Here is a 576,716-nt window from a genome sequence, read left to right as displayed (position 1 = left end):
ACCTGGAACTGACTGCGCTGGTGTACCGGGTCCATTTGAATACATGGAAACACTTTGCATGCTTTTCTGATGATGAAAAAAGGCTCTGGACAGCATCTGGACATGGAACAGTTAAAAAAACACTTCTAAACGCAAACAAACATAAACGCAGTTAGCCACGTTTACACGCATTTCCAAGCGTTTGCTGTTTGAAATGCTGGTAAAATCTACTCCAGAACGCAAGTTTTCTGCGTTCGAAAAAATGATTGTAAACTCAACTACCTGTAAAGGACATAGTGTACATGGACACATAGGAAAACATTAGGGAGAGTTCAGGGGCTGCTGAAAAAAAACGCTCCTGAACGTCAGTTTATCAGCTGCAGTGTCCATGGAGCCTAATTAGCATGAATGAGAAGTGGGTGGGACAGAACACATGCGGAGATGACGTGCAGTTTTTACGCTCCATGGCTAGGGGGCAGCACTCCGCCCACACCTCCTCAGAGTACTACTAAGCAGCTGGGCAGAGCGCACTGACAGGTCACATGTCCCGGCGGTACGGAAGGCTCGTAGGCATGCGCAGTGTCCTCAGCGGCAGCCGGAAGTAGGAGAGCTGTGTGTCTCGGAGTGCAGACAGTGCCGTACACATAGCGGCTCCGGGTTCCTCCATCATGCAGGACCCGGCGGAGGCTTCATCGTCCCGGGAAGAGGAGGAAGAAGAGGACGCGGTGGGGGAGAATGAAGGCGGCCAGTACACGGAGGTCCCGCTCGTCTATTACACTATGATGGCTGCTGATGATGATGGCGCCGACCTGCTGGACACCTCCGACCCCAGGGACAGCACGGCCAGTCCCGAGGAGCTGGAGGACGACGACAACTCAGGGGACAATGACAGTGTGGTGACCAAGACGTGTACCTACCCGGGCTGCCAGGAGACCACCAGCCAGGTGGCCAAACAGAGGAAACCCTGGATGTGTAAGAAACATCGCAACAAGATGTACAAAGACAAGTACAAGAACAAGAAGAAGAGCGACCAGGGGGTCACCACCGCCAGCAAGCTGGAGGTCAGGGGGAGGGGCTGATGACGTCACCACAGAAAGCCCAGCACTGCCATCACGCTGCATCATACATACCCAGAGTGACCTGTCCTGGTTGGGGAACTACAACTCCCAGCAATGACCAGGGGAGCAAATCCACCAACAGGCTGGTGATAGGTCAGGATTAGCATTTGCTGCCAGGCCAGGTCTTGTGATCACACCAGAAAGCCTAGAATTGGCTCCACACTCTACATCATATATACACAGAGTGACCTGTCCTGGTTTGGGGAACTACAACTCCCAGCCATGACCAGGGGAGCAAATCCACCAACAGGCTGGTGATAGGTCAGGATTAGCATTTGCTGCCAGGGCAGGTCTTGTGATCACACCAGAAAGCCCAGAATTGGCTCCACACTCTACATCATATATACACAGAGTGACCTGTCCTGGTTTGGGGAACTACAACTCCCAGCAATGACCAGGGGAGCAAATCCACCAACAGGCTGGTGATAGGTCAGGATTAGCATTTGCTGCCAGGCCAGGTCTTGTGATCACACCAGAAAGCCTAGAATTGGCTCCACACTCTACATCATATATACACAGAGTGACCTGTCCTGGTTTGGGGAACTACAACTCCCAGCCATGACCAGGGGAGCAAATCCACCAACAGGCTGGTGATAGGTCAGGATTAGCATTTGCTGCCAGGGCAGGTCTTGTGATCACACCAGAAAGCCTAGAATTGGCTCCACACTCCACATTATATATACACAGTGACCTGTCCTTGTTGAGGAACTACAACTCCCAGCAATGACCAGGGGAGAAAATCCATAAGCCAGCTGGAGGTCTAACATCTGGCATTAAGTCAGGCTTGGGGCTTATGACTATTCCAGAAAGCCTAGAACAGTCATCACACTCTACATCCTACATACCCAGAGTGACCTATCCTGGCTGGGAACTGCAGCTCCCAGCAATGACCACAAACAGGCTGGAGTACTAGGTCAGGATTATTATTTTCTGCCAGGCCAGGTTTTGTGACTATTCTGGAAAGCCTAGAACTGCCATCACACTCTACATCATATATATACTCATTGTAACCTGTCCTTGTTGGGGAACTACAACTCTCAGCAGTGACCAGGGGAGCAAATCCATCAGCCAGCTGGAGGTCTAACATCTGGCATTAAGTCAGGCTTGGGACTTATGACTATCACAGCCTAGAACAGTCATCACATCATACATATCCAGAATGTTGGGGAACTACAACTCCTAGCAATGACCAGGGGAGAAAAATCCACCAATAGGCTGGTGTTAGGTCAGGATTAATATTTGCTGTCTGTACAGGTCTTGTGACCACACCAGAAAGCCTAGAACTGCCATTACTCTCTACACCATATATACCCACTGTAACCTGTCCTGGTTGGGAACTACCAACTCCCAGCAATGATTGGGGGTAAAATCTACCAACAGGCTGATGCTATGCCAGGATAAGTATCTGCTGCCAGGGCAAGTCAAGTGACCGCACCAAATAATATACCACATCACATATACCCATAGTAACCTGTCCTTGGGGAACTAGAGCTCCCAGCTATAACCAGGGAACCAAATCCATCAGCCAGCTGGAGGTCTAACATCTGGCATTGTGTCAGGCTTGGGTCTTCTGGCTATTCGAGAACTCCTAGAACAGTCATCACACTCTACATCATGTATACCCATTGTAACCTGTCCTGGTTGGGGAACGACATTTCCCAGCAATGATTGGGGGTAAAATCCACTGACAGGCTGCTACTATGTCAGGATTAGTATTTGCTGCCAGGACAGGTGTGTTCACACCAGAAAGCCTAGAACAATCATACACCTATAGTAATGTCCTTGTTGGGCAACTACAACCTCCAGCAATGATTGGGGATTAAATTCACCAACAAGCATGGTGCCATGATTAGTATCCATTGTCAGGACAGGTCATTTTGTCCACACCAGATCCAGGGCATCAAATCCATCTGCAAGCTGGAGGTCTAACATCTGGTGTATATGTTGGGCTCAGGTCTTGTGACTATTCCAGAAAACCTAAAACGGTCATCACTCTCTACATAACATATGCCCATAGTAACCTGTCCTTGTTGTGGAACTACAACTCCCAACAATGATCAGGGGAGCAAATCCATCAGCAAGCTGGAAGTCTAACATCTGGCTTTATGCCATGCTTAGTATTTCCAGGCTGAGCAGGTCTTATGACCATTCCAGTGTGTAGTTGTCACACTACATCATATACAGTGGGGCAAAAAAGTATTTAGTCAGCCACCAATTGTGTAAGTTCTCCCACTTAAATAGATGAGAGGCCTGTAATTGGCATCATAGGTAGACCTCAACTATGAGAGACAAAATAGAAAAAAATCCAGACAATCACATTGGCTGATTTGGAAAGAATTTATTTGCAAATTATGGTGGAAAATAAGTTTTTGGTCAATATGAAAAGTTCATCTCAATACTTTGTTATAGATCGTTTGTTGGCAATGACAGAGGTCAAACGTTTCCTGTAAGTCTTCACAAGGTTGGCACACACTGTTGCTGGTATGTTGGCCCATTCCTCCATGCAGATCTCCTCTAGAGCAGTAATGTTTTGGGGCTGTCGCTGGGCAACACGGACTTTCAACTCCCTCCAAAGGTTTTCTATGGGGTTGAATCTACACCCTTTTGGCAGATAGAAGGAGCACTCCAGGACCTTGAAATGCTTCTTACGAAGCCACTCCTTTGTTGCCCGGGCGGTATGTTTGAGATCATTGTCATGTTGGAAGACCCAGCCACGTTTTATCTTCAATGCCCTTGCTGATGGAAGGAGGTTTGCACTCAAAATCTCATGATACATGGCCCCATTCATTCTGTCCTGTACATGGATCAGTCGTCCTGGTCCCTTTGTGGAGAAGCAGCCTCAAAGCATGATGTTGCAACCCCCATGCTTCACAGTAGGTATGGTGTTCTTTGGATGCAACTCAGCATTCTCTCCTCCAAACACGACGAGTTGTGTTTCTACCAAACAGTTCTATTTTGGTTTCATCTGACCATATGACATTCTCCCAATCCTCTTCTGGATCATCCAAATGCTCTCTAGCAAACTTCAGACGGCCCGGACATGTACTGGCTTAAGCAGGGGGGCACGTCTGGCACTGCAGGATCTGAGTCCCTGGCGGCGTAGTGTGTTACTGATGGTAGCCTTTGTTACATTCACTAGGTCCCCCCGTGTGGTCCTGGGATTTTTGGTCCCCGTTCATGGGATTAGATCTTGCGTGGAGCCCCAGATTGAGGGAGATTATCAGTGGTCTTGTATGTCTTCCATTTTCTAATTATTGCTCCCCCAGTTGATTTGTTCACACCAAGCTGCTTGCCTATTGCAGATTCAGTCTTCCCAGCCTGGTGCAGGTCTACAATTTTGTTTCTGGTGTCCTTCAACAGCTCTTTGGTCTTCACCATAGTGGAGTTTGGAGTGTGACTGTTTGAGGTTGTGGACAGGTGTCTTTTATACTGATAACAAGTTCAAACAGGTGCCACTGATACAGGTAATGAGTGCAGGACAGAAGAGCCTCTTAAAGAAGAAGGTACAGGTCTGTGAGAGCCAGAAATCATGCTTGTTTGTAGGTGACCAAATACTTATTTTCCACCATAATTTACAAATAAATTCTTTCCAAATCAGCCAATGTGATTGGATTTTTTTTCTCATTTTGTCTCTCATAGTTGAGGTCTACCTATGATGCCAATTACAGGCCTCTCTCATCTTTTTAAGTGGGAGAACTTGCACAATTGGTGGCTGACTAAATACTTTTTTGCCCCACTGTATGCCCATGGTAACCTGTCCTTGTTGGGGAACTATAACTCCCATCAGTGATTGGGGACTAAATCCACGAACAGGCTGGTGCTAGGTCAGGATTAGAATCTGCTGCCAGGACAGGTCTTGTGACCACGCCAGAAAGGATAGATCAGTCATCACACTACATGCAGATTTCACTTGCATAGTCCTCATTTTTCATGTGTGCTTTAATGAGTTTTATGCACGTTGCAGATTCCTGCACAGAAACAAATCTGCACATGAGACAATGTAGTGGTGTGAACAGGGCACATAGAGAACAATGGATTTTGTTGTGCCCTTACAGAATGCAGGCAGAAAAACTGACATCTCTGCAGCATGGTGTGAACAAGGCTTAAAGCAGTCATCACACTCTACATCATATGCCCATAGTAACCTGACCTTGTTGGGGAACTACAACTTCCAGCAATAATTGGGGACTACATCCAAAAACAGGCTGGTGCTATGCCAGGATTAGAATCTGCTGCCAGGACAGGTCTTGTGTCCACACCAGAAAGCCCAGAACGGTCATCACTCTACATCGTATATATCAATAGTAGCCTCTGTTTTGGAACTGCAACTCCCAGCAATCAAGGATTAAATCAACCAACAGGCTGATTAGAATCTGTTACCAGGGCAGGTGTTGTGTCTAAACCAGAAAGCCTACAACAGTCATCACTTGCTACATATTATATGTTTATAGTTGTCTGTCTTTGTGGAACTACAACTCTCAGCAATGACCAGAGGTTAAATCCATCAGCAAGCAGGGGTCAAGTGTCTGGCATTATATCATTCTTAGTATTTCCAGGCTGGGCAGGTCTTGTGACTATTCCAGAGAGCCTAGAACAATCATCACATTTTACATTTTAGATGCCCATAGTGATCTGTCCTTGTTGGGAAACTGCAATTCCCAGCAATGACCAGGGATAAAATCCACCATCAGGTTGGTGCTATGTTAGCATTAGTATCTGCTGGTGGTGCTGCTGGAACAGGTCTTGTGTCCACACCAAAAAGCTTAGATCAGTCATCACACATCATATATGCCCATAGTAACCTGCCCTTGTGAAACTACACCTCCCAGCAATTGGCAAGGCATCAAATCTATCAAATACTAAACAAGGAGGGTGTAGTGAGCACTTGGAGGTGAGGAAGCTGCTAGCACTAAGAAGGTGACCAACCCAATAGAGAATAAATAAAATTTGCAGCACTAAAAAAACACTAAAAATGAAACCAATTCCTGATGGCAAAATTCATGTGAAGTGTAATTCATAATAACCATATGGCATTAAATATTAATAATGCTACATATGACAAACAACAAAGTGAAAGTGCAATGTATCAAATAGGTCACATGAAAGAAACAAAGTCCAATTACTTTTTAAACGTATAAACCAGGGACATCAATCCGGTAGTGACACCTCTTCTGTGATACCTTCACCTCGATGCACTCACCAGAAATCTGGTCCCCCCCCCCCCCATGGTATTACAATCTGTGACAGCCTCCATCATTCCTTTGTCTTGATGGATTCATTCAGAAGTTACCAGGACACACCTTAATAGAAAAGCTCACCACATGGAGCCCGAAGAACAGTGCATAGTGTAGTATTTTATTCAAAATATCAATAAAAATCCACGTGGAATACATGAAAATAAGCGGCCGACCTTACATGAATGGCCGCCAGACCATGCACACATTCAGCGACGTGACGTCAGCACGTAGGTTGCTCTCTGATGCGTTTCGTACACAGGCACATTCTCAAAGGGACCTGCCTCAGGAAACTATTTATTTGATACTTTGCACTTTCACTTTTTTGTGTTTATTGATATATGTAGCATTATTAATATTTAATGCCATGTCGTTTTATAATGGTTATTATTAATTACACTATTCACATGAATTTTGCAATCAGGAATTATTTTCATTTTTAGTGTTTTTTTAGCACTGCACATTCTGTTATTTATTATCACATCTATCAAGTCCAACGTCTGGCATATGTCAGGTTCAGTATCCCCTGGGTGGTCAAATCTTGTGACCATTCCAGGAAGCCTAGAACAGTCATCACACTAGAAAGCAATTTTGCTTGTTCTGCAGCTCGTCCAGTCAGGAAACATCTTGCATTCTTATTACAGAACACAATACAGTCTGTGACTGGAGGAAGTACAGATGAATATCATGTTCTTCCTTCCTCGAGTCACAGAACACCTTTCATTCTGTAAAAGGAATGCAAAACGTTCTCCCAATGGATTAGCATCAGAGTGAGGAACCCACCACCAGAGCTGTGTAAGGCAGGTCAGTGAAATCCAAAAGTTCTGTCGAGCAAAAAAAAAAAAATAGCTCATACGATTGTGGCATCAATTGTTTAGTTTTCCTAATAAAAATCCATTTTGTTGGATCAGGCACTTTCAATTGCAGCACAAAAATCGCATGTCACAGCTGTCACACTAATGATGTGAAAATCAAAAGATTTGAAATTTTCATTTGTTTTTTGCATCGTTTATGGCCTGCTTAAATCTTAGCGCTGGACACTCTGGGCTTACTATACTGTACAGGATGAATAAAAATAAACATTTTACAGAATGCTGCAGAATACACACGTCATTAGTGCTAACATCTTTTTAGAGTGCATATGTCTGAATATTGGGTTGGTCAGAGTTCTGCTTTAAGCTTGCTAAAAGCTTGTTTTAAAGCCACTGCTTGCGTTCATATTTAGATCAGTGACCATTACTCCAAGACTGGAGCCGAAGGATGGCTTAAAGCAGTGGTTCTCAACCTTTCTAATGCCGCGACCCCTTAATACAGTTCCTCATGTTGTGGTGACCCCCAACCATAAAATTATTTTCGTTGCTACTTCATAACTGTAATTTTGCAGTGGGAGGAGTAGTGCCACGTCATTGGTGTCAGTGGAAGGAATAGTGTCCCATCACTGATGTCAATGGGAGGAATAGTACCCCATCATTGGTATCAGTGGTAGGAATAGTGCCCCATCATTGGTGTCAGTGGTAGGAATAGTGCCCCATCATTGGTGTCAGTGGGAGGAATAGTGCCCCATCATTGGTGTCAGTGGGAGGAATAGTGCCCCATCATAGGTGTCAGTGGGAGGAATAGTGCCCCATCATAGGTGTCAGTGGGAGGAATAGTGCCCCATCATTGGTGTCAGTGGGAGGAATAGTGCCCCATCATTGGTGTCAGTGGGAGGAATAGTGCCCCATCATTGGTGTCAGTGGGAGGAATAGTGCCCCATCATTGGTGTCAGTGGGAGGAATAGTGCCCCATCATTGGTGTCAGTGGGGGGAATAGTGCCCCATCATTGGTGTCAGTGGGGGGAATAGTGCCCCATCATTGGTGTCAGTGGGAGGAATAGTGCCCCATCATAGGTGTCAGTGGGGGGAATAGTGCCCCATCATTGGTGTCAGTGGGAGTAATAGTGCCCCATCATTGGTGTCAGTGGGGGGAATAGTGCCCCATCATTGGTATCAGTGGGAGGAATAGTGCCCCATCACTGGTGTCAGTGGGAGGAATAGTGTCCCATCACTGGTGTCAGTGGGAGGAATAGTGTCCTATCACTGGTATCAGTGGGAGGAATAGTGCCCCAACACTGGTATCAGTGGGAGGAATAGTGTCCTATCACTGGTATCAGTGGGAGGAATAGTGCCCCAACACTGGTATCAGTGGGAGAAATAGTGCCCCATCATTGGTGTCAGTGGGAGGAATAGTGCCCCATCATTGGTGTCAGTGGGAGGAATAGTGCCCCATCATTGGTGTCAGTGGGAGGAATAGTGCCCCATCATAGGTGTCAGTGGGGGGAATAGTGCCCCATCATTGGTGTCAGTGGGAGGAATAGTGCCCCATCATAGGTGTCAGTGGGGGGAATAGTGCCCCATCATTGGTGTCAGTGGGAGGAATAGTGCCCCATCATTGGTGTCAGTGGGAGGAATAGTGCCCCATCATAGGTGTCAGTGGGAGTAATAGTGCCCCATCATAGGTGTCAGTGGGGGGAATAGTGCCCCATCATTGGTGTCAGTGGGAGGAATAGTGCCCCATCATAGGTGTCAGTGGGGGGAATAGTGCCCCATCATTGGTGTCAGTGGGAGGAATAGTGCCCCATCATTGGTGTCAGTGGGAGGAATAGTGCCCCATCATAGGTGTCAGTGGGGGGAATAGTGCCCCATCATTGGTGTCAGTGGGAGTAATAGTGCCCCATCATTGGTGTCAGTGGGGGGAATAGTGCCCCATCATTGGTGTCAGTGGGGGGAATAGTGCCCCATCATTGGTGTCAGTGGGAGGAATAGTGCCCCATCACTGGTGTCAGTGGGAGGAATAGTGTCCCATCACTGGTGTCAGTGGGAGGAATAGTGTCCTATCACTGGTATCAGTGGGAGGAATAGTGCCCCAACACTGGTATCAGTGGGAGGAATAGTGCCCCATCATTGGTATCAGTGGGAGGAATAGTGCCCCATCATTGGTGTCAGTGGGAGGAATAGTGCCCCATCATTGGTGTCAGTGGGAGGAATAGTGCCCCATCATAGGTGTCAGTGGGGGGAATAGTGCCCCATCATTGGTGTCAGTGGGAGGAATAGTGCCCCATCATAGGTGTCAGTGGGGGGAATAGTGCCCCATCATTGGTGTCAGTGGGAGTAATAGTGCCCCATCATTGGTGTCAGTGGGGGGAATAGTGCCCCATCATTGGTGTCAGTGGGAGTAATAGTGCCCCATCACTGGTGTCAGTGGGAGGAATAGTGCCCCATCACTGGTGTCAGTGGGAGGAATAGTGTCCCATCACTGATGTCAGTGGGAGGAAAAGTGCCCCATCATTGGTATCAGTGGGAGGAAAAGTGCCCCATCATTGGTATCAGTGGGAGGAATAGTGCCCCATCATTGGTATCAGTGGGAGGAATAGTGTCCCCATCATTGGTGTCAGTGGGAGAAATAGTGCCCCAACATTGGAGTCAGTGGGAGGAATAGTGCCCCATCGTTGGTATCAGTGGGAGGAATAGTGCCCCATCGTTGGTGTCAGTGGGAGGAATAGTGCCCCATCGTTGGTGTCAGTGGGGGGAATAGTGCCCCATCATTGGTATCAGTGGGAGGAATAGTGCCCCATCGTTGGTGTCAGTGGGGGGAGGAATAGTGCCCCATCGTTGGTGTCAGTGGAGGGAGGAATAGTGCCCCATCGTTGGTGTCAGTGGGGGGAGGAATAGTGCCCCATCGTTGGTGTCAGTGGGGGGAGGAATAGTGCCCTATCGTTGGTGTCAGTGGGGGGAGGAATAGTGCCCCATCTTTGGTGTTAGTGGGGGGAGGAATAGTGCCCCATCGTTGGTGTCAGTGGGGGGAGGAATAGTGCCCGATCATTGGTATTAGTGACACCAATGATTGGGCACTATTCCTCCCACTGACACCAATGATACTTACCTTGCTGACCCCTGCTCCAGCCTGGGCTCGCTCGCTCCCTCCCTCTCCCATGGTACAGACACTTACCGGTCAGATGTCTTCCTTCTCCGGCCGCTCTCCTCCTCTTCACTCGCTCGATCTTCGCGGTCCGCTGGGCTCCTCCTCTCCAAGCTCCACCTCCTCGCCGGTGATTGGCCGCCTGTGTGCCTCTCCTGAGCTACAGTTCCGGCGGCCAATCACCGGCGAAGGATTGATCCCGGGGCTGTGTCCAGATGACAGGGACGGCATGTCATCCCGCCCACACCTGGAGACGGATAGAGGAGCGGTGTCTCGGTTCCTAAGGCCATCGGAAATATGTGTTTTCCGATGGTCTTAGGCGACCCCTGTGAAAGCGCCGTTCGACCCCCAAAGGGGTCACGACCCCCAGGTTGAGAGCCGCTGACTTAAAGGGTTCAAGAAAGCTGTTCAAAGGTGTTAAATGCGATGTAAGTGCTTGTTAGGACTGATATTCCTGAGAATAGTGTTTAGAAGCTAAATACACAAATTCAAGACAGCATCGGGCTTTGATATACATTGTAGATAGTTATACAAGATTATTTATCCTATGTCTGTTTTTTGTATCTGTTTAGGATAGCGCAGAGTGCTCTGTGTCTCTTACAAAACAAAGAACTGGATCTGTTGGGGATCGTCCTCCTCGCCCTACATTGCTGGAACAAGTGTTAAACCAGAAAAGACTTGTAAGTTTTGCAGTGGTTAATTCTGGGGATTATTGAAATGTTTATGGGTTAAATTGGCACACTTTGGGTTCAGTCACCCAGCATCAAGTGCTTTGAACCTTTTCATATCTAGCCACCTGTCATGGTTATTGCAAGGTTGTCTTAGGCTGGCTTAGCACATACATACACTATATTGCCAAAAGTATTGGGTCGTCTGCCTTTAAACGCACATGAACTTTAATGGCATCCCAGTCTTAGTCCGTAGGGTTCAATATTGAGTTGGCCCACCCTTTGCAGCTATAACAGCTTCAACTCTTCTGGGAAGGCTGTCCACAAAGTTTAGAGTGTCTATGGGATTATTTGACCATTCTTTCAGAAGCGCATTTGTGAGCTCAGGCACTGATGTCAGACAAGAAGGCCAGTCTCCGCTTCAATTCATCCTAAAGGTGTTCAATTGGGTTGAGGTCAGGCCAGACTCTGTGCAGGCCAGTTAAGTTCCTCCACCCCAAAATCGCTTATCCATATCTTTATGGACTTTGCTTTGTGCTCTTCTGCGTAGTTATGTTGGAACAGGAAGGGGCCATCCCCAAATTGTTCCCACGAAGTTGGGAGCATGAAATTGTCCAAAATGTCTTGGGATGCTGATGCCCTAAGAGTTCCCTTCACTGGAACTAAGGGGCCAAGTCCAACCATTGTACAACAACCCCACACCATAATCCCCCCTCCACCAAACTTTACACTTGGCACAATTTAGTCAGGTAAGTACCGTTCTGGCAACCACCAAACCCAGATACGTCCATCAGATTGCCAGACAGAGAAGTGTGATTCATCACTCCAGAGAACACGTCTTCACTGCTCTAGAATCCAGTGGCGGCCTGCTTTACACCACTGCATCTGACGCTCTGAGTCTGCAGATAGTTGGCGACTTCTGTGCACTGTGTGCTTCAGTATGTGCTGACCCCGCTCTATCATTTTACTTGGCCTACCACTTCATGGCTGAGTTTCTGTTGTTCCCAGTTGCTTCCATGTTGTTATAATACCACTAACAGTTGACCGTGGAATATTTAGTAGCAAGGAAATGTCATGGATGGACTTATTGCACAGGTGACAACCTATCACGATACCACGCTTGAATTCACTGAGCTCCTGAGAGCGACCCATTCTTTCACAAATGTTTGTAGAAGCAGTCTGCATGCCTAGGTGCTTGATTTTATACACCTGTGGCCATGGAGGTGATTGGAACACCTGAATCCAGTGATTTGGAGGGCTGGCCCAATACTTTTGGCAATATAGTGTATGTTGTGTTCAGGTGCACAGTTTAGCTGTGTTACTGCAATGCACAAACCAGGGTCTGATGCAGTGCTGTGGAAATCAATGGATCCCTGACACCCTGAACGAGAAAACCTACAGTAAACCTTTGTTGCAATGCCCCACAACGCATGCTAGCTCACTGCCTTGTGTTGTGGTGCACTGCATCCGCTAAAATGGGGCAGGTGTGATATTTGGTCTCTTGTGTGAGCTGGCAGCCCATTCAGATGAACAATGCACATAATGCTATGGAATGCAGAGGTATGAAGGGGGCCTTACTGTTCATACTTATCTCACAGCCCCGCCCCCTTTCTCTGCTCAAAAGATTTGATTGACAGCAGCAGGAGCTACTAGCTTCTGCTACTCTTGAGCCTCCTGTGAGAAGAGGGGAGAGAAGAGCAGTGCTGCTGCAGATGGGTTCATCGCTGGATCTAGACCATGCTCAGGTAAGTATTTTGGGTTCTTGGGAGAGCCGACAAGGAAATATTTTTTTAACTTTAAAGTGGTAGTAAACTTGTTGGAATAAAAAGTTTCCTGCTGCGAAGGAATATCATAATGTGCTAGTATGCATTATATACAACTCAATATGAAAGACTTGCCTTAGAACGAAGCCCTCCAGCAGTGTGGTGTCACCGCTGACAGGGCTTCCATTTTTACCCGCATGCGTGCGGAAGTCTTGCCCATGACACACAGCTCTGAAGGAAGAGCACAGGTTTGCTGTTCCTGCAGAGCACATGCGCCAGTGATGTCACCGATATGCAGACCTGATTTTGACTGGAGTGGTTGTAAAGGTAAAAAGTTTGTTTTTTTTTTCAGTGATTTTTTTTTACAGAATAGTTTCAACAATAATACAGTGTTCATGTATAACAAAGCTCACATATCACCCTAAAAGTGTTTCTCTGCATTAAAGGTGTAGTAAACTCTTGTTTTATATTTTTACATACAGGCAAGCTTATAATAAAGCGTTTTAACCACGCGTGTGCACCCTCGGGGGCGCGCAGCGTGGCGATCGGTAGTGCGCTGTGTCCTGGGACACAGCCGATCACTGATCAATGGAAAGAGCCGATGACATCACTGTCATGTGATCAGCTGCGTCCAATCACAGCTGATCGCCTGTAAATAAGGAAATGCCGGTTATCGGCATTCCTCTCCTCACGAGCTGTCACGCTGAGAGTCGGTAATCAGCATTACTCAGATGGGACATGTACACTGATCATCAGGGCACTGCCACATATCAGTGCCCATCTGAGCCGCCTGTCAGTGCCGCCTAACAGTGTCAGTCAGTGCTGCCTATCAGTACCACCTATCAGTGCTATGAGTGCTGCCTTTCAGTGCCCATCAGTGATGCCTGTCAATGCCCATCAGTACTACCTATCAGTGCCCATAACTGCAGCCTCATTAGCGCACATCAGTGAAGGAGAAAAATCACTTATTTACAAAATTTTATAACAGAAACTAAGAAAAAAGTTTTTTTTCAAAGTTTTCAGTTGTTTTTGGTAGGTTTAGCAAAAAATTTAAAACCCAGAGGTGATTAAATACCACCAAAAGAAAGCTCTATCTCACAAAATGATAAAAATTTCATATGAGTACAGTGTTGCATGACCGCGCAATTCAAAGTGTGACAGCACTGAAAGCTGAAAATTGGCCTGGGGAGGAAGGCGGTATAAGTGCCCGGAAGGCAAGTGGTTAAAGAAGAAAACCTTTTAGGGTGATATGTGAACTTTGTTATACATGAACCCTGTATTATTGTTAAAAACTATTGTGTAAAAATCATTGAAAAGAAAACAAGACTGTTTTACCTTTACAACCACTCCAGTCAAACTCAGGTCTGCACACTTATTTCAAGCTTTTGGCTCCTTATGGTTTAACATGACAGCCAGGCAACTAGCATTACTAAAAGGAGAATTCAGTGAAGGCAGCTTGTATATGTATTTATTTAAAATATATACTTTAATTAAAGCAGTGCAAGTACCCAGATTTAACTTGGTATCAGCTGGTTGCAGTTTTTGTAGCACAGCTAAGAGTAAAGCAGAACAATGAGTTAATTGGTTCCTGTGCTCACAAGAAGCATGCTGACAGGAGGAGAAAGCAGAGTGAAAGGAGCTAAGCACTGTGCTGCTGCTACTTCACTGTCCAATGACAGGCTGGAGATGGGTCTATGACAACCTAGGCTTAGAGAAAGTGTGTTGAGTGACTTTGACCATCATTCAGTCCTGAATAATGAGGGCATCTAGTGGTGAAAAAGTGCTGCTATTTTATCTTTTAGTAGAACTGATTTCTGATTTAACTCTAATGATTTCTGTGCCGATGATACCATTAATAACAAATTTTGATTTTGCCACCAGTCCCTTTTAAGAAGTCCAGACGTTGTCAAGTTTCTTCAGACCCAGCAGCAGCTTCTCAGTCGACAGGCTGTTGAACAGAGACAGTCTTTTCAAGGAGCATCACTTTGACCAAATGTCTGCATGTGATGGACTATAAGGGCTTTATTTTGACTGTTTCTGTTTATTTATTACATTACAAACTTTTACATTTTCACTATTTCTATGAGAGTCCTGAAGTACATGGAAGATGTGGGAAGACTTTGGAATCCTCTGTCATAAAAGGATTGTGTCTTTCATTATATGGATCTTTTCTGCTTTGGAGCTAAAGCTGGCAGTAATACAGAAATGTAAATACTCTGGAGCCCATGCCTTATTGTGATTGGGGTGGAAATGGGTTCAAGCCAGGCATCCGTAACTGGTTTACATTTCTTCTGATGTTATGCACTTCAGCAGTGCAGTGACTGATCTTGTGCAGAATGATTTAATCTATAGCAGCCAATTAGATTTCACTTTACTGAAATCAGATAGTTGAAATACTAAGGCCCCTTTCACTGTGATTTTGTCAGCAGGTGATCTGTCCTCTGATCAGAGTGGGGGGATGACAGGTCTGTGTTTGCTCAGTTTATGCAGAGCGCACACAGACCAAGCCCGCTGTGCTCTATGGACCGGCGGGTGTAAACGGACTACGCTGTGCATTTACACCTGACTGCTCTCTGACCTGATTCACCTATATGGAGGGGACATACTGATTCCCCTTCCATTTAGTTTTTATTTTTTTTGCAGACAAGATCGGATTGGAGGTAGGCAGGTGTAAACTGACACAGGTCTGTTTACACTTGCCGGTCCATAGTAGTGAATAGAGGGATCTGGTAAGGTTTTGCCTAAAAAAATAAAAAAAAACTGACAGGTGGACCTGATCTGACCCTTCGTGTGAAAGGGCCGAAATCTGGTTGTCTTAGGTTAGTGCAATTCGCATAATTGAATATGCCTGTGTGGTGTTTTGTTTATTTTTTTTTTATCTGAATTCTAGGTATGATTTTTATAGTATAGTTACACTGGACCAATGTACAAATGTATATCTCATGCCTGACCGATACCTGTGTAAGCTGCATATCACTGTAATATCACTAAAGTGATGTCAGCAGTCTTCTGGATCCAGGACTGAGCTGGTGTCCTTCTACAGAGTAACCCCAGGGGGGTGATCGCTTGGGATTGCTGCCATTCAGGGAAAGCCTTGTATATTTTTCAATGAACACAAGGTGTTGTGTGGGACAGTGAAGTCAAAATTACTACCTAGTCTAATCGAAGAATGTCTGGTGTTCATTGAAGAAATACATTTCTCTGAATGGTGGCAGTGCTGAGTGTGTGACCCCCCCCCCACACACACACAGACACACACACACACTCTCTCTCTCTCTCTCTCTCTCTCTCTCTCTCTCGCTCTTTCTCTCTCTCTCTCCCCCCTTGTAGTTACTATGCAGAAGGGCAGCAACTCGGCACAAGACCTGGAAGATTGCTACTATCACTGTAGTGGCGGTGACTACTAGGGAAGCACCAATACCAAGTATTTTCACGAGTGCTCATGACGGTGCTGACCAATCAGAAGCCGGTGACTACTAGGGAACAACCAATACCGAGTATTTTCACGAGTACTCATGACGGTGCTGACCAATTAGAAGCCGTCTAGTTCGTACTGTCATCCCTGCAAAGAGAGGAGAGCCATGGGGATTTCAAATCCCCACACCTGTGAAGCAGCTTTCTTTCCCCTCCTTGCAGGGATGCCCATACTGGCTAGACTGCTTTTGATTGGTCGGCACCGTCATGGTGCTGACTGATCAGAAACCGTTTAGCCTGTACTGTCATCCCTGTACTGAGAGGAGAGAAAGCTGTGAGGATTTGAAATCCCAGCTTTTCCCTCTGTGACAGCATGGGATCCATGCAGGGAGGTTTCCTGCACCGCTCCTGTGTGAACTCAAGCTATGATAAGCCTGGGTTCTCACAGGTGCGGTGGGGAAACCACATGCAATTTGGACAAGAATCGCAGTGCATTCCAATTCAAATCACATGCTATTCATTGCGGTGCAATTTGCTTCCATACTGTTTGTATTGATACAAATAATCGCACCGCAAAGTATCAGCACTCGGTATTGGCGAGTACTTGACCGATCAAAAAAAGGTATTGGTGCATCCCTAGTGACTGCTACAGTGATTGCAGCTTACACAGGTAAGTCCAGTTTGCGATATGTATATTGGTCCCAGCTGGAACAACGTAAATATGCTATAAAACTCTCACCTAGAATTCAGGTTTAAGCGTTGCAATGTTTGCTACTTGTAAGTGGTCCCTGAGCTAAACCTATGATATTTAGTGTTGTGTGTTTTTGTTTTTTTCATAAGCAGAGCTTAAGGCTGCATTCACACCTGAGAATTTTGCGATTGTTAATGGTGCCCCAAACATGGCAAACTGTTGCGTGTTTTTGCACATGTAAAGCCCAATGCCCAAAAAGGTAAATGATCTACTTTGACACGTTTGTGCGTAGGCAGCCCATTGAAATGAAGAAAACACGCACAAAACACAGGTGTGAATCTAGCTTTAAAATGTATGTAAAGCCAAAACTGTTTAGGGTTAGGATGTAGAAGGGTGGGAACCTCTATCTGGTTTTTATTAGTGATGCACTGAAATGAAAATTCTGGGCCGAAACCGAACATTCAGGATGTACTTGGCCGAAAACTGAAACCGAAATGGACAGTCTCTTAAAAATATGTTTTGGGGTTTTTTTTACATATAATTGTATTTGATTTTTTAATTAATATCATGAATATGAATGTAAAAAATACAAACCAGTAACGTAAACTAGTACTTCTTATAGAAAGTAACACAAAAATTGGACGGAAAATAAAATATATATAAAGTTAAAAAACTTAGAGGCGTTTTATGCATTGAAGTCAATAGGGGGTGTTTTTGCATTGAAGTCAATGGAGCGCGATTTTGCATTGAAGTTAATTGGTTGTCATTTTGCATTGAAGTCAATGGGACGCAGTTTTGCATTGAAGTCATTTATCATTATTGGCATCTTTTTTTTCTTTTTTTTTTCTATTGGCAAAAGGCTGATAACCCTATTTTTGTCTGATAATTTTTGGTAGCCGATATATCGGTGCATCACTAGTTTTTATTGCGGTCTGAGTCTCTGTTGAGAAGATTCACTCTATTAGTCCTGGTGTCAATTGTCTTGGGATCTCTTGTCAACTAAACCTGTAAGGTGAATTGAAATGGACTGGACTAGGCTGTTTTGAACATGAACAGCCAGATTGATCAGATGTTCTCTGAGGTCTGTCAGCATCTTTGGCTTTGGCTAGTAGGCACTGCCTGTTCTGACTGCTTAAAAAAATAGTTTTGATCAAATCCTAAAAATAAAACCCTACATACCTAAAATGTATTCCCTTGCAGTGCAATTTACAGTGCATTTATTTTGGACTGAAATTGCACTGGATCACACAAAAAGTAGTGCATGCACTACTTTTCAAAAACGCACTGCACCAAATCGCATGGTACTGCAGTACCATGTGATCTGGTGCCCAGAAAACACACTGTGTTTGGAACCCGTGTTTAATTTGCCTTTACAATTTGCCTTTGACACCCGTAACAGATCGCAAAGGCAGTGCGTTTTTATGCGGTGCGGGAAAAAGTGCATGGAATGCACCTTTCCCACACAGTGTTCTGGTGTGAACCAGCCCTTACTATAATAGATTACACAAAGCCATCACCTTGTTATTCTCCTGATGCTGTACATTGTTGTGAGTGAAGTGTTGTTTGTTACTGTTAAAGTATTTATGTGATTGGTATTATGTGTTGAAGCATTGCTGTATATTCACTTATGTCATTTTCTGCAACTGATTCACTTGAGACCAAATAACAATGTTATGGAAGATCGTGGAAACTGACAGGGGCCCATGACATTACGTCTAATGCAGTTTTGACATTTTGTGATAATTGTACAGTTTGTATGTATTTTGTACATTTTATATGTTTTCTACATTAAATACAGTGCCACACTAGACTATTTTATTTTAATACCAATATAAGTAGGGAAGAAAAAGCACACATTTGTTGTGCATGAATTAAAAATGGATGAGTAATCTTTGGCAGATTAGATCTGTTCTATGGACTAGTGCCCTATTTGTGTGATCATTATAGGTTTCATAACCCCAAAGCTTACTACATGTACACATGTGCTTCAGATTGTATAAGAGCAGTGTGCACAGCAAGCTTCTATAAGATATCTGAAGAGCTTTCAGCAAGCTTTAACCACTTCATATGTCTATAAATGGTGGTGTGGTGACCACCATGTTCTGGATTGCTGTTGTTTTTTTTTTGTTTTTTTTTTGCATGTACACAAAGGGGTTGATTTCCTAAAACTGGAGAGTGCAAAACTGGTGCAGAACCCAATCGGCTTCTAGGTTTTTCTTTTTTGTCAAAGCTTAATTGAACAAGCTGAAGTTAGAAGCTGATTGGCTACCATGCACATACAGTGTTACGTGACTGAATAATTGTAAGGCAAACCATCACAGCACTCAAAAATGGCCAAGTTATGAAGGGGTATATACAGGCTAGTACTCAAGTGGTTAAATACCTTTTAAAGCCCCCCCTTTGCAGTTCAGGAGTGCAAGAATGCTGTGTGTATAGATTGTAGTGCTCTTGTGTAGCTTCTGGGTGTTTTGAAGCTGTGATTGTTAGTTATACTTTCCCTAACCACAAAAATGCAAGAAGCTTGTTTTATAATAATCAAATATGGCACAACTCTGCAGCATCCAACCATGACAGACTGTAGAGGGGAACCAACTCCTTACAATTTAAGAAGCACAGGTCTCAGCTGCTTACATTTGTAAGTATACTGTATGTAAACCATACATTAGGCCAGCCAAGGTTGTTCTTGAAAATAGTGTGTATTTGTAGGCAACACTTCCACCAGATCCCACCAGGCTCTTTGTTCCTAGAATGACCTCCCTATATAACCTATGCAAGTTGTTCAGGAGAATGACCTGAAGGAGTTAAGGAAGGGGTAGAAAAAGGAAATCGAAACTGGACCATCACACACAGTAAGTTTTAGCCTTCGCCATCTTATCCTGATGCACATTGGGTAGAAATTACTAAAGGCCTTTCCTTTGTTCCTACAACTTGTAAAGATTTTAAGTTTAACATTGATCTGTAAAAGTTTCAAAGAGCTGGCATTGAAAGAACAATACAGGAACTCCCCATGGGAGGGGGAAGCCTCTACATTTAAACCTAAAATTACATTGGAGGCGGCCATTGTTCCCAGCTTGGTACATTTATTTCCCCATTCAGTGCAAACTTAGTGGTCCTAAAGGCTCAAGGTTCTTTACCTTCATACATTCTATGCATGAAGGTAAAAAAACCTGTGTGCAGCATCCCCCCGCAGCCCCGCCTAATACTCAACAAACCCCCTCTCAAACCAGCGATCTGCACTGGAGTCTCGGCTATAGCAGAACTCCCTCATTGGCTGAGACAGAAGCTGGAGCCATTGGCGCCCACTGCTGTCAATCACAGCCAGTGAGCCAATGAGAAGAGAAAGGGTGTGGCCAAGCCATGGCTCCGTGTGTGAATGGACACATGGAGCAGTGGGTGCCCCATAGCATCCCCTTGGATAGGCTCTGGGGAAAAGGATAAGTCCTCCAAACGTGTCAGCCTCTAGATGTTCCATCATTTCTGTACACCGTGATGCTTTGTGCACTGTTTGTGCTGTACCAAAGAGATGTATTTGCACTTTTTATGACTTTGAGTATAATACTTACCTTTTTACAATAAATTCACTATTTTAAAGGTTAATGCACTAGGCCAGTGGGCCCTCTGTTTATCGTTACTGCAGTGTTGCTAGACCTCCCCAGTCTTGTGTGGGCAGCAAGGCAAGTGCACCCCATGAAGGCCAAGTGTCTGACTATAGCCCAGTAATGCCGTTGGGCCCACTCCCCAAGTGCAGGAAGATTGAAGTGTCATATTTCTTTCACTAGAACATGCAAACTCCAGGCAGGTGACACTAGAAGGCACGTTTACATTGTGCATCCACAACTGAATTCTTAGTTTTGTATGTTTTCTTTAGCAATGAAAGTGTTACCTGAATGTGGTCTTAGACCAGGTAAAGTTTGTTTTTATGGAGCTGCCTTTTTAGCACAGGGGCAGCATCAAGTTGGAACAGAAAAGGGCCTTTCCCAAACCTTTGCAACAAGGTTAGAAGAACACAATTGTCTAAAAAGTTTTTGTGTGCTGTAGCATCAAAAGTACCCTTCATTGGAAACACCTGAACTCGGTAATTTGGAGGGTTTTATAGTAGTATGACGGTCAAGTCTCCAAAAACATTTGGCCATGTAGTGTACTTCAAAGTCTCAGGCATGGAACAAGCATAAACCAAAATCAATCCATGAAAAGTCAGAATTCCTTATCTTTAAATTTGTTCCAGGTTAGAGGGTCAATGTCTTGAAGCCAAAGCATCAATATAACAAGCCAGGCAGAATGCTCTCACAGGAGGGGAGGTCAGCAATGGAAGCCTATGTATTTACTGACACATTTCATGTACTAGGATAGGGTTTCTCAACCAGTGATCCATGGAACCCTAGGTTTCCTCCAGAGGTTGCTAGGGGTTCCTTAAGTAATGAGCATTTTTTGCCTCCCAAACAAGTTCCCCCTGACATCATTGATATTTTTTGCTATCTGTAAGGGGATAATTATTTCCAATGACCACAAGTGTAAGGAACAATCTTCCAACTGACCATCACACTAATGTATCATGAGCTAGTCATTTTTAACAGGGGTTCCCTGAGACTGGAAAGTTATTTCAAAAGGTTGAGAAAGACTGTACTAGAATATCAGTGATGGTAAGCTAGAGGTGTCTACAAGAGCATTTACATACTGTACTTTTATAACTGTTCCTTGAGCTCCATCCTAGGCAATGTGATATGCGAACTGCAACTTTACAAACTCAAATTTCACTTTGCCCCACTTACCGTGCCTCCGGATCAGCTTACATGTATGATGGGTGGCCTCATTGGCCAATAAGAAGAGGCAGAAGGTGACAAAGCGAAGTTCAACTGTAGTTGCTAAAGTCTGTATTTGCAGGTCAGATCAATGCATTATTATTATTATTATACAGTATTTATAAAGCGCCGATAGTTCGCTCAGCGCTGTACATTACATGCATGGGGCTTTAAACTTTTGGAACTTTATACAAGGCACATGAAGGTCACGGTACCACTTAAAATGACTCTAGCTGTTCTGTTCCATTTTGGTTGTAAATGCTCTTGAAGTATGTACTGTCCACTGGAGATAATCAAATTTTGCATTTTACGATGGTAAACTAGTCAGAGTGGAATGTTTTGTCTTGTTAAGGATTTTACTATCAACTGAAGAAATCTCCAAAGCAACAAACATATTTCGCACAATTCTCATTTAAGCGGACTGGAAATTTAAAAAGAATGGATGAGCCCAATTATTTTTACTTTGTCTGCTACAGAGTAAACCTGTGACAATGCAACTGAAATAATAATAATACAGTAGAGATAATAGGCATGTTATGGCACCAGGCTGCTTCTGATTGTTTGCTTCAGCCTTCTGGAAATTCAAATACAGACTTTTAACTAGTTGGTATTTGCATAGATTACATTGCCAAGGTAAGCACTGCATTGTGGGATGTGGAGGAGGAGAACATGTTTGCCCCATGCTCGCGTGTTGTTTCTTTCAAGGGGCAGCCAAAGTAAAAAAAATGCATTCTCATCATGACCTAGAAATCCATGGACCCTTCTGGGGAGTGAGACTAAGGGGTTGACTTGCTAATACCTGTTGCACTTTGCAAGATAATTTTCCCCTGAGCTTAGTGAATGAAGTGAAGCTCTGCTGTTTTCCATGATCCAATCATGTGCAAGCAACAAATTTATTATTTATTTTCTTTGCATGTGATTGGGTATTCTGTGCAAAGTGAAACACTGCATTTACTAAGCTCTGGAGCGAATTCCCCTGCAAAATGTAACTTCCCTTGCACCATGAATAGTCTATTAGACTTTTGTAGGTCAACCCTAAAATACCATGGGGTTTATTTACTAAAGCTGGAGAGTGCAAAATGAGGCTCACTCCTGCATAGAAACCAATCCGCTTCTAAACTCAGCTTGTTCAATTAAGCTTTGACAATAAAACCTGGAGGCTGATTGGTTTCAATGCAGAAGTGAGTCTGATTTTGCACTCTCCCACTTTAGTAAATAGACCCCCATGCCTCCTATTATAATTGAGAAAGAAATTGTCCTGAATACCCAAAGAAAAGCCATACAAAAAACTGACCCAGTCTTTTCAATATTTAATTTATTGATACAGTGCATACAACAATGAATAAAGATTTCTAAATTACTTTTTATTCAGAAAAACGGATTTATTACTAAAGGAACAGAATACAATAAGTCTCTGTTTCTACTTAAACACATCTCAACATCAAATTACTGTAGCTGTTTTCTCAGAATTTCAATAGTGTATCTTCAGTGCAGAAACTATTCTCCCTAGATCTAGGACATTACTTTTAACACACGTTCTAAGACTATCCTAACTGAGCAATCCTAGCCTTAGAAAGGGATGGTCTGATGTGATCATTGGGGTTGATTTACTAAAGGCAAATAGGCTGTGCACTTTGCAAAGTGCAGTTGCTCCAGGGCTTAGTAAATTAGCAAAAGCTCTGTTGACTTCTATCATCCAATTATGTGCAATCAAAATGCTGTTTTTTGTTGGGTTTTTTTTTATTTTATTTTCCTTGCACGTGATTGATTGGGTATACTTTACAAATGAAGCTTTACCTCATTTACTAAGCTCTGGAGTAACTGCACTTTACAAAGTGCACAGTCTGTTTGCCTTTAGTAAGTCAACCCCATAGTGTTTTTTTAAGCTACACCACCAGCAAATGAAAATGAATGTACTTTGAAGCAAAATGTAACTAGTGTGTCGGTAGGGTCAATATTCTGGTCTTCAGGGGCAAGAATCTTGCTCCATTAGTTCTCAACTCAGCTCTGAAAACAAGTGAAAAAACATGTTGCATGTGCCCTAAGCCCTAACCTGACCCTAAAACTTAACACCCACACACGTACAAACCTTAAAATATTAAAGGAACCCCTCAAGACAGAAATATGGAAGCTTCCCTTGCAGATTTAGGAGACTCTACAGAAGTCTAGGGAACCGCAGCACAATCACATCATGTGGTGAAGAAGATTACAACTGCAGGATATAAACATTGCAGGAGGCCACAGGCCAATAGTCCGGTAAACAGTTACAGGAGGGGAAGTTTGGAAAGTTTTGATCAGAAGGACTAGGCATGGTAGGTACTTTGTGTAACGCTTTAACTACCAAAGCCCTACATTTAAACTTAGAGAGACCTCGTCCCCAGATCATTCATTTTAACATTAATAGAGCCATAGGAACAGCTATGATAAAGAACTGAGACTTTCCAAAGTGTCAATTCCCTAGCAAGTTTGAAGAAACATAGCAAGTCAAAAAAGAACTTCTTTATGGAAGGGAAATACAATGCAAGCTATTAACATCTTGATCTGTGCTGTTTTTAACTGTAATGTTTTAATTTGGAGACAGGGTCTCTTTAATTGCTAAACCAGACCCTAAGGGTCCTTTTACACTACTGCATATAAAAATGCAGTGAAAATGCATATGCAGCCCTAGGGGCTTAATCGCACCATGTCTAGTGACCTCCATTTTTCTGACTGGTAACTACAATGGTTTTGTGTTGTGTATGTATCCCATTGTGAAGTACATATAAAGTCCCCTTTTTTCTGAGCAAGACAGTTCCACATTTCTGCTTAGGTGTGGTTAATTATGCTTGCTCCTTTGTTCCTGCTTTGATTGAAAGTTTGGGATGGTACCACAATGTGGATACTTCTAACGTGGCTCCTAATCACACATTGTCCCGTTCTTGCTGCTTTTCTACTGTATGTGCCTGGTTCACACCTTAGCAACACAATGCACATAAATATGCATGAGGATGTATGTTGCTGCACGTGCTATTCTTTTCATTTTTATCTGCAGTATGGTTTGAAAAGACGCTTGGAGTTTGTGGACATGTTTTTGTTGGCATCAGAGCTGCTGTTATCCCAATATAAGTCAATGGGAATGTACAAGTAGTTTAGGTCAGAAGCACTTGCGAAATGTCTGAAACACATGCTCAATGCACCTGAAAGCATACAGCACTTTCCTATAGACACAAGATTTAACCTTTAACCTAACAATAACTAAAGCCACCATAGTGGGTTTGAATCTCGGCCCTTTCAGCAGTAACCATCTATGGGCAGGCTGATTGTACCCAAGTCGATCCATAGAATGCCTTGGGTACAACCAGAATGTCAGATTTTCAGCATGTGAGTATTGCGAGCTGCTATAGCTGCTAGCAATAATCAATGTGTTCTCCTGGCAAGGACAGCGCCCCCAGCCCCCATGCCGGGAGAACACAAAAGCTCCATGAGAGGCATTCCCCATCAATACGGACTGTGTTAATGGGGGAATTGAGTGATTTTCTTTCCTGTAATCCGTGGTTGCAAGAAAGAAAATTGCATTGTATATGACCTGCCTTAAAGTGAAATTAAAGTCAATTTAAAAAAAAAAAAATAACAAACATGTCATACTTACCTGGTTTTGCACAGAGCAGCCCCATTCCTCCTCTTCTCGGGTCCCCAGCGATGCTCCTGCCTGGAGAGGGGCCGAGCCATGGCTCATTGTATGAATGGACACGCAGAGCCAGCGGCTCAGGAGTAAGCATGCTTGGATGCCCCCAGAGCAAGCTGCTTGCTCTAGGGGCACCCAAGCAGGCTCACTCCCGAGCCGCTGTTCTTCGTATCCATTCACACAGTGAGCCATGGCTCCCCCCCTTTCTCCTCATTGCTCATTTTCTCACTGTCTGTGACTGACAGCAGCGGGAGCCAATGGTTCTTGTGGCTGTCTCAGCCAGAGAGTCCCTAAAGAGCTGATGCTCTCATGCACATCGTGCTGGATTGTGATTAGGGGGGATGCTGCACACAGAAGGTTTTTTACCTTTATCCATAGAATGCATGAAGGTGAAAGACATTGAGCCTTTGCAACCATTTTAAAGTAAAATTCTAGGCTATCCCTAACTAATCTTAAAAATGTCCCCTCCCCACCTATTCTATCTAACCTGTGTAAGAAAGATCTGTATACTTACCTATTTTCAGACAGTTCTGGTCACACAATCTCCCTTGTGTCAGCCAGTGCTGGCTACAGGAGAGAGTGCTCAATAATGGCTGGCAATGCCCGGTAGCGGTGACACCACCTTTAGGCTTGCCATTGCTCATCGGTTGTTGGCACTGCCTCTTCTCCCCTGCTGCTGTTGCTGGCTGGAGAACGTGGCGAAGCCAGAGAAGCCTGAAAATAGGTAAGTATATACATCTCCCTTACACAGGTTAGTCAAAATTTGTGTTAGGAGGGGGAGGGGCATTTTACAGATTAGTTAGGCATATCTCTAATTCTACTTTAATTCCTGCCGTTGAATTGTAGGGCACCAAAATTCTGGCTTCTCTGATTGTCATCTAAAGTCCTGCGTCCTGTGCCGAGATGTTCTCTGTTAAAAACAGCCGATTTGCACCAGGTTAAGTGCACACCTTGACTTCTTTTGTGCTGATGTTTTGTTCAATGAAGCTTTCCTGTCACTGCCTGTCTGCACATGGAACACTGCTCACTAAGCCTTGTTAAAGGAACTCTTTAGTTGCATTTTAGTGTATTTTCCTCTAAAGCAGGGGTATCAAACTGGTGGCCCTCCAGCTGTTGCGAAACTACAAGTCCCATCGTGCCTCTGCCTTTGGGAGTCATTCTGGTAACATTCAACCTTGCAATGCCTCATGGGAATTGTAGTTTGGCCACAGCTGGAGTGCAGCCAGATGGACACCCCTGCTCTAAAGTGTTTGTAAAGCTTCACCTTCTCTCTGGCTGCAGTGTTTTATGAAACTTTCAATAAGGCAATGCCTGTTGGGGCACCCAGGCAGCCAATGTAGTACTGAGACCAAGTCTTAGTAAAATGCCCTATTCAATGGGAGATGGTGTGTCCAGAGATGGTGTGTCCGGAGATGGAAGAAGATATGAAGGGAGGAACACTGCAGCGTAAGAAGGGTGATTAGTACTTTCAAACTTTGTTTAAACACATTTAAGCCCAATTCTTTGCATTACGTTAAGAAAACCTTCCACTAGCTGTTCTTCCTCACCCTTCTTTCCCACTTTCCTGACTCCTCTATCGATCCAGCTCTGTACACGGTGGAAGGTCCTCTCTCCTCTCTTCCTGCTCCCACAGGCTACACTGAGAGCAGCGGGAGTCATTGGCTCCTGCTGGTGTCAGTCAAATCCTGTGAGGGGGGAGTGGTAGGGCGTGGCTGAGATGAACTTTGTGTGTCTATGGACACACAAGCCCATACGGGTGCCACCTTTAGCACATGGCTTGCTGAGGGAGCACTCTGAAAAGAGGAGGAGTGGACAGCGCCGGTAGGGGACTACAGAAAAGGAGGTAAGAGACCACTCTGTGCAGTAACACCCTTTTTTATTTCCATAATAAAAAAATTATTTTAAAAGTGCTTTAAGAGCTTGCTTTCTTTTCAGCTTGTTTTTACAAGCTTTGAATGACCATTGTTTTAGTACTGCATACAATTTTATATTTTTGGGGTAAACTTAAGCCTTTTGGAGTTGAAAATGTATTAAAAAAAAGTAATTGCTGAAAATTTAAACATTTTGCAAGATAAAACAAATAATTTTTTTAAATGCTTTTCTCTAATTAAATATAAAATAAACATATAAAAACATTTATTTAAACCACATCTGTGTGAAATTACCAATAAAGAAAATTCATATAAAAAAAATAAGAAAACAGATAAAAATCTTTATGTGGTGTACCGTGTTTAAGTGCATCAAGTCAGAATAATTTTACATCCAAGAACTAAAGCGCTTTTTTTTTTTCTTTTAAAATCTACTGCATGCCATATCAGTGAAGTGCTATCTTCATAGAAATATGGTTTAGAATATCAAAAACATAGAACGTGAATTTTTCAGCAGTTTTCTCTATGTTACACACAAAAGCCACGGGACATACACTGAAATTTAAGTATTTACAGTATAAATCACTAAGTAATTAAAAAGAAAGAAAAAAGATCATGTTTAAGCCACTGCCTGCAATAGCACTCCGGACATTTGTATTATGATACAGAAGAGATGGGATTGTGTGGGGAGCCCATCTGGGTCAGAACCTTGTCCAGCCATTGTAGAGGACCGTGAAGATGGATCTCAATCCAACATGGAGTGCTGGTGACGTCTTGACGGTGATATTCTGCTCCCCAACCCTGAAAAATAAAACAGGCAGGATTTTAACCAGTTCAGCGTTTGCATGTGCAAAGGAAACAAGGTAATGTTTGACATTTCTGCTATTCATGCTTAATAACATTTTTTTTATATATAGATATATATATATATATCTATATATATATCTATATATATATATAGTTTTGTTATTTTGTCTATAAATTGCATAGGTAATAAAATATTTTTACTTATCTGTTTTTTTTTATTACCCCCAAAATTATACTTACCTAGGTGGATGCAGCATTGGTCCGATGCTGCATCTGTCCCACTGCCAGCTCTAAAGGTGAAAACTCAGTGATCATATGACCGCTGATCGTTGAGAGCTGTCACCGCTGTCTGCTCTGCCCCCTCGTGCACTCACTGGAAAGCTGGGCTGCGAAGGTGGAGAGAGCAGCTGGTTCAGGGTCTCAGCGGCTTGCTGACAGGCTGAGCCAGGTCCGCTACAGACTCTGGGCTGGATCCCGACTTTAAAGCCGGGATCCTTCTCCAGCCTGGACTGGCTGAGTGACATCAGCCGACAACATGCTTCAGCCTGCTATCAGCTGAAAATGGGTCACAGGAGTACAGAACGAACACAGGAGGAAAAGTACAGCCAAAAGAGCTTTGGCTGTACTTCTTTAATTTGTCCCATTTATAATGACACTGAAATTCCAGTACAAAACATTAAAAAGCTGCTTACAAATAAAATAAAAGTTGTTTTTGTTTTTTTTTCTTTAAATGAACGAACGAATGAAAATGAATAAAAAGCTAACATAAAAAAATCAGTAGACAAATATTAACCCCTTGACGCCGAGTGCATGCAAATATGCGGCCTCTTGACATCTGGGCCTTGACACCGAGCGGCCGCATATTTGAGTGCAATTAGAAAATACATATGTGCTGAGAGCGCGAGCCCAGCGCGCTCCCAGCACATATGTCCGTGACTCATGGAAAGGTCCCGATCTCCCCTTTCGATCGAGACCTTTTCCGATCACGTGACCACTGTGAAGGCAAATCACAGCGGTCACATGACCCTAAAACCCCACCCGCCTCCTGGCCCTTTAAGAGTTTCAGAAGCCAGCGCGAAGAGGTTAACAAAGGAGAGAAGGGGAGGGTGGAATAAATAATGGCTAATTAGAGTTAACTAAAATTTTATTTAGTTGGGAATGTATTTAAAAAAAAACATTTACACCCCGGTCACATCGGGTGCAAATTGGCATGTGATTTGCATGCCGTGCGACTTGCAAATCTATGCCAAGTCGCACCCAATTGTCTGCTATTAGAGCGGTCATATCTGTGCGGTTCTGACTTGGTTGGAGCAGCACCAATTTTTAAAGTAGTGCATGCACTACTTTTGCTGTGACTTGCATAGACATCTGTGTCAGATGTCTTGCAAATCGCAACTGAAATCAGTAGGTCACCCAATTTTGAAATTGTGCGACTTCACTGTAAATCACACGATTTCAAAATCGGCTTTGATGTGACCGGGGGGTTATGTGACTTTCACCAAGAATTCACTGGTGGTGGATTAAATCCCGCCATATAAAACACATGCACCTTGAAGGTTCACCTACAGTGAATGTTTGTTGAATGTCATATTCACTGCCTTATAAATTTGTCCTTAAGTATTTTAGGGCTCAACTGGTTAAAGGGAATGCATAGGTTTCTACAAATATGTAAGTACAAGATGTGGTTGTTGTACATAGCATAATGGAGATAAACAATGTACTTCTATTGTCACAGGAAAATATATAGTAATAACGAATACCCCAAATGTAATAAGAATACGTGCTATATTTACATCATGCAGTGCCTGAATGTGTCTTTGGAAATAAGGACTTTTGGAGGGCAGAATGTCCATGACAGTAGAATAGACAATTGTTTTGAATCTACCCATATCTGCACATTCCAACAGATGTATTGGTATGTTCTGCTATGTAGACATGTATTTTTTAGCAGCACAGCCTACAAAACATGTAAAAATGTAAAGAGCTGCATACAATGCACATCAATGTGCTACAACACACCGCAGTACAAAGAACTGTATAAAGTTTAAAATGGTTGTAAACCTCAGACATGAAATATGAACAAAGCATATCCCTCTATAGTGTGTGCTTGTCTCAATTAAGAGCACTAAGTGTCATTTCTGTCTCCTGCTTCATTCCTCTGCTATCTGCATGAATCACTTCTGACAAGACACCAAGAGAAAAAAGGTGACCAGGAGGGGCCTCCAGCAAATTGACAGCCTCAGCTCTGTTCCTGTGAGCTGTGTAAAGGGGGGGATGTGTCCTTTTTCTCCAATCAGCTTTCAGAACTCTCACAACTGAGCTGTATAAAGCTCTATAAATTTAGCACTTAGAACACATATAGAGAACAGGAGGCTGCAGATAAATAGGTACAACTTGTGTAGGAGGATTTGTATCACCTGAGGCCAATCACTACACTGGGTATAAGTGAGGGTTTACAACCACTTGTAAAAAAAAAGCCTTACAATGTGTTTGAACAATGCACTGCAAAACACAGCGGTGTGTGCTCTCACCACACAACAGCCCACACGTGTTACACGCACAATAAAGCACTGTGTGGTGAGGACAAGGCCAAAAGGCCTAATTCACAAAGCATTACAACAAGGTTAAGCATCTTTGTTTCAGCCATGTGACAATAATTCTCAAATCTAAAATAAACAAAACTGAAAATAACTTTTGGAATTACATAACTCTGTTAAAGCTGATATTTGATTTCATGCTTTCAGGTATTATATAGGTATCTGGGATATATGTATTTATTATGATTGCAAGGGCTGCTGTATATGGTGATGTTCCCAATTAACCACTTCCCGACCGGCCGTTGCATATAAACGGCCGGACGGTGGCACTGCAGGGTCGGGTGGCCATTTATAAATGGCCTCCCCGCACCCTGCTTGTGCCCGCTCCCTGGGAGCGTGCAGCACCGTGATCCGGTGCCCGCTGTGTCCTCCGAACACAGTGAAACACCGATCGTCGGATGGGACCTCTGTACGAGGTCCCGATCATGTGATCACTGATTGGCCAATCAGTGATCACATGCAAAGTAGTAAGCAAGATGTCACTTGTGACATCATTGCTTACTACGTGTGAAATCTGTGAATGATCACAGAGGTCACATGGTACAAGGCTATTCACAACAGCCTTGTACCATGTGACAAGCTGTGACCAATCACAGCTCACTCAGTACTTCTCAATGAGTGCAAGAATGCACACAGAGAGAAAGAGAAATGATTGCTTTTACACCCTATATGGGTGTAAAAGCAATCAGTGTAAAAAAAAAAAATCTTCATCACCCCCCCACAAGTAGTACAGTGTCACCATGGTGACACTGTACTGCTAGGGTGACAGTATGTAAAAAAAATAAAATAAATAAAAAATAATAATATAAAAAAAAAATAAAAATGTAAAAAAAATGTTTAAGAATTATAATTTTTGGTTATAAACTAATTTGGATTTTTTTTTTACTAAAAAGATAACGGAATAAATTTTGCCAAAGATTTATGATGAAATTTTATTTATTTGCAAATTTTTATTAAAAAAAACCCTTTTTTTAAAAAATTTTTGGGATATTTTCATTTACATAGCAAAAAAAAAAAAAAATCCCAGCGGTGAATAAATACCACCAAAATAAAGCTTTATCTGTCTCAAAAAAATGGTAAAAAATGAATTTGGGTACAGTGTTGCATGACAGCGCAATTGTCATTCAAAGTGTGATAGCGCTGAAAGCTGAAAATTGCCCTGGACAGGAAGGGGGTAAAAGTGTCCGGTCTGGAAGTGGTTAAATAGAAATATAAATATTAGTATGTTTGGATAATAAATGTGTTTTGCAGCATGCTGTTTAATAACATCTTTGGTATTATTCATATTATTTTGTATTTTAACTCCTTAGCGCCAATGGTACGCAGATATGCAGCCTCTCGGCGGCTGGGCCTTGACGCCGCTTATTTGCGTACCTGATTTAAACAAACATGTGCTGAGAGTGCACACCTGCACGCTCCCGGCACAGTTACCAGTGCTTCAGTGATTGGGAGCTTTCCGATCATGTGACCACTGTGATAGCCAATCACAGCAGTCACATGACCCTAAACTCTGCCTCCCGACATCAGAAACCCTTTAAGGGGCTGGGTGGTGCCAGTGCAAAAGGGTTATAGATGGGACTTTGTAGTCAGAAGCTCATGTTCAGTGGTCAGTCTATAAAACGTCCATATACAATTCACTTGGCAGCTGGGAAAAAGGCCTGTAGGGTCAAATCAAATTACTGGCTAGCTGCCAGCCTGATAGCCTACACAGTGATAGCTGCTAGCGATGAGCCAAATGCAGTCTGGATACAAGACCTGCTTGGGGTGAATGCTGAAGATTATAGGGTTGATTGACTAAAGGCAAATAGACTGTGCACTTTGCAAAGGGCAGTTACTCCAGAGCTTAGTAAAGGAGGTGAAGCTTCACTTTGCAAAGAATACCCAATAAGGAAAAAAAAAAAGACAGCATTTTTGCTTGCACATGATTGGATGATCAGCAGAGCTTCCCCTCATTTACTAAGCTCTTGAGCAACTGCACTTGCAGAGTACAACTTCACTTGCAAAGTGCACAGTCTATTTGCCTTTAGGTAAATCAAACCCTATAAGTTGAGTATCAACTGACAGCTATGAATTGTATAGCAGTATGTATGTGTCTTGATTACAAACTGATGCTTCTGACTGAATATTATAAAGCAACTTTCTGTGATTATATGTTGGAGGTGCTGATCTGCTTTATTGTATACAAGAATTCACTGTGCAAAGGAGTACCTGATATGAATTGGCCGGTCATTTCACAGGTATGTGATTCAAATCTAAAACAATTTTACTCATCCCCCTGCTATGTTCCCTGTTTGCTCCATAGGGCTCCATACAGAAATAAATGATTTGAAAAGAAACACGTTTAAATCACTCTTCAGAGGGCATTTGAAAAGTAGTGAGAAGGCATGGTATTGCCTCTTCACTGCCTGTTTTAACCCCATGCTAGTGCCACATCAGTTGAAAGGATCATGTTCAGCGGGTGGTACTGCCTACTGAATTGCAAAGCAGCGCAGCATATGTATTCCTCCCCCCTCTGCTGCCTTTGCAGCAAAAGGGGGAGCATTTGGGATGTGGTAAAATTGCAACTCAGGCATGCATTTTTACTGCCCTCCAAGCACAAGTGTAAATGAGGTGCTCTCTGGTTTGAAAACCTAATGCTCTAAGACAGCCTTTCTCAACCAGGGTGCCTTGAGGTTTCTTCTGGGGTGCCTTGGCAAAATGTCTAAAAATTGCCCAAAACTTGTATACAAGCCAGCGGGTGGAACAGGCCTGACTTTTAGTTACACAAAGTCACAGGTTTTCATTGTGCATCATTATGACCTTCTAGTCACCGGTGTCCTGACAACTAGTGACAGCATCAGCTGATAAGGAGGATGTTGGTTGCCTGCACAGCATCTTTGTTTGACCCTCCCCCGCCCCTCTCCGTCAGTGCTGGGGTCACATCTCAGTGAGGGAGAAGAGAAACATTGGAATACTAGTCCGTACCAGGGTGCAAAAGTGTATTTTCTTTGGAAAAATAAATCACCTTTAATGTTGGGTGTCCTATGTATGTGGATGTTGCTGCGTTATATAAAACTATTAGAATAGTTTTATACATTTTAGAATGGGGTGCCCTTTTAAAATTATGGACAGTCTAGAGGCACCCCATTTCAGAATAGGGTGCCTTGGGACGGTCCATAATTTCAAAGGGTGCCTCGGGACGGTCCATAATTTCAAAGGGTGCCTCGGGACAGTCCATAATTTTAAAGGGTGCCTCGGGACGGTCCATAATTTCAAAGGGTGCCTCGGGACAGTCCATAATTTCAAAGGCTGCCTTGGGACGGTCCATAATTTCAAAGGGTGCCTTGGGACGGTCCATAATTTCAAAGGGTGCCTTGGGACAGTTCATAATTTCAAAGGGTGCCTTGGGGCAGTCCATAATTTCAAAGGGTGCCTTGGGGCGGTCCATAATTTCAAAGGGTGCCTTGGGGCGGTCCATAATTTCAAAGGGTGCCTTGACTGAAAAAGGGTTGAGAAACACTGCGCTAAGAAACCAGCTTAATCAGTTAATCATGTATTAAATACTCATCTGTAAACTACTGAAAAATGGAGACCCCTGGAGTAGAAGAAGGGCTAGTGCTAGTGAGACTTTAGGGTAAGGGTATAGAGAGGGGTAATGCAAGGATTTAGGGTGATCGATAACCATTACATTAAAAAAAAAATAATAGTGCTTACTTTTACAAAGCTCATCCGGATCGTGCACATTTTGGTCAGCTCGTACACCACCTCGAACCCTTGGTTAACGGACTGTGACAGAAGCTGGGCAAACAGCTGGTTATTGAATATCTTCAGGCTGCAGCCACTTGGGATCTTGCACACGGTTGCTGGGTGGAAGCCATGCTGGTAGTTACAGTTGCGACTTTGTACAAAAATACTGCTGTCACTGACGCACTCTGCATATACCTCACCGCCGACATAGTAGAGGTGAACTCCTAGGGGCAAAGACATCATCTTGTTATACAGAACTGCACTTACTCCATTCAATAGTCTACTCATTTTTAGATGTTCCCCAGGGATGGCCTTGCGCTACATGTACACTAGAACTCCCCTAGATGTTAACTATCCTGGCAGAAGAAAAACGCTAAACGTGGCACCGTGTTTATCCACAATTAGTGCTTGTACTGGCCATGGAAATGAATAAATGCACTAAATGCGGCTAGTGCTTAGGCACGTTTACACTCGATTTTGCCGCATTTGACTTTTTGCCAAAACGTTCCACTTCTAAAAGTGATTCTCCTGCATTCAGGAGAGAAGCATTTAACTGCCTTTAAACTCTGCTGCTCCTAAACTCAGGTAAAAGTGTGCATGGACACTTGGCTTTTTCTGAGTTGAGTTCAGAGGCTTTGGCAAAAAAATGCAAAAAGCTCCTAAACTCACGTTTAGGAGCAGCAGTGTGCATGAGGCCATATACTTCCTGCCCATTCATTTAAAGAATGTATAGCACACACCATGTTAACTAGATACAAAAAGGCGAGAGGAAAGCAAAGTGGTGCTAAATTATATTCAGCTTTCTCCCAAAGGGACCATCCAAAAGCAACTTTCAATATAGAAAAAAGATCATCAAGATCATGAAATTCATTGGTAGTGCTACCCCCGCTGCTGTATTTAAATAGTACCTTCCCTGGCAGTGTAGAAGCTACCAGTCACACAAGCAACAGTCCATTCACTCCGTGTGATTAAACAGTCTGGGGGGGTCTTTTTATGATTTATTGCTTGCAAAACTTTAACAGGTGGAAGACAAGGGGCATGGGACACTCCAAAACGCTTAAGAGCAGTTAGCAGAGGACAGTCTTCTCTTGGTAGTTACAGAACAGTCTATTTTCCCATAGCTGGGGACCATGAGGTAGCTCCAAAATAATTAAAGTCTCATAGCTCGGGACCATAAGATAGCTCCAGAATAGTTAAAGTCACATAACTGGGGACCATAAGATAGCCCCAGAATAGTTAAAGTCTTGCAGCTGGGAACCATAAGATAGCTCCAAAATAGTCCTATTGTTGGGGACCATTAGATAGCTTCAGAATAATTAGTCTCGTTGCTGGAAACCATAAGATAGCTCCAGAATAATTAGTCTCGTTGCTGGAAACCATAAGATAGCTCCAGAATAGTTAAAGTCTCATAGCTGGGGACCATAAGATTGCTCCAGAATAGTTAAAGTGCCATAGCTGCATAGATGGGCAGCACAGTGGCTAAATGGTTAGCACTTCAGCTTGGCAGTACTCGGGTCATTAGTTTGAATGCCAGCCACGGCACCACCTGCCTGGAGTTTGCATGTTCTCCCTGTGACTGCGTGGGTTTCCTCCGGGTACTCCGGTTTCCTCCCACACTCCAAAGACATGCTGGTAGGTTAATTCGATCCTGTCTAAATTGGCCCTAATATGTGTATGTATGAATGTAAGTTAGGAACTTTAGATTGTTCAGCCCTTGAGGGTTGGGGACTGATGTGAATGTACAATATATATGTTAAGTGCTGCGTAAATTCACAGTGCTATATAAGTACCTGTAATAAATAAATAATAGCTGAGAACCATAAGATAGCTCCAGAATAGTTAAAATCTCATAGCTGGGGACCATAGGATAGCTCCAGAATAATTAAAATCTCATAGCTGGGAACCATAAGATAGCTCAAGAGGTAAAAATCTCATAGTTGGGAACCATAAGATAGCTGCAGAATAAAGTCTCATAGCTGGGGACCATAAGATAGCTCCAGAATAATAAAAGTCTCATAGCTGGGGACCATAAGATAGCTCCAGAATTGTTAAAGTCTCATAGCTGGGAACCATAAGATAGCTCCAGAATATAAAAAGTGTCATAGCTGGGGACCATAAGATAGCTCCAGAATAGTTAAAGTCTCATAGCTGGGGACCATGAGGCAGCTCTCTCATAACGCAGTTTTAGGGAGTCAGCCAGGGTCTCTACGCAGAAGTCCTAGAGAAGCTACATCCTCAGATTTGATCTCTTGATAGAGAAGTCCAACAATCAGTCCAGAGGAGGTTCAGGGGCAAGCAGCCCCCTGAAGCTCACAGATCAATCTCTGGCAGGGAAAAGACAATCTCCTCAAGGCTTCAGGCTATTTGCCACCAACCAGATTACCTTTTAGTCACACATCCCAAGGGATTGGCCAAGGCATAGTAAATATTCAGGGCACTTATTTTAATTTCCCGCTCCAGTGGTGTGAAACTTCTCCCAGAGGCAGGGGGAAACAATCAAACTCGCACAGATGTCGGCAAGTCGCACTGATCAGTGGCTCTGACATCGCGTTGAAGTAGTGCGATTTCAAAGCCCCAGTCAGTGTGTACCTGGGCTTAATCAGTTTTTCTCCCATTTTTTAAATGTTTGTCAAGGGAACTGGTGAAGTCAAAGGCCCCTTTCACTCGAAAAGGAATCCCCTTGCTCAGCGGAGCGCAACGGGTGGATGACAAGTCCGTGTCTGCTCCGCTTTGCTCTATGGACAGTCGAATTTATACAGACAGGCTGTCCATTTACACCCAACTGCCATCCGTTTTGATCCGCCCAGATGGAACCACTTCCATTTGCTTTTAGCGAATCGGATAGGAGGTAGGTGGGTGTAAATGAGCATAAGACTGTTTACACCTGCCGCTCCATAGAAGAGAATGGAGGATTCGATCAGGTCTGCCGGCAAAACGGACAAGCGGACCCAATCGGGACGATCGTGTGAAAGGGGCCAAAGTGGTATAAAGATATCATGAATAATAAACTTCTTACAAAAATAAGCCAAAATAATCTGACAAAATACAGCATAATAAAAAAAACTTTTGATAAACAGTTAATTTCACCCTGTCCTCTAATAAAAATAATGCATTGTGACAGCTACAGTGTTGTAAATTCTTTGCAAACATTTCCAGAAAAAGAGGACTAGCAGGTTTGTTCAATAAATATTAGAACTACTTCCTCTTGGCAACAGCCAGTCAGCACGTCATCTGATATGTATGAATACCCAGCTCTGGCCTTAATAACACTTTGCAGACACTTGTAATGCGGCATTAGATGGGTATCTGATCATTTGCACCTGCTTTCATTAGTTTAAATGGAACTAAATCAAAGAATAAAAAAGTAATACATACACGTTTACCAATCCTTAGATGTGTTGGCTACATTATGTTTCTTTTTTCGGCATCTTTTCCTTTTATTTTAGATAGGTGAGAACAGTGTAACTGAGGACAGTGCAGTAAATGCAGAGAGCACAAAAGCTGTCAAGCTTTCTGACAGGATCAACAGATTTTTTTTGCACTTGTCAAGCAAAAATAATGAAAGTCTTTCAAATATATATTAAGAGACCACTCACACTTGTGCGACTTGTCATGCAACTCTGAGGTTCAAGTCATGCCACATGTTTCCCAATGAGTATCATTCCTATCTGTGCGACTTCAAGTCACAGCAACTTGAAAGTAGTTCCTGCACTACTTTGGTCTGACTTTTATGCAACTTGAGGGCCATAGACTTCAATGTAAACCCTCCAAAGTCACACCTGAATGATATACATGTGACTTGTGTGTGACTTTGTAGAGCACAAACAATCATCCTTGGTCATAGCCAAAGTTGCACCAAAGTTGCACTCATCCAAAGTCACATCAAAGTGGCATCAAGTCACACTGTAAAGTCGCAATGAAAATCACACGCTTTTCAGAACCTAAAAGTGTATGTTAACCCTAACAAACTTCTCCTATTTGATCACTTTCAGTCTGTTAAATATACCATTGAATCCATATTGCTATATCTGCTCTGTAAGTTCAAAAATATCTGTTGATTCTGCCAGAGACTCTCTGCTTGTACAGCACTCTTATCAGTTACATTGTTCCCAGCTACCACTAAGGACTGCAGGCCCTTCCCCTCAGACGGAGAGATGATGATAGGGGAAGATGTTCTATAGTCCTATCCTAGGTTGACAAAACCACACCTCCATAGATACAATACAGTGAGTGTGCAATGTCACCCTAGGGCAGGAAGGGTGTTATTAACAGGATCACCAGGAAAAAATAAAGCAAGCCAAGCCCAGTAAAAAAGAAAATGAATGCAGCCATCACACCATCACAAGCTCCTGTTGCTGTCAGTCAAACTCCTCTGGGGAGAGAATGGAGGCATGGCTTACTGGATGCACATAGCCCTGCAAAGTGCATGCCCATGGGTGCCCCCATAGCACATGGCTTGCTAAGGAGGCATCTTAGGGAAAAACAAAAAACCCTTTAATATCACTTTAAGTTACCTTTCCCAATGTGCCGACGGGTGTTTTCAATAGTTGAGTTGCGATTGACATTAGAGAGGAGGCCTAAGCAGAATCTGTTCTTGTTGTTGGTGGGATCTGTAAAACCGTCAATGAGAACACTGCGAGACGATGCCTGAAAAGTTTCACCCACCCGATTGTTCAGTTCATAATAAGCAACAGAACACCAATGTAAAGGTTCCTCATAACAAACAGGGCGGAACTCTGTGAAAAAAAGAATAAATTTCATCTGCTGTATTAATATTAGTATTATAATAATACAAAGATCTTTAGAATATATGGGCAGCATACAATTTGGAACAGTATACACTGTGTGCACAATTATTAGGCGAGTTGTATTTTTGAGGAATAATTTCATTATTGAACAGCTATGGTGCTCTTGGTCAATCCAAAATGTTAATAAACCTCAAACCTGATTATTTAAGAAAGTAAAAGTGAGGTTTTGGCTTTCTTAGGAGAATATCTATGTGTGCACAATTATTGGGCAACTATTAGTATCCAGAATTATTATGCAACTAAATGAAAAAGGTAAATGTTCCCATCTCACCTGTTTATTTTCATCTGTTAAAGTGAGAATAGTAAACAAATAACTCAAAATTTACAAATAAACGATTTTGACATTTCGAAAAAAAATCAGTGACCAGTACAGCCACCCTTCTTTTCAATAACAGTCAGAAGCCTTCCATTCATGGAGTCTGTCAGCTTCTTGATCTGTTGATGAGCAACTTTCTGTGCACCAGCAACCACAGCCTCCCGGACACCGTTCAGAAGGTGTACTGTTTTCCTTCACCGTAAACCTTCTGTTTAAGATGGGCCCACAAGTTCTCAATATGGTTTAGGTCAGTTGAGCAAGGGGGACATGGCATTATTCTTTCACCTTTAAGGCTTTTACTAGCTAGCCACGCAGTGGAGTACTTTGATGCATGCAATGGAACATTGTCCTACATAAATATCATGGTCTTCTTAAAAGATGCATATTTTTTCCTGTACCACTGCTTGAAGAAAGTGTCTTCTAAAAACTAGCAGTTGGTTTGGGAGTTGATTTTGAGTCCATCTTCAACCCAAAAAGGTCCAACTAGCTTATCTTTAATAATACCATCCCATACCAGTACCCTCCCTCCACCTTGCTGGTGTCTGAGTCAAAGTGGAGCTCTGCTGATCCAGCCCATCCAGATGGTTCGTCAAGAGTCACTCTCATCTCACCAGTGCATTAAACCTTTGAAAAATCTGTCTTCAGATATTTCTTGGTCCAATCTTGACGTTTCAACTTATATGTCTTGTTCAGTGGTGGTCAGGTTTCAGCCTTCCTTACCTTGGCCATGTCTCTGAACACTGTATTTCTGGGAACTCCAGGTAGGTTGCAGTTCTGCAATATGACAGAACTGGATGATAATGGGTTCCTGGTAGGTTCCTGGTAGATTCTTCTCAAATCTTTGGCAGTTAATTTTTTTTTCCTCAACATGTTGCTTGCAACCCTGTTGACTATTTGCAACAAAACATTTGATGGTTCTCTGATCACACTCCAATATCTTTACTCCACTATGCAATTTCAAGAGTACTGCCTCCCTCTGAAAGACTATTTACAATTTTTTACTTTTCAGAATCAGTTGAATCTCTTTTTTGGCCCATTTTGCCTGAGGAAAAGAAGCTGCCTAACAATTATGCACACCTTGATATAGGGTGTTGATCTCCTTAGGCCACACCCTCCCTCATTACACAAATACACATCACCTGACATGCCTAAATCCAATAATAATTCAAGTTTATACAGCTTGGAGTTGGACAATATACCGTATTTTTCGCTCCATAAGACGCACTTTTTTCCCCCCAAAAAAGGGGGGAAAATGTCAGTGCGTCTTATGGAGTGGATATAAAGCGGCCGGTCCGGTATTTCTGCGGCCACCATGTCAGAATACCGGGCCGGCCGCTCAGCTGTTCTCTCCTGCAGGGCCTTACCTGTTCCTCGCTCCAGCACTGCACAGTCTTCCCGCGCTGGCTTCTGTGACAGCCGGGTGCCCACTGCGCATGTGCTGCGCTTTGTGAATGATCCGGTGTCTTCTGGGACACATGACAGGTCCCAGAAGGCGCAGGGCCATTCACAAAGCGCAGCGCTTCTCGCGCATGCGCAGTGGGCACCCGGCTGTCACAGAAGCCGGCCCGGGAAGAAGAGGGAAGGACAACTCCGCGGAAGTGGGAGCGCGTACCTGTCAAATTCAGGTACCCGCTCCCCCTCCCTTCCCAAAGGTCAGCAGTCTCTGGTCATTCCCTGCACTGTCCGCAGTCTCTGGTCATCCCCTGCACTGTCTGCAGTCTCTGGTCATCCCCTGCACTGTCTGCAGTCTCTGGTCATCCCCTGCACTGTCTGCAGTCTCTGGTCATTCCCTGCACTGTCTGCAGTCTCTGGTCATCCCCTGCACTGTGTCCGCAGTCTCTGGTCATCTCCTGCACTGTGTCCGCAGTCTCTGGTCATTCCCTTCACTGTCTGCAGTCTCTAGTCATTCCCTGCACTGTGCCCGCAGTCTCTGGTCATCTCCTGTACTGTCTGCAGTCTCTGGTCATTCCCTTCACTGTCTGCAGTCTCTAGTCATTCCCTGGACTGTGTCCGCAGTCTCTGGTCATCTCCTGCACTATGTCTGCAGTCTCTGGTCATCTCCTGTACTATGTCCGCAGTCTCTGGTCATTCCCTTCACTGTCTGCAGTCTCTAGTCATTCCCTGCACTGTGTCCGCAGTCTCTGGTCATTCCCTGCACTGTCTGCAGTCTCTGGTCATCCCCTGCACTGTGTCCGCAGTCTCTGGTCATCTCCTGCACTGTGTACGCAGTCTCTGGTCATCTCCTGCACTGTGTCCGCAGTCTCTGGTCATCTCCTGCACTGTGTCTGCAGTTTCTGGTCATCTCTTGCACTGTGTCCGCAGTCTCTGGTCATCTCCTGTATTGTGTCCGCAGTCTCTGGTCATCCCCTGTTCTGTGTCTGCAGTCCATTGGTTCAGAATATTTTTTTTTCTTGTTTTTCGCCTCTAAAACCTAGGTGCGTCTTATGGTCAGGTGCGTCTTATGGAGCGAAAAATACGGTACATAAAAATGATGATTTGGTCACAATAATCACATGCCTAATAATTGTGCACACAGTGTATATGAAACCAAAACTTTTTTTTAATTCGGATACAGAGTTTTTGCTATCTATATCCCTTTGGGGAGATTACTCTTCACTTCCTGCTCTGTAGGCAAGTGAGAGAAATATCCTCTCGGTTGTCAACAAAACAAGTGTCCCCTTTGGAAGACTTTCCCTCTATAATTGTTCTGGTGACAACTCAAAATGTTGGGCTTCCCATCTCTTTCAGTCTCAGTGATCACCAAGACAAATAGAGAGAGTGAATCTCCCTAATGGGGAACAGACAGCAGTAAGGACCTGACAGGGGTTTAACCCTTCCCTGCTCTGAAAAGAACCTTTTGGGTTTTGGTACACTTTGAATAAAACTACTGCTTGTATCGCACTATGTTTTGGTAGCGCTGTGAGCCAATCAAGGTTTAATGCATTGCACAGTGCTGTCAGTCTGGCACCGAAAGCTTGCTGACAGGAGCAAAAGCTCATCAGTGGCTGCTTTGACTGTCCAGACACAAGTGATTCTACAACAACATACACTGCTCAAAAAAATTAAAGGAACACTTTTTAATCAAGTCAATTAAACTCCTGGGATATTGATCTGGTCAGTTAAGTAGCAGAGGGGGATTTTAATCAGTTTCAGCTGCTTTGGTGGACGTGAAATTACCAATAGGTGCACTAGGCCAACAATGAGATGACCCCAAAACAGGAATGGTTTTACAGGTGGAGGCCACTGACATTTTTTCCCTACTCATCTTTTCTGGCTGTTTTTCACTAGTTTTTCATTTGGCTAGGGTCAGTGTCACTACTGGTAGCATGAGGCGATACCCTGAGCCTACAGAGCTTGCACAGGCAGTCCAACTCCTCCAGGATGGCACATCAATACGTGCCATTGCCAGAAGGTTTACTGTGTCTCCCAGCACAGTCTCAAGAGCATGGAGGAGATTCCAGGAGACAGGAAGTTACTCTAGGAGAGCTGGACAGGGCCGTAGAAGGTCCTTAACCCATCAGCAGGACTGGTATCTGCTCTTTTGTGCAAGGAAGAACAGGATGAGCACTGCCAGAGCCCTACAAAATGATCTCCAGCAGGCCACTGGTGTGAATGGCTCTGACCAAACATTCAGAAACAGACTTCATGAGGGTGGCCTGAGGGCCCAACATCCTCTAGTGGGCACCAGAGAGCTCGACTGGCATTTGCCATTGAACACCAGAATTGGCAGATCCGCCACTGGCGCCCTGTGCTTTTCACAGATGAGAGCAGGTTCACCCTGAGCACATGTGACAGACGTGAAAGGGTCTGGAGAAGCCATGGACAATGTTATGCTGCCAGTAACATCGTTCAGCATGACCGTTTTGGTGATGGGTCAGTGATGGTCTGGGGAGGCATATCCATGGAGGGACGCACAGACCTCTACAGGTTAGATAATGGCACCCTGACTGCCATTAGGTATTGGGATGAAATCCTTGGACCCATTGTCAGAACCTACGCTGGTGCAGTGGGTCCTGGGTTCTTCCTGGTGATGACAATGCCTCATGTGGCAAGAGTATGCAGGCAGTTCCTGGAGGACGAAGGAATTGATACACTGAATGGCCCCCACACTCGCCTGACCTAAATCCAATAGAATACCTCTGGGATATCATGTTTCGGTCCATCCGACACCGCCAGGTTGCACCTCAGACTGTCCATGATGCTCTGGTCCAGATCTGGGAGGAAATACCCCAGGACACGTCTCATTAGGAGAATGCCCCGATGTTGTCAGGCATGCATACAAGCACGTGGGGGCCATACAAACTACTGAATACCATTTTGACTTGCTGCAATGAAATTTCAGCAAAATGGGACTAGCCTGCTGCATAATTTTTTTCACATTGATTTTTGGGATGCTCTGAATTCAATCCTCTGCAGGTTGATCATTTTCATTTCCATCAAACGATGGGGTATCCTTACGTTCCTAACACATTACCCAGTCCATATCAGTATAGATATCCATCATGATATTTTTCCCCATTGAGATCTGATGTGTTTTCAAAGCGTTCCTTTAATTTTTTTTAATCCGTGTAGTTAGGTTGGTGGCCCTACTTTCTCCACTGCAATTGGAGTGAAACTGTAAATGAACTGCAAAAGAACACAGCAAGTGGTGCCACTGCCAACAAATGTCACTTTAATGAAGATAAATTTCTGCCTAAAGAGTCCTCAGAATTTGACATTGCCAGGAGTGTCAATCATTTTGTTCCTACAGCCAATCCGTATGTCACTACAAGTAGTGGAACAGAGGTTGGATGGAGGAATCACTGATTTTAGCGAGTCACTTTAACTGCAGCAGACAGCAACAATGCTATGTTGTCTGGCAGGGGTGCATAAATTACAAGTCTCTAACAAATTTTATTGGCAAGTAAGACAACTTACACTTATGTATTTTTAAAAAATGAATTTAGTTGCTCATAGCTCCACTTGAGTTAGTAGGCTAAATCTGTATAGGATTTAGGTCATGTTTATCTTCTAGTCCAATCTGCTGTATACTGCACCTATAGTACTAGACTTTTCTAGTAAAATACACTTAATTTTTGTATTATACAACCTCTTTAAAGCTTTACAGACAGCTCTGAGACACCATTGTTATTTCATTTTCATATTACATCCTACCAATATGTCATTTTTATATTAGGAAGACAAATACATACCTCTGTTCAATGCTGATAAGACAAGCTGGCAATCAGTGGAGTCACCAGAGTGTCTGTTTTGGTTAACATGTATCTCTGGTGGGTTGTATGGTGGTGGAGGGGTATCTGAGGGCAAAAGGAAGCAAGTTAATGTTTGTGAGTATACAAAATTAAGACAGAAAGTATACCACAAAAGTAATCAGTATAGTTTACCTGTGATTTGATATGGGCTTCCTGGCTCAGAGGAACTTCTGGGGGAATCAGGGTATCCCACAGTGTTTGGAGAGTGGTGGTAGATGTTGCTGGGTGAAGTAGAGAATGGAGTACAGGATGGTTGCTGGAAAGACTCAGGAAAGGTTGCGTTGTGTGGCATTAGTGGGTCATTACTGAGAGATGTGTTACGAAACTTGGCAAGTAGGCTAAGCTGTGGATTAAACTCGCTGTGTCTTGGAACTAGTACCGGTGGAAGGACTAGAAATAAAGAAATTAATAAGAGATTCTGAAAAAAACAATTCAAAGAGGAACTCCTCCCTTACTATTAGAAATGGCATTTTGTATTCCCAGTATTTGTCTCTGTTTAAAAAAAACCCCCACAATACTAGTCCATGCAGTCCGGCACTGCCATCTTGAATCGAGACCTGGTGCATGTGCAGACACACTGCAGGGATCTATGAGACCCAGCAGAGCCCTGCGGCATGTCTGTGCACGTGCCAACCCCCCTTCCTACCCCTCCCCCCAAGCATTTAAAAGAAAAAATGTTTTTTTTTTTTGCCACTGTGTAAACAGGAGAGGGTGGAGGCAGGAGAGAGGATCCTAGGAAAAGGGGTGAAGGTCCCCTTTAATTCCCCAATCACTACAATGGAGGTCCAAAAGGGAATATAAAACCCTGGCTACCTGGCTGATTTCTACAAACTTTTATCCATAGTGTCTACTGCACTAACTCCATCCTTATCCATAATTTTTCTATAACCTGAATTTAATGACGTTTTTACCACACTTCTCAAAACTGGGAAAAACCTGAACACGTCTCTTCTTACCAACATATCATTACCAACATATACAGATTATGTAACTGGCTAAAATCATGACATATTGCATCCAATGCCACATCTCCTTGCTATTCACTTCCTTCCACATCGACTTCTGCGCAAAAAGCACTCTATTCTGGGTACAGAAACTGCTATCTCAGCCATGACCAAGCAAAGCAACATTCCTCCTATTTCCCTCCTATGATGCTCTTAATCTATAATGAAGAGAATCCTTTTGACAAAACAGAATGGTCTCTTTTGAATTATACACTCTTTTCCAGGGCCTTTGGCCAAATAATTTCCTCTTATATCTAATGTATCTATCATTATCCCCACACAAAGACCCCTATTCCATACCAATATCTTGAGGCACAAGACAAGGGTACCCCCTTTCTCCCATGATTTATAACCTTGTACTGAACCCCCTTTTCCGACTGAATTGGTTCAAGGGAATTGGTGAAGTATTTAGGACATTCCCAATAGAGTTGTTGAAAATATTAGGGATTGTTTTGAGTGTCATAATAGGCTTGTTTTTATGCTTTAAACTGGGTTTGTGTGGATGTAAAGCAATTTATAAGAAACTAAACTCTAAGGAAAATTCAAATATGTTTATTACTTCATTTCAAAGGAACAATGGAAAACACGCTGAGAGGAAATGACAGTAGTCCATCTCAACTGTCACCAGTAATAGATGCTGTCAGGAATGGACTCACCATTAGTGATGGGACTCATCTGCCATGTGGGCTGCAGTACCAGGGCTGGCCAGCGGGTGCTCTCAGCAACCAGAAGCTCACTCCTGCAATCAGCCATCACCTGAGGCTGATTGCAGGAGGTGTATTTAAGGAATGGCCAGACCTGCAGTCAGTGCCTTGGTGTAATGTTTCCCATGAGCCCCTGTACCTGCATCCTGTCTGCTTCCTGCCCAATCCTGACTCTGCTTTGATCCTGACTCTGAACGAACTCTGCCTGTCCTGACCTCAGCTATTCCTGACCACAGTTCCGCTCGCTCCTGGTACCCTGTTTGCCCGTTTGCTACCGACCCGGCCTGCCTGACTACGTTTGATTTGTATATATGGTTATCTGTTGGAGTTTGGGTTGTTTGCACTGTGTTATGTTTACCTTGCACTGCGTTTGTGTTGTTTAGTCTTAATAAATTGTCTTATTTACACTATACCTGAAGCCTGCGTTTCCCTGTGTCAGTCCACACACCTCTGGTCATACCCGGAGCCCTGACAGATGCACCCCTTGTAATGTCCCCTGATGAAACCGAACCAGTAATGCCTTGTTTACTACCCATGTCAGATGATTCTGCAGAAAAATTCATTACCTCTGAGCGAGGAAAACCAGACGATGATTTGAAAGATCTAATTACACAGGATGGGACCGTATCAGCAAGTTTTCTCCCACCATCAGTTGATGAACTGATGTTGTCGTTGATGAACTGATTGTGGTATGGACTGTGCCCACAGTTATACCACATCAGTCACTGGTCAGGTCATCATGCATCAGCCTGAGACCAGCAGGAAATCACCCCTACTATGCTAATGAAGCATTCGGATTTGCCTCAAGACCAAATGAGACTGCAAAAGACATTGTGTTTGTAGGACATTCCTATATATATTGGACATGATCTAGGGCACGCTGGACAAAGTGCATTTAAGTGATAAAGGGTGTGACATCTTTTGAGGGGTCTGCAGGAAATAATTGCAGCACGCTAAATAGAGTGGCTTAAGGGTGACACATTAGGTAAAAAGTATGATTCTTTAGCTAGAGTGTAAATGCTTGCATATGCTAAAGTGTGGGAAAAAGTCAACAACAAAGCTGAGCACGTTTGTGTGACTGCGTAAGGGTCAATGTCCCCGTCAGTGGTATTCCTGCCCCGGAGGGAGGTATTCCTCTGACATGTAAGTGAGGCTTAGCTTACTTATATGTCTCGGTAAAGGGCAGGAATGGGACATTGTCCACCAATAGGCAAGTTAGTAAGGAAGTTTTGTACCATCTGCCTCTGGGGAACAAAGTAAGCAAAAATATGTGGAATAATGGAGGACCATGCCTGTGATGCAAGGTAGGGAGAATGAAAGGTGAAAGGAACATCTCAGGGTCCATCACTTCCAGCCATCAGGCTGTGTTATTCCCCTAATGGTAGATGAAATAAGGGATGAGTGGTCAGCCGTGGCCAAAGGGGGGAGTGGCATGAGGGGAATATACCTTCCTACGGTCCCCCTGATGATCATGGATAAGATCACTGAAACATCCACACTTATGTTGTATGTGTTTGGAAATAATTATAGTCATAGGAGTGAAACTTGTGATTGCTTAAGTGCAAGACTCTCATGTAGATAAATGAGAGACACCATTTCTCAAGACATCCATGTAGATAAATGGAGGTCATCATTTATATTGGGGTTGTGCCTTCCTTGACACACCTGTGTATAAGGAATGAATACTTGTGAAAAGTAATGATCAAAGGGGGGAATTATGTATAGGAATAAATATGATCCTTACTGAACCACATATATAGAATGGCTGTATAGTCCATTTTGTCTCTGTTTTATAACTTCATATATTTTAAGTTGCTTACTGCAAAACACATATCTTGATTGGAATTATGCCATTAGGCGTGTGTGCTGTGTTAGTGGGGTAATAGTGTTCACTTTGGTCCTTCCAAAAGGTGATCTGTTTCTGGTTGATAAGAAGTGCTATATAAGCAGGGTAGGATTTTATACAAGAATGCAGGAGGGTTGGACACTGTATTCCCCATATACATATATGCAATAAATACAGTTTGGAGCCTTATCTCGTCTGAAGGTAATTATTCAAGTTTGCTTTAAAATAGAGGAACCGGAGCAGGAAGCAGGAAGTGCTAAACTCCCTACGAAGTAACATACTGGAGTTGATTTACTAAAGCTGGAGAGTGCAAAATCTAGTGCAGCTCTGCATAGAAATCAATCAGCTTCCAGGATTTATTGGTAAGTTTAAGCTGATTGGCTACCTGCACAGCTGCTCCAGATTTTTGCATTCTCCAGTTTTAGTAAATCAACCCCACTGTCTCTAATTAGCTCCTTTGGTCAGATTTTTGGTTACAAAGACACTTTACCTAACCAAACATACCAAGTCTCCTTGGAGTTATCTCTACAATTTTATTTTATATAAAGATGAAATATCTTATATTGGGGTAGCATACACTGAAAACCCCCATATTCTTTGCAGGACCAATGCGTAGGGTCAGCTTTTTTACACCATGAAAGTCGTTCCTATTTATCTTAACGAGGAGGAGCTACAAATACCGTGTCTGCTGACTTTTAATATAAGGACATTTACCTGTCCGGTCCGTCATCATCTGAGCTAGTTCTTCACTAGCCTCCAAGTTCCTGGTGCCGGAATTGCAAGTGAGGGAAATCGGAAGTGAAGTCTTGTGGCTTCAGAGCCGGTTTCCTACTGAGCATGCGTGAGTCGCATTGCGCCATGAGATTGGCTTCACAGTCTTCTGGGACCTGTGAAGTGTTCCAGAAGACTGCGGGGGGAAGGATGGCAGCCAGACTTCCGGCTCAGTTTGCACTGGCGAACAGAACTGGAAGTGGAAGCGGGTACCTGTCAAAACCAGGTACCCGCTCCCCCCAAAAAAGGCGAAATGTGGCAATGGAGGGGTGAGGAGACAGACAAACAGAGCTTCCCCTTTTGGGTGGATCTCCACTTTAAACATTCAAGCCTCAAGCGTATCCTTAAGATATGATGGGAGTTCATCTGGTTCAGTAGAAGAGCAACTATAAGGCTTTGCCCTTTACAGCAGCCTTCTAGCAATGGAGTTCTTGGAGTGCATGAATGGAGTCTGAATACATGATAACAATGGACACTAGTGTTAGGTTTGTGTTCTGGATGGTAAGCATAACTACAGCTGAGAAAAAAATTACCCCTAACTTTAGGCAACGTATTATTGGGTTTATTTTGCACCAACAGCATCCAGTATAATTGCATATATTCAAGGTAATACCTTTTTTTCACCGTTTTCTTTCATTCATTCCTTGTTGCATCTCAGTGCTGCTGATCCTATAAAGCGGGGTGCTCAATCTTTTGAACAGAGAGGGCCACTTAAGTGATTTGGTATCCGTTCGCGGGCCACAATGAACTATGGGTTTTATGATCCCTCAAACCGCAAATGTAAATGAGCCCTTACTGTCATGAGCCTCCTATAAGGCTGCTTTCATACTGATGAGCTGCAGTTTACACGCACTTCGGGTGCAGCGCAGTGCACCTGCAGCTTTTCTGCGGGTTAGCTGAACTGAGCCATAGACTTCTATTAAATCTTGTGGGTGTGGGCACTTCATAAAAGATTCTTGTGCTTTCTGAAAGCGCACCAAAACTGCTGAATACAAGAGTTTTGGTGCGCTTTAAGAAAGAACAAGAAAACACGTAGGTTATAATAGAAGTCTATGGCTCAGTGCAGCTAACCCACAGGAAAGGCACAGGTACACTGCGCTGCACCTGCGGATAAGTGTGAAAGCAGCCTAATAACCCTTTTTTGTGCTTTTTTTGCCCATTGCAAAAGTGCAGTGTTTGTGATGTTTTATACACTGACATTTTCCTCTTCCAGCTTCTGCTGCCATTGCTCTCCAGGCTGCTAGAAAGATCCTAGGTGAAGTGCACTTGGTATCACTCTGCCTGGGAAAGGAGTCAGCACTACAGAGGAAGCATCAGCTGATGTCTCTTCTGCTTCCTCCGCGGCTGCCTGCTTCCTCCTCTGCTGGTGTTGGTTTCATGCACTCTAATGCTCTGGGATGGTGGGCGACAACTCATTGATTGCTATCTGGGCTTGACGACCCACCATCCCAGAGCATAGGCCATATCAAAGGGCGCTGGTTCAGCAACCCTACTATACAGCCTCTATACAGTCAGGGTCCATTTTTTGGCACAAAAAAAGTAAATGCTCAGAATCCATTTAAAGCCCATTGTAAATTTAAATTAAAACTTTTTTTTTTCATTTTAAGCAGAGTATAGGAGGGTTATAACCCCTGTCAGTTTATGTTTTGCTATCTGTGTCCCATTGGGGAGAATTTCCTTCACTTCCTGTCCTATAGCCAAAACAGGAAGTGAGAGGAAATCTATGCAAATAAAGGGAATCCCATGGGGACCCCCAGGTCACCAGAACTAATGTCCCCAGTGGAAGATTTCCCCTCTATTAATCTTCTGGGGACAGCCCAAAATATGTGATTTTCTTTTACTTTGATGTTCAATAATAATGATAAACAGAACAAATAGAGAGAGTGAATCTCCCTAACGGGAGCAGACAGCATTAAAAACAGACAGGTGTTCTAATCCTTCTCCATTCTATCCAAAAGTAAAACAAAGCTTTGCTTTTAGCTGTACTTTAAGCAAAATTCAACTTAATTTTGCCTTCCCAACTCCCAATGCCATTCATCTCTGGTCATACATAATGAAAGACTCATAAAGAACCAATATCATGTCATATTCTGAAACCTGTATGTAGATGTTAAATGTACTTCTACCGTAGTAATATGTTTACTATAATTTTTTTAACATTTACTTATATTTTTCTGGATTTATATGCAGACCAATCTGTCCAGCAAAGTAACAGTTGCAAGGTTGGGACAACAGGAAATAATAGGAATAATGGGTAAGAGTTGTACGTTTCGGCTGTGTTTTAAGGTTCATCCCAACCCGTCAGTTTCACATGAGATAGATAGCTTGGCCTGCATATTAATGTAATAAAATATAAATAAAGGCATGTGCAATACAAAAGCCATTTTTATACTTAATATTATCATCACTGGTATTATCTGATTTCAGTATACAATGTTTTATCACATTGGTCCTTTGAGACCTCCTGAGAAGAGTTGCTGAAATGTAGCAGCAGAAGCAGGGTGATGAAGTAATAGTTACCTGGAGTTTCTACCCGGCGGTAATGATAAGGATTGATACACACATCTTTCTGCTTTGATCCGAATGGGAACTCACAGCATTCAAGTGGTTTTAACTCATGATGTGACTGTAGATCTGGCCACCTCCAGACCCTACAATAGATAACATGTGGCAGGCCCTTGCGATGTGACACTTGTAGCCTCCCATCCAGTGACCTTGGGATGGTGACACATTTACTGGGTTGTCCTGGTGTACTGAGTGCCCTCTCCAGCTCTTCCATGGCACCCTTCTTTTTCTTCAGCTTCTTCACCAGAGAATCCACGGCCTTCTCTGCCCATTTTTCCTCTTCGTCTCCTTGCTTCCAGCCCAGCAGCCGTTTTACAGCTGGGCTTGTGAAGGAGAACAAGGAACTGATAGGAGTGCTGGAGTGCATAAGACTTGTTGGGGTCACTTGGAAGCCTTCTGAAAAGACCAGGTGGCTTAATCTTCTGATTTTTCTTTTTGAAATAACTCTTTCAAACCCGGTTGTTCAACATCAGGTTAAAGTATCCTGAAGAAGAAACAAGAGTTGCAGTGAGAATTTTGTAAAAACAATTCATATTCCAATAGTTTTTATTGAACATTTTTTCAAATAACAGGTAATACTAATGAACAATGTCCTGTCAAAAAATATAGATTATAACACAACGCAAATAGCACAGTTTATCGGACATAAAACATGTAACAGGAGATTAAGAACTCTGTAGAGTAGCAATTGGACCATTTAGACCAAGGTCCACAACCCTTATCTGCCATATATAGGAGACTGGCACAGCGGTAGGGAAGGGAAGAGGGAGGGAACAGGGAAGGGAGCCGGGAGAGGGGAAGTTAGGAAGTGTAGTGGGATGGAAAAGGGAAGAACCACTGTTCATGGACCTTAAATTACACACAGAGTAATTGTAATTTAATACAGGACAAATATTGTAGAACATATAAAGATTGAGCATAATCCACCCTAACAGACAAAGAGAGGATGATAAAGAATAGAAAAAGGAGAATAGAAAAGGAGAAGGAGAGGGTCAAGTTGAGGGACATTAAGGCACAGAAATATATTGAATCCATGGGTCCCAAGTTTTGTCAAATTTTCTAGTATTATTGTGTAGTATACAGGTGAGTTTCTCATTAATCATAATCCAGTTCAATTTATTCTTAACATTGTCAAGCGGGATAACCAATTGTTTCCAATGTCTAGCTATAGTAATTCTTGCTGCCAACATATAGGTGATCAATTTATGGGACTTTCTGGTCACATTATCTGGGAATTTATGAAAGAGGGCCATCTCCGGGGATCTGTGAATATTTACCCTGTCACCAAATTAATGAAATTAAACATGCAAATCCAAAATTTGCTTGCTATCCGACATTGCCACCAGATGTGAAACATAGAACCCACCTGGCCGCAACACCAGAAACATATTGCTGAAGCAGATGGCTGCATCCTCGCAGTCTGAATACTATCGTAACAACGTTTTTTAGTTTGCTTCAATTAGGGTAGTATTGATGGAAACTTTAGATAGTGCCAGGGCAATATCTTGCCAATCCAATAGGTCATAATTGACATTCAGGTCCCGTTCCCAATGCTCCATATAGGGAAGCTTACAATTTGTGCCAGTGAGGAGAGCATACACTGTGAAGACACGGCCTCTAGGGACATCCCTATTCTGACTGGAGAGTTCAAAGTTGGTAAGTAAGGGTGATTCATCCAATATAGTAAGCTTCGAGTGGATAAATGAAACAATCTGACTAAATCTGAAGATTTCAATAGCAGGCATTTGCAACTAATCCTTAAAATATTGTAAAGAGTGTATTCGATCACCCTTAAGGTAGTCACCTATCCACAACAATCCTTTACTGATCCATCATTGAAAAGGGGCAAGTACTAAACCATGTACACATTCAGGATTACAAAAGATCAGAACCAAGGCTGTATGTGGAGATGCTAATGATTTGCGATGGTGTACTCTGTCCCAGACAGTCAAAGAATGTGACAAAGTAGGGCATAGTATAAGGAGGGTGCGATCGATTAGGAAGCCAAAGTAATGAGCCGACTGCTAGGGGTGGCAAAAAAGAGCTTTGATAGAAACCCAGAGAGGGGTAGGTTCCGTACAAATGCTGTTTGATCCTGACTTCTCTGATCTTCCCCTTCTGCCAGTGTCCCCCTCTGTCACAGAGCTGGTCCTTCCCCCCCATCCTCCAGGTTTGCTGCCTGTCACCCCCCACCCCTCAGCAGCCCCTCACTCTTCTGTCCCGTCCATGCTGGGACTTCTAGTCCTCCTTGTCCCTGACGCAGGCAACCCCCAGCGGCCCCTCACCCCCTGTCACCGGCAATCTGGACCCCTGCCGAGGGAGCATCCTGCTTCCCTGGCTGGGTGCCAGAAAGTCAGGCCCCCTGCTGTGGGAATCCACAGGCAGGCTCCCTCCTGTCACCCCCCTCCCTGTCCCCTCATGCACGTCTTCCCATGCACCGTGCCCGACAGGAACAAAGGCCATGTTCCCTGTGTGAGTCCGGAGTCACGGGGGGCGGGGCCCGTTGCCATGGCAACCTGACTTGAAATCGCGGCTTACTACGGCAACACGTCCCGCTCTGTACTTAAGACAGAGCAGGGCGCCGGCCCCATGTGTTCTTCTGCCTCCTCCGTGCCAGCCTCCTCCATGTTCCAGCCCCCTGCTCTCCTCTCCTCTCACTGGCTGATCTGCCTGCCAGTCTGCTGCTGGATTCCTCCCCTGTGTGGGGTTTACTCTGTGCTGCCTGGATCTCCTCACTGTGGAAGAACCTTCTGCTGCCCCCGTGAGCCTGCTGGCTGGATCTCTCCCCTGGAGGACTTAACCCTTTGTTCCCTGTGAGCCTGCTGCTGGATCTCTCCCCTGGAGGACTTAACCCTTTGTTCCCTGTGAGCCTGCTGCTGGATCTCTCCTCTGGAGGACTTAACCCTTTGTCCCCCTTGAGCCTGCTGGCTGGATCTCTCCCCTGGTGGACTTAACCCTTTGTTCCCCATGAGCCTGGTCGATTTAACTCTTTGTTGCCTGTGAGTCGGGCGGACTTAACCCTTCGCTGCCTGGAGCTGCCTGTGTGGATTGACCCTGTGTTGCCTGTGTGAACTGTAACCCTCCATGTCCAGCTCCCCGCATCTAGTAAGTTGGCTAACCCCATGCTGCCCAAAAGACTGAGCCCAATTCCCCCCAGGAACCCAAATTCTCACGAAACTGCCACTCCCCTCTCCAACGGAACCCTGTGGACTACCAGCCCCCTGCTGTTCCATATTGCCTTCCAGAGAACTGTACTGTGTTGCTGTGTCTGGTGTGGATCTGTGGACTAATAAATCTATTGTCTGTACCCCAAAAACCTTCCCAATAAACAACCGCACGTCGGGTTCCATGCAATCTGTCTCCAAGTGCTCTCTCCCTGCGCTCCTGGTACGTGACACCCTCTTATCTCCTGATAAGACATGCTCAGTTTGGTGTGTATTGCTAGAGAGGGTTTTTTTTTACTTGGGAGAGTGCATGTGATCAGCACAGGGTCAATCAGCACTGTCCAGACAGAGCTCAGGGGTTCTGCATCCTCCTAGAGCAGAAAGAAAACTCCTCCTACAAGCTTTAACCAGTGCTTTGCTGAACACTGATAGAAGTCACAAGACTGCTCTAACTGCTAATGAGAAAAGGTATTTAGCAGTTTATATTTGCTAAACAAATTGCATTTTCATGTAGTGTGTACTGTGGGAGACCAAATACAGTGAATGCAGGGTCCTAGGTTTAGTAACATTTTAATTCTACAACTTCAAATGTTAAAGCAGAATTTTATTATTTTTTAAATTAGCGTGCCTAGTCATTTTTAAAAAATAAAAAAAGGGTTCTTGCTGTAATATTCACCATTTCTGTGTTGTCCCCTGCAATATGTCCATTCATCCACCAGCTGCCAGTCTTTTGCCTGGTTAAATGACAGCCTCTGTCATTCAACTCGCTTCATGTATGCCCAGGCTGCCATGGCACACCCCCTGGGGGTCTTGCAGTACAATACTGCAGTATTGCGGACTGCTCATGACTACCCCAGTTAGAAGACTCAACGGGCATCAAGTGACTGACTAGAGGACCCCAAGAAAAAAAAACGTATCTATAAAGAGACTGTTTTAAAAACAGCTGCTTTGTGCATATTGTAAAAACATTCTGCTTATACCAACACAAAAAGGATGCAACGCCACCCAAAATATACTTTAATTTAGAGTGATTGGGCAATGTTCAGTCTCCTACTGGGTCTCCACTGTCGGCATCCACCACGCATGGCCATGGCAACCTCAGAGTGCAGCTGTCGCCTACGTGTGAGTCTTTTATATATCCCTATGAAGAATTTAATAGGGAGAGTTTCTTTACCCAGCCCAATGTTGTGAATTCTCCACGGGCATAAAAGAGCACTCAGTCATTCCAGTGACAACAGTAGCTCTTCCGTCATAAAGCTTTTGCCGATCACTGTAATGACTCATTTGATAATTAAAACCATACCCACTTTGTCCAAAAACAGAAAATCTTTTTTGGTAGGGTTTTGCTTTAAAATGGCCACATGCAACACATATGAAATGTATAGTGGCACTGTCACTCAATAAAATCCTTATGTGTTTAATACACAGAATGTCTCCTACCTTCACTCCTTTTCAGTGCTGCAGCCTCAATCAGACTCTTCAATATACTTCAATTCCTGGGGATGTCAGATATCTGTGTCTCCCGCCACAATCTGTGCTTCTGTCCCCTGAACCTTTACGGCACTACAGGTCTCAGTGGTGATGGGAGAAGGTTGGAGGGAGGTAGCACAGCCTACAACAGGGACACAGTTCTCTGGCAATGCTGCAAGTTCTGCTCAGAGTTTGATGGAGGCTGCAGCTCTAGAATGGAGGAAGAGCAGAAGACACAGGCCTACAGAGAGGTGGGTATAATACTGATTCTATTGCAGGGACTTCCCATATGGAAGAAAAATATATTTGAAATATATTTTAAAAATATTCTTCCAAAATATATTGCCATATACTTGAAATGCTACAATTTTGGCCGTATTCAATATATTTCAATAAATATATATATATATATATATATACATACATATATACCGCATGTTGAAATGCGTTTTTATTACAAAATTTATGAAAAATATTTTTAAAAATGCATTTTGAATATACTGTATGCCTTTAAAAACACAAATCTACATTTTTGGAATGCATTTACAAATATATGTAAAAATATATGTTAAAATTATTTATATGTTCAAAAAAATCTGAAGAATATATTTAAAAAATATATATTTTTAAAAATATATATTTTTAAAATATATTCTTCAGATTTTTTTTAACATATAAAAAAGTCATTTTAACATATATTGGTGAATGCATTCCAAAAATGTAGATTTGTATATTTGATACTCGAAATGTATTTTTAAAAATATTTTCATATATTTTATAATAAAAACGCATTTCAACATGCAGTATGTATATATATATATATATATATATATATAATATGGCCAAAATTGTAGCATTTCAAATATATGGCAATATATTTGGGAAGAATATTTTTAAAATATATTTCAAATATATTTTTCTTCCATGTGGGTTGCTATTTAGATTTTTGTGGGCAACTTATAACAGGTGCAGTTGGCTAGTCCCTTTTAGTTAGAGCACTAGATATAAGCCAGGATGGGAACAGCCCTAGTGCAGTCGGGGTATGGAAGCCAAACACCCCACACCAGTACCAGTGTAATCTGCACATGGAGGCCCTGGACAGGGCTGGAGGCCGGGGAGAAGTAGAACTGCACCAAGGAGAGCTGTGTGTAGATTTCCTGACCCTTGTGAAGGTAGGGGCTAGGGCAGATTGTAAAAGATCTTTTAGTCCCCTTAGTGAGGCTATTCCCATAGCGGATCCCAGGAAAGGCGTACCTATGGAGGAGGTGACTACAGAGATCCCATTCCAGTGAGTACTAATGACCCCAGATGTAGGGAAAGACTGTTAGAGGGAAGATAGAAGATTTAAGCGCTGCATGATGCTTTCATATGTGATTACTGCAGACTGTCCACTAAATGTGATTGACTATGTACTGTCAAGCGTCCCTGGATAGTGTGAATGGATGTGACCATTATGCCATTTTCCAAGTACCATCAGTAAAGTGCAGCAACCCTATTTTTTGTGTGGACATTTCTTCCTTGGAGATATAAAGGTCAATGGCCAGGAATGTCACGTGGAGGCCTCTGGCATGAAGTAGAGCACAATATAGAAAAATGTACAGCCTCAGCGGGAGAGCCACTATTCTAGTGAGGGAGGCAAGGACTTGTGCTCGTCGTGCCAACATCCATCTAATTGCAAAGCCCCTCTTACAAACTGACAGGGTTTCTTTAAAGGAAACCTGTACTGTGAAAAATATAGAGACTGCTGTTGCTGACCTCCTTTTGAAAATACCAGATCTCTGGCTTTCTGAGTCCTTGGCCCTGGAAAAGGCATGCAGCAAGTCTAGTTCATTTCTCTATCAGCCATGCTAAACAGCATATGTCTCTTTATATGCTCATGCTTTTCTGCATTCTTACAAAACAAATCATCAAATAATTCTTTTTTCACCTGGCATTTTACACTTTTATCTCTGACTTAACATTTTCTGACTCTTAATGGTTACAATGGGTATTCTGCGGAAAAAAGTATACCTATTCTTAGAAAAATTGATTTAATTACTTATGAATATGCTAACTGCTGGGTTGCCATCCAGTGTATTCAGTGGCTTACAGGTTAGCACTTCTGCCAAGCAGAAGAGGTCATTGGTTCAAATCCTGACCAGGACACTACCTGCATGGAGTTTGCATGTTCTCCCAGTGCTTAAGTGGGTTTTATCTGATTTTCTACTAGACTCCAAAGACAGTAGTATATTTTTCCTTGACTAAAACTGTCCCTTGTAAACATATACAGGTATGTTTACATGTGAGATAGAGACCTTGAAATGTAGGATCCCTGAGGGCAGGGATTGATGTGAATGTAAACTGCTGCATATATTGCTGGTGCTATATGAATGTCTGGAATAAATAGCTTAATAATTTACTTATTGACTCAAAAAGTATGCAGACTAGGAGTTTAGACTACACCTGCAGCATGCTATCTCTGCTTGGGGTGACAACACTTCACAGTGATCTCTGCCTGGAGTGACAACGCTTCACAGCGATCTCTGCCTGGAGTGACAACGCTTTACAGCGATCTCTGCCTGGAGTGACAACGCTTCACAGCGATCTCTGCCTGGAGTGACAACGCTTTACAGCTATCTCTGCTTGGGGTGACAACGCTTCACAGTGATCTCTGCCTGGAGTGACAACGCTTCACAGCGATCTCTGCCTGGAGTGATAACGCTTCACAGTGATCTCTGCCTGGAGTGACAACGCTTCACAGTGATCTCTGCCTGGAGTGACAACGCTTTACAGCAATCTCTGCCTGGAGTGACAACGCTTCACAGTGATCTCTGCCTGGAGTGACAACGCTTCACAGTGATCTCTGCCTGGAGTGACAACGCTTCACAGTGATCTCTGCCTGGAGTGACAACGCTTCACAGTGATCTCTGCCTGGAGTGACAACGCTTCACAGTGATCTCTGCCTGGAGTGACAACGCTTTACAGCGATCTCTGCCTGGGGTGACAACTCTTCGTAGTGATCTCTGCCTGGAGTGACAACGCTTCGCAGCGGTCTCTGCCTGGAGTGACAATGCTTCACAGTGATCTCTGCCTGGGGTGACAACGCTTCGCAGCGATCTCTGCCTAGGGTGACAACGCTTCACAGTGATCTCTGCCTGGAGTGACAACGCTTCACAGTGATCTCTGCCTGGGGTGACAACGCTTCACAGTGATCTCTGCCTGGGGTGACAACGCTTCACAGTGATCTCTGCCTGGAGTGACAATGCTTCGCAGCGATCTCTGCCTAGGGTGACAACGCTTCACAGTGATCTCTGCCTGGAGTGACAATGCTTTACAGTGATCTCTGCCTGGGGTGACAACTCTTCGTAGTGATCTCTGCCTGGAGTGACAACGCTTCGCAGCAGTCTCTGCCTGGAGTGACAACGCTTCGCAGCAGTCTCTGCCTGGGGTGACAACGCTTCACAGTGATCTCTGCCTGGAGTGACAACGCTTTACAGTGATCTCTGCCTGGGGTGACAACTCTTTACAGCGATCTCTGCCTGGGGTGACAACTCTTGTAGTGATCTCTGCCTGGAGTGACAACGCTTCGCAGCGGTCTCTGCCTGGAGTGACAATGCTTCGCAGCAGTCTCTGCCTGGGGTGACAACGCTTCACAGTGATCTCTGACTGGGTTAGTAAAGAACTGAAGCCAGAAAAGGCCAGGAAACTAGCAATTTGATTTATGCTCCACTCATGACAGGAGCCCTTTTATGATATTTTCATATCCACAACTGTCATTTATGGTTTGCAATGGATTTTACAGTAAGTATACCTTTCCATCATTGTATTTGTCAGCTGTGACTGATTTACAGGTACAAGCTTTGTCTGTAGAAATATTTATGAGATTCAGAACTGACCATCTACACCATGAAACTCCAAAGTTTGCTTTATTTTAGAGTCAAATCAAATTGGAATCTTCTAACATATCAGCCCATAATATACCATACTAGTTTTAATGCAGCATTTATTGAGAGGCGGAATTTAAAATACAAAAAGTATTCCTATCTCAATTTAAAGTGTATGTACTGTGTATGTACTGCCAAACCAGGGAAGGGTTAAAGCAGCATTTCTCACATTTTACCACAGAAGAACCCCCAAAATAATTTTCAGGTCTTGGGGAACTCATAATAAGACCAATTAATTGGAGGTCAATGGAAAAAATGTCCAAAACATTGGTGGTCAGTGGAAAGAATGCAACCCCATAGTCAGAATGCCATCTTTATGGATAACTAATATAATTGCCATCATGCTGCTGGCTTTGCCAAGAGGCATTGGTCCTGGAACTATGCAGGCACGATTATATGGGAGGCCGATCAGCTAAAACTCAATTAACCCCTAGACACCTCTGGAGGAACCTTAGGGGTCCTTGGAACCCTGGTTGAGAATGACTGGGCTAGACGGTCAAACATATATTGCCGTCTTTCTCTCTGTTGGGGTTCACTCTCTATTTGTCTTGGTGACCACCTTCACCAAGACAGAAAGAGATGGAAATTCCAGAGTAGTCACCAGGTGAAATCTTACAATTTGGAAATCTGTTCAGGTGACAACTGTCTTAGGAATCGTTCACACTAAATTCTAACTCTTGCCAACCCCCCTTATAGCATTTGACAAGCGTTAGACAGGCATTTGGGAAGCGTTTTTATTGCTCCTCAAATGCTCACCAAACTCCCTATGCGCGTTTTTGAGGCGTTTGCCAAGCGTTAAAACCGCACCGCAAACGCCTATAATGAAGTTTAATGGTATTAACGCTTCGCAAATGCCTGCCAGGCGTTTGAAGAGCGTCGCCATAGACTTGAATGGGAGGTTTCAACTCCTCCTGACTCAACATGAGGCGTCAATTTTGCCGCGACGCAATGCTAACGCTTGTGTGAACAGCATTATGTGCTGCCATGTGTAGAATTTTCATAGGCGTTTGAGGAATGTTAAAAACACTTCCCAAACGCCTGCTAACAAAGCTAGTGTGAACTTAGCATGCAAGGTAAATTCCCCCAACTTTGTAGAGATTTCAGCTCACTTTCTGAAAATTGTCATTTATGATGAAATACTATTTATTTGCAAAATTTTATAAGAAAAATACTTTTTTTCAAAATTTTTGGACTTTTAATTTACATAGCAAAAAAAATAAAAATCCCAGTGGTGAATAAATACCACCAAAATAAAGCTTTATCTGTCTCAAAAAAATGGTAAAAATTCATATGGGTACAGTGTTGGATGACCGCGCAATTGTCATTCAAAGTGTGATAGCACTGAAAGCTAAAAATTGGCCTGGACAGGAAGGGGGTAAAAGTGTCCAGACTGGAAGTGGTTAATAAAGTGTGTTTTTAAGCTGGAGTACACTGTTGATCCCATTTCTGTGTTTTTATGTGGCTGAGCCTGTTAGTGCTGTGGGATGGAGAAGGAGTTTTGCAGAAGGAAGAATCTGACAGGTACCTGCTCCCACTTCCACTGCGATCACCTAGGTAATCGGAAACAGAAGTTGTCCTCCCTCCCTCCCTGAAGTCTTGTGGGACACGTGACAGGTCCCAGAAGACGACGGGGCCATTCAGGAAGTGCAGCGCTACTCACGCATGCGCAGTGGGTACCCAGCTGTGAAGCCGCAAGCTGTCACAGCCGGGTGCCCGCACTGAAGATGCCGGCTCCTGGAATACAGGACGGCCAGTGAAACGGGCTGCGGCGGGGGTAACGCGGGACCGAGGGACAGATGAGTGGCTGTTTTTTAAAAGTCAGCAGCTACAGTTTTTGTAGCTGCTGACTTTTATTCTTTTACAGAGTGAGTGGAACTCCACTTTAAGGATTTTTAAATCTCTTGCTGTGCACGGAGAGCACTATTTTGTTTCTTTTTGTTTGCATATCCTTATACCTGTGAGTGTTGAGCTTCAGCTGTAGAAAAAGTAGGAGACGGATGCTGATGGGTTGAGAAATCTCTCTCTGGATATGAGAATACATGCCCTTATGACCTTAATTGAAATTGGGGTCCACTTTAGAAGGTGAGCATACACATTGCACGGGTGATCAGGATAATAATAAGAATATTGTTTGAAGATTATTGAAGATATCATATACGATTGAGTTTTGTGATGGACTAATGGCATTGTATCAGAAGGACTATTATTTTTAGTTTCATTTCATTCATTTACAGGAAATAAGTATTTGATCCCCTGCTGATTTTGAATGTTTGCCCACTAACAAAGAAATGATCAGTCTAAAAATCGAATGGTAGGTGTATTGTAACACTGAGAGACAGAACAGCAACACAAAATTCAAAAGAAATGCATGTCTAACAAATTATGCACTGATTTGCATGTTCATGAGGGAAATAAGTATTCGATCTCCTTCACAAAACATGACTTAGTACTTGGTGGCAAATCCCTTGTTGGCAATCACAGAGGTCAGACGTTTCCTGTAGTTGGCCACCAGGTGTGCACAGATCTCAGGAGGGATTTTGGCCCACTCCTCCTGGCAGATCCTCTCCAAGTCATTAAGGTTTTGTGGCTGATGTTTGGCAACTCGAACTTTCAGCTCCCTCCACAGATTTTCAATCGGATTTAGGTCTGGAGACTGGCTAGGCCACTCCAGGACCTTAATGTGCTTCTTCTTGAGCCACTCCTTTGTTGCCTTGGCCGTGTGTTTTGGGTCATTGTCATGCTGGAACACCCATCCACGACCCATTTTTAATGCCCTGGCTGAGGGAAGAAGGTTCTCACCCAAGATTTGACGGTACATTGCCCCGTCCATCGTCCCTTTGATGCGATGCAGTTGTCCTGTCCCCTTAGCAGAAAAACACCCCCAAAGCAGAATATTTCCACCACCATGTTTGACAGTTAGGATGGTGTTCTTGGGTCATAGGCAGCATTCCTCTTCCTCCAAACACAATGAGTTGAGCTGATACCAAAGAGCTCGATTTTGGTCTCATCTGACCACAACACTTTCAACCAGTCCTCCTCTGCATCATTCAGAGGTTCAGTGGCAAACTTCAGACGGGCCTGGACATGTGCTTTCTTGAGCAGAGGGACCTTGCGGGCACTGCATGATTTCTGTCCTTGTTGGCGTAGTGTGTTACCAATTGTTTTCTTGGTGACTGTGGTCCCAGCTGCCTGGAGATCATTGAGAAGACCCTCACGTGTAGTTCTGGGATGATTCCTCATTGTTCTCATGATCATTGACACTCTACGAGGTGAGATCTTGCATGGTGCACCAGACCTAGGGAGACTGACAGTTGTTTTGTGTTTCTTCTATTTGAGAATGATTGCACCAACTGTTGTCACCTTCTCACCAAGATGCTTGGTGATAGTTTTGCAGCCCAGTCCAGCCTTGTGTAGGTCTACAATCTTGTCCCCGACATCCTGGGACAGCTCTTTGGTCTTTGCCATGGCGGAGAGTTTGGAATCTGATTGTTTGATTGCTCCTGTGGACAGGTGTCTTTTATACAGGTAACATGAGCTCAAAAATGAGATTAGCAGCACTCCCTTTAAGAGACTGCTTCTAATATCAGCTTGTTACCTGTATGAAAGACACCTGGTAGCCAGAAATCCTGCTGAATGATAGGGGATCAAATACTTATTTCCCTCATCAACATGCAAATCAGTGCATAACTTGTTAGACATGCATTTCTTTTGAATTTTTTGTTGCTATTCTGTCTCTCAGTGTTACAATACACCTACCATTCGATTTTTAGACTGATCATTTCTTTGTGAGTGGGCAAACATTCAAAATCAGCAGGGGAGCAAATACTTATTTCCTTCACTGTAGATCAGGGGTGTCAAACTGGCGGCCCTCCAGCTGTTGCCAAACTACAAGTCCTATGAGGCATTGCAAGGCTGACAGTTCAAGTATGAATGTTTTTTCTTAGTTTTTGTTATAAAATTTTGTAAATAAGTGATTTTTCTCCTTCACTGGTGTACGCTAATGAGGCTGCACTGATGGGCACTGATAGGCTGCACTGATGGACACTGATAGGTGGCACTGATGGGCACTGATGAGGAGGCACTGGTAGGTGGCCCTGATGGGCATTGACAGGCATCACTGATGGGCACTGAAAGGCAGCATTGATAGGCAGCACTGATAGGCGGCAATGACTGGCACTAATAGGTGGCACTGACTGGCACTGATAGGCGGCACTGACTGGCACCGATAGGCGGCACTGACTGGCACTGTTAGGCGGCACTGACAGGCACTGAAAGGGAGCACTGATAGGCACTGATAGGCAGCACTGATGCGCACTGATAGGCAGCACTGACTAGCACTGGTAGGTGGCACTGATTGGCATTGATAGGTGGCACTGAAAGGCAGCTCAGATGGGCACTGATATGTGGCATTGATGTGCACTGGTAGGCACTGATATGTGGCACTGATGGGCACTGGCACGAGGCACTGATGAGCACTGACACAAGGCACTGATGGACACTGACAGGTGGCACTGCTGGGGCTACACTGATCATCAGGGCACACTGATCATCAGTGCCCTGATGATCAGTGTACATGTCCCCTCCGCGGAAAGCTGATTACCGGCTCTCCTCTCCTCTCCTCTGTCAGCGTGACAGCTCGAGAGGAGAGAAATGCCGATAACCGTCATTTCCCTGTTTACATGTGATTAGCTGTGATTGGACACAGCTGATCACATGACCGAGCCGACATCTTCGGCTCTTTCCGTGATCGGTGATCCGCTGTGTCCGAGGGACACAGCGCACCGCCGATCACCGCGCTGCGCGCTCCCTGAGACGCGCATGCGCAGTGAGAATGGGACGACATCATATGACGTCCTCCCAGAATGAGAGAACCACCTTGCGCCCGTCATATTACGATATGGCGGACGGGAGGCGGTTAAATAATATGATTTATCCAAATAATTTTTGCTGCTAAATCTTCAGTTATTCAAGTACACGCAAGATCCCTCTGTTTAATGTTTAATGGGAGAAGGGGGGCCCTTGTTATTTTAAAGAACTGTAATTAATTTAAAGGGTTTACATTATTTTCTTCAATTCTCTTTTTAAGATGTCATCACCATAATCATCATCTATCCAAAAAATCACATCATGTCCCTGGGTAGCTTTACTGTGATCTGCCATATTAGGCTGAGGAGAGAATACTGCAATGCTTTGCTATGGAAATACTGAATAGGAAGTTAGCTGAACACAATATTGGCCTTCCCTCCATTAATTTCATTTTGAATATTCAGCTCAACTATCCTACTAAAAATTCTAAACAGGTGACTTTAAATCCTATGAATAAATACAATGTAGGTTATAGAACAGGGGTCTCCAAACTTTCTACCATTTTATTGTCCTTTAGACCTTGAGGGGGCAGAGTGTGGCCAGCGAGAAGAAAAAAATGCACCGTGTCAGTGGGAGTAAACAATGTGTCAGGCTTGGTAATCAGTGGGGGTAAAAAGAAAATTACATAGGACTTGTGGTCCGTAGGAGGAATAGTGCTCCTTTATTGGTATTGTTGGTACTGGTGGGAGGAATACTGCTCCATTGCTGGTGTCATTGAGAGGACTAATACCCAACTACTGGTGCTAGTAGGAGAAATAGCGCCCCACTGATGGTGTCATCAGGAGGAATAATGCCCCTACGATTGGTGTCATTGGGAGGACTAGTACCTCATTGTTGGTGCCATTAGGAGGAAAAGTGCTCCATCACTGGTGTCATTGGGAAGACTAGTGCCCCATTGTTGGTGTCAGTGAAAGGAATGGTGCCTCATCATTGGTGTCAGTAGAAGGAAAAGTGCCTTGTTTCGGTAAAACAGTGCTCCAAGGGCCGGTTAAAGGCAAGCAAAGGGCCACATCAGGCCCCCAGGCCACAGTTTGGAAACCACTGTTATAATAGAAACTGTACCTTGTAGTATTTTAAAACAAATGCATAAATCTCTGATTGCCTCCCAAATCCACAAAGAATCTGCAGAATGCCAGCAACCACTGTTTGCTCATCACCCCTCTCCACCCACAACCAGCCACATGAACCATGCCGGCATTAATGGCAGCTCATCAAGCTTTATCTGTTTAGCCTTGTGAAAAGAGAAGATGTGACAGCAGATCAGTGAGCATCACTGTATATATTGCACAAATGTTTTTCTTTATAGAGGGCTTGGAGAAAGAACACTGATCCCTTTTGAGTCAAATTAAATTACTAGCCGGTGACATCAGCGTAAACTAGAACACCATTCTTGTCAATGGGAGCCCAGCCAAGATTGTCAATTAAAGACAGAGCCCTAGTACGCACACTATGTCATATCAGTACTGACCTTTTTAATGCCAAGTCTTTCTGCTCAGTGCTATTTTGTCAGTATCCAGTATTGCTAAATAGGCACAAAACAGGGATGAACACAAGACATGTATTCCATGAGATACGTCCCTTGCCCCAAAACTGTCAATTTTCTTTTGTAAACTGTTTATTTGATGAAAGCAGAAAAAAAAATAGTAATACAATCCAAATATATAGAGAGGTAACAAGAGGAAGAACAGGAGAATTGTCAGCATAAATATAACAGGTGATACAGGTGAAATAAAGCTGCACACCATATGTCAGGTAATACATTGTCATATAACACATCATAGACCACATACGCCTACACCAGTAACCAGTATCAAGACAAAACAAAGAAAAAAGAAAAGTATCACACCACAAATTTTAAGGAAATAAACCTTAACGATGTCCATATACAGAATCAGTTAAAGAAAAAAAAAACAGGAAAAAAGAAAAGCAGCGTTCCCCAGGATCAGGGCTGATCTCTCATCTGTACAGGTTTATGTAGCTGAGATGAGGAGCAGAGAACATGGTTGCCTCTTCTGATCACAGAACACAACCATTCTATCACAAACAGACGTCTTATGAAAGTGAGATCTGAAGATCTTGCTGACTGTTAGTGTGAAATATATCTGTCCCAGATTCTCCAGCTCAGATGTAGAGAATCTGGGAGAGAAGCTGGTGCGATTAGATTAAGAAGACTTCCTCCAAGTGGCTCAAAAGTAATAATTAAATTTTTTTTTTATATATATATACATATGTACTATTATATTATATATATACAGTTGTGTTCAAAATAATAGCAGCGTGTTGAAAAAAAGTGAATAAAGCTAAACATTCTATTCCAAATCAAAACATGAAGAAAAATATATCAAATTTGTGCTGTTCCTCTAAAAAAATTGAAGAAAAGTGAATATTAGACTGTTCAAAAAAATAGCAGTGTTTGTATTCTTCTTTACAAACTCAAACATTCACTATATAAACTGATAAATGCAGAGGACTCAGTTAAGATAAAGCCCTGATGAAGTCACGTGATATTGTGACGTAACGCGTCGGCGTAAGCGCGGTGACGTATTTCCGGCGTGGCGGCCATCTTGGTACACCTGTTATTCAGCTGTACACCCAACAAACACAGATATATCCTCATCTGAGAGCATGAGGGTCTCATGTGGACTGGCTGCTATGTAAGTGGAATTTTTTACCAACAAGTTTTATGTTCCTATGTTCCTATGGTATAATAAATATGCTACACTATGGGAGGATTCCTCTTTTTGTTCTGAGAGATTGATATTTCATCTATACCTGGAGAAGAGTTTAAGTGGGAATATTGAATTCTGAAAAGCGTTTCTGGAGTGCTGTGGTGCCTGGAGGATCTGTGAGAGGGATCCATTATTGCTCTTTGATCCGCAAGGGTCGAAGTGATGAGGTGAGAGGCTAATCCAGAAGGTGGTTGGATTCACAAGTTCTATCTACACTCAGATACCTGCACGATTTGTTTCACCTGTGGTCACTTTATAATATTATTGGAAACACCGTTTACATTTTTTCACCTTTAACATTTATATATTGGACTTTTTTTGCGCTTAATAAGTAAATATTATTTCACTTCACATTTGCACGTGTGATGTAACTATATGTATGTGTAATTTATGCACATGCGTATAGATTTAAGTTTTTGTTTTTTCATCTTTTGGGTGTTTGATTTGATGATTTTTGTTATTATCAAGCACTTATATATTTATTTCCATATTATTGTCACTATATTAGATTTGTGTCATTGGATTCCACATTCACTTTAATTTGAATGTAGCGCAGCATTTATATGGTTTATATTCAGTTAAGATAAAATCTCTCAGTTTAATAAATATACACCATAGATGCATAAATGATGTGAAAAATTCTCTGCAGCAACATTTTAGAGTCAACTCTGTTATAGCGTAAATATACTCACCTCCGATCCAGCGCAGCACTGTCCTGGAGCTCCCCACCTGACCACTGATATCTTTGGGCGGCCGGCTTACGGGTCCCAACTGCCGACTGCCCGCTGTCATTGGCCAGGCGGGGATGATGGCATTGCCGAACTTGTACAGTGAGCTGCGCCTGTGCGGCTCACTGTACACCCCTACCTACACAGGCTGGTAGGTAGCTTTAATGCAGAAGAGACAAAGCATGTCTCTTGTGCATTAAAAATCCTGACTGTCCACCAATTTTTAATTTTATGCCTAAAGTTCCACTATACAAGTACAAATCCAGAATAATCAGAGCAAAACACAAACACAAACACAAACTTCCAACGCGAGTTCCAAACAGTAAGTTCCACTGCGATCAAGTGGTAGGAGAAGAATAGGTAAACACATTATTATTATACAAAATTTATATAGCGCCAACAGTTTTATAACTGTTATTATTGAAAAACAGCTAAATATGTCAACACAGTGTCAGAGAAGTTCAAAATATAAGCATTTTCCTCCATGGATTTCTAGCCTACCAATCACTAGAACCAATGGGCTTAGACATGGAGTAGCCAGCCAATGGAGAATGGAATTTAAAGTGAAACTTCACTCTCTCAATTAACATGGACTATTAATCCTTATGCCACTAGCATTAGTAAATAGATAGGAAAGTATAACTTATTTACTTGTTTTAAACAGTTTTTTACATTTCTTCAGTTACTTCCTGGTTTCCATGCCTAGGCAAATGATGTCATACATGAGACAAGACAGTAACAATACAATACACGAGGGTTCGAGGGCCCTGCTCTTTTTCGAGCTTACAATCTAGGAGGGAGGGGAAGGTGGTACAGGAGGAAATGGCTGTGGGGGATGGAGTGGTAGGAAGAGTGGAGGAGGTTAGTTGTTAGGTGGGGTCAGGAGTTAGGTGAGGTTGGGGTAGGCTTCCCTGAAGAGGAGGGTTTTCAGGGTGCGCCTAAAGGTGAGGAGGGTAGGTGGCAGTCTGATGGATTGGGGTAGGGAGTTCCAGAGGATAAGGGAAGTCCTACAGAAGTCCTGCAATCGGGCGTGGGAGGAGGAGACCAGGGAGCTAGAGAGTAGGAGGTCCTGTGAGGAGCGGAGGGCACGGGTAGGGTAGTATTTGGGTATCAGGTCAGTTATGTAGTTTGGGGCGGCGTTGTGAATGGCTTTGTAGGTCAGAGTTAGCAGTTTGAATTTGATGCGTTGGGCAATCGGGAGCCAATGAAGGGATTGGCAGAGGGGATGTGGCAGATATATGAATCATCTGCCCTTATTCAAGATGGCCACTGTCAGAAATGCCAGGGGGTGTTTTTCTAAATTATTTCTCAGCAAAATAAAGCAAGGAGGTATGGAATGATGGGGGACTTTGCTTTGAATATTAAAAATGAATTAAATAGCATTTTTAGATTGTGGTGCTTAGATGCAGTGCAGCTCCACTTTAAGTACGTAGATTTCCAGTTCACAGTAATATTCCATTGTGTAGCTACACAAATAGTATGGATTATTTTTTTAAGTGATATGGGATATCTGGTATTGGAGCAAATACATAGGCATTAATAGCATCACTGACTAGCCTGCCAATGTAGAGGATATTTCAGAGATCCTTTGTGCAAAACTATCAATTTTGCTATGGCTGGTGATATCCTTGTATGTGAACACTACACCTTTTTCTGCAGCACTGCCATTCAGAATGGTGATATAGCAATCTCCTCAATAGACAGTTTTCATTGTTAGCCCTTGTCAGGGGTTTGTCCCATGAAATTAATGGTGCGTATAAATCATTTTACAGTGTAAGTAAACCCTAAGAATGAACTTGTGTTAGGCCTCATGTACACTAGCACCTTGGCCTGTGTGCATCAAATCCCATAGTTTTTCAGTGTCAGGGAGCCACAGCTGCAGCATCCAATGACATATGCCATGCTTGGAAGTGGCTAGAAGCTGTACTGAGTGGCACTCACATTTGGTGTCATATGCCTTCAGGGACATATGCTCAAAATGCAGAATTCCTCAGGTCCAGCCACATCCACCCACTGCGTATTTCAGCATGTCATAGATCTCGATAGTTTGTTGAAAGCTGGGCTATACACTGCAACTTGGCCTCTGAGACACCCAAAAACAGATTTCTCTCACATGGCCCAAAACGCTAGTGTGCAGGAAGCCTAACTTACATAGTAAATCTGGTTGAAAAAGCCTATCCAGTTCAACCAACAGAGAAAAGAAAGACACACCCAAATAGAAAACTTCCTTATACACAATCCTCTTCCCACAGTTGTTCCAGAGGACGGCATGATTCAATTTGCTCCAGCGGGGGGAAAAAATCCTTCCTGATCCCCTGAAAGGCAATCAGATATTCCCTGGATCAACTTTACCTATAAATATCAGTACCAAGTTATATTGTGTACATTTAGGAAAGAATCCAGGCCTCTTTTAAAACAATCTACTGAACTGGCCAAAACCAGCTCTGGAGGAGGTCTATTCCACATCTCTTACTGTGAAGAAGCCTCTCTGGTTTTGGAGATCAAATCTCTTTTCCTCCAGACGTAAAGAGTGCCCCCTTGTCCTCTGTGATGACCTCAGGGTGAATAGCTCTACACCGAGTTCACTATATGAACCACTGATGTATGTATACATGTTGGTCATATCCCCCCTTATCTCCTCTTCTCAAGAGAGAATACATTCAGTTCCTCTATGCTCCTCCATGCCTCTTATCAGTTTGGTTGCCCTTCTCTGTACTTTCTCCAGTTGCGTACGTCCCGACGTCGCAAGAAACGGAACCTGGAAGACGGATGCCGGCATCGGCCGGAGGAGATGGCCGGGGACTCTGCAGGGGGAACATTGCACGAGCGCAGGACAAGGTAAGTGATACCGGGATCCTGGAGCAATGCCGCAGGGTAATCCGAGTGTAGCTCGGGGTTACCGCTTCTGGTACTGAAAGTTAACCCCGAGCTACACTCGGGAATACCGCCAGGGGGGTTTAATTGTTTTTACATAATAAAGCAGAAGATAGGACTCCTGCTATTAATTGGGCAGTCCACAAAGCCTCTGTTAGAGGTCTCTTTATCCAACTGTCCTCCAGAATTAAAACATCTTGCGAAGAGTTGATCTCTGCCAAATCTAAAGAATATGAGGCCTTAGTCACCCAAAATATAACTGCCCCAAACTCTGACCTGTTGTTTAAAGTAGAGCAAGCTTGGTTAGAACGTAACCTCTGTCTCTCCACAAAAGCAGAAAAACAACTACATTGGATGAATCATAAATTCTTCACATGGCGGCACAGACAGGGTTCCCTATTAGCACATAAACTTACCCTTAAACATATTCACTTGGCGCTTCCCAAACAAGGATTGTAAACGCAATTTTTTTTATTAAAATAACAAACATGTCTATACTTACTTGCTCTGTGCAGTGGTTTTGCACAGAGTAGCTCAGTTCCTCTTCTTCTCAGGTCCCCCCCCCCCCCCCGCCGGTGCTCCTGGCCCTTCCCTTCTGCCAAGTGCCCCCATAGCAAGCAGCTTGCTATGGGGGCATGTCCACTCACACACAGCTACAGTTCGGCCCCACTCTCTCCTCCTTGGCTAACTGGCTGTGATTGACAGTAGTGGGAGACTAGCTGAGACTCGTGTGCACAAAGCTGGATCGAGAAGGGGCTCAGGTAAGTATCAGGGGGGCTGGGGGATCTGCTGCACACAGAAGGTTTTATACCTTCATGCATAGAGAAAAAACCTCGAGCCTTACAACCAATCTACGGTAAAAAATGTTTAGGCTTTAGAACCACTTTAAATGTTTTATCGTGACAAAATTCCATATTCTTACCTACTATATGCTATGACACCAACAGCCCGTGTTTCTATTGGTTGTATCTGCTGTGCCCACTCCCTCGTATCTATAACATTATCAATAAAAACCTATTGTAAAATGTATTGTGCTTTACTATCCATACAGAATGTTACACCACATTCTAACCTAAATCTAGACAGTTTACAATATCTGCCAAATATTTCTACGCTTATGTCACAAGGAATGTGATTGGACAAATAATAGCAATGCACAAAATGTTGCAAAACCTGTTTGACTTCCGCAGGAGCTGTGGATTGAATTATTTTTACCTTTAATGTTTTCTGCACATTTGGCAGAAATTTCCTCAAAAATTTAAGGTGCCAGAAATCAATACACGCACTATGGCGTATGGTGAAGTGCAAATATACGCACTATAAACATATGGTGAAGTATAGATGTGATAAGAACATCCCCAGTTGGCGTTTCCAGGTGCATAAGTGATTAGTCTCTGATTAGTGTAGATCCGTGATGGTGAAAGATAAAATAAATGGCCGTAGATTGCACTCACCAGAGAGCGCAAATGAATGCGCATTTGAATATTAAGGACCAACTCCTGGTCATCAGCATCAGGTTACTTAAAACATCAGGTCATCTGGTGGGCATCAGGGGGCAGACAGCACACCATCAGGGAGTATTCGACACCGAGGATGGATTAGCCACAGGGGACTCACACTAGTAACTTCAGTCAGGTCACAATGGGTATCCTTGTGGAAAAGACTCACCAGAAGTGAGCTCCTTGCTGCAGTGCTTTTCCTACCGATTTCTTTCACATGTGTGGTTTGTCTGTGCTCACCTATACTTCACCATATGTTTATAGTGCGTATATTTGCACTTCACCATACGCCATAGTGCGTGTATTGATTTCTGGCACCTTAAATGTTTGTGGATATTATATCTTGTCATCTATGTCACTATAATAGATAGGGTCATTGAACTTGGTCACTTTCATATTTTTAAACTTTTGCGGATATTATAGCTTGTCATCTTATATTATCTATTTATGTCACTATAACAGATAAGGTCATTGAACTTGGTCACTTTCATATTTTTTAATTTTGTTATATTGGTATCATATAATTTACAATTTACGATTTTATGTGTTTTATCATACTTTTAGCACTGCATGAGTTTTATTTTATTATTAATGAGAGGGTTTGAGGTTTTTACCTTTTCATGCTAGCTGCTCCTTTTTATATGTTTATCCAGCGCTCGTTGTATCTGATTGGAAGTGCCGCATCATTGCTGCCAGTGGACAGACTAGTGCCCCATCATTGGTGTCATTGGGAAGACTATTGCCCCATTGTTGGTGTCAGTAGAAAGAATAATGCCCCATCATTGGTGTCAGTGGGCAGAATAGTGCTCCGTCATTGATGTCAGTGGGCGGAATAGTACTTCATCATTGGTGCCAATGGGTGGAATGGTGCCCCATTGTGTGTGTCAGTGAGCAGAATAGTGCCCCATTGTCGGTGTCAGTGGGGAGGTATTATGCCCCACCATTGGTGTCAGTGAAAGGAATGGTGCTTCATCCTTGGTATCAGTGGAAGGAAAAGTGCCTTGTTTCAGGGACAGAAACAGTGCTCCAAGGTCCGGTTAAAGGCAAGCAAAGGGCCGCATCTAGCCCCTGGGCTACAGTCTGGAGACCACTGTTATAGACCATCCACACTATCATAAAATATATACAGACTGGAAAGATCTTTGGACCGTTCCTACAGATATAGATGAGTTTAGTAAAATAGTTGTTTCATGGGATGGGACCCAGTGAAGAGTGAATGATAAATCAAAGCAAATCCTGTTGTGACTGCAACATGTCTGCATTATGGGAAGATGTCTTCTACATAAGATTTAGGCTTTTTGCACACGGTACTGATATTTGAGCATCTGCTTTTTTTTTAACGGAATTTCAGGCATTTGTTTTGTGCATATTTATACATGTATTTGCCCACATATACGCGTTTGCGCTCAATATATTCTTAGTGAAAATTAATATTTCTGCTCATATGAGTGTATTTTCACACATTTGCACGTATTCGCACGCACACGGCGTAAATTACTGACAAAAAAATGCAGATTTTCCTACTTTTTTTTTAATGAGTAATACGCAGCATTTGTTTATGTGCCTGTGTGCAAAAGCACATTGTAAGTAAAGGGCAACAGTTTGCCTCCGTAAAAAAAAGTGCTGTACTGAGCTTTTTCATGATGCGGTGTGCAAGAGGCCCTATATGTTCACTGCCATTCTGAAAATGCTAAATGACTGGCTATAACAGTGGGACTAAACTCTCCTATCCACTAAGGACAGTTTTGGCCATCTTGGTCTCTATTTAGATCTGCAGGTGCCATTGTGCTGCATATGTGATCACCTATCACACCAGCATACCATAAAGCAATATTAACCCAAAAGCAAACATTTATTATATTGTAGTTGTAGTGGCTGTATTAGTTTTCTTTTTTTTTTAGTCCTTCCTTCTTCTATTTTCATCTAGAATCTCTGCTGTCTTTCAGAAGCACAAACTCTCCAGCAGAATGTATCAGTTTACATGGATGATACCGTTCATTTACCACCGGCAGGGGTGATTAAAATGATCAGCTTTTATCTATTCATGGAAAACCTTTATCCCAAATGGAAAAACCGCTGTAACTGATTATAAAGTGTGAGCTGGAGTTTGGCTTCAATTTGTTATTGTATTCAAATCTGCTAATATATCTAACACTCCCATCCCCCCAGACTGACAATGCTACTCTCTGCTGTGCCCTGGATCATTCCTCCAAAGTGGTGTCTTACTAATACAGGAGGTGTGTTACTGGCCAGATCACCAGGTGAAAACTGAGGAAAAGAGGCTGAAACAAATAAAACTAGCCACCACATCTAGTGATTGGTAGACTGCAATATATTACATTTTACTTTTGGGTTTAATACCACTTTAAATGTAGTATACACAACACTTGTGCTAGTACGCTGAATGCAAATGAAATGACTGCAGAAAACACTTGTTAGTTCAGTGAAAGTTATATTAAACCGCCATTTTTTTTAAAGTGAATAAATCAACTGCTGAACATGCTTAACCCCTTCATGCCTAAGGGTAAAACAAATCTTAATGCCTAAGCACAATTTTGCAACATTGACATGTGTTAGTAGAACCGTACATATCATCAGGACTACTTTGTACATCCAGGTGAATTATACCGCGTTTTTTTTTTCAGGACAAATTGGGCTTTCATTTGGTGGTAAATGGTAATGGATATCTAATGATTTTTTTTTTCATTATCAAAGGAAAACTGGCCCAAAATAGTTAAAAAAAGTAACTTTTTTTAATTTAGTTGTGTGTTTCTTGTTACTACCATAACCTACCACCAAAGAACAACCTAAAATACATTTTCTAGCTCTTGACGATTGCGATACCATATATGTGTATGTTATTTGTTGTTTGTACCCGTAGTACAGCCCAGAAACAATAGTGCGCATTTTGTTTTTTGTTTACCTAAAACACACTAACACTAACTGACACTAATACCAATTTAAAAAAAAAAAAAAAAACCTGACCTTTGCCCCTGACCTTTTGACCTTGACCTTTGATCCTGACCTTGCCCCAAACACTTACCCTGGCACTGAACTAGATCAAACGTTGATCTAGGTATTTTTGCTTTATTTTTTATTTTATTTTTTAATATTTATTTATCCTTTTTTTTTAACAAACATTTTTTCCCCTCTATGCCAGCAGTTAGAGAGATATTATTGTTATTATTATTATACAGGATTTATATAGCGCCAACAGTTTGCTCAGCGCTTTGCAATAAAACGGGAGACAATACAGCAACAATACAGTTCAATACAAGAGGGATAGGAGGGCCCTGCTCCTTGGAGCTTACAATCTAGGAGATGTAATGTATCTCTCTCCTCCATTCATAGAGAGAAAAAAAAAACAAGGGTGTTGGGCTGTACAGTGGCTGATCACTGTGATAGCCAATCAGAGGCTATCACAGCAATCATGTGACCCGAAATCGGGAGTCCCAGGTCCCGATCGTTAGTACAGTACATACTAACACATTATGACCTAAACCGCCTGGGGGAACATTTTTTTTTTTTTGTTTAAACAATCTAGGACTTTACTACTGCTTTAACCTGGTGCTATGACCGCTGCCCCAGGTTTCCTGTTTAAGGGTGGCTCTTTTCTTTCACTGCATCCTAATGAGCCACCTGCAGGACTAGAGTTGTGTCTCCCTATGCTATGTGCATCAACAGAAACACACAGCCCCTGAGACTAGAATGGAAAGGTTCTCCCCTACTCCTCCATCCTTTCCCTTTCTCCAAGCCAACAGTCTGACTGGAGAGTGCACTGTCCAATGTTTACTCTTTCCTGTGAGGACCAAAAATTTAGGGAAGCAATACTGAGAGAGCAGAAGCCAGCGGCATTGAAAGTTGTAAATAACAAGTGCTGGTGTAAAGATTTTAACAAATAGTTTATGGGGGAATGTTTATTTCACTGTGCTCTTTGTTATGAGCTAAAAAAAAAACTTTCAGTCCCGGTTCACATGCGAATGCTGCTTTGAAATCGCACTACTTCCCTGCAAATTAAAGGAATCCCTCGGTACCCCCTTGGTCAGCAGAACTAGTTTCTATTAGAAGATAACTGTTACTCTATTATTGTTCTGAAATCAAAAATGTGGGTCTTTCTTTTAATTTCACTTTCAATAATAATGATAAACAGGACAAAAATAGAGGATGAATCTCCGGAGACACAGACAGCAAGAAAAACCTGGACTGGGCTCCTCCGTGTACGGACTCATCGCACCGAACAGCAGCATGTCCAAGCCGCTCCCCTGAGAGCCAGTCATGTTTGCAGAACCAGCCATATTCTTTGTGAGGAGACCCCATGGGAGCAGGCTGTATCCATTGAGTGGGGATCCCCCATGAGTGATAACACCGCCAGGGAATGAGGATCAATCTGACCTGACCTGACCGGACCTATTTGGATGACATCTGGATGACCAGAGGCTTACTACTATTTATGCGCATTGAATTGCGTATCTGGTGAGTGCGCAATCTCATTATTTATCACCAAGATCCACGGTCCATATCACTGGACACCCTGAGATCATCTGAAATCTCATCAGCACTTCTTCTCTCTGGACTTTTAACAGAGTCAACACCCTTTAGCTCCTTTGACCACCATCTAGTGGCCTCTGTATTTGCACCTTGTCACTTCATATATGCATTTTTGTCATTGTTGAGTTTAGTAGCGCTGCACCCCCTCTTTGTATATGAGCAAGAAAAACCTGACAAGGGTTCTAATCCATCTCCCTTCTATCCAAAATTAAAAAGAAAATGTTTTGTCTTTAGTTATACTTTAAAGAGGAGTTCCAGGTTCACCAAAAAAGATTAAAATACAGTGGCTGCTGACTTTTAATATAAGGACACTTACCTGTCCAGGGATCCAGCACCGTCAACATGCGGGCTAGTTCTTCATTAGCCTCCAGGTTTCGGTTGCGGCATCTTCAGTAAGGGAAACCGGAAGTGAAGCCTTATAGCTGCACAGTCGGTTTACTACTGCACATATGCGAGTCGTGCCGCGCCATGTGATTGGTCCGTAGTCTTCTGGGACCTGTGAAGCGTCCCAGACGACTCCGGGAGGAAGAAGGGGGGCATAACTTCAAAGTGGGTGTGGGTACCTGTCAAAAACAGGTACCCGCTCCTCCACAAAAAGTGCCAACTGTGTCAGTGGAGGGGGAGATGGTGCAAACAAGCAGAGATTCCCCTTTTGGGTGGAGCTCCACTTCAAGCAGGGGAAGGTCCAGCTAAAATTGCTGAATTTGTGAACCATACCATATGGAGGAAACACACCTCCCTAGAGGAGCACCTAAAACCCTAACACACTGAATGTGAAGAATATCTTATGGCCACCCATTTGATTCTACAAATTTCTTTATGGATTACTTATTTTTTTTCTTCATAAAAAGTATAAAAACCGTGAACCCTAAAGCTAGCCGTATACGAATCGAATAATCTTCTTTACATCTAAGCAACAATTATATAGTATAAGGTTCCATGTACACTGCAGCTGATAAACTCACGTTTAGGAGCTTTTCTGCGTTTTTTTCAGCAGCCCCTGAACTCTCCCTAATGTTTTCCTATGTGTCCATGTACACTCTGTCGTTTACAGGCAGTTGAGTTTACAGTCGTTTTTTTGAACACACCAAACGTTGCGTTCAGAAGTAGATTTTATCAGCGTTTCAAACGCCAAACGCTTGTAAACGCGTGTAAACGCGGCTACCATGTTTATAAGCATTTGGAAAATATTTTTAACTTTTCCATTTCCAGATGCTGTCTAGAGCCTTTTTTCATCATGAACAATGCAGGCAAAGCGTTTTCCCGGTACTCAAATGGACCTGGTACACCACACTTTGAGGTTTTGCATGAAAGAAAATATGTTAGACACTGCTGCAATAATTTCTACACAGAAATGAGCTGGAACACATCCAAACACCACAAAAAAAGACAGCTAATCTCAACACATACTGCTCTCTCTGCTTCTGCTCTCTCTATTTCTCTCAAAATGTCTGAAATAGTTAATTTTTTACTGTTTTTCAGTGCATTCTGAGCATTTTGGAAGGTCTCCTGAGGTTATCTTTAAAAAACGCTTCTAAACGCAAGAGCTCATAAACGAGCATAAACGCGGTATGCAAACGTGGCTAAACAGACGTTTTTAACCTGCGTTTTCCAGCAATCAGTTTCCATCGTTCAAAAGTGTCCCGTGTACATGGAACTTAAGGGCTCCTTCACACTTGACATATTTCTAACTCTTGCGAAATGCCCCTATAGTGTTTGACATTCGTTAGGCACTCATTTGGGAAGCGCTTTTAACGTTCCTCAAACGCTCTTCAAACGCCCTATGCGCGGTTTTGAGGCACTTGATAAAACTGCACCACAGATGCCTACAATGAAGTTAAATGGTATTATCGCTCCGCTAACGCCTCACAAACGCCCCACAAAAGCCTGCCAGGCTTTGAGGAGCGACACCATAGACATGAATGGAAGGCTTCAACTCCTCCTGACTCAACATGAGACGTCAGTTTTGCCGCGACGCAACATGATGCTAACGCTTGTGCTGCCATGTGCAGGATTTTCATAGGCATTTGAGAAGTGTTAAAAACGCTTCATAAATGTCTGTCTGACGCCTGCTGACAAAGCTAGTGTGAACGTAGCCTTAGAGCCTACAGCAAAAAAAAAAATTGAATGGAATGTTTAGGTAGGGCATCTACTTCAAAGCTTTGGTAGATCTAAAGAAAACTGAACAAAGATTGCAACTTCAGATTGCTAACTGGATGGCCAGCTTCAGCCAAGTGCAAATGGGGGAAATCACATTGAAGATGTTATTGTACCACTAGCCCCTCCCTCTGAGATTGTAAGCTCCCAGGATCAGGCCCTCCTATCCCTCTTGTATTGAACTGTAGTGTTGCTGTATTGTCTCCCTTTATATTGTAAAGCGCTGAGCAAACTGTTGGCGCTATATAAATCCTGTATAGATAGTGGAGCGAGCGCTAATATTGATACCGGTAATGAACAGCTGAACACACTAAAGGGTACACCAAGAAAGCCCTCAAATGAATCAATACAAAAATAATGAATAATGAATATCGTCTCCCAAACGCATGTGTATGATTGATGCATTTTGTGACGCAAATAATACTGAGAAATATTACTTAGAAAATGAGAATATAAAATTCAAATAATGCAAATATCTATGAGAAACATATAGTCATGACAAGTACAAAGATATAAAATGTCCAAAATTGTATAAACTTCTTAAAGCTGATGATATCTTCAAAAAACCTCTATATAGTCCCAGAATACTAATTCCATTTGGATGAATATATATATAAACATATAGAATGCGCACTCACCGGAAGCGCTAATGAAAAGCGTGTTGTATCATAAGCTCCTGGACGTGCCCTGGTCCCTCAGGTATAATCAGGTGTGTAGCCGGGGATTGGGTGATCTTCCCAGTGATGCTGAGAGTTGATAACCAGTGCCAATAATCAAACTTTTCCGGGGTGCTGGGATATTTCACTGAAGATGGTACATTCACTGAAGATGGTACTCCTTGCTGTTCTTGTTTCCTTCACATGTGTGTTTGTCTGTGCTCACCTGTCTCTATAAATCCTGTATAACAATAATAATAATTAATATTTCAATGACATAAAATGTTGTTGAAAAATGTATAGTTTTTTTTGAAAATATGCCTTTTTCCTGTGTCCAGAATTTAGCCACACCCTATAAACAGCAGCCATAAGCTGGAACACAGCTTAGTTTGGAGAAATGCAGAAGAAAAAGTATATACTACCTGTATAATTAGGCCGTAAAATGTTATGTTTGCTCCCGGTTAAGATGACCAATTTACATACAGACATCTTATCTTTAATCTGGTATGGAAAAGTGAGCATTTAGTGACAAGTTGTAGTGTGAGTGATAATGATGTACACAGAAAAGAATGCTCGCTATGTTCTATTTTCTGTTTGGAAACAAATCTGTGCAGCAGACTGTGCGAATACGTCATGTTCTGCTGACTGATCGAGGGCAGGTTCATTGAAGACAAAATAAGTCGCTTTAAATGCTATAGGATTATGTGTTTGCACAGACATGGCAAAATGCAACACTTGCTGGAAAAGGCTCTTAGGTATGACTGAGCTATTCTAGCTGGTTGCAGCTGGCAGGGGGAAGAATATGCCGAAACGGGTTCATTTCACTAAAATAAAACATAATGTTCCGTACCACATTCTGTAGGCTAAGGTTGGTCAGATGTGCATGAGATTGCTATACTATAGTATTTGTGGAGTTTTTATTTTGGGCTCATGCACACTAGGCATCAAAATGGCTGCATTTACAAGAGTTTGATGTTTTTTTCTGCCTCTAACTACCCCTCTATGTTAGCCAACAGTGACGGAAAAAGGTATTTGATCCCCTGCAGATTTTGAATGTTTGCCCACTCACAAAGAAATGATCAGTCTAAAAATCGAATGGTAGGTGTATTGTAACACTGAGAGACAGAATAGCAACAAAAAATTCAAAAGAAATGCATGTCTAACAAATTATGCACTGATTTGCATGTTCATGAGGGAAATAAGTCCCGTATTTTTCGCTCCATAAGACGCACTTTTTTCCCCCAAAAAAAGAGGGGAAAATGTTAGTGCGTCTTATGGAGCGAATATGGAGCGGCCGGTCCAGTATTTCCACCGCCGCCGTGTCAAAATACCGGGCCAGCCGCTCAGCTCTGCAGAGGGACCTTACCTGTTCCTCTATCCAGCGGCATGCTGTCTTCCCGGCTTCTGTAATGTGCGTGACAGCTGGGTCCCAAGTGCGCATGCGCAAGAAGCTGTGCTCTTTGTGAATGGTAAGGCGGTACCTGGGACACATGACAGATCCCAGAAGCCGCCGGACCAATCACAAAGCGCAGCGCTTCTCGCTCATGCGCACTGGGCATCCGGCTGTCCGCCGAGCGCCCACACTACAGAAGCCGGGTAGACAGCGCGCGCCTGGATAGAGGAACAGGTAAGATCAAAGAACAACTCCGCGGAAGTAAGAGCGGGTACCAGTCAAATTCGGGTACCCGCTCCCCCCCCCTCCCCAAAGGTCAGCAGTCATCTCCTGTACTGTCCGCAGTCTCTGGTCATCTCCTGTACTGTGTCCGCAGTCTCTGGTCATCTCCTGTACTGTGTCCGCTGTCTCTGGTCATTCCCTGTACTGTCTGCAGTCTCTGGTCATCTCCTGTACTATGTCCGCAGTCTCTGGTCATCTCCTGTACTGTGTCCGCAGTCTCTGGTCATCTCCTGTACTGTGTCCGCAGTCTCTGGTCATCCCCTGTACTGTGTCCGCAGTCTCTGGTCATCTCCTGTACTGTGTCCGCAGTCTCTGGTCATCTCCTGTACTGTGTCCGCAGTCTCTGGTCATCCCCTGTACTATGTCCGCAGTCTCTGGTCATCTCCTGTACTATGTCCGCAGTCTCTGGTCATCTCCTGTACTATGTCCGCAGTCTCTGGTCATCTCCTGTACTATGTCCGCAGTCTCTGGTCATCTCCTGTACTATGTCCGCAGTCTCTGGTCATCTCCTGTACTATGTCCGCAGTCTCTGGTCATCTCCTGTACTATGTCCGCAGTCTCTGGTCATCTCCTGTGCTATGTCTGCAGTCTCTGGTCATCCCTGTAGTATGTCCGCAGTCTCTGTTCATCTCCTGTGCTGTGTCCGCAGTCTCTGGTCATCTCCTGTGCTGTGTCCGCAGTCTCTGTTCATCTCCTGTGCTGTGTCCGCAGTCTCTGTTCATCTCCTGTGCTGTGTCCGCAGTCTCTGTTCATCTCCTGTACTATGTCCGCAGTCTCTGGTCATCTCCTGTACTATGTCCGCAGTCTCTGGTCATCTCCTGTACTATGTCCGCAGTCTCTGGTCATCTCCTGTACTATGTCCGCAGTCTCTGGTCATCTCCTGTGCTATGTCTGCAGTCTCTGGTCATCCCTGTAGTATGTCCGCAGTCTCTGTTCATCTCCTGTGCTGTGTCCGCAGTCTCTGGTCATCTCCTGTGCTGTGTCCGCAGTCTCTGTTCATCTCCTGTGCTGTGTCCGCAGTCTCTGTTCATCTCCTGTGCTGTGTCCGCAGTCTCTGTTCATCTCCTGTGCTGTGTCCGCAGTCTCTGTTCATCTCCTGTGCTGTGTCCGCAGTCTCTGGTCATCTCCTGTGCTGTGTCCGCAGTCTCTGTTCATCTCCTCTACTATGTCCGCAGTCTCTGGTCATCTCCTGTACTATGTCTGCAGTCCATTAGTTCAGAATTTTTTTTTTCCTGTTTTCTGCCTCTAAAACCTAGGTGCGTCTTATGGTCAGGTGCGTCTTATGGAGCGAAAAATACGGTATATGGTCCCCTATCATTCAGCAGGATTTCTGGCTACCAGGTGTCTGTCACACTGTTTAATTTACATTGTTCCTTCTTCTGTATGCGGATGATGACTGTAATTATTTTAATTAAAAAAACCCATCTAAGTATCTTTTTCCTAATCAATATACAGCTGTCATAATGGCTGGATAAAGAAATAAATGATCCTTTTTAGTAAAATGATAGAATCACTCCTGGAGGGAAAATACAGATGAATGTTATCAGGTTGATCTTTAAAGCTAAAAAGCTTCATCACTCAGGCACTGCTTTGTCATCAAGTAAAAGCCAAATATACGACTAACTGCCATCACCAATACAAAATGTTCACCAGAGCTCAACTCAACCTATATGTCAAATGACAGTTTTTGAGGGAAAGGTTGTATGGAGCGATCTCATCTGAAATCAGTCATTTGTATATCGTTAGCCAGCCTCCTAGCATTTCAAAGGGGAACTCCAGCCAAAATCTTTTTTTTAACGATCTGGATAAAATAGGAGAAGAGCAGAAACCTCGGTCAGGTTTGTATTAAAAATATGTACACCCAACATTTCATTTTTCTGATATGTGCCTGCTGTACCACGTACCTGTATAAAAAAGTTTCCTGTTCTTTTTGTATTGCTTTCTTTGTGTGACATCCCTGGTGTTCCTGCCAGTCCCTCTGCTTTCCTATTAAAAACTGACCACATTAGACATGAGAGCACAGCGTGGTCAGTTCTCTAGCTATGCTGGGAACCCATCCTGCTCTCTTCCAATGACTTCCAGACTTATCCTGAAACCCCCCCCCCTCCTCACAGCCACTCACTGGGCAGATTAGTGAACTGCTGTTTCTCCTTCCCCAACTCCCTGAGGACAAAGGGTATGTGCCCACTTGTAAAAATAAAAGAGGAAAATAGTGTTTATAATTTTGTTTATATCAATACACAAATATTTTGTCTTGCATTTCTATTTTAAACTGAATGGATTGTTTTACAAGATGTGGGTTTAAATATACTTTAATGTTCGTGTTCCCTTTAGGTGATCCTGTCCAAGTGAAAACATAATGAGGCTATTCCTCTGCTAAGAGGAACATGAGTAAAGGAGAAAATTCCCAATATGGACAGCTGTCTTGCTGACAGCTTTAAAATAAATGTGGCATTTTTCACTTTCTGAACATTGCCTATCACATTATGTGCCTTTTTGCACTCCTGCTGGCTCCTGCAGTTGGAGTGGGACTGCGGGGAAGCATGGTGGGGATCAGAGTGCGGCTTCTTACATAGCGAGGCCAGTAAACAGAGCTCAAGCTGTCAGAGGACTTTGGATTTAAATGAACAGACCATCTAGCAGCACAAGGGACACTTTGCATTAAAATGTATGTAAGTAATGTGCCTTTTGCTGATTTTTTTAAAAAATGTAATGTACATAAACTTTAAATCCATATTTAGCTATCATTAGAAGATATCCAATAAAACCGAAGAGAAGACAAATAGCACACAATTGTGATTGCATCCTACAGCAACTGATCAGAATCTTGTTTAACCACTTGCCTACAGGGCACTTATACCCCCTTCCTGCCCAAGCCAATTTCCAGCTTTCAGCGCTGTCACACTTTGAATGACAATTGCGCGGTCATGCAACACTGTACCCATATGAAATTTTTATCATTTTTTTGTGACAGATAGAGCTTTATTTTGGTGCTATTTAGTCAACTCTGTTTTTTTAAATTTTTTCTTAAACAAACCAAAAACCACTGAAATTTAAAAAAAAAAAGTTTTTTCTTAGTTTTTGTTATAAAATTTTGTAAATAAGTGATTTTTCTCCTTCACTGATGTTCGCTAATGAGGCTGCAGTGATGGACACTAATAGGTGGCACTGATGGGCACTAATGAGGAGGCACTGGTAGGTGGCACTGATGGGCATTGACAGGCTTCACTGATTGGCACTGAACGGCAGCACTGATACATGGCACTGATAGGCAGCACTGATATGCGGCACTGACTGGCACTGATAGGCGGCACTGACTGCCACTGGTAGGCAGCACTGACAGGTACTGATAGGCGGCACTGATGTGTACTGATAGGGGGCACTGCCTGGCACTGATAGGTGGCACTGATTGGCATTGATAGGTGGCACTGACAGACACTGATGGGTGACACTGAAAGGCAGCTCAGATGGGCACTGATATGTGGCATTGATGTGCACTGGTAGCACTGATATGTGGCATTGATGTGGCACTGGCACGAGGCACTAATGAGGAGCACTGACACAAGGCACTGATGGACACTGACAGGTGGCACTGCTGGGGCTACACTGATCATCAGGGCACACTGATCATCAGTGCCCTGATGATCAGTGTAGATGTCCCCTCCAAGGAAAGCCAATTACCGGCTCTACTCTCCAAGGGACACAGCGCACCACCGATCGCCGTGCTGCGTGCTTCCTGAGCCGCGCATGCATGGTGAGAATGGGAGGATGTCATATGACGTCCTCCCAGATTGAGAGAACCACCTTGCATCTGTCATATTACTATATGGCGGGCGGGAGATGGTTAATGGTTCCCCAAAATAAATGTTGAAATCTGATTGGATTCTACAACACTAATTCTCTGCTCATTTTCAGTTCTGATTTTAATGGATGTAGGTTTAAAAGTGTATCTACAGCCCAACGGTTTTTTGTTTTGATACTTAATTAAGTAGATATATGCCTTCTTATAAGCCTGGTTGATGTCGCCCCCGCACGGGCAAAACATGACTTGTTATGACCACTTAAAAGCCCAATATAAACATAGATACGGAAAAGTGTATCTATAGCCCAAGCTTTTCGTCTGTTATAGATAGAGTAGAGATGGTTAGGAATGGGGGTTGCAAACAGGTCAATCGAGATCTACCCATCGATTGTAGCCATGTTGGGGAATGAGGGCTTTTGGAAGAACTTACCTGGTCTTTCTAAGGTTGAGAAGCACTGACCTGACGTTTATCCTGGAGAGGGGCTTCAATAATGTTTTCTGACTGGATATAAGATGGAAGGACTGTTTAGTCATGCCATGCCCTCACACTATATAATGTTACATACTTATTGGTACATTTCAAGGTGTACCAATACAATAAAACCAGAAAGTGGCTTCTACAATATTAATAATACCAGTACCTAACATACTGATTGATAGCAAATTTTGAAATATTTATTAGTTTCTTGCTTGTCCCCGGTTCTCGTGCTACTGCTGCACTGACAATGTGTGCTTTCATGTGGATCTATGTGCATACATCCACTCCATCGCTCACCAACACATTGGCTGAGAAATGTTTGCAGTAGATTGGTAACTGTAGTTGTTCTTTGCAGAGTGTGCCTAGCATTCTTCGCTGAACTAGCTACTACTGATTTTTACCACTTGGGTCTGACAACGAATTGAAGTCTGCCTGTTAAGACCTTACTATGCTCCAGGCTCTGACTGTCCCTTCTCCTATTTTATACTGGTTCCCAGATTGAATTTGTTTCTAGATATGACCCCCGGCTCATTTAAGGACTCTTCTTTGCCTAATACTCCTAGCACCAAATCTGACTGTCTGGTAATGATCACCCAGGAAACATACCTTGTCTGACTCTTGTACTATATCTACTGGTACACTATATTGCCAAAAGTATTGGGACACCCCCAAATCATTGAATTCAGGTGTTCCAATCACCTCCATGGCCACAGGTGTATAAAATCAAGTACCTAGGCATGCAGACTACTTCTACAAACATTTGTGAAAGAATGAGTAACTCTCGGGAGCTCAGTGAATTCAAGCGTGGTGCCGTGATAGGTTGCCACCTGTGCAATAAGTCCATCTGTGAAATTTCCTTGCTGTTAGTCAACTGTTAGTGGTATTATAACAAACTAGGAGCAACTGGGAACAACAGCAACTCATGAAAAATGACAGTGAGGTCAGTGCATGCTGAAGCGCACAGTGCGCAGAAGTCACCAACAGTCTGCAGAGTCAATCGCTAAAGACCTTCAAACTTTGTGTGGCCTTCAGATTAGCACAACAACTGTGCATAGAGAGCTTCATAGAATGGGTTTCCATGGCCGAGCAGCTACATCCAAGCCTTACATCACCAAGTGCAATGGAAAGTGTTGGGATGCAGTGGTGTAAAGCAGCCCACCACTGGACTCTAGAGCAGTGGAGACATGTTCTCTGGAGTGACCAATCACGTTTCTCTGTCTGGCAATCCAATGGACATGTCTGGGTTTGGCAGCTGCCAGGAGAACGGTACTTGCCTTACTGCATTGTGCCAATATGTGAAGTTTGGTAGAGGGGGGATTATGGTGTGGGGTTGTTTTTCAAGGGTTGGGCTTAGCCCCGTAGTTCCACTGAAGGGAACTCTTAAGGTGTCAACATACCAAGACATTTTGAACAATTTCATGCTCCCAACTTTGTGAGAACAGTTTGCAGATGACCCCTTCCTTTTCCAACATGACTGCGCACCAGTGCACAAAGCAAGGTCCATAAAGACATGGATGAGCGAGTTTGGGATGGAGAAACTTGACTGGCCTGACCTCAACACTTTTGGGATGAATTAGAGTGAAGTCTGTGAGCCAGGCCTTCTGGTCCGACATCAGTGCCTGACCTCACAAATGCACTTCCTAGATGAATGGTCAAACATTCCCATAGACACGCTCCTAAACCTTGCAGACAGCCTTCCCAGAAGAGTTGAAGCTGTTATAGCTGCAAAGGGTGGGCCAATTCAATAGTGACCCCTATGGACCAAAACTGGGATGCCCTTAAAGTTAATTTGTGTGTAAAGAAAGGCGTCACAATGCTTTTGGAAATATAGTGTATATTGACCTTTGGCTAGTTTGGACCAACTCTCTGGTTACCTATCTGAATTATTAAATCATCTGGTGCATTAGATCTGAGGGAGCCAAGCACCGATGAAGCATAAAAACACTCAACAGTCCAGCAGTGATAATCAACTATGGATATTGGTCACACCTTAGAATAAAATGTCTGCTTGTACATAATGGGCTTCCTTTAAAGCTCCATTTCCTACCACCACCCCCCATGCAAAAATGCTGCAAGAAAATACTATAGTTTCCTTTTGAGCATCTGCAACAACCTAGTTTGGTTACCACGTCGGACAACTGCTAACACACAGTGGCACAATCACTTTGGCCAAGGAGAGCATTTGGATGTTTTTTTGCCCAGTTGTACAATTACAGCAGTTATAGTAAGCTAGATACATTATTATTATTATTATTATACAGAATTTATATAGCGCCAACAGTTTGCTCAGCACTTTACAATAGAATGGGAGACAATCCAGCAACAATACAGTTCAATAAAAGAGGGAAAGGAGGGCCCTGCTCCTTGGAGCTTACAATCTAGGAGACATTAATGCCTCTTCCCTACCTTCTTCCCTACCTCACAATTGCCCCAATACCTGACGTTGAATCCAGTTCACTTTGCAATCCTTAAGCCTGGTACACACTACTATTTTTTTTCTTTTTTCGTTCAACCCAGTGGGCTGAATGAAAAAAAAAACTGACAGCTGTACTAACATTTGATCTCCCCTGCTGTGATATTGTGTTCTGACAGGGGGACAGACAGCCCCCCCCCCTGCCAGAACACCATGGTCAGCACTCTCAGCCATTTGCCAGCTTCTGTCGGACTGACTGCCCTACACACGGGCCAAATGTCAGCCGGTTTCTATAGAACTGGTCGATGCCACCCGACATTCGGCCCTTGTGTACTAGGCTTTATACTGAAAGAGTTTCATCTGAAAGAAAGTCTTCAGTGTCAGAGGCTTGTCTATATGTCACCTGGTTTCTGGGTGCCACTAAGGGGTGCAGTCCAGAGACATTCATTCACCCTTGTTACCATATACAAAGGGAATTTGTTTTCTAGTGTACAATTATCTTAGAAAATAAAAAACTAGGTACAGACATGAAATGAAACTTGCCTGATCCAGCCACATAATAATAACTATATCTTGCCTACTGACCCCACACATGGCCACCAGCCAACAACTCTCTCTCAGAGGACATTAAATCGAGTAGGTTAGAAGACTTGTACTGATCTTTCTCGCTTGTGATAAGAAGCAGAGACACTGAGGTTGGTTTACTAAAGGCAAGTAGGCTGCTTATTTTGCAAGGAACGTTGGAGTTTGCAAGGGAGTTACCCACAGAGCTTACAGAATACGGTGAAGTTTCACTTGCAGACTACCCAATCACATTAAAGGGAACTAAAAAAAAAAAACAGCATTTTTACGACACATGATTGGATGATGGAGATCAGTGAAGTGTCACCTCATTCATGAAGTTCAACTTCCCTTGCAAAGCGAAACAGCCTATTTTCCTTTGGCAAATTAACCCCAGTGTGTACCAGGGACACTCTCCTTCTACCTCTGTTAATCAGGATTGATTAAGTATAAATGCTCACCCCAGCAGCACCATTGACAGATTTGTGAAAGGTGTTCAGATCAATCTTGTCTATGAGCAGCCATAGCCTTGTAAAGTCAGCCATACGTGAATTGAATCTTGGCTGGTTCAGCAGGAACTGATCCATCCATGGGCAGACTGGTTTATACCCAAGTGGATCCATCAATTGACTTGGGTACAACCAGCCTGTCAGATTTTTGACATGCGATCACTGCCATCAGCTATAGCTGCTAGCATTAATTATTGTGTTCTGCTGGCCGTGAAGGCTCCCCTTCGGCAGAACACAATAGCGTTGCAGGAGACATTCCCCAATCAACACTGACTGTGTTAATGGGGAAATTGAGTGATTTTCTGTCCTTCTACCCATATTGAAATCATCTATGGCTTGCCTAAGAGGGAACAGCAGTTAGAAACTTCTCCTATTGCATTCTTCATACAAGTTTCACAATATTTGGCCAATAACAATGTTATAAGAGACCTGTATAGATCCACTTTATCGAGCCAGGTGGTGTCAACAGAGCCACCTACGAGCCAGGTGGTGTCAACAGGGCCTCCTACGAGCCAGGTAGTGTCAACAGAGCCACTTACGAGCCAAGTGGTGTCAGCAGAACCACCTACGAGCTAGGTGGTGTCAACAGGGCCACCTACGAGCCAGGTGGTGTCAGCAGAGCCACCTACGAGCCAGATGGTGTCAACAGAGCCACCTACGAACCAGGTGGTGTCAGCAGAGCCACCTATGAGCTAGGTGGTGTCAACAGAGCCACCTACGAGCCAGGTGGTTTCAACAGAGCCACCTACGAGACAGGTGGTGTCAGCAGAGCCACCTACAAGCCAGGTGGTGTCAACAGAGCCACCTACTAGCCAGGTGGTGTCAACAGAGCCACCTACGAGCCAGGTGGTTTCAACAGAGCCACCTACGAGCCAGGTGGTGTCAACAGAGCCACCTACAAGCCAGGTGGTGTCAGCAGAGCTACCTACAAGCCAGGTGGTGTCAACAGAGCCACCTTCTAGCCAGGTGGTGTCAACAGAGCCACCTACAAGCCAGGTGGTGTCAGCAGAGCCACCTACAAGCCAGGTGGTGTCAACAGAGCCACCTACGAGCCAGGATGTGTCAACAGAGCCACCTACGAGCCAGTTGGTGTCAACAGAGCCACCTACAAGCCAGGTGGTGTCAACAGAGCCACCTACGAGCCAGGTGGTGTTAACAGAGCCACCTACGAGCCAGGTGGTGTTAACAGAGCCATCTGCGAGCCAGGTGGTGTCAAGGGAGCTACCTACGGCTCAAACTTTGCCAACTTAAGCAGGACTTGGCCACAATTTGAGCCCTATATGGCAAGCTTAAAATTTGTGCTTTCACTATGCAAGGCAAAACAATAGATTCTTGTTCATACAGACCACTGAAAACACACATATCTGCCTTCCTTTCACCCCTGCTCTATTCACCTGAAGAAAGTCTTGTGGAAGCTACAAATCGCCAAGGTCGTAGCTTACACTGGGCTATGGGCTCCCTACGTGACAGCATTGTCACACAGAGTAACTCATGTTGCTCCTCTATACCCAGAATAATGGCACATGGAATGGAGCATGATGGGGGAGTGAAGAAAAGGTAATTATATGCTGCTGGGCAGGGGAGTTCAATATCGGCACAAAAACTCTCATTTAAATATACTTCTCAATGACTGCAAAGGATATAAATTCACTTTCTGTATTACCTTACTGACTAGAACTGTCGGTTGTTTATTCTGTAATGGTCACTTTGAACTCTCTGTTTTAGTAAGAAATGTCATGCCTTTGCAAACCCAGTTACTACCCTGTAAAAGGTGGTGACATCACTGCTGTGCTGCACATAGTCAGCAAAGAGAGCAGACCTGTGAGAGAGGCCACCCACTACACGTCCTGTAGAAAACTACAGGAGAGGGCAGATAAAAGACTGGTCAACCTGTACAAGGAGAGAGAGCATCAGTGACCGGTCCTTATTACAGGAAGCTCCTGTACAGAGGTAAACATTTCTCGGTGGATCAATACATAGATCTGGAAGACATATACAAAGGACACCTCAAGTAAAAATATACATGATTCCTGCATTCAATGTTTACTCATCCTGGAGTTCAGCTTTAGGCCCTGTTTACGTCTCGTGTGGCAATTGCAGCACAATGTGCTGTCTGTGTTTGGGTGCCATTATCCTTTAATGCCATTCTAAATGTGATGTGATTCTGCCGTGCCTTCACAAATTATGCGAAGCTTGTCCCCTGAAAAGGAGCAGGGCAAGAGCTTCTTTTCAGGCAACAGACGCATAGGACAGCCCATTCAAGTGAATGGGCCACCCTATGTGACACACACAATCGCATGAAAATCGCATGCCAAAATCGATGATGTGAACGGAGCCTTATATTCAACATGCAATGTTTCGTGCTTTTTCCCCAATGTGTTATAATTTCAAAACATGACATTTCTTACTAAAACAGAGAGTTCAAAGTGACCATTACAGAATAAACAACCGACAGTTCTAGTCAGTAAGGTAATCTGATTCATACAACAGAACCTCTTCACAGATCGTTACCTCTACATCATCATGAACCTCGTAAATTATTTCAATCTGCAGTATATAAGTATCGTTGATTTCAAACCCCACTTATGCACCGAACACATACGAATGATCATGTGGGGGGTTTTTTTGCATGCTAGTCTCCATATTGAAAATAAAAAGGGTACTAAACTTATGAAAATTCTCATACAAAAGAAAAAAATTCCAAAATTGAAGTAATGCATTGTATTGTATTTTTGGATGACTACTGTACTGATTACAGGAAAATCATACAATCTGGTATCGTACGTGAAACATTTTCACACTTGTCCCTTCGGGTTTTGTCACATGAATTGTCATGATCGGTTCTCAAAAGCTGTGTACTAACAATCAGATTATAGGATGATCGGGCTTCGTACGCAGATTTTCGAACAATTTTCTTATCATGTGTACAGGCCATGAGGCTGCCTTCACACTGAGCATCCTTGGTCCTTTTGAAGGTTTTTATACAGCCACTTTAGTGGACATCTGAGGCTTGAGCATTTTATTATTGAATTTTTGCACATGTTCACTCATTTTTCAGGTGCTCCCACTGAAATCTATTGAGACCAAAAATGCTTGAAGTTTGTACCTTGAAAGAAGCTCATCTACTTTTTCTTAGCTATGAGCTTCAAGTGACACTATGCTCAGGTGTGAACACCATAAGTGAAATACATAAAAGTCAAATACATAAAAGACAAAACAAGCATCAATACAAAGAACGCCAGACCAATTAATAAAAGAGTTCAAATTCATGGGGCAGTACAGTGCCTAAGTGGTTAGCACTTCCGCCTGGCAGCACTAGGGTCATTGGTTTGAGTCCCAACCACAGCACTACCTGCCTGGAGTTTGCATGTTCTCCCTGTGTCTGTGTGGGTTTCCTCCGGGTACTCCGGTTTCCTGCCACACTCCAAAGACATGCTGGTAGGTGAATTGGATCCTGTCTACATTGGCCATAGTATGTGAATGTAAGTTAGGGACCTTAGATTGTACACCCCTTGAGGATTAGGGACTGATGTGAATGTACAATATATATGTAAAGCGCTGTGTAAATTGACGGCGCTATATAAGTACCTGTAATACAGTTGCAAGAAAAAGTATGTGAACCCCTTGGGATTACGTAGAGTTTTGCATGAATTGGGCATTTTTACAGGACGACTACGCCTAGGGAGAGTAGCAACAGTGCTAAACTTTCTCCATTTGTAGACAGTCTGTCTTACCATGGACACATGAACATCAAGGCTTTTGGAGATACTTTTGTAACCCTTTCCAGCTTCATGCAAGTCAACAATTCTTGATCGTAGGTCTTCTGAGAGCTCTTTTCTGCGAGGCATGGTTCACATCAGACAGTGCTTCTTGAAACCAGTAAACCCAAAACAGGTGTGTGTTTTTAAGGGCAGGACAGCTGTCAGCAACACATCCAATATCATCACACTGACTGGAGTCAAGGTTGGCTCACTCCTGGCTCCAATTAGCTCTGGGAGAAGTCATTAAGCTAGGGCCTCACATACTTTTTCCTCCCTGCACTGTGAATGTTTACATGTTATGTGCAATTAAACCATGGCAACATCTAATGTTTGTGTAGTATTATGTTCAGCAGACTGTGTTCTTCTATTGTTGTGACTTAGATGACGTTCAGAGCACATTTTATGCCCAATTCATGCAAAACTCCAAGTAATCCCAAGGGGTTCACATACTTTTTCTTGCAACTGTAAATAATAAATAAATAATAATCTGCACTATAAAAAAAAATCCATGGCATCTTGGGTGTCAGAAAGCACTTCCCGTTCATCAGGAAAAATAAGAAACCTAAATGGACTCAAAATCGGGTTTTCCTGTGTGAATCTATGTAGGGAAGGTAATTGCTGGACTTGGAGAGTCTGCGTGAGCAATCAAGATGTATTTCAGTGCAAGCCAATGAATTAATTGGACTTGTTATCATTTGGTCTGGTGCTTCTTCTATTGGTAGATGTTTTTTATTCTAGTAATCTGCTGTGATCCAAACAAGGATCGCTCTTCAGTAAGTACTGCGTGTGATGAGCCCATGAACAACTGGTTACACACAGATAGCTTTTGCTTAGATTTGATCTCTTAGATAAATTTACCAATGGACTGGCTATAACCTGGATGCTCATAAAACAGCTGTTGTTAGAGCTGCGCACAAGTAGACTGTACAGCAACTATGTAGTTTAAGGCCCATTCACATATCGCGTAGTGAGTGTTTCTGGTACGTGATTTTCAAAGTGTGATTCTCGTGCAAGTCTACAAGTCGCATAGGGCATCCATTCACTTGAATAGTAGGCTGCCCCTATGTGCATTTATTGCTTTATTGGCCTGGATTATTTAATAAATGCACACAATGTAACTGGATACTAACATTTATAGGTAAAGTTGATCCAGGGAATATCTGATTGCCTCTCGGGGGATCAGGAAGGAATTTTTTCACCTGCAGGAGCAAATTGGATCATGCTTTGCTGGGTTTTTTGCCTTCCTCTGGATCAACTGTAGGTATAGGATTATAACTTTTTTTTTAATGGTTTAACTGGATGGACTTCTGTCTTTTTTTCAGCCAGACTAACTATGTAACTATGTCTAAAAAGGATCTCCTGCTCCTTTTTGGGGGACATGTGACTTTTAAGGTGCGTTCTGCCACAATTGCCACATGATCCTGTTGGGCAGCAACTGCGGCAGAATAACATTATGTTTGGGGCACCATTGAAGGATAATAGCACCCAAATGTGCTTCACATGTTTTGCAGTGATTGCCAAGCAATTCTGCCTGCAATTCCAAATCGCAAAGTGTGAATGGGGCCTAAGGGCCTGCCTAATTGGATATAAATTGAATGTTTTTTATTTGATTTCACTCAATGAATGTGTATGTTTTTCCAGCCTGACTATGTAAGTAACTAGGAACATAGGGGAGATTTACTAAAACCGGTGCACTCAGACTATGGTGCCGCTATATATGGTAGCCAATCAGCTTTTGACTTCAGCTTGTTCAATTAAGCATTGACAATAAAACCTGGAAACTGATTGGTTTCTATGCAGAGCTGCACCAGATCTTATGCTCTCCAGTTTTAGTAAATCAGCCCCATATTGTTTAGGCTGGCCATCACACTATACAGTTGTTGGTAAATCTAAAGAAGATTGTACAGAATTATTACAATCAGATTGCAACATATTTATTTATTTATTACAGGTACTTATATAGCGCTTTACATATATATATTGTGCATTCACATCAGTCCCTAACCCTCAAGGAGTGTACAATCTAAGGTCCCTAACTCACATTCATACATACACATACTAGGGCCAATTTAGACAGGATCCAATTAACCTACCAGCATATCTTTAGAGTGTGGTAGGAAACACACACAGGCACAGGGAGAACATGCAAACTCCAGGCAGGTGGTGCCATGGCTGAGATTCGAACCAACGACCCTAGTACTGCCAGGCAGAAGTGCTAACCATTTAGCCACTGTGCTGCCCTAGTATTGTCCCTAATATGTGTATGTATGAATGTAAGTTAGGGACCTTAGATTGTACACCCCTTGAGGGTTAGGGACTGATGTGAATGTACAATATATATGTAAAGCACTGCGTAAATGGACGGCGCTATATAAGTGCCTGAATTCAATAAAATAAATGTTTGCTTTGGATTGTAATACTGCTTGAACTGTCTGGTCCTGATCTGCGAGGTAACTGTAATGGCTCCCTGTATTTCATCAAATCACTGGCAGGATAAGAAGTCCCCGTGTAGTCCCAGCCTCATCCAGGACGGGGAGGGGGTACAGTGACCGACTGTGCTGCCCATATATGTGGACTGTTTAGTCACTTTATTATACTAGCTTTGCTTTTATTGTATGCAATGGCTCATGTACACTGGTGTAAAAATTATGCCTTTAGATCTGTACAGTGTATTTATTTTTTTACAGATCTGAAAGCGGCAGTATTGTGTATTATGGACCCATGCACACCGCTGTGTTGTGCTTAGTAATCTTGCACGGTGTTTAGCTGCGTAAAACCAAAGTAGAAAATTCCACATCTACGATCAGAATTTCTGTGTGATTAACATGTATATATATACTTGCTGGGACTAAACATGAGCTAAAGAAATGGAAGAAACAGGGTGTGAACATTTTACGGCCATTTACGTGTCTAAACTGAAGCACTTTGCCGACGAATATGTGCGTTTATAATGCAGGAACATTCTGTCACCAAAGCCCTGTGTAGATATCAGCCCTGGTGCTTTAATTTTTGTGCTCCTACTGTATGCATTTTTTTAAATTTTGTAGTAAGAAGTAAAATGTTTGCAACAATATGCGTGCTCAATGGATGATAAGTGTATCAATCCCAGAGAGTACATGCGTGTTCATTATTTTTTCTTCGGGATAAGTGGGGTTAACACACTTTCCATATAACATCAAGGAAAAAAAAAAGACTTGTCACCAGAGCAAAGAACAGTCTCACCTCCTGCGTCACTGTGTTATTTGTATAGGGAGAAATGATGCAGTCTTGTGAGAGCAAACTCCTCCTTCCCTTCTCTCTCCTGATCACAATACTGGCGTCAGTGTGTCTCCTCTCTCCATGTCTCACCCTCCTCCCCTGATCACACTAGAACACTGCCAATATGTCAAGGCATCTCCAAGTTACATACATGGCTGGATTCATCCCATAGATCAGTATGAGCATACACCCCATCATCATTATACATACTCTTTTGATAACTTCATTAAACTTCTCATGTTCACAAAAATGGGGATGATTTGCAATAATTCGAGAAAATAAAGAAAAAAAAGACACTTGTCCAAGAATTCAGATGTAACTGTCACTTTCTAAAAATATTGAACCTGATATGGGTAACAGCAACGTTTTTCTTTTCTCTAGGTTGGCTTTAAAGTATAACAACAGGAACTGAAGTGTGAATTCTGGAGGAAAGAAAAGTGAAATGAAGATTTCATCTGAGCTCATACACTGGGAAACTTTTGTCAGTGGAAATGCGTTCACTATTCTATATAAAGTAAGTGTGATCAAAGCAAACTCATCACAGGTGGCACTATAAACTCCAGCATGCCCAGATCAGGCTGCGACTTTATTATAGCCCATCCAGAGTGTCCCCATTTCATTTCACTATGTACCCCTGCTGTGTGCACATTTATCTCGAGTACGCATTCACAGCTCTGATATATTCCCTCCAAATGTATATCAATGCCTTTCAAATGTCTTTAAAAACAACCAAAACAGGTAACCCAGTTTTAGATAAAGATTCATTCTTTACTGAGATAAGACAAATTGTATACTGAGAAAGTGGATCCTTCAGAAGTTCCCCTCTGGGATGCACCTACCATTGTTATAGCCTTGCTGCATTCACACTTGAGCGATTTGTAGTTTGAAGCTCGAAGCTCCAAAAATGCTCAAACTTATAAAATCAATTGTTCTCTATGGTGCCTGTTTGCGTGATCAGGTGTGAATAGGCACCATAGAGAACAATTCATTTGTTTTACGTTTGAGAGTTTTTGGAGCTTTAAGCTGCAAATCACTCAAGTGTGAATGCATCATTTATTTATTTTTTTGTTTTGCTTTTGGATGCAATATTAATAAACAATCACAGTTCAGCACTAGCTGGAAAGTCATATGTAGTTATAGACTGTAATATTTTAACCTCTAGAAGAATTTGGTGCGCCATGGATCTTATTATTACTATTATTATTATACAGGATTTATATAGCACCAACAGTTTGCGCAGCGCTTTACTAAATGATTAAAGAGAATTCAGCAGTTACTAGAAAGTCACACATAGCTATAGACTGCAGTATTATTATAAGCCATTGAAGAGTTTGGTGTGATATGGATAGAAAATCAATAAAGGGATCAGATCTGAACAGAATTCAGCAGAAGCTGCAATCTCCCATGTAGCGATACTTTAACAATAATAAAGACTTTGTGCGGCATGGATCTATACCACACCATAATATATATATATATATATATATATATATATATATATATATAAAATACAGGGAGAGAGAGAATCATGACCTATAGAAGAGTTTGGATTAGAATAGATCCAATACCTAGAAGGGGTAAGTCACACACAGCTATAGACTGCAGTATTACAACCTATAGAACAATTTCCTGTAGTAGGAATCTAATCTCTACAAATATATAAATATGCAATATTGTGACCTATAGAAGAGTTTGGCGTAGTGTGGATCTAATGCCTATAAAGGGATTTTAGCAGTAGCTGGTAAGTCTCATGTAACTATAGACAGCAGTAACCTATATAAGAGCTTGGTGTAGTATGGATCTAATACCTATAAGAGGGATCAGATCTCAATAATTACAGTTCAGCAGCAGTTGTAATCTCACATGTAAAATATATGTCCTATAGGTTATAAGAAGAGCAAAGTCTGTCCTATAGGTTATAAGAAGAGCAAAGTCTGTCCTATAGGTTATAAGAGTAAAAACTGTCCTACAGACTACAGAATAGTAAAGATTGTCCTATAGACTTTAAGAAGAGCAAAGACTGTTCTATAGGTTATAAGAAGAGAAAAGACTGTCCAATAGATTATACAAGTAAAAACTGTCCTACAGACTATAGAATAGTAAATATTGTCCTATAGACTATGAGAAGAGCAAAGACTGTCCTATAGGTTATAGGAAGAGCAAAGGCTGTCCTATAGGTTATAAGAGTAAAAACTGTCCTACAGACTATAAGAAAAGTAAAGACTTTCCTAAAAGTAAAGACACTCCAAAGACATGCTGGTAGGTTAATTGTTTCCTGTCTATATTGGCCCTAGTATGTGTATATATGAATGGGAGTTAGATTGTACACCCCTTGAGGGTTAGGGACTGATGTGAATATACAATATACAAATACACACATGTAAAGCACTGCGTAAATTGACAGCGCTATATAAGTACCTGAAATAAATAAATAAAAAGACTATAAGAAGAGTAAAGTCTGTCCTATAGATAAGAGCAGTAAAAACTGTCCTACAGACTATGAGCAAAGTAAAGACTGTCCTATAGATTATAAGAAGAGCAAAGACTGTCCTATAGATTATAAAAGAAGCAAAGACTGCCCTATAGATTATAAAAGAAGCAAAGACTGTCCTATAGATTATAAAAGAAGCAAAGACTCTCCAATAGATCATAAAAGAAGCAAAGACTGCCCTATAGATTATAAAAGAAGCAAAGACTGTCCTATAGATCATAAAAGAAGCAAAGACTCTCCAATAGATCATAAAAGAAGCAAAGACTGCCCTATAGATTATAAAAGAAGCAAAGACTCTCCAATAGATTATAAAAGAAGCAAAGACTGTCCTATAGATCATAAAAGAAGCAAAGACTGTCCTATAGATTATAAAAGAAGCAAAGACTGTCCTATAGGTTATAAGAAGAGCAAAGACTGTCCTATAGATCACAGAAGGAGCAAAGACTGTCCTATAGATCACAGAAGGAGCAAAGACTGTCCTATAGGTTATAAGAAGAGCAAGGACTGTCCTATAGGTTATAGGAGTAAAAAATGTCCTACAAACTATAAGAAAAGTAAAGTCTGTCCTATAGATTAGAAGAAGAGTAAAAAGCGTCCTGCAGACTATAGATGAGTAAAGAGTGTCTTATAGATTGTAAGAGTAAAAACTATCCTAAGGACTATAAAAGGAGTAAAAAATGTATAGAGAAAGACTATAAAATAAAGTGTCCTATAGAATACAAGAGTAAACTATGTTCTGGATGATACACTATAAGAAGGGTAAATATATAATAAAGAGTGTCCTATAGACTGTAGGAGTAATATAAAGTGTCCTATAGACTATGACAGTATTAAAGACTGTCCTACAGGCTATAAAAGTCAAAATGTCCTATAAACGATACAATAAAGCCTGTCCTATAGATGATAAGCAGAGTAAAGATTGTCCTGTGGATATAAGGGGAGTGAAGTCTGTCCTATAGATGATGAAGGAGGAGTTGTGTGAAGTTGGATGTAATTCATGGAATAGAGCGATGTACTAAGCCCCACAATGTAATGATGAGTGGTAGGCGATGCGTGCGATCTATAGAGCGATCTATAATTAGGAGTCGTCTGCTGTGTGTCCCAGTGTCCGGTGTACACCGCCCTCACCCGGGGCATAGAGGGTGTCCCCTTACCTGTGCCCGCGGTGGCCCGTGGCAGGTCGGGTTCTGGTCGCCGTGTGTGGAGGAGTGCGGCTCTCCGAAGGAGGAGGAGGAGGAGGAGCGGCGGCTACAGGCAGCACACAGTCAGGCGTCAGTCAGGCTGGAGCCGCTCCGGCTGCTCTGTCACTGAGTATTACTGCGCAGAGCTGGAACTGACCCAGGACACGTCTTCCTCCTCTCCCAGCCAGCCAGTCCCGGATAGAGTAGAGGATGGGATGGGGGGGATGGGATAGGGGGAGGTAGAGGTTGGAGGTGATGGAGGTCACACAGTCTAGGAATGGGAGGATTGCTCAGCAGGCTGTCTGGACTCCTCCAGGGTCATCACCATGTGGAGGGGACATCCCCAATGCCAGTCACTGTACACCTTCCCTGTCCTGGATGAGGCTAGGACTACACAGGGACTTCTTATCCTGCCAGTGATTTGATGAAATACAGGGAGCCAGTACAGTTACCTCGCAGATCAGGAGCAGACAATTCAAGCAGTATTACAATCCAAAGCAAACATTTATTTATTTCAGGTACTTATATAGCGCCGTCCATTTACTCAGTGCTTTACATATATATTGTACATTCACATCAGTCCCTAACCCTCAAGGGGTGTACAATCTAAGGTCCCCAACTTACATCCATACATACACATACTAGGGACAATACTAGGACAGCACAGTGGCTAAATGGTTAGCATTTCCGCCTGGCAGTACTAGGGTCATTGGTTCAAATTCCAACCATGGCACCACCTGCCTGGAGTTTGCATGTTCTCCCTGTGCTTGAATGGGTTTCCCCCAGGTACTCCGGTTTCCTCCCACACTCCAAAGACATGCTTTTAGGTTAATTGGATCCTGTTTACATTGTCCCTAGTATGTGTATGTATGAATGTAAGTTTGGGACCTTAGATTGTACGCCCCTTGAGGGTTAGGGACTGATGTGAATGTACAATTTATATGTAAAGTGCTGTGTAAATTGACAGCGCTATATAAGTACCTGAAATAAATAAATACATCTAGACAGGATCCAATTAACCTACCAGTATGTCTTTGGAGTGTAGAAGGAAACCAGAGTACCCGGAGGAAACCCATGCAGACACAGGGAGAACATGCAAACTCCAGGCAGGTGGTGCCATGGTTGGTTGCCTCTCAGGCAACAATTGATTACCCACAGAACAATATATCCCCCAGCAACAATAGATCCCCCACCAGCAACATTAAATCTCCCCAGCAACAATAACTCCTCACCAGTAACAATACAATTGATCTCCCAGCAGCCAGCATTAGCAGACCCTCCAGAAGCCAGCAACAATAGACCCCTCCCTCAGCTGTAGCAAATAATCGCCAGCAAAAATGTATCCCCCAGTAGCAACAATAGACCTTCCCAGCAGTAAATAATCCCCCCAGCAACAACAGACCCTCCAGCAAACCCCAGCATTCCATTCAGTGCTGGAGGTGGTGGAACTGCATTTCCCCACATTCCTGCTGAAAAAAAAGCCCTGTTCTCAAGCAAGCTGTCCTGCATTGAGACAAACCATTTTACACTGACGGGTGCTCACAAAGATCAGCTTTTATATATTTTTGTAAAACCTTATCCCCAAAAAGAACAAAACTGCTGTAACTGCCTAAAAAATGTGAGCCTGAGTTTGGTGGTGTATATAAATCTGATAATACACCTAACACTCCTCTTCCTCCAGACTGACAATGCTGTTGTTCAAAGGTGCCCCTGTGCTCCTTCATCCAGAGTGGGGGCACTCTATTACAGAAGGTGTGTTACTGGGCCACTAGGTGAAAATAGAGGGAAAAATACTAAAAAAAGAAACCTAAAGCAGAGACATCTAATGATTGATAAGCTGCAATATATGTCATTTTTGGGTTTAATACCACTTGACTGTAAAGAGGAACTTTAGCCTTTCCCCTCCCCTTCATTTTCCCCCTTCACTGCTTTCCTTTTACTGTCTTCAGTCCAGTAAACACACTCACCTAGCCAGCGGATCCAGCGTTGAGCTGCTGGAATCCTCGTCTCTGCAGCTCCTGCACGGGTCCAGCGCCGCCATGTTCCCTGTGACAGCTGCCAGCTCTTCCGGCTGCAGGCGCTGCTAGTCCCGCCCCCTCCTCCTTACTGAATGGGACTACACATCATGCATCCTAGGAGGCACCAGGGGTACCGCGGCATTCGCCTAGGCAAATTCCAGAAGTATGGGAGCGGGCCGAGATTTGAAGTGAAAAAAAAGGAGTAAACAAACACGCTTTAAGCTGGTCATGCGCTGATAGATTTCCCAACAAACATTCATACAAAAATTCTGAGAGATACATTCAATGACTCGACAAATGTCTTTCAAAAGTACTTCAAAATTTCATTTATTACAGGTACTTATATAGTGCTGTCAATTTACACAGTACTTTACATATATATAGATATATATCTATATAGTACATTCACATCAGTCCCTAACCCTCAAGGGGCATACAATCTAAGGTCCCTAACTCACATTCATACATACACAGACTAGGGCCAATTTAGACAGGAGCCAATTAACCTACCAGCATGTCTTTGGAGTGTGGGAGGAAACTGAAGTACCTGGAGGAAACACAAGCAGGCACAGGGCAAACTCCAGGCAGGTGGTGCCATGGTTGGGATTTGAACCAACGACGCTAGTACTGCCAGGCGGAAGTGCTAACCATTTAGCCACTGTGCTGTCCCTTTCAATATTTCATTTGGAATGAATTTCCCAAACGAAAACATTTGTTGTTAGAAATTAATTTGTTCAAGAAAAATTTCCATCCTGCTCCTTTGAATGTTCTTATTACTGCAGTCAATTAGAACCCATTAATGATTAGAATATTGAATGAACATTATGAATACAAAATGTTTCTAACAAAATTCTACTAGTGTTTGGCCAGCTTTTGGAAGGCCCTGTTTGCCCCTGAAAGGGCAAAAGAAACAGTAAGTAATAACTGCATGGGGGATGAGTGGAGTACAGCTTTTAGGCAGAGCATGAAATTAATTTTCAGAGAGCGCATAAAGGTGGGCAGAGTAGAAGATAGCAAGAGAGATTGGGGTTGGGAGCTCCAGAGCAGAAAAGTGGCTCTGGAGAAGTCCTGGAGGTGAGCATGAGAGGAGGTGATGAAGGAGCTAGAGACTGGGAGGAGAGAAGAAAGCAGTTTGGGTGAAATTTTAAGATAAGGTCGGTGAAGTAGCTGGGGGCAGAGTTGCGGGTGGCCACATAAGTTGTTAGTATTTAGAATTGTATGTTGGGATAGCAGAAGCCAGTTGAGAGATTGGCAGAGAAGGGTGGTGGACAATGAGAAGCCGATAAGATAGCAGCTTTCAGGATAAACTGACGGGACAGTCGGTGTAGAAGGGAGTTGCAATAGTTGAGGTGGGAGATAACAAGGGAGGGAATAAGTAGCCTGGTGGTGTCATTGTTTAAAATGGGGCAAATTTTGGAATCGTTGTGGAGTTTAAGGCAGCAAGATATGGAGAGTGATTGGATGTTGGGCTGCAGGAAGAGTTCGAGTCTAGCATTGCACTCTGGCATGAGGCATGGACTGACACTTTTATTGATCTTGATAGGAAAGTCAACAAAGGAAACATGGGGAGAGGTGGAATATTATGAGTTTTTAAGATTGAGTTTTCAGAACGTTGATAAATTAGTAATGCATGAGGGGACTGAAGGGATGAGCTAAGGAGTAGAGGGTTTCATATGAGTCTCATTAGTGTAGAGATGACATCAGAAGCCGTGGACGATAATCAGCTGAGCCAGGAGATGGTGTAGATGAAGATGTCTAAGGACACATACTTGGGGATCTCACAAAAGAAAGAGGAAAAGAAGATTCATTTTTAATCCGGTAATTAGTCACTTGAATAAAGGGGGGTGTAGAGTAGTGATGAGCGAACTGGGCAATTTACAGTTCGCTGGACTTTTTAGGAATCTGGGGGGAGTCCCAAACCCCACTATAGTCTATGTGAGCCTCATCTTGTTAGCTTTTCCTTTTTTTTTTTTTTTTTTTTTTTCAAGGCAAAATTGCAGGCTTTTGTTAAAAAAAGGCATGGGTAACTGGGCACTGCCATGTGGGACGTGTACTAATATAATAAAAGTAGCAAAAAAATGTTCTAGAAATACCATACAGAAGGTGTCTTAGAGGTTAGAGGGTCTGTTAAATCCCCCAGAAAGCTCTTTCTATTACAAACTAGGCTCTAAAGCAGACAATTGTTCTGTAGGGATTTTTGTCAAGCAATCATGAAATCAAAAATCACCTGTGTAGCGTTAGTCTAAAGCCAGCCATACACGGGTAGAATTCCGAAAAATTTTCTATCGAAAATCTTTTCTAAGAATTATCGTTCGAATTTCACACCATTAGTGGGTCACAGAAATGGGCGATTTTCGTGTGACCATCGAATTTGAGTGATCCCATCATTGATTTGAATTTTGAATCAATGATGGGAGAATCGTGCAAGAAATATAAACAAAAAAGAAATGAGCATGAGCTGTGACCTGGAAAGAAAAGAAAATTCTTGGCCACAAAAATTATTTTCTGTAACCACATGAGGGCTTGGTTGTTTGAATTTCGAAATCAATGGTGGCACCATCGGATTACAAAACGCACAAAATTTCCGAGTATTTAAAGAAAATTTGTTCGGAATTCGACCCATGTATGGCCTGCATAAGACTAGGTTGTGAAGTACAATTTTTGATCTCAGAGACTAAATTAATCGCCTAAAGATTGAATTGCTTTTATGCAGAGTTGTCAAGCAATTTATGCCCATTTAATCTTGCACTGCTTTCCTCTCTGTGCGGGGGGGGAGGGGGGGGGGAATTGCAGATATGAAACAAGCATTTCCTGTTAGAAAATTGACAATCACTTTCAGGTTGCATATATAAATAATTAATCGCACAGCCAAGTAACCTGTATATCTATAGATTGTACTACTGTGGATTACTTGTGTAATAATTATCTCTAATTACAGTGAGTGATCTGGGGAAATTTGAGTTATGCAATTGCGCAACTGAAAATTGCCTGTGTAGCCTAAGGCTAGACATACATGGACGATTTTTAGCAGTGCAAGTATGCTACTAAAATAGCTACGGTTGCATATGGTAACTGTGATGGACAGCAGAAATATTCTTTTATTTTTGTGCTGTTTTGTTAACACGTGTGGCCAACTGTTAGCTTGTCTGCTTTGTTTATAATTTGAAGTCCCTGTACTCCGCAGGGGGTGGGAGGGGAAAGTTATCCCAGTAGGGAGCGCAGACAGCATTGTGTCTTATGGCTGTGGAAAGCCAGACTTGTCTGCATTGGGAGCTTGGGGTTTGGTCAATTGAAAGGGCTGTCCCTATTTGGGGAGAAAGACTCTTAGAATGGGAGAGCTTGAGTCAGGATGGAAAGAGCCGTTCTTAGCTGAGACCTAACTTCGAGATGCATTGAACTGCTTTGCTTTGTGCACTGCTGGGACTTGTGGTCCTATATTGCCTGTGTAGTCTTGAAGCTTCGGCCAAGACACACAGCCCTCTGAAAACCCGTGAGGAGTTGGTGCCTATCTGCCTAGACTTTCTCTGCTGAGGCCACTGCTGGCTGCTGAGTCCCTGGATCGCTACCCTGTGAACTGCCCTCTGCTGAGTGCCCAGACTTCCTGCCTGCCAGAGCTACCTTCTGCTGTGTACCCTGATTACCCTGCCTGCCAGAGCTACCTTCTGCTGTGTGCTCTGATTACCCTGCCTGCCAGAGCTGCCTTCTGCTGAGTGCCCAGACCTCTTGCCTGCCAGAGCTACCTTCTGCTGTGTACCCTGATTACCCTGCCTGCCAGAGCTACCTTCTGCTGTGTGCCCTGATTACCCTGCCTGCCAGAGCTGCCTTCTGCTGAGTGCCCAGACCTCCTGCCTGCCAGAGCTGCCTTCTGCTGTGTGCTCAGATTATCTTTGCTTGAACTGCCCCTCTGCTGTGTGCCCAGATTGCCGATTGTCTGCCAGCCTGCCCCTCTGCTGTGTGCCCGGATTGCAGATTGTCTGCCAGCCTGCCCTTCTGCTGTGTGCCTGCACTTACCCATTGTCTTTCTGAACTGCCCTGTTGTAGCCTAGACTTTGCCCACTGCCTGCCTGAACTGCCCTTCTGCTGTGTGCTCGGATTATCTTTGCCTGAACTGCCCCTCTGCTGTGTGCCCAGATTGCCCATTCTCTGCCAGCCTTCCCTTCTGCTGTCTGCCGAGACTTACCCATTGTCTGTCTGAACTGCCCTATTGTAGCCTGGACTTTACCAATTACCTGCCTGAACTGTCCTTCTGCTGTGTGCCCCGGACTTAACCCTTGCTGCACCGATCAAGTGCCCCAAATACCTCAATAAAATCCTTGTGTGCCCACTGCTCTCCGCGTGTGTTCTGTCTCACCTACACCTCCATCACAGAAACCAATAATCTCAAAAATTTGGAGCATTGGGCAACCATCAACAATTAGTTGTTCCTATATTCTTTTCTTCCTATGTGTAACGGTAGCAATTAATCATGGGACATTTTAATGGCATGAATTCACTACCAAAACTTGCCCATGTGCGCCCAGCCTTAATGGAATCAGGAAATGGTTTATTACAAGAAATGGAAGAAAGCCTCTCTGTGGCCGATGGAGGCTAATTTAGCAAAAGCGACACATTAATTGCTTTTGGTTTCTTCTAAGTTTATATTATGCCGCTGCTACATTTTGTCTGGATTTTTCCTTGAAAAAGCTTAGCAATTGGGATTAGAAAGGTGCACATCAATAATACCTATATTATCCACTGCTCAAAAAAATTAAAGGAACACTTTTTAATCAGAGTATAGCATCAAGTCAATGAAACTCTTGGGATATTGATCTGGTCAGTTAAGTAGCAGGGGGGGTTGTTAATCAGTTTCAGCTGCTTTGATGTTAATGAAATTAACAACAGGTGCACTAGATGGGCAACAATGAGACGACCTCCAAAACGGGAATGGTTTTACAGGTGGAGGCCACTGACATTTTTTTCCCTACTCATCTTTTCTGACTGTTTTTCACTAGTTTTGAATTTGGCTAGCGTCAGTGTCACTACTGGTAGCATGAGGAGATGCCTGGACCTTACGGAGGTTGCACAGGCAGTCCAATTCCTCCACGATGGCACATCAATATGCCATTGTCAGAAGGTTTGCTGTGTCTCCCAGCACAGTCTCAATAGCATGGAGGAGATTCCAGGAGACAGGCAGTTACTCTAGGAAAGTTGGACAGGACCGTAGAAGGTCCTTAACCCATCAGCAGGACTGGTATCTGCTCTTTTGTGCAAGGAGGAACAGGATGAGCACTGCCAGAGCCCTACAAAATGACCTCCAGCTGGCCACTGGTGTGAATGTCTCTGACCAAACAATCAGAAACAGACTTCATGAGGGTGGCCTGAGGACCCCACATCTTCTAGTGAGCCCTGTACTTACTCTCTGGTGCCACAGAGCTCAATTGGCATTTGCCATTGAACACCAGAATTGTCAGGTCCGCCCCTTGTGCACTGTGCTTTTCACAGATGAGAGCAGGTTCACCCTGAGCACATGACAGACGTGAAAGGATCCGCAGAAGCCGTGGAGAACATTTTGCTACCTGTAACATCGTTCAGCATGACCATTTTGGTGGTGGGTCAGTGATGGTCTGGGGAGGCATATCCATGGAGGGATGCACAGACCTCTACAGGCTAGACAATGGCACCCTGACTGCTATTATTAGGATGAAATCGTTGGACCTATTGTCAGACCCTACACTGGTGCAGTGGGTCCTGGGTTCCTCCTGGTGCACGACAGAGTATGCAGGCAGTTCTTGGAGGATGAGGAATTGATACCACTGAATTGCTCCCACACTCGCCTGACCTAAATGCAATAGAATACCTCTGGGATATCATGTTTTGGTCAATCCGACGCCACCAGGTTGCACCTTACTGTCCAGGAGCTCTGGTTCAGATCTGGGAGGAAATACTTCAGGACACCATCCGTTGTCTCATTAGGAGCAAGCCCTGATCTTGTCAGGCATGCATACAAGCACATGGGGGCATACAAACTACTGAGTACCATTTTGACTTACTGCAATGAAATTTCAGCAAAACGGACTAGCCTGCTGCATAATTTTTTCACTTTGATTTTCGTGGTGTCTTTGAATTCAGTCCTCTGTAGGTTGATAATTTTCATTTCCATCAAACGATGGGGTATCCTTACGTTCCTAACAAATTACCCAGTCCATATCAGTATAGATATCCAGCATGAGATTTTTTCCCATTGAGATCTGATGTATTCAAAGTTTTTTAATTTTTTTGAGCAGTGTATAAGGGCTTAACTATAGCCACAGAAGATTATGCGACTCCTGCAGGGCCCAGAATAACAGGGGGCCCAGAACTGTCTGAATACACAGTGATATATGCAGGTAACAATAAAAAAAAATACTGTAGGTCCTGCATTATATTTTTTCATCTCAGGGCAAAACAATGCTCAGAGAAAATACATCTGTGCCTTGCAGCTGCATGTAAACATCAGACTGGAATTAAGTTTGCATTGCAACACAGCGCAAATCTACAAATCTACAATGTATAAATGTGCTTTGTGGTAACACATGCTTTAACATGGATAATATTACTTTATATGGCACATTCTGGAGTGAAAAAGCCCACATGCTTTAGGTCCCGTTCATATTAACCATTTGCCATCCAGAGGATTTACCCCCCTTCCTGACTAGGCTATGGTTTGCGATATGGCACTGCATTGTTTTAACTGGCAATTGCATGGTCTTGCAATGCTGCACCCAAATTAAATTTATGTCCTTTTTTTTCCCACAAATGAAGCTTTCTTTCGGTGGTATTTGATCGCTTCTGCGTTTTTTGCCGCTATAAATAAAAAAAGACCGACAAAAGCTAAGCTTGTCAGCCAAAGAGGAGTAGGAACTTCTTTTGGGCGACAAACGCCCGTAGGGTAGTCTATTGAAGTGAATGGGCTGCACTATGCACTGCACCATACGTGCAAATGTGTGTAAATCTCATTTTTAAAGTTGCAAGTGGGAATGTTGTTTCAACAATGTGATGTCTGCCTTACTACATGAATGTATCTAATTAAGTATATATGTACTACATATTGTTATTATTATTATTATACAGGATTTATATAGCGCCAACAATTTGCTGAGCGCTTTACAATATAACGGAAGACAATACAGCAACAATACAATTCAATACAAGAGGGTTAGAAGGGCCCTGCTCCTTGGAACTTACAATCTAAGAGGGAGGGGCTAGTGGTACAAATGGTAGTAAATGTGGGGGATGGACTGGTAGGAGGAGTAGAAGATTCCATTATTAGCTGACAGCAGGATAGGCTTCCCTGAAGAGATAGGTTTTCAGAGATCACCTAAAAGTGAGCAGAGTAGGCAATAGTCTGATAAATTGGGGTAGAGAGTTCCAGAGAATGGGGGAAGCTCTGAAGAATTCCTGGAGACAAGCATGGGAGGAGGAGGTTGTGCGAGGAGCGGAGAGTACGGTTTGGGTGATATTTGGAGACGAGATTGGTGATGTCATTTGGGGCAGAGTTATAAATGGGTTTATATGTTATTGTTAATGTTTTGAATTTTATCCGTTGAGCAATAGGAAGCCAGTGAAGGGATTGGCAGATAGGGGTGACAGATACGGAACAATTAGTAAGGTTGATGAGTTTGGCAGCAGCATTCATGATAGACTGAAGAGGGGATAGCCTGAGATGAGGTAGGCCAATGAAGAGGGAGTTATAATAGTCAAGGTGAGATATAACAAGGGAGTGAATAAGTTGCTTAGTGGTTTTCGTGGTTAGGAACGGGCATATCTTTGAGATGTTGTGAAGGTGAAGTCTACAAGATTTGGACAGCGATTGGATTTGGGGCTGAAAGGACAGATGGGAGTCTAGGATTACACCTAGTACCCTGGCATGGGGGGAGGGACTGATGATTGTGTTGTTGATCTTGATGGAGAAGTCAGGGGAGGGGGCACGGGCTGGAGGGAATACTAAGAGCTCAGTTTTGGAAAGATTGAGTTTGAGGAAGTGGAGTGACATCCATGCCGATATGTCGCTTAGTAGGTTAGTAATGCGAGAGGAGACTGAAGGGGTGAGGTGAGGAGTAGAAAGATAGATTTGTGTGTCATCAGCATAGAGATGGTACTTAAAGCCATGGGAATTTATCAAGTGACCAAGGGAGGAGGTGTAGATGGAGAAGAGTAGGGGTCCAAGGACAGATCCTTGAGGAACCCCTACAGAAAGAGGGAGTGGAGAGGAGGAGCCAGAGTTATAGGTAACAATGAAGGAGCGCTGTGATAGGTAGGAGGAGAACCAGGAGAGAGTAGAGTCTCGGAGGCCAAGAGAGTGGAGTTTTTTGAGGAGGAGGGGATGGTCAACAGTATCAAAAGCCGCACAGAGGTCAAGTAGTAAGAGTCTGGAGTAGTGGTCATTGGTTTTAGCAGTTAGTAGATCATAAGTGAGTTTTAGTAGGGCAGTTTCAGTGGAGTGGAGTGGGCGAAAGTCAGACTGTAAAGGGTCAAGAAGGTTGTTGTCAGTGAGGTAGGAGCTCAGACGATTGTAGACTAAGCGTTCCAAGAGTTTAGAGGTAAACTGTAGCAGGGAGATGGGTCTTAAGTTGTTCAGGTTGGTGGGGTCCAAGGAGGGCTTTTTAAGTATGGGAGTGATGTGTGCATGCTTTAGAGGGGAGGGGAAGGTGCCGTTAGAGAGGGAGAGATTGAAGATGTGAGTGAGGGAGCATAGGATGGAAGAAGAGGGTGAACGTAGTAGTTGTGAGGGGACAGGATCCAGGGGGCAGGTAGTGAGACGGGCTTCTGAGAAAACCTTAGTGACCTCTTTGGTAGTCGCAAGGTCAAAAGAAGAAAGTGTTAAGGGAGGTTTAGTATAAGGTATGCTAAGTGGGATATATGTCTGTGCAGTGGAAATGCCCCTACAAATTGCATCGATCTTGTTTTTGAAATGATTTGCAATCTCGTAAGCAGTGAGTGAGGTACTGGGTGGAGGTAGAGGTAGAGAAAGTAGAGAGTTAAAAGTAGAGAAGAGACGACAAGGACTGGATGACAAGCTATTGATGAGAATGACAAAGTAGGCTTGTTTGGCAGCATGGAGGGAGGAATTGTAGGTTAAGAAAGCAGATTTATATAAGGTGAATGCTTGGTGTGATTTGGTTTTATGCCTCAACCGCTCCAGTGCACGAATATATTGCTTAAGATTTCTGGTGTCGTCAGTCTGCCAAGGTTGTAATGGTCGGGACCTGGTGCTTCTTGTAGTTAGAGGAGCAAGTGAGTCTAATGTGGATAAAAGTGAACTGTTGTAGACAGCAGTGGCCAGATCAGGGCAGGACAGGGGAAAGATTCTGTTAGAGTTAGTCAGCTGCAGAGTGGAAAAGAGAAGGGTTAAAGTTGTGAAGGTTTCTGCGGGTAATTATTTGCTGCTTGGATGGATAGGTGTTTTAAGACGAGGACACTGTGAAGGTGATGAGATTGTGATCAGAGAGAGGAAAGGGGGTGTTTGTGAGATTGTAGGGAGAGATGTAATGTATTCCCATCAGAGTGAGTGGAGGACTGTGTCCATTGTGTTAAGGCAAAAGATGAGGTTAGGTTGAAGAGCTGGGATGTAGCTGGGTTGTTCACATTAATGGGGATGTTAAAATCCCCAAGAATGATAGTGGGTAGTTTAGAGGAGAGAAAGTAGGGTAGCCAGGCAGAGAAATCATCAAGAAAGAGAGACACCGGTCCAGGAGGCCAATAGATCACTGCAATTCTCAGAGAAATGGGAGAAAACAGCCGAATGCAGTGAGTCTCAAAAGAAGAAAAGGATAGAGAGGGAGGGTTAGGGAGGACTTGAAAGGTGCTCAGTGGGGATAGAAGCAAACCAACTCCACCACCTTTCCGACCACTGGGTTTGGGTGAGTAAGTCCAGAGAAGGCCTCCATAGGAAAGTGCTGCGGGAGAAGAAGAATCTGCTGCTTGAAGCCAGGTTTCTGTAATTGCTAGTAGGTTAAAAGAGCGGGAGACATAAAAGGCCATGGACAGAGGTGAGCTTATTACAGAAAGAGCCGGCATTCCAGAGTGCACACGAAAAAGGGAGGGTGGTTTTTAGGAGCACGGGGATTGATATTAAATTGAGCGGATTGCGGGTATTCCCGGAGGAAAGAGGGTGCCTGGTGTGGGGGTGAGATAGTGGAGGACCAGGGTATGGGGAGATATCCCCAGAGGTTAGGAGAAGAAGGAGGGTGAGGAATGTAAGATGGGAGTGGGATGTATACAAGTGCACATGCCATTGTTTTATTTATCTGTCTACAATATAGAGTATATAAGTATCATAAAGATTAGTACAGTTTCACATAGTGTGTAAAAGACAGTTACCCCCTCGCCTTGTGATGTCATCATGCGCTATGATTAGCCAAAGTACTGCACCTGATCTGTGGTCAGGTGCAGTGCTTTGGCCAATCACAATGCACTGTCTCGGCGTAGTGCATTGTGGGGCGAACAGCCCACCGACCGCCCTTACCATTCGTGTGTTCAGCGAAAACTTGAACAGCCCACGTTCGAATTGAACTTACAGCACTTAGAGATTTGTGAAATCTGTCTATAAAATATTGTGCTGGATTATTTTTAATATATGTACAGTTGTGTTCAAAATAGCAGTCAGACATCACTAACCTGATCAATCACTGTTTTTGGTAGAAATGATATTTCTACATGGCAAATAATTTACTAGCAGGTGTAGTAGAGTAATAGAAATCCAACAGACCCAACAGTCATGACATGCATGCTGCTGATTCTGTGTAATTGAATCACTAATTGAAAGGGGCAGGTTCAAAATAATAGCAGTGTGGAGTTCTATTAGTGAGGTCATTCATTCTTTGAAAAACAGGTGGCAATTATTGCCCTTATTTAAGGAAGGAAGGCAGCAAATGTTGTACTTGCTGGTTACAGTGCATTTCTCTCTGAAATTCTGAGGAAAATGGGTCGTTCCAGACATTGTTCAGAAGATCAGCGTACCTTGAATAAAAAGTTGATTGGAGAGGAGAAAACATATAAAGAAGTGCAGAAAATGATAGGCTGCTCAGCTAAAATGATTGCAAATGCTTTAAAATGGCAACCAAAACCTGAAAGACGTGGAAGAAAATGAAAAACTACCATTCGAATGGATAGAAGAATAGCCAAAATGGCAAGGACTCAACAATCAGCTCCAGGAAGATCAAAGAAGGTCTAAAGTTACCTGTGAGTACTGTTACAATTAGAAGACGCCTATGTGAAGCCAAGCTATCTGCAAGAAGCCCCCGCAAAGTCCCACTGTTGAAAAAAAGACATGTGCTGAAGAGGTTACAATTTGTCAAAGAGCACATTGACTGGCCTAAAGAGAAATGGCGCAACATTTTGTGGACTGATGAAAGTAAGATTGTTCTTTTTGGGTCTAGTGGCCGGAGACAGTTTGTCAGACGACCCCCAAACACTGAATTCAAGCCACAGTACACTGTGAAGACAGTGGAGCATGGTTGTGCAAGCATCATGATATGGGGATGTTTCTCATACTACGGTGTTGGGCCTATTTATCGCATACCAGGGATCATGGATCAGTTTGAATACATCAGAATACTTGAAGAGGTCATGCTGCCTTATGCTGAAGAGGAAATGCCCTTGAAATGGGCGTTCCAACAAGACAACGACCCCAAACACACCAGTAAACGTGGAACATCTTGGTTCCAGACCAACAAGATTGACATTATGGAGTGGCCAGCCCAATCCCCGGATCTTAATCCAATAGAAAACTTGTGGAGTGACATCAAAAATGCAGTTTCTGAGGCAAAACCAAGAAATAGAGAAGAACTGTGGAATGTAGTCCAATCATCCTGGGCTGGAATACCTGTTCACAGGTGCCAGAAGTTGGTTGACTCCATGCAACACAGATGTACAGCAGTTCTCAGAAACAGTGCTTATACAACTAAATATTAATTAAGTGATTCAAAGGAAAGCAAAATCTTCAAACATTTTTCAGTTTATATAGTGAATGTTTGAGTTTGTAAAGAAGAATACAAACACTGCTATTTTTTTGAACAGTCTAATATTCACTTTTCTTCAATTTTTTTTAGAGGAACAACACAAATTTGATCTATTTTTTTTTCATGTTTTGATTTGGAATAGAATGTGTAGTGTTCCCAATGCATTTGTGTGTATGGAAATAAAAGCTATTAGAAGGATTTTGAGTTTTATTCACTTTTTTCAACACACTGCTATTATTTTGAACACAACTGTATGTATTAACTCCTTTGCTGCCACTGATGTTCATCACACGGAGGTGGCCGCAGGGGATTTTATACACATTCATAGCGGCTGAAAATCTGACACCAAAAAAAGGTCACCCCTACATAATGAAAAAATAGTTTAATAAATAAAAATTAAAAAAATTAAAAAAGTGTAAAAAATTAAAGTTCTACCCAAGCACCTAAAATCCCCCCTAAAAAATGTTTTTGAGCCCCCCCCCCCCATTCCCCACATACAAAGATAAATGCACATGTCAGATCACCTACAAAGGAAACTATTGATTGCATTTCACGCTACATATCACCACACATGCCAAAATGATAGTAATAATTCTAGGCCCATTCTGCATGGTTAATGCTAAACTGATGACATGTAGAGTCTTTTAAAGCATCGCCTATGGAAAATATAGGATACCAAGGTTTATTCCCATTTCATGGGTGCACTCAGTTTTAAGCCTTGACATGTTGGGTATCAATTTACTTGGCACAACCTCATCTCTTATATTTTGTCAAAAAATGGGGTCATTTATTGCGATTTTGTGCCCTGAAAATTAACTTTAGTATTTTGTTTTTACATAAATGTTGTGTTTCCTAAACTGTTGCATTAATATTGTGTGACATAAAAAAAATTAAACTGCCACTGCTTTATTCACTAGGGTGTCTGTTTTCAGAAAATATATAATGTTTTGGGGGTTTTATGAATTTGCCAGGCCCAAAATGATTTTTTAAACATGTAAACAAAAATGGCAAAAAAGGCTCTGGCAGCAAAAGAGTTAGGACAATAATGAGATATGACCAAATTAGCTTAGGCAACATTGGTCAAATTGGTATTTAAAATAAAATATTGGTTTCAAACTTTTAAAATACAGTTTAATGCTTCTGTGTTACAAATAAACAAACAAAAGGTGTCTAGGAAGGACATCATAATATAAAGAAATGTAATATGTGGTATCATGAAAAGTAATAGACTTTATGTTTACAAATCCATACATACATCTAGAAAAGTTCTGTTTAAGCTTACTGTCAGCCAAGGGAAATGCAAGTTTATAGGTTTGCCGGACCTGTAGTAATCATCCTTCTAATGTGGTAGGACATAAGGATGTGATCCAGTCACTGAGTGATGTCTCAGTCATTCGTAAGGCACACAAACACATTCACGTCCTACGAATGCACAAAAGTGTCTCTAACCGCAGCAGTCCAGGTAGTCATACACCAACAGTAATAGGAGCCTACAGTATACTGCAGCCTTTCTCAAACTTTTCGACATAGAGGAACTCTTGAAATAACTTATTTAAAAAAAGCACTTTTATTATTATTTATAGCTTTTTTAACTTTGGCAGTAAGCCACATAGGTTTGATTTTTAGCCTTTTAAACTTGTTGCACATGGGAATTGTCAGGGCAGGAGCCGAGGAACGGACAGGCAGGCCTAACAATGTAACGCACTGGCTGACGACAACCACCACCCACAGACCGAAGTCCCTCAGGGCGCGGAGTCTAAGTCCCAGGCTGCCCTTCACCAGGGCCCCTGATGGTGGGGATGGACTTGACGCAGCCAGGAACCAGGTCGCGGCCCCCGAGACACCTCAGCTGCGGTAATAGCCGCCGCCAATGGCGTGTAGCTGGTGGAAGAAACAAAAGAGTAGTCAGACAAGCCGGGGTCAACAACAGAAGGACAAAACAGTACAGGACAGCAGACGAGAATCACAGGTCACAAGCCGGGTTCAGCAGCAGAGGGTCAGATCAAAGGAGAATACAAAGAATAGTCAAGTCACAAGCCGAATCAGAATACCAGGAGAGTCACGAGAGTCAGAACAGAGTAATAGTAACACAAAGACACAAGACACAAGTGCAAAGAGCATGTGCGGGCCACAGGCTTATATGTCATCAGCCACGCCCCTCTGGGGGGTGGACCTCAGAGACCTGAAGGCATAAAAAGGATTCCCATCATACACAGCAGAATCCAAGATGGACGCCAGCACATGGAGCAACATAACCTCAGGGAAAAGGTAGGACCTTGACAGGAATATATTTTGCAGTGTGTTCACATACCATCTTTTTGAAGAACTCCCAATTCTGTGTTGTGTTCATTGACGCCAATATTCCCTCCCAGTCTAAGTCTTGGAGAGCAGCTCTCAGCCTTGAAAAATTAGCTCTCTTAAAATTAAGCATTTCTATTTTTCCCATATGTGCTTGCTGTTTACAGCTTACAATAAATGAAATCATGTTTTGGTCACTGCTACCCAGATGTTCTTTTATATGGACATTCGTAATAAGCTCTGCATGGTTTGAGATTACCAATCCAGCAGAGCATCATTCCTAGTTGGGGCCTCTATGAATTGGTATAAGCAACCATTTTTACTGAGTGAAATGGATTCATTCAGTATTTACTATTGTTGTTAGCTATGATTGGCCACAGCTAATCACATGTACTATATTGCCAAACGTATTGGGACACCCCTCTAAATAATTGGATTCAGGTGTTCCAATCACCTCCATGGCCACAGGTGTATAAACTCAAGCACCTTTGAAGAAATGGGTCGCTCTCTGGAGCTCAGTGAATTCAAGAGTGGTACCATGATAGGTTGCCACCTGTACAATAAACCCATCCGTGAAAGTTCCTTGCTACTAAATATTCCAAGGTCAACTATAAATGGTATTATAACAAAGTGGAAGCAACTGGGGACAACAGCAACTCATCCACGAAGTAGTAGGCCACGTAAAATGACAGAGCTGGGTCAGCACATGCTGAAGCGCACAATGCGCAGACGTCGCCAACTGTCTGCAGAGTAAATAGCTAAAGACCTCAAAATTTGTGTGGCCTTCAGATTAGCACAACAGTGCATAGAGAGCTTTATGGAATGAGCTTCCATGGCTGAGCAGCTGCATCCAAGCCTTCCATCACCAAGTGCACTGCAAAGCATCGGATGCAGTGGTGTAAAGCACGCTGCTACTGGACTCTAGAGCAGTGAAGACATGTTCTCCGGAGTGACTAATCATGCTTCTCTGTCTGGCAATCCGATGGAGGTGTCTGGGTTTGGCAGTTCTCAGATTGGTACTTGCCTGACTGCATTGTGCCACGTGTAAAGTTTGGTGGAGGGGGGTTATTGGTGTGGGGTTGTTTTTCAGGGGTTGGGTTTGGCACCTTAGTTCCAGTGATCTGAACTCTTAAGGCATCAGCATACCAAGACATTGTGAACAACTTCATGCTCTCAACTTTGTGGGAACAGTTTGGGGATGGCCCCTTTTTGTTCCAACATGACACCAGTGCACAAAGCAAGGTCCATAAAGACATGGATGAGTGAGTGTGGGGTGGGGGGAACTTGACTGGCCTGCACAGAGTCCTGACCTCAACCCGATAGAACACCTTTGGGATGAATTAGAGCAGAGACTGTGATCCAGGCCTTCTCGTCCAACATCAGTGCCTGACCTCAGAAGAATGGCCAAACCTTCCCATAGACATCCTCCTAAACCTTGTGGACAGCCTTCCCAGAAGAGTTGAAGCTTTTATAGCTGTAAAGGGCAGGCCAACTCAATATTAAATCCTACGGACTAAGACTGGGATGCCATTACAGTATAGTTCATGTGCATGTAAAGGCAGGCATCCCAATACTTTTGGCAATATAGTATAGTACAGATGGGCTGTGATTGGTTCTGTCTGTACCATGTGACTTGTTACCCACTGTGTCCACCAGATCTGCCGGTACCATGTGATCGCTGTGACCAATCAGAGATCAACACAATGGTACACAATGAATGGCACGAATGAACGCCATCAATTGTGTACAATTGGCATGGGAACTGCTGTGATTGGTCACAGTGCTCACATGGTACCGACAGATCTGGTGGACACAGTTGGTGACAGATCGCACAACAGTGTGGCCTGTGTGGAGCACGCAAGGTGTATTCCAGGGAGGATGTCATATGACATCCACCCCGAACAATGAGTGTCCCGCCTAGCCATCATATGACAATAATAATTTATTTTCATATTGGAGGCATTGCCATACATTGATCGATTAAACGATTGCTATAGCTGACTTAATTAATCATTCAAACTTCCTGACAAAACCATTTTGTGTTGTCAATAAGAGATACCAACCTCTAAAGCTGTTGTAAACCTCAAACATGAAATGTGAACAGAGCATATCCCTCTCTAGTGTGTACTTGTCTCATTTAAGAGCACTAAGTGTGATTTCTGCCTGCTGCCTTGTTCCTCAGCTATCAGCATGCATCTCTTCTGACAAGTTTTCCTGACACCAAGAGGAAAATGGTGACAGAGGAGGGACCTGTGAACTATGTGAAGGGGAGTGTGTTTCTTCCCTCCAATCAACTGTCAGAGCTCTCCTTACTAAGCTCTGCAGTGTGTAGTTTCAGCTTCCTGCCCCCATTTTTCTGAACTCTCAGCACTTTAAACGTAGGTAGAGAAGTGAAGACTACAGTTAGACAGGTACAACCTATGTAGGAGGATTTGTTTTATCTCTGTGTATCACCTGAGGCCAGTCTCTTCACTGGGTATATGTAGGGGTTTACAACCACTTTAAAGTCCCATTATTACTTATTCTTTTTAACCTCATGATCCAGGCACCCCTGCCTGCCAGACAGTACAGGCAGGTCATTTTCTGCTGCAGTGATGCCAGAAACTACGAGCCATGTAAAATACTAAGCAAGAGGTCAGCAATGGCAGTGCACATATTTCTCAGTGCAGGTTCCCTTTAAGTTAACAATAGATGAAGCCACTTCTAAAAATTCTGTAAACCACAGCTCCAGCTTGCAGGTGCTCATTCCTCCAGAACCCACTCCTCCTACTCACAATTCAGCAAAGGTGTTACTCTTTCGTGCATATTGATCTGGCGCCAGGTTTTACCTCCTGTCCGAGTTGCTCAGGTTCCTCCCTGTCCGCCTCGAACCTAGGTATTATTAAAGGATAAGGTCACCGTTTAGACAAAAATAATAAATGCCCATTTTTTTGCAGGTAAAAAAATGTGCATTTATTATTTTTTTGCTTAACCACTTGTCCTCCTGAGGATTTACCCCCCTTCCTGACCAGGCCATTTTTTGCGTTACTGCACTGCGTTAACTGACAATTGCGCAGTCATGCAACGCTGCACCCAAATGAAGTTTACATCCTTTTTCCCCACAAATTGAGCTTTCTTTCTGTGGTATTTGATCGCCTGTGCGGTTTTTGCGCTATAAAAAAAATGTATTCTGCTATATGTCTTTGCTAAAAAAAAATCCCAATACGTGTAACTAAATGGTTTCCATGAAAGTTTTTTTTTATTTTTACTAGTAATGGCGGCGATCAGCGACTTATAGCGGGACTTCGGCGGGGCCTTCTGACACTGACTAGATGTCACTGACATCCCAAGTGACACCAATACAGTGATCAGTGCTAAAAAAAAAAGCACTGACACTGTACTAATGGCACTGGGCACAAAGGGTTTAACATGAAGGGCGATCAAAGGGTTATCTGTGTGCTGTTTTACTTGTGTCTGTGCTTCACTGTTATCACACGGCTTTGGATGGCTGTGCTGTGCAAAGCCATCCAAAGCAGTGTGCATTAGCTGACAGGGAGGCGAACTGTATTGTTTACATACAGTTCTCCTCCCCGTCGGAGATGCTCAACAATCACCGGCCTGGACACGGCGATTGACAGCAGTAGCTGCGAACGGCGCCATGGGTAGACCGCATGCGCCCCCTACCCGCAACTGAAAAATCACATATATATATATACACGTGATTTTGCCCACCCGTGCTACTCTGTAGCCGTATATCTACTATAGGGTGGTCAGGAAACAGTTAAAGGAGCCTGGAAAGCATTGCACCAGTGATCAGTAGATTGTTGATGCCATGCAGGGCTCCTGCAGACCTGTCAGAATATCAACTTGCTGTACCGGATGTACGAGTAAGCAGATATTCTGACAGCTTCAATGAACTACCACGGTGCTCTACAGCACTGTGGTAGTTCATTGAAAACTACAAGCCCACAACCACTAAGGCTGTCAGGACTTGCAGTTCATTCATTCATGGAAGTCTGTGAATGAATGATACGGCCGTGTGGGCAGAGCCCCGCATGGCCACATTGTTTTCAAATTTGACAGATAGTACGGGGAGGCTTCTCTCTGTATTAACTGTAAGAGGGAGGGGGAGTGGCGGCTATGGAAACATGTTACATGTTCCACCCTATAAACGGGTGAAACATGTAACATGCCAGAGGTGAACTTATCCTTTAAGCCTTTGCAACCTGTGTGTTCAAGCAATGTCTTCACGTAGAAGCCGGACCCCTGTGCTCCCTGTTGTGTTCACCTCCATGTGAGTATTCTCACATTTTGTGTGTTTGATCCTGTCTTTGTTCTCAGTGTTTTCCCTCTGGCTGTGCAGTTGTATTCCCTTTGAGCTCTCGCCATGGATTCCTTCTTTCCCTGTTGCTGTGTGTGTCCTTCTCAGCATTGTTTCTTGTTGGCCCTGCAGTCCTTTCCCAGTGTGCTGCAGATGGTAACTTTGGTTCCTTTGGTATCCTGTGTGTACCCCGTATCCTTCCAGTGTTCTATGTGGTTGCACTGTTTCCGCACAGATGTGTTAGGGAGCAGAAACTTGGGGGCTACCATGCACTGCAACATCCACACCTCCAGTGGCTCTGGTGAAAACCGGGTTTCTCCTTAGATCCTGCGACTCTGACACACCACCGTTTGCATGTGGTCACACTGCTCCTGCGAGGATCGGTACCAGGGTGCACCTGTTTAGTTTTTTCCACTGGCCCACTAGATCTTGAGTTACAGTCCCAGGAGGTCTTACCCTTTGATCGTGACAGTTTGTAGTGCTCAGGGCAGCCCATTCAAGAGAATGGTCTGCCTAAAGTACAGAAATGTGTGAAAAATGTGCAAAAACACAATCAGGAATGCGCGTTCCCACTACCCACAGATGTAAATGTGGCTTATCCTAACTACAGCGGGGAGGAAATGTGACTGGTTGTATTTCACACAATATGTCCTACACAGGGAAAATAAGGGACATATTTCTGGAAAAAGAAGGCTAGAAAAATTGGTCAAAATAAGATGAGTGTCCTTGGCTGAGGCAAGAGTGTGGATTGCATATACTAGTCTTTGCTTCCTGGCTGAAGTTTAGCTCTAGGGTAGATTTACTAAAACTGGAGCGCTCTGGTTCTCTGTGTGTGGTAGCCAATCAGCTCCTAACTTCTGCTTGTTCAGTTAAGCTTTGGCAATAAAACCTGGAAGCTGATTGGTTTCTATACAGAAGTGTGCCTGATTTTGCACTCTCCAGCTTTAGTAAATAAACCCCTCAGTGTCATTTCTGTCTGCTGCTTCTTTGCTCTGCTATCAGCATGAGTTGCTTCTTACAGGGTTTCCTGACACCAAGAGAAAAAATGTGATGGGGAGAGACCTCCAGCTGACTGACAGCCTCAGCTCTGTTCCTGTGAGCTGTGTGATGGGAGTGTCTCTCTTCCTTCCAATCAGATCTCAGAGCTCTCCTCACTGAGCTCTGCAGAGTTTAACCTCAGCTCTTCACCCTCCTTTTTTTTAATAGCTCAGACAAGCTTTTTAAATTATGTACTTTGAATGGGTGTAGAGAAGACTGCAGATAAACAAGTGTTGGAGGGTTTGTTTCATCTCTGTGTATCACCTGAGGCTAGTCACTTTATTGGGTATATGTAAGGTTTACAACCACTTTAAGGATTTGTGGTTTACCTGTAAAATCCTTTACTTGGAGTGCAACACAGGAGTTAACATTCATGACTACTTGGGTTACGCTACCACCTTCAGGCAAATAGATGCTGCCCAAAAGAGGCAGAAATCCCCACCAAGGCATGACCCGTTCCAGCTTCACTAAGCTTCAGTTTTGTAGCAAGCAATGAAGAACATACCCAAGGGAATGACAATTTTGATGTCCCAAAACATTGAACATGAACAAGAGAAACTCCCCTACAAAGCCACCTGCGACACTATTCATCTAAAAACCTGGTAAGTAGACCACCTTTGCAGGGTAAACAATACCAAAACAACTGTAGACCCAGAGCACAATATAAATCAATCTTTCACGCTGTCCGTGGTGCTGGAATCTTCTTGGAGCTGAGCTGATAGTATTACAAAATATGTCTGCAACAGAAATCAGAGTCCAAAAGCAACAAAAACAGAATCCCTTGCTGCTAACATTTCAAACAGAATGTAAAAACAATAAAAGATAAATAAAAAAAAACACAAGGCATAAAGTAGACAATTTGTTTGCTTAAGCACCATGGTTAAAAAAAAAAAAAGACATTATTTTATAACTGTTTTCCCCATTTTGGACTATTTGTTGTATATTAATATGGGACTTCTATAGTTTCTTCACAGTCATTTCCTATGTACATGGGGGTCTTTAAACTTTTCAAACAAAAGGACCAGTTTACTATCCTTTAGACTTAAAGGGAGGTCATATTGTAGCAAGTTGGGGTAGAAAATATCCTGGGTTCAGCATCAGAGAAAATAAACATGGCCTCAGGGTTGCTGGTCAGTCAGCAGAGAAGTGCCCCATTATTGGCAATAGTGGGAGGAATAGTGCACAGTCATTGGAATCAGAGGCAGAAATAGTGCCCCATTGTTGATGTCAGTGTAAGGCATAGTGCCTCATATCATTGGGAGGAATAGTGTCCCAAGGGCCATTTAAAGGCTAGCAAAGGGCCGCAGACAGGCCTTGGGCTGCAATTTGGAGACCTGTGGACTACAGTGATTGCTGCCTGACATTTCCCAGAACATACTTCCCAATAGTAACAATAGAGAAACAATTATGCATAATGTGCACTTCAATTGCCATTTGTAGCCTCCATTGGGAACTTAGGTGACAGGGTGACAACACAGAAGCACAAATGGGAGAGCGTCGACACCCTGGGGTTTATTTACTAAAGCTGGAGAGTCCAAATTCAGACTCCCTTCTGCATAGAAACAAATTAGCTTCTAACCTCAGCTTGTTCAATGAAGCTTTGGCAATGAAACCTGGAAGCCGATTGGTTTCTATGCAGAAGGGAGTCTGATTTTGCACTCTCCAGCTTTAGTAAATAAACCCCCCTATGTCAGGAAGTGCCAGAACAAGGACCTTCACAACACTGTCGCCTGGTATTATTTTACTGAAAGGGTCATATTCAAAAGGAAGATATTCCCTCACCTCCTGTTGAAGTGACAATTATAAAAAGGATTTCCTATCACTTTCTGCCCCACTAAAGATAGAGATCAGGACAAAAAGTAAATGTTCACAGCAGGGACACAGATAGCAATAAACACTTGATAGGGAATTCAACACTTTGAAAAACATGACTTTTGGCTTTATATACAAAATCTTTAAAAAAATCTTTGTCTTGTTCCTTCTTTTCAAGCAGCAGACTGAGTATTATAACCCTGTGAACTCAAGAGGGGGCACTTCTTTTGTAGGCAGGTATGTTTAATATGTAGGAAAACAGATGTGTCTGGACTATTCAAATGTTTGTATGAATTGTCATTTTGTATACTACTAAATCTCTTAGTGTGTTTGGATTTGAAGTACATGCACTGTACAAAGCACCAGTACAAAAGCAGATCTAACCCTGTCAAAGACAGCAGGATAGTAGACATGAAACCAGAAAAGGGGGATGGAGACAAAGGCTTACTTTAATACCACAGATATTACAAATTAAAGTGATTCAAAACCTTATATTTTTAAAAAAAAGCAAGAAACATGTTATAGTTACCTGCTCTGTGCAATGGTTTTGCACAGAGAAGCTCTGATCCTCCTCTTTGGGGGTCCCCCACTGGTGCTCCTGGCTCCCCCTCTTCAGCGAGTGCCCCCATAGGAAGCGATTTTATTTGGGGGCACAGGTGGGGGCGCGCTCCCGAGCCACGCTGCCTACGTCCATTGACACAAACAGTGGGGCGTTGCCCAATCCCCACATCATAGGATTTGATTAATAGCAGTAGGAGCCAATGGCTCCCACTGCTATCAATCTGCTCTGTGAGGAGGGAGAGAGCCACTGCTCTCATGCACAGCACTAGCTCGAGCTAAAGCAAGTATGGGGGAGACCCTGGGCACAGGTTTCTCTTTACCTTAAAGGAAAAAGTACAACCAAAGCATGTTCTGCAGCCAAAGTTAGTTCTGCACTCCTGTGACCTGTTTTCAGCCTACAGCAGGTTAAAGCCCACTATCGGCTGATGTCACAGAGCTGGTCCAGCTGCTCACACCCCCTCCACAGCCCAGCATTCCAGTAAGTGTTGGGGGGGACAGAGCAGACAACGCTCCATGCTCAGAAGGCAAGGAGAACTGAGCGATCAACTTCGGATCTATGCTGCATCCGCCTAGGTAAGTATGATTAAAAAACAAAAAAACACACTTCCCTTTTAATACAGAAAATGCATTACGGTTAAAAAAAAAAAAAAAAACAACTCTAGTCCCCATAATAAGTTTTTATAAAAGCTCCCCAGTGTCTGTTAGTACTTGTACATTAATATTTGGATACGGTCCTCTCTTCATGTTTGTTACTTTTAAATCTGTAATATCGTCCATGATCTTGGAATCAGGCAGGGGCCATCGAGGATGTGGGCACCTGAAACCTATTCCTGTGTATTTCCGGGTTAGGTGCAGCTGGCTACCCAGCATGCACCTCCCAATCTCACGCCTGCACAGTAATGACACTGCGCAATATGTTAATTACCAGCTGCCATAGCAATGGCGGTGTTGGTAGAAGATCCCGTCCTGTTGTTATGGCAACCTACGAAAAGAAAACCAACCCCTTCCGATCGCAATATTTACAGTATTGAAATACCGCAAGATTTAATGATTAGGCTTCCCAAAGACTCCTGGGATAGATGATGCCGATATCCCAGGAATCCATGGGAATGGTTTAATGATGTCATTGCCTAGGCGGTCAGGACCTGAAGTGCCGCCCAGATATACAGTGCATCCAGAAAGTATTCACAGCGCTGAACTTTTGCCACATTTTGTTATGTTACAGCCTTATTCCAAAATGGATTCAATTCATTTTTTTCCCTCAACATTCTACAAACAATACCCCATAATGACAATGTGAAAGAAGTTTGTTTTTAAATCTTTGTACTTTATTAAAAAAAAACACACGGACATAAGTATTCACAGCCTTTGCCATGACTCAACATTGAGCTCTGGTGCATCCTGTTCCCACTGATCATCCTTGAGATGTTTCCACAACTTGACTGGAGTCCATCTGTGGGAAATTCAGTTGATTGGACATGATTAGGAAAGGCATAAACCGGTCTATATAAGGTCCCACAGTTAACAGTGCACATCAGAGCCCAAACCAAGCCATGAAGTCCAAGGAATTGTCCGTAGACCTCCGAGACAGGTATGTATCAAGGCACAGATCTGGGGAAGGGTACAGAAAAATGTCTGCAGCATTGAAGGTCCAAATGAGCACAGTGGCCTCCATCATCCGTAAATGGAAGGAGTTTGGAACACCAGGAATCTTCCTAGAGTGGGCTGCCCGGCCAAAATGAGCGATCGAAGGAGAAGGGCCTTAGCCAGGGAGGTAACCAAGCACCCAATGGTCACTCAGCAAGAGCTCCAGCGTTCCTCTGTGGAGAGAGAACATTCCAGTAGAACAACCATCTCTGCAGCACTCCACCAATCAGGCCTGTGTGGTAGAGTGGCCAGACGGAAGCCACTCCTCAGTAAAAGGCAAATGGGAGCCTGCCTGGAGTTTGCCAAAAGGCACCTGAGGGACTCTCAGACCATGAGAAACAAAACTCTCTGGTCTGATGAAACAAAGATTGAACTTTTTTGCCTGAATGCCAAGCGTCATGTCTGGAGGGAACCAGGCACTGCTCACCACCTTGCCAATGCCATACCTACAGTGAAGCATGGTGGTGGCAGCATCATGCTGTGGGGACATTTTTCAGGGGCAATAACTGGGAAACTGGTCAGGATCGAAGGGAAAGATGAATGCAGCAACATACAGAGACATCCTTGATGAAAATATGTTCCAGAGCGCTCTGGACCTTAGACTATGGGAACGGTTTATCTTTCAACAGGACGACCCGAAACACACAGCCCACATAACAAAGGAGTGGATACGGGCCAACTCTGTGAATGTCCTGGAGTGGCCCAGCCAGAGCCCAGACTTGAACCCAATTGAATATCTCTGGAGAGATCTGAAAATGGCTGTGCACCGACCCTCCCCATCCAACCTGATGGAGTTTGAGAGGTACTGCAAAGAAGAATGGGAGAAATTGCCCAAAAATATGTGTGCCAAGCTTGTACTCAAAACGACTTGAGGCTGTAATTGGTGTTAAGGTGCTTCAGCAAATTATTGAGCAAAGGCTGTGAATACTTATGTACAGATGTTTTTTTTTATTTTTAATAAATTGCAAAGATTTCAAAATGAACTTTTCACGTTGTCATTATGGGGTATTGTTTGTAGAATGTTGAGAAAAAATTTTTTTAATCCATTTTGGAATAAGACTGTAACATAAAATGTAGCAAATTTTAAATGCTGTTAATTCTTTCTGGATGCACTGTATTAAAGGTATTTTAGAAACACAATCAAATAAATAAATGCAGAAAAAGTGTGGAACTCTGTATTAAGGCTTTTGAACTACTTTAAAAGTGTTACTAAACCCACAACAGTAAAATCAGTCTGTATATGCAGTAAAGCATGCTTGTTATACTCACTAAAGGAACCTAAGGGGTTAATCCTCTGCATTGTGTAAAAAGGATGTTTGATCCTGTGTTCTCTGATCCTCCCCTTCTTCTAGTGTCCTCAATCCATCTGCTGATAGTACAGAGCCTTGGGGGCAAGCTGCACATTCTCAGTTTGGTGCATATTTCTAGAGCATTTTTTTCTTGGGAGAATGCATGATATGCACAGGGCCAATCAGCACTGTCCAAACAGAGGTCAGGGGTCATGCAGACTCATAGGACAGTGAGAGGAGAACACTCCTTCTACAAGCTTTAACCAGTGCTCTGCTGGACACTGATAGAAGTCACAAGACTGCTATATATTGCTGATGAAAAAAGGTATTTAGCAGTTTATATTTACTAAAATAATTACATTTCTCTGCACTGTGGGATACCAGGTATAGTGAAGGCAGGCTCTTGGGTTTAGTAACACTTTTAGATGTATCTGAGCACTGCAAACTGAAAACACTATTTAATTTTTATTATCCAAAGCAAAACTCACCCATGTCTCCATGCTTTATTTTATTGAGAAATCACTAGGACAGAGCTTCCACTGACCACCAGCACCGGAGGGCAAAGTTCCACTGACCACCAGCACGGGTGGGGGGCAAAGTTCCATTGACCATCAGCACAGGGGAGGCAAAGTTCCACTGATCACCAGCACAAGCTAAACTCTTGTGTTAATAAAAACGAATGTATTAAAACTCACAGCCAGTCCAATATATATATATCCTTGGCAGCGCACCGACTGGCAATGTGAAAGCTTGGATGAGTCGTGGCTAATGAATCGCAGCTCGTGACATCATCGCCTGTTAATACAATATATCATTCTATCTTTTTAATAATGCTAGCAATATAATGATTAAAAAGGAGAAGTAGGACCAAAGCTCTTTTGTTTATATGTCTCCTGTGGGTCATAACAGTACACTTAGCTGAAAACAGGTCACAGGAGTGCAGAACTGACAACGGGCTAAAGCTCGGTGTCTTCCGACATCAAAGTTTGTCCAGGCTCGGGAAAGATCCCAACTTTAATGTCGGGATCTGCCCAGAAGCCTGACTGGCAAAGTATTTTTGCTATACTTCTATAGATCACAATGCACTCCTGTGACCTGTTTTCAGACGTTGGCTGACGTCACTAGGAGTGTCCAGGCTCAGGAAAGATCCTGACTTTACAGTCGGGGATGCACCTAAGAATCCTGGAATGGCACATGGCTCAGGCTCTCAGAAAGCTGCTGAGAGCCTGAGCCAGCCATCCCTGCCCCCTCCACAGCCTAGCGCTTCAGTGAGCACTGAAAGGGCAGAGCAGAGAGGTGTTGACTGACAGACACCTGCTCTCTGCTCACTGAAGACCCAGAATCAAGCGATCAGTGGTCTTTGATCAATCATTCTCAGTGTAGAGCCAGTGGGGACAGCTGCAGCTATCTACTGTAGGGGAGTGTGATTTTTGTTTTTTTTTTAAATTCCCAATGTTCTCTTTTTAATAAAAAAAAAGTTAATGCTGATTGAGAAGAGTAAAGTTCCACTTTAAACAGCAATGCTGATCTTCTATCTATAAAGATAAAATATTAAATAAAGACTTAAGACATTAATGCAGTGCACACACTTCAAATTATTACTCTTTTTAAAAAGAGAAGAATGTCTGGCACAGATTGCCCAGTAAATTATTATTGATTAAATGTACATGTAGTAATGTAGATATATCCATCAGTGGCTCCAAACATTTTTCAAGCTATTACACACCATGACGAAACTTGTGGGCTGTTATATTCTATCGTAGAACTGAGCATAACCTAGCAAACTTCGAGTCTTAGAAGGGTTGTGGCAGTCATAAATCAGGTAACTCTATGGAGCCAATATACCCCTAATGCAAACTGCAGCAAGCTCCTGGGGTTGGATGCATCTAATTAAGAGGTCAGAGGTAGCAAACTGTAGCCATGTTTCTATACACTAGCTGCCAATGGTAACGTTTCTGAATTTCAGAAATAGTATTCCTGCTTTACAATATTTGTATGGCATTACAGATTTTCCAGTGTTTTAATACCTACAGCATATACAGTAGTTCCAATAAATAAAAGCAATATTTAAAAAGTAGAGAGTGTACACTGTGAAGTGTACAGTACCCTAAGGAAATAGCTAAATTGTGAGAGCTGTCCCAAAAATAAGAAAACAGATGAGGATGACTAGTCACCAGTATTGCCTGCAGACTCCCTACAGATAATATTTTTCCCGTTACTGACTTACCTGTGTTTCTATGTGGAGGCAAGCATCTTCGTAGAGGAGCAGAGCTCCACCCCTTCTCCCAGTGACCAGATAATGATCAACATATAGCAGGAGATGTAGAAACACAAGTCCATATAATACATGAAGCAGAAGTAGGGAGATCCTTGAATTGCAGGCACAGCTTCCTCTCCAGCAGGGGTATCCATACTGCAGCCCAAGACAGCTATGAATGCAGCCCAACACAAAATCATAAACTTACGCAAAAATATTGAGTGTTTATTTGGAAAAATGTGTTTCCACTTCGTGCGGCCGAAAAATGACTGTGTCTCGTTAGTGGACTTTTATAGGTTTTATCTTCCCAAAGAAAAAACTTCCCCTCTCCACAATCACGCCCTATTCAAATCATCAGTTTTCAGCAGCACCTATATTTGTGAGCAACGATTTTTAGGGATGAAGCACACGAAGGGCAAAATTCAAATCAAAATATCAGAAGAACACACCGATCATTCATTGATTATTGCTCCTATAGCCATTGAACCAGATATTGATAGTTTAGTTTAATCAAAAATAGTATAAATATCACACTAGTTTTATTTTGCCCTCTTTTACTATTAGAATTAAAAATATTACAAAAAGTTAAAGTTTTATTATTAAGATAGGCACATTATCTATATCCGTGATTGTTAACTTGTGATCTGCCCAACTTTTTCTGCTGATCAGCTATCCTAATTGTTAGTGTATTTTATGTGTGGCCCAAGACAATTGCTCTTCTTCCAATGTGGCCCAGGAAAGTCAAAAGCTTGAACCCCGCTGTTCTCAAGCAAGAAGAACAGTGAGCAACACAATAGTGACTTCATCAAATCTCAATCCAAATGTTGTGAGACTTGCAGTCAGAGTGCAATGCCTTAGACCAGCCTTTTTCAACCAGGGTGCCTTAAGGTTTCTTCAGGGGTGCCTTGGCAAAATGCCTAAAAATTTACCAAAAATTGTATTCAAGCCAGTGGGTGGCTGAAGCCTGTCTGTTAGTTACACAAAGGTTTTCATTGTGCACCATTACAACCTTCTAGCTGCCGCCATTCTAACAACCAAATATATCATCAGTTGATAATGGGGATGTCAGGTGCCTGCACAGCTTCCTTCTTTGCCCTTCCCATGTCCCTCTCCATCAGCACTGGGGTCACATTAGCTGAGCGAGGGAGTGAAACTGGGAGAGAAGAGAAATGCTAGAATACAAAATAAGTACCAGTGTGCAAAGGTGTATTTGCTTTGGAAGAATAAATCACCTCTAACATTGAGTGCCCTACATGTGTGGATGTTGCTGTGTTTTACACAGATCTATACTCAAAAACAAAAAACTTACTAAAAAAAATAAATAAAATAAAACACCCAAAAAAAAAAAGCAAACAGGCAGACTCAATGGACCACTTGGTCTTATCTTCTACTACTGTTCTATATAAAACGATTTGTTTAGTTTTTTTACATTTTACAATGTGGTTGTTCTAGATTGTGCAGAAGTTTAAAGGGTGCCGAGACTGAAAAGAAGTTGAGAAACACTGTCTTCGACTGTACTTTCAGATATACAGATATGAGGCTCAATGCACATGAAGTGCAATTCTAATCTTTCTGCAGGAATCCTAGACTAAAAAGGTAACATTTTTCAGAGTACTCAGGCATGATTAACATTTCTACATGTTCCCTATAATATAGCAAACTTTCACTTTTAGAGTTCAGATCAATAAAACAGTGGGAGAGCCACGCTAAATGAGAAACTGCTAGGTAGGGGCCCCCATTAAAAGGAACCTATTGCTTTGTCCTTCAGGACTTCTGGCAGAGAAGACACTACCCTACACAATCCTGTCTTCAAAGCTCCTTTCCTCAAAGCGAAATTATCTCTTTCCTGCTTTAAAACTCAAAATAAATCTACAATTTGTGGCTTGCCAGTTGCCGGACTATCTTTACCTTCAACACAGAGTAATTGACCTGGAACAAGCACACTTTTAGTGAATTTACAAAATCCTGAAGTGCATATGTCCAAGACGTTAGTAACTCAGGAAATACTGACATCATAAAAGGTGTGACATAACAGACTACAAACTTTTTTTTTTTTTTTTTGGGAAGAGGCCAGCTATAGAGGTCCACATACTTTTCCTATGAAAGGTCACCATAACAAAAAAAAAAAAAAGGAAACCTTTAAGGGCATATTTTTTTTTTTAAGCCTTTAACCACTTCAGCTCTGGAAGGTTTGGCCATTGTGTGCTATTTAGCACTTCAATACTTTAACTGTTAATTACATGGTCATGCAACACTGTTTTTATTTCATTTTTTTTTCACACAAATAGACCAATTTTTTTTAGTATTTGATCACCACTGGATTTTTTTTTATTATAAACAAAGGAAAAAAGACTGAAAATTTTGGAAAAGAAAATGTTTTACTTTCTGCTATAAAAACATATAATAAAAATATTTAAAGAAAAAAAAAAAAAAAAAAATCACATCTCTTCATAAATTTAGGCCAAAACGTATTCTGCTACATGTCTTTGGTAAAAAAAAAAATATCCCAATTATTATTATTATACAGTATTTATAAAGCACCAACGGTTCGCTCAGCACTGTACATTACAATAAGTACCATACCAATAAGTCTATACTGATTGGTTTGCATGGAAGTTATACAAAACCTATGGCATATATACTCAAATTTTTTTTTTTTTGCTACTAATGATTTCTAGTGGAACGGTGATACTGTGACGATCAATCTGACACAGACATAACCAGTGACGCTAATACAGTGATAATAATACAATACACTGTCACTGTACTAATGACACTGGCTGTGAAGGGATTGCCATCTCAGGTTATCAAGGGGTAATATGTGTGCATAACAAGTGTTAATTTGTGTAATGTGTGCTGCTTTTATTTATTTTTTTTACTAAAAATCTTTGTTTCTTCTTCCTGCTTTGCAAGAAGAAGCAGAGAGATTGTTCCCTCTATACAAACCTCTGTGTTGACTGTCAACAGAGAGCTCTGGGCTGTGATTTGACACAGCCAATCAGCAAGGACCTGCTGACAAATTCCCACTCTGTATAATCACTGTGGAAGTTGGCACACACCCTATATCCAGAAGAGGCCAGCGACGTACAGGTATGTAGCTGTGCCTGTACGAGCTGCCCATCGGCAATACATTGCAGGTGTGCGGTCCTGAGGTGGTTAGACACAGTTTTATGTTCGACTACGTGGCCATGCACATCAGGCAAATACTGTATATCACCACTTTTATAGCAGAGTTTAGAGGCATAAGGAAAAAAAACCAAACCAAAGCAAAAACAAAACAAACAAAAAACCACACACCAAAGTTGCGTTCAGTGAAGGTTTTAGGATTATAATTTACTGTGTACATATGCACATTAACCTAGTGGCCATAATTGACATTCTAGCCAGTAGAATGGGTTAACACTTGACGTCATACACCTGTACACGTTTAATTACGTGCCAAAACAATTTTTTACACTTGAATTTTTTGTCATCTCCTGGAAGAAAGATCCAGTTTAGACAGGAGTATTTTAACCACTTGCCTGCAGGGCACTTATACCCCTTTCCTGTCCAGGCCAATTTTCAGCTTTCAGCGCTGTTGCAATTTGAATGACAATTGCGCAGTCATGCAACACTGTACCCATATGAAATTTTTACCATTTTTTTTTTTTAGACAGATAAAGCTTTCTTTTGGTGGTATTTAATCACCTCTGGGTTTTTTTTTTTGCTAAACATGAAAATTAAAAAAAAAAAAAAAAAGTTTTAGTTTTTGTTATAATATTTTGTAAATAAAGTGATATTTCTCCTTCACTGATGTGCGCTAATGAGGCTGCAGTGATGGGCACTGATAGATTGCACTGATGAGTAGGCACTGGTAGGCATTACTGATGGGCACTGAAAGGCAGCACTCATATGGCAGTTAGGTGGCACTGACTGGCACTGTTAGGTGGCACTGAAAGGCAGCTCAGATGGGCACTGTTATGTGGCATTGATGTGCACTGGTAGGCACTGATATGTAGCATTGATGGACATTGACAAGTGGCACTGCTCTGGCTACACTGATCATCAGGGCACACTGATCATTAGTGCCCTGATGATCAGTGTAGATGTCCCCTCTGAGGGATGCCGATTACCGGCTCTCCTCTCCTCACGAGATGTCAGCGTGACAGCTCGTGAGGAAAGAAATGCCAATAACCGGCATTTCCCTATTTACATGCAATCAGCTGTGATTGAACACAGCTGATCACATGACCAGCCGACATCTTCAGCTCTTTCCATTGATCTGTGATCCTCTGTGTCTGAGGGACACAGCACACCATCGATCACCACACTGCGCGCCCCCGGAGCCACGCATGCGCGGTTAGAGTGGGAGGAAATCAAATGACATCCTCCCGGAACGAGAGAACCGCCTTGACCCCATCATTACCTTATATTGCGGGTGGGAGGCGGTTAATATGCCCATGTGGGCGATGCATAAAGCTTCTTCTTGTTCGCTCTACTCCTAAATACAGTGATGCAGTGCAGGGAATGTCTAAATAAAATTATTAAGACATTCCATGATCTACTGTTAAAGCTTTTCACACCTAATAGAAGTTAAACAGCTGCTTTCTTTAAAAAAAAGAAAAAAAAATGTAAAAGAGAAGGGCTATTTATTATATATGTATGCTTTATCATATATACAGAGCAATGTCATTTATTATCCACATACAGAACAAACAAGATATTTGACTCAAACAGTGTGGAACACTTCAGCCAGTAAGTTCTATTTTGGGTGTAATGAAATATTCCTCTTTTATTAAAATGCATCTCTCCAGTTCCAGCAGCAGTGTGGGAAAGCAAATGTGGCATTTTATGTATTTTTTCATATAAAACTTTATTTTAGTTTTGTAAAAGATTTCTGCCAAAAATAAACAAAATAAACTGAACTGTGCATATAAATGACAGTCATTTAAAACTGAAAACTGCATTGCAGTTTAACAAGGAAATTTAAAAAAAAGGATGAAAATAGACATTTAGAGCAAAAGCAAAAAAAAAAAAAAAAAAAAAAAAAAGACAGCAAAGAATAGAACATACCAAGAAAAGCCTGTAAGAAAAATTAAATGCATCAAGAATCCTGCAAGAATTCAGCTACAGTATAGAATATTTTAGACATAGCATCCCAGCTATGGAGTATGTTATCACATTACCAATCTCATATGGATAAAATGGTCTGCACACTGGCTATTGTAGTACATTTAATAATAGAAATGTACAGGTAAGAAATAAATAGCTTTCTCGTGTAATCTGTTTACAGGCAATAAATGCCATGTATCGGTATAAGCATTGCCTGCATACATTATAGAGAATCAGAATGTTCACATTCACTACCACCATGAATTGTACGAAACAGAAGACTGTTCCAATATACCGTTTCTGCACCAGTGCAAAAATAAGAGGAAAGACTCCAGCACTTTACTGCAGGAACTCGAGTGCCAAAGTTACCTATGATGCTGCACACCTGGTGGTTCCTATGTTCCCATGTATCGATTTAGAGTGATACCAGCTAATTTAATTTGCCAGTAGTGTCTATCTTCCAGGCACCAGTTAGATATCGTAGTCTTATAAAAAGGAGGTCTCGACCCATCTGCAGCCAGCTCCAGAAAGGCACCAGCTTGGATCCTGGACAAAAAAAAAAAAAAAGAAAAATACACAAAAAAGCTGTCAAATTCAAAGTATGTAATACTAAATAGTGACCAATCAGAGCAAGATATTTAAATATCAATGTTCTACACCACATGTGTCAAACATGAGTCCTGCGGGCCAAATTCAGCCCGCAAGATGTGGCCCTCACACCTCTCCTGCATTGGCGGCACCCCCTTGTCTCAGCAGTTGGTAGCAGAAAGGACAGAACTTCTCTGCCAGATTCTGTGCTTCTCCGTTTGGCCGTAAAGAGGCTCGTCTCTGCTCCCCACCCCTGTCTCTGCTGTCGGCAGCAGAGAAGAGGACAGCTGCGCAGCCGCAGCACTCCATCTCCACTTCCCTTGGTCTCAGCATTCAGCAGACTCTGGCAACTGACTTTAGACTTCCTCTGGTCCTCTTCCAGACCCTTCCCAGCTCTGCCGCCAGCTTCTTCCCCGCAGAAGCACAAGGTAAGGAGGAAGGGGGGCACTGTGATGTAAGGGAGGGTGGGGAAATCTTGACTTCTGATGGTGGGGGGACTCTTGTCATCTGATGTAAGGGGGGGGGGGTTCACTGGACACTTAGTCCTAGAGTGAACAACCATTCCTTTAAAGGGCAACTATAATGCTGATGAGGTCCACAATGAAATACATTGATCTAAAATGATTTAAAGAACTCCTCCAAGACTTAAAGCGAAGCTCCACCCAAAAGGGGAAGTTCCGCTTTAAGAACTGCTCCCCCGCTCCCCATTAAGGATTGGCACCTTTGGGGGGCGGGGGGGGGGGAGCGGGTACCCGAATTTGATAGGTACCCGCTCCCATTTCTGGTCCAATCGTCTAGGTGATCGGAAATGGAAGGTGTCCTCCCTCTAGTCCAGGGGTGGCGAACAAGTTAGACACAAAGAGCCAAAATTTTAAACTGTGAAAGTCAGAGAGCCACACCACGCAGTGACCTGCCAAAACAGACAAACACTCACACAAAAACACACAATTAAAACTATATTATTCACCATAACACTTTCTTCCCCTTACAAAACAACAATGTGTTCATTTCAAGGTAAGTGTCCACCCTCAACACACACATCAAATGCAACTTAGCCAGAGTTAACACATCAACTACCCTGGAGGTTGCTGTGGCACCTGTCTCTCTCTCTCTCTCTCCCTTCTCTCTCTCACTCTAACACACAAGTATACAAAAAAAAATTCTGAACTAATGGACTGCGGACAGCACAGGGATGACCAGAGACTGCGGACAGCACAGGGATGACCAGAGACTGCGGACAGCACAGGGATGACCAGAGACTGCGGACAGCACAGGGATGACCAGAGACTGCGGACAGCACAGGGATGACCAGAGACTGCGGACAGCACAGGGATGACCAGAGACTGCGGACAGCACAGGGATGACCAGAGACTGCGGACAGCACAGGGATGACCAGAGACTGCGGACAGCACAGGGATGACCAGAGACTGCGGACAGCACAGGGATGACCAGAGACTGCGGACAGCACAGGGATGACCAGAGACTGCGGACAGCACAGGGATGACCAGAGACTGCGGACAGCACAGGGATGACCAGAGACTGCGGACAGCACAGGGATGACCAGAGACTGCGGACAGCACAGGGATGACCAGAGACTGCGGACAGCACAGGGATGACCAGAGACTGCGGACAGCACAGGGATGACCAGAGACTGCGGACAGCACAGGGATGACCAGAGACTGCGGACAGCACAGGGATGACCAGAGACTGCGGACAGCACAGGGATGACCAGAGACTGCGGACAGCACAGGGATGACCAGAGACTGCGGACAGCACAGGGATGACCAGAGACTGCGGACAGCACAGGGATGACCAGAGACTGCGGACAGCACAGGGATGACCAGAGACTGCAGACAGCACAGGGATGACCAGAGACTGCAGACAGTACAGATGACTGCTGACCTTTGAGGAGGTGGGGAGCGGGTACCTGAATTTGACAGGTACCCGCTCTTACTTCCGCAGAGTTTTTGTTTGATCTTACCTGTTCCTCGATCCAGCCGCGCGCTGTCTTCCCGGCTTCTGTAATGGCGCTCGGCATGACAGCCGGGTGCCCAGTGCGCATGAGCGAGAAGCACTTGCGCTTTGTGATTGGTCCGGCGGCTTCTGGGATCTATCATGTGTCCCAGGTACCGCCTTGCCATTCACAAAAAACACCGCTTCTTGCGCATGCGCACTTGGCACCCCACCCGGCTGTCATGCCCAGTGCCCACACTACAGAAGCCGGAAGACAGCGCGCCGCTGGATAGAGGAACAGGTAAAAATAAGAGAAACATGAAACTTGGCAAAGAGCCACAGTATACAAAATATAAGAGGCAAAGAGCCGCATTCATTTTGGCCGGGAGCCGCGTGTTCGCCACCCCTGCTCTAGTCTTTTGGAACACGTGACAGATCCCAGAAGACTACAGGACCATTCAGGCAGCACAGCACTACTTGCACATGCGCAGTGGGTACCCGGCTGTAAAGCCGCAAGCTATCACAGCCGGGTGCCCACAATAAAGATGCCGACCTCCTGGAATCCAGGACGGTCAGTTAAACGGGCTGCGGGGGACACCCCACGGGAATGAGGGACAGGTAAGTGGCTGTTTTTAAAAAGTCAGCAGCTACAGTTTTTGTAGCTGCTGACTTTTATTTTTTGACAGGTGAGTGGAACTCCGCTTTAAACAACCTTTTTCTTTTACTGTCATTTTAAATAAAAGATATGTTTAGATTTCTAAATATAACAATACATTTCTGAATCTTTGAGCCCTCTTAACATGAAAAATAGATGATATGCATAAGCAATTTGTAGCCTGTACTTGCCCTGTTGGAAGATCTTTGGGAGCCATGTTGTACTTGTGTTTTCTCCTACCATTGACAGCTCTGGTATGCTGAGGGGGAGGAGCAACTATACAGTAATAATTTTCTTTTAATTATTCCATGTGTACATGAATTTCAATGATCCATATTTACAGTACTACATTTTAGCCTCTCTATGGCTTTTTAAGGTATGAGATTGAACATAGAATGCATCATACTATGTGAGGGAGTTTTACCAGAGATTCTTTCCTGGGATTAGAAAAACAATTACACATCCAGATCTGGAACCAGCAACCTTTCATTGAAAAGCCTTGGCAAAAAAAACAAAAAACAGCGAATTACCTCAGAACTCCTTGATACGCGCTGTAAATTGATTCTTACATTGATGCAGCATCAGCATAATGGGTTTTTGTTTTGGGTGTAACAGTATGAGCAGCCATCTCATGCCCACTCACTCAGTCCAGGTCGGATTTGTTTTGCAAATTATTTCATCAAAAAGTTTGTTGGTTCTGGCTGTAACGGATCATTTTTCCTAATATTTGGAGTTGTGCTGAAGTTGAGCAAAGCCCCAAACCTTTGGCTGGTTCAAGGGAAGAACTGCATTGACCTCCTCCACGTGCCCGCCAGGTTTTTTGATCCTGATCTGTTGAAGGTGTATTACAGGGCTCCCTACAGAAAGTCAAGCTTGTACCTATTTTTTTTTGCTCTCTTCATAGTTTCTTCTCTTTTGTAGTGGAGCTGGAAAAGATGAAGCCACAAGAGCAGAAGAGACATGGCTTAAGCCTCCTGCAGGTGTGTTATGCACCTTCACAATTATTAAGGCTCCTTCCACATGGTGAGGACTCCACAAGGAGTCTGCTTACACAGCAGGAGATCTGTCTGCTGATCCCTGCTGAGCAGGCAAATGGCTGGTCCGTGTCCACCTATGCAGAGCGGACGCAGACACAGCCTGCTCTCCTCTATGGGCGGTCAATTTAGACAGACCACTTGTCCACTTACACCTGACTGCTATCTGATCCAATCTGCTACACAAAAGCCATCTGTCTGTTTCTAGCAGATCAGATGCAAGTGTAAAATGGACACATGTATGTTTACACCCGCTGCTCTAAAGAAAAGAGAACAAAGGGTCAGCCCATGTGAAAGGAGCCCAAAAGAAATATGCTACCATTGCTGACCTGAACCTGCTAGTAATCTGCCTTTTAAGCTGATGCTTTGAATATTTCTCAATTGCTTAGTTGGAACATGCAAAGAGATTAGGAATCTAGAGCTTTTAATTGCACAATGCTTGTTGCAGGTCTGCGACTACAGAAGCCAGCCAAAGTTGGTAACTGGCATTTTTTGGGAGGTCAGCAATAGCAATCCCATGTTCCTCTGCCAAAGTACAGCTTGCAAGTTCTGCTTTTTCCAGTCAGGTGAGTGAGGGTGCTCATAGTACACTCACGAAATTGCTGAATCAGGAACACTAGGGGGCTGGAAAAGCCTCTGAAAAATATGCTGATCTATCAACAGCAAAAAAAAAAAAAAAAAAAAAAATTTTTTTTTGAGTCAACGTTTGTTTCCATTTTAATAGTGAATATTTTAATGTAAGAGTATGTTTTTTTTTTAACCTTATACCATAAAAGGAACCTTTCTTCCATTTTAGTATGTTTACACCTCTTTTGGCATTTTGGAAATCAAATCTCTCACACTACAGAAAAAAAGCTTCATGGAGTTTGCAGCTTTCAATATTGACCTCTTTCTCAACATCTCTCAAGATCACATACAACCAATGGAATCAAACAGTACATATGAGCAGACTACATGGTACACTTTCACCTTACCTTCAATTTCCATCCAGTTCACTGCAACTTCTGCAATGGGGATCTTCAGGCACTGAGCTATATATAGGAGCTCCACATCAAACGCCCTGCAGAAGCAGGAGATACAATATATTGATCTGAGCTATAGAGGCTAATTCAGCTGTCATTACAGTTCTGTGCAGAGACCATTTAAGAGATGAGGTTGTTAATCTGGCAGAATCCTCTTATTATGAAGAGAAAGGTTAATTACACAGATAAGAAGGTTAAAGCACAGTAGTGATTTTTTAATCACATCAATCAGAAGAGCTAGTCTGGAATGAACTTTTAAATACAAATATATATATATATATATATATATATATATATATATATATATATATATATATATATATATATACATACATATACATACATACATATATATATATATATATACATACATACATACACACACACACACACACACACACACACACACATACAGTTGTGGCCAAAATTATTCAACCCCCACTGAAATTGAGTGTTTTGGCCAGTTTGACATTGCTTTTGATCATTCAGTCATCTTGCTTACATTTACATTAAAGAGGCACTTGTAGGTCAGACAAATATAACATAACAGTTATAATGAAATAACCACAAATGTCTTTTCTGTGCTCACAGCATTATCAGTTTTATTCAACCCCCAAGTGACATTCAATCTTAGTACTTAGTACAGCATCCTTTTACAGTTATAACAGCTTTTAAACGTGAAGCATAGCTTGACACAAGTGTCTTGCAGCGATCTACGGGTATCTTCGCCCATTCTTCATGGGCAAAGGCCTCCAGTTCAGTCACATTCTTAGGCTTGCGCACTGCAACTGCTTTCTTTAAGTCCCACCAGAGGTTCTCAATCGGATTTAAGTCTGGTGACTGCGATGGCCACTCCAAAATGTTCCAGCCTTTCCTCTGCAACCATGCTCTAGTGGACTTGGAGGTATGCTTGGGATCATTGTCCTGTTGAAAGGTCCAACGTCTCCCAAGCCTCAGGTGTGTGACGGACTGCATCACGTTTCCATCCAATATCTCCTGGTACTGAAGAGAATTCATGGTACCTTGCACACGCTGAAGCTTCCCTGTACCTGCAGAAGCAAAACAGCCCCAAAGCATGATTGACCCTCCACCATGCTTCACAGTAGGCAAGGTGTTCTTTTCATCATAGGCCTTGTTCTTCCTCCTCCAAACATAGCGTTGATCCATGGGCCCAAACAGTTCTAATTTTGTTTCATCAGTCCACAGAACACTATCCCACAACTTTTGTGGTTTGTCCACATGGCTTTTGGCATACTGCAGTCGACTCTTCTTATTCTTTGGAGACAGCAAGGGGGTACGCCTGGGAGTTCTGGCACGGAGGCCTTCATTACGCAGTGTGCGTCTTATTGTCTGGGCTGAAACTTCTGTACCCACATCTGACAAATCTTTTCTCAGTTCCTCAGCAGTCACACGGGGACTTCTCTCCACTCTACGCTTCAGGTAGCGCACAGCAGTCGAAGTCAGCATCTTCTTTCTGCCACGACCAGGTAGCGTTTCAACAGTGCCCTTTGCCTTGAATTTGCGAATGATGCTTCCTAAGGTGTCTCTTGGTATGTTTAACATCTTTGCAATCTTCTTATAGCCATTGCCCTTCCTGTGAAGAGAAATCACCTCTTCTCTTGTCTTCCTGGACCATTCTCTTGCCTTCACCATGTTTGTAACCACACCAGTAAATGTCTAGAAGGAGCTGAGTATCACAGTCATTTTAAAGCTGCCTAATTGGTGCTTATTATGCTTGATTGCTGCTCGGTGACATCCACAGGTGTTTTCAATACCTGATGGAAAGCACCTGTATGAACCTCTGTTCTTCAGAGTGGTAGTCTTTAAGGGGTTGAATAATTGTGGCAATGAAGAAACCACATAAGAACCATTTACTACTGTATTACATAAACAATTGATGTCATTTTAGTTGCATTTGGGTAGTTACAACGTCCTTGTAGGATTTGATTCTGAATACAATTCCAAATGTACACTATAGTCCCTAAACCCCTTTACAGCATTGGGGGTTGAATAATTTTGGCCACAACTGTACATATATACATACACACACTGTATTTTTTAAATTATTAAAATAAATCGGTCCATCTGAAAATGCAAAAGTTTGCTAATCCTTAAAATGTATAGTATTAGTAAATTTATCATACTGGTAAACTGACCCCCGCCCCACCATTAAACCACCACAATGAATAAAATGTATATAAATTAACAGCAATATGGGGCTGAAGGAATCGGATTGGTTTGATACCTGAAGCCGCTACAGTTCTTCCATAATGCTAATGAGCAATGGTACTTAGTGTCATAAAATGTACCAACAACTGAACAGGCCAACTGAGCCATGCATTCTTTTTCTCTGGATTTAATATTATACCTCATCTCTAGTTTATGGTTACTCATACCCACAGCTTTTGTTTTTTCCCCAGACTAATGCAGGCCATAGGCGGGTCATTTATCGGACGAATTTTCGTCCAAAAGAATAATCGCCTGATATTCACACTGTTAATGGGCAATGTCGTCGGCCGATTTTTGCGGTTCCTTCTGGTTTCTTTTATCGGTCATACTGGAAAATCTTCGAAAAACTTCCGATTTTCGTAAGCATTGGTGGCAACAGAACGATCGATTTTTAGTTTTTCGGCCAACAAACGACCCGTCTATGGCCTGCATAACACCCCCAGTCACATCAAGCCTGACTTTTGAAATCATGCGACTTACAGTGAAGTTGCACGATTTCAAAGTTAGGGGACATGCTGATTTCAGGTGTGATTTGCAAGACATGACACAGATGTCTATGCAAATCGCACCAAAAGTAGTGCATGCACTACTTTAGAAATCTGTGCGGCTCAGACCAAGTCGGAACCGCACAGATATTTGCGGACAATAGGGTGCGACTTGGAATGCGAATTGCAAGTCGCATCACATGACAATTCACATCTAGTGTAACCGAGGTGTAAATTCGGCAGTGCTATGTTCTGCCATCCCTGGCACTAACCCCATGCTCACTAACTTGTTATCTGTAAACACAAAAGTTGGTAATCACTTCCTCTGCCAGCTTCTGTGTTTACATGTGACAGCGTGCCTCTCAGACACAGAACCCTCACTGCCCCATCCAAAATAACAGAGGAGGAGGAAGTCAGCCACACCAACCTCATGGCAGTGACTGCTCCTACAGCCCTTCATTTCAGCCGGGACGGAGGACTAGTACTAGCTATTCTTCCACAGAAGACCCTCCCTCTGCCACTCTGTACAAGGGTGGGGTGAATTTGGGGAAGGAGGAGAGGGGTTTGTTTTTGAGCAAAGCATGCTGTATTTAAGGGTGTGGGAGGTAAACTTTACCGACCCGTGTTATCCACTCCTCAGCTCTGCACTCTTTTTCACTTACTCCTGAGGCCTGTATGCTTACCATTACACACACCTCAGCCCTGCACTATATAAACTTTGCTGTGCATTTCATAATCCCACTGATGAAGTCTGGTCCAGGACGTAATGTGTATTCATGTTCTTTATGTCATCCTGAGGCCATCTTACCAAGAGGCATTGTGTTTGAATGATGGAGCGCTTATGTCAGCACTGTGAAGTGCCTATTCCTGTGACATTTTAATATTGGCAGCATTAAATATAGAGTACTATTGGTTGTTCCTTTGTCTTCCATGAATGTCCCTGCATGTTTTTGTGCAGAGGAGAGCAGCATATTATCTGGAAATTAACCTTTGAAAGGTAAACATGCATTTGACCTGGTGGTGGTTCAGTGGTCATTTTCTGAAGGTGAGTGGCCATTCACTATATGAGGAGGAGGCGAGTGGCAAATTGGGTGTTGGCTATGAAGCATGATGGTGATTGGATTTTCAACACAGTTAATTTTTGGACAATTTTTATCTATGAACATTATTAATTGAATAGATTGATTTCTCGCTGAAGAGGTTGCGCTGCACTAATTATATATATCACACTCCAAGGTGTTGTGGAACTGCTTTAGAAATGTTTTAGCTGACAACCTTGTTTCACTTGTTTATGTAACGTTACCACAATTCGATTTATTTTTGTTATATGTACTCATTGTGACTGAGCAGACAGACAATTACACTTCTTAAGAATTCCTCTTCTAATAGGCTTGTAAATGACTAATGGGGAGAGTTACTAAAGCTGGCGCACTCAGAATCTGGTGCAGCTGTGCATGGCAGCCAATCAGCTTTTGACATCAGCTTGATCAATTAAGCGTCGACAATAAAACCTGGAAGCTGATTGGTTTCTATGCACAACTGCACCACATTTTGCAAGCTCCAGTTTTAGTAAATAAAAAAAAAAAACAGAACACAGAAAAAATAGAAAAAACAAAAAACAAAACACAATACCAAATGCCTGTATAAGCGGCATTTTTTTTCCAAGCACAGTGTGCAGGAGACCTTAATGGTTTTGTGAAGTTCTTTTTTAGGGTAGACCGAAAAGCATATGTGATAAAAGGAGTTTATTTATTTTTCCCCTAAATAATTGTGCTGAGTTTTGTATACATCTGTGAGACTCTCGCTTGTTGGGCATGAATCAAAGCATACTGTGTGGGTACAGGACAGTGACATAAGTGTGTCATGTATATAGTGAGTATGCTCTGGTTTTGTTTAACCATGCCCCTTTAAGCCTCCCACCCGACTTACCCATGGCTGCTTTACTGCTCTGCCCTGGGGGGGGTTGGCAAAGGGAGGTGTGGGTACCTGCCCCTATTCTCTGAGGGAAAAAAAAAAAAGCCTTACTCATGCGTTTAGTGCGACTGACAAAAATATAAAGCGAGCAAAGGCCAACACATACTGTGCGTTTCTCAGACATCCTCAATCACACATATCGAGACAGCAGTGTTTAGTTAAAGATGGCAAGTCAACTGCTGGAGACAGAAACATTGTTAATATTTAGAAAATACCACCACAAGCTAATCCCAGGAAAGGGGAATGTTAACAATCTTCTCGTAAAGATAAAAATAAATCTTCAGTTACATCAGGGTGTCCTGTCATCCTGGCTGCATCACTGTGCACCTTTAAAAATCATGTTTATAAAACCCAGAGGCTCCAGCTGCTGATCACAACTGTAACTGGATATACTGAGGCGTATTCATTCTTTTTCAATACTTGTAGTTGAGTAATCTTGAATATTTTTCAGAAAACAAAAATGGTGGACTATCAAAGCTGCCACTACTCACCTGCTCAGTAAGCAGTTGCTTGGCTGTCATGCTGATCCACTGGCATCAAAATGTTTTGAGCAACTGACCTGAACAAGCATGCATATAAGTACTTCTGACTTCTGCATGCTTGCTCTGGGTTAGTGATTAGAGTACTGAAGGCAGATACAGCCATTACATCAGCAGTTTCAGAAAAGCAGTATGCATTTAAAAATCAGAGAACAGCTAAATGTGAATGCACAAAGGAGTGAGGGAAGGGGTGGGTGCAGCATTGCAGGGAGATTATAGTGCTTGTATTGCCATAAAACTGGGGGAAATAATAACGGCTTGACAAGGTTGTCTAATCTGCTTATAACCTAACTCCACATTTAATGTCCCTTTAAATAGTTCATTCAAGCCAAAATGGCCCAAACAATCTATTTACTGCACAACAGGTGCACTTGCTGGGAGCACTCTATTAGCTGTAGCCTAAGTTACATACAGTATACAGTACTGTGTTCTGGCAGAGGGGTAAGACCTTCCCGTCCTATTCCCCAAACAAAACGAGTCAAGATCAGTGCTGCTCAGCCATTCACAGGGAGCTTTGTATTCTATAAATGAATGCAAAACTTCCTATGATTGGGTGAGATGGAGAGGTGGGCTGATGGAGCCTCAATCTTTGCTTTAGCCAATCAGAGTACGCTTTGTATTCATTCACAGAATATAAAACTTCCCATAGATGTCTATGAGCACCCAGGTACAGCACTCTCAGACTGCATCAAACTACGTTTGATGGAACAAAGCGGTTGTTGAGGATACTTCTGTCTGTGTGATTAAGGGATACCAGAAGATTGATAGAAGTTTTGAATATGTACATTTGTAAGGGTGATTTATATTTGAAAAAGAGGGCCATTACTACTGCATTTATGAGATTCCAGAAAATGGAAGACACTTGACACAAATCGTTTAGCTCTGTATGGGATGAACCCAAAGTCAGCAGCATAGCAGGTCAGTGGACAGTGATTTGACATATAAAAAAATAAATAAATAAATATATCAGTCTTAAATCCAGTTGTAATCCCGGTCCCCACATCACAGCCCCTAGCACTAAAGGGTGATTGGATGCAAAAGCCCTTATTGGGTCCCATTCTTTCCAGCAGTTCTCTAATAAGAAAGCTTTACTATGGAATAAGAGAACTCTGCAGTGTGCATGTTCAGTAGGTTCAGTCCTCACATGAGGGAGCTCAGTGGAGAGGGAAGAGGTAATTGTGTGCCATTACAAACCTGCTTGTCGAAAAAACAAGGGCCCACTAAGGGTAAGTACACTACAGAAAACTTTCTGAAATAAACACATACAAAGAAAAAAGTACCATTATCAGTCCTATAAGCTAGTTCAGTGTTAATCACACTAATATTATAATCATGTTAAAGTGAACACTCACCATCGATCAACATGAAGAGCTGTAAATGTGCGCGCAGCAGCTTCTTTTGTAAGCAGTTTGAAACCACATTGTGTGTCTTTGACTCCGCGTACACACAAAAACCAGACAAGGAAATGAAAACCATACATAAGGAAGGTCCTGAACATAGAACGCTGAAAAAAACAATAACAGAACAGATTAGATGTTAAAAAAAAACACAAAACTTTGAAAACAAAAAAAAAGTGTCACATTACCATAAAGCAGCCCACAGATTATGCAATTTTCCTTCCTTTCAACACAATCATGTTGGGGAATCCTTCCTGCAATGTTATTTTGTTCTGCCAGCAAAGAGCCTTCCCAGCTGGCAGAACACAATGATGCCTGTGGGCGGCTATAGTCACTGGAAGTGATCACATTGAAAAAAATCCAAGAGGCTGGTTGTACTGAAGCTGATCGATGGATCAACTTCAGTACAACTAGCCTGCCCATAGATAGATCAAATCTCGGCTGATTCCTCCTGAAACGGATGAAAGTCGATCCATCTTCAAGCAAAAGCAGTTTGGCTGATTTGATGCCTTATATTCAACTAATAAATAAATAAAGGAGACAGGAAAGTATTGGAAGTGTTGCTTAGAGTGACCAGTGTGAATTCAGCAGCCACTTGCAGTAAAAGGTGGAAAATGAGAGCTTCCATCTTATTTTCTATTTTACCACCACAGTGTGCGTCAAGCGCACTTATACACACACTTGTTGTCAATTGCTGTGTTGCTTTTTTAAAATGAGATTCAATACTTGCTTTAACTTCACTAAGATTTATTTGTAAACAAAACTTCAACTGACTGTTTGGACTTTTGAATTTATGTGCACTGTGGTGTGCTTGTATGCGTTTACATGTGTTGCCATTGAAAAAGTAAGGCATGTTTTACTTGCGCATCTGGTGTAAACGGACACTAACAACTTATTCACATTTGATGTATTTTCCCCAGAAACTCCAGGACAGGAGTAAATACATCTTTAATTGGACACGTTCAACACAGAGTTGGGTTTTGAGCGCATTTGGGAAATGCTCTGCATTTATTGTGTGCTGTGTCATTTTAAAAAAAGCAACACAGCATGCAAATGCATGTCAACAAGTGTGTGTATAAGTGCGACACACACACACAGTGGTGGTAAAATAAAAAATAAGATGGAAGCTCTCATTTTCCCCCTTTTACTGCAAATGGCAGCTGAATTCACACTGGTCATGCTAAGCAACACTTCCAATACTTTCATGTCTCCTTTATTTATGATTTATTAGTTGAATATAAAGTCATCAAATCAGCTTTTGCTGAACCATCTATTCAAAACTGTAACATCAGTTTTTAGTAGTCTTGAGGATTTGACATGGCTGAACGCAGCGCAGGATGTTGTGGGCTTATGGCAAAATCTTGGGTAGAGGGGGTGGGGGTATTTTCAAGTTCAGGTAGTACCATGACTCGTTTCTCTTAAAGAATATGTCAATACAAAATTTCATATTCCAGATATGTACCTGCTGTACTATGTACTTGTATGAAAAAGTGCCCAGTTTTCTTTGTATTGCTTCCTTTGTATGAAATCCCTGGTGTTCCTGCCAGTCCCCCTGATCTCCTAATAAAATCTGACCACACTAGGAATGAGAGCACAGCGCAGTCAGAATACTAACTGGGCAGAGAGCCTGCTCTCCTCCAATGAACAGACTTGTCCTAAAGGGAAAATGTCACCAGCACACCGAGGATCACCAATATGGGTCCAAAGGTTTTAATGAACGATCACATAGTTACAGCAAGGCAATGTTTCGGAGTCTCGCAGGACCCCTTCATCAGGCATTAGTCACATGCCTGATGAAAGAGTCCTGTGAGAATCAAAAACGTTGCCTTGCTGTAACTATGTGATCGTTCATTAAAACCTTTGGACCCATATTGGTGATCCTCGGTGTGCTGGTGACATTTTCCCTTGCTGATTTTGTTCGGTTCCAGCCGATGGTCGCTGCAGCACCCACTTATACACACAGCCATTTTTAAACGCAGGAACGTGTGCGTTTGGATTGTACACTTGCAGGCTTGTCCTAAGACGCTTCCCCCCATCCCCCGCACAGCCATTCACTAGGAAGACCAGTGTAATGCTGTTTCTCCTCCCCTAGCTCTCGGAGTGCCTTTTGCAGCTGAGAACAGAGAGTATGTGATCACTCATTTAAAAAAAAAAAAAAAAAAAAAAAGGGTGAGGGTTCACATATATAAAACTTAATTTTTTGTGCTTCACCACTCCAGCAACTATTGCCACCACTTAGGTGTAAAGAATAAGCCCTCAGCATCATGACTTAGACCAGGGGTGGGCAAACTTTTTGACTTGAGGGCCGCAATGGGTTCATATATTGGACCCGGGGGCCGGACCAAGAGTAGATGAATGATGTGTATGTGTCATCCATAGTAAGTATAGTAATATTCCCCCATAGTAAGCATAGTAATTAATCCCCCATATAGTAATTCATCCCCCATATAGTAATTCATCCCCCATATAGTAATTCATCCCCCATAGTAATTCATCCCCCATAGTAATTCATCCCCCCTATAGTAATTCATCCCCCCTATAGTAATTCATCCCCCCTATAGTAATTCATTCCCCATATTAATTCATCCCTCATAGTACTATTCCCCCCCTAAGTAGTAAGCCAAGTCCCCCCTGTGTCAATTTACTTACCTTTGCTCCGCGCGTTCCTCTCGCCGTGTTCCCGCGCCGTTCCGGTCTTCAGGGCGGACTGTGAGAGGAGCCTAGCTCCCCTCACGTTCGTCACGCTGCCCCGCCTACACACATCCTGACAGCCATCCTGACAGTATCACGCTCCGCGGGCCGGATTAAAAGGTCCGCCGGGCCGTAGTTTGCCCATTGCTGACTTAGACTATCTACAGTGCTGTCTCAGACAGCTGAATAAAATAGCATGGGAGCAAAAAGGAAGGGTAGTACATGAAGCTGGGAAGCGTTAAGGGAGCCTGCTGCTTTGTTCTGCATGCACTCACTTTTTTCACAATATTTTAATACTTAGGGTAAAGGTTCACACAGGGGTAATAGGGAAAAAGCAGTTTTACATTTGTTCTTTGCAATCTAAAGCAATTAAAATAAAAGCAGCAACCAACTGTGCTTTTCAAGAATTAAAAACATAATTTCCTAGCACCAATGGAAGCACTAAAGACGTGATCTATCCATGCTGTCTGTGTGGAGAACCATGCCAAGAGATGTCATGCATGGCTTGTGAGACTGACTCACTGCTTTCCTCTACAGTCTGCAAAGAGCTAGAGGTGAACTTCAGGTATTCTTCGCACCACTCTTACCTTTAGATTTTAGGTCATATTCTGGTCAAGGATATTACACATCTACAGGGAGGTAAAAGTCCTAGCGATTTCACCATTTTTACAACATTGAAAATGATAGTGCGATTATAACAGGCAGATCCTCTAAGGATGTATACCTGAAATGTCCAGTATCAGTGTGTACAGTAAGGCAGTAGGCACTGATCTTCAATGAATATTTGCTAAAATCCTTGAAATGTATATAATTGTCAGAGCTGAGATTTATTTTCTCTCTCCAATGTGCTGTTCTGCGACTTTTCCCCCCCTTTACTCACTGTTATAAATATAAACATTAAGAAAATCTTTTACCTTGGCTATAGACTCCTCCTCTAGGTGCGCTCGTGACCCGCACGATATTGCCAAGTTATCCTAGTTTGAAAAACAGAAATATGTTCTACTGATTGTAAAGTTAGCAACATTAGCATCAGAACAGTGTGTCTATAATGTTTAAATAAGCCAAATGAAACTCGACTTGAAAGATCTTCCATACCAAAACCTAAAGGCATACTAATAAAGAAACACTCACCGGCCAGGGTTTTAGACTCTCAAGGCCATCTTCGACATTTTTTAGATCTTCAAACTTGGTGGCACCATCAGCATCGGCCATTAACACAGTCCTGCCTCGTGACGCCAACGTTCCCTAAAAAAAAAAAAAAAATAATAGTATAAAATGCTTATACACAACACACACACACATTATACACAACACACACACATATTTGTTGTTTCCACCCCAACGTGCAGGCTGAATCATACCAAGTGTCATTCAACCATTTCCTGTGAGCCCATTTAGTCAGCAACAAATTCCTTTGGGGTATATCATTATGCAGCACACAGTGAAAAGCTGTGTAGAATGGTGCCCACATTCTTTGTGGCAGTAAAGGCCACCCTTGTTAACCACTTGCCAACTGCAGATAGCCGAATGACGGCTTCACGGCGGACAGCCAGTTCTGAGAGGGCGTCATAAGACGTCCTCCCACAACGCGCCCTCCCACGCGCCCCCAGCGATCTCCGTGTCCTACGGACACAGCTGATCACGTGATGTGGTAATAAGCCAATCACAGCGGCCTTTTACCACGTGACCAGCCGTGTCCAATGAGGCAGCAGATCACCGGTAAATACAGTTGCCGGTTATTGGCTATACTTTCCTCACACTGTCACAGCATGAGGAAAGTACTGCCGATATCCAGCAATTGTCAAAGGACGGATCGGCACCGATCATTAGGGCACTGATGATCAGTGCCACCCACAAGTGCCCATCAGTGCCACCAGTCAGTGCCCAATGCCAGCTCATCAATGCACATCAGTAAAGGAGAAAAATAACCTTTATAATACAAACAAAGAAAAAAAACGTTTTTTTCCCCCAAAACTTTTTGCTCTTTTTGTTTATGGCACAAAAAATAAAAAACACCCAGTGGAGAGTACATACTACCAAAAGAAAGCTCTATTTGTGTGAAAAAATTATAAAAATTTCATATGGGTGCAATGCTGCATGGCTGCACAATTGTCACTCAAAGTGCAATAGCGCTGAAAGCTGAAAATTGGCCTGGGCACGAAGGGGGTAGAAGTACCCGGTAGGCAAGTGGTTAATGCTGCAGAAGATAAACCCTGTTTGTCATGTGATTAGCAGGAAGACAGTTAGATTTTAGGTACTTATGGAAATTTTAGAGGCAGCCCTAAACAGCATTTGAGTTTTTAGGGAAGAAGCCCCTGCTAATTACAAAACCTTGGAGGAAACCTGTTGGAACAAGGTGCTTCACTGGTTCTCTCTACCAGCCTCTGAGGCTGCTGGGGGTTGCAATGCCAAAGCATACATTTTCTTCTTTGCTTTGTTTGCCTCCTGTCAAGATTTCCAGACTGCTCTCCATCTGTGTAGCTAAAACATTATGTCATGGCTGTATGGCAGGGCTGCCGATAAGGGGGTACCACAGGTCCTCCTGTGGGGGCTCAGGCACACAGGTGAGGCCCTGACAGCAAGGGGAACTGGTGCAGCAGGACAATTACAGGAACGACGCTCTGTGCGGCTCTCTGCAGCAATTGAAAGCCAGTCCCCTCCCATCCGCCAGCTTTCAGTTGCTGCAGGAAGACACACACGACATTGTTCCTATATTTAAACCCCACACCGCTGTACCGATTTCCCTCCTTGCTCTGCCTACATCTGATTCCCTCCCGTGTGCCCGGGCGCCCCCCTCCCCCCCGCAGCGCTGCCGGCTGCTGTGGGTACACAGGGGGATGTTCAGGATGGAGAGCAGGGGAAAGGGCCAGTAAATACAGCTGGTAAAAGTATAGAACACATCACCATTTTTCTCAGTAAATACTGAGGGGCTAGTGACATGAAATTTTCACCACATGTCGGTAACAACTCATGCAAACCATACATACAAAGTAACCAAAACAAATAAGTACAAAAATCAAGTTATGTGTAATAAAATGACACAGGGAAAAAAAAATTGAACATACGAAGAAAGGGAGGTGCAAAAACGCATGGAAAGCCAAGGCACCAGCTGAAATCTATCAGTAATTTGCACCGCAGGCAGGATTGCCTTCTAATTACTATCAGCTGGCTCAGTCTCAACTGATGGCCTATAAAAAGGCATCTGATTACCCAGGTGTCACACAAAAAACATCTCATGATGGGTAAAAGCAAAGAGCTCTCTCAACCTTATTGTTGCGAAACATACTGATGGCATTGGTTACAGAAGGATTTCTAAACTTCCAAGTGTTCCAGTGAGCACTGTTGAGGTCATAATCCGGAAGTGGAAATAACAATTTCACCATAAACAGGACACCACTAGGTGTTCCTCACAAGATTTCTGACAGAGGAGTTAAAATAATTATCAGAAGAGTTGTCCAAGAGCCAATAACCACTTGTGGTGAGCTTCAGAAAGACCTGGAATTGGCAGGTACAATTGTTTCAAAGAAAACAATAACTAATGCACTCAACCACCACGGCCTGTATGCATGCTCACCAAGAAAGACTCCATTGATGAAGAAAAAGCATGTTGAAGCTTGTTTAAAGTGTGTTGCACAACATTTAGACAAGCCTGTGAAATACTGGGAGAATATAGTCTGGTCAGATGAGACCAAAATTAAATTCTTTGGATGCCATAATACACACCATGTTTGGAGGTCAAAAATGGCACTGCACACCACCCCAAAAACACCATACCAACAATGAAGTTTGGAGTTGTGAACATCATGGTGTGGGGCAGTTTGTCAGCTCAGCATACGGTACTGGCAAACTCCACATCTTTGAAGGAAGGATAAATGGAAAACTGTACCAAGATATTCTTAATAAAAATCTGCTGCCATCTACCAGGATGAAGAAGATGAAACGAGGGTGGACATTTCAGCAAGACAATGATCCCAAAAACAAAGCCAAAAGGAAACTCTCAACTGGTTTCAAAGAAAGAAAAAAAAGCTACTAGAATGGCCCAGCCAATCACCTGACTTAAATCTATGGAAAGAACTAAAGATGAGAGTTCATAGCAGAGGCCCACGGAACCTTTACGATTTGAAGACTGTGTGAAAGAATGGGCCAAAATTACTATAACAAGAAGCCTCAAGGAAGGAGGACATCCATCAAAACATGTCAGCCTTCAGGAACCCCGGTGAGGTCCCCCTAGGTCTGGAAGACTGTTGTATCCAGCCACGGATGTGTGATTTGAAGTGTGCTTTTCTTATATACTTGTGAGTAGTAACTTTACCTTTTTTACAATAAAAAAACCTTAAGTTAATGCAATAGGTTGGTGCGCCCCCTTTCTTCTTTTTCTTGCTATAAATGATTACGGGGGACATCCCCAGTCCTTAAAGGCAGCAAGACCATGTGTGATTACATGCTTCTACACTGAACCAAGACTTATGCGTAGGACATTTTTGCTTTGTCCTGTGGGCCAAAAATCACACCTGAGCAATGCATGCGACTAGTTTCTTCATACAGGAGGCATCTAGCAGCTGTCATTACCAACAAAGGATTTTGTACAAAGTATTAAATACATTTCAGTTAGCATGTTCAGTATTTTGTGTTTACTATGCTTCAGAGAATGAACTCTGCATATTCAGTGCAGCGAGGGCTACATAAAAAGGAATTGAAGAATCTGTGTCCTCACATCCTTTCTCTGTCTCCAATGTGAGATATCAGGGGTCTTTTTAGACCCCTGATATTTCACCCAAGTGTCTCCCACAGCGTTGTAAAAAAAAAAAAAAAAGTAAAAAAACAAAAATCATAAAAAATTAATTAATTAAACGTACGGACCATTGTTCAAATGTAACCCTACATTTAATTGCAGCTCTTGTAGTCTTCATACAGAACTGTGAGGTGCTCCCAATACACACACACACACAGCGCTCATATTTTTAGTCCTATTGTTGCTCAGTTTTTCATTGTGAGAGGTAACCAGGAGCTTTTATGCTGGAACACACTAAGCTTTGCATTCTGACTGACTGATAAAAAGTGGAAGAAACTAATTTGTATCACTGTAACTAGAAATCAAGGTGGGGGTGTTGATATAAAGACAAAATGCTTGAAATCACAGTTTTAAAACAGAGGATAAGGATTTTCAATTTAGCAATTTGACTGTAACTTTTTAAAACCTCATTGGATTTAGAACACTGGTATGCGATACCACTATGTGCCATCTTACAACTTTCCTGAGTCTGCTCCCTGCCATAAGGGGGTTTCTAGAGAGTTGGAAGCCCCTATCAGTTGTGACTCCTCAAAATGAGAAATCACCTTAATTGCTTCCTCTAAATACTATCAGGTTTTACTACAGTGCCACCTGCTGGTCAAGCCTGCTGTTGCAGCACAATGTGAAAATATGTGGAAGGGTTGGCTGTGTTTGGATACTCTTGGTCTGCACGGAAAAAACATACATGACATTATCTAAAAATGTGCACTATGATGGTTTTATTTCTAAACCTAGTTACTGTTCCTTGCTGAAAACCTGTAGTTGGTTGATAGGTATGCAGTACTTGCGGGATCACATAATATCAAGCAAGTAAAAATTTAAAAAAACTTTGTTGGTGCTAGAATTATTGCTCTCACTATGATGTTCGCGACGATACCTCACGTGGTGTGATCGCCGTTTATATATGCGTGCAGGACCAATGCAAGTGGTAGGTTTTTTAAAATCACGTTTATTGCTATAGCATGGGCAGTGACAGTTTTCTATTAGACCCCAGATCTCTCCTCTGTCCTTAAAAGCATCTGATCAAACCAAGATTGGCTTGATCATATGCTTTTATAAGCCAGTAACGGCTTTTTTACATACTAGTGAATTTGGAAGTGACAAAATAATTGTTGCTTCTGGTTTCTTATATCATAGAGAGGATTCTAGGACATTCCAGTCCTCAATCATCTCTATGGTAAGCCAGCAGACCTGCCGGCTTCAGTCTTGGGCTCCACAGCGGGACAGGAGAGCCTGGGAAGGTGGAGGGAAAGAGGACCCCCTCCCACCAGCTGTAGGATCGATCCAGGGGCTCATCATCCTGGTAGAACCACTTCAACCTTGAGAAATAACAGTATGTGGTGGAGGCTGAAGTGGTGAAAAAAAATTAAAATTATATATATATATATATATATATATATATATATATATATTTATTTATCCATCTATTACAATAAACTGTGTACTTATTGAAGTAATACTGCAGTTCCCCATTAAAGAACCAGCAAGTTTAATATGCAGTAAGGCAAAACACTTTCCCAAATTATTGCTCACTAACACAATTTCCATAAAAAGGACATTTTTTTTTTCTTTTAAGAAGTAAACTAACCCACCATTCATAGCTTTTTCATAACGCCCACCCCAGCTGCTCACTTACTTCAGGAAGTCAGCCATTGCTACGCTTCCAGCATCTTGCTGCATTTCATCCAATACTAGCCTGGAGATGTTTGGGAGACAGCTGTGTAGAAGTCGTCTATGATTACTATGTAGGTGTGTCAGTTTTGGGAAGAATGGTGGCTGAATGCTGCCTGCTTGAGTAAGCAGCTGTGGGCATTATCGTATATACACAATAAGAGCTTAGCCTTAGTATATTTTTTGAAAGCACTTTTTTCTTTAACCACTTGCCTACAGGGCACTTATAACCCCTTCCTGCCAAAGCCAATTTTCAGCTTTCAGCGCTGTCGCACTTTGAATGACAATTGCGCGATCATGCAACTCTGTACCCATATGAAATTTTTAGAATTTTTTTCATACAAATAGAGCTTTCTTTTGGTGGTATTCGCCACTGGGTGTTTTATTTTTTGTGCTGTAAAAAAAAAAAAAAAAAAAAAAAAAGGCAAAAAAAAGTTTTTGTTTCTATTATAAAATTATGCAAACAGGCAATTTTTCTCCTTCACTGACGTGCGTTGATGAGGCAGCACTGATATGCAACAATGATAGGCACTGAGAGGCAGCACTGACTGCCAGGACTGTTGGGCACTGATGGGTGGCACTACTAGGCACTGATGGGCACAGGTGGGTGGCACTGATAGGCACCGATCATGAATGGTGCCGATCCATCCTCTGACAATTGCTGGTTATCGGCAGTACTTTCCTCACGCTGTAACTTCTATAGTTGGGAAGATACTGGAGAGTTTAATAAAAGACCACATAGATGAGTTCTTGCTGGAAAAAAATATTTTAAAGCAACAGACAGCATGGATTCAGGAAAGACAGAAGTTGTCAAACAAATCTGATTTCTTTTTATGAGGTTAACAAAACCTTGGACAGAGGGGTGGCGGTGGATGTGGTATACTTGGATTTTGCAAAAGCATTTACACATTAGCCATGTGTGGGGAACTGTGTCAAAGTAAAGGCTACAGGCTTGGAAAAATCTGTATGTAATATGGATAGAAAACTGGCTAAAAGATCGTATTCAGAGTGTAGTGGTGAATGATTCATACTCGGAATGGTCTAGGGTTGTCAGTGGTGTACCCCAAGGTTCAGTGTTGGGACCCTTACTTTTTAATATATTTATAAATGATATAGGGTCTGGGATTATAAATCCCATTTCAGTCTTTGCAGATGACACCAAGCTGTGCAGTGGAATAACGTCCTTACAGGATGTATCCAATTTACAAGCCGACCTCAATGCACTGTTTAATTGGGCAACTATGTGGCAAATGAGGTTTAATGTTGATAAATGTAAGGTTCTGCACTTGGGGGCTAAGAATATGCATGCATCATACATACTAGGGGGTGTACAACTGGGGGAATCAATGGTGGAGAAGGATCTGGGGGTTCTAGTAGATCACAAGCTTAATAGTGGCATGCAATGCCAAGCTGCGGTTTCTAAAGCGAGCAAAATCTTCTCTTGTATTAAAAGAGGTATAGACTCCAGAGAGAGAGAGATCATATTACCCCGGTACAAATCATTAGTAAGACCTCATCTGGAATATGCAGTTCAGTTTTGGGCACCAATTCACAAAAAGAACATTGGGGAACTGGAGAAAGTGCAGAGAAGGGCAACCAAACTGATAAGAGGCATGGAGGAGATCAGCTATGAGGAAAGATTAGAGGAACTGAATTTATTCTCTCTTGAGAAGAGGAGATTAAGGGGGGATATGATCAACATGTATAAATACATCAGTGGTTCATATAGTGAACTCGGTGTAGAGCTATTCACTCTGAGGTCATCACAGAGGACAAGGGGGCACTCTTTACGTCTGGAGGAAAAGAAATTTAATCTTCAAACACGGAAAGGTTTCTTCACAGTGAGCTGTGAAAATGTGGAATAGACTCCCTCAAGAGTTAGTTCTGGCCAGCTCAGTGGATAGCTTTAAAAAAGGCCTGGATTCTTTCTTAGATACACAGAATATAACTGGATACTAACATTTATAGGTAAAGTTGATCCAGGGAATATCCGATTGCCTCTTAAAGGGATCAGGAAGGAATTTTTTTCCCAGCAGGAGCAAATTGGATCATGCTTTGCTAGGTTTTTTTTTTTGCCTTCCTCTGGATCAACTGTGGGTGTAGGATTATAACTTTTTTTTTCTCTATAGTTGAACTGGATGGACTTTTGTCTTTTTTCATCCAGACTAACTGTAACTATGTAACCGGCAACAGCATTTACCGGTGATCTGCTGTGTCGTTGGACACAGCTGATCACATGGTAAAAAACCGCTGCGATTGGCCTTTTACCACATCACGTGATCAGCTGTGTCTCTAGGACACAGCGATCACGGGGATCGACGGGGGCGCGTTCTGGGAGGATGTCAATATGATGCCTTCCAAGGATTGAACAACCGCGCTGTAGCTGTCATTTGGCTATAGTGCGGTTGGCAAGTGGTTAAAGTCTAACTTCACCTTTGGAACAGGCCAAATTTTAAGTCGTCTATGGACAGCTTTAGTACCTATCTGCATAGTGAAATCATATTAGGTGCTATGGGATATTACACCTGAGAACTACAACTCTTTGTTAAATAATGAACGAAAGTAAGTTTTGCTCACCATCCGCACAGCTCCACCTTTGCCACGATTCTTTACTAGTGTGAGCACCCGAACCTTATCACTTCCATACTTTTTAGAGTAGTTCAAGGCAACCTAAATGAAAAACAAAAAGAAGAAAAAAATACGAGTTCTGGAGTGTTTGATAGAATTCATTTTTCATTTCCATTCAGTAAGGTACATACAGTCATGGCCGAAATTGTTGGCACCCTTGATATTTCTCCAGGAAATCATGTATTTCTCACGAAACGTATTGCATTAACACATGTTTTGCTATACACATGTTTATTCCCTTTGTGTGTATTGGGACAAAACAAAAAAAGGGAGGAAAGAAAGCAAATTCGACATAATGTCACACAAACCTCCAAAAATGGGCTGGACAAAAGTATTGGCACCCTTTCACAACTGCGGATAAATAAGAATGTTACAAGCATGTGATGCTCCTGTAAACTCACCTGGGGCAAGTAACAGGTGTGGGCAATATAGAAATCACACCTGAAAGCAGATAAAAAGGAGAGACGTTCACTTAACCTTTGCATTGTGTGTCTGTCTGTGCCACACTAAGCATGGACAACAGAAAGAGGAGACGAGAACTGTCTGAGGACCTGAGAACCAAAATTGTGGCAAAATATCAACAATCTCAAGGTTACAAGTCCATCTCCAGAGAACTAGATTTGCCTTTGTCCACAGTGCGCAACATTATCAAGAAGTTTGCAACCCATGGCACTGTAGCTAATCTCCCTGGTCGTGGACGGATGAGGAAAATTGATGAAAGATTGCAACGCAGAATAGTCCGGATGGTGGATAAGCAGCCCCAAACATGTTCCAAAGACATTCAAGCTGTCCTGCAGGCTCAGGGAGCATCAGTGTCAGCGCGAACTATCCGTCGACATTTAAATGAAATGAAACGCTATGGCAGGAGACCCAGGAGGACCCCACTGCTGACACAGAGACATAAAAAAGCAAGACTACAGTTTGCCAAAATGTACTTGAGTAAGCCAAAAGCCTTCTGGGAAAACGTCTTGTGGACAGATGAGACCAAGATAGAGCTTTTCGGTAAAGCACATCATTCTACTGTTTACCGAAAACGGAATGAGGCCTACAAAGAACAAAACACAGTACCTACGGTAAAATATGGTGGAGGTTCAATGATGTTTTGGGGTTGTTTTGCTGCCTCTGGCACTGGGTGCCTTGACTGTGTGCAAGGCATCATGAAATCTGAGGATTACCAAAGGATTTTGGGTCGCACTGTAGGGCCCAGTGTCAGAAAGCTGGGTTTGCGTCCAAGATCCTGGGTCTTCCAGCAGGACAATGACCCCAAACATACGTCAAAAAGCACTCAGAAATGGATGGCAAAGAAGCGCTGGAGAGTTCTGAAGTGGCCAGCAATGAGCCCAGATCTAAATCCCATTGAACACCTGTGGAGAGATCTTAAAATTGCTGTTGGGAAAAGGTGTCCTTCCAATAAGAGAGACCTGGAGCTGTTTGCAAAGGAAGAGTGGTCCAAAATTCCGGGTGAGAGGTGTCAGAAGCTTATTGATGGTTATAGGAAGCGACTGATTTCAGTTATGTTTTCCAAAGGGTGTGCAACCAAATATTAAGTTAAGGGTGCCAATACTTTTGTCCAGCCCATTTTTGGGGTTTTGTGTGACATTATGTCATATTTGCTTTTCTGCCTCTGTTTTATATTTGTTCCAATACATACAAAGGGAATAAACATGTGTATAGCAAAACATGTGTTAATGCAATACCTTTTTTGTGTGAAATACTTGATTTTCAGGAAAAATATCAAGGGTGCCAACAATTTCGGCCATGACTGTACGTGTATTAATTGTGTAAATCTACACCTGCTCTTAACCAAACCACACTAGTTTTAATAAGACACAGTAGGATTTGTTCCTCCAGACTTGGTCAGCTAGACCTGCTGTAATGTGTAGAAAATCAATTACCTTCTTTCCCATATGATAATACTAAATTGCAATTTATAATAAAATATTTTGGAAGTGCAGAGGTCTTTGAATGAGCACATAACTCCATGCAAAGGTAAGTAGTTTGGTGCCAGTCACATTAGAATATAAACGGCCAATTTATGATTAGGTGAGAGTCAGCCATTTTGGTTACCTCTAAGGGCAAACCAGGGCCCTTAAAACTGTGAGAAGAATCAATTATTGCAAATGGGATCACAAGCATCAGGGACTCGGCTTTAATAAAACTAGTGGAGAGCAAATAAAACTATAATTGTATCAAAAAGCTACAGTATAATTTTTTTCCCACCAGGGTCATTTGTGCAGGTCACAGTTCTTTAATCATAGTGATTTGCTGTGTAGTTCTTTTTTTGCAAAGTGTGTTCTCTCTTTGTGTAGAAGTGCTGAGAAACTAAAGGAAAGAGAAGACAAGCAGATGAAGAGTCAGAAGAGAAGTGCCAGAATGGACGGAAGCACAATAATGGAGGTGACATTAGAGAAGGTAAGGGGACCATGAAAGGAAAAAATAAAAAATTAGAGAAGCGTGAGAGTGGAGAGGGAAGTCATGCATACTCTTGGTGTACAGTGGAACGCATGGAACTATGCTTGGTGCTGACGACAGGAAATAGGAAAAATCAATGCATATATGCGCCAGCACACTATGATCATCAAATGTCCTTTAAAACCATTATTGCAAGAAGATCACATCACAAAGTATCAAGTGCAATGTTCTGGAGCCCCGCAGGACCCCTCCTACAGGCATATCATCACATGCCTGACAAAAAGGTCCTGCTTGACTCCAGAACATTGCACTTGATCCTTTGTGATGGCATACAAAACTTTTATAGCAAGAAGATCACATTTGGTGATCCATAGTGTGCTGGCGAATATATGCATTGATCTGTGACAAGTGCAGTTTGTAGCTGGTGAGCGCTGCAGTACTCGCTACTGACAAGCCCATATCTAGGAACGTGTGCGATGGGAATATTGACATAGTTTGGGACCTTAGATTGTAGGCTCCTTGAGAGTTAGGGATTGATGTGAATATACAAAATATGTAAAGTGCTGCGTAATTTGACGGTGCTATACAAAGTACCTGTAATAAATAAATAACCAGGAAACAGGAAGTGCCCCTCGCTTTTTATGTTATACAGGATAAAAATATGGTCTATAGCCCAATGTGATATATGTATACTCTTTTACCCAAACGTTTTGGTAAAATATAAAATGAGGAGGTTGTGCCGAGTAGATATCCAACATTTGAAACCTTAAATTTGTGTGTGCCTGTGAAATAGCGACAAACTTCAGTACCCTATATTTTCTATAGGGAATGCTTCAAAAGCCCCTATAGGTCACCAGTTTAGCATTACGGAGGAGGTCTTGTGCTAGAATTATTGCTCACTTCAGCATGTGCGGCGATATGTGTATCGCAATCAACATTTTCACGTGTAGGCTCCCTGTGTGCGTTTATGTTCGTAAATGCATATATGTGGAGGTGGACTCAAATTTTTTTTTTTTGGGGGGGGGGGGGCTGTTAGGTGCCCACTCTCGGCTGGCTCCCCCTTCTGGGATGCTTTAAGTCAATAATGTAGCAACTATATTGCCACCTAACAGGGATGCAGGTCTATAACTATGCAGGTACACCGGTATGTAGTTATGTATGGTATGACCCAAAGCACACATCAAAAAACACCCAGAAATGGTTTAAGAAAGCACTTTTTTGTGTCATACCAATACAAACAAAAGAAATAAAACATGAGAATGCCTAAACATTTGTAATTGCAATGATTTTTTTAGGCGAATTGGTGCATGATGACAGAAATGCAGGGGTGCCAATATTTTTGGCCATGACTGTACAATGGTACGCATTTATGCAGTTTAGTTTATGCAAGTGTACAGGTACTCAAGTACAAGTATGCATGTATGTATGCAGCTTGTGCAAATATGCATGTACGTATGATAAACCTGCATACCTACATGCATACTTGCATAGACGTCATAATTACATGCAGCCTATGCAAGTAGGCATTTAAGTATGCAGTTTATGCAAGTATGCATTTACGGCAAGTATGCACGGACATATGCAGTCTATGCAAGTATAAATATGCACATACGCATGCAGTTTATGCATTCAAGTATGTACGCACGCAAGCAGTTTATGCAAATATACAGTTCATATAATTATACCCCGGGGTACATACTAGTTTCGCAGGACTAGTCAAGCACATATATACATCAAACTCAGCCTGAATGCAGCCTCTATGCCACTTAAGTGCAGACTAAATGTAAGCTCCTGCACATCAAATACGAGCTACTCTGGACACCCAACTCCTTTAAGTGCACTGATACCCATGCAAAGGTGTATCAGAAACAGTTGTACAAGACCCCCTGGATTATGCAGGCTAATGCAGTGTATAATCGTGTCCTGTCGGGTTATGCAGCTCCCCCACAGGTAATACTCTCACATAATCATCCACCCATAGACTGCTCTGTGTCTCTGCTATCTCCCAGGAGCCTCGCTGATCCTTAAGCCCACATGTGACTTCCTGCCTCCACTGCACAAGAGTAGGCTATAAAGAGCAGCCCTATGGCCGTTAGTGGCTGGAGGAGAAAACTGCAGCACAATAGTTCAGAGACACACAGAACATGGCCTGGCCAGACCAAACAGCACACTGTCCCCAGTGGCCACCAGAATGACCAGACAGAGATTTTCAAAGAAACACTGCAAATGTAAACCTAACATTCCCGCGGCAGGACTCTGAATCATAACAGGAGTCCAACCTTCACCCATCACTGCAGGCTCTGTCATAAAAGACCTTTAAGGACTCGGTCCCCATTACACCTGGGGTCTATCCCCTTGAGCCTGCATAGCACCCTGCTGGAAAGCACCTTGGTCAGAACAAACACTGCACAGGAGTCCATTACATAGGGTGCAGCGCCATACAGCAGCACTACAGGCAAACTTTGAGAATTCTTCTCTCCTATCGAAAGAGGCCCGGGTACCATCCATTTTAGCTAACAGCTTTTCAAATGGATCCAACTGAAGTCCTAGATTCTTGGCAGAACCGTTCCAGACCTCCTAGTTTGCTCCAAGAGCACATGCAACACATCAGTGACCATCTACATTACAGTGGCAAAAAAACCTGAGGTACTTCCTGTGTTAAGGGATTATAAAGGGGAGGACTTCCGGTTTGATTGATCTGCCAGTGTCCATTCACCTGCGGGTGGCATATAACCCACATAGTCATGAATAACCTGCTCTGTGAAATGCAGTGTATATAAAAAGTATTGTGCTTGAAATAAAAATACAGCTTATTCAGTAAAAAAACTAAACTTACTTAAAATCTTTTTTCATTGCAAATGGAACAAGGACTGTATATGTTAAGAACATTTAAACTATACATGGGAACAGGTAACCACTCCCCTTTCCCTCAAAGCAACAAAAAAGCAAGAAACCATCAACATAAAAAAAAATAATACTTAGATTTGCCCCTTAGTGCAAAAAGCAGAGTTTATGGACAGAGAACCCTGGAGGGAAAAGTTACTTGCACTTTTATTGTGGTCCTAAATTTATTTCATAAAGAATATTTTATGGTCTTTAGTGCACCTCTGGCATGCAAATATGTGCTTTGTCATCCTTGTAGCATTTGGAAAAGAGTATTTCTTCTCACAACATCTGCAGACTGAAGCTTTGCGCTCAACAGAAATTGAACTGTGGAAATGTTTTCAGTCTCTAAATGTTGGTCTCACCATTTTAATGGGAGGAGAAAAAAAAAAAAAAAAAATCACTGAGCAGACTATAGGTAAACATTATGCTGTGATTAACAGAAATCATTTAAAGATTATAAAGAAACTAATTTGTCAGACAAATTTACCCTCTTGCTTGTAAATTAAGGCTTGAGAGGACAGAATCTATTCATCTACTGTGTCCCAGCAAATCACCCAACTGTATGAGGTAAAAGATGGAGCCCACAAGCAAACTAAACTAAACTGAAGCCTTTCCCCTGCAGTACCCCTTGTAGCAGAAATGCATATTTCTCTTGCTTGAAAAGTGCATTGAAAAGTACAGTGTTACCTGGATTATATTCCAGGATTCACTTGTCTACAGCTAAACCAGTGTTTCTCAACTCCAGTCCTCATGGACCCCCAACAGGTCATGTTTTCAGGATTTCCATTATTTTGCACAGGTGATTTGATCAGTTTCACTGCCTTAGTAATTACCACAGCTGTTTCATCTGAGGGAAATCCTGAAAACATGACCTGTTGGGGGTCCATGAGGACTGGAGTTGAGAAACACTGAGCTAAACGAATATGCAATAACTTAAGACCTTTATATAAAGTCTGAAAAATCTTTCATTACGGTCCTCATGTTACATAGTTTGAATACCATGTCATAGATATATTATTTAAGATTTAAAAATAACATTCCACGTACTTTTTTTTTTTTTTTTTAAGATTTTCTAAAAAAACAAACAAAAATAAAACCAAAAAGTTGTTCTTCCCAATTTTTCAGGGTTTTTTTCCCCAGGCCTTCCCATCTCTGCCCCTGACACAGATATTTATTGCTTGCATAACCCAGATGTGTATTTCAGGAAACTATGACCACATTTTCAATGACGAAAAGCACACAGATGCAGATCCTTATTGTAATTGTTGCAATCAATGTACCTTGCAGAGGCAGTCACATATTCATAATCTGTGAATTACATAATGCAGAATCCTGAAGACCAAGCATATGCGGTATAAAGCCAACTTTCCCCAAAATAGGTGTAATCTGTATATGAGCAGCTGTGTTTACAGCCCCCCCCCCCAGGCAAATGGGGGCATGTAGACGGATTAGGCTTCTACATAGCATACTGTTAGCGAGAGAGCAAATGCTTCTTTTTAGCCAGGGTGCACAAGGGGGAAAGTACATCTCAGGGTGACACTTTATAGGAGGCCTGTATTATAGAGCAAGGTGCAAAGTGCAGAAACCTCCTACCAACAATCAGCAATTCTCCTTCATTCTTCTGACAGCTGAGACACTGCGTAGGTTGGTATGGATACTGTATACAGTACATCAGCACTGCCATGGAAAAAAAAAAACTAAAGCATTCCAGCTGGGAAGTCCTCTTCATTGTGCCCTGACCATAGCTTCCAGCTTTAGAGAAAGATGGTCACACAACACACTTTAGAGCAGGTGGCTCTAGCTGGCTAGCAAATTCTACTGTAGGATGCAGCAGACAGGTTTAAGCTACAACCTTCCAAAATGTAAGAATTTGCATTTACATTTCAAAGTCTCCCAGTGTACAACTAGGACGATTTCTAATAGTTACATGCAGGTATCCACTGGCTCCTGCTTTCATACAGGTTGCTTGTTTGACATACCTACATAAACGACTGGGAGTACTAATGACAGTTCTTTCATCATTTTCAGAATATTTATACTGGGAAATGTTGCAAATACACTAAGATACAGGTCACTTTGCGTAAAACCGTATGTGTTTCCCTTCACAACCAGGGAACAAGAATAGCCCCACAATTGTTCAGATTTCCTTTTTTTTCTGGTTACCTGTGTAGTTTTATCAGAACTTCCATCATCTACAACGATGACCTCATATTTGAACGACGGACGTTGCTTCTGTGTAGCAGAAATCCAAAAATTAAATGTTTGTAGGAAAAAAAAAAAATATATATATTATATTTATATATTTCACACACACATACATATAAGTCCATTAAACCTATCGCCCTGTGTCTTCCACAGCTCTCACTGGTCCCTTACTCTGACCTTGTGTCACTTCATGGGACAGTGGAAACACAAGTTCATAAAGGAGGAACCAGGAAGAGCTGTGGGAGACACGAGGATTGAAACTCCTGGAAGAATCAGTCTGCCAGCAGACTTGGGGGATCAGTTCTAGTGACTGAAGCAATGTTGAGCAATGTAGATACAAAAAAAGGCAAATATTTTCGGCTTTCTTTTACCTGTCAGGAGACTTAACCGCTTCCCTGCTGCCCTATAGCAGACAGACTGCTACAGGGCAGCAGGGATGTGCAAAATCATGCATATATACGCGATTTTGTATTTCCGGGTAGGGGGCGCGATCACTGTATTGGTGTCACTGGGGATGACAGTGACACCAAGTTAGCTCCCCCCACTGTCAGAATGCCCGCCGCAGTCCCACTATAAGTCGCTAATTGACACATTAGTAAAAAAAAAAAAAAAAAAAATCCAGTATACATACTGCCATTTGTAAAACACTAACTTTCACGGAAACCAATTTACACGTATTGGGATTATTTTTAAGCAAACACATAGCAGAAAACATTTTGGCCTAAATTTGATTTAAAAAATGGCACAGGCGATCAAATATCACCGAAACAAAGCTCAAATCGTGGGGAAAAAATAAAAAGTGACATAAAAATTTAATTTGGGTGGAGCGTTGCATGACCGCACAATTGTCAGTTAAAATAACGCAGCACCATAATGCAGAAAATGGTTTGGTCAGGAAGGGAGGGGGTAAATCCTCAGGAGGGCAAGTGGTTGAATAATAATATATACATGCAGGGACAATTTTTTGTACTACAGGTTTAAGGTGTCTACAGACATTACAGAGTATTCTCCAAAACCAGCTGTTTTCAGATTTTCACTATTGCTTCCCCCTGTGGCAGTCTACAGTGATTTCCCCTCCCCAGCTCCAAAGGCATACACATACAACTTCACCTGATGTTTATGCAGTGATTGTTTGGTAGCTATATTGTGGATGCATGGCTAACTCTAATACCTGAAAATGTCCGCCATTTGCACATTTCAAAAGGTGGCCATAAATGACCCCTTTTCTTCGATCAGCCAGGGCCAATAAAAAAAAAAAACAAAAAACAGCTTCCAACATGCACATGGTGGAATCCTCCCCACTGAGATATTGGTGTTGATTTACTATAACTGGAAAGTGCAAAATCTGGTGCAGCTGTACATAGAAACCATTTTTTGTCAAAGCTTAATTGAACAAGCTGAAGTTAGAAACTGATTGGCTACCCTACATAGCTGCACCAGGTTTTGCACTCTCCAGTTTTAGTAAATCAACCACACTGTACTCTGACAGAAGGACTCATTCGCTGTCAGAATACACTGATCATCTGCTGAAGACAACATTCTCAAAATCGACAGAAGTTGATCGAACCAGCCATACATTCAGTTGGTCCTTGCTGAACTGCCCAAATTCAATCCACCTATTGCCAGTACATGACCCTCCCTTCCTGCAATAATGAGGCCAACCTACACCATGAATCATTTGATGAAAAAAAATGGCTGCTAAAGTTGTGCTTCCTCAGCCGATTCCCAGCTCACTGCATAAATTCGGCCATGCCAAATCTGTCTGAATCTGATGTCATCCCCACCCACCCATTGAAAGCGGGTGGAAATTAAGACCCAGAATCCAGCTGGCCAGAGATGTCAGCGGCTAGACAAGGTGCTCTAGAACACTGCATTGTTGGAGCCAAGGTGAGTATAGTTCTTTAAACATAAACTTAATTGCTAAGCATCATGAAAATTTAAAAAAAAAAAAAAAAAATCCTGTTATACATGCCTGTCTCTTTTCAAGATATTCCAGTGCCTCATCCATCATAATTGGCACTGAAAGAAAGAAAAAAAAAAATTCACATCGAAACATTTTCTAGGCACAACATCACAAATTATATAGCAAGTATTACCATAGGTACTATGTACACCACATTGTGGTTGATTAAAAGCAAATAGGCTGTGCACTGCAGGTGCACTCGGAAGTACACTGCAAGTGCAGTTGCTCTAGATGTGAAGGGATCATGCAAGGAAAAAAAGAGAAAAAAAAAAAACCCCACAGCATTTTTGCTTGCACATGATTGGATACTAGAAATCAGCAGAACTTCCCCTCAGACCTAGAGCAACTGCACTTCCAACTGCACTTTGAGTGCACATGCAGTGCACAGCCTATTTGCCTTTAGTAAATCAACCCCATTGTGCTTCATGCATAAAAAAAAAAAATTAAAAAAAAATAAAAAAAACCACACACATACACACAAAAGTAATGTCATTGTTTTTTTCTTTATATCCACCTGGGAATACACACAGTATTTGATCTTAGTTGTCACATGCCAATTCAAACAGATACAGCACTAATTTCCAATGGCATAATGATTTAGAGCTCGGAATACAGCCCATTAACAATCTTCTAGATAAAATGGATTTGTTTGATAAGGAAACCTAAGAGAATTGTGAGGAGGCAGTTTGTGATCTCCCTTTAAAAATATTTGTTGCCAGGCTGTGTCCAAACTCACTAGTGTAAATCAGACCAGGGACCTAGACAACGATAAAAAAAACTGATAGAACGTCTAATCCTTCCACACTATCCAAAATTAAAGAGTATCTAAATTCAAGAACAAAAATGTAATATAATATAGCCTATTAGTCACTAGATATGGCAGAAGCATTCATTTTCTTTTCTCAGGCTCATTATCTTCATTTCCACCAGTTAATCCTCCGAATAAACACTTCTTGTCTCTACATAAGCATTTACTGACTCCAATCTATGAACTAAGCCATATTCGTCACCCAGACTGGAATTCAAATAAACAGGTCTTCCCTTTTTATCACTATTACATAGAGATTGTTGGGATTAGTAGTTTACAGAAGGAAAAGAATATTGTCTGTCCTTGCTTAAAATGTTCTTAGCCTGCAAAAAGAAAGCCAATGCACACTACACTAGATTGCCAAATGAATTGGGATATCCCTCCAAATAACTGGATTCAGGTTTTGCAATCACATCCATGGCCACAGGTGTATAAAATCAAGCACCTAGGCATGCACACTGCTTCTACAAACATTTGTGAAAGAATGGGTCGCTCTTAGGAGCTCAGTGAATTCAAGCGTGGTACCGTGATAGGTTGCCACCTGTGCAATAAGTCCATCCATGACATTTCCTTGCTACTAAATACGGTCCACTGTTAGTGGTATTATAACAAAGTGGAAGCTACTGGGAACAACAGCAACTCAGCCAAGAAATATTAGGTCACGTAAAAATGACAGAGGGGGGGTCAGTGCATGCTGAAGTGAAAAGCCGCCAACTGTCTTAGGAGTCAATAGCTCCAAACTTCGTCTGGTCTTCAGATTAGCACAACAGTGTGTAGAGAGCTTCATGGAATGGGTTTCCGTGGCCGAGCAGCTGCATCCAAGCCTTACATCATCAAGTGCAATGTAAAGCATTGAATGCAGGAGTGTAAAGCACGCCACCACTAGACTCTAGAGCAGTGGAGACGTGTTCTCTGGAATGACTAATCACGCTTCTCGGTCTGGCAATCCGATGGACATGTCTGGGTTTGGAAGCTGCCAGGAGTACTTGCCTGACTGCATTGTGTCAAGTGTAAAGTTTGGTGAAGGGGGAATTATAGTGTGGGGTCCATTTTCAAGGGTTGGGCTTGGTCCCTTAGTTCCAGAGAAGGGAACACTTAAGGCATCAGCACACCAAGACATTTTGGACAATTTCATGCTCCCAACTTTGTGGGAACAGTTTGGGTGTGGCCCCTTCCTGTTCCAACATGACAGCATACCAGTGTACAAAAGCAAGGTCCATAAAGACATGGATGAGTGAGTTTGGGGTGGAGAAACTTGACTGGCCTGCACAAAGTCCTGACCTCAACTCGATAGAACACCTTTGGGATGAATTAGAGCGGAGACTGGGAGCCAGGCCTTCTCATCCGACATCAGTGCCTGACCTCATAAATGCACTTCTGGAAGATGGTCAAATATCCATAGACACACTCCTAAACCTTGTGGACAGCCTTCCCAGGAGAGTTGAAGCTGTTATAGTTGCAAAGGGTGGGCCAACTCAATATTGAACCCTACGGACTAAGACTGGGATGCCATTAAAGTTCATGTGTGTATAAAGGCAGACGTCCCAATACTTTTGGCAATATAGCATATATCTAAGGGCTGGTAAGCTGCAATATACAGTACAGTCCACATGAGGTTAAATTGAAAATAGAACCGAAGCTCTTAACACTGTAGTAGAAGCTTAAATTGCCCAATAATATTATTTTCCCAGGACTAGCTGCAAATCCATGCAACATGCTGCACACAAGTATTGCTCTGTGAGAGACTGTCTGGGTCTGTAAATCCATTTGACATGTTAGCAGTATGGCACACCAATCAGCAAAGCTTTCGATCTTCTGATTGGTGCACTGTAATGCTGACATGTTGGTCTGCTGTACAGACCCATCTCATCTCACACAGGGAGTGGCAACCACTAAATGGGGAAAATTCACTGTGACTAATGGTTCCTATGTTGACTGGAAAACAGTACATGGACAAAAGGTCTCATTACCTTATAGACATACAACTACTATTTATGAGTTTCTCTGGGCTGAGCTGGCTTCCTCAAAAAGAAAGGGTGACCGCATACGTAGAAGAAAATACACATCACACTGTAATGCTTGCCTTTCCAGGCAAGTCCGAGTTCACAGTGTTTCAGTGCAAACTAATCTTTATGGTTTACATGGCTGGTTTTGCACCTTAGCCCGTTTAGGTTAATAGAGTAACTGGGTTTAAATGCATTAAGAGGCACCTAAGGCAAAACGGTTTATATTACACATTGCATCTAAAAATCTAACTATATGACTTCTAATTGGTTTCAGTAGGGCACGTGACTCCTTAAAAGGAATGTAAAGTTGTTTTAATAATTTTTTCTATATTTATAATAGTGAGGAGACAAAAAAAAAACAAAAAAAAAAAACAAGCATACATTTCATTAGAACAATATGAAATGATGCACATGAATATAATGTAGTCATATCTGCAGTAGGTGGAGCGCTAGGCTCCATTCTGCATGCTTTTTAGCTTCTGCTTACTACTGTATAAAAAGTCTGTTTACAGAGATCAAAAGCTCAAGCTGAAATTTACACGACTGAATCAGGGTTGTGATCATCCCCTTCTTTCCCCACCCCAGGTTTCAACAAGAGACTGACTCAAAAGAGATCACTACTGCTCTGCAAGGCTATATACTGTATTTTTTTTAGTCAGCAATTTCGGCTACCATTTTGCTATCCTGACAAACTCCCTTTAAGGCTAGGCTCACACATTGCTATTGATGTTTAGTTTGCTAAAAGCACATCAACATGCACTGCAATACGCAGTCCACTCAAAATAATGGACAGTCACATAGCTCAGTGCTCCAGGAATCAGACTTGCACTTTTTTTTTTTTTTTACCAGTGCTTAACAGTATAGTGCATTGCCCCGTGGTGCAATGCGCTGTGATACACTTCTGTCAACAAGGTATGTTGGGGTGCCATACCCCACCATGTAACGCGTATATTTCCACAACCCAACAGTGTGAACAGTATCTCAAGCTATTTCATCTGTGTCTTTTGCCTGTTAAGCGGGCAATAAATCCGCAACATCAAGCTTTTGAATCATTTATACTTTAAATGATAGGATCAGTTCTCCGGTCATGTTCAGCAGTGTTTAGATTTCATCCCACTTACACCGGGTTTCTTCATTATACGCAGGAACAACCACAGACAAGTCTTTCTCCGGAGGGTCATGGATGCTGGGAAAAGGTTCTGTTTCTCCTTTGTTTCCAATGAAGAACTTTTCTGCATCATGTCGATGCAGATTTGGCATTTTCTTGGCAGTCACATGTGCTACAACTGCAACCTAGGAATGAAAGAATGGTCACATGTTACAATGTACTCCAATGGCAGAGTTTGTTTAAAGAGACTATTGCACCACTTCAGATATCCACTGTGTGGAGAAACTGTGCCATTCTACTGCGGAGTGATATTCTCCCACCTCTGTATTAGAGTGGTTATGGGATCAGATGCAGGACAAAATAAATGAAAAAAGTTATTTAAAAAAGGTAATAAATAGCTGGCCCCACCCTGTATTCACAGCTTCACAAGCATGTGTCCTGTAGAACAAGTCTATCAAGTGTCAGCCATGTCAAATTGTGAGCTCTTGCACACCTCTATTTAAAAACGGATATTTTATTTGCGTCACCCAACACCCTAAATTCTGCACGAGCCTCACCTTAAGAGATTATTATACTATGTTGTCTGTCACCTCCCACAAAACTGTAAAGGTGTCATTCTGCCGCGGCTGGCTTTTTAAATCTGTTTAATCTGAATTATGTTTTATGTTGAAGCATTTAGTAGAATTGGGAATACAGGACTTCTCCAGTGGATGCAACAAAACTAGGATTTTACTAGAGTTGATTGTAACTGCAGGCATACTAAAAAATACAGTTATAAAAAGGTGCAACTTCTATAGAGGGTGTCTGCTGTCAGCTTTCAGGTGTATTGCTTGTAAGAAACTCTGTTCCATTATGCAAAGTTTTGAAGAAAAAAACAAAAACTTGCCCGAGACATGATACTGCTCCTTTATAGTCATGACACCAACCAGCCATTATACCAAAAATACTTTAGTTTACTTACCCGTGATCAGCATATTGCCATTATTAGGAGTAAGAAGACCGACTGCAGCAGCTCACAATGAAAACTGAAGCTGCAATTCCACAAAACCCAAGATTATACACTTTTATTGGATATTTAAGAAAATGTTAGAACTGACATGTAAAAAAAAAAAAAATCTGAAAACAAAGAAATAAATCCAAAATTGTTGGCCACTTAAAGTGGTTCTAAGGTCTATTTTTACGCTAATGCATTCCCTGCAAGGTAATGTCATAATGTGCACTGCATACCAGCACATTACGTAGGACTTACCTTAAAATACAGCCCTCCAGCAGCATGCTGTCACCGCTGCAGAGGCTTCCATCTTCACGAGCGCTGGCCGTCTGACAGGTCAGGCTGTGAAGACGTAGCTCCTGCGCATGCGCACGGGAGTCCCGGGCCATGGCACAGTACTCTGAAGGAACCGCACAGGTTTGCCGTTCCTTCAGAGTGCATGCGCCAGCTGCAAAGAGGAGAGAATACCTCCTAAACGGTACATGTTTAGGAGATATTAATGTTACCTTATTTATTAGAAGCTTACTTGTAGGTAAAGGTTAAAAATAAAGAGTTTATACTGCTTTAAACGCCACAGCCCGAGTATTGTTGCTGACCATGCCCATCCCTTTATGACTACAGTACCCATCTTCTGATGGCTACTTCCAGCAGGATAATGCACCATGTCATATGACTCCAGTGTCCCCATCTTCTGATGGCTCCTTCCAGCAGGATAATGCACCATGTCATATGACTCCAGTGTCCCCATCTTCTGATGGCTACTTCCAGCAGGATAATGCACCATGTCATATGACTCTAGTGTCCCCATCTTCTGATGGCTACTTCCAGCAGGATAATGCACCATGTCATATGACTCCAGTGTCCCCATCTTCTGATGGCTACTTCCAGCAGGATAATGCACCATGTCATATGACTCCAGTGTCCCCATCTTCTGATGGCTACTTCCAGCAGGATAATGCACCATGTCATATGACTCCAGTGTCCCCATCTTCTGATGGCTCCTTCCAGCAGGATAATGCACCATGTCATATGACTCCAGTGTCCCCATCTTCTGATGGCTACTTCCAGCAGGATAATGCACCATGTCATATGACTCCAGTGTCCCCATCTTCTGATGGCTACTTCCAGCAGGATAATGCACCATGTCATATGACTCCAGTGTCCCCATCTTCTGATGGCTACTTCCAGCAGGATAATGCACCATGTCATATGACTCCAGTGTCCCCATCTTCTGATGGCTACTTCCAGCAGGATAATGCACCATGTCACAAAGCTCAAATCATCTCAAACTGCTTTCTTGAACATAAAAATTAGTTCACTGTATTCCAATTGCCTCCTCAGTCACCAGATCACAATCCAATAGACCACCTTTGGGATGTGGTGGAACAGGAGATTCGTATCATGGATGTGCAGCCCACAAATCTGCAGCAACTGCGTGATGCTATCTTGTCAATATGGAAATCTCGGAGGAATGTTTCCAACATCTTGTTGAATCTATGCCACGAAGAATTAAGGCAGTTCTGAAGGGAAAAGGGGGGGTCCAACCTGGTAATAGCAAGGTGTCCCTAATAAAGTGGCCGGTGAGTGTATACACACACGCAACTTTTCAAGTAGCAAACTGTGCACTACAAATATCAGACATATCATAAATCAATGCCATATTGTGGCTGTGACACTTGTGTTGGTTATCTACCCTTTAATGACTAATATGATGCTATAACACTGTATGCAGAGCACACCTTTACTTAAGCGTTCGTTCACCTTTCTGAAAAAAAAAAAAAAAAAAAAGAGAAAGTGGCTGAAACTCTACACTCTTCTTGGTGCCCTGGTGATGCTTGGCATTGACTAACCAGAACTGCTTGGATTCGTCACAGCATCCCTAGGGAAAGAAGGATAGTGCAGTTTGCAAACCCTGGGAGCACTTACATGCTGCTTTTTACCTAAAGTACCCATACAGGGATGTTGAATTTCTATCACCTGACACCCGGGACATGTAGTTACAGGCACCAGGCAGGTAGTTTTGTTTTACATTTAGCCCTGCTGTGGGCAAGCAGCAGGGCTCACCTGTCAGGTGGAAGCATTCGGGCAGCAGCGCGAATGCTTGCACACAATGCAGTGAACCTCCCCCTGCCCACTGTCTCCCAGACTCTGCTTGCCCATCTGCAGGCCAGTTTTCCACCGTTGGCTAGAGGGGAGGGAGGAGAGTGGGCACGTCCCCTCCTTGTCCTGACCCGGAATTGAAGTTATTATGTCACTTCCAGGTCCCTGTTGAGAGCGGGAAAGAAAGTAATGCAGTGCGATGTTCACTGCATTACATTCAGTGGAGCACAGGGGGGACATCCAGGGTCTTTTAGACCTTGGATGTCTCAATAAAAAGAACCTGTCACCAAAAATGATCACATAGAGGACTTTGTCCCCTATGTGATGAAAAAAAAAAAACATGAAACCGTCAATTGTGATACACGTCACATATTGTCGCACACGCAAGAGTGAGAGCAATAATTTTGCTCCTCCTCCATAACACTATATTGATGACTTATAAAGGGCTTTAAAAGTGTTGCCTATAGAAAACATAGGGTACTGAAGTCGCCATTTCACGAGCGCATACAAAGTTAAGCTTTGAAAAGTTGGATATCTGTTTACTTGATACAACCTCATCTTTTATATTTTACAAAAAAAAGGTAATTTACTGCTTTTTTGTGTCCTAAAATTAACTTACTTGTATTTTGAACTGAAATTTTGTGGTAATATCATGTGACATAAAAAAAATTGGAACTACAACTATTTTATTCTCTAGGGTCTCCGATTTCAGAAAACATATATTTGGGGGTTTGTGCAATCTTCCGGCATAAAATGATTTTTTAAACGTGCGCAAAATATGCAAAAATGGCTCTGGCAGCGAAAGGGATAAAATATAAGCCCTGACCAACCCTTTCCTGACGAACAGCCAATCGGTGCTGATTACATTGCAAGGTCTCTCTCCTCCCTGCTAGTCCTTGAGTGCAGTGCTGGAGACAGGCACGGAGGGGAGGAGGAGATAAACAGCGCAATATTAAAATTATTACACGTTTAAGTCGCCATAAAACCCCTTTTGTCTTCAAAACATTCCTAAAATCACCTCTGATTTAAATATGGTTTTGCTTAAAAAAAAAAAAAAAATGTTTTTTAATCTGGACAAGTAGATTGTCATGAGGGACAAGCAGATTGGGACACCAATTTAGTCCCTGGACAAGTTTCAAAAATGTCCTCACCCCTGCCATAATTATCCATCTCCCTCACTCCTGCAGGCTCCTTCTTCCTTGAACTAGAAGCAATGACCGCTAAGTCCCCGGTCACACTGGATGCGAATTGGCATGCAATTTGCAAATCGCATACCAAGTCGCACCTTATTGTCCGCAATTACAGCAGTCATATTGGTGCGGTTCCGACTTGATCGAAGCTTCACTGATTTCTAAAGTAGTACATGTACTACTTTTGGTGTGATTTGCATAGACATCTGTGTCAGATGTCTTACAAATGGCACCTGAAATCGGCATGTTATCCGACTTCTAAATCGTGCAACTTCAAAGTCAGGGTTTGATGTGACGGGGGGGGGGTTTGGGGGGGTAAAAGGCTACTTTCACACTGCTGGGAAAACAAAGAAACACAGCACCTCTAAGTGTGTACTGTGAAGGTATTTAATAGAAAGATAAGTAGTAACTCACATCTTAGAATTTAAAAACAGGCTCATGGGTAAGAGGGTGAGACGTCTGTAGCCAGATGTTGTTGTGTGTCTGATCCAGAGAGGAGATCGATTGAGTCCGTCAGCAGGTGGTGCTGTGCATGTGCAACATGGATGGTAAGCCTGGTGGAATCTCCAAGGTGTCTGCCAGCAGATGGTGCCGTGCATATGCAGCATGGATGGTGGAGCCTGGCAGAGTCTCCAAGATGTCCGGGATCAGCACATGTGGCATCTGACGTCATCAAAATGCGACGCGTTTCTGATGAAAGAGAGCGCCTGGATGAGATGAGTCCAGGCACACTCTTTCATCAGGCATGGGCTCCACCATCCATGCTGCATATGCACGGCACCATCTGCTGGCAGACACCTTGGAGATTCCACCAGGCTTACCATCCATGTTGTACATGCACAGCACCACCTGCTGATGGACTCAATCGATCTCCTCTCTGGCTCAGACACACAACAACATCTGGCTACAGACGTCTCACCCTCTCACCCATGAGCCTGTTTTTAAAATTCTAAGATGTGAGTTACTACTTATCTTTCTATGAAATACCTTCACAGTACACGCTTGGAGGCGCTGTGTTTCTTTCTTTTCCCTTCTGCAGAGTTATACTTCGCTCCTACGCAGCTTGCCCTTAGTGCCTACTGGACTACCTTCACTCCTGCCCATTTGGAACTCATCAAACATACATGGACTGCCACACCATGCGCCTGTTTTCCCTTTTGTATTTACTTTCGCACTGCTCCCTTTCAAAAACGAGGTAAAACAACATATATGCATTTTTACTACACTTCTGCTGTATTTTGTCCCTGTGAACAAACCCCCCCCCCGTGTCTCAAAAACACAACCACGGGTGTATTTTTGGGGTGTTATTCATTCATTTCAATAGGGATGTGGATTTTTGGCGGGAAAAACAGAGCCCAATGAAAGTGGCCTAAGTCACTGTGCTGCCCCCACCACCTGACAGGTCAGCACAGCCATTGTACTCTGAGGAATGTCCCCACAATGAGGAGGTGAGAGGGGTGATGGATGACTGGTCACCCTAGAAGAGTCCACAACAAACCTACACAGCTGTCCCCTGTAATCAGGAACATCTGGGACATATACAGGACATTCCTGCCAACACAGACTGTATCATAGAGATACACACCGGGCAGGATGGACTCCCAGCACCTCTACTCACCAGCAGCAGCACTACAGCCCCCAGAGCAGCCAGCAGCAGAAGCAGATCACACAGGCAGCAGAGGAGCATGATGTCCACACCATCCCTGTCCCAGCACACAGAGCACAGCTGCCTGCAGGACACAGCAAACTTCCGGTACAGTTCACACTCATCTGCCGGAACCTATAGAACTCCTACACCTATGCGGAAGTCAGCCAGTCCGCACTCCCCCGCCACAATCGGCGACAAGAGAGAACCTTCACCACCACTCGTCTCTCACACAGTCCGACCAGCGCCATCGTGTGACAGTATTAGGTATAAAAAAAAGGCTTGAAACTGCTCAGATTGACTTTTTTTTTGAGGGGGGGTGACGTTCATTCAAGTGACATTGTACAAGAAAGAGGATAGTAATAAAGGAAATACAGTGTGTGATGTTCACATATTTTGTAAATAATAATAATATATTATTATTAATGTTATTATTATTACTATTATTATCAATAATAATGTATTATTATTATTATTATTAATAATAATACTGTTGTTGTTGTTATTATTATTAATATTAATGTTGTTATTATTACTATTAGTATTATTAATGGTATTATTATTATTACTATTATTAGTATTATTAATGTTATTATTATTATTATTATTATTATTAATAATAATGTTGTTATTATTATTACTATTATTAGTATTATTAATGTTGTTATTATTATTAATGTTGTTATTATTAGTATTATTAATGTTATTATTATTATTATTATTAATAATAATAATAATAATAATAATGTTGTTATTATTATTACTATTATTATTAATATTGTTATTATTATTACTATTATTAATGTTGTTATTATTATTAATGTTATTATTATTACTATTATTAGTATTATTAATGTTGTTATTATTATTATTAATAATAATGTTGTTATTATTATTTCTAGATCTGCAGCATTGTTATGTAGAATGATGTGAAGGGATAGAATTAAGCATAGATCCCAGCATATTTATTATTTCCCTCCAGAGGATTTACCCCCCCTTTCTGACCAGGCCATTTTTTGCGTTACGGCGCTGCGTTACTTTGATTGACAATTGCACAGTCATGCAACGCCGCACCCAAATTAAATTTACGTCTTTTTTCCCCCCCACAAATAGAGCTTATTTTTGGTGGTATTTGATCGCCTGTGCAGTTTTTATTTTTTGCGCTATAAAAAAACAAAAGACCAAAAATTTTGAGAAAAAAACAATATTTTTGACTTTTTGCAACATTTTTAAACATGTCCAATTAAAAAATTTTAAAAATCAAATTTTGTCATAAATTTAGGGCAAAATGTATTCTGCTACATGTCTTTGCTAAACAAAATATTAATAGGTGTAAATTAATTAGTTTATGTGAAAGTTATAGCATTTACAAATGGCGGTATATATACTGGAATTTTTTTTTATACTAGTAATGGCAGAAATAAGCAAGTTATAGCGGGACTGCAAGACTGCGGCAGGCATTCTGACACTGGAGGGAACTGACTTGGTGTCACTGACATCCCCAGTGACACCAATACAGTGATCAATGCTAATGAAAAGCACTGACACTGTACTAATGGCACTGGGCAGGAAGGGGTTAACATCTGGGGTGATCAAAGGGTTAACTGTGTGCTGTGTGTGTGCTTTATACTGTAAGCACACTGCTTAGTATGGCTCTGCTATGCAGAGCCATACAAAGCAGTGTGCAGGAGCTGATAGGGGAGAGAACTGTATTGTTTTTATTGTTGGTAATACTCGGCGATCACCGGGTGCCGGTGAGTAATCACTGGCCTGGGACTCGTGATTGATAGCCGAGGCTGCGGACAGCGTCGTGGGTAGGGCGCACGAGATGCGTGCGACCCCTACCCGGAGCTGAAAAATCACATATATATGCGTGATTTTGCGTACCCCTGCTGCCCTGTAGCAGTATTTCTGTTATAGGGCGGAGGGGAAGTGGTTTTAAAGAGGAGTTCTGGTCATTGTGAAAAAAAATTAAAAGTCAGTCGCTACAAATACTTTAGCTGCTGACTTTTATTTAAAAACACCTAACAGTCCAGGGATCCAGCACTGTCATCGCCTGAGCCAATTCTTTACCGCTCTTTGGGTCCCTGGGCCCGTCATGTTGCTTGTGGGAATTCAGCTGTGACTTCCTGTGGCTGCCCACTGTGCATGTTGCACTGCACTTTCTGAATAGATCCGCAGTCTCCCGGGACAGGTGACGTTTCCCAGGAGGTTGCAGGCGAAATTCCACTCAGCTCACCTAGGTGATTCCAGCAAAAGTGTGAGTGGGTTCCTGTCATATCTAGGTACTCCTCTCTGACAAAAAAAACAAAACAATAATGAGAAAGGAAGTGGGGAGAAGAATGAGTGGAACTTCCCTTTTTATGTGAAGTTCTGCATTCATTTCTAGATTTGCAGCATTGGTATATATAGAAAGATATGAAGGAATAGACCTGAGATCCCAACATATTTACTACAACTATAATAATTATTATTATTGTTATATTATTTCTAGATGTTCAACATTGTTATATGTAGAAAGATACAAAGGGATAGAACCGAGATCCCAGCAAATCTATTATGGTTATCATTATTATTTTTAATACTATTGTCATATTAATTTCTACATTTGCAGCATTGTTATATGTAAAAAGATATGAAGGGATAGAATTTAGATCCTGGAATATTTATTATTATTATAATTCATTTCTAGATGTTCAACAGAAAGATACGGAGGGATAGAACTGGACGGGCGGGAGTTCTCTTGTTCTAGGAGGACGTCATATGACATCCTCACACTCTAGCCACACATTCTGCTGCTGTGATTGGTGGTGAGCGGTATCCCTAGGACACAGCAAATCACTGGTCATGGTAAAGAGCCGGTGATATAGGCTCTTTACCATGTGATCAGCTGTGTCCAATCCCAGTTGATCACATGTAAACAGGAGAGGTGATAAGCTTCAATCTTCAGAGGAGACATCTACACTTAATAAACACGACACTGATCATCAGTGCCCTCATTATCAGTGCAGCCCCATCAGTGCCTGCTCTTCAGTGCAGTCTATCAGTGTTCATCACTGCCGCCTATCAGCGCCCATCACTACCGCCTATCAGTGCCACATATCAGTGCCCATCAGTGATGCCTATCAATGCCGCCTATCAGTGCCTCCTCATCAGTGCCATTTATTAGTACCCATCAGTGCCACCCATCAGTACCTATCAGTGCCCATCTGTGCTGCCTACCAGTGCCACCTATCAGTGCCCATCAGTGATGCCTAACAGTGCCCATTATTGCCACCTATAAGTTCCCATCAGTGATGCCTATCAGTGCCCATCATTGCCACCTATCATTATCCATCAGTGATGCCTATCAGTGCCCATCATTGCCAAATATCAGTGACCATCAGTGATGCCTATCAGTGCCCATCATTGCCACCTATCAGTGCCAATCAGTGATGCCTGACAGTGCCCATCAGTGCTGTCTATCACCGTAGCCTCATCAGCACACATCAGTGAAGGAGAAAAATTACTTCTTGAAAAAATTTGATAACAAAAACTAAGAACAGCTTTTTTTTCAATGTGTGTGTTTTTTTTTGTTTTGTTTTAGTAAAGAATTTAAAAAACCACCAACAGAAAGCTCTGTCTCACAAAATTGTAAAAATGCCATATGGGTACAGTGTTGTCATACGGGGGCAGCGTTGTCATACGGGTGCAGCGTTGTCATACGGGTGCAGCGTTGTCATACGGGGGCAGCGTTGTCATACGGGGGCAGCGTTGCCATACGGGGGCAGCGTTGTCATACGGTTGCAGCGTTGTCATACGGGTGCGGTGTTGTCATACGGGTGCAGTGTTGCCATACGGGTAGTGTTGCATGACCGTGCAATTGTCATTCAAAGTATGACAGTGCTGAAAGCTGAAACTTGGCCTGGGCAGGAAGGGAGTAGAATTGTCTGGCACTGAAATGGTTAAAACAAGCAGCATTCTCTTGTGGGGAGGTCAGCAATGGTCTCCTCTTGGACACGTGACAGATTTGTATGATCGGGTTTGTTATGGAGGACTCCCGGAAGTGGAGGCTATGTGGTACACAGGGAGCGGAATGCCATGGCATGGAAATCATTCACAGTTTCCACAACCTCCATTCTTACAAGAAGCTCGGCCGGGCACCGTGCGGTGTGAGCGCCGCGCTGTTCCTGGTGTGTCCAGCAGGGGGAGCTCGGCGTGGAACGGGCTGTGTGTACATGTGTTTCGGCGGCACGTGTGACTTCCTCTCATCGGTGCGGAACTGCGGACATCGCCGCATACTGTCCGAACCGGTCCTGACCCAGCACATGGTGGAGGGGGATGGCGGCCGGATTCAAGTGAGTATGACACGGAGCAACCACCGCCATCAGTGTCACCGTGTCCGGGCTCTGAGCTCATACTTGTGATTGGTGGAAGCGGGGACCACTAGTGGAACCGGGGAGACCCGTCCTTGGAACTCATCCCCCAATCATGATGCGGGAGATGGCCCATTAGTGGAACGAAGGACACCAGGGGTGACCCGTGATTGGAATTCATCCCCCAATCATGAAGCGGGGAGATGGCCCATTAGTGGAACGAAGGACACCAGGGGTGACCCGTGATTGGAACTCATCCCCCAATCATGAAGCGGGGTGATGGCCTATTAGTGGAACGAAGGACACCAGGGGTGACCCGTGATTGGAACTCATCCCCCAATCATGATGTGGCCCATTGGTGGAATAAAGGATAACCCATGCTTAGGAGGGGATGACCTGTGTTTGGAACAAGGAATGGCCCATAATAGGAATAAGGGATGACCCATTAGTGGAATGAGGGGCGACCTTTGTTTGGACTGAGGGATAATCCTTGTTGGGAACAGGAGAGACCCATAGTTGGAATTCGGGATAACCTGTGTTTGGAATGAGACTGACCCGTGATTGGTGTGAAGGATGGCCCACAAGTGGAACATGGGGTGCCCTTTTGTTTGGAATAAGGGGTTTTACATGGGTGAAACAAGAAGTGACCCATAATTGAATTTTGGGGTGACCTATGGTTGGAGCAAGAGATGACCCATGTTTGGAACTTCAGGAGATCCTGTGATGTAAGGGATGACCCCATAGAGGTACCCTTTCTTTGGACTGAGGGATAACCCATGTTTGCAATGAGGGTGACACATATATGGAATTGGGGATGACCTACAGTTGAAACTAGGAGAGTTTTGTTTTTCAAAATTAGGGATAACCTGTGTTTGGAATGATGGGGGGCCCATGATTGATGTGAGGGATGACTCATTATTGGTGTGAAGGATGGCCCAGTAGTGAAATAAGAGGTGACCCATGGTTGGAGCAAGGCATTACCCATGTTTAAAATGAGAGGTGACTCGTGGTTGAAATGAGGAGTGACCCATGTTTGTAACGAAGCGTAACCCATAATAGTAATTTGGGGTGACCTATGGTTGTAACAAGGGGCGACCCATCGTTGGATTGAGGGGGGACCAGTGATTGATGTTTGGGATGGCCCATTAGTAAAAAAAGAGGTAACCTTTGTTTAGAATGAGGCTGATCTGTGATTGGTTTGAAGGATGACCAATGTTTAAAACAAGTGGTGACTCATGTTTGAAATGAGGTGTGAGGGTTGACCTGTGTTTGAACAAGGGGTGACCCATGATTGGAATGAGGGGTAACCCATGACGGACTTGAGGGTTGAGACATCAGTGAAACAAGGAGTGACCACTTATGGAAATAAGAGGTGATCCGTGTTTGGAACAGAGGATATCCTATGATGGGCTGCTTTGGAAAACAACCACTTTGAATTGGAAGTCAGTCCCTTTTACAGTCGGGTCTTGTTCCATACAAGCACTGCAGCAAAAAATGTAGAGTTGGGGATAGTGGCAAATAACAATCACATGGACTTGTTCAGTCAGGGTTTTACATGCCCATAGACATCAGATGACAGACAATGATCCAGTGGATGTGGGGCAGCACAAAACAACCTGAACAAGTAAGGAAGAAAGTAGTTGGGCAGATGAGAGAATCCTTCCTGATATATACCCTTTTCCCTGACACCAGGACTGTCTGTGTGTATTATATAGTGCCGTCAATTTACGCAGCGCTTTACAGCTCCCTGTCTTGTTTTCACTGCATAGAAGATGAACCCTTGTGTAAAAGCAGTTCTGTTTTAGGGGACAACCTGGCCAAGGAGACCTCATGAGATGATTGTACTGGCCTGAACGCACAGGCTCACTTACCTCTTCCACAGAAACACATATACACAATCCCTTCACTCACCCACAGCTCTGTTCATCTGCTAGGTGTGAAAAGAGGAAGGCTGGTGAGTTGCTGAGAACCCTCTCCACCCAACCTCCCCCAAGGGAGGAAGTCACAAGCTCCTCATAACCAGAAGTACTAGCTACTTTTTATTGCTGCTGGTGACCACATGGTCCTGCAAGTAACCAGTAGGAAGGTATGTGCTACAGGGGTCTTAAGGGGACCTAAACCCAAGCCAACTGTATAGTAAAGTGCAACCATGATGCTGCACCACAACACACATAGTGTGTTGCTAGAAAAAAAAAAAAGAAAAAGGGTTGTGTGCCCTTTATATGATAATTTGTGGTGTGTCAGCAGTCCATTCATATTGTATGAGCTGTCTTAACATAATGCACATTTTTTTTTGATTGAAAAGATACTTTTATTACAGAAGTATAAAAAACAACATGATACTTTGTAATCGGGGTACATCTCACCCTGTACTGCGACGCAGCGCACCACATTGCAATACAGTTCCAAGCATACGATAAATACATTCAGAAATAAATACATTCGCTCAGCGGTATGATGCCTGACGTGATGTGCGTGGAGGATGAATCCCCCGGACCAACACGTCATGCATAACGCCGCTTACCCCAAAAACCATAGCATCCTAATACACAGTACGTTTCCTCATGTCACGAAATCATGCAAAAACGAAAGCCAACTGTTACACTATACAACAAGCATCGGGTGTGTGGGGGGGAGGGGGAAAAAGGGGGGGACACAGGCCCGAAGCTTTATTAAAGGGACAAAGACACGCAAGGGAGAGCCGGGGGAAGGGGAGATCTTCAGACGTCCTCTTCCTCAAAGTCCATCAAGGTATAGTCTCTGAGCAGACTGAGGATCAGTCTGCGACAGTCCTCAATGGACATCCTCTCCCGCTGGTGGATGAGGCGCTTCCTGGCGCACCATAAAGCGTCCTTAAAACAACACAGCACCCGCCAGGCGCCGTCAATGTCCTCCAGAGAAAAAGTTCCACAGAATAGTCCATTCAACACCCCAAAGTGAGTGATGGCTGTCTGTGGTACAAAGTCTTTGAGTTCAGGTTCCAGGGCTCCCAACAGGGCCTGAGCAAATAAGCACTCCCAGAAAACGTGGTGAGACGTTTCCTCATGGATGATGCAGAAGGGGCAGTGTCTGTATCTGCTCAGGTTCCTGGCATGAATAAATTTCCTGAGAGGCAACCCCCCTTGGATTGCCATCCATGCCAGGTCTTTGTGCCTGTTGGTGAGAATGTTTGAAGAAACATTCCTCCAGACCACCTTGCAGGTGTCTGAAGGCAGGCCTGGAACCGACTCCAAAATGTCGCTTGCTCTGATGAGCTTGTAAATGGTCTTTGGTTTCCACAAGTCAGGCTTGACTCCCTGCAGCCCCTGCTCCTTGATGAACTTGAAGGTATCCAAGTAGTACCAAGGGGTGTCCCGGTTGTAGGGGATGGAACTGTCCCAATTGTCCCATCCGAGGGACCTCCAGAGAGGCAACAGGAAGAAGCGAGACATTGCGTTCCCGCCAGAGTCCATAATCCCTTTGGGCAAAGTTCTGCGGATGCAGTTGCAAGCAAAGAACACCCTCAGTTGGGTGGCGATGTCGGGCACGCCCTTACCGCCATTGAGGGGTTCCTTGAACATGACTGCCCGCTTCACTCTGTCCATCTTGGAGCCCCAGATGAAGTGAAACACCGCCCTGGTGATGGCCTTACAGGTGTTGACCCGTGGGGGCCAGGCCTGGGCGAGGTACTGCAACACAGGGAGAATCTCGCTGCGGAGTACCAGTGTCTTCCCTTCAATGGTGAGGTCTCTGAGGCTCCAAAGTCCAAATTTCTGACGCATTTTAGCCAGTCTCTCCTCTTAAGACTTTAGGGCTGCGCCCTCGGCACCAAACCAAACTCCCAGAATTTTCATGAAGTCTGTCTTGATGCCAAAGGGCATGGATGCAGAAGAAGGCAGGAACCACTTTCCGAAGAGCATGACTTCCGACTTCCCGCAGTTGACCTTTGCCCCCCAAGCTTGGCCAAAGTCCTCGCAGGTCTGGACGAGCAGGTCGATGGAGCGCTGGTTGGCACAGAACACCGTCACGTCGTCCATGTAGAGCGAGCACTTCACTTCCCGTCTGTCTGGTCCCGGTGCGGTGATTCCCCCGATCTCTGGATTCCGTCTGATGCATTCGGCGAAGAGCTCTATACAGCAAACAAAAAGCAGAGGTGAAAGAGGGCAGCCTTGTCTGACCCCGGAGAGGACCGGGAAGGGGTCAGTTTTCCAGCCGTTCACCTGCACGGAACTGCAAATATCATTATACGTAATGTCAACGTACGAACAAAACATTTCCCCGAGACCAAACCTGCGCAGGGCTCTGCACATAAACCCATGGGAGACATGGTCAAAGGCTTTTTCCTGATCAAGACTGACCAGGGCCGCGTGCACACGGCGGTCCTTGATGTATTGGACCGTGTCCCGGACAAGCGCTAGGCTGTCCGCAATCCTGCGGCCAGGAATGCCGCAAGTCTGATCCGGGTGGATGATCTGTCCGATGACAGCCTTCAGCCTGTTCGCCATGACTTTGGCGAGGATCTTGTAGTCCACGTTCAGGAGAGAGATGGGACGCCAATTTTTCAAGTCACATCTCTCCCCCTTACGCTTGTACAGGATCGTGATCATCCCCTCCCTCAACGAAGGAGGCATCCTGCCCTCAACCACCATCTCCTCGTACAGCTCGAGCAGGTCCGGGCCCACGAGGTCCCACAGCGCTACATAGAGCTCTGCTGGGAGACCGTCGCAGCCCGGGGTCCTGCCCCGCCTAAAGGATTTAGCGGCAGAGTGCAGCTCCTCCAACGTCAAGGGGGCGTTGGTGGCCGACAAACCTGCAGGATCAATAGTGTTAGAGATACCTGACGAGAATCTGTCGGCCGCTTCCGTGTTTGTTTCTTTGGGGGAGTAGAGGTCGGTGTAGTAGTCGCTGACCACTTCCATCACGGCCTCCTTCCCCTTCTGGAGTGTTCCAGTCTTGTCGCGCAGCTCCGACAGGGGTGTGTGTCCTGAGTGGAGTTTCCTGAAAAAGAGAGTTACACTTCTCACCTTTCTCTAGATGCTCCACCTTGGCACGGAAGACAATGTGCCTGGATTCTTCCTCAAAGTGCTTTTTCAAGCTCTTCTTGGTGTCCTCCAGGTCTTGCCTCACGTCCCAGCCACAGTGATGAAGGGATTGCAGCTGACGCTGCAGTCTCCTGAGTTCCCTCCTCCTGGCACACACTTGCTGGCGTCCCCTGGCCTGAAAGAAGCTGCGCAGCTTGACTTTCACGAACTCCCACCAGTCCCTTACCTTCCTCATCGTCCAGCAGGGTGCAATTCAGCTTCCAGGAGCCTGGGCCTGGGGCAAAGCCCTCTCCCAGGTCACCTCGAAAGTGAATGGCCCTGTGGTCAGAGAAAAAGCAGGGAACCATGGAGAACCCGCGGTGCCTGACTGCCCTAGAGGTGAGCACAAAGTCAATCCTGGAACGCACAGATCCGTCGGGCGGCTCCATGAGTAGTTCACGGAACCGCGCCCCACGGATCCCACAGCGTCCTGCAGGGAAGCCTCCGCAATCACCTCCCGGAGCAGCTTCGAGGTGGCGTCGAGTTTAGCGTACATGCTGGAGCTGCGCCCATCCTCCTCTATCGGACAGTTAAAATCACCGCCGATTACTACTGTTCTCGTTGTGACGAGTTGCGTCCGCAGGGTTTGGAAAAGCTCCAGCCGCGCGTTCTTCTCCGGGGAGGCGTACACGTTGATGAGCTTAACGGGCTCCCCCGCCCACGAGCCGTCTATGACCAAAAGGCGGCCACAGACGAGCTCTTGGACGGAGTCAACAGTGAAACGACCTCCCCTGATAAGAACCGCTACCCCTGCAGACTTGCAATCGCCACCCCCAGACCAGTAGGAGGGACCGTGGGTCCACTGGGAGGACAAATGAGTGTACCTCCTCAGAGGGGGAATGGCGCACTCCTGAAGCATGTAGACATCACTCTGCTGTGTGGAAAGAAAGGTCAGCACAGTCTGCCTCCTAGACGCATCCTTGATGCTCCTCACATTAATGGAAAAGATAGAGATCTCAGCCATCATGGGAAAGAGATGAAGGGGTTAGTCGGCAGGGGCTGTGCTTACCTCCCCTGGAGAGCGGGGGCGACCTCTGTGACCTCTGCAGCCTGACCAATGTCCTGGCTCAGACCGATCTGGTTGAGGACCTCATCGAAGTCGGTGGAGAGATCTGGCTCCGACCGGGTCAGAGCCATCTCTTCTTCCACCTCTTCTTCCTCCAGCGTGTCGAGGTCCTCCCCCACGGGGTCGGGACCTGCGACATTCTAGAGGACGGCAGGCCGTTTGGTGGAGGAGGAGGGGTCCTCCGCCGCCGGGCTGGCCTGCTCCTTCTTCCGCTTCCTGTTCCCTGCCGCAGAGCTGCGGGGGCCCCAGCATACGTCCTGCTTCTCTCTGGGCAGTCCCTGTAGACGTGCTCTGACCGTCCACAGAGGTTGCAGGTTTTGGACCTCGGGCAATCCTTGGTCTCATGACCTGCAGACCAGCAGAATCTACAAGAAAGCACATGGCAATCCTTACCCTCGTGCCCCGGCTGTCCGCACCTGCGGCATGACTGGAGTTGATCCGGGTAGTGTAGGAGTCCTGCGGACGTTCCCAGGGAGAAGCACTGTTGCAGGTGTTGGAGATCTCCAGCGGGACGATCTCTCAGCAATCTGCAAAACACGGCCCACTTACCTGTCCAGAAGCCGTTGGCGTCTAGTATCTGGACTGGGTCCTTCAACACGACACAGAACCTCTGGAGACAGGTGGCGATATCTCTTCCAGGGACGTGAGGGTTCCTCATGGACACCGTGATCCGCCTTTCGTCCCTTTGAATGGGAGAATTCGCAATAAACTTGCGGAAAGGGGAATCGGGCCCAGAGGTCTTCACCATCTCCCAGTACCTTCTGCAGACCTGTAACGATACAAAACTTACGAAGAAGATACCTTTCATGAAGGACTGCACCGACAGGGTCTCTGCCTTGCCGAATCCTTGTTCCAGGATCATCTTCTTGCCGAAGACTTTCCGGGGTCATGTCCGGGACTCTGCCTTCCACTTCTTTCAGCCGCAGCACGACTGTCTGCTTCATCCAGGGCTCCAGGAGGGGGAGACCTTCTGCAGGGCCGGAGCGTTCTGAGGTGGAGGCGGAGGGGGCTTCTCCCGGGGTCTTGGCAGGGGCGGCGGTCAGCGGCTTCTTGGCGGTTTGCTTATTCTTCCCCATCTTGTCGCAGAGGAGTTCTCAGGAGGGCTTCCAAGAGATCTTCAGCGGATTCCTTCTCCTTCTTCTTCCTCGGCGGCTTCACTCTTGCTTAGCCTTTGAAAAGGCTATTGAGCGTCTACTGCCCGAAGGTAGTAACGCAGAGTGAACAAGGGGGGGGAAGATCACAAACTCGTTCTGTGTGGGGGCTAAGACTCAAACCCAATAGCACCAAGCAGGTGAAGCCGAATTTAATCGACGATCCTACCAGGCCGAGTAGAGGGTACCCCACACAGACCAAATGGCTGGGATAGATACAAGTGGTTCTCAACGTCCTAGCTGGAAGCAGGGACACCCCTAAAGGCAAGGTCGATACTACACTAGATCTTAGCCAAAAGGCCGAGAAGCGACTTAATGCACTTCAACAGTATGCTAAAGTGTGAATTAGCCCTTAAAAATACCTGGTAATTCTGCTATGAAGGTCCTTGTTCAGACACTCCCTGTTATAGGGTGACAACTGATTTCACAGTTGTTCCAAGGTTGTCACATATACCTCTGGTGGAGACTACCAGTGTTTGTCCAGACACATATTGTGCAGTCATGGTCCTCCATCATCACTGTCAGGTATCTGGTGAAAGCTGCTGAAAGAGCCTGGAGGAGACGAGCAGCATGGAGATGCAAAAAAGGATGGAGAAATTTGGAAACAATATTTTATGTAAAAAAAAAAAAAAAAAAAAGTGTTTCATACACAGTGATTTGGCAAACTCGGTGTTATTCAGATAGGGTTTAGATCTACTGTAAGGGAACCTCTTGCTTTGCTCTACCTAGCCCATCTCCTAGATTGTAAGCTCCAAGGAGCAGGGCCCTCAAACCCCTCGTGTATTGTATTGTTACTGTACTGTCTCGTACTGTCTCCCATTATAATGTACAGCACTGAGCAAACTGTTGGCACTATATAAATCCTGTATAATAATGCACAGGTTCATATGAAGATAATCTGCAGCATGTCATGATGATTCAGAATGTACAGTTCATGCTTTCTATACAGGAATATGAACAGGTCACATTTGGAGGTAGTACCACCGGCCTAAGGTTGCTTTCACACGGCTCCCTTCCAAAAACATGATAAAACCGCATATGTGTTTTGCCACATTTTGATGTGTTTCCGGGGCATTTTCTGGTTGCCTGCACCTGTGAAAAATGGACATACGATTTAAAAAAAGTACTAAAAATGCAAAGGGTGCATTTGTTATGTATTTTCCATTCATTTCAGTGGGGAGCTGTGTTTCTGGTGTGGTTTTGAAAATTGCACCAAATATGCAGCATGCATGACTTTTCAAAACACACCCAGAGCGTAGTGGTGTGCAGAGTCCCATAGTATGTAAAGGGATGTTTTGTTGCATTTTTATCACGGTAAAAGCAGCCTAAAGTGACATGCCATTTAATTTTTGCCACGGCATGTGTACAGCCCTGACTGGCAGCATGCCCTTGTTCAGGTAGGCGGTTGGTGCAAGGTAAAACCACGGCTTAACCCCCTGATTTTTACCAACCCCCCGATCAACTCCTCCCTCAACATAATTGTTTTCTCTTTCAGGTCGGTGGAGCCGCTGGAATATTACAGAAAGTTTCTAGTGAGTAATACAGTCAGAATATTTTTGTGATTATGAATAGGTAATATATAATTTGTATAATTCTGATGCACAGCTGTTAAAGCAAACGGTTCAATATTTTTTTTTATGTAAGGCTGGCCATAGACCGTTCTTAAATCCTGCTCAAGTTGAGTCCGTAAAATTTGAGATGTGGTTGGCACTGCAAGCACCTCCCGGCTCAGCAAAAGATTATTTTTTTACGAACTTGACTGACTTGGGGGAAATGTATTGACCAAAAAGTGAATGTATTCTATCAATCCCTGTTCGGCGGCGCCAGTGTATTCTGGTAACCATAGGTGCAGCGGCTGTCTGAATACTATAGCTGGCAGTGAAGATGCACTATCCACGATGTTGGCATAAATGAGGGAAATGATTGAATTTCTCTCATTTAGCCCATATGTGGTTAAAGTGATTCTAAAGGCTTATTGATTTTTAAGAAAAAAAACCAAACATGCTATACTTACCTACTGTGTGCAGTGGGTTTGTACAGAGCAGCCCTGATCTTCCTCTTCTCAGGTCCCCCACCAGCGCTCATGCCCCTCCCTTCTGTCGGGTGCCCCCACAGCAAGCAGCTATGAGGGCAACCTCTGCTCCGTGTGTCCATTCACACACAGAGCCGTGGCTTGCCCCCCCCCCCCCACTTATTGACTTACTGGCTGTGATTGACAGCATTGGCTTTTGCCTCAGCCAATGAAGAGAGGGAGTCCTGAGATAGCTGAGACTCTAGTGCACATCGCTGGATCAAGAGAGGGCTTAGGTGAGTATGGGGGGGATGCTGCACACAGAAGGTGTTTTACTTTGATGCATAGATTGCATGAAGGTAAAAACCTTGAGCTTTTAGAACCACTTTAAAGCAACATTAAACCCACAAGCAAAATATTAATATGTTGCAGTTTACCAATAAGTCTGGTGGCTGCATTAGTTTTGCTTTTTTTTTTTTTTAGGCTTGTCATCCCCCAGGATGGTAGCATGAGAGATGGTCCTGGCCATCACCCGTGACTTACTTGTTATGCCCCTTTAGCCTTACCTTTCCTCCAGTTCCGTGCTGTCCCCACATTGCTGGCTGTACTTTCCATTTTTAGATTGGTTCCTTTACCTCACAGAGTCCTATGGAGCCACCATTGCACACGTTCCACCAGCTAGGACTACAGGTGTGTGTATATGCTATGTGCTGTACTCTGTGTGCAGCTATACAAAAGCACACCCCCACAGCAAGCACTATCTCCCCCTCCAAACTCCTTGATGGACAGCAGCTGATACCTGCACTCTCTCTTGAGCCTGGATGCTCTGTGAATGGGCTCCCTAACAGGAAGTTCAGGGAAGCCACAACAAGGATCCTGGAGCTGGTGGCAGCCAACAGTATCCAACACAGTAGTTTGTGCCAACATATTGAGAAAACTATATACTAGGGGATGTCAAACATGGGTTAGATGCATTCTAAAAAAAACATGGGAGTGCTTAACACTACTATAAGATCCTTTTATAGTAAAAAAAATATTCAGTGTCCGTGAAACTGACCGAATGGATCTGCAGCTGCTGACCCATTGACTTTTCACCCATTCACAAATGACTACAATATATCTCCTTTCTTTGTTGAATGGGGAGGGATCAACCATATAAAAAATAGTACGTACCCCCTGTGTGATGACCAGTCACATGATACCAAGCCTCTCGGATTGGCTCAGTAAAGAGTCAGTTTGATACTCTGATTACCAGGCAAAATGGCTGCACAACGGCTATTCATCCTGTTCTGTTTACAGTGCATCCAGAAAGTATTCACAGCGCTTAACTTTTGCCACATTTTGTTATGTTACAGCCTTATGCCAAAATGGATTACATTAATTTTTTTCCTCCACATTCTACAAACAACACCCCATAATGACAACATGAAAGAAGTTTGTTTTGAAATATTTGCAATTTATTAAAAATAAAAAAAATAAAAAAAACACCTGTACATAAGTATTCACAGCCTTTGCTCAATACTTTGTTGAAGCACCTTTAGCACCAATTAGAGCCTCACATCGTTTTGAGTATGATGCTACAAGCTTGGCACACCTATTTTTGGGCAATTTCACCCATTCTTCTTTGCAGTACCTCTCAAGCTCCATCAGGTTGGATGGGGAGTGTCGGTGCACAGCCATTTTCAGATCTGTCCAGAGATGTTCAATCGGGTTCAAGTCTGGGCTCTGGCTGGGCCACTCCAGGACGTTCACAGAGTTGGCCCGAAACCACTCCTTTGTTATGTGGGCTGTGTGCTTAGGGTCGTTGTCCTGTTGAAAGATGAACTGTTTCCCCAGTCTAAGGTCCAGAGTGCTCTGGAACAGGTTTTCATCAAGATTGCACAAGACTGTACATTGATGCATTCATCTTTCCTTCGATCCTGACTAGTCATCCAGTTCCTGCCGCTGAAAAACATCCCCACAGCATGATGCTGCCACCACCATGCTTCACTGTAGAGATGGTATTAGCCAGGTGGTGAGTGGTGCCTGGTTTCCTCCAGACATGACGCTTGGCATTCAGGCCAAAAAGTTCAATCTTTGTCTCATCAGACCAGAGAGTTTTGTTTCTCATGGTCTGAGAGTCCCTCAGGTGCCTTTTGGCAAACTCCAGGCGGGCTGCCATTTGCCTTTTACTGAGGAGTGGCTTCCGTCTGGCTACTCTACCATACAGGCCTGATTTGGTGGAGTGCTGCAGAGATGGTTGTCCTTCTGGAAGGTTCTGCTCTCTCCACAGAGAAACTCTGGAGCTCTTTCAGAGTGACCATCGGGTGCTTGGTTACCTCCTTGGCTAAGGCCCTTCTCCCTTGATTGCTCATTTTGGCCGGGTGGCCCGCTCTAGGAAGATTCCTGGTGGTTCCAAACTTCTTCCATTTACGGATGATGGAGGCTACCTTCAATGCTGCAGAAATTTTTCTGTACCCTTCCCCAGATCTGTGCCTTGATACAATCCTGTCTCGGAGGTCTAAGGACAATTCATTGGACTTCATGGCTTGGTTTGTGCTCTGACATGCACTGTTAATTGTGGGACCTTATATAGAGAGGTTTATGCCTTTCCTAATCATGTCCAATCAACTGAGTTTCCCACAGGTGGACTCCAATCAAGTTGTGGAAACATCTCAAGGATGATCTGTGGAACCAGAGCTCAATTTTGAGTGTCTTGGCAAAGGCTGTGAATACTTATGTACATTTTTTTTTTTTTTAATTTAATAAATTGCAAAGATTTCAAAACAAAATTCTTTCATGTTGTCATTATGGGGTATTGTTTGTAGAATGTTAAGGAAAAAAATGAATTTAATCCATTTTGGAATAAGGCTGTAACATAACAAAATGTGGCAAAAGTTAAGTGTGAATACTCTCTGGATGCACTGTATAATCAGCAGTGGGTAAAAACGGGCTAAAATGTACCCTGGTGGAAAGGGGATTGAACTTTTTTTTTTTTTATGGAATTCCTTTGACAAATTTTTTATTTCTTTGATACATTTTTGTTCCTGTCTTGAGCCCTTATTACTGTGAATGTAATCATGTGAAGGCATGATAAATCTTTTAACAAAATTCACTGGTGACACTGGTAGTGTTTATTTTTTTCATGAACCTCAGTCTAGCAGACCTCTTTCTGTAATTATTTGTGGTCATTAGTATGCGGTGTAGCAAATACTGTTTAAATACCAATAGACAAAGTGTCACATATTGTTTTTTTTTTTTTTTTTAACCAAAGTTAATATCACCACAAGTACTTTTTTATGTTTTTTTTTTTTTCTCTTGTGTTTTTATAGAAGGAGAAATGTCGGCCGGATGGAAGAAACCTGAATGAATTCAGGACCACTACAATAAATGTTGGTAAGTAGTGGGACATAGGCAACACAGCTCGGGGGTTCCTGCACAGCACTGGATATGATTTGGTCACTCCACCTGTTTTGTTCTTGTTGTGAATAGTTTAGAAGAATTAATTTAATGCTTTATCTAAAACTTTTCCTTTAACCACTTGCCCTCTAGAGGATTCACCTCCTTCCTAACCAGGCAATTTTTTGCGATACGGCGCTGCGTTACTTTAACTGGCAATTGAGCGGTCATGCAACGCTGCACCCAAATGAAATGTATGTCCTTTTTTTTTTTTACCCACAAATGGAGATTTCTTTCGGTGGTATTTGATCACCTGTGCAGTTTTTTTAATTTTTTGCGTTCTAAAGAAAAAAAAAACAATGTTTTTGACTTTTTGCTATAGAACATCTACTAAAAAAATCAAATTTCATCATAAATTTAGGCCAAAATGTATTCTGCTACATGTCTTTGTTAAAGAAAAAAAAATCCCAATACCTGTAAATTGATTAGTTTACGTGAAAGTTATAGTGTCTACAAATGGCGGTATATATACTGAAATTTTTTATTTTGTTTTATACAAGTAATGGCGGCAATCAGCGACTTATAGTGGGACTTCGGCGGGCATTCTGACACTGGGGGGAACTAACTGCCACTGACATCCCCACTGACACGAATACAGTGATCAGTGCTAATAAAAAGCACTGACACTGTACTAATGACACTGGGCAGGAAGGGGTTAACATCTGGGGTAATCAAAGGGTTAGCTGTATGTGTATTACTATTTTGTCTGTGTGTACTTTACTGTGTAAGCACACTGCTTTGTATTGCTCTGCTATGCAGAGCAATACAAACCAGCGTGCTGGTGCTGACAGGAGAGATCTGTATTGTTTACATACAGACGTCTCCTCTGTCAGTATTTCTTGGCGTCTGCCGGGTACCTGCGGGGAATCTGCAGCCGGGACCCGTTGATCGACTGCTGTAGCCATCGATGGCAGTGCGGGTAGGGCGGCGCACGCGTCCCCTACCCGGAAATAAAGAATCGTGTGTGTGTGTGTGTGTGTGTGTGTGTGTGTATATATGTGTGTATATGTATGTGTGTGTATGTATATATATATATATATATATATATATATATATATATATATATGTATGTATGTATGTGATTTTGCGCAGCCCTGTAGCAGTACTTCTGCTATATGTTGGTGGGGAAGCAGTTAAAAGTGTAAGATCGGCCTTACAAAAAGGAAAAGAAAAAACACACTCATGTCCTTATATCATGCTAGTGTGCTAAACCCACCTACCAGTTGGGGGTCTCTTTCTGTTCAGTCACTTACGCGCCAAAGGTTTTACTGCTTTAGTGACCAGAAAAATTTTTGCTATTCGCCACTGTGCTACTTTAAATGGAAATTGCTCGGTCATGCAATACTGTACGCTTATTAAATTTGTATTTTTTTCACACGCTGTTTTTTTCCAACATTGCTGCTCTCTGTACAGGGTTGTTAGTAAACACAGGGCTCTGTGCTGCGATTCGCTTAGCAGGTCCCAGCCAGAAATCATTGGTTGGGACCTGCTGACCGACTTGTGCTGTACCAAATGACAGCACAGGCTGGGGCGGTGGGCACAGCTGCGTGCTCTATACTCAGAAATGCCAGATCACGTACATGTACGTGATCTGGCGCAGCAGTACAGCCCATCTGCAGTATATATACTGTGGGCAGGAGTTAGTTACATAGCTAGTCTTGCTGAAAAAAGACAAAAGTCCATCCAGTTCAACCATTAAAGAAAAACAAAAAAAAAGTTATAATCCTATACCCACAGTTGATCCAGAGGAAGGCAAAGAAACTCAGCAAAGCATGATCCAATTTGCTCCTGCACGGAAAACATTCCTTCCTGATCCCCCGAGAGGCAATTTCAGATATTCCCTGGATCAACTTTACCTATAAATGTTAGTATCCAGTTCTATTCTGTGTATCCAAGAAAGAATCCAGGACTTTTTTTTAAAGCAATCCACTGAGCTGGCCAGAACCAACTCTTGAGGGAGTCTATTCCACATTTTCACAGCTCTCACTGTGAAGAAACCTTTCCGTGTTTGGAGATTACATTTCTTTTCCTCCAGACATAGAGTGCCCCCTTGTCCTCTGTGATGACCTCAGGGTGAATAACTCTACACCGAGTTCACTATATGAACCACTGATGTATTTATACATGTTGATCATATCCCCCTTAATCTCCTTCTCAAGAGAGAATAAACTCAGGTCCTCTAATCTTTCCTCATAGCTGATCTCCTCCATGCCTCTTAGCAGTTTGGTTGCCCTTCTCTGTACTTTCTCCAGGTCCCCAATGTTCTTTTTGTGAATTGGTGCCCAAAACTGAACTGCATATTCCAGATGAGGTCTTACTAATGATTTGTACCGGGGTGATATGATATCTCTCTCTGGAGTCTATACCTCTTTTAATACAAGAGAGGATTTTGCTCTCTTTAGAAACCGCAGCTTGGCATTGCATGCCATTATTAAGCCTGTGATCTACCAGAACCACCAGATCCTTCTCCACCATTGATTCCCCCAGTTGTACCCCCCCTAGTATGTATGATGCATGCATATTCTTAGCCCCCAAGTGCATAACCTTACTTTTATCAACATTAAATCTCATTTGCCACATAGTTGCACAATTAAACAGTGCATTGAGGTCGGCTTGTAAATTGGAGACATCCTGTAAGGATGTTATTCCGCTGCACAGCTTGGTGTCATCTGCAAAGATTGAAATGGGATTTTTAATCCCAGTCCTTATATCGTTTATAAATATATTAAAAAGTAAGGGTCCCAACACTGAACCTTGGGGGACACCACTGACAACCCTAGACCATTCAGAGTATGAATCATTAATCACTACTCTCTGAATACGATCTTTTAACCAGTTTTCTATCCATTTACATACAGATTTTTCCAAGCCTGTAGACTTTACCTTACACATTAGCCATGTGTGGGGAACTGTGTCAAATGTTTTTGCAAAATCCAAGTATACCACATCCACCGCCACCCCTCTGTCCAAGTATACCACGTCCACCGCCACCCCTCTGTCCAAGTATACCACGTCCACCGCCACCCCTCTGTCCAAGGTTTTCCAAGGGAGTGAAAAGGTTAAACAGGGAAGTCCACAACAGCTTTGTTCAATACCTTTGCACACACTTTTGTCTTCATCCAATGTTATTTCAGGGGCCAGGGATGAGCTCAGGCTTGTTCTGCTCCTAGTCCAAACCCACTTGAGCTACCCTGCCACAAAGCTGTCGGTGCACACCCCCCAGTCATAAGCAGCCAAGGCATTCCCAAACCTGAAGCTGCAGGTTTATGTCTCTTGTTTAAGTGCGTTTTGCAGGCTGGGGAATGCTTTGGCTGCTTATCATTGGCAGTGTGCACGGACAGCTTGGTTAGGATTTTTAATAATTGGCTGATTATGGTTTTACAGGTTAGACAGTAGGTTTTTGTATGTTCTAGGTCTTCAATAAAGGATATATTTTTCTCTATTCATGTGTCAAGGGGCTTGTTGGGTCTCCTATATACATGCCTATATCTCATGGTTATGTGTTGAGGTTGATCCTTAGCCTGCTTTGCTTTTTATTTTCCTTTCTCTTTCTTTGGACTAGGATTTGCACATGCTTGCACTCATCCTTAGTAGGGATTGAACATCTGTTAAGACAAGTGCCCCCTAGTACCACAGAAGGGAGCACTGTCCTGTTCTTGTGGGCCACACAAGAGCAGTGTGTATTGTCTCCTTTTGCAGCTGCTGAGCTCATCATAGAACAAAACAGGACCGTGCTCCCTCCCATGGCATTAGAGATTATTGGCCCCAATGACCGCTCCATCTCTGCAATAACTCAGAATGGAGATATCACTGGCTGCAGAGGATTTGAAGAGGCTTTTTATAATTGCAGTTGTGGACATCCTTGTTTATACATAAAGGGAGCCCTGGCTGGAAGGTGGTATTAGCACACTATGCTGTTATACTCATATGGGACAACATACTGTGTTTTTGTTTTTTTTTTTTTTGTTTTTTTTTTGTAAAGCTGAATTTACACTTTAAGTTCAAACTGAATTCCAGCCTCACCGATCAGGTCATGCTTCTCACCTCGTCCAATCAGGGACTGCTTGGCATTCATTCAGACTGCACAGCATGCTCTGTTGGCACCCATATTGAGCAGCCGACCTCTTGTGTTTAGAATGCATCAGGCTGGCTGCTCATCATGGGACCCGGGTGGAGTTAGAGTATTTCAGCTTCCAGGGCATTGGCCAGGTATGGTGTATAAAGTACGTAGTTACATTAGTCCAAGCTGGACCAATAAAACGGTGTGTAAAATAGCCATACCTGGAATTCATCTTTAATAAATGAATGGTACGCAGCAACAAATTTTATTATTTGAAATACACTGTAATGACAAAAGTATTGGGACGCCTGCCTTTACACGTACATGAACTTTAATGGCATCTCCGTCTTAGGGTGCAGTATTGAGTTGGCCCACCCTTTTGCAGCTAGAACAGCTTCAACTCTTCTGGGAAGGCTGTCCACAAGGTTTAGGAGTGTGTCTATGGGAATGTTTGACCATTCTTCCAGAAGTGCATTTGTGAGGTCAGGCACTGATGTCAGATGAGAAGGCCTGGCTCCCAGTCTCTGCTCCAATTCATCCCAGGTATTCTGTTGGTTTGAGGTCAGGACTCTGTGCAGGCCAGTCAAGTTCCTCCACCCCAAACCCGCTCATCCATGTCTTTATGGAGCTTGCTTTGTGCACTGGTGGGCAGTCATGTTGGGAATGTTGGAACAGGAAGGGGCCATCCACAAACTGTTCCCACAAAGTTGGGAGCATGAAATTGTCCAAAATGTCTTGGTATGCTGATGCCTTAAGAGTTCCCTTCACTGGAACTAAGGGGCCCAAACCTTGAAAAACAACCCCACATCATACTTCCCCCTCCACCAAACTTTACATTTGGCACAATGCAGTCAGGCAAATACCGTTCTCCTGGCAATCGCCAAACCCAGACATGTCCGTCGAATTGCCAGACAGAGAAGAGTGATTCGTCACTTCAGAGAACATGTCTCCACTGCTCTAGAGTCCAGTGGCGGCATGCATTATATCACTGCATCCGACGCTTTGCATTCCACTTGGTGATGCAAGGCTTGGATGCAGCTGCTTGGCCATGGAATCCCATTCCATGGAGTTCACTACACACTGTTGTTGGCTAATCTGAAGGCCACACGAAGTTTGGAGGTCTTTAGCTATTGACTCTGCAGTTGCCGACTTCTGCACACTGCGCATCTCCGCATGCGCTGACCCTGATGTCATTTTACATGGCCTACCACTTCGTGGCTTAGTTGCTGTTGTTCCCAGTTGTTTGCACTTTGCTATAATACCACTAACAGTTGACCGTGGAATATTTAGTAGCAAGGAAATTTCATGAGTGGACATATTGCACAGGTGGCAACCTATCACGGTACCACGCTTAAATTCACTGAGCTCCTGAGAGCGACCCATTCTTTCACAAATGTTTGTAGAAGCAGTCTGCATGCCTAGGTGCTTGATTTTATACATCTGTGGCCATGGAGGTGATTGGAACACCTAAATCCAATGACTGTGCGCTCCGACTGGGCTCCACTCTGTGGCGTAGGGAAGAGGAGTTGGCCGAGGACATGGGGTGGGGGAGAACAGGACAGCGGGTGCCCCAGCACGCAGTTTCTGGTTGCCATCGCGATCTAGCACCTGGAAATTGTCGAGCCGTGGTTTAACCTTTTCTTCTCCATCCTCTTACTGTATGTAACCTGAACATAAGCCCATTCACCACCTCCTCTCTCTGTGTATGACCTGTGATTCGCTGTATCTACTGCACAGTTAACAAGCTGCATGGTTTAACCACCTCATCACTGGCACGTTTCTTAATTTCCAAAAAAATTGTGGCCAAAAATAAGATCACCTTGAGGGTGTCTACTTTCCAAAAAGGGTATTTTAAAGGGTGTTCTTACTGTCCTGACAGTTAAATTTAATGTTTTGGGATTTTTTTGTTAAAAAATGTTGGTCTTTTTTCTTTTTATATACTAAAATAAAATAACCCAGGGGAATGGGGCAGATTTACTAAAACTGGAGAGTGCAAAATCTGGTGCAGCCGTGTATAGTAGCCAATCCGCTTCTAACTTCAGCTTGTTCAATTAAGCTTTGACAAAACCTGGAAGCTGAGTGGTTTCTGTGTTGCACCAGATTTTGCACCATGCAGTAAATAACCCCCTATCTCTCAAATAATTATATAAAGTATATTTGAGTTCATGGCTGGGTAATTGTCAAACTATCACATCACTGAAAAATGGCCTAGTAATGAAGTGATAATACAGGCTGGTACCGGGGTGCTAAGGGTGTGTAATGCTCGAAGTGATAAGTAGCACAGCTGAAGTTACTGCATAAAAGAGGTAACAACTTATATTTATAAGATCACGGAGAGGGCATATTGGTTGTGTTGAACAAAATCCTTCTTTTCCATTAGCACCCAGCTCTCCTTTTAAGGAATTAAAATGCATCCCCATGAACTTTCACTTCTTGGCTGATCCCTGGTAGAGAGTTCACAGATTTGTGTCCGAATTGAATCTGCTGTCAGTGACTGGGTGGACCAGATGAGTCCTTTTCAATTATTTTCTTAATATTCATGGGAATCTGGAACATCTGTGGTCTCTGAGCAGTTTTTCTTTCCTGCATTTTATTTCATGTACTTTAGTTACCATAGGAATGGCGTTGATATTTTTTCTGTGATTACAGGCTCAGTTACCACAGCTGATGGCTCAGCGTTGGTGAAGATCGGGAACTGCACTGTAATATGCGGCATTAAAGCGGTGAGTTGTGACCTTCTCCCATGGATAAGTAGTAGCTGGGACAGCTACTGTATGGAAATTACAGACTGCTTCTTGTGTCCCCAGAGACACAGCAACTTTTCTTTAAAGTGGCAATTGGCAGTTTGTTTATTTCATTGGCTTTTCTACAGGCGTGCATTGACCTTGTATGCCTTTTTTTTTTAACAATTCCCACTAATTATTACTCTGATTGTGTCATTAAACTCCCTGTTCTTGTTTCTCTTGTTTTTCCCCTAAGGAGTTTGCAACCCCTCCAATAGATGCTCCCAACAAAGGCTATATTGGTAAGTGACATTCTGTAGATCTGTGTAAGCTCATCTGTCCTCGTCAGAGGGGATTAGTACTATATACAGGAGGATGATAAAATAACAGAAAAACTACATGTACAATACCATTAACCACTTCTTCCTCAGTTTGTAGATTTAACATTCCACTGCACAATGACCCTGTGTTCCAACTTTGAGAGTTAGCAGTATGCACTGTGCACTGCTGCTAGCTGTCAGATTTGGCTATCACTGACAGCTTCAGTCTCCAGGAACCAATTACAATAGTTCCTGATCAGGTAATCACTGACATTAGTCACATGCAGGCTGAAAACGTACATATTCGCCAGCACACCATGGATCTCCAATACGGTCCAAAAAAAAGGTTTTTATTGCAAAATGTTCCTATCACAAAAGAAAGTGCAACGTTTCGGAGCCACGCAGGACCCCTACATCACATGCTTGACAAAGGGTTCCTGTGCGGCTCCGGTACGTTGAAGTCACAAAAGAGAGTGCAATGTTTCGGAGCCACACAGGACCCCTTCGTCAGGCATGGGATGCACGGGTCCTGCGTGGCTCTGAAACGTACCACTTTTTGTGATGTGACCTTTTTGCAATAAAAACCTTTTTTTGTTGTTTTTTTTTTGTTTTGTTTTTGGACCATATTGGAGATCCATGGTGTGCTGGCGAATATGTACGATTGCTTATGTTTCCAATCCCAGCTGGTAGTCGCTACAGCACCCGCCATTGGTGAGCCATACTTCAGGAATGTGAGCGAGAGGAATATAGTTAAAGACCTGAAGACGTCATTTGGAAATTGCTTTCAGCCTGCAGCTGGCACTGCTGCCAAAACGTTAAGAGTGTGCACCTGCAATTGCCAGATACAATTACAGTCATTATTATTATACAGTATTTATAAAGCGCCAATAGTTCGCTCAGCGCTGTACATTACAAAGGGAGACAGTACATGTGACAGTACCATAACAATACAATGCGATACACGAGGGGTTACAGTCTAAACAAAATATTCATTTGTTATCTGTTAGCGACAGTAAAAATAACAAAACAATGCATCATTTTTTATTAAAGCTCTAAATAAATATGTTCCTAAAAAATGTAACCATTATTTTGGGTGTTGTTTAGGTTATTCCAGCTCAATCTGCAGTCAGCTAAGGGTCTTTAAAACTGTCACAGTTCATGACTTCTGTGAATGGGGGCATTCTGTATGCTGTTGGTATTCACAACTCTCAAACAAGTTTCCTACTAGTGTGATTTGTCTCATTGCCAATCCGTGTTATTACTGGGACTGATCATGTAAATATGACAGGAATGCCCTCTCTCTCAGCAGTCAGGAAGTAGAAAATGGCTACAGGAAATAGGACTTGAATAGAATCCATGTGGTATTAAATAATAATAAAGTGTACTTGTGAGCTACTACAGTGGTATGTGCAAAATTTATAAGTGGCTGACAACTAAGATAATTTATAAATGGCTAACAACTAAATTAATAATGGTGCCTCAACACAAATACACATACTCATAATACTGTGTGATAATAAACTAATAATTGATTGTGTCGCACTCCACCTACTAAAAATAAGATATTTGAAATATTTTAACCATGCATATCATGCACTACTGTGTTAGATAATAAATAATGTGAATATATATTATTCCATGATCATATAAAATAAATAAAATAAAATAAAAAACCTCTGTGCTAGAATTAATTAATGAACAATATTAAAAATATATTATATAAAAAATGAAATCAATATGTGAAAAATGCTAATAAATATAATAGAATTCTATATCAGTGACATTAAATAAAAAACCACCATTTAAAGAGACATATATGTGCAAAACACAATGTGTATGTGCAAAATACAAAATACATCAATAAATTAGTAATAATGATTAATGATAAATAATGAATAATATAAAATAAGCATAAAAAATGAATATGAAATATAAAATTAATATCAAATTATAAATAAGTAAAACCTCTATATAATCTTACTGTGCAAGTGATATTGTATGTTCACCTCACTTGTACAGCCCAAAAGTTCTAAATGGAGCTATATATTTATTGTCCTTAGCTAGACACAATGTGAATGTCCCAATTTTGATCTTTATATATTGTGAACAATATATATATTGCTGTTGAGATGGACTATAATATTACTCTCCCTCCACTAGGTGGCCTCCCAGATTCTTCTGAGCTGTAAGGGCTAGGTGGATGGATGCGGATATCCCCCTCGTCCTGGGGGGGTCAATCTCCTATCTCCTCTTCTCCCCTTTTGCTCCTCCAGTTTAGGCCATGTAAAAGAAGAATTCCCACATAGTGCTTTATCTTTCAAACAAGACTTTAATTTGTCTCCGGTAAAATGCGCACTTACATTTCTCAAGACAATACAGAGCATGTTTCAATGTGTGCCCATGCACAATAACAGTACTCGCCGTTCTGACTGGTGGCGTTGTGACGTCAGAGCCCCTCCCCTACGCGTTGCGCCACAGGGTCACGTGGCTTCCTCAGGGGGATTCAATCTTTTTTTATTTAATGTCACTGATATAGAATTCTATTATATTTATTAGAGTTTTTCACATATTGATTTCATTTTTTATATAATATATTTTTAATATTGTTCATTAATTAATTATAGCACAGAGGTTTTTTATTTTATTTATTTTATATGATCATGGAATAATATATATTCACATTATTATCTAACACAGTAGTACATGATATGCATGGTTAAAATATTTCAAATATCTTATTTTTAGTAGGTGGAGCGCGACACAATCAATTATTTATTAGAATCCATGTGGTAGTTGTAGGGTCAAATAAAAGTAGGTTGGGCTGTTACTTAAATCCACTCTAAGTATTGTATTATTGTATGTCCTAAAGGTTGATGGGTGGGCAGTTTTTGTTGTTTGTTTTTGTTTTTTATATCCTGGCTCCTGACAACTCCTTGAACTTTGCTTTCATTTTAAATAAAAGTGGGCCACCAAGACCTAAAACGTTCCTAGCTGTGGTTGACTCACTAGAAAGTGCTGCATACTTGAGCAATACGCCCTACTATATATATATATATATATATATATATATACACACATACAATGTACTATATATAATACATATCAGAATGCTGTCTCTTCAGGGAAGTTACTATTCGTTTCCATAATAATAAATTCTGTGTTTTCAGTGCCTAATGTTGAACTTACACCACTGTGTTCCCCGCGGTTTCGAGCTGGCCCACCAGGAGAAGAGGCTCAAGTCGCTAGTCAGTTTATTGCAGATGTCATTGAAAAGTAAGATATATTGTTGTTGTTTTTTTTTTTTTTCTTTTTTTTATCATTAATATATATTTTTATTTGTGAGTGTGCGTGATTTGTCACTCTCCTTGCATACAGCAGGCATGTTATTGAGCTCCAGACATAACTAAAATCAGTCCATGATCAATGCAGTTCTTTAACCTTTTTGCCGCCAGCTCTGTACGTCATATGGACCTGACAGCAGAGGATTTTATAAACAATTTTTTAGACATGATTGTGCATAAAACTTACAGGCAGACTTCTGCCTGTCAGGTGGAAGCAGTGGGGCGGCTGCGAATGCCACCCAATTTGCTTCCACAGCCCCCAGTACCGGTGAAGTTTGTCATCATTTCATAGGTGCACACAAATTTAAGGTTTGGCATGTTTGGTATTCATTTGCTCGGCACAGCCTTGTCTTTTTTATATTTTACCATAAATTAGGGCATTTTATTGCATTTGTTTGCCCTAAAATTCACTTTGTGTGTTTTTTTTTTTTTTTTCTTTACTAAAAAACCTTTGCGGTAATATCATGTAACATACAAAATTGGAACTACTACTACTATTTGCTAGGGTGTCTGCTTTCAGAAAATACAGTTTCTCAAGGAAGTGAGTACACCCCTCACTTTTTTGTAAATATTTTATTCTATATTTTCATGTGACAACATTGAAGAAATTACACTTTGCTAAAATGTAAAGTAGTGCGTGTACAGCTTGTATAACAGTGTAGATTTGCTGTCGCCTCAAAATAACTCAACAGAACTATTAATATCTAGCCGCTGGCAACAAAAGTGAGTACACCCCTAAGTGAAAATATCCAAATTGGGCCCAATTAGCCATTTTCCCTCCCCGGTGTCATGTGACTCGTTAGTGTTTCAAGGTCTCAGGTGTGAATGGGGAGCAGGCTTTTTAATTTAGTGTTATTGCTCTCACTCTCTCATACTGGTCACTGGAAGGTCAACATCGCACCTCATGGCAAAGAACTCTGAGGATCCGAAAAAAAGAATTGTTGTGCTAAATAAAGATGGCCTAGGCTATAAGAAAATTGCCAAGACCCTGAAACTGAGCTGCAGCAAGGTGGCCAAGACCATACAGTGGTTTAAGAGGATAGGTTCCACTCAGAACAGGCCTCGCCATACTCGACCAAAGAAGTTGAGTGCACGTGCTCAACATCATATCCAGAGGTTGTCTTTGGGAAATAGACGTAGAGTGCTGCCAGCATTGCTGCAGAGGTTGAAGGGGTGAGAGGTCACCCCTTCAGTGCTCAGACCATACACCGCACGCTGCATCAAATTGGTCTGCATGGCTGTCGTCCCAGAAGGAAGCCTCTTCTAAAGATGATGCACAAGAAAGTCCGCAAACAGTTTGCTGAAGACAAGCAGACTAAGGGCATGGATTACTGGAACCATATCCTGTGGTCTGATGAGACCAAGATAAACTGATTTGGTTCAGATGGTGTTCAGTGTGTGTGGCGGCAAGCAGGTGAGGAGTACAAAGACAAGTGTGTCTTGCCTACAGTCAAGCATGGTGGTGGGAGTGTCATGGCCTAGGGCTGCATGAGTGCTGCTGGCATTGGGGAGCTACAGTTCATTGGGACCATGAATACCAACATGTGCTGTGACATAGTGAAGCAGAGCATGATCCCCTCCCTACGGAGACTGGGCCGCAGGGCAGTATTCCAACATAACGACCCCAAACACACCTCCAAGACAACCACTGCCTTGCTAAAGAAGCTGGGGGTAAAGGTGATGGACTGGCCAAGCATGTCTCCAGACCTAAACCCTATTGAGCATCCGTGGGGCATCCTCAAACGGAAGGTGGAGGAGCACCTGGTCTGCAACATCCACCAGCTCCGTGATGTCATCATGGAGGAGTGAAAAAGCACTCCAGTGGCAACCTGTGAAGCTCTGGTGAACTCCATGCCCAAAAGAGTTAATGCAGTGCTGGAAAATAATGGTAGCCACGCAAAATATTGACACTTTGGGCTCAATTTGGACGTTTTCACTTAGGGGTGTACTCACTTTTGTTGCCAGCGGTTTAGACATTAATGGCTGTGTTTTGTGTTATTTTGAGGGGACAGCAAATTTACACTGTTATACAAGCTGTACACTCACTACGTCACATTGTAGCAAAGTGTCATTTCTTCAGTGTATGTTAACCCAGAGCAACCAGTCAAGTGTCAGCTTTTACCTATCTAACTAGAGTGATGTGAAATCTTAATGAAACTATAGATTTACGCAATTTTATTTTAGGGCAAAAATTGTTCTCTCTGCTTAGCAACGTTCCCACATTGTTTGTTTCTAAGTAGATTTCAGCATCTTGTCATATAATACAATGCCGCCTTCCCCTCGTTTGTACTTGTGTGGTCAAAGTTGCAGTGAGGATCAAAAGCAGGACGATGAAAGCTGGGAACACTGCAAACTTCAAGACCCTTAGAACTCAAGGCCGCAACAGAGCTTGCTGGAGAAGGCACTTGACAGAGAAAAATGCCAGAACACTTAAGCCAAAATTAAATCACAGAAATAGATATGAAGACAAATCGACCTTATACCAACAACTCTATGGGTCTGCCGTTGTGAATTCTAATAGGCAATAGTTTGATCCAGTTCTCTAATTCACACACAGCTGTTCAGGCACAACCCTCCCCCCTTTTCCCACAATACAAATCTGTATGAGAACACTTGTAATGAGCTGTTGCTCAGCTCTGCCAGCATAGACCTCTAGACTGAGCCCCAGTTCACACTATGAATTACACAGGAATGCACAGCACTTTGCTATGCAATTCACATGTGATTCAGTGTGGTGCGATTTGAGCCCATTCATTTTGAATTGGTTTAAATTGCACTACAATACACCACAAGTAGCGCATGCTCTACTTTTGGAAATGCTCTGCAACCAGGTTGCATGGTAGTTTTGTACCATGTGATCTGGTGAAGGAAAACGTTGCATTTCTGACATGTGTTTGGGGTGGTGTTAACTCAACATGAACACCCGCTGTGGTGCAGGAAATGCGCACGGATCGCGGGTGTCCTGCAAACATGTTCTAGTGTGAACCTAGTCTGAGAGAGCAGGAAGCAGCATGATTACTGAGAGAAAATGTTATTTTGCATTTCCAAGCAAACATTCACAATATGTGGGGCTACAGGTCTATAAAGTGAAAAAATAGTGTGAGGTTTCAATTGGGCTTTAAAGCAGCTCAGATGGCTATCTGCTAACTCAGTTACAAATGGATTATGTTTTAGTGCAATGTACCTTTTTATGTTGGGGTTTGTATTATTTTAATTATGCTCTAGTTATAATGTGTTACTCTAGATTTGTGCTCTCATTGGCTCAAGGATTTGATATGTAATGTGCTTGTTACCCAAGCTGAAGTTTGACAACGGTTTATTTTAAACACATTCATTGAAATGTGCCACAGATCCCTTCCCAACTCCTTTAGCTACTATGTCCTGTATTCAGGTTTCTGTGTAAAGAAGCATGAATGGGGGTTGATCCTGCAGAGGTTCTATTAAGAAAAGATTGCAAACTATTCAAAATGATTTGGAATATATTTTACAGAAAATGTATGCATTTTTAATGGTCTTATGCTTTAAATGTGAAGAAAAGCCTAACTGTAACTATTCTAAAAAATGTTCCCTCCCTCCTATTTATTCTGCCTACCCAGTGTAAAAAAGACGTACTATTTTTAATCCGCTCCGGTCCGAGAACATGATTCTGCAGCTCTGGTTCCCCTGTTTCGTTGAGTGGCTACAACAGATGAGATGACAGCATGGGAGTGCCAACAATGACTGGGCCATGGAAACCTTTTGGTGATGTCACGGTCCCCAGAATTCTTAGCCATTGTCCAGCACTTCCTGAGCCATGTCCAGATCATGTGACCAGGAGGACTAAAAATAAGTATACAAGTCTGTTGTGTGTTTTGTGTTTGTGTTTTTTTTTTTTTTGTTTTTTTTTCCTACACAGTAGGTACGAGGAGGGGGGAGCAAACTGTTTTTTAAGAATAGCTATATGTTTTTGAACCTTTTGTAAATAATGTTATAACAAGTAAGTCTTTAAAAGAATACTGATCTATATTAATGTATTGTAAAAATAATATAGAATTGTTACATTATTATATATCACTTTTTGTTCCCAGTTTGCTAGATGCCTGGCTTGCATGCTGACCCAAATGCTTCAGCGCATTCTTACACTACACTATTATTAATATTAATTATTAATATACGACCATATTAAATCCAATGATAAGCTTTGTCTTTTTTTTACAGATTTCTTGTTTCTTGTGTATGCCTGGCAGTTTTGTAGCAGCAATTAATCTCTGCAACAAATCTAATGCCAGCAGGTCAGACATGCTACAACATTAGCTTTTCGTGTTCTCTCCTCTAAATCTCTCTTTCAGCAAGCTTGTTGCTGACGTGAAACGCTCTGCAGACTTAGTTGCTGAGCGAATGAGATACAGATTGCTGTAAAAATAGCAAAGTAATGATTCCATAGAAAAATACCTGATTTCCTTAATGAGAAATCGCCTTAATGAGAAATTGCTGCAAATATATCACCGGTGTGACATGGCCCTTAACATCACTTTATTAGTAGAATAATAATACTTGTATTTCTTTTGTTTAGTTCACAGATCATACTAAAAGAAGACCTGTGCATTGAAAATGGCAAAGTATGGATATGTTTTATCTGTTTTTTTCACACTTGCTCTTATTTATTCACTGCTATTTCCTGGCTAGAACTTGCTCCATTGTGTCTCCTGTACAATTAGGGCAATCTTTCACATACTGAATAACATGTAACTTAATACACTGTGCTTTTGTGCACTTGGCGTTCATCTGTCAGCATGACTTCTTGTGTTATTTAATTTATTTCAGAAGCCAAGTAATTTCTCATAATTGGCAACCCTTAAATTAGCTGTAAACACTTCCCCCTGTGAAGGCAATAGCCTCAGGTGATATACAGAGATTTAGAAAATCCTCCTGCCTAAATTGTACCTGTCTAGCTGTAGTCTTCTTTTCTCCACATCCATTTAAAGTGCTGAATTTGTAAAGTTTTTCTGAGATTTCAGAAAAAAGGGCGGATAGCTGAAGTTACACACTGCAGAGCTCGGTGAGGAGAGCTTTGAGAGCTGATTGGAGTGAAGAGACACACACCCCTCCACACAGCTCACAGGAACAGAGCTGAGGCTATCAATCTGCTGGAGGTCCCTCCCCTGTCACCATTTTTCTCTTGGTGTCAGAAAACTTGTCAGAAGTGACTCATGCTTATAGCAGATTAAGGAGGCAGACAAAAATCACACTTGGTGCTCTTGAAACAAGTACGCACTATAGAGGGATATGCTTTGTTCATATTTCATGCCTGAGGTTTACAACCACCTTTAAAGCAGTGGTTAACTAGAAAATTATAGAGGGCCTCAAGTGCAGCCCTGACACTTCCAGGGGGAAGCACAATAGCAGAGCATTTTCGCAACTCAACACCCAAACATTTTGTTCCTGCTGCATTTTTTTAATTCAATCAACACTGAAAAAGTAGAGTACAGTAACCCCCAACATTGGTGTCATTACCGTTAACATTAAAACACATTGGTGGTCAGTGGAAGTGAAATTTTAACCTCCCATCTCTCTCCTGCATTGGCAGTCAGTGGCAGTGAAGCCCCATCCACCCAGTATTGATAGTCGGTGGCAGTGCCTAGTATTATTGCTGGGACTGGAGGTCTCAGCACTTGTATGATATAAGTGTGTATATTAATGTGAATGGAAGGCAAACCTTTAATGGTCATTGTGCTTCTTGTCATGGACTAGCAGTAGACTGTCATAGGACTCACCATGGGACTCGCTGTCATTTGTTTCCAGCTAGCGTGGGTTCTCTACTGTGACCTCATCTGTTTGGACTATGGTGGGAATCTTCTGGATACCTGTACATGTGCGTTGGTGGCAGCATTAAGAAATGGTAAGATCCTCATCTGCAATTATTAGGTTTTTTTTTTTCTCTAAAGTTCACCTTTACCAAAAAACTGTCTATGCAGACAATGGGTGTATATAGATAAAACATACTGTACGGCTTTGACTAACGTTAAATAATATACTTGTCATAGGTGTAGGCCATTTTTTTCTCTTGAAGCCTGACTGGAATACTCCCAGGATGTTGCTAAGTGAGGCCCACTCCTTACTGCTCACCTTCTCCATCACAGGAGTGAGTTCTCAAAGGCTGAGCTCAAAGCTACTGCGTCAGAGGAGAGAGAACATGTGAGGGAGTCAGAATCCGAGAAATGTTCACTCCTGTGATGGTGGAGGTGGGCAGTAACAACTAGGCCTTGCTTAGCAATGTCCTGGGACTATTCCAGTCAGGCTTTGGAAGGTATGTAAATGGCCTACACCTATAGCAAGGACATTATTTAACTTTAGTCAGAGCTGCAGAGTTTATCTACAAACACCCCTTTTTTTTGCAAAGGCAATTTTTTTGTAAAGGTGAACTATCCCTTTTAATGTTTGTTAATCACAAGCAGATGACTAATCGGTCATGATGCCTGATCTTTGTTCACATTTACATTCACGCTAGCCTCTTGTGTTTAGGTTACTTAACCTCTTCCTGCCGGCCGTACGCATATATGCGGCCTCACGTATGCAGGAATTTAACGCCGAGAGGCCATATATTTGCGTCCCAAACATAAACAATGCTGTACTGAGAGTGGCCACCCTGCATGCTTCCAGCACAGCTACAACCAGCCAACAGAAAGCTCCTGATGTCTACTTGCCAGTGGGAGCTTTCCGAACATGTGGCTGTTGTGATAGCCAATCACGGCGGTTACATGATCAGAAAGCCTGTGTCTGTCAAGAATGGGCAGCACAGTGGCTAAATGCTTAGCACTTCTGCCTGGCAGTACTAGGGTCGTTGGTTCGAATCCCAACCATGGCACCACCTGCCTGAAGTTTGCATGTTATCCCTGTGCCTGCGTGGGTTTCCTCTGGGTACTCCGGTTTCCTTCCACACTCCAAAGACATGCTGGTATGTTAATTGGATCCTGTCTAAATTGGCCCTAGTATGTGTATGTATGAATGTAAGTTAGGGAGCTTAGATTGTATGCCCCTTGAGGGTTAGGGACTGATGTGAATGTACAATATATACAGTTAGGTCCATACATATTTGGACACAAGCACAGTTTTCCTTTTTTTCAGGTATTTACCAGAACATATTCAATCTCAGGTTTAATTTGAGGGTATGTACATCCAAAGTGGAGGAAGGGTTTAGGAATTACAGCTCTTAAGAGTAGCCATCCCCCTTTTTCAAGGGACCAAAAGTAATTGGACAAGTGAATCAAAAGCTGTTTCATGGCCAGGTGTGGGCTACTGCTTTGTTATTTCTTCATCAATTAAGCAGGTAAAAGGTCTGGAGTTGATTCTAAGTGTGGTATTTGGCATCTTTTGCTGGGAACCTGCATCATGCGTTCAAAGGAGCTGTGCATGCAAGTGAAACTTGCTAAATAAGACTAAATAAATACATCCGAGAGATACCAGCAACATTAGGAGTGGCCAAATCAAAAGTTTGGTATATTCTGAGGAAAGAAGAATGCACTGGTGAGCTTAGCAACATAAAAAGGCATGGACGTCCATGGAAGACAACAATGGTGGATGATCGCAGGATCCTCTCTATGGTAAAGAAAAACCCATTCACAACATCCAGACAAGTGAAGAACACTCTCCAGGAGGTGGGTGTATCATTGTCAACGTCTACAATCAAGAGAAGACTTCACGAGAGCAAATACAGAGGGTTCTCCACAAGGTGCAAACCATTCATAAGCCTGAAAAATAGAAAAGCCAGATTAGACTTTGCCAAAAAACATCCAAAAAAGCCAGACCGGTTCTGGAAAAGCATTCTTTGGATGGATGAAACTAAGATTAATCTGTACCAGAATGACAGGAAGAAAAAAAAGTGTGGAGAAGGCTTGGAACAGCTCATGATCCAAAATGCACGTCATCTGTAAAACATGGTGGAGGAAGTGTGATGGCATGGGCATGCATGGCGTCCAGTGGCACTGGGTCATTGGTGTTTATTGATGATGTGACAGAAGTAGCCGGATGAATTCTGCAGTGTTTAGAGATGTACTGTCAGCCCAGATTCAGCCAAATGCAGCAAAGTTGATTGGACGCTGCTTCACAGTACAGATGGACAATGATCCAAAACACACTGCAAAAGCAACCCAGGAGAAGAAGTGGAATATTCTGCAATGGCCGAGTCAATCACCTGATCTCAACCCAATTGAGCATGCATTTCACTTGCTGAAGGCAAAACTAAAGGCCGAAAGACCCACAATCAAAGAACAACTGAAGAAAGCTGCCGTTAGAGCCTGGCAAAGCATCAGAAAAGAGGAAACCCAGTCTTTGGTAATGTTCATGGGTTGCAGACTTCAGGCACTGATTGCCAGAAAAGGATTCTCAACAAAATATTAAAAATGAACATTTATGATTATATTCAATTGTCCAATTACTTTTGGTCCCTTGAAAAAGGGGGGATGGTTACTCTTAAGAGCTGTAATTCCTAAACCCTTCCTCCTATTTGGATGTACATACCCTCAAATTAAACCTGACAGTGTGCACATTCAGCCCATATCCATTATATAACTATAGCTTGAATATGTTTTAGTAAATACCTGAAAAAAACGAAAATTGTGTCCAAATATATATGGACCTAACTATATATGTAAAGCGCTGTGTAAATTGACGTAAGTACCTGAAATTAATAAAGAAGGTCTTAAAGGGCTGGGAGGTGGTGGCGGGAAGGGGTTAAATACAGAATATATCTGGGAAATGTAAACAGATCAAGGTCTCCTTTGTTTAAATGCACTTTCCTTTACACACATTTACATGCATTCAGAAAATCTATTCTGCCCCTGGACACACAGAATTCTGAATGCAGGCAAACACACATTTGTGATTTAAACATTTAAAAATTATTATATGCGTTTTTGTAGAAATGTCCTTCAGATGCATATAATTATTGAAGGTTTGTTACTGCCAGTGTGATTGATGCCTTAAATATTAAATGGCACAAAGTCACCGTGGATTTATCAGAGATGCTGAGCAGTGAAAGCAGAAGTCTGCTGATTCATCACAAAGCTGAACTGTGTCACCTGCGTGTTTTACACACTACAGGAACTCAGACTAGTGGCAAGTATACCTAGCTGTTCATAAGAGTCAGAGCAGGGATGCCCAGCTCCAGAATACACACACCTTTATGGTGAATTAAGACATTCAATTCAGCTATCTGTATATTGCCCAGTGCCTTATGGTGGCATACATGAATCGATCCCATTATTTCATGGAATAATCATTGTGATATTTAGTGTAATAAAAAATTTTTGTAATATTTTCACCGCTGTTTCAGACCATTTCTGTGGATCCTGTGGCATTAGAGTATGCAAGCACTCAAATGGGCTGAAAATTTCCAATTTAAAGGGTAAGTTCACCTTTTGTAACATGTTACACACATATTTAGGGTGTAATATGTTACAATCAGATTATCCACCAATCCCCGCTTTGACAGCTAGCGGGGGATCTTCTCCCTCCTCAATAGTTCTCAAATTTAAAAAAAAAAAAAAAGTGGCCATGTGGGGCTCTGCCCACACAGCTGTTTTACTTATTCACAGTGATCTGTGAATGAGAGACTACAAGTCCTGACAGCCTTAGCGGCTGTCAGCTGGTACTCCTCAATGAACTACCACACCGCTGTGAAGCGCCGTGGTAGTTCTTTCATTCTTCCTGTCAACGTTTTTCTTATAAAATTTTGCAAATAAATAATCTTTCTCCATACATCTTGGCCAAAATGTATTCAGTTATGTTTTTATTTAAAAAAAAAAAAAAATACCCAAATTTAGTTTATAACCAAAAATTATAATTTTTCAAAAAATGTCTTTTACATTTTAATTTTTTTTATATTATTGTTTTTTTCTTAACATACTGTCACCCTAGCAGTACAGTGTCACTATAGTGACACTGTACTACTTGTGGGGGGTGAAGATTTTTTCTTTTTTTTTCTTTTACACTGATTGCTTTTACACCCATAAAGACTGTAAAAGCAATCATTCTCCTTCTCTCTGGCTGCATTCTTGCAGCCATTGAGAAATACTGTGAGAGCTGTGATTGGTCACAGCTTGACACATGGTACAAGGCTGTTGTGAATAGCCTTGTACCATGTGACCTCTGTGATCATTCACAGATATCACACGTAGTAAACAATGATGGCAGAAGTGACATCTTGCTTATGCCTATTCATGTGATCACTGATTGGCTAATCAGTGATCACGTGATTGGGACCTCACACAGAGGTCCCGTACAGCGATTGCGGTACCGTGCACTTCCAGGGAGCACGCAGAGTCCAAAATGGCAGGTGCCGTTTATGAACGACAACCTGCCCCTGCACTGCCACCGTCCAGCTGTTTATATACATGGGCCACACGGGAAGTGGTTAGAGTGATTCTATAGGATCAAGGTTTTTTTACCTTCATGCATTCTGTGCATGAAGGTAAAAAAAACTTTGTGTGTAGCAGCCCCCCCTAACACTCACCTGAGCCTCCTCTTAATCAGCGATGTCCACGAGAGCTTCGTTTCTTCGGGGACTCACTTCTTATTGTCTGAGGCAGCAGCGGGAGCCATTGGCTCCTGATGCTGTCAATCAAGGCCAGTGAGCCAATATAAACATATACAGTGCAGGAAATAAGTATTTGATCCCCTGCTGATTTTGAATGTTTGCCCACTCACAAAGAAATGATCAGTCTAAAAATCGAATGGTAAGTGTATTGTAACACTGAGAGACAGAATAGCAACATAAAATTCAAAAGAAATGCATGTCTAACAAATTATGTACTGATTTGTATGTTCATGAGGAGTTCCCAGGAGACTGCGTGAGCAAGGAGGAGGCCGAACTGCCGGGTTACTTCACCGTGGTGAACTGAGCTGGAAATGGGAGCGGGTACCTGTCAAAACCAGGTACCCGCTCCCCCCCTCACTCCCCAAAAGGTGCCAAATATGGCAGTGGAGAGGGGGAGGAGGCAAATAAGCGGAGCTTTCACTTTTGAGTGGAACTCCGCTTTAACTTCACAAGTAATCGTGTGCAATAATGTCCATCCTAAATATGTAAAGTCCCACCAGTGATGATAAACGTAATGCTTATATCAACCAAGATCTCCACAAAAGTGCTTTTCCACCACCAAATGAATGTAATAAACTCACCAGAGCCCTATGCTGGTAAAATCATAAACCAAAGAAAATGAATGTTGCTCTGGGAGTAACATTCTGCAGTCTTGCGGTCCTATATTATGAGGCTTCTAGGAATGGTGCATTTGTATATATTGATCACTCATAACATTAGAAAGGAAAGAAGAAGGGAGCTTCCATAGCAAAACAACCATAAAAACTTGTTTATTGTATAAAAACATCAGGCCATTCACATTCATTAGTGTCGCCGTTGACACAAGTAAATAGGCAATTTAGTGTACGCTGGATTGTTTCCAGCCACGTTTCCAAGCTGCGAGTCCAACCACAGCTGTGCGTGGTGATGTCACCTCCAGACCTGCCCTATGCGTTTCAATATGTAAATTATGTTTTTTATATAGGACCGCGAGACTGCAGAACGTTAATCCCAGAGTAGCATACATTTTCGCTGGTTTATGATTTGACCAGCATAGGGCACTGGTGAGTTTGTTACATTCATTCGGTGGTGGAGGAGAGCTGTTGTGGTGACATTAGGAAGGTCTTAGTTGACATAAGCAATAAGTTTATCATCGCTGGTGGATTTGTTTATGAAAACTGGTAATGAATAGACAGGTGCTGTACTTTAAATAAAATATAACATATAGATGCACCCTGTAAACCTAATAGGGTAACTGAATAGTGATTACTTGTGAGCAAATAACAATATAAAATATCAGACAGTTAATAAACCAATGTTCAAAACAATAGGAGCAATAGGTAAATAATCCTGTTTGCATAAATCATCCTTATGCTTCCACCAGGTGCTGAATAAATTCAAAGTGTGACAGTCCTTCTTGAACCTCAATATTTGTGACATAGAAATCCATGTGTCCACACCTCGGTGCAAAGGTAAATGAATGGCTCACTCACCAGACTTATATGACCCCATTGCTGTGGTCATATATCGTATTGTGTTTCATAAACCAAAATAATCTCTAGAGGTTCCTCCACGTATGTTCACCATCCCCCACACTTCATAGTTGGATAGCCAAGATGGCCCATGTGTAATTGCCAATAAATTCCCCAAATGATAATTGGAGGGATTGGAATAAGTAATACTTGCTGTTTAAACTATACCACTCGAAGGAATCTCAACAATGAAAAACCGTTCTAAGTGTAGTATTTAATACGGCAACAGTAGGAATTAAAACAAACTGGATACACTCACATAATAGAGTGCCTAGGAAGCCGGCACCAGCATGTATTGCCTGTGTATTCAATTAAGATGGCCGACGTGTGTTCCAAGCCTCTGTCCCGGCTGGATGTGACGTCACCGGAGTCTGGCTATGACGGAATCACGTTGTTCTTGAACGTACGTTTCATCTGATGGCGTCTTCAGGACTTTAGGTTGTTGAGATTGACAGTATTGCACATGATGAATTATTTATGAAGGACATTTGTCACATAGGGTCATTATGATCTAATAGTTTTAATACGTTTTGCACTTGAGAATATTATTGTATGTTATATAACTTGTTTGTTTGATTTTGCACTGATTGCACTTTAACATTTGTAAGTGGGTTATATGAAGGAGAGAGTTAAGTTTGGTTGGAGTACAGGCAGCTCTGTTCTATATCTATTATTTTGTTTTTTGATGTTTACATCATAGTGAATAGCGGCTGCCGTTCGGGTTTAGGCCCGCACTTTATTGCCCATGGCGCAGTCCCCAATATACCGTATTTTTCGCCGTATAAGACGCACCTGACCATAAGACGCACCTAGGTTTTAGAGGCAGAAAACAGGAAAAAAAAATTCTGAACTAATGGACTGCAGACACAGTACAGGAGATGACCAGAGACTGCGGACAGCACAGGGATGACCAGAGACTGCGGACAGCACAGGGATGACCAGAGACTGCGGACAGCACAGATGACTGCTGACCTTTGGGGAGGTGGGGAGCGGGTACCTGAATTTGACAGGTACCCGCTCTTACTTCCGCAGAGTTTTTGTTTGATCTTACCTGTTCCTCGATCCAGCCGCGCGCTGTCTTCCCGGCTTCTGTAATGGCGCTCGGCATGACAGCCGGGTGCCCAATGCGCATGAGCGAGAAGCACTTGCGCTTTGTGATTGGTCCGGCGGCTTCTGGGATCTGTCATGTGTCCCAGGTACCGCCTTACCATTCACAAAAAGCACCGCTTCTTGCGCATGCACACTTGGCACCCAGCTGTCATGCCCAGTGACCACACTACAGAAGCCGGGAAGACAGCGCGCCGCTGGATAGAGGAACAGGTAAGGTCCGGCTGCAGAGCTGAGCGGCCGGCCCGGTATTCTGACACGGCCGCGGTGGAAATACCGGACCGGCCGCTCCATATTCGCTCTATAAGACGCACTGACATTTCCCCCCCAGTTTTGGGGAAGAAAAAGTGCGTCTTATACGACGAAAAATACGGTACTTGTAAAATGTGACGTTTGTTATTTAAAAAAAAAAAAAAAACCTTTACAATCACTCTATGGCCTTGTGTACAGCAGGTATAAAAAAGATACTTACCCTTTTTCAGCCCACTTCAGTCCAGTATGATCTGCAGCTTCCTTCCGCTGTGTCAGTGGGTGGCCAGCTGCAGGAAAGAGTGGAGTGGGTGACAATACCGCTTCCAGAATTCCCAGCCGTTATTTTGCAGCAATTCCGTATTGCACTTTAATGGAATCTCTTTTGAACTCTCCTCAAACAGATTTTTGGTGAAACCACCAAGCATGGCCTGACATAGCCATTCCAAGGGCTTGGGGAGATCTTAGGGTTCCAAGGGCTTTTAATGAACAAGCAGGAACTTGAACTCTGCCACACTTCTTCCAGATCTCAGAAAGTTTTGCTTTAACTGAAGGCATTTTCTGCTGGAGATATGTTGGCCAGGAAATGCTTACATGTAGAATACAGAGAACATTGAAAGAATTGGCATTACAGGGAGGTTTTTTCTGTTGCTTCATGTGTTGTGCCTATTATTTTGTTGAATTTTTCCTGTCGGAATTTTGTTGAATGGTTTAAATATAGTCTAATCACTTGTGCCAGTAAAACACTGAAAATACTCTGGATGGTTACCGTATTCTAGAATCCGATATCAGTGAATTATTCCCAAGCAGATATATTTGGCATGCAGAACATTTAATTGAACAGTCTGGTCAAATAATTCAGACATGTGGGACAAATGGCTCTGTAGCTGGCTGCAAGTCCCATCTGTGTCAACCCTACAGTGACGTCTTAGGGAATGTACATAGCAGCAGAAGTTACTTTCAGCCATAATAAACATCTTTATGCCTGGATACTCTCCGGATTAATGCTAATGGTCTCTTTCCACAGCACGGCTGCCATCTGTTAAAATAAATGAAGAAACAGGCTTGGCTCAGGTGAAGCTATCAACAAGAAATGCCCTGAAAATCCATAAACACCCACTTTCAACATCATTTGCCATATTTGATAAGTAAGTATCTGGTGGATATGAGGTAGAGAAGATCAAAAAGATTTCTACAGCAAAATTGAATGGTATTATATGTAGCTGATAGGAGAAGGGCAGGCCAAAAACTCCTGATATTACTGCTGAATGCATGATATGGTGTTCCTTTGACACTGTGCCATGTAATGTGTGTTTTGGCTCATTTAGGAAAAAGCTAATGGGGGAGATTTACTAAAACTGGTCAGCTCAGAATCTGGTGCAGCTGTGTATGGTAGTCAATCAACATCTAGCTTCAGCTTTTTCAGTTAAGCTTTGGCAATAAAACCTGCAAGATGAATGGATTTTATGCACAGCTGCACCTGGGGCCAATCAATGGCATCAATTCCTTCATCCTCCAAGAACTGCCTGCATACTCTTGCCACATGAGGCCAGGCATTGTTGTGCACCAGGAGGAACCCAGGACCCACTGCACCAGTGTAGGGTTTGACAATGGGTCCAAGGATTTCATCCCGATACCTAATGGCAGTCAGGGTGCCATTGTCTAGCCTGTAGAGGTCTGTTGTGTGTCCCCCCATGGATATGCCTCCAATGATCATCACTGAGCCACCACCAAAACGGTCATGCTGAACGATGTTACAGGCAGCATAACGTTCACAGCTTCTCCAGACCCTTTCACGTCTGTCACATGTGGTCAGGGTGAACCAGCTCTCATCTGTGAAAAGCACAGGGCTCCAGTGGCGGACCTGCCAATTCTGGTGTTCAATGGCAAATGCCAATCAAGCTCTATGGTGCTGGGCAGTGAGCACAGGGCCCACTAGAGGATGTTAGAAACAGACTTCATGATGGTGGCCTGGTTGTTTGGTCAGAGACATTCACACCAGTGGCCTGCTGGAGGTCATTTTGTAGGGCTCTGGCAGTGCTCATCCTGTTCCTCCTTGCACAAAGGAGCAGATACCAGTCCAGCTGATGGGTTAAGAATTTTCTAAAGCCCTGTTCAGCTCTCCTAAAAAAAATTGCCTGTCTTCTGGAATCTCCTCCATGCTCTTGAGACAGCGCTGGGAGACACCGCAAGCCTTCTGGCAATGGCACGTATTGATGTGCCATCCTGGAGGAGTTAGACTGCCTGTGCAACCTCTGTAGGGTCCAGGTATCGCCTCATGCTACCAGTAGTGACACTGACCCTAGCCAAATGCAAAACTAGTGAAAAACAGTCAGAAAAGATGAGTAGGGAAAAAATGTCAGTGGCCTCCACCTGTAAAACCATTCCTGTTTTGGGGGTCGTGTCATTGTTGCCTATCTAGTGTACCTGTTGTTAATCAGTTTCAACTGCTTTGGTGTTAATGAAATTAACAACCCCCTCTGCTACTTAACTGACCAAATCAATATCCCAGGCATTTCATTGACTTGATGCTATACTCTGATTTAAAATGTGTTCCTTTTAATTTTTTTGAGCAGTGTATTATATTTAAACACTGTAATAGTGTGGTAGTTTAAAACGTGTGTCATGTAAAAGGACATTAAATAGTTGATGGAAAACAGGATTTTTACATTTGCCACAAAATCCTTTTCTGAGTCTATTAAGGGTGATCACTATAAGTGGGTGAGAGTAGAGTGGGATATAACTACTGGGTTCAAACAGTGATTTTTGCAGTGCAAAGAGAACCAGATTCAGATTCCATGGAGTCACAGGGGAATAGAAGGGGAGAGCTGGTCTAATACCTTTTAAAACAATAAAAAGAGCAAAAAATGTGACCCTTAAAATGGTTCCAAAGTCTGTGCAGTTTTTACCTTATTGCATTCTATGGATTAAGGTTAAAAAATGCTCCACTGCCTGTCCTCCAATCCCATTCCGGCCCCCTCCCTTCTCCAAACAGTTACCTGACTCTTTTACAAATACAGCGCTGCCCTATCTGCAGTGCCTTTGCTCAATTCGTCTTCTCGCAAGAGACTATGACAGAAGCAGCTAGTTTTCTGAGGGGTCACTTAAAACATAATGGAGAGCACTTGTGCAATCATCAAGAGCATGAAAGGGACCTCTCTGTGCAGTACCATTGCACAGAGCAGGTTTATATAATATTTTTTAATGTTAGAGAAAAAAAAAGGCCTTTACAGTCACTTTTATAGTGCTGAGAGCTAGACACTGGTCCAGATCCAGACCTGGGGCTGTTTGAAGGAGAAAATTTGTCCCATGGATAAACTGAAAATGGAAAGCTTGCTTCAATTGATGTAGGCCTTGGTGGTTTCCAACCCAAAGACAGACCTTGTGGAAAGTAAACTTTTCTTTTTTTTTTTTAACATCATAGGAACCAGAGATATCCCTCTACCTCAGAGCCTGAGCTTTAAAACTATACTGTTAAAACCAGAAACCATGAAGCAGGATGGCAGATTGATCCTGACATTCTGGTAGAGCTCATGGAGCATCTGCCAGAGTCCTAGGTCAGTGTTCTACATCCACCTGGGCCATTCTGGAGCAGTGTGGATCACTGGACTGCCCTCCATCATGGTCCTGTGAAACGGGGGGGGGGGGGGGGAGTTTTTCAGGGGAGTGAACGAATAGATCAGGGTGTACTGATCCCCTGGAGCCACAACAGAAACCCACTGCTTCTGCTAGAGGATCCCTGTACCTGGAAACAAACCTGTCCAGTTTGTTGAACCAGGAGGCCAGTGGGTCCACATTTGGCATCCCCCTGTGATACAGGTCCTTGAACACCTCAAATGTAAAGACTACTTTCCAAGATCCAGGTGCTGCCAGCTGAGAGTCTGCCTGCCAGTTGTCCATACAGGGGGAAGGTACATGGCTGACAAAGGTGGAATATGAAGTTCTTCTTCAACAAGATTAAATTCCTGCACCTACGGGATTTCTGGTTCCTGTCTGATGATTGATGCATGTCACTGTTGTGGCAGTGGATGGAGACCAGACTCCTCCAACCAAGCCTCCTGCATCAACATGCCAACCAAACCCCCTGCATCGACATGGTGCCCAGGGTTCCTACCTAGCCTTGGCGTCTATTGTGTATCTATACTCCAAAAGAAGGAGAAGGAAGGACTTCCCCCAACTCTAGAGAGCTGAATTCCTGCACCACAAAGCTGGGATAACCTGGCCCTTAGTGATTGATTGAATCTGTGTGTCCTGAGACTTTATCAACTTGTCCCACAATAGAATGTTGTAGAAGTCAGGAGTGGAGCAGTGCAAATGACACTGCTTTTGAAAGCGGCTACCATCAGACCTAGGACTAACGTGCAAAAGCAGAAAGTCTGACAGCTCTCGGTCTGGGGAATTTGAATCTTGAGACAGGAATGTCAGAAGTTTCTAATGTGGAATGAACACTCTGTCTTGAGCTGTGTCCAGAACTAGACACAGATGATGAGCCTGTGCATCATAGAGGATGCAGCAGAAAGCATGAGACTCCAAGGTAAGTAGCAGAGCTGGGAAATACAGCAGACATCTATCCCCACAAGATAGAAGAATACAGTGGGTGGGTCGGCATCAACCAAAAGCTGCCAGTAAGAGGTTTGAGTGGACTGATCTTTTAATATTTGTGAAGGAACTGAAGTGTTTTAAAGTGAAGTCTCTTCGCTTGGCTTCTAGTTTGCTATTGCATGAATTGTATCATGGAAGCAGAAACTGTTCTTGCTATATTTATTTGCAACTCTGAATCTCTTATTCAATGTATTGTTGTATAAGATGATTGTGTCCTTCCTCTTGACAGTAAACACATTCTTGTGGATCCAACCAATGAGGAGGAGAGTTTAGCCACCGGATTGATGACTATAGTGACAGATGAAGATGGAAGGTTATGTACTATCAGAAAGCCAGGTAAAAATGCAACTGAACCTTCAGAGATAGACTTGCCCTTTATGTTTTAACCATATAAAGTTATTGGAATACAGTATTTTTCAAAATACTTGTCCTTTTAAAACCTTTAATTGCAACCACCATAAATAATAGTCAACGGTTAAAAAAAAGCTGACAGCCTCAAAAGCAGCTGTAAGCTTATTTTTTTTGTGGATTTCCACTCTGTAAAATGGAATATTTGTACTTCATTAAAATCTATTTCCTTGCGGAACACAGAAATCCAGAGACCATTGGGTTATGTTGCTACCTACTCAAGGTTTGGAAACCAACAAAAAAAAAAAATTGGCCAGCGCAGTATAACCCTTCCTACACCCAAAATGCTGCATTGTTTCTTGCCTCACACCAAGTGAATTGTGCCTTCCACGTGCAGGGATAAATCTTATGGGGAGTTGGCCAGGAGGTTCCCATCCATTGCCTTCCACCTCTCCAGGTGTAGAGACTATTCCCGAGTCCAGACATGTTCTCCTGTGCTTGCATGGGTTCCTCCCACACTGTCTCCTGTTTAAAATTGTAGTACGTGTGTGTATGAATGTGAGGTAGGGCACCTTGAGGGCAGGGACTTATGTTAATGTACAGTATGTAAAGCACGGCATACATTTTTGCACTATATAAATACCAGTAATATATTTTCCATGCCTGGAATGTAAACAGAGGAAAAGGACAGGTTCCGTTCTACCTCTCTTGCACCAACGAGACTTCAGATCATCTAAAGCAGGGATCTCCAAACTTTTTAAACAAGGAGTCAGTTTACTGTCCAGACTTTAGGGGGGCCAGATTATGGCCAGTGGGAGTAGAAAATGTTCCAGGTCCAGCATCAATGAGGGTAAACATGGCCTCATCATTTGTGGTCAGTGGAAGGAGTAGTGCCCCATCATTAGTATTAGTGGGCGCAATAGTGCACCATTGTTGGTGTCAGTGGGAGGAATAGTGCCTTATATCATTGGGAAGAATAATGCCCCAAGGGCTGGATAAAGGCTAGCAAATGGCCACATCTGGCCCTCAGGCCACAGTTTTGAGACCCCTGATCTAAAGTTTGAGAGACAAGGTTACTCTAATGAACGAGTCCCCAGCAGCGACACGGAAGAAAGGACTTTTTCATCTCCAGAACAATATTCCTGAGTAAAAGCCAGGGACAGCCTGGTCTTCTGTGCCAGATGAATCCGTTCCATGCTGACAGGATGTTGCATTGTAGGTGGAAATGTATAACTGGGCAAATAAGACTGCTTTGAAAGAAGTTATAAGCCACAAAACTCTCGGGTGCAGAAAGAAAGAGTTGGACAGCAGGGCTGAAGATTCAAAATCTGGAGGCAGGGAGTTTGAAACTGCTGCCAAGAATGAAAAACTCTGGCTTGAGCTGTGTCTAAGGTTGGACTCAGATTTTCCAAGCGATGAGTAGATTCCAGGGCTGCCTTTTGGAACGTTCAGGACCTAGCCATAGCTCTGCAAAGTCTGGACGGTCCAGGCTATGTTGTCCACCAGAACCTAGTGTGCCTGCTTTCTCAGCAGGAGGTCATTTAGGTATTTCACAATGGGGATGCCCTGGGAGTGCACCAAGGTTTTCAGCTGGACATACACTGTTAAAGTTTCAGCCTGTGAGTTAGTTGAAGTCTGGGTGGCCCTGCCAGCATCTCTTGCCTTAATAGACTTTGGATGGAGGAATCAATTTTTTAAAGACATCTAAGTGTATATGGCCAGCTTTACCCATGGGCCAGCACCCTGGTAAACACACAATGTGCAGTAGATGGGCCAAAATGTGGAAGTGTAGGTATGCCTCACTGATGCGAGCAGTGGCTATGATAGACCTGGTGCATTCCATGTTCAATTTCCTGAATAAAGACATTTAGGGCCTTGAGATCCATGATATTATGGGTGCCCCCTTTTGGTTTAAACACTGTGAGCAGGGTGGTGTAGAACCCCTGAAACTATGCCACCACAGGGATTCGGGCATGACACCCTGCTCCAGTAGACCCACTGCAGCTACAGTGAGATTTCCTAATCTGTGGGGTGACATGGACATTTTGGAAGTCATGAACTGGGGAGGGGCAAGGGAGCAAATTCTTAGCTTGTAGCCTTTGGAAACTTGTCTACCACACCAATGCATCTGCGTTCTGTATGCAAAGGTTAACATGTTCAGTCACTTTGGGAAGTTTGGACGCCCCCTCACACTGAAGATGTATCTGAAGATTTGTAGGCATGCTTGGACTGAGCCTCAGCATTGGCTTTGGAAGTTGAATCCTAGGAGTAAAAAAAAAGTTTTAACAATCCATCTGTGCTGTAGTTTAGGGATGTGAGCTTGAGATGATCAAGGGATTATCTGTCAAACCTAGCTGATTGAGCCAAGGCCATTAAAAGCATTAGAACACACTTTGGCAAACTAATTTTAAAACAGAGTGCACTGCAGGGCTTGTTGGGAAGACTGTGTTCTAGCAGTTTACCAAGGGGATCCTTAAAGACTAGTGCTTCCTCCTCCTCTAGGATGGTCTTTAAAATGGGATACTTGCTACAGCTTGCTGGGGTTTTTCCAGTCTCCAGCAAGCAAGACTGCAACCAGGTGCATTGGGAAAGTATTGGTGCTGTTAGGGGCCTGTAAAGAGTTTAGACTGAAGACAGCACTGATAGAAGCTATGGACTGATTCTTGAGTGCTAAAGTGGTGCGTACTGCATCAGTAAGAGCTGAGATGGTCTCTGGGTTTGAGATTAATGGCAGAAGCCTGTGACTTCTTTTGTTGTAGGGTAGTCTGTTAAGGACTCCAGGTCAGACAGTCACAATGGCTGGAGGCCAAAGGCAGGTTGGATGAAAATTCTGCAGGTGAAGGTATGGAAGCATGCTCTGCATTCAGAGTTGTCAATCAAATTTGCTATTTAGCCCATAAAATACTTCATGACTACAGTAATATCCTCCTGTGATAGTGCTGCGGAGGCAATCATGCCTGATGAAGTGAAAGAAGATGGCATAGACAAGTAGAGTGCAAAGTTTCAGGTCACCTGTGTAAGGCACCTCCAGTGGATACATCGTAGGCAGCTGTAGAACATTTAGTGTAAATGAGTGTTGGAGTCATTCAGTACCGTGCCCCATATGTCTACCTACAGGTGTCCAGAACCAGGTAAGATGCACTGCAAGGCGGAATGCAATGTAGCTCCAGGGTACTAGGCTAGGCGTCAGATACTTAAGCTGCCTTTGATAGAGTTGGCCACCCCCTCAAAAAAAAAAACACAAACAAAAAAAACCCTCCACTTCTTTGGTCGTTGCAACTGTATTGTTCATTGGCTCTCATCCTACCTATCCCAATGCACCTTCATGATGTGTCATGATTCTACCCTCTCCTCTTCCTGTCGGGGTCCTGCAAGGTTCTGTTCTTGGCCCTTTCTTATTCTTGATCCTGCTTCCTGGATCAGCTGATGGCCTCCCATAACGTTCAATAAAAATTTCTATGCTGATAATACTCATAGTATTTCCTCCTCTATGTACCCTTTTCCCTGACTTCTCTGTCAAGATCGATGGCACATTGATCAGCCCATCTCCGCATGGTAGGTGTAATCGTGGACTCTGAACTTTTGGCCCCACATCCAATCACTGGCCAAATTCTGCAACATCTCCAAAATACTCCCTTTCTTAACCAATAACACCACAATGCTGCTAATTCACTCTCTGGTTATCTTCCACCTTGACTGCTGCAACTTTCTTTTCCTTCAGTTCACCATGAATGCTGATGCCAGACTCCTCCCCATTACCAAACTATCAGTGTCTGCTTACCCAATGAATAAAAATATTAACTTGCAAAGCCATCCACAACTCTGCCCCAAGCTAACTTAGAGCTGTGGCCAAAAGCTTTGAGAATGACACAAATATTAATTTTGACACAATCTGCTGCCTCAGTTTTTATGATGGCAATTTGCATATACTCCAGAATGTTATAAAGAGTGATCAGCTTAATTGCAAGGTCCCTCTTTGCCATGGAAATTAACTTAATTCCAAAAAACATTTCCACTGCATTTCAGCTCTGCCACAAAAGGACCAGCTGATATCATGGAAGTGACACTAGTGCCAGTGTTGTTAAAGCTGGAGATGATTCTGTCATTCTGATTGTTATAATAGAGTGGAAGCTTTAAAAGGAGGGTGGTACTTGAAATCATTATTCTTCCTCTGTACAACAGTTACCTGCAAGGAAATATGCAGTCATCATTGCTTTGCACAAAAACGGATTCATAGGCAAGGATAATGCTACTAAAATTGCAACTAAATCAAACATTTATCAGATCATCAAGAACTTCAATGAGAGGTTCATTGTTGTGAAGATGGCTTCAGGGTGCCCAAGAAAGTCCAGCAAGCGCCAGGACCATCTCCTAAAGTTGATTCAGCTGCAGAATCGCGGCACCTCCAGTGTAAAGCTTACTTAGGAATGGCAGCAGGCAGGTGTAAGTGCATCTGCACGCAAAGTAATTTCCTCTGATAAATCCCCTTTCCGATTGTTTGGGGCATCTGGAAAACCGTCCAGAGAAGAAAAGGTGAGTGCTACCATCAATCCTGTGTCATGCCAAAATTAAAGCATCCTGAGACCATTCATGTGTGGGGTTGCTTTTCAGACAAGGGAGTAGGCTCACACATAATGTATTCAAGAACTTCCTCCGAGAGCAACTTCTCCCAATCATCTAAGAACAGTTTGGTGACTAACCATGCCTTTTCCAGCATGATGGAGCACTTTGCCTTAAGGCAAAAGTAATAACCGAGTGGCTTTTGGAAAGAACATAACATAACATTTTGAGTCCATGACCAGGAAACTCCACAAATTTTAATACCATTGAGAATTTGTGATCAATTCTCAAGAGGCAGGTGAAGAAATAACCACAAATTCTGACCAACTCCAAACATTGATTATGCAATGGTCTGCCATCAGTCAGGATATGGCCCAGAAGTTGAGTGACAGCATGCCAGGGCAAATTGCAAGTCTTGAAAAAGAAGGGTCAACACTGTAAATATAGACTCTTTGCATAAACCTAATGTAATTGTCAATAAAAGCCTTTGGCACTTCTGAAATGCTTGTAATTCTACTTTAGTATACCATAGTAACATCTGCCAAAAAGATCTAAAAACACTAAAGCAGCAGCCTTTGTGAAAATTAATATTTGTGTCACTCGCAAAAACTTTGCCCAGGGCTGTAGTCTCAAAATGCCAACCAAAATCATTAATTCTCTTCCTTCCTCCCACTCTAGCTTTCCAGATGTATACAGAGTTTTGTTAAAAGAAGAGGGGATTCTACACTGTGGTAAACATGGCCCTGTCCCAACTTTTTTGAGATGTGTTAGTGCCACCAATTTCAAGATTACCTTATTTTTACTTAAAATGGTAATTTTTTCAGTTTAAACATTTCCTGTTGTGAATAAAATGAGTTTGAGATTTGCAAATCATAGCATTTTTATGTAGATTTTACACAGTGCCCCAACTTTTTTGAAATTGGGGTTGTAATACCATGACTGCTAGTAAGTGGAATAGGGTCAAGAAGACAAATGTCATTGTAGGTAGGAAGGCAGTAGAGAAACTGAGGACAGTTCCATGTGTTACTTGTGATTAGCAGCAGTAGGAAAATGCTCAACACTGAGTGGCGGGAAAGAGAGCATGCACACCACTGCACCCAATTGATGATGTTCTCTCATTATAAGGGTGGGAAAAAAAAAAAATCTTCTAACTGCCCAACAATCCTAGTATAGTAGCTCTTGGTGCTTGACCTACTCACATAGTGAGTCTTCATAGTTATGGTTAAACCTAAGATTGTGCCACGGCTCTGGACCTTGAGAGTGCTCTGTCTACCATAACCAGTACACTTTGGTCTGGAATGTTACACGGGCTGAAAAAAGACAAAAGTCCATCCAGTTCAACCACAAAAAAAAAACCCCCATAATCCTATACCCACAGTTGATCCAGAGTTTCACGATGTAGAAATCAAAGCCCAAAGGTTATGTTCCAGGCTAGCACCACAATGTCCAGTCCATTGGGCTCTCATGTGGCAATCACTCTGCATATAGAGACCAGCTAAGCAAAACGGAGGCATACTTTGGAATGGGAGGGGTATATACTGAGCTTGTCCACAAGTTTTTTTTTTTTTTTTCTGACAGTCTGGGAATACTTATCCCTCTGGTAACCAAGTTGAGCAGAGTTAAAAATGTATTTTAAAAAGTTCAGTTTAAGTTTGAGCGGTAAAGATTTTTAATACATTGCCTATTTACACTTGTTGGTATTGTTTTTTTGCTGCACACAGTTTTGGGCTGATTACAGTTTCATTTCCATGGACCAATTTACCAACTACAGGATACACTCAAAGTTAACAAGTACTTGTATTTGCTAATGATAGCTGAATATAATTATTTCAGTGTATGGAGGTAATAAACAACAAACTGTGTGAGTCCTTATCAGAGAACCAAGGCTACCCAGCCTTCTAGACTGCTTGAGACTTACCTTTTACTGGATTTGGCAATCCTTCATATAGACACAAGTTTTTGGTGGGTGGCTGTCCATTTTAAAAGAAAACTTTCTAAAAAGGCTAGATGCTTTGCTGTTGTGCTATTTTTATACCTTCTCAATCATTAACTGAAAAAGTATACCACCAAAGGCAAATGTCCCTATTTCTATATGCTTTTACCTGGATAGGGCATATTTAAACATTTTTTTATAAAAAAAAAATATTTTTTTTTTCATTCCCACAGCAGGGGTATAAAAAAAATAAAATAAATACCTTCCCATCTGTGCTGTCCCTTACAGCATTTTCTTGCGGAGAATGGAAATCCTCAGTCTTCCAGGTTGAACGACATCCAGCATCATTTAACCTGGAAGCCTGGGAAAATCCTGCGATTGCAGAGTGGGTCTGAGCCCAAATTGAAGTTTTACCTTCAATAGAAGTGGTGTGTGATTTTTTTTTTTTTAAAACCATAAAACCTGTGTTACCAACATGTTCATTTGTTTGGTCATCTCTTCACAACCCTTCTAGGGGCAATGTCGTAAGTTAAATCTTTCTGTTCATATACACAATAAAGTTTTACACAGTTCAGCCAATGAAACACAGCTGATATGGTTTTCACTGTATTTCTAGGTGCTGTATACTAATCATAGTCTTTTTGTTATTCAGGTGGCAGTGCCCTGTCAGCAGAAAAGCTTCAGGACTGTATCAGTCGAGCAATCACCAGACACAAGGAGGTGCAGAATCTGCTGGACAGCATTACGACGAAATAATAAAAAACGTTTTAAAATGAACATGTAAAAAGTTTGTATTTGTTATAGTGATGCACACCTTTTTTTTTTTTTGTACTAAAAACAATAAATTTGCTATGTGTAGAGAGTTCTCTTTACAGTCACAGTCTGTTGATTAACCCCGAGAGAGCAATATCCTCTGTTACTGCTTAAAACTTGTCAACTGGGTAGAATCTCTTACCATGTTTTCAGTTTAATGTAGATTTAACTGACTTTGAATTATTTATCTTTACACAAAGCTCATTAGGGATGAAGGTGTAGCATTTACATTTTTTTTTTTTTTTTAAGTATTAGAGAAGGCATTTGTTGGCTGATGTGTTCAGTGTCTCTTTGTTGCTGGTGGATGAGTGTGCTCTCAAGATTTTGGTTCCAGGGCAGAGCGTCCTCTCAATTTACTTCTTGATTGGCTGTCGGAATGAGGCAGGTGCTGTGGTGGTGCTTGCGGTGCTGCTGCTGTAGCCATTTGGTGCATTTGATGTTGCAAGAATTGCAACTGTGAACAAAGGAGGAAGAAAGAACAATTATCCACTATCACGTTCCTAAAAGTATTAGCTTAAGCGAAAGGTGTATTCCTTCAGTGCAAGACGTATACAGACATAAATGAGCAGTCATGCAGCATCAGTGGTACCAAAGCATATTTGATGTCCTTTGCCCATTTTAATACTCCTGTTTGGCTTATATACACTTGCAGTAATTCATTTCAGGCTTAATGCCAACCATCAGCCTGGCTATAAAAATCTCTTTGGGCCTGCTAGGTCGAGCAAGGAAACCGCAAGAGGCTGCAGGCAGCATTCACACAGCAAACACCCTGCCAAGCATTTGCACAGATTGGGGTACTAAACCCTTTTTGTTCTTGAGATGTGAGAAAGCATGCCAGCCAATAGCTTTTAAAGCCTAAAGATTTTGTCATGTGGAAGCTTAAAATACTGCTACACATTGGTAGAACAATACATGCTGTGTACTAAGAGCACCTCTAGGACAGGGTCTTATCTCTGGAAGTTGTCCATATTTTATAAAATCTATATTACCAGTCAGCTACTTGCTGCCCAAATTGATATCTTAGCATACTGCCTATGCTAACTTACAGAGAACATAGCTGCCAAACAGCATGTAGACAGACACTTAAAATGAAATGCTAACCTGATACCTTAGCCTATTCTGATTGGTTCCCCTTCACTACTGGCACCTAAGAACAGCATGTGCTTATAATGTTGCGCGTATCAGTGGTGGGCTCTGATGGCCACCTGTCACTTCCCATACACAACTGTCCACTTGGACACCAAAACCTTTGCTGTGTCACACACCTCTTGAAAATCCTCACAGTTCTTGCTCCTACCATACTACAATCAATATTCATTCCAAGGGAATGTTTAAATTAAGTTATTTAAAACCTAACTAGCACCAAACGATTGTAATTATGGCAGAAGGAGAAAAGAATTAGAACCTGGTTAGGCTATTATTGTTGTCTGTGTCTATGCAGGAGGATTTTTCCATCCTTTCCAGTACTGGTCCAGGAAGTGAGAATAATCTCCAATGGTGTCTCTCCGTGACACAAACAGCAATAAAACCACTCTCACCCTGAACAATGGTATTAATCCCCATTCTATCCACAGCAGGAAACAATAGTGTCTTAATGGTGATGTGCAGGACATAAGGAACAGATTCTTAGACCATGGGTTAAAGGCCACTACTTGCACTGGTTTTAGGTCTACTGGGACTGTCCCCCAGCATTTCCATATAACCCCACCCACTCCAGAAGTTTTCTTTTCCTCCAATTAACTTCACAATCAAAATCAGTTTTCTTTTCCTCCTTCAATTGTCTTCACAATCAAAATCCAGATCTGACTGCTTATTACCTCATGGCTCACTAGCAGTTTCCAGCTTTGTTACACTTGGTGTTTACCTTGAGAACTATACCCAGACCTCACAGCAGCAAGTTGAGCCTGTAATGTTTGATTCAGGCACTGCATTCTACATTTGCCATATTTTGCAATAGGTGTTGTTAATTGGAGGGTGCTAAACAGGTCCAGGCCTATAGCACCCAGACCTTGAAGAATCCTTTGCGGATATACCCACAGTGAGGAACAAAGCCTGAATAGGGTACAGCAAATGTGGAACATAATATAGTTTCCCTGTACCTTTACATACCAGCTTCTGGCTATACATTTCTTGGTGGATCATTACACCTCTCACATTCATTACAAAATATTGCTCTTCTTCATTATCTACTGCAATCTTCCATGACCATCTGGGGCCTTACTCAGGTGTTCCAAGAACAGAGCCGCCTTATCTCCATTTCCCCTGCCAACCAAAAGTACTCCCCCTTTTTCTCCTTGGAAGCACCCTATTTTTATTTCAGCTAGATGGAGACAAAGTCATTGCTTCCGATCACCTTTTTGTAGGACCTTCATTCTCACTCCCGCTATCCTGCTATGAAAGCATGTCATTTCGCCCTATGTGTCGGGTTAGGACTGTCATGTATGGCTACCCACATCTTTCCTCAAGAACTGAACTCCCCCTCTACTTTCCCACAGAGCAGTCCCTCTATGGGATGCCTTCCTCCTCCTTGCAAATTGCTGGGTGGGTATTTTATGTTTTCTAGGGCTTGTGTGCCCCCCCCCCCCTTCCTTTTTCCTACCTGAACCAACTCTCCCAAAGGTGTTGGGGTTTTAGGTGTTAGCATCAAGCACCTGTTTTTTCCACAGGTTCCAGGACCTGCTCTGTTACCATTTTCAAAAAACTGTTTTTGCCAGGTGCCGTTTGAGTTTCTCATTGGGTTCTTTGAACCCCCCTTTTTCCCTTTGTACCTGTTGGTGTTTTAGCTGTTTTGTTGCCCAACCCTTTGACTTATTACTTGGGATCATACCATTGCTTAAGAATTCCTGTACATTTAATGACGTACTTGTGGATTCCATCTCTTGGAGAACAGTACAGGATGCAGGTCCTTCCCCTCTTTTCTGTGTGATGTCCTTACTGCTTGCTAACAAATACAGAGTGGACAAGGATACACTGAGCAGCAGGCTCACAGCAAAGTATGTGCCAGCATCCATCACCACTGTTTAAGCCATGCTCTAAGAATCAAGTCCTGTACGTTACCTCCAAAATATGGAGTTTATAGGCAAATCAAAATTTCCATTATTTTGGTTGGTGTATCACACTACAGTGGACCTCCTGCTACATTACAGAACCCCCCTTTGAATGAAGTGTAAAAAGGTTAAAGTGCTTATAAAAGGTTGTAATGTTTAAATAAAAAAAAAAAACCACAACACATACTTACCTGCTTTGTGCAATGGTTTTGCACAGAGTAGCCCCAATCCTGTTCTTTTTTGGGCCCCAGCCCCATAAAAGGTTATGTAGGGAGGAGAGAGAGATGGAGGAGCTGGTTTAGCACAGACAGTAATTAGACAGCCCCAGAAGAGAAGACTGCTATGATGGGCAAGAATGTATGGGGCTGGGCTATGCAATTGCCACTGTCTGAAGTCTCAATTCCTTAGATAAGTTCAGAAGGATGGTGCAGGTCAACAGAAAAATTGCGATGGAAAGAAAAAATGCTGCAAGTAGAATGTACAAAACCTGGCTGATCCCCTTAGATTCTGGAAATCTTTGTAGGAGACACTGCTACATGAGTGATTGCTACTAGCTTCTGGGAACTGTGCCGAGTGGCTGCCCCTGCTACTTGGCATTTTTTTCAAGAAATAAAAAGTGTACTCTGGCTAGAGAAGGATGGGAGGTGGGATAGTATCAATCCAATCGGAATGCTTTGCATTGAGATATTGCAGTGTTCTCTGAAATGGCACCCATGCTGTTTAAGTGACCTCTGTGTGCACTAAGCAGCAGGGCTGCCACTTGGCGCGGAAGCTGCTACAATTATTTCTGGTTTCCACAGCGATCGGCCAGGTATGGTACAGTACATGCATACCTACATTGCTAGACCAATGTAACGATGCAAAAATGTCCATACCAGGAATTCAGCTCTAAACTCAAGAACAACAAATGTAACATAGTGCAGCTTATCAGTCCAAAGATTTGGTGGCTTTTTATCCCCCTTTATTTTCACCTGTGATTCTGGCAGTATCATACTCCCTACCCTAAATCAACAGCGCTCATCATAAGGCCCAACACACGATGAGAAAATCGTAGTAGGACCAATTGTATGATAATCTGATCATTTGTATACAGTTTCGAGAGACGATCACAACAGTTAATGCAACAATAACCGAAGGGACAAGTGCAAAAATTTTTCTTATACGATATCAGATTATATGATTTTCTTTTAATCAGTACAGTAGCTGTCCGGACATACAATACTTCCAAAATTCTATTTTGTCATACAAAAATTGTGGTAAATTGAGTAACTTTTTTTTTTTGCATGCTAATCTCCATATCGAAAATGGACAATCATTAGTTCGATATTCTCATCGTGTGTACTAGGCATTAGGACATGGAGTGGGGAGATGTTCTCTACTCCACATCGATGGATAGAAACAATGCTAACAGTGCAGTAGTGGCAGACAATTATCACCTCACAGACTACTGGCCGAATCAACAGGCATTTTCTTGCACTTATCAAACAGATCTAACAAACACTCTGGTATACTTGATCTACCAAAAAGAGAGCAAATACAAGTTCATTATTAGGGTTTATACACACACTTAAAAGTGTTACTAAACCCACGACCCTGCATTAACTATATCCAGTCTTCCACAGAACATGGAAATGCAATTATTTTAGTAAATATAAACTGCTAAATAACTTTTCTCATCAGCAGTTAGAGAAGTCTTGTAACATGACTTCCATCAGTGTCCAGCAGAGCATTGGTTAAAACTTGTAGTTTTCATTTTCCCGATTGTCCTATGAGGCTATATAACCCCTGACCCTCTGTGTGGACAGCGCTGGTTGGCCCTGTGTTGATCACATACGCTCTCAAGAAAAAAAAAACACTAGTAATACACACCAAACTGAGCATGTACAGCTTGCCCCCAAGGTTCTGTTCTATCAGTAGATGGATTGGGGACAGTAGAAGGGCAGGATCAAACATCCTTTTTACACAGTGCAGAGGATTAACTGTTTTTTGTTTTTACTGTTGTGGGTTTAGTAACACTTTAAAATGTTGTACTCTTATGCAAGCTAGCAGAAGCAGGAATATGATTTAGCCCAATTGTGGATGCAATCCACCAATCTACCTACCCAAAAATCACTTTAGCTGGGGGAATTTGCTGAAAATGCCTGCATAGGCTAAACATTACTAATTTAAAAAGGTATTTATCAGCCAAGGGCAACACTCTTCTAAAACCTGGAACTAGAATGTTCCACATGCAGCGAATTGCAGTTTGCATGCACTTGTCCTAATCCTGCAGTTACACAGTTATTCCACTCAGTATTTATATTAAAGCCCAGTTCAAACCAGCTAAAGGCATAATAGGTGCATCATAACAAATGTGTGCGGTGTCTTAAAAAGTTAATTCTCTTTAGAAAGCAGCCGCAGCCTGAGTAGAAAAGCCTTTCCTCTACCAGCATGCTATAAAGAAAATAACCTTGCTCTCTGTTGGGAAGTAGTGGTCTCTATGCAGGGATCTGACATGCCCTCGGCTGAGACAGAACTATTATGAACAAAGCTCATGTTCCCTGCTGAGGGGTGTGTTGCACCTCTGCAGAGAGAGCACAGCTTCCACACAGTGAAGCAATGGCCCTCTACAGTATGATGGCAGCAGACGGGCTTTCTACTCGGACTGCAGGTGCTTTCTGAAGAAAATGAACTGAGTGACTTTTGTTTTGATACACCTGGAGTGGATAGCAATGCTTTAATCTGAAATTTCAGTTGGGCTTTAAATATATGAGAATGTAATTTGCACACTAGAGTTTTTTTTTTTTTTTTTGCCTTAGTGTCTGCCAGAGCTATTATTGTAGATCTATAGATTACTTGTATATGCTGCTTTTGCTGCTGCATGGCTTGCTGCTGCAGTTGTAAGGCAGGAGAGAGCTGCAGATTCTGGTAAGGACGGCCTTGCCCGGGTCTATTCACAGTAGAGCCGAGCTGGGGTAACACTATGGAGAGGAGAAGGGAAGAGTAGGCAGGTCAAAGGGGAACAGTGTTCAAGAGATGAAAACACAGACACTGAAATTCTGGGTGTCATATACAGTAACTCACAGAAGTGAGTGCACCCCTCACATTTTTGTAAATATTTTATTCTATCTTTTCATGTGACAACACTGAAGAAATGACACTTTGCTACAATGTAAAAGTAGTGAGTGTACAGCTTGTATAAAAGTGTAAACTTGCTGTCCCCTCAAAATAACTCAACACAGAGCCATTAATGTCTAAACCGCTGGCAACAAAAGTGAGTACACCCCTAAGTGTCAATATTTTGTGTGGCCACCATTATTTTCCAGCACTGCCTTAACCCTCTTGGGCATGGAGTTCACCAGAGCTTCACAGGTTGCCACTGGAGTCATCTTCTACTCCTCCATGACGACATCAAGGAGCTGGTGGATGTCAGAGATATTGCGCTCCTCCACCTTCCAGTTGAGGATGCCCCACGGATGCTCAATAGGGTTTAGGTCTGGAGACATGCTTGGCCAGTCCATCACCTTTACCTTCAGCTTCTTTAGCAAGGCAGTGGTCGTCTTGGAGGTGTGTTTGGGCTCGTTATGTTGGAATACTGCCCTGCGTCCCAGTCTCCGAAGGGAGGGGATCATGCTCTGCTTCAGTATGTCACAGTACATGTTGGCATTCATGGTTCCCTCAATGAACTGTAGCTCCCCAGTTCTGGCAGCACTCATGCAGCCCTAGACCATGACACTCCCACCACCATGCTTGACTGTAGGCAAGACATACTTGTCTTTGTACTCCTCACCTGGTTGCTGCCACACACCCTTGACACCATCTGAACCAAATCAGTTTATCTTGGTCTCATCAGACCACAGGACATGGTTCCAGTAATCCATGTCCTCAGTCTGCTTGTCTTCAGCAAACTGTTTGCAGGTTTTCTTGTGCATCATCTTTAGAAGAGGCTTCCTTCTGGGACGACAGCCATGCAGACCAATTTGATGCAGTGTGCGGCGTATGGTCTGAGCACTGACAGGCTGACCCCCCACCCCTTCAACCTCTGCAGCAATGCTAGCAGCACTCTACGTCTATTACCCAAAGACAACCTCTGGCTAGGATGCTGAGCACATGCAATCAATTTCTTTGGTCGACCATGGCGAGCGAGGCCTGTTCTGAGTGGAACCTGTCCTCTTAAACAGCTGTATGGTCTTGGCCACCTTGCTGCAGCTCAGTTTCAGGGTCTTAGCAATCTTCTTACAGCCTAGGCCATCATTATGTAGAGCAACAATTCTTTTTTCAGATCCTCAGAGAATTCTTTGCCATGAGGTGCCATGTTGAACTTCCAGTCATCAGTATGAGAGAGTGAGAGCTATAACACCAAATTTAACACACCTGCTCCCCATTCACACCTGAGACCTTGTACCACTAACGAGTCACATGACACCGGGGAGGGAAAATGGCTAATTGGGCCCAATTTGGACCTTGTCACTTAGAGGTGTACTCACGTTTGTTGCCAGCGGTTTAGACATTAATGGCTGTGTGTTGAGTTATTTTGAGGGGACAGCAAATTTACACTGTTATACAAGCTGTACACTCACTATGTCACATTGTAGCAAAGTGTCATTTCTTCAGTGTTGTCACATGAAAAGATATAATAAAATATTTACAAAAATGTGAGGGGTGCACTCACTTCTGTGAGATACTGTATATAATCTTGGGGTGGACCGTTTTAGCAGACTGTGAATTCAAGATAAACTGCTGCAAAATCTGTACAAGATTGTTGAATGATTGTTCACTCCCATAGGAACAAGCAGAGTGGTAGCCATAGATGAAAGCAGCAGTTGGAGCTGAAATGTGCAAAATATAATGTAATCTGAATTTATATTAATAATACAAACAATACACAAACTTTTGAAACAAAGTAAATGGTTCACTGAGCTCAATACCCAACATATCACAATGTATCTAAAATGATTTAGTCATCACGTGGGTGGCCTAAAGCCCAACACAAAACAAAACCTTTTTTTTGGGTAGAGTGGGGAAGGTTTAGAGCCTGTCAGGTTTTCATTGCTGCCTGGGCCCCCAGTTGGGTTATTTTAACTTGATGAATGGCACTGCAACACACAGTAAGACATGCCAATACACGTCTGCATGGGCCCCAAGGACCCATTCACATCTGCCTGTTCTGTTACGGTGCATTATCAAAAACATGGTAAGCATGTAATATTTTCTACATTAATATTCATGGGATCAAGATGGCACAGAATGAAATGCGTTGATTTAGAATGGTGACAATGCATCACAGCCAACTCCCAGCTTGTACAGCATCTCTCCTGAATATGTATATACATTGATCAGATATAACAATATGATCACTGACAGGTAAAGTAATTATCTCGTTACAATGGCATCTGAAAGTGAGTGGGATATATTAGGCAGCATGTGAACATGTTGTCTCTGAAGTTGATGTGTTGAAAGGGGAAAGAAAAATGGCCAAATGTAAGGATTTGCATGACTCTGACAAGGGATAAATTGTAATGGCTAGATGACTGGGTCAGAGCAACTCCAAACAGCAGCTCTTATGGTATGTACCCAGTCTGCAGTGGTCAGAACCTACCAAAAGTGGTCCAAGGAAGGAAAAAACTGGCAAACCGGTGTCAGGGCCATGAGCAACCAAGGCTCATGGATGCACACAGGGATTGAAGGCTGCCTGTGTAATCCGATCTAACAGAAGAGCTATTGTAGCTCAAATGGCTGAAAAAGTTAACATGTAATGTAAAATGGTAGCAAACTGCCAAAAAAAAAATAAAAAATAAAAATGTCCCCTGCAAAAAAATAAAAATGTCCCCTGCAAAATAATGTAATGTGCTAGTGTGCATTGCATACTAGCACATTATGAACGACTTACTTTAGAATGAAGCCCAACATTCTAGCGGTGATGTCACCGCTGACAGGGCTTCCATCTTCACATGGTCTTCCTTCTGGGTCTGCAGGCTCTGGCCACTTGATCGCATGCACGCAGGAGTCTCTGCCATGGCACAGAGCTCCGAAGGAACGGTAAGGCTATGCCGTTCCTTCAGAGCGCATGCACCAGTGAAGTCATCGACTACGGGCTCACTGAATATCTCCTAAATGGTGCATGGTTAGGAGATATTCCTTGTACTTACAGGTAAGCTTTATTATAGGCTTGTGTGTAGGTACAAGTGGCCAGTTGGAGTTTACGTCCACTTTAAGGCAGAGCAGGGTGGATAAAAATCAATGATTTAAAAAAAAAAATCAATTGAATTTGTTTGATATTTATCAAATTTATTTTAATAAAATGCTTTTGGAGTAAAAATCTATCTAAAGGTAGTTTTCTAAGATACATTAATAATTGAGTTTATTCAGCATGAAATAGAGCTTAGTTATGTAGCATGAGGCTGTATATTCTGCAATATTTACATTTTTGGTAAACTCATTCAATGAATCTAAGCTCTGCAAGCTGAGAACATGCACTGCATTGATGCATTCACACAATTCACAGTAACCGTGAGAAAAAACATGAAATAAAAGAATTTGAGTAGCTCTCCGACTGTGTGATTAAACTAAAATCGGTTCTGCTATCGCTGTTTTACTAACCTGACCGCTTATTCTAAAAAGGAAACCTTCATTTGGTTTGCAAATATTAAAGATTCCAACTACCAGCAAGAATGAGTCGGATTCCTTACATTTAAAGAGAACCTGTCATTTTAGATCCATCATGGCAGTGCCTGTTAGCGGGCATCCACTCACCTGCTGACGTCACTTCCCTCACCTTGTGTCACTGCCGCCAAATCCCTTACCTTATTGTGTCACTACCGCATCACTAGCCGTCCCATTAAAGTGAATGGAACTGTCGCTGAGTCAACAGCGGGTCAGACAAGGAGCCACTGCAGGGCAGAGATGACAGTTGCGCTTTAAAAATTATGATTTAAATCGAGCCTTTTTAGTGATTGAAATCATGATTTAAATCAACTTGATTTAAATCAAACCCACCCTGAGGCAGAGAGTTCTATCCATCGTCAGATTTTTGCCTTTAATGCTGGTTCCAACAAAAAGGTGTCAGAACACACAGTACACCGCAGTTTGTTGAATATGGGGCTGCATAGCCATGGATCGGTCACGGTGCCCACGCTGACCTGTGTCTACAGCCAAAAGTGCCTATAATTGGCATGTGAGCAGCAGAACTGGACCATAAAGCAACAGAAGAGGGGGGGCCTGGTTTGATGAATTCAAGAAAGGCTTGAGAAACACAATGCATTTGAGGTGTTGACTTGGCCTCCAAATTCTCCAGATCTCAATCTAATTGAGCATTTGTGGATGTGTTGGAAAAACAAGTCCAATATATGGAGGCCCAACCTTGGAACTCACAAGATGGAAAGGATCTACCTCTGACAGCTTGGTGCCAGATACCACAACTGATCTTCAGACGTCTAGTGGAGTCCAAGCCTCAAAGGGTTGGGGGGGGGGGGGGGAGGGAGGTCATAATGTTATGGCTGATCAGTGTATAGCCAAACTTAGTTTTATACATAGTTTGGGATAGAGTAGGCAAAAGTTAGCCCCCAATAGCTTATGTTTTTGCTGTCTGCGTACCATTGGGAAATCTCCCTTCATGTCCTGTCACAAAGGCACACCAAGAAGGTAGAGAAGCGCTCCCAAAAGGAGGGGTATTCCCCTAGACAGCTGTCCCTGGAGAAAGTGTCTCCACTGAAAGATTTCTCTTTACTTTTGTTCCACTCTAATAAAGATAATTTTTCCTCACTTTCTGTTTAGGTGACAACAGTCATCCAGACAAACAGAGTGGTGAATCTCCCCAATGGGGAAACAGCAGTAAAAACTTGACAGGGGACCCTTCTCCACTCTATTTACAAATTTGAAAAAAAGGTTTGCCTAGAGATACACTAAAGTTAGATGACCTGCACTGATATACTTTGCTGGAATCACAGTAATCTGCTTATGACTAATCAAGCAGTCATGTTATCCTATACATAGGGTCTCATGTGTGTAAAGATCTGGCAACTAGCAAAATTTGAAATAAAAAAAGTGGATGTGACTAGAACAACACACATCAAAGTCAACCGTTGCAAAAGGGGTGAAGAATATTATTAAGCAATTAAATAGGACTAAAGATGGGTACACACTGGCAGGAAATCATCTGAAAATGGTCAGTTTGGCAGGAACCAACTGATTTTTGGCCCGTGTGTACAGGTCCCATGACCAGCTTCTGTTGAACGGGCATGCTGAAAAACAAGCATCCGATCAGCACTGCTAGCGCTGACTAGTGTATCTTGGCGGGGGGGGGGGGGGGGGGGAAATTGGGGGAATCCCCCTGTTGGAACACAATAGCTCGGCAGGGAAATGTTTTAGTACTGTGAAACGTACGTCTTTTTTTCCCCCATTCAGCCCACTGGGTTGAATAAAATTAAAAAAAAAAAAAAAAAAAAAAAACTTGCTGTGTACCCGGATTAAGAAATTTAGACACAAAGGAAACTTACTGTTGCTCAGTATTATAAAGTTAATCTAGCAATTTAATTTAAACAATAAGATTTACCTTGTACCTTAGTCTCTTAGGCTTTACCCTTCATAAAGTCTAACGTGTTGTAAGTGCAGTAAAGTAGAATTCAATCAGATATTTAACATCTCAAATGCCCAAGATAAAATGGTATACAACAAATGCTACCCGCACTGCCATATAAGCACAGCAGGGGGCAACAGAAAGCCAATATCTTCTCCAAATGCTCAATATAAAAAAAAATATATATATATATATATATATAAATATAAAATCAGTATGCTAACTTTTGCCTCTCTCTGCTTCTCCCAGACCAGTGCCTCTATTAGTATGTATACACGGTTTTGTTTTATTGTGTTTTGTTTTGTTTTTTTTTTAATACATTTTATACCTTTTGACTATTGATACATTTTTTTTAAAGCATTTTATGTGGCTTTAGGCTGCTATAATTACTTTTAAGAAAATTGAGTTGTGAAAGCTTTATGGTCTATTCACATAACTAGAGAGACAGCTATTTGTTGAAATGGACTTAACTGAATTGGAAAATATGTTCTTCTCCATGCCTCATAATTATTATTTTTCTAGGTTTATTTTTCTACAAATATTTAGTAAAACACATGAACACATGATTTGTTTCTTGTAGACAGCTGCATTTGTTAATACAAGTAGCAGCTGCCATGGTGCTCACTGCAGTTATAAATTTAATAAGCATAAATAGAATTATGACACCCAGTAGCCACACGGTGAAAATGTGATTGATTTGTTTTGTTTGGAAATATCAGTCAAGCCTTTTACAAACATTAAATCTTGCACTTGTTCTTGTTGAAGCTTGAAAATTGATGCAGGATTCTAAATTAAATTTCAAGTTTAGCATAGGCTCATTTATAATGTAGTATAAGGAAAATGTAAGGGAAGGAAAATGCCCTTCAAAATGGATGGTTTTGGTTATAGTGAGGCAGGGTTTGGTCACCCACTCTCAGCCCAGCTATAATAGCCATATTTAAAAAGGTACCCATGGACATGAGAAGACAGCGGTTCAATTGTGTGACAATATATAATCAAAAACCTGTGCAGTGCTACCCTATTATAAATTAACAAATATTTCCCAGTTAATATCCATACATAATTAAGTAACCAAATCAAAATACAGTAGCACAGTCTGATGTAGAACCATAAAAATTACACAGTGCAGCATATATCAGTGCATACAATAAATGTGCAACAAATATGCATATATACACAAAACACTGATGAATTAACCAACAATCACCACAGCATTATCAGGCCCATACAGAAGATAAAAGAACTCTCATAGCGCACACTGAATGGTTTTATTGTAAAAAAAAACGTAAGACACTCACAAAGCTTGTGCAGAAATGGCACATATCTAGATACACACTCCTCTGGCTCGCATAGCATGATCGCATCATCAAGGTCGGGCTTCATCACTTTGCCTGCATTGTCCAATAGCGGTACTCTTTCTGAAGAAGTGCCGCTACTGGATGATACGCATAAAGTGACAGAGCCCAACCTTGAGGATGTCATCACACTGTGCAAGCCAGAGAAGTGCATTCTGTGAGCGGTGTCTCTGCATTGTCCTGTGATGTGATCTGTGATGATCTTGCACCAATATGTGATGCACTATGTATTTGTTATGGTTATTGCATCATACTGTGACACTGTATTTTGATTTGGTTATTCACTTATTTTTTTATATATTGAGATTAGCTGGGAATTGATTATTGATTTAAAATAGAGTAGCACTGCACTTGTTTTTGGTAATAGACTGTCACACAATTGAACCACTGTCATCTCAGGCCTAAAGCCTACTAATCTCATTTAAAGCCTACTGTCATTCAAAAAGTTTGAAAATGGTTGCTGTAAAACAACACTCTGGTGGGTGGCAATTACCTTTGCTATCTGCAAGAGCTATGACCTCGAGCAAAATCTTATAAACCCTAGGCTAAGGTTCCTTCTCTCTGCCCCTATACCACTACTGTGTCCTGCAATGACATAGTGGTCGAAGGATGAACCCATAGCACTTAACAGGGGTCACAGACATCTAGAAGTGTTGAATGCTGAAGATTCTGCTGGAGGCCACAGCTCTTGAAGACCGCAAAGTAAGAGCTCGCCACATGATGGAGAGAAAATTAAGAGTCTTCTTTTTCAGGCTACCTTGTTTAAAATTTCTTTTTTCAAGCGACAGAGCTGGATTAGGCAGTGATCACAAGATATCCCCTTCTGAGCTGGTGTTAAGGGGTTTTCAGAACATAGGGGAATCCTCTTATTGGGGTCTTGAAGAGCCATAGAGGTACTGTGGGGGTTCAAACCTTGCACTCTGGGTGGAGTTCCACATGTACACAAATTTAAAGCAGTCTCGTACTTCAATTTGGATCCATGTAGTAAAAAGATTACAGCTACCTACTGTAACACAGACTTGCAAAATTTGCAGGACCACACAGAGGCAATTTTATAATATATTTTCAGAAAACTGGAAAACTGAGTCATAAAAAGTGTAAATGGTCATCTCCACTAATTTTTAAGAGTCTGTAAAATCATTAACTGTCAGCAGTAAGACCTGGAATGCCTATAAAGACCTCCAAGCAACAAACAGGTGAGTGATGTTTCACAAGAGGAGTGGACTTCCACTTTTGCTGCATGACTGTTGAGTTCAGTCTGGGTCAGCAGACTGTTGGTGAGTTGGGGGTGTTGAAAAGTATGTAATTGGAGAAGAGAGAATAGGAATACATACCAGCTGCCTGCTGAGGCATAAAACCACCTACTCCTGTTAGATTAATGACAGCTGCCTGCTGTGAAGATAATGTCTGTTCTTGGCTGCTAGAACCTTGTTCCATTCCCTAGCAGGGTGAAAACAAAAAGTAGATGAACAGTAATCATTTCACTTTTCAAAATAATTTAAGTAATGAGAGACTAGTAACAAGAAGGGTACTCAAAACATCACTCTACTATTTTCAAAATATGCCTATATTTTTGGTCATACCCCACAGGTCTTTTTTGTAAACAGGACCACAGTAGGTTCACGTGGGTTTAAAAAAAACATGTAGCTTGCATTTGCAATGCTTAATATTCAGCAATGATTTTTTTGAATATATGTAAAGCCTAGTTGTGTGCTACTGCACAGTGAAACATAGATTAAGTTTAAGTAATGGCAAAGCCCTCCTTGTGCAATTGTCTGTATGTTTTGTGGCACTGCTGTACTAAATCTAGGGGCTCCTTCTCCACAGCCATCCACAATACCCAACACTTCCTAGATAGAGGAGCTTTTGACCTTCTGTGATCGGGCTCAGGTCTAGCATCTGCTCTCTAGGCCAGAGTATTGTCACATGACTGGGCGAGTGAGACCGCCAACACCAGTCAGTGACAGTTGTGAAGGAGGAAGGAGGGGTGAAAAGACACTGGTAAAGTTGACTTGGAAGGGCCATTTCTGGAGACACTGCTCCATTATAATGTCAGAGCATTCGGTATATACCTGATGCTTCCGAGTATGGAAGTGTATGGGACCTCGGATGTGACAATGCTTGAGTCTAAAAGTCAATTGATGCAATTGCTTCCTCTGGAAGCAGAAGCTCATTATTTCAGTGCTAACTATGGATGAGAAAGGAATGGTGGGGGATCACTAGTAAAGTGAATATAAGGAGGTTTTGGGGTTCCTTAGATGAGCAAAGTCTCTCTTTAATCACAGCCTGAGAGTCTAGTTATGGAGAATCTGTCACCTTGCCCTTCTGCATATTCCTCCACAGCTCCGATACTTCCAGAACATTCAGTAGATAACTGATTCTTTTGAGTATGGAGGAGCATACCTTGAGCCTAGTGACCAACAACCAGGCAACAGAGCAGTTTGGGAGCATGAAAAAGTAGAGGGCAAGATGGTCTTACAAGAGAACCTTTCACTTTGCTCATCTATTGAAATCTGAAAGGACACGAATACATTTTTACAGGTGGTTTGAAACTACAAATTAAGGTCATTTTTATTTTGCATGGTATTTTGATATTTGCAAACTTCTATTTTAATCAAGTTGTCTCTGGGTACAGATATTGGTCCTCACTTGATAAAAGATGGTTTCCTCTAAAACGTAATTAAAAAGCAAAGAGGATGACCACTATTTGTTATACTATAAAAATGGCTGCCAAGAAAAGGCACATTTAAAAAAGAAACAAAAAAAAACCCACCACAACCTTGCACAATTAACCTTTAATAAAATGAATTTAAAACAATAATATCACACTCACATGATTCCAACACATTACGCATCCATAACTATCAGCAGTGAACCATCAGATGTAACCGCCCATCTCCAACCAGTCTTTGGATGCCAGGTAGATGTCTTGTGTGCAGCTAGTTTATCTTCCCAAAGCCATCCCTGAGGCACACCACTGGTCACTTAAGCAGCTTGCATCTGACAGGCACCAGGACCGGAGCAGGAGACCGGCAATGATGGTCACTGTGATGGGAGAGGCGTGTGGGTTACCACTGATCACGTGAGTTTTGGAGGTGTCCTCAGATCATCAGAGAAAGGAATCCACACCTCCAAAACGTGTCATGTGGTCAATGGTAATCCACACACCTTTGGGAACATAAACTAGTTATGGATGCATAATGTGTTGGAATCACGTAAGTGCAATATTATTGTTTTTTATTAAAATGTTTATTACACTAGGTTGCCGTCAGGAAGGGCATGCCAGTAGACAAGATGGCTCTTCTGGACTGGCTTCTGTGCATCTTTACAGGCTAATCCATGTTCCCTCTTGTGGACATAATTAGGCACATACTAATGGCAGATGCTGGCACCAAGTGGGCTAAACTGTGCCAGTGCTCAGGATCAGTACTGCTTTGGCCTCCTGTGTATCCCAAGACCCTGTGATCTTGTATCCTGACTCAGCCTGTCCCGACTACTCTCTGAACTCTGCCTGCACTGAGCTCAACTTGTCCTCTACCTACCACTTCTGCCTGTTCCATTTGCTTCTGCTCTACTGATAAGTTCCAGACCCAGCTTGTACCACGCTCCTGCCTGTGCCCCTGTATCTGACCCATCCTTCCAGTGTATGACCTGACCTGCCTGACTCTGCTACTCTTCCTGCAGTCACTGGTACCTGCCTACCACTCTCCTGTGCCTGCTGATTTACAGTCTACTACCAACATATGCCTCATCTGCCCACAGTACCAGGCTGCTACCTCCCAGCTTACCTGCTTCACTGAAGGCATCTGATGACCTCGCCTGCCTGGGGTGGACTTCTGCACTGCTACTAGCAAGATTTACAGGCACTCATGCCTCTCTGCACTCCTACACCTTTTGTTCACACTACGAGGGGCCCAGAGTCAGAGGTGTAAGTGAAGCCTTCCCCCATCATACCAGCCTCTGCTACCAGGTACATGATAGTTGCACTTCCCTTTTGTTGTGTTTTCTGTACAGATTGTTTACAAGCCTATGGTCAGACAAGCTAAAGGGACAGTTGCACAAGTCCTGGCTGTTTATTGATTATCACTGCTTGCACTGGAGTTCCCTTTGCGCTAGATACATCTGATTGTACAAGGGGAAAAATTGTCTTTTCCTCTTTTCCAGATACACACACCACTTTTGTGTGTGCGTTTGCCAGATGTAGTAGATGTAGATGCTTTTGACAGTGCTAGTGTATTCAGGCATCCGTAATTGCATGAATACAAAAGCTGTAGCAGAGATTCTGACATCCATGTGGTTAGCATGGATGGGGAAAATTGATTTAATATTTTCTCGCTGAGCCACTCATCCAGGTCACCTCAAGTCCCCTACTAGTCACAGGCTAATGTCACACTTGTGATCCTGTCCAGCAACAGCCTTGAATAAAATATTCAAGTAAAGTACTCATCTCCTTTGCAGAACATAAACTACCAGTGGGAGAGCGACTCCTTGCTTATCCAGCCAGTGGTTGAGCAACACATGCAACTGATGAATGTTCCACCTCTCTACCTTGCCCTAAATTGAAATCCAGCTGCTGGTGTGAGTCACAAATTTGATATCAGCTGAAGGGGAATCTTTTTGGAACAGTAAAAACCTGACAGGCGTTCTACTCCATCCCCATCAAAACTTAAGCAGTTTACATATCTATTTTACATGCTGTGGTATTTTCGTGCAGGTCCATATTGGTGGGAGTTTGATCCTGAACAAAGACTATATAGTCCATTTAAGAAGTTCTCATTATACTTCCCTAAAAGCTTAGTCGTAGAATGGAGGCGCTCATAACAAAAAATATATGGATTTTCAGCTGACAAAAAGGGGGGGGGGAAATCCTTTCTCGACACATTACAAAAATTGGTCCATAATTAAACACATAATGTGCACAGTTTCATAGATTATCCCATAATTTGATGACCCTCAAATGAAGGATTATGTGAGAAAATTTTTTTGGGAACATGTGTTTTCTATTTTACCAAAATGCCAGATTGAAGTGTGTATATATATATATATATATATATATATATATACAGTGGGGATCGAAAGTTTGGGCACCCCAGCTAAAAATTTGTATTAATGTGCATAAAGAAGCCAAGGAAAGATGGAAAAATCTCCAAAAGGCTTCAAATTACAGATTAGACATTCTTATATTATGTCAACAAAAGTTAGATTTTATTTCCATCATTTACACTTTCAAAATAACAGAAAAAAAAAAATGGCGTCTGCAAAAGTTTGGGCACCCTGCAGAGTTAATATCTTGTACTGCCCCCTTTGGCAAGTATCCCAGCTTGTAAACGCTTTTTGTAGCCAGCCAAGAGTCTTTCAGTTCTTGTTTGAGGTATCTTTGCCCATTCTTCCTTACAAAAGTCTTCCAGTTCTTTGAGATTTCTGGGCTGTCTGTCACGCACTGGTCTTTTAAGGTCTATCCATAGATTTTCAATTATGTTGAGGTCAGGAGATTGTGAAGGCCATGGCAAAACCTTCAGTTTACGCCTCTTGATGTAATCCCCCGTGGATTTTGAGGTGTGTTTAGTATCATTATCCATTTGTAGAAGCCATCCTCTCTTTAACGTCAGCTTTTTCACAGATGGCATCAAGTTACCATCCAAAATTTGCTGAAATTTTATTGAATCTATTTTTCCTTCTACTCGTGAGATGTTCCCTGTGCCACTGGCTGCAACACAACCCCAAAGCATGATTGATCCAACCCCATGCTTAACAGTTGGACAGAGGTTCTTTTCATTAAATTCTATGCCCCTTCTTCTCCAAACGTACCTTTGCTCATTCCGGCCAAAAAGTTCAATTTTAACCTCATCGATCCACAGAACTTGTTTCCAAAATGCATCAGGCTTGTCTATATGTTCATTTGCAAAGTTCAAACGATGATTTTTGTGGTGAGGACGTAGTAGAGGTTTTCTTCTGATGACTCTTCCATGAAGACCATATTTGTACAAGTATCTCTTTATAGTGGAATAGTGTACCACAACTCCAGTGTCTGCCAGATCTTTCTGGAGGGATCGTGCAGTCAAACGTGGTTTTTGAATTGTTTTTCTCACAATCCTGCGAGCTGTTTTGTCTGATATTTTTCTTGGTCTTCCAGATTTGCTTTAACTTCCACTGTTCCTGATGACTGCCGTTTCTTGATTACATTCCGAACAGAGGATATTGACATCTGAAAATGCTTTGCTATCTTCTTATAGCCTTCTCCAGCTTTGTGAGCGTCAACTATTTTCAGTTTCAGTTTTCTAGACAACTGCTTAGAAGAACCCATGGTGCTGATTGTTGGGGCAAGGTCAGATGAGTCTGGGCATTTAAAATCTTTGAGATTGACATCATCTGGTCTTCCCAGACGATGATTGAGAACAATCCATGACACTGGCAGGTCTCAGCTTTGCAAAGGGGGCAGTGCATGCTATAAATTCTGCAGGGTGCCCAAACTTTTGCAGACGCCATTTTTTTGTTTTCTGTTATTTTGAAAGTGTAAATGATGGAAATAAAATCTAACTTTTGTTGACATATTATAAGAATGTCTAATCTGCAATTTGATGCCTTTTGGAGATTTTTCCATCTTTCCTTGGCTTCTTTATGCACATTAATACAAATTTTTAGCTGGGGTGCCCAAACTTTTGATCCCCACTGTATATATATATATATATATATATACATATACATATACACACACATATACACACATATACACACACACACACACACAGTACATCTCACACACTGGATAGTGTGGACAATTTGTTGGTACCCTTATAGCTCAGTGAATTTAATCAATCAATTTTTGTTAAATTGCTTATTGTACAAAATTAATTTAAAAATGACCTGGGTGGATTTGCTGGTCAAAAATCACTATGATCCAATAATGTATAATATTTCAAACTAACACTTTTCTATCAATAAAATCATGTCTTCAGTCTTACAGTCAGTAAATCATCCTATTTAAACAGATAAAACGAGTCACTCTAATGTTTGGTATCATCAGCATATCAAAATGAATTGCTATAAAACCTTCTCCAAGCAGCTTGAAGTTCCTGTGAATACAGTTGCAAATATTAAGAGGATAAAAGTACATGGGCATGTAGCCAACCACCCTGGATATGGGTGCAAGAGGAAAACCCAAATTTAACAAAAGCATTGTGGAAATGGTGTACAAAAGTCATGTGTCAATGTACTTCAGTGTCTGAGCCCATTTTCACTCAAAAAAAGGACAGATGGTGTGATCAAAGTCAAAGTCAAAAGAAGACAGAGAGGACTTCACAGCTGGAGACTTTTTTAACCAAACTGAAATTTGTATAAATGCATATCCACAGATTAAGATGTTTCTGGGAGAATGCCCCTTGGACAAGTGAGACAAAATTGGAGTTATTTGGCAAGTGGCAGTCTAGGTTTACAGATAAAAAAAAAAAGTTATGGGGCTGCAGGTCATGGGTCCTCAAAAAAATAAAGACCTAAAACATACAAAAGTAAAAGCACCCAAAAATGGCTAAGAAAAGAAAAACACTGGACAATAGAATTCTAAAAACAGAATTCTATGAGCCCTGACATGAATCCTATTTAACATGTATGGAAATAACTAAAAAATGCAGTGTGAAGAAGACTCCGTTCAAACTGGAGAACGTTTGCTCATTAATAGTTGGCCTAACCACCTGTTGAAAAGGTACAGAGGTCTCATTTAGGGCTACAGATATCGCATGTTTGAAGAGATTGGCTCTAAAATATTAGGCTACGAGTCCTGCCATTTTTTTGTATTCTTATTTAAAATGTTCTATTGAATCCAAAATTAAAGCAGTCTTTTTATTATATATATATATATGGATCAATCACTTTTGTCAGGTTCAAATTGTTTTGTTTCATGTATGTACACACACACACACACACACACACACACACACACACGCACACGCTATACTATATATGATACATAGAATATTGTGTAGGGTATGTTAATCATATAGATTTTTTTTTTTTTTTTTAAACAAACAGACTTGTTCCTAGCAGCCAATCTCATGCTAGCTCAAATTTCTGCTGCAAAATGAATACTGTAGAGCAAGTTGGGTGACCCTAGTCATTTTTGCAACGTGTGAAGCTGGTTCAAAGTTGAGCTCACTATAGTAGATAAACACATTCTTCTATTTATCAATACCCTGGCATAGCACTTACCGATGGTAACAGTCCCAGCTGATCTCCCTGTTGCTGGGGACTGGATGTGGCCGTCTGCTGGGATTGTTGAGGTGAATACTGGGACAGCTGCGGCTGCTGCTGTTGCATTGGGTTGAATATGAGTGAACCGCCAGGAAGCTGTTTCAAAGATGATACCCAGTTTGAGAAATGTGCAGTGCACATAATTGCACAGTGTGGTCACACAACATTTTAGACAAATGCTTTATAAAATCTTAGAATCACCTAGCTACACAAAACACAGTATAAACACACAATGTGCAGTGCTTTGGGGAATTGTTTTTTTAACCAACTAACTGAATTCTAGATATTTTATGCACTAGCAAGCTTCTCAGGAATGCACTTCACACATTCTAAGGTCAACCAGAGTAAGTGCAAATACTGTATGTGTGCTTCTGCATATTATTTTTATATTATATTATATTACATAAATATTTTAGCTGTGCAACACAACAGGCTCAATTTAACAACAGCCTAAGGCACTCAATTTCCAACCGTGTCACTATACTATTCACATTTCACTGGATTCAATCTAAATTACATTACAGTTTTGAAATCTTATGCTGGTGTGTTAAATGTGGGGGACTAGGGCAATGTAAAATGAGATGTTATATAGATAAGGGCCTGATGAATGAAAAGTGTGCAACCCTCATTCCCAAAACAAATCCATTTTAAATTTATTTTCAATCAGAAGTGTACAAATGACAGTTGAAAACAGACTGGTTGTCATGGCATTTTATACACTGGGTTCAAAGCATATACGGTACTTCTGTACATGATTTTCAGCTAAGTAGCTTTAAATATTTTCTTGATCTTTATTAGGGTTAAAATTCACATATTGCAATAATGATAATAAAAAAGGTATTACTAAATATTTATATCTATGATTTTTAATTTTTTTTTTTTTTTTTTTTTAGGATTGGCATTTTAATTGCCAATGTGCTGTACTATATTTTTACATTCTGGCAAGTATGGCCTTCAGAAAAAAACGTGGTCTTTAATGGATATAGGGGTATATTTATCAGCCGTGACTGATATTTACAAAATAATAACTGCAGGTAAATCAATTGCTGTAATTGAAAACACACACCAGAAAGATTCACCTGCACTGACTGTCTGGTAAATGTCACATTCTTTGCTTTATAAATAAACCCTAGCTAGTAGTAGTTATTCACATTCAAGTGGACTTTATCTGAAACACTAAAGATGTCTTGTAGCTTCTCCAAGCCACTTTTTTAGTTTCAATGAGTGTTCAATAGATATTCCTGCATTTATATCCACACAGGTAGCACGGAAACTTTGGAATTCCAGTCCCCTTGGAACATGTATATGTTGGTTGTCCAAGAATAGGATGAGAAGCTGTGGAACCACCCTGTTCTAGTAACCTAATCCTGATATTGGTGTCAGGTAGTCTGCATAGGTGTTATTTAGTCAATTTACATGGCAAAAGCTGTGAATTGTTGTCAGGTGACCAGGGTAGCATTATATCAGGAAGACAGAAGGCATGGAAGGTCCCCACCCCTGGCCTGTTCAGGAATTGGTTGTTCCAGTTTGGTGTAGATAGCCTCTTTTAACCAGTTGTTACCTGTCCAAAATGTGCACCTCACCTCACTGTACTTCAAATGGGTTTTCCTTAAGATGAAGCAAGGCTGCTGTGTCTTGACCTGTAGAATTTGTCCTCCAACATTGGTCCATTCACTTGTTCAGATATTTTTGTCTCCCCAATGTACAGGGTCTAAGCATCCCTCACTACACTGCAAGTACCAAGTTAGGTTGGCTGTGTTTGGGTGTTGGATCGTGTTTTGTCACTGTGTGTAGCCCTGCTCAATGTGTTTCATCATTGGTTGACTTCATCAGAAGCAGCCAATCCTGACGAAGTAAACCAATCAGGAAATGTCCTGAGAAGAGCTACCACACAATAAGACCATCTCAACCTGGAGGGGGAGGTACAAGGACTCCTCTGGAAAGACCTTTATGAAGTGGTGTCCACTGCACTGCTGCTGTATTATTTTATTTGATGCTACTCTTAATGATGTTATAATATGCTTCTGTTTCTGCCTGATTTTAATGTACATAGATTGCCATGCCCCAAAACCTGTGACCAGAGATACTAAGGGAGGACTCAATTCAAGCATTTTTGATCAGCTTTAGTTAACTCATTCTGGTGAGATTGTTTCTGTTGTGGAGATTACTGGTGTTGGAGAAGGTTGTCCTCTACCTATACATTACCTGATGCTGCTTTCCCATTGATTGAAGACTGAAAATTATGCCTTTTTTTCAGAGCAATTTGAGATGAAGTAATCAAGTGAACTTTGAGCACTTTATTTAACTCATTTATCAACTTACACATTTACACCAAAGTTTCATTCATTCATTTATTAGTACTACTTTTGCACAGTATAGTATTTAAATGGTGCCAAGATCTGTTTTAGAAGTTCTACATATCTCATATAATTTTATATTTTCACAGCTATCAGTATCACAAGTTAAAAAAAGTTTTTTTTTTAACCCCAGTTTATGTTCCAGTCAGAAAGTAGATACTGGTCAGTATGGGTAGGTTTTCTGTAGACCTGTGTCCAAGTCACCCCCTACCTTGACATGTGACAAACAGCCCAAAAAGGAATTGGAACAACCCCTCCAAACTTCTACAGATCATGCCATTTTGACATTTGACCCCACCTTTAGCCATGTAAATCAAGGAATTAACACTCATGCAGACTTCCTGACACCAAGGATGAGATCATATAACAGGGTGGTTCCACAACTTTCATACCTCCCATTTTATTCTTGGACAATGAACATCTACACCAGCCTTTCTTAACCAGGGAGCCAAGGCACCCTGGGGTACCTTGAGGTTTCTTCAGGGGTGCCTTGGCAAAATGTCTAAAAATTGCAAAAAAAAAAAAAAAAAAACTCCTATACACACCAGCACGTGGATCAAGCCTGCCTTTTAGTTCTACAAAGCCACAGGTTTTCACTGTGCATCATTACGACCTTCTAGCTGCCGGCATCCTGAAACCCAATGACATCATCAGTTGAGGATGTCAGCTGCCTGCACAGCATCCTAGTTTGACCCTCCCCTGCCCTTCTCCATCAGTGCTGGGGTCACACTAGTTCAGTGATGGATAAAAACAGAGGGAGAAGAGAAACATTGGAATACTACTTAGTGTGCAAAAGTGCATTTGCTTTGGAAGAATAAATCACCTCTACTGTTGGGTCTCCTACATGTGTGGATGTTGCTGCATTATATAAAACTATTAGCATAGTTTTTCACATTTTAGAATGCGGTGCCCTTTTAAAATGACAGTCTGGAGGCACTCCATTTTAGAAAAAGGTTGAGTAACACTGAATTACACATTCCATGGTGATTGAATTAAGGTGTCTGTACTACATCTGTGTGGGTATAAATGCTGCGCAAACTTCCTGACAGAAGCTAAGAAACAGCTTTACATTACAGAACAAGTCTAGTTTAATGGGACTGCTACTAGCTATACAATGACCTAGATAAATAAGAACCCCTTACAGCCACCCTTAAGTGTAAACTCCTCTCACTGCCCAGCCCAAAGGCTCATTGAGCCGTGCAAAATGTATAGATGAGCTTTCCCGATTTTAAATTTAACACTGTGTCAGCAACCTATGGATTTTAGTTCTACTTATGCTTGCATCTATTGTAAGCTGAAAGCATTAAACATTACCATTTCTCAAGGAGTCTTGCCCGGCTTTACATAAAGATATTCTCATGCGGTACACTAGACCCGCTGGGTTTATTTCAACATAATTAAGTCTCTCCAGAGAAACTGCAGCTGGAAACTGTTTTGAATAGAGGGGAAGGGTTAGAGCCTTATCCAGGCCTTTACTGATGTCTGTGTCCCTTTTGAGAATATTTCCCTCCCTTCCAGTGTTATCCCTGCTGTAGAAAGTTAGGAATAATGGAGACACAGACAACAATAAAAGCCTGACAGACTTTTAGGTGGAATTCTACTTGAAAAATGAACAAAAATCATTGTTTTGTAGGACTAAAAATGGACCTATGGTGTGGCCATGTTACCTTTAACATCTACACCAAAATCTGTGGCTACCATTGCTGAACTCTCTTTGAAAATTTAGGTTCACTGGCTGTTATGCTAAGTGACTTCAAAGTTTTCTGAGTCATTCATCTCTATACTCAAGTATAGAAATTAAGAATTCTGACACTTCATACACTCATTTAAATCATGTTTGTTCCGAGTCTTTGAAAAGTACTTAAAGAAACCCAAATATATTTTCTCATAAGATTATAGATATTCCTAATTCTTGTTATTTACCTGTAAAAACCTCCCTAGTTTAGATATCCAAAAGCCCTAAGACTGTTGCTGGGCATAGCTATCTGGGATGTGATGCCAGCAGATGCAGAGCGGTCACTCAATTTACACCATATAATTACTATGCTTAGCTCCTCCCCCACTGCTAAATGAGATGTTAAAGCCATTCTAAAGGTTCGTTTTTTGTACAATAACAAATGTGTCTTCTTACCTACTGTGTGCAGTGGTTTTGCACAGAGCAACCTGGATCCTCTTCTCGGGTCCCCCGCAGGCTCTCCTGGTCCCTCCTTCCTGCCGGGTGCTCACACAGCAAGCAGGTTGCTATGGGGGGACACCCGCTGCTCCGCGTGTCCATTCACACACACACACACACACACACACACACACACACACACACACACACCCCCATGGCTTTGTCCCGCCCCCCTCTCTCCTCATTGGCTGACTGGCTGTGATTGACAGCAGCGGGAGCCAATGGCTCCTGTTTGCTGTCTCAGCCAATGAGGAGGCAGAGACCTGGAACAACTGAGCCGGTCATTCACATTGCTGGATCACAATGAGGCTCAGGTAAGTATTGAGGGGGCTGGGGAAGCTGCTGCACAGAGGTTTTTACCTTCTAGCATAGAATGCGTAAAAGATAAAAAAAACCTTCAGCCTTTAAGTGGGGAGGGGTGCTGGGTCAGCACATATCTTAATTAGACACTCCTAGATGATGAGAGGAGCTATGAGGAAAGGGACTGTGCTAGGGAATCATTATTTTTTGGAGTAGTCAATCTTTTTTTTTATCAAGTTGAAAGGCAGACTGCAATAGAGTAAAAAAAAAAAAAAAGTATAAAAAAAGATGTTCTGATGTGTACTCAACTACTGGGCTTTACACTTTGTTACTCATATCATGGTTTCTTTTATGGGGCACAAGATAAAATAAATTGTAAACTTAAATGCAATCTTATCTCTGTAGTTTTAAAACAAATGGATATGTTTTAATACTAAATGTTCTGCATAAAAGATTTTTTTCATAAAGTTTATTTTTACTTCATCATAAATTAACAAGTCCAATTTTCTATTGGACTGAAATATTAGAACGTTACAAATTTTTGCTGCTTGCTGGTGTCAAAGCAGGGCAATCTGACCTCTCTTCAGGTTGACTACAGCTAAATAACACCATCTCTATGAATGCAATAATTTGGAGGGCTGTCCACAAACGTTTTTGCAATACAGTATACTTTAAATATCACTTTTTTTTTGTTATTCCAGAATTAATATGAATCTACAATCTACAAAGAGTTAGCCTACAAGTGATTCTTTATATGCTGTACATAAGAAAAATACACCTGAAATGCTGCTATATTATATAGTTTTATACAGCAGTTAGTTCATTTTTATATAATTTACAGTGACTCCTTACTTGCTTTTTTTAAAAGTAAAAAAAAAGCCTGCTTACAGAGCTCAACAGCTGAATTAGAAAATTACACGCAAAGTCAAAGCAGGGACTCATCCCTCTCGTGTACCAGGTTACAATTATAGTGTCTGAAAAGAAAGACTCCAGTAAAAAAACTCTGTAGGTTGGTAACACCCATAGTGCTCTGGAAGTCTTCTGTCATGGGCATTCCCTATATTAAACTTTCATTTGTAAAACAAAGATTGTATGTGTATAGCAAAAACAGATATAAAACAAAAAAATTGTTAAAATAGACCCATAACTACTGATTTGCTTTAAAATACATCTGCATGTTATTAAGCTCTCTACCTGTTGTTATACTTCACAGGGGAGCAACAGTGATTAAAGGGTGGTGGAGAATTGTTCAGTTTTTATAGGCAGATTGGGGATGTGTTCAATTACAAGCTTTTCTGGAACGAAGACAGCTATAGGTAGAAAATAAGCGCGCGGATCTATTTTGTGCAAAGAACTTAACATTTCTAACTTCCTTTATTGTAATTTTGAATGTAACTCCCATATACAAAAGTTTAAAAAAAAAACAAAAACTGACCAGAATTGTGATTTCTCTGAACCAGTTACAATTCTTTTTTCCTACTCATCTGTATTCATGTAACAAAAAGGAAAAAATGGGACCCTAGAGTTTTTTGTTTTTTTTTTCAAAAACTAAGCCATAATTACCTGAAGTAGATTTAATGGTCTCAAACTGGAAGTATTTTTAATGCCAAAGGGCCCACCTGTTGAAGAAAAGTCTTTTGTTTAACATCAAGGTAAACAGGCTGAGGAATATATAGTTTTCACTGAGAAAAAAAAAAATCTGTAAATTGTTTGAGAACAGTAATCCATAAAAGAAACCTTGTGTTTTTTTATCCACTTTTTTTGTCCGAAAGCATACATTTTGGGTGTAGTAGTGAAATAATAATGCAAATATATTTACATTAATATTTTTATGAGCAAAGTTAATTTGTATTGTCAATAACACAAAAAAAGTTCAAACTTGGCATGATATTTATTTTATAAAATTTTAATTGGTGCTATACTTGTTTTCTTTTATTTTTTAAATCAACCTGTTAACATAACTGTTCACATCTTTCCTAATTCTATGCATATTGTAAATGATCTTTTATAATACTGCTATGAAATGTGACTGTGTCAGAAGGGAATTAGATACATGTTATTTTATGAAGAGAAAACATCTCTGGAGAAAATCTTTATACTTTAAGTAGAACTGAAGATTAACAACACTTTTCCCCCCCCCAATATCCCCCCCAATAATGCAATGGCAGCATTACAGATAATATGGATATTCTCCACTCAGATTTATACTGTACATAATTGTACATATTTATAAATCTACTGAATACAATTACGTAGATAAAAAGGTATGTATTATCTATAAAATGTTACTACAATTGACAGTCACAGAGGAAAAAAAAAAAAATTCCAGAAGAACTCTAGCATCGAATTATGAAGCTAATTTCATTATTTTTATGGTAAGGCATATAAAGTAACACTCCATTTTTTTCCTGGCACAATTTTGATTTGCTTAATTTTTGTATGCTATGTAATTTCAGAAAGAAATCAAAACTGGTTGATCTAAATATCTGCATAAATGTTCACATTTTTCAGAGCACAATAATATCACCAAACCGCCACCAACAACTAAATGATACTAACCTGCCTGAGAGGCAGACTGCATGGCAGCCGGCAATGTGCCTGGCATTGTACCTGGCACCAGGCCTCCTGGAGGTAAAATGCCACTCAGATTTATCCCTGCGGGGGCTATGGCACCAGTACTACACCCCAGCATGGTATTTGAGCCACTCATCAATGCTTGTGGGCCACTGTGGAACAGGAAAGAAAGTAATATTAAGTACAGAAGTTTGTGGAGTAAAAGGGAGACTACTAAATGCAAAGCGGAAACTAACAACATGTAGGGTTGAGACTTTGCCAAATTCACCAATGGCCCTTTTGTAATTTTTTTTCTCTAAACATTGTGCCTGTATGATACAATCATTCCCATAGATTTTATTAAATCCATAGTTCAGTCCAGTGTTGTCCATTTTGTATATGGTCATATACTAACCTGTAATTTTAAAAAATATGTCATTTGTAAGATGGCTATAATGCTAGAAAAACTCTCCTCAAACGCCTATGAAAATTATACATATGGCAGCACACAGTGCTGTTCACACTGAAGCGTTAGCGTCATGGCAAAATTGACACCTCATGTAGAGTCAGGAGGAGTTGAAGCCTTTCAACGCCTCCCATTCAAGACCATGGTGATGCTCCTCAAACACCTGGCAGGCGTTTGCTGGCTGTTAATATAATTAACTTCATTATAGGCATTTGTGTTTTAACGCTTGGAAAACGCCTATAAAATGCCTTAAAACGCATAGGGCGTTTGGGGAGCATTAAAAATGCTTCCCAAACTCCTGTCAAATGCTATAGGAGTGTTTGGGAAGAAGTCAAGTTTGAACAAGCCATAAGGCAAAGTTCCTGAAAGACAAAGTCCCTATTTTGTCTAAAAGTATACTCCTATTTGTAAGAATGTGATTTGCAAGCAATTCATTCATGATCCAATGCTTATGAACACTTTAGCCAAGCTAAGAAAAGGAAATTTAAAAAAAAAAACAAAAAAAAAAAACAAAAAAAAAAAACTATGTAAGCATGAATTGCATTTTTTTAGTCCGTGTAACCTTAATATTGAAGATTTAAATTTTTGGTTGCAAGGAAAAAAATGGCAATGTAACCCTATTTTTTAAATTCAAAAAATAACAGCAAAATGTGCAACTTGAAAAATATAGAATTTTGACATAAAACACAATAAATACTACTTTGTATACTAGAATAGTAATGTCCTAGCTTCACAAGCTACTAATTAACCAATACTACCCTCAACTGTCGATACACAAAATATTAAGCCCTCTTAATGACAAAGTGAAAAAAGGATGCTGAAATAATTCTGAATATATTTATTTTTCTTTATCAGGCCCGACAGATGAATTTGCAAATGATTAAGAAAGTTAGTGGATTGAGACTAACTTGCAGCTAACAAATCTACTTGTTAAAACCAATATGTGATCTGTGTTACACTACATAGTTGGTAAGGTAAAATAAAGATGTATAAAAATATAAAACTGCATACTAATATAAAAAAGAGAGAACTTCTGTGCCAAAATTGCATGCATTAGAAGCTCAGATCAGCTGGTACTCTCTCACAGCAAGTTTACAGGAATACCAACTATGTGTTCATACCTTTAGTAAATCTAGTTTAAATGACAAGAGCAGAGTGCCTTTTGAAAATCTGAACAAGTAGATTAATTACATTCTGTTTCCATGGACTTGATTACATAACTAACTTACAATCTCAAAAGACAACATATATAATAATGCTTCCGAAAAGAACACAAATAAAGACTATGCACACTAAAGTATTTACATATTGTAAACAAGCAGTAACAGCACTTTACAACAAGCCCTCATTCACTTCTGTAGCTATTAAAAACGTATCATCAATTTGTATAACAGAAACACTGAAACCTTAGCTCTTTTCCGATTACGGTCTAATGCACTGGAATCCCAGCAGTGTGCAAGCCCCTTAATGTAAACACATAACAGGTATGTTTCTAGGTTGTTAGAACTCTTGACTGAAACCTGCCTTTAGAGGCTTTGTCATGATGTCTGAGATTTAATCACTTCACAGTAAAGGCAGCTAGAGAGGTAAGTGAGGGTTTATATTAAAAGATATTTTGCTGTGCGTGTAAATACTTTAAAGCTGAACTCTCGGTAAAAAAAAAAAAAAGATTGACTCATGCAGTGGGCCTCTCTTCCTACTCTGCACAGCAAGGTTTAACAGGTAACCCCCTTATCCCCCACTCCCCCGACAACTAATACTCTTTTCCTTTCTCCAAAGTTATGGGTTGTGGGTCAGCCCTCTGCAACCTCATTTACAATGCAGAACTGCAAGTGGAGGTGGGGGCACAGGACTCCCCAGTTGCTTTCCCCCAAATTTCAGTTTTAATGTCCATGCTCTGGGCACAGGTGCACTTTAAGTTAAGTAAAGACAGACTCTCAGATTCCACCATGCAATGTCCTTTTAGAAGGAAAACCCATTTTCTCCTTATTAAATTGTTTCTAGAAGTCTGTTCAACTGACTTGAACTAGAGGCATCACTTCTATTAGACTTTTCCAGTAAATTAGTGTATCAAAAAATGTCCATTTGATTGGAGAGGGAAACATTAGGGAAATTACCTGTATGGATATTTACCACAAGGGAAGTAAAGTGACTTTCCCAATTGTTTCTGAAAAGCTGTGAGACAATGTGGGCAATAAAATTAAATATATATCTACTATGAAGGTGGTTTACTAAAGGAGTGGAGGATCTTCACTTTTTAAATTGTGTGAATATTGCCTTCAATTATCCAATCACGTGAAAAGCAAATCAATGTTCTCTATCCAATCATGTGCTGATGAAATAACAAAAATTTGCTTTTCATATGAATGGATAACTGAGTGAAGATTCTTAACTCTTTTAATAAATCTGCCCATATCCATGTCATGTAATCAACCAGGGCCGAGTCCTTCTCCTCACTGTTTACTTCCTGTACGGATCTTTCTTCTGGGTGTCCACCTCATTGCCTATGTGATGTGGACATTTACCACTGGCTGGCTAGCAAGCATGTCCTGTTAGGAACCTGAAAAGAGAATGTCTGACCCACAGGAGTGAAGGGGACCAGCCAGGGAAGCTTACAAGCGGTGCTGGATTAGTGGTACCAGAAGGAGGAATTTGGGTCAGCAAAAAGGACCTGGATAGGGGTATTAAAGAGGAGCGCCAGACTCCCCCAACAAATTAAAATTAGCATCTACAAATACTGTAGCTGCTGACTTTCAAGATAAGCAAACTTACCTGTCCAGGGGTCCATCGCCATCCTCACACGGGCAAGTTCTTCATTTGCCTCTGGGTACCCGGCACTGGCATTGCAAGTAGAGAAACCGGATAGCCTTGCGGATTCACAGCCGGTTTTCTTCCGCACATGCGCGAGTCATGATGTGGCTTATGATTGGTCCCGTAATCTTCTGGGACCTGTGAAGTGTCCCAGAATGCTGCTGGTGGAAGCAGGGGGAACGAACTGTCAAAACCAGGTACCCGCTCGCTCCCCCCCTCCCCCCAAAAAGTGCAAAAAATGTGGAAGTGGAGGGGTGGGGGGGAGGGGTTATGTGCAATCAAGTAGAGCTTCCTCTTTTGTAAGGGGGTCATAAATATATGTTAAACTTTGTCACAGCAATATATATTTAAATGAAAACTGTATATCATTCAGTGTGCTTACAGGACAAGCAAATACACACTACCCCATGCTCAACCGCCAACTCAGCTTCCTGTGAATGAAGCCCGGTGCTCTGGCGAAAAAGTGTCCCCACACTTAAGCAAAGTAGTCCATAATAGAATTAACCATTCACAGATCACAAATTGTGACTTGTTTAGTGAAAGTATTTAGCAAACTGAAAAGATGTTTCTAAGAATATTGAGGCCAACTTGTCATAATTAATTTTATCTGCTTGTCTTGTAGTCCATAACAGAATTAAGCCGACACTTGGTACGATCCATAAAACCAAGAATCTTTATTGGCTACATGTAAAAACATATTAATAGTACGCTAACACGTTTCGGCTATAACACCCTTCCTTATACCTATGAGGAAGGCTGTTATAGCTGAAACATGGTAGCGTACTATTAACGCATTTTTAAATGTAGCCAATAAAGATTCTTCAGTTTTATAGATCGTACCAAGTGCCGGCTTAATTCTATTATGGACTACAAGAAAGGCAGATGAAAATAACGAAGACAAGTTGATGAAAAGGTATCAATATGCTTAAAATCATCTTTTCAATTTTGTAAGTACTTCCAGTAAACAAGTCACAAATCTGATCTCTGATTGGTTCCCAAGTGTCACAGTACAATGCTATTCTTTGATGTGTTAAAAATCCAACAATGTATACAATTATTGATGACTACACTGAATATTTCAGCTAAATATATTGTGACTACACAGTAGTGGTTGCAAATAGAAAAAGCTAAAGCAGGGCGTTAAACAGAAGAGTAAGATACATGAGAGTTGACTGAAGGAATCTAAAAAGGAGCGATCCACTGAAACATCTGTACACTGCAATGGAAAGAGATAACCAGAGAAACAGAGGAGTACTAGAAGATGTACATGAAATGCAGAAATAAAGGGAACACTGTCAAAGAGGAGAAATGTTTATTTATTAAGAGGAAAAGATGCTCAAAGTTCTAAAAGTTGTAGAAAAATAAGACCAGAGAAGAGAAAAGCAATGTAAGTTTTATTGATGACAAATGTAGTGTACTGCAGTATAACACAAATCAACTGAAATCAGAGGAAGAAAAATGAGAAGAGGCTGCATTGTCTCAGTACTGTCCTAAAGTGTCAAGTCACTTATTCCTCCCAGACAACACATGGGAAAATCACAGAATACACATGTACTTTTTAGCTTTCTGAAGATATTACAAATAAGTTCAGTATGGTTAATATACAATATGTCTTGATTATGAGTGTTGAAAGTATACCCATGAAATACCGTTTCACACAAAATCAATGGTCATTTCCTTTAAATGCTAGGATACAGAATGTTTCCTTCACTGAATGCAACTTAGCAATACATTTAAAGGGAACATTGCATGTCTTAAACATGTCTCAGCCATAGGAAACGTGCTCCTTGTGTGAGACATTGGTCTTTTGAGGCCGGTCTGCTTGAAGTGTTTACTGGAGTCAGCCCTCAAACTTACTCCAAAAAAGAAAACAGGGGGCCTGTGAAAGCATCTGTCATTTTAAGCTAGAGTGTTTAATTGACCCCTTTACTTTGCCCATGTGTGATAAAGCAAAAGGGAAATCTAAAGCAGATCTCTGAAAACTACAGAAGAGAGGTTACTAGACCAGTCATTCTGTATGAGGAGAAACAGTGACTGGTCTTTATCACAGGAAACTCCTGCAAATAGTCAAATGCAGGCGTTTCATACTGGATTACTGCACAGATCTTAAAGAAATAATCAAAGGATACCAAAACTTGAGTACAAATTTTCATGCCTTTTGTATTTGGACAATACTTATGTTGGCTGGAGTTCAGCTTCAACTTCCTCACCTCCCAAGTAAACTCACCTTTCCTCTCCCCTATGCCATTCCCTTTGGGCACTGCAACTGAGGAAAGAAATTCCTGTTTAATTCCAAACCACCTTTTCAGAGCTTACACAGGACTATGGACGCCTTTCCTGCCTCCCTGTGACAGTGAAGGCCAATCATAAGGCATTGGTGCGGTCACATGAGAGAGGTGATGTAAAATCACATGTTCACCCATACCTGAAGTTCTGAGTACTTTTTTTCACTCCTGGCAGGACTGAACAGAGCAGTGGTGAAGAAAGGGAAAGGAGAGTATATGCAGCTAAGAAAAGGGGGTGGTACGAGATATTTTTCCTTGCCCTGTATGGGTAAAGGAAAGGGTCACTTGAGAATATGAAATTGGGATGACAAGAGTAGTGGTCACATGATTCGACATTAAATAGCCTATAGACTACTTGTCTTACAAAACCTTCTCAAAATGAGTTTATTCAAAGCCTAATGGTCCTCCTAAACTACAGGCGGGACAAATGTAAATAAAAAGAGAGAGGAAATATTTCTTATGACCTAGGTGTCGTAATGTAAAAAATATTATACCAAGCTGCTCTTATTTCAGAAACCATAAATTTCTTCTCACATTTTCAACAATAGCAAGAATAGGTAAACTTAAATGTTGTACCATTACGCTTCTCAACCGCAGCTACAGACCCCCAATAACACTGTGAAGTTCCTAAAAGTTGGAAATACAGTGGTGAAAATTAATATTTTATCCCCTGCTGATTTTGTAAGTTTGCCCACTTATAAAAATTCTAGAACCTTAATTTCTTTATCATAGGTGTATTTTAAATGATAGACACAGAATATCAACCAAAAATCCTGAAAAAACACAATACAATTGTTATAAATTGATTTGCAGTTCAGTGAGTAAAATAAGTATTTGTTCACCTACCAACCAACAATAATTCTGGCTCCCAGAGCCTGGCTATGTGTTCATATGGTACAGGTTAGTCCTGTCAATTTAAGAAGGTGCTCCTAACGATAACTCGCTATGTGTATAAAAGACTTGTCCGCAGAAACGCTTTCTTCCATTCAAACCTCACCAGCACCATGGGCAAGAACAAAGAGCTGTCAAAGGATGTCAAGGACAAGATTGTAGACCTGCACAAGGCTGGAATGGGCTACAAGACCATCAACAAGAAGCTTGGTGAGAAAGAGACAACTGCTGGAGTGATTATTTACAAATGGAAGACATACAAAATAACCATCAATCGCTCTCGGTCTGGAGCTCCATGCACTGTTTCACCTCTTTGGGTAAGGAGGATCATGAGAAAGTGAGGGATCATCCCAGAACTACACAGGAGGAGCTTGTGAATGATCTCAAGGCAGTTGGGACCACAGTCACCAAAATAATCATTGTTAACACAATACGCCATGAAATGAAATCCTGCAGCGCCCGCAAGGTCCGAAGACTCAAGAAGGCACACGTACAGACCTGTCTGAACTTTGCCAATGAACATCTAAATGATTCAGACTGAGAGAAAGTGCTGTGGTCAGATGAGACCACAATTGAGCTCTTTGGCATTAACTCAGCTCGCACTGTTTGGAGGAAGAGAAATGCTGACTATGACCCCAAGAACACCACCCCTACAGTCAAGCATGGAGGCAGAAACATTATGCTTTGGGGCTGTTTCTCTGCTAAAGGTACAGGCCAACTTTGCCGAACTGAGGGCCCAATGGACAGGGCCATGTCTTGTAAAATCTTGGACGGGAACCTTCTTCCCTCAGCCAGAACACGGAAGATGGGTCATGAATGGGTCTTCCAGTATGACAATGACCCAAAACATACTGATAAGGCAACAGTGTCCTAGCCAATCTCCAGACCTTAATCCTATAGAAAATTTATTGAGGGAGCTGAAACTTCAAGTTGCCAAGCGACAGCCAAGAAACTTTAAGGATTTAGAGATGATCTGTAAAGAAGATTGGAGCAAAATCCCTTCCTAGATATGTGCAAACCTGGTAACCAACTACAAGAAACGTCTTACCTCTGTGCTTTCCAACAAGGATTTCTCCACCATGTACTAAGTTATGTTTTGCTTGGGGATCAAATAATTATTTTAATCACTGAAGTGCAACTTAATTTATAACATTTGTATCGTGTTTTTTTCTGGATTTTTGGTTGATATTCTGTCTCTATCATTTAAAAACACACCTATTATAAAAATTGCCCTTTATTTTCCCCACTGTACGTGTCTGTTCTGCTTAATTTATCCAATTTTCAACTGACAGTAGGAATATAAATCTTTAAATCTGATAGGTAGTTCTAAGCAGCACAGATACTTCTGAAACAAAGATGATTCATCCACTTTTTCCTAAATAAATATAAAAATATTTCTGAAGAAAAACAATGTAGAGCACAGGACCCGATCTGTTAAAGAGATGAAAAAGTTGTGGAGTGTCAAGATGAAGGGAACTTACCATCCAACTACATTGATGATATTAAGTCCTGCAGGATTTGTCATAACTTGGGTGGAGGCAGTTCCAGTAGTTATAGATGTTACCATGGTAGACAGTGGAATGGTCATTACAGGTAACCCCTGACTCAGAGACATTTGCTGCTGAGCAAACGGTGCTATCAATGTAGGCTGCTGTGAACTAAAGCTCGAGTCTTGGGGTGTGGGGGTGACAGAAGGAGTGATAGGAGCGGAGCTGGAAACATCGGGTGGATGCGGTGTCGATGATGGGGTGTTGGTTGGTGTAGGAGTAGATGGTTTGGAAGTTCCAGATCCTGCTCATTGAGAAAAATAAAGAGCACTAGTACAAAAAACACATTTGTTTTAAAAAGCGAGAAAAAAAAAAAATTATCTTAAAAAAATGACCATGCTTAATAAAAAAAAAAAAAAAAGTGATGAAGATTAATTTAGAATGATTAATAAGCAAGAACTTCAAAGATGTGACACATTTGTTTCACAAAGGCAAGACAACACAGACTTGTTACAAAAAGACGAAAAGAAACACCTCGTTAACAGGTCGCAAATGCTTCAAACCCATTTAATAGCAAAACAAATCATAGAAATATAATGCTTTGTTAGTCGAGCCAAATATCGGCAGTTGAAGCAAACATTCTCATTTTCCAAACAAAAACTTAAATTTTTTTTAAAATGTAACATGTTTGTATTTCTCTTTTTTTAAAAAAAACCATTGTCCAACAATCAATGCAGCGTTTCTGAATCCAGACACAGGCAACAATAAAAGCTTAACTGAACTTTCATTTTAAATCACCTTAATACATTCCAGATGTGTTAAAACAAGAGGTGTACAAAGTCTTACAATCAGCCACAGACGGAGTAGAAAAACCTAACTCTGCCAGCACCCTGATAAAGGACCCTTGCTCTGGCAGGAGGCAATGGTCATATTTGCAAGGGACAATCCAAAACACCTCTTTGCCGAGTCAGAGCTAATGCTCCCCAGTTAGGAGGAAGCTAAAGATTTGCTGAATGCAAAGCTATAGATCTGATCCACAAACGAGTCAAAACACTGCAGAGAGAGCAAGGGTCTTTCTCAGCAGCATGCTGTCAGTGGATAGACTTTAACACTCAGGGTGTGGCTGCTTTTTTAAAGATAGCAAATTGCAGACTGAGAATACCATTAATTTTGATGCAGCTGGAAAGTATTTAGCTGATGTAAACTGAACGTTCAGCTGGGCTTTACATTAGAAGACCACCAAACACTGATATCCAAGTTTTGTGCTGAACAACATTGGGGTTCTATGAGGAATGTATACTCGCTTTGAATAAGTATTACCTATGTAAGGGATTATCCTATTCAGAAAAGCCTACCATGACCCCAGCTGACAACTGTACTTTTAATTTTCTCCATTAGCTCATCCCCCACAATTATTACCTTTTGTATCACTTAACCCTCCCTCTTCGATTGTAAGCTGCATTTTCCATTTAAACGCATGCATGCATTTGAATGAAAAATGCAGCATTTTCAAGAAAAGGTTGTGGTGGATGGCTTGATCTACTTTGTCTGCAAGTCAAATGCACTACAAAAGGGCATGCTGCAGCTGAAGGATCACAGCACAACACAAAACAGGTTGACCACAACCTCTGAACTGCCATGTACACTGCTCAGTTAAAGTCAATGGGATTATGCTGACCTGCATTTGAGATCGGTTCCAAATGCAGAAAAACTAACCTCTCCAAAATTAGTCCTAATGGAGTCTGAAACTAGATCACATTTCGCAATTAAGCCATGTGGTCACTTTCCCTACTGATTCATAGGGAAACCAGAAGCAGCTGTTTGACAACACTGCTTTAAAAATATCATGTCATGAAGAGGGTTGAAATTGAGGTAACAAAATAAACTTCTCCTATGGTTTTTCAATGTGGTAAACCCACAAGGTGGTACAAACAGTTTCCATAGAATAGAATCATCAGGTTTGGGTGGTCTTACACTTTAAACCCATTAATGTGTCATTACAAAGCCAATCTTGTCTGCAACACACAGCATTACAAAGGCTTGGCTGACTTCAATGCAACCAAAGTATTTAAAAAAAAAAAAAAAAATGGAAGTTGCAATGACCTGTAGTCATTTTGCACATATCCAGCAGCTTTCATGTACTCAAAGTTTATAACCTGTGAGCAATATTAAATATATATATATTAAAAACATAAAACTTATTATATAAAGTAAATATAGTTCAAAAAGCCAATACTGGGTTTTTGTCAACTACTTGACATGCTGTGAGGTTTTACACATACAAAAAACAATAATGCTTAGCTTATTTTGTTTTTAAAATCAGCAGCTTCTAAATTTCCAATCCCAAAAAAATAGAAATAAAAATACACTGTAATTCCTTTTGTCAAACTGAATACCTGGTTTGCATTGCATTCTTTTTTAAAGCATAAAAAACACAAGTCATTCTAGCAATTTTCCATTATAAATACGTACACACAAAGGGTGCATACAATGAAAAGGAAAAAAAAACAAAATATATAAGCATATATCAAAAAAAAAAAAAGAAAAAAAAAAAAAGACAATTACATTAAAAACACAAAATACATACAGTTAACAGAACATATTGCTATCGAGTCTACAAGGCTTTTACAAGCATTGAAGCGCACACAAGCATACACGTTGGTGTCACCAATCCATTAGAAAGAAGGGTTTAATCTTGAAGACCTCTACATCAAAGGCCTATGGAGATTTAATGGAGAATTTAGGGCGTGACTCACTTTGTGATGAGCTTGCTGGTGACATAGCGGCTGGCGAGAGCATGACGACTTGATTAAGGTCCACAGACTGTTTTCGAGAAATACTTGGTGGTTTAGATGGAGGAGGGGTTGTAGATTTTAGGTGGCCACTCGCCTGTTGAGAACTAAATATATTACCTGAAAAAAAAAAAAAAAAAAAAAAAAAAAATCACAGCTCAGAAAAAAATGTACTAAAAATATCTAGCAACCTAACCGTAGTCATTCTTAACTCGCTCTGGACACTGGGTGTGCTATACTTGCCCAAAAAATGTAATGAAAGTCTGTCAGGCATGTGCAGTGTGCCCTGTCTAAACTTCTACCCTCACATTTGGCAGAAATTACTGGCTGTCAACACGACAGCTGGGAGATGCTGTGTAAATGCAGCAGCGGTAGAAGCTGTTGTTTGCGCACCTCCAGGCTGCATGTGAAAAAAGAAAATATATTATTTTTCCTAATTACAGGTCATCCCTGTTAACTATTTACCTAAGTGCACTGTTGTGCTCAGGGGCCGTTTGCCCAGGCAAACCTTGCAATTCTTCTTTGAATCTTATATTATGGAGAAAGCAAGAATATCTACAGATTGTGGTGGGGGGTAAAAGCCTGACAGTCAAAAAGGGAGAGATCTTACTATCAGGATATGGCAAAGATAAGCAACATATACACCTAAAACTAAGATATCACACCTTAAAAAACCTAATGAAGAGAAATATACCTGAAGAATTATTGCCAGAGTTGGAAGGAAGTTTAATGGGAGGTGGCCTGTGTTTGACACCTTTCCCCAGTACAGAAGACTGGATAGAGCCTGTGATACCGTCTGCCTATAAAACAATAAAATAAACAGAATATGATAGAAGAAAAATCAGCACTAGAATAAGACCAAGGCAAAAAAATGTAATAATAAATATGCACAGAACACTAAATGTCCTTTTAATTATTATACCCAGGACTAAAAAAATAGTCAATTTAAACAAATATATTGTTTCTTTTTTAGTCAAGTAAGAATGAAATATTAGGATTTTCTCATTTCTTTTTTTTAACTAGTTGCCGACCACAGATAGCCAAATGACGGCTGCACTGCGGCAGGCCAGTTCTGGGAGGCAGTCATATGACGTCCTCCCAGAACACGCTCTCCTGCGCGCCCCCGGCGATCTCTGTGATCACTGTGTCCTACGGAGACAGCTGATCACGTGATGTGGTAAAAGGCCAATCACAGCGGCCTTTTACCACGAGATCAGCCGTGTCCAGTGACACGCTGATCACCGGGAAATGCAATTGCTGGTTCTCAGCTGCACTCTGACAGCGTGAGGAAAGTACTGCCGAGAACCAGCAGTTATCAGAGCAGGGATTGACACCGATCGTCAGGGCACTGATGATCAGTGCCGTGATTATCGGTGCCCAGCAGTGCCACCCACCAGTTCCATCCAGAAGTGCCCAGCAGTGCCACCCACCTGTGCCCGTCAGTGCCGCCTATCAGTACCCATCATCAGTGTCGCCTATCAGTGCCCATCATCAGTGTCGCCTATCAGTACAGCCTCATAAACGCACATCAGTGAAAGAGAAAAATTACCTGTTTGCAAAAAATTATAATAGAAACATAGAAACTTTTTTTTTTTCAAATTCTTTGCTCTTTTTTTGTTTATAGCGCAAAAAGTAAAAAACACAGAGCAGAAAGTAAATACCACCAAAAGAAAGCTCTATTTGTGAAAAAAAAATGATAAAAAATTTCATATGGGTATAATGTTGCATGACAGTGCAATTGTCATTCAAAGTGCAACAGCGCTGAAAGCTGAAAACTGGCCTGGTAAGGAAGGGGGTATAAGTGCCTGGTAGGCATGTGGGTAATTATTTATTTTTAAGTCCACTGAGGGATGCAGGAAGTCCTTAACCCAGGTTATACCAAACACCTACAGAAGGATCGGACACTGACAAAAAAAACAAACAAAAAAAAGTAGGCCAATCCAGAAAAATGCCTCCTACTATTCTACTACCAACATGCCTCAGTTATGTAGAAAAGCAATATGGAGAGCATGAACATAAGCAAAAACACAGAGGGAATCACCTCTCAATGGATTCCAAGAAAAGGCTTTTTACGGAGAGGTAAAAATATCCTATTCTATTTCTCATCAACTGAGTGACACCACAAATTTTTAACTTTGGGACATCTAGAACCAGTTGGGCAAAAGAGCAAACAAATGCTAGGAGGCTAGATATAAAAAAAAAAAAAAAAAGCAGGCCTGTGAGCAGCAGTATATTTTAAATTTAAACAAAATACTTGGCATTCCTCTTTTGAGCCAGCAGTTTAAAGCGGTGCTCCAAACAAAAGGGGAAGTTCCGCTTTGATACCATCTGGGAGGGGTGGTGAGGGTAGTGCAGGAAGGCCTAGACAGGTGGTGGTAGTAGGGGATTCTATAATCAGAAGGCCTGATAGAATAATTTGTCGCCAGGATTGCCTCAACCGAATGGTTTGCTGTCTCCCTGGTGCCAGGGTTCGGCATGTGGTGGACCCAGTTGATAAATTACTGGGAGGGGCTGGGCATGACCCAGCTGTCTTGGCTCATGTTGGAACCAATGACAAAATACATGGAAGGTGGAGGCTCCTTAAGAACCAATTTAAAGAACTAGACTGCAAGGTGAACGGAAGGACCTCCAAGGTAATATTCTCTGAAATATTACCTGTGCCATGCGCAACTCAGGAAAGATAGGGGGAGATTAGAGAACTCAATGCATGGCTGAAGACCTGGCATAAGAGGGAAGGATTTGGGTTTCTAGAGCACTGGGCTGACTTTTCATTGGGGTGCAACTTATATGCTAGAGATGGTTTGCACCTAAATGGAAGGGGGTCTGCTGTGCTAGGGGAGAGGTGTATGGGAAGGCTGGAGGAGTATTTAAACTAGGATCGAGGGGGTAGGGAGAATTAGATTATAACGAGGTAGACAGATCAGACAGGGTCAGTCCTTATTGATGGTTGGAATGGGGAAAGATGGGGGGGAAGGCTATGGCAGATAAGAAGGTTCCCATGTTACAAACAACCAGTGGAATTGGTACCATTTGTGTGAAAATAAAAAATATGCAAAATATGTGTGAACAAGGTGTCAATGAATGAAAGTGTTTGTTCACCAATGCCAGAAGTCTGCCAAGCAAAATAGGCGAGTTGGAAGCTTTGGTGCATGAAGAGAACTATGATTTAATTGGTATTGATGAATCTTGGCTTCATTCTTCACATGACTGGGCCATTAATATTCCTAGCTATGTTCTCTTTCGGAGAGACAGGGTAAATAGGAAAGGTGGTGGTGTATGTCACTATGTGAGAAGTGATCTCAGAGGGACTGTGAAAGAGCACCTAGTTGATGGAGAGTGTGATGAGGCTGAAGCAATTATGGGTGGAACTGCACATGGTGGTGCTTACTACAAAGGTAATTATTGGAGTTTGTTATAGGTCTCCCAGTGTTAATGAGGAGGTGGAGACTCAGCTCCTTCCACAGATCAAAAGGGCTGGGACAGTGATATTAATGGGGGAATTTTAACTACCCGGAAATTGAATGGAGTAATGGTACTGTAGGAACAGTCAAAGGGCAAACATTTTTAAACCTACTACAGGACAATTTTGTGGTACAGTTCATAGAAGCCCCTACTAGGAATGATGCTCTGCTGGACCTGGTAATCTCAAACCATGCAGAGCTTATTACGAATGTCCATATAAAAGAACATCTGGGTAGCAGTGACCATAACATGATTTAATTTATTGTTAGCTGTAAACAGCGAGCACATTTGGGAAAAATAAAAACACTCAATTTTAAGAGAGCTAATTTTCCAAGGCTGAGAGCTGCTCTCCAAGACTTAGACTGGGAGGGAATATTGGCATCGATGAACACAACACAGAAATGGGAGTTCTTCAAAAATACTGTGTGTGAACACACTGCAAAATATATTCCCATGTGCAACAAGTTTAAAAGGCTAAAAATTAAACCTATGTGGCTTATGGCCAAAGTTAAAAAAAAAAAAAAAAAAAAAAAAAAAAAAACAAAAAAAACTATAGATAATAAGAAGATAGCTTTTTTTAGATATAAAAATGAAGGAATGCTACCATTATTTAAACATTAAAAAGAACAGAACAGAATATGCAAAAAGGAAATAAAGGCCGCAAAAATTGAAAATGAATGAGAGATTGCAAAAGATAGCAGGACCAACCCCCAAAAATTCTTCAAATATGTTAATAGTAAAAAGGTTCGGTCCGAACATGTAAGCCCTTTACAAAATAATCTAGAGTGGGTGACTGGGGACAAAGAGAAGGCAAATTTATTAAATACCTTCTTCAGCTCTGTGTATACAAAGTAGCATGGGGGAGCTCTTGTCCATACTGGGCATGGTACTGACACAGCTCCAGATGATCCACACTGGCTCACAATTGATATGATCCAAAAATATTTAGACAGAATAAAGGTGAATAAACCACTTGGACGGCATACACCCATGGGTCCTTAAAGAAGTGAGCTCTGTCATTTCAAAGCCATGGTTTCTAATTTTTAGGGACTCTAATGACTGGCATAGTAACACTGGACTGGCATAAGGCCAATGTGGTGCCAATACTTAAAAAGGGGTCAAAATCTTTACCAAGTAATTATAGACTTGTTAGTTTAACTGGCGAGTTTAATAAAAGACCACATACAGTTGTGACCAAAATTATTCAACCCCCACTGAAATTGAGTGTTTTGGCCAGTTTGACATTGCTTTTGATCATTCAGTCATCTTGCTTACATTTACATTAAAGAGGCACTTGTAGGTCAGACAAATATAACATAACAGTTATAATGAAATAACCACAAATGTCTTTTCTGTGCTCACAGCATTATCAGTTTTATTCAACCCCCAAGTGACATTCAATCTTAGTACTTAGTACAGCATCCTTTTACAGTTATAACAGCTTTTAAACGTGAAGCATAGCTTGACACAAGTGTCTTGCAGCGATCTACGGGTATCTTCGCCCATTCTTCATGGGCAAAGGCCTCCAGTTCAGTCACATTCTTAGGCTTGCGCACTGCAACTGCTTTCTTTAAGTCCCACCAGAGGTTCTCAATCGGATTTAAGTCTGGTGACTGCGATGGCCACTCCAAAATGTTCCAGCCTTTCCTCTGCAACCATGCTCTAGTGGACTTAGAGGTATGCTTGGGATCATTGTCCTGTTGAAAGGTCCAACGTCTCCCAAGCCTCAGGTGTGTGACGGACTGCATCACGTTTCCATCCAATATCTCCTGGTACTGAAGAGAATTCATGGTACCTTGCACACGCTGAAGCTTCCCTGTACCTGCAGAAGCAAAACAGCCCCAAAGCATGATTGACCCTCCACCATGCTTCACAGTAGGCAAGGTGTTCTTTTCATCATAGGCCTTGTTCTTCCTCCTCCAAACATAGCGTTGATCCATGGGCCCAAACAGTTCTAATTTTGTTTCATCAGTCCACAGAACACTATCCCACAACTTTTGTGGTTTGTCCACATGGCTTTTGGCATACTGCAGTCGACTCTTCTTATTCTTTGGAGACAGCAAGGGGGTACGCCTGGGAGTTCTGGCACGGAGGCCTTCATTACGCAGTGTGCGTCTTATTGTCTGGGCTGAAACTTCTGTACCCACATCTGACAAATCTTTTCTCAGTTCCTCAGCAGTCACACGGGGACTTCTCTCCACTCTACGCTTCAGGTAGCGCACAGCAGTCGAAGTCAGCATCTTCTTTCTGCCACGACCAGGTAGCGTTTCAACAGTGCCCTTTGCCTTGAATTTGCGAATGATGCTTCCTAAGGTGTCTCTTGGTATGTTTAACATCTTTGCAATCTTCTTATAGCCATTGCCCTTCCTGTGAAGAGAAATCACCTCTTCTCTTGTCTTCCTGGACCATTCTCTTGCCTTCACCATGTTTGTAACCACACCAGTAAATGTCTAGAAGGAGCTGAGTATCACAGTCATTTTAAAGCTGCCTAATTGGTGCTTATTATGCTTGATTGCTGCTCGGTGACATCCACAGGTGTTTTCAATACCTGATGGAAAGCACCTGTATGAACCTCTGTTCTTCAGAGTGGTAGTCTTTAAGGGGTTGAATAATTGTGGCAATGAAGAAACCACATAAGAACCATTTACTACTGTATTACATAAACAATTGATGTCATTTTAGTTGCATTTGGGTAGTTACAACGTCCTTGTAGGATTTGATTCTGAATACAATTCCAAATGTACACTATAGTCCCTAAACCCCTTTACAGCATTGGGGGTTGAATAATTTTGGTCACAACTGTAGATGAGTTCTTGCTGGAAAAAAAGATATTTTAAGCAACAGACAGCATGGATTCATGAAAGACAGAAGTTGTCAAACAAATCTGATTTCATTTTATGAGGACGTGAGCAAAACCTTGGACAGAGGGGTGGCGGTGGACGTGGTATACTTGGATTATGCAGAAGCGTTTGACACAGCTCTCCACACACAGCTAATGTGTAAGGTAAAGTCTGCGGGCTTGGAAAAATCTATATGTAAATGGATAGAAAACTGGCTAAAAGATCGTATTCAGAGAGTAGTGGTTATTGATTCATACTCTGAACGGTCTAGGGTTGTCAGTGGTTGGGACCCTTACTTTTTAATATATTTATAAACGATATAGGGTCTGCGATTAAATATCCCATTTCAGTCTTTGCAGATGACACCAAGCTGTGCAGTGAAATAACGTCCTTAACAGGATGTCTTCAACTTACAAGCTGACCTCAATGCACTGTTTAATTGGGCAACTATGTGGCAAATGAGGTTTAATGTTGATAAATGTAAGGTTATGCACTTGGGGGCTAAGAATATACATGCATCATACATACTAGGGGGGGTACAACTGGGGGATTCAATGGTGGAGAAGGATCTGGGAGTTCTGGTAGATCACAAGCTTAATAATGACATGCAATCCCAAGCTGCAGTTTCTAAAGCGAGCAAAATCCTCTCTTGTATTAAAAGAGGTACAGATTCCAGAGAGAGAGATATCATATCACCCCTGTACAAATCATTAGTAATACCTCATCTGGAATATGCAGTTCAGTTTTGGGCACCAGTTCACAAAAAGAACACTGGGGAACTGGAGAAAGTACAGAGAAGGGCAACCAAACTGATACGAGGATATGGAGGAGCTCAGCTATGAGGAAAGATTAGAGGAACTGAATTTTTTCTCTCTTGAGAAGAGGAGATTAAGGGGGGATATGATCAACATGTATAAATACATCAGTGGTTCAAATAGTGAACTCTGTGTAGAGCTATTCACCCTGAGGTCATCACAGAGGACAAGGGACACTCTTTACATCTGGAGGAAAAGAAATGTAATCTCAAAAACACAGAAAGGGTTCTCCACAGTGAGAGCTGTGAAAATGTGGAATAAACTCCCTCAAGAGTTGGTTCTGGCCAGCTCAGTGGATTGCTTTAAAAAAGGGCCTTGATTCTTTCTTACATACACAGAATATAACTGGATACTAACATCTATAGGTAAAGTTGATCCAGGGAATATCCGATTGTCTCTCAGGGGATCAGGAAGGAATTTTTTTCCCTGCAAGAGCAAAATGGATCATGCTTTGCTGTTTTTTATTCCCCTTCCTCTGGATTAACTGTGGGTATAGGATTATAACTTGTAACTATGTAAGGCCTGTTCCCCCTGCTCCTGGTAAGGAAATGGAAGCCCGATTTTGACGGGTACCTGCTCCATTTCCGCTCCAACTGCCTAAATGATCGAAAGCGGAAGTTCCCCCTCCCCAGCAGTCTTCTGGGACACGTGACAGATCCCAGAAGACTGCCGGACCATTCACAATGCATGGAGCTACATTCTCAGTGGGCACCTGGCTGTGAAGCCGAAAGCTGTCACAGCCAGATGCCCACAGTTAAGATTTTCTGACAGGTTCACTTACAGAAACTATAGCTATTACACTCCTCACGCAGCACAGAATTATACTGCAATCAAGTCACTAACATTCAGACATAACTCCCAACTGCCAAATCTACAGCAGCTGGAGGACATGCATAAAAGCAAGTCATGGTATAATGATAAATGACTCTTCCCTTGTTACTCAAGTCTCTCTAGTCATATAGAACAGGATATGCGATTCGCCAAACTTATTTGAAGTCTTAGTGCACCTCTACACAAAAAATTTAATTTGAACCCGAAAGGTAAGTCATCATGATCACTTCACATACCTCAATTTCCTTGCCTGGTGACAGAGGATTTTGGCTTGCCACTCCTCCAGTATTGTGTGTCATCTTCACAAGACCTTTGGACTCATTTTTAAACAATTCAAGATACTGGTTGACCACGCTGTGGGGACATAATTATGACAGCACGTGTACAGATTATTATTGTACTTGGAAACCGTTACCATTTAACCCTTGAGTAGCCAATTGCCACACACAAGCACTGTTACACTGGGAGGTCATTAGCCCGTTAAGGCTCACTTTAAAAAAAGTGAATGCAATACAAGGGAGGAACCATTATGTAAATGTTACAATAATGCACTTTAAACCCCATTTGTCACTGTAGATGCCTTTTTTAATGCCATGTAAAAAAATAAGCCTCTAGTCCTTCGAATGTAAACTAATCTTGCAGCTGAAAACGAGAAATGTGCAACTGTGTGTTCCTAGTCTCCAAGCCGGATGTCAAAGTGAAAAATTATTCAATCACAACATTATTGAGAAGTTAACCGACTCATGCGGATACTGCTGAACTTGGTCAGGGAATCTAGGCTTCAAAAACCTCTGGTCACAAAAGGGTTCCTTTTTATAGTTCTGAAACATTTGCTCCCATTGATATCGATACAAAAGGCTGAAATATGCATCAGCTGGAAATCTTTAGGCACACTGGATATTTTCCTGGAAGTTTATTCAACCCTGCTTGAATCCTTTACATTAATGTATTTAGCGGTTTAAAAGTTCTATACATAAAATACACTCACCTGTCTATATCAATTCTTGATCCAATAAGAAATCTAAAAAGAAAAAAAAAAAAAACGAATATTCTAATAAATGCCACAAAAATTTTAAATTCACAATGCATTATTATGTAAAAGCAGTCTTCAGGAGACTGGATGTAGATTTACTGTATCTAGGATGCTGCATGAAGCTTGCTGAAAGTTTTGCAAGTGCTTTGAAAAAAGCTACCTGCACACACAGCGCTTACAGAATCTCAAACTCACTTGTACAAGGACTTAAATTTAGTGCATTATCAAAATTGAGAAAGCTATTGGAGTGGTGCTAAGAAGTAAAGCCATTGAGGCAATGTCTGCAGACCTCTCAATGAAGCAATTCTTTTCTGTGTCCTGTAAACAGTGGTTAGCATTAGCATCTTAAATTTGTTTCTGGCTGTTCCCCCTTCAGAACTGTGTCAGCTTGAGGAAGATCAATGAATGCAGTATCTAACCAGATTAGATTTATTTGTTAATTTTAATCCATGGCTTCACTCTTCCAGACACTGGGAAAAACCTGAAATTTGTGAAACTGGCAGTTGCTGGTGATCCTAAAATATAATAGACAACGTTCAAGGGAGAGTCCTGACATGAATGTTAGCTGGAAGGAGGAAATAATAAAAATAACTCACTGTGAAGAAGGGGGATGGAAGTTCTCTTCTTCTTCTTCTGTTTTGGAAGTCTGCATTTTCCCAAAATACAAAGGATTGCCTATATTCTGGAAAATGGTCAATTTCGCTTTGTTGAATGGGCTTCCAGATTCACAGTCAAACAGATAATCCTCTTTTGTATCCTACAAAAAAAAAAAAAAAAAATTAAAAACACACATTTGAAAGTAGACAGTGTGAAATACTGCATACACATTCCCCATCAATACAACACCACTCACACAGTGCATATGGTGTTTATCTCACTACATACACTTTTCAATTGTGCAGGCCTCTGTTAAGTTGGCCATACACTGCAGGGATTTCAGCCACCACCTGCCCAACATCCCTAGATTGAAAAATCAAAGTGGAAAAATTGTCAACTGAAAAGCATCTGTATCCAAATCAGATGCAGCAGTGGTTCAAGTACATAATAGCTACACAGTGGGGGATTCATCCATCCACACTGCATAGCTTTGAGGGATGTTAATTTGCTTCATTTAGCTTACAGTTCAGTATATGGCCAAATAATAAAACTTATATAAATACTTGTGAGCTACTATGGTGATTGCCTAAAATGTTCCAATTGTTTGTCTTAATAAAGTGGAAAAAATAAATAGAATAAAATTAAACTATAATACACCTATGGTTCGCTGGCACTCGCACCTACTCATATCCCTGGATATCCCCCTGATGAAGTCACGTGACCCGGTGACGCAACGCGTAGGGGAGGGGATCTGACGTCACGACGTTGTCTCGGACAAGCAAGGAGAGCATAGCAGAGACTGCAGGCCATGCTGACACTGCTTTAACTCACTGCAAACTTCAACACTGTGAATGGTATACAGCAATAAAGCACATCTTTAAAAAGGATAAGGCACCATGGTTTCTTTTTTCCTTATATAAACCATTAGCGATATACTGGAGAAAGATCAACACAGGAGGAAGGAGACCCCTGGAGGGGAAATAAGGGAGATATCCATCCAACCATCCATTCCTGACAAGCATCAGTTACATTCACTGCAGAGACCCCAGGTGGATTAAGATTTAATTACAACTATCTGTTTGCCATTTGGAAAATCCCATACAGGAGGATCAGTCCTATAAGGACAAACAGCTAGTTTTGCCTTTATTTAAGGCAAAACCTGAGGTGAGCGCATATTAAGACCACACTGCACTTGGATTGTGGGAGCGGTATTGCACCATTGCAATTTATATTGAAAGAGGACTGTTTAAGAGCACGTTTTTATATATTGATTTTTGCTCACTATTAGAATTCACCAATTACCAATAGCACAATTATGTTTTAATTTTATATGGTCTTATAGGCAACAGATGTTTATTCTTACACTATATATAAGAAAATATATTGTTTACAGTTTATTTTTTATATACCGTATTTGCCGGCGTATAAGACGACTTTTTGACCCTTGAAAATCTTCTCAAAAGTCGGGGGTCGTCTTATACGCCGGTACACATGTTAGGGGGGCTGCGGCATTAAGTACAGGGGTTTGCAGGGGCTGATGTCTCTTACCTGGATCCAGTCCCACGACGATCCGGTCCAGGAAGCGCGGCGTCTCCTTCAGTTCGGCCACTGGATGTTCGTGCGGCTGCTCGGCTCCGCCTCCTCACCGGTGATTGGCCGCCAGAACTGTAGCTCAGGAAAGGCACACAGGCGGCCAATCACCGGCGAGGGGGCGGAGCCGAGCGGCCCCGCGAAAATTGAGTGCCGGAGCAGCAGGTAAGTGTTCTGTGTAGAGGTGCTGCTGCAACCACATATGCTGGCTGCAGCAGCACCATACGAGAACAGGGTCAGCAAGTCTCAGTGGGAGGAATAGTGCCCCATCATTGGTGTCACTGATACCAATGATGGGGCACTATTCCTCCCACTGATACCAACGATGGGGCACTATTCCTCCCACTGACACCAACGATGGGGCACTATTCCCCCCCCCACTGACACCAACGATGGGGCACTATTCCACCCCCCACTGACACCAACGATGGGGCACTATTCCACCCCCCACTGACACCAATGATGGGGCACTATTCCTCCCACTGACACCAATGATGGGGCACTATTCCTGCCACTGATACCAATGATGGGGCACCATTCCTGCCACTGATACCAATGATGGGGCACCTATTCCCCCCACTGATACCAATGATGGGGCACCTATTCCCCCCACTGATACCAATGATGGGGCACTATTCCTCCCACTGATACCAATGATGGGGCACTATTCCTCCCACTGACACCAATGATGGAGCACTATTCCTCCACTGATACTAATGATAGGGCACTATTCCTGCCACTAATGCCAATGATGGGGCACTATTCCTGCCACTAATACCAATGATGGGGCACTATTCCTCCCACTGATACCAATGATGGGGCACTATTCCTTCCACTGATACCAATGATGGGGCACTATTCCTCCCACTGACACCAATGATGGGGCACTATTCCTCCCACTGACATCAATGATGGGGCACTATTCCTCCCACTGACACCAATGATGGGGCACTATTCCTCCCACTGACACCAATGATGGGGCACTATTCCTTCCACTAATACCAATGATGGGGCACTATTCCTCCCACTGACATCAATGATGGGGCACTATTCCTCCCACTGGTGTGCATTGGAAGAGGGGTAGTCTTATACGGCGAGTATAGCCCAAACACTACATTTTAGCAGGAAAAGTAGGGGGGTCGTCTTATACGCCCAGTCGTCTTATACGCCGGCAAATACGGTATTCATTTATTCATCAATTGGTTTGAAAACACTATACTAATCATCAGAGCTAATATATACAGGAGCGCGGCACTATTAGTATATTCACTTTTTTGTCAATATATGGCCAGTTTTAGCCTAAAATGGTTGATAACACTGTAGATGAGGCTGTAAAATATCTGCACGCCAACCTGCCGCAGTATATTAACTGCAACAGGTCAGCTCCAACAGGCACAATCTTGTACCTGTCTCTTTCTTCTGGGTCTGTTTGCTCATGTGACCACAGACTGCTGTCATTTGCTGCAGCACAAGCTGATCAGCATGATTTATGGCCGGAACCTGCTGATCAGCTGAGAGAATGACAGGAGAGAGCTCTGAGTGCAAAGCAGGGAGTAAAAACGGCACATTGCTTAGCAAAAATGCACACAGTACACACACTACACATTGTTAGGCAGATATTAAAGCCTCTGATCGCCCTAGATGTTAACCCTTTCCCAGCCAGTGTCATTAGTACAGTGACCGTGTATATTTTTAGCACTGATCACTGTGTTCGTGTCACTGGTGATGTCAGTGGCAGTTAGTTCCTCTCAGCATCAGTTTCAGCAGTGTCAGGACCACTGCACTATTGCAGTCCCACTATAAGTTGTTGATCGCCACCATTACTAGTATTTAAAAAAATTTATAAAAATTTCAGTATCTATACTATAGGTTTTTAGAAATGAGAAAATATTGTTTTTTTTTCTACATTTTGGGTCTTTTTTTATTTCACAAAAATTAAAAAACCCAGTGGTCATCAAATACCACCAAAAAAAAGTTCTATTTGTGTGAACACAAAAAGGATATAAATTTTGTTTGCATACAACAATGTATGACTGCACAATTACCAGTTAAAAGTAGCACAGTGCTAAAACAGCAAAAAAATGGCCTGGCCATGAAGGGGGTAACATCTTCCGGAGCTTAAGTGGTTAATTAAAGAAAAAGATCTTATATTCTGCACAGGCTTGAGTACTTTTGTCTATACTTTTGGAAAAGTTATTTTTAGCTTTTGTCTACATTTTAAATCCATACACATTGTCACTTTAGTCTGTAAGAAGTAATCAAGTCAAAATTATACAAAACCATATGCTACACATTACTATTATTTGAGTTACCTATGAACCTGTCCAACAATCATGGTTGCCAGACTTCGGAAAGCAGCTTCAAACTGCCAAAGCAATCTGTCACACCAAAAATTAAACAGTCACGCAACAGGAGGAAAATGTACCTTTAAAATGTCCTGCAGTTCTGCTTTGAGACTAAATTCACACTGCACTATACCACAAATAATAAAATAAATATAGGGCAGAAAAGGTTTTAATTACTCACATCTGCTGGCCAGACAGTAGGTTGCGAGTCATCAAGTTTGATAGATTTTTCCACTTTTGCATATTTTTCAACCTGGGCAATGGAGAGCAGAAATGGTTATAGTGCTAACATAAATGGAGTGAATTCTGAAAACAAACGTTATTTCTGCTATACTGTTAGAGTAAGTTACATTAAATACATTATGATAAAGCTGATGACCAGTGCACGCTTACAATGTGATAAATACCCTAGTTACATTTTGGGCTTAATGTACTGCAGATAAACTACAGTTTATGGCAAAAAAATTGTGGACACCTGACTATTACACCTAAACTTTATGGCAAAATGCATTGACACTCCTCCAAATTATTGAGTTTAGTTTTTTCCCGGTGAAAGTAAACATTTTAGACAATTCTGCACTTCAAACCGTGTCTTTATGAAGCTGGATTTGTGCACAGGGTTTGATGAATCAGGTGTGGAGGAATAAGAGTAGCTTTCATGGAGCCTTGATCTTCTAGCTCTGCTGTGTACAACGCAAAACAGTAAGGACTCTTATACAAGGTAGTTTACACGCAGCCAAAAGACTTTGGCGACTGCGTCCAGGCTTGACATCCACCCCTACCTGCAGATAACTGCTCTGTGTACAGCTACATTCGAACAGCGGCAGCCAATGTCAGCCTGTCAGTTTTTATGGGTTGAGCAGCTGTTATACGTATTCCTTAGCCATTCCGGCTGCATATTTTTGTCGCTGGAAACTGATGGCTGCAAGTGAACGCCCATGAAAAAGAGACCGAATGAACACATTAAATGCCAATATAAAGAAAAATATGATGGTGGGGATTGGGGAATCGGTTGGGGTCAGAGGAACAAGACCTAACAGTGTTACTTAACTGCAGAGGAGAAAAATCAGGTCTCCTCCCCTGTCATACAAAGCTAAATGGAGTGGCTAAAAATAGTTAGAAACCTAAATCCTTTTGCAGGTAAAACTGCTGCCTTATATATGTATTTTATCTGTAGATTTAGTGGTTTGCTTGGTGTTCAGCTTTAAAAAGGCCTTTTCTACATAAAACAGATGTGGTCGCTAGTGTAAAATACAAGATGCAAAACAAGATATTTATAGAAGATCTAAATAAGAAAATGTCACCACTCCCTCAGAGCACCAAACCAGGATTTTTTGTGGTGACTGCAACAGAACAGCGGGCAGGCTCTTAAAAGGTGAGTACAAAGTGGTTGAAAGGTGGACTTCACACCTTCACACACTGAATAAGGTGACAGTATCTGCAGTGGTTGTCAACTTATAGGGGGCCTCAAATGTGGTCCCTGACATCACCAAAGGGCTGCACAAAATGTTCAATCTATGTAATGCTTGAAAGACTGTCAAACTGCAGACCTAATCAAGGAAATGAGGGTCAGAGGGTGTGGTCATACTACATTTTCGGTTGGGGATATGCTGCAGAAGACAATATGAAACTGGGAACATGTTACATGAGGCTAGTGGAGATCAATGCCATTACCCTTATCAATGTTCCCACTAAAGACTGATGAGGCCAAAGGGGCGCACATCACATACCAAAGGGTTGCATGTAGCCCTGAGGCCACAGGTTGGCCACCAGGACTTTAAAGCCTTTAGTTTCCCTCCCAATAGCTCCTTTACCATTTTTTCCTTTGATGCTTTTGTTCTTACAGGGATAGAATACAAAATCCCTGATTCAGAGTGAGTTTCAGATTACATATAAGATACTACAAATGGCCTTGCGTGACTGTTTCTCATTTTTTTTTCTCCTTTTCTGCTATACTAAAAAACAGGGCAAGACTTTTGCAAGTGTTAAAATAAAAAAAAAAAAAAAAAAAAAAAGGCCAAAATGATTGTGTAAGAGGAAGTAACTTGCATACTCACATCCACTTCAGAAGGTACAGCAAGGGAACACGGGTTTTGTTTCCATATGTCAACACACTAAAAAAGAATGTATCAATAATCACAAACTTCTTGCAGAGAACCCATGATTTATACGAATAAAATAAATGTGTTAGACGTTATATTTGTTCACTGCGATATCTTCATCGCACACCAGTCCAGAAACAGACAGCGTGTTACATGCTGAAGAAGCCAATGGATGGCATAATGATCAACAAGGAAATATATGTTGCCCGCACACCAATTTCTTCATAAAAATTCAAGCATTCACACCAGCAGGTTCCTTCAGCAAGGCGATGTGACATGATTATATTTTCTCGCCCGGGACTTACATTTCCAATTTTAGAGATCTTAAGGTCAAACTGAGGTTGCGAAGCTTTCCTTTCTTTCCTTTTATGTAGATAGTCAAGCAGTCTGAGCTGTGGTGGCGTTGGACAATTTGACAATTCCTGTTGCCTATTCAGAGCTGGTCGGGAAAACCTCTTCAAACACCTTTATAAAGAAAGCAAGAGGTTACGGTCATCTTTTTAACCCTTACACAAGGGCATTGCACAAAAATCCAAAGTGGGTGTTGTCCCCTGACTCCAAACAAGGAACACAACACATAGGTCCTGCTCACAAATACCTGTTAATCATGCCACTGAGGTCAACCCCATACAGCTTCCTGTGATGGGATGGCCATTCTGCCGTGGGGCACCTGAATTCAGAGCAGCCTTTTCACCCCAATGTAGGCCATGTCGGCTTACACTACAGTGGGAGGAAAATACATTGCAGCAGGTGTAGCTATTAGCATTGTCATTACGGATTCACAAGCCTGTAGCTTATCAGTCAGCACCTGGCCACACCTAGGCCTTCCAAATGCTTTCTGAACTGGTAGCAATGCCTCGATTGCTGAGCTACAGTGCCCAGGAGAAGAAGTGTGAGACTCAAATGAAGAAGGATTGAATCACCCAAGGGAGGTAAAGAAACTTATATGTGGTTTATACGTCACATAACTGGATATGACGACACCAGTTTAGATGCAAGATGCACTTTAATGTATTTCCTCTTGTCCACACATGGCATCATGTCCTGTATAAACTATCCCCAAGCTTAATACAACACTCTCACACAGCCCCCCACTTCCCAAATATCTTTGGCATGGCAAGCAAACCAAATTACAGACTGCTAAATTACACTTTACCATTGCATAATAAAGCAGCTCACAATGCTACACTTAAAAGAGTAACTCCACTTTCTTTGAGAAAAAAAAAACATTTCCCTCTGGGTGATGTATGTTCATTGCAGAGGTTTTAACACACTTTGTTGCAGATTCCTTCCTTTTGTTATGCTGAAGAAATAGCAGTTTCCTTGTCTGTGTCCATGTGCAAAATGAAAGTAAATGGGAGTGACCTTTTCATTTTTGTTCAGCTGATGCATTTGAAGGGTTCTAATGAGGAAAGCATCAGGATCTGAATCCCTTTAGATGCGATTAACCCTTTGGGAATCTCTCACAGCACAGTGGCTAAATGGTTAGCACTTCCCCCTGGCAGTACTCGGGTCGTTGGTTCAAATCCCGACCACGGCACCACCTGCCTGGACTTTGCACGTTCTCCCTGTGCCTGCGTGGGTTTCCTCCGGGTATTCCGGTTTCCTCCCACTCTCCAAAGACATGCTGGTAGGTTAATTGGCTCCCGTCTAAATTGGCCCTAGTAGGTGTATGTATGAATGTGAGTTAGAGACCTTAGATTGTACGCTCCATGAGGGTTAGGGACAGATGTGAATGTACAGTATATATGTAAAGCGCTGCGTAAATTGATGGCGCTATATGTACCTGAAATAAAATAAAACTGAAATGTTTGTTGCAGAGGATGTGAGGGTGGCCAAAATCTGATTAGTATCTCAGTTCAGGCTTCTAGGAAAATCAGTTAGCAAATCACCCAAGCAGGAAATGAAATTTCTGGGGGGTGTTCTATACACCATCTGTGAATAGAACACCTCCAGGTTGCCATATTAAATTGCACTGCATGCTACAGAACATTACAGTGCTGCAGGTTGAAAAGTAAAAGGTAATTATTAATAACATTCAATTAAAATATGGCTTGTGTTGCTATTATATATGATATTGAGAGATATATACAGTGCTCAGCATAAATGAGTACACCCAAACAGATTTGTCAGAAAACCTTCATATTTTCCTTTCAGAATCAACATTTTCTATGGGACACTATACTACAAAATACCCCCAAAAATGCAGGTCATTGATTGCAAAACAAGATTTGTTAATTTGCATACAAAAAAAGTATTTTTCCTAACAAATTAATTTAAGGCCACGTTGCAAAAATGAATACACTCCAATGAAAGTCTTAGGAGAAAAGTTACATTTTAGACAATAAAATCCAAATTAACAAGAATTCAACTAGAGGTGTGTCTAATTATTCATTAAATAGGTGTCCAGCAGACAGTTGATTAAAAAAGAAAACTACTTAAAGAAAACCCCTTCTCATTTCATGCTGTAAGCAATGGCACCACATGGAAGAGAAATGTCACAAGGTCTGAGAAAAAAAAACTAATTTCTTTACACAAAAAAGGTGAAGGATACAAGAAGATCAGCAAAGAGTTAGAATATGGTAGCAAAATTGATACAAAAATTTAACAAAGATGGAACTGAAACCATCTCACAGAGATGTCAAGCCAAGCACGGAGAGTCTTCTGATAAGGGTTTAAGAAAATCGCCATGCAAGTTCACTGCAGTTAGCTATAGAAGTAGAAATCCAAACTGGGGTGATTGTTGACCATGACACAATACGGCATACACGGCAGAGGAATGGCTAGTATGGTTGTTGTCCACGAAGAAGCCTCTCCTAAAGCCCATGCACAAAAAAGCCCACATAGAATTTGCCAGGGCCCATGCTGAAAAAGAAGACGACTACTGGGACTCTGTACTCTGGAGTTACAAGACCAAGATAAATGTTTTTGGAACTGATGGCTTCAAAACTGTATGATGTCGCAAAAGGTGAGGAGTGAAAAGAAAAATGCATGGTGCCTACAGTGATACCTGGTGGTGGCAGCGTCCTCCTGTGGGGTTGCATGAGTGCTGCTGGTGTCGGGAAGCTGCATTTCATTGATGGTATCATGAATTCACAGATGTACTGCTCTATATTGAAAGAGAAGATTCTACCATCACTCCGCCCTTGGTCGTTGTGCACTTTTCCAACATGATAATGATCCAAAAACACACATCTAAGGCCATTGTTGCATTTCAGGGTGAAAGTGATTCAGTGGCCAAGTATGTCTCATGATCTGAACCCAATCGAACACCTATGGGGAATTCTGCAGAGGCAAGTTGAGCATCACTCTCCATCCAGCATCCAGGCTCTAAAAGAGGTCGTTCTTGACGAATGGGAAAAGATAGATGTTGCAATATGTCGCCAACTTGATCATTCCATGCCTAGAAGACTTGGTGCTATCCTTACAAATCATAGAGGTCATAAATAACAGATGTAGTAGTTTATGTTGTGGGGTGTATTCATTTTTGCATCAACTAATTTGAGTAAAATGGAAGATTTTGTAATCCAAGTTATATTAACCTTACTTTTATGTAATGAGCTAAACATATTGTACTTGTGTTCATTGAGATATTAAAATCTTACTTTTCAAAAGGGGTGTATTAATTTATGCTGAGCAGTGTACACACACACACACACACACACACACACACACACTCAACTGACCCAAACATGAGCTTCTTGTCATCCAAACACATCTCATTTTCCTGCATTCAGAGGGAACTATGCCTATTAGGTAGTAACTGGAAGCAACAGGTTAACTCACAACACCCTCAACTACCTAGTGACAGTTAATCTTCTGCAATCCACAGATACAATAATCTGCACTCCACAAACTGGGGCAATTAAAACAACATCACCAAAAAACAACTGTAGTGAGCAATAATTCCTCACTTTGTATGACAGGCCTTATTTATCTCCAGATTATTTAGAGCCAATTCACACCACAAACGTCCTCCAGATCTGTTACGGATGTGTTTCTGCATGAATTTTTTTATGGTTTTTTTTTTTATGTATTCCAGTGCGTTTTTTAGGCTTTTTTAATGCATTTTTATGCATTTCCAGATGCTGTTTTTCCTCTTTTGGGTCATTTTGATTGCAAAATCTATTTTCATCAAGACAAATGTTTCCAGGTCACTTTTCCTGTCAGATCACTTCCTGTTTATTTCTTGGAAGTGTCCTTTGTGTTGCTGTGTGGAGAAGATGTCTGCACTGGCAGGCTTAATCATGGTTATGGCCAATGCATTGCAAAGACTGCATGCCCACAAGAAAAGGCGTTAATGGGTAACTCCACGGTTGGTGGAGTGGAAAAGCAAGGGCCAATTTTGAACACTGTATGTAGACCTTTGCAGACAACTTTTATAACTTTAACGTGGATATCAAATGTCAATTGAAAGGATGATCCTGAACCACCAAATATGAGCCTCTCACTGTCCAGATACAGCTTTCTCTCCATCTTGTCCAGATGTGCATGTGACCAGAAGAGGATCATGGGAGGAATTAAAATACACATTTCTTCCTTTTCCTGTTTTTTTTCCCCACTGAACTTTGCCATTGGAACCCATATAACCAACTTTTCAAGTTTTGTTGATTCAGAAAAAAAAAAAAAAAAAAAAAGCACTGCATGTGGTGTGATCTGCCCCTCAAACATTTCTGGTAAAACATGTTCTTTTTCACAGCTCATTATAATCTGCCATGTTAATTCACTTTTGGGGAGCCGACCAATGTCTGTTTATATTTGTAGAATAGTAGGTGGGCAGCTTCAGTTAGAGATGTGGAGGATAATAGTTTGTTCAATGCCTTCTCTATTGGTATATGTGGTATCCTTCAGACAGCTGCAATAAACTCCCACAGAATGGCTTTTACATGTTTAAAACCCTTCATTCTTCTATTATGAATAAGGAAGTCAGGTATTGCTGCTCTTTACATTACTTTAAACCCATGCAACTTAGAAAGTGGTAGCTTTGGCATGTACTGTTTGACAACATCACCATGTTAACTAGGCTTGGCAATCGCAATTTCTAACAGAATGACATGTTATATACAGTTGAAATGAAACATGAATATGTGATCTGTTACTGTGGCTTTTAAAAAAATTACAAAGCCAAAGAGAAAATCACAGCCAAGAAAAATACATTTTGATGAGCACTACGGCAGCAAGCAATACCTGTTCATTGCAAACTTGTCATTCTGCTTAATGATGAAGTCACATGCCAAGGCTACCGATACCCATCTGGGCTGTAACAGATGTTAACACTGGAAAAAGTTTGGAAATGTAGATGGAAGCCTTCTCAAATTATTACCCGAGCTAAAAAGGATATTTCCATCAATTCTTTGTAGTTGTACTAAAACCAACATATTGTGTAAACTTTATATAAACTATAGAAGATGCAAAAAGGGTCAATTAGCTGCAGAGGCACATCACATTAGCATTTGTAATTCCCCATCCCATTGTGAAACATTGCCTATGTTACTGTTAGATTTATTACTTGCCGTTTGTTGTGTTTTGAAGACTGCAGCAAACAGGACAGCGAGTGAGAGAGAAAATCTCCAACATGAACACACAAAAAATAAAATCTGACAAAAAGGTTCTAACCCAGTGTCCAACCTGTTGCCCATTTGATTTATGGGGGAGGGGAATTATTAGAAAAAATGCGTTTACACTTCATGAACACGTGGCCAAATAATAATGTGACCGTGTCTCCTTACTAATGTGACAGGTTCTCTTTACTGGACTTTTATCCTCACAAAAGAAAATCTCCCACGCTTCACAATCACGCCTAACCTGAAGTTCATACCTAAGCGTTTTCCGCAGTGTTGCAAAAACGCAGTACAGTCCATTTAACATGATTTCCTATGGGACATGTTCACATCTCCTCTTTGGTTCCATAGATTTCAATGGAAACACTGCAGAAAAGCATATAGTGCATTTTTATGCGTTTGTGCATTTTAAATCTGCCTAGCAACAAGAAAAAAAAAAAACATGCAATACGCATCAAAAATACAGCAAAAAGCAGGTGCAAAAACACAAAACGCAATGCAGAAACGGGTCAATGCAACCTGCATAGGTGTGAACCTAGCCTCATTCATGTCATCAGTTTTTGGCAGCACCTTTATTTGTGAGCAACGATTTTCAAGGATGAAGCAAAATTCAAACCAAAACATCTGATTAACACCCATAAAATTGAGAATTGCTACTACATCCATCAAACCAGATATTGATGCATTTGTTTATCAAACACAGTGTCAAATATTGCACTAGATTTAGATTGCCCTCTTATTTTAGAATAATATTACAAAGAAAAAAAAAAAGATTAAGTTTTATTATTCAGATAGGTACATTATCGATATTAGTGATCTAATAACTTGTGACCTGCTTGGCTCTTTCTGCTCATAAGCTATCCTCAATGTTAGTGTATTTTATGTGAGGCCCAAGACAATTCCTCTTCTTCCAATATACCACAAGAAAGTCAAAAGGTTAAAGCACCCCTGTTCTAACCTATCCTCACTACAAAATGCTTTAAACAATTCAGAAATTGTTCTATTTAAAGTAAACCTGAATTCTAAAAAGTGAAGATCTGTTATGTTATAGAGAACATTCAGAAATACAGAAATGATCATTGTACCCAAGCAGTACCATGAAGATTTGTTTTGTCTTGAATTTCCACCTGTAAAATATTACAGCACTTTCTAGTACATGAGGGTGCCTAGGCACTCCTATGCCTACAGCCTCATAACTATATAGCTTCAGTGTGAGCTAAAGCACTTCTGCCTCCGACTGCTAGTCTCAAGAGCTTTGGAGTCTGACTTAGTGATGTCACTATTGTGCTGCTCAATGTTCTTGCTGGAGGCTCTGACATGACATGGCAAAACCTTGCCTCTATCAAGGTGGCCACATTGTCACAGAAACACTGCAGATCAAGGTAAGTCAGTAATAGTGAAAAATTGGCTGTAGAAAACCACATGCAATACTGATGACTAGCATCTTTTGGGTGCAACTTCCAGTGTTAGGTTCTTCTTTAATTTAAGAAATAAGCAAGGATGTGGGCATTCGAACTCTACAAAAGGATTTGAACTCTAGTAATGGAGAGTGGATTCCAAGCCCTCTGAATATTGACATTGAGCGATTCTCCTTGATAAGCTACAGTGACACCCTAGATGGTGGGCAAAGTGCAGCCGTTTAAACAGCCACTGGATATTAATAATGACCCTAAATCCTTTAATGGGAAACACACACAAACATGGGAAAAACACACAAACAACATGATGATTAACAGACCTTGTAAAAGAAGGACTCAAGAAAATAAGGCATAAGCTGCTGTATATTATTTACTAATGTGAAAAGTGAGACTAATCCTCCAAATGTAAGTCTATTTATCACCAGTGGATATAAGTTATGGATGTACTTCTCAGAAGTAAAAACAAAAACCTACCATGCAAATAAAAAAATTTCTCATCACCTGACTTCACTGGTTACAAAAAATAAAAAATAAAAAAAAAAAAGGAAGGAGGATGAAAAATGTTTTTAAAAACCTATTTCTGATAAAGTAGAGCTCTGTGCAAAAGAATACCAATCAATGTGCCCCCCAGGACAGGGAAGAACCTTGGAAAAGAACAGAAGTTCTACTTAAACCTTTGCAGATCATGCTTTCAATATTTATTATTAATGACATAAATAAGAAAAGCTCAGTGTTCTTGCATTCCTATTCCTCTCGTATGACGAGCTGAGATTTGTGTCTTTGGATGACATTTGTGCTTGATGTTGAAAGCATTGCATAAATCTCGCGGCCTGGACCATTCGAGTCAACATAAAATGTGAAGAGGAAGAAGAAATCTCACCGTTTCATGGGACCCGTGTTCATCTTCTGCTTGTTGAACAGAAGGCGATTTGTAGTGCAAGCGACGGAGATTGATGGGTCAAGGCACAAGGGCTCCGCTGTTGCCAGGATCAGCTGGCTCTCAAGCAGTAGTTTGTCTTCCTATGTGTGAACATCAGAATAAGTGAAAGCAGAACATGTCAAAACCTAACAGCTCACATAAAAGATTGTGCAATTTTAAATGCATCAGTGCCAAAAAATGCCAAGTACTTCTGCAACAGCCATAAAACATGCGTGCATTAAATCTACGGTTTGTGTTATATTGATAAATTTGACCAGTTAGAAGAAAGAACTTTATTCAGCATGCTAAAGTAAACCAATCACTACTGCAACCTTTAGAAATTACCAGTACAAATGGCCTAGAGTCTAGTGTCTGCAGTCTATTACAAACTTCGCCTAGGACAGTGGTGGGTAACCTTGTAAAGACAGAACTAAATCCACTGATTTAATGGTTTACAAAACAGATACATCTAAGGCATGCTGAGAATGAGAACTGTCACATTTGCTTATGCTCTCCACCAAACCATCAAGCCATCAAATGACTGGCATCACAACTGATCACATTTGCAACACTATGGCAATGGCAGATCAAACAGTGGCTAAGATGGCAGCTTCCTTTGCTGTAAAGGATAGGAGGGGTTAGTTCTGCTTTGAGTGCGGCCTCCATCATGTCCAAAGGCTGCACAAAAGAATTAGCACTTAAAATTACAGAAAGACAGCAAATATATATAAAGAAATGGTCAGAAATGGGGTATGCACCATTTTGCTGCATTGGCTGCTTATTCATTCTGAGTGGCTTGCCTTAAAAGTAGAATTGCAGGATAGACCTAACTAGTCTTAAAAATGCTCCCTCCCCTCTCATAACACCTAGGTTGACTAACCTATGTAAGAAAGCTGTATATACTTACCTGCTGTCAGCACTTTCTGGTCCAGTCATGTGATTCCCTTTATCAGCTAGCGGTATATGCAGGGGAGAGGAGAGAGCGCTCGACAACGGCTGGTAAAGCCTGGAGTTGTGACATCACCCATAGGCTCCTATGGCATACCTGTTGCACTCCCTGCAGCCACTGCTGACTGACAGAGAGGAGTCAGATCACGTGATAGGACCAGTGACTGGTCTGAAAATAGTTAAGTATATACATCTATCCTACACAGGTTAATCAGAATAGTTGTTCGGAAGGGGGAGGGAGCATTTTTAAAAGTGATTGTAAAAAGGATAAAATTTTCCCCAAGTGGCCACCATAGCAAGCCGTTTGCGGGAGGGGGGGGCACTTGGATGGATTCACTCCAAAGCTGGCTCTGTGTGTCCATAGACCCATAGAGCGTGGCTTGACCCCACCCCCTCCTCATTGGTTGTGATTGACAGCAGCGATAACCAATGGCTCCTGCTGCTGTGTCTTAGCCAATGAGGAGGGAGAAAGGAGAGAGAACGTATGCTTTCCTGCACAGAACTGGATCAATATCAAGCTCGGTTAAGCATAAGAGGGGCTGCATGCAACAAAAAGTGTTTTAGTTAAATGAATACAATGCATTAATAAAAAAAAAAGCCACACAAGCTGATGTGCAGCATGACATGATGGACCTTTATGCACAGAGCAATTTTGCATATCAACCATTAAATCACAATAATTGTACAGACACTTTCCAGCACCAAGACACAACTGAAAGCCTCAGCAGGGTCCTATGACCACCTCCTAACCAATGCAACCAGCACTGTGCAGTGGACAAACGCTGCCTACAGTTGGGATAGGAAGTCTTGATTGGCCCCTGCTGTTTTTTTCACATGGTTCTTGGCTCTGAGATGGGCACAGTACCAGAAGCCAGAGTGTAGGCAATGATGGGAAAGCCTGCACAATGGCAACTGCTAGTTAAGTATCTAGATTTTGCCAGAGCTGAAATGTGGCAGCCACAATGTTGAGCACCAGAGTGCTAGAAGCTTGGCACTCTCACCCCCAGTGCCTTGCTATTGGTCAGTGAAGCCACCACGCTGAATTTCGAAGCCAGCATAGGTGGTGGACAAACACACAAACAAAATAGAAAAGGTTGGCAACAGAGCACTCGAGTTTCATGGCTCCCTGGATGGTCTGCAACTTATCCATCAGACCATGCAAGCACTTGTTAGGTTTTAATCTATCCTGTATTCACTATTTCCATTCGTTCTAGTCCACACAACTGAAGGTTAATTGCATGAGGCGAGTATTAAAAATTGTTGCTAACCAAGATTGAGTTATAAAAAGGTCAAGATCGTGTGACAAGACGTGAAGAGAAATATACAGGACCTATGTAATGTCAGCCAGGTTCATTTTATTCTCCCAAAGGATTCGGTGAGTTTCTAGTAGCACTAGTTACATTCATTCATTGCTTTGTATTTATATGTGAAGTGTGTCTGTTAAAGCTCAGAAGCACTGAAACAGAAATCAATATTTTGATCAAGTGGCTCCTTGGAGAATGTTCGCAGCTTCAGAAAATGAAATCTACAAATTGCTAGTAACCTAGAAAAGTGGCCAGGTCACACACACATTTGGACACGTGTAATGCTTACTTATTGGGGCTGATTTACTAAAGGCAGACTGTTACAATCTTTTTTCTCCAGAGCTTAGTGAATGTGGTGAACCTTGAATGATTTATATCCTCCAACCACGTGCAAGCAAAAATTATGTTTTTTCTTTCTTTTTCTTTGCACCAGATAAGGTATTCTGGTATTCTTTATCACATTCACTAAGCTCAGGGTAAAATAAAGCACAGCTGCACTTGCAAAGTGCTCACCCTATTTGCCTTAGTAAATCAATCCCATTATCCCCATCTATTATCTTGGAAATTGATGTAATGAGAGCACAACTCCGGTGGCCATAGATCCCAAAAATATCTTTACTAGCTTTAAATTGGATTAATACAAGGTAAAACGTACAATGTATTTCAGGGGTCTACACAGTTCCTCCTCATCAGAGCTACAGCATATAAAAGCAACACATGTGGGTTGATTTACTAAAACTGTGGGGTGCAAAACCTGGTGCAACTGTGCATGGCAGCCAATCAGCTTCTAACTTCAGCTTTAAAATAAAAACCTGAAAGCGGATTGGCTTCTATGCAGAGCTGCACCAGAATTTGCACTCTCCTGTTTTAGTAAATCAACCCCAAGGAGTGTGCGGAATAAATATAATTATTTCTACAATGAGGTTTAAAAAAAAGATGTATACTGTAAAAAGAACAGTACGAAGCTATTATATTGTATATCATAACTTAGTGCTTTCATTTTTATAGATCTTTTAGAAGTCATTATTTATTTCACACTCTCCATGGGCTTTTAAATAACTCCCCTTAGGGTTATAAAATTTCATTTAAATACCCTGGGCTTGCTCTTGTTCCTAAAAAGCTAGCCTAGAGTATTGTATATAATGCCAAACAGCTTCATCAGCAGGCACTAAACACTGGAGGCATGGTTTAGCAATTGCTTGTAAAGCTTAATCTTAACAGATTCACCTACAAGAACTTGACAACATTTTAGCAGTGCTTGAAGCTCTTAGGCTCCTTTCACACGGGCATTCTGTATTTGTTTTTAATCCGTAGATTGGCAGATGAAAAAAATGGACAGCAATGCATTCCTATGGGCAAATGGATGATCATCCATTTACATCTGCATCTGTCCACATCATTTTTTTTTTTAAACAGATCAAAGTTCTATTTTTGTTCAGTTAAAAAGTAACGACGATAAGTGGATGTAAACGGACAAATGGTCCATTTTGGTTGTTAGGAGCCTGCACCCACCGGTGTCCTAACAACCAGTGACAGTAGAAAGTAAACGAAATCAGAAAGAGAAGGCAGACTGAACATGGGACTCAAGTGGTTAAGGACTCCAGCTAGTGGATAAATATATCTGTTGCAAAAAATTGCTGAAAAATGGATGTGTTTTCTCTTTGAAAAAAACGCAACTGAACTGATGCAGACGGAACGCCCTGTGTGAAAGGAGGCTTAAAGCTGAACTCTGGGATATCTCTCCTCTACCCCTATCTAACGAATCACTGGCATAGTCCAGATCTGATAAATATAAATTTAAGACCCCCTTTCACACGAGTGTTATGTCTGACAGCAATGTATTCTTATGGACAAACCAACGTAAATGGATGTCGTCCATTTACGTCAGTATTTTGTCCGCTCCCGAATAGGTCCGCTTTTTTTACTTTTTATTTTTAAACAAACAAGTCTGCATTTTTATTCAGTTTAAAAAACGGAAGTGGATAAAAAACAGATGTGAATAGATGAAAAACAGATGTAAACAGAACGGAACTAAACGAAAGATGGATGTTAACTGATGTAAACAATTCATTTTTCTTAGCAAAAATGTGACTGAACAGATGATACCGGTGTAAAAGGGGCCTTAGAGCTCATGTACATGGCCACAAGGGTGTAAAATCTTCCGTGGAGTCTCAGCTGCCCAGAGAAAGTACTTGAGTACATACATGCACAGATGTACAGAATGTCTGCGTCTAAGGTTGTACATTTGTGTCAGTGTTTACCTGTACACTAGCATACACCTACATCTTGTAATTGCTTTTTAAGGGTGGCTATAAAGCAGAATCTGTGGTTCCTGGGAAGACATTACACAGGCACGGCAGGCTCTTGCATACTGTAAGGCCCCCTGCAGCCATGTGATCGAACCTAAAAGGAGTACTGGATGCCACTAAAGAAGATTTGGTCAGCCTACACATATATCATGTTATTTCCTTGTCCTGGAGTGTATAGATTATGGGAAATGTCAGCTCAAGTTATAAGCTATAGCTGAAGAGGGGACTTGGTCTATGTAAAAAAACTTGCAATTATAATCTACCCAGTTAGCGAACAAAAGGTATCTTTTACATTTTTATTTTCCTGCTGCTTATATACACACACAAAAGACATGACCACTGTTTTTTTTTTTTTACTGCTGCCTTGGGCTCAGTTGGAGAGATGTACCCTCATTTTCTGTCCTTTTGGCAATGTTTAATCTGCAATAGGGACACAGACGAAAAACAAAATCTTGCAGGAGTTCTAGTGTTCCCTTACTTTACAGGACAAGAAGTGAGGGAAATGCTCCCACAGCAACACAAACAGAAATACAAATGCTTTTTGATTAGGTGAAAGATAAAGCACTTTTCAGATTTTAAAGTCTCTTTCTCTTGCAGATTTCTCCTCACTTCCTCTCTGGTGAAACCATTGTCAGCAGGACAGGAAGTGAGTATAATCTTTCTAATGGAGACCCAGAGAGAAGTAAAAACCTGACAGCAATCTGAATCCTTCCCCCCTCTACCTATAACTATTTATTTATTTCAGGTACTTACATAGTGCCGTCAATTTACGCAGCGCTTTACATATATATTGTACATTCACATCAGTCCCTAACCCTCAAGGGGTGTGCAATCTAAGGTCCCTAACTCACATTCATAAACATACTAGGGCCAATTTAGACAGGAGCCAAGTAACCTACCAGCATGTCTACTACAACAAATATTTTTGGCCTATACATTTAATTATATATTGGGGGGTATGCAGCAGCAAGCTATGACCATATATCCAATACATAATGACAGCATGTTTACAGATCTAGCCACATTAAATAGCATAAAAAAAAAAAACCAAACAGGTTACCTGTGTCCACTTGTGGTTGTCACTAGTGATGGCATGAATGTCAGAAACTAAAGTCTGGGGGAAAAACAGAAAAGGATATATGAAAGGAAGTATAAAGATAAAATATGTACTTTGGGTGCATCTGCTCAACAAAAGCTTATTTATACAAAGATAGCCTATTATGACCAAGTGCAATAATTCAAGAGAACCAGATTTAATATTTTCAATCTAAGCTAAATGAATTCCAACAGGTTTGTATGCGTTAGTGACTACACTCTGCCCTACAATAAAGCTAGTCAGACATGAGAGAACAAGAACATACTACATGTGCCCAATGTACAATCGGTCACCTTGCAACCTGCTCACTTATGTTTACCAAAGTGCATTTGTATAAGATGGCTGCGAGCAATAACCAATATCCCATTTCTGCACCAGCAAAGCACTAAATAATATGAACAGCTTGGCTCCAACCCGTTTCTAATATGCCCACCACAAATGCTAACATTTAAAATTAAATTACAGTCATGTGTCCTACTGCTACAAAAATCTCATGAGATTTCTGAAACACTTACGGCTCTTTAGAGAGAAAACAGGTGGCGCACACACCTAGTGCATTATCCAAGGTTTATTGTAAGGAGTGAAAGAATAATAAAAACATACTCACAGACAAAGCATATATCTAAAAACCATAGAAAAATGGCAATGGCCACAACGGCAGGCAAGGTGTTCTCACTGTCAGTGCGGTCAAATGGCTGACGCGTTTCGGGGATGAATCCCTTTCCTCAGAGCGGATGACCAGCCTCTGATGCAGATGTGTGATGAATGGAAAGTAGGAGCCTTGCTGTTGATGCCTGCCGTTGTGGCCATTGCCATTTTTCTATGCTTTTTAGATACATGCTTCGTCTGTGAGTATGTTTTTAGTATTCTTTCACTCCTTACAATAAACCTTGGATAATGCACTAGGTGTGTGCGCCACCTGTTTTCTCTCTATCCAGTGGCTGATTTCCCCGTCTGAGGAGGATTACACCCCTGAAGCATTTCCTTTGGTTGTCGCTGTCCTGGTACCCTTGGCTTCCCTTTTGGCTGTGAATATCCTGAGGCTCTGGAGAGTACATACGATATCCGGTTCGGTTGTTAACTAATGGCTCTTTGAATGTCATGTTGATTTTTTGATGCTTAAAAACAACATACAACCTGTCAGGAAATATTTTCCGCCTTCAGAGATCCAAATAAATTCTGCATTGTTACTTCAAACGTTTTTACATTTTGTAAACCAGTGGTCCCCAATAACTGGCTTGGCAACCACATATCTATCCCAAGTCAACTCCTAAGCCATGTGCACACGGGCATCCTAATTTTCTAATGTTTATTGAGGAACTTGTTCACAGAAAGTTCCGGAGCAAAAAAACTTGTGTGTAAAGACCTGAGTAATGCAGAGTATAGGCAAGTAAAGGTACGGAACCGTACCAGCAAGTAAAATTCTTCTTCACTGCCAGTACTGTAATATACTCATTTATATTCATGTATAGTCTTGCAGACGCGTAAACACACATATGCAAGTAAATTACCACACTCAAAGGAAAAATGTTCTAGATTTGTTTTACGGCTCTGTACTCAAACGCTGTATTACTGGTCTTTACTCAGCTGTGTGCAATGACCCATAGACAACAGCGCATCTCATTTCAGGTCAGTAGAAAACTCTTAACATTTTTTACTCCCGTGTGCAACAGGCCTTAGGGCCCTTTCACATTGAGGAGCTTTTGAAGGATCATTAAAAATGCTTCCCTATGTATGTTTTCACTCTGGGGCATTGCACTGCCATTGCAGTGTAAAAAATCCTGCTTGCACCATTTTTGCATGTTTGTTCAGTTAAAAGGAAAAAATAAAAAAACAAAAAACACCACCACCAAATACACACCTCCCAATTGGAATCAAGAAAAAACGCCTCAAAAACGCACCAGAGATGTGTTTTTCGTGCAGTTTTTGAGTCAAATGTCCTTTAAAAAACACACGGCAAGAGCGGCAAAAAACGCACGCGTTTTTGTGGCAGATCAGTTTGAAAGTGCCTTTAGTAACCATCTTTCGTTCAGAACACCTTCAAGTTAGCATGTAGGCAAGGAGGGCCAGTGAATCCGTATAAATGAAAATATTTCATTCTGGCTAAATCCACATCTGACATAAAATGTAAAAGGAAGCCGTTTTACCTGCCAAAGGGTTTGTATTCCTCTTTATTCAGTTTTCATATTTGCACAACTCTAACACACCATGTATTCTTGTCTACCAGGGCAGGAGGGCCGATTTGTCTCTGCCGCAGTCTAGCAACACTTAAAGGATGCCCTCCCCCACCCACCCTGCTCTGCAACTGGACAGTGAAAAGAGAAGAAGCGCAGTTCAGTTTACATTCCGGCACACTGACAGCTTTCCGGGATCACTGCACTCCCATGTGTGCACAGGAGTGATGTTTTCTTGCCCTTGCCAATCAAAACAGCCAAACACCCACACCTGGAAGAAGCTAGGGAGAAGATGCTGGACCCGGCGAGGCATCCCATAGGCATCAGACCATTGGATGAGTATGTATGCCTTTAATTCCTCTTTAATGGTTAATTTTCTATCTGTCTGGAGTTTCAGCTTTAAACATTTTTACCAAAGTTTTTCTGAGGACATTTTTTGTGGATTGCCACAATTTTCAGCTAATGAATATAGTTTGCAGATTTACACATTTTGGCGATTCCTTCTGGTGAACTCAAGCATCAAATGCTACAATTTTTTTTCCCCCTGCACTGGTGCTGTGCCCTCACTGCATAGGTTAACTGCTGGCGATTTCTGCTTTCTTCTGGTGAACTCAACCATCAAAATGCTACAATTTTTTTCCCCTGCACTGAAGCTCTGCCCTCACAGCATGGGTTATAACTGCTTGTTTTGTTCTAGGGCAGAGGACAGTGGAGATAAAAACTTACCTGACCTGCTAATCCTCCCTGCATAGGGCCGGTGCCCACCCCATGGTCCAGCAGTCTTGTAAATGGACTGTGGAGTGTGAATTGAGCATGCTGACATCAGGAACAAACAGTAACAGTACACCGCTGGACCATGGGGGAGTGTGTTTTTTTGGAGGATCAGCGAGTCAGGAGAGTATGAGTTTTGTGTCCACCCCAAGAAAAAACAAACAGTTGACTCATGCAGTAGGGGCACAGCCCCACTGCTTGGCGAAATAAAATGTTTGCACACAGTTCTGCTTTAACATTTATTTCAATAGGCCATGAAATGTTCTGAAATGCACTACAGTGCAAAGATATGAATGGTGCGATTTACAGGACAATCCTGTGTTTTGTGCAGTTTCCCAGTTTCTCTGACTGCATAATACTGCTATAAACATTTCAGATTTGAACACGGTAGTATTCAGGGGGGGCCCTGGATGCAGCGCACACAGTGAGCATACAAGATTTGTATGTAAAAATGTACAAAGCAAATGTTTAATTTTTCATCAATAGACAGAATAACAAAATTAATATTAAGCTGATGAGACCATAACTGTATGCAGTAGCCCTCTACACAACTTTTCTACTACAATGAAAACATTTTTTCCCATTAAATCATAAAAAGGAAGAACACAGTGGGGCAAGAACATGACGGTTTAATTCCCAATTGTGCACAAAAAAAAAATTCACACTAAATCAAATATTTTCTTTATAAATAACTGGCACAATTCATCCACAACCATTCCAGCACCAAAGAGGTATAATGAACTGCACAAGTGAATTTTACATTCCGAAATATATGAACTTGCACATGGGTAAAGTGACTGCTGATGGGAAAAATATGATTCTATTCAAACCAGTTTCCTAGAATGTCATGCCTTTGCAACATTCAGGAAATTGATTAGGGATTCTCTGTTTTTAATAAAAATAACAAATGGCTCTCTCTTTGTGTCTATGGAAACTCAAAATAAAAACAAAGGACTTTAATGACCCAGTGTAAAAGCAATGATGCAGCGGCTAGAGTTCAGCTCTTCACAGTTCAGTGCTGGCTAGAGAAAGCTGACTTATGAATGGCTTCAATGTATTGCTGCGGACAACAGATATTTTACATTTATAGCTAAACACATAAATGAACTTCAGGAGCATAAAGCTCCCTATACTCTTTCTCTACAAAGGAAAGAAAAATACTGCAGACCCCAGATTATTCACTGTACCAAAACAAATGTCTTTCATAGAATCACTATGAACAAGCCCCATTTAGAAGTCTCATCCGAGATCTGCAATAACTCTCAGTGAATGATGAGGGGACATGTGAAGATTTATGCTCTAAAAAGACATTGTAAGCAAATCCTACTGGAAAAGGAAAGTGATCTATAAAACAATTTAAATATTTTTACTGATTGTTATGAAATTGTAAATTTAGAAATGAAATTTAAAATATACCCAATGATCTCTGTAGCTGCAGAAATGTTGAGCAATTCATCCTCAACCTTCACAACAGATGCTGTGAAAGTACAGTGTCAGCATTTAATCTACCTTCGTCCTGTCCACTTGCTCTGTGATTTACCAAAGCAGGGGTCCTCAAACACTCCAAAAGGGCCAATTCAATGGTCTTTAGCGTTTGGGGGAACCAGACTGAGGCCATAAAATGTTGTGGTGTCATTGGCAGCAAACAATCTTATTGGCTTGGTGGTGAGCGGGAGTAAAGAATGCCCCAGGGCTGGTGGTCAGTGGGCATAATAAATGACCGAGCATCTAATCAGGAGGATAAAAAATAACGCCCCATTGTTGGTATCAGTGAAATAAACCATGCCCCATTGTTGAAGCCAGTGAAAGAAATAGTGTCCCACGGTTGATGTCAGTGGAAGGAGTAGAGCCCTATAATTTGCATTAAGGGGGGGAATAGTGCCCAATCATTTATTTCAATGGGGAGTAAACAGCGCACCATTGCATTGGTGAAAGGTACAGTGCTTTAAAAATAGCAATACTAGGAGGTGGCCCATGTTTGATGTTAGTGCAAGGAACAGAATCCTATTGTTAGGGGGAGGGGCTGGAACATGGTGCTCTAAGAGCTCCAGGCGCCCGCCACTGACTAGTGCCCAGTTCCTGATCATCAGTGCTTACCCACTGGGGACCCACTGGCCGCAGTGCTCGGCGGTTGGACGATCCCGGCTGCGGTCTTGTGGAGGTGGGTGACCCTGCAGAGCCTGGTCCCTGTGAGGAAGGACGACCAGCGCTCCACAGGAGTGTCAGGATGAGCTGGGAGCAGGAGGTGGTGACTGGGAATGCCCAGGTGACAGATGACTTCTCATGTGACAGGGAAGTCTTAAAGGTCTGGGAGAGCAGGAGGCTCTGCGGCTGAAGAGAAAACAGGGCTCTGATGGGTTTCCACCCTGTGCTGAGCCACTAACCTCAGGAGACCCAGAGACACCGCAGATCTTTGACAAGTCATAGAAGTCCCCCCACAGGAGTGCCTGGAAGTCTGGCTGGGATGCCACTGTTGCAGCGGAAGTGTAAACAGGGACTGAAGGGTCAGGTCCGGAAGGTGATGGCGAGTTGCCGTGGGCAACGGCAGGACATTTAAGTTTCTGTTGATCTGATGCATGTTTGATAAATATACCTGAGCAGTGGGGGTGACAGAGGACTATACTGAGGGGTGTTCTCTAGGGTCGCTGGAACTGTTTAACATATGTGGGCCCCAAAAAGAAATTGAATAGGGGCGATAGTTTGCCTTAGATTAGGAAATATTATTTAGCGGTAATATAGTCACGAATAGTGGATTGGACACATAATGCACAAGGGAAACGCTGAGTAAATATGGAAGGGTTTTTGAGTAAGGCACAGTTAGGGAAGATTGTCTGGATACCAAATAAATTCTGGATATTGGATGTGCATATTAGTCCATTGACAAAGAAAGTTTTGTGTGTGGGATATAATTTATAAGAAAGAGAGATGGAAATATAATTCAGTATTGACCCCCTTGGTGGGAACAGAGTATTTCCCCCCAGGGAAGGACAATATTTCTGGGAAATGGATTAAAAGATAAAAATGCACGTTTGAAGAATAGATTAAATAAAAGGGAAATTGTACACTTTTCATGATTTAAAGAAGAAAAAAAAAAAAGATGAGTGGGGGTAATGTCAATTAGGTCATTTTGTCTTAAGGCTCCCACAACCAGTAAGGACGAAGGAGGATCTGTATCCATTTGAAAAAATCTTCTAGATTGTAAACTTTAACGAGCAGGGTCCTCTGTTTCCTCTTGTACCAAATTGTATTGCAACTGTAATATCTACCTTCATTTTATAAAGCGCTGTGCAAACTGTTGGCGCTATATAAATCCTGTATTATAATAATAATTGTTGAAAGTAAATATAGCTCCAAAACAAGTCACCTCTAAGATCTATAAGATTCTTATAGATATGGAAGGAGCTGATCCTCCCCTGTTCCTGGAAAAATGGGACAAGGAAGCAACAAAAGAATAAATTATTTAAACAATCACATGAGGTAATGAATATGAGCACAGTTGAAATGAATTACAAAATGTCTGGTGAGATGGTATATTACAAGTGTGGCAAATAAGCAACAAGTAGAGGTTTCACCATAATGTTGGAGAGGTTGTGGGAATAAGGGAACAATGTCACATATATGGTGGGACTGCCCAAAAATACAGGATTTCTGGAAATAAACAATTCAATATATTCAGGAAATATTTGGGATTACCATACAGAAAGACCCATGGATGTGTTTATTTTGAAAATTCGAGCCTTTAGTGAAACTGCATAAAAACGGTGTATTATATCATTTGATCAGTGCGGCTAAGGGCTTGATTCCCAAGTTTTGGCAAGCTCCGGAGCCACCAAGAATAAATGATTGGATGAACAGAGTTGAAAATATCTATAGGATGGAGGAATTATATCATATAGAGGAGGATAAATTAGAAACATTTTGGAAAATGTGGAGAAGTTGGTTAGACTTTAAAACATCTAAAAGATATCTGGAACTGGTTGGATTTTAGGGAGAAAGGTGTAGAGAGAGTTTGACACAGGAAAGGGATGGTGGAGGTGGGAGGGAAGGGATATAGATATAGAAGTATGAAAGGAGATAGATATTAGGTAAGGAGATGTGGGAGGAAGGGGGGTAGGGTATAAGGTGATGTAAAATGGAATTCATGTATATATGAAGTTTTGTGTATAAGGTTGTTCCTTTTTGATTTTGTACTGAAAGTTCAATAAAATATATAATAATAATAATAATAATAATAAAAAAAAGAAAGAATCCCATTGCTGGTATCAAAGGCAGAAATAGTGCCCCATCAAGAGTGTCAAATGGGAGAAAGGGTGCCCGATCAGTGGTGTCAGTGGGAGGAATGGTGCCCCATTTGCTGGTGTCAGCAGGAGGAATGGTAACCCATTTGTGAATGTTAATGGGAGGAATTGTGCTATTGCTAGTGTAAGTGGAACATATAACATGCATGAAAACAAATCTTACCCAAGCTCAACTGCTCTATTCACCACTCCTCACAGCAAATAGCCACAATACAAGTAGCAGGCAACTCGGAAAGCTTCTTATTGGAAATCTATATTGGTTACATAAATACAGGAGCCATAAATCTGATGCATTTTGGCGTTACATAGCCTTTTATTCAAAGATTTCTGAGTTGCCGGCTATTTGTATTGTGGAACATGTAACATGTTCCCCACTGCTTCAGCCACTGCCTGATTCCCTCCCCTGTGACAGCAGTATGGGGAGAACTTCCCCATACTGTCAGTTTTTTAAAACAGCACAGTCGTGTGGAGCTTCGCCAACATGGCCGAGTCACTGATTCACAGAGTTCTATGAATGAATGAACTACAAGTACCGACATAATTTGCGGATGTTGGCTTGTAGTTCTCAGTGAACTACCACGGCGTTGTTGTGCTGTTCATAGAGTCTTCCTGTCAGTGTTAAATGGTCTGCCTATAGGAGGTACAAGCACACAGATTAAACTGTAAGACAGCTTGCAAGTGACCTGCATGGCACCAGTGATTTGCTGATGCAATGCTTTACAGACTCAAAAAAAAAAAAAAAAAAAAAAAAATTAAATTAAAATTAAATCATTAAAAAAAAGTGCATTTATTTATTTAACAAACTTGTCCTTTAAAATTCCTACTGCAAGGGAGGATTGTTGCTTTTCCCAGAGATAGGCTTTAAAGATTATTTACTTTACAGCTTTTTTATGAATATTTTCATGTCCATGACCTATCTACGATTCTACTTTAAAAGTACCATTCTCCACATATCTTTACTTCTAACTGTAAGTAAAATATTTAATGACGCTGCACAAGTTGACTAGAACTACCAGCCCTGTGAAGATGATGCCTTCAAAAGCAAGCAATCATTTATTTCACCAATGCTGACAAAATGTGGTGGTTCTGAGTTGGCATAGGTCACATAATAATTTATAAACGAGGCCACTGAGACTTCACATACCATATAAAAATAGCATTCATGCAGAAGTCACTTTTTGGAACAGTATACATTACACAGATTAAAGAATGTTAGTACAGTATGCATACTTGGATGCAAAAATTCAGAAATGTTCACAAGTTGAAAAGCCCCATCATGATTCTCCAACATTTCTATGTCACAATTATGTCTTACCATACTTGTCCTCTTATCCTCAGCCTCACTGACACTGATAAATCTGGCTCTGTTGACAGCTACTGTAGCTATAGAAGGCTGAATATAAGCTGCAAAAGGGTTATGGCCAAGAATGTGGAGGGAGCTGTCGGTGCATGTTGGGTGGAAAATTAGTGTTGTGCTAGAAGTCAAAATATACAGTATATGCCATGTACACCTTCCATAAGTATATCATCTGTAAAACGCCTAGGAGGTGACCAGTGAAGAGGATATCACTGAAGCAGTGAAGGCTGTCATTAACTCTCTCCTACCTGCATGGTTGGTCGTAGAAGAACATGTCTAGTTTGATAAGTTGGTGATTTTAAATTGCCAGACTGACGGTAGTCTCGAATTTCAGCAATGACACAGCCACAGTGGAAGATATTCACCTGGAAATGCAAGATGCTTTAACTTATAACAGCTTATGAGCTTTTTCTAGAAAAACACAAGACATTAAACATTACGCAGTGATATAACTTACTAACAAAAAAAGTATTGATAACACTGTTTAACAGGTAAAAAGTTTTGGGCATAAAATTAGCTAATCTTACATAATTTTGGGGTGCTGAAAATGAAAATGACCCTAAAAAATGTTGATTGGCTCTAGTTTCCATGATATATTTACCCATCTAATGACGTAAGCCATTCAAAATTATGATGCAACTTCAGCTGCATATTGCGCAATTGATACTGGTGACCAATAGAAAATTGCATGTATACTGAGATGATGCAAAATTAGCCTTTAATTGCATCACTTCACTGCATAAAAGCTGCAGTATCTGTAGCTGATTGTAGTTCGACAGCATCTTTACATTTCGTTTTATGCTTATATAGGCTACTCAGTAATGCCTCGAACTTGTGTGAATAAAGCAGATAATTTCTGCTATATCTGCGGTGAAATAACTTTTATCTCACAAAAAAGGAGGATCACAGGAATGATTAAGAAAGCCTACAACTTGTATTTTGGCTGCAAGATAGGAGACCAGGACAAGAGCTGGGCACCACATATATGCTGCAATTCTTGTGGGACGGCACTGGAGCAATGGTTGAATGGAAAAAAGGCATCTATGCCTTTCGCTGTGCCAATGATTTGGAGAGAGCCAACAGATCATGTTAGCAATTGTTACTTTTGTATGGTGTCTCCAATTGTAAAAGGGCTAAATAAGAAGAAAAAGTTATCTGTGCACCAAATATCCAAATATTCCATCGGCAATACGTCCAGTTCCTCATGGAGAGGGGCTACCAATTCCTAAAGCACCAGAATCCTTCGTGGTTGAGTCAAGTGAGGAAGAACCTGAAGCGTGTAGTCACGTGCAGTTGTAAGAGATAGCCCTTTCCTCGAATACAAGAGAAAAGCCAAGAGAAGCAAAACCGACACAAACTGAAGACAAAACTAGTGAGAATCCTAAGTATTAAAATGATTCAACTTAGCTTATGGCTATAATTTTTCTTGGTAATCCTATGCAATATATTATGCCATTTAGGCTTTGTTATGTAGTCAATATCACTTGCTTTATATTTGTGGAAAGACATCTATCTATATAATTATTGTGCATTATGTAGTCATTACGCCTATAGTAGAAAACTTTCCGTTTACAGAAAAACTAGAGCCAATTGACAAATTTCATTGTTATATTTGAACTCAGAATGTGAAATTCATTAAGAAATGGATCCTTTTGTTTCCAAAACTGGCAAAAAATAAAAATTTGTTGAACAGTGTAATCTTCATAGTCTACTTAGGAGGATTAAATATTGCCTCCATTAACCATTGCGCTCTAACTAAAGCTAGCCATACTAGGTTTGAATCTTGGCCGGTTCAGCAGTCACCAGCCAGGATTCAAACCATCTATGGGCAGGCTGACTGTACCAAATTAGGTTGTTGTACGACTTGGGTAAAACCAGCATGCTGTACTTTACATGTAATAATCACAGCAGGGACGGGACCTCAGCCCCCCAGCTGGGAGGGATTCCCCCATCAACACTGTCTCTATGGGGGGGGATTGAGCGATTTTCTTTCCTGCAACCAGTGATTGCAGGAAAGAAAATTACATTAGCTATGGCCTTCTTAAAAGAGATGTTATTATACAATGTCCCACAAGATTACAAAATGGGGGAGGAGGGGAATGACAGAAAGGGTGATGAGAAAAAAAAAGCAAGAAATGTAAAAGTATTGAAGCTGAACTCTAGGCACATAAATGTTCTTTTACAGACATGTAGATCAAGACTTGCTCCAAGTTAGTGACTTATCTCCCCATTCACACTAGTGCGATATGCTGTGCGTCGTCCGCTGCAATGCTAATCACATTATGCTCTATGATGCCCTTACACATCATAGCAACATGATGCGGTGCAATTTTTGAAAAGGTGCATGTGCGTCCTTTGGTCCTACACAGTGTGTTTTTTGCTCCTAGACTTGTGGGGAGCAAGACAATGGGAGCGCATGAAATACATGTACATGCTAATTTGATACAATTTTAGTCCTTTTTTTTTTCCTTCAACATCCAGTCTTTCTCCTAGCAACAATGTCATAGCAGATATTGCTACTCATTGGCAAAAACCTAAACACATGAAGCAGGAAAAATGTGCTACACAAACAAAAATGCATGACTACACAGCAGCACTAGTGTGAACCTAGCCTTAAAAAAAAAAAAAAAAGAGTACTGAAGCTCCTAGATTAGACTGACAGCCAAACTAGTATTTTAGTAAGAGAAATCACCAATGGCAGCCTTCCTATTTCTCACAACAGGATTCTTTTCATATCATACCAATAGCCTTATATTGTACACACCTGAGACTTTTCCAGAAGGTCTACTAAAATTGGGGGCAACTCCTCGGCATCCAGATACTCCAAGAGCTCTCCTTCTTCATAAGGTAATCGGATTGTTTCGGAGTCTGAATTAAATACATTAATACAAAATTAATACAAATTAATACAAAAAAAACTGACTTAGAAGAGAAATTGAAGTTTTTGGGGGTTTTTTTTAGAAATCATACCTACCTAGGTAAATGCAGCATTAGTCCGACCCCAGTCCGGTCCCACCGGCTCTAAGACTGAGAACTGAGCGTTCAAAGACCACTGATAGCTCAGTTCTCAGTGCTCCATGAACAGAGCTACCACTCTCTGCTCTGCCTCCCAAAACACACACTGGAGCGCTGGGCTTTGGAGGGAGAGGGAGCAGTTGGCTCAGGTTCTCCTCAGATCGCTGAGAGGCTGAGCCAGGTGCTGGTCCAGATATCAGAGTGGCTCCTTCCCCAGCCTGGACCGACTGAGTGACATCAGCCGCCAGCGGTCTTTAGCCCACTGTCCACTGTCGGCTGAAATCGGGTCACGGGACACAGAATGAACTGCACTCCTGTGATTCACAGGAGAAGTACAGCCAAATGAGCTTTGGCTCTACTTCTCCTTTAACACCTTAGATTGTACACCCCTTGAGGGTTAGGGACTGATGTGAATGTACAATATATATGTAAAGCGCTGCGTAAATTGACGGTGCTATATAAGTACCTGAAATAAACATCCAAAGTCCTGAGACTGGTGCTGAGTGCCACCATTCTGAATGTGATATTATGTGACACGTATTTCCTTTAACCTCCAACAGCAGTTACATAAATAGGTATATGTATAAAGGTGATGGGAGATTGGCCGACACAAGCGGAGCAGGGGGTGCGGTGGTGGTGGTGGGGCTTGAGTAAGAACTTCCACTGGTCGGAGCAGGAGTGGGTACCTGGTAAAACTAGGTACCCCCTCTCCCCCTTCCCCAATAAAGAAGAAACCTCCAAATATGGAAGGGGAAGGAGGTGTTAAAGTGGAACTTGAAATTTTACTTTAACTATCATCTGAAAGTGATTGTTAAGCTCCTTTTTTTATTAATAATATAAACATGTTCTACTTACCTGCTCAGCTCAGAACAGCCTTGATCCTCCTCTTCTCGAGTCTCCTGCTGGCGCTCCTGGCTCCTCTTCATCCAGTGCCCCCAAAGGAAGCGGCTTCCTATCGGGGAACTCATGCAGGCTCACTTCTGAGACCCGCTGACTGCATCTATAGACACAGACAGCGAGGCACGGCCCTGCACCCCACTCCCTCGTCACAGAGTTTGATTGACAACAGAGGGAGCCAATGGCTGCCCTGTGAGGAGAGACAGAGCCAGGAGAGCCTCTGCTCTCATGCAGCACTGGATCATGATGGGGCTCAGGTAAGTATAATAGGGGACTGGGGGTGATCAGTCACAGGTTTTTTTTACTGTACCTTACTGCATAGAATGTATTAAGGTAAAAAAAACTTAAGGCTTTACAACCACTTTAAAGTTTGTTAATTTTACTCTTTAGTGGTTAAAAGTAGATGATACAGCTCTTGAAAACATGCAGAAGAACAGTAACAAAATGCAATGATAAATTGTCTCAGAACTACGAAAAAAAATGTTGGTTTTCCAAGAATTACAAAGTATAAAACACGAAAATACCCTTTGATAACTGATCACACCTACACTAAAAAGTTAATAAACAACTTTACAACTTTTTAGCATGCTAATACTCCTAACTGTAGGAGGCCAGGTCATACAAACATGCACATTTTGTGGTGTCTGAAGGCCGACACACGCAGTAATAGAAGCTGTGATATCCTATTAAAAAGAAAACACTTCTCTACCTGATCCATTCTTGCCTCGAAGCATCAATGAGTAGCCGTCATTTCCAGGATACAGATTGACCACCAAACAAGACAGGGTCTCTTGCATTACCAGCTTCTCTAGAAGATTCACATTTCGTCTTAGCTTCTGTGAAAGAAAGATTGTGTAATAATTCTGTAAAATGAAGCATTCGCTTTCCGGGATCACATGTCAGACAAGCAGACACCTAAGGATCAAGTAATCCTGTTCAGGTTATAGAATCAAATCAGATAATTCCGGCTCTCGGTCCTATACAGACAACAATCTGATTTACAGAGAGTAAGCGGTCTGCAAAAACAGTTTTGTTCCTACGGCTACATGAGAGTACTATCATCAGCTACCATACTTTGTTAATCATTTTGCCATATTTTCTCATAGTAACAGGATACAAAGAAACCAAAAACAGACAAATTCTGAGAATTGGGTTAAACGCATGCCAACAGGTCAAGGGTTTCATACAGGTAAAAGACTCACGATATATTATGCTCATATCTCAAATGAGGAAACATCTGACATTATGGAAATTAAATACAAAAACAAGCCTAAAAATCTGCATTTTCACTATTAATATTAAAGCACAACTGCTGTTTTTGTAAAAAATAATCAATACACAAAAAAGGTTTGTTGTGAAAATTGAGTTGCAGGGCTGAATTTTTTTAGCTTGCGATTATCAGCAAATGATTAAGTGTGAATTTGGTTGAGATACTTTTTAAATACAGCTGAGTATTTCCTTTAGCAAAAGGTGAACTCCAGGCAGGTACAAAAGACACAGATTAACATAGCTCTGTATTGATTAATACAACATAAAATTTGTTTTTAAATGCAAGCAGTGTAAGTACTTAAAGTTGACTTGACATTAGCCTTTTGCACCCCCTGTACAGCAGAGCTCGGACTGGGAGTGGAGAGTAGGCACAAAGAGCTCATCTGTTGTGCTACAGTGCCCATGTTCTAACTAGGAACATGTTCGTGGAAGGAGGAAGCAGAGTGATGGAAAAATTAGGAGGGACAAGACCTGTATTTATTACCCAACTACACAGCAGATCAAAGATCAAAGTCTCCTGCCCTGCAAGGAAGATCAAGTCTCCCGCCCTGCAAGGAAGATCAAGTCTCCCGCCCTGCAAGGAAGATCAAGTCTCCCGCCCTGCAAGGAAGATCAAGTCTCCCGCCCTGCAAGGAAGATCAAGTCTCCCGCCCTGCAAGGAAGATCAAGTCTCCCGCCCTGCAAGGAAGATCAAGTCTCCCACCCTGCAAGGAAGATCAAGTCTCCCGCCCTGCAAGACCTGGCTGAGCTGTGTGGCAGAGTAATAAATCTTAGGACTGGATGGGATGGACAGAAATACAAACCCTTTAGCGGGTAAAGTATGTTTGTTTTATGTTTGTTTTGGACATTTGTGCGCATGTGATGAACAGTTTAAAACTGTAAATGATCTTATCAAATGTATAATTATGTTTCTAAATAAAGGTTTACTTTATAGTTCTATAAGACCATTACTTTTGCTTCTTACGTATACCTATACATGTACTTCCGGTCTAGCAGCGCACCATTGTTCTTTATTATTTTCTTTCAAGACAAGTGTAATACTAACAATTTTAAAATGATGCAAGATATACTCAGCAGTTATATAGTAAAGCCTCATGTACACTGCAGCTCAAAAACACTGCTTCTACAGGCATTTGAGATTTTTTATTTTTTTCCTTCGCCTGTAAACCCCCCTCTTTTTTAGCCTATGTGTCCATGCACACTATTAGGTGTTTTCAAATGTTTAGTGGCAAGGGAGTTTACAGGCAGGGTAAAAAAAAAAAAAAAAAAAAAAAATCACATCTGCGTTCAGGAGTGACGCTTTGAGATTAATTCAATAATGTAATCAAACCAAAAACACTGAAATATGAAATAGAGCATGAAGTTCGCACATCACTGAGCAATGTCGCAGAATCGTTTTCAGTGTCTGATGACGAACTTCCCCACGAATCACAATCGCTCAATTCTGCAAGTGGTTCTGATTTTACGATCACTGTTTTCTAGCTGGTCTAAAACCGCACTTGACCTAAAAGGGACGCTTTTTGGACACCATGGACGTTCTCAAGTTTCCAGGCAGAAAGAACGGTAAAAGTGAAGGCAGGGCACAGGACAAAATTTAGGTGAAATGGTTTGATACAGTAATGTAATACTAAGAGATTACAGTGTATTGTGTGCATGTTAAATTATTACTTTTTTGAATGTCCCGCCGGTTCCGCCCCCCTGTACGTCCTGACGATCACAGGGAATGGAACCTGGAATCGGCCAGCGGACATGGCCGGGGGACACAGCAGGAGGACCTCGTGGCATCGCAGGACAAGGTGAGGCTCGGGGGATCGCTGCAGTGTAATCCCGAGTGTTGCTCTGGGTTACTGCTTTTGGTACTGAAATTAACCCCGAGCCACACTCTGGATTACCGCCAGGAAGGTTAATGCGCATTAACGCATGTTAACGCTAGGTACGTTAATGCACATTCCCAAATTAATGCATTCTAATAGGCAGAATTCTGGGCAATAGAATGCATTAATGCCAAATGTGGAAAACTGGATGAATGCACATGCAAAAGTGCTGTTTTTACTGTGTTTTTAATGCTGTACAACTATCTTTCAGGTCCATTTCACACCTTTGCGTTTGTAGCGCAAAGCTCCAAAAAGCTCAGGAGGAAAAAAAAAAAAAAAAAAAAAAAAAAAGTATTCTCTATGGAGATAGTTTACATCTCCACTCCAAGCACCTGAAGCTCAAAAAATGTTTTGGAGCTACTTTTGTAGCTTGATTCAGGCATATTGGTGCATTTTTTAAAGCTTTTTTTCCTCCATAAAAATGCATTAAAACGCACAATTCACACATTTTTAAAGAGTTTTTCTGCTCAAATGAAAAAGTTACAAATAAATGAAAAGTAAATGTTAAATAAAATATATACTAAATAAAAATAAATCACAAATAATTAAAATATGCTATAATAAATAATAATTAACTCCTAACCTTAACCCCTAACCCTAAAACAAAAGAAAAAATAAATAAAAATAAGAAAAATGTAAATAAAAAACACCCTAACATACATCAACTAGAAAACAAAGAGAAGAAAGAAAAAAAATTAACCTATAACCCCAAAATCTAACCCCTAACTCTAAACCTCAACCCTAACCTCTCATGCCAACAAATTTGCCAAAAGCTCAAAAACGTGAACAAAAAACTTGACACTCAGGTATGAATAGAGCCTAAAAAGGATAAGTGCACCTTTTTAAAACAAAAAAATAAATAAATATATATATATATATATATATATATATGTGTATGTGTGTGTATATATATATATATATATATATATATATATATATATATATATATATATGTGTATGTGTGTGTATATATATATATATATATATATATATATATATATATATATATATATATATATATATATATATATGTGTATGTGTGTGTATATATATATATATATATATATATATATATATATATAAATAATTTTTTTTGGGAAAACATTGCACCAGTAATAAGCAGACTGTCAGTGTAAGCCGTCTGCCCGTACCTTGTATGGGCAGGCAGTTTCATACTGAAAAGGAAGAATCAATGAACTACCAGAGCGCTCAACAGCGCCGTGGTAGTGCACTAAGAACTACAAGCCGACAGCCGCAAAAGAATGTCAGCACTTTTAGTTCATTCACTCACAGAACTCTGTAAATGAATGATGCGGCCATGTGGGGAGGAGTCCCGCATGCTTGCGCTCTTTTCAAAAAGTGACAGCTGGTATGGGGAACATCTCCCCTTATGCTGTTACACAGATGCAGCGGATCGCCGAGTGGCTGCAGGAGTGGTATCATGTTCCACCCTAAAAAGGGGTGGAACGTGTAACATGTTCCGAAGGTGAACTTACGCTTTAACCTTACAGTGTGCAAGAAGCCCAAGGATCCACATAGTAAAGTGCTGGGCCAAACAAATTCTACAACAGTGCACAAAATCTATCATAAATTCTAATACAATTCTATATATAACTTTTGCTGATAAAGCCATTTACCATATGCTCAGTCTGAAATATCTGCATTGGCGACATATTAACTTTAACCAGAACTTGACCCCCTAATATTTGTGACAGGTTAGCTTTAACTGGAACCTGACCCCCAAAAATGTAACCTTTAACCTGAACCTAAGCATTAACTCCAAATCTCAGGTGAGAAATTTTACTCATCATAACAATAAATTACGACACTAGTGCAGGAAATACTATCAGCTTTAAAATGTGATGCAATAAAAACATTGGCACCTCTTTAAAAAGAGCCTAATTAACTATCCTGAAAAACTATTGTTGAAATCTAGGTGCCAAAATGACATGATGCAATCAAACTATATTACCAATTTCCTGCTATGTGTTTAGCTATTTCATATGTAAAAACAATAGCACAGTTTCCTGTGCTGCAAACATCTACAGCGAGCCTGTGCCACAAGCAGTAGAAAAATGAGTCGGGGACCACCTGTGGCTATTTGGAGCCATGAGGTCACTGCATGTCTACACAGGCTACTAAATGGTTCCATATGTGCTCCAATGCACTCACCAGCACTACATAGGAGAGAATATAATAAATGCCTAAATATTAAATAAATTAATACTGGGAAGCAGCAGGGGTAATAGTTTCCAGCCAAAAAAATGTCTGTATGAGAATGAGCTTGAGGTTAACCTGACACTGAGAAAAGATGAAATCATATTTAAAACATTAGAGGTAGATCATGTAGCAAACTCAGCACAGGGATGTTTCCAGTCTTATAAACTGGTCTCGGGCAAATATCTCTAACAGAAACAATACTGACACCTTGCACCAGTCGGCATAATAAGGGGAAAACTATGGTTCCAATAAAGGAGAGAGATTACTTATTTTCTGTTTTAAACTCATTACAGGGTCTGTTTTGTTTAAAATGTTGCCAAAAGAGAACTGTTTCATTTCAGTATTTGAAAACCACAAAGTCTGGGGATGACAGCCAAGCGTACCTTTACTTCCGGTTCCTTTTCACATTCTTCTATGTACAAGTCATATAGCTTAGGGAATACTGATTTCCTACAACAGAAATGAAGACAGGATGTGAGGAAAATTTGCAGATGTCTTTTCTTTTAACACATACTGTATGCCTTGCTTTGTTCTTGACATTATACATTCCAGGCCATTTACCACATTGACTGGTATACCTATCCAGACATTTCTAAATATCTTAGGTGAAAGGTCAAGAACATGATACAGGAATGTTTAGTAACAGAATACCTTGATGAACTTGCTCGTTGTTCTACACATCTTAAGAGTTTGCACTAAACTTACTGAATCGAAGCACAATAGATGATGCTTTATTGGGAATGCAGCTTAAATTCAGTACAGGATGATGCACCCTGAGCAATTTTAAGGATGCACTCCCTTTTTTTAAAGAAAAAAAAATTAGGTTCTATTATGTTTACAACATTAATACACAAAAACCACGCAGAGGCAGGAGACATGCTTCCCCCTTAGAAGGCTACAACAAGACTTCAGAGGCAGACATGAGTTAATTGTTATAAGAGTAATGGCTGGACAATCACAATGTCACAAATGAAAGGGAGTAGAACCATTGCGCTTAAGAGCAGATTTCCCACATGTGCAGTGCGGCTTGAAGCTCAGGTCAGGTTTACATCAAGTTCAGGACAGGATTGCTCAGGATTTTATCCTGTTCACACGTGCAGTTTAGAAAGGATTCCCATAGAAGCCTGTAATCCCCCCCTAAACCTGAAGGCACTGCTCAGAAATCGCGCAGGACTCTTTTTTCAAACCACACAGAATCTGCACCGCCAGTGCACCGGACATATGTGAATAGGCACCATAAGAAGTAATGTTATTTCACGTCATGCAGACTGGATGCGGTTCAAACCTCATCCAATCCACATATACACTATATTGCCAAAAGTATTGGGATGCCTGCCTTTACACGCACATGAACTTTAATGGCATTCCAGTCTTCGTCTATAGTGTTCAATAATGAGTTGGCTCACCCTTTGCAGCTATAACAGCTTCATCTCTTTTGGGAAGGCTGTCCAGAAGCGCATTTGTGAGGTCAAGCACTGATGTCGGACTTAGAAGGCCTGGCTTTCAGTCTCCACTTTAATTCATCCCAAAGGTGTTCTATCGGGTTGAGGTCAGGACTTCTCCACCCCAATCTAGCTCATCCATGTCTTTATGGAACTTGCTTTGTGCACAGTCATGTTAAAACAAGAAGGGGCCAACCCCAAACTGTTCCCATCAAGTGGTGGATGAATCCGTGACAATTCTTCCTCAACAGCACCATGGTAGTTCATTGAGCACTACAAGCTGACACCTGCAAAGGCTGTTGGTACGTGTAATTTCCCATTAACAGAACTCTGTGAATAAATGAAGCGGCTGGGTGGGAGGAGCCTCGCACAGCCGCATTGTTTTTAAAATAGTGACAGCAAGCAGTGGGAGAAGATCCGTACTTGCTGTCACTAGAGGCAGTGGAGGAGGGCAAAGGCTGCAGGAGTGTGAACATGTTACATGTTCCAACCTAAAATCGGTGGAACATGTAACATGATCCCAAAAGGTGAACTTATGCTTTAATAACTCTCAAAACAGAAGCCAATGGAACAGTTGTCCCCACGAAAAGAATTCCACTCAGCTTTTTTAGAGTGACCAGAGTTCTATTTTGGATCATATTGTATCCTGGAGACATTGTTGGCCAAAAAAAAAAAAATAAATAAATTTGGACTGAATCTATGGGGGGAATTTACAAAAACTGGACCAGCCAGAATCTTGCGCTGCTGTGCATAGAAACCAATCAACTTCCAACTTCAGCTTGCTCAGCTGGAGCCAGTTTATACCACAATTTCTGCATTCCAGATACGTTTCTTAATTCGCATTTTTTTATGCCATCTGGTGCGTTTTTGATGCGTTCCAGCACCTTTTTTCCCCCACTCTTTTTCTTCATCCAAATTCAGGACATGTGCGTTCCACTGCATTTTGCCAAGTTCCAGATGCATTACATACATAACAAAATGCAGCAAGCTCTACTTTTGTTGACTGCACTGGTCTAAACTAGGGCTGCTGGAATACATGGTGAGAACTAGCCCTAAAGCTTTGAAAATGAAAGCTGCAAGTTGACTGGTTGTCATACACAACTGCTTCAGTTTCATGCTGCTTTAGGGCCGGTTCACCATACAAAAACAGTCAAAATGTGTTCCAGAAGGGTTTCCGCATGTGAGTTTTTGATGCGTTCTGGTTCATTATTTCCGGTCTTTTTCTTCAATTTAAATAGAGACATGTGCATTCCAGTGTGTTTTTGGTGCATTACAGTGCATTTTACGGAGTTCCAGTATAGTTCTGTGCATGAAAAACGCAGCCTGTTACCAGAACGCACTGGAACTGAAAGTACTGATGTGAGCTATGACATGGACAACCATATAACCTCTGTGCGTTTTAGTTATAGAAAAAAGAAAGCACACTGAAAACGCATGTAGTGTGAACTGGCCCCAAGTCTCAGTAAATTCCCCGCTATGTTTCCTTATCAGTGAGGATCACATTGGATGTCTGCAGAACCAGAATTGCAGAATCTGTTTTTACTAAGCTGTTCAATGAATGACATGAAAGGATTAAATTCCTGCAGGTTAAGAAAAAAAAAAAAAGTGCATTTACAATTTTTTTTTTTTAAAGGAGCCTGTAAAGCATTACCCCCGCAATCAGATGATGGCAGGTGCAATGTCCTGCAGACTGTCAGTGTAGCGGTCTGCCCATACCTTCTGTACAGGCAGGCAGTTACTGAATGACAGGAAGCTCAAACTACGAGAGATCTCACCAGCACCCTCGCGATTCTTTGAGAACTACAAACCGTTAGCCGCAAAGGCTGACAGAACTTGTAGGCATTAATTCACAAAACGCTGTAAATAAAAGACGCAGCAGTGTGGGCGGAAACCCGCACGGTCGCAACATTTTCAAATTGTGACACCTAGTGCAGGGAGAAGATCCTCGGCCCGCTATCACAGGGAGAGGGGGGAAATTGGGGGGAGAGCTGCAGGAACATGTTACATGTTCCACCCTAAAAACAGGTGGCGTATGTAGAATGTTCCCAAAGATTAACTTATCCTTTAATTCTGACAGCCATTTATAACATGGTCTGAATCTGTCATATTACTTGAGGAGATAAAGACCGCTCACTGTGAGAGATATCTGCATATGTTATATTGACTAGACATAAGAATCCCCCAGGATTTTCCTAAATCAGCACATGCACAAATTTTACTGGGAACATTTTTTTGATCTTACCTGTTCCTCGATCCAGCCGCGCGCTGTCTTCCCGGCTTCTGTAATGGCGCTCGGCATGACAGCCGGGTGCCCAGTGCGCATGAGCGAGAAGCACTTGCGCTTTGTGATTGCTCCGGCGGCTTCTGGGATCTGTCATGTGTCCCAGGTACCGCCTTACCATTCACAAAAAGCACCGCTTCTTGTGCATGCACACTTGGCACCCGGCTGTCATGCCCAGTGCCCACACTACAGAAGCCGGGAAGACAGCACGCCGCTGGATAGAGGAACAGGTAAGGTCCCGCTGCAGAGCTGAGCGGCCAGCCCGGTATTCTGACATGGCCGCGGTGGAAATACCGGACCGGCCGCTCCATATTCGCCTTATAAGACGCACTGACATTTCCCCCCCAGTTTTGGGGAAGAAAAAGTGCGTCTTATACGGCGAAAAATACGGTACCTCTTTGCTGGAAACAAGCCATTTCTCCTTCAACTGGCCTTTGGCTACATAGAGCAAGCATAATTAAAATCAAGAAACAGTTTTTGGCAACTACATAAAAGAAGATCGGATCTGCAAAACTTAGTATTACTGGATATATTTTCAATTCATACGATTATAATACAGTACCTTATTAGGAACTCTAAGTCCTCCCTTTAAAACTATCCTAATAATGTCCAGGAACTCTGCAGGTATCTCCCCATCCTCATTCTAACCACCCCCCAGGGGCGGACTGACCATTTGGAAACTCGGCACTGCCCGAGGGCCTGGGGTCAGTAGGGGGCCCCATGAGATGCCCTTGGTACCTTTTTCATAGGCTTTTTTGAGTTTGGGCAAGGACACAGGGGCCCCATGATCCCCTATTGCCCGGGGGCCCCATGAGTTGTCAGTCCGCCCCTGCCACCCCCATACTTTTCTCCTTTACATCCCTATATTTCCCTAACCTTTACCTTCATCATTTTCTACCCGTTCTATAATCTTTTGTTCTCATACCTGCACGCTCAGATTCCATTCTGTTTACTTATACTTTATTTTGCAGTTTTAAAGATAATGCAAGAAGGTTAACTTTTAAAGGCATCTTCAAACATTCTGCCAGTTTATTCAATATAATTACACGATGAATATATTATCTTCTGATTTAGTTCTAATCACAATAGACAAGTCTGACCCCTTTGTTTTACTATTCTTTGCTCACGATTAGCTTCACGAAATGCATGAAAATTATTATTATTATTATACAGTATTTATAAAGCACCAATAGTTTGCTCAGCGCTGTACATTACAAAGGGGGACAGAACATGTGACAGAACAATACCAATACAATGCAAAACATGAGGGGATTGAGGGCCCTACTCTTTCAAGCTTACAATCTAGGAGGGAGGGGATAGTGGTACAGGAGGAGACAGCTGTGGGGGATGGAGTGGTAGGAAGAGTGGAGGAGGTCGGCAAGTTAGCAGGGGGTGGGGTAGGCTTCCCTGAAGAGATGGGTTTTCAAGGTGCGCCTAAAGGAGAGGAGAGTAGGTGATAATCTGATGGGTTGGGGCAGGGAGTTCCAGAGGATGGGCGACACCCTGGAGAAGTCCTGGAGGCGGGCATGGGAGGAGGAGACCAGGGAACTAGAGAGGAGGAGGTCTTGTGAGGAGCGGAGTGTGCGTGCTGGACGGTACTTGGATATTAGGTCAGTGATGTAGTTCGGGGCAGTATGGTGGACAGCTTTGTACGTCAGTGTTAGGATTTTGAATTTGATCCGTTGCGCAATCGGAAGCCAGTGGAGGGATTGGCAGAGGGGGGGGGGGGGGCCTAGACGGAGCGGTTTGAAAGGTGAATGAGTCTGGCAGCCGTATTCAGGATCGACTGAAGCGGGGATAGCCAGCGGTGAGGCAGGCCAGTGAGGAGGGAGTTGCAGTAGTCGAGTCGTGATATGATGAGGGAGTGGATGAGCTGTTTAGTGGTTTCTGGGGTTAGGAACGTGCGTATTTTGGCGATGTTGCGGAGGTGGAGTCTGCACGAGTTTGTTAAAGATTGGACTTGGGGCTGGAAGGATAGGTTGGAGTCCAGAATGACACCAAGTACTCTGGCCTGCGGGGCGGGTTTAATGGTAGCGTTGTTCGATGTGATAGAGAAGTCAATGGGGGGTGGTGTCCGGGCTGGGGGGAAGACAAGAAACTCGGTTTTGGAGAGGTTCAGTTTAAGGAAGTGGAGCGACATCCAGTCTGATATGTCGCTCAGCAGGTGTGTGATTCGGGCAGAGACTGAGGGGGTGAGGTTGGGGGCTGAGAGATAAATTTGTGTGTCGTCGGCATAGAGGTGGTAGTTGAAGCCGTGAGAGTGTATGAGTTTATACTTTATACTTTATTACTTTTCTATTTTCTGTATTGCGTTTTGCTTAGATCTTCAAAAGTAAAATCAGATAAAATATTACAAATAATCGCAAGAGTGCTCTAGGCCAGTTTACTGTCCTTCAGACCTTAGGAAGGCTGGACTTGGAGCCTGTGGGAGTAGAAATTGTCCTGGCGTCAGTGGGAGTTAACAGTACATCTTTAGCATTAAGAAGAATAGTGCACAGTCCTTGGTGTCAGGGGGAGAAATTGTGCCCAGTTTTTGGGCCAGTGGAAAGAATACTGCCCCACTGTTGGAGTCTGTGGAAGGAATAGTGCTCCGTTGTTGGGAGTCAGTGGGAGGAATAATGCCCCATTCTTGATGTCAGTAGCAGCAATTATACCCAGTTGTTGGTGTCAGTGGGAGGAATAGTGTCTTGCATCAGTGGGAAGGAAGAGTGCCCCAAGGGCCGGATGAAGGCAAGCAAAGTGCCGGATCTGGCAAGTTAAATGTCTGTACGCCTAACCCTATTCCCCCCCCCAAATTAAATTTTTTTTTATAAACTTTTATTGCATTTTTTGCAACAATGATAGTAACACAATAAAGTAAGTATCATCGAACACTATATAAAATCAAAACAAGTATGTTGAAAGCGTGACAAAGGCCATCAACATTTACAGATCAAAAAACACGAAAAAAAATTTGTTTTCGAGAAATAACACTTTTGGAACTCAATTATGTCATCACTGGATCTTTCTATGGATTCTTGCTCCAAGTGTGGTGGGAGGGGTCATCAGGCTTCTGAAAAAGTGACCCTGCCTCAGGTCTTCTTTCATCATAAGAATGCATCCCTAGGATCCCTTTAGGCAAGCATGGTACTCCCTGCTGACCACTAGGTGCTTACGCTGTGTAGTCTGCTGCTCAATTCTTAGAGCATGCATGTCTAAAGGGATTCTGGGTATCTGCTCTTTCATATAATGCTCTGGTACAAAAATAATTGATGGCAGAGAAAGCTAATAGCTGTGAGAGGCAGACAATAACAGTGCAAATCAGAAGGGATTGATAAATGATTGAAGTTGTTCAGACAGGAAATTAACACAGGCTCAAGATTGCTGCTGAAGCTTCACAAGCTTTTATTGTGGAGATGTTAGTTTGCAGGGAATGGAAGATACACAAGATAGGACCTTCTACAATTGTGGGGGAAAAAAGGCAAAACTGGAGTTGTGTTTTAATTATTTAACAATGTACATATATGTGTATTCTAAATTGTTGAGCCAGCTGATTCCAATTATCATGGGAGTGATGACATCGGTGACTCTGCATTGACACATGGGCCCCTCACACAGTAGCTTCTGCTATCTTTTGGAATTTGTCTGAGGTCGCTTCTTTACAAGCATAATTAGATTTCCAGAAGGAGCAACTGAAACCAGCAATAAAAACTGAGGGAGTTGAGAACTGGTAGGTAACAGGAAAGTAAAGTTTCAGCCTGGGAACCTTGTGGACCAAGATAAATTTAAAAAGCGAAATACACGAGATGCCACAGTGAAAGCCACTTATCAGCTGCAACAGAAAAGAACAATACAAACACCATTGGAGTTTCATCTCCAAGCGATATCAATTCATTATATATTACCTTCCTCCTGATGAATGCTTTCGTTTTGGAGGTCTCTGTCTGGCACTTTCAATGACATACTGTAAAAACAAAAAAATAGTAATTTCTTGCATATGCATATAAATATGTAGAAAAAAAATTATTACTGTACCTTAAAAATGCAAAACATTTTATTAACACAGAGGCAAACCAATCAATAAATGTAAATACAGAGCATCCATTTGTTCAAATGAAGGCATTGCACCGTATAAATGGTATTTCATTTTATTTTCATCAAGTCATACAGTTCTACCAAATTTTTCAAAACGGTACAGTAATGGAAAAATCGCGAAAAAGATAGAAGGATTGACATATTGCAAGACACAATAAAACAAAAGCCTCAAAAAAAAAAAAAAAAAACACTAATACAGCCATTACATATAAGGACTGGTAAGCAAGCTGCAATATATTATTTTTTAGGTTTAGATATACTTTAGTGCAAAGCAGGCCAAACAACCTTTTGCTGTGTTTTATGTTTGAACACATGCTGTGTTTGAATTCAAAGGCCAGCATTTGACAGCAACGCCTATTTATTTATTACAGGCACTTGTATAGAGCCATCAATTTATGCAGCACTTTACACACGAGGGGCGTTCAAGTCAAACCAGGACTTTTCATTTTACAGGTACAAAATGAGATGGTAGTGTGGCGATACTACATGCGTGTTTTATTACCCACAGGCGCCGCATGTGTCATGAGCCAGTCCAGAGACTAATCAAGACGGCAGACAGCAGGGTTAATGTGTTTATGGACCAGTATGTGGTGATGAAGTTTCTTGTGAACAAAGGTAAAAAACCTACGGATCTCTAGAGAAGACTTCAAGCACAGAACGGTGATGAGAAGCTCAGCCGCAGTAAGACATTTTATACTGTAAAGCGCTGAGCAAACTGTCGACGCTATATAAATCCTGTATAATAATAACATTTGAATGGTGTAGTTGTTTCAAAGATGGCTGTGGTGGTTCCCAGCCCACAGCAGTCATTCCAGTGAACACTGTATGAGTGGAATGCTGGATCCTGGATAATCAAAGCATAACCTTTCGTGAACTTGCACAAAAGATGAATCTTTCTGTGGGAACGGTGAATACAATCATGACGAAGTGAAGCAGGTTGTCCTAGAATGGTTCAGGCGTACTGACAAATCTTTCTATGTCAAAGCTTTCTAGGCATTCGTTAAATGCTGGGATAAGTGTATAAAATGTAGCAGGGGAGTATGTAAAAAAAAAAAAAAAAAAAAAAAAAAAATGCAGTTTCCTCTGCAAAGTCCCAGTTTGACTTGAACGCCCTTGTGTGTATATTTTTTTTGTACACTCACATCAGTTCTTAACCCTCCAGGAGCGCACAACCTAAGGTCCCTAATTGACATTCATACAAACACATACTAGGGACAATTTAGACAGGAACCAATGTACAAAAGCCCTTAAGTACACTTGCAGCAGAACAATTGTGTGTATTTTAACCCTAATTTGTGCTGTACTTACAGCCAGCACTTCAATGACAGGGGAGCTTTCCCCACAATCAATGTAGAAAAGCAAGATGGTGGTTTCTGCAATCGGTTATCCATGTAAGAGTTTAGATAAAAACAGGAATAATTGGTTCTTAATGGGTCCATTTTTGCTAGCCTGTGATTTGCCTACGCAGAGCAAAGTGTCAGGTTCACTTAACCAAGTCCCTCCCAAAATCACCTTTTCTCCACCATTGCAATCTGTCTACTTGATCAGTCTGGTTGGAGCCTACACAACGCTAAGAACTATCACCCTATCCCCATGGTCAAAGGGGAAACGGTCACATACGTCCTACGGACAGAAGTACCATATATATCACTTTCTCTCTGGGAGAGGGTCTCAAATGGCGAAGCAGGAAAATAAACCTAGGAAGGGTACAAGCATTGGTGGAAAGGGTAATAAAGACAACAAATTTCTTTACTCGACATGAGCAGAGAACAAGTTCATCCTAAAGTGGTTCTAAATGCATCCTCTGCATTCTGCATTAAAAAAAACTGAACAAAACCAAAAGACTTACTTACCTGAGCCTGATCTCAATCCAGCACTGTGGATGAGAGCAGCAGTTCCCTTCCTCCTCATTGGCTCAGAGACAACAGTGGGAACCATGGGGGGGAAGCAAAAACGCAGGGAACCACAGAAGAGGCAGATCAGGGCTGCTCTGCGCAAAACCATGTCACAGACCAGGTAAGTATAACAGGTTTGTTATTAAAAAACAAAAAAAATATTTATTTTATTACAGGTACAGTGGGGATCGAAAGTTTGGGCACCCCAGCTACAAATTTGTATTAATGTGCATAAAGAAGCCAAGGAAAGATGGAAAAATCTCCAAAAGGCATCAAATTACAGATTAGACATTCTTATAATATGTCAACAAAAGTTAGATTTTTTTTCCATCATTTATACTTTCAAAATAACAGAAAACAAAAAAAATGGCATCTGCAAAAGTTTGGGCACCCTGCAGAATTTATAGCATGCACTGCCCCCTTTGCAAAGCTGAGACCTGCCAGTGTCATGGATTGTTCTCAATCATCGTCTGGGAAGACCAGGTGATGTCAATCTCAAAGGTTTTAAATGCCCAGACTCATCTGACCTTGCCCCAACAATCAGCACCATGGGTTCTTCTAAGCAGTTGTCTAGAAAACTGAAACTGAAAATAGTTGACGCTCACAAAGCTGGAGAAGGCTATAAGAAGATAGCAAAGCGTTTTCAGATGTCAATATCTTCTGTTCGGAATGTAATTAAGAAATGGCAGTCATCAGGAACAGTGGAAGTTAAAGCAAGATCTGGAAGACCAAGAAAAATATCAGACAGAACAGCTCGCAGGATTGTGAGAAAAACAATTCAAAACCCACGATCTGTCAGACACTGGAGTTGTGGTACACTATTCCACTATAAAGAGATACTTCTAAAAATATGGTCTTCATGGAAGAGTCATCAGAAGAAAACCTCTTCTACATCCTCACCACAAAAATCATCGTTTGAACTTTGCAAATGAACATATAGACAAGCCTGATGCATTTTGGAAACAAGTTCTGTGGACCGATGAGGTTAAAATTGAACTTTTTGGCCGGAATGAGCAAAGGTACGTTTGGAGAAGAAGGGGCACAGAATTTAATGAAAAGAACCTCTGTCCAACTGTTAAGCATGGGGTTGGATCAATCAGGCTTTGGGGTTGTGTTGCAGCCAGTGGCACAGGGAACATCTCACAAGTAGAAGGAAAAATGGATTCAATAAATATTCAGCAAATTTTGGATGGTAACTTGATGCCATCTGTGAAAAAGCTGAAGTTAAAGAGAGGATGGATTCTACAAATGGATAATGATCCTAAACACACCTCAAAATCCACGGGGGATTACATCAAGAGGCGTAAACTGAAGGTTTTGCCATGGCCTTCACAATCTCCTGACCTCAACATAATTGAAAATCTATGGATAGACCTTAAAAGAGCAGTGCGTGACAGACAGCCCAGAAATCTCAAAGAACTGGAAGACTTTTGTAAGGAAGAATGGGCAAAGATACCTCAAACAAGAACTGAAAGACTCTTGGCTGGCTACAAAAAGCGTTTACAAGCTGTGATACTTGCCAAAGGGGGCAGTACAAAATATTAACTCTGCAGGGTGCCCAAACTTTTGCAGACGCCATTTTTTTGTTTTCTGTTATTTTGAAAGTGTAAATGATGGAAATAAAATCTAACTTTTGTTGACATATAACAATGTCTAATCTGTAATTTGATGCCTTTTAGAGATTTTTCCATCTTTCCAAAAAGTTCAATTTTAACCTCATCGGTCCACAGAACTTGTTTCCAAAATGCATCAGGCTTGTCTATATGTTCATTTGCAAAGTTCAAACGATGATTTTTGTGGCGAGGACGTAGAAGAGGTTTTCTTCTGATGACTCTTCCATGAAGACCATATTTGTAGAAGTATCTCTTTATAGTGGAATAGTGTACCACAACTGCAGTGTCTGACAGATCTTTCTGGAGGGATCGTGCAGTCAAACGTGGGTTTTGAATTGTTTTTCTCACAATCCTGCAAGCTGTTCTGTCTGATATTTTTCTTGGTCTTCCAGATCTTGCTTTAACTTCCACTGTTCCTGATGACTGCCATTTCTTAATTACATTCCGAACAGAAGATATTGACATCTGAAAACGCTTTGCTATCTTCTTATAGCCTTCTCCAGCTTTGTGAGCGTCAACTATTTTCAGTTTCAGTTTTCTAGACAACTGCTTAGAAGAACCCATGGTGCTGATTGTTAGGGCAAGGTCAGATGAGTCTGGGCATTTAAAACCTTTGAGATTGACATCACCTGGTCTTCCCAGACGATGATTGAGAACAATCCATGACACTGGCAGGTCTCAGCTTTGCAAAGGGGGCAGTGCATGCTATAAATTCTGCAGGGTGCCCAAACTTTTGCAGATGCCATTTTTTTTGTTTTCTGTTATTTTGAAAGTATAAATGATGGAAAAAAAATCTAACTTTTGTTGACATATTATAAGAATGTCTAATCTGTAATTTGATGCCTTTTGGAGATTTTTCCATCTTTCCTTGGCTTCTTTATGCACATTAATACAAATTTGTAGCTGGGGTGCCCAAACTTTCGATCCCCACTGTACTTATATAGCGCTGTCAATTTACACAGCGCTTTACATATATATTGTACATTTCACATCAGTCCCTGACCCTCAAGGGGTGTACAATCGAAGGTCCCTAACTCACATTCATACATACTAGGGTAAATTTAGACAGGAGCCAATTAACCTACCAGAATTTCTTTGGAGTGTGGGAGGAAACCGGAGTACCCAGGCAGGGTGGTGCCGTGGCTGGGATTCGAACCAACGACCCTAGCACGGCCAGGCAGAAGTGCTAACCATTTAGCCACTGTGCTGCCTATCCATATAAAAAAAACATGGATTTCCAATAACTTTACAATCCCTGCTAATTATTTGACCTACAGTATACAAAGAAAAAATGGTACAATAGTTTCCTAGCCATAAACTACAGACATTCCACTGCAATGTCTGGAACAAGCTGCTTGAGGACGCTTCTTCCATTTTCCCTTGTTTTTTATGTACCCAAAATGTTCTGTCCTCACTTACACCTATGTTTTATAAAGTGAGAAATTTAGCTACAATACAGTTCTATTTTTTTAAGCTAAGAAAGCATAGCATATTCTAGTGAAAGCAGGGAGATCAAGAAATAAGGAACGGTCAAGCCAGGCAGCCCTGCACTCCTCAGTGTGTATTGTGGTTAAGCTGGAATGTACAAGGATAGGAGTACAGCTAGCTAGCAAGGTTATAATTATTAATGTCTCTACTGGGAGGGATCTATTGAACAGCTAAATGGAAAAAACAACAAAGCTTCTTGATCTAAGGTAACAGGCTGCTAGACAAAAAGGTGTTAATCATGAGTTGAATATATATGTCTCCTGCTTTAATATGGAGATGGTATGTATAGCGACCACAGTAAGGAGTAGGCTGGCATGTTTGTTTCTTATAATAGTATTGTGGCCAAAAACCTAAGGATTTATTGAATGAACATATTGTTCTCGGTTTTAATATTCAGGTTTTCATGAGATCACTAAAATTACTTTCTATGTTACCTTCACCAGGTCATGTTTAATGTTGAAATTGGGCAGACTGCCCAACCACAGGAGACTAAAGATTTTAGCATTCACAGAACTGCTTCTCCCTGTTTACTGATGGCCTGAAGATATAATTTTTTTTACTTCAGCTCATACTTTAGTACAAATTCTATTAGTTGCATTATTAGGAATGCCTTCCACAGAACATCTCACGCTATGGTATAGTAGTAGATAAGGACGTACATGGGGCAACTCAACCACAATTACTTGCAATCGCAAAGCAAGAAAGAACGTGATCCAACTGACCTAGGAGGTTACTGTACACATCTTCAGTTCTAACAGATAATGTTCAGACACTTCCTCCCCCCCGATGCTCCACCTCACTGGCCAATGTGCAAAAAGGCATGAAAGGGTGGGCAGGCTTAGACACTAGCACTGCCAGAAATAGATCCATCAAAATAGCCCAAAATAAAAGCAAAATTGTAGAAACTTTGGAATTTCCCTGAGTATGCACAGGCTAGTCTGCTATTCTGTGAATCCTTGTAGAATGTTAATGAATGAATGCAAATTTTACAGCTTCAACAGATCTTTTGCTCCCAGAGAAAGGTAGTTGTATAGTGAGAAGGTGACGGATTCGGGACTAGCCTGCAGACAGTAAAACCAGAGTTAGACTTACTAGTACCGGTAATTCAATTTTCTGTAAGTCTTCCAGGACAGCCCCCTGAGACGTTGAGCTCCTCCCTCCGGGACAGGAAATACCCAAGCCCAGAACCTTAAAAGGCAGACCTCTTCAGTTTTCCCAAGAACCACAGGGAGGCACTAAAAGACATAACCATATATGCATAAACATACATTACTTTATAATACTAAGGTGGGAGATCCCGGCTGTCCTGGAAGACTTCTAGAAAATGAGTTACTGGTAAATCTTACTCTGGTTTTCTCAAAAACATCTTCCAGGACAGCCCCCCCAAGACGATAATCAAGAACTTACCCACTAGGGCTGGGCTACTGCCTGGAGGACTTTGTGCTCAAAACGCCTGATCCTCACTAGAAAGGAGATCCAGGCGTTAAGGTTGCATGAAGGTAAAAATACTGGACCAAGTACAAATCTGTTCTGACGAGGCATCAACTCTCTCTGCCCAGGATGCTGACAAGGATCTGATTGCATTAACAAAAAGGGGGCAGAATCTCTAATAAATTATATGATTCTGCGATAGCCATCCTAATCCATCTAGCTATGGTGGATCTGGAAGCATTGAAACCCTTCCGTGCTCCCGCGAAAAGAACAAACAAAAATTAGATTTTCTGAATTCTCTGGACCTACTAAGATAGGCCAAAAGGCTCCTTCTAACATCTAAAAAACGTAATCTTTCTTCCTCCTTGCTTGCAGGAGCAGAACAGAAGGTCGGCAAAATTATATCTTGGGATCTATGAAAGGAGGAGGAAACTTCGGAAAGAAACCCAGGATCAGTTTTGAGAACAATTCTATCCTCGAAAACTGACAAAAAGGGCTCCCTAATGGAAAGCACCTGCAATTCACTAACCCTACGGGCTGGTGTGATTGCTAATAAAAACAGTCTTTAGAGTTAAAAACTTTATTGAAGACTTCTCCAGAGGTTCAAAGGGACAAAGGACCAAAGCTTTAAGGACTAAAGACAGATCCCAAATTGCACAGAACCTGACCACCGCCAGCCAGGACTTGGAAAGGGCCCTGAAAAAAATCAGTTACAAAGGGATCCTGCTGGAGGAGGACCTGCCAGTGGTGGATCACTGTACCAATCCTTAGGCATTTGTGACATGCTGTGTGGGGATGTGAAGATACGCATCCCTCAGATCCAGCGTAGCCATGGAACAATCTGGGTAAAGGATGTGTCTTACAGAGAAGATCAATTCCATTCTGAAGTATTTGTGTCTTAAAGACTGATTGAGAAGGCGCAGGTTTAAAATAAGGCAAAACTTGCATGAGGGTGTTTTCACTACGAAAACATGGGAATAAAATCCCATCCCTTCCTCGTTCCAGGGAACCTGAGTAAGGACCTGTTGATCCAGCTGGTCTCCAATCAGGCCACATAGAGCCTGTATCTTCTCCTGATACCTGGGAGTTGGTTACCAGATACCTGGCGGGGGGCTGGTGTCGAAATCCAACCTGTACCCCTTCTCTATCAAGTCCAGAATGTACGGGTTCCAGGAGATTGACGCCAACTGAGGGAGAAAGGTCCCCAGTCTTCCTCCCACTGGGACGCTCAATGAGACTTGGTGGGGCCCTGAAGGATTGAATAAGATCCCCCCCTTTACCCTTGTTCTTTTGCCCTGTCCAATGGTTTCTTGGGCTGCACATCCTTACTTTGCAGGACCTGCGTTTTCTGACGTAAAACCCTCCTAGAGTAAGATCTCTTCTTATTCTCTGGAAACACCCTCTTTTTATCAGCTGTACTTTCCAAACCCTCCTGGAGACCTGGATCGAAAAGGTTATCACCTGAAAAGGGTAAGGCACAAAAGGTGTAGCTTGGATGCGGAGTTCCCTGCCCAGGTCTTCAACCATAATTCCCTTCTAGCCGAATTCACCAGGGCAGATGTTCTTGCAGCCAGTTTAACTGATTCAGCCGAGGCATCAGAGAGGAAACCTACCACTCTAAACAGCAAAAGAAAGGACTTTGTTTCATGGCTGGGATCCGTCTTCCTCAAACAGAAATCTCCTTTTAAGACTACCAGAGAAAAATGGCTTTCAGGGTTCTCCCACTCCAGCTTAATGGTATCAACTAGGGAACTATGGACTGGAAAGACCCTAGTCTTTTTAGCATGCAGACACTGATACATGAGGTCATGCTTAGACCAACATATGTCCTCTTCCTCAATCTCTAAGGTTTCATAGATAGCCTAAAGGAGGTCATCTACATCATCAAGGGCCAATTTGTACCTGGAGGAGCAACCTTCCCCATCATCCTCCTCTGAGCCAGACCCCGCTTGAGAAGAAGAAAGGGACCTAGGATTCTCTTCCGGGTCCTCCTCCCTTCGGCTCAATGCCTCAGATACTGCAGTATCTGCAGACTGGGTCCAAGACTCCAGCGGCGTCTGCATTCTATCCAGCAAGGATCTAAATGACTGAAATGTAGTCATCATGTCATCCTTTATGGAGGTGAGAACCCTATGGCAGGCTGTAAATGACTCGTCCTTAATTAGACTATCCACACAATTGCAGCATAAGGGCTTTTCCCAAACTGAACCCAATTTTGCTGCACAAGCCGCACACTTTCTTTTGGGGACCTGATTCTGTGTCTTGGGCTTTAACCTACAATAAGCAGAAACAAATAAAGAACACAATCAGCCCGGGCTCCCCATTCCAAATACCACTGTGCTGGGGGAGAAACCAGACGTGTGCCCCACCATCACCTGAGACTTAGAAACTGAAAGATTAAAACCACCCCCAGGAGTCAGCAAGAAGGAGCAAGCAAGTCCCCAAGCCTACCTGAGAGGAGCTGGTGCCTGAAGAACCAGGGTTCGCCTGCTGGTGTGTTAGCCACAGCCTCTGCTGGGTCTTTTCACCCTGCACCAGCAGCCTGAGAACTGTTCCCTGCGCTGCCCATGGAGACTGGAACCACGAGTCTCCTGGTGCCCACCGATGGACATCATCGGCGGTACTCCTCCTCTGAGGACTGGAAGGCAACAGGAGTGCAGCCCTACTCCTCTCTAAAATGGAGGGATTGCGCCGGGCAAGGAGGAGGTACTTACCTAGACAGGAGCCAGGAGCATCAATCCTATACAGGTTCCTAAAAGTCCAACCTATCCTTCCGGAGGAAACACAAATACTGAAGAGGGAGGCCTGGAGGTCCGCCTTTTAAGGTTCTGGGCTTACGTGTGTCCCAGGAGGCAGGAGCTCAACATCTCTGGGGGCTGTCCTGGAAGACGTTTTTGAGAAAAACCTCATTATGGCGTGTTGCTTGAACTCATGGAAAGTCTCAATACCCGTTAAAGAAAAAAACCCAACTTGAATACTGCATTTACAGTCTCAATAACCCAAAAAAAAAAAAAAAAAAAACAAAAAAACAAAAAAACCACAACTTAAGGCTTGGCTCACATCTGTGCCGGTGGTGCCGCTGCGGGACCCGCACAAATACCTGCACCACCCACACAGAGGAATGAGGAACCCGTAGGCGGGTGTCATTAATTCTAATGGCATGCCACCCACACTGGAAATCATAACTGTACTGAGAACCTCGGTTCCCATGCGGGCTACGATTTCCCAAGTAGTGCAGGGACTTCTACCCTGCATGTCCTGGGGTACAGGAGTCCATTCAAATAACTGCGCTCTCGTACCTGTGCAAATCGCGGCCTGCACGGCCGCATATGTGTACCAGAGTAAAGCGGAACTTCACCCAAAAGGGGAAGTTCTGTTAGTCCTCCAGCGCCTAGGGACCAAAGAGCAGTGAAGAAAGTGACCCGGGTAAGCATGGCAGTGCATCCCCGGACAGATGAGTGGTTTAAAAGTCAGCAGCTACAGTTTTAGTAGCTGCTGACTTTTAATTTTCGCACAGGGCACTGCAGGACCACTTTAAATATTGCATTTTCAGGGGATCCCAAGTTGTGGTTTGCAATTTTTTTGACGACTAAAACAAAAAGGGACTGGACAACAGTGATTAGAACTCTTCACATACAAACTAGTCAGTTGATTCCCAGTAAGTTGATTCCCACCAGTCTCACCGGAAAAAACGGTGCTTTGTTCTACAATGCTTTTTCACATGTTTTGACAATATGAATTTAAAAAAATGAAGCCAATTTAATAGAAAGTGAGAATTTTTATGATCTTTGCTGGCTCAAAGCTAAAAAGAACCACTTTAAGGAAAAAATGATGCTTACCTCAGCCCGGTCCAGTGCCAATTCTAAGGTCTGTTGCTGTAAGAAAATAGAATTTTGTATTAGGAAAGTCAATAAATACACTAGCCATTCACACAATGAGCACTGAACATACAGAATCATTACCATTATGGTCAGGCTGGAGTTTCAAGTCAGAGGTACAAGTCACAGCAAATGGGTGACCATGGTGATCTGTAGTGGTTAAAGTGCTGTAAATAAAAGAAACAAACAAATGAACAATTTATAAGTGAATACTTGTGAGCTATTATGAATGAGGTGTTCAATAAAATAATTATCTGTTTAAATAATGCGCTTGGTTCGCTGGCACTTACACAAACCCACTTAGTTGTGTGCCTATTATCCAATATTATACACTTCTAGTGCCGTGCTCCTATTGTAAATCCTTTATCACAAAATATATATCACCCTTGTAAATAAATAAACTATTAATTAATACATGAAAGATATGAAAAAATTAATTAATGTGACTTATAAATAAATTAAAAAATAAATATAAATAAATCAAGCCATAATTGTGCTAAAACATACCATATGTGATCAATCAATATTTATAATAGTGCAAATTCAATGATAAATGTGCAAATGTAATCAATAAAGTGCATATTTATGTGCAATGTGCAGGTGAACTCCTTATTCCCTCTTTCCAGGTGCCGTGTCGTCTCAATATGCGCTCACCTTAATATTTGCCTAAATAAATTTAGGCAAATAGACTTTTAGTCCTTCCAGGACTGGTGGGATAATGCTCCTATGTTTAGTATTCCAGATGGAAATATAGATCTGCTAGAATCCTCCTGTGATCTCCTCTTTCTCCATATAAGAAGCTGCTCATGGATGAATGATTAGAAAATGTGTGAGGATCTCCTGTTTCCCCTCCTGGGGACCCCTCCTCCTCATACCTCCTCAATGTGGGGTATATAAATCAAATGGAAAGAAGAAAGACCATGGTGGCTTATCCTTTTGTATATCAGTAGTTTATTGCTACCGGATGCGGTAATTTACAGCAGTTTCTGGCACTTGTCTGGTACAGGTATACAATAGATGTAATATACTCTGCCTCTCTGTCTGCCTCTGCTGGAATCGCCGAGCCTCTCCGATGCAACGTCGTGACGTCAGAGCCCCTGCCCTACGCGTTGCGTCACAGGGTCACGTGACTTCATCAGGGGGCAAATATTAAGGTGAGCGCATATTGAGACTACACGGCACCTGGAAAGAGGGAATAAGGAGTTCACCTGCACATTGCACATAAATATAAAAATACTTTTATTTATGCACTTTATTGATTACATTTGCACATTTATCATTGATTTGCACTATTATAAATATTGATTGATCACATATGGTATGTTTTAGCACAATTATGGCTTGATTTATTTATATTTATTTTTTAATTTATTTATAAGTCACATTAATTAATTTTGTCATATCTTTCATGTATTAATTAGTTTATTTATTTACAAGGGTGATATATATTTTGTGATAAAGGATTTACAATAAGAGCGCGGCACTAGAAGTGTAAAACAAATGAACAATTTCTAAAATAAAAAGATAATTGCCATTTCTCGTTACATTTCTACTAATATCAGGGCCGGATCACAGGAGACATGCAACCAATAGTGCTACCCAATTTCAGCTGGTAAGAAGTATAGGAGGTAATTATTGATTCAACCTGCTGCCATTCAACTCAGCTAAGGGCCAAGTAGCACTGTTGTGCTTTACTGCATATGTTGCAATGCACTACAGCGCACATGTCTGTTCCCATCTCACAGCTGCTGTGTAATGGGTTATGAGAAATCTGACATGCAGGACTCAACAAATTCCTCGCGGCAGGTCACCATGGCAACTAGAAATTGCGTCTTGGTGCCAATGTTCACACTCTACCTTCCATTGGCTTCAACGCAACAAAAAAGGAAAAAAAAAAAAAAATCACCGCCTCCCTCTGGCTTCAACACAAAACAATCACCGCCTCCCTCTGGCTTCAAGCACAAAAAGTCCTGTCAATAGCAATGCAATCTTATGTGAACATTTATTTCCGCATACAACTCTATTCCATCACTTGTGAATCTGGAGCACACCGCTACAAACTCGCCCAGGACTCTTTTTGTAATGGCACTCAAAATACAATGCGTGTGGATTGCATCTATGTGAACCACCTCAATAGGAACACATAGATTCGCATGACAGGCTAGATATTGAGCTTGAAAGCACATCCAGAATTGCTTATGTGTGAAACAGGGAAACTCCATTCACACCTGGGTGTTTTGGGATTGCAGTAGAATCGCCGTGATTGCAAAACACAGCTTCAGGTGCCATTATTTTCAATGGCACCTAAAACGTGGTGCGGTTTTGCCGTGACTGATCACATGAAGCTCATCACCCAAAAGTTGCCTTGACCTGGGCACTGACAACCTATTCTACACTAAAGAAAAAAAAAAATGTCTCCTAACTTTTTTAGCTTGTGCCTAGATTCAAAGCAAATTTGTCAAGCCCTGCTGACATGTCCTTTTTTTCTGCATTTTAGAGCATTAGGAAGCCCATAGAAGTAAATGGCAGTGCATCAAAGCACATATAACATGCCTTTGCAACAAGTATTTACAAGCTTTGGTCAATGGCTGTGTGCTGCATGACAAAGCACCTGCTCAATGCTACAAAAAAAAAAAAAAAAAAAAAAAAAAACACACACACCACAACAACTTCACACACACCTAAACAGACCACAAATGTGATTTCTCTTTGAATCAGTTTCCTTTTAAGGCTAGGTTCACATCTGTGTGGGTGGTGCCGCTGCGGATCCGCACGAAAATCTGTGCAGCCGCACAACCCACCCAGAGGACTGTGGACCCACGGGCGGGTCCCATTAGTTCTAATGGCACACCGCCTGCACTGGAAAACGCAACCGTACTGGGAACCAAGGTTCCCGTGTGGACTGCATTTTCGGAAGAAGTGCAGGGACTTCTTCTCTGCGTGTCACAGGACACGGGAGTCCATACAAATGAATCGGCTCTCGTGCCTGCGCAAAACGCGGCCCACATACATGTGAACCGGGGCTAAAGGGGCCCAAGCCCTTTCTGCCAGTGATAAGATTCCAGGTTCTATGGAAGAATCAACTGAACAATGACTGATGTGGTCTTAGCATGACCAGATTAGCCATCCTGCCGGTTCATTATCTGAATGGATATCAAGCTGACAAAGTCTTTTCCTGGCCTCATGCAATGCGTGGATAATGGGTAGTCTCTACCAGTCTAAAATGGTGTAACCCAAAACAATGCTTCCAATATTTCTGACAAGACACGAACATTTCCAAAATAAAAAGCAAAAACAGCAGGGCTTGACAAATTTGCTTTGAATCTAGGAGGCAACTAAAAAAAAGGTTTTTTGCGTAGGCGGTCAGTGCCCAGGGCAAGGCAACTTTTGGGCGACAAGCTTTACACAATGCGATTTGGTGCACGATAAATCACGACAAAACTGCACCATGTTTTAAGTTACATTGAAAATAAATGGTACCTAAACCTGTATTTTGCGATCACAGAGATTCTGCCGCCATCCCAAAACGCCCAGGTGTGGAGTTGCCCTGGTTCACAAATATGCAATTCTGGATGCCTTTTCAAATACAGAGATTTGCATGACAGGCTAGATATTATGTGTTTCTGTTGAGGTGGTTCACAAAGATGTAAGCCACACACATTGCATTTTGAGTTCCATTATGAAAAGAGTCCTATGTGAGATTGTAGCGGTGCGTTCCAAACTCGCAAGTGAGAGAGTCAAGGGGCACGTGGAGACAAGTGTTTACATAGGATCAGGGTGGATAAAAATCAATGATTTTTATTTAAAAAGAAAAAAAAAAAAATCGATTTTTTTTTATTTAAAATCAGATTTTTTTAAATAAAATGCTTTTTGAGGAAAATATATTACCATCCAAAGGTTATTCCATCATGAAATAAAGATTTGTTTTTTAATTATGTAGAATAATGCAGGCCATAGATGGGTCGAAAATCGGCCGATTTTTCGGCCGAAAATAAAATCGGCCGATTTTCGGATCATTAGTGGGCGATTTGGTCGGCCGTTTTTCGGTATTTTGGCCGTTTTTTTTTTCCGGTAAAGTTGGAAAAAAATCGGCCCATGAGCAGTGACCTGCAAGAGGAAGACAAAAAGAAGAGGATGAAGAAGAGGATGATGAAGAGGAAGAAGAGGATGATGAAGAGGAAGAAGAGGATGAAGAGGATGATGATGATGAAGAGGAGGAGGAAGATGAAGATGAAGATGAGGATGAGGAGGAGGAGGAAGAAGAAGAAGAAGAAGAAGAAGAAGAAGAAGAAGAAGAAGAAGAAGAAGAAGAAGAAGAAGAAGAAGAAGAAGAAGAAGAAGAAGAAGAAGAAGAAGAAGAAGAAGAAGAAGAAGAAGAAGAAGAAGAAGAAGAAGAAGAAGAAGAAGAAGAAGAAGAAGAAGAAGAAGAAGAAGAAGAAGAAGAAGAAGAAGAAGAAGAAGAAGAAGAAGAAGAAGAAGAAGAAGAAGAAGAAGAAGAAGAAGAAGAAGAAGAAGAAGAAGAAGAAGAAGAAGAAAGAGGAAGAAGAAGAAGAGGAAGAAGAAGAAGAGGAAGAAGATGAGGATGAAGATGAGGATGATGAAGAAGAAGAAGAGGATGAGGATGAAGAAGAAGAAGAGGATGAGGATGAAGAAGAAGAAGTAGGATGAAAATAAGAAGAATTCCAGTCCAGCATAAAGTGTCTCTGCAGAGAGCTCCGCTATTTCTGACAGTTCTCTGACAGTTCCTTGACATTTACAGCGGTTGAAACATTGTATCTATTTGTTTCCGAATAAAAACATCTGTATCCTAAATGGAAACAAATAGATACATTGTTGCAACTTCTATAAATGTCAAGGAGCTGTCAGAGAACTGTCAAAGAAATAGCAGAGCTCTCTGCAGGGACACTTTTTGCCGGCTCTAGACGGGTAGAAAATCGGCCGATTTTTTTTACCATCGATGGTAACGTCGGCCACTTGAACAACCGATTTTTCGTTTTTTAAAAGAAAAATCTGCAGTTTTTCTCCCCATCTATGGCCTGCATAAGGCTGTATATGTTTAATTGTTTTGGTAAATAAATTCCATGAATCCATTCACAATGTCATGCTCTTCCAGAGGTTTTTGTAAGATTATTGGGCAGTTTCTCTGCCTACAAGATATTATCACAGATGCTTGGTTTACTTTTGCAGTTCTCAAAACTGAATTTGACTCAGCGGAGATCACATGCCTCTTCTTCACAGCAAAAATGTTATAACATGAACAGAGTTAAGAAAAAGACCTTAATCCTAACTTCTACAAACCTATGAATACAGAATCAACCCCTTCAGTGCTAAGTTTCAAGAAGTTCAGTGAACAGAATAGAAACAATATTTTTCTGATTGTTTGGAGTGGAATAGATCTGCACAAGAAGAAAGTGAAACTAAGTGTGAGGAGGAAGGGGCTGACAGTCTAAGTTTCTTAAAATATATATATTTTGTTTAGCCAAATTAGTTAACAAACATGGATGTTTATTTAAGCAAATAACATATGCTGTAATGTTGTTGTTTCAGTTGAATAAATCTATTTAAATTGTTATTATTAAGGTAATGATTATTTTTCTCCTTCCTAAGTACAACAGAAAAGTTGTCCAAATATGAATGCTTAACCTATTAAACTGGGGATAAAAAAAACTAGTATGAACAGTTATTCTAAAAATCTTCATCTACTTGCATATTAAAGTTATACCAGCAAGAATTAGTCTATGTAGAAAACTATGATTTAAATCAAATCCACCCTGCATAGGATAGCTATTGACAGAAGTTTATGCAGTGAAGTCAAAAGGAGGCATTTTTGCATTGAAGTCAATGGGAAGCAGTGTGTGAACCCAGGGGCCAGGGCACAATTTTAAGTCTCCATGGAGACCTAGGATTTGTCAAGCCCTAAAAAAAAAAAAAAAAAAAATATATATATATATATATATATATATATATATATATATATATATATATATATATATATATATATATATATATATATATATATATATATATTTTAAAGATACATAGCCTATAAAATTGAAGGAAAAGGTAACAAGTCAGGAGCAAGCAGCTCCATTGTTGCACTACTGCTGTCTTTGGCACAAAAAAAGAACATTTAATACAATCGCATTTTCTACTAAAGCAAAAACGATTTTATTGTTGCTTTTTTGGTAATTTTAATGCAACTTTACTTACACTGTATGTTTTGCAATATTTGTTTGGTTGTATGCTTTATACAGATTTGCAGATTCTCTTATACATGCATACAATATACATAAGCATCACTGAAAAAGGACTTCAGAGAGAAAATCAATTATATAATAAGCCACCTAGAGACAGCACGGTTTTAAATTGGTTTTCACAGACTGATGGATTTGCATTGAATGTGTATATAATTAGCAATTCTACACACAAACAATATAAAAGATTAGAGATTGCCTTTAACTAAAGGCTACACAACATACATAATGAAATCATATAGGCCAATGGAATGGGGTGAGCAAGGTTACCTGTGACAAAGAAACCTAGATTGTACACCACAAACCCAAGGCCAGTTAAAGAAACCACAAACGGATTAGATTGACTACACAACAGAATTATCCCCTTGTAATAAATCCAATGCCCCAAAACAGGGATGCACCTCACCTTTACAGTGGTAAAGGAACACCGGATCTGCAGTTCTATGATGCCTTATGATCCATCTTGTAAAAGAAGCACAGGTAATAGAATCTCTAATTTATGTACAGAGGTGGTCAGCTTTTACCCCATGTAACAAAGAGATAGGAAGATCCCCATTATGGAGGCTTGGCGTTTGTGGTGAACTTTGCAGAAAGCAATATCTCCCAAAAAGGGAGAGGGGCAATGGAAGCTTGGAGCAAAGGTTTACCCACAGCAACTTGACAAAAAACAATGTTCTTTAGCAAGGAACATACATTCCACATTAATAATTATGCTACCAAAATTAGTGTTGCCTCCAGCATCCAGTTCCTTTTTTTTCTTGCCAGAGCCCTGAGCAGCAGTAAATCTTTGGGCTGTCAGCAGATCGGTCTCTACATTTTCACCACAGTGCCTAAAAATAGGGAGCAACTGAGCATGTGCAGAGCAGAGAGACAGTGTATTACTGGATTTTAAACAGTATAGGTACTTATTTGTAATGTGGGCTAGTTAAAGTGACACTAAAGCTTCAGGGTTTTTGTTTTTTTTATTATTTTAAACAACAAACATTTCTATACTCACCTCCTCTGTGCAATGATTTTGCACAGAGCAGCTCCGATCCTCTTCTTTTGGGGTCCCTGCTGGTGATCCTGGCTCCTCCCCCTCAAGCAGTGCCCCCAGGAAAACGTCCCGAGGGCACCACTGCTTGCACATTCCTGAGCCACTGCTCTATGCATCCATAAGACACACAGAGCCCTGGCTTGGCCTTGCCCCCCCCCCCTCTCTCAGTGGCTCACTGGCGGATGAGGGGGGGGGGGGGGGCTGAACACAGAAGGGTTTTTTGTTTATGTTTTTTAAACCTTGAACCATTGCAACCACTTTAAAGGTCAGGTATTAGGTGTGAGACCCATTTTGCCAAACAAAGCTGGCCATACACTAGGATTTCATGCACACATTTTCATTTTGACAATGTCTGTGTGACCTCCTGATCTTTAGTGGTGTCCAATCAATGTCGGCTTTCGACCAAAATTATCATAAAATTTGAAGAAGCAGAATGGAACGGTTTTCTTGCACAAACTCCTTTCTAACGTTGAATGTTAAATGAATATTTGTTTTGGAGTACCATGTCATCAAATGTACTGGGAGAATTTTCATACAAAATTTTGTAGGAACGTTTATTTGCAGATCTTCTAGTGTATGACCAGCTTAAGGTCAATGTACCGTATTTTTCGCTCCATAAGACGTGCCTAGGTTTTAGAGGGGAAAAACAAAAAAAAAAATATTCTGAACCAATGGACTGCGGACACAGTGCAGGGGACCACCAGAGACTGCGGACACAGTGCAGGGGACCACCAAGAGACTGCGGACCTTTGGGGAGGGAGGGGGAACGGGTACCTGATTTTGACAGGTACCTGCTTCCACGAAGTTGTCCTCCCTTTAGTGTGGGCACCTGGCTAAATGGCCCGGCGTCTTCTGGAACCTGTCACGTGTCCCAGAAGACACCGGGCCATTCACAAAGCCCATCGCTTCTCGCACATGCGCAGTGGGCACCCGGCTGTCACAGCCGGGTGCCCACACTAAAGATGCCGGCGCGGAAAGACTGTACAGCGCTGGACCGAGTAACAGGTAAGGCTCTGATGCAGAGAAGTCACCAAAGATCCATTATCTCCTGCGCTCAAGGACTCAGATCAAACAGGCGTTAGTGACAAGCAGCGTGTTGTGTATTCATCCACTGGTGATCAGAGGTTGTGCAGCTCTATCATGAAGCTGGGGAAGCTTAATAAAACTGTAGAGGAAGATGAAAGAAAGAGCGCACAAACCTTGCGCATTACCTCAATAAATAGTGACTAATTTTATTAATAAGGAAATATACTCACAAAATGATTGTATAACAGGCATAAGTAACCATAATCCAAACAGGGTTACAGGTAAATCAAAAAGGGGGGGGTATGAAGGCTAACGCGTTTCGAAGGGTGCTCCCTTCTTCATCAGAGCTGGGTTTGGCAGATAGAAACTTCAGCATGGCAGAGTTCCCATGGCAAGGAGATATTCAGCCACTGAGTGTCAGTATTACAGCAGTTCAGCCTGTTTAGTGACACTAAACAGGCTGAACTGCTGTAATACTGACACTCAGTGGCTGAATATCGCCTTGCCATGGGAACTCTGCCATGCTGAAGTTTCTATCTGCCAAACCCAGCTCTGATGAAGAAGGGAGCACCCTTCGAAACGCGTTAGCCTTCATACCCCCCCCTTTTTGATTTACCTGTAACCCTGTTTGGATTATGGTTACTTATGCCTGTTATACAATCATTTTGTGAGTAGATTTCCTTATTAATGAAATTAGTCACTATTTATTGAGGTAATGCGCAAGGTTTGTGCGCTCTCTTTCATCTTCCTCTGATGCAGAGAAGAGCCGAGCAGCCGGCCCTGTATTCTGACACGGTGGCGAAAATACCGGACCCGCCGCTCCATATTCGCTCTATAAGACGTACTGACGTTTCCCCCCCCCCCTTTTTTTTGGGGGGGGGGGCAGTGCATTTTATGGAGCAAAAAATAAAGTCAACCAAAATAAGCAGAACATATCTGTTACCAAGTCCGCCTGATCTGATAAAAAAAAAAAAAAAAGTACTTAAATTTCTTCATTTTACAGAAAATCGTGGCAAAAAAAAAAAATAATAAAAACTTCAAAAACCTCCCCATGCGTCTTACTAAATACCTCAGACTGTCTAGTTTCCAAAAAAGGGGTAATTTGTACAGTCATGGCATTTTAAGAACATCATGAAATGAGACAGGCTGTCAGTACATCAAGATTGATAAATTTTCAAATATACAGTGCCTTGAAAAAGTATTCATACCCTCTTAAAATTTTACACATTTTGTCATGTTACAAGCAAAAATGTAAATTAATTTTATGTGATAGACCAACACAAAGTGGCACATAATTGTGAAGTGGAAGGAAAATGATAAATGGTTTTCAAAATATTTAGCAAATAAGTATGTGAAAAGTGTGGCATGAATTTGTATTCAGCGCCCTTTACTCTGATACCCCTAACTAAAATCTAGTGGAACCAGTTGCCTTCAGAAGTCACATAATTAGTAAATAGAGTCCACCTGTGTGTAATTTAATTTCAGTATACAGTTAATAAAAAAAAAAAAAAAAAAAAAAGGTCTACACACCCGTTAAAACGTCAGGTTTCTGTGGTGTAAAAAATTGAGACAAAGATAAATCATTTCAGAACGGTTTAGATCTTTAATGTGACCTATAAACTGAACAACTCAGTTGAACAACAAACTGAATTCTTTTAAGTGGAGGGGAGTAAAAATAAAAATCTAAATTAATGTGGTTGCATAAGTGTGCGCACCCTTAAACTAATACTTTGTTGAAGCACCTTTTGATTTTATTACAACGCTCAATCTTTTTGGGTATGAGTCTATCAGCATGACACATCTTGACTTGGCAATATTTGCCCACTCTTCCTTGCAAGAACATTCCAAATCTGTGAGATTGCGAGGGCATCTCCTGTGCACAGCCCTCTTCAGATCACCCCACAGATTTTCAGTCGGATTCAGGTCTGGGCTCTGGCTGGGCCATTCCAAAATTAATCTTTTTTCTGGTGAAGCCATTCCTTTGATTTGAATGTATGCTTTGGGTCATTATGCTAAAAGATGAAGTTCCTCTTCATGTTCAGCTTTCTAGCAGAAGCCTGAAGGTTTTGTGCCAATACTGACTGGTATTTGGAACTGTTCATAATTCCCTCTACCTTGACTAAGGCCTCAGTTCCAGCTGAAAAAAAACAGCTTTTGTAATTATGGCCAAAAAGTTCAACCTTGGTTTCATCAGACCATAACACATTTTCCCACATGCTTTTGGAAGACTTCAGATGTGTTTTTGCAAAATTTAGCCAGGCTTGGATGTTTTTATTCGTAAGAAAAGGTTTCCATCTTTCCACTCTACCCCAAAGCCCAGACATATGAAGAATATGGGAGATTGTTGTCACATGCACCACACAGTCAGTACTTGCCAGAAATTCTTGCAGCTCCTTTAATGTTGCTGTAGGCCTCTTGGCAGCCTCCCAGACCAGTTTTCTCGGTTTTTCATCAATTTTAGAGGGACGTCCAGTTCGTGGTAATGTCACTGTTACGCCATATTTTCTCCACTTGATGATTGTCTTTACTATGTTCAATGGTATACTGAATGCCTTGGAAATTCTTTTGTACCCTTCTCATGACAGATACCTTTTAACAATGAGATCCATCTGATGCTCTGGAAGCTCTCTGCAGACCATGGCTTTTGCTGTAGGATGTGTCATGGAAATTTTGTATTGTTGGTCGAACTTTAAATGTGTCATATATTCGTGTTATTCATATGTCTCTCGTGTGGCTTAATTAAAGCTCTGAAGGCTGCAATTGGGCCATGCGCATGTACAATGAATGTATGTATTACAGTACTCAGCTCGGTAATGGATGAGATGGCGGATCTGCGCTTATAGACCGGCGTGTATACCACCACGGCATTCGATGCGAATGCCGCTGGCAGTAGACCGCGGGCCTGTATCCACATATCAGCAGCATAGTACCACATGGACTTCGTAACGCAAGGCGCCAAGCGGTACGAACTCCACGTGTAGGCTTATGCATATCTTACAACCCATTACCAATCTGAACTGTATCTGGATGGATGTGTTTTAATAAAGATCGCATCGGGCCCATCCAGGTACAGACTGATGTTCCTAGGGGATGCTTGTACAGGGAATGGACATACTGCTAGGAGCTGGGAAATATGCTCTCCATAGAGGGCTCATGGGGGGAAGGGGAGGAGATATGCTCTCCATAGAGGGCTCATGGGGGGGAAGGGGAGGAGATATGCTCTCCATAGAGGGCTCATGGGGGGAAGGGGAGGAAGTCTGCTGACCTCAGAAGGCTCATGGGGGAGGACCAGTGATAGATAATAGGAAAGGCTATGCTCCAATCAGAATGTACATCCTGTGTATAGGCACTCCCCATTGCATTGTTCTGTGGGAGGGGTTTGACCTTATTCATGTGGGGGGGCGTGTGTGTATTTGTAATAAAACCAAAGGGGAGAATGAAAACTGCCCTTACGTGAATTCCAACAGCAGCCTTAGAGTGTCGTGTGATCATTCTAGGGTAACGGAGCTCCATTCCCCACATTACAACAGAGCTAACCCATTTGGATGGGCAGGAATCGTGTAGTTTAGCTGCAGTCGTGGTAAGCGAGATTCGCACAGCTTTATGGGGGATTTCTGCGCATCCAACTGCGAGTACTCACGGTAAGGAAAAATTCGTTAAAGCGAATTTCCAAGACAGATGCAACTAAGAAAAGGTCGGAAAAGACCTACGAGAACAGCTGAACTTTATTTGGGGTTAATCAGAGGCACTTTAAATGACGGCAGGTGTGTACTGACTCCTATTTAACATGATTTTGAATGTGATTGCTTAATTCTGAACACAGCTACATCCCCAGTTATAAGAGGGTGTGCACACTTATGCAACCACATTATTTTAGTTTTTTTATGTTTACTTGCCCCCCCAAAAGATTTCAGTTTGTTTTTCAATTGACTTGTACAGTTTATAGGTCACATTAAAAAGGTGGAAAAAGTTCTGAAATGATTTATCTTGGTCTCATTTTTTCACATCATACAAACCTGACATTTTAACAGGGGTGTGTAGACTTTTTATATCCACTGTAAATAAAGCGGTTCTGTCAAGCCCTCAGAGGTTTGTTAGAGAACATTAGTGAACAAACAGCATCATTAAGGCCAAGGAACACACCAGACAGGCCAGAGATAAAGTTGTGGAGAAATTTAAAGCAGGGTTAGGTCATACAAATAAATATCACAAGCTTTGAACACTCATGGAGCACTGTTCAATCCATCGTCCAAAAATGAAAAGATTATGGCACAACTGCAATTCTACAAAGACATGCTTGTCCACCTAAACTGACAGGCCGGGCAAGGACAGCATTAATCAGAGAAGCAGCCAAGGGGCCCATGATAACTCTGGAGGAGCTGCAGAGATCCACAGCTCAGGTGGGAGAATCTGTCCACAGGACAACTATTAGTCATGCACTCCACAAAACTGGCCTTTATGGAAGAGTGGCAAGAAGAAAGCCATTGCTGAAAGAAAGCCATAAGAAGTCCTGTTTGCAAGAAGCCATGTGGGGGACACAGAAAACATGTGGAAGAAGTTGCTCTGGTCAGATGAGACCAAAATCAAACTTTTTAAATCTAAAAGCAAAATGCTATGTGTGGCTGAAAACTAAACACCGCACATCACCCTGAACACACCCACTGTGAAACATGGTGGTGGCAGCATCATGTTGTGGGGATATTTTTCTACAGCAGGGACAAGAAAGATGGTCAGAGTTGATGGGAAGATGGATGGAGCCAAATACAGGGCAATCTTAGAAGAAAACCTGTTAAGAGTCTGCTGAAAACTTGAGACTGGGGCAGAGGTTCACCTCCCAGCAGGACAACGACCCGAAACATTCAGCCAGAGCTACAATGGAATGGTTTAGATTAAAGCATATTCATGTTTTAGAATGGCTCAGTCAAAGTCCAGACCTAAATCGAATTGAGAATCTATGTCAAGACTTGAAAATTCCTGTTCACAATCTGACAGAGCTTGAGCTATTTTGCAAAGACGAATGGGCAAAAATTTCACTCTGGATATGCAAAGCTGGTAGAGACATCCCCAAAAAGACTTGCAGCTGTAATTGCAGCGAAAGGTGGTTCTACAAAGTTATGACACAGGGGGGCTGAATACCAATGCACGTCACACTTTTCACATACTTATTTGTAAAAAATTTTGAAAACCATTTATCATTTTCCTTCCACTTCACAATTATGTGCCACTTTGTGTTGGTCTGCACATAAAATCCCAATAAAATACATTTACGTTTTTGGTTGTAACATGACAAAATGTTGAAAATTTCAAGGGGTATGAATACTTTTTCAGGGCACTGTATATACACCATAGTTTGTAGACACTATAAATTTCACACAAACCAATTAATATACACTTACCGTATTTTTTCGCTCCATAAGACACACTTTTTTCCCCCCAAAGAAGGGGGGTGGGAATGTCAGTGCGTCTTATGGAGCGAATATGGAGCGGCCGGTCCGGTATTTCCACCGCCGCGTCAGAATACCGGGCCGGCCGCTCAGCTCTGCAGTGGGACCTTATGGAGCTGACTGCTGACCTTTGGGGAGCGGGTACCTGAATTTGACAGGTACCCGCTCTCTTACTTCCGCGGAGTTGTTCTTTGACCTTACCTGTTCCTCTATCCAGCGGCGCGCTGTCTTCCCGGCTTCTGTAGTGTGGGCGCTTGACAGCCGTGTGCCAAGTGCGCATGCGCAAGAAGCGGTGCTTTTTGTGAATGGTAAGGCGGTACCTGGGACACATGACAGATCCCAGAAGCCGCCGGACCAATCACAAAGCGCAAGTGCTTCTGGCTCATGTGCACTGGGCACCCGGCTGTCATGTCAAGCGCCCACACTACAGAAGCCGGGAAGACAGCACGCCGCTGGATAGAGGAACAGGTAAGGTCAAAGAACAACTCCGCGGAAGTAAGAGCGGGTACCTGTCAAATTCGGGTACCTGCTCCTCCCCCCTCCCTAAAGGTCAGCAGTCATCCCCTGTGCTGTCCGCAGTCTCTGGTCATCCCCTGTGCTGTCCGCAGTCTCTGGTCATCCCCTGTGCTGTCCGCAGTCTCTGGTCATCCCCTGTGCTGTCCGCAGTCTCTGGTCATCCCCTGTGCTGTCCGCAGTCTCTGGTCATCCCCTGTGCTGTCCGCAGTCTCTGGTCATCCCCTGTGCTGTCCGCAGTCTCTGGTCATCCCCTGTGCTGTCCGCAGTCTCTGGTCATCCCCTGTGCTGTCCGCAGTCTCTGGTCATCCCCTGTGCTGTCCGCAGTCTCTGGTCATCCCCTGTGCTGTCCGCAGTCTCTGGTCATCCCCTGTGCTGTCCGCAGTCTCTGGTCATCCCCTGTGCTGTCCGCAGTCTCTGGTCATCTCCTGTACTGTGTCTGCAGTCCATTAGTTCAGAATTTTTTTTCCTGTTTTCTGCCTCTAAAACCTAGGTGCGTCTTATGGTCAGGTGCGTCTTATGGAGCGAAAATACAGTACATTTTTGTTTTTACCAAAGACAATTGACCGAGCAATTGGCAGTTAAATCAACGCAGCTTGGAATAGCAAAACAAATGGCCTGGTCATGAAGGAGTAAAACCTCAAGTGGTTAGATTCCAGTAAAACACGGTCTCACCCTGCTCTGCACATACCGAGTCGCTCTCTAAGCACGGTGTCAAAAATCAGAGCCACTAGAGGCAAAACGGTTGACAGCCTAAATCAGGTGTGTTCAACCTGTGGCCCTCAGAGCCCTACGAAGCAGCCCTCGACCTCAAAGCAGGAAAACGCACTTCTGTTATATTCAGCAGGTTTGGTGCGCTTTCAGAAAGTGCCCTCAACCCACAAGATATAATAGAAGTCTATGCAAAGCACAGCTAACCCGCAGGAAAGCCACAGGTGCACTATTTTTTCCAGGACACATTTTAAGCCAAGTGCAGGCAATTCTTATATCCATGCTGACAGTAACCATCCCCCCACTTGGTTCCACAACATCCCCTATGGCCATTTCTGCAGGTTAAGATGCACTTGTACTCGTAAAGAGGACTTTGAAGCACAAACTGTAGTCCTGAAAAGGAAGATTTTGGAAAAAGGGCATAAGGAGGAACATATTGAAGGTGCCTATACTAAATATAGGGCACTGTATGATAACTTGACCATAGCACAGCCCAAAAAGAAAAAAGTCCTTTGAGCTACAGTGTTTTAACTTAAACTGTAAAATTCCCAAACAAGATACGGTTTTGGGTATGTTACTTCCAGATAAACCACAGTTTATCTACAGGAAACCACATAACTTCAGGAGCTTTATTGCCCCTTGTAGGATTCAGAAATGCATCAGCCACAAGGGGCAGCTCAGACAGTCCAGGGACATTTTGGTTTGACCAGAAGGATAGTTTTAGGTGTGGAGTTAGAAATTGTGGAACCTGGTCAGTTATGATACATCGCAAAAGAGTTTATTGGGGTAGATGGTAGGACACATAGGATTGGCCAATTCATTAATTGTGGCACACGTTATGTAGTCTATGGGATCATGTCCATGTGGTCACCTCTATACGGGTCGGACATCTTGAGCCCTTACAGTTCGAATCAGTGAACACAAAGTGGTAAAGACAAATACTCCATTCCACACCATTTCAAATAAACCCATAATGGTGATCCACTTGGCCTCAGAGTTTTTGGCACTGGGGCCCTAAGATGTGACTTGGATCCAGGCAGGAGACATCAAAATTTATGCAAGAGAGAGGCCTACTGCAACTTTACATTAGGTTGCAGTAGGCCTCAATGAGGATCCAGAAATTCATAATCTAATTTAACACTATCCAGCTAATTTTGGAATTTAGCAACAGGTGCTTTGTTGCACTGTAGCTCATTTCTTCCAGTCGCCCCATATATGATAGGGACACCATTTTTAGCCATTCTAGGGTCCATATATTAAGATCCCCCCACTAGTCCATTGAGATGATAATAATTATGTTAATTAGCACTATTATTATTACTAATTCTTTGCAGGATATATCTATTATTCTGTTAAATTTTAGAAATTCTCATTTATACACTTAGAGTATATGTTGCCCAATGGGCCCAGGACATTTATTTGATGGTGTACGTGTCGGTTTGTGTTTTTATATTTTTGGATCTAGTGACATGTTGGTGCCATCTTCTAACAGCATTACACATAGTTCATTAAATTTATATTTTATTAATGTATATATACACACCATGTTTTTTTTACTGTACACCCACACTCATGACATGTGAACCTGGAGTCCAGAACTCCTTTATTGATCCAAGAATATTCATGCTTGTGGATCACAATTGTCTGTGCCCCATTACATTTATATACTCTTGATTCATCATTGTATATTGGCTTTGGTCAGTATTACTTTGTTGCCAGGGGGCTGCCTTTGTCTTGGATGGGTGGCGCTCTGAGTGTGTGAAGAGGGCGCAGCTGGTCACCATGACGATTGAACCGGAAGTGACGTCATGCACGCTGGAACGTACAATACTTCCTGTATTGGATGCCGGTGTGCGTTCCATGCATGGAACACGAGTGGTACATTCCCCCTACTGGTATACCACAGGTATATGGGCCTATCATTTATGTAGACTGACACCTGGTGGGACTAGTGTACATCATACAGATCTACGTTTGCTCTCTTCTGTACACCCCCATGCAGTTTCTTACACTGGAGACATCTGGAACTACTACAACAATAGAAAGAGAAGGGGACCATCCACATGTTATTAGAATATGTAACCAGTGTGAGTATTGCATTTCTCTAACTATATTACCATTTTTATTATTGTTGGCCGTCCTTCAATAAACATGGGTGCATTTCAGGATGGTTTGTATTTGGCCCGGTCTGCAGGTATCTGCCCCTTGGATGGGGGTGGACCCTGAGGTTCACATGGTCTTTATATATATGGAAATTGGATCCCATCTAGTTAGCTCTGGTGAAGAGGGGTACCCTCAAAACGCATAAACGGTCTTGGATCCTGGATGGCGCTCCTTTAGGATATAGGATTTTACGTGCCCTGTATTACTTAGGTTTGTATGTTTTTTGCTTTTTATACTACCAATAAACCAACGGGGATAACGCACCAGGCTAGTGCGCCCTTTTTTCTCTTGATTTTTTGCAGTACAGGTGTTCATGGAGAATCCCATCTATCTACCCTGGTCCATCACACCCATGCGCAGGAGTAAGTTTTATTTTGCACCTGTATTGCAAGTAAACCACAGCGCATCAGTGTGAAAGCAGCCTTACAGCAAGCTCAGAACAGTAAGGACTCGTTTACATTTGCAATTTGGGAGGCCTGTTTTCACCACACACCCAACTATTGGTGCAGCGTCAGGGGTTGAAATGCTTCAGGGGACCAGTGTGGTCTCCCTGTCTCATTCTGTTTTACACTTGGAAAGCAGGGGCAGTATATACAGCCACCAATCCTCTCCATTTTCCTCCTGCAACTGCTGATAGCTGGCTTCTCCTCCACTTCCTCCCATCAGCATTCTGTGGCTGCAGGAGGAAAATGTTCATTTTGCTATTCAAAATAGAAAATTCTAAATTCTGAACCAATAAATTTCATTGTGGCCCATGATCGGTTACCAAATAACTTAAATGGACCTTGCTCTTTCAAAGGTTGAGCAAGCCTGGCCCAAAGATTTACTGCTGCTCAGTGGCTCGGAGCTTCAGCAAAATGGCAGCCTCTGGCAAGAAGAAACAGGAGCAATATTAATAAAGAACATTCATTGTTATCAAACTGTTATGGGTAAAGTTCTGCTTTAAAGAGATGAAAAATGCATTCAAAAACTAAAGGCTAACATGTAACCACGGCGCTTAACTTTTGCCACATTTTGTTATGTTACAGCCTTATTCCAAAATGGATTAAATTAATTTTTTTCCTCAACATTCTACAAACAATACCCCATAATGACAACGTGAAAGAAGTTAGTTTTGAAATCTTTGCAATTTAATAAAAATATGCCCCCGATGTATACAACTGCAGCATGGCAGAGAAATGCATTTCACGTTAGCAGATGCACAGGGGTGCCAATAATTGTTAAAGCCCCACACACTGGCAGCCACAGAGCAAATTCACACGTGCTAACAGCACCATGCAATTAAAGAATATGTACACCCAACATTTCATATTCCTGATGTTGTACCATGTACTTGTATTGCTTCTTTTGTGTGAAACCCCTGGTGATCCTACTAGTCTTTACGCTTTCCTATTAAAAACTGATCACACTAGGCATGAAAGCACAGCCTGGTCAGCTGTGCTGGGAACTCAGTGTGCTCTCCTCCAATGATCAGACTTCTGCTCACACCCGCACAGCCATTCACTGAGAAGATGCTGCCGTTTCTCCTCCCTCAGATCTTATGCAGCTGAGAACAGGGGGTAGGAGTTCAGATAAGAACAGGGGGTATTTATAATCTTTTTTTATAAATACATTTTTATTGATACACAAATGTTTTACCGCTCATTTCTATTTTAAACTGAAAAAAGTAAAAAAAAAAAAAAAAAAAAAAAAGTATGCATACACACTATGTTGCCAAAAGTATTGGGACGCCTGCCTTTCCACGCACATGAACTTTAACGGCATTCCAGTCTTAGTCCGTAGGGTTCAATATTGAGTTGGCCCTCTCTGCCACTCATGTTGTTCATGTTGGAACAGGAAGGGGCCATCCCCAAACTGTTCCCACAAAGTTGGGAGCATGAAATTGTCCAAACTGTCTTGGTACATGACGCCTAAAGAGTTACCTTCAGTAGAACTAAGGGGCCAAGCCCAACCCCTGAAAAACAACCCCATACCATATCCCCCCTCCACCAAACTTTACACAATGCAGTCAGCCAAGTACTGTTCTGGAAACTGCCAGACATGTCCATAGGATTGTCAGACAGAAAAGTGTGATTCATCACTCCAGAGAACACGTCTCCACTGCTCTAGAGTTTAGCGGTGGTGTGCTTTACACCACTGCATCTGTGGCTTTGCATTGCACTTGGTGATGTAAGGCTTGGATGCAGCTCCTCGGCCAAGGAAACCCATTCCACGAAGTCTCTATGCATTGTTGTTGTGCTAATCTGAAGGCCACACAAAGTTTGGAGGCCTTTAGCTATTGACTGCAGACGATTGGCGACTTCTACGATTCAGCATGCGCTGACCCCGCTATCTCAGTTTACGTGGCCTACCACTTTGTGGCTGAGTTGCTGTTGTTCCCAGTTTCTTCCACTTTGTTATAATACCACTAACAGTTGACAGTGGAATATTTAGTAACAAGGAAATTTCACGGATGGACTTATTGAACAGGTGGCAACCTATCATGGTACCACACTTGAATTCACTGAGCTCCTGAGAGCGACCCATTCTTTCACAAATGTTTGTAGAAGCAGCCTGCATGCCTAGGTGCTTGATTTTATACACCTGTGGCCATGGAGGTGATTGGAACACCTGAATCCAGTGATTTGGAGGGGTGTTCCAATACTTTTGGCAATCTAGTGTATGTGGCCTATTGGCAGGTGGTCCCGGATGCTGAGAAGCCATGTATATGCATACCAAAATGTAAACAAACCTGCGCTGGGGCACGCCCTGCGTGCTCCCAGCTCAGAGACAGGCGCCTAATGCAAAAGTTGCCGATCGCTACTAGCAATTGGGTGCTTTCCAATCATGTGACCACCGTAACAGCCAATCACATGAATATAAAACCCGCCCCACCTCACAACATCAGAAACCCGCAAAAGGGCAGGGAGGCACTGGTGTTAATGGGTTAAGTGCGGTGCAATTTCTAAAAAAGGCTGTGGAGTTCTTTTCCCCATGTTTCGTGCAGGTAGAGCAGCACATTGAAATGAATGGGCTGCCATTTGTGCGCAAATGCACTTGCACATGTGTGAACTAGGCCTTAGCGTGCGTTAATGCAGGGTGGTAGTCAAGGTTAAGCCTTGGTTTTACCAGCCCTCAATCACAATAGTGATTAGACAGTGTTGTGCACATACCATAGCAAAAATGACACCCCATGCGGCGTTTGGTGGGCAGTGCCACCACTGAACGTGACCTATTCAAGTGAAGGGGGTTGTGCCACAACAGCCCTGCAACCACTTGCAATGCAGACGTTTGCAGTGTGCTTTTCATGGTTAAAGCGATACTAAACCTAAAAATGTTTTTTTATCTCAATGCATTGCTTGGATTAAGGTAAAAAATGCTTTTACGTTCACGGTGATCCCCTTTCCCTGTGTGGAGGGGAAAAAAGGAGGGGAGAAGAGATCAGTGCTGTGCATGGCTGCATCTCTACTCCCCTCGCTTCCTCTTCACATAAGGACTCAAACATTGGCTCTTGCTGCTGTCAATCAAGTGCGGTGAAGACGAAGTGGGATGCAGGGCTAAGTCCCCCTGTGTGTGTGTCTGTGGAGTACGGCTCCATAGACATGCAGATCGGGAGTGAGCATGCAGTGTTTGTCCCCATAGCAAATGGCTTGCTATGGGGACACACAATGAAGAGGAGGAGGAGCCAGGATTGCTGGCGGGGCCCCCCAAGAAGAGGAGGATCAGGGCCAATCTGTGCAATGTTATTGAACACAGCAAGTGAGTAAAACATGTTTTTTATTTTAATGAAAAAATAAATTCTGCCTTTAGTAACACTTTAAGACGTTTTTATTACTGCTCCTAGGGGCACTGGATTTTTTTTTTTTGCCTCTTAATGCCCCTGCATACATAGGCAGTTAGGGGCAGCGGGAAAAAAAACAAAAACAAAAAAAAACACTGACAGTTCATCTAGGAGCAGCAGTGTTTTGGCAGATATAAACACGTGTAAATGTGCAGTAACGCTTGAGTGTAATTCAGTTCAATGGCCAGCATAAATTATTGCCAATTGCCAATGAAAAATTAATTATTACTTTGTCCAAAAGCAGAAGTTCCACTTCTCTTTTTCAGATTTGGCACATCATTTTTTTTTTTTTGAGGCGTGGGTTACCCGTTTTTGACAGGTACCCAGTTCTGGTAAGATTGCTGCAGCAAAGTTGTCCCCTCCTTCTCTGCAGCCTTCTGGGTCATATCACAAGTCCAAAAAATCTGCAAGACCAATCAGAGCGCATGAGCATCTGGCTGCCCACAATTCCTATGTCGGCGCCGGGGACTGATGCCCAGCGAAGTAACTGGCCAGGTGAGGACATCGCAGGATCCTGGGACCGGTGAGTATATAATTAATAAAAGTCTGCAGCTAAAGTTTTTGTAACTGCTAACTTTGAATTTTTTTTAATACAGGATTGAATATTCCTTTTTAATGCCCAAGCACTTGACATGACTAAGCGCGTTTACATGCATCAAGCATTTTTTTTATCTGCCAAAACGCTGCTGCCAGGATGAACGTCTTGTGTGCACAAAGCCTAAAACATAAGGCGATGCAACGCCCTCTGAAAAGCCATCCATTGTAGATTACTTTTCAGGGATTTGCCGCTATCCTGAACAACCCTAAAGGCTCCCTTCACATCTGAGCGTAGCGTTTTTGTGCATATTCGTGTTTTGTTGTGCGTTTGCAAACACTAGTGTGAGATTTGTTCAGGCGTTTTAAGTTCTGGCTTTAATGTATTAGCCAATAGAAAAAAAAAAATGTAATCTGTGACATCAATTGTTGCCATGCCAGAAAAACTCTTGGTTGTGCGAATTGTGCATTTCCATGTGAATTAAAACGCACCAACGCATCAATCTGCCTGAATGGAGCTACAAGAGTAGCTCCAAAACTTTTTTGAGCCTTGGAGCGAAGACGTAAACCATCTCTATAGAATGACATAGATTTTTTTTTCTCCTTCTGCGTTTTGGAACTTCAAGCATTGCGCTACAAAACGCTCAAGTGTGAACGGGGCCTAAGAGCGACTGTCACTGGCGACTGTGCTGCGGATTCATCTCCAATCGCTGCTTGAGAAGTCGCTTTAAAAAAAAAGTCCTGGTTAGCGAACCCATTGATGATTTTGTTAGTGACGAGTCGCAGCAATAATCTAGCAATCGCTCCCCCCCAAAGTCCTGGGCCTTCCATCATTTCCAGTGATCCCCCAATCTACAGAGTGTACCCCCCAGACATGCAATGTACACAGGACAATGATAAGGATGCACAGTGCTGTTCCGGTCAGGTCCCAGTCCTGGACATACAATAGGAAGCAGGGACTGGACACACAGATGGGGACACCCTGGATGTAAACAATGCACAGAACAGGCCTCACTCCCAGCACGAACGGTACCGAACCTTCCCCAACCCCCCGGACCCCGATTACCTTCTCCCGGGGAGCAGCCGAGCCGATTCCCTGAGCCGAGATATCCCGGGCGGCCAGGCAGAGGCGGAACAGGCGACGAGCAGACACAACAAAGACTACATTTCCATACAGGCCTTGCGGCGTCACTATTCAAATCCCGCCAGCTTTATTTACAATGGCCGCGGACAGCCTGACTGGAGGGGAAGAATCAATGAAGAGAGTGTGTACAGGAGGAGGCGGGGACATGACAGTCCTTCATTTCTATACGAGGTCCATAGACAGGCCCAGTACACATAGGAGGACTGTACACGGCCTATAACACAGCACACCCTCCCCAGTCTCACTTTTATTTAGCAAGACCTGACATGTTTGGTTTTTACTTTCTATGAATTGTGTGCTTTAACCACTTCCACTCCATTTCTGGCACTTTTTGTTCACATGTAACAATCAGTATTTTTTGCTAGAAAACTACTCAGAATTCCCAGACGTTATATTTTTTTTTAAAGCAGAGGCCCTAGAGAATTAACTGGTGGATTTGGCAATTTTTTTCAAGCGCAATTCTTTGGGACAGCATTGACTTTTTTAAAATTTTAATGTAAAAAAAAACAACACGTAACCCAATTTTTTTGTAAAATACAAAAGATATTATGCAGAGTCCATAGGTGACGCTTTAAAAGCCTGTACAGGTTACCACTTTAGCTATACAGAGGAGGTCCGGTGCTAGAATTACTGCCCACGATATGATGTTTGCGGTGATATCTCATATTTGTGCGTCGATTGATGTTTGCATGTGCGTGGGACCGTTGTGCGCTTTCGCCTTTGCACGCAAGCACAGGAGAATGGCATTTTGCTCTTTTTTTTATGATTAATTTATTTTATTTTTACACTTGCTTTATTTTTTTTATCACTTTATTTCTGTCACAAGGTATGTAAACAGCCTTGTGACAGCAATAGACATGTGTCAGGTACTGTTTAGGGAGAGATCTGGGGTCTGTAAGACCCCAAATCCCTCCTCTACACTTAGAGCCAGTTCACACTACATGCATTTCAGTTGCTTCTTTTCTGCATCCAAAATACATATGTAGGTTATATGGTGGCCGATGTCATAGTTCACATCAGTGCATTCCGGATGCAGAAAAAAAAAGCAGAACAGGCTGCATTTTTCCTGCACATAACTGTACTAGAACAAGCTGAAATGCATAAATAACGCACTGGAATGCAACAAAACGTACCAAAAACACATATGTACCTATTTAAATTGAAGAAAAAGAGAGGGGAAAAAATGAACTGGAGCACATCAAAAACGCATCAGAACATATAAAAAATGCATCAAAATGTGCCAAAAACACACATGTCCCTATTTAAATTGAAGAAAAAGAGAGGGGGAAAAAAATGAACTGGAACACATCAAAAACGCACCAGAACGCATCAAAAATGCATCAAAACGTGCCAAAAACATGCATGCAGAAATGCATCCAGAATGCATCTGGACTGCGTTTCTATACTGTGAACCGGCCATTAAAAGCATTCAAAACACCAATACTGGTGTGTGTGAATGCTTTAATTTTTTGACAATTGCGCTGTTTACTTCTAAGTAAATTAAAAGTGATGCCAGGTCATTCCACTTTACTATAACAGAGAGCCAATCAAAGCCATTCCCGGCTTTGTTCAGCTGTCCGGCCAACCAGCGGATGCATCGATTGGCTGCTCAGTTCTCCCCTCCCACTGCTTGTAATAGCAATCGAGCGGCTACTTAGCCACTTCAATTGCTATTACAAGAAAGCTGACCACCGGCTCTAAAAAGTTCTTCCTGAGGTCACATGAGCAGTGATGCAGCGCATCGAGCGTAGCGGATGACATCATTTCCGGTTTGAGGAAGTCACATAACCGGTGATGCAATGCGTTGGGCAGAGTGACTTAATTTCCGGTTTAACGCAGGAACCAGAAGTGCAGTGAGGAACTCCATGGACACACGGACAGCGCTGACCAATCAGAATCTGTTTAGCCCATCCTGTCAGTAGTGCAAGAAGAGGAGAGAAAGCTGCAGAGATTTCAAATCCCTGGACTGAACCGTGGGACTCCAGTACAGCGGGACCAAAGGGATGGAGAGGGAGTCCAGGGTTAGGTCACCTTACAGATTTTCTGTAAAGGTGACCTAACATTTCAAGGTTGAAGGCTGAAGTGTAATCTGTTTATAGTTTGCTCATCTTTTGTTCCGCCCATCTCCATTCATCAACCTGCTTATAGTTTGCTCTTCTTTTGTTCCTCCCATCTCCATTCATCAACCTGCTTATAGTTTGCTCTTCTTTTGTTCCGCCCCTCTCCATTCATCAACCTGCTTATAGTTTGCTCTTCTTTTGTTCCTCCCATCTCCATTCATCAACCTGCTTATAGTTTGCTCATCTTTTGTTCCTCCTGTCTCCATTCATCAACCTGCTTATAGTTTGCTCTTCTTTTGTTCCTCCTGTCTCCATTCATCAACCTGCTAAGGACATTTTTGACCACCCAGCCTGTAATACACCATCATTACTGGAGATGAGCTCCATCCTCTTCCAAACTCATCTTGACCCGAAATCCACACTTGCACTCTTTTTTTACTCCGTTGGGCTGGGTCATCCCCACATCTTATTGCCATAAAAAAGTGCAACTTCAGAGTTCAGGCAAAAATGAGTTCAAAGGATTTCCAAGCTCATCTCTTTTCATTACAGGGCCTTTTTTTTTAAGTTTTCAGCGCTGAGATAGTTTGTGTGGTAGTTAGGGCCGGTTCATACTGGAATTATCAGGAATGCGCAAAGCGTTCCTGTGCAATTCAGTGCAATGTGATTTTTCAGTCCTTTCATTTGAATGGGCTGAAACCACACTGGACAACTCCAAAAGTAGTGCATGCACTAGTTTTAAAAACACACTGCAACCGGATCGCATGGTACTGTGCAATCCGACTTAGGCAAGAGCATTGCGTTTGCAATCTGCATTTGCGTTGTTGATAGAAATACTTTGACACCCATAGGGTGCTCACCCTGTGTGTTTTGAATGCGATGCTAGAAATGAGCTCAAAACGCGTGTAGGCAGGGGCAGTTAGCTGCTTTGCCACTGTGTGACTCTGTCCTAGAATAGTGTCTGGTTACAGCAAGTAGTGTCACCAGGTGTTAGGCCCTCCTACAGTGATGTCAGATGTGAGTCAGCACCCATATGTAAGGCCGGCCAAACATGGAACAATTTTCAAATCATTTTTCGTTCGAAAATCAGACCTAAGAATAATTGTCCAATTTTTGCTCTGTTAGTGGGGCAATGGCACCGGTCAATTTTCGTGGTTCCTCCCCATTTCGTTTATCGGGCATGCTGGAAAATTCATGAAAAACAACCGATTACACAACAAATGATGTTTTTGATTGAAAAATCGTTCGGAGTTCGACCCATGTATGGCCTGCTTAAGTCAAATAGGGAGGAGCACAGACACACATGGGGCATGGAAGCTAAACACATCCCACCTATGTGGATATAGCCAGCACACGTAGGACCTGGACGAGGGAAGGAAGCCGCGTGGAATGGATCTGTATGCAGGAGGATTGTACCCTATGGAGCTGGGGACTAGGACAGATCACAAAAGGATTTTTAGGCCAGGTCCTAGATTCTTGTGTGAGGCTGCTTCCCTGGAGAGATGTACCTAGCAAGGAGGTGACTACAGAGAGCAGAGTCCTCTAAGTACTAAAGAACCAGGGTAGAGGAGAGACTGTAAGGGAGAAGGCTGCTGAGGTGCTGCGCATGCTTTCACTTGTGGCTACTGTGAATCGTCCACTAAATATGATTGACTGTGTAATGTCAAATGACTCTGGAATGTATGTCCTTGTGATGTTACTGTAATGCCATTTCCTGAATACCACCAGTAAAGTGCAGCAACACTATTTCTTGTGTGGACATTCCTCCCTTGGGGATATAAAGGTCTATAGTTGGGAATGGCTTGCGGAGGCCTATGGCAAGGAGCAGGGCACAAGATGGTGGAGGCTTCAATAGGAGGGACAGTGTTCTAACAGGGGTGGAGTGGGGGGTCGGGACTTGTGCTTTGGCACCAAATTCAGCCAACCACAAAGCCCCTCCTACACGCGGGTTTCCTGTACCATATTCTGGTGTAAACAGGCCCTTAGAGATGAGCTTTGGCAGTTAAACTAACCTCTGTTCAAACATTCAAATCACATTTTTTTTATCCAATAAGCTGTGGAACAGATCATTCCCCACCCTGCAGCACACATAAACAAATGGGAGGGATTTCATATGTATTCCTATAAGGGAACTGATGTCAGTGGCATGCCGCTTTGTAACTCCTATCACTGGCTTCCAGCACATAACCAAGACAAGCACGATCACGAAGAATAAAGAGGGAGGTGGGACAAGTCAGCCTCCTGTCCCTCTGCTTTCCTTTTGCCGGTATTTGCCTTAGGCAAGTGCTGGATGCCAGAGACAGGTGCTACAAACACATCATTAATTTACAAACCGACATAGAGTAAAAGTATGGATATCACTCCACTTCCTCAAACTCAATCTATCCAAAACTGAGCTCCTAATATTTCCTCCCCCATGTACCCTTCTCCTGACTTCTCTGTTGATTGCCGAACTATCAGTCTGTTTCCCCCAAGCCTGGGTGCTAGGTGTAATCCTGGAGATCTAATCCTCTCCTTTCAGCCCCACATCCAATCGCTGCCCACATTTTGCCTCCTCGACATCTCCAAAATATGCCCTTTCTTAACCAAGGACACCACAAAGCTTCTAATTCATTCCCTTGTCATATCTGGCCTCGACTATTGCAACTTCCCTCTCCTTAGCTTGCCTTCATACAGGGTGTCCCCCATTCTGTCCATCATGAATGCTGCTGCCAGACTCATCCACTTTACCAACTTCAACCAACTCTACTGGCTTCCAATTGCTTAAAGAAATAAATTCAAATTACTAACAACAACCTACAAAGCCATTCACAGCTCTGTTCCCAGCTACATCTCTGGCCTGGTCTCAAAATACCAGCCAAACCATTCTTTTCACTCCTCCTACTCTCTAGCTTCCATGCTCACCTCCAGGAATTCTCTAGAACCTCTTCCATCTTCTTGAATTCTCTACCCCCACAACCTTCTTGAATATCTCCCACTCTGTCTGTTCTGTATATCACATCATTGTGTTGAGTAGGGAGCCATCTATTCACTGCAATTGCACCCTTATCAATAACAGCAAGTGTCCCATGTTTGTAAAAATTTTAATTTTCCATCCACCACTGCAGTTCCATTTCAGATTCTAGAAGAACACCAGTGAAGGTCTCTTCCATTCTCCTTTCGATACACATATGCCTGTAAGTTATTCCATTGTGTTTAAGTCACATGCATAGCTAGATTGCATTTTAATGTATTTAATGTGATTTGTGAGTAGATGTACAGTATGTAAGAAATTTGTTAATTGTATATATTTGTGAGAGAAATGATAACAAGCATATTGTAACTTCAGTTTATGTGTTTGTATTGCAGTTTAACAGAACTAGTCACAGAAGTAAATTCAGTTTTGGGAATGAAACGCAACACTGCTTCTGTAAATTTTGTTAGCTAGCTGTTGGCTAACCATTAGTAGGACAGCACACTGTCCATCTTTAGGCAATCCCTGAAATCCCATCTCTTCAGAGGGGCCTATCCTGCCTTCACCTAAACTTTGATTTTCTTCATCAGCTCGCCCACCACAGTTATTTTCTTTTAGATTGTAAGCGCTAATAAGCAGAGCCCTCTGATCCCTCTTGTATTGAACTGTATTGTAACTGTACTGTCTGGCTTCATTTTGTAAAGTGCTGCGCAAACTGTTGGTGCTATAGAAAGTGTTTGTCCAGCCAACACTTTTTTTTTTTAGTTTTGGATAGAAGTTTTTCAGGTTTTTACTGTTATCTATCAGAGAGATTTATCCTTTTTTGCACAACGTTTTACTTGATAGGAAGGCAGGGGAACTCTCCATTAGCAACACAGACAGAAATAAAAAGGCTTTTCTTTAGTAGAGCAGGGGAAGACTAGAAGCTCTATATTTTTGTCCATTTGTGTCACTGTTGCACATTTTCCTTTACTTCATGTCTGGTCAAGCTATTGACAGCTGTACAGGGAGTGAGGGGGAAATCTCTCTAATGAAGCCCCAGATTGTGTTCAACAGCAGTACTAACACTTGCCCACCTGTATCCAAAACTAGAATAAAAGTTTGTGGCTGGACATACAGAGAGGATTTATTTTTCAATATTGAGTTAACATGGAACAATTTGTCTTGCTTAGGTATGTGTAATATTTATGTAATATAGTGTAGCGCCCCTCAAGTTTAGCCAGGGGGAGCTAGACAGGTTTTTAGTTAGAGACTGGATACCAGCCTGGGATGAGTCCACCTGGGAGTGAGGTTACCTCAGGACAGGCTAGGGAGTTTCTAAGGTTCAGAGCTTCTATAGCCCTCTCACCGCTCTATAAACCTGAGAGCTTTCTGGAGGATGGAGGATGGGAAGAAGCTCAGATCTACATACTCAAGGCGCCTTGGCCAATTCCCTGGCAGGAGACTGGGCATGGTGACCAAGGAAACCCCCGTAAGTATTGCAGAGCCTGGGAGGAGTTGGTCAGTGTTGGGTTGAAAGAGTGAGAAGGCTGGAGTGTGGAGCCTGGGACGGGGCCCAAGAGAGGGGCCTTCCAACAGGCAGGTGCTGGAAAGGAGGATCTCTCAGCCTCACTGTCCCTGGGAGAAGACAATCTTGGAAGCAGGGAAGGAGCCAGCCCAATGTAAGGCCTGAAGGCAGCCACCAACTCAAAAAGCTTACAGGAGAAGACTGATTGAGTACTCCTACACTCCCCTGGGCCAGATAAGGGGAGAGGGCAGTCATGTGGCAAACCCAACTAGTTCCACAACTGGAGCTGCTTAACTAAAGTGGCTGTTTCTGGGTTCCCTTGCCAAGGGATTCCCTCAGGCAGCTGGGTGATGAGATAGTACACCAGGAGGCCTGTAGAGCTCTCCAAGAAGAGATTGTTGGTCTATGGACTTGTACATCTTTGGTAAGGAGTTTGTCCTCGTGTTCACAGTTCCTTGGGCATCCTATACACCCCTTAACCCCATCCAAGTTCACTATCCCTTAATAAAACTACAAAAAGCAGGCTCAAGGACTGTTTACTGTCTCCAGTGTGCAAGTGTGGAAGAAAATGCATGTTGCCTGGCCGTGCAGAACTGTAGGGGGACCTAAAACTCAGCGACTCCTAAGGGGGTAGTGCTATATTATAATTACTTCTGTGAAATATCATGCATATTGCCTTATTCAGCAATGTAAGTAGTTGAAATAACTGTTGATGAAGTTATTCTTATCTACTGCATGTATTGCAGATATGATGAAATCTCTTACTCATGAATATAATATTTACTGACAGTTCCAAAATTCTTCAGCTTTAAAATTGTAACATGTTCTTTAGAAATGTTGCCAGGCTAGAAATTATTTGGAAATTTGATAGTACGTTTTAGTTTAATCACATTATTTTCAAGGTTGTAGCTTTTTCTGTTCCACTGGACTTTGATCACTGAGTAACAATCGTCTGCTGGGGCCAGACAGAAAGATATGAAAAACATTACGTTTTTCTAAATAAATGCTGTTTAATCACAGCGCAGATCAGATACCAAATCTAGGACCCATAGATTTACACAAAGAACTCATTGTGTGGCCAGAGTTAAGAAGTGCCAAGTTGAGACTGCAGATTACTGACTGATAGGTATACAGACGTGAATGCTGAAAATTACCTGTTGTTCCAGATTACTGGTAATGTGTGGCAATTAATTTCATCTTTTATTGCAGCTTACTATGAGATGATAATTTGATAAATTTATGTGCATCGCAGATTATGTTTGAAGACATTTTCGATGTCATAGTATTTTTGCTGCTAGTATCATCGCGGCTGTATTTATTGCAGTAAATATAACAGTATGGGATTGATTTACTAAAACTGAAGAGTGCAAAATCTGGTGCAGCTGCACATGGTAGCCAATCAGATTCTAATTTCAGCTTGTTCAATTAAGCCTTGACAATACAATCTGGAAGCTGATTGGTCTCTATGGAGATCTGCACCAGATTTTGCACTCTCCAGTTTTAGTAAATCAACCCTCTGTGTCAATGTAAAAGTATACATTTCACCTGGTGTTTAAGTTTAGCTTCATAATAAGGGTTCAAAAAAAAATTAACAAAACTGCAACATTTATTCATTAATAAATATGTAATACAGGGTGCATGTATTGCATTTGCTGGGGTCACAGATCATATGGGTGTTCTGAATAGAGGGCACTGTGGAAACTGTTTGTTTTCAGGCTCTCTCTTTCTGATTAAAACTCAAGACAACCCCATCTGAACAGAGCAAGTAGAGAGGAGAAATTAAACATCCCCTGACTCATTGAATTCTATGTTTTCAAGACCATGATGGCTTTTTTTGCTGCTCACTTAAATCACAAGTCCGGACAGCAGAACTATAAGTTTCCAGCCCTGATCAAAGGGGACTTTTGAAAACCCTGAAACGCATTGGAAAATTTTGTTGATTGTTACAACTAACAAAACCTATTCTGGACCCAAACTAGCTGATTGGCACTTTCATTATTCCTCATTTCTGCAGGATTATCAAAACATTATGGTGTTTTGACAAGAGAGCACAGCAGTAAGTGTTTCCTTTCACCCTGTTTCTGTTTATTTGAAAGTATTTATGGAGCCATACAGAGGAGAGAGAGGGTAGGAGTCACTCTTTCCACATATTATCCTGATGTTTATTTTTACCAATTTACATCATGCAAAGTGAGTGAACAGAAGAAAAATCTAAATAAAATCAATACTCTTTGGCTTCAAACCAGTATCCATTCTTAAACTTGCACACTTTGTACACAGGGATTTTGTAGGATTAGATTCAGGTGCATGATTAATCAAGTATGCCAAGAGGGTGCCAGTGATGCTCAATTTTATATGTAGGTTGAAACACAGTCATTGCCTGAAACAGAAACAGCTGTGTAGGGGGATTTGTGTGAGGAACAGCCAAACTCTGCTATTAAGGTGAGGTTGTGGAAGACAGTTTCATGTCACAGGTCATACACCATGGCAAGAATGAGCACAGAAACAAGACACAAGGTAGTTACACTGCATCAGCAAGGTCTGTTCCAGGCAAACATTTCATGTCCAGAAGTGCCATGAGCACAGAACTGGCAGAAACCAGTGGAACCCAGGTATACTCAACTACTGTCTGGAGAAGTCTGTTCAGAGGTGGTCTTCATGGAACAATTGCAGCCAAAAAACCATAACTCCGATGTGGAAACAAGGCTAAGTGACTCAACTATGCATGAAAACATAGGAACTGCCATGCAGAAACATGGCAGTAAGTGCTCCGGATTGATGAGTGTAAATTTGAAATATTTGGTTGTAGCAGAAGATAGTCTGTTTGCTGAAGGGCTGGAGAGCGGTACAATAATGAGTGTCTGCAGGCAACAGTGAAGCACGGTGGAGGCAGGGGCAGACTGACAACTCATGGGGCCCCCGGGCAATAGGGGATCATGGGGCCTTTGTGTCCTTGCGCAAACTCAAAAAAGCCTATGAAAAAGGTACCAGGGGCATCTCATGGGGCCCCCTACTGACCACGGGCCCTCGGGCAGTGCCTGAGTTTCCAACTGGTCAGTCCGCCCCTAGGTGGAGGTTATTTGTAGGTTTGGGGCTGCATTTCTGCAAGTGGAGATTTGGTAAGGATCAATGGTGTCCTCAATGCTGAGAAATACAGGCAGATACTTATCCATCCTGCAGTACCACCAGGGAGGCATGTGATTAGCCCCAAATCTATTCTGCAGCAGGACAATGACCCCAAACGTACAGCCAATGTCATTAAGAACTATCTTCAGCGTAAAGAAGAACAAGGTGTCCTGGAAGTGATAGTTTGGCTCCAGGTATACCTAGAAGAATTGATACTGTTATGAAGGCAAAGAGTGGTCACACCAAATATTGATTTGGTTTGGATTTATCTTCTGTTCATTTATTTTCCATTTTGTTAATTGATAAAAAATAAACTATTAACATTTACAGCATTTTTAACACCTACCTAAAGCATTTGCACAGTAGTGTATGTGTGCATAACTATAGACATGGGTCCTCTCCTATTAGGGGCAGCTCAGTGGCTAGCACTTCCACCTAGCAGCACTAGGGTCGTTGGTTTGAATCCCAACTACAGCATTACCTGCCTGGAGTCTGCATGTCCTGTGTGGGTTTACTCCAGGTATTCCAGTTTCCTCCCACATGCCAAAGACATGCTGGTAGGTTAATTGGCTCCTGTCTAAATTGGCCTTAATATGTATATGTATGAATGTGAGTTAGGGGCCTTAGATTGTACACTCCTTTAGGGTTAGGGACTGATGTGAATGTACAATATATATGTAAAGCGCTGCATAAATTGATGGCGCTATATAAGTATCTATAATAATAATATTGAATATACAATGCACTAATTAGATAACAACATCCCTTTAATTCTTGAGATGTTATAAGGTCTCTTATGTGAGTGATATTATTTCCAGCTTACTTCCCAAGTTATTCACATTATCTTGCTTGCTTGGTTGAGAAGCTAGCATTTGTCCACTAGATGATGCTAAGGGTCATACAAATTTCCTTTTATACTTACTGTCATCTAGTAGTTTCTATATTAAACAGGGCAAGGAGTGTTATTAGTCTAATTCAGTGGTCTTAAAACTGCCATCCACAGGCCGCAGGCAGCCCTTTGCTTCCCTTTACCTGGCCCTTGGGATGCTGCACAACCCACTGACATGATATTCCTCCAACTGACACCAACAGCGAGGCATTATTGCTCCCACTGACACCAATGATGGGACACTATTCCTCCCATTACAAAGCACAGGCGCTATGTATTTTTTTTTTCCTCCCACTGACTCTAAAAAATTTTCTTCTCCCACAAGTCACATTCGGACCCCCCCTAAAGTTGGAAGGACAGTAAACTGGCCCTTTGTGTAGAGACTCCTAGTCTATTTCCTCAAATGGTTGCATGTAATACATGTACATTGTACCATAGGAGACAGAACTGTAAAATAAAAATTATAGTGATAAATTATCTTTATAAATGTATTTAATAAAAAAAAAAGTATCCAGCTGCTAGCAAAACAAAGTGTCCACCAAATAATGAATACAATGTTCCATGGCCAAGTACACCAATGTTACATGGCCAAGGTTTATCTAGCATCATATTTGTAGTTACTGATAAGCTGTACAGTCTAAACACACGTTACATAACATCCACAATGGACAAACCCTGTATTGACATTAAAGCTGGCCATAGATGGATCGAATCTTGGCCGGTTTAGCAGAGACCTGCCGAAATTCGATCGATCTATGCGCAGGCTGGTGGTACTGAAGTCAATCCATCGATGAACTACAGTACAACTAGCCTATTGGATTTTTTTGCATGTGATTACTGCCGCTGGCTATTGCTGCCAGTAGTGATCATTGTGTTCTGCTAACAGGGAAGGCTCCCCACCGGCAGAAAACAATAGGACCGCAGGAGGGATTCCCCCATCAGCACTGACTGTGTTGATGAGGAACACTTTTCTTTCCCAGTAATAGTATAATCTATGGCTTGCCTTAGAATGCTCAGAAAACACATGAAGGATAGAGAATGTGATAAAACTCTCAAATGTGCCATTTGGGTTTTCTACATGGATAAACAGTTATCGTTCCATAAACAAAAAATTAGAGCTGATTCTACAGTATATCCCCCTCTGAGATTTACACTTACTTATCACTCTGATGTTAACACTATTAGACATTTTGTCAGAAAGTTTTGGCATGCATTTATGTTGGATCCCAAATTAGCGCATTTATCAAATTATAAATCAGTTTTAAATTTCAGAACCAAAACCTTTGGGGATTTCTATAACCAAACTAGGAGCAGGAATGTGAGCTCTTGGCTGGCTCCTAGGGCAATACTCACATGTGGTCATAACAGCTGCATCTATGTAAAGGATTCTTCACGCTTCACTTCGGAAGTCACAGGAGAGAAGTCTGATGTTAGACTTTATGCTGACTGCTGCGCTGTCACACTTTTTATATCTCATGTGCTGCAGCTGTAAACAATATATTGGGCAAACCAGAGCACAACTGTAAGAACTTATAAGAAAATGTATAAACATCAGCAAGACATAATAATTTGATTTATTACTGTACATTTTTTTATTCTTCTAACACCCCCAATCCTAAAATGTTGGTTCCAATTTTTATACACTGAAAAATAATGGGTTTACATTAATGGGGGGGAACCGTACATAAAAGTGGCTCCTCTATACCAAGTGTGAGCTGCTCAGCAATGCAGGTATTGCTCACCACTTCCGGGTGTCTCCCTTGGGCCGGGATGAAGTTACTTCTTGTAGATCCACCTCGACGTACATTGTTATACACATTTGGTATAGTGGAGCCGGCTGGTCATGAGATTAGGTGTTTCAACACTGTGGAACCTAAGGGGTTAATCCTCTGCATTGTGTAAAAATGCTGTTTGATCCTGATTTCTCTGATCCTCCCCTTCTTCCAGTGAATCTCTCCTCTTATCTCCTGATAAGATATATTGTGTGGAGTCACTCTCACATGCTCAGTTTGGTGTGTATTGCTAGAGAGGTTTTTTTTTTTTCTTGGGAGAGTGCATGTGATCAGCACAGGGCCAATCAGCATTGTCTAGACAGAAGTCAGGGGTTCTGCATCCTCCTAGAGCAGAAAGAAAACTCCTTCTCCAAGCTTTAACCCGTGAACTGCTGAACACTGATAAAAGTCACAAGACTGCTCTAACCTCTGAAGATAAAAGGTATTTAGCAGTTTATATTTACTAAAATAATTGCATTTCCATGTTGTGTGTTCTGTGGAAGACCAGATATAGTGAATGCAGGGTCCTGGGTTTAGTAACACTTTAAGTGAATGTCGTGATTGGTTTTATTAAAAGGGTTTTACTCTACAGTAGTCTTTTTCCCTCCCAATTCTATGATGCTCCTGGTGATACTTTGAATGAAGAGAGGTGGATTCCTGGAAGCAGTACATCAGATTGGGGAATTTATACAAAAGCGCATATAGACCAACTCTTAAATGAGAAGGTCATGGCTGTCTGGTGAGGTTTCTGGAATGGTGGTGGTGCACAGTGGTGGAGTGAAGCTCTGGAGATAGCATTGAAGTAAAAAAAATTGATGTTTACACCATTCTTGCATGAAGCACTTTTACTTGCACAGATGGAAGAAAAAAAGCAATAGACTGCACACTCTCAGAAAAAGCACTTTATAAAATGACAAATTGCACTTTGTGGATTGGGTAGCACATTATAAGAATTTGTGTATTTATAGATATTTAAGAGATTTTTATTCACATGATTCACTTTAGGAGCACTGTATATTGTGGGCAATGTAAGTATTCACTATGCCCTGTGCAGGTAGGTATTGCTGTGTCACACAAGGAGCGTACTTTCCCAGTTTGAACATCCCAGAGCATCCACTGGGGAGCACACAATTGTAGCAGTACAGAGAGGGATCGAGGGGCCAGTGTTTTTTGCCGAGAGGCCCCACTGCAGCTGCATGTGTAATGAGAGCAAGTGCAGCATTTGAAAAAAGAGGAGTGCCAGTATAAAAATAATTTTCAGGGATATGGAATTGTATGGGAGGCTCTTTGAAATTTTTGCTGAAGGTGAACTAAAGCCCGGCACACACATACCAAAAGTTGACCAGTTCAACAGGACTGCTGTCTGCTCAACATGTAGCGCTACCCTGGTTGCTGTAGTGTGGGCATCTCTCTAAGCTTCCCTCCGCACAGCCAGACAACAGGTATTTTTCCAAACAGACTTGCATCCAAAGGCAGTGGCCAGTTCATGAACTTGATTTTGTTGTTTTATTAGGGGATTTCAACTTGGATAGGGAAATAGGGATTATGGGATGCCCAAATTGACTTGAAACAATGAAAAGGGGACACTTCCAATCCTGGACCGTTCTTTTCCTGAAAGCCGTCAGTTGTTGCGGATCAGTAGCAGCTGCCCTTTACAGGTGAGGAACTAGCAGTACCTCAAAAATTACTTCACTTCTCATACCTACATGCAGGGACGTCTTCTCTTCCCACTATGGAGCTGCTTCCAGCTCCACAGCCTACAAGCACTACTGGCCCTCCTGGCATCTCGGAAGATCTTCTGGGTCAAGGATAAAGGACTTAGCTCAATGCTGTCCTTGGAAAGCTTGCTACGGTTGGCAGTCTTTCCCCTTGTAGATCCTAAAGTGTGCTCTACTGTCCTTTTTGCTCCCTGCTGCTCCAGGCCTTGATCCCATCCATGCCTCTTCGCAGAATGCATTCTCCTAAGGCAGCCTTAGCCCAGCCTAGAGGCCCCCCCCAGACCTAGGGGATCCCTTCTAGACACCGACAGTTTCCTCAGCACTCCATCTTTCACCCGAGTACCCTGTCAGCTTGACTCTCCCATATTTATAGGCCAGTCCACCACTCTACCAGGGTCTTCAAACCTGGGATTGGCTGAACCTCCCATGAATACCCCTTCCTTCTTACTTACCTCTGGAAGGTTCTATGGTCCTCCAGAGTCAGGAGGAGGAAATAGAAGCCACAACTTGTAAAGTTGTCCAGCTGAGCTGCAATAACCCAACCTTATTCACATGACCCACACAACTGCCATGAGTCACACAATGATTTTGCCTATAATACACTACACTATTCTAGTAGCACACTAGAGGGTGCTACAAACAGAAGCCAGTCTAATGGTCTTGCTGGAAAACCAGCATTCGATTAGTGCTTGCAGCCAAAGGTTGGGGCTTTACTACAAGAATTATTGTATTACAGGACATACAGTAGTGTGAGGGATATCATTTCAGGTAGTTTAGGTGCACCCTGTTCTTGCTCTTTTTTCTGTCCTACAATGCAGCAACGAGGAAAAAAAATGTAGCATCAAAACAGATGGTCAGTAATAAGTAAATGCTTAAAATATAGTTTCCCAACCCTAATCTCCCTGTATAGTCTTGTCAGCTTTCCCTACTACATCTTCCAATTTACTAAGGCTGCCCTGTGCCCCCTCCCCCTTTTATAGTGAAGGTGCTTGCTTAACCAAAAGCCCCCTTATTGGCCCTTCTTAGCATATTAGCCATAGTTCAAAGGCCATGCAGTGCATTGTGGTTTAAAAAAAATTGTCCTGCTGAAACCTGCAGGATTCACCTTGAGCCCATGGCAGTAGTGCAGCAAACCTCATTATGTACAAAAACAGACAATAAAGTAAACGTAAACCTTACCTTGTAAAACAACGATTCAGTTTAAAATTTAAGTGAAAGGCAAAATATTTGTGTATAGATATGAAAACATTATAAATATCTTTTTTCCCCTGTTTTGTAAATAATCACCCTTTAAGCTCCTTATGCAGCAGAGAACAGAGAGCTGGGGGAAGAGAAACAGCAATACACTGAACATCTCAGTGAATGGCTGTATGGGAAGGGGACGGGGTGTCAGCAGAAGTCTGGTCATTGAAGGAGAACACACTGAGTTCCCAGCACAGCTAGAGGACTGACTGCACTTTGCTCTCATGCCTAGTGTGGTCAGTTTTTAATAGGAAAGCAGAGAGACTGGCAGGAACACCAGGGATTTCACAGAAAATAAGCAATACAAGTATATAGTACAGCAGGCACACATGGGTTTACATACAATACATTATAATTCCTGTATTCAAACAATTGTAGAAAAATGTCATCACATTGATTTGTATCCCTGTCTCATCTGCCAAATATTACATAAGATAGAGGAATCCACACACAGCGTTCATTTTTTAACAATTGCAGTGTGTACAATCCAAAGAACACCATGTCTAACCTCATTCTTGGAATGAATCTCCCAGTGGCTGGATAATTGTACGTGGTTAACATTGCAAACAGGCATGTATTCACAATGGAATTAGAACACTTACACAATAAATTGCTCTGTGACTTGTAGACGGCATTTAATGGATTCTGATATATTATAATCCATATAATAAAAGGCTATTGCTGCATATCTCCATATGGGGGGCACTTACCGCTCAGTGCGCAGTCCTGCTGTGCAAGGGACAAATAGAGCAGCTTCCATATATACAGTACATGCTATGCTTTTGATGAGATAAGATGCCTTTTACAAGCTACAAAATAGGGTTTTACAATGTACCAGTATTATTAAATGTGTCATACAGTAGACAAAGGTATTCATCTATTTTATTAATTTATATAGTATTAGAAAATCTACAGCATAATACAATATATATAAAGTTTCACAAGTCCCTGTTCCAAGAGTAGCTTTGAATAGATGTGGAGGACATCATTTTGATGAAGTTGAGTTCCTCATGAAACTACCAAATCTCTTTGCTGGCTAAATTAGTCTCTAATTGGTTTTGCCCAGAATGTCAGCCTCTGGGTTTTCCTTTAAGGCTAATTATTGGATTACATAATCCTTATTATAATAGTAGAAAATAATTTTGATTGGGGTCTGGCCTCTGCGTGGATGGATTTAGAGTGGGGTATCCTTTGATGTCACCATTTAACTATACATGGACATGTATGGTCAGCACAGTAGTTAAGTGGTTAGCACTTCTGTCAAGCAGCACTAGGGTTGTTGGTTCAAATCCCAACCACGGCACCACTTGCATGGATTTTGCATGCTCTCGTTGTTCTGGTGTGGGTTTCCTCTCACACTCCAAAAGACATGCAGGTAGGTTAGTTGGCTCCTGTCTAAAATGGCCCTAGTATGTGTATGTATGAATGTGAGTTTGGGACCTTAGATTGTAGCTTCTTGAGGGTTAGGGACTGATGTGAATGTACAATATATATACAGTATGTAAAGCAAATAAAATAAATAACTGAAGACATGAGCAAAGATGAAAAGTTTTTTTGCTGACTTTCAGTATGTCAGGAATGGACTAGCCAGCAATGGTGGGACTCACCTGCCTTTTGATCTGCAGTACCAGGGCTGGCCAGCGGGTGCTCCCAGCAATCAGAGACTCAACTTTGCAGCCAGTTAACACCTGGAACTGATTATGCTGGGGTATTTAAGGGATGGCCAGACTTGCAGACTCTGCCTTGGTGTTGTGTTTCTCTTGGGCCCTGTATCCTGTTCCTGCTCTCTGTTCCTGTCTGATTCTCTGCTGACCCTGCTCTGATCCCTGGCTTGTCTGACCATCCCTCTGCCTGACCCTCTGTACTACGCTGCTTGCTACCTGTTCTGATCCCTGGCTTGTGACCCTGACCATCCCTCTGCCTGACCCTCTGTACTACGCTGCTTGCTACCTGCTGAACCTGGCCTGTGACCCCGACCAATCTCCGCTTGCTCCCTCTGTACCTACCTGCCCAATTGATATTGACCCGGCCTGCCTGACGACGCTTGCTTGTATGTACTGTTATCTGTGGGTGGTTGGTTTGGTTTGTTTGCACTGTATTATGTTTAGTATTGCACTGCGTTTATGTTTGTATTGTTAGTGTTAATAAATTATATTGTTTATCACATATCTGAAGTCTGCGTTTCCCTGCGTCAGTCACACACCTCTGGTCACACCTGGGAGCCCTGACACAGTAACATGCCTTACCACTTTATAGTTGAACCATTTTATAGGTATGGTGGACTTCAGTAGCAAATTGAACGTGTTACTAAACCCAGGACCCTTCATTCACTATATCCGGTCTCCCACAGTACACAGAACATGGAAGTGCAAATATTTTAGTAAATATAAACTGCTAAATACCTTTTCTCATCAGCAGTTAGAGCAGTCTTGTTACTTCTATCAGTGTCCAGCTGAGCACTGGTCAAAGCTTGTAGGAGGCATTTTCATTTTGCTGTAGGACGATGCAGAACCCCTGACCTCTGTCTGGACAGTGCTGATTGGCCCTGTGATGATCACATGCACTCTCCCAAGAAAAAAAAAACCTCTTTAGCAATACACACCAAACTGAGCATTTGCAGAGTGAATCCTTACAATATGTATTATCAGGAGATAAGAGGGGACACTGAAAGAAGTGGAGGATCAGAGAAGTCAGTATCAAACAGCCTTTTTACACAATGCAGAGGATAAACCCCTTATGTTCAACAGTGAGTATAACAAGCATGCTTTACTGCATATACAGACTGATTTTACTGTTGTGGGTTTAGTAACACTTTAACTCAAGATAGCATGTGCCCCTGCCATGAGGACCTGTTACTCTTCCTCACATAGAATCCAAGGAAGGTAACACTATCCTTTTTCCTTTTAACCTCCCTAGCGGTATGATTATGTCCATATTTCTGTGCTCAAAGCGGTACATTTTTTCATGGAAATATGTTTTTTTTTACTGTAGGCCTGTAATTTTTAGGAATAACTCACTGAAATCTGTCCGAACAAGAGTCTAGTAAACATCCTGGGTATGCTAAAACTTGAAACACGAAATCATAAATTATAATTTAATAAATAATCATAAAAAATAATAATATAATAATAATAAATTTAATTCAAAAATATAATCAAACCAAAAACACAGAAATTTGAAATATAGCTCCAAGTTCGCACATCACTGAGCAAAGTCGCAAAATCGTTTTCAGTGTGTGATGACGAATTTCCCCACGAATCATTATCACTCAATTCTGCAAGTGGTTCTGATTTACTATCGCTGTTCTCTAGCTGGTCTAAAACCGCTTTTGACCTAAAGGGACGCTTTTTGGACACCATGCACGTTTCTCAGTTTCCAGGCAGAAAGAACAGTAAAAATGCAGGCAGGGCACAGGACAAAGCAGTAGGGACAAAATGTATGTGAAATGGTTTGATACAGTAATGTTATACTATGTGATTTTAGTGTATTTAGTGAATGTCACTTTTTGTCATTTTCAAATTTCCCGCCGTTCCGTCCCCCTTATGTCTCGACGTCGCAGGGGACGGAACCCAGATGACAGATGCCGGCATCCGCCAGATTACATTGCCGGGGACACTGCAGGAGGGATATCGCGGGAGCGCAGGACAAGGTAAGTGATCGAGGGATCCCGGAGCAATGCCGCATGGTAAGCCCAAGTGTAGCTCGGGGTTACCGCTTCTGGTACTGAAACTTTACCCCGAACTACACTCGGGAATACCGCCAGGGAGGTTAAAGGGTAGATGTTGAGATCCCAAGGTATATTAGAAGCAAACATAGGATTCAATTTGCTAGCACAAAATAAAACTGAATTAAAACTGGACTCCAGGTAGATATAAAATGCTCAAAGGAGTACATCACTCTATTAAAAAAATATTTTTTTAGCATGGGAACCAGGTGGGATCTGAGAGAGGCTGCGGGCTGCTTGATGGTGTATGCAGAGCCTGACTCTTGTTCCCGGGGATGTCCGGAGCTGTGAAGGTGAGTATCTTCTCTCTTGCCGGGGGAAGGGTTGCCAGTGTATGGGGGGCGGTGGTAGTGGAAGGCTCTCTCAAGTGGGGGTAGGGGTTTGGGGGGCTGGAGTGTTGTTGGTCAATGTCAAGCTCTCTTTGTGGGGGAGGGGGGGTGTTGGTTGGTGTCAGGGTGTCTCCTTGGAGGGGGGCAATTTTTGTGTTGCCTAGGGCAGCACGAAACCTAAATACACCACAGGTCAGCTCCTTGCAGTTTCTGTACAGCCTCTTGCTATTACTGAGAAGGGTGTTTGTGTGAGTGTGTGTGTGTGTGGACGAGTGAAAATGAAGATCTTTTGAGAACAGGACAAATAGAAATACAAATCTTTTGGCAGGTACAACAACTGTTGAAGTTCAGGAGTTAACATTTTCATTTAACCGCTTCCCGTCCGGCCTATAGCAGAAGTACTGCTACAGGGCGGCATGGGTGCACATGCACGCCCTACCCGTGCCGCCATTCGTGGTCTCGGCTGTCAATCACCGGGTCCCGGCCAGTGATTACTCGCTGGCACCCGATGATCGCCGAGTAATACTGTCAGGGGGAGAGAACTGTATGTAAACAATAGAGTCCCTGTCAGCTCCTGCACACTGCTTTGTATGGCTCTGCATAACAGAGCCATACAAAACAGTGTTCTTACAGTGAAGCTCACACACAGCACATAATGTGAAACAGCACACACCACACAGTTAACCCTTTGATCTCCCCAGATGTTAACCCCTTCCTGCCCAGTGCCATTAGTACAGTTTCAGTGATTTTTATTAGCACCGATCACTGTATTGGTGTCACTGGGGATGTCAGTGACACCAAGTCAGTTCCTCCCAGTGTCAGAATGCCCGCCACAGTCCCACAATCCCGCTATAAGTCACTGATCTCCACCATTACTGGTGAAAAAAATAAATAAATAAAAAATTCCAGGATATATACCGCCATTTGTAAACGCTATAACTTTCACATAAACCAATTCATTTACATGTATTTGGACTTATTTTTAGCACAGACATGTAGCAGAATACATTTTGGCCTCAATTTATGACAAAATTTGATTTTTTAAATTTTTTTTACTGGATATGTTTAATAGCAATAAGTCAAAAATATTGTTTTTTTTCTCAACATTGTTGATCTTTTTTTTTGTTTTATGGTGCACAAAATAAAAACCGCACAGGTGATCAAATACCACTGAAAGAAAGCTCTATTCGCGGGACATAAATGTCATTTGGATGCAGCATTGCATGACCACATAATTGTTAGTTAAAGTAATGCAGCGTAATATCGCAAAAAATGGCCTGGTCAGGAAGGAGGTAAATCCTCTGGAGGGCACATGGTTAAGTAAACCTTCAATAGCTTTATTATTACTTTTTATGGTTTGAAATTTGAATTTTTTTACAAAATAGTCATGATTTTAGTGGGCTAGAGTTCAGAGGACAACGTAAATCAGCCATGAGGCACGTCAACATCACATTGACCTTTGAGTCACACCAGACTGTGCATGTATGAATCCACCTAGGCACATATGGATTCCAGGCTACAACACTGTAGATGCAGCTGTAGATCATTAGTACCATCCACAGAGCTCCTGTTTTGCATTAAGCCAGTAGACATTCATTTGTATGTATTTCCTTTTGGAATGATTCGTTATTATTTGGACTGTCAAATCATGGAATAAACCATGGCGGAAGAATAAAACTTCACATGAAAAACTTGGGAGAAGTATCTATACATCTGTATTAGAAAAGAGAACAATGCCTTTGAAAAGTTGCACTTTATTGTTGGCCCTTGTGCTGTTCAAGTGTGAATACTGTTGTTACTTCTTCTGGCAGCACAGACCTTGAACAGAAGAGATGTTTAGATTATTAGGACGAAGATTTAATAAAATAAAGGTGGTCCAGCTTATTTTGTCCAGTATGTGTTTTTCTGAAAGTGCCAAAAAGAATTCATAAACTCTGGAGACACAGTTGGATAATAGTCATTATTTGTATTATTAGTGAATGTGCAGCTTGAGAAGATTTTCAAATTAAATCTAAAAAACGTTAAAAGGAATGTATTGAGAATATCAATAATGGTTTCATCAATCACAATCCTTTGAGGAAACTCCTCTGAAGGGCACACACCCTCCTGAACTCACCCGTCTATGCTTAAAGTGTTAACAAAGTCTAACTTTTTTTTATTAAAATAACAAATAAGTCATACTTACCTCTGCTGTGATATTATACAACATGAACTTTCTATTCTTGCGTCCCCTGTCAGCACTGTCCCCTCCTCCCCTCCAGTGTCAACTTCAAAGTGCTTGCTTTGGTGGAGACGTACGGGCATTATGAACCAGGGGCGGACTGACAACTCATGGGGCCCCCGGGCAATAGGGGATCATGGGGCCCCTGTGTCCTTGCCCAAACTCAAAAAAGCCTATGTAAAAGGTACCAGGGGCATCTCATGGGGCCCCTTACTGACCCCGGGCCCTCGGGCAGTGCCCGAGTTTCCAAATGGTCAGTCCACCCCTGTTATGAACACAGGAGCTCACCAGCTTGGCACGGGTGCCATTTAGAGAATGCTTTTTATTTTCTCAATGAAATCACAACATTCTCTGATTGGATTAGGGGGTAATTGGGACATCACCTCCCTGCCTCTAGACCTCATCCAATCAGAGAATGCTCTGCATTCTTCCAGAAAATGTAAAGCAATCTGTGAATGTTGCCCATGCTGAGTGGGCATCCTCCTGTGTTCACAATGCAGCAGTGCCTACAAGAGTGATTACCAGCTTCTAGAAGGATGCCACAGGTATGGTATATGCATAGTTCATTTGGTTCAAGCTGGAACAATGTATAGATTTAAAATTATCCATACCTGGAATTTTTTCGTTAACGCCAAACTAATGTAAAGAACTGTTAAAAATACTAATGTTCCTTATGTGTCACATTTAAAATTCTGTGAGCTTCCGTTTACATAAACTGAATGTTTTCACATAGGTTTCATGTTTTACAGTGTTCTAATCCAGCAGCACACATAGAGAACAAAATGTGGGTTTCCTGACTATATCTGCATAAATAACTGTTCATTTTACAACTGTTATATACAACATCTTAAAACTCATTTGGGTTGATTTACTTATGAAAATAATTTGTTCACTTTGCAAGGGACAGTTAACTTTGCAAAGGAGTTTAGAGAATCTGGTACAATTTCACTTTGCAAAGAATACCCAATCATGTTTAAGGTAAAAAAAAAAGAAAAAAAAGATAAAAATGCATTTCTGCTTGCACATGATTAGATGATGAAAGTCAGTAGATGTTCACTTAATTCACTAAGCTCTTGGGAAAATCCCCTTGTAAAGTGCAGTTTCCACTGCAAAGTGAACCCTCTGCAGTATTTTCTGTACCTTAACCACTTCCTGTCCGGACACTTTTACCCCCTTCCTGTCCAGGGCAATTTTCAGCTTTCAGCGCTATCACACTTTGAATGACAATTGCGCGGTCATGCAATACTGTACCCATATGAATTTTTTACCATTTTTTTTGAGACAGATAAAGCTTTATTTTGGTGGTATTTATTCACCGCTGGGATTTTTATTTTTTTTTGCTATGTAAATGAAAAAGTCCAAAAATAATTTTTGAAAAAAAGTGTTTTTCTTATAAAATTTTGCAAATAAATAATCTTTCATCATAAATCTTGACCAAAATGTATTCTGTTATATTTTTAGTAAAAAAATAAAATAAGCCAAATTAGTTTATAACAAAAATTATAATTTTTAAACTTTTTTTTACATTTTTATTTTATTTTTTTTATATTATTTATGTTTTTTGGTTTTTTTTAACATACTGTCACCCTAGCAGTACAGTGGTGACACTGTACTACTTGTGGGGGGTGATTAAGATTTTTTTTTTTTTTTTTTACAGTGATTGCTTTTACACCCATATAGGATGTAAAAGCAATCATTTCTCTTTCTCTCTGTCTGCATTCTTGCAGCCATTGATTGGTCACACCTTGTCACATGGTACAAGGCTGTTGTGAAGAGCCTTGTACCATGTGACCTCTGTGATTATTCACAGATTTCACACGTAGTAAGCAATGATGTCACAAGTGACATCTTGCTTACTACTTTGCATGTGATCACTGATTAGCCAATCAGTGATCACATGATCGGGACCTCGTACAGAGGTCCCGTCCGACGATCGGTGTTTCACTGTGTCCGGAGGACACAGCGGGCACCGGATCGCGGTGCTGCACGCTCCCAGGGAGCGCGCACAGCTAGAAAAGGCGGGTGCTGTTTATGAACGGCAACCCGCCCCTGGAGTGCCACCGCCCTGCCGTTTATAAACAGCAGGCGGACGGCAAGTGGTTAAGTAAATCAACCCCATTACCTAACTTTTTTAGCTGTGACCTCATAGGTCTCTCCAGAACTGGAAGCAATACAATCACTTACAAAGACTGGCTTTTAATGACTTAAACCCCTAGCACTTCAATCAGATTGTTAAACATATAATACTTTTAATTTACAAAAAGTATAGATCTTAGATCAGGGTTTCTCAACTAGGATTCCTCTAGAAGTTGCTCGGGTTTCTTGAGCAATGAGCAATGTCTGCCTCTCAGAAATGTACCCACTGACACCAGTGATTGTTTTAGCTATCTTTAAGGGGGTAATCCTTCCCAAGGACCTCCAGTGTAAGGAGCATTCTTTTCACTGACTCTCACACTTACCTATAATGAGTTGTAGATATAGTCATCTATTATTGGGGTTTCCTGATATCGGAAGGTTATTTCAAGGGTTCCTCTGTTTTGAAAAGGCTGAGAAAGACTGTCTTAAATGATCAGTAATGGAAGGACAGTATGTCCATCTCTGCACTCATTGTTACCCCATTGGAATGTTAATTGAATGAACACTTGATTGGCTTAACTAAACTATCTAAGTTGCTGATCTGGAAACATCCTGCAGAGCAGGAGTTCACACCCACTAGGTAATGAATGCAGATACATTTATATGCAAATTTTGGTTTTTACCTGTAAATGTCAAGCCTGGTCCTGCAAAGCCAAACTGATCATAAGCTCATGAAGAGAGGGGTGAAGTCAAGCATGACTTTAAAAAGAGAAGTGCATTAATCTTCACCTGTCCAGAAGGTGGTGTAGGTGATTTACTTTAAGCCAGCTATACATGGATCGAAAATTGACTGGTTCCACAGGGACCAGCCGATTTGGATCCATATATGAAATAGCTGGTTGTGCACAAGTCAATTTATCGATCAACTTGTGTACAACCAGCCTGTCAGATTTTTCACGATCAGTGCCATTGGCTATAGCAACACTGATCATTGTGTTCTGCCAGCAGAAGAGGCTCCTCCTCAGAAAAACCCAATAGTTCTGTGAGAGGGATTCCCCTGTGAACATTGACTGTGTTGATAGGGGAATCCAGCAATTTCCTTTCCTTCCACCCAATGATGGAAGGAAAAACAAAATCTGTGCATAATCTATGGCCTTAGTGCCAACCTTCTTCTTGATATTGGGACAGTGACCTGAGAAAGTGTCAATTACTCACCATCTCTTAGTTTTTACCCCAAATGTTTAATTGCTTTTATTATAACATTTGTAGACTCAAAATTTTCTTTGGAATCCCTCTTCTTGTTATTTCTTATACTCTGCTTTATAGTTAGTATTAACCACATTTCTCTAACCTGGAGGAAGCCTCTATCTGTTGGAAAGGTAAGTGTTTCTGAGCTCATAATACTGCAGGACTGAGTAGTGCTCACATGTCATTATGGGGTTTATTTACTAAAGCTGGTTGACTCAGAATCTTGTGCACTTCTGCATGGAAACCAATCAGCTTCCAGGTTTTATTGCTAAAGCTTAACTGAACAAGCTGAAGTTAGAAGCTGATTGGCTACCGTGCACAGGTGGACAAGATTCTGAGTCAACCAGCTTTAGTAAATAAACCCCTATGTGACCACTACTTAGTCCAGGAGGATTGCCTGCCTCCCACTCTTCTCGAAGAACAAGAGGAAGTTCCTATTTTGTTAATGGACTGGCGAGAAGACTGCAGGGAAATAAGTGTGCGTAGGTTTCTTTTTTAAATTAAAAAGGACTAAAGAAGGGCTTGGGGGGTGGTGAGCTGGCATGGGTTTTAATGTTTAACTTAAAAAAAAAAAGTTATAGTTCTACTTTAATGAATGGACCTCTTTATGTTTACCTTCAATGCTTCAACAGATTTATTATTGGATAGCAGTAATAATGAAACTCTTAATAGAATGTCACTATGCCTTCCTCTATACATATAGTATAAGGAAAAAAAAAAAGGTATACATGCATATATCGTTGGAGCAGGGGCAGACTGACAACTCATGGGGCCCCCGGGCAATAAGGGATCATGGTGCCCCTGTGTCCTTGCCCACACCCAAAAAAGCCTATGAAAAATCCAATGAAAGGTACCAGGGGCATCTCATGGGGCCCCCTACTGACCCCGGGCCCTCGGGCAATGCCCGAGTGCTCGAATGGTCAGTCCACCTCTGTGTTGGAGGTATCACCACTGATGTATGATATCAATGAATTTAAATTTTGTGTTATGGTCACTTCTTTTTTCCAGGCAGTAATGTTGGAAGTATTGCAGGGACTAAGCATATTATTTCTACTGTGAAATTCACATGACTGAGAATTTCCATTGAGTACAGATCTTCCTATGCTGAATTCCAATAAGTGACATTGCTCTTAGTACACTCATTTTCCCTTCTTTCCTTTACAGCAGCAATGAATTTTGGCTGGACACAAACATTGGGTCTTAGGTTAGGTCCTGCTAGGAAATGTTCCTGGACACTCTCCAGAGCTCTGTTTTAGTGTTTGCCTCGTATTAGATTTCGCTTCCCTAAATTTGGATGCCACATTTATGATGTCTACAGCTTTTTAATGGCACACAGTGACTATGTATTACATCCAGCAATGAAATGGTTCTTAAACCAACTGATGTATAAATGATGGCAATTAGGGTCTTGTTGTGTGAAAAAGCATATAAAAAGTGACCAAGGAAACACAAATAAAGTCAAAAAATGGGAGTTAGTATTAAAGGCAAATTTCATTAAGTTAAATAATGCCAAAATATATCTGGCAAGCTTTGCCGTGGTGTGCCCCAGAATGGCAGGGATGAATATTACTCCAGCCACACACACAGGTCATCCTGGCAACACTGATTCTGATTGTCAAGGAACATTTTGTTCTGGTAAAGCTTTTAAGAATATTACATAATACAACTTTCTAATAAAATAAAAGGAATTTTCTGTTGTATTAAGGACTGACATCACAATCCCCTGCAACTGATCCATGTGGATGATGTATGGATATTGCCAGGGCTTTGTTTTTTAACATAAAGTGTATCAATAGTCAAATGGTTTAGGCTTGGATAGAGCGCAGAATGCCTAAAACCCCTGTATTTTTTTTTTTTTGCTTTCTTTGCTGCATCATGCTGGGGAGATTTTTCTTCACTTCTCCTGGAGACACAATAGGAAGCGAGTGGAAGTCTTTCCAAAAGAAAGGGAACCTGTTACACAGCTATAACCAGGACATGTATCTCCATTGGAAGCTTTACCCTTACCTCCACTGCTGTTGCCATGATTGTAAGGAAGAAAATTTTAAATGCATGAGCAGTTTTAGAAAATCATAGCTGACTTAAATTTCAATCAAAAAATAATCTTTATTAAACTGAAATTACAAAAATGATTGTGTAGAAATTAAAGAAGTCCTGTCACATCCTATCTAAACTTAAACTGTAATTGTTCCTACCCCCAGTCTAAGCCCTATACTAACTACCCTGTAGACGAAAGATGTCTGTAATTCTAAAACACTTCTAGATAACATTGTTTGCGATAACACTGGAAGGTGCTTAGGACAAAGGAGGACAACTCTGGATTTCTGGCATATCAGCAGATATAACAAAGCAATAATGGTCCTTTAAAGTGGTTCTTAAAGGATAAGTTCACCTTTGGAACATGTTACATGTTCCACCTGTTTTTCGGGTGGAACATGTAAGATGTTCTGTAGCTGCAGCCATGCCCGCCGCCCCCATTCCTCTGACAGATAGTAGGGGAAGAAGTTTCCCCCTACTATCTGTCAGATTTGAAAACAGTGCGGGCGTGCGGGCAGAACCAGAGTTCTGTGAATGAGTGCCTACAAGTCCCAGCAGCCTTACGGCTGATGCTTGTAGCTTTCAATGAACTACCATGGTGCTGTGGAGCGCCGTGGTAGTTCATTGAAGCTTCCTGTCAGAATATCTGCTTGCTTGTACATCCCGTGCGGCAAGCAGATATTCTGACAGGTCTGCAGGAGACCTGCATGGCATCAGCGATCTACTGATCGCTGGTGCAATGCTTTCCAGGCCCCTGCAGACAAAAATAATAAATGCAAATGTTTTTACCTGCAAAAAAATGTGCATTTATTATTTTTGTCAAAAAAATGAACTTATCCTTTAAACCTCAGACATGAAATAAGAACAAAGCATATCCCTTTATAGTGTGTACTTACCTCAATCCAGAACACTAAGTGTAACTTCTCTCTGCTGCCTTGTTCCTCTGCTATCAGCATGAGTAATTTCTGACAATTTTTTCTGACACCAAAAGAAAAATGGTGACGGGAAGGGCACAGCCTCTGATTGACAGTCTCAGCTCTGTTCCTGTGTGTTGTGTGAAGGGGAGTGTGTCTCTTCCTTCCAATCAGCTCATAGAGATCTCACTAATGTAAACTTTAGCTCCACACCTCCTGCTTTTCAGAGCTGAGACATACTGTGTAAATTCTGTACTTTAAATGGATGTCGGGAACAAACGGCCTCAGATGACCAGGTACAACTTATGCAGGAGAATTTATTTAATCTATGTGTATCACCCGAGGCCAGTCAATTCACTAGGTATATGGAAGGGTTTACAACCACTTAAGTTATTGCTGGGAAACCCTAATTTTCATTGAGATTGATATTTTGTTATGACTGTGTTCTTCTACTAAACAAGCAGCCACTTACTATTACTGAAAATCACAGCATTTACAATGACAACTTCAACTAGCTTGTTTTTTAAAAGATTTTGTAATGTGATGTATTCCTGATTAGTTGGTGAGTCAGAGGGATTTTTCATATGGTTTACATTGAGGAGATTTTTAGTATATAAAAAAACATTTGTACCTTTTATATTTCAGGTTATTTACTAGCTGAACTTTTTTTCCAAACCTTTAGCCTGCTATATATTATAATCTGAATGTACACATATGTCTTAACAACTTTGCAGTGTTTATATAAATGTCACATTTGTTTAATAGCCCTATATTTCTATGTATGTATATTATAGATGTTTATACAGCAAATGTGCAGTTTTTTAGAAGGTCGAATGAAATAGTTTTGGTATATTTACGATGGTTGCCTGGAGACAAAATGGGGGGGGGGGGTATTACTCTTATTGCCAAAGCTGAGCTGGTATGAAAACTTGGAATTACCACCTGCACACAGCGTGCAAGTAAATTCCTTTGCACCAGCAGGATTTAGGAAAGCAAGCAGTATTTTTGGGAAATTAACATTAAAGTGGTTCTAAAGGCTCAAGGTTTTTTACCTTCTTGTATTCTATGCATGAAGGTACAAAACCTTCTGTGTGCAGCAGTGCCCCCCAATCCTTACCTGAGCCCTATCAGATCCAGCGACGTTCTTGATAGCCTCTGCTGTCTGAGGACTCTTCCTCAGACAGCAGCGGGAGCCCATTGGCTGGGCAGAGCTGCGGCTGTATGTGTCTTATGGACGCATAGAGCAGAGGCTTAGGAACAAGCATGCAGAGGTGCCCCCAGGGCGAGCGACTTTCCCTTGAGGCACTGCTTGAGGGGGAAGAGCCAGGAGCACCAGCGGGGACCGGAAAAGAAGAAGATCAGGGCTGCTCTGTGCAAAACCATTGGACAGAGCAGGTAACTATAAACATGTTTGTAATTTTTCTTCTCTTTAAAACAAAGCTTTATTGTCACTTTAATTTTTCTAAAAACACAGTATATTGATCATAAGAGGGTTCTGCAAAAAGTTTGTACAATTTTTTTTAGATATATATGTATAAAAGTGTATAAAAGTGCAGAAACTTTTTAAAGAGACCTTATATAAATTTAATAAAAAGAAATAAAGGGCACGTGAACCTGAAAATACAATTGAACGCTCCAAAAATATCATCATTTCCAGCCTTAAATGGAACCTGTCACTTGGTCCATTCAAAAACAACCTACCCCTTTCTTCATATGCTTACCATTGCCATGCCCCCCTGTCGCCATGTTTGTCCGCTGGAAAAACCTTGTACTTTTGGGTATAGGAGGGCATTTGACCTTCTCCCCATCCTACCAGTTTGTATTTTTGAGTGGCCATTTATAACTTGCATTTCTATTAGTGGGAAGTCTTGTAGGAAGATCTCACCCAAGAGGGGAAAATGTCAGCTTTTGGTTCACCTTACCATCAATAGCCCAATAATGAAATGCCAGTTTTGAATGAAGAAAGTTTTTAAACCAAATCTTGCCAATAGACAGGTCTTTTGTAGAGCATAGACAGTAAAGAGGACATAACTACACTCTACTCACTCCCCTGCCAACCTATAGAAAACCCCATACTTTTGGGTTTGGATAGAGGCTCATTTGACTTACTTCCCCCCTTGAAAATTACGTTTTGCCCTATTCATTTTCATGGGGTTAGGGGGTCCATTGCCAGTGGTGGGTCAGACCTAGACATGTGCATTTTATTTTTATTTGTTTTTCGTACGCAAATTCGAATGTATATGAAATTCTGAATATACATAGTAATGAATGTCAGCGAATCTGAAAAAAAAATTAATATGAAATTAAAGAATGCATTTGTTTCATTCAGAAGATGTCACATGATGTGACAGTAGTCTGGGTCTATGGGGAAATGAATTCAGTTTTCAAATTCAATCGATAATTCGTATTCGGATAACTTATGGATCAAATTTCATTCCATTTATTTATTCAGATGCACATGATGCCGGTTGAAACTGTCCAATTAGCTCATGCCATTTCTCTTGGTGGGTAAGACTAGTGTCCGAAAATAACAAATCCTTCTGATTCAAATCTGTCCATTTCGATAATATATCAAATATATAGTAATCTTCTGGAAAAACTGAAATCCGCCCAGACCAATAAATATACCAAATGAATGCCTAAGCTATGAAACGAAGTACAGAAACAAGTCAACATAATGAATATGACAAAACAAAATTCTTCAATGAACAAATGCATATGAAACAAAGCGAAATAAAAATTTCCGGCATGCTTATGTCTAGTCAGTTCTTTGGTTTTGTAGGAGGCTCCACTGGATGACTTTTTACATTACCCTGAATAGGTTTGCTTTAAATATATGCCCACAGTTTTCATATTTTTTTTTCTTAACAATGGTCTTTAATTACTTTTGATAAATACAGTCTCAATCAGATTATTTACTGAGTACAATCAGTTTTTCCATAGCAACATATCAATGTTTTCATGAGCAATCTATAAAAATAGTATACCACGTTTAATGGGCAGGAGCCCAGAAAGTAAATGATAACATAAGGAGAATAGTGCCACTCACTGCTGCAGTTTTCAATATAATTTAGAACAGGGCTGCCATTAGGTAAAAGGAGAAGTAGTAGGTATGAATGACCTGGCGTTTTTTTTTTAGTGATAATGATCTGCATAATTTAATTTAGTTTCTTGTTAGGATTGGGGAGTTACAGACAGCACATTGATACATAGGTATGGTTAGACCTGAGCTCCGGGAACATGTGCCCTGGGTCTAGTGAGACCTGCTCTGCTGTATACCATTGCTGCTGTACCAAGCATGAAGCCACCTGCATAGTTCTGGCATGATGTCATTGAGCACATTCTGGGATGTGGGAGGCAGAGATGGAGGATCTCTGCAGCTTTTCCCAGGTAAGTGATCACCTAAGTTCACACTAAGCACCAAATAAATAGGGTAAAAATCACAGAACACCAATTTAATAAGGAACATAAACCACTGACTCCACTGTGTAAGGTGGCACCAACTACTGAACACCAATATTTAAGGGGTCACTGATCACCAACATTTAAGGGATGCTTTTCATTGATCGGCAAAGTAAAGGTGCACTTACCAATAGCTGTCACTCTCTGTAGGCTGTGCTGTTCATTACATGGGCACAGGGGCGGACTGACAACTCATGGGGCCGCCGGGCAATAGGGGATCATGGGGCCCCTGTGTCCTTGCCCAAACTCAAAAAAGCCTATGAAAAAGGTACCAGGGGCATCTCATGGGGCCCCCTACTGACCCCGGGCCCTCGGGCAATGCTGCAATTTTGGCCATATTCAATATAATTTAAAATATATTTCAATAAATGTATATATATATATATATATATATATATATATATATATATATATATTGCATGTTGAAATGCGTTATTACAAAATATATGAAAAATATTTAAAAAAATAAATTTAAAATATACTGTATATCTTTAAAAATACAAATCTACATTTTTGGAATGCATTTACAAATATATGTAAAAGTATATGTTAGAATGACTTTTTATATGTTAAAACAATCTGAAGAATATATTTTAAAAAGTATATTTTTAAAATAATATAATTTTTAAGTTTATTCTTCAGATTACTTAAACATATAAAAAAGTAATTTTAACATATATTTGTACATATATTTGTAAATGCATTCCAAAAATGTAGATTTGTATTTTTAAAGACATAAAGTATATTTGAAATGCATTTTTAAAAATATTTTTCATATATTTTTTAGTAAAAAAAGCATTTCAACATGCAGTGTATATATATATATATATATTTTTTTTATTTGTTGAAAAATATTTTTAAATATATTGAATATGGTCAAAATTGTAGCATTTCAAATATATGTCAATATATTTGGGAAGAATATTTTTAAAATATATTTCAAATATATTTTTCTTCCATATAGCTAGGCACAGGTACACAGTACATTAATAAAATATATAGATTGCAGCTTAATTCTGCTGACACTGCGATATTCTTGCTACAAGCACAGATGTATTATATATGGCACATAATATTTACTTGCCAGAGGCTGGTGTCCATAACCAGGTGACACAAATGCAGTAGTCTTGGTATAGCAGAGAGATATACCAATTCTGATAGTCTTTCTTCTCAAATGCAGCAACAGTGATGATAGGCATGACTCCAGAGGATCCCTGTTCTGTCCCTGAGGCTGGAACACTTTCCCTAAGTAAAGCCTAGCTTGCCCTCACAAGGCTGGATATCTGTCCCTTTCTATATACACACAAGTGCTCCTCAAAATTGTGGCTGGGCTCCATTTATATATGAGAGCCAAAACAAAATGGCCGCTCAAATCTCGAGAGAGTCTGTGCCCAATCAGAGCACAAGGCTTCTTCAAAATGGCTGCTGGAGAGAAATACAGAGGACAGCTAATCCTCTACAGCAGGGCTTGAAATTTCCACTCGCCTGCTCGCCAATGGTGAGTGGAAATTATGGTGGGGGCAAGTGTGTCCCCCAGGGCCGTCTTGCTGAGCAGGCTCGGAGCTCAGTCCGGATCTGTCATTGTCATTGGGAGCCGTCAAACTGCTCAATAGCTGAGCGCAGTGAAAGCAAAGAAAGGAGTGTGTGCTGTGCTCTCTGCCTCCCCTTAGAGTGCAGTACCCGGATCTGTGAGTGAACAACGAAGTACTGAAATTTTTTATGGGGGGGGTGGTGTGTGTGTCTGTTTGTACGTGTGCATGTGTGTGTGTTTGTGTGTGTCTGTGTATGCATGTACAATTGTACATGTGTCTGTGTATGTACATGTATATGTGTGTGTACATGTGTCTGTCTGTGTGTGTGTGCATGTACATGTGTGTGTATGTGTGTGTGTACATGTGTCTGTGTGTGTGTGTGCATGTACATGTGTGTGTATTTGTGTGTACGTACATACGTGTCTGTGTGTACATGTGTCTGTGTATGTACTGTATGTACATGTGTCTGTGCGTGTGTATTTCTGTGTATGTACATGTATCTGTGTGTATGTGTGTCTCTACGTGCCTGTGTGTGTATACATGTGTCTGTATGTGCGTGCATACATGTGTCTCTGTGCATGTGTGTACATGTTACTGTGTGTGTATGTACATGTCTGTGTGTGTGTAGAGGTGTCTCTGTTTGTGTGTGTTTGTTGGTGGAGAGTACCTCTAAGGCCTGGCTAGTAGCTCAGGACTTGAAATTTTAAGCCCTGCTCTACAGGTTACCACAAAACATCAAGAACCACAAACAACTATTTGCATAAAATACAACATTCCTGCATAAAAAAATGAGTACAATACAATTACTGTCCCACTTCTTCTCACAGCCAACGAGGTTATTGCTGACATTGTTAACTGCATGTCAGGGGACTGCCTACAACTGCACGGCATATATTATGTTATACCCTACATAGACCTGACTACTGCGCTGTATACTCCATGTTGTACATCACATTGCTACATTATATACATTATGTTGTACGTTACATAGTCATGACCACTGCACTGCATCCACGATGTTGTAATTACATAGTCCTAATCCCAACACTGTATACACTAAATTGTATTTCTCATAGTTCTGATGACTGCACTCTATTCTCTATGTTGTACATTACATACCTCTAAATCCTACACTGTATATATTGTGATGTATCTCATATATTTCTGGCTACTGAACTCTATTTTCTAATCTGTACATTACATAGTCCTAATCTCTCCAATGTGTTCACTAAATTGTATTTCACATAAGTCTGACTATTTAATTGAAATATAATTTAAATAAATAAATACATTTAAATAAATATAATCTCCAAACACGGAAAGGTTTCTTCACAGTGAGAGCTGTGAAAATGTGGAATAGACTCCCTCAAGAGTTGGTTCTGGCCAGCTCAGTGGATTGCTTTTAAAAAGGCCTGGATTCTTTCTTGGATACACAGAATATAACTGGATACTAACATTTATAGGTAAAGTTGATCAAGGGAATATCTGATTGTTTTACCTGCAGGAGCAAATTGGATTATGCTTTGCTGGGTTTTTTGCCTTCCTCTGGATCAACTGTGGGTGTAGGATTATAACTTTTTCTTTTTAATGGTTGAACTGGATGGACTTTTGTCTTTTTTCAGCCAGACTAACTATGTAACTATGTAACTACTGCACTCTATTCTCTATGTTGTACATGACATACTTCTAAATCATACATTTTATCCACTATGTTATATCTCACATAGTTCTGGCTATTACACTTTCTTCTCTATGTTGTATTTCACATAGTTCAGACTATTGCACTCTATTCTCTATGCTGTACATGACATACTTCTAAATCCTACATTTTATCCACTATGTTGTATCTCACATAGTTCTGGCTATTGCACTTTCTTCTCTATGTTGTACATTTTTAGTCCTAATCCCTACAATGTGTACACTAAATTGTATCTCACATAGTTCTGGCTACTACACTCTATTCTCTATGTTGTACATTACATATTTTCTAAATCCTACTCTGTATACACTATGGGGATGATTTACTAAAACTGCATGGTGCAAAATCTGGTGCAGCCCTGCCTAGAGACCAATCAGCTTCCAGGGTTTTTTTCAAAGCTTAATTGAACAAACTGAAGTTAGAAGCTGATTGGCTACTGTGCACGGCTGCAGCAGATTTTGCACTCTCCAGTTTTAGTAAATCAACCCCTATGGTGTATCTCACATAGTTCTGGTTACTGCACTCTATTCTCTGTGTTGTACATTACATACTTCTAAATCCTTCACTGTATACACTATGTTGTATGTTACATAACTCTGACCAAACTGGTTCCTAAGAAGTCTTTTCTTTCAATGTAAGCTCAGACAAAGTATTACCGGTAGCTCCATGTCTATTTTTACCGTCAGGTGTGACCTGGACATGCCATCCATTTGAAGAATTATTTTCCTCTGTGTTTTCCAAGATGCTCCAGGTCTTTCATAATTCTTGTAACAACCCTGAATTGATGTAATTCTTATATAATTTATCAGCACTGCCATGCTAGGGGGAGGGAGCACTGTGGTAGATGAAGACTATAACAGCTGGTTACTATAACAGGCAGACACTTTATAGAAATGCACAGTTTGCAAAGTTTCTACCCTTAATATTTTAGTACCAAATGGAAAATAACTATTTGCGCAATTCTTCTTGTGCTCAAGAAATTATTACTTACTAAATCTCACAAATAGCACGCAAATGCTTCCTGAATGAGGGCTTGCTTGCTACCAAATGGAAAATAACTATTTGCGCAATTCTTCTTGTGCTCAATAAATTATTACTTACTAAATCTCACAAATAGCATGCAAATGCTTCCTGAATGAGGGCATGCTTGTATATATATTGCTGCCTTACATAGTAACTGTAAAGCCATCCAGTGCCAGGACAAGGTGCTGCCAACCCCCTAACCAGCTGAGATGGATTGTTGAGATGGATTGCACCTTCCGGTTTAGAAATGGCAACTACTGTATTAGCCAACTTTTGCTGTATGGAAACCAAATGATTTGGGTTCAAGGATGTTAGAGAGTGGTTCTACAAAGTCGTTTATAATTGACATGGTAAAAGTCAGTTTTTTTTCTGTTTTCAATTTGGGGACTAAAGTAGCTTATAACTCAAGTGCCAATATTATTCTCTGAATTGTCCTTTTTTTTTATAACAGCACTAAAATAATGTGGAAAACAGTGAAGTTATTTATAAATAAAAAAAAATTAAAAAGGTTAATAAGAACTACTAAATTCCAATAAGGGATTCAATAGGAACAACAGTTTATATATTTTTATATATGCATTTATAGAAAGAATAACTCACAAAATAGCAGTAGAGTCCGTTTTTAGATAATACACCCTACAAGGTGATCTCTACTAATATACCAATGTATAGTAATGTCCTATAAACTATTATAAATCCCAATGACCTGTGTGGGTGCAAACAGTACAATAGAAAAGAGACAGAAACAATCATTTACAAAGCATTACAGTACACTAGATACTGTATGTCCCACTGAGTCCATACCCTTGTATGAGAAACAATGAAATGTAGAGGACATCCATGGATAGGACCATATACCTGTATATCTGCAGCTTATTATATAGCTGTTTTAGCAGTTAAAGCTAAATTCACTTAGGCAAAAAAAGCTTTGCCTCACAATTGGAAAATTGCACTCCACTTGCCAAATGCACCCATTGACATGTGTATAAAGTCTGCCTTGGGATAAATCCCCCCGCCCCCCCAAAAAACAACAGACATTCATAAGATCGCAGGATCATTTTCTGAACACCTGCAAGTCATTGCTCAGCCATTTCTAAAAATGCATTGCTTTCTTTTGGGGGGGGGGGGGGGACAGTAAAGTACACTGCCTTGTGAAAGGGACCTATAAGCACATATTTTGTCTGTCTGAATCGATATGATTTTATACGGGGGTTGCAGCTGATATGTATAATTATTGCATATTATTACAATTATGCTTATTTCTAAAACTACAAATAGTGCTTGCAGGCTTCATTCACACAGCCTAAAAACAAACATACATATTGTTACCATGCATATATAAATGAAGGCTGCATTCCTAAAGTACTCATGATTCAAAGAGTGGGACTTGGCTGCCAATTCCTGAATATAAACCTTAGCTTTAGCTTTACAGTGCACTTTGCATAGTGATAATGTTCCTGTAAACCACCATATATTAAGTATATACCTCTGAACACAATAATATCTTATTAAAAAAAGGTACTACTCTGCAATGGAAAAGGTCCATGGCAACAGAAGTGTATACATGAAGGTGGATGGGACATATGGTAACTTCTGGACATATAGCACCAGGATGCTTCAAATTTTGTCATAGTGACCCAGGGGCGGACTGACCATTTGGAAACTCAGGCACTGCCCGAGGGCCCGGGGTCAGTAGGGGGCCCCATGAGATGCCCCTGTTACCTTTTTTGAGGCTTTTTTGAGTTTGGGCAAGGACACAGGTTCCCCATGATCCCCTATTGCCCGGGGGCCCCATGTGTTGTCAGTCCGCCCCTTTGAGTTAGCTGTTTACAAGATGAGCAATGTTTTAAATAAACCAGCAGTTACAATTCTTTTCTCTTGAATTGTTTGAATCAGAATGTTTACTCCAACCTTTGGAATGTTTAAATAAATATCCTGGAACCAGAAAGATCAGCAGACCCTTCAACTGCCAAATCCCAGATTCCAGTGAAAGAAAACTATGAGAAGTATTAGCAAGGAAGCAACCCACTATTAGGTCCTTACATGTCCATGGTTCCAAATACAACTAACCTCCCCATAATTTGGGATAAGCAAATAGCAGAAAAGAATGATAACAATAATTTAATATTATAATAATATATTAATACAATAATAAAAATATTTTGTATATTTTTAATTATTATTCACTTTTTGAATTTAGCCATGTGCAGTTTTTTTTCTTCAAATCTCATTGGACTAAGCTGAAAACTACTTTCACTTTTTTTAAAATAAGTATCCTTGTATTTGATGTATTTTCATTGTCAGTGGAGCCTAATAACTTTAGTAACATACATTTTCTTCTGGACAACTTCCCAGATGTACAGTATGTTCAGAAAAAGGGTAATTAGTGTGTGATGTAAACTGAAACTCTAGGTAAACAACCAAATACACAGTTGTAACCCATATTTGCTTAATATTTTGCCTGCAAAAGAATTTGTAATTTTGTACAGCCAGTCTTGTGATTTACATTTTCCACTTTGCACAGCAAAACCAGAATTTTAGTTTCTATACAACCCATGCCATAAAGTATTTTAACCCTCTTACATACTTTTGTCCTGCAGTCTTCAGGCTGGTCTGAAGATGTTAGGGGTCTTTTCTTCTTTTTTGGCAGCAGTGGTGGGCAGTCCTGCACATGCACTGTAGTATGAGTACTGCTCAGTCCAGCAGACCTATAAGGCTGTGTGCTGATGCCACCCTAGAAGGATATAACCACCTGAATGATTCCGATCATCATGTAGCCTAATGGTGGATATGAAGTACTGCAGGGGTTAGCTCCAGAGTGAAGGTGATTATTGCAGCAAAAGATCCAGGGCATCATTTAAAAAAGCAATCACACACTATTCCTGTATTAAGATTTTATTTTACAGGTTTTTTGACCTACCGTATATGCTCGAGTATAAGCCGACCCGAATATAAGCCGAGGTACCTAATTTTACCACAAAAAACTGGGTAAAACTATTGACTCGAGTATAAGCCGAGGGGGGAGGAATAGTGCCCCATCGTTGGTGTCAGTGGGGGGAGGAATAGTGCCCCATCGTTGGTGTCAGTGGGGGGAGGAATAGTGCCCCATCGTTGGTGTCAGTGGGGGGAGGAATAGTGCCCCATCGTTGGTGTCAGTGGGGGGAGGAATAGTGCCCCATCATTGGTGTCAGTGTGGGAGGAATAGTGCCCCATCGTTGGTTTCAGTCGGGGGAGGAATAGTGCCCCATCATTGGTGTCAGTGTGGGAGGAATAGTGCCCCATCGTTGGTGTCAGTGGGGGGAGGAATAGTGCCCCATCGTTGGTGTCAGTGGGGGGAGGAATAGTGCCCCATCATTGGTGTCAGTGGGGGGAGGAATAGTGCCCCATCATTGGTGTCAGTGTGGGAGGAATAGTGCCCCATCATTGGTGTTAGTGGGGGGGAGGAATACTGCCCCATCGTTGGTGTCAGTGGGGGGAGGAATAGTGCCCCATCATTGGTGTCAGTGTGGGAGGAATAGTGCCCCATCGTTGGTGTCAGTGGGGGGAGGAATAGTGCCCCATCGTTGGTGTCAGTGGGGGGAGGAATAGTGCCCCATCGTTGGTGTCAGTGGGGGGAGGAATAGTGCCCCATCATTGGTGTCAGTGTGGGAGGAATAGTGCCCCATCGTTGGTTTCAGTCGGGGGAGGAATAGTGCCCCATCATTGGTGTCAGTGTGGGAGGAATAGTGCCCCATCGTTGGTGTCAGTGGGGGGAGGAATAGTGCCCCATCGTTGGTGTCAGTGGGGGGAGGAATAGTGCCCCATCATTGGTGTCAGTGGGGGGAGGAATAGTGCCCCATCATTGGTGTCAGTGTGGGAGGAATAGTGCCCCATCATTGGTGTTAGTGGGGGGGAGGAATACTGCCCCATCGTTGGTGTCAGTGGGGGGAGGAATAGTGCCCCATCATTGGTGTCAGTGTGGGAGGAATAGTGCCCCATCGTTGGTGTCAGTGGGGGGAGGAATAGTGCCCCATCGTTAGTGTCAGTGGGGGGAGGAATAATGCCCCATCGTTGGTGACCCCTGCTCCAGCCTTGGCTCGCTCGCTCCCTCCCTCTCCCATGGTACACACTTACCGGTCAGATGTCTTCCTTCTCCGGCCGCTCTCCTCCTCTTCACTCGCTCGATCTTTGCGGTGCCGCTCGGCTCCTCCTCTCCAAGCTCCACCTCCTCGCCGGTGATTGGGCGCCTGTGTGCCTCTCCTGAGCTACAGTTCCGGCGGCCAATCACCGGCGAGGATTGATCCCGGGGGTGTGTCCAGATGACAGGGACGGCATGTCATCTGCAGACGTTGACTCGAGTATAAGCCGAGGGGGCTGTTTTTCAGCACAAAAAATGTGCTGAAAAACTCAGCTCATACTCAAGTATATACGGTATTTAGATGCAATTACCCAATATTTGTGTGCTCATTGTTCACAGGTCACGTTACAGGGAAACCTGTACTCAGAAAATATGAAGGTTATCTTTGCTGAACTGAAACAAGTATGCAGATCAGGGGTCCTTATTTTCATATTGTGTATGCTTGTTACAATAATTGAAGAATATGTAAACCCAACATTTAATATTCCTGATATGACCCTGCTGTACCATATACTTGTATGAAAAAGCTTCCTGTTCTCTTTGTATTGCTTCCTTTGTGTGAAATCCCTCGTGTTCCTGCCAGTCCCTCTGCTTTCCTATTAAAAACTGACCACACTAAGCAGGTGAACACACAATGGTCAGTTCTTTCACTGTGCTAGGATTTCAGTGTGCTCTCCAATTATCAGGCTTGTCTTGACATCGCCCCCGCATAGCCATTCACTGGGAAGTTAAGTTCAGTGCGCCACTGTTTCTCCTCCCCCAGCTCTCTGAGCTCTTTATGCAGCTAAAAAAGAGGAAGTGTGATCACTTATAAAAAGTTGGGAAAAGGTATTTATCATTTTTTAAAAATCTTTACACAAATGTTTTGCCTTTCATTTGTATTTTAAATGGAATGGGTTGCTTTTCAAAGTGAGGATTTACAATCAGTGTAAAAAGTGTATCTATTTAAAATAATATATTAATTTCCACATTGTATTTCAATTATTTCTAGTCTACTCCAATTACTCTAAATGATCCTTAAATTTGAATAGTTACCCACACATTTTCCTCCTTGAATTCTGTGACGTGTTCACTATGTTTTGTCGTGTTCAATGGTTTGCTATGGGGGCACTTGCTCTGGTGGGGGACCCGAGAAGAGGAGGATCGGGGCTGCTCTGTGCAAAACCACTACACAGAGCAGGTTACATAGTTTGGCTGAAAAAAGACAAAAGTGCATCTAGTTCAACTATAAAAAAAGTTATAATCCTATACCCACAGTTGATCCAGAGGACAACTGCAGGTAAGTATGACAGGTTTGTTATTTTGAAAAAATACCTTTGCTGACACTTTAAGCCGGAGACAGTCTCATAGATAATATTTTTAGGTAGCTCAGCAATAGCAGCCTACTTATTCTCTTGGATCAAAATCCTTTAAGGGCTAGTATAAATATTTAATAAGAGATGTGCTCAGTCTAATATCAGTTGTACTTTGCATTTCCATTTCTATTAAAGTCAATATGCATGGTAAATGCATGTACATGTATAGATAATACATTGCAAATGCACCTCTAAAACTCTTGTATGCTAGCCATAAAGAGAACACTTTCAGGGCCACGTGAATAATCATTTATCGAGGAAGTAATAAAGCAACACAATTACCTTTTTTCTTCATCTAATTGCTTTTTTCCCCTCTGTTTTGCAGTAGTCCTAATATTAGTACCACTTTTTTTCCTCTAGGTGGCACAGTTGTGATGCAGATAATTAATTTTGCTGTTCATATGTTAGGCAGCTGTTGGCACTAAAAACTGTTATTACCAACAAAGATATAATTGATAGGTAACATTTAGCCATCTTTTTTTCATTTTGCTCCGTTTGATTATTTATAGAACACGTCATTCCTTTTCTAAACCAAAATTGACTCTTATCTTTGATTTTTGTCGGCACTGCTAATAAAATGACTGAAATATCCTGGCTTTACAGATCTTGCATATGGCAGAGACAAGGGACAGATTTCTACACTATACAGGTGAAACTCGAAAAATTAGAATATCGTGCAAAAGTTCATTTATTTCAGTAATGCAACTTAAAAGGTGAAACTAATAAATGAGATAGACTCATTACATGCAAAGCAAGATAGTTCAAGCTGTGATTTGTCATAATTGTGATGATTATGGCTTACAGCTCATGAAAACCCCAAATCCACAATCTCAGAAAATTAGAATATTACATGCAATCAATAAAACAAGGATTGTACATAGAACAATATTGGACCTCTGAAAAGTATAAGCATGCATATGTACTCAGTACTTGGTTTGGGCCCCTTTTGCAGCAATGACTGCCTCAATGTGGCGTGGCATGGAAGCTATCAGCCTGTGGCACTGCTGAGGTGTTATGGAAGACCAGGATGCTTCAGTAGCGGCCTTCAGCTCTTCTGCATTGTTCGGTCTCATGTCTCTCATCTTTATCTTGGCAATGCCCCATAGATTCTCTATGGGGTTCAGGTCAGGCGAGTTTGCTGGCCAATCAAGCACAGTAATCTCACGGTTATTGAACCAGGTTTTGGTGCTTTTGGCAGTGTGGGCAGGTGCCAAGTGCTGCTGGAAAATGAAGCTAGCATCCCCATAAAGCTTGTCTGCGGAAGGAAGCATGAAGTGCTAGAAAATCTCCTGGTAGATGGCTGTGTTGACCCTGGACTTAATAAAGTACAGTGGACCAACACCAGCAGATGACATGGCTCCCCAAATCAACACAGACTGTGGAAACTTCACACTGGACTTCAAGCATCTTGCAGTGTGTGCCTCTCCATTCTTCCTCCATACTCTGGGTCCTTGGTTTCTAAATGAGATGCAAAAGTTGCTCTCATCAGAAAAGAGGACTTTGGACCACTGAGCAGCAGACCAGGTCTGGTTTCTTTAGCCCAGGTAAGATGCTTCTGATATTGTTTTTCAGGAGCGGCTTGACAAGAGGAATACAACATATGAAGCCCATGTCCAGGATCCGTCTGTGTGTGGTGGCTCTTGATGCACTGACTCCAGCCTCAGTCCACTCCTTGTGAAAGTCCCCAACACTTTTGAATGGCTTTTTCTTGACAATCCCCTCCAGGCTGCGGTCATCCTTGCTGCTTGTGCACCTTTTTCTTCCACACTTTTCCTTCCACATAACTTTCTAATAATGTACTTTGATACAGCACTTTGGGAACATCCAACTTCTTTTGCAATTACCTTTTGAGGCTTTCCCTCCTTATGGAGGGTGTCAATGATGGTTTTCTGCACAACTGTCAGGTCAGCAGTCTTTCCCATGATTGTGATTCCTACTGAACCAGACTGAGAGACCATTTAAAGGCTCAGGAACCCTTTGCAGGTGTTATGGCTTAATTAGCTGATTAGAGTGCGACACTTTGAGCCTAGAATATTGCACCTTTTCACAATATTCTAATTTTCTGAGATTGTGGATTTGGGGTTTTCATGAGCTGTAAGCCATAATCATCACAATTATGACAAATCACGGCTTGAACTATCTTGCTTTGCATGTAATGAGTCTATCTCATATATTAGTTTCACCTTTTAAGTTGTATTACTGAAATAAATGAACTTTTGCACCATATTCTAATTTTTTGAGTTTCACCTGTAAGTGTTAAATGTTTGCTACAATATTTACCATGGAAAAGACAGCTATGCTGCAATGAGCCATATTCTAGTAGGATTATTATCCCTTGTTATCAAGGCACAAATAAAAGTTCATTTGACAAAGGAAATATTCTAGAGAGAAAGAGAACAGCTGTTCCTATCTTATTACATAGTTAGCAACTGTTCCTCTGTTTTTTGGTTTTAAAGTTATCTCCTAGGAAATGTTCCCAATTTTCCAATTCTCTACATAGTAAATAAACTGAGTTTGTATATATTATTTTACTTGATTTTATATTCATTATTATTATACAGGATTTATATAGCGCCAACAGTTTGCTCAGCGCTTTACAATATAACTATAACAGGAGACAATACAGCAACAATACAATTCAATACAAGAGGGATAGGAGGGCCCTGCTCCTTGGAGCTTACAATCTAGGAGGGAGGGGCCTAGTGGTACAAAAGGTGGTTACTGTGGGGGATGGATTGGTAAGAAGAGTAGAAGATTCCATTATTAGCTGAGGGCAGGATTGGCTTCCCTGAAAAGATAGGTTTTCAGAGATCGCCTAAAAGTGAGCAGAGTATGCGATAGTCTGATAAATTGGGGTAGAGAGTTCCAGAGGATGGGGAAGATCTGGAGAAGTCTTGGAGATGAGTATGGAAGGAGGAGACAAGGGAGCTAGAGAGCAGAAGGTCGTGCAAGGAGCGGAGAGTACGGTTTGGGTGATATTTGGAGACAAGATTGGTGACGTAATTTGGGGCAGAGTTATAAATGGCTTTATATGTTATTGTTAATGTTTTGAATTTTATCCGTTGGGCAATGGGAAGCCAGTGGAGGGATTGGCAGAGAGGGGTGGCAGATACAGAACGGTTAGTAAGGTGGATGAGTCTGGCAGCAGCATTCATGATAGATTGAAGAGGGGATAGCCTGCGATGAGGTAGGCCAATGAGGAGGGAGTTACAATAGTCAAGGCGAGATATAACAAGGGAGTGAATAAATTGCTTAGTAGTTCCCGAGGTTAAGAATGGCCGTATCTTGGAGATGTTGCAGAGGCGAAGTCTACAAGATTTGGACAGTGATTGGATTTGAGGCTGAAAGGACAGATGGGAGTCTAGGATTACACCTAGTACCCTGGCATGAGGGGAGGAACTGATGGTTGTGTTATTGATCTTGATGGAGAAGTCAGGGGAGGGGGCACGGGCTGGAGGGAATACTAAGAGCTCAGTTTTGGAAAGATTGAGTTTGAGGAAGTGGAGTTACATCCATGCCGATATGTCAATTAGTAGGTTAGTAATGCAGAGGAGACTGAAGGGGTGAGGTGAGGGGTAGAAAGATATATTTGTGTGTCATTAGCATAGATATGGTACTTAAAGCCATGGGAGTTTATCAAGTGACCAAGGGAGGAGGTGTAGATAGAGAAGAGTAGGGGTCCAAGGACGGAACCTTGAGGGACCCCTACAGAAAGAGGGAGTGAAAAGGAGGAGCCAGAGTTATAGGTAACGCTGAAGGAGCGTTGCGATAGGTAGGAGGAGAACCAGGAGAGAGCAGAGTCTCGGAGGCCAAGAGAGTGGAGTTTTTTGAGGAGGAGGGGATGATCAACCGTATCAAAAGCCGCAGAGAAGTCAAGTAGTAAGAGTACGGAGTAGTGGTCATTGGTTTTAGCAGTTGGTAGATCGTTCGTGAGTTTTAGTAGGGCAGTTTCAGTGGAGTGTAGTGAGCAAAAGCCAGACTGTAAAGGGTCAAGAAGGTTGTTGTCAGTGTGGTAGGAGCTCAGGCGATTGTAGACTAAGCGTTCTAAGAGTTTAGAGGTAAACGGGAGCAGGGAGATGGGTCTTAAGTTGTTCAGGTTGGTGGGATCCAGGGAGGGCTTTTTAAGTATGGGAGTGATGTGTGCATGTTTTAGAGGGGAGGGGAAGGCACCGTTAGAGAGGGAGAGATTGAAGATGTGAGTGAGGGAGCATAGGATGGAAGAGGAGGGTGACCGTAGTAGTTGTGAGGGGGCAGGATCCAGGGGGCAGGTAGTGAGAAGGGCTTCTGACGACTGGATGACAAGCTATTGATGAGAGTGACAAAGTAGGCTTGTTTGGCAGCATGGAGGGAGGAATTGTATGTTAAGAAAGCAGATTTATATAGGGCAAATGCTTGGTGAGATTTGGTTTTACGGTTTTTCTTCATATACAGTACGTGCATTACAGTAACAAGTGATACTACAATGTAGGTTAACACATGACTATAAGTGTGCTGCACCATAATATCTAACCTTTTGAATGGCACCTCAATGCACTGTATCAGTAGTTATTATCTACTTGCCCTCTGGAAGATTTACCCCCCTTCATGACTAAGCCATGTTTTACTATGCAGCACTGCGCTACTTTAACTGACAATTGTGCGGTCATGCAATGCTGTACCCAAATGAAATGTATATAATCTTTTTACACAAATTGAGCTGTCTGTTGGTGGTATTGGATCACCACTGGATTTTTTATTTTCTGTGCTATAAACAAAAAAAAGACCAAATATTTTGAGAAAAAAACAATATTTCCAGAATCCAAAGACCACCTCATAGAGTCATTTCCAGAATCCTGTTCTGGGTAAGTTCCTCCTTCTCTACTTCTAATATCACCAATCATGTTCAGACTTCCAAGGCAGAATTTGACTGAAGGCTGTGAAAAACTTCTGACATTTTTGCATCAGGCCTACTATAGGTAGGGACAGCAAGACGACTGTACTGGGGTTCTCTTCATGAGGTTACCAAAAATGTTAGCAAGAGCACTGAAATCAAATAGGCAAGATATTGCAGGTATGTATACACATTAAGTGTTGTCACAATGTGCTGGGAAATAACCAACCTTTGTTCTGTGATCACAGCTAGCCAGTTGTGTTTTGGTGACAAATGGTCACCAGGACAAATAGAGAACATATATATATACATGAGTATAGTTTTCTAGTTAATTTGCCTTAGACAATTACAAGTAGAACTGATATGAGAAAAGCAGAGATAGTTCCTAAAATTGACCATACATGGCTTGAATTTTGGCTGGTTCCTGAGATGACACCGCCCTACTCAACTAACTTCTATTGAGAAATCAAAGGAGTTGGGCAGTTAAAGACCAGCCAAACAGTGACTGCAGCCAGTCATCTGTGGGTGCCAACTGTCAGATTACAATAGCCACCAATGGGAGATTTGTCTATCCATACTGTTTAGTGTGGATGGGGCAGTCTATGGATTTCTTCAAACCTGCTTTATACACTCTATGTGTATGGCCAGCTTAACCCGGCTTTGGGAAAGAGACAACAAAACCAGAAGGTGCTTGCCATTTGTAGCAGCTAAAAGGCATCTATAGGAGGAGCAGTGAGTTATGCGAACATTTCACAGCACACAAGCCAAGAAAGACAAACTATTGTTACAGAGATAGAAAGTGATGGAAAATCCAAACTTATAGAATTGTCACCAGAACAAGACGTGATCAGAAATCATCCAATGAGGGTGTTCTTGTTCTGGTGACAACTGTCTAAGGGAATTTATATCATTGGAGAGACTGTCTCTGCATCTCTTGGAAATGAAGTGAAGGGATACCTCCCTATTGGATCATTAATAGGAAAAGGGAGCTGACATGGGTTTTAGCCCTTCCCTACCCTATCCAAAACTAAAAATAAATGTTTTGCCTAGACATACACTTTAACCAACAATCCTCAACAGATCATTATTCAAAGCAGCCCACAGTTCAGAGATTACTGGTCATGATGATGACATGATATGCCTGATGTCAGCCATCTCTCTCTTCCCAAGACTTAGATGTACCTATCAGTGTGTGCTGAAAATACAAATAAACTTCCGAGGGTTTGGGAAGAGGAATCAGGATGATGTCTTTGTACAGTCTCAAGCCACGCAAATATGGCAACTCCATTTGTGACCTTCGAACAGAATGCAAGGAATATGTAGGTCAGACAGTGGAATTACGAACCTTGGTGTGATATCTAAACTTTTATTTTTTTTTTTTAAAGAAGACATAATGCAAGGTCCACTTTGTCAAAACCATCACTTCCAAATATTATGCCACATCTGTTGTGCTTGCAGAGTTTCCATTCACAGGACACAAGTGAGGCTTAAATATTTTCTCTTGACAAATGCAGGTTTGCACAGGATTTTTGTGTTCTTAATACTAGTTAGCTATGCAACACTCCTGCCTTGGGGAAAGTTCTTAGAAGCTGCATATTTTCTTATTGGCTTCACTTTTTCCATGCTTGTTCACACTGAACTCTTCTCATTATTTGCTCACTACATATGTTGAGTGTCTTCATTGCCTCTGGCACTCCCTCTATATATATAAAGTTCTGTGTTCTTGGTTTTTCTAGTCAATTATAGATTGTTACAAACATCTTGTAATAAAGAGATCAAGACAGTTTCTTCAGTAAACTACACTATTTATGTCCATAAATTTTCCATGTCAACAAAGAGGAAGAACAGATGCTATTACGTTTTGTTCTATGGAAACATCAGGTTTATACTACACATACCTACAGTGCTATAATTTAGCTGTCTGTCTACACAACTTATCCAGGTTTAATTTCAAATCCGCTTGCTAAAAACTTTTCATCTGCACTCTAACTTCAAATGAAGAAAATTATCATGAAGAATACATGTCTACAAATAGATAAATAAGAGATCACATATGCAATTCATAACCATTTTTATAAGTTTAGTAATTAGCAATATGAACATTGCAGTTTTGTGGTCTTAGATCAAATTCCAGATTTACTGAGTTTCTATATTTTCTCCATACTTGCAGAGGATTCCTCCAGGTTCTCTGGTTTGCTATTAAAATCTAAAAACATACTGGTAGGTTAATTGACTTCCTTCCAAAATGGTCCTAGAATTGTGGCCAGTCATAACGATGTTAGATTGTGAGTGACCCTTTCTGGGGTTCTCTTTTAACAGTGCGCAATAATTTATTATGACAATGGCATTTGCAAAATAACTGCAAGCTAAACCTAATTGGTTCCATGAAAGTATGCATCTTGTCTTCCTGTATTAGTGTTTGGTAAAGAATCGAATTACGCTAATGTTGTATATGTGTGTGAATCTCGCTGCGGGTGGCTAAACCCTGTAGGGGGGTGGAGTGGAAGCAATTTACAAATATCATACATTGGACACGGATTGGTTTCTTCATGGCTTTCATAAACTACCCACTAATCTCTGAACTTTGCATGCACGTTTTTCTCCAAATTCATAAAATGAATTGTGTTTGTAATACAGATGAAAGTTCAGTTGATCTTAAGTTATCTGCTGGCAACTTTCCTGGCATGACCAGCAATAAATATGAATTGCTCAAGAATAACTGGGATCCCAGCTTCCCAAATTTTCGTATGGAAGATAGTTTAAGATACCATATGTTTTTCATAGCTGTTGCAATTTTAACCAATCATATGGGCCTCCTCAACATTAGATCAGTATAAAACTATGCAATAGGGAATTAAAACATTCAAACTTGAGAAAACAGCATATTGTAACAATAAAATTATATTTTAGCTCTAGTGGAAATGGAGCCTTATGTCCTGATAATAGTCCATGTAGACTACATGTCTTGAAGTATTACGTTACCTATAATACAGTAATCATTGCTAATGCTGTGCACTGTCACTGTTCTGATAACACTGACTGGGAAGGGGTTAACATCTAGGGGCAATCAAAGGGTTAATGTGCCTAACAATGTGTAATATGTACTGATATTACTTCACTATATGGCTGTTTTTATATGTTCTCTCCTTTGCAAAGAGAAAAAACAGCCAGATCCCTGTTCTCTGTGCACAGAGTTATTTGTGCACAGGACTCTGTGTGTGATTGGACACAGCTGATCAGCTGTCCTCAGGCAAAATCATTGGCTGAAGTCAACTGCCAAACTCGTGCTATGTCCAATCAACCTGGAAGGCGGCCAGTCACATATACTGTATATACGTGACTGTGCCTGCTTGTGCCTCCCCCTGCAGTATAATGTACTGTGGTGGGGTGGCAAGTGGTTAAACACAATTTACATGAAATTATTAAAAGTTTTTTTTATTTTTTAATACAACCTCAATGTTGTTTAACCATTTGCCTGACATACATACCTAAAACAGTGCTGCAGTTGTAGTTCTCTGACCCTTAGTATTGTTCGCCACTAAGTCTGGTTTAAGCAGTAAAATTGACCCATGACTTGCAAAAGCTGTTGAAAAGCTTTATGTTGATGTCATGATAAAAATCAGGATAACATCATGATCATCAATAAACCACTTTATTTGAGTTAGAACAACCCATAATTGCCTTTGCCTTGTGGTGATTCCAAGCTGTACATAAGCTTCACAGAGCTCCCAAGTTAATTAGGAGAAATATTACTTTTTGGTATTTCCTGTAATCACCTCTCCAGCAAGAGCTCACTGAGGTATACATTTTCAAAATCTTCAAATCAACTCAACTTACTGCTCTTAATTTAAATGAGTTGTGATTCTGGGTAATTGAGCAATTGTAATGCTTATCTTGTCACACCGAGTTATCCCAACAACCATGAGGAGAAACCTCTTTGCTATGTATTACACCTTGTGACCTTGTTTAAAGGGAACATGTAATGATTATGTACATATATTCTTTCTTTATTATGGTCCTTTCCGAGGCTCACCTCACCATCTGTCCTCTGGACCCTGTCCCCTCACAATTATTGTGGCCTCCTTCTTGCTCTATTATAGACTCTCTAACCCACATCATCAACCTCCCCCTCTCCACCGGCACATTTCCTTCCCTGTTCAAACATGCAATGGTTACCCCTATACTTAAAAAACCCTCGCTGGACCCCACCTGTTTGAATAACTTAGGACCCATCTCCCTGCTCCCATTTGCCTCCAAGCTTCTCGAGCGTTTTGTCCACAACCATATGAGTTGCCACCTCAGCGACATAACTTGTGGGGGAGGGGCTTGACGTCACGACGTTCAGTGCTTCCATACTGATACCAGCTGGCAATTGTAGGATTTTCACCACTGGAAAAAAATCTGGAGGACACATTTTGTGCACAAAGTGGTTTATATACAGAGTATATGTGAGTGCATTACTTTTATTAATAAAACTTTTTTTAAAAGGATAATACACTATGATTTGATTCATTCCTCTATATCAACCACCATGGAACAGGAGCCCATCAATTGAGTGGAGAAGAACCCCAAACAGCAAGCTACCACCCCATCCATACTTTGGTCCATTTAAAGGGACACAAGCGTTATATGACCTTACTTAACGGTTTGGTCATATACTTGAGATGAGAGCACAATCGGTGTGGGAGCACACTAATGCAAGTTTTTTTCACACACAAAATCAATTAAAAAGCCCAGGATATTTTATTCTACAGTGAACTATGCACGTTTGAAGAAGTTCATATATGGACCCCTTTTTTTACTTAATTGACTGTCTTTGACAATTATATGGATATTGCTTTTGGAAATTGCTATTGGTTGATTCATTTATTTTAACTTTATTTATTTTGATATGCATTATAAATAGTAGCAATTGTATGCACATATTTTTTATTTTGAGCAATTTTAAGTGAAGCATGGCACATTTTGATAAGTATTGGTTTGGCACACTAGTATGAGTATGTGTTAGGTGCAGGCGATTCACAATTAGCACTTAGTAGTATTCATCACTCACATAGCAGCTCACAAGCTTTCACTTTTCATAAGATCTTCAGTTACCTTGGAAATTGGTAAAGCCCAGTTTGGGTCCTGGAGCTTGGAGCAGCGCTGCAAGAGCAAGTCAGAAGGTGGATTATTTGCTTGTGAATTGCTAAGAAACCCCTGCATAAGAAACCTATATGTTCTGTAAAGTTTTTGAAATAACATTGGGCAAGGAAAGCCTTAAAAAGAAGAACTGGCGAGTATTTTAGTCCATGGAAGCTCTAACTTGAGTTAATCTTCTCACAGGGGTAACAAAGGGGATCAGAGCTTTTTTTTAGCAGGAACACAGGGGAGTGTAGTTCCCGCATCTCCTGCACTGAATGTATGTAATAACAGGAGGTGGTGGAGTATGCAGGAGGGTCTAGTGATGCTGGCTGTTGGGACATCTATTACCCCTGGGAGGGATCTGTTGTTGTCAGGGGCTCTATTGTTGCTGGTGGGGATCTATTGTTGATGGGGGTCTTTTGTTTCTTTGGGGATCTACTGTTGCTGAGAAGTCTATTTTTGCTGGGAGGGTTCTATTGTTCTTGGGGGTCTATTGATGCTGAGGGGTCTATAGTTACATGCTCATATCCTGTTTTTTTTCTCATTCTGCTATTCTATATTCAACCAGATATTTGTCAGCTTCTAAAGTCAGTGTGGCCAGTACATAAGCTGAAATCTAATGCCTAGTACACACAATGAGAAAAGTGGACTGATAATCTGATTATTAGTACACAGCTTTTGAGGGCTGATCACGACAGTTCATGCAAAATTATCCAAAGGGGCAAGCACGAAAATGTTTCTTGTATGATAACAGAACAAATGATTTTCATTTAATTAGTACAGTATTCGTCCATGACCAAGACTGTGCATGCTCAGAAACAAGAATGCTGTGATGTCACTACAGTTACGTCATCATGCCCCTCATGGCGGTGATCGGGATGAACTGAAATTGTTATGCCGGTTTTCTTTTTATACTTTTAAATGGCTTCTTTGTCCTAATAAAAATGGTGATTTTAAATACTACACTATGAAAGACCTTTTTCTTCTTGCTTACTGTTAATATTACCCGGAGTTGGTTAATTCTGCTGGATTGTTGATGTTGGCCTGAGATGTCTCATTTGATATACCATGAGGTTCTCATCTATCCATCCATCCATTTTAGTCTTGTCCCTCAATGTGTAGCCAGACCTCCTTCTCTTTGAGGTCTAAGGATCTGGTAAGCAGTTTGAGTGTCGGTGCACACGAGTGGTGAAGAATTTGCCTACCAGTGGGATCTTTTGGACTGCTTATTTGCACTGGATTTTCTATTTAGTTATGGACTATGAATTCAGCACCTTATACATTTATTTTATGAATTTTTATGTTTATTTTAATTATTTATTTTCTGTATATGCACCTTTTTATTTGTGGGTAGCGCAACGCAATTATTTGATACAATACAATACATTACATCACTTCCGAAGTTGTTTTCTGTTTTACGTAACTTTAGTAATTTCTTAATTTTCGATATGAGACTAGCATGCAAAAATAAAACAAAACAGACGGTCATTCGTCACGTACGTATGTACGAGGCTTAAACCTATCTTCCTCTGAATATAAAGGGCACTTTGAAGGCTCATGTCTTTCCATGTTGGCCTTTCATGTTTAGCAAATCAGAATGCCACTATTGTCTGACTGACAATATTTAATCAATCTGGCATTTACAGTTGAAAAACCACTTCAAAATTTAATTGGAAGTTAAGATATGTCAGCTATAGATATGGTTGAAAGTCAAGATAATATTTTACCTACGTATGCTCAGTAATCCTGTGTGGTGAAGTCATCTTCTCCCCAGCCTGGAGTGCCTGAAGGCATACAATAAACAATAGTACTAAATTGTGCAGGATATGTTAATGCATTGAGAAATATCACAATTTTATTTATGGTAAGGGAAATTCTACAAACAAATGTGTCAACAGTATTTATATATTTTTTATTTTATTTCAGACAACCTGTGCTTTAGGATTATTAGTTACCCTTTATCTTTTTAAACTGTTCTTAGAGTTTGCAATTGTTAAACAGTTGTTTACTCATTCCACTTTGCTTATTGCATTATGATTAATTAGAATAGCAAGTTGCTGTTTACAAAAAGGGATTTATTTACAGTCAGAGGCAATGCAGCGACTCCCTAGAGAATTGAGTCATCCAAGGCTCATCATCAATCTTTTATCAATTTAATGTTGTATCATATTGCCTGGAATGAAAGCTAAGTTCACAGATAATGCCCAGACATCTTTCAAAAGATCACTGAGAGTATCTCTTATTACTCATGAGAAGGTCCTTGTCCATGACTGTTCAACAGAATCACAATATTGAAGAAACTGATCCCAAATATATCCAATTATATTCTCTTTACAAACAAAAGGAAAGACTACATTTATATATGTGTAGGGATCTGCTGCCCTCTACTGTTAGCAGCTAATATCACAGTGTTATGTATAATTATGTATTAACACTTCCTGTTTCTGGCTTGAAAACCCCAAAAGATGGAAGTGGAAAGAGAGACAGAAAACGGAGCCACGTGGCCTTATGAATGCTACTGCTGCAAAGATTATTGTGCAAGTATTCCTATATTCTAATAGTTTACTTGCAGTTGCCCATAGCTTCTTGAGTGTATATCTAAATCCTTGAGACAGATTTATTTCTGTGCAATTGTTATTATCTCACATAACATTGGCAGATAGCTAGGTCTGTACTACTATATGTGTGTAGTGGTCACCTTGCTGTATGCTAGTAGGTGAACCTGTTTATTGCAATAGAGTTTATATTCAGCTCCTATTTCTTTAGTTTATGCCTGTCCCTTCTTGTCTGGAATTACAAAGCTAGTTTTAGTTTAGGGCTCAATAACTAAATAAGACTAGAGCCAGGTTAGGTAACTGATGGCTACTTCTGGCAGTAAGAGGTCTGGTTGGATTGTTGTCAGATTAGAAACTACTACGGAGGGACTAAATTTCAGAGTAGATAGGCTGACTCTGAGTTCCAGTGCCACACCATAGCTCCTACTGGTGAGAAGCTGTGTTACAGGCTGGTTGGACAACAGTTGGACGATATCCCTGTGACTGCTGATCTTGTCTTCAAGTCTCTGACACAAAGGCAAATGCCTCATCATCCTCAGTGGTTCCTCACCGTGGACTTTGCTGCAACATTCATCTGGAGGTATCTCTATTAATAATTGTTTATACCCGGGTATTTGGGCACAATTACACCAGGTCTCCTATCGGGCCTTTTGCAGAAAATACCTGTTTGTACATTGTTTGTACATTGGATGTACAGTATATACTGTTATTAATCTCTTTTTAATCTAATCTCTTCTTATATAAACCTTGCATTACTTCTATACTGGTATGCATCTATATACTGTAGAGGCACTGCCAACGTTATTAACTTTTCTTCCACTGAGAAAAGGTTCTGGTTCTTTTATTTACCTACAGGTTTAGCACAATATTCTGTTTGGGGAGGGCCAATGTCTCATAGCCCCCCCAAAAGAGGGCTAAATATATTTACATGTATTTCAATATAATCTGAGATTTAGTAGTATTATTTACAGTATCAATATTGGTTGATCATAGATTAGAATCCCCAATATCTAATAAATAATTCCATAGAAGACTAGAAATATATTATCAGTTCTGGCTGAAAGAAGTAATTTGAGTGTTCTTAAACAGAGGCTTTTAACTGACCTGCACATATAAACATTTACAGAAAAAAAACATGTCTTCCAAATTGTAAATATTACATCCTGCTATAATACTGGTTACTACATTAAAAAAGAACTTCACAGGCCGATTGCTGACCATAGAGCCATCTATTACAGTGCTTGGTATCTGGAATAACCTAAATATACCCCAACACAGAAAACTAATAATCTGTTTCACAACCTTCTATGCTAGAAAATAAATACTATGAAAATGGAAATTAAGTAGTTCCCCTGCAGTTGTTGAACAGTGACCTGAATAAATAAAGTGTTAACAATCTGCGAACTTATTTGTGTGAACGGAAACTGTTCAACCAAATTTGACAAAATATGGTCTTAATGGATAGCAGTTTAGGAAATTACAATATAAGGACAATACCCTCCTCTTTGATAGTACTACCTACAATACATATGAAGAAGAAGTAATTAAGGTAACCCAAAGGGATAGCGGGCTAAGAGACCCTCAACCTATTCTTAAGTAAATATCTATAAAATACTCTGCTATAATGATAATAACTTGTAGACTACATATTACATGTGTATTCCAGGATATGTTATATTAAAACTATTTATGTGACACGTTCTGCATTCATTTTCAGTACTTGTTGAACAAGAAGCCTACATTGGGAATGTCTTGTTTGTTGTTACTTTGTTTAATGTAGATGACAAGATTTCCCTTAATTTTGTGTCAGGTCACTGGGTGGAAGGCAGGGGATTTCTCTCCAGGAGTACTCAGACATGTATAGAAACTCGTCTGGTCCCCAACAACACTGAGTAGTTCTCCCCACCAAACATCATGTTACTACAAAAACAGTAGCAATGTAAATGTTGACAGGAGAAACCATTGAGCAATGTGGGTGATCCAGAGATGGTCAACCCCAGAAATGTTGGTTTTTGAAGGAAGTTCAGTCAGAGTTATGGGGCATGGACAAAGGGAGAAGTAAGCATTTGTTTCTTCTTTACAAAAAACACTTTTATTTGTGCTTTAGGTTTAGGGACAGGCCCACTTTAAACATATACGTCATACTCAACCACATATTCCATGTAGAATTAACTTACACACATAATTTAGATATGGTACATAATTTAGATAGTAGATAAAAGTATGAATAGCATTCACCATATTTCTATCACAGTAGACATTTCCAAGGACAGAAGTGACTAGGATCTTAGAACTGAGGTCAAAATAAGCTCATAAGCACATCAAAAAGTTCACCTAAAAGAAATGGTGAAAAAGAATTTAATAGTACATATTCAAGTAAATATGATAAGCCAGGATTCTGATATCACTCAGGAAGGAAGATTTGGAAGCTAAAATTAGATGTGAGCAATGTTAATTATTATAAGTGACTATGTTCATTATTTCAAACCATGTCAGGAAGTATAGGAAACCACAAACTAAACTTTGAAAATCATACTAATATGGTTTGCATTAGATAGATCAATTACTTATCTACAAAGGATATTTATAGTCAAGGATTTAAGCCTTTGTTTTCTAGAGTTCATATACTTCCCACTCCGCCTTTGTTGGAGTAGTCAATAGCCCAAGGCTCCACCATGTCTCATCTGTGTAATATAAATAAATATATTTTACAATATGCAAATGTGTGTATTACAAGCAGGGTGTGCAGAAACCACAGATGTGACAGGACTGCCAGTCCTTTTTAACAAATCCCATCCCATACTTTCAGAGTTTGAGGGTTCCAGCAGAAAATTGCTTTCCTGCATCTTTCAGTAAACTGCAGAGATGCTACAACCACCTTCATCTATTTCCAACAATCATTACACAGTTCACCTAAAAAATCTTCAGTTTAAACAACAGCCCCTGGTCCTTACCTGCTTGCTTTATGTATTAAGCTGCAAGGGTAAAATTTGCTGTTGCTGGTTATGTTGATGAGCCAGGTGTACATAATAAAGTGTAATTTTAGATATTTAAATTTGTAAAAAGTAGCTGTACATTCAACTTTTTATGAAGAAGAAGCTATTTCTTATTTTGAACAAAAGGAAGTCCAAGACTTATATGAGCCCAATTGTTTTTGTATTATATAGCGTTGTGCTCTTAAGTTTTCATACCCCTGGCAGAATGTATAACATGTGGACCTTTTTAGGAAAACACATTTCATTTTTTTTATGTGATTCCAATAAAGCTTCTAGACATCACAGAATATTTCAATCAATAAACACAACATAGCAATAAAGAAAAGTGATAACATGGGCTTGTTCAAAAGTTTGCATACCCTTAGTTCTCGATATCATGAATTGCTTCTACTAAGATCAATGACAGCTTTTGTGGTAGTTGTGAATGAGGTCCTTTTTGTCAAGAAGAATGGACTTTGAATTAGGTCTCATGTGGTCAAAGCTGCCAATTCTTTTTGGAAGAAAGCTTCCAGGTCCTTTAAATTTTGTGGCTGTCTAGCATGCATTGCATGTTTGAGATCTAACCAAAATGTTTTGATAATTCTGAAATCAGGAGATTGTGGGGCAACTCTAGAACTTTCACTTTTATAATTAATGGAAGGAATGAACTTTTGTTTCAGATGATTGTCTTGTTGTAAAGTTCAAATGCTCCACATATGCAGCTTTTGGGCCAATGGATGCACATTTTCCTCCAGTACTTTCTGATAATATGTCATAGTTCACATACCCCCTAAAACAGCAGAGATCCACCTCTATGCTTCACAGTAGGCATAGAGTGCAATTCTTTATAGGCCTTTTTGACTACAAACATTGGGGTTGATTTACTAAATGCAAATAGACTGTACGCTTTGCATAGTGCAGTTGCACTCTGCAAGTGCAGTTGCGCCAAAGCTTAGTAAATGAGGCAAAGCTTCACTTTGCAAAGAATACCCAATCACATGCAAGGAAAATAAAAAAAACAGCATTTTTGCTTGTACATGATTAGATGATGGAAGTCAGCAGAGCCTTTGCTCATTTACTAAACTCTGGAGCAACTTCACTTGCAGATTACAACTGCACTTTGCAAAGTGCACAGTCTGTTTGCCTTTAGTAAATCAACCCTACTGTGTTTATGGTTGTGACAAAGTTTTGGTGTCATCACTCCAAATAATTTTGTTCAAAAGGTTTTCAGGCTTGTTTGGGTGATATTTGACATATTGTAAATGTGCTGCTTTGTGGTGGTGGTGGTGGTGGTGTAGGGAAAAATATCAATCTTTTAAAAATTCTGCTAGGTCTATCAAAATGTATATTTATTATTATTTCATTGATATTTCATGAAAACAACAGTCAACAATATACTGACGTTACATAGCATAGACAAAACACAACTATGAAGTAAGATCTCATATGGGATTATGTTATGTGGAGACCTAGTAAGATCTGATAATTTAGTTCTATGATTGTATCTGATAAGATATCTAAATTAATTAAGTCTGGAGAAAATGGTAGCCCCTCTTCAATAATTATAGCATTTGGTTTGGGGATGTAGGGTTAAGTGCTAGCTTATGATTAAGAAAAAGAGCCTAAATTGACTTCTGTATGGCCACTGTCCCCATACATGAATGAAAATTCAGCCAGTCCCTGCTGAATTGGCTGAATTTCAATCCATGCATGGCCAGCTTAACGATAGATACCCAACAGTCCATCAAGGTTAAGTTCATTCGTTCCATGGGATATATAAAGCCCATTTGATGCCAATGTCAGGTCTATCAAAATTTATGAGCACAACTGTGTTGCGTTGTGTTTTTTTACCAAGCTGTCAACTGCAGATGCAATATTTATGATTTCTGAATGGGAGGGTCTTCCTTTTTTGTAACTGCTTGAGCAATCTCAGCTTTGTAATAACAAAGGCTGTAGTGGGATACATTGACTTGTAACCATGTGAAAACTTCTGGAAAAGGCAATTAAATTTTCAGGCAGTTTTAGAAAATATTAACAGCTGCAGACTGAAGTGTTTGTACCAGTGCAGGACAGCATAGTTTGTGCTTCTTATTAGGTATTTGTGATAGGACATAAAAATGACACATTTGTCTCTTGGGAGAGTATGGACAATTATTAGGAAACAGCAAGAATACTTGATGGATGAGATTTTAAACGAAACAGAGGCTAAATAAACAGAATGACTTTGGCAATATGATTTCTTTGTTGGATGAACTTTATTATACACTGTGCGCTCATTTCCTTCTAATAGCATCTGTTTGCTGAATACTGTGACCATATCAATGCTGGCATAGTCTATCTATCTATCTATCTATCTATCTATCTATCTATCTATCTATCTATCTATCTATCTATCTATCTGTCTGTCTGTCTGTCTGTCTGTCTGTCTGTCTGTCTGTCTGTCTGTCTGTCTGTCTGTCTATCTATCTATCTATCTATCTATCTATCTATCTATCTATCTGTCTGTCTATCTATCTGTCTATCTGTCTTTCTGTCTATCTATCTGTATTTGTCTCTATCTATCCATATGCAGGTTGCCAACCAGGAAAGCTAAACATGTTCAGCCTTGCTGTCATGGAATAGGGATGTATTCTCTTAGAATTGATTTATAATTCTGTAATCTTCTAATTAGGGCATGAAAGCAGAATAAAGAAAATTGCTAGGGGGTAGAATTTTTTGTAGAAGAGACTTTGTATGTCTTGCATATATACGGTAAAAGGGCTCGCGATTGGCAGAATGGTCAGACATGTGTATGTGTATGTGAAAGCAGAACTGCTAAGGCACATGGCGATAAAGTACCTATTATGCTTTGACTGTATTAGCATTTACTTTTTTTTAAAAAGCTACTTGTTTAAACTTTTTATAATATTTTGTCTGGTCATGTAACTGCAACAGCTTGTTTTCAAGCCTTTTTTTGGGGAGGGGGCAGCTGATTATGTAACATATACATGGGGAAGTATATTCCCCAACTATGTACTCTCTGTTTCAGAAGGTTGTCATTTCTGTGATTCACCATCCTACAGGCTGCAACTGCAAACAGCAGGCTGTGATTGGCTAATGCTTTGCAGCTACTGCAACTGTAGAAAGAGTGTGAAATCACCAGAAAAAGTGAAAGCTCCGCTTGTTTGCTTCCTCTCCCCCTCCACTGCCATATTTGGCACCTTTTGGGGGGGGTGCGGATATCTGTTTTTGACAGGTACCCGCTCCCACTTCTGGCCCAGTTCACCAAAGTGAAGTGAGCTGGAAGTTCGGCCACCCTCCTTCCTCCGGAAGTCTCCTGGGAAACTTCACAGGTCCCAGAAGACTGCCAGCCCAATCGGAATGCGCAGTGCGACTCGCGCATGCGCAGTGGGCACCTGGCTGTAAAGCTGCAAGCTGTCACAGTCTGGTGCCCACAGTTAGGATGCCGGCACTGGGGAGAGAAGAGGGAAAGAAGGGACGGCACGGGTGAGCACCCTGGAACAGGTGAGTGTGTGTTTATGAAAAGTCAGCAGTTACAGTTTTTATAGCTGCTGAATTTTAATAAACACAAAACTGACTGGAACTCTGCTTTAAAACCCTGCAGCTCTACCTGTGGGTGGGGCCAGGAGCTAAAGTACCCGATGCAGAGAGAGCAACACACACAGAGACCAAGAAGAGTAATCAGTTCTTATATTTGGAAAAGTAGTATGGAAGAAGGGTTACAAGAGTACCTGCTGGAACACAATCACTAGCATTAACATTTGCAGCTACAGTCACAGTAACTGGTATGTTTGAAGGAAAAGTTGACCTTTAAAATAAATAAATAAATACATTTACATCTCTTTGCAGGTTAAAAAATGTGCATTTATTATTTTATTTATTAGGACCCTGTAAAGCATTGCACCTGTGATCAGCAGATCGTGGGTGAATCTCAGGCTCCTGCAGACTATCAGTGTAGCTTTCTGCTCATACCTTGTACGGGCAGGCAGTTACTGAATGACATGAAGGACCAATAAACTACCTAGAGTGCTCATCAGTGCCCTGGTAGTTAATTGAGAACTACAAGTCGTCAGCCTCAATGGCTGATGATAGTTGTAGTTCTCCCATTCACAGAATTTTGTGAATGAATGACACAGCCAGGTGGACGGAGCCCCACATGGCCATATTTAAAAAAAATTGTGATAGTGGTGGAAGTAGTGTAGTGGAAGGAGAAGATCACTGGCCTGCTGTCACAATGGGGACTCAGGAACGGGTATGGGTTTGGGTATGGGTAACATATTACTAAAGGTGAACTTATCCATTGATAGTTTACTCACAGGACAGTCCCCAACAGTGTGTAGGTGCAGGCAATAATCGCACAGATGGTAACATAAGGCAATAAAGACATCACGGCTTTGTATCAGCAGGTCACACAGCATTAACACAGATATGAAGATATTTCTTCAGACAGAATAAGGCATGATTTAGGCAAGGCCTACTTTACCAGGACAACTTCTGCTAGAGGGGTGGAAAACTGGCAGGGTTGCAGACTCAGCTAGCGGTTCTCAGAAGCTCTTCAGAAGGTTATGTCAGCATTTCCAGTGACCAGTGCTTGAGGGTGTCCAGCAGTATCCCTACGCTGTCCCTCCTTGTACCAGAACCTTTCCCTAATGCCAAGTGTCAAACCCTAACTAGTGGGTTCGTGTACCTACCATGCCCACTTGCAAATGTGTGCCTATTCCCAGCAGAGTCCCCTATTTATAAGGGCTGTCCCAACCAAGATGGCTGTGGAATGTCACTGGGGATTGCAGCATCCAGCTGGATACCTTTTCTCTCTATACTTACGGAGGCTGTAAAGGAACAATATTCCGCTGAATCTCCACTCCATCTGTACAGTGACAAGACACTACCTACTGAATGGAGTGAGAACTATAGCTGCCTACATACTAGCTAATAGTAGCCACAGTTTAATAGAGAAACTCAGACTGGAATTGCCTGTCAATCAACAAGGCAGGGCTGGGCAGGTAGTATGGTGGGTAAACATGCTATGGGAGATTATTATTATTATACAGTATTTATAAAGCGCCAATAGTTCGCTCAGTGCTGTACATTACAAAGGGGGACAGAACATGTGACAGAACGGGAGATGAAGGCACCACATGCGTGAGCACAGTGTCCTGTATCTTTGAACAACATGCCCAGGGACAGAAACTGACCACACAGACAAGGATCTGCTTCCATGCTTGGTGTGATCAGTTTACATTAAGAAAGGATGGGGACTGACAAGATCAGGTATATGACCTGAAAGTAGTGTTGCATTCTCCTAGTTATCTAGGGGGAGTTAGATAATTGTTTTAGTAAGAGGCTGAATAGCAGCCTGTGCAATAGTCAGAGGATCAAATCAGCTCTCTGAAACCTCCCCTGATCTGGAGACTTAGAGAAGGCTGGAGGTGAGGAGCCTGGTCTGCACTCTCAAGGGATTGTGGCCAATCCCCAAGCAGAAAGCTTGGCATGGGGTCAGGACAGCCCTTAAGAGTGACCAAGCATGCTCAGTAGCAGGAGAGTTCGGGTGGAAAATGGAGTGAGCAGGATGACGCATGGAGCCAGGGGTCCAGAAGAGGGGCCTACCTACAGGCAGAGGAGCTGGAAGGTAGGATCTCTCTGCCTCATCGTCCCTGGAGAGAGGACAGCCTGGATAGCAGGGAAGGAGCCAGCCCAGCATAAGGCCTGAAGGCAGCCGCCAACTCACAAGCTTTCAGGAGAGACTAAATGAGTAATCCCACACCCCCTTGGCCGGATAAGGAGAAAGGGCATTTGAGTGGAAAGCCTAACCCCCATCTGGGACTGTTGATTTTAAAAGGCAGATTCTGGGTCCTCTTGCTTAGGCAGCTGGGTGAAGAGGAGATTTCATCTGAGGTCTGAGGTAGTATACCAGGAAAGACTGGATAGCTCTCCAAGAAGAGAAAAACCTTCTGAAGCCCTTGTAAATAGTTTCAAGAGATTGTCCTCAGATCAACAGTTCCTTGGGAATCCTATGTATCCCTCATCCTCATCCAAATTTGAATTCCCTAAAAAAATCCAAAATAACAAGTTCAAGGACTGTTTGCTGTCTCTGGAGTGCAAGGCTGGAAGGAAATATGTGTTGTCTGGCTGTGCAGGACTAAAGGGGGACCCAAATCTCTAGTGACTCCTAAGGGGGTAGTGCTATAGGAGGTAATGAAAAGAAAGTGAACCACAGTGAGAAACATTTTTTCGAGTAACATACACTTTAACTTGAAGTTTACTGAATTGATACACATTAAAAACTGACAGAATCAGAGTGCCAAAAAGAAATGCATACAACACAAGAGATTGCAATAATAGGGCTGTCTAGGAGCAGTTTCCTTAAGGGGTCCAAGGTGGCAGCACAGATTTTGAGAAACTCATTAAAGACAGCTAAGCAGTCAGTCCAAATGGCTATGTGAATTTCCCTTCGAGCAACACCTTTCTCACAGGGAAGTAGGACATTTCTGATAGTCTAGGTATGCAGCTGAGGGGGTTCCTGCTCCACAGGGTAGTAGCAGAAAGAGTCTCTGTTCCAGATACTCAGGATAGCAGCTACATGCACAGGGCCACCCCACTTTATGCTCAGGGCTCCAGACATTGTGTCAGCAGTGTTCTATGTAGTGACTGAGGTTTGGAAGATAGCGGGGTGCTCTTATGCTCAAGCCAGGCAACCCATACACCTGGATTAACGTAGGAGCACCAGTCACCTGGCGACAGCTCAACCAATCCATTGACTGCGGTCTCATCAGATGTGGTCTCTCAGAGCATCAGGGAGTACATGTCCAGGAGCTCTATTGTGGGAAATAGAGCTAAAGGAGTATGTGCCTGCATAGTAAGTTAAATTGCATTCTGCTACATGTACAGGGTAGTGTAAACTCTGGTGCACATGTGTAGGATTTGCCTCATTGCTTGCTCTTTAACGCTTTATTCATCCCTGTAGGTTTTAGGTGTCTTGAGGATGCAATGTGTTGAAAAAAAATGTTGATTGCTGCGTATTTCATGTGGCTTCCAGAAAAGCAGCTGTTTTAGAGATGAAATGTAATACATGTAAAATGCATGTCAAATATGTCTACAAATACATCTGTGGTTTTTTTTTTTAGAATCTAGACAAATAACTTTTTATTGTTTCTATCTCTTTGGAAACTTGGTGATCCTGCCAGTTCCTAAGGGTCTCTCTTTCAAACTTACTACTGTAAGCATGGTATCCCTGTGATCACTGCTGGAAGTTACAGGACACCATGATAGCACACAACATGCCTGTATCTCCTGTGGCCAGTTGTGCGGCCATGCCCCCTCTAAGCTCCTATTCATTCAGTAAGGGGGCTGGCTTATTTACAGACATAGTGGGGAAGTTCATCATCTGTGGCTTACAGGTGGTAGTCAGGATTCTTATACAACATGTGTCAGGAAAAGCCTGCCCATAGTACAGTTGAAGATTTGTGGCGCACAAATATGCGCATGCGCAAAACAATGACGAGCCGGGCAGATTTGCAGGTACCTGGGCATAGGCGCGTGAACCTGCGCGTGCGCATGCAAACTCGTGTATCCAGGCTCGCCTGTCACTAATGCTGGCAACAAAAGGACTATATAAACTGGCTGCAGTAATGTCTCATTGGTTTGGTCATCTTTTGGTCTTTATCCCTGCTTGTGTTCCTGATCCTTGTGCTTGACTCCTGATACTGAGCCAGCTTGCTCCTGACCTCACTTGTCTGCTACCTGCTCTGACCTCTGGCTTGTCTTGGATTATCCTTCTGTCTCCTGCTCCTGTCTGATTGATCCTCTGCTGCTAAACTGGCCCGTGACCCAACTACGGTTCCTCCTGCTATCTATGCCTGATCTGCCCGACCGCTACCAACCTGGCTCGTCTGACCCTGCATCCTTAAACCTTGCTCTCCAGTGAACCAATCATCCAGCATAGCTGCACCCGGATCCTGCTCCCTGCCTTTAGCCTGCCCTGCGGCTTCATCTGCCTACCAGCTACTGCTGGAACATAACCTACTGGACTGATCACAGGCACTCATACCCCGCCGTGCCCCTGTGGCCGCTGTCCCACTATCACCGGCCCTTGAGCCGGAGTTGTAAGGGAGGCCTGCCTCTTCATGTCAGGCTCATTATCCAGGTACATGACAGCATGTGGGCAGTGGGTGGTTTTACATCACATAATACGCATTCATGGGCTAACATCATACATGCAGTAGGGAAGTAACTTCCCCATCTGGGAGAGCTGTATTTCAGGACCAGTTTAAATTTTGAGAGTAAGGCCGGCCATACATGGGTCGAAAATCGACCGATTTTTTGTCCGAAAATCAGACCTAAGTACAATCAGACGATTTTCGCTCTGTTATTGGGTCAATGGCCAATTTTCATGGTTCCTCCCTTTTTTGGTAATCGGGCATGTTGGAAAATTCGTGAAAAACGACCGATTTTCAACTCAATGATGGTCAAATCGTACGATCATTTTTTTGAAAAGTATATGCGCAAGAGCTGTGACTTCGAAGGAACAGAAGTTTTGCATGTTATATGGGATGAACTTTATGACTTGGTCGGCCGATTTTCGAAATCAATGATGGCACCATCGGATTACCAAGCGAACAACGTTTCAGATTTTAGACGAAAATCATTCGGAATTCGAACCATGAATGGCCAGCATAAGACTCTAGCTGGTAGCCACTCTAAAACTGAAACTGGTTCTGGAATGCAGTGCACACAGATGGGGAAATCATCTCCTTGGTGTGTGAGTGATGTTACCCCATACATGTTTGCTTTGCCAGTAATCCCGTCTTCCCACTGTGTCACCTTATTCCGCCCACCTGCCAGCCTGCTTTGTGACATAAGCCAAAGACGGGGTGTCCTCCATTGTATGTGTGGTGCCCCTTCCCTGGGCTGGCTAAATTTACTATATAGTTCTGCTGTAGCCAGTTGAGCTGCAATTTATTTTTTACATCTGTGTGCTGTTTTGTACTTTGGAATAAACTCACATCTCCTACCTTATTTTTTTCTTGCTTCTGTGTTCTAAAATAGGTAAGAATAGCATGGAGGGGCAGGAAACATTATGAATCAGAAGAAGGGCCTATCTGTCCCTTCTCCCCAAAAATAAACACGCACTAGTCAGTTATGCGTATACTGCCATCTAACGTGCAGGAAGAGCTGGACTTTCTTATTAGAAAGCTTAATCTGAGTGTCATTGGCGAGCACAGCTTTAACTAGTAATTAAAAAAAATTACTTAAATAATGTCAGATCATATAAAACATGAAAACTTGGGATAAGTGAACTGGTTCACATGAGTCAGAACTCACAGCAAATCCATTGGACTTTCCAGCTCATTCCTAGCTGACAATGGGGAAAGGTAGGGTCTCCAAAACAGATCCCCGCCCCCTAAAGACCTCCAGTCACTTGGCAAAGATCCAATAGGGATCCCCCTTTAATGGCTGATGAGTCTATATGGCAGACCTGATGCCAGTGACCTGAAAAGAAAGCGGTTTGCTTTCTTATTTGGTGTTATTTTGTGCTGGAATACCCAGTATATATAACAATAATTTCCCTTATTCTTCTCTGTTATACTTTCTTATTGGTTGCAATTATTTACCACCTTATAGCATGCATTTTATTAGATAATAGCAGCTGATTAACTAACTATACAATAGTCACAACAGTCGCGTGGCATATCATCATAAATTCTTGATTTATTTACATAGACAAAATGAAATCCTCAGTTTTCCCATTATTGCTTTAACTGGCTAAATACCACCTTTTACTATCATACTTGCTAAGACTACATAGACAGTTCACTTGTAAATCGTGATTTGTTTTTTGCTGTTAAATTTGAAGTATGTCTGTTTCTTTTAAAACACAAGACATATGCCGAAGATTAGCTTTGATTATCCTGGGAGAATAGAAACTTATTTATTGTTAAATACTTCATGACAGACCTGCTTAGAGTTATTTAGCAGACAATAAACTTATCAAGAACATTTGCTTCCAGCCTAAAAGTATTTTTTATTAAGTTAAAGTAAATATACATTAAAGCTTTTCTCCTAATCTTATCAACATGTGTTTAACCACTTGCCTACAGAGCACTTTTACCCCCTTCCTGCCCTGGCCAATTTTCAGCTTTCAGCACTGTCGCATTTTGAATGACAATTGCGCTGTCATGCAGCACTGTACCCACATGAAAGTTTTATTTTTTTTTTACACACAAAAAAAGCAGACTTTATACTTAATACCCAACTGACCAGTGGTTAGGGGCCCAAAAACAGTAAGTAGACCACACTGTTATTTGCATTCTTTATTCTCATATAGGAATATTTACCACTGTGGCCGTTTCATCGAGCAAGGTCATTCCCCTGCCATCTGCGTAGTGTGTTCTGAGAGGACATAAAAAGGGAAAAAGAGGAGCTAAAAAGAGAATGCGTGTCATGAACCTTTGGGTAAATTTAGTGTTGATTTTCTAAAGGCAAATAGACTGAGCACTTTGAAGGTGCAGTGGCTCCAGTGCTCAGTAAATGAAGGTAAACTTTGCTGACTTCCATCATCCAATCACATGCAAGCAAAAATGCTATTTTTTTCCTTGTATGTGATTGGGTATTCTTTGCAAAGTGAAGCTTTTTCTCATTTACTAATCTCTGGAGCAAGTGCACTTGCAGAGTGCAACTGCACTTGCAAAGTGCACAGTCTATTTGCCTTTAGTAAATCAACCCATTTGTTTCATTATTAGATAACAAGTTAACTTTGTCACTGTTGACTTCATTTAACCATTGCTTTATTTCCAGGGTTTGTTCCAGTGAAAATAAAGCCCTTTATAATACTACTAGTGTGTTGCTGAGTTGCCGGGTCCATTTAAGGCCAGGTCACCACTGGAAATGGCAGAAGGATGCAACAATCCAGCAGCTCCTTAGGGAGTCAGTGCTAAAATTTTGCACATTTTATGGGTGTTATTTACCTGTGAAAGCACCCCTTGTGTATGAATTGAAAAGCCCTGAGATTGATTCTGGGCGCCACCCAGCACTTTCAGCAAATGAGTCTTAAACAACCCTGTCATATGAGAATAAAGAATAAAACAAGCCCATATCTGTAAAGAAGAAACAAAATAGTTACCGTACTGCACCACTGAACTCTGCTTGATGATCTCTACTAATTACAGGAGACAGTACAGACTGGACAGATTGGGAGGAGGAACCAGTGGGAGCTACAGGGAACCAGGACATCGAGACTACTAGAAGTGTCAGTTTCCCAGCAGAATTCAGGGATCATTTCATAGCTTAAAGTGGAGTTCATCAGTGCAGTGAGGAAGTATTCTGTTTGGACTTGCTTTATACTTTCTCCTTAGATGACAGGGTTGGTTTAAAGTTTATAAAACATTGGAAAATATAAATAATATGGTAAGGCAAATAGTATCTAAAGGCTTAGGACAGGAAAAAAAAAATCTAGACTTCTAGAGAAGTGCTCTGGGGGATTGGGGGTGGGGTTGAGCAGATGACAGCCTGCATTTCTCTGCTCTCCTGAGTCTCTGGTTGGACTGACTGAAGTGGATTTAAATGTGGCAGGCTGGCGAAAGGTACTAGGGGTTGCTTTTTGGTTCCATCAGGGTTGATTTTCAATGTCTTACATAGCCACTAGATCAGGCTTTGAAATTTCCACTCGCCTGCTCGCATTGGCGAGTGGAGATTTTGCTGGAGGCGAGTGTGTCCCCAGGGCTGTCTTGCTGAGCAGGCTCGGAACTCAGGGCCGGATCTGTCACTTGCACTGGGAGCCGTCAGACTGCTCAATAGTTGGGCAAAGTGAAAGCAAAGGAAGGAGTGTGTGCTGTGCTCTCTGCCTCCCCCTAGAGTGCAGTACCCGGCTCTGTGAGTGAAGGTAACAAAGTACTGCAACTTTTTATAGGGCTGTGTGTGTGTGTGTGTGTGTGTGTGTATTTGTATGTGTGTGTGTATTTGTGTGTGTGTGTACATGTGTGTGTGTGTATTTGTCTGTGTGTGTGTATTTGTATGTGTGTGTGTGTGTGTGTATGTACATGTATCTGAGTGTGTCTGTGTATGCATGTACATGCATGTCTGTGTGTATGTACATGTGTGTATCTGTACATGTGTCTGCGTGCATGTACATGTACGTGTGTGTGTGTGTACATGTGTGTGTACATGTGTCTGTGTGCATGTACAGGTGTGTGCATGTACATATGTGTGTGTTTGTGTGTATGTATGTACATGTGTCTGTGTATGTATGTACACGTGTCTGTGTGTATGTACATGTGTCTGTGTATTTATGTGTAAGTACATGTGTCTGTGTGTATGTACATGTGTCTGTGTGTGTATACATGTGTCTGTATGTGTGTGTATATATGTCTCTGTGCGTGTATGTACATGTGTCTGTGTGTGTACAGGTGTCTCTGTTTGTGTGTGTGTGTATGTACATGTGTCTGTATGTAAACCTACATGTATGGGTGGTTTGGTCAGGTTCAGGATTATGTGGTTATTATGGGTGTTGGAGTATGACACATTTGAGGCACTGCTGGGTTGGATAGTAGGTAGGATATGCTTGGTAGAGTTGTGGTTTTGTGAGTGAAAGATTATGGGGGGTTATGGTTGTATGCGGTGCATGTTCTAAGTATGATGGAGTGTTTAGGGGGACATTGGAGGCCCTAATGTAATGTGGGGGAACTCAGGGGACCCTGATGTAATCTTGGTAATATTCACCAGTGTTATCTCATGAAATAATTTATGAGGGTATTTAGGGGTGGAATTAGGGGTGTAGCAGGGTAGGGGTTGGGTGGGGCAACTGGTGGCAAGTATCTCTCAAGGTCTGGCTAGTAGCTCAGGACTTGAAATTTTAAGTCCTGCACTAGATGACCCTATAGCTTTAAGTTACCTTGTGAGGCGTCGGGGGGGGGGGGGGGGGAGGGATGTATTTGGGTTGTGATGAGGAGGAGTTACAGCAAAAAAGAGTAGGGTGTCATCTATGGTGGAGTGAGAGCAGTGGTCACTATAGCGGGATAGTAGGGGCTGCTCTGAGAAACATGCAAAGGCCTCCTGTGTGGTTAGAGCCCATTCCCCAGCTGGGTTGAGCCTGGAGAGCTCTAGTGGAAGAGGACCTATTTAAAAGATTCTTTTATGTGTGCAGTGGAACTGAAACATGAGAGCATGAAAGAGAGGAAATTGTGTTTTACTCTAAAAATTGTAAAATAATTGTATGCACTGAAGTCTTTGGTTGAAGTTAACAAAATTACAAACAAGAAGCACACTGAGTCTTCTTCCATTTCTGTGGGTTCGAGGGAGAGCCTATACCTGGGGAATAGAGACAAGCTCTGGTCAGGAAACAGGTGGTGACCTAGTTTAAGAGAACAAACGGTCTGGCAAAAAAGGGATTGCTCTGTGGTGCCACACACCAGTAACCTGGGATCCCCATGTCATGTGGACCGAGGTGGTCAGCAAGACTAACCCGCATATTATGCCTGGAACTACTGGAAGCAGAGGAGCCCCTAATGTGTGTTTGTGTACTGGTACTTCCCAACGCAGCCTAAAGGTCAAAGAATAGTGAAACAGAATGGTGGTTTAGTTACAGGATCTCTCTCCCTTTATTACTGAAAATGTGCAGTAGGCCTTGTGACAGGAACTGGCTTAACAACCTGCCACACTGGGGCACTACAGGGTGTCACTGGCTGAAGCAGCAGGTTGGGATGTGGAGCACCTGCAGTTTTCCTTAATCGTTCCTCATGCTGGGTTGGCCTTGGGGCACAGAATTTGTTTGAATGATGTTGGCTGAGGCTGACTCCGTCTGCACTGACAAAGGTGTGAATGCTGTCCTGTGCACCAACACTGCCATATACACATACAGCAGGTACCCAGTCACTTTTTTTGCCCAGAAGGCCATCCCCACTGTCTACCAAAATGTGTAATGTAATGTGTCTGTTTCACTGGACCAACCAGCAGGGTCTACATTACCAAAGACACATAGTCCAGCAAGCATGGAAAGGGACATCACATTTTCTTTATGGCCCATTAGATTTGCTTGAGGCTAAGAAGGATGCAGGATTGGTAACACTGGTGGAGCTGTGCTGCACCCTGGTGATGGGAACAGCGTAGTCACCTCTACCACTTCCTCCTCAATTGTTTCATCTGGTGACTCCTTAGAACCATCAGTCCCCTCAGAGTGACTCAGAGCCTAGCAACAGTGCAAAACACTATCACGCTGTTTTATAGCTGGTATGCCTGGGGGACAGGAGCCTCATTGGGCAAGAAATTCTGGCAGCTCTTCAAGGGTTGGCCAAATTCACACCATCTTGTGCCAGGCAAGTTTGCATATGACAGTTGGCACGAACCTGCTGGCTTTCCCTCAGTTGGGAAGGTTCACACACAAGCCTTGCTTGGCTCATTTCCTGAACCTAGTGGTGAAGGTACTCTGGCTGTCTCTGAATTAAAACACTCTAATTTTTCATCTAGAATGAAAAAATACCTCTTCAGTGGAATGTGGGTTTGTGGTTTTGAAGTGTTTTGTGCACTCTGTTTTGACATTCTAATAAATCTTAAAGACAATACTGGGAAAAAAAGCTCAGTCTATACAATGACAGTGTTTTGCCACTGACCAGTTGGTACAAAGTCGAGGTCTTTAGCTATATTTGTTTTAAGAATACATTTTCCTATTGCTTTTAGATCCGTGGTCGCTGTCACTTCCACCAATCAAATCAGGCCTATTACAGCAGGATAAAAAAATCAGTTGTTGCAGCCAAAACAACCTAAAAAACCTTATTTTTTTTAAAGTAGAAATTAATCAGAATGGGGGTGTTGCTGCTGCTTAAGCCAAACATTAATGAAAATTAAATAAATTGTATTACACATGGAAAATATGTAATGCCAGAAAAGTGTCACTGGTGCTGTCTGTGAGAGCCGTACTGTTTTGTAGAACCACCAGCTTGAAGGCATCTCCCAAGCATGTAAGTTAAAGCATTGGTGTTTTACTTATGTTGTTCTTAAAGTGTAGAAAGGGGGACCCTCTCAGTGCTGAACAATTTTTTTTTGCATTTGCCCCATTGCAGTGCCCAGTTCCCCATGCCCTTTGTTTGAAAAAAAACCCTTAGACTTCAATAGGGTTTGGATTTAACTTTGCAATTATTAAACTTTAAGTTGGGTTCAATATATGTCATGAAGCAAATCGCATCATATGCGAATTGAGGCAAAACACATTCGCTCATCTCCAACATCGTATAACAAATGTGCTATATGAAACTGGCTCAACCTACAGCTACAGTGAAGGAAATAAGTATTTGATTCCCTGCGGATTTTGAATGTTTGCCCACTCACAAAGAAATGATCAGTCTAAAAATCGAATGGTAGGTGTATTGTAACACTGAGAGAAAGAATAACAACAAAATATTCAAAAGAAACGCATGTCTAACAAATTATGCACTGATTTGTATGTTCATGAGGGAAATAAGTATTTGATCCCCTATCAAACAGCAGTATTTCTGGCTACCAGGTGTCTTTCATACAGGTAACAAGCTGAGATTAGAAGCAGTCTCTTAAAGGGAGTGCTGCTAATCTCATTTTGTTACCTGTATAAAAGACACCTGTCCACAGGAGCAATCAAACAATCAGATTCCAAAGTCTCCACCATGGCAAAGAGCAAAGAGCTGTCCGAGGATGTCAGGGACAAGATTGTAGACCTACACAAGGCTGGACTGGGCTACCAAACTATCGCCAAGCAGCATAGTGCATAATTAGTGGATAATTTGTTAGACATGTATTTCTTTTGAATTTGTTGTTGCTATTCTGTTTCTCAGTGTTACAATACAGCTACCATTCAATTTTTAGACTGATCATTTCTTTGTGAGTGGGCAAACATTCAAAATCAGCAGGGGATCAAATCATTATTTCCATCACTGTACTTTCCCTTTCTTTTGAATTTTGCTAATAGTAAAACTATTGTCTAATCAATTTCCTGCTGATCCTTTTAATTTATCTATTTTAGGAGTATGGATTAAAGAAAAAATAAGTTGCTAAATGAAGTATTTCATTGGCAAGAGACAAACTTTCTTTTGGAATCTAGACACAAAGGATTCTTGGTGATATATTATTTATACAGGCTAAGTTGCAGGATTATTTAAGAGAGGGATGGCTTTGTGTAGTAAGTGTTTCAAAAGTCTTTCTAAAAAGTGGTGAAAGCATTGGTCTATGTTTAATGCTGGAAAGAGCAATTGGCAGAGTTCAGCAGTCACAGCAATTAGAAAAAAGACCTCTCTTCATCTGATTACACTGAAACGGCTGACATTGAAAACTGCTTATTTGTTATATCTGGACATCATTTTGTTTGATTGATTGCGTAGTACAACCCAATAAAAAATACTTGCCTGCTGCCTTGCATGTCAGTAATAGTGATCTGTATGGCTTCTAAGAGGATGACAACCGGATGCAGATAGACAACTTGTAACCATGTTGCTCTCTACTTTCTCAATACTGTAGAACAGGGCTAAGGAATAAGTTCATTTAACTGTCACCCTCTACAGGTGTGCCTCCCCGTCTCTTCTTCCCCGCTCCCCATGGCCACCAGGAGTGAATAAAGTTAGCCTCGTGTAAGCTCTAAGGGCCAGTTCACACCAGAATGCGGTGCAGGAAACCTGCGTTCTATGCTTGTTTCTTGCACTGCATTCAAAACGCACAGCAGTTGTGATCTGCAGTGGATGTCGATATTAAGTTGATGACACCACCAATGAAGGTCACAAGTGAAGTGCGTTTCACTGCACCTGATCGCGGTTGCACTGAGTTTGCAATTTTAGTCCATCAGTCCGTACTTTTGGTGCAGTATGGAGTGATTTCAGACCATTTAAAATCAATGGGCTGAAATCACAGAACAGAACTGCATGTGAATGGCACAGGAATGCACAGCGTGTTCCCATGCAATTCCCGGGATGAAACAGCCCTAAGTCACAATCTGATTTGAAGATTACACAGGGCTGAGGAATTTCTCTCAGTCCATTGTAATAGTGCTAGGTGCTTAGTTTACCAATCACCAAGTGTAAGTACTGTCACATGGGAGGAAGAGGACTGAGTGCATCTCCATACCCAGAAGTACTGAATCTTTTTTTATGGTCCTGGTTGGTGAATGGAACAGATGAGCAGCAAAGGGAAAATGATAATGTGCAGGACTGGTAAAACACAGATGCACATTATGAGCAATTACCAGTGTGCTGCACAGCTGGGATTAACATGGCGCACAAAAAATACAGTCTGAAAATATAAGATAGTGTTATCATGCCTTAGGCACCTAGTTGAGATGAGAAAGTTCATAAAATGCAGAATACTCAAGTATTACAGCTTCTCAACTGCTGGGCACACATATGAGATAACAGTCTTTATGTTTTCTAAGGGCTTATGTACACTGCAGCTGATAAACTCATGTTTAGGAGTTGTTCAGCGTTTTTTTCAGCAGCCCCTGAACTCACCCTAATGTTTTCCTATGTGTCCATGTACACATCTTTGTTTACAGTCGTTTACAGGCAGTTGAGTTTACAGACTTTTTTTTAACGCAGCAAACCTGCATTAAGACATTGATTTTATCAGCGTTTCAAACGCAAAATGCTTGTAAACGCGTCAAATTGCTTTTATAAGCGTTTGCATTTGAATTTTTTTTAACTCTTCCAGTTCCCAATGCTGTCCAGAGCCTTTTTACATCATGAGAAATGCATGCAAAGAGTTTTTAAGGTGCTCAGATGGACTAAACACTGAACACAGGATGTTCCTATCAAGCTTGTCACACATTGTAATGACCAATTCACACCTCAGACCTCTCCCACCCTTGGAAGCAAAAGATATGTTAATGACCATTCACACCTTGAATTCCTCATGAAGACCCCTTGCCAGGTGTCCTTAATGACTCACTCCAGCAGACACCTTCCCACCCTTGCAAACAAAAGAAATGTTAATGAGCAACTCTCACCTAATTATCTCAACACATACTGCTCTCTCTGCTTCTACTCTCTGTATTTGTCTGAAACAGTCTGAAATATTTAATAATTTCCCACTTTTCAGTGCATTCTGGGCATTTGGGAGGTTCTCCTGTGCTTATCTTTAAAAAACGCTTCTAAACGCAAACGCACATAAACGCGCATAAACACGTTATGCAAATGCGGCTAAACAGACATTTTTTAACCTACGTTTTCCAGCAGTCAGTTTTTGTTCAGAAACATCCTGTGTACATGGGGCCTAATGCTGTAGGAGATCTGGCAGCAATCACAGAGGATTTCTGTAGCTTCACTAACAGTAGTTTCACCTTTTAAAAAAAAAAAATCAAAAATAGTGCTGTGCTAGTCACATAAGTGTAAGTGTCATGCTCAATTCCAAAGGTAGTAGCCACAGTGAATTCCATAAAAAACACACTGTGATAATGAAAAATATTCCTAAAACGCTTATGTGCATATACACCAACACATATAAATAAATATTAGTATATGGGAATAAGTGTCCAAATCATTAACGGGAAAATAAAAAGTCCAATCATTAGCTAAATAGCAGCAGTACTCCAGAATAGGACTACAACCCGATAGTACACCTCCACGCATGCAGAATCAACCCCACTGCCACCAGGTGAACCTTGATGATATGACCTCTCACTTATGCAGGCCATACATGGTTCGAATTCCGAACTCGGTAATGTGATGGTGCCATTAATGAGTTTGAAAATTGGCCTACCAAGTCATAAAGTTCACCCCATATAACAGGCGAAACGTCTGTTCCTGTCACGGCTCATGCGCAGATTCTTTTTAGAAAAACAATCGTACGATTTGACCATCATTGAGTTGAAAGTTGGTTATTTTTCATGAATATAATAATAGTAGTATATGCATAACTGACTAGTGTGTGTTTATTTTTGAGGAGAAGGGACAGATAGGCCCTTCTTCTGATTCATAATGTTTCCTGGTTTATTCCAAAGTACAAAACAACGCACAGATGTAAAAAATGAATTGCAGCTCAACTGGCTACAGCAGAACTATATAGTAAATTTAGCCAGCCTAGGGAAGGGGCACCACACATGCAAATGAGAAGACCCCGTCTTTGGCTTATGTCACAAAGCAGGCTGGCAGGTGGGCGGAATAAGGTGACACAGTGGGAAGATGGGATTACTGGCAAAGCACACATGTATGGGGTAACATCACTCACACACCAAAGATAATTTCCCCAACTAGAGTCTTATGCAGGCCATACATAGTTTGAATCCCGAATGATTTTTCGTCCGAAAATCGGAAATATCGTTCGCTCGGTAATCCGATGGTGCCATCATTGATTTCGAAAATCGGCCGACCAAGTAATAAAGTTCATCCCATATAACAGTCAAAACTTCTGTTCCTTCCAGGTCACGGCTCATGCGCATATTCTTTTTGGAAAAATGATCGTACGATTTGACCATCATTGAGTCGAGAATGGGTCGTTTTTCACAAATTTTCCCACATGCCCAATCACCGAAAAGGGGAGGAACCACAAAAATCGGCCAGTGCCATTGACCAACTAACAGAGCGAAAATCGGCCGAATATTCTTAGGTCCGATTTTCGGACTAAAAATCGGTCGAATTTCGACCAATGTATGGCCGGCCTTAGTGTTTGGTCCTAACAACAGGATCGAATCCTCCTCTCCATCCAGGGCTCTAGTGTCAAATACGAATCTCCTCCTCCAAGAAGCTCCACTCCATAACATGTAAATAATACTGCAGATAGTGACTTATCCTTAAAATGCTTTATTGCCACAAACAACAACAATATTGTACTGACATGTATAAGGTGCTGACCCACACCAAGGTATACAGCCCATAAAAATAGATGTCATAATGCTCGTGAATACCACTATGCACTCTCAGACCACTTGCCATGTTCCGTATGGACGTAGTGACATCATCCAATCCCAACGCGTTTCATCACAGGGCATGTGACTCCCTCAGGGGGAAGATAGTCTGAGAGTCTGAGAGTGCATAGCGATATTTATAATAATTTTTCACTTTCACATTTGTTGCTTTTAGATCAAGGGGTTGGGATAAATCTGTAGCAGCACACAAGGATTAGATCATTGATTTAGCTTCACCTTATAGTTATCAAAAAGAAATCATGTTCACCAATGGGAAGTGCCTCTTAGCCAACATATACCATAGCAAATAAATATAGACAGATGAATGCAGTATTTACTGTCTATAATTGATTCTTAAAGCTGCACTTCTGGAAGATAAAAAAGACACAAATGAATCAAGCTCTTCATTTATTTATACATTATTATATTTATATTTTTTAATGCAAGCAATGTAAGCACATCAATTTGACTCGGTATCAGCCTCCTCAGTAGCTCAGACTTGGAGAGGGTGAAGTAGCACAAGTAACCAGCCAATTGTGCTGCATTACTTATGTGCTAACAAGGAGCATGCTGATAGGAAGAGAAAAAAAGAGTGACAGAGAGATAAAACACATCAGTCTGCTGCTTTTCATTTCACTGTCCAGTCACAGACTGAAGGAGAGACAAAATCAGTAAGTGTTACTTAACTGCAGTAGAGAACATCATGTTTTCTACCCTGCAAAACAGGAATGTGCTTTTTAATAATTTTTAGAACTTGATGGAAGGAAATATAAATTCTTTTATTCCCATAAATTTGTTTCATCTTTGGCTTTTTGATTAGTATTCAGCTTTAAGATATGAAGATCATTGGAGGACCTCTTAAATTGACTCTTTAGAAGAAGCCACTTGCCCTCCTGAGCTCCAGAGGATTTACCACCCCCCCTTCCTAACCAGCCCATTTTTTGTAATACGGCACTGCGTTACTTTAACTGACAATTGCTCAGTCAGCAAATGCTGCACCGAGATGAAATTTACATCCTTTTTTTTCCACAAATAGAGGTTTCTTTCAGTGGTATTTAATCACCTGTGCGTTTTTAATTTTTTGCGCTATAAACAAAAAAAAGCCGATGATTTTGAGAAAAAAAACATATTTTGACTTTTTGCTATTAAATATGCTCAGTAAAAAAATTAAAAAAATCAAATTTCATCATAAATTTAGGCCAAAATGTATTCTGCTACATGGCTAAAACAAAATCTCAATACGTGTAAATTAATTGGTTTACGTGAAAGTTATAGCGTTTTCAAATGGTGGTATAGATACTGCAGTTTTTTTTTATACTAGTAATGGCGGCGATCAGCAACTTATAGTGGGACTGCGGTGGGCATTCTGACACTGGGAGGAACTGACTTGGTGTCACTGGCATCCACAGTGACACCAATACTGTGATCAATGCTAATAAAAAGCAGTGACACTGTACTAATGGCACTGGGCAGGAAGGGGTTAACATGAGGGGCGATCAAAGGGTTAACTGTGTGCTGCGTGCTGTTTCACTATGTTGGCTGTGTGTGTGCTTCACTGTAAGCACACTGCTTTGCATGGCTCTGCTATGCAGAGCCATACAAAACAGTGTGCAGGAGCTGACAGGGGAGAGCTCTGTGTTGTTTATACACAGGTCTCTCCCCTGTCGGTGATACTCGGCGATCACCGGGTGCCGGCAAATAATTACCGGCTGGGACCCGGTGATTGACACGAATGGTGGCGTGGGTAGGGAGCGTGTGCGTCCCATACCGAGAACTGCAAAATCACGTATATATGTGATTTTGCGCCCCCGTGCCTCCCTGTAGCAGTATTCCTGCTATAGGGTGGTGCGGAACCAGTTAATATATAATGACATAAAGAATTCAGGAAATAAAACCACAGAGGCACAGACGGGGATCGAACCCGTGATCTTTGGTTTACGAGACCAACGCCTTTCCACTTGGCCACTGCACCCTTGGCTGTAGGGTATGTGGGGTTGCAGACTTGTTAATACGGATTATTTCTGCTCGGTTGTGTGCAATAAAGATAGTGCTTATATGCACTCAATTTTATTGATTTTATGTCTTTTAAATTAATTTGATTAATTTGTGAGGAACTTTTCATTTGGAACCAGTTCATGCATATATTTATGACTTGGATAAAAGGAAAAGTTGTTTTAAGGCGTTTATCTAAGATATGTTTTAATGATCTTCAGCATCTTAACCATCTCAGCTCTCACACCCACCTCTTATAGACCAGACAAATGTTTACATTTCTGCCATGTGCATATTGATTCTACAATAACTAATAAGGGAAAAAACAAATGAAAATTTAAAAAAAAATTGCAAATCTTGATGGTAAAATAAAAGATCAGCAGCAAAAAAGTAATAAAATAGGCAACAGCAAAGAAGAAATTGATTAGCATTGGGGAGGGTTAACAAGGGATTAATACAGTTGCAAGGTTTACTTTAACTACATCCCTCCCAGGACAAATTTTAGATTTTTCACAAAAGTTAAAATAAGCATTTTTTGCTTTGAAAATTACTTAAGCCCCCCAAAAATTATATATTTTATGAAAGCAGAAGCTCTGTAGCTTTCATAAAATGGCAGCTGCAATTCTTTATATTGCAGGATATTTGCTCAAATGTTTATCAAATTTACAGGATATATTCAGCACAAATATGATGAACTTTAGTGCTAATAATAAATATAATCTGCAATTTTTTTGTAAACTAATAAAGGTGGGGGTTGTGTCAAGTGAATTATTACAAAACATATGAAGTCTTAATATGTGCAAAATTACAGTGTGCATGGTTGTCTATAAGCAACTCTTTAAATGCCTTTACAATTGATTGCCTTTGAGATAACTGTGAATGATGGCCCTAGAATTATTGCTGTCATTTGTGGTGATAGTTAATACATGTAAAGCACTCACTCTTTACATATGCACCCTATGTGTACATTCATGTGAGCGTGGGGAGGCTGGGTATTAGGGTTGCTTTTATCATATTTTTCATTTATTTTAATATAATTAATTTTTTTTAACCCTGTTTATTGATTTTTTTCTTTTAATTTCATTGCTAAAACAACGGGACTAACAAGCTCCCTATGTGATAGCTGGGCAGGAAACAGGTCATCTTTATGGAGACATCAAGAGGTTATTTATTAAAGTTGGAGAGTGCAAAATCAGGCTTCTAACCTCAGCTTGTTCAATGAAGCTTTGGCAATGAAACCTTGAATCTGATTGGTTTCTATGCAGAAGGGAGTCTGATTTTGGACTCTCCAGCTTTAGTAAATAAACCCCCTAATGTCTTTCCTGCCTTCCACTGCAGCTAATCAAACACAGATTGTGCATAATTAGCTGTTTCCCTTGCCACAGCAGCCAGGGAAAGACAGCTCTGAACCCCAAAACAACAAAATGCTTGTTACTTATAAATCAAATAATACCAGAGATCAGAGAAAGTACATTGCCTGAGCTCCTCCCTCTCAGCATCCTGCCACAGGAACGGGGCAGCCTGGAAACCAGAGTGGGGTGAAAGGAGGGGGAGGGGGGATTGGGGGCAGTCCTTGTTCTGCCTCTCCAATCTAAGCGCTGAAAGTATGATCTCTATAACTGAACCACTTGTGGCAAGATAGCTGTAACTTATAGTCTCAGTTGAATTGACTAAATCCAAATGACATCTTGCAGATCATAGACAGCTTTAATTAAAAACCTGTGCAGATCTTCACAGATGAACATCAAATAGGTATAAAAAAGTCATATTATGTCTAGCTGCAGACAAACTGAAAAGAGGGTGGGACTAGTTATACAGCGCATCTCCTAGCTACAGAGTGAGGAAGGGCCAAAATTATTTAGAAGCAAAAAAACGACAATGTTTGTGTAATATGATATTCCTGTATAGTGCAATAAAGGCTCTTCAGCAACCTGGATGACTTTTCTGAAAGCCAGCTACTGTCTGTTAAAAACAATGCCAATTTCATTGCTGCAGTGACAGTAGTGAGCTTGTCTTAACCACATGTTGACCACTAACCATTTGAAAACAGTACTATATAAATAGAAAAAACAACTATAGTTGCTTGCCTTGAGACTCATCATGTCTCACATAACCCTCTGATAAGGGATGACTCATCTACTTATATGCAAATTGCATTATAGCTGAAAGTCTGCTGTACATGGATCAAAATTCTGCAGGTTCAGCAGGGACTGGACAAATTTTGATCCATGTATGGGCAAGTTAGTTGTACACAAGTCGATCTGTCGATTGATTTGTTTACAACCAGCCTGTTGGAAATGTTTTTCTTGATCAGTGCTGCCAGCTATAGCCAGCAATGCTGATGACTGCAGTCTGACAGTGGGGAAATCTCCCTGCTGTTAGAATACAATAGCTTAGCGGGAGGGATTCCCCCATCCACACTGAATGTTGCTGGGTGAGCAAAAAAATGACTTATTTATGTCTAGCTTAAGTCAGCCTTTATCAACCTTTCTACCCCAGAGAAACCCTTAAACTAATTTTTATGTCTCAGGGAACCCCTGCTAAAATGAATGCAATCAGGGTCAGTGGGAAGAAGGCCGCCCTTAAAGACAGCTAAGAAGATCATTGGTGTCATGTCACTGCCATCAGGTGGAAGGCCAATTAACCACAGCTCAAGGAACCCCTAGCAACCTCAGGAGGAAGTGTAAGATTCCACAAAACCCTGGTTGACAAGTTAAAGAGGTTCTTCAGTCATCTTTGCAAAATCTAAAACTCAGCAGCTACAAACACTTTAGCTGCTGACTTGTAATAAACATACAGCTGTCTCAAGATGTGGCTCTGTTCTCACCCGGGGCGGTTTCTTCACCAGTCTTTGGTCCCCAGTGTCAACATATTAACTGTGGACAGCCAGCTGTGACTGCTTGCGGCTTCACAGCCATCTGTCCACTGCGCATGTGCAAGCCGCGCTGCGCTTTGTGAATTGTCCTGCAGCCTTCTGGGACCTGGACTCAGAAGGATGCAGGTGGGGGGGTGAGAGGAGAACTTCCACTGGGATCGCCTAGGTGGTCTGAGCAGAAGTGGGAGCAGGTACCTGTCAAGCCCCCCACCCCCCCAAAAACAAAACAAATGCTGTGTGCCAAATGTGAAAGAGGAGGGGGGAAGAGAAGGACAAGTGGAACTTCCCCTATTAGGAGAATTTCCACTTTAACCCTAAATTGTTATTTCAGTACTGAATTCTTGCACTAAGGCCACTACACAAAGAGCAGGACAAAAAAATAAAGTTGCATCTGGTATCAAAGAAACCAATGAGGTTATCCTTCATTTGAAGCTAGGACTTAAACCCAGGACCCTGCATTCTCTCTATCTGGTCTCCCACAGTACACAGAACATGGGGATGCAATTAGTTTAGTAATTATAAACTGCTAAATACCTTTTATCATCAGCAGTTAGAGCAGTCATGTGACTTATATCAGTGTTCAGCTGAGGGGGCGTTTTCTTTCTGCTCTAGAAGGATGTAGAACCCCTGACCTCTGTCTGGACAGTGCTGATTGGCCCTGTGCTGATCACATGCACTCTCCCAAGGTATAAAAACCCCTCTGTAGCAATACACACCAAACTAAGCATGTTCAGAGTGACTCCACATGATATGTCTTATCAGGAGATAAGAGGGGAACACTGGAGGAAGGGAAGGATCAGAGAAGTCAGGATAAAACATCCGTTTTACACAATGCAGTGGATTAACCCCTTAGGTTCCACAGTGAATATATAAAGCATGCTTTACTGCATATACAGACTGATTTTACTGTTGTGGGTTTAGTAATACTTTACATCAGTTGCTTAGTAGCTATTAGGGATTGATCAGCAAACAATCAGTACTGAAAACAATATTGGATGGGTTTAGCCTATAATGCCATTGCTAAATACAGAACATAGCAGACAGGAAGCGTGTATATTTTTTAGATCTCTTTTACTGTAAGTGATGTTTTTGGTTTTTGTAGTAACTTTTCATTTTTTAAGACAAACTTTCGAAAGATCCATTCTGTTCTTCCAAAAAAAACAGCACTCATACGCTGAGGTTTAGCAAAATGCCAAGAACAATTCTACAATTAATATAGCAATCTGTAAGAGAGTAGAAAATAGAGAGAAGAAAAAAAATAGCCAAATAGGAGCAATGAATGGGGGTAGAGTAATTTGGGCCTCTTCAGTATGACAAGTGCATTGTGCAAAGTGCAGTACCCCATGCCAATCAAACTCATTCCTCTCGGATCTTACTGATCAGAAAAAAAATCACTGGCTGCTGTGGGTTAAATTATATTGCATATCGTAGTTGCTCTTGCACTGATTTATGATATCAGCACATTATGTAATGGATTCACAGTGACGTTTACTGAAACCAAAAGTCGTTTATTACTGCAAAAGATTACTTAGAAAATACAGTGCCCTAAGAGATCTCAGTAAATTTAATTTTGTCGTTTCCCGTGATAGCCTGTAGTCACTGACAGTGTTACTTCTCTGATGTGTAAAAATGTTTCAGTGATTTATGCTGCACTGTGGTGGAATTCAAAGACATTCAAAGATAATTTATTGGAATTATAGCCCCTACCGGTATCTTTTTTGGAATTCCTAGAATGCGTTAACAAAAATACTTAAATGTTAGATAAAATGAGATGAAATCATCCTAGTGATTATTTTTTTAAATGCAGAAGCTCTAAGTGTATTTCACCTGCTGAGCTATTAAATAAATAAATATCATGAATAGATATCCCGTACAGAGTGACCAACTGTAAGGGCATATAATAGGCTCCCATGTGCCATTGCCATATTGCTAAATGGAATAATCCAAAGAAATAAAAAAATAAATAAAAAAAAGACCAATTGCGGGACGGAGATTGTGTGGTTCCTCCATCTGACACCCTCATTTCATCCTCTGGCAGTCCTAAGGAGCAAGGCAGCTCTACCTCTAGGCAAGCACTTGGTGGGCCCTACTCAGGGGCGGACTGACAAGTCATGGGGCCCCCGGGCAATAGGGGATCATGGGGCTCCTGTGTCCTTGCCCAAACTCAAAAAAGCCTATGAAAAAGGTACCAGGGGTATCTCATGGGACCCCCTACTGACTCCAGGCCCTCGGGCAGTGCCCGAATTTCCAAATGGTCAGTCCGCCCCTGGCCCCACTACAAGAGGTATTTTTTGGGCGATACTGACTGTGGATTGAATCTTTAGGTTTAGAGACATATTGGCTCTACTACCCCAGTTGCTTGGGCTGCCTACTTTGTGGAATTGAGGTAGTGTATCATATCGGCCCCATCCTCCCTATTGCTCCATTCTTGCCTGTATTATAACAAGATTTTGAGAAGAACCCCTATATAGGGACTATAAAGTGGTGTTTCATCCTTATGAGATCCCCCTGCTGACTTGCTTGACACGTGATTGATCCATGCATTATTATCATCTATCCGACATACTTTCTGCTTTGTAACCGATACCTCAAGTAACTCCCGAAGAAGCGATAATGTCGCGAAACATGTCGAGTAACTACAGAGTAACTATTGTGATTACCGATACTGACATTGGAGTATGTCTTTTTTATATCTTTACCGGGATACGGTACATTTGTGTCAATTTTAATAACAATAATATTTGAAGAGTTTTGTAACCAGCATAGAATACTCAACCCCCCCCCCCCTTGCGAGTCTTGTATTCTTAGCAAAGTAACATGTATGTAATTGTTGTGTAATGGTTTACATTTCTATAATAAAGTGATTTTAAAAATACTTTTGTCGCAGTGTCTCTAAAGTCCGCAATTGGCCTTTTTTTCATTTCTTTGGAGTACTCCATTTATTAAATAAATAAATCTTGCACGCTTCTATGGATCAACCACAAACTTACTTAGCAATAGTGAAACATAACATAAGCAGTTAAGTAGCCTCTTTAGCACATATCCCTTATCCCATATAAGGCAAAATCAATATATCCAGTGAACCAGTGCAGCGCTACAAGCCAAACGCAGCCTGAATCCAAAATTACTGAAAAAGAAAAAATAAATACATATTAGAAATAAATATAAAAGTCCAAAAATGTCTTATTTATGATGCTTTCTTCCTTCTAAAATCACCAAGTGCTTCAAACAGAAAAGTGCAAAATTCCACCACCAGATGTCTACTCACCTACAACAGTGTGACCTCACTAATACTATGTTTGGTCTAACTGCACTTTTGGTCCCACATTGGACACTGAAGATCACCTTGATTGATTTCAACTGTAGTTCACACCTTGTTCGAAATACAACTCTCACCAACACTTCACCTCATAAATAAAGAACTCCACATAGTGCGTAAAGCTTTAAAACATTTTAATACCAAACTTGAATACCGATGCAAAAGATATATATATCTATTCTCAATTAATATCAAAAAAGATCAAAATTATGTGCAAAACAATTTTTTAGTGAATAAGTAATTTAAATAATTAAATTTGTGAATATAAAAATTGTCCAATTTTGAATTTATTCAAATGTCCAAACAAATCCTTTTCAAATTCAAGTGCTCTCAAAGAAATTGTGCCAAAATCCACCACCAAAGTAAAGTTGGGTAACTCACCAGAGCTCCATGCTGATCAATCTCTAGATCAGCAAAAAACGCTTTTTGCTCTGGGAGCAGATGCAATAAATCAACTTCTCAGGTGTGATGATCAATAGCTACACAATCATCCATAAGGTAGGTATCCACCACTCAATATAACGGTTCCAGGAGCATTATATCACTCTCTCTTTTTATATCTCTCCACCGAGGTCATGTTTGGGAATGAAAGAAAAAATCATGGTGCAGCCAGTTTTTTTATAAAAGTATCCAACAATTTAATAAAGATTTACACTCACAAAAAGGTGTGACCGCCCCTTGAAAATGTCATTCATGACAAAACTAGTAGGGCTTGGCTTGCTGGATGCTGACGTCTGTGGAGAGGATTGAGTCACGAGCGCTGTAGTGAGTGTGTGGGGAGCAGGAGAATGTTATACCATTTGCTGTTTTATGCTGTTATACTGGTGTCGGTGAAGACACCCTTTTTGTGAGTGTAAATCTTTATTAAATTGTTGGATACTTTTATAAAAAAACTGGCTGCACCATGATTTTTTCTTTCATTCCCAAACATGACCTCGGTGGAGAGATATAAAAAGAGAGAGTGATATAATGCTCCTGGAACCGTTATATTGAGTGGTGGATACCTACCTTATAGATGATTGTGTAGCTATTGATCATCACACCTGAGAAGTTGATTTATTGCATCTGCTCCCAGAGCAAAAAGCGTTTTTTGCTGATCTAGAGATTGATCAGCATGGAGCTCTGGTGAGTTACCCAACTTTACTTTGGTGGTGGATTTTGGCACAATTTCTTTGAGAGCACTTGAATTTGAAAAGGATTTGTTTGGACATTTGAATAAATTCAAAATTGGACAATTTTTATATTCACAAATTTAATTATTTAAATTACTTATGCACTAAAAAATAGTTTTGCACATAATTTTGATTTTTTTTATATTAATTGAGAATAGATATATATATCTTTTGCACTAATGTTTCTACACTAAATTAGGAATAGTTTGTGGTTTTAGCGCCTTCCTTTATTTAAATTATAGCACTAAGAAATTTAGTTGGTTTCTTTGAGGTGGAATTGCTGCTTTAAAGTATTAAGGGTGTGGCGCTTTTATTACACTTGTGATATTGAATACCAATGCGCACTCACATGTATAAGCTGCCCTACCGCACCAGGTATATACTGCCTCTGTTATAAATTGCTCCGCGATCTGAAGAAACTGTGCCGTGAGGAGTCAGCAATATAGAAACTACAGTAGTGTGCCCTCCGTAATTGTCATTCTTCCATATATCAGACAACATAAACCACAGGTGCCGTAATTCTCACCGGCTGTAACTGGCAATGTATCCTCCGTATATGGATCAGTGTGTACCACCGCCATATTGATCACCGGCTCCGTACATGTGTCGTGATGTCATCCAAAGCTCTTCCCCTGCTGAGTTGTATTAACTCAGCACAGGAATTTAGCAGGATAGATTTTCCCCTATCACAAAAGCATGGGGGACTGCAATGCTCTTTCAAAGGTGTACCATAGCACTTTCTTTTTTTTGCTCTAAAGATGCCCATGGACCTTAAGTAGCAGTCTACCATTCTGGCCTTTTTTGGCAGAATACATTGGTGAAGTAATATGTAAAGGCAGTGGTGGGGTGTCAGGACCAGCAAGACCTTCTCTGCTGCCCTAAACACTGCCTAAACTATTTTTTCCATTAAAGTGGTAGTAAACTTTCAAACAAAAAATTAAAACAATTCTCCCTGTAAGGTGAATGCATAATGTGCTAGTATGCATCACATACAAGCACGTTATGAAATATCTTGCAATGAAGCCCTCTGGTGGGGCACTGTCGCTGCTGATAGGGGTTCCATCTTCACTCGGCCCCGCAGTGACGTAACTCCTGTGCACATGCATCACGGCCATGGCACAGAGATCTGAAGGGATAAGATTGAACTCTTCTTGAGGAAAGAAAGGAGGGTGGATTTTATGTACAGATAGTCAGTAGTTTTGGTGAGCATAATGCATTTTATTTACATTTTTGTATACAGTCAACCCTGGCTAATCCTGATTTTTTTTGGGTTCCTGCTTTTTCCATGCTGAATTTTTAAGGTTAGAGCCCACAATTACTGGATTAATTCAGGTAGGACATCACTGAAGGCTTAGGTGTGAAATGAGCAGCCCATTACTATATAATGGGTGGTACAAGACCTAAACAAACTTCCATTCAAAAAATTGAATAGTTTTTTTCTGGCAATGGTGATGTCTATGCATTGCTCTCACTTCCTTCTCTATTGCCCTACACAGAAGCTTTTGTTCTCATTATTTGGGGAGACACTGTAGATCATGAGGCATATAAAACAGGTTGGCTTGTGCAGGCATGTCCAACTATTGTTTATTTTCAATGGGGAGCTTAATGCAATTCTTAAGTTTTGAAGTTGGTGTTTATGCTGAACAATTTCAAGAAGCTAGGACACCAATGTGCCAAAGATAGTGCTGTTGGATCCGTACCTTTGGTATTCATTTTCAATGACATCAGAACAAATTTGTTTTGCCTAGTACCTTAAGAATGTTGGCTCTCGTAGACCTGCAAACAGACGTTTAAAGTGATTCTAAAGGTATGATTGTATTTCTTAAAATAAAAAAAGAAGTTACAGTATATTTAACTGCTCTGTGCAATGGAACAGTCTTGTACCTCCTTTTCTGGGATTCCCTGCTAGCGCTCTCTACTCCTCCTGTTCTGCGAGTGCCCCCATAGCAAGCCAGCTGCTGTGGGGGCACTCGTGCAGGCTTGCTCCCGACCTGGGCTGTGTTTGTCCATAGACACTTGGTCCCACCCCTTGCTCCCTTCTCACAGGATTTGATTGACAGAAGCAGGAACCAATGGCTTCTGCTGCTGGCTCTGTGTCCTGTGAGATGAGGAAGAGGGGAGAGCATTGCTGCAGACAGACACAGCACTGGGCCGAGAGTTTGGGGAGGGGGGAGGGTGGAGGGCTATACAACTACTTGGACATTTTTTTCTTAGCTTTAGAACCACTTTAAACTGTAACTTCACTGCATCTGAGCAGCACAAGCCAAAAACACGATTTAATTCATTTTTAATATTCAAAGCAAGCTCACCCTTTCATCTGTCTCCATGCTTTATTTTGCTAAGAAATCACTTTGAAAAACACCACCCTAACATTTCTGGCTGCTGCCATCTTAAGTAATCTGGAAGCCATCTGCCTTTAGCTCAGGCAGGAAGGTGTGTTTATCTGAGAAAGCCCCTCCTTCCCTCCTAAAGACTCCCAGGATGTATGACATCATTTGCCTAGGAATGGAAACCAGCAAGTAACTGAAGAAATGTAAAAAAAAAAGTTTAAAACAAGTAAATGTAATATACTTTCCTATCTTTTACTAATATTAGAAGCATAAAATTTAAAAATAGTCAATGTTGATTGAGAGAGTGACGTTCCACTTTAATGTACAGAATACATAAACTGACTCATCGGAGGGCAGCTGAGGGCGGCACAGTGGCTAAGTGGTTAGCACTTCTGCCTGGCAGCACTAGGGTCATCGGGTCAAAACCCAACCACAGCACCACCTGCCTGTAGTTTTCATGTTCTCCCTGTGCTTGTGTGGGTTTTCTCCCACATGCCAAAGACATTCTGGTAGGTTAATTGTCTCCTGTCTAAATTGGCCCAAGAGTGTGAGTTAGGGACCTTAGATTGTACACTCCTTGAGGGTTAGGGGCTGATCTGAATGTACAATATATAAGGCACTGCATAAATTGATGGCGCTATATAAGTACCTGTAATAAAAATTAAAAAAATCCATACCTTTAGCAGGGACTGCTGTAGAACTATTTACTTGAATAGCGATTGCAGCCCTAACACAATTATACTATGTGAGTTGTGAAAGACTGTAAGATGGTATCACTGCAAAAAAGGTGAAACAACATAATTTTTTATGTTCAGAGAACAGTATCCCTCACAATTTTGATGTTATATTTAATATTGAGAATTCTACATAATGCAGAATAATCTCTGCATGATAAAACAAATATCACCTTTAAGTCCTCTGACTTTTGTATGGTCATAGAACATGTAGTGTTATCTATAATTTCCTGATAGATATGCAGCAACCGCTCCAGCCTTATTTGCAGCTTGTGGAAATCTTACCAGCAAACAGTTTACAAATTGCAGTTCTGCCAGGAATCACAGCACAGAAGAGTATAAAAAAATGTTCAAATTATGGAACTTTCCCTGTATAAATTAAAGGTTTGGATTATTTTAATAAACTCTTTTTTAAAATGTCTAGTTTAAAATGTTGGCAAAAAAACAAGCCACCTTCAAGATCCTGAAATGGATATGATGTGGGATGATGGACCAGGGAATGAGATGGAACAATTGTGACTGTACAGTAATTGCGTTAACAGTCTCTTTTTAAAGCCAAATTTATTTGTTTTGTTGTCAAGAGACAAAGTGGCTTGGATTTCTGCTGATCCTAAAGAAGAAAGTTAACAAGACACTACTGTTCAAATGACAAAATATACTGTATAACATTTAATATATACAGTACATAGAACAAAATCCAAATACCACCTCACTTCTCGGCTGCCATGAAACAATAAAAATAAGATTTCCCAGCTATTTACTTAGTAATACTAAAGGCTAAGCCTGTCTCCAAACATTTACTTACTGTCCCTTGGCATTGCTGCTCCCTTGAATATCTGTTTCCAAAGCTTTCAGCTTGTATAGGAGAGGTGAGGGTAGCGATAGACTCTTGCCACTGACTGTCAAGAGCTGTGAGGACAGAGCAGGGATGAGACTTGCCTGGCTCTGAGTGTTGCAATGGATGCACACAGCCCCGTCCAGGAGCTCACAAAAAGCAAATATTCCCTGAAACAGACTATATATATTATTTATGTCCTGCCATATTAAATGATGTCATGGGAATCTCTGTCCCTTTGTGTACAAGCAACTGTGGGGTGCAGAATCCCCCACCCACAGTTCATTAGCCCAGTACTGACAGCTGTCTTTTGAGTTCAGACTGAACCCAAGCTCATCAAAAAGTACTCTTAGTTCCCTACCTCACATGCAGATACTAGGGCCAATTTAGACAGAAGCTTATTAATCTACCATCATGTTTTTGGGCTATGTGAGGAAACAAATGCAAATACAAGGAAAATGTACAAACTCCATGCAGGTGGTTTCCTGGTTGGGATTCAAAGAAAGGGCCCTATTGTTGCAAGGCAGAAGTGCTAACCAATAATGCTTTGCATTGTTTTTTTTTACAATTACAGAGGAACAAAAACCTGCAGTAATTGCAGTTGGTTCTATTTGGCTTCTAGTTGTGTTAGATTTTGAAGTCTAAATGTGCCTTAATGCAGATGTACTGCTTCTTTGAAATGCGAGGATTTGGTATATTACACTAATGGGCACTGGGAGTCCACAGCTGTCTTTGCTTCAGGTGCATTGAACTTAGAACAAGCCATTCAAAATGTTGGAGAGGATATGTTGCCTGTTATCTGACATTTTAATTTACAATTTATTTCCAACCTTTGTAACTGTGCAGCACAGTTTCATTTCAGGATTACTGTAAAACTAGAAAGAATAACTTGCCGTTGAAAGCAGACTGATGAATGAAATAAAGCAAAGACTACACTCAATGAGTTTTGCCTGCCACAATAGAAATGTAATTTTTAAAAGCAGTGACAAAGGAACAGTGGATGCAGGGGTCTCATTTGTAACCAAGACCCTGCTTCAGGTGGCTTATGAGGCTTGTACACCCAAATGTTCATTGTTGTACTTTATATACAGTATGTTTTAAGGCTACCATTATGCATGGTCAATTCAAGGCTGCAAATTGGATTGCCAGTGGTGTGTATATACTGGCAGTCCAAGGGTTAAGAACAAGATAGGTTCTGTAGGTTTGTCCTTAAGTTAAATTTGTATGTAAGTTGAAACAGGTACGCTATCTAAGTGTAACTCTAGCCAAAAAATTACTTTTAAGTGTTAGATAGCATGGGGAAGGGTTAACTGGCCATGCAGTGATATAGGGTTGCTGATAGGTCCGCCAAGTAGGTGGTTTCTGGTACCAGCATAACGTCGCACTGCATTCATTATTAAGTATAAGTCATATGTAAGTCGGATGCTTTTAACTCGGGGACTGCCTGTGTGTGTGTATATATAAATATATATATGTGTGTGTATAATGGAATCATTTCCTGTAATGAAATAAATTCCTTTGGTGTTTCGTGTCTAAACAGCTATCAGGAACTGTGTCTATTGTCCTATTGGTTGGTTATTAGTTTCTCCTTAACTTTCTTATGCTGCCTCATATACTAACATTGATCACTAGAGATTGTCAGCAAATAGCTTAGATGGTCATTGCTTAATTTTTGTTTTTGTTATGTCTGATCATTTGATGTACTCTAACAATAAATTGTGTTCTGTGGAGTATAACCAAACAAGACCATTTGGCAAGTAGTAGAAAACAGCCCTTATTCCAGATTGAAGATCTAGGGTAGAGGTCATCAAACTGTGGCCTGCAGGCCAGATGTGGCCCTTTGCTTGCCTTTATCTGACCCTTGGGGCACTATTCCTTCCACTGGTATGAAGCACTATTCCTTCCACTGACACCAATGATAGTCAATATTCCTCTCACTGACACCAACTATGGGGCACTATTCCCCCCACTGACACCAATTATAAGGCACTATTCTTCCCACTGACACCAATTATGGGGTACTATTCCTCCTACTGACACCAATTATGTAATTTCTTTATTCTGACTGATCACCAAACCTGAGGCATTTTCTAATACCACTTGCTACAGTTTGGCCCCCTTAAAGTGTGAAGGACGGTAAACTGGCCCTTTGTTTCAAAAATTTGGAGACCCCTGGTCTAGGGAAAACTCAGTGTGAGAGTTCCTTCTCTTTTTTGTGCCTCAAGCCTTCGTCTCCTTCTCCTTTGGTCTACTGAACATACTGATGGGAAGGCTTGGTGCCCAAAGTACGCATAACAAGAAGCGGACACTCCTTGTTGTTTCTGGTGAGGGACAAATAATTATTATTTACAAATAGCCTGCCAAACTTAACAGTACAAACAAGGTCACCACTGAAACTATTATGCAGTCAGACAATTGTTCAGGCAAGATTTCTCTATGTGTATGGGGCCCTTGCTGCTGGATCTGATAGTCATTGCACCATTATTTGTATCATGGTCTAGCACTGGTTTCCATTGCACTAACAATTAGCCTGTATTGCCTTTCTCATTTTTCTCATTTGCCCTTTCCCACATATTAAAACAGAGGATGACAAGTTCATTATCATATTTCCCAAAGTGCATCCACCCCCAGTACAAGGAAGCCTTTTGTTTCCTATGTCTCATATCAGACCTAACTCGCAGGAGATGAGATCACCATTGCTTCCTCCATCTCTAAGGAATAGACTGACTCAGTCTTTTTTGGAAAGCAGAAATGCCAAATGTAGAATAAAAAAGGTCCATAAAAAATCAGTTTAGGGGATTGGATCTTTATGGTGAAATGCAAGAAAATTTACGGATTTAAATCAAGTTTGTTAAATCTTGGAAATAAAAGAAACAGTAAAACTGTGACTTCAACCCTTTGCTGGAGACATTCTGCCTGATGGGACTTGCTTAGCAGTAAATAAAATTATTTAAAATGCCTGCAAAATATTATATGATGTAAAACCATCAGATTGAATAGACTGTGATGACTCAGACCCCATACCAAAGTACAGAAAGTTATGCGCTGATTGTAACACAGCCATTCAAGTGAAGGCGATGCAATCTGTGTAGCTGGCACAAAATCCTTCTTTTGTGTTTCGTAATTGTTTTGAAAAGAATGGTCCAGGGAGTATAGTACTAAACAATGACTCATCACTATTGGCCTTCCAGTGAAAGGATCTTTCAGCTTTGGTAAGACTTCAGAAACATAGTCTTCATTGCTCATACAAGTGCTTGGCAGAGGCTGTACAGGACATAGTTCATTCTAAGAACAGTTGCAGAAACATGTGGATTTGGGTGTCTTTTACATTAGAAATCGAATCCATCGTGGCCACTTTTTTCAAGACATATTGGAAGTTTACAGTGGTCATTTAGACAAGTTCTATAGAACATCTTGTTTTAAGTTTGTTTTTATGAAAAGAATGCCACAGTTATTCTTATTAAAACTCATATTTATTAAAATGGACACTCTGGCTCTAGGAAATAGCAAAGAACATATGTGTAATAACCAAGTATCCCCAGGCATTTGGAAAGTATGACCTCTAACTTGTCAACCAGCATATATGCAGGAAAAAACACTTAGGCTTTGTTAATTTTAGTGGCAGAACAAAGGTAAAAACAGGCCCACCTCCAAATTTACATGGTGGCTGGAGATGTGAGCTCTCACTGCCACAGCTGCAATGCTTTGCTTTAATGGTGTGGCAAATTTAACTTGGCATGTTGAGTTTGTCAGATGACACCATGTTGTTTGTGGTAGTTCAACATAAAATCCCTACTGGGATAAAAACATACCTCCTGGGGGTAAAAAAACAACATTCTGGAGATGGCAGTATTGCTTCTTGAACACTTGCAAACCAGCTGTCAATTGTGGTCTGAAAAATGAACCACAGTGGATCACTTTAAGGAGGGAGGTAAAGTCTACCATCCCTGTAAATAGTCCTTAGACAAACATTGACTCAGCTATTTCAGATTACTACTGTTCCTTGATGGGGGATGAAGTCTGGCATACATAGGAAGATTTTAGTTGCCCTGACCATCACAGTGCAAAGGCACTGGTGCTTGACAACCCAATAATGCAAGCAGGGTGGACTGGGACTATGGAAAAGTTAGGTCAGCCGGACAAGGAGAGCAGTAATCAGAGAAACAGCCAAGAGGCCCATGGTAACACTGGAGGAGCTGCAGAGATCCACAGGTGGGAGAATCTGTCCTCAAAACAACTATTAATTGTGCAGTCCACAAATCTGGCCTTTATGGAATAGACACAAAGCATTACTTCATTCAACCTCGTATTTTACATTGCAGCTTATTTAGAACTGGAACATAAACATTTCAGCAATGGAATTAGACTATTAATGTAACAATTATACAGTATTTTAAATGAGAAAAGGTAAGGCTCCTGTTTTTCAGAGGAGTTCTGAACTTAGAAATTGTAGTAATAAAGAAACAGTCTGTTGGCTTGGTTTAATGGAGGAGTAAAATTGGTAGTTTTTTTTCCAAGAATATTCAATCATGCCCAAGCGAATTAAAAGGACTTGACCTGCACAACATTTGATGTTTGAAGCAAAGACAGGTTCATATCACCAAAAGTGACAATTTTGCTAATTTACTCCCTGTAAGTGCACTCTTAGAATCCTAAGAGAAGAATGTGGTTTCATATTTCTCTAAAGTTTCCATGTCATTTACATTCTTTGGCCCCATGACCTCTGCAAAATGTCACTTGTCCTGTTGTAGGCACCAGTGCATCTTGTAGAATAAAACGGACCACCAAGAGTTCACTTGAAGTTCATGGGATAAAATGTGGATACAGCTGGCTGAATAGGGTACTCAGGTATTTAACGATTTTCTGTTCTAACGAACTAACGCATCTTACACATTTCTTCTGAAGACTAGCTTTGGGACATATATCAGGGGTGACCTCATAGCTTATATATCTACTTACAGAACCTTTTCTTAAAGAATGACAATGGAGCAATTAACTGTAGGCAGAAAGTCACTCAGCTGCTGAAATGGTGTTACTAAAGGATAAGATGTTGGTAGATTCCTTGGTTTTACCCCTTAAGCTGTAGACAACCTAATTTATGCTATGATATTAATGGTGTACAAACACCAAAACTGAATAGAAACCCTGATTCTCAAAGAGCCGATTGATGGATTAAAATCTTCTTTAGTCATGTCTGCTCAATGTGTCCCTATAGACTTGAATGGGACCATAACCCCAGAATCTCTAGTGTGACCCATTTACAGCAGAACTACACCCTCCTCTTGTTTACAGCCAAGGAAGCTGCCATCTTGGCCTTTGTTTGATATGCAGTTGCTGTGGTATTGCACATGTGATCAGCGATGCCACCAGCCATTTATTGACTTGACAGTTCTGTTGAGAGCAGACATAAGCACACTAGTAATTGTAACAGTTATTATTTGAGGCATGCCTAGAATGTAATTGTTTGGAAACCGTTAAACTGGTCTGGTTAATTCAAAATAGCTGAACTCTTTTATAATGCATCAACTACTAAAAGATGAAAAGACATAAGCATTCTTGTAATGGGCACATACTGTACTTCCTCTGAGAGTTTCTAAATAGAATGTCCATAAAAACCAAAAAAAAAACAAAGGGTACACACATCTTGTCCTTAAACACTATGTTGTACCAGAAGTTACAAGTCATGCTTGTTTTTGGCTTTAAAGAACAACTTTCAGTTTGTATTTGGCAAAGCATCAACCTCTTGGGAACTCCTTTATGAAGGGAGAGTGAGAAGGGTTAAGTTTATACACAAACATGAAACTAAACCATATTAATTTGAAACATGCTGTCACGGCAACTGCAATTTTATTATTAAGATAAGTAATGGCTGTGGGTGTAATAATTGTTAATAAATGTCTGCATCAACTGGATCTATTGCTTCTTAAATTACAAGCTGCAGTTGTTAAAAGACCAGAATATCTAAATATGTAATTACGGCAATGCTACTATTGGAGCTTGTGTTAAATGTAAAAATCTAAATTAAGAGCTAACTAAATTTAAAGTGCAAAAAACAATAAAACAAATAATATCAATGTATAAATATCAAAAACAATTCATACAAATTATTTAATGTGAAAAAAAATAATATAAAATCATATTCTATCGAAGTGAAAAAATGTCCAATGAGCATATCTTATATCAATTCATTAAAGTGAAAATCCAAATATAAACAGTCTGGATGTGCAAATCATAAGTGATTGATCAACTAAAGTGCATCCATTAAGCCAATAAAGTGCAAAGTGCTCCAGCTGCCAAGTGTCCACACTCCGTTCCTAGTGTCCACCCATATACCTACAACACCACGTGTAGAGCACACACCATACACACCCTCTTTATGAATTCATGTATCTTACAACCCCTATGATCTAAAACAATTGTATATATTGAGTGTTGGTTGTCCCAAATATATATGAGTCTCTAAACAATTCAACTCTCCAGTTTAAACATTTTTTTAATTTATCTCCAGTCATACATCAATCAATCTTCTCGTCTGATCCCATCTGGTGCATATATCTCAGGAAGAGAGTACCTCTCTCTTCCTAAGATATATGCACCAGATGTGATCGGACGAGAAGATTGACTGATGTGTGGCTGGAGATAAAATCGTATGTTTAAGCTGGAGAGCTGAATTGTATAGAGACTCATATACCGTATATTTGGGACAACCAATGCTTAATATATACAACTGCTTTGGATCATATCGGTTGTAAGATACATGAATTCATATAGAGAGTGTGTGCTCAGGTGAAAACACGTAGTGTTGTAGGTTTATGGATGTACACTAAAAACGGAGTGTGAACACTTGGCAGCTGGAGCACTTTGCACTTTATTGGCTTAATGGATGGACTTTAGTTGATCAATCACTTAAGATTTCCACATCCAGACTGTTTATATTTGGATTTTTACTTTAATGAATTGATATAACATATGCACATTGGACATTTTTTCACTTCGATAGAATATGATTTTACATGAAATTTTTTTTTCACATGGAATATTTTATATAAATTATTTTTTATATTTATGCATTGATATTATTTGTTTTATTGTTTTTTGCACTTTAAATTTAGTTAGCTCTTAATTTAGAGTTTGACATTTAACACAAGCTCCAATAGTAGCATTGCCTTAATTGCATATTTAGATATTCTGGTCTTTTAACAACTGCAGCTTGTAATTTAAGAAGCAATAGATCCAGTTATATCTACTTACAGAACCTTTTCTTAAAGAATGACAATGGAGCAATTAACTGTAGGCAGAAAGTCACTCAGCTGCTGAAATGGTGTTACTAAAGGATAAGATGTTGGTAGATATTTATGCATTGATACTATATGTAGGTATAATAGGCAGCCAAGGAAGACTTTTCTGGGAGTTATGATTGGTTAGGTTAACTTTCTAGTAAGCTATTATTAAAAGTTCTTCTATTAATTTTACATTCAGGATTGAGGAATAGCTCTAACTTTATGAGAGAACATACTGTACATGATACAATACAGTGTAGAGGAATTCTAGTCATGCAGTAAAACTGGAAAAGCAGTGGATGGCCAAACTTTTCCAGATAACACTGAAGCTGTGCTAAAATCGGAAAGTTCACTTGGTTTTCCCTAATTTAGGTACTGTGCAGTCTACTTTAGCCATATTTCACAGAGCTGCGCCCATGTGGTGTGGGTGGATCTGCTTTGTGAAGCCCGAGCTGTGTATCTTGCTTTCAGAATCTGGATCACCTGCTGGTGGCACTGCTTCCCAGAGCAGAAAGTTGAAGTTCTGTGTCCAAGAGCAGGTGTCTCTCAAAAGCCAGAAGATCCCAGTAATCAGTTCCACATGATGCTGGCTGCTGGGAGGGTATTTAGTCACTCATCTACATTTTACCTCCAGTGGTTTACTTGCTACAATATACTGCTAGCTGTTTACCCTGTTCCTGATCTTGATCGTGCTCTTTGTACACATACCCTGAACCCTGCTGCTTTGTATCCATATCCCCTTATTCCTGCTGCCAGTTTTGGTTCCCCCTTCCTGTATGCTCCCTACAAATTTGGTTTTACCCTGCTTTTTTGATCTCCCCATTTTGTATATATTGTATATACAGTAGTTAGGTTGCTAGTTAGGCTTTCTGTTTCTCTGTTAGGTTGTTTAGATAGGTATTTTGTCACTGTGTTTTTTGGTTCACCTACAATATATATTTATGGTTGCTGTTTGTTGGTGTTTGGATAGATTTTGGGTTCACTGTAAATAAAATATATATGGTCTGGTGCCAGTTTCTTGAGTGTAGCCACGCAGATCTGACCATCTTTGCTACTGATTCCTCACACTTTTTCTCTCTCTCTGCTTTATGTGTCGTCAATTCGCTTCATACTTGCAAATCAGATTTGAATATTATTGGTGTCTGTGAGCCATGTAGTAGTCACACTGATACAGGCAGCAAGACTTGCATTGGCTGTATCTGGGAATAACTCTGCTGCATTACAAACAGCCATAGGGGTTCTCAGATCACCAAATTATGGAACAAATTAAGTGACTGATGTACTACAACCTACCAGGATAAAAACATGAAAACCTGAACAGGTAGGCTGTGTGCTTTGTGGTATCCCAAGGCTTGATTTTCAGTTTTCTCTGCAATTAAGCCTGTAGTTTAAACCCCCCCCCCCCAAATAACATCACATATGTAATGAAAACAGTGGATGCAGTCAGTCATGCCATTATTTAGATTTCCAACTCATGGCAAAGTGAACCTGTTTTGACAAACTGGCTAATTCACGATTCAGCCTTACTTGTTCACTTGGTCTAAAGGATGACTCAACTGTTCACTTTTCTATTTGCAATATGGTAGGGGGATTCCACCCTTCCCACAAAGAATGGACATCATCCCCAATATGCCACCACTGTCCTAATAAGTAAGTATTATTCTTATTAGTCTAGTGTACATTCTATGCTTGGAATGCACAAAACATCGCATGCTTTCCTGACATACATGGAAACACGCTAGCAGATGTGCAGCAGTGCTATTTTATTCTTAATGGCACCCACAATCATCTGTTAACTTGTTCATTTTTTGCATGTACAAAAACACTTGGTGCCTCAGCACCGAACAGTTTAGAGCAATTTTCCAAACAGATTATGGACTGCTTTTGTACATTGCTCACGCATGGGGCAGCCCACTAAAATTAATGGGCTGCCCAACACACGAGTGCATTCTGGAACACATGCATGGTTGGAACTCAGCCTTCCATAGAACCTAATAAGCAAGCGAGTTGCACTTTTATTAAGACCGTGACATCATGGGGAGAGGGGGGATCATTTTCCCGGCTATAAAATGCTGTAGGAAGAGACTGTGTCATGACACATAGCTATAGTCCAAGAGCCAGGCAAAAAGCAAATGATGACAATGCTGTGGATAATTCCACCACCACCTGATAACTTTTTCACCCTTTCCCCAGAAGTACCCTGAAAACAACTGTACTAGCGAAATCAACAGACAGGGCCAGACTGTGCATGGGGTCAGTTGAGGGGACTGCCTCAGGTGGCACTTATGGAGGATAGAGAAAAACAAACAGAGGGCGCACCAGCCTAGTGCATTACCTTAAAAATGTTTAATTAATGTAAATAATAAGTATTATACTCACAAATGATCAATAAATAAAAGGTACATCATAAAGAAACAGCTCTGTTCAATTCATACTGTGTTTCTATCTTTAGTAAGAACTCTGGACATCCAAAAGGCTGAGGCCTGTTCCTCAGAGCCAAATGACTAGATGTCTCTTAAGCCCTTTATTTATTGATCATTTGTGAGTATAATACTTATTATTTACATTCATTAAACATTGTTAAGGTAATGCACTAGACCAGTGCACCCTCTGTTTGTTTTTCTCTATTCAGTACTTTGGACTCCCCCGGTTCTTGAGGGCAGCAAGGCGTGCATATCCCAAGTATTTCCATAATGACATTGAGTCCATCCCCAAGTGTAGGAGTGACTGGATTTTCCACTTCTACATGGCACTTATGGAGGCACAGTGGGTGGCTGTACTGAGGCAGTCTCAGTGCAAGTTCAGCCCTGTGTATGTTTAGCCCCTGGATTACACAGCTTCGTTGGTTGTTATGGTGCAGGCAGCAGGTTCAAAAATAAAGCTGTGCATACAGCCCATTTGCCTATGTCCTAGCAGCAGATGATGCTATTTGGGCTGGCAACTAATGACATCGTACGGGACAGCTGCCAGTGTCCTAGTGACTAATGACACTGTCTGGGACAGCTGCCAGTGTCCTAGTAACTAATGACACTGTGCGGGCTGGTTGCCAGTGTCCTGGCAACCAGTGTTGGGGACCAAAATGCACATTTTTTTTGCAAGTTAAATACTTTATGTACTGTATAGTTTTGAATTCATTGTACCTGTATTATTCTTTGGAGGGATAGTAATATTTTTCATACAATCTTGTCTAAGGATTAGCATAACATAATGCCATATGTGTTATGACTTTCAGAACTCCTCCTGTTATAATATCTCCGCGTTTACACTTGGAGCAATCACCAATCAATCTTTCACAGGAAATAACTGGACATGTGGCCAATGGCTGCTTCTATAGCAGACATACTCATTGCTCTTTCTTTTAAGTTTGAAATTGATGAAGATGCCTTACCAAGAAACTGAAGCAGATGTAAGAGAGTGTGTCTTTTGTTTGACACATCTATCAGCGCACAGCAACATGTTCAAAGACACTTTTTCCTATATTAATGTCTCGGAGAGTCTGATAGGGACTTTGGATGGACTTAAAAAAGTGCAAAAAAAATGGTTATCTTTAAGCTTTTTCCATCTGGCCATTTTGCAGGCATATGGTTCTGGTAGTCCCTGCATCAGCAAAATGAAACTGAAGGGTAAGCGCTTTGGGAAGCTTAAAGATAACCTATCAGTAACTTTAATAACTTCCTGACGTGACAAAATATACAATAATTATCCAAAATAAACTCTACCGTTTGTCATTGAAAAGCAGTTCTTGAACTCCTTTCTAGTGACTGTGTTTTGGGCCACATTTATAAATACTTATTACCCTGGCTTTTTCAAGACAACATCTCTCCACCATCATCCAACCTGGAGCCAATGACCAAGAATGAAATGGCTATGTCTGCTCTCCCAAATCTGGCATGAGCTAGGAAAAGGCAGTCTTTCTGGTATACCAACTTGCACAGAATGTCAATAAATAATAGATTAATACAATTGTAATAACAAGGCAATGAGTCCTCTGCTTAGTTGGCCGTGACACAATATGCAGGTCAGGCAGATGGGGATACCAGGCTGTAGAGCGACGGCAAAACATTGGATCCATACTATGTAACTCTCTCCTTCCCACAGCATAAACAGGATTGCTGGACTGACCTTAGAATTGACATTTATACTTGAGGCTGGGCTGTGTATGGTTCTCACCCTCCAGGTACACACAGGACTTTTAAGGGAGATTTTATACAAGCATTAAAATTACAGGACCTTCAAGTGTGTGATCACAATCTTGTCCCATCCTAGCTTAAGTGGACTGGCAAGCATTTCTGCTTAAAGTGGAATTAAAGCTTAACGTGTTACTAAACCCACAACAGTGAAATCAGTCTGTATATGCAGTAAAGCATGCTTGTTATACTCACTGTGGAACCTAAGGGGTTAATCCTCTGCATTGTGTAAAAATGCTGTTTGATCCTGACTTCTCTGATCTTCCCCGTCTTCCAGTTTCCCCTCTTATCTCCTAATAAGACATATTGTGTGGAGACACTGTGTACATACTCAGTTTGGTGTGTATTGCTAGAGAGGGTTTTTTTTCTTGGGAGAGTGCATGTGATCAGCACAGGTCCAATCAGCACTGTCCAGACAGAGGTTAGGGGTTCTGCATTCTCCTACACCAGAATGAAAACTCCTCCTACAAGCTTTCACATTTGCTCTGCTGAACACTGATAGAAGTCACAAGACTGCTCAAACTGCTGATGAGAAAAGGTATTTAGCAGTTTCTGTTTACTAAAATAATTGCATTAACTTGTTATGTGTATTGTGGGAGACCAGATATAGTGAATGCAGGGTCCGGGGTTTAGTAACACTTTAACACTTGTGCTTAAGCTTGACCTTGTGTAAAAAAAGATCTGTATGCTATGAGTCCGTTCCGAATGAGTGATGATGCAACTCTGGCTCCCTTGTGTCATCATGGAAGAAGTGTTCCACAAACGCTGGGAAATACAGTCATCCAAAGGCTCCCACAGCCCCGACTTTGTCAGTGTGCCCTCCTTTCCCAACCACCGCTCACTGTCACAGGCTGACTAAAAGAAGGTAAGTATACAGATCTTTTTTTACACAGGGTAGGCAGGATAAGTAGGAGGAGGGAGGAATGAACATTTTTAAGAAGTTTGTGTTAGGCTTTAATGCCACGTTAACCCCTTGGCGCAGGCGCCTCCTGGTCCTTTAAGGGCTTCAGAAGCCGGAAGGCAAGGCGGGGTTTTAGGGTCATGTGACTGCCGTGATTCGCCGTCAAGGCAGTCACATGATTGGGAAAGGTCCTGATCGAGAGAGGAAATCGGGACCTTTCCGCGAGTACCAAACTTATGTGCTGGGAGCGCGCAGGGTGCACACTCTCAGCACATATGTTTTTCTTACTTGCACGCAAATGTGCGGAAGCTCAGAATCAAGGCCCAGATGCCGGGAGGCAGCACATTTGCATGCCTGTGACATCCACACCTGTTCAACATGGCCATATAGCCAATGACCCTGAGAACCTGCACAGCTGATTTCAGCTTCATCCATCTGTAGCATAGGGAAATTGCTCTGAGCACTAATGGTCCAGCACACAGCAGTCCCACATACTGCACAACCTAAACTTGCTAAGTATTTTAAACACATGGATCTGATCTACTAATCTACACTGGGGAGAAAAGTCATCTCTAGGATATCAAGAACACATACACAATAAATCAAAGCATACCGTGCATACAGGAAAACACTGGGAATGAAGCAGGAACATCCCCTTCCATAAACATGCCACATACATGTACTCAATCAGTGCCGAATCCATTCCCCATAACAATAACATCATAGGGGTGCTAATACTGGATTTATTACACTATAAACATTAGTAATCACATATTGTAGACAATAAAGCTTTTAAATAGCAACCTTCTACTGATCCTCCGACTGATCCACTGTTCACTTCTCTCTTAACAAAACATAACCTTAAATAACCACTCCGACAACATAAGTTCTTTCGACTGGGTTTATACTTTATTAAGTATCGGCCGCAGCTTGATATATGTAAATGTTGAACGATCAAAACACCAACATTTAACCAGCTCCACAATCCCTATTGCAGGGCTGAGTGTGTGTCCACAAACTCTCTTTCCTTATCAGGAGCCAATTCCGCCTCCAGCCATCCAGGTTAGGCTCAGGGGCTTACTTGGGCATCCTGATAGCAATTCACCCAACTTTATCCGCCACCTGCCATCTCAGCCCGCAAAAGGGATAACCTCCAGCTGTCACATGAAAAGGTACAACTATGATAATCCCCACACAAGTGAACATGCTTGACAAGTAACAAAGCATAAGAAAAGAAAAAACCCATGTTGTTGACATTCGGTAGTCAGTACATTTACATATTCCTAAGTATGTTTTTTTTTGCCATTTTATTTAGTTATTCATACACTTTTTTTTTTTGGAAGACAAAGTAAGGATAACAAAGCCAAAACAATAATAGTGGGAGGGAGGGACTCGTTCGCTCCTGAACATGTGCAGACTGAAGGGACCTGCAGATCAAGAGGCAGACCCCTCCTTCTTACACTCCCCACCAATAACTTCACACCTAGTTTGCACTATCCTTTTTCCTCCACCTTTTGCCCACACACTTAACCGTTTTGTTACCAGTTGCTATCCGGAAGGAACTGTCATCAATCATGATGCCTGCTGTGTTATCACCCAGGCAGGGGCGGACTGACCATTTCAAAACTCGGGCACTGCCCGAGGGCCCGGGGTCAGTAGGGGGCCCCATGAGATGCCCCTGGTACCTTTTTCATAGTCTTTTTTGAGTTTGGGCAAGGACACTGGACCCCATTATCCCCTATTGCCAGGGGGCCCCATGAGTTGTCAGTCTGCCCCTGCACCCAGGGCATTGTTTTTTGCATTGCAGCACACAGCAGATAAGGAAAAAGCAGTATCTTCTAAGTTCTGGAGGAGGAAGTGTTTCTTGGGTGATACACCAACACCATTGCTTAGCATGTGCTTAAAACATTAAAATAAATAAAAAGATTGAAAAAGATTCAGATGGAAATGATGGCTTTAACACTTACTGATATTGTTTGAAGCTACCCTAATCCCACATATTCACTATGACAGACTGCCTCACTGGACAATTGGAAGGTGCTGAAGTTAGAAAGGAGCATGCAAACTTTGACAATACTAGGTTTTATCTAAGCTGTGCTAATCAGAATGGACAAGACTGATTACTAGGTCAAATTTAGGTACTCATTAAATAAATACATGAAGGGTACATTCCTACCTGCAACTGAACCCAACACCGATTTCATGTGAGAACCAAATCACTGCTACACTATCACAAGTGTGGCATGAACCTAAGGCCCAATGTACTAAGGCACTACTTATGTTGTAGCATGTAGGTAGTGTGACGAACGCGGTGCCCGACCCCTGCCCTTCTCACCAACTCATGACAAAGGACCAGCCAATCTCACACCACGTAACAATGCCACTCTCAGGTGCACCCTGTGCAAAGATGTTCCAGTTCGCAGTACAATCTATGTGCCAGCAGCCTGAGAACGATTGCCACTGGGCTAGGTTAATTACGCAATTCAAACTGCCACCAGATAGCTTTGAGCCTATCAACCCTTCACAATGTTAGCAAGAACAAATGTGAACAATAAATGTCTGTAACACACACTGTCACCACAGACAAAGATATTCAGGGGATTATTATATACAATAGCACTCTTCAAGAGACAGAGATTATTTAGTTTGCATTAAAATCTTTAGAGACAGTTTCAACACTTTTCAAAATAGGGTTTATTACTAAAAAGGTCAAAATGGTGCAATTAAAATATTTACAAAATGGGATCACATGGTAAAAAGCCAAGGGACACAGCTCACCACAGATTGCAGCTCAGCACTATGATATCCACCTGAAGGGACTAAAGGCATGCCTGGCAGTCAATCTGCTATCAGCCATGTGGGGGGGTTTAATTGCCTACTGGCTTTATTGTAAAGTGACCTTAACAGATATAAAGCAAAACAGTCCTGTGGAAAGAACAACTCCCCCAAGTGTCTTAGGTGGCTGAAGATGTCACTGGTGATTGTAACTTTTGATAGCTTTTGAAAGCAACGAAAGGAGGATTTCTTGTCCATTGGAGAGGTGAGTATTAACGGTCCTCTTTTGCAAGCATCAGACTCTCTTTAAATGTTCCCACAATCAGGAAAAAAATATTATATTCAAACCAAAGGCAATTTGTCTTTCTTCCATAGGATATAGGTACTATAAAACAGTAGTGATTTTTTTTTAGTACAGCAGGCAATAGGTTAAACAGTAAGAATAGTTCATAAATGAGAAAACGGTGTGGATGTAGTTCTATCTACTGCAACATTTCCAAAAAGTTGAGGATGCAAGTCTCCCTTGTTTATACTGAATGATGGTTGTGTTAACATCCAGTGTGCATAAGCTGTGCAATGTATATCTGTTATACACATGATCCAGAGCCTTTTATCCCTTATCTATTTTGAATAAGCATGAAGTATACAGATGTAGCTTGAATTACGACAACTGGTACATTCACCATCTGCTGTATTTTTGTTTTTTTACCATAATGAAGTCATAAACATAAGTGTGTTGGGGCTGGCAGAACACTTATTTCAGATATTATGACACAAAATGTTTATAACTGGTGCAGTACATATGTCAGAATGTATTAAAAGTCTTATATCATAGAAATGAGCTGTGTATGTTTGTAACATGTTTGTAACATGATCAAGGGGACTTTGCAGGGTGACTGCACAGTCTGGTGATGGCTGACATAGTCATCAATAAGCCCCAAAAATGTAATAACACCTATTTCTGTGACATTTTAATGAAAACTGTATAGTGGAGGTACTTAAAATCCTGTCATTGTTCGGTACAGCTGGCTGATTTTCTTAATAGATGTCATTTAAAGCCATCTCCAGACAAAAATAAAGTCCACCCCACCCTTCCCGTTTACTTTTTTAGAAGAAGAAAGCTGTGCAAAGCATTTTTTTATACGTTATCTACGGTCTACTGTCGTGTTACCCTTCTGCAGCAACTCTTTTGCTAGTGAAGACCAATGATCAAACACTGTAGTCTGGGCCTACCATCACCAACCATTTTTGTTGCCACCCTTTTTGTTACTTTATTACCACTGCTACTAGTGAATTCAGGACCCTGTTGATGGACCCAATGGGATGTGCCTATATCACTAGGCATTGGAAAGCACCATCCCACTCTGCAGTGTGAAAGAGAGAAAACACAGGACTTGGTAAGTCAAATCCATAGAAAGGGCCATATTTGCCTGCAGTGGATGCACAGGTGTTCTGTGTATCCGCATTTATGCAGTTCCACCCATAGAGAAAAAACAGGTGGCGCATACACCTAGTGCATTATCCAAATTTTATTGAAAGGAGTGAAAAATAAAAACGTACTCACAGACGAAGCATGTATCTAAAAAGAATATGCATAATGATGATGGCCACAACGGCAAGCAAGGTGTTCCAACCATCAGTGCGGTTAAATGGTTGACGCATTTCGGGGACGAATCTCTTTCCTCAGAGCTCCTGACCAGCCTGCATTTTGTAATTTCTATAAACGCATATACATAAATATATACATTTATGTATATGCATTTATAGAAATTACAAAATATTGCACTTTAAATAACCCCCTCCAACCCCTGGAGCTTTGCTTTGCTCCCAAGGCATTTAGCCCTGGTTATTTACCACTTGACCTTCATACAGGCTGGTCAGTAGCTCTGAGGAAAGGGATTCATCCCCGAAACACATCAGCCATTTGACCGCACTGACAGTTGGAACACCTTGCTTGCCGTTGTGGCCATCGTCATTAAGCATATTCTTTTTAGACACATGCTTCGTCTGTGAGTATGTTTTTATTTTTCACTTCTTTCAATAAACCTTGGATAATGCACTAGGTGTGTACGCCACCTGTTTTTTCTCTATCTAGTGGCTGATCTCCCCATCTGAGGAGGGGTGCACCCTTGAAGCATTTCCTTTGGTTGTCGCTGTCCTGGTTCCCTTGGCTTCCCTTTTGGCTGTGCATATCCTAAAGGCGCTGGAGAGTACATACGATATCCAGTTCCACCCATGTCTGGGACACAACTCCCCGTCCCAATTTGACAGCCGAGCAGGTGCAAGTGCATATCCCTGAACACACGCTCTGTGCTTTTGGGGGGGCAGACACAATCCCCTGCATGGCTGTCAAATTGGGACCAATGGTCCAATAGACATGGGTGGGACTGTTTGCATTACGGATGTGCAGGTAGGTATGACCACGTGAATGTGGACTAATTAAGAGATTAATTAGAAAGGGGTGGGGGAGTTTAAAAGTAGACTCATCATAAGAGAAAGATAGAGGCTGTTATTAATGATCATTTTCTAAAACAAAATTCTAGCTGGCTGTCTACCTGACCCTCATGCCTGCACCATCAATTATTAACCAGAAACAAGTATTCAGATCATGAAACTCAGAGTAAAATCCGAAACACTTACCTGCAAGCTTGTTCTGGGTCAGTGATTCAAGGTACTGAAGCCATTGAATCTGTATGACAGCAAAGCAACTAGGTTTTTTAGAAGGTGGGATCATCAACTGGCAGGCTCCATGTTTTTTTCATGCAGCAATGAAATTCTGCATAGACAGCTTAGGCCATAGCCTGGGTCAGCAGTATTTCTAAGAGCAATTATTTAATTAAGCAAATATTGGATTTAATATTCATGGAAATTGTGACTTAAAGTGATTCTAAAGCCTTAAGGCTTTTTACTTTTATGCATTCTATGCATTTATGTAAAAAACCTTCTGTGCCTGGGATCCTTCTCAGCCCTCCTTATACTTACCTGAACCCCAACACTATCCAGCACTGTGCAAGAGAGCAATGGGTCTCTCTGTTCTGTCCACAGGGCAGATCCATAGCAGTGGGAGATAATGGCTCTGTGACGAGGAAGTGGGAAGCAGGACCGTGCCCCCCTGTCTGTGTCTATAGACACAGGCAGGGGGGCTTGGGAGCCGCTTCCTATGGGGGCACCCACAGAAGGGGAGGAACCAGGAGTGCAGGCAGGAGACCCAAGAAAAGGAGAATTGGGGCTGCTCTGTGCAAAACAATTGCACAGAGCATGTAAGTATAACATGTTTATTATTTTAATAAAAAAAGCCTGAAGCTTTAGAATCACTTTATGATTTAAATTTGATATTCAGCATATTCAAGTATTATTCAAGTATTATTCAAGCATATCAAGTATTATTGTCTCTGGCTTTACAATAAATGACTTGTGGCATGTTTATATTTATCTAAAAAATACAACCTGCCAGAAATTCAGCCAAAAGGAAACAGCTGCAGATATTAAATAAATGCAAACCCCACACTAATCTGTGTTATGATCTGTGATCCATTTGTTTCTGTTTTCTCTAACCCCACAGGAAGTGCCTGAATACTTTGTCAGTATAAAACCATAATCTATACTGCTGGAAATTCTACATTCGCTTTGTGCTGCAATGGAGCATAGGAATTTAACATCTTCTTGCTATAGGTTTCCAAATCAGTAAAATTTTTCCAAAGATAACAGTAAAATATTGTTGTTAAGACACTTAGACCTCATGTGCTAAAACAACATGATAATATGCAATAATGTTATTGACCTCTTACGGCGGCCATACATGAATTGAAATTCAGCCAGTTCGGCAGGGACTGGATAAATTTTGACCCATGTATGGGCTGGCTGGTTGTATACAAGCCAATCTATCAACTGACTTTTGTAAAACTAAACTGTTGGGTTGTTCCCGAAACGACCAGTTCAGCTGGGTATAGCTGGTGTGATGGACCGCCTGGCACCCCACCTGGATGCTTCCGTCAAAGAACTGCCTACCTACCGTTCGGACACAGGATTAAGGTATTATAACTGGACATTGCACCATAGAACTAGACGACACTAGCTTAGGTGCCACCTGGAACTAATTTATTGAACAGAAATACAGGTTTTTATACACTTCAGAAATAGGGGCAGCCCCCACATGAACAATAAAAACAAACATTACAGATTGGGATATACATCCCACACTGATTAGGTAACGAGGTCAAGTTGACTCAAAACGAATCCCATTATTATGTAAGAACCTCCAGGAGGACTAGCCAACAGACAGAAACAATACTCAATTATCTCAACAATGGTACAAAGACACAACGGTAAACACATCACGCAGCATCACATTGTTTTGAGCTGATTATATTAGCATCTGCCTAAAGTCTCTGAGTCTAGGAGGGGTTTGAAGCAGTCAATGCAGGTTTGCCACAGAGACCCCAAATCTGTATCCTGGTCCTCCAGTTCTCAGAGTCTGTGCGTTTCGGAAAAACATGGACTGGAATCTGAAGTAAAACTACTTCAAAGGTCCCCCGAGGCACACACCTACCTCAGACGCCAGGGCCCATGGTCAGTAGGCAAGAGACTAGATCCCAGTTGGGTCTGTCACAGCTGGCAACACTAATAATTGTATTCAGATGGCGAGGAAGGCTCCCCTCTATCAGAATACAATGTGTGGATGGGGGAATCAGAGCTCTGGTGTTCCCTCTACGGCTGTTTCTGCCATGTGCAAAGTGGACTTATCCAAATCTCCCAATTGTCCCTCATTTGGAGAGAGTGCCCCTCTGTTGAGACCAAATCCCTCTGTCCCTTGTGCAGCCTCAGTTGTTCTAATTTTAATTCTGATGTGAACGTCTCTATACCATGTGTACTATTTTCCTATAAATAGTGTTATTATGCATCAAAATGTGCATCCTATACTATTGCACTTGTTATTTGTAAAGCCAATATAAAGGAAAAATAGAGGTAAAAAATGTACTTGTGGGGTTTAGCCAACTGTTTTCTGTATATTAGATCTTTGTGGTCTGTGTAACTGGGGCTGTGGCATGGAAGTGTCCTTTGCCTATATACTGTGTGCTAAAAGGTGGCACTCTTTAGCATTGCAGAAAGTTGGTAGGTATGCTTATCCACAAAGTGGACTTAGCATTTCATTGGGGCAACACCTGAGTATGCACATTTTGCCACATTCTGCCTGAGGCAGCCAGGCAGTGAACACAGACCACACTATTGCTGTAGTGTATGTTGAGAGAGAGTTCAGGTACATGGAGAAGGAAGTATGCCATCTAGTTTCTGCCCTCTCAAGCTTTCATTGACAGGTAAAAGGGTAAACTTGGCAAATTTAGTTTATTTTTATAACCTTTAAATGATTCCTAATAACCCCCCTGGCGGTATTCCCGAGTGCAGCTCGGGGTAAAGTTTGAGCATCACAAGCGGTAAACCCCAGCTACACTCGGGCTTACCATGCGGCGCTGCTATGGGATCTGTTCTTCTCTTACCTTGTCCTGCGCTCCTGCGATGTCCCTCCTGCAGTGTCCCCTGTAATGTCCTCCGGCCGATGCTGGCATCTGTCTTCCGGGTTCCGTTCCCTGTGACATCTGGACGTACGGGGGACGAAACGGCGGGAAATTTGAAAATGACAAAAAGTGACATTCACTAAATACACTAAAATCGCATAGTAAAACATTACTGTATCAAACCATTTCACATATATTTTGTCCCGAGTGCTTGTCCTGTGCCCTGCCTGCATTTTTACTGTTCTTTCTGCCTGAAAACTGAGAAACGTCCATGGCGTCCAAAAAGCGTCCCTTTAGGTCAAAATCGGTTTTAGACCAGCTAGAGAACAGAGATAGTAAATTAGAACTACTTGCAGAATTGAGTGATAATGATTTGTGGGGAAATTCGTCATCAGACACTGAAAACGATTTTGCAACTTTGATCAGTGATGTACGAACTTGGCGCTATATTTCAAATTTCAATGTTTTTGGTTTGATTATATTATTGAATTAAATTTATTATTATTATATTATTATTTTTTATGATTATTTATTAAATTATAATTTATGATTTCGTGTTTCAAATTTTATCTTACCCGGGATGTTTACTAGACTCTTGTTCAGACAGATTTCAGTGAGTTATTCCTAAAAATTACAGGCCTACAATAAAAAAATACATATTTCCATGCAAAAAAATGTACCGCTTTGAGCTCAGAAATATGGACATAATCAGACCACTAGGGAGGTTAATGTTCTCCACCATCACAGCATATTCTGGTCAGTAAATTGGTTTTTGTTTTCTTCCTCTTGTTAAAATGGTGAAACCTCATCTAGAGTTTGGAAATATTGTAATAATATGAGAGCAAAGCTGCAATCTGCAAATATTGTGAGAAGAAATATTATTTTACAAATGCTAAAACACATCCTTCCATGCCAGAGGTGCCCAAAGGACATTACTATACTGTATATTTTATGGAATGAAATGATGAGGATCATAATGAAAGTGCAAATCACTTTTCCCTCCAGAGTTCACATTCCAGAAACACTCTTTCTGCTGCTTCTGGATCATCACAAAGTGTTTCTTCACCAGCAGCATCTTCAGGAAGGGATTGTTGCAAACCACAAAAATAGACAATCCCTTCATTTACAGATAAAATGACACCTGAAAACCAGGAGAACATTGATCAAGCTCTTCGTAGAGCAATATATGCTTCTGGATCAGCATTGTCGATAACTGAAAATGCATATTGGAGAGAAGCTTTTAAATTATTATGAGGAAAAGGGGGTTGGTTACCTGTTCTCATGTATAGTTGAAATATTCCTAACGCATACAGTCCTTGTATATCCATTTGTAATAAAAAATACAATTTTAAAAAGTAAGCTTAGTTTATTTCATTTTTATTTTATTTATTTTTTTTTTAATTTTCCAAAATTTTAATTTTTTTCTGGAATAAAACAGGGAAAAAAATTTTTTTTCTCATGGCTTCAAAATATCTGGAAATTATGCATCTCAAATCTCAGCTCCTGCAATCAACCTCCAGGGATAATCCTCCAAGGATTACACAGATCACCCCAGTTTACAGCGTTTATCTCACATAGCACATAAACAACTCTTCCTTTGGTGACAATTCCAGCAGTTGCTGCTTAAAATGTATATAAACTCTAAAAATAAACTCTTTTTGCTACCTTTTGGTCGGATAAATATACCACTGAAACCGTTTTGCTATATTTGTTTCATAGGTTTTGGGCCTGCACTCAAAAATGAAAGTACCAGTCATCCTCCTCCCACCTCCCACCCCGAACACCTTTAGGCTCAGTTCACACTAGCTTTGTCAGTAGGTGTCAGACAGGCATTTGGGAAGCGTTTTAACACTTCTGAAACGCCTGTGAAAATTCTGCACATGGCAGCATACAGTGCTTTTCACACTGAAGCGTTAGCATCGCGTCGTGTTGCTTCGCGGCAAAACTGAAGCCTCATGTCGAGTCAGGAGGAGAGGAGTTGAAGTCTCCCATTCAAGTCTATGGTGCTGGTCCGTAAATGCCTGGCAGGCGTTTGCGATGCGGTTGCGAAACAGTTGTGATGCGGTTGCGCAGCAATAATACCATTTAACTTCATTATAGCCGTTTGTGGTGCAGTTTTAACGCTTGACAAATGCCTATCAACAACCTCGAAACCGCACATGGGGAATTTGGGGAGCGTTTGGGGAGCATTTGAGGAGCGTTAAGAACGGTGTTGCTCAATCTTGAGCATGCACAGTGAGGAGCTGGCTGTGATTGATTGGAAAATAACAGCCAGCTCCCAAATGCAAGATGGTGGTGACAGGGACTCACAGCAGTGAAAAGATCTGACTATAGGAAGACAGCACTGGATTCCTTGGACTAGCAATACTTAATTTTTAAAAGTCAGCAGGTACAGTATTTGTAGCTTCTGATTTTTAATGTTGTCTTCTTTAAATAATGGTTGTTATTTTGGGACTACAGACTGATTAGCCTCTATGTTGTAGAGAAAAGAGTGGAAGATGAGTTTGAGTAGCTTTGCAAAAGACAAAGCTGACAGTTTATCCCAAAACAGGACTGACACCACTCAGTCTACATAAAGCCACAAAAATGCTGTGTGTTGTCAGCTCACGCCAGGATTTGTAAGTTGAGTACATTTTTGGCACATCAGCAGGTCATTTTCTGGTAATATTTTGGGCAGAGCCGGGTTACATCATCACATGAAGAAACCACAACTGCAGCACCGGAGAGACGCTCTTAGTTCCTATACAATATTGAATTGTTATAGTAATTTTACTGCAGTGCACCAGAGTATGTGCACTGGGACAATGTACAAACTTTTTTTTTAATAAATTATATGAGCTATTTGAAATACTCCACTATGGTGGCTTTTCATTTGCTTTGAGCATATTTCAGTCAAAGGTGGGATCATTGGGATCAAAGGTGTCCCCTTGCTATTGTACAGCGCTGAGCAAACCCTTTGGCGCTATATAAATACTGTATATTAAATAATAATAATTGCATAGAGGGAGGCATCCAGCTTCTTAAAGGGAAACAAACACATTGCCCAACTGGTGACATATTTGTGGAAGTGTTTCCAAGCCCATCCCTTACCCCAGAAAAAAGGGGTGATGTGCAACTGACCTGTATCTTTATATGGGTCCGAAAAACAAGGTGAGGGAATAATTAACATAGAGGTGGAGCACGAGTTCACAAGTTTGTTGTATAGCACTGGAATTTTGATGGAAGAGCTTTACAGAATATATTGATGATGAACAGTGTGGTACAATATCTATTTTGTTGGATGGACTGTAACAGATTTAACAGTTGATTTCTTGTTTCATGAGTGATTCACATATATATGTATAATTATTTATGTGAGCACTTTAATGTTTCTGGAAACTGTTAATTTCTTGGGCAGTGGCACTAATATTTATTTTTTTCAAATTTTCTTTAGTTATTTTTTTGTTTTTGCATGGACTTTAAAGTGGTTCTAAAGGCTGAAACTTTTTTACCTTCATACATTCTATGCATGAAGGTGAAAAAACTTCTATATCCAGCTCAGCCGCAAACCCCCCTCCCCCACTTATAATTATCTGAGTCCCATCATGATCCTTTACTTTGCATGAGAGCAGTGGCTCTCCAGGCTGTGTCCCTCTTCACAGGGCAGATCCATAGCAGTGGCAACCATTGGGGGATGGGCTGTTCCCTGCTGTCTGTGTCTTTGGACACAGTCAGCGGGGCTAAGGAGTGAACCCACACGAGTGCCTCCTTAGGAAGCAGCTTCCTATGGGGGCACTGGATGAAGAGGAGGAGCCAGGAGCGCCAGCAGGGGAGCAAAGAAGTGGAGGATCGGGGATACAAAACAATTGCAGAGAGCAGCTAAGTATAACATGTTTGTAATTTCTGTAAAAAAAGTTTACCTTTTGGAAACACATTAAAGGAATAAAACATAGAGAAATGCAAATGTATTTGAAATGATATACTGCATGTCTTTTATCTTTTGCTCTGTGTGGCAGAATGACTAGCAGAGTAGCTCAGATTTAGGTCTTAAATAGAACCTCTAAATCCACTTCTGTAAGTCTAAACTGCAGATAAATTACCTTACAGGAAAGGGTGTTTTCTGGGGTGGAATTCGAGGTTCTGGAATGCATAGGACAACCAGGGTGATCAGTAAACTCCAAAATAGACCTCGCTACAGTCTTTGCTAGCTACTCTGCAACACCAGACATACATTTTAAATGACCTTGATTTCACACACGTTGTAATGACATTATCCAACCAGGGTGTGAGATGTTTCCCTCTTTGGAGAAAACCCGCCATTGTCCCCTCAAAATACCTGAATAAGTGGAAAATACTGACATCCCAATACTTGGATTAGCCAGAAAATTGCATCAAACAAAATAAATATAGAAACAATATTTTTGGAGGCCAAATTTCAATATATTCCTGCTCTGTGATGCAGTTAAAACAATGTCATATGTACAAGTGGACCGAATTAGATTTATAAGCAGAGATGTTGAGCTTAAGTATGAATTTCAGAAGAGTAAACATTTTAGATTTAAAAACATCAGCTAATAAGGCTCCAGTGGCCATTAGTGTGAGTCTCTCTGAAACATCTGGTGACATTTTCATGAAAGAGTCAAACATATGGAATTGTGATGTTCACTTCAAAAAAGTGTATCTGCAGAGCTCCGCTAAGTGTATCTGCAGAGCTCCGCTATTTCTGACAGTTCTCTGACATTCACTCCATACAGCGGTTGAAACATTGTATCTATTTGTTTCCATTTATGGAAACAAATAGATACAATGTTTCAACCGCTGTATGGAGTGAATGTCAGAGAACTGTCAGAAATAGGCTATTTCTGACAGTTCTCTGACATTCACTCCTCAACCGCTGTATGGAGTATTGAATGTCAGAGAACTGTCAGAAATAGCCTATTTCTGACAGTTCTCTGACATTCACTCCATACAGCGGTTGAAACATTGTATCTATTTGTTTCCATTTATGGAAACAAATAGATACAATGTTTCAACCACTGTATGGAGTGAATGTCAGAGAACTGTCAGAAATAGGCTATTTCTGACAGTTCTCTGACATTCAATACTCCATACAGCGGTTGAGGAGTGAATGTCAGAGAACTGTCAGAAATAGCCTATTTCTGACAGTTCTCTGACATTCACTCCATACAGCGGTTGAAACATTGTATCTATTTGTTTCCATAAATGGAAACAAATAGATACAATGTTTCAACCGCTGAGCTCTGCAGATACACTTAGCGGAGCTCTGCAGATACACTTAGCGGAGCTCTGCAGATACACTTTTTGCCGGCTTGGAATTCTTCTTATTTTCATCCTACTTCTTCTTCTTCTTCTTCTTCTTCATCCTCATCCTCATCCTCAGAAGAAGAAGAAGAAGAGGATGAGGATGAAGAGGAAGAAGAAGAAGCAGGATGAAAATAAGAAGAATTCCAAGCCGGCAAAAAGTGTATCTGCAGAGCTCCTCTATTCTGCAGATACACTTAGAGGAGCTCTGCAGATACACTTTTTGCCGGCTTGGAATTCTTCTTATTTTCATCCTACTTCTTCTTCTTCATCCTCATCCTCTTCTTCTTCTTCCGAGGATGAGGATGAGGATGAAGAAGAAGAAGAAGAAGAAGAAGAAGTAGGATGAAAATAAGAAGAATTTCAAACCGGCAAAAAGTGTATCTGCAGAGCTCCTCTAAGTGTATCTGCAGAATAGAGGAGCTCTGCAGATACACTTTTTGCCGGCTTGGAATTCTTCTTATTTTCATCCTACTTCTTCTTCTTCTTCTTCATCCTCATCCTCATCCTCAGAAGAAGAAGAAGAGGATGAGGATGAAGAAGAAGAAGAAGTAGGATGAAAATAAGAAGAATTCCAAGCCGGCAAAAAGTGTATCTGCAGAGCTCCTCTATTCTGCAGATACAAAACAAGCTTAAAAGAAATTTGCGAGCGCTCAAAGTGAAATAAAGCTGCCAAGCATCAAAAAGTAAACCAAAAAAACCTCGCAATCATATGAATATAAAGGATGCGGCGCTGTATCGCAATTATAATTATACTGAATCACAGTTATGGTTATATTGAAATATCCAAGGTATGTGTGATGATTGGTGACTACTAAGAAACCATAAATATCCTGTCACAAACAGAGTGACATGCAGTGCAAAACAGTCTTTGGTGACAATCCTTCAAAAAGTGCTTCTTCCACACGGTGATAGTGAAAAGATATAGCTGTGCACTCACCAGATGCACAGTTTAACTGCGCATTTAAAGATGAACTCTTTTCCAAATCCACCGACTGTTTCTAAAGGTCATGTCAGGCCAGATATTCATTCCCCTGTTGTATAGCTGACAATCCACGGTCTCTCCCTTAGGTGGCTCTATAGGTGATAAGTGACTCACCAAGGGCCACAAGAAAAGGGAGACCAATAGCGTGATACCGTTTCAAAAAGTTTGGACTTTATTCCACACAGTATACAGATAAAAGGGAAAAAAAACACACACTGACCATGAGGTGAATTTAAAAGATGGCCACCGGGACCTCCATTGTGCCGGTGACAGAGAGATAGTGACGCTGTAGCTCCTTCCCTGACGCGTTTCGTGCTAGTCGCACATCATCAAAGGGGAAAGCTTCAGCGTCAGTTTCTGACAGCGTCCATTAAGTATCGTAAATGGCGCATGCGCAGTGCGGATGCGCCATTTTTCATTAGAGATATGTCCCCGTATCAGGCGCCATTTTGTACACCTGCTTGGTGTCTCTAGTCATTAAAACTCCGTCCTACCTTAGAGACACCAAGCAGGTTCTTCAGGATATTAAGAACCTAACTGTAGAGCCTTCCACATTTTTAGTAACGGCGGATGTAGCATCATTATACACGAATATTAAGCATGATGATGGTATACAAGCAGTTGAATTTTATTTGAATGATTATAGTGAAATGCCTGCCTCACAGAAAGTTTTTATCTTGGATCTTTTACAATTCGCAATGACCAGAAATTACTTTTGGTTTGACGGTAAATTTTATCTACAGACCACGGGTGTCGCAATGGGAGCAAAGTTTGCTCCCAGCCTGGCCAATCTATTTATGGCCAGGTGGGAGGAAGATATCATTTATTCTCGTGACTGGCCCGAATTGTATTTTTACAAAAGGTATATCGATGACATTTTATTGATTTGGAAAGGGGACGAGCAGGCACTTATTAATTTTTTTATTACTTTGAATAATAACACTCAAAATATCTCATTAACATATGAGTATAGCACAGTGAATATTAATTTTTTAGATTTAACACTAATGAATTACGAGGGAACCATTACTACCAAATCCTTTTTTAAGGAAACAGATCGCAATGGTTATATTCCGGTTAACAGCTGCCACCATCCGGCATGGCTCTCTAACATTCCTAAGGGCCAGTTTTTGAGGATCCGTCGTAATTGCACTGATCTGGACACATATTTTGCTCAAGCTGATATACTAAAGGAGAGATTCATCGAAAAAGGTTATGATGAATCCTCACTCTTATGCACTTTAACATCGATTGCCAATATGGACAGGGACAAGATGCTTAATAATAATATAGAATCAAAACCTTCTAAGATTTGTCCTTTTGTCACGACTTTTTCATCTCAATATAAAAGTGTTACAAAGATTATTAAGAACAATTGGAAAATTCTTATGGCGGATTCCACTCTTACTAAAATTTTACCGAGTAAACCGGAAATTACATTTAGAAGAGCTATTCCTTTAAGGAATAAAATAGCTCCAAATGTAGTTAACCCTCCTCCTAAGATTCAGTTTTTTAATAGTCTAATGGGCTTTTTTCCATGTAATAAATGTGTTATCTGTACTTGTAGCAATTATAGAAAGAGGAGAATTGATCAATTTGTCTCCACTTCCACTAATAAACAATATGATATTAAAAGTTTTATAACATGTAATACTAAACACGTGGTATATTTACTCCAATGCCCGTGCTCTAAACAGTATATAGGCCGTACCACAAGGAGGCTGAGGGACCGCCTACGGGAACACGTGTACAATATTAAACGTGGATTCAAAGAGCATTCTCTTTCGAAACATTACAGACTTTGTCATAATAGAGATCCGACATCCCTCAAATTCACGGCCATAGACGTTGTACACCAGCACTGGAGAGGTATTAATAAGAAAAAGGCGGTCTCTCAGCTTGAGACAAAGTGGATATTTGAGATGGGATCTATGTATCCTAGAGGATTGAACGTTGATATAGATATCAACTGTTTCATAGATAATAGTTGAGGTTTTGAATCCGTTTTTTAGCCTTACTATTATTCCTTTATTTACATGCTATACTTAAATTTTACACTTTTTTGTGCCGTTTATAACTCATCCCCAATTCTTGATATACCTTTAAAATGCTTACATATATATATATTTTTTAATTGGGCTTGGATGCGTTTTGGTCATTGCGATTTTTATAAGTACATAATTTTTAGGTTAATAACTATTTGAGAATGAAAAATGTTTTATGACATATTAGCATATTTTATATTAAATATTTGTGTATTTTACTATGCATAATATGACATGTTTTAAGAATGGATATTTATTCTGACATGCGTTTTTATAGTATTGAAACTATGTATTAATTTATATTAATTTGATTTCATAATAATGTGGGTGCCACCAATATCATCCAGTTTACCATTAATGAGGTTTTTATGTGTTTATGCGGAGCTACTATCTATAATAACCTTTGTATTTTTATAATGGGATCCCGCACATGCGCAGTGGTTGGTCTGCGGCGGTATTTGTAAAACCCAATTTAAATCAGTGGGTTTACAATATATTCGGTCCTGGGTGCTCCTCACTAAAGAATTTTTGTATTTGGGGACGCTTCTTTTGTATATTTACATTTAGTTCCCCTGGTGATTTAGTGACACTCACTTGTAACTTAAATATGGCGCCCGCGCATGTGAGATGCGATTGGTCTTCGACAAAATGGCGCCTGATACGGGGACATATCTCTAATGAAAAATGGCGCATCCGCACTGCGCATGCGCCATTTACGATACTTAATGGACGCTGTCAGAAACTGACGCTGAAGCTTTCCCCTTTGATGATGTGCGACTAGCACGAAACGCGTCAGGGAAGGAGCTACAGCGTCACTATCTCTCTGTCACCGGCACAATGGAGGTCCCGGTGGCCATCTTTTAAATTCACCTCATGGTCAGTGTGTGTTTTTTTTCCCTTTTATCTGTATACTGTGTGGAATAAAGTCCAAACTTTTTGAAACGGTATCACGCTATTGGTCTCCCTTTTCTTGTGGCCCTTGGTGAGTCACTTATCACCTATAGAGCCACCTAAGGGAGAGACCGTGGATTGTCAGCTATACAACAGGGGAATGAATATCTGGCCTGACATGACCTTTAGAAACAGTCGGTGGATTTGGAAAAGAGTTCATCTTTAAATGCGCAGTTAAACTGTGCATCTGGTGAGTGCACAGCTATATCTTTTCACTATCACCGTGTGGAAGAAGCACTTTTTGAAGGATTGTCACCAAAGACTGTTTTGCACTGCATGTCACTCTGTTTGTGACAGGATATTTATGGTTTCTTAGTAGTCACCAATCATCACACATACCTTGAATATTTCAATATAACCATAACTGTGATTCAGTATAATTATAATTGCGATACAGCGCCGCATTCCTTTATATTCATATTCTGCAGATACACTTAGAGGAGCTCTGCAGATACACTTTTTGCCGGCTTGGAATTCTTCTTATTTTCATCCTACTTCTTCTTTTTCTTCATCCTCATCCTCTTCTTCTTCTTCCGAGGATGAGGATGAAGAAGAAGAAGAAGAAGAAGTAGGATGAAAATAAGAAGAATTTCAAACCGGCAAAAAGTGTATCTGCAGAGCTCCTCTAAGTGTATCTGCAGAATAGAGGAGCTCTGCAGATACACTTTTTGCCGGCTTGGAATTCTTCTTATTTTCATCCTACTTCTTCTTCTTCTTCTTCTTCATCCTCATCCTCATCCTCAGAAGAAGAAGAAGAGGATGAGGATGAAGAAGAAGAAGTAGGATGAAAAGAAGAATGAAAAGAAGAAGAAGAATGAAAAGAAGAAGAAGAAGAATGAAAAGATTCTTCTTCTTCTTCTTTTCATTCTTCTTTTCATTCTTCTTCTTCTTCTTTTCATTCTTCTTTTCATTCTTCTCATTCTTCTTTTCATTCTTCTCATTCTTCTTCTCATTCTTCTTTTCATTCTTCTCATTCTTCTTCTCATTCTTCTTTTCATTCTTCTTCTCATTCTTCTTTTCATTCTTCTTCTTCTTTTCATTCTTCTTTTCATTCTTCTCATTCTTCTTTCATTCTTCTTTTCATTCTTCTTCTCATTCTTCTTTTCATTCTTCTTTTCATTCATTCTTCTTCTTCTTTTCATTCTTCTTCTTCTTCTTTTCATTCTTCTTTTCATTCTTCTCATTCTTCTTTTCATTCTTCTCATTCTTCTTTTCATTCTTCTTCTTCTTTTCATTCTTCTTTTCATTCTTCTCATTCTTCTTTTCATTCTTCTTTTCATTCTTCTTCTCATTCTTCTTCTTCTTTTCATTCTTCTTCTTTTCATTCTTCTTTTCATTCTTCTTCTTCTTCTTTTCATTCTTCTTCTTCTTCTTCTTCTTTTCATTCTTCTTTTCATTCTTCTTCTTTTCATTCTTTTTTTCATTCTTCTCATTCTTCTTTTCATTCTTCTCATTCTTCTTTTCATTCTTCTTTTCATTCTTCTTCTCATTCTTCTTTTCATTCTTCTTCTTCTTTTCATTCTTCTTTTCATTCTTCTCATTCTTCTTTTCTTCTTCATGAAAAGAAGAATGAGAAGAAGAATGAAAAGAAGAATGAAAAGAAGAAGAAGAATGAGAAGAAGAATGAAAAGAAGAATGAAAAGAAGAATGAGAAGAATGAAAAGAAGAATGAAAAGAAGAAGAAGAATGAAAAGAAGAATGAGAAGAATGAAAAGAAGAATGAGAAGAATGAAAAGAAGAATGAAAAGAAGAAGAAGAAGAATGAAAAGAAGAAGAAGAATGAATGAAAAGAAGAATGAAAAGAAGAATGAGAAGAAGAATGAAAAGAAGAATGAAAAGAAGAATGAGAAGAATGAAAAGAAGAATGAAAAGAAGAAGAATGAAAAGAAGAATGAGAAGAAGAATGAAAAAGAAGAATGAGAAGAAGAATGATAAGAATGAAAAGAAGAATGAGAAGAAGAATGAGAAGAATGAAAAGAAGAATGAGAAGAATGAAAAGAAGAATGAAAAGAAGAAGAAGAAGAATGAAAAGAAGAAGAAGAATGAAAAGAAGAATGAAAAGAAGAAGAAGAAGAATCTTTTCATTCTTCTTCTTCTTCTTTTCATTCTTCTTCTTTTCATTCTTCTTTTCATCCTACTTCTTCTTCTTCATCCTCATCCTCTTCTTCTTCTTCTGAGGATGAGGATGAGGATGAAGAAGAAGAAGAAGTAGGATGAAAATAAGAAGAATTCCAAGCCGGCAAAAAGTGTATCTGCAGAGCTCCTCTATTCTGCAGATACACTTAGAGGAGCTCTGCAGATACACTTTTTGCCGGTTTGGAATTCTTCTTATTTTCATCCTACTTCTTCTTCTTCTTCATCCTCATCCTCGGAAGAAGAAGAAGAGGATGAGGATGAAGAAAAAGAAGAAGTAGGATGAAAATAAGAAGAATTCCAAGCCGGCAAAAAGTGTATCTGCAGAGCTCCTCTAAGTGTATCTGCAGAATAGAGGAGCTCTGCAGATACACTTTTTGCCGGCTTGGAATTCTTCTTATTTTCATCCTACTTCTTCATCCTCATCCTCTTCTTCTTCTTCTGAGGATGAGGATGAAGAAGAAGAAGAAGAAGAAGTAGGATGAAAATAAGAAGAATTCCAAGCCGGCAAAAAAGTGTATCTGCAGAGCTCCTCTATTCTGCAGATACACTTAGAGGAGCTCTGCAGATACACTTTTTGCCGGTTTGGAATTCTTCTTATTTTCATCCTACTTCTTCTTCTTCTTCTTCTTCTTCTTCTTCATCCTCATCCTCATCCTCATCCTCGGAAGAAGAAGAAGAGGATGAGGATGAGGATGAAGAAGAAGAAGTAGGATGAAAATAAGAAGAATTCCAAGCCGGCAAAAAGTGTATCTGCAGAGCTCCTCTAAGTGTATCTGCAGAATAGAGGAGCTCTGCAGATACACTTTTTGCCGGCTTGGAATTCTTCTTATTTTCATCCTGCTTCTTCTTCTTCCTCTTCTTCATCCTCATCCTCATCCTCAGAAGAAGAAGAAGAAGAGGATGAGGATGAAGAAGAAGAAGTAAGATGAAAAGAAGAATGAAAAGAAGAAGAAGGATGAAAAGAAGAAGAAGAAGAATGAAAAGATTCTTCTTCTTCTTCTTCTTTTCATTCTTCTTTTCATTCTTCTTCTTCTTTTCATTCTTCTTCTTCTTCTTTTCATTCTTCTTTTCATTCTTCTCATTCTTCTTTTCATTCTTCTCATTCTTCTTCTCATTCTTCTTTTCATTCTTCTCATTCTTCTTCTCATTCTTCTTTTCATTCTTCTTCTCATTCTTCTTTTCATTCTTCTTCTTCTTTTCATTCTTCTTTTCATTCTTCTCATTCTTCTTTTCATTCTTCTTTTCATTCTTCTTCTCATTCTTCTTTTCATTCTTCTTTTCATTCATTCTTCTTCTTCTTTTCATTCTTCTTCTTCTTCTTTTCATTCTTCTTTTCATTCTTCTCATTCTTCTTTTCATTCTTCTTCTTTTCATTCTTCTTTTCATTCTTCTCATTCTTCTTTTCATTCTTCTTTTCATTCTTCTTCTCATTCTTCTTCTTCTTTTCATTCTTCTTTTCATTCTTCTTCTCATTCTTCTTTTCATGAAGAAGAAAAGAAGAATGAGAAGAATGAAAAGAAGAATGAAAAGAAGAAGAAGAATGAAAAGAAGAATGAGAAGAAGAATGAAAAGAAGAATGAAAAGAAGAATGAGAAGAATGAAAAGAAGAATGAGAAGAATGAAAAAAGAATGAAAAGAAGAAGAATGAAAAGAAGAATGAAAAGAAGAAGAAGAAGAAGAATGAAAAGAAGAAGAAGAAGAATGAAAAGAAGAATGAAAAGAAGAAGAATGAAAAGAAGAAGAAGAATGAAAAGAAGAAGAATGAAAAGAAGAAGAAGAAGAATGAAAAGAAGAATGAAAAGAAGAATGAGAAGAATGAAAAGATTCTTCTTCTTCTTCTTTTCATTCTTCTTCTTCTTTTCATTCTTCTTCTTCTTCTTTTCATTCTTCTTTTCATTCTTCTCATTCTTCTTTTCATTCTTCTCATTCTTCTTCTCATTCTTCTTTTCATTCTTCTTCTCATTCTTCTTTTCATTCTTCTTCTTCTTTTCATTCTTCTTTTCATTCTTCTCATTCTTCTTTTCATTCTTCTTTTCATTCTTCTTCTCATTCTTCTTTTCATGAAGAAGAAAAGAAGAATGAGAAGAATGAAAAGAAGAATGAAAAGAAGAAGAATGAAAAGAAGAATGAGAAGAATGAAAAGAAGAATGAGAAGAATGAAAAGAAGAATGAAAAGAAGAAGAAGAAGAATGAAAAGAAGAAGAAGAATGAAAAGAAGAAGAAGAGGAATGAAAAGAAGAATGAGAAGAATGAAAAGAAGAAGAAGAAGAATGAAAAGAAGAATGAAAAGAAGAATGAGAAGAATGAAAAGATTCTTCTTCTTCTTCTTCTTTTCATTCTTCTTCTTCTTTTCATTCTTCTTCTTCTTCTTTTCATTCTTCTTTTCATTCTTCTCATTCTTCTTTTCATTCTTCTCATTCTTCTTTTCATTCTTCTTCTCATTCTTCTTTTCATTCTTCTTCTTCTTTTCATTCTTCTTTTCATTCTTCTCATTCTTCTTTTCATTCTTCTTTTCATTCTTCTTCTCATTCTTCTTTTCATTCTTCTTCTTCTTTTCAATCTTCTTTTCATTCTTCTTTTCATGAAGAAGAAAAGAAGAATGAGAAGAATGAAAAGAAGAATGAAAAGAAGAAGAATGAAAAGAAGAATGAAAAGAAGAATGAGAAGAATGAAAAGAAGAATGAGAAGAATGAAAAGAAGAAGAAGAATGAAAAGAAGAAGAAGAATGAAAAGAAGAAGAAGAAGAATGAAAAGAAGAATGAGAAGAAAGAAAGAAGAAGAAGAAGAATGAAAAGAAGAATGAAAAGAAGAAGAAGAATGAAAAGAACAATGAAAAGAAGAAGAAGAATGAAAAGAAGAAGAAGAAGAATGAAAAGAAGAATGAAAAGAAAAAGAAGAATGAAAAGAAGAAGAAGAATGAAAAGAAGAATGAGAAGAATGAGAAGAATGAAAAGATTCTTCTTCTTCTTCTTTTCATTCTTCTTTTCATTCTTCTTCTTCTTTTTATTCTTCTTCTTTTCATTCTTCTTTTCATTCTTCTCATTCTTCTTTTCATTCTTCTCATTCTTCTTCTCATTCTTCTTTTCATTCTTCTTCTCATTCTTCTTTTCATTCTTCTTCTTCTTTTCATTCTTCTTTTCATTCTTCTCATTCTTCTTTTCATTTTTCTTTTCATTCTTCTTCTCATTCTTCTTTTCATGAAGAAGAAAAGAAGAATGAGAAGAAGAATGAAAAGAAGAATGAAAATAAGAATGAGAAGAATGAAAAGAAGAATGAAAAGAAGAAGTATTCCAGTACAGCAAAAAGTGTATCTGCAGAGAGCTCCGCTATTTCTGACAGTTCTCTGACAGTTCCAGCGGTTGACAGCGGTTGAAACATTGTATCTATTTATTTCCGAATAAAAACATCTGTATCCTAAATGGAAACAAATAGATACAATGTTTCAACCACTGTACATGTGAAGGAACTGTCAGAGAACTGTCAGAAATAGCGGAGCTCTCTGCAGGGACACTTTTGCCGGCTGATCGGGAAAAATCCGATTCGCGCACCCCAATTATGCAAATATTCGGATTCGACGCGAATCGAATTTTTCCTGAAATTCGAAACGAATTCCACTTCGCCTGGTTCGATTCGCTCATCTCTAGAATTTACCCATAGTGTGACAACTCCATCTGCTGAAGGATATCAATGATCATGGTAGAATCCATAAATTATGTGTTGGACAGAGGACTCTCAAGGGGCAAGTGAAGGGTGGAAATATGGATGGTGTTTGCTGTGCATGTGTGTTAAAAGTATGAAGTAAGGACATTACATAACATATAAACTTTGCTCTTTAATTACTAATTGCTAACTAACCTTGTCTTGTGCCAATTCTAATCTGTACTTGGTCAGATAGGGTACCATTGATTTTTAATTTGGCCATTGGATTTTGATAAAGTGCTGAGATCCATGTTAGCATATTAGACTGCAAGCCAGTATGTGTGCATACTGAGAACATGAAATCCCATGTTACTCTGTTGAAGGCTCCATAGCATGTACCAAGTCTTAATCTGGGCAATATGTGTGGAGGATCTAATGTCATGCAAAGCCTTGGCAAGGAACTTGCCAATTTTATTGCTGTGTTCATAAAAAAATCCTTTTTTTGTGCTGTCAGTAATTTACATGATGACATTATTGCGGCTGACCTTTTATGTTGAGCTTCTAATGTGGTGATTTGTTGTATCAAAGTGGATACCTTTTTTTCGGACTCTTTTTTGTGTTGTGAGGTGTGGCTAAACAGTTCTCCCCTAACCACGCATTCATGGGCCTCCCATAATGTTAGTGAGGAAGCATCCGCTGTTGAATTTTCATGGAAGTATTCCCTTATGGTGTTGGAAATTTATGGTGAGTGTAGAGGGTCTATCAGTAGCGTAGGATTTAGCTGCCATGTACAGGGTTTAGTAGGGGGCTTAGTTAATTCCAAGGAAATTGACGATGGAGCCTGGTCCGAAAGGGTTTGAATCCCTATATGTGCCATCTTTATTGACTTCATATCTATGCATGAGTACTTATTATGTGCAGCCGAATAATAGGTAAAGTCTCTTCCCTGTGGGTTTACCAAGTGCCAAGAGTCAACTAACGTCAAAGAGCTCAGTAAGATTTTCAATAATTTGAGGATTCGGTAAGTAAAAACTGATTTACCATTGGAGGTGTCTTGCAGAGGGTCTAGTGGGATATAGAAATCACCTCTCAGAATAATGCATCCGAATGCAAACCGAGTCAATTCGCCCATTATTTTGCAGCAAAAAGCAATGTGTGATGTATTGGGGAAATTCACATTTGCTAAAGTAACTGTAACGTTCCCACATTTCCCTTTGAGGAAGAGATATTGGCCTTCCGGGTCGTTTAGTTGTTGAATTAGTTCAAAGCCAGGGTTTCTGCTAATTAATATAGAAACACCTTTTGTTTTGGCAGCAGAATTGGTAGCATGGTAAACCCATGGAAAGTAATTGTTTGTTGATTTTGGTATAGAATGTACTACAAAATGTGTTTCCTGGAGAAACACATATGAAGGTCTCTCTCTCTTAAGTTTGTACAAGAGCTGTATGCTCTTTTCATGGATTTTCAACCCTTTAATGTTATGGGATATTACAGTAGGGCATTTGCCCAAAAAGGAGTATGCCATCAGTAAAACAAAGATCAACCAGAATAGACAAATCGAGAAAATAGCAGCTAATAAATTAATAATAGAATGGAAAATAAGAAAAAGAGGCCTGGCCCTTAACCGAAGGAAAGTAAGAAAGTGATATTATGTCTCATCAGATAAATAATACCTAGAGGTATTGGGAAATTTGGGTCTCTATATTTATATAGCACAACTTAAGCCCTTAGAGCCTAAGAAATAAATCAGGACAACAGTACCCACTGTTGGGGAAATGGGAGGGACGAGTGAAGTTCTTCTAATGTTTAAAGTTAAAAAGGTATCTACCATCAACACCTATAGAAGAACCTCGCTCAAATCCCTTGGCTCATTCATAAATCAAAGCTGTGTAAAGTTATACAGTATACTAAAGCGACAAACATTAGGAAAGTCCTAAGTAGTTTCAATCACAAAAATCACATACTTTGTGAAAAATAACAAAAAGTGGTTCAGGCAGAGTATGTAGAATAAGGACCATTAGGAACCAGAGTCAGTTAATTATGGCCCATTCACGGCAACCATCAAGCTACCTCAATATTTGGTGCCTGTAATATTACTATCGTAAAAAAAAGAAAAAAAAAAAAGGAATATGACAACTATATTTTATGTTTTGTGTTCATAACAACAGGTCTATTGAGAAGGGTAACCTTTAGAACACAGTAGGAATAGGTCAAGTGTAGTCCTGTTGCGTCATAGTGAAGCATGGTGTGCTTCCACAGGTATGCATAGTCATGCAAATTGCGTGTATAAATTTACAGGGAAGTGTTGCAAATAGTCTTGGTGTAAAAGAGTCTCACTAACAGGGCCTCACTGTAGAATATTCCCATGTGGAGCCAGCAAGAGGGTTCCCTATGTCTTGACTGCATTAAGTCATGTAGAAACGGGAAGTATTGCAAAAAATCTTGATGTAAAAGAGTCTCATCAACAGGGCCTCACTCTGGAGTATTCCTATGTGGAGCCAGCAAGAGGGTTCTCGATGTCTTGATTGCAATAACCCATGTAGAAGCTCACAACCAAAGAAAAATTAGTAGAACTAGGCCAGCCATAGCAACAAACCAAAAACTTAGATCACAGTAGAAAACTGTATTAAATTCTGTAATGGAATGCATGACTTAGTCATAATCTGGTACTCTAGCTGGCTTAGTATATGCTGGAGAGCAAAGGGTTCTAGGAGTGCGCTGTTTATGGAATTTCCCTTTCTTCCAGGGTGGTTTAGTAGGAGTGGATTGAGGTGTATTTGGATTGCTGCAGAACTGGGGAGGGTTGCGAAACTCCCTGTACCATTCAGGTATATCTATAGTTGGCATCTGTAATTCTTCACAAAAGGTCTGCAACTCGTCAGGTGTGCACAAGTAATGTTGTTTTCCTTGATGGTTTACATTTAAAGCAAAAGGAAACTGCCACTTATAAGAGATATTTTTACTGTGAAGAACGTCTAGCAGGGATCACAGAACTTGCTGGTTGTTTAGAGTTATCGGTGAAAGATCCTGGAATAAGTGTACCTCATGTTCATTGAACGTAATAAGTTCATTCTGGTGTGCTTTTGCCATAATATCTTCCTTTAAGATAAAATTAGGAAGACAGCAGATGAGTTCTCTTGGTGGAGCTGGATCTGCAGGGCGAGCCCTCAGGGCTCTATGCACCCTCTCAAATTCGATCTTTGTGTCAATAGGATGTTATAGCAATGAATTAAAGATGGTTTCTAAAGCAGAAGTGATTCTATTGGGCTCAACGGACTCTGAAACCCCCTGCACTCTGATACTATTGTGTCGCCCCGTATTATCTAGATCTTCTACATGGTGGTTAGTGGCAATCAAGTGAGCGGAGTGTGACTCCGTGACTTTCTCTGGTTGATAGCTCTGTCATGTTTAGTAACTGCTTTCTCTACCCCTGCTATTTTTTCAGACAGGACCAAAATGTCCGCCTTAAGTTCCGTAATTGCGGACAAGAAAGTGCTCTTGATGTGTGCCACTATTTTTGTCATATCAGAGGAAGTTAACGGGTGGTCTGACATGGCAGTGCCCCTTACTGCATCTTTAGGGGCTGATTGTGAGTCCTCACATCTCCTCGCTGCTGCGCCATCTTGCCCATTTTGTCTGGGCGCCACTGCTGCGACTGTGTCCTGAAAATGTCCAAGATACTATGGGTGTAGGAAACAGATAATTAGCATCGGGATCGAGTGCCTGGAGTGTAGTGGGTGATTTTGTTGCCAAGCCTTTGCTTTTTTTACTTAGATGCCCCTATCCCAGCACTGAATTTCTAGTGTTGAGTGGACTTGAGCTTGTGTTAGACAAGAAAATGTTCTCCAGGAACAATACTTACTATACATTACCGTGATAGTGATGATGAGTTTTTTTTTATATTGCACAGTTATTTGTTGTCTGAATATTGATTCACTACTTTTTTGGTTCTGTTCGGGATGGTATATACAATTAATGCACAATTTATCATGCACATTCTATCATGTTTATTAATGCATTTTTTAAAAAGACTTCATGCCTTATGTATACATGCATTTTATTGGGGTCACTTTTCTATGAATGAATTGTATTATGGATCATTTGTTATTTCTCATTTTTTTTTGTTAGTGTAGGGAATAATAAGGACCTCTGTCAGCTTTTATTGCTGTCTGAGGTCTTACTGGGGAGATTTCCCTTCACTTCATGTCACCAGATAGGAAGTGAGGGAAAATATTCTACAATGATTCAAAATGAGTGGCCACATGCAGAAACAAAGATTCTAAGCGTTCATCATACAGAAATAAAAGGGTTTCTTTATGTGGTCATTTTAGATATAAATGGTTCTATTTAAAACATTCTTTGTTTGAAACAAATACATCTAATTAACATTACAATTTATATTAAAATAATTCAATCACATTCCTTATTACAAAAAAATGGCCACTTATCCAAATATACAATAGATTTATAATGTATACAATATAATTGTCCATTAAAGTGTTACTAAACCCACAACAGTAAAATCAGTCTGTATATGCAGTAAAGCATGCGTGTTATACTCACTGTGGAACCTAAGTGGCTAATCCTTCTCATTGTGTAAAAAGGCCGTTTGATCCTGTATTCTATGATCCTCTCTTTCTTCTACTGTCCCCATTCCATCTACTGATAGAACAGAACTCTAGGAGTCACTCTGAACATGCTCAATTTAGTGTGTTTTGTTAGATAGTTGTATTTTTTCTTTGGGATGGTGCATGTGGTAAACATAGGGCCAATCAGCACTGACCAGACAGAGGGTCAGAGGTTATGAAGCCTCATAGGAGCAGAACATAAATTCCTCCTACAAGATTAACCAGTGCTCAATTGGACACTGATAGATGTTAAAAGACTGCTAAATACGGTAGATGTGAACAGGTATTTAGCAGCTTATATTTACTAAAATAATTGCATTTCCATGTTCTGTGTACTGTGGGAGACTGAATATAGTGAATGCAGGGTCCTGGGTTTAGTAATACTTTAATAATTTAAATATAACATTATAATTTTATTCCTGAGCTGCAAAAATTTGTGTCACCTTTGGATTTATTTAAGTTTTATAAATACATATTTTATATATATTTATTATACCTTTCTATATTTTTATATTTTATGTACATTTTTATGTGTATTGTTATTTATCAAGTTGTTAATGTTTATTACGTTTTATTGCTTGTGAAAAAGATTTATGAGGATTTATTAGTGCGCCACACTTGTTTTTATAGATTTATCGTTTGAATATAGCCATTCCCACCCATTTATCAAGGTACCTACAATCCCTTTTTGGTACCAGTTACAACAATAAATAATTATTTTACATTTTTCAGTCAAACATCCTTTTTTGAAGCCCTTAGTGGGTAATAATGGCTTCAATCACTTTTTGACATGCTTTATGACGTGTTGACATGTCCAACTCCTCAGGGAAATGTTTTCACAGGACTAAATTCAAATCTGTATAGGTATAATAAAAAACATCACTATAAAATGTACAGTACATGTATACAAATTCTTTTGTCTATGTGTCTTACTCAAAATTTACCATTGAAGGTCACCACATCTACTGTGCAAAATATGGTAACATGAGACTTTCAGGGAACTTTAACCTCCCTGGCGGTATGATTATTTCAGATTTTTGGTGCTGAAAGCGGTACCATTATTATGCATGGAAATATGTAGTTTTTTATTGTAGGCCTGTAATTTTTTAGGAAAAACTCACTGAAATCTGTCTGAACCAGAGTCTAGTAAACATTCCGGGTATGATAAAATTTGAAACACGAAATCATAAATTATAATTTAATAAATAATCATAAAAATAATTATATAATAATAAATTTAATTCAATAATATAATCAAACAAAAAACACTGAAATGTGAAATATAGCGCCAAGTTCGCACATCTCTGAGCTTAGTCGCAAAATTGTTTTCAGTGTCTGATGACGAATTTCCCCACGAATCATTATCACTCAATTCTGCAAGTGGTTCTGATTTACTATCGCTGTTCTCTAGCTGGTCTAAAACCGCTTTTGACCTAAAGGGACAGTTTTTGGACACCATGGACGTTTCTCAGTTTCCAGGCAGAAAGAACAGTAAAAATGCAGGCAGGGCACAGGACAAAGCAGTAAGGACAAAATGTATGTGAAATGGTTTTATACAGTAATGTTTTACTATGTCATTTTCGTTTATTAGAAAATGACAGTTTCTAAAATTTTCAAATTTCCCGCTGGTTCTGTCCCGTACGTCCCGACGCTCGCAGGGACCGAAACACGGAAGCCGGATGCCGGCATAGGCTGGAGGAGATGGCCGGGGACACTGCAGGGAACAGGGGAGTGCAGGACAAGGTAAGCGCTGCAGAGAATCCCTGAGCAACGCCACACGGTAAGCCTGAATGTAGCTGGGGGTTACCGCTTGTGGTACTGAAATTTTACCCCGAGCTACACTCGGGAATACCGCCAGGGAGGTTAAAGTGATTGCAAACTAATTTTTTTAAAATAACTAATGTTATCCTTACCTGTTCTGTGTGATAGAATTTCACAGAATGGCACCAAACCTCCTATTCTCCTTCCCCAGCAGGCGCTCCTGGCTCTTCCTCTTCTTGGTGTGCCATGATATGTAGCCAATTCCTATCATGGAACAGACAGCATGGCTCAGTTCTGCCCTCCACTCCCTCTTGTCACTGCCTCAGCAAAGGCTGTGAGATCAGGAACTGAGAGGAGAGAGCTGCTGCAGACTGGCATAAGGCTGGATGGAGTCAGGACTCAGGTAAGTATAAGGGGGGGGGTGAGGTGGCGATACTTTTACCTAAACACTTTTTACCTTAATGCAAGGAATGCTTTAAAGCAGAGTTCCACCTACAAAAAATAAAATAAAAGTCAGCAGATACAAAAACTGTAGCTGATGACTTTTAAAATTCAGCCATTTACCTGTCCTTCGATCCAGCGGTGTCATCACCATCCGCTGGTTTCACCGGTCATCTTCTCTCCCTGGCACTGGCATCTTCAGTGTGGCCACCTGGATGTTACAGCTTGCAGCTTCACAGCCGGGTGCCCACTGCGCATGCGTGATAAGTGCTACACTTTGTGATTAGCCCCGTAGTCTTCTGGGACCTGTCACGTGTCCCAGAAGACTACACGGAGGGCGGTCGAGGACAACATCCCCTTTTCCGATCGCCTAGGCGATAGCAGCGGAAGTGGGAGCAGGTACCTGTCAAATTCGGGTACCCACTCCCACCCACTCCCCAAAGGTGCCAATCCTTAATGGGGAGCGGGGGACAAAAGCTTAAAGCGGACCTTTCCCTTTTGGGTGGAGCTCTGCTTTAAGGTGAAACCTGTTTAGGCTTTAGAACCACTTAAAGGTCTTGAGGTCAAGAAGATATACATAAACCAGAAAAAAAATCATTAAAGTGGAACTAAACCCTCCTATCGTTTTCAGCCAAGGAAGCTGTCATCTTAGCCTCTGTTTGATCTTCAAGTGCCATGATACTGCACATGTGATCAGTTATGATACCAGTCATTTGATGGTTTGAGATCACAAATAGATGTGACAGTTACATTGCTGGCGTGTGCTGGGAATATAAACGTTTTTTGAAACTGGATGGCTATAAGGCCATGTTTATATTGGAATAGTATGTTTAATATAGACATGGCTAGGGCATACACATGGTTAAAGTTTTTTTTTAATGCAAAATGTATAAAATATATAAAAGAATGCCCTGTCTATTGAACTCCTGGCCCATGTAATTCATTCTTCCCCAAATGTTAAAGGTGTCGAACTTGTGCGACACCATCACAAACTTAGCATGTTTGCCAATGACGTTTTACTTTTCATCACTTCCCCGTATGTTACCACCCTCAACCCAATGAAGATCCTTTGCCAGTTCATCAACATCTCTGGACTGTCCTCAGAGGGCATCGCTTCTTTACAAGCCTCATTCCCCTTCCTCTTGTCCACAGATCCCTCTCCATAACTTGGAATTTGCTTGACAGCTATCTATGAGTAATTTCGGGGTAACTACCCATCCATGCTTACCAAACTTACCTCCCTGATGACTCATTGGTCATCCCTACATACTGTATCTCATGGCTGGGTAAAATGACTGTGGTCAAAATGACCCTGCTCGCAACATCATATACTGTATCTTTTGTGTGTGCTACTGGTCAAGGTACCCTTATATTACCTGTGTATACTACAACTGTTTTCAGTTTATCTGGGCAAGAGTTCACCCGAGACTCCCGCAGCACATTATTTATCTGCTTAAAATATGGTGCAGCCTGGGAACCACTATGGGTGGAGGCTTCTAAGCATGATCCATCCACCTGACATTTACATGAAAGCCAATTTCCTGCTGTAAAAAGCAATACCAAGATCATAGCTGCAGCTGCAGCCATGAACCTAGAACCTGGAATACCTACGTTTACATGTATGTATGTTGGATGGCAAGTAGTTAAAATAGTCACCTTGTACATTGGAACTCAGTACTGCTGGTGTACATGATTCATAGTATTTTAGGTGAGATAAATTAATTTTTTGAGTGTGATATCAATAGTATAATGAATGTGTGTAGAAGTAACACCCGTGGTTATAGTTACCGGTGCTAAAATTCAGTTGCCAAAATGTCTGGTGTAAAAGCCACCATCATGATTGAAGTACAGTGTCAACTTCCCATCATAATATTTTCTTTTGTGTTAGATTATCTGATCTTAAAACAGAAATTCAGACACGCATTTAACGGATTAGCCCTTTAAAGATATAATGGTTGCATCATTTAAATAGTTTCCAACTTCACAACCCATAAATAAAGCTGCATCCGTCACAGATCAGACTGACATCTGTGCTGTCATACTACTTCATATTTCAAAAGATTTGGGCTTTTTTAAAACCATGGTGCATTATGGCATAATAGAACCGTTTATCTTTTTTTGTATTTATTTTTTACCTTTTGCATTAAAAATAGATTTACGCTATCTCTGCCCAAGCCATTTTTTTGAAATCTTTGTTTTGTGCATTTGAATAGATAAAACACACTGTCCTTTTCCTCTATAAATATATTTTTTTCAGCATTTTTTATTCAAGTTTCAGGATTTGCATATAACTAATAGGAGAAAAGGGACACTTGAAAGTGTTGACTGTAATCACAAGGCTGAGGTCTATGGATCTAGACCAAATTAGCATACAGATACCTATACATCATTACCCAATGAATACAGTGAGGAAGGTATTTGCAAAAATCAGGACATTCCTTGCAAAACAGTAAGAAAACAGGTGTGGAAATTAAAGAGAAGCAATTAAGTGTGGAGAAAGGAAGAAAAGGCTGTGGAGGTGGAGGGGCTGTGTCAGAAAGAGAAGGGCGTTAATGGCACCAACCAAATGTAGCATGACATTAGAACTCCAGTGTGATTGAAATTAGCAGGGAGAAATTTGCCTAATCATGGTAAGTGGTTGGGTTGGCTGCTGACAAAGGAGGAATTCCTTGATCAAAGGAGGAAAGGAGGAATTCCTTGATCTCCTCTGTGACTAATGATCCCTGAAGTGACAAGGATCTCATCACCACTGGTTTCAGAACCATGATGATTTGTGTTTGGTCAGCTGCTTTAAAGGGCAGGGGAGACCCCAGATATCATCATAAAGAGTACCTGTCACTTCCTAAAGCTATCATAAGGTGGCTTGTTCATCCCCTTATGATAGCAATAAAGTTAAAGACAAAAAAAACAAAATAATACATTTAAATAAAATAAATTAAAGACATTTAAATGCACTCCTGTTCCCCTACACATACATGCAAATGCAAACACACATGTAGGTCCGGCACACATATGTAAATGGTGATTGTACCACACCTGTAAGGTATTGTGACCAATGTTGGAATGAGAGTAATAATTTTAGGGTCATAATTTGTGATTAGCTCTAAACTTATAACCTGGAAAGGCTTTTAAAGCTTCACCTATGGACAGTTTTAAGTACCATCATTTGTCGCCATTTCACAGACGTGCACAATTTTAACTCTTGACCTATCTATTTACTCATCATAACATCATCTTTTATACTTTACCAAAAATTGGGTATTATATTGTGTTTAAAAAAGTGTGTAAAAACACAAATCTTCTATTTCTTCGACAATACAGGAATCAGGATATAAGCTCCTGATTAAATGTTACAGAGGGACTACACGGAGTGTTCCTACTGTTGACCCCACCTACTGGCGATGTGGGCCAGACAGGGGAATGCTTTATCACATGTTTTGGACATGCCCTTGAATTTGATCTTACTGGGAGGATATATGTACTCTGAAGATCTTGCGGACCTTTCCCTTGTCCATGATCCGGCATGCTTTACTGCATATACAGAAATAAAATGATAGTGTTGTAAGCTCCAAGAAGCAGGGCCCTCCTATCCCTCTTGTATTGAACTGTATTGTTGCTGTATTGTCTCCCGTTTTTACCGCTTCCCAAATGCCTCGGACAATTCTGCCCATTGCAGCACATGGTGCTGTTCTAACGGGTGCGGTAGCGTCGCGGCGCGTCGCGGTGCGGCAAAACGGACGCCTCTGGTCGAGTCAGGAGGCGTAGAAGACTCCTTTTCTAGTCTATGGTGCCGCTCCGGAAACACCCGGTGGTTGTGACGTGGTTGCGGGGAGTTTGCAGAGCGGTAACACCATCCAAAGTTCATTATAGGCATTTGTGGGTCATTTTTAACGCTCGGCAAACGCCTAGCAACCGCCGCTGAACCGCGCATGCGGCGTTTGCGGCGCGTTAAAAAATGCTCCGCAACGCCGGACCAACGCTTGCCAAATGCTATAGGGGTGTTTGGCAAGAGTTGGTAAAACAGTCAAGTGTGAACGAGCCCTAACAGTCTTGTGACTTCTGCCACTGTCCATCCGAGCACTGGTTAATCTGGTAGGAGGATTTTCATAACCCCTGACCCTTTGTCTGGACAGTGCTGATTGGTCCTGTGTCGATCACATGCACCCTCCCAAAGAAAAAAAAAAAACTCTCTAGCTATACACACCAAACTGAGCATGTGCAGCTTATTCTAAAGGCTCTGTTCTATCAACAGATGAATTGGGGACAGTAGATGAAGGCAAGGATCAGAGAAGACAGGATCAAACATCCTTTTTACACAATGTTGAGGATTAACCCCATGGAGGATTTACCCCTTTGGTTCCACAGTGAGTATAACAAGCATTCTTTACTGCATATAAAGGCTGATTTTACTGTTGTGGGTTAGTAACGCTTTAAGCAGTAATAAACCCCAAATCGAACTTTTATTGTATTGCAACTTACCAACTCATGATGGCTGTATTAGTTTTCTTTTTTAGGCTTTTCTTTTGTTTTCAACTGGTAATCAATCCAGCAAGTCTGCTGTTTTTGCTAAAGCTCAAGCTCACCAGCAGAATGTATCAGTTTATATGGATGAGACAAACCACTTAAAGGTGGTAGTAAAGGCATGAAGTATTACGTAACCCAGGACCCTGCATTCACTATATCTGGTCTCCTACAGTACAGAGAACATGGAAGTGCAATTATTTTAGTGAATGTTAACTGCTAAATACCTTTTCTTATCAGCAGTATATAGCAGTCTTGTGGTTAAAGCTTGTAAGAGGAGTTTTCTTTCTGCTGTAAGAGGATGCAGGACCCCTGACCTCTGCCTGGACCGTGTTGATTGGCCCTGTGCTGATACCATGCACCCCCCCCCCAAAAAAAAAAAAAACCCCTCTAGCAACACACTAAACTGAGCATGTGCAGAATGGTTATGGTTCAGTCTGTCTTATCATGAGATAAGAGGTGGGAACAATGAAAGGAGCAGAGAAGTCAGGATCAAACAGCCTTTTTACACAATGCATTGTACCCCTAGTCACTCTCCAAAAAAAGTGTAGTTTAAAAAAAGACAGTAGGCAGTTTTTGAAAAGTCCTTTAATAAGAAAAAAAAATGTTCCCCGGTGTGAATCCATCGCCAATCATGACATCCGCCACCACCGCCAACCCGAAAAAAGAAATAAAGAAAACCTCCGGTCCCAGCAAAGGCTCCTGCCGTCTGACAGCTGAGGCACAGAAACAACATTAGTTTTATGTTCAATGCACACTGCAAACTGAGACTGCAGCACATGCATTGAACATGAGTGTTTATTGTAGCAGGCAAGTTAAGAGACTACGTTTGCTCGATGTACAAACGCTCATGCAAAGATTTTCTCCTGGCTCTTGTGCATTTCTTTAATAAAGCAAGCCCAATGACTATCCTTACTGCTCTCACAAGGCAAGTCTGTGGATTGGCCAACTCATTAAAAACAATGCCTCATGCATTGCCAATATCTTATTTCAGCAGTTGGTAAGAGAGAGGCAAAGTAATTGTGCTATGCCGTTAGGAGCTCCCTTTGCTGGCTAGTCTTCAAATCTCTATATTGTTGGTTAGTTGCAGTTTGGTCCCGTTCAGTTCATTTTTGGTGTGCCATGATGTAAAGCTTCATGCCTGTGGGATGTGTTCACTTTCTCTGCTTTGCAGCTTCAGGTGGAGTGGTTAGAGTAGTAAAAATGCTGGCTCAGCCATGTGTTTTTACTAGCTCAACTACAAATGTAAACCTAGCCTTATAATTAAGTTGTTTTTTTTTTAAATGGGAAGATCTGCTCTAAAATTGAAAATACAAAAAGACACAAAACTGCTATAATGATTGTTAAGCTGGGCATACATGAGTCAGTACTTTTTCGATCAGCCAGGGGATTGATTAGAAAAACTGAACGGAGTCTCCCATCCACACAAGCAATGTAGATAGAGGAATGCTCTGTCATATGTAAAGCTCTGCAGTGATAAATAAACCTGCCCAGAATGTGTTGTATTGTGACGGCTGGGACTCCTCGGTTGATAGAATGCACGGTTCAGCTCTGTAGCTGATTGGCTGCAGCACTGGTTGAACAAAACCTTTCCGACAAGTTTTATTAGATCAACTTCCCATGAATGGGAGGATGGATTGAAATTCGTCCACTTTCTGCTGAACTAGCCAAATTTCAATCCATCTATGGCCAGCTTTAGTAGACTCTTCATCAGGATGAACAAAACACAAATAAAGGTAAATAAGCCCTTGGGGCTTTAATATCCTTAACTAATCATTATTGTTTTTTTCTTTTCCCTATTAAACAAAGAAAAGTTTCCTCTAATGTCACAATTAGATTTTCCGAGACGTCTATTGATCAAAAGCACTTGTTACTGAATCTCTGCGCAGCCCAATTGTCACAATAAACAGCGCTTGCATGGCATGCTTTTATTAAAGCGTCTATGTCCACCCTTAGGGTGCTCACTTCTTTCTCTTGTCTTCTGTCCGCCTTCTGTAATCTAAACCAATGGATTAAAGCTTGCGTGTGTATCAGCAATGGTTTTAAGAATGTATCCCTATGAAATCTGCAACCTCATTCATAAACTGAAGTTGGAAAGTTAATAGGTAGGCTTCAAAGAAACACACATTTGTTCTGATAACCATATGTTAATGGATTGGAGACATTGCATGCAAATGGTAGTTTGTAGAACTGGTCTCTTAATACGATTTGAGCAAATCTATCCTGAACATCAAAGAAAATGTGTCTTCAGTGTTCTGGCTGAAACACATCTTAAACTAGTAATCATACACATTAAGAAAGAAAAACAGCATATTAAAAGTCAAAAGTTGAAACAAATCTGTTTATTTATGTACAAAGCTCCAATATACTGCAGAGGCTTACATAGTACATAGAACTCTTCCTATATGCAGAGGTTTAGTTAATTCTGTGGGCACTATCTGCTGTAAAGCAAACCTACGCCATTACTATAATATAAACTCAATGGGGTTGATTTCCTAAAGGAGTAGAGAATATACACTTTAGAAAGCATAATTCCAGCTTTAGATTTTATTTTAAAATTTTACGGACCTACCAAGGGGCGGACTGACTATTCGAACACTCGGGCACTGCCCAAGGGCCCGGGGTCAGTAGGGGGCCCCATGAAATGCCCCTGGTACCTTTTATAGGCTTTTTTGGGTGTGCTTTGAGTGTGGGAAAGGACACAGGGGCCCCATGATCCCCTATTGCCCGGGGGCCCCATGAGTTGTCAGTCCACCCCTGGGACCTACTCCAATAAAAATGCAGCACTTGCAGCAATACCTGCCTCCTTCAGTAATGTTTCCTGCACAGGGGCGGACTGACAACTCATAGGGCCCCCGGGCAATAGGGGATCATGGGGCCCCTGTGTCCTTGCCCAAACTCAAAAAAGCCTATGAAAAAGGTATCAGGGGCATCTCATGGGGCCCCCTACTGACCCCGGGCCCTCGGGCAGTGCCCGAGTTTCCAAATGGTCAGTCCGCCCCTGTTCCTGCATTATTGAAGGCTGTTATTGTGCTGGACAGATGGTAAAGAGGAAGAGGATCATGGGTGTTGGGGCAGAGGGCTTCTGAAAACGAAAAGGATAAAAAAGATATTTTAAAAAAATACATTTGGGGGGCAGGTCCTCCAGGAGGAGGGGAGGGCTAGGGCATGGCTGGAACTTGGATTTTACTTTCAGCAAATAGGTAAACTTTGATTACTTTGAATACCCAATCATGTGCATGGGAATATCTTAGATTGTAAGCTCCAAGGATCAGGCCCTCCTATCCCTCTTGTATTGAACTGTATTGTTGCTGTATTGTTTCCCGTTATATTGTAAAGTGCTGAGCAAACTGTTGGTGCTATATAAACCCTGTATAATAATATAATAATATTAATAATAAAAAGAAAACAGGATTTTTACTTGTATGTGATTGGATAACTGAAGTTAACACAACTTCACCAAGCTAGGTGAGCTTTCAGTTACTCCAGAAAGTGCTGATTGTCATGGCAATAGGGATGATTTACTAAAGAAATAGCAACTGCACCTAGCAATGTGAATAGTCTGCTTGCAAAGTGAATGTTATCAAAATGATAAAGCTGAGTTTACCTTCAGCACCCAATTATGTGCAAAAAAAATAAAAAACAGGATTTTACAAGCACATGACTGAATATTCAAAGTAATTATAACTTCATCTTATATACCAGTGGTCACTAAATGGCGGACCGTGATCCAGAATTGGACAGAGGAACAGTCCTGTCCGGACTGGAGCCATGCCACTGCCATGGCTGGGAATCCTCTTCCGGGCCTCTCACTCACTAACTGCGCAATTGTCAGTTAAAGTAATGCAGTGCCGTAATCCAAAAAATGGCCTGGTCAGGAAGGGGGGGGGGGTAAATCCTCAGGAGGGAAAGTAGTTAAGGGGCACTGTGTTGTGATGGGGGCGCAGTATTGTGTTAAGGGGCACTATGTTGTGTTAAGGGGCACTGTGTTGTGTTAAGGGGCACTGTGTTGTGTTAAAGGGCACTGTTTTGTGTTAGGGGCACTGTGTTAAGGGGCACTATGTTGTGTTAAGGGGCACTGTGTTGTGTTAAGGGGCACTGTGTTGTGTTAAGGGGCACTGTGTTGTGTTAAAGGGCACTGTTTTGTGTTAGGGGCACTGTGTTAAGGGGCACTATGTTGTGTTAAGGGGCACTGTGTTGTGTTAAGGGACACTGTAATATGTAAAGGGTAAGAGCGATGCAAAGGGGGGCAGTGATGTGAAGGGGAACTGAGGACACTGTGGGACCTTTAAAGAGGGGACTGTGATGTAGAGGGGACTACAGTGTGAAAGGTACGCTAAAGATTATAATGTACTGAGGGACTGTAATGTAGAGGGGACTACAGTGTGACAGGTACTGGGGGACTGTGATGTGTTATATTGCTAACAAGATTCGGACCTCTGCTGGAAGGAAATTTTAATTCAAGACCCCTGTTATATACTAAACATTCACTTTGCAAATTGATTACACTTCTAACATTCATTTTGCTAGGTGAACAGCCTTTTTTCCTTTAGTACTTCCACCCAGGGGAATATTTGCCACATATTTGCCACAAGGCAAGCAAAGCATTTGCCTAGAGTGGCATTTTTCCGGGGGGGGGGGGGGGGTGGTACCACCCCCCAGCATAAGTTACACGGTGCCAGCCAGTGACTGTGGAGCAGTGGAGGCAGAGGAACAGCAGGAGCTGGGATCCATGATGGCGGACTGGACGGTGCCAGACCCTCCTTGCTAGTCCTCATCATAACTTCGGCGGTGCCTGGTGGATGTCATTCTGCGAGCTGTGCCGGTGAGTGCTGGAACGGAGGAGGATGGTGTAGAGCAGGTGAGTCATCTGCAATAGGCTGGAGGCTGCTGGAGGGTGTCTGTGGAGGGGAGTAGAGGGCGGCCAGGGGGGTTGGAGGTGGGGGCAGCCAATTTTTGTGTTGCCTAGGGAAAACAAAATACACAACTGCATCAACCCCAGTGTGGCTGTACAAACCTAATTTCTCTAATTTCAGCCTTTTGCCATTAAAAAAATGTTTCACCTCTTGTGTGTGTATTTTGTCATAAATATATTTCATTCACCAACTATAGAAAAATTCAAATATTTAAGAGCAAAATAAACAAAAATACTTCCATCTAAAGTGTTTAATTGTCACACAAAGGACTTAAAAAGCTGTTTAAAAAAGTAAGAGGAGAAGATTTTCTTCCAAATCAGAGAACTTAGCTCTTGGCAAGTGGCTCCAAGTTTGATTAGTCAATGTTTACATGTGTCAAGTAAAGCTGAGAGAAAGCAGGTGGAGGTTAACTGTTACGTAACTTGTAACTCCACTATCCTTCCTAACCACCCCACCTCCTTACAATTTCCTTTATTTATTTATTTTATTTATTTATTACAGGTACTTCTATAGCACCATCAAATTTCGCAGCACTTTTTTACATACATACCTTTGAAACTGAATTCCAGGTATGGCAATTTTTCATAGTAACATTGGTTCAGCTCGGACCAGCTTGGATATGCCATATCTGTTGGATCCTGGTAGGCACCACTACAACAGTGATCTCCACCGAATTCCAGGTGCTGTCCTGCTTCTTTAAAAAGAAAACCCTTGCTAAGACATTTTTAATTGACCTGAATCCTCTATTACATGCACCTCCTCTGATCATGAAAACTGGTTTTCCACCCCTGCAATCTGCCTGCCACAAACTAGTTTTATAGCAGACCCTTGTTGTGATGTCACTACATCACCTCTGGAGTCTCTATAAGTACCCTATGGACCCAATAGAAAGTATCCATATCAAGCAATGATGTGGGCACCTGAAGAAGAACCCTCTCAATTTGCAGTTAAAAAGTTTATAGGCTCATCATCTGACTGCCAATGTAGGCATTTATTTTAATGTCTTTTTTTTTTTTATTATTGAGGCAAATAGCTAGAGGAGGGTAGAGGTATTGGGCATGGCATTGACACAGCTCCAGATGATCCACATTGGCTGACAATTGATATGATCCAAAAAAGAAAACTGGCTAAAATATTGTATTGAGAGAATAGTGGTTAATGATTCATACTCTGAATGGTCTAGGGTTGTGAGTGGTGTACCCCAAGGTTCAGTGTTGGGACCCTTACTTTTTAATATATTTATAAACAATATAGGATCTGGGATTAAAAATCCCATTTCAGTCTTTGCAGATGACACCAAGCTGTGCAGTGGAATAACGTCCTTACAGGATGTCTCCAATTTACAAGCCGACCTCAATACACTGTTTAATTGGGCAACTATGTGGCAAATGAGGCTTAACGTTGTTAAATGTAAGGTTCTGCACTTGGGGGCTAAGAATATGCATGCATCATACATACTAGGGGGGTACAACTGGGGGAATGGTGGAGAAGGATCTGGGAGTTCTGTTGTATCACAAGCTTAATAATGGCATGCAATGCCAAACTGCAGTTTCTAAAGCGAGCAAAATCCTCTCTGGTATTAAAAGAGGTATAGACTCCAGAGAGAGAGATATCATATTACCCCGGTACAAATCATTAGTAAGACCTCATCTGGAATATGCAGTTCAATTTTGGGCACCAATTCACAAAAAGAACATTGGGGAACTGGAGAAAGTACAGAGAAGGGCAACCAAACTGATAAGAGGCATGGAGGAGCTCAGCTATGAGGAAAGATTAGAGGAACTGAATGTATTCTCTCTTGAGAAGAGAAGATTAAGGGGGGATATGATCAACATGTATAAATACATCAGTGGTTCATATAGTGAACTCGGTGTAGAGTTATTCACCCTGAGGTCATCACAGAGGACAAGGGGGCACTCTTTACGTCTGGAGGAAAAGAAATTTAATCTCCAAACATGGAAAGGTTTCTTCACAGTAAGAGCTGTGAAAATGTGAAATAGACTCCCTCAAGAGTTGGTTCTGGCCAGCTCAGTGGATTGCTTTAAAAAAGGCCTGAATTCTTTCTTAGATACACAGAATATAACTGGATACTGACATTTATAGGTAAGGTTGATCCAGGGAATACCTGATTGCCTCTCGGGGGATCAGGAAGGAATTTTTTCCCCTGCAGCAGCAAATTGGATCATGCTTTGCTGGGTTTTTTGCCTTCCTCTGGATCAACTGTGGGTATAGGATTATAACTTATTATTTTTTTTCTTTAATGGTTGAACTAGATGGACTTTTGTCTTTTTTTCAGCCAGACTAACTATGTAACTATTGCATTTTGGTTGAGGGAATTTCCTGACTAGACTTGAGCTTTAAAAAAAAATGATTGTGTTTCTGAGTTATATCCACTTTGGGAGATACAATACATGAGAAGGTCATGTGGATTCTGAAAATGTCCATGGCCAGTGCTTGGACAAGGTTCTTTAGTGAAAAAGCCAAAGCTCCCCCCCCCTTACATGAGCCATGAACTACTTCAGCAGAATAGTTTTCACAACCTGTCCTTTTTGCAACCCCCTCCTGATCAAGTACACAAGGTTACTGCCCCTTGGTGTATCCCCTGAAGATGTGCCTGTGCAAGAAACACATTTGGAGGTGCCTTACGTGCTGACATCACGCTGCCATGTTTGGACCTCGGAGCGGCAGCCATCTTTGTAAGTCTGAACAGATTTTTTTCTCTTGATGCTGGTTTTATATTGTTTATTGGTAATTTAATTTTAATGAATATTTATTTATTTCAGGTACTTATATAGCGCCATCAGTTTACGCAGCGCATTACATATATATTGTACATTCACATCGGTCCCTAACCCTCATGTGTACAATCTAAGGTCCCTAACTCACATTCATACATACACATACTAGGGCCAATTTAGACAGGAACCAATTAACCTAAAAGCATGTATTTGGAGTGTAGGAGGAAACTGGAGAACCCGGAGGAAACCCATGCAGGCACAGGGAGAACATGCAAACTCCAGGCAGGTGGTGCTGTGGTTGGGATTTGAACCGGTGACCCTAGTACTGCCAGGCGGAAGTGCTAACCACTTAGCCACTGAGCTACCCACCACACTATATACACTTTGCTCTGGGCTCTGTTTGGGGAGTGATTCCCTGATATCTTTTTATCCATGCTGAAGAGCGATCTGGGGAGGTCTTTGTGGCTTTGGAGTGTTTGATCAAGCTCTACGTGTCTTAAATTCTGGTCGGTGCATATTGGTGGAGGATTGTGCATGGAATAGAGAGCACGCCTGATGGACACTACAGTGGAGCACAAGTTGTGAAGGCCTTGATTGATTTTGTCTTCTGTTTTGCACATTTATATTTTTTTAACCTTGCATGGACACTGTTCACCATAGTAGTGTATTTATACTTTATTTAATTTAGTGTGGCAGAGATTGTATTCACAAAGTATATGTAATTACTTATAGTATTTCTTTTGTATGAATTTTTTTGCATGAATTTCTATCATATGAATTTTCACTTTACATTTTTTTGTACACTTTAATTTTAGCGCTGCACATTCTTTATTGTATTACTGCCTCTTCTGCCTACCTTCCCAGCCCTGCCCATGCTCATAACTAGCAATCATAGAGATCAATGTATTCATTAAAATATATTTAAATCTAAAACTTTTTTTTTGTTTTGGATAAAGTGGGGAGTGATTAAAACTTATCATGGTTTTTCTTTATGAACAAAAAAATGCCAGTTGAAAAAATGCCAAAACAAAAATTAGAACCACTCGGCAGACTAAGTGCTTTAAAGAAGCTTAAATTCTAAAGTTTCACATTTGACTCCAGCATACCTTAAAAATATAACTACAAAGTGCATTGGGAACGTTTATGCAGAGCACCATTTTGTCTAAAACAGATCCTAATATCTGGCATACAAAGTCACTAAAGGTTCATGGATGCTTAATTTTGATATATACTGTTTGACATTTGTATTTGATGCTTAATTCCAATAAACCTAAGCAATTTTGTTCAATTTTCTAAGATGTTAGAATTGTGAATGTTCTATCCTATTTTTCAGCATTACACTGTGAAATGTTACATTCAGTCTCTGTTTGGTAAACCTGTGTTGTCCTGCTGTTATGCACACTACTTACGTTTGGTTGACTATCCGCTGAATCCAAAAAAATACATTTGATAACTTTTAGATAGGAAACTTTTTCTGTGCTCATTGTAGATCATTGTTTTCTGCAAGCTTTATATTGATTCATTTCCTAAAGTGTTGTGATAAGAGTTCATTCACACCTGCCTGCAGCTTAATCAAAAGGGCTTTATTAGAAAAAACAAACGTGCATTGCACAAATATACACAAAGAAGCTGAGCACACCACCACCTTCACTCCACCAAATTAAAAAGACAATGTTGTCTATAGTGGTGTATTTAGGTTTTGTGCTGCCCTAGGCAACACAATCGGGTGCCCTCCCACGGAGAGAGCCTGAAAATGACCAACAACACCCCTGCCCACCCCCCACCTAAAAGAGCCTTCCACTAACACCCCCCTCCCCCAGCGAGAGAGAGATAGACACTCACCTTCACAGCTCCAGACATCCCTGGGAACAAGAGTCGGGCTCTCCATACACCATCAAGCAGCCTGCAACCTCTCTCGATCCCACATGTGTCCTTTCTACCATCCCTTCTTCCGGGGGGCAGTGCTGCCCCCCTGAAAAATGCCACCCTAGGCAAATGCCTTGTTTGCCTTGTGGTAAATACGCCCCTGGTTGTCTAGTCACCTTAGCAGCTGCTCATTCAACCTCAAACATACACACTTGGGGAGCTAGAAGAGTTAACGGTACAATGTGAAACACATGGGGTGATAGACCAAAATATTGAATATAGGAGTATAATTAGTTATCACTCAACATTGTACCATGTGATAATGATAGGAGTCAGATTGGAGACCAGTTGTGCTGTAGCCATATGTAATGAGTAATCATAGATCTCTTGAAAGTCCTGTTACATTTGTAAACTGAGGCTTACCGGTCAGTAGCAATCTGGGTGGAAATGTCCCATTAGTAAGCCAATTTAGGCCATATAGTATTGCAACATTCGCTCCATAAACACACAGTTACCATAGTAGCCAGATTGATAAACAGCAGTATATATACCCAGGTAATCAGCTTCTCACCATCCCCTTAGTATCCACTGAGCTTAGTTCAAGCAAGCCACGAGTAGTTCCAAAACAGTGCAGCACTATAGTGAAAATAAAGTGGAAAGTCAATCTGATATATAGCGAAAAAAAAAAAAAATTGATCAGTGGAACAGTCAAGTGCAGCATATAAAAATCAAATATAAAAAATGTTCAATAAATCATTCAATAAATGTGAAACAGTAAAGTGCAGCATAAAAGTGAGAATATATAAAGTCCATAAAATATCAGTGGAGTAAGAGCCATAAATTGTCCGTAAGGATATAAGTACGGCAATCACGGTGAAATATTGTGAAGTGATCCAATAGGGAATCCACCGCCTCTGTCAGATGTACACTCACCAGACATCTACTGGTAAACAGCATGTAAGCACATCTCATCTGGGTACAGGTAACAGCAATGAAGCCTCTGCAAAAAAAGCAGGTGGACCCTCTCCTATGAGGAATAGCAAGATGGCCGCCATTCCAACCTCTGGCAATGGCGGCCTGACGGCAGCAAGTGCAGCTCCACCCGACACGTTTCGTGTGCATGCACGTCTTCAGAGTACCCCTGAAACTCAATTCCACAGCTGGTGGTGTAAGCAGAGAGTCTAGATGAATTCAAAAGATTTTTGAATATGTTTCTTCATGAACACAATGTACAGGGACGGTGAAAATGGTAGTGACATACACAAACACTTAGGTTGAACTTGATGGACTGTTGTGTTTATTCAACCTTACTAACTATGTAACTTTGCACACACAAGGAAATACTGTGTACAGATGTATATTTTATAGAATCCCTGTAAACTGATTGAAACTGCCAGCTATTGCATACAAGATGTAGTTCACAGCAGCCTCACAAGAAAGCAGTGAATACAGGAGCCCCTGAAGATTGTTTTGGAAATGCTTCTTTAAAAATCCATGTTTTAATCTTAATAATAATAATAATAATTAATAACAAAACTGCTATTATTATTAACCACTTCAGCTCCGAAAGATTTATATCCCTTCATGACCCGGTCATTTTTTGCTATACGGAGCAGAGTTACTGTAACTGTCAGTTGCGCGGTCGTGCAATGCTGTACATAAATTAAATTTATATCTTTTGTTCCCCACAAGTAGAGATTTCTTTTGGTGGTATTTGATCACCTCTGAACTTTAAATTTTTTGCGCTATAAACGAAAAAAGACTGAAATTAAAAAAAAAAAAAAAAAATTTAATTTCTGCTAAAAAACATCCAATCAAAAAAAAAAAAAAATCATATTTCTTCATAAATATAGGCCAAAATGTATTCTGCTACATATTTTTGGTAAAAAAATATCCCAATAAGCATATATTGATTGGTTTTTGCAAAAGTTATAGCGTCTACACACTATGGTATATATATATATTGGAATGTTTTATATTTTTATACTAGTAATGGCAGCGATCAGCGACTTATAGAGGGACTGCAATATTGTGGTGGACAGTCTGACAATAACTGACACTTTGTGGGAATCAGTGAAATGAATACAGTGATCAGTGCTAAAAATATACACTGTCACTAGATTAATGACACTGGCTGGGAAGGGATTAAACATCTAGGGTGATTAAAGGGTTAACTGTGTGCCTAGCCATTGTTTTTGTGCACTGTGTGTGTTGTTTTTACTAGGCAATCTGCTAGATTTTATTCCCTGCAGGGAAAGAAAATCTAACAGAACACAGCTCTGCCTTGTTTATGTAGTACTACCCCCTTAGGGGTCTCTGAGTTATTTTTGGGCTCCCTGTCACTCTTGACCCCAGTCTGAAAGTCCAACCCCTGCTGACACCACCATACACTTCTGGCCAGAGTAAACTCTCAATATTACCAGAAAATAGACTCACACACAGGTTAGAGTGAACTGATACTTTGATTATATTAAAGTTTAGTATGAGCACAATAATGCAGCAACAAACATATAGGCATGCAAATAATAACAGTTTTCACTCTTAGTAACTTTAAGCAAAGGTCAGCACACATATAGCAAAAGTCTCAGTCAGTTTTGGACATCCTGCAATTCAGAATTTAACCAAAAGCCTCAACTCTGAGATGTTTTTGTCCACAGTGAGCAAAAGAAACTTAAAGATTAAGGCTAGCTCACCTTGGGCCCTCAGAATCTGACAGCCAAGTTCAAGTCTGGAGTAAGGAAAGAGCTCTTTAATTAGGAAGACCAATGTATCTTTAACTGCAGGGGAAGATCTTGTGCGCTCTTGTTGGGGCCCAGTTGGTGCACTGCAAGAATTCAGATCTCCTTGGTTGCAACAGATGGAAGTTCCTCAAAAGGATGTAGGCCAGCACAGACACTATCTCTGTAAGTGTTATTTAACTTGGGCAGTACCTCTTTAAGTTGCAAGTTTTAAGCAAGAGGTTGAAAGGGTGGGTAAAAGGGCTTATTGGCAAAAAAGGTTCATTCCTCTCTAGGCCGCAATAGCAAATGGCAACATTGACAAATGTCCTTGATGGATGTAGACCAATTGCAGAGGAAACAGTGATGTGGCTTGGCTTGCAGAGGGTGGACTCTGCAGTTGGCTTTGATGAATGGATTATGCTGGGGATGTGTTTGCTGGGCCTCAACTTGTATAACTTGTGAACAATGTCAGTAACTGTATAGAGAATGGCTTATTTGATAGAATGTCAGTGACTACTTAATTGGCTGGAGATTGAGACTCTCTCACTCGATCTGTGGCATCATCCCAGTAACTGGTGGTCTCACTGTAGAGTTGGCCCCTCAGCAGTCTTGCAATTCCTCTTGCAGAATTCCTTGGTGACAATAGCCCTCCAGGTCTCTGGCTGACCAGGTAGTTCTCCAGATTTTTTAACAATGTCAGCAGTCAGCTATTCCTCCCTCTTTCTCCATTTTCCCACTCTGCGGCCTGGGACAGTCTGCACAGCTTCCTCCTCACACCTTCTTTCCAGCTCTCTCCAAGCTCACTTCCTGCCTTTGTTCCTGGGATTCTACCTTTATATGCGTCCACCCACACTCCTCTGGGAAATGTAGTCCTCGAATTTGCTGCCTTCTAACAAAGTACTGCAGTTCAGCCTACAAAATCTATAAAGCCTTTCACCAGGATGTGTGCCACTGAGTTGCAGGACACTGCCACCTTGTGTCTCTTTTAATATCCTCCAGTCTGAATAATAGCATGGTGTTACATTTATATAGGCAAAGCTGTGTTTTGCCAGTGTCCTTGGCAATCAATGGGTGCTGGCGCTCATCCATTGGTCAGCACCTGTCAATTGGCTTCTGCTGTGTCTAATCACAGCAGAAGTGATGCTCTGGCGGCATGCATGAGCCCCCTTTGGCAGAACTGCAAAATCCTATTTATATACGTGATTTTGCACAGAATGTCCCCCTTGTAGCAGTAAGTCTGCTATAGGGGGGACTTAAAGTGGATAATAATAATAATTGGGAACACATTTCTCACCAAGATTTCTTTTTCTTTACCAGTGCAAATCGCAGAGCTGTTCATGGCCCATGGCCTTAAAAACTTTAAGATTTAAGATGTGAAAATTATTTTTAAATGTTGATCCTGTTTTTTATTTTATTTTTAGCCTTAGGTTTAAATCTGCTTTCCTTTTATTGCACTTTGTTTATATTCCTTCTGTTGTATCCAGAAGCGGACTGACCATTTGAGCACTCAGGCACTGCCCGAGGGCCCTGGGTCAGTAGAGGGCCCCATGAAATGCCCCTGGCACCTTTTTATAGGCTTTTTTGGGTGTGCTTTGAGTGTGGGCAAGGACACAGGGGCCCCATGATCTCCTATTGCCCTGGGGCCCCATGAGTTGTCAGTCCGCCCCTGGTTGTATCCATGAGGCTAGAATTCTCTTTCTACTCATTAGTTTTAATTAAAAAACCCATAAGTGATACAAATAATATTTTGTATAAAGATTACAAGGAAATGTTGCATTACAAAATGTTTGCAGTTGGGATCAGAAATGTCAACTATGATGACCTTTATGCTATTGCATGACTTTCCAAATTTCTTTGAAAAAAAATATTCATCATTTTGCTGGAAAGGTGAACATGTGCTAACAATGATGGAAACAATCCAAATATCATAATGTTACTTCAAGTGGTCTTTAAGGAAATTTGCTAGATGAGAAATATGGATGCCATTGCACACATCTCCCTCTAAAAATACTAGTTACCTGGATCTTATTCTGATCTACAGACCTCAATAGTAATTATATATATATATGTGCACAGCCATCCACAGCAGTGTGCCCAAGCTGACAGGGAGGAGGACTGTTAGTAAACAAAACAGTCCTTATCCCCATCAGAGATCCTCGGAAATCACCGGGCGCCGGCGAGTAATTACCGTTTGGGGCCCAGTGATTGACAGCCACTACCGCGAATGGTGGCTCGTGTGCGCCCCCTACCTGGGAATGCAAAATCACACATATATACATGATTTTGCGCACCCGTGCTGCCCTGTAGTAGTATTTCTGCTATAGGTCAGCTGGGAAGCGGTTAAAGGATGTGCTGGATTTTATTCCCTGCTTTGTAGAGAAGCAAAATCCAGCACATCCCCACTGACAGGACAGAGCTCTGCATTGTTTACATATGCAGAGCTCCATCCAGTGTGTCTCCTTTCCAATCAGAGGGTGCCAGCAGTCATCCATTGGCCGGCACCTGCTGATCGGCTTCTGCTGTGACTAATAACAGCAGAAGTGGTGCGTTGGCGGTGCGCATGCGCACTCCCCATCCCGGAACTGCAGAGTCACATAAATATATGTGATTCTGCACAAAGCAGCTGCCCTGTAGCAGTAAAACTACTATAGGAAGGTCGGCAACTGGTTAAGGTTTGACAATATGAGTATCTGTTTACTCGGCAGAACTTCATCTTTTATATTTACAAAAAAAATGTTAATTTATTGTATTTATGTGTCCTAAAATTTGCTTTAGTGTATTTTTAAATTAAATTTAGCATTTCATAAACCTTTGGACTAATATTATGTGGCAAAAAAATTGCCAACATTTTATTCTCTACAGTGTCTGTTTTCAGAAACTATTTAGTGTTTTGGGGATTTTAAGCAATCTTCAAGCCTAAAAGGATTTTTAAAACATGTAAACAAAAAATGTTAAAAAATGGCTCCAGGACTTAAGTGGTTAAAATACCCGTCTTTCGTTCCGTAACACTGCACCCTCTCTCCTATGGGGCACAGTGTGGACGTTTTAGTTTGCCTCACTTGCCAGCTGCCCATAGCCAGTTAGGGTAGGCGGGGAATTGCATAACCTCGCCTTATTACAAATTGCTGTTGTGGAGGGGAGGGGGTGGTGGGAGGAACATGGGGGTGGGAGATAGCAACAAAATGCATCTTTGCCTGAGTAGACAAAAATCCTTGCACTGGCCCTGGTTCCAAGTAATTGAATCACATAATTATTTAGGCTGAATTTTGGGTGCAAAAGCTTTAATTTACATAACTGCAAAGAATATAAATTACTTTCAAAAATTAACTTTCATGTCATCACTGTTCTGCACATGACCCGTGGTGAGACCTGCTTTGTGTGAGGCACCCAGTATGCCCTCCCACTACAGACTGACTGCATAAAAATACAGGAGGGGGCATGTACAAGACCAGTCACCCTGCACCATTAGAGAGAGCAGTACTGACTGGTCTGCAATACAAGAAGTTTGTGCTCAGAAACAAAATATAGGAGCTGTTTTATACTGGTGTAGCACCCTCCTAGGTAGTTTTGCTATGATGTACATAGTCTAGTTTGGTATAGTGTGGTCTCCTGCTTAACAGGAGACTGATAGGCAAAACATAACAGCTTTTCTGCTTAACGTAAAGCTACAATCGTTTAGTGAGGATATCCTGTGCGGCTCACAGTGCTGCTGCTGTGATTGGCTCCTCTGTATCCAGGCAGCCTTGGAAGGTTCTGGGTGAACAGCAGTGACCCATGCAAATCAGCAGCATGAATATGGATGCAGTTACAGCCAATTACAGGGAGTGGTGCCCCTGAGCATGCTGGGTACTAGTATTTATATTCAGTGAGCAAATGGGATCTGGGTTCTTCTTCCTCTGAAAAGGGAGTTCCAGCCAGGGTTGAGGCAACTGCCTCCGTTGGCACATGCTGCCAGGAGACCTCGGGTGGGTGACTCAAAGGCTAGAATGCTGAAACCCTGGGTGTTTTTAAGAGCTGACTGGGGGGATGTCTGCAGATCCTGTCTGGTATCACGGAAGAAGGTGACCTGCAGCAAGGGTCTTATAAGTACAGACTACATGGGTGCAGGGCAGGAGCGGACTGACAACTCATGGGGCCCCCGGGCAATAGGGGATCATGGGGCCCCTATGTCCTTGCCCACACTCAAAGTACACCCAAAAAAGCCTATAAAAAGTTACCAGGGGCATTTCCTAGGGCCCCCTACTGACCCTGGGCCCTCGGGCAGTGCCCAAGTGCTCAAATGGTCAGTCTGCCCCTGGGGCTGGGACTTGTTTTACCCTCTCGGGACCTACATAGTCAACTGCTGGGTGTAAGCTAGAAGGGACACTGGCTGGTGTCCAGAAGAGCAACTGTCCACTAAGTTCTGTATTTCTACAGAGGGATTTTGCTCCATTCTTTGTACAGTCTGCTATGCAGATCGACTTAGAGAAAGCTGTCCTCAGTTGTGCATAGTTCAATTCGAAGTATCCCACTATATCCCTTCCTTATCCCGGTTCTAAAACAAAATAAAAACAACAAATACTACAACCCCTAAACTGATCATTGGAGTAACGAGCAGAAGTTGTGTGCACTTGGCTATAGAAAATGCTGTGTGCTTGGCTTGTGGATGAGGACCTAGGGGAAAGCCTGGGCAGGATACATGCCGCTCCTACAGGGCTAGCGCTACTCTGGATTACCACACAGATCTGGAAGATATACACAAAGAACACCAAGATTACATTAAGAATACACATGCTTCTTGTATTTAAACAATAGTTGTTTACCCTGGGGTAAACTCTGGTTTATAAAAAGTCTTATCAGGTATAAATTAGTAACTTAAAAAGTACCATCTATTGCTTTTAGCCTCCTCCAAATTTCCAAATTCCTTTTTTTTGCTGCTGTGGTCTGACTTTCTGCTAGAGGGTGACTACGTTCGTTCTCTATGGTCCTGCTAGAGCAGTGGTTCTTAACCTTTTTGGAGGTACTGAACCCCACCAGTTTCATATGCGCATTCACCGAACCCTTCTTAATTGGAAAAATAAAATATGATTTTTAAAATTCAAAACATAGGTATATATTTATACATAGGTGCACAAAATGAACAAAACCATTAAGAACAAAGAACAAAACCATTAAAACATGATTTTCACACAAAAACAAAATAATGAATATTTACCGCAAATCAGTGTGACTTCTGCTGTTGTCTTTCAGAGGCCAGTTCAGAAATGCGCGGCATTACCTTGGCAAGTGCCACTCTCATGTCATTTTCGCAACAAAGTCTGTTCCTTTTCTTCGTCTTTATGTCCAGCATCCTCGAAAAGGATTGCTCGCAAAGATATGTTGTAACAAACGGTATGAAAATTCATCCCCCATAGTAATTCATCCCCCATATAGTAATTCATCCCCCATATAGTAATTCATCCCCCATAGTAATTCATCCCCCCATATAGTAATTCATCCCCCATATAGTAATTCATCCCCCCTATAGTAATTCCTTCCCCATATAGTAATTCATCCCCCATATAGTAATTCATCCCCCATAGTAATTCATCCCCCATATAGTAATTCATCCCCCATAGTAATACATCCCCCATATAGTAATTCATCCCCCATATAGTAATTCATCCCCCATATAGTAATACATCCCCCATATAGTAATACATCCCCCATATAGTAATTCATCCCCCATATAATAATTCATCCCCCATATAGTAATTCATCCCCCATAGTAATACATCCCCCATATAGTAATTCATCCCCCATATAGTAATACATCCCCCATATAGTAATACATCCCCCATATAGTAATTCATCCCCCATATAATAATTCATCCCCCATATAGTAATTCATCCCCCATATAGTAATTCATCCCCCCTATAGTAATTCATTCCCAATATTAATTCGTCCCCCATATTAAGTCCCCAAGTCCCCCCTGTGTCAATTCACTTACCTTTGCTCCGCGCGTTCCTCTCGCTGTATTCCCGCGCCGTTCCGGTCTTCAGGGCGGACTTCACGCTGCCCCGCCTACACACATCCTGACAGCCAATCACTGGCTATCAGGATGTGAGTGGCAGCGAGACTGGCCAATCATTGCATTTGAGTCCCTGCCGCCCGAGAGGAGGGAGGGGAGCGGGCGCCCGGCACACAAGAGCCGCGGCTTGCCGACCACTGGGCTAAGCGATGTTGCGTGACCACCTGCAGCCAATGATGGACAAGCGGGGCATGTCATCACAAATCATATGAGTCGGGTGTGGGTCACCTCCGCCGAACCCCCGAGACTGACTCACCGAACCCCCGGGGTTCGATCGAACCCAGGTTAAGAACCACTGGGCTAGAGGGTGACTACATTCGTTCTCTATGGTCCTGCTAGAGGGTGGCTACATTGGTTGTCCATGGCCCTGCTATAGGATGACTACATTTGTTCTCTATGGTCCTGCTGGAGGGTGACTACATTCGTTCTCTATGGTCCTTCTAGAGGATGACTACATTCTTTCTCTATGGTCCTGCTAGAGGGTGGCTACATTCATTGTCTATGGTCCTGTTAGGGGGTGACTACATTCGTTGTCTATGGTCCTGCTAGAGGGTGACTACATTCATTCTCTATGGTCCTGCTAGAGGGTGACTACATTCCTTCTCTATGGTACTGCTAGAGGGTGACTACATTAGTTCTCTATGGTCCTGCTAGAGGGTGGCTACATTTGTTCTCTATGGTCCTGCTAGAGGATGGTTACATTCGTTCTCTATGGTCCTGTTAGAGGGTGGCTACATTTTTTTTCTATAGCTCTGCTCTGTGTAAGAAAGTAGCCACCATCCCTTGCTCTTTCACGAGATGAGCTATGGACTATGGGACATTTCCATAAAGAGGTCAGCAAAAACACCCTTTGTATTTCTCTCTGCACAGGCTTCCTTCAGGTAGGCTGCAAGCCACCTTGTAGATTATAGTGGAATCCTCTGTTCATTTTAACATTACAATATCATTTTGCCCCAAGACTAAAACATTAGACAAAGCAAATTCTGACTGAAAGGACACAGTAATCATCCTCGCACCAGCTGACTATGAGATAGAGAAGCAGAATGGAAATATGCAGAAAGTAGCCTTGAATCGTATTGTTCTTGACAAGCACTTGTGGAAAACGGAATGGCTGATTAAAACAGTATGTCGGTTTTCAGTGGAAAATGAATAATTTTAACGCTGAATAGCTGAAAGAATTTATTCATTTCCCCAATTGCTGCAATGAGTGATCCTTTCACTTCATCTCCATATATCTTAGCATTCTGCAGATATTCTTCAGTGACAGAAGGACATTATTGTCTGCATTTAGATAACACAGTAGAGTCTTACTGGTGATTTGGATGCTGGACATGGCACGTTCCATGATGGTGGAAATAGGACTGCCAATGCAGCTTTAAAAAAGGATTTGTCATCCAAAGTCTTCCTTTATCAAAGGGATATAACAGTGATGAATGACTCTAAACCACTCCAACTAATATTGAAAAATACAGCGCACTAGTCTTAGTCAGTGCCGTACATTGTGAGTAGGCTACAATATAGATCGGTCAGCTATAACTTTACGACCACTGACAGGCAAAGTGAATAATATTTTTATCTTGTTACAATGGCATCTGAAAGTTGGTTGGGTATATTAGGCAGCAAGTAAACATGTTGTCCATGAAGTTGAAATTGAGCTGATGGAAGAATGAAGAGTTGGAGGTGTGATAGGCTTCCCTGAAGAGATAAGTTTTCAGGGATCACCTAAAGGCTGCCAGAGTAGGAGATAGCCAGACAGATTGAGGTAGAGAGTTCCAGAGGATGGGAGAGGCTCTGGAGAAGTCCTGGAGATGAGCATGGGAGGAGGAGACACAAGAGCTTGAGAGCAGAAGGTCTTGGAAGGAGTGGAGAGGATGGCTTGAGTGATATTTGGACAGGATTGGTGATGTAGCTCAAGGCAAAGTTGTGGATGGCTTTGTATGTGGATTTAGACAAACCTTGAATGCATGGCAGACAGGGTACCTGGAAATTGGGTAGACTCTGATCTGAAATCTGATATTGAACTTTTGCATGTGGTGAAGGGGGCAAGAGGAGGAATGTAAAGAGTAACTCCACTTTTGTTGAGAAAAAAACAATCCCTGGGTGCTCAATATATGTTGCAAGAATTTTATCAAACTTTGTTGCAGGTTCCTACCTGTTTCTCTGAAGGAATAGCTCTTTGTTAGACAATGTCCTGTGCATGGTGATTCTGAATGGGAGTGACTAATTTATTTTAATCAGCTGATGCACTTTAATTGTTTTGATGAGAAAAGTTTCAGTATCTGTATCTCTTTAGAAGTGATTACCCCACTGACCAACAATTACATTTGTGTTGCGGAGGATACCTAAAAACTAACTTTTATCTTCACAGAAGATGGAAATGACAGTTTTGGAGGGGTTCTGTATGCCAGTGGTGTACAGAATGCCTCCAGGTTGCCATTTTGCTTAGAATTTTTCAGAAAATTACAGCACTGCGGTTTGAACAGGGAAAGTAATACGGTACTTAATAATATTAAATTACAATATGGTTTGTGTAGCAAGTGTATATATATATATATATATATATATATATATATTTATATATATATGTATATATATATATTTTTTTTTTTAATTTTATTTTTCTTCACAAAAGTGGGGTTACCCTTTAAAGCAGAACTCAAAAATAAGATTAAAAGGAAAGATTATCTTAATAAAAAAGAAAAAAAACTAAAGAAAGAAAGAAATAAGAAAACACTTTTTGCAGCAAGATACACTTTCAGTCCAGGCATCTCCTCAGCAGTACAGTTTCTGCAGCTAGATGTCCTCTGTATGATGACCAGCATCATTCAATGCACCTCTTTGGAGCTCAGGTTGTCCTGGACCTGCCTGCAGCCTGTGATTAGGTAGGAACAGGAGAACCAGCACAGCAATCAGTGTGAAGTTTCTGTGGTAGTGAGCCCTTGTAGATCACCAACTCGGGATTCCCCAGAGTGTGAAGTCTAAGCTCCAGCCTGCTTCTTCACCAGAGCCCCTGATGGTAGGTATGGACCTGCAGCAAGCTGTAAAAAGGTCGTGGCCCCCAGGTATGTCCAGCCGAAGATGCGGAGACTACTGGTGTGAACAGAGTACAACAGCAGGAAACAACAAGAACTCCAGTAGACAAGCTGAGGTCAGGATGGGCGGCAAACAAGCACAGATGGTGAACTAAGCTGGGATCAGTGCCCAAGTAGTCGGACTGTGACGTTGCTCAGGCAATGTGGGCTAGACTGAGCATGTATTATATAGGCAAACTAAGAAGCGGGCCATGAAGTGATGGAGGGAAGGAACTAAAACCCAGAAAACAGCATGCGACGCCCATAGGTGAGCACAGCCAAACCACACATGAAAGGAATCAGGGTTGGAAAAGTACTGCAGCAAGGAGGTAAGAATACACAAGTAAGAAACTGCAGGTTAACTTGTGACAATGAGGTCATCTCTCTGTCACACTGCTCTCTCCTACTATCAGCAGGCCTTTTGTCAGCACATGAACAAAATGGCTCCTGCTGTACGGGGACTGCAATAAGCTGATAGCAGGTCAAATTCATTTATTTACATTGACTGCATTTTAAAATTATGATTACTAACAAGGGTTGGACAAAAAAATATGGAAACACAACATGCAGTGCTGGGACTAGGGGTGGGCAGAAGGAACGTCTGCCCTGGGCGTGGTGGTACCACGTAAGGGGGGATGCCCCATGAAGAGTTGCTGCCGCTACAATCTGACAGGTTTGCATTGTGCTCTCTCTCCCCCCAGGTTTTTCCTCCTGTCACTGTCATGCTCCTTTTTCAGGACTGTCACATCTAACTGAGCAAAGTTTGCTTACCCGTCCCCTATCCACATTCTTTGCTGGGAGGAGATGGGGGCAGGTAATCAAACCATGCTCGGTCCGAAGTGTCAGTCCCGATCGAGGAGCATGGCAGTGACAGGAGGAAAAACCTGGAGGGGAGAGAGAGCACAGTGCATTCTGACAGCTACTGCAATCTCTATTGTGAGTCTCCAAGGCCACTACACCCACACCCCCATACCTCTGCCTGCCGGCTGCCTATCAGAATTTAAAAGCAGCTTCTCCCAAGCTCCTCCTAAACTATGAGGTGTCAAAAAAAGGAGGAGCCTAGGAGGGAGCACATCCATCAGACATCTGCAGTAGCATTGTATGTGAGGTCCGTGTGTCAGGGAGGGGGAATTGAACTGGGTATACAACTGTAGGGGGGGCAGGGTAGCATATATTTATGCTGGAGATGACACTATTTGTGCTAGGAGGGGGAGGGAGAAGTGGATATGTAATAGGAGGAGGGGCTTGGGGGGGATATGTGGTAGGAGGGGATTTGATCTGGAAGAGGGGTAGAGGAGGAAATTTGTGCTAGGAGAGGGGGGTTGATGAAGAGGAGTTATGCAGGGAGGAGGAATTCGGGGGCAGTGGGGGGTAAGATTTATTCTATAATAAAAAAAATTGAAAAATTAGGGGGGGGGGGGGCAACTTTGTGCTGTGGGAAGATTGGTGTGGCAGAGCTAGGAGGGGAGATTTGTACTGGGAGGTTAATTTTTTTTTGGGGAGGTGGTTGTGCTAGAAGGGGTGATTTGAGGGGGTGATTTGTGTTAGGAGGGGAAACTTTGGGGGAGGGGATTTGTGTTAGGAAGGGTGATTTGAGGGGGGGATTTGTAGGGATGATGGGGGGAATATGTGCGAGGAGGGGAGATTGGTAGGTTTTGTGCGGGAAGAGGGGAAGGAGGGAAATGTGCTGGAAGGGAAGATACGAGGAGATTTGTGCTGGGAGGGGGAGTTCTGGGGGTGGAGTGGTAAGGTTTGTTCTAGGAGAGAAAATTTGTGGGGGAAAGGATTTTTGCTGGGGGTGATTTGGGAGGTGTGCTAGGAAGGATAATTTAGGGGATTTGTGCTAGGAGGAGGATTTGTGTTAGGAAGGAGGGTTGAGGTGGATTTATGCTACTAAGGATGATTGAGGGTGATTTGTGCTCACAGGGGAAATTTGAGGAGTAGAGGATTCGTGCTAGGAGGGGGGAATTTGGGGAAGGAGAGGATTTGAGTTGGGAGGGGGTTAGGTGGGCACAGATTTATGTAAGGTTGGGGATTGCAATGAGGGAGTGGAATTTGTATTGGGAAGAGGGGGGATTTTTGTGTGGGAGAATTTGGCTTTCAAAAGGAATTTATGCTTAGGGGGTAAGTGTGTAGATTAGTGTTTTTTTTTGGAGGGGGGGCAATTTTTTCTGGCACACAATGCTCATACATCTTGGGAAGGAGGGGGGGGCTCCATTTGGCATCTTCACCCTGGATGAAAGATGTCCTTGCCCTGGCACTGATTACATGATTTGCAGGTGTGAAAGTGACAAAATGTTTTGTGTTGAAAGCAGGAGTGATATAACACTTTTTTGCTTCCGCTGTGTGATGAGACACCAGCTAACAGGTGGGAAGCCTCACTTTTGTCATTCACTGTGAGCGCTGCTAGAAATACAAAGTCATGTCAGAGCTTACTGAGCTTCAAAAAGAGCAAATTATTGGTGCCGCTTAGCTGATGCCTCTGTGACTTCTATTGCCAATTTATTTTCCGTGTCATGATGTACAGTATCAAAGGTTAAGGTTATACAGTTTCCAGGAAAACATCTAATAAGTGTAAGCACGGTCGACATGGTCAACTGACCGAAAGAGACAAACGGACATTGTGCAGGATTGTGACCCAGAATAAGAAAACTACTGCTGCAAAAGTGACTGCAGAGCTCAATGATATAAGATCTGGGATCAAAGTACCATTTCAGTCTTTGCAGATACCAAGCTTTGCAGTGGAATAACGTCCTTACAGGACGTCTTCAATTTACAAGCCAACCTCAATGCACTGTTTTATCGGGAAACTGTGGCAAATGAGGTTTAGTGTTGATAAATGTAAATTTATGCACTTAGGGGATAAAATATTTATGCATCATACATACTAGGGGGGGTACAACTGAGGAAATGGTGGAGAAGGATCTGGGGGTCCTGGTAGATCACAAGCTTAATAATGGCATGCAATGCCAAGCTGCAGTTTCCAAAGCGAGCAAAATCCTCTCTTGTATTAAAAGAGGTATAGATTCCAGAGAGAGAGATATCATATTACCCCGGTACAAATCATTAGTAACACCTCATCTGGAATATGCAGTTCAGTTTTGGGCACCAATTTATAAAAATAACATTGGGGAACTGGAGAAAGTACAGAGAAGGGCAAACAAACTAGTAAGAGGCATGGAGGAGCTCAGCTATGAGGAAAGATAGAGGAACTGAATTTATTCTCTCTTGAAAAGAGGAGATTAAGGGGGGATATGTTCAACATGTATAAATAAGTAGGTGGTCCATATAGTAAACTCAGTGTAGAGTTATTCACTTTATGCTCATCACTGAGGACAAGGGGGCACTCTTTACTTCAGGAAGAAAAAAGATTTAATCCCCAAATATGGAAAGGCATCTTCACAGTAAAAGCTGTGAAAATGTGCAATAGACTCCCTCAAGAGTTGGTTCTGGCCAACTCAGTAGATTGTTTTAAAAAAGGCCTGGATTCTTTCCTAAATACACATAACTGGATACTAATATTTATAGGAAAATTCTTGGGGGATTAGGAAGGAATATTTTCCCCCGCTTGAGCAAATTGGATCATGCTTTGTTGGTTTTTTGCCTTCCTCCGAAAAGTGGGTATAGGATTGTGTATATGGATGTTTTCCATATATGTGTGTTGTATGTATTCCATATATGTGTGTGTTGTATTTATTTTTTTTCTATTGGTTGAACTGGATGGACTTTTTTTTAACAGGTTAACTATGTAACTATATATATTGGCTACTCTGTTTTATTTGATTGGTAGTGTAGTATAATAATTAGATATTTGCATGGGGCCCCATGTTATTTTTAAAACAGTGTGTACTGAGTTTTTAGTGAGTGTGGAATCAGAGGCATTGTTTTAGCAGATATTTTTGATTTTTTGATTGCTGGATCCCAGCTATACATTTTTTACTGTGTGCTTATAATTAGTTAAGTGGGGTCCAACCAGGGGCGGACTGGCCATTTGGAAACTCGGGCACTGCCCGAGGGCCCGGGGTAAATAGGGGGCCCCATGAGATGCCCCTAGTACCTTTTTCATAGGCTTTTTTGAGTTTGGGCAAGGACACAGGGGCCCCATGATCCCCTATTGCCCGGGGGCCCCATGAGTTGTCAGTCCACCCCTGGGTCCAATTTATTTTTTATGGCATATGCCCTCTCTTTCCTTCGGTATTGAATTGTATTGTAACTGTACTGCCTATCTCCATTTTATAAAGCGCTGAGCAAACTGTTGGCACTACATAAACCCTGTATAAGTATAATATTATAACTGATCATTTTTTTCCTCCAAATACTTCATAGAACATCTGGTTGGTCATAAGCATTCACAGAAATCTTGATGTACAAGTCCAAGCTATTTTTTTTTTAAACAGAAGCTTTCGTTCAATTTTGGTATAGTTAAAAAGTAATTCACAATAAAAACTAACATATTCCATTGCCAAAAGGCTTGCCGTGTGTGAAAACACTGCCTGCTTCATTCTGAATGCCAAATGTAGTAAAATATTTATAATGAGCTATTCCTATTTTCCTGTTAATCCTCATGTACCTAGAGTCTAAATTCTAGGAAAATATTCCAGTGACAAATACTGGCACATTTCCGGGATAAATGGAGCATCTGGGAACCCTAAATGTGGCAACTTCTGCTTGTTAATACATGCAAAAAACAGAAGGAAATGAAGTTTTCTGTGCGAAGTAATGAACACCCAAGTATTGTGCTGAATATTTACAATAAACTTTAAAAGAGTTTTGCTCCAAATACAGATGTCTCTTTCACTTACAGTATAAATGTACAGGAAGCTCGGATTGTGAATTAATTACCAGGCCTTGTCAGCTATTAAAATTGACCTGAACTTGAAAAGTAGAGATTTGCCATCTTATAGAAATCTAGAAATGTTAATTGTGCCCAATCAGTACCCAAAAAAGTGTATTTTGTGTCTTTAACTCCTCCTGAAAAAATAACAGTGCACTTCCTAACATATGCCTAGGCACTCCTGTCTTACCTGTATATCTGTAGTGTGATAGGCACTGCTGCCTTTGACTGTTATTCACAGATTTGCAGTGAGATTTGATGATGTCACTACTGTTCTTGCATGCCGAAGAGGAAACTTTGCAAAGGGACCTTCAGTACGTGCTTCTGCTTTATTCATTCTGTGGGTCTGTGCTTTCCTCATCCTTCCTGTTGCTTCTTGAATATTTTTCCATCAGTCATGTAGCTATCACGCCCACCAAACCTAGTAAATCCCTTGGCCCTGATGGTCTGACAACATCATATTATAAAATCTTTATAGACAGTCTCACACATTTCATTTTCATTTCTTCATACTTTTAATTCCATCATAGACGGGAAGTACCTTCTGACAGATTTACTTAGGACCCACATTATGGTGCTTACTAACAAGGGAAAGTCCTTTCACAGTGTAGAAGTTATAGACCCATTGCCCTTCTCAATGTGGACCTCAAATTGTCCTCCAAAATTCTTGCCAATAGATTACTCCTTCACTTGCCATCGATTATTCATCCTGATCATGTCAGGGTTATCCACCTTTTTCACTTTCCCAGATCGAGGGCCTCTCCACTTATGCTTTTGCCCACAGACATGAAGGAGGCCTTCTATTGTGTCAACTGGCAATTGCTGCGATTGACTCTTTCATATGTTGGCCTTAAATCTCACATGCTTTCCTGGGTGTCAGCTCTTTACTCATTCCCACTCTTCCTCACAGGCCTCACAGAAGGTCAACAAGACAAGTTCAGAATATTTCGTATCGTATGGCAATAGGCAAGGGTGCTCAATGTTTCCTTTCATTTTTGTGTCAGCACTAGAGCCGTCACTATGTGCTATTCTGGCTAACCTAAGCTAAGATTCAGGGGCTGTCCAGTAAATCAGGCCACCATAAGGCATATGCAGATGATCTTCTCTTTCTGGTCTTCAACCCAGCAGTAACCATTCCCAAATTAATGTCTCTCTTCCAACTGTATGGGGCCCTCTCCAACTACCTGATAAATGACTCCAAATCAGAACCGCACGATATCTCATTAGCTGTAGACAGGGTCACCAGGCTGAAACAATCTTTTCTTTTTTTTTCTGGGCCTCACAGTCTTAAATATTTAGGGGTTCTTCTCAACTCCAACCTGGATCAACTTTGCTAGCTGGCTCACAGATTTCCAAAAGTGGAAAACTCTGAATCTGACCTGGTTTTTGCTCTGCAATGCCTTTAAGATGACTACGCTGCCAACCACAGATCATATATTTGATTCAGACCCTTCCTATTTGGATTCCTCCCTCTTTGCGGACGTTACTTCATAAAATCATATGGGGGAATAGGCAGCCCCACATCTGCATCTCACTTCTGATTCTTCCTAAATTACAAGGAGGCACACAAGAAAAAATCAAACTGTAGATTATGATCAAACAGGAGCACTCCCCAGTTCATCTGTCCTGCATCTCCTGGCTCGCTATGTTTCAACCATACTTAAGACAAAAAGAGATCTTTACTCAGACTAAAAAGAAAAAAATATATACAGGTAAATTGAAACAAATTTATTGGGCAGACTCGATGGACCACTTGGTGTTTTTTCTGCTGTCACTCTTCTATGTTTCTTTTGCCTTTTTTCAGCACAGTTTCCACAATTCAAATCCTTTTTATGGTAATCTGCATTCCACAAACATAGGGCCCTATTTATAAAAAAATTGCAAACTTAAATTTACTCGCCATTACATTTTGTGGAACTAACTAAAATGAAAGAAAGAAAGGCAAAAGGTTACTATGAAGCTAACTAGAGTACTGGGAAAACACTGAACTCGTCTTTGAACATTTTGAACTAAAGCGCTGAAGTTAAATAAAAAAATGCAGATCTTATATTTAGGATAAGTACGATAACTATTTTATTCTCAAAATCCATGTACAGCTCTTCATAAATGTGACCTTTTTTCTGCTGTGAGGAATCTGTGGCCCTGCTTGGAGAGTTTTCTAGGTAACCTGGTATCTCCGGAAAACAGACCCCTGCTTCCCTAACTTGTTGCATATCCTGTTAGTTCTAAGTAATACAAATTGGTATGCTTTTCTCTAAACAAGAGTACAAAACCTGTGCAAAATGTACCTACACTGTAACTAAAGGCAAATAATTTTTTTCGTTTTGTATAGAGTTGAGAGGAATTAGAACACCTGTTAGTTTTTATTGTTGTAGGTGCCCCCAATAGGAAGATTTACCCTCTCTATTTGTCCTGTTTACCATTATCATGAAAAATGCAAGTAAAAGAAAATCCCAGATTTTGGGTTGACATCAGAACACTAACAAAGCAAAAATCTTCCAATGGTGACACTACTTCTGGTGACCCTGGTGACACACTAGGATTCCCTCATTTGGACGAATTTCCTCACACTTTGTGTTTTGGGCTAAGGGAAATCTTTAAAATGGGACACAAATGGCAAAAAAAAATCAAGCAAAAAAGCTGATGGGTTTTATAACCCATATACTATCCAAATGAAAAACACAACATTTTGCCTTTATTTACACTTTCGTTTCAGCAAAGGTAACTAATTGTTGACATTGCTTACATCAGAAAGAACCTCTTTATAGTCTAGTTCCCTATTGTGTTGTAATTTCGGATTATTTTTGAATTCTGCTTCCTGCCCTACCATAGTAGCAGCCACACCACTTGTCGTCAAATAGCTTGCATTGCAAGAGAACAGAAAGGCATGTCATTATTTACTGAGTGCTGATTACTGAGTGCACTAGGCTTAACTCTGGCTCTTATTGAAATGTACAGTCATATTTAGACAGCTAGCATGACTGCTGGAACATGAATGTGTAACGGAGAGTATAAAAAAGGAGGCTATCAATATAAAGTCTACTTGACTGCATATCTACTTCAGTTAGGCTTACAGTAAATAAGAAGGTTGAACTCCCCACTATGAGTACATTAAAACCATGTTAACAGGATTACATTTTCCAAACTACTACCTATATAAATATCCCTGCACATTGTAGCAATGCAAGGCCCTGCCACTACTTAAAGGGATATAGAAAGCACACAGGATTCACATTCAAGTGTTACTAAACCCAGGACCCTGCGTTCACTATATCTGGTCCCCCACAGTACACAGAACATGAAAATGCAATTATTTTAGCAAATATAAACCTTTTCTCAGCAGTATATAGCAGTCTTGTGGCTTCTATTAGTGGCCAGCAGAGCTCTGGTTAAAGTTTGTAGGAGAAGTTTTCATTCTCCTCTCACTGTCCTATGAGGCTGCATAACCCCTGACCCTCTCTCTGAACAGTGCTGATTGGCCCTGTGCTGATCACATGCACTCTCCCAAGGAAAAAAAAACTCTCTAGCAATACACACCAAACTGAGCATGTGCAGCTTGCCCCCAAGACTCTGTTCTATCAGGAGATGAGTCGGGGACAGTAGAAGAGGTGGAGGATCAGAGAAGACAAGTTTAAACATCCTTTTTACACAAAGCAGAGGATTAACTCCTTAAACTGTTACTAAACCCAGGACCCTGCATTCACTATATCTGGTCTCCCACAGTATACAGAACATGAAAATGCAATTATTTTAGTAAATATAAACTTCTAAATACCTTTTTCCATCACCACTGGTTAAAGTTTGTAGGATCAGAGAAGACAGGATCAAACAGCCTTTTACACAATGCAGATGATTAACCCCTTATGTTCCACAGTGAGTATAACAAGCATGCTTTACAGCATATACAGACTGATTTTACTGTTGTGGGTTTAGTAACACTTTAAAACAGAAGATGTAGTTCCAAAATTTTTGTTTCTGAATGGAGAAGCCTGGCTTGTCAGTGTTTTCAGGGTTTTGTAATCCTGGGTTAGTACTTAGAGCTTGAATGTTTCAAAGTGTCTTGGGTGGGACGGAGCCTTCAATCCTGTGTCAGGGTCTTGCTAGAGACCTACAACAAAAAATCGTGAATAGAGAATTCACAAAGAAAGCTGTTACATAAAGGACAATACGATTCTCCGAAATTAATCAAAATATGCTTTTATTAGAAAAATTGCACATGGAAGACAATTGAGTAAAGACTGCAAAAAAACATCACCTCAATAAAGGACAATACACATAGCAACCTTAAAACAAAAAAAAAAAAAGAGAGACATCATAACTAAGCCATGAATAATGTTATGCTGCAGGGGCAATGACTCACAGGTCTTTTGCACAGACAGCAAAAACACATCACATTCTCTATTCACGTTTTTTTGTTGCAGGCTTTTTTGGTTATTGGGCAAACTTTGTATTTCAAGCGATACCAACTACTCTTTAAGCCTCTATTCTCATGGTTATTTATCTTGTTAGAAACCTGCAGGTTATGTGAATGCACAGATGTGCAGATTTATGAAAATCCAAGCATGATTATAGCTCAAGGCTTCTATTTGGAGACAGAGCCCTGTCAGGAGGGAGCTCTGTGCTCCAGCCAGCAGGGGCATGTGTTCCTGTTGAGAGACTGCATCCTAAATTTGGGTGATTCCTTGCCTTTGGAACTGAGAAAATCAGGACAGCTGCGCAATACTGGTGAGACTGAGAAAGCTGAGGTGGCTAGCAAATCTAGGGGGAGTTAGTAGGTCTCTGGAAGAGTGAGAGAGCCCTGGGTGCTAGGAAAACCCTATTATACTAGGAGGGGACCCTCTAGCAAGGTGCTATAAGTAGGGCTGAGTGAGGCTGACAAGTCTGTGGTGTGGGAGTGTGAGATGGGGAAACAGCTCTCATTGTTTGAACACTGTGTAGAAGTAAATTAATGTTTTGACTGACATTCGGCGGTTTAGCCACAAGATGTCACTGCTTTTCTAACACAGGCTCAGACTGCATAGATATTTGTATATTCATGAAGAGGTGGAGTTTTCACAGAGAGTTGGAGTTGAGGAAACAGGAGGAGGAGAGAGGAGCCATGTTCTGGAGAATGCTGAATGAAGGGGCTGTGTGAGCTGCAGCTGGGTGAAGCTGATGAGATTTCTGCCAGGATGCTGATGAGAGCAGAGGAACAACGCAGCATACACTGCAATATCGCATGCCTGTTGGAGAGACATTTGTTCTGTTCAGAGTCACCAGCGAATGCAAAGCAGACCCGGGTCGGTAAGATCGTGCACGCACCTCATTTCAGTGTTGGCGCCTATAGACTGCGACCAGGCTTATAGTTAGTTAGTTAGGGTCTCTGTTTGTGTCAGGCCACAAGTGTTGTTACTGATTATTGGAAGGACTCCACAACTTAAAGTGACATTTCACATTGGAGAGCTGATAAAACCCTACAAACTCAAGCCAGACTGGCGTTTTGCTCAGAAGGAATACTCAGGCACGTGCTACAGTTATGAGAGGGGGAATACTGTAGATTTGTGTAAGATTGTAAGCTGTTGTGCTGCACCGCAGGCTAGCCCATACCGTACACCCATACACTGATTCCTGCTCTTTTAGGGTAATAACAGGCAAGGTGTGGCAGCTTAGTTGTGCCCGCCAGTAGGTAAATTACTTCACTTTCTACCTTCATCCATCAGAAGGCACCGTGCTGTGCAGCACAAGGGTCTCAGCCTTTGGGCTGTGTGCATGTAAATTTATTGTATGTTTCCAGCATTTGTGGTTGGGTTTATTTGCCATATCTAAGTAAAATTCTGTTGTGGCAAAAGCTGGTGTTGGGGTTGCTTTCCTCGTTCGTGACTTCACTGTATCCAGGGGAGCCCACCCCGATACATGGCTTACAGACCAGAGGTACTGCTTATAAGAGAGCCAGATGACCTATTATTTTATTTGTTGACCGTTTCGTTTTTGGAAAACTCCTACATGGGAATTGTTGTGTTTGAAATTTTCCTTTTCTTTTCCTTAATAAAAATGGACTTCGGTGCCCTAAAATACAAATTGAACTGGCACAACACATTGAACAATGCATCTATGAAATGAGCGTAATCATCCCATATCACAACATACTGTATTTATTGCTTATATATTCTTGTGGGATTATCTCTACAGCACATGGTTCAATTTAACAATGTTATTACCTTTAGTATAAAAATACAAAATGTCCAAAGCACAACCAAAATGAAAGAGGGGATAGAGTATGTGGAATATAAACTGGAACTGATTATTATAAATAATCAGGAAAAAATAAGGAAATAATATTGGGATACATGTGTGTAGAACAAAACCAAATACACTAAGAAGAATAGCAAAAATCTGAAAAAAATATTTTTGAAAGTTGGAAGCATCGTAAATCAGCTTTAAGAATATGTTGCAATAAGGTCAATATGTCCTGCTAATTATATGAAGTATAAAATACTAGACATAATCAGCTCAATAGAAAAATGGAAAAGATAAAATATGCTCCATAAACAATTCCATCTTATGGGCAAAAAGGTAAAGAGCTATCTATCTATCTATCTATCTATCTATCTATCTATCTATCTATCTATCTACATATATGGAAATCTATCTTTTCCATCCTAGGTAAGCTGTCTAAAGCCTAGTACATGCAATCAGAAAATCATACGAAAAATACCGCTTTCAAATTGATCGTACAATAATCTGATTGTTAGAACACAACTTTCGTCCTAAATTATTTGAAGGGACAAGCACAAACATTTTTCTCATACGATACGATTTTGTTTAATCAGTACAGTTTTCGTCCAAAAATACAATACAAATACAATGCAATACATTACTTCACCTCCAAATTTTCTTTCGAGACATTTCTTTCATACGAGATTTTTCGTAACTTTAGTAACCTCTTCACTTTTGACATGAAACTAGCATGCAAAAAAAAAAACGATGATCATTTGTCGAATATTCTCATCGTGCGTACGGGGTTTTAGAGCGACTTAGTAATAAAATCCTTCCCAGGCTTTCAATCAATAAAGCAGCACAGAGCTATGATAATAATTCACATTGCCCTATAGCAATTAAAGTGTTTGAAAAGGCTCAAGGTTTTTTACCTTCATGCATTCTATGCATGAAGGTAAAACACCATCTGTGTGCAGCAGTGCCCCCAGTCCCCTCAATACTTACCTGAGCCCCATCGAGATCCAGCGATGTGCACGACAGCCTTGGCTGTCTCTGGTCCCTGTCTCCTCAATGGCGGGATGGCTCCCGCTGCTGTCAATCACAGCCAGTCAGCCAATGAGGAGCGAGAGGTGGCGGGGCCAAGCCACTGCTCTGTGTGTGAATGGACACATGGAGCAGCGGGTGCCCTCATAGCAAGCTGCTTGCTGTGGGGGCACCCAACAGAAGGGAAGAGCAAGGAGAGCCTGCGGGAGCCCCAAGAAGAAGAGGATTCCGGATGCTCTGTGCAAAACCACTACACAGAGCAGGTAAGTATAGACATGTTTGTTATTTTATAAAAAAAAAAAAAGAACATTTAGCATCGCTTTAAATCTTACCCCCTAGCTAAAACCAGTAAACTATATTTTGTTTGGTTGCTATAAATTTGGAGCTTTTGCATATCTCTCTTTCCATTAGTACAGTTTATGCAGTCTTAGTATCTGGTCTGACAGTGAATTGACCATATGAAAACTTAGATAACTAAGGTTGTATAGCTTAATAAAATACACATGGAACTGTTATGGCATAACACAAAGCAAAACAGTAGAATCCTCCATAAATAAGCACTTTAGCTTAGAGATGCAATAAATCTATATTGAATACCAATAAATAACAAGCAATGAAAAGTTCAGACAGGAGCTTTTTTTTAACTTAGGATGTGGATGAATTCAGAGAATATTTTGCTTCTGATAAAGGAAACAAGCCTGATACTGAAATGGCCCAAAATGTTCTAGTAATATATTAAACAAATGTTTTTCTACATTTAATTGATTAATGAAGGGAGTGAGAAACAAGACATATATAGCATATTTGCATATTTATTTGTACTAGAAAGTGCTCTTAGGTTTGTTTCTCCTATAATTTAAAGTGGAATTTTAGTTCAGATTTTATTTTTGCATTTTGGATAGTCCAGAGCACCTAGGGGAAGCATCACTAGACAGAACATGCAATCTCCATGCAGATAGGTTCCCTAGTGATAACTGAGCAGGAAGACCAGCACTACAAGGCTACTAGTGCTGGAGGCCTACACCAGGTTATCCATACCAGTTTGTAATGTTATTTTGGTTTTATTTGTTGTATAAAACTAAAGCTGCTACAATTACAAATCTGTTTATTGAGTTTGAAGTGACACTGTATCTGAGGAAGGTATTGATCTTGACTGTTCCAGACTTGTGATGTAAGTGCAGTTAATAGCAGCTGCTTGGGACAGAGGTACATGTCAAACTCTGGGGAGCGATGGAGGAAAGAAAACATATAGGAGACCAAGCAGGGGCAGACTGACAACTCATGGGGCCCCGGGCAGTAGGGGATCATGGGGCCCCTGTGTCCTTGCCCACACTCAAAGCACACCCAAAAAAGGCTATAAAAAGGTACCAGGGGCATTTCATAGGGCCCCCTGCTGACCCCGGGGCCTCGGGCAGTGCCCGAGTGCTTGAATGGTCAGTGCGCCCCTGGGACCAAGAGGCTTTAAAGGAGGACCAACCACAGTGTAACCAAACAAAAATAGCTTTATTGAGATCAAAAATGATAAAATTGGTCAATACGACATACAATCCTCCAATCACCATTAAAACAAGGCCTGGTAACATTATCACATTGAATCACAAGAGCCCGGGCCCAGCGCACCCACTCAATCACACTGCTGTTCATGTACTATATCAAAATTCATGATGTTACATAGTAAGTCATCAGTCCAAGGAGCGGGTGGAAGGGGAATTGTGAATTAACACTTAGAGGACTGTTACTATGATCCTCCTGTCTGCTACCTCACTCAGTGAGTAATAGTAGCACCTTCCTAGGGCTCACGGCCTTACCAGGGTAAGCTGCCAGGTAATAGTCGTAAAGGTACTGAGATAAAACAGATAACCATGTGTGGGTCTAAACCATATAATATCCTTCTATTGTACAAATCATCAATTGCATTAGATAGTCCTTCTAAAGAACATGGCAAGGTATGGGAGCAGATGTCACAGCCTGTAGGGAATTAGATTAGTCCACAAATTATTATATATATATATTTTTTTTTAAAAAGAGAAACTGCATCAAGGGTAGAGCTTTAAAGTACACCGCCACTTGCTTTCTTGTTTTAAAGGGACGTTTTTGCCCAATTTTATTTAAAAGAAAGTTCCATAAATCGAACACATAGATTTCTCTCACAGGGGTTTTCAGCATTTGTCTTTTCCAAACTTTTAGCCCCCTGGCTTATACATACAATTCTGCTGCTTCTGGCCTTCCACTTCAGGCCACATCTGTCTCCTGCAGACTCTTTTCTAAATGGCTCTTTCAGGTGAACAGCCTCTTGCTGCTATGGCTCCCACCTCTCCTAGGTGGAGCCCTCCTGACTTCTGGGCAATGACCTCCTGGCTGCTGTGTTGGAGCCCAAAACCATGGTTATGCCTCTACAAAAAGGCCTGCACACACCTGTGCAATTAGTGTGCTGGGGGTTCTGAAAACATGGACCCAGGATTGGAGATTTCATCCCTCCCAAATCACTTCGAAATCTCCAGGCCCCAGGTCCCAAAACAGACCTTATGAACCAATTAGGAAACTGAGAAACCAGTTTCCTTTGCATTAAGCAAACCACCTGGAGCCCCTCAACCTGTTTAGTTGAGAATTCTGGGTTATAACCTTGATTTAGACTCTGGCAGGATACCGCACTGCCACAATACACTATATTGTCAAAAGTATTGGGATGCCAGCCTTTATACACACATGAACTTTAATGGCATCCCAGTCTTAGTCCGTACAGTACAATATTGAGTTTGCCCATCCTTTGCAGCTATAACAGTTTCAACTCTTCTGGGAAGGCTGTCCACAAGGTTTAGGAGTGTGTCTATGGGAATGTTTGACCATTCTTCCAGAAGTGCATTTGTGAAGTCAGGCACTGATGTCGTACGAGAAGGCCTGGCTTGCAGTCTCTGCTCTAATTCATCCCAAAGGTGTTCTATCGGATTGAGGTCAGGATTCTGTGCAGGCCAATCAAGTTCCTCTCCCCCTAACTCGCTCATCCATGTTTTTATGGACCTTGCTTTGTGCACTTGTGGGCAGTCATGTTGGAACAGGAAGGGACCATCCCCAAACTGTTTCCACAAAGTTGGAAGCATGAAATTGTCCAAAATGTCTTGGTATGCTGACGCCTTAGGGTTCCCTTCACTGGAACTAAGGGGCCAAGCCCAGCTTCTGAAACGCAACCCCACACCATAATCCCCCCTCCACCAAACTTTACACTGGGCACAAGGTCAGTCAGGTAAGTATCATTCTTCTGGTAACTGCCAAACCTAGACACGTCCATTGGATTGCCAGACAGAGAAGTGTGATTGGTCACTGCAGAGAACACATCTCCACTGCTCTAGAGTCCAGTGGTGGCGTGCCTTACGCCACTGTATCCGATGCTTTGCATTGCACTTGATGATGTAAGGCTTAGATGCAGTTGCTTGGCCATGGAAACCCATTTCATGAAGATCTCTACGCACTGTTGTTGTGCTAATATGAATGTCACACGAAGTCTGGAGGTCTTTAGTTATTGACTCTGAAGACAGTTGGTGACTTCTGCGTACTTTGCACTTCAGCATGTGCTGACCCCGCTCTGTCATTTTACGTGGCCTACCACTTTGTGGCTGAGTTGCTGTTGTTCCCAGTAGCTTCCACTTTGTTATAATACCACTAACAGTTGACCATGGAATATTTAGTAGCAAGGAAAACTCACGGATGGACTTATTGCACAGGTGGCAACCTATCACCACACTTGAATTCAGAGCTCCTGAGAGTGACCCATTCTTTCACAAATGTTTGTAGAAGCAGTCTGCATGCCTAGGTGCTTGATTGTATACATCTATGGCCATGGAGGTGATTGGAACACCTGAATCCAATGATTTGGAGGAGTGTCCCAATACTTTTGTTAATATAGTTTGTATATATATATATATATATATATATATATATATATCTGCATTCTCTTCTACATCTTCTCTTTGTTACTATATTATTCTTTCTCCTGATGATTGTTTGCTTTATTGTTTGCATACATTAGGCCTAGAGAAGGGTGATTTCTGTAACCCAGAAAATGTGTTGGCTATCAGCTTAAAATAAAACAGGTTTTTTTCTATGCATAATATAATCATTTTTTGGGTGTCCATTGAGAGACACAGGACTTCTTTAACCTTTGAGTAATCTACTGGAGGATTGGAGACTGGCAAACAAAAAAAAACTGTAGGCCAAAGCAAGATAACCTTTCCTACTGCCAGAATGCCTGGTAGCAAACCAGTACAGAGAGCATTATTATTACTAGAGATGAGCGAATCGAACATGGCGAAGTGGAATTCGTTTAGAAGATTAGGAAAAATTCGATCGCGCCGGATCCGAAAATTAGCAGACTTCGGATGCGCGAATCGAAATATTCCAAAAATGGCGGCGACATGTGTGGCGACGGAGCGGGGATCTCTGGGATGGCGCGCGGACAAGGCGCGCTGACCCATAATGCATTTATTCATGACATGTGATCGCATTAGCCAATCAGCAGCCAGCCAGCCAGCACTGTGTAATGGTCGAGCTATAAATTGCGGCCATCTTAGAATTCTCCATTAGCCTCCGGTCATTCAAGAGAGACAGACCTCTCTGTATTAGGGACAGAGTTAGGGCCAAAGAGACTTTAGGGCCACAGAATTGTTACTTAGGGACACAGAATTGTTACTCAGGGACACAGAATTGTTACTCAGGGACACAGAACTGTTACTCAGGGACACAGAATTGTTACTCAGGGACAGACACAGAATTGTTACTGAGGGACACAGAATTGTTACTGAGGGACACAGAATTGTTACTGAGGGACACAGAATTGTTACTCAGGGACAGACACAGAATTGTTACTGAGGGACACAGAATTGTTACTGAGGGACACAGAATTGTTACTGAGGGACACAGAATTGTTACTCAGGGACAGACACAGAATTGTTACTGAGGGACACAGAATTGTTACTGAGGGACACAGAATTGTTACTCAGGGACACAGAATTGTTACTCAGGGACACAGAACTGTTACTCAGGGACACAGAATTGTTACTCAAGGGACACAGAACTGTTACTCAGGGACACAAAATTGTTACTCAGGGACAGACACAGAATTGTTACTGAGGGACACAGAATTGTTACTGAGGGACACAGAATTGTTACTCAGGGACAGACACAGAATTGTTACTGAGGGACACAGAATTGTTACTGAGGGACACAGAATTGTTACTCAGGGACAGACACAGAATTGTTACTGAGGGACACAGAATTGTTACTCAGGGACACAGAATTGTTACTCAGGGACACAGAACTGTTACTCAGGGACACAGAACTGTTACTCAGGGACACAGAATTGTTACTCAGGGACAGACACAGAATTGTTACTGAGGAACACAGAATTGTTACTGAGGGACACAGAATTGTTACTGAGGGACACAGAATTGTTACTCAGGGACAGACACAGAATTGTTACTGAGGGACACAGAATTGTTACTGAGGGACACAGAATTGTTACTCAGGGACACAGAATTGTTACTCAGGGACACAGAACTGTTACTCAGGGACACAGAATTGTTACTCAGGGACAGACACAGAATTGTTACTGAGGGACACAGAATTGTTACTGAGGGACACAGAATTGTTACTGAGGGACACAGAATTGTTACTCAGGGACAGACACAGAATTGTTACTGAGGGACACAGAATTGTTACTGAGGGACACAGAATTGTTACTGAGGGACACAGAATTGTTACTCAGGGACAGACACAGAATTGTTACTGAGGGACACAGAATTGTTACTGAGGGACACAGAATTGTTACTCAGGGACACAGAATTGTTACTCAGGGACACAGAATTGTTACTCAGGGACACAGAACTGTTACTCAGGGACACAGAATTGTTACTCAGGGACACAGAACTGTTACTCAGGGACACAGAATTGTTACTCAGGGACAGAGACAGAATTGTTACTGAGGGACACAGAATTGTTACTCAGGGACACAGAATTGTTACTCAGGGACACAGAACTGTTACTCAGGGACACAGAACTGTTACTCAGGGACACAGAATTGTTACTCAGGGACAGACACAGAATTGTTACTGAGGGACACAGAATTGTTACTGAGGGACACAGAATTGTTACTGAGGGACACAGAATTGTTACGCAGGGACACAGAATTGTTACTCAGGGACACAGAATTGTTACTCAGGGACACAGAACTGTTACTCAGGGACACAGAATTGTTACTCAGGGACACAGAACTGTTACTCAGGGACACAGAATTGTTACTCAGGGACAGACACAGAATTGTTACTGAGGGACACAGAATTGTTACTGAGGGACACAGAATTGTTACTCAGGGACAGACACAGAATTGTTACTGAGGGACACAGAATTGTTACTGAGGGACACAGAATTGTTACTGAGGGACACAGAATTGTTACTCAGGGACACAGAATTGTTACTCAGGGACACAGAACTGTTACTCAGGACACAGAACTGTTACTCAGGGACACAGAATTGTTACTCAGGGACACAGAACTGTTACTCAGGGACACAGAATTGTTACTCAGGGACAGACACAGAATTGTTACTGAGGGACACAGAATTGTTACTGAGGGACACAGAATTGTTACTGAGGGACACAGAATTGTTACTCAGGGACAGACACAGAATTGTTACTGAGGGACACAGAATTGTTACTGAGGGACACAGAATTGTTACTCAGGGACAGACACAGAATTGTTACTCAGGGACACAGAATCGTTACTCAGGGACACAGAATCGTTGAATTAAAGAGTATGTCAGACAACACGCAGAGGAGTGGCAGAGGAGGCAATGTTTCAGGAGCGAGCAGACGTGGCAGCAGAGGAAGGGGTCGAGGCAGCACTAGTCGCAGCCAGAGGCCAGTGCTCCCGGTGTCATCCAGCGGTCGTGTCTCCACCGACAACCCTGCCGTCATCGATTGGTTGGCTCGGTCGTCTTCCTCTTCCCAGGTCACCTCTGACACCTACAGCCAATGGTCGGTGGGTACGTCAGACACAACCGTTAGTTGGCATGGCCCGGGAGCAAGCCCACTGAAATCACGTGTCCTCTACCTGCCCCTGTCCTTTGGTGTTCCCTCACCAAGCGAAGTATCGCATGCTGTGGGCTCAGCCCCACTGTACAGTGAGGAAGAGCTAACAGAGGGCGGTCAGGAACGGGGGGAGACATCCGCCTCTTCAGCAGCCAGGCGAAGAAGTACTGGCGAGGAGAGTGGCTCGGTAGCCGGTCTAGAGACAGGTCTGTCTCCTGACCCACACGCAGCCGAGGGGGCTAGTAGTGAGGCGGAGACCCTAATTGATGATGATGAGGCTGATCGCACTTGGCAGCCTCGTCGTCATCAGGCTATTGCTTCCGCATCATCAGGAGAAGAGGGTGCCAGCTTGGCAGCGAGCAAAACAGTCGGTGGGTTGCCCAGGAGGCAGCAGGGTCGCAGCAGTGTCAGTGGAGGCAAACGGCCACGAAGTAGAGCACCAGCTCCACTGCAGCCTACCACCACGGCCAGTAGTGGTGCCGGTGTGCACGGAGGAAGTAGCAGTCAGCCAGTGAGGAGTAGCGGGGGCAAAGTTTCCTACTCGGCGGTGTGGTAATTTTTCGTCAAGCCGCCCGAGGAAGTAAACGTAGCCGTATGTCGACTATGTGGCCAGAAAGTCAAGCGTGGCCAGGGGGCCCATGTCTCCATCGCCACACTCTTCCATGTGCCACTTTCAGGTCTCCTCACACTGCTGGTGGGTTCCATTTTGTCATAGGGTGCTGGCAGATTACGGGCCTCCCATTGCTGCTGCCAGGCCCGTAATCTGTCATGGGCCCCTGTACCGCCTCCTCATGCTGCTGCCAGGCCCGTAATCTGTCATGGGTCCCTGTACGGCCTCCCATTGCTGCTGTCTCCATCGCCACACTCTGCCATGTGCCACTTTCAGGTCTCCTCACACTGCTGGTGGGTTCCATTTTGTCATAGGGTGCTGGCAGATTACGGGCCTCCCATTGCTGCTGCCAGGCCCGTAATCTGCCATGGGCCCCTGTACCGCCTCCTCATGCTGCTGCCAGGTCCAGAGTGTGTCATGGGTCCCTGTACGGCCTCCCATTGCTGCTGTCTCCATCGCCACACTCTGCCATGTGCCACTTTCAGGTCTCCTCACACTGCTGGTGGGTTCCATTTTGTCATAGGGTGCTGGCAGATTACGGGCCTCCCATTGCTGCTGCCAGGCCCGTAATCTGCCATGGGCCCCTGTACCGCCTCCTCATGCTGCTGCCAGGTCCAGAGTGTGTCATGGGTCCCTGTACGGCCTCCCATTGCTGCTGTCTCCATCGCCACACTCTGCCATGTGCCACTTTCAGGTCTCCTCACACTGCTGGTGGGTTCCATTTTGTCATAGGGTGCTGGCAGATTACGGGCCTCCCATTGCTGCTGCCAGGCCCGTAATCTGCCATGGGCCCCCGTACCGCCTCCTCATGCTGCTGCCAGGTCCAGAGTGTCTCATGGGTCCCTGTACGGCCTCCCATTGCTGCTGTCTCCATCGCCACACTGTGCCATGTGCCACTTTCAGGTCTCCTCACACTGCTGGTGGGTTCCATTTTGTCATAGGGTGCTGGCAGATTACGGGCCTCCCATTGCTGCTGCCAGGCCCGTAATCTGCCATGGGCCCCCGTACCGCCTCCTCATGCTGCTGCCAGGTCCAGAGTGTGTCATGGGTCCCTGTACGGCCTCCCATTGCTGCTGTCTCCATCGCCACACTCTGCCATGTGCCACTTTCAGGTCTCCTCACACTGCTGGTGGGTTCCATTTTGTCATAGGGTGCTGGCAGATTACGGGCCTCCCATTGCTGCTGCCAGGCCCGTAATCTGCCATGGGCCCCCGTACCGCCTCCTCATGCTGCTGCCAGGTCCAGAGTGTCTCATGGGTCCCTGTACGGCCTCCCATTGCTGCTGTCTCCATCGCCACACTCTGCCATGTGCCACTTTAAGGTCTCCTCACACTGCTGGTGGGTTCCATTTTGTCATAGGGTGCTGGCAGATTACGGGCCTCCCATTGCTGCTGCCAGGCCTGTAATCTGCCATGGGCCCCCGTACCGCCTCCTCATGCTGCTGCCAGGTCCAGAGTGTCTCATGGGTCCCTGTACGGCCTCCCATTGCTGCTGTCTCCATCGCCACACTCTGCCATGTGCCACTTTCAGGTCTCCTCACACTGCTGGTGGGTTCCATTTTGTCATAGGGTGCTGGCAGATTATGGGCCTCCCATTGCTGCTGCCAGGCCCGTAATCTGTCATGGGCCCCTGTACCGCCCCCTCATGCTGCTGCCAGGCCCGTAATCTGTCATGGGTCCCTGTACGGCCTCCCATTGCTGCTGTCTCCATCGCCACACTCTGCCATGTGCCACTTTCAGGTCTCCTCACACTGCTGGTGGGTTCCATTTTGTCATAGGGTGCTGGCAGATTACGGGCCTCCCATTGCTGCTGCCAGGCCCGTAATCTGCCATGGGCCCCCGTACCGCCTCCTCATGCTGCTGCCAGGTCCAGAGTGTCTCATGGGTCCCTGTACGGCCTCCCATTGCTGCTGTCTCCATCGCCACACTCTGCCATGTGCCACTTTAAGGTCTCCTCACACTGCTGGTGGGTTCCATTTTGTCATAGGGTGCTGGCAGATTACGGGCCTCCCATTGCTGCTGCCAGGCCCGTAATCTGCCATGGGCCCCCGTACCGCCTCCTCATGCTGCTGCCAGGTCCAGAGTGTCTCATGGGTCCCTGTACGGCCTCCCATTGCTGCTGTCTCCATCGCCACACTGTGCCATGTGCCACTTTCAGGTCTCCTCACACTGCTGGTGGGTTCCATTTTGTCATAGGGTGCTGGCAGATTACGGGCCTCCCATTGCTGCTGCCAGGCCCGTAATCTGCCATGGGCCCCCGTACCGCCTCCTCATGCTGCTGCCAGGTCCAGAGTGTGTCATGGGTCCCTGTACGGCCTCCCATTGCTGCTGTCTCCATCGCCACACTCTGCCATGTGCCACTTTCAGGTCTCCTCACACTGCTGGTGGGTTCCATTTTGTCATAGGGTGCTGGCAGATTACGGGCCTCCCATTGCTGCTGCCAGGCCCGTAATCTGCCATGGGCCCCCGTACCGCCTCCTCATGCTGCTGCCAGGTCCAGAGTGTCTCATGGGTCCCTGTACGGCCTCCCATTGCTGCTGTCTCCATCGCCACACTCTGCCATGTGCCACTTTAAGGTCTCCTCACACTGCTGGTGGGTTCCATTTTGTCATAGGGTGCTGGCAGATTACGGGCCTCCCATTGCTGCTGCCAGGCCTGTAATCTGCCATGGGCCCCCGTACCGCCTCCTCATGCTGCTGCCAGGTCCAGAGTGTCTCATGGGTCCCTGTACGGCCTCCCATTGCTGCTGTCTCCATCGCCACACTCTGCCATGTGCCACTTTCAGGTCTCCTCACACTGCTGGTGGGTTCCATTTTGTCATAGGGTGCTGGCAGATTATGGGCCTCCCATTGCTGCTGCCAGGCCCGTAATCTGTCATGGGCCCCTGTACCGCCCCCTCATGCTGCTGCCAGGCCCGTAATCTGTCATGGGTCCCTGTACGGCCTCCCATTGCTGCTGTCTCCATCGCCACACTCTGCCATGTGCCACTTTCAGGTCTCCTCACACTGCTGGTGGGTTCCATTTTGTCATAGGGTGCTGGCAGATTACGGGCCTCCCATTGCTGCTGCCAGGCCCGTAATCTGCCATGGGCCCCCGTACCGCCTCCTCATGCTGCTGCCAGGTCCAGAGTGTCTCATGGCTCCCTGTACGGCCTCCCATTGCTGCTGTCTCCATCGCCACACTCTGCCATGTGCCACTTTAAGGTCTCCTCACACTGCTGGTGGGTTCCATTTTGTCATAGGGTGCTGGCAGATTACGGGCCTCCCATTGCTGCTGCCAGGCCTGTAATCTGCCATGGGCCCCCGTACCGCCTCCTCATGCTGCTGCCAGGTCCAGAGTGTCTCATGGGTCCCTGTACGGCCTCCCATTGCTGCTGTCTCCATCGCCACACTCTGCCATGTGCCACTTTCAGGTCTCCTCACACTGCTGGTGGGTTCCATTTTGTCATAGGGTGCTGGCAGATTATGGGCCTCCCATTGCTGCTGCCAGGCCCGTAATCTGTCATGGGCCCCTGTACCGCCCCCTCATGCTGCTGCCAGGCCCGTAATCTGTCATGGGTCCCTGTACGGCCTCCCATTGCTGCTGTCTCCATCGCCACACTCTGCCATGTGCCACTTTCAGGTCTCCTCACACTGCTGGTGGGTTCCATTTTGTCATAGGGTGCTGGCAGATTACGGGCCTCCCATTGCTGCTGCCAGGCCCGTAATCTGCCATGGGCCCCCGTACCGCCTCCTCATGCTGCTGCCAGGTCCAGAGTGTCTCATGGGTCCCTGTACGGCCTCCCATTGCTGCTGTCTCCATCGCCACACTCTGCCATGTGCCACTTTAAGGTCTCCTCACACTGCTGGTGGGTTCCATTTTGTCATAGGGTGCTGGCAGATTACGGGCCTCCCATTGCTGCTGCCAGGCCCGTAATCTGCCATGGGCCCCCGTACCGCCTCCTCATGCTGCTGCCAGGTCCAGAGTGTCTCATGGGTCCCTGTACGGCCTCCCATTGCTGCTGTCTCCATCGCCACACTGTGCCATGTGCCACTTTCAGGTCTCCTCACACTGCTGGTGGGTTCCATTTTGTCATAGGGTGCTGGCAGATTACGGGCCTCCCATTGCTGCTGCCAGGCCCGTAATCTGCCATGGGCCCCCGTACCGCCTCCTCATGCTGCTGCCAGGTCCAGAGTGTGTCATGGGTCCCTGTACGGCCTCCCATTGCTGCTGTCTCCATCGCCACACTCTGCCATGTGCCACTTTCAGGTCTCCTCACACTGCTGGTGGGTTCCATTTTGTCATAGGGTGCTGGCAGATTACGGGCCTCCCATTGCTGCTGCCAGGCCCGTAATCTGCCATGGGCCCCCGTACCGCCTCCTCATGCTGCTGCCAGGTCCAGAGTGTCTCATGGGTCCCTGTACGGCCTCCCATTGCTGCTGTCTCCATCGCCACACTCTGCCATGTGCCACTTTAAGGTCTCCTCACACTGCTGGTGGGTTCCATTTTGTCATAGGGTGCTGGCAGATTACGGGCCTCCCATTGCTGCTGCCAGGCCTGTAATCTGCCATGGGCCCCCGTACCGCCTCCTCATGCTGCTGCCAGGTCCAGAGTGTCTCATGGGTCCCTGTACGGCCTCCCATTGCTGCTGTCTCCATCGCCACACTCTGCCATGTGCCACTTTCAGGTCTCCTCACACTGCTGGTGGGTTCCATTTTGTCATAGGGTGCTGGCAGATTATGGGCCTCCCATTGCTGCTGCCAGGCCCGTAATCTGTCATGGGCCCCTGTACCGCCCCCTCATGCTGCTGCCAGGCCCGTAATCTGTCATGGGTCCCTGTACGGCCTCCCATTGCTGCTGTCTCCATCGCCACACTCTGCCATGTGCCACTTTCAGGTCTCCTCACACTGCTGGTGGGTTCCATTTTGTCATAGGGTGCTGGCAGATTACGGGCCTCCCATTGCTGCTGCCAGGCCCGTAATCTGCCATGGGCCCCCGTACCGCCTCCTCATGCTGCTGCCAGGTCCAGAGTGTCTCATGGGTCCCTGTACGGCCTCCCATTGCTGCTGTCTCCATCGCCACACTCTGCCATGTGCCACTTTAAGGTCTCCTCACACTGCTGGTGGGTTCCATTTTGTCATAGGGTGCTGGCAGATTACGGGCCTCCCATTGCTGCTGCCAGGCCTGTAATCTGCCATGGGCCCCCGTACCGCCTCCTCATGCTGCTGCCAGGTCCAGAGTGTCTCATGGGTCCCTGTACGGCCTCCCATTGCTGCTGTCTCCATCGCCACACTCTGCCATGTGCCACTTTCAGGTCTCCTCACACTGCTGGTGGGTTCCATTTTGTCATAGGGTGCTGGCAGATTATGGGCCTCCCATTGCTGCTGCCAGGCCCGTAATCTGTCATGGGCCCCTGTACCGCCCCCTCATGCTGCTGCCAGGCCCGTAATCTGTCATGGGTCCCTGTACGGCCTCCCATTGCTGCTGTCTCCATCGCCACACTCTGCCATGTGCCACTTTCAGGTCTCCTCACACTGCTGGTGGGTTCCATTTTGTCATAGGGTGCTGGCAGATTACGGGCCTCCCATTGCTGCTGCCAGGCCCGTAATCTGCCATGGGCCCCTGTACCGCCTCCTCATGCTGCTGCCAGGCCCGTAATCTGTCATGGGTCCCTGTACGGCCTCCCATTGCTGCTGTCTCCATCGCCACACTGTGCCATGTGCCACTTTCAGGTCTCCTCACACTGCTGGTGGGTTCCATTTTGTCATAGGGTGCTGGCAGATTACGGGCCTCCCATTGCTGCTGCCAGGCCCGTAATCTGCCATGGGCCCCTGTACCGCCTCCTCATGCTGCTGCCAGGCCCGTAATCTGTCATGGGTCCCTGTACGGCCTCCCATTGCTGCTGTCTCCATCGCCACACTCTGCCATGTGCCACTTTCAGGTCTCCTCACACTGCTGGTGGGTTCCATTTTGTCATAGGGTGCTGGCAGATTACGGGCCTCCCATTGCTGCTGCCAGGCCCGTAATCTGCCATGGGCCCCTGTACCGCCTCCTCATGCTGCTGCCAGGCCCGTAATCTGTCATGGGTCCCTGTACGGCCTCCCATTGCTGCTGTCTCCATCGCCACACTCTGCCATGTGCCACTTTCAGGTCTCCTCACACTGCTGGTGGGTTCCATTTTGTCATAGGGTGCTGGCAGATTACGGGCCTCCCATTGCTGCTGCCAGGCCCGTAATCTGCCATGGGCCCCTGTACCGCCTCCTCATGCTGCTGCCAGGCCCGTAATCTGTCATGGGTCCCTGTACGGCCTCCCATTGCTGCTGTCTCCATCGCCACACTCTGCCATGTGCCACTTTCAGGACTCCTCACACTGCTGGTGGGTTCCATTTTGTCATAGGGTGCTGGCAGATTACGGGCCTCCCATTGCTGCTGCCAGGCCCGTAATCTGTCATGGGCCCCTGTACCGCCTCCTCATGCTGCTGCCAGGCCCGTAATCTGTCATGGGTCCCTGTACGGCCTCCCATTGCTGCTGTCTCCATCGCCACACTGTGCCATGTGCCACTTTCAGGTCTCCTCACACTGCTGGTGGGTTCCATTTTGTCATAGGGTGCTGGCAGATTACGGGCCTCCCATTGCTGCTGCCAGGCCCGTAATCTGCCATGGGCCCCCGTACCGCCTCCTCATGCTGCTGCCAGGCCCGTAATCTGTCATGGGTCCCTGTACGGCCTCCCATTACTGCTGTCTCCATCGCCACACTCTGCCATGTGCCACTTTCAGGACTCCTCACACTGCTGGTGGGTTCCATTTTGTCATAGGGTGCTGGCAGATTACGGGCCTCCCATTGCTGCTGCCAGGCCTGTAATCTGTCATGGGCCCCTGTACCGCCTCCTCATGCTGCTGCAAGGTCCAGAGTGTGTCATGGGTCCCTGTACGGCCTCTCATTGCTGCTGTCTCCATCGCCACACTGTGCCATGTGCCACTTTCAGGTCTCCTCACACTGCTGGTGGGTTCCATTTTGTCATAGGGTGCTGGCAGATTACGGGCCTCCCATTGCTGCTGCCAGGCCCGTAATCTGCCATGGGCCCCTGTACCGCCTCCTCATGCTGCTGCCAGGCCCGTAATCTGTCATGGGTCCCTGTACGGCCTCCCATTGCTGCTGTCTCCATCGCCACACTCTGCCATGTGCCACTTTCAGGTCTCCTCACACTGCTGGTGGGTTCCATTTTGTCATAGGGTGCTGGCAGATTACGGGCCTCCCATTGCTGCTGCCATGCCCGTAATCTGCCATAGGCCCCCGTATCGCCTCCTCATGCTGCTGCCAGGCCCGTAATCTGCCATGGGCCCCCGTACCGCCTCCTCATGCTGCTGCCAGGTGCAGAGTGTCTCATGGGTCCCTGTACGGCAACCCATTGCTGCTGTCTCCATCGCCACACTCTGCCATGTGCCACTTTCAGGTCTCCTCACACTGCTGGTGGGTTCCATTTTGTCATAGGGTGCTGGCAGATTACGGGCCTCCCATTGCTACTGCCAGGCCCGTAATCTGCCATGGGCCCCCGTACCGCCTCCTCATGCTGCTGCCAGGTCCAGAGTGTCTCATGGGTCCCTGTACGGCCTCCCATTGCTGCTGTCTCCATCGCCACACTCTGCCATGTGCCACTTTCAGGTCTCCTCACACTGCTGGTGGGTTCCATTTTGTCATAGGGTGCTGTATGGCCTCCCATTGCTGCTGCCTCCACCGCCACACTGTGGCTCCACACTCTTGTTTTGGCCCCATGACTGCCCAAATGAGTGAAGTGTGCGGTGATTCTAAGATCGACGGCACTCATCTGCATGTCATACTGACTGACAGTATTATTTCTCTTCCCCAGCAGACTCCAAGGGCATTTAAATTAAAGGTACAGTGTTCTGCACTAATATAAAGGCTCTCTGAAGCCTAGAAACACCCTTTTTATAAGTTAAATTCGCAGCGAATATATTCGACTCAAATCGAATTTATTCCGCGAATTCGCCGAATCAGCCGAATCGAATTTTTGAATACTTCGCTCATCTCTAATTATTATTATTATTATTATACAGTATTTATATAGCGCCAAAAAGACAGTACATGAGACAATACAGTAACAATACAATACACGAGGGGTTCGAGGGCCCTGCTCCTTGGAGCTTACAATCTTCGAGGGAGGAGATAGTGGTACAGTGGTACAGGAGGAAATGGCTGTGGGGGATGGAGTGGTAGGAGGAGTGGAGGAGGTCGGCAGTTAGGTGAGGGCAGGGTAGGCTTCCCTGAAGAGATGGGTTTTCAGGGTGCACCTAAAGGTGAGGAGGGTAGGTGACAGTCTGATAGATTGGGGTAGTGAGTTCCAGAGGATGGGGGAAGACCTGGAGAAGTCCTGGAGTTGGGCATGGGAGGAGGAGACCAGGGAGCTACAGAGTAGGAGGTCTTGTGAGGAGCGAAGAGTACTTGTAGGGTGGTATTTGGATATCAGGTTGGTGAGGTCATTTGTGGCAGTATTATGAATTGCTTTGTACGTCAATGTTAGAAGTTAGAATTTCTGCGTTGGGCAATCGTAAGCCAATGGAGGGAATGACAGAGGGGGGTGGCAGATGCGGAGTGGTTGGAAAGGTGGATGAGTCTGGCCGCAGAGTTCAGGATAGACTGAAGCGGGGATAGTCTGTGATGAGGTAGGCTGGTGAGGAGGGAGTTGCAGTAGTCGAGTTGTGAGATAATAAGGGAGTGAATGCGTTGTTTAGTAGTGTTTGAATTATGAATATAGGGGCAGTGGTGTATCATCATGTGAGCAAGTGTGTGAGGGTCACACAGGGGCCCACTGTGCCCTGCCACACACTGCACACATGAAGTAAACCATCCTGTTTTATCAGCAGTGCTGCATCCTTTACTGCTCTATCCTCCTGTCATTGGTGTTTCTGCCTGGGAGCATGGGGTGGGCACACTGTGTTATCCTGATCCTTTTACTCAATATCTCACTCAGGGGAATCCTGTGAGCGAGATAGTGAGACACAGGATCCACAGTTCCCAGTACAGGATGCTGCATGAAGAGGGCTGAATCTGCTCTGCCCCCCATTCTGCCCCTGCTGTGTCTACCTTGCCCAAACTTCATCCCCCTGATATGCTACACTGCCAGTGAAATGGCTTGCTGCATGGGTATGTGCAGACACCAGATTTGAATATAGAGTGTGCAAAACAGCTTTAGATCTGGGCTGCCTGAGCTTCGGCAAGTAGGTTGGTGTGTGCAGGCATACTGAACACCCCCTTGACATTTGCAGATCTCCCTCCCTCTGCTGCTCTGAGAGCTCTCTCACATTTGTAGCAATGATTGCCACTGCCCTGAACGGTGATCCACACTTGGATAACTTTTCAGAGGCATTTGACAATTGGTGAGGAGGCGATATGTAATATCTTCACCGCCCATTTTAAACCCCCTAAATACTGCACCACCGAACCGCAACAACATCCATTGTAGGGCAGTTGCAGTGCAGTTTCAATCACTGAATGGTTTCTGCTCAACAGGCAGTAGTGCCTACTAAAGGTACCCAGGGTGAACTTCCTGCTGCAGCCATGAAGCAAATCATCGCAGCTGCAGCATGTGTACATTCTCAACCACTGCCTTGTCAGCTAAAGGGGGAGCTGTAGAACCCAAGCTCAACCACGTGTGAAAGAGTCCTATATAGGAATAAGAAAAAAAGCACTGATGCAGAATCCCATGGAAAGGGTAAACCACTGCATAGATCCCACTGGAAGTGATCTTTGTGGATCCCTCTTTGCTCATTCTTACCCCTCTCTCACCCCTTCTTTCTCTCTTGCCCCACCTTGCTCCCCCCCCTCACTCTGCCCACCTGCCCTGCCCCTCCTTCCCCCATTTCACCAACTGGGCCCCAGTGAGCATGCAGAAGAAGCCTCACTGCATTTAAAGGGACATTGACTATCCTGGTCAAAGAGCTTTTTATATCAAATTTAAGCCTTGCCATCAGATTCTGAGGGCCCAAAGTGAGCTAGTTCTCTTGTTGCTAGTTTTCATTGTTCACTGAGGTTGACATCACCTCAGGTTGAAGGTATTGGGTTAACTTCTGAAAAGCAGCCCCTTTAACAGTGATTGAGATTCTGCTGGATGTGTTCTTTCTTTGCTTAGAATGCTAAAAGTGATCATTGCCATTCCACTACTTAAGACTTTATTTGAACCCATTTTTAATATATAATGTAATTATATATTCTAAGCAATTTTCATTTTTTTTCTAAAAAAAATGATTGATTATATATGCACATATATTTCCCAGCTGGTTGAGATTGATGGCATATAAAAAAGTTAGTACTCATTATACTAGAGGGCAGGAGACTAGCCATACTGGTTTAATATAGGTATTGCAATGTTTAATATAAGTGCTAGATCAAAATGGAATAAAAAGGTCAGTTTATAATTTATGTTATTAATGGTATACTATTAATGGAATTTTAGTTTATTTACAGTAATGTAACACCGAGTGTATTCAGTTGAGTTGTATGAAAGATCATATTACGGGTAATGGTTCAGTGGGTATATAAACCACTAGTAAAATGGCAGCAATTGAACTTGGAACGCACGCTGCTCCAATGAGCACTATGGGTAGTGGCTTCCATCGACTTACACACAAGCTGAATACACTGGGTGCCGGTTCCTAGGCACTTTATATGCGAGTGTAATTTTTTACCTTTAAGTTTTATACAGTTTTATGGTATGGGATCCTCCTTCCTGTTTCTTTCATGGGTTTACTCATTCTGAGACTACTAAGTATCTGGAAATAACTGAATGGAGAAACTTCAATGGGGAATGCCGCACAAGCGCTGCAGACCATACTAGAGATAGATGGTCATCCACAGAGGGTGAGTGCCAGTTTATGTGGGGCACCTAGAGCACTGTGAAGTGAAGCACCTTTTATAAAAGTTTGAGCATGAGCACGTAATTTGGGGACTGTATTTTTTTTGCAAATTATAGGACTTCCAACCAACACTCAAAAAATAGAAAATAGAACCGTGCACATCATTCTCTGCTATTAAATACTGAAAGAAAAAAAATATGTGACCAATAAATCTTATAAATTCCAACCAATACATCTTATAAATTCCAACCATATGTATTGGTTGGAATTTATAAGATTTATTGGTCACATATTTTTTTCTTTCAGCATTTAATAGCAGAGAATGATGTGCGCGGTTCAATTTTCTATTTTTTGAGTTTACTGTGCCATTATAGCACCTTATAGAACCATATAGAACAATTGTTTTGAGTTTGTCTGAATTATTTGCACCTAAGTGCGAGTTTCAGGTTGTCAATAAAAAAATGCACCCTGCCAATACATTTTTCCATGTTTTCATGTTTTGTCAGCAAAAAAAAAGTTGTGGGTGGTTGGCAACCTGGTCAGGAAGGAGCTGAGCGGGAGCCAAATGGCTGCACATGGCAATTAACCCCACAACCACCTAGCATATTTTCTTTACTATGTATACAGAAGGTGCTACCTAAAGCCACACCCAATCTTTGCTGCAGTGTGCTCTGCACTTTCTTTTTCTCTGACAGGAGGGCCCAAGTTATGTTCTTGCACACTGGCCCAGTGCTTTCATAAAATGCCCCTGATAGAGAGGTAGGACCTGTGTTCCTTAATGGACTGCAGGAAAGAGTTTTTACAGTGAGTACAAAAATCAAGCTTAACTGGCCCAACACTGTAGTGCAAGAGTAGAGAGTCAGATGGCTCTTAGACTGGAGAGCAGGGGCGGACTGACCATTTGGAAACTCGGTCAGTAGGGAGCCCCATGAGATGCCTCTGGTACCTTTTTCATAGGCTTTTTTGAGTTTGGGCAAGGACACAGGGGCATCATGATCCCCTATTGCCTGGGGGCCCCATGAGTTGTCAGTCCGCCCCTGCTGGAGAGTTTGAATCTGAGACTTGAATTCCTAAAGTTTCTTCTGTGGAAGGTACACTGTGGCATCAGCTGTGTCCAGGACTCCAGGACTAGACTCAGAAAATCCAAATGATTAGACAGCCTCGTAAGGTGACAACGTAAGGTGTAGATGTTCAGATGAGAGGCCAAAGGGCAGAGCCACAAACTAGAGGTGGCCTCATAGCAAAGTATAGGAATTGCTGATGTGTTGGAAAGATGGAGACATTTAAGTAAGCATCTTTGATGTTCACAGTAGCCAGAAAGTTTCCCTGGTGGAGGAAGGCAATGGCAGATATGGCGGATTCCTTATAGAACTGCTTGACCAAAAGGAAGACATTTAGAACTTTAAGATCCATAATGGGGCAAATGCCATCATAGGGCTTGGAAGCATTGAATGGATTGGAGTAAAATCCATTAGAACTATTCTACCATAGGAACTGGGACAATGCCAACTTGACACAGAAGACACAAGAGGGCTCCATGGAGATCTGTGCAGTGACACAGGAAGGTTGAAGATAAGAAACTAAGAATAGGGAAGGGAGAGAAATGCCAGTTTGTGGCCCTGGGATACCACCTCTTGCAACAAGCATCAGAGGTGCAAGCTGTTCATGCATCCAAAAAGGTTAACAAATGTCCCCCACTCTGGAAAGTGGGGACAAGCCTTCATGCAGAAAGCTTTAAGGAGGATTTAACAGATTTTGAGTTGTGGGACTTGCGGGTGGACAGGGAGCCAAGCTTGGAAGGTCTCAATGAGGAGGTCAAGGGATTGGAGAAACAAAAAGGACATTTATTAACAGCCAGAAAAAGAGAAGAGCTCACAAACTGTTCCTTAGGTTACTTTTGCTAAAGAAGGGTGCTATGCCACCCATAGCATCTAAGGAGCATCTCTGATGATGTCAAGAGCTAGTTTGAAGAGACATTGTCCCTTGAATGCCATGTGGATCAAAAACATTTTTCACAAGGGTTCCGTAGTCCAGGACTGTAGCCAAAGTGCCCTATCCATGAACTGACATAGGATACATGCAAGAAATGAGACAGGAGGCTTTTCTAGACAGAAAACAGTACTACCATTTTAAATATATGCTTTTCAGTCTAGATTAGTTCTGGGAGCTGGAACAGGTTTTATACAATAAAGGTCAGCTGGACTGCAGCCTTAAGTTTAGCTTTTTAAATGATTACGTAATATAGTGCTGTTTGCCAGGTCTAACACATATAACGGAACTGATTCTATCACAGACTGGAAATATGTCAGTGATGGAGAACACAGAATTTTAGTGCCTGAGAACACAATGTCTATGCCCCCCCATTACGTTGCATAGTTCATAGTCTGTTCTGGAGAAAGAAGTCTGCTAAAATTCTGCCACCCTATATAACAGGCGACTGTCTCTTTAATGTCCTTGTTCTTTTCAGACTAGTTATGGGGAAAACAGTACTAAAATATTACATTATGGTACTTAAAAGTAGAGACAGGAAATTCTACAAGACAAATAATTACAACACTCCAATTATGATCATTATAGGAGAAAAATCATATTTATAGCAATAATAGAAACACACAATCTATACATGTTATATAAAGCATATGTGTTTGCTACCTGTGACCACATATACTTTTTATAATAGGTATAGATTGTGTTTTGTATTAGTGGTATACTGTACATCCTCTTTTAATTGCTTGCCGACCGCAGATAGCCGAATGACGGCTACACTGCGGCCGTCCAGTTCTGGGAGGGCGTCATATGACGTCCTCCAAGAACGCCCTCTCCTGATGATCAGTGCCCTGATGATCGGTGCCCAGCAGTGCCACCCACCAGTTCTGCCCACCTGTGCCCAGCAGTGCACCCACCTGTGCCCAGCAGTGCGCCCACCTGTGCCACCCAGCAGTGCCACACACCTGTCCCAGAAGTGCCACCTACCTGTGCCCACCCACCTGTGCCCACCAGTGCCACCCACCAGTGCCCATCAGTGCAGACCAGCAGTGCTGCCAGTCAGTGACACCAGTCAGTGCCCAGCGGTTGTGCCAGTCAGTGCCCAGCAGTTACGCCAGTCAATGCCTAGCAGTGCCACCAGTCAGTGCCCAGCAGTGATGCCAGTCAGTGACACCTATCAGTGCTGTCTATCAGTGCCACTTATCAGTGCCGCCTATCCGTGACACCTCATTAGTGCTGCCTATCAGTGCCGCCTATCTGTGCCACCTCATTAGTGCTGCCTATCAGTGCTGCCTATCAGTGCCCATCAGTGCTGCCTCATCAACGCACATCAGCGAAGGAGAAAAATTACCTGTTTGAAAAATGTTATAATTGAAACAAAGAAACTTTTTCTTTTTTTTCAAATTTTTTACAATTTTTTTGTTTATAGCGCAAAAAGTAAATCTCCCAGTGGCGATTAAATACCACCAAAAGAAAGCTCTATTTGTGAGAAAAAAATGATAAAAAGTTCATATGGGTACAATCTTGCATGACCGCGCAATTGTCAATCAAAATGCGACAGTGCTGAAAGCTGAAAATTGGCCGGTAAAGAAGGGGGTATAAGTGCCCGGTAGGCAAGTGGTTAATGATGATAATTGGTGTGTTGTTATTTTTTGTCTTGTAGAGTTTCTTGTCTTGTAAAGGGGACTCCTGCAGACTCTGATATAAGGGGGAACTCTGCCCTTGGTTATATTACCTTGACCTTCATGTAAAAGGAGAAATATGTTTTTGCCATTTGTTATACCATAAGCACATTGCTGTTTGCACTATCTGTGTTTGTAGCTTAAATATTGATATATACACAAAAAAAAAAAACTGTAAATTTGACTAACTTTTTGAACTGTCAGTCAAAAATTGGCTATGTCAGTAAATGTTTGTATCATATCAGTAAAACAATTGGTTCTGCGTACATTTTTTGTGTCGTGTCAGTAAAACAATTGGCTCTGCCAATAAATTGTTTTGTGTTGTGTCAGTAAATTTCACATCAGGAAGTTGGCAACCCTAGTAATGATGTATTTTTTAATAATGAGCTGTATTTTTTTTAAATCTGCTGGAGTTAGGCTTTACTGGCCATTCTCCATTAATGTTTGCCAGCACAAATTGGATGTTTGGATTTAATGGTACAAGTTATAAATCTTTAGTGGCAAAATAAAATCATGCTGCTATCTGAAATTTCATGCTGGAATTTTTATTGAGAATAATAAAAAATCAGCTGTGAAAATTAGGTGTTGGCTGGAAACAATGCTGTAAAAAAATGGGTGGTAGACATGAAGAGATGGTAATATTTTTATTTTCTGTGTCATTGAAAATAACTTATCTTTTTTCATAGCACACACATCTCAAATATGTGCTATCCCTTCTAAACTTGTGTGTTCTGTTTTCTAATACATAATTCAATCCTGGCTTGTTTTTGTGGCTTAATAAACAGATTAACAAATATAATTGTTAGAACAAAATGTGAAACCTGAATGACCCTGCCTGGAAAATCGTTTTCCATCCTATACTACTTTTTCTTCTACATAAAGTAGCAAAAATCCAGGTAGTGAGGAACAGAAGATCAAAGTACAGAAAAGCCTAGATCGAAACTAAATTTTCTTCTTTGACACCCTACACTGTTGCAGGTGGCAGTCAGTGTTGCCAATCTACCAAATTGAAATTCTCTGGCATAGCCAAGGTTTTACTGACATTTCAGTTGTAAGTGCAAATTTCAGTATTTAGGCTATAAACAAGTATAATATGAAATAAGCAATGTGATTTTGGGCACTTTTACACTGATCTGTAACAAAAACCCATATGCATATTTGCAGTGATTTTGCCACGATTTTACCGTGATTGCAGTGTATTTTTCACAGGGCATGTGACTCAAATTCACATAAAAAATACAACACAAGTGCATTTTTTGTATGTGTTTTTGATGCGTTTTCAATGCATTTCAATAGGGTGGTGTGTTTTTGGTTGCGATTTTTTTTAACTTACCAAATATACCCCAAAAATGCAGCAAGCAGGATTTTTCACAATGCAATGGAAGCGCAACAAACTAGTGTAAAGACATACATAGGCATACATAGGGAAGCATTTTTCTTTAGCTTTTTTTGCGTTTTTTAATGCAAAAGTGCTTCAAAAACTCCTCAGTGTGAAAGCAGATTTAAGGTAGATAATAACATATCTCTTATTTTATTTTTGATATAGTAGGTAAGTAGCTCAGGGACAGGACTCAGGAGGGCAAAAAATTAGAATGGACAGGCACACACCTACACACACATGATATTGACTCTCACATTGACACTGATAGCAGTGTGCAGCAGCACAGATGATGATGACACCTCACTGAAATGTAAATCATGAATCCTCTTTAGTGTCAGTGAATCCTTCCAAATAATCTTCAATGTGATAATCCCAAAATAGGATCCAATATCGCTGTGTACCTCCAAAAAAATATAAAAACTAAATAGTGTATTATCCTCAGTGCATCAATAATGAAAACCATATATACATATGTGAAAAATTGTGAAAACATAATATAAAACACAGCGTGAAAAAACGTGAAATAGTGCAGCACTCCGTGTACACTCCAATATGGACACTACTCCGTGAACACTCCAATATGGACACTACTCCGTGAACACTCTGTGAACACTTCTATGTGGCTAGAGTGAATACTCTTATCATCATTATGTGATCAAAAAGCCTTCTAAGAGAGAAAATTCAATTGGCCACCAATCTTCATGCCGGCCATAGACGGTTCGAAAATCGGCAGATTTTTCGTCCGAAAAAAAAATCGGCCGATTTTCACACTGTTAGTGGGTTAATTGGGCGGCCGCTTTTCGGGTTTTTTGCACATTTTTTTTTGGTCATGTGGCAAAAATTCGCGGGCGATTTTGACGATTGGCCGATTTTCCCTGCAATGATGGGCAAATCGGCCGATCGTTTTACCGATAAAAAATCTGTGCATGAGCTGTGACCTGAAAGGGACAGAAGTTATGGGGTGAACTCTATGATTTTGTCGGCTGATTTTTTTTACCGTTGGTGGTAACGTCGGCCGAACGAACGACCAATTTTTCGTTTTTTTTTTTTTTTTCAAAAAATCGGCTGATGTTTGACCCGTCTATGGCCTGCATTAGGTTAATCCACAGATGTTATATCAGATGCCAGACATCCCATACTTCCAAATGTGGCATTTTGCTTCTCAGAGCCAACCATAGATAATCACTCAGAAAAAAAAGATACAAATAACTAATAAAAGTGTATAAATACCAAAAAATATTTAAATAGATAATTTCAACTAATCAATCTCCTCCAAATAAATATCAAAATAATTCCACATGAAATACTCCTCTAAAAAAATATTTTACCAAGTGCTCATAAATCATCTATTAGTGACATGATGTACTTACTAATACCCTCAATTTCATTTATATTCATAATACCCTCATTTAATATAATAAAGATGATAAACCAACTAATAACCCTCAACTAAAACGCATTTAAATGATCCCCCATAAATAAAATAACCAAATGCTCATAAATAATTAGTAGTGATTAGTATGAATCCAAATATCATCAAAATAATAGTCCCATTGAATAAACAATTGTTTATATATAGTGACTTGGTGCTTGTTGTTCTTCAGTTTGTGACTTTTGTGAATCCTTCAAATAGTGAAGATGTGCGCTCACCTCCTTTGATGCCTGCAATTAGGCTATACACGCTTTCGGTTCACTTTCCCTGGAACCTGCTGGACATATAGGGAAAGTGAACCGAAAGCGTGTATAGCCTAATTGCAGGCATCAAAGGAGGTGAGCGCACATCTTCACTATTTGAAGGATTCACAAAAGTCACAAACTGAAGAACAACAAGCACCAAGTCACTATATATAAACAATTGTTTATTCAATGGGACTATTATTTTGATGATATTTGGATTCATACTAAATTACTAATCACTACTAATTATTTATGAGCATTTGGTTATTTTATTTATGGGGGATCATTTAAATGCGTTTTAGTTGAGGGTTATTAGTTGGTTTATTATCTTTATTATATTAAATGAGGGTATTATGAATATAAATGAAATTGAGGGTATTAGTAAGTACATCAGTACATCATGTCACTAATAGATGATTTATGAGCACTTGGTAAAATATTTTTTTAGAGGAGTATTTCATGTGGAATTATTTTGATATTTATTTGGAGGAGATTGATTAGTTGAAATGATCTATTTAAATATTTTTTGGTATTTATACACTTTTATTAGTTATTTGTATCATAATTTGAATTAATTTAATGGTAATAATTTAATTATTATTTATTGAGAAGTATTTAGGAGCGCAACATATATTTGTAGATATTTCCAACACAGTTGTAGTTATGTGTTTCATGTTTGCGATCCTCTAGTAATTATCACACCTGTGGCTCGCAAGTCACTCTGATTCATCTATACCCGAAAAAAAGATAACCATATAGTGTAGTGTGTCATATAAATAAATCCAGGTTGTATTAGTTATGCTTACATTTAAACTAGTATAAAATCGCATAAAAACCGTTGTGCTTTCCAGGCTCCTGTAGACAAAAATAATAAATGCACATTTTTTTAGCTGCAAAAAAATGTGCATTTGTTATTTTTGTCCAAAAGGTGAACTTATCCTTTAGGATAGACAGCTCTTCTGATAGGAATAACTGACCTTTAGTCAACAACCTTGTAGGTAGTATGTTTTCTCCATTGTAGGAGGCACTTGAACAGAGTAGTACCACAGACTGGAGAGGAAGTCCTAGGGAAACCTGGTTTCTCTATGGTTTCCTGGTTCAATTGGAGTAGTGTTCTGGCTGGGATCATGGCAGCCATGTGTCTCTCTGTGGCCATCTTTGATCAGTAAGGTCTATTTAAGCCCCTGCCCCCAGGTTTTGGCGCACATTTTGCGAGTGGCTAGTGTAGGGAAAGAGATCCTGCTTGTTATGGAAAGCAAATAGCGGTAAGGAAGGGTACTTGAGGAGGAGAGACAGGTTAAGAACTCGCTATCCTGGAAAGAATCCTTCCCTCTTGGGACCAGACCAGCCAGGCCACACTTCACCTTCTGAAACAGATGCTGTTGACACCTCTCCTCAGCCAAATTTGAATGCATTTAACTGTGAGTTGTATACTTTGTAGCGCTCTCCTGTCAAGGTTGTTTGTAATGCTGGCAATCTGTTCAATACAAGTTCCCAGTTTTGCTGCAGCCAGACTGTATATTTACTGTCCCCACCATGCTGCACCTCCCCGCAACCCATTAAATCAATATGCTACACACGGAGGGAGTGAATTTTAATCAATAGTTAAGATAACATCAGGTGCATCACTGTTTCCACCATGTAATCTGATTGATCGAAATACGATTGTATCCATGAACAAAGTATCTTAGTGCTGATAGTCAATGCAAAATGATCAATAATTTTCTGCTCTGTTCGGTTGATTGGATCTGATCTATATTAAGTCTAAATTGGTCAAAAGGGAAGTTATGACTTTTAAAATTTTTGCAAATCTGATCTTTTTGATTGAATCACATAAAATACTGTAATCCTAGCGCCATAATACTATAATAAAATAGAGATTAATGTTTGGAATTTTATTTTCTGTTTATGCATATTGCAGAGGGATTTCTGGCACCAATCACTATGAAGGAAAGAGTTATGTAAACATTTTGTTTTACTAATTTCCGCATTATGTAATACTGGGAGAGAGTTGTATATCTTATGTTGTGGTAATGCTAATGCTTCCTTACCAGATAAACCAAAGTATAATCAGACAGAACTGTACTGCTGTATTAGTTTAATTACACTTTAGCATAGAAAGAAGACATATCTAAGTTCTACAAAGGAGGCACGTCATCTAATAAATCATACTGAGTTTGTAATCATGCAGATGAAAGAAAATGTAACTATGGCTGAGCTCAGCCACTAAATATGTTACGTAGATGTCAGCAGTATATTAACAGTGTGAATCTCTTGGTTTCTTCATCTATGGTTTAATAGAACTACATGACGCAGAATCTGTTCTCTCACAACCTAACCTTTCATCCTCCACTATTCTATCACGCACATGTCAATGTACAAGTGTTTTATCTGCACTCACACCAGTTCATATACTGTGTGTTCTTTTTTAAATGTGTGCCAAGAACAACAAGTCTATGAACATGCTATTCCAGACTTGTATACTTTATCGTTATTGTAAGGCAGACTATGATGTCTTGGAAGACACTTACAAAGGAAGTACCTGTCATTCGGATGTCATGTAAGGATATTGCAACAAAAATGTTAAAAATCTCTGTTTATGATAAGTTCCTTCTACACTATACAGCTAGTTTAAAGCCTTACCAAACCCCCAAAATAAAAAATTAATTAAGGATTTTGCAGCCTACCAGCCCTTAGATGTAGTAGCTGTATAGTTTTCTCATTATTTTTGCCTAGTGATCTTGCCACTTCCTGTCCTATGGTGACAATGATCACTCACTGTACTTTATCTATGGAGGAACAGTGTTGTCACTCTAGGATAGAAAGTTTATGACTACAGAGCACCCCAACTCTCCATAACATAGGGAGGCAGTGATCTTTAATCTACAGACTGTAACAAGACTGAGAGCACAAAGAATTGTGTCACTCTGTGGCCATCTTGGGTCAGTAGGGTCTATTTAAGCCCAGCGCCCGGGTTTTGGCGCACATTTTGCGAGTGGTTAGCGTAGGGAAAGAGACCCCGCTTGTTATGGAAAGCAATTAGCGGTAAGGAAAGATACTAGAGGAGGAGCGACAGGCTAGGAACTCGCTATCCTGGAAAGAATCCTTCCCTCTTGGGACCAGACTGGCCAGGCCACACTTCACCCTCCGAAACAGATGCTGTTGACACCTCTCCTCAGCCGCATTTGAATGCATTTAATTGTGAGCTGTTTCCTTTGCAGTGCTCTTCCGTCAAGGGTGTTTGTAATGCTGGCATTCTGTTCAATGTGTGCCAAGAACAACAAGTCTATGAACATGTAATTCCAGACTTGTATACTTTATCGTTATTGTAAGGCAGACTATGATGTCTTGGAAGACACTTACAAAGGAAGTACCTGTCATTCGGATGTCATGTAAGGACCTACGTAAATTACAACAAAATTTTTAAAAATCTCTGTTTATGATAAGTTCCTTCTACACTACACAGCTAGGTTAAAGCCTTTCCAAATCCCCAAAATAATAAATTAATTAAGGATTTTGCAGCCTACCAGCCCTTAGATGTAGTAGCTGTATAGCTTTCTTATTATTTTTGCCTAGTGATCTTGCCACTTCCTGTCCTATGGTGACAATGATCACTCACTGTACTTTATCTATAGAGGAACAGTGCTGTCACTCTAGCATAGAAAGTTTGTTATTACTACAGAGCACCCCAACTCTCCATAACATAGGGAGGCAGTGATCTTTAATCTACAGACTGTGAACAAGACTGAGAGCACAAAGAATTATCAGCTCGCTTAATGTATGGCAGGATCAACATGTATTTTTCTATACTTGTGTTTTAAAGAGACAAAATGCAGGGAAATATGCATGCATTGAAGATGTACCTATGGTCAGAATGTAAAATCATATATTCATTTCCACGTTATATTTCAGTTATTTCTAGCCTACTCTTATTTATCTGAATGATCTTGAAGTTTGTAAACTTACTTTGTGAAGATCCCCACACATTTACTTCCTTGAATTCAATGAAACATATGTATGTACAGAGAGCAGAGTTCAGGAGTACACTACATACAAAGTGTAGAGTTCAGGGTTGCGTTACAGGCAGAGTGTAGAGTTCAGGGGTGCTTTACAGACAGAGTGTAGAGTTCAGGGGTGCTTTACAGGCAGAGTGTAGAGTTCAGGGTTGCGTTACAGAGAGAGTGTAAAGTTCATGGGTGCTTTACGTACAGAGTTAAGGGGTACACTACATACAAAGTGCAGAGTTCAGGGTTTGCGTTACAGACAGAGTGTAGAGTTCAAGGGTGCTCTACATACAGAGTGCAGAGTTCAGGGTTGCATTACAGAGAGAGTGTAGAGTTCATGGGTGCTTTACGTACAGAGTGCAGAGTTAAGGGGTACACTACATACAAAGTACAGAGTTCAGGGTTTGCGTTACAGACAGAGTGTAGACTTCAGGGGTGCTCTACATACAGAGTGCAGAGTTCAGGGTTGTTCAGGGTACTCAGTGGGATCTGCTCCCAATCTGAGGGAGCCACTGGGAGGCAAGCTATCACTTGTAAACACTGCTCTGTTTATAAGTGATAGTGGTGAGCAGGGAGCAGAGGACCTGAGCCAGAGGCAGCGGAACTGAGTTCCACCAAGTTCCAGCTGAAAGAAAGCCCTGACTGTGATGATAGTACTCCTTTACCTAGAATTCTACATTATTCCACTCACATTATCCTATGTCATAAATAATAAGCTCTCAGATTAGTACATAAGAACATGATACAACGGATAGATTTGCAAATATACTGTATATATAGTATATGTGCAATCATCACAGCATCACAAAAATCACTCACCCCTTCTAAAATATCCTGAAATTTCTATTATACAACAGGAGCTGCAAAACAAATTGCTCTGCTGTGCTGTCTCTTTAGATAGCCCATTGTGCTTTCGATTTCTGATTTCATTTATTAAATGTCTATTATAAAATACAATGTCTATTGTAAAACAAAAAACTATCTATAGATAGTGATATATATAATTTTAAAGTATATATAAAAATATAATATAAAACTGAAATGAAATAAATAAAATGGACCCAAACCATTGTTTCCCGCTAACAAACTGGCACCATAGTACAGAGACAGAACTATCTAAGAACTAGTCTTAACCAAAAACAAATGACTGTCACAATGCACTAGAAGCAGATTTTCTATGAAGCAGTATTAAACCCAAAAAACAAAATGTAATATATTGCAAAATATCAATCCGGGAAGGATCACCAGGTGAAAAAAAAGAAAAAGGCCTAAAAAGAAAAATGATGCAGCCACCACATCTAAGAATTGGTGAGCTAAAATGTACAAAATGTTTGTTTTTGGGTGTAGTACCGCTTTAAGTTCAGCAAATGCATGGAACTAAAAGCAGTATGCAAGAGAGCAAAAATCTGAAAGCATCAATACAGATAATGAAATGAATAACATAACTTGGCATTTAATCACAGCAGCATTTTTATTAGTTCATACAAAGCTATAAAATAGATGATTAGCTCTAACAAGCATGACATTTATAACAATCTATAGCTCAATATTATTATATAAGTAATGGGTTCTCAGTAAACTGCTTTTAAGCAACAATAAACCTTAGAGTGTATTAAATCCCAGTAGGGGGTGCTTGAGATGAAGAAATAGTACTTAGCTACAAACCTTATTTAAAAAAACACTATAAACAGCACCTTAGTAGCACTCATAAAGCAGAGAGTTCTGTGACCAGATGATGGCTGATGGTTTTGGTGTGAAGGGAAACTGATGAAAACCAGGAATGATTATGTAGTACTAGCACTATTGATGTACCAAACAGCCCCCTGTTTGGTTTATGGTCGAATATTTGACCCTAACGACCGCGAACTTCAAACCGGGACAATACAGTAAGCGGTATCTTACTAAGTATGCAGTAAGATGCTGAACAACATTTAAAAAAAAAACTTACTAAAATACCGCATGAGTTATTTTATTAAGTCATGCGTTATTTTAGTAGTGAAAACATGCTTCAATGTTTCAGCTGTCAGCGGGGTTCCCCACTGACAGCAGAATGTAAAAAAAATTGCCAGCAACTCAACATTTTGCAGAAAAAAAATGGCGTGGAATCCTCCCATCCATATCAAGCACTTCAGGTCTGGTATGGATTTTGAGGGAAACCCCCACGTCAAAATTTAATAAAAATGGTGTGGGGGTCCCCCCCCAAAATCCATACCAGACCATTATTGGAGCATGCAGTCTGACAGGTCAGGAAGGGATGGGGGCGAGCGAGCTTCCCCCCTCCTGAACCATACCAGGCCACATGCCCTCAACATGGGGGGGGTGCTTTGGGGCAGGGAGGCTCCCCCCCTTAAAGCACCTTGTCCCCTTGTTTTAGGGAACAAGGGCCTCTTCCCCACAACCATGGCCGGTGGTTGTATGGGTCTGCAGAAAGGAGGCTTATTGGAATCTGGAAGCCCCCCTTATCTAAGGGGGTCCCAAGATCTCGGCTCTCCCCCATATGAATGAGTATGGGGTACATGGTACCGCTACTCATTCATGAAAAAAAAAGTTTAGTATAAAAAATTACAGTAGCCAGTCTTTAACAAGTCCTTTATTAAAAACAAAAATAAAAAAAAAATGTCCCACCGCTGACCCGATTAACAAAAAAAAAAGGCTCAGCTCTCGATGCTGGCTCCAGCTGACAGCTGCGCTATCCTGCCAGTTCTTAAATATTTAAGAGGCGGAGCCACCAGGTGAAGTCACCCGAGTGACTCCACCCCCTTGTGATGTCATTGTGTGCTGTGATTGGCCAAAGCAATATCTAAGAGGCAGGCCGCTGAACGCCCTTACTGTTCGTGTTTGCCGATGTTTGAGTCGAACGTATCAAGCCCAACACTAACTAGAACTAGATTGATCATTTAGAACTTTCTCTTCACTGAACTGAAATCCACAGAGCAACCATTTAGTCAATCATAAACATATTTAGCAGCTAGTAAAGGTGTAATGTTAAACTTCTGGAATGATTCCAAATTTAAAAGGTCTAGTCACAAACTGCTGATTCATTGCTTTGAATACCATAAAAAAGGAGTCAGAGCTGTCCTTAGCAAGTAGAGGGAGCCATCACTAACTATCAAACTCAGTCACTAACAATGATTGGCCTTGTTGAGGAGACTGGAATGATGCTAAAACTGCTATTTCTGTAATCAACTATCTCTAGCAAAGATAAGTAATCCTAACACTGACGTACAAAGCTGTCCACCATACTGCCCCGAACTACATCACTGACCTAATATCCAAGTACCGCCCAGCACGCACACTCCGCTCCTCACAAGACCTCCTTCTCTCTAGTTCCCTGGTCTCCTCCTCCCATGCCCGCCTCCAGGACTTCTCCAGGGTGTCACCCATCCTCTGGAACTCCCTGCCCCAACCCATCAGATTATCACCTACTCTCCTCTCCTTTTGGCGCACCCTGAAAACCCATCTCTTCAGGGAAGCCTACCCCACCCCCTGCTAACTTGCCGACCTCCTCCACTCCTCCTACCACTCCATCCCCCACAGCTATCTCCTCCTGTACCACTATCCCCTCCCTCCTAGATTGTAAGCTCGAAAGAGCCGGGCCCTCAATCCCCTCATGTTTTGCATTGTATTGGTATTGTTCTGTCACATGTTCTGTCTCCCTTTGTAATGTACAGCGCTGAGCGAACTATTGGCGTTTATAAATACTGTATAATAATAATAAAATGATACTTTTTATTCTTTATATCTGTGTTTGAGTGTATTATTATTCAACGGCACTATATCAAGCAGCTCAAATTGATTTTTGGTGGATTATTTGTTCAATACATTACAAAGTCATGTAGTTAGGATATTTTTTTACCCACTATTAGAATATAGTCTCCCTTATATTCCTCTGCACTTGACTTTCTAAGAGCACACATAATCAAGAAAATTGTCTGCAAAGTGCAGTAGTCATGACCAATATGGGGACTAGACATGTGCAAAATGAAAACATTCGATTAGTTATTTGACTAATTTTGTTTCATTCAATTAGTTAAATTTCTTAAATTTATTTTTCGGAATTTGTTCCATTTATTTGAATTTGACCAAATTTGACATTTCGAATGGATCTGAAAATAATTCTGTTGTTACAATCCACAATCCGTATGTGCTTTTGATGGTATATGGGCTATGTGAAGAGTTGCGTGACCATATTGGAAATTTCTATTTCAGCAAAATTTCATAGTGTCTTTGCTGATCACTACTCACATCACCATAGTGCAGCTCACAATTTTTTGTTAAGTAGTTTAGTCTTTTCTAATCTATTCAATGCTTTTCTATTAATTTATATTCTATTCTAATGTATTCTGTTCAAATTCAAATTCATTCTATTCAAAATTCGAATTTCGGAAGGCAGTTATATTCTTTCTATTTTATTCCATTCTGTGTTTTTTCTATACTTCTATTCTGTTCTTTGATTCTCTATTCTTATCTTTTTTAATCTTTTCTATTCTATTCTTTGATTTTCTATTATATTCTAATATTTTCTATTCAATTCTATTCTATTCTAATTAATTCTATTCTATTCCTTTATTTTCTGTTTTGCGCTGTTTTACTTTATTATTTTCTATTCTATTCTTTGATTTTCTATTCCAATCTTTTCTATTCTATACTAATTGATTCTATTCTTTTTCTATTCTGTTCTTTGATTTACTATTTCATTCTATACTAATTTATTCTATTCTTTTTCTATTCTATTTTTTTATTTTCTAGTCTAATCTTTTTTATTCTATTGTAATGGATTCTATTCTTTTCTATTCCTTTATTTTATATTCTATTTTGTTCTGTTTCACTCTATTATTTTCTACTGCATTCTGTTCTATTCTTTTATTTTCAATTCTTTTCTTTTTTCCTCTATTCTTTTCTATTCTATTCTATTTCTTTATTTTTTGTTCTATTTTATTCTATTCTTGTTTTCAAATTCAAATTGGCTTTCAAATTTTAATTTGTTTTCAAATGTGTTTTCCGATTTGAATTGATTCGAATTTCAGCCGAATTTCAGATTCGTTTAAATTTGTTACTATTGTAATTCGGATACATCCAAATCTCTGATTAATGGAAAATTCATCCGAATTTTGATTTCTGAATAAAACAAACTGCACATGTCTAATGGGGACCCCTAATGTGGCCTTTCATGTCTTGCTTTACTTTTAAGTTTACTGAAGAAAGGCAAATGGCGTAGGCTTTTGTGTGAGTTCTTCTCTGGAGTAGGGGACCTCAACTCCCCTTTGATTCTGTGACCCCCATTTATTCACCCCCGATCTTCACTATGTTTCAGAGAACCATGGTAGAGAATTTTTCTAGTTTACATTACAAAGTCTTGACTGGTCACATGTAATAGGTCAAGACAAGGCATTTCCTGCACGAGAAGATAAACATCATTTTCCAGCTGGCATTGCTTACTAAACGGGAAAATATATTTTTTTTCATTTGTATATACTATACATTTTTAAAAGGATGTTTGATATATGTTTAACTATTTTTGTAAAATATTTAACAAATAAAGCTTTACCCTACTGGCACACTGATGCCACAGAGCACAGACTATGGGTTTTAAAATGAAAGATCAGAGCAGAAGCAGATTTTTTGCAGACTATCACTCTTTCTGATTTTGCCGAGAGAGAGAGAGAGAGGGGAAAAGATTATGAATGAATAACTGTCCAAATTTTTCAGCTGTATGTATATTTTCAGCTTGAACTTGAGCAAATGAGAAATGTAAACCACAGTTTTCCTAGCTTAGTAAATATGTGGAAAGGAAGTTGGCGCTCCACCTGCTGTCAGGAAATGATAAGTCTGAAATACTTTTTGTAATATATTTGTAATATATTCAACAAAAATTAAAAAAAAAAGTTTAATTAGTTAATAATATATAGTTCTGAATTTTTAAAAATAAATACATACCTACATACAAACACTTCAACACAACTTAACCACCTAATGTTAATGAATACTGGTTAGAATACCAGTCAGGTTTTTGCGCAGATTGCTCACTCACCAGATAAGCAATCAATCTGCGCATTTAGAGATATCAATCTCAGAAAACTGGGGGTCCCTTCAAGGTATGGTCAGGCCTGGTATCCTCACCCTCCGACATCCGCTACCAATGTTGGTATTCCCGCTCTGTGGATGGTTAAAGCTCCCAGGGAGCCACAAAAAGAGGAGGCCAATAGCGTGATATTGTTTATAAAGGGGGTAATTTATTGCAACCAAGCCAAAGTAAAACAAAACACACTGACCAATAATAGTGTTCCAAGATGGCCGCCAGGACCAAGGTGGTGCCAGTGCCGTGGCGTCCAGATGCTGTAGCTCCTCTCTGACGCGTTTTGTGCAATAGCACATATTCATTGGGGGTGTGCATGCAGCAATGGACGCTTCACAATGCTTATATAAGGTAAGTGGCGCATGTGCATTCTGTGCGCACCACTTCTTGATTGTTCAATGACTGTGCGCCAGCGCCATTTTGGCATAGTTGGCGTAACGACGCATGCGCATCTTGCGGGCCAATTACCAACAATACAGTGTCTAAGTGCATTTTGGCCGCACATGTGCAAGCGCCATGTCAATGAAGAAGCGAACTGAGTACATTACACTAGGATCACCAGGGAACAAAAGAATATGCTATCACTCACCAAATTTTTGGCATAAAAGCATATAACAAATTCTGTTATGTGACACGTATTTTATAATCCAGTGCTAGTATAATGGGTGATATTTATAGGCGCAATCGCGCATATATATTAATGCGCCCAAGGACAATAGCGGTAATAAACGTAAAATAAGGTGCATGATAATATTATAATATGATGATAATATACCCATAAAAATCATGGCTATTTGGTGATGGAAGTGATAAAATAAGATATAATAAGATATATGTAAATGTCTGGAAATCCAATACATAAAAATTATATAGGAATGTATAGAGATATAAACTGATCAGTGAGATAAAATGATAAAATATGCATTTATATATCTATATATTATTCATGTATAAGAAACTACACAAATTGTTTTAATAAATACAATATAGAATAGAATGAAAAGAAATAGAATAAGATACTCAGAAAACTAAAAAATAATAAAAAATAATAAAAAAATGTTGTTTTAAAATTCGCAATAACCATAAAAAACAGATAAAAATAGAGATAAAAGGGAGTAAGTGCCAAGATGATGTACAAGGAGTGGGCTGCTAAAAAGATAATGTATAATCCAATAAATTAAACCAAAGAGGAACACATTAAAACTATAAGATTGGCAGTATTTGGCTGTATGAAATGGGGAATTAGCTATTGTCGATAAAATAATTAATGTCCATATCAATATTCAACCCCTTAGGGAGCATGGACCCCATTTTGAAAATCCATTTGTGATACCGCCCTTCTTTTATTAGTGCCTCTCCAATGAGCCTGCACTATATCAATCCCCATAAAAATTAAAGAGGATGGATCTCTATTATGATGCAGTCGATAATGTTTTGAGAACGAATGTTCCTTATAGCCCCTATTCACGTTAAAAACATGCTCCCGTAAACGGTCTCGTAATCTTCTTGTGGTATGACCAATGTATTGTTTTTTACAAGGACATTGCAAAAGGTAAACTACGTACCTACTGGTACAGGATATAAAGTTATTGATCTTATAAACCTTTCCAGTACTGGAAGAGGTAAATTCCTCAACTTTCTTTTTTCTATGACCATTACAAGTGCAAATTACGCATTTATTACATGGATAGAATCCTAACATGTTATTAAAAAATGTCACGTTAATAGGTGGATCAATAATATTCGGGGCTATTTTGTTCCTAAGAGGTCCAGCTCTCCTGAATGTAACTTCCAGTTTATCAGGAAGGATTTTTGCCAAAACTGGGTCATCTTTCAGAATCTTCCAATTATCATTATTAATCCTCGTGATGACCATATGCTGCATGGAAAAAGTGGTAACGAATGGGCAGATTCTGGATTGTTTTGGTCTCAAGTTATTACCTAACAGTTGATTCCTGTCCATGTTTGCCACTGTTTGCATGGTGCATGTAAGGATGGATTCATCATACCCCTTCTCTATGAACCTGTCCTTCAGCACAGTGTCCTGTGAGAAATAGGTCTCAAGAGAGGTACAATTCCTCCTGATCCATAGGAACTGTCCCTTCGGTATATTTGAAAGCCAGCCTGGGTGATGGCAACTGGTAACAGGAATATAACTGTTGTGATCCGTCTCCTTAAAAAATGACGAAGTGACAATCGCTCCATCTGAGTTTGTTAGTGTGAGGTCCAGAAAGTTAACACTAATCGTGCTGTATTCATATGTAAGCTTGATATTCAGAGAATTATTATTCATAGAGAAATTGATTAGCGCCTGTTCCTCTCCTTTCCAGATTAGCAGAATGTCATCTATGTATCATCTGTAAAAAAATAATTCAGGCCAGTCTCTCGCATAAACAATATCCTCCTCCCTCCTGGCCATAAATAGGTTGGCCAGGCTGGGAGCAAACTTTGCTCCCATCGCAACTCCCTTGGTTTGTAGGTAAAACTTGCCATCAAACCAAAAATAGTTTTTGGTCATTGTGAAATCTAAAAAGGTTAAAGTAAATGTTTTTTGTAAAATAGGCATGTCACTAAGATCCTCTAGATAAAACGCTACTGCCTGCACCTGCACTTAGACACTGTATTGTTGGTAATTGGCTCATGAAATGCGCAAGCGCCGTTACGCCGGCTATGCCATAATGGCGCTGGCACACAGTCATTGAACAATCGAGAAGTGGCGCATGCGCCACTTACCTTATATAAGCATTGTGAAGCGTCCATTGCTGCATGCACACCGCCAATGAATATGTGCTATTGCACGAAATGCGTCAGGGAGGAGCTACTGCATCTGGACGCCACGCCGCCAGCACCACCATGGTCCCGGCAGCCACACTTTTACTGGTCAGTGTGTTTTGTTTTACTTTGGCTTGGTTGGATATCACGCTATTGGCGTGGTATTTTTTATGACAACACGTGTCTTATGCTATTTATGCTATTTAAGCTATTTATATATTGGATTTTGATGTCTTCAAGTTCCACTGATTTCATAATATTCTTTGATCTGGTTATTTTAGCGCTACACCCTGTTGTATATTATTGATTTCTAGAGGTTTTTGGTATCTTTGATGTTTAGCAGCTGACAGACTTTTAGCGTTCGCTTATCCTTTTTCTTTAAGTAAAAAAATTCACTCGCTTGTTCTTCCTTTCTGTAAAGCGCCTTTGATAGTTAATTGATTATTCCTGTCAATATATCTGCTTGCCCTTGCCTTATGGACAAGGTTGTTTACTGACAGGTCTGTAGGAGACCTGCATGACACCATATATGTGCCTTCAATATTTTTGTCAGAAGGTGAACTTATTTTTTAATAGTGCCTTAGAGAGCTTATATTACAGGGAACCACTACGTCACTCCATTCACCGGTGTGCAATCCAGGAGCTGGATAGTCTACACCAGATGTGATGTCAAGGTCCACCTCAAAGCTTTTCACCAATTAGGAAGCCTCCTAATGTTAATGGATACTGGTTAGAGTCCCAGTTGGGTTTTTGCTACTCTCTTTTCTAATTGCATTCTTTACAAACATTTATGTAGGAACTGAATGTTGCAGTGTGGCCTCCATGTGCCCTCTGGGTCTGCATGCTATTGCAGTTACTGCAACATCTATATCTACAGTACTACGTTTGTACGTACCAAATAATATTTAGAATTTTTTTCTGTACTGTTTCTCCTGGAATTGCTAAAGTGCCCACCCAAAAGCCAAATATTGTCAATACAGTAATTTTGAAAAATCTTTGTTAATAATCAGTCTTTTTATGAACTGCCTCCAATGATCATAGCCAATCAACCTCAAAAGGAGTGGAAAATGTAGTTGTATAAGGTCTGGAGTGATGTATTTATGAGGTTCACATACAGTCCTTCCTATGGTTGCTCAAATTAAACAGACAATTGCTGTGGGTGTCAAATGCCTCTCATCATAGATGGTCAGAACTGTTGTATGTATTCTGCCTGTTTTCTAGATTTATAAGGGTTAGCCATGTAAAGAAAGCTTAGTAAGCTCAGAAATCAGAATTAAGCATAAGTTTATTTGGAATAATAAACAAATTCGACTTTTTTCCCTTTCTCCAAAAAATAAAGTATATGAAATTATGATGAAATGCTGAACCAAATAAATATTTATCTTTCGAAAGCTATATACAGTGATACGTCAGTTGCAGTTTCCAATTTCCATTGAAATACTTGTCTTGTACATACAAGGAAACCAACCAAAGTGTAGTCCCTGTGAGATTTCAAAATAATTTAAATCCATTATCTGTTTTCCAAACTGCAGTAATTTAATATTTTTAACAGAATACATTTTTTTAAATTCCATGATGTGAGGATCATGTAAAGTGTTTAAAGTTGGCAGATGGTTATGTTCATCTTGTCAGCAATTTAGACAGCTTGATTGCTGATGAAAACTGAAAATTGCAAAGTATATAACACAAAATATGTACCTAAAGAACAACTTTAAAATAAACCCCTCATCCATTACAAGCACATTTTCTTTTCTGGTCGATTCCCCCTCCCACTTACAGAATTGGGAAATGTTTAACTGTTTCTAGAAAAGTAGGTTACCTTCTTTGTGCTGCAATGTAGCATTTGTTGATTTCTTGCCTAGGAGAGAATTATGCAGGGATGCTCCACTGCCTCCTGAGATACCCACATCACATTCCAAGAGGCAGTGTCTGAATCTGATGAGTCACAGGATTCCCTCCTCCATTCAGAGATCATGTTGCAGGCAGTGACAGCAATGAAAACATTTTTCTCAGTAGATGAAAGAGTAGGTTGGGGCAGGTCCCTGTCAGAAGGTTTTTTTTAATTGAATTCATCCAAGAGATTCAAAGCTATTAACCCACCTTATGCTGGAAGTTCAGAGGCAGAAAGATGATGGGGATGCTACCTGCATGATATAGGTCATCCTTACAGGTAAATTGGGTCACTAAAGCTGTAAAGGTAAAAATAATTTTTTTTAGCTACACTTCAAGGATGTTTTAGTCCACAGCCATCTGGATAAACATTATAGCATTATAATGTGGACATTGCAAGGCATTAAAATATACTAATAAGAACAATGATAAGACAATTTTGTAGAAGGATTATAGAGCATGTAAGTGACATCTTTCTGAAAATATAAGAAACTCTGGAAAAGCATGTGTAGGGAGAACATAAGGGAAACCCAGACTGTCCAGCTTTTTGGGTAATCAATTCAAAGGCAGGCACCTAATGGATAAAATGAGGGCTTTCATATTAACTCCTTAATGGTGATTCAAAAAGACTCATTTTTGAATTTATTATGTATTATAATAGGTATGCTTTTTATCGTTTTTTTTGTGTGAAGATAGCAAAAAATGTGAAATCCAAATAAAGTTGAGAGATAAAATGAATAATATTAAAAATAATTTAAGCAGAATGGATGATATTTATGTATAAACAAAGTAAATGGATGAGAGCTAAAAAAAAACCCATTCTGAATGAATAAGAAATGATAAAAGTGAAAATAGTGAAAATAATCTTAAAAATTAGTTTAAAAATGATGTTGACAACTTCGGAAACTGGTAATAAAGGTTATACAATTAAGTTGATTAAAACAAAAGATAAAATAGTGATTATTAAGAGAAAGGTGGCCCCTACTATTGCAGGAGATGTCTCAGAAGAATAAATTATTGCCTTCCCAAAGGATCAATAAATTATATATATTAAGAAAAATAATTAGGTAAGGAAAGAGCTAAGTAAAGAAAAAGAGAGGCAGTAATAAAAAATAAAGTATACATGCATAGCCAGCAGAATTAAAAATCATCATTAGAGAGAGCCCGTGTGATAATATTGGTACAAACAGTGATGACATCACGGCATTCCTCTGCACCCACCATAATGATGTCATTGAGGGTACACCAGAACATATGGTGGGAAACCTATATATAAAGAGGACCATCCAGGAAATGGAGATTTGCTGTAAACTTAACACATGTATGCACACCACCTTAACATTTTAACTTCCAAGGCTACAGGGTGGCACATGTTGGGTACACAGAGTGGAAAACTTTTATGATCTGAATTTGTGATAGGAACCATGTAATATTTGAAGGAAGTTGGAGATATGGAAGAATAAAAAAATTAGAGAAATAGTGAGAAAGAAAGATATAAGATGGGAATCTAAAAGAATAGGGCAAATAGGAAAAGAAATAATAGGTAGAAAAAGAGAGTTTGAGATCTTAGCCCCTTGGCACCTCCCAGCCCTTTAAGAGGTTTGTGACATCGGAAGGCGAGTCATGGTTTAGGGTCATGTGACCACCATGATTGACTGTCACAGCGGTCACATGACTGGACCTTTTCGTGAGGTGCTGATAAATGTGTTTTCATTGGGTACGCAAATATGCGGCCTCTCGGTGTCAAGGCCTAGCTGCCAAGAGGCCGCATATTTGCACACCGTCGGCACCAAGGAGATAAGAAAAAGTAGAAGTTAGACAAGGAATTAACAAAGGAAAAGGAGAGAAAAGTAAATATTTGAGAACATAGACAACTGAGCAAAAGTATAAAGGTTGTTAGAGCAAGAGTAGGTTTGAAGACTGAGGGGAAATAATGAGAACATATTTAAAGTAAAAGAAAAAAACAAAAAGGAAGAAAAAGAGAAAGAAGGGAAGGAGATAATGGATTATTAAATATGATACATTTTAGATTGAAAGTATTATGTAACCTATGAAATAGAGTTACTGCAATTGTATTGAAAGACAAAGAGTTAAAGTTGACTAGTTATGTGTTGCAAGGCTACCATTATAGGAAACACTAATGCATGCAGGGGCAGGAGAAAATTAAAGGAATAAGAAATATTTAAAGTAAAAAAGTTTTTATCGACTGGTAATAAAAGGTAAAGCTACAACTACATGATATTATTAACTAACTAACTGCTGCTATGAAAAAAAGAAAATCTAAATGTCCATTTTACTTACTTAAAGGCACAACCATGTGACAATCCTTTTCTCTTTTTTTTTTTACTTCTGGAGTTCTCCTTTGGGTATCCTCGTTACTACCTGCTTGATGTGGACACCTCCTGTTGGTGTAGGTGACAACTAACGTCTAGCTTCAGAGGGAAAATAATTCATAGGGCTGTGAGGGGACCAGTACCCTAGAAGATAGCAAGCAGGGAAAATGTCTAGTCCCCAGAGCAGAAAATTAGTTTGGCTCATAAAAGAAACTGTGACTTTGGTGCTTTGCATCAAGACAAAGGAGTAAAGTAATTGATGCACAATGCACTATTTTTAAATTTCATTTGTTCCACAGCCTAAGTAAAAAGCCCTCCTCCTTGCCAGCATGCTGCAGAGTGGGACCCTTGCACTTTGTGTGGAAGAAGTAAAAGACAGACCATGGCAGATCTCTGCAGAGATGCTTCCACACAAAGAGCAAGGGTTCCGCCCTGCAGTGGATGGCAGGGGACAGGCTTTTCTACTACTTTAACCACTTTCCGTCCGCCTGCCTGCAATGTACTGCGAATGGGCAGCAGCTACCAACACAGGGGGGTGCTTCCCCCCACATCTGCTGTGTCCACTGGACACAGCGGAATGCAGATCCCAGTGAATGGGACCCAATGGTCATGTGATCGTTATGCGATCTGTACCATGTGCCCACCTGAATCCAATCACAGATCACTGTATTTTGAACTGTCATGAACTTAACCCATTCATGACAGTTCAAAGCAAACACTGTATTGCAGCAGCAACAATCTTTTTTGCACTATTTATAATGTTGTACTTATTTATACTATCCTGTTATTTTAGGGCCTCCAAAACTGTGATAGGTAGTGAGGAAGTGATATAAGGAAATATGCCATTTGAAAGCCTGGATGTGGTCATTAGATTTTCGGGGCTGCCAAAAAGTCTCTCACATGTGGTATCCCCATACTCGGGATAAGTAGCAGAATGTGTTTTGGGATATTATCCCACATATACCCATGGCATGTGTGAGCAATATATCATTTAAGTGACAACTTTGTTTAAAAGAAAAAAAATTAATTTGGTAATTTTCCAAAAATTTGTGGCAAAAAATAAAATCTTCCATGGACTTAACAGAAAATTCCATAAGGTGTCTACTTTCCAAAATGGGGTCATTTAGGGGGGCATTTGTACTGCCCTGGCATTTTAGTACCTCAAGAAATGTGATAGGCTGTCAGAAAGTAAAAGCTGCAAAAATTGCCATATATACATAGTTTTTAGACACTTTTACACAAACCAAATAATATACCCATATTGGGATTTTTTTTTTTTTTTACCAAAGACATGTAGCAGAATACATTTTGGCCTAAATGTATGACTAAATTTGAGTTTACTGGATATTATTTATAATCGAAAGTAGATAATATTGGGTTTTTTTTTCAAAATTTTCAGTCTTTTTTTGTTTATAGCACAAAAGTACCAAAAGCTCTATTTGTTTTGAAAAAAAGGACAAGAATTTCGTACAGAGTTGCATGACCATGCAATTACCAGCTGAAATAGTGCAGTGCTGAATAGCAAAAAATGGCCTGGTTATTAAGAGGGGGGGGGGAATCCTCAGGAGGGCAAGTAGTTAAAAAAAACAAAACTGTAAGACATTGAACATATTTTGTGTTTATGTCCAAAAATGCATTTAACTGAACTGAACTGAAAAATAAATTGGGCTTTATATGTTTTAAATGAATTTTGCACAATAAGTAATTAAAGTATTTTCCATGATAGAATAACAATAATGTGAAAATGTGATCCATTAGTATTAGCTTTCTTAATAATATTTCTCAGATACTGCTTTCAATTATATGTCAATTCAAGAATGTTTGTGGCAAAAGCTGTATTATTCACAATGCAAAACATCTATTCAGTGTTCTTTAATGTTGGAAGATGTTGTAATTTGCCATGATTGGCACATACTTGGCTTCAGAACAAACAGCTTTATACTTGAAGAGTCTTGCAAATTCACCTTACTTTGGGGTTAGTATTGCCCATCATGGAATTAAAATTGACACTACCTGGTATCAGAGCACCATAGAGTTCTAAGATGACTGACAACTTTTTCCTTAAATTTAATTAGCTGGAAATCATTAACTTAGAAATTCAATTAGATGTTTCAACCTATTGTTCTATGTATAAAAAAATTATTTCCATCCAGCTTTCTATTGAAATAGTATGCATATTTCCCATTGAACATGTTTTCCTAATAATGGATGCAATATGTATTTTTTTAATGTGCTTTATTATTTGTTAAAGGTAATCTATACTGGGAAGATTTAGGTGCTGCTACAACTGGCCTTTTGAGAGCACTAGATGTCTTAACTATTAAAGGAATAAATACTTCCTGGAACAAGTATGCAAGTCATTTTTTACTTTAAATTTTGCTAGATGCATGCCTGCTTCGGGTCAGTGGTTTAGAAAATAATGATGAATATAAAGAATATTTTTCCCTTGAAGAAATGAGATAGATTTTCAGGAAAATGTTAACAACTTTAGAATTGTATTTCTGGTAAATTTGCCTTCTACAAATCTTTATTTCTCCTGTGTTGTTTGCAATTACATATATAAATGTAATACATTTAAATATATATATATATATTAATATTATTACATATTCCGGTTCTGCTTCCTGCCAAGCTGTGCTACATGTTAATTATGCCTCGGTGAACCTTTTGTCTTACTGAAAGTCTACCAGGCAGGTTGTGTCCAGTTAGGACCAGTTTGACCAATAAAAGCAATTAACATTTCTGCAACTTTTCTTCCCATCCTCTTCTTCTTTTTCTTCTTAAAAAAAAAACCTAAATTTTTTGTTTGGTGTAGTGTAATAAGCACTTACAGAGTGCTTATTGGGTGTCCTTGGTAAATTTGTGGTGGCTGCAGGGGAGAGCAGAAAGTGCTTGACAATGGTTGCAATGCCTAGGAGTGGTCATCTATAGGCTCCTATGGCCCATCCCTTGTTGGTGCTCCCTCCTCTCCCATGCATTTATTTCTGGCTGACACAGGGGAGCTGAATCATATGACTAGACTGGAGCTGCCTGGAAAAAAGATAAGTATATACATCTTTCTTAAATATAAAAACTAATACCTAGCATCTTCACTGGAATTTCCCGATCGCACAGTGTTGGACACATATACAGTGCACCAGCTGCTGAGAGGTCGCATATTTGCTTACGTTCAGCGTGAAGGGGTTAAAGAGATATTGCATCAGATTAGTGGAAAGCTGTACAGAGATCACATCCATGGTAGTAAAGTCGTAAACAATGTATTAATGGTTGAAAATAATTTGAACTGAAACAAATTCTATATAGCAAATTGAAAAACACAAGACCACAGGATAAACCTATCACTAACCAAAATAAAGATTCTTTAACATGATCATCAACTGTCACAATGTTTAGCCCATAGGGAGGGAACATGAGGAACAAAAGAAAGACTAATGGAAGAAGTAAGAAAAAGAAAAAGCAGGGAAAATAAGTATTGGACCGGTATGCGCCATTATCACACAAATTGGAAAGCAATCAACTGGGTAGAGAGATCTTTCTATACTGGGCCCAAGGGCATTTGGACATTTTTATGCACATTGAGTCCTCATGTACACTTGCTTAAAAAAGTCAGTGCTCTTGGCAGAAAGAAAGCTAATTTTGAGTGTTTTTGTACTAGCATTTAGGAGTGTTTAGGGGCATTTAGCGTTCTTTTGTCTGCCAGAATAACGCTCTCAAAAACACAAAACAGAAGGGTTTTTTTTGCCTCTAAACGCTGAGCTTAAAAAAGTCTCTAGACTACCTAATGTGCATGGACACATAGGATAACATTAGTTGCTTCTACAGGCGAAAGACTAAATTCCTCTAGACGTGGAGCCTGGGTAATTTTTATGAACGCTGATATTGGCATTTTTTGTATAGCACTTATAGCACATTCCTTTGGGTATGTATTGATGTTGTTTATTATTATTTTTTGAGTATGTATAGTGTATTATTTATTTATTCACTGTTTTGTTACTAATTATTTGTATGCATATGCATTTTTGCGGATTTGCACATGTTTATTTATTGTGTGAAATATGCACATTTAGCATTCTAAGTATTAGTGCTGCCCTCATAACTATCTTTCTTACATAGAATAGATAGCTTAGGTGATAGAAGAGGGGAGGGAGCATTTTGAAGATTAGTTAGGCTTAGCCTGCAATTACACAGATTATCTTCTGTTTATCCAGGTAACCTCAGGCACTTTCTGTTGCTGGGGACTTGACATAAAATATTTATCCCATTTCTAGAGCTATCCTGCCCACTCTGTATCCAGCTATCTAATAATAGGGCTACTACTGACCACTGAGGCACTTTTATTGGATGGTGAGATAGAGTGTAGCTGGAGCTTAGGTCCAGGGGATGGACCTTTCCCCAGGGTTGGAGAAAATAAAACTGCGTAAGTAATTTCATCACTGTTTGTTCCCAGTACAAGATGGCATGCTTTAATTTGCTTATTCCCAAACCATTTCTAATTATAGTAATGCCTAGACAAATGTTTTACCTTCGATAGCTCTACAGTAATCTTGGATAAACAGGCTTTTCCATGTATAAAAGGTGTAAAGAAGGGGAATTCTTACTGAATTCAAGATAGAATGATGACATGGAACTTAAATATACGGTAGCAAAACATGCAGCAGAATCATTAATTATCTACACACACACACTAAGGTTGGGCTTCATGTTCGAGTTGAACATAAGTTCGACTTGAACATGGGCCATTCGTGTGTTCGTCAAATACATGAATAGTACTCCCCTATTTGTGATGCAACACAGAGAAAATGGGGAGGCATGTATTGGTCACTGCAAAACAACAAGTTGCCTGTCCCCTTAGCGAATAGGGACAAGCTAAGTGAATGAATACATGAACTTAGGGAGTTTATCAGACATGACAATACAAATTGAAGCCACAACATGTGAACCCATTGTAGCACTACCCCCTTAGGAGTCACTAGAGATTTGGGTCCCCCTATAGTCCTGCACAGCCAGGCAACATGCAATTCCTTTCAGCCTTGCACTCCAGAGAAAGTAAACAGTCCTTGAACTTGTTTTTTTTACATTTTATTAGGAGATTGAAACTTGGATGGGGATGACGGATACATGAGATGTCCAAGAAACTGTAAAACTGAGGAAAACTTCCTGGAACTATGTACAAGTAATCAGAAGGGTTTTCTCTTCTTGGAGCGCTATCCAGCCTCTCCTTGTGTACTACCTCAGACCCCAGCTGCCCGAGGTAATCCCTGGGCAAGGGGACCCAAAAGCTATCACCTTAGATGAAAGCAATCCCAGATGGGGGCTAGTCAGGTTTCCCACCTGAAAGCCCTTTCCCTTTATCCGGCCCAAGGGGTGTGGGGTTACTCACTCAATTTCTACTGAAAGCTTGTGGGTTGGTGGCTGCCTTCTGCTTTATGCTGGGCTGGCTCCTTCTCTGCTTCCCAGGCTGTCCTCTCTCAGGGAACGATGAGGCTGAGAGATCCTCCCTTCCAGCTCCTCTACCTGCTGTAGGCCCCTGGCTCCACACACCATCCTGCTCATTCCTTCTTCCACCTGAACTCTCCTGCTGCTAAGCAGGCTCAGTCACTCTTAAAGGCTGCCCTGACCCCATGCCAAGCACCTTGCTTGGGGATTGGCCAGGATCCCTTGATAGGGCAAACCTGCCATTTCTCACCCCCACTCACTGAATTTTAGAGACTTATCCAAGTCTCTAGATCAGGGGGAAGTTCCAGAGAGCTGGTCTGCAAAGCCTCTCAGCCCTTGACCCCCTCTGACTATTCCACCAGGCTACTATTCAGCCTCTAACTAAAAAATAATCAACTATCTCCCCCTAGCTTCCCTAAGAGGGTGCTACACCACATTACAATGTAAGATAGACAAATAACACAGGAAATAAAATAGCGTTATTGCCTAGTTAAAACAACAAAAGCATTTGAAAGTGTAAATCTGTAAACTTGTTGATGAATGATTCAGTTGAGGTTGATGATTACTGTGGAATCTTCTCTTGTTCCGAGTACAGATATCACATGGCAGCTGTGTGCCCACTTTCCTCAAGCATTCTCTTTTGTCCTCATATTCTGATTTTAATTCCCCAACTTCTTGTATAACCAGATTCAGCTAACTTTATTGGTTCACACAAAACCTCATTTGCACTTAAAGTGGTAGTAAACCACCAAAAAAAAGTTAACAAAAAGTTCAGCTGCAGAATAATGTCATAATGTGCTAGTATGCATTGCATACTAGCACATTATGAAAGACTTACCTCAGAACAAAGTCCTCCAGTGGTGCACTGTCACTGCTGATAGGGCTTCCATCTTTACCCAGTCTTCCTTCCGGGTTCACGGGCTCTGGCTGCTTAA

The 576,716-nt window shown here is 41.7% G+C and overlaps 5 protein-coding genes, 1 long non-coding RNA gene and 1 other non-coding gene across 11 annotated transcripts; 2 read left to right on the top strand and 5 right to left on the bottom strand.

The window, feature by feature from the left end:
• The first annotated feature begins 540 nt into the window (after positions 1-540).
• RFXAP (regulatory factor X associated protein) lies at positions 541-18,632 on the top strand. The gene is made up of 3 exons (XM_089690849.1): positions 541-1,040; positions 10,861-10,968; positions 14,601-18,632. The coding sequence occupies exons 1-3, from the start codon at positions 648-650 to the stop codon at positions 14,706-14,708; spliced, it is 609 nt and encodes a 202-aa protein (XP_089546975.1). The 5' UTR covers positions 541-647; the 3' UTR covers positions 14,709-18,632.
• Positions 18,633-22,920: 4,288 nt separating this feature from the next.
• On the bottom strand, positions 22,921-100,476 carry SMAD9 (SMAD family member 9). Of its 2 annotated transcripts, XM_089690847.1 has the most exons (8): positions 100,268-100,476; positions 80,148-80,406; positions 51,507-52,035; positions 44,794-45,051; positions 44,602-44,706; positions 38,800-39,021; positions 34,253-34,509; positions 22,921-27,956 (listed from the first exon to the last, which is right to left on the bottom strand). In XM_089690847.1, exons 3-8 carry the CDS (start codon positions 51,916-51,918, stop codon positions 27,813-27,815), a joined length of 1,398 nt encoding a protein of 465 aa, XP_089546973.1. In that variant the 5' UTR covers positions 51,919-52,035; positions 80,148-80,406; positions 100,268-100,476; the 3' UTR covers positions 22,921-27,812. The 2 variants fall into 2 exon arrangements, with proteins under 2 accessions (XP_089546973.1, XP_089546974.1); XM_089690848.1 differs by lacking the exon at positions 80,148-80,406.
• A 33,627-nt stretch (positions 100,477-134,103) lies between these two features.
• Positions 134,104-177,725, bottom strand: ALG5 (ALG5 dolichyl-phosphate beta-glucosyltransferase). The gene is made up of 10 exons (XM_089690846.1): positions 177,529-177,725; positions 171,643-171,814; positions 167,717-167,763; positions 165,703-165,771; positions 158,191-158,283; positions 150,282-150,395; positions 150,065-150,124; positions 146,415-146,566; positions 139,788-139,873; positions 134,104-135,129 (listed from the first exon to the last, which is right to left on the bottom strand). Exons 1-10 carry the CDS (start codon positions 177,595-177,597, stop codon positions 135,014-135,016), a joined length of 978 nt encoding a protein of 325 aa, XP_089546972.1. The 5' UTR covers positions 177,598-177,725; the 3' UTR covers positions 134,104-135,013.
• Positions 177,726-181,735: 4,010 nt separating this feature from the next.
• EXOSC8 (exosome component 8) lies at positions 181,736-230,828 on the top strand. Its single transcript, XM_089690845.1, has 11 exons — positions 181,736-181,892; positions 190,683-190,719; positions 194,510-194,573; positions 201,346-201,419; positions 201,676-201,721; positions 204,907-205,012; positions 209,633-209,678; positions 210,862-210,958; positions 219,548-219,668; positions 223,352-223,458; positions 230,616-230,828. The coding sequence occupies exons 1-11, from the start codon at positions 181,876-181,878 to the stop codon at positions 230,717-230,719; spliced, it is 819 nt and encodes a 272-aa protein (XP_089546971.1). The 5' UTR covers positions 181,736-181,875; the 3' UTR covers positions 230,720-230,828.
• SUPT20H (SPT20 homolog, SAGA complex component) lies at positions 230,729-357,961 on the bottom strand. 3 transcript variants are annotated; one of them, XM_089690843.1, is made up of 26 exons: positions 357,806-357,943; positions 341,899-341,954; positions 335,323-335,405; positions 335,200-335,235; positions 324,744-324,802; positions 317,520-317,586; positions 312,483-312,609; positions 310,626-310,729; positions 308,110-308,226; positions 299,226-299,279; positions 293,566-293,705; positions 286,012-286,171; positions 285,662-285,718; positions 283,786-283,857; positions 279,669-279,829; positions 279,028-279,060; positions 278,276-278,393; positions 270,786-270,891; positions 270,056-270,211; positions 267,294-267,603; positions 259,366-259,532; positions 258,370-258,425; positions 251,935-252,072; positions 245,067-245,172; positions 236,659-236,783; positions 230,729-231,230 (listed from the first exon to the last, which is right to left on the bottom strand). In XM_089690843.1, the coding sequence occupies exons 3-26, from the start codon at positions 335,323-335,325 to the stop codon at positions 231,093-231,095; spliced, it is 2,610 nt and encodes an 869-aa protein (XP_089546969.1). In that variant the 5' UTR covers positions 335,326-335,405; positions 341,899-341,954; positions 357,806-357,943; the 3' UTR covers positions 230,729-231,092. The 3 variants fall into 3 exon arrangements, with proteins under 3 accessions (XP_089546969.1, XP_089546967.1, XP_089546970.1); XM_089690841.1 differs by lacking the exon at positions 341,899-341,954 and having other exon boundaries at positions 357,806-357,961; XM_089690844.1 differs by lacking the exons at positions 236,659-236,783; positions 341,899-341,954 and having other exon boundaries at positions 357,806-357,961.
• A 78,190-nt stretch (positions 357,962-436,151) lies between these two features.
• TRNAT-CGU (transfer RNA threonine (anticodon CGU)) lies at positions 436,152-436,223 on the bottom strand. The gene has a single exon. It is a non-coding gene; the product is annotated as a tRNA-Thr (tRNA).
• An 86,257-nt stretch (positions 436,224-522,480) lies between these two features.
• Positions 522,481-568,265, bottom strand: LOC149451228 (uncharacterized). Of its 2 annotated transcripts, XR_016315127.1 has the most exons (4): positions 567,942-568,184; positions 527,630-527,708; positions 524,543-524,875; positions 522,481-522,630 (listed from the first exon to the last, which is right to left on the bottom strand). It is a non-coding gene; the product is annotated as an uncharacterized LOC149451228 (long non-coding RNA). The 2 variants fall into 2 exon arrangements; XR_016315126.1 differs by having other exon boundaries at positions 522,481-524,875; positions 567,942-568,265.
• Positions 568,266-576,716: the final 8,451 nt, after the last annotated feature.

Source organism: Staurois parvus, unplaced genomic scaffold, assembly GCF_062004578.1.
Source record: "Staurois parvus isolate SC_StPar_1 unplaced genomic scaffold, SC_StPar_1.0 ptg000544l, whole genome shotgun sequence".
NCBI lineage: Eukaryota > Metazoa > Chordata > Amphibia > Anura > Ranidae > Staurois > Staurois parvus.
This window is presented reverse-complemented; position numbering and strand designations above follow the sequence as displayed.

What these genes read in the sequence shown, in the direction of transcription:
- SMAD9 (XM_089690847.1), bottom strand. Translation starts at nt 51,918, where the DNA reads ATGCACTCCAGCACTCCTATCAGTTCCTTGTTCTCCTTCACAAGCCCA. An exon ending in CCGCCGGGTAGAAACTCCAG is followed by an intron (nt 45,052 to 51,506) that starts GTAACTATTACT and finishes CTTTATTTCTAG; the next exon opens with TCCTTCCACCGGTACTAGTT. An exon ending in CCGTCGGCACATTGGGAAAG is followed by an intron (nt 34,510 to 38,799) that starts GTAACTTAAAGT and finishes CTTTGCCCCTAG; the next exon opens with GAGTTCACCTCTACTATGTC.
- ALG5 (XM_089690846.1), bottom strand. Translation starts at nt 177,597, where the DNA reads ATGCTCCTCTGCTGCCTGTGTGATCTGCTTCTGCTGCTGGCTGCTCTG. An exon ending in AATATCTTGAAAAGAGACAG is followed by an intron (nt 165,772 to 167,716) that starts GCATGTATAACA and finishes TCTGCTACACAG; the next exon opens with AAGCAACGTCCGTCGTTCAA. An exon ending in GAACTGGATGGAAATTGAAG is followed by an intron (nt 135,130 to 139,787) that starts GTAAGGTGAAAG and finishes TTTTTTGTCCAG; the next exon opens with GATCCAAGCTGGTGCCTTTC.
- SUPT20H (XM_089690841.1), bottom strand. An exon ending in AAGCATTCATCAGGAGGAAG is followed by an intron (nt 317,587 to 324,743) that starts GTAATATATAAT and finishes TTTCTGTTGTAG; the next exon opens with GAAATCAGTATTCCCTAAGC. An exon ending in GCAGTCTGCCTCTCAGGCAG is followed by an intron (nt 258,426 to 259,365) that starts GTTAGTATCATT and finishes TTTCTTCAACAG; the next exon opens with GTGGGCCCTTTGGCATTAAA.
- EXOSC8 (XM_089690845.1), top strand. An exon ending in TCCCAACAAAGGCTATATTG is followed by an intron (nt 201,722 to 204,906) that starts GTAAGTGACATT and finishes CTGTGTTTTCAG; the next exon opens with TGCCTAATGTTGAACTTACA. An exon ending in TCATTTGCCATATTTGATAA is followed by an intron (nt 219,669 to 223,351) that starts GTAAGTATCTGG and finishes TCCTCTTGACAG; the next exon opens with TAAACACATTCTTGTGGATC.
- RFXAP (XM_089690849.1), top strand. Translation starts at nt 648, where the DNA reads ATGCAGGACCCGGCGGAGGCTTCATCGTCCCGGGAAGAGGAGGAAGAA. An exon ending in CCACCGCCAGCAAGCTGGAG is followed by an intron (nt 1,041 to 10,860) that starts GTCAGGGGGAGG and finishes GTATCTGTTTAG; the next exon opens with GATAGCGCAGAGTGCTCTGT. An exon ending in TGTTAAACCAGAAAAGACTT is followed by an intron (nt 10,969 to 14,600) that starts GTAAGTTTTGCA and finishes TTTTGCCACCAG; the next exon opens with TCCCTTTTAAGAAGTCCAGA.